The sequence below is a fragment of the Lepidochelys olivacea genome (genome assembly GCF_965140295.1).
Source record: "Lepidochelys olivacea isolate rLepOli2 genome assembly, chromosome: 11".
In the NCBI taxonomy this organism is placed as follows: Eukaryota; Metazoa; Chordata; order Testudines; family Cheloniidae; genus Lepidochelys; species Lepidochelys olivacea.
This window is the reverse complement of record NC_140421.1, coordinates 57,627,040-58,203,755: the sequence shown is the minus strand read 5'-3', so window position 1 is coordinate 58,203,755 and position 576,716 is coordinate 57,627,040. Positions and strand designations below refer to the sequence as shown.

The following is a 576,716-nucleotide window of genomic DNA, read 5'->3' as shown; positions in this document are numbered from 1 at the left end:
TTCCTTCACTGATCTCTCAGCCTTCAGATCAGAGGGAATGAGAGAAGACTATACCAAGGAGCATAACAGAAGCCTTATCTCTTCAGGTGGTAGCCCGAAGAGCACATGAAGGAAGGGAGTAGGATGAAAGAGGCTGTGTATCAAGCAGGACTTGTAGAATTGGGAGGAGCAGAGCCTGAGGAGCAGGGCTGAAGGAATGTGTGTGTGAGAGAGGAGGAGAGTAAGGATACTAGTTTGGGCCGGACTGAGAGAGAGGTCACCAGAGGTAAAAAGGAAGACAGACAGTATGAGGTAGAGAATAGAAGGGGAATTGTAAGGAGGACAGGAGTAGAGGAGACAGGAAAAGGAAGGGTGGAGATGTTGATGTGATGTGGGTAGGACTGAGCGATGAGAGTGGGGGTCAGGAACCAGAAGACAATGATGGGAGGGCTTGCAGTGAGCAAGTGACAGAGGAAGAAAGACTGAACAAAAGGCCATTTCTTCTGGAGGCCTGTGGTATGAGCCAGGGAAAAGAAGACCATACCAAGGACTGCTTCAAACCTGCTGTAGGTGGCGCCAATGGGCTTGTTATAGGCAGAAGAATTGGTGATGGCTGCAGTCACAGACCATGGTAACCAGTGAGCTCTGGTGCCAGAGCACCATTGGTTCCGCTTCGTTCTCAGATGGAAACAAGGAGAGAGCTAGCACCATGTGACCAGAAAGTCATCTGCAGATCATCAGCAAATGCTGGGAAACTTATTAATAAATTAAGTCCTATGACACCACTGTTAATTGCTTGCTGGGTAAATTGAATTGCACATTAGGGGACTTGTTCAAGGGCACACTAGGTCAGTTTACATGTTGTACGTCAGAAGGAATGGATCACTCAAGGGATTGGTCATGTGACTTAGAACCTTTCATTTTTAGGTCACTAGTTTAAATCGAACCCAGAATCCAACTGAGGTTCCCAGTATATTCTGAGCTGTTCATTTACTTTCCATTTGAAAACTGTACAGACCCCCACCATAAACAGTCTGAAACTTATTGTGAACCTGAGTGCACCTTGCTTGCTCTCCATCTGGAACTGTAGCTAGGCATTAGTGGAATGGTAAAATGCTGTTCCTCTATACTCCAGTCTCTTGTTTCACTGGAAAAGTGGTTAGAGTCTCTGGGGAAACAGATGCTCAAGCACCCCATTCACAGCATGCACCCTTAGGCCTAAATATGTTATCGATTTGCTAGTAAGCAGAAGAAGCATTAAATATTACTGGCAGTGATGAAGTATGGCAGGGATCACTTTTACCACAAAGCGTTGTGTTTTTCATACTTATTTCGCTGATTGGTTGGAAGGGTAAATTAAGAGGAGATTATTAGATGAGACCTTTATGTAGTTTGCTGCTGCGGGATGGTCACTCTTCTAGCTGGCTAGCCACTATGGCAAACTTCTTAACCTTGACAATGGAGATATCTAGAGTGGTAGCTAATGGAGAGAGAATACTAACTAGAGCTGGATTTTCAGAGATTCTGAGCACCTGTAATACAACAGCCAGGCCTTTCCGTCCACATGCTGTTGTTTAGCAAACACCTCTGACTGTTGCAGCTAACCTCAGTGCTTTCGGTCTCAGGTCCTGCTGGTGCTTCTGTACTGCATCTCTCAGCTTTTTAGTTATAGGTATAGGAAACTGGTTCCCAAGTCCTAGTGGTTTTCTCTTCCATCTGCAGTCCCACCTGAATAGGATAATGTTGATCGCTTCCTCCCTTGCCTCCCACCACAGTGGACAGGGTGAATGAACAGGAGTATACAGACTAACATGGCTGCTACTCTGAAACCTGTCATTATGCGAGGTTAGATAAAATAACCTATTAGGTGATACACCTATACAGCAATAGAGATGGCAGCCCTGCACCTCAGGGTCGGTCTTGCACCTCTCATCTTGGCATAATTTGGAGAAGCAGTAATATGAAATGCTCATGAATACTGGATATGTTTTAATAAGTGACATTTATTTGCTAGTGAGCAGAAGAAGCAGTAAATATGATTGTACATCAAGGATAACTTTTACCACAATGTTTTGCTTTTTTGAAAAAAAAAATATCTAGCAATGATGCTCATGTGGTCAGCACGTGAGCGATCAGTCCTGTGGGACTGTGTCTGTGACCTGGCCAGAAAGAGCAGAGAAACTGTAATTGGCTCAGCTATAGCAGTAGACGCGGCCTTCCATCTGGTTGACCTCTCCAGGTCAATCTTTGGTGTCTAGTAAAACAAATCTAAGAATTTTCTGAGGAGCTGTAGGAACCAGGTTTTTTGTTTTGTTTTGTTTTTTAAATGTGTAAACTGCAAATACTTGGCTAGAGCACACAGCAGTGTACTGCTAGGTTTTCCTCTCTCTGACTGCGTCTCTCCTTGAGGCAACAAGAAGCAGCACTTTAGTCACCATGTGCGAATATATATTTACTAGAGTAGGCCCAGAAGCGTTTTTCAACCACTTTCTCTGCCTGTGTTGCTAACACAACATTGTACATGTTTACCAAGTGACCAGCTTGAGCAGAGTCACAAATGTTTCTCTTTACAGTGCAAAGTAAGCAGAGAAGGTCTAACTAGAAGTTAATAGCAAGCATGACTCCAATGTATACATTTGTCACAGATCTAATGTCAAGTCAGCAGAGGCTCTTTGATGTCACATAAACATGTCATTTTGAACTGACTCAGTTTTGCTGGCATTTCATCAATGAATGCACAACAAACAGCTCCAATTATGCTTCATCACAGTTTAACATTTACCTCTTTAAAATGCCCATCCATTACCAGCAGGGTGGCTTGCAATGTTTAGTCTCTGGTAAAGATGGTATTCAAGGACCCTAAGCCCTGAGGCAAGTTCTCTCTCTTTCTCTGTTTAACCCACTAGTTCAATTACTGTGTGGTTACAATGAATTCCTTTTGAATTTTGTATTCAAACATAGATAATATTTAGACAGTCTCAAAAAGATACGTTGGAAGTCTCAATTAGAAAGAGACACATTGGAAACATGGCAATTTCCTGTTTAAGGAAGCTGGGGAAGGAACTAGTTTAATCAAGTATTTTATTTGCCCAGTTTTTACTTATATCTAGAGCCCCTTACAAAATCTTACTCACCTGAGTGAACTTGACTCACATAAGCACTCCAGTGAAAGTCAAGGACTTGCAAAAGTAAGGGGGCTGGACTTTTAGGGGGAGATTTCCAACAGCACAGAAAGCAGTTATGTGCCCCACTCCCATGCAAAGTCAATAGGCTTCGGATACCTAACTCTCCTTTATGCCCCTGAAAACCTCCCTTCAGGATTAAGGTGTCAGTTCAGCAAAGCACAGTAAGCCTACGCCTAAATCCACCCATCTTCATCCAAGCACTTAAGCAGATGCTTACTTTTAAAGTCAATGAGAGTTAAGCACATGCAGAAGTGCTTTGCTGAACTGAGGCCCAGATACAAACCAGACATTTGGTTTACAATAATATATTGAAAAGAATTTTAAAAAATTATTTGAATCTTCACTTCCATGCTATAAAAATACAGCTCTTTAGCTAACTGGGTGGAGACATTAGATAAATTATATTACATATAGGTTGTTTCATGTAGCTCTGGATACTAATAATGCATAGTTTGAAATAGTAGTGTTACCAAGTGCTGTGCTTATGGAAAATAATACATACATTCTGTTCCCTTCTCTGCTAGTAGTTAAAAAGTAATGAGTCCTTTTATGCTTTCTTTACATAATAAGCTCCAGCCAGAAAAAATGGATGTTTCCAGGTCAATAAAATAAAAAGAAAATCCCAATATTAAATGAACAAAGATGAAATGGAGTAAGTCTTAGGTTGTTGTGGTTAACAGTCAATAAGGAAACCCAGAGTTTATTTGTTCTGCTAACTTAAAGAACATTAAGCTGTAAATTTCTAATTCCATTTTATTTCAGTCTTTGAACTCAGTTCATGAAAATTTGCCTTCCATTGTTTGGTGTCTTGTTCCGTTGTTTTAAAGCACTAGTCAGGTTAAGGATTCCAGGCGTGCTCTTGCTAAAAATCCCACTGATTTTAATGGGAGCACTACTGGGTCTTTCATGGACTGCACAGTATAAGTGGTATTGCAATGCTCAGGAACTTTTTTTTTTTTTTAAAGAACTGAGGGCCCAGTGCTGCAGTCCTCATATAGGCAAAATGAGTGGGGCTTTGGTTGGAATAAGGACTGCATGACTGGGTCCAGGAGGTAGGTATAAGGAGAGAAATAATCCAAAGGGGAAAACAGACATTGAGTGCCTGAGGGTAGAGGTGGATAAAACTATTCACGAACACACTTCTGAAAGCCGAACTGCAATAAGGATTTGACCACTTTCTGTTTACCTGTCAGAAAGCATTGTAAGACCATGTTTTGTCTATATGAATGTTTAGGCAAGTACTGAAGTAGGGCATTCATCAGCAAATGAACCTATTCCCACTAAAAGTGATCACTTTAGGTCATCTGAACAAAAACTACGCCATATGACTTGGTTGACAAAACACAGTTTGAATAGTGAATTCTGAACATTAGATGCAATGGTGATGGGCATGGTATGTAATGTTGCAATATTCATAGGCAGATGAAGATTTCATGATTCTAAGGAAATGAAGGAGTTAGAGTAGCAGAATAAGGACAATGAACCCCCCAAAAGCAGACTTTAACAAACTTAGAGAACTGGTAGGTAAAATCTTGAAAGAAAATCTAAGAGAAAAAGGACTATGGGAGAGCTGACAATTTCTCAGAGACAGTATTAATTGCACAACAGCAAACTATCCCGATGTGAAGGAAAGATTGGAAGACTAGTGAGAGGCCCATGTGACTCCATCAGATGCTCTTTAATTACCTGGAAATTAAAAAGCAATCCTACAAAAAGTCTAAACATGGACTAATTGCTAAGGATCAGTACAAAAGAATAGCACAAGCCTGGAGGAACAAAATCCGAAAGATTAGACATAAAATGAGTTACTCCTCTCAGGGGACATAAAAGGCAGTAAGTAGAGATTCTATAAATACGTTAAAGGCAAAACAAAGACAAAGGAAAGTATAGGTCCTCTGCTTAGCAGGGAAGAAGGGCCAATGACAAATGACTGCAAGAAGACTGGGGTGTTTAATGTCAAATTTGTTTCAGTCTTCATTAAAAAGGTTAATAGTGATCAGATACTTAATATCATTAATATAAACAACATGGGGAAAGGACTGCAAGCCAAAATAGGGAAAGAACAAGTTAAAGACTATATGGATATGTTAGATGTATTCAAGTCAAAGGGATCTGATGAAGTTCATTCTATGAGCTAACTGAAGCAATCTTGAACCATTAGTAATTATCTTAGAGAACTCATGGGGGGAAGGTGAGATCCCAGAGGACCAGAAAAGGGCAAACACTGTACCTTTTTTTTAAAAGGGGGACAAAGAGGACCAGGGAAACTATAGACCAACCAGCCTAATTTTGATACCTGGAAAGATACTGGAACAAATTATTGCACAATTCAATTTGTAAGCGTGTAGACAATAATAGGATTATAAAGAATAGCCAGCATGGCTTTTTCAAGAACAAATTATGGCTAAACCTACCTAATTTCCTTCTTGCACATGATTACTGGCCTAGTGGATGTGGGAAGCTATAGACGTGACATATCTTGATTATAATAAAGCTCCTAGCATAGTCCTACATGATATTCTCATAAGCTAACTAGGGAGATGTGGTCTAGGTGAAATTACTCTAAGGTGGTTGCGGAACTGGTTGAAAGACCATACTAAGAATAGTTATTAATGGGTCACTGTCAGATTGTGGGAACAGATCTAGGGGGGGTCCTGTGGAGGTTTGTTCTGGGTCTAGAACTAGTCAATATTTTCATTAATGACTAGAGTAATGGAGTGGAGAATGTGCTTACAAAATTTGCGGCTGACACCAAGTTGGGGGGCATTGCAAGAACTTTGTTAATTTGGAGAATTGGTCTAAAATCAACAAGATGAAATTCAATAAAGCCAAGTGCAAAGTACTACTCTTAGAAAGGAAAAATCAAATGCACAGCTACAAAATGGGGAATGACTAGCTGGGCTGAAAAGGATCTGGGGGTTATAGTGGATCATAAATTGCAAGAGTCAACAATGTGATGCACTTGCAAAAAAGGCTAATATCAGTCTATCATTCTAGGTTGTATTGACAGGTGTGTCATATGCAAGACACAAGAGGCAATTGTCCCGCTCTACTTGGTACTAGTGAGGCCTCAGCTGGAGTACTATGTCTGGTTCTAGGTGTCACACTTTAGGAAAGATGTGGACAAACTGGAGAGAGTCCAGAGGAGAGCAACAAAAATGAAAACCTAAATTGTGAGAAAAGGTTAGAAAAACTGGGCATGTATAGTCATGAGAAAAGAAGACAGAGGGGGCCCATAACCTAAAAGTTGTCATTTCTGTTAAGGGCTGTTATAAAGAGGACAATGATCAATTATTCTCCAAGTTCACTGAAGGTGGGACAAGAAGTAATGGGATTAATCTGCAGCAAGGGAGATTTAGGTTAAATATCAGGAAAATCTTTCTAACGATAATGATAGCTAAGTTCTGAAATAGGCTTCCAAGAGAGATTGTGGAATCACCGTCATTGGAGGTTTTTAAGAACAGGTTAGACAAACCTGTCAGCAATTCTCTAAGTTTACCTGGTCCTGCCTCAGTACAGGGGGGTACATTAGGTTACATCTTGAGGACCCTTCCAGCCCTAACTTTCTATTATATGAACGTGAATAAAAAAAGAATAGAATACTGATTATTCACTACAAGCAGTCAGTGAACAAGCCCAAATGTTAACAATCATTTGACCAGTAGTATTTAACACAAACAAGGTCTGAATAACTTTGATCAATTTGCAAAGAGAAGAGGCAAATTTGACAAATAAAGTTCATTGATTAGCTAACCAGAATTTATTGATTGTGCTGATCATTAACTGTATGCACATGCCAAACTCTATATAAAACATTTCTATTTATTTATGTATTTGTTGATTGATAAAAAGCCCCTTAAATCTATACCTGTGAAACTTTTTAAGAACGCCCTCCCCATAGCTGTTTTTGGGCCCAGCTGGGCACCCAGTTAGGTGAATAACTTGTCCAGCTCTAATGTATGGTGAACAGCTGGAGGCAGAGACTGCTGTCACATATACACATTAATTAAAAGTTATTGTGGGTTGGTATCCCTAATTTATCAACTTTATTGAGGACTTCGTAACCCTCCTAAATTTGTTTGCATTTAAAAATTCCTCTAATATGCAAGCCAGGAACAGTAATCCCCGAGAGAAATAAGGATAGTGACCTGATCTAAAGCTCACTGAAGTTAATGGAAGGACTGCTAATGATTTCAGTCTGGTTTGGATCTGGCCCTGGGTGACTAAAAGTTCCAGGTCACAGCAGAAACGTTATTCTTAACTCTATTTTCATTTTTAGTTTGGGGGGGATAATTTATTTTAACCTCTGCAGTGCCTCTGGTTACCCCAAGCCTGTTCTATAGGCCACTGAAGCCAATGGGAAGTGCACTGAGCCCTTGGTCCTGTTTCTTATACCCCACAGTACCTAAAACATGTGGGATTCCATTCAGTACAAACCCTCTACCTGACAAATGATTGCTCATAGAGGGCCAGAACCTTATACCCTTATTCAGTCTTCAGCAGTTGCATCAATTTCAGCTGGGCTACTTGAGGAGTTAGGCGCTACTCAAATTGCGTTAGCCAATCTGAATCCTGACTATAATTCTTATTCTGTGACTAATTCTGATTCCATAACAATAATAGCTCATCATTATTATTTGTTTGTATTAAGGTAGCCCCAAGAGGCCTCAACTGAGTGCTAGGCATTGCATATACACCTAGTAGTAGTCTCAGCCCTAGAAAGCTTGCAATCTAGACAAAGGGTTGGAGAGGCAGCAAATGGACCACCATGTAAAATGGGGGATCCGAGCATTTAAAGCTTTAGATCCTAAAAGATTTCACAGCACTTTACAAAAAATGTGATGCAATTTTTAGGGTCCATTTCTCCTTAAGCCACTGACTAGCAGCCAACACATTGAGACCCTCCACATTTTCACATTATTATGCAATAGTCAAAGATGACAACTTGCTCTATAAATCAAAAAAAAAATGAGATAAGCATATAGTAAAGGATCTCAGTGCTGTTTGACTTCTTTGGCATCCACTGATAACATATTGCAGTACCTGCCTCAATCAGACACACAATTTAATCTTTCTTAACTATGGCAGGAGCAATTTGGATATCTGCAGTGAAATAGCATACACTGTACATGACAACAATTTAATAATAAAAATAGAGGTTTTAGTAACTTAACAAATACAGAGCTGGTCCTTTGTTACTAGAAAGAAAATGGTTTAAATCCATCTTATTTAAATACGTCTGGTTAATTTCAGTTGCTCAAACTGAGGTCTGTGCATAGGCAGTCAGATAGTTTATCATGAGCAGTCATGCTCAAGTAGCCCCGGAGTCCTATGAGTGAGCTGTTACTGAAAACTAAGTTGGCTCTTACCACTTAGAAGGTGGTCTTAGCAGAGCTCAAATAAGCTGATGTTCAGCTCTTGGAAATACTGTGTAAATAGCCAGTGGAAAAAAATCATAACATCCATAACCAAGAATGGATTACTCCCTTAAAAACATCCATGTTTTAATAAAACGATGTGCAGTCAGTGTAAATGACCAGCACTAAACCCCAGCAATGCAAGCTGAATGTACACGAGTGGCATGACTATCACACACAGGCATATAGTGCCTGAACTGAAAATAAGCCATCTAAAAATCCCAAGACTTGTAAGGCATCTGAAGGAATCCCTTGTCTCCACGTCGAAAAGGTTGCATAGTTTAGTGAATTTCTCTTAGTTTAACTAATAGTGTTTCCCTTCATTTCAATGAATTTTGGTGCAGGTTCTAAAATTGAAAGTGTCCTCTGGAGATTCTTTTTTTTTTCTTTCCTCAATCATTATCTTTAACAAAGCATATAGCAACATTGTCAATCAGTCACACAAGAACCTGAGTTTTTTAAAATACACTTTCTGCTAGTGTTGTCAATGAGTAGGAGAGCACATGCCGCAAAAGCCTCCGATTTCGTCAAAGCAGAGCAGCAGTGAGATGTACAATACCATTGACACAAAACCAATCTTGTGATAAACACCAGCTTTCCTGGTTATGAAGGCGCATACAGCCCTTAAACCAGAGGGGATATTGTGGGACCTTAGGTACGTCATAGCCTAGTCCCACACTCAGTTTGGTCGTCAGTATGGCAGTGGAAAATTTGGCCCAACATGCATTGCTATGTGAAATAGCATTAGATGTGTGCTGCTGTAGCTTACAGTCATTGTTTAGTACTATCCCATGAGCCTCTCATGCAACAGTGTAAATGATTCACCTTCTAATTCCACCCACTTCTACCCAAGCCACATGTCCATATTATTTTTATATAACCAAACTGGGGGTGTCCTGTGTACTGCCAGATCTATTGTTTTCCACCTAAAGGCATCATACTGACATTGGCTGTGTGGGGGCAGGTCTCTATTATGTTGGACTGGCTCTTTGCTGTGCGACATGCAGCACATGGGAGCATATGGCTCTCTGATTTATTTGTTTGTTTGTTGTTTCTTTGGTTTACTGTCACAAATGTTTTAATTATCCCATGACTTGCCATTTCAGTTGTGCATTGTCTCTGTTTCTTTTTGACTCGGGGCAGCTGGTGAGTTCTCCGGATTTAGGGCTCAAATCTGCTCATCGTTATGTGAGAGCACACTGCTGTCTTCTAACATCAGCCACTGTGCCTGGGTGGGTATGTCCTAGGGCGGGTGGTCTAAAATCAGTGTGCATTCTCACTTTGCAAAGCAGGATTGAGCCTTAACACTCATTTATGGCTTCTGAGCCTTTAAAGAATCTTGGGAATGCACTGAAATAGAGTTGTCTCACCGAGGGAAACAATCTTGTGAAAACCAAGCATTCAGACACTGAGCAGACCCCAAAGTCATACGGTTGACTTTAAAAAAAAAAGCATGAGACATTTTTAGGTCAAATAAAAGTTGGGAATCTCTATTTGCTTTCTTGTTTCTGAGCCATTAGATTATGCTCACTTCACTCTTTTGAAGCTTTTTCCCCAACCATGAGGACTAGAAACCTACCAACCCCTTTTAAAGAAGCTGAGACTCTCAAGTAATAACTTGACTTCAGCAGCTGGGGCATAAAGAAAAAAAACCAATACAAATATTGTGATGCTTGGAATAAAAGCATAGGAGTTGGCAACAGTTGGATAATTTTTTGTTGCTGCTGTTAAATGTATTAGAAATGATGGCCCCAGTTCACCAAAACATTTAAACGTGCTTAAATCCAAGGATGTACTTGAAGATACGCACAGGTATAAGTGCTTTGCTGAATAAGGACGGATTCTGAATCAGGGCCTGAAGGCGTGCACTGAGAGGAAACCCTGTATATTTTGGCTTTCATCTATGTTTTTCCTTCATGATAAAAACTACAAAATTCAGGGAGAGGGAGAGAAGCAAAGATTCCAGCAATATCTAGCCTAAGTGCTATAGACATCTGTAAAACATACAGCTGTTTCTCTTTTTAATTTGGAGTAATACAGCCCTCACACACAGGGTGGTTGGTTGTTCCTACAAATAAAAGCCCATGGCTCAAAGGCAAAATATTTTGAAGACAATGTACAATAAGAGCTTTTTATAAATCCATGTAAAAAGCTGTTTTATTAAATTAAGCTGGAAATATTGTAAGTGGGAAATGACCACAAAATAAATAGGAACCTTTTAGAAAGACAGTAAACATGTGTTATTTATTTTCCTGGCAAATAGAAGTGGCAGATTCAATCAGCAAGAAACATCAGATAGTTATGACCATGTTAATCACATTAAAAAGTTCATGCATTTTGTTAATGGCGCATTTAACAGCATTTGCAGTTTAATATTAAGGAAAGTGACTAACTTGTATTTATCAATAAACTAGAAATAAGATGGAGGCATTTCTTTTAATATGGGATGTAGCACAATGAGCGAGAACATGTGGTTACCTTTTGCACTCTTTGTAACTGGATGAAAAGAAATCCAACCAATTGCGTCAGAAATATTTCAAAACTACCAAATGGTTCGCAAGCATGTATTGTACCACTGTGTACAGAGAGAGCCATTTGCATGCTTGCCATTTCCAAAGGCTTGTCGACATGCGAAGCAAACCTGTTTTCTAAAGCTGTCTCTGCCTCCATGCTCTTTAACCTTTAAAATCATGTTTAAAACCATTAGTGTTAGATGTGAATTGTGACAATGCGATGGTTTTATAATGGCCAGCTGAGGTTATCCCTACATAATGCTCAGTGCTTCGGGTTTTGTTATCTAACGGCTAGAGGAATACAGGGGGAAATGACATGGATGGCATATCTCTGAGCATGGGCTTTGTCTGAATGATGATACCGACCAAAGAAAAGCAGATGAAATGTTTGTTCATCTTCCCCTATATTCTGGATGCTATATAGTTCAACTTAAAACCTGCTATAGGGTCACTTCACGAGTTACACCACAAAAAAGGCAAGCTCCTATTAAGCAGATGTATAGATTTGTATACTGTGAGCTAGTGAAATATATACATTCTCATAGCTAAATCACCTACCTCCTCACCCTCCCAGACTCCTCGACACATCACCCTTTCTTTGCTTAGTGTGTGGTCTGGGAGTTGGGCAATTCTAATTGCTTGGCAAGAAGGTTAATTTGCCCTGAGCGGAACACCTAGTTGTAGCAAGGAGGGGAGAGGGTTCTGTTTGAGGGAGATCGGGGAGTAAGTGTGGGAAGGGGTATACAAGCAAAAATAAATACAGGGAATACTAACTGTAACAAGAAGTTAGACTGATTTATGGTAAGAGGAGGCTGCATGTTGTGACGGGTATCGCATGTGGTATTATAGTGTAATCCAGGGCACATGTATTGTAATAACACAGACATAAGTTTTTGGGGGGAAATCTGGGAGTGGGGGTGTGTTGGGGTCACCCTGCAGTATAACCCAGGCTGGTAAGAGCCACGGTATGGCCGGCTGGCTGCAGCACACATGCAAACACAGCTGGGAGTGACTTACATGTTGGAGGCTGTTTGTGAGCAGTTCAAGCCGGAGGCTGCAGCAGCGAGGTGTTGTAAAGGGTACCCCAGGTTAGAGGGCAGGGGTGACACAACTACTCATTAGTCTGGATTGTACCCTGGAATGTCACAGGAGGACAATGACTCTTCTGGGGAGCCTTAAATTATGGTGTGTCTAGGCCTCAGTTACCCTTATTCCTCTCTGGGAGTGGAGCATGCACTAATTTCAGTTGCCTTGAACCAAAGGACTGAAAACCTGGTAGGGCCAGGCCAGGATTCCAGTGTTGAGCTGCTGACTCACTGTGTGACATGGAGCAGTTATTAGCCCTCCATGTTCCTCAGTCAGCCCAGGTGCAACATTAGGTAGACTATTACATGCAAAGTATCTGGTACTCCCTGTGCTCCTGTTTGTTTGTTGTGTGTGTGTGTGTGTGTGTGTGTGTGTGTGCATGCATGCATGTGTATGTATTTTCAAGGAAACTGCATGAGGACACACAAATGTAGAAATGTGGAGAGAGACTGGATGAGTCAGGAAGCTGGTAATTGGTTACAGTACAAAGCCTTTCAGCTCTGTCACTTGTTTGATGCTAGCCACACCCTGGAGTGGCTGAAGGAAATTATCGTCTGATGGCAGTTCAGTAATATGTATGAAAATAAATTTGTTGTTTCTAGTGAGTAAGTATCCACATCATAAAACCCATCCTAATAATTAACCACCATAAGTGTGTTGACAGTCTTAGCAGAGAGGTCAAGGACAAAATGCACAGACTGAACTGGAGATAACAGAACTTACCCTCTTATTTACACAGGTGGTCTCTGCAGCATGGACAGCCATGTGAGGGGAAAGTCACGCCATTACCTCTAGAGAGCACTTTGGCTGTGGTGCTGTCAGTCAGCCACATTCCAGAGCTACTAAATTCACTCATGGAATTCTTACAGGGCTAAAATGCATCATGTGAATGGGGAATATATATCCTTTTAATATCTAATCAGACCATCGTCCTTCAATCAGGCATATGAAACCTAGCAAAATATCTTCTGACAAGAATAAAAAAACTTTCTGTAATTAGAACTTAATAAACTCCAGAGTAATGGCAAAGATTTTACCAATGTGGATAAAGAATAAAACGTTAACAGTGTGCAACCATACCAGTATCCTTATGGTATGAAACTTTGTTATCCAAGAGTGAGGGGGAAAAAATTCCAGAAGAAATCAGAGAACAGTGAGGGATAGGGGTGCCAAGTAAAACTTTGTTCTTGGTTTGGTTCTAAACCGATGGCAAGATAGCATCTTCAAGGAATGAGTGAAAGAATCTATTTTTATTATCCCTCCTGGAAAGAATAACGTTTCCATAGCCAGAGTAAATGCAATTTCTTATGTCCATTTGCTCATTGGGCAAAGGAGCTGGGTGTATAGAATCCTTCTAGTATTCAGACCCTGAAAACAGAATAGAAGGAATCTTAGTGTAGTAAATCGCTAGTTGCATGGTGTCTTGCATTGCATAGGTAGGGAAAAATAGAGCCCTAAATCTTTAAGATAAGTATATGAAGCACATATTATTGATGTTATAAATCAGCACAGTTCAGTGCTATTCTTTTTGCTTACACACTTTGAAATACCATTTCCAAATAACAGAGACATAATTACGGAAAGTGTTATTTATTGAGATTGACAGAATCATGAAATGTTTTTTCTGTCATGTGCTGCTAAATATATAATTACAGTAGAGAAAAGGCTACTGTTAAAAAGTATTATGCAGCATTGTTGTAGCCATATTGGTCCCAGGAAATGAGAGACAAGGTAGGGGAGGAAATGTCTTTCATTGGACCTCACCTACCTATTCTCTCAAAAAAAAGTATGATAGCAGCTTCTCAACTAAGTCACGTGAAGTATTTGCTCTTAAGTTCTGAACATCATTTTATGATCTTGTTTACCCTGATTATCACATACTGTGGGCTAGGTCTTCAAATGGTGTAGATTATGCTAGCTTCATTGACTGGGATGGATTATTATTTTCATATATTATTTTATTACATAAAGGTGCTAGCCCCCTTTTGCTCGGTGCTCTATTGATATACAGAGAGACAGTCTCTGTCCCGAAGAGCTTACAGTCTTAAGTATTAAATGGGAGACAGCAACTGGATACACAAAACCAATGAGAGGAACAGAAGGTAAGAATGAGATGATTATGATCAGCAAGATCAGCAGTGGTTATACCTCACCAGCTGCCTAACCATTGAGGTTTTTGGCATGAGTGTGTTAAGGAAGGATTTGAAGGAAGACAATGTGGTAGCTTTGCGGGTTTTTATCAGGAGCTTCTTCCATGCATGCCAATTTAGGCCAGCTGAAAATCTGGCCCTGTGTGCTAGTGATTAGCCTCTGATTTAAATCCTGAAATCAGTTTGTGGCCAAATACAGAATGTAACTATGTTCGATGTGGGAGAGATGACCAAAAAAGGACCAAGGGATGAATGTCCGTAGGTGTCGACCCAACCCTGCCTTATTCCCTAACCAACCTGTGCACTGAATTGGGCAGAGGTCCTGTATTAAAAATAGCATGTGGTCATATGAACTCCGCAAATCTACATACGTGAACGTTCTTTAGGCGTTATGGTAGGAGGTGGAGAAGGAGCAGGAGGGGGGGTTGTAGATGTCTTTGGTGGAGCCATGAGCCTGGGACACACATAGGGACTGCTGCATTAGAGTCACACCTCAAGTGTGTCCACAACAAGGTGTTTACCCCTCACCTGTAAATTCCTGCCCATGTTCTGAGGAACATCAGAACCTACAGCACGTGGACAGCTGCTGAGCCTCTTAGTAGAACAGGACCATATCTTATTCAACATAAGAGCACTAGCTGGCTGCAGTTAGGGCCAGCAGAGGTAGGCCCAATTTGGGGCATTTCACAGGATCCACTCACCGGACCTCAACAAAAAGTGCTTCCAGAAAGAGGTGCAGGAATATTTATCCTACATTTTTGCTAAAAGAAACAACATGCTGGAGCAGATGATGCTTGTGTATGGAAGTGGAGCAGATTGTTCTGCTCCCATTGCAAAGCAATAATGCCACCTGGTCCTCAAGATAGTGGCAGTTCCTCCACTTCTACAATAACCAGGATTGCTCTTGAATTCGTGGAATTGGGTATGGCCCCTGATACTCATCAGTGCTGAATTGCCCAGGAATGTTTGGGCTCCACTGCACCTGCAAAGCAATTCCAGGGCATGAGCTGATGCAGCATAATATCATATTCATGTGAGACGGTCACAGATCTCCTCAAAAGATATTATTTGTGCTGCACAAATAAGTACAGCTGGCAACTGAGCGCCAGGATTTTTGACAGTTTAGCATTTAATTGGTGTGTGTGTGTGTGCAGGTAAAATGGAATTTAGACCAGGAAACAATTGGTAGAGTTCAACTTCACTGTGGATTTTGAAAGTAAGTGTAAGCCTTTATTTCTCTAGTCATTTCCTTGAGCGCCCTTTAAAATGGACTGTCCAATGAGATGAAGAGGAGAAAGTTCCTCTTTTCTGTAGATTGTTTTTTCAATCAGCCATCTCATTTAATTTGTCCCATTTTATTGCAGATGACTTAAATCAGTCCATCACAAAAATGGTGATAAGCAGAGCCAATCACAGAAGAAAGTGAGGGGGGAAGGGAAGGGAATTAATTAAATTCTAGCCATTCCTCCCCACCCCCAACATTTCAACTAGAAAGTTGACCAGCTCCATAAGGAAACAGCAGCAAATCGGACGCTGACACTTAACACTATGCTGCTGACACTGCTAGTTATATTAAAATAAGCTTAGCTGCAGAGTCGGTGCCCTGGTCTTGTCCCAGTCAGGATTCTCACGTTAAAGTTACCTAAACTGTTCAGGGCAGGGATTCTGTCTCCCTCTGTGTTTGTACAGCGCCCCGAACCGGACTGGGCCTCCAAGTGCTCTAGTAGTATAAATATCTAATAATAAAAGATGACTGAATCTGGCCGATACCCGATTCAGTCATAGGGCAGCAGATGAGCAAATCAAAGCATAGTCGGGGTGATTTAAAAAATATTAGTCCACGGCAGTATTTTCACTTTCCCACACAATTAAGTTCCTATACATAAAATGTATACATGAGCATGGTACTCTGTTATACTTTGCTGCGGTTAAAATGTTGTTCCTTTAAGTGCAACAACCATATAATAATAAAATAATCTCATGCAGCAGACGATGAGATGGCCTCTTCCACAGACCTCAGATGTTTTATAGAAAAGGGAGTTTCCATGAGAGAATGTACAGTGTTAATTTAACATGAAAACTGAAATTATGATGTCCGAGGTTCCTAGAGAACTCCTTAAATCCAGGTATGCTAGTCAGTTTTGTAAACTACCTGGTCTTTTGGTCAGGTCTGTCCTGTGTAAAAATTCACAATGCACTGAGTTAATTTTCAAAGTCCTGTCCAGGCTCCAGGGAGCCCAGCATCTAAAGTAGGATTAAACCTGTTGTTTGATTGTTGTAAAGATCCAGTCAGGAATCTGGAATCCCAAGCACATTAGAGGAACCAAAATGAGAAATTGGACACACTCACTCACCCACCCAAAGAGGATTTTCCAGTGGGAAAATTGAAATGACTTGCTCAAAAGTCAAAAGGTGTGAATGAGAGACTCAGCCCTGGTAGCAGTGAACTTGGCAATGTAATGTCAGCTCTGCACTGAGGCTTGTCTCTTTCTCTCTGCCCCCCAACACACACTTGATAACTAGATAATCACGAAAATGTTCTCTCCCAGGAAGGCAGCGCTGACTGCAGTACAATGCTGTGCGCAGTGTGGATGATGACAATGTTGGGAGAGGACTTTCATACTAGCCTGGTTCTCCGTCTCCTAGCTAAATACAGCATTGCTGTTAAGCTCTTCCTGGCAGCACTATTGGCTAAAAGAAGTGAACTCATTTGTTTTTTTAATTGTAAAATAAAATCCAGAATTTGGACCTTGTTTTCTTTTGTCTTGCACCTTTGTAGGCATTTACCACAGTTCAAAGTAAATATAAGCTCCGCTACTCTGCTTTAGTAGCATATTAATGCCTAAGCTAGGTGCAGGATGACAGAAAATCAGGCCCCTTTCTGTCTGTAGAACTGGCTGTTTCAGTCAAGTTAAACTTAATATGGCCCAAACTGCACTTCCCTTTCCACTTCTACTTTCTCTGTCACTTCTGACAATGCCACCATCCTCTTGTTTGCTCAGGACCATAACATGGGTGTCATCTTTGATTTCACCCTATCTCTTGCCAAGCTGTGTGTGTCTCCATAGAACTTCCAATATCCAGCCTTCTCTCTGTCCAAACTTTCATCCAGGTGCTCAAAATCTCACCATCACTTGCTGCACTCTAGGTGTGATACAGCTCCAGAACTCTGATCTCTTTCAGGGGCCTGTAAAAAGAATACTGTAATAATTGGAGGCATAGAAATCACATACTGTAAAATGAAATCAGCTCTCAGGTAGTAGTAACTGAAAATGTCAAAAAGCTGTGCTACTGCTCCTTCTTAGCATTTATCCGCCATTTTCCATATTCAAACAACGTGCAGCCAGGATTGTTACTCACACACAGAGGGCTATTGGTCAGTCCTAGGCTTCTTGTTTGTCTTATAAAGCTTCCATAGGGTGTGGTGAGATATAATCAAATACTAATATCTCTGTTCCCTGGAATCATTATAAGCATGTACAATGCTACCGCCTGTCAACAGCAGGACTGAGGTTTGTGCTAGCCCCACTTTATAAATGGGGAAAGAGAAAGTGACTTGTCCAAAGCAACACAGGATTAGAATGTGCTCAAAGCCACGCAGAGCAGGCAGGACTCGAATACCCTAATTCCGACTCCCAGGCCTGTGATTCCTCAATGAAACAGTTTATGCTTCCACTGTCAGCGTGGTGGTAAACTTTTCCAGATTTGAATATTTCCTACTTTACAAAAAGTAAAGCCTTGAGCAGCGGGGAAATCTGAAAGTCTAGTATAATGCTTGTAAACCAAATGAAGGCAATTTGAAATCTGAAAGGAATAAAGCTTTTGAAGGTGAATGTTTAAAGTGAACCCTGCTGATTATCCAGGACTTTATAGATTCATCAACAAACAAATAAAAATTGTTTACTGGCATCAAATGTATATGAGCTTTATTGTTATACAGCCTCTTAACGGCTAGGATCAGCCCTTGGTGACAACTGCAGATTTAACTGATTCCTGTCAGTGATAAGTGAAAGGCGAGAAGTTAGGGGTGACTTTGTGTAGTAGCATAGCTGGTAAAGAATTGTTCACGTGCTTTCATGTAAGACAGGCAAGTTTGACCTTGGAGTTTCTGGCATATCCAGGTTACTGAGTCGTCCGTGAATGAAGAATTTGTGACTGCTGGTTGCTAGGAATGGACAGAATTTTGATACACTTATAAAAATGCAAGAAGTTCTGATCGGAGCTGGCGCACTAGCCTTACAAACCAGTCTGAGGTGCTGTCGCCAGTCTGACAACTGCATGAAATTGCCACGAGGGCTCTCGCGGGAGAATTATTATAGTTGTTGTCCAGGGGCAGGACTTAGCAGGTGGCCCAGAAAGACATGGCAAGCAGGAGGGGTGTGCGGAGTTTCTGGTCTAGCTGTAGCAGCTTTCTTCCTGCTTTCATATATAGGAGAAAAACCAGGAAAGGGCAAGTAAGTGTATAGCCCATTGCTGCCTTCTCTTCCTAGCTGTGAAGAAGAGAGGTAGCCACAGGGAAGTTGAAGTTGCCTCCCAAGCTGCCATAGAGGAGGAAGCATGAGTGAGGAAGCGTAGAAGCCCCTGCAAGTCCCACAGCAGAAGCGGAATGGTCCCGCAGAGGGGGCCAAAGAGATGAGTAAATGGAAGACAGTGGATGGGGAGGGCTACATTGTGATGTAGTAACCTGCTCTGAGTAAGGGGCAGCATGAAGCTGAGATACCCCAGCCATAGACCTGGGAATGTGCTGACGGTGAAAGACCTGAGCCATGCTCTGCTTTCCATGTTGCTCCAGTGGAGAAGTAATCTGCTACGGCTCTGTACCAGTGACAGATCGTTTCTTCCTCGGCACTGGCCCAGCTCTGCTGCAGACGTATCATGGGGAGGGGAGTCCAGGCTCTGCTTGTTTCCTGCCCACCCACCAGCTCATCACCCTGCACTGTGACCTTTCACATAGCCCCCACAGACAGCTTGCCTTGTGCCTCCTCACTCCCTGGCCAGCAGCATCTGGGCAGGTCATGGTCTGGCTCTAAATAAGCACTGCTGTCAATTAGTTCACTTGGTCAGATCCCACCTCCAACAGAAATCCCTTCTGCCTGCTTCTGGGGCCTGTTGGAAGCTGAAAAATCCTATGGTTCTCTTCAAATCAGGTTTTCTGGCCAACGTCCCTTTTCTCAGTAAAACTGGTTACAAGGTCCAAAGCGTTGCGTGAACTTCCTAGAAGTTCTTCAGTTTGTCTGTTTATTACTACTTATTTATTTGCACGGTGGTAGTGCTGAGAGCCCCAGTCTTGAACCAGGACTTCCTGGTGGTAAGTGCAGAACAAAAGACACCTCAAGTATGTAGACCTCTAATTAAAACAAAATTCCGGCCTGTTTTGTAGGAAAACTCAAATGTAGGGAATGATGCTAAATACCAGACCGGTGTAATGAAAGAATACTTGAAACTCTCCCTTGGAAGCTCAGTCATATTTAACCCTACTATTTTTGTGTGTGTGTGTGAACTTTTGAATGACCTTTTTAAAAAGAAGAAAAATACTCCTACAAAATTGTCTTGGTTTTCTGAAAATGTTAAATTATTTTCCTTTCCGATAGGCTGGTATTTGTCACATCTCACTCACTGACTTTGGCCACTGGTAAGTTTCTGGCTATTACTTAGGCATAAAGAACAGAAAGCTGACCTTCAAAATTACATGCTGTTAAATGACTGAGGAAGAAAAAACAAAACAGTAGACTGAAGAAGTCCTAATACAGAGGTTTATTTTCTGCATATCTGGACTATGTCTCTTTCCAGAAATAAACAAGCTCTTAACTCAGAAGTCTCTGTGGACAGAAACATAATAGATGAGGGAAAGATGGTTGTATCCCTTTGCTTAGTCAGTCCCAGTATGGAATGGTAACTGTATTATCAATGAGCTACAATTTTATTACTTTGCTAGAGTTGGCAAATATACACATGTATTAAACCAAACAGTTGTTTCTAATCAAACAATTAGAAATATTGCAACCCATTATCTAAATACAGTAGCTCGGAGTCTTAGCTGCAGCTAAAGAGAGCTCACTGCAGCTAAGAAGCCACCATTGTACTGCCCTGATCTTGAGGCCAGTCTGCAATGGGCCAAACCGGGCAAAAATTAGAGGAGACTTTAGGTGTCTTTAACTTGTGCTGTCTAAATATGACCCTAAGGGGCCCCGATAGCAGACAGAGGTCAGTGGGGATAAGAACACGCCAGCCACTCATCCTTTAGCAGCTGTAGTAAGAAGAACGATGAGGTGCATTTAAATTTAACTGGGTTGTTTGTCATAAAATCTTGCTGAGTCTGAAGAGCCATTCTAGGTATAATCAGTCCTGCCTGAGTGCAAGGGTGAGGGTAAGGGGTTGGGCTAGGTGACCACTTGAGCTTCCTTCCAGGCCTACATTTCTCTAATTCTGTTGTATTAGTCACTTAATTATAGCACATGTCATCTAGTTTGATAACTAAACTCCAGATTCAGTGTGGCCCATACAATAAATAGAATGTAGGTTTTAGGTCTCAGTACATTTATCTTTACTTTTGAAGTTGCAGCTTTTAAGTGGCATATCCAGGAGTGAATTATTATAAAGCATCTCCTTGTTAATGAAGATAAAAGTCATATGAGACTCAAGCTATCATCTGTTCATGTGTAAAATTTCAGATTCTTATGTACCTCTCTGAGGCTTTTTTTTAACCCAGTTACTTTTATTTTGAGATGAAGTAAATGGACAGCAGTACTGATATACACTAACTGCAAAACTATTGCATTATAATACCATCAGTTTAACTCACGTGGGCTGAGATGCTTTGGTCTAAATTCAATTGTTGGGTTTAGTGTGTGGGTGCTGGGTGGTGGTGGTGGCCAGTGATATACAGGTCAGACCAGATGGTCTGCTGATCTCTGCTGGCCTTAAACTCAGACTTTAACTCCTCACTGAGTTAACATTTCCCTCAGCCACTCTTACATGCATAAATATAATCTTTTCTTAGATCTTTCCTTTAGGCGTGCCTCTGTACTGTTTACTCACTGTCCATTACATACCAAATGAATGAGTAACATAGATCATCACTGTAACATAGTAACTGTATTGTTTCCAAAAAAGTACTAAAGTTGTTAAAAAATGCTAATTTTTCATGGGAAATGTCTTAAAATTATATTTTTGTTCAAAATTTCTCATTCAATCATGACCTCTCTTCTTCTTCCCAGCTGAAACTTGTTTAAGTCATTTGGGAAAGAACTTGCATCCACTGAATGAGGCTGGAACTCCAACCCTGGCCAGCCACAGAATGCTGACATTGACATCATTCTGCCATCATTCTGCCATATTCTGGATCTGGATAGGAGGAAGCCCCCATGTAGAGCAGGAAGCATGCACAGCGATGAAGTTGAATTTAAACTGGCAAGATCGCTTACCTCAGACTAAGGACTACTGCTTATCAAATTATGGCTTTGTGAGCGAGCTCATTATTCAGTTAGATAAATGGAAACTCTTTCCACAAGGAGTAGTACTCTATCATTTTTATGTTTGTATTGCCTTAAAAGAGGCCAAATTAATTTGGGGGAAATTGGTGTGAAGAAATTGGCTGTGACCTTGTTTTAAAGCCACATTGAAGCTCACAATGAAGCTTTATGATCATGCAAAATATTCCTGAAAATAGGGTTTTATTATGGAAATGCTGGTGTAGTCCTAATCATAGACGGGCTCCATCTTACGAAGAGAGGGAAGAGCATCTTTGCGAACAGGCTGGCTAACCTAGTGAGGAGGGCTTTAAACTAGGTTCACCGGGGGAAGGAGACCAAAGTCCTGAGGTAAGTGGGAAAGCGGGATACCGGGAGGAAGCACAGGCAGGAACGTCTGTGAGGGGAGGGCTCCTGCCTCATACTGAGAATGAGGGGCGATCAGCAGGTTATCTCAAGTGCTTATATACAAATGCACAAAGCTTTGGAAACAAGCAGGGAGAACTGGAGGTCCTGGTGATGTCAAGGAATTATGACGTGATTGGAATAACAGAGACTTGGTGGGATAACTCACATGACTGGAGTACTGTCATGGATGGTTATAAACTGTTCAGGAAGGACAGGCAGGGCAGAAAAGGTGGGGGAGTAGCACTGTATGTAAGGGAGCAGTATGACTGCTCAGAGCTCCGGTACGAAACTGCACAAAAACCTGAGTGTCTCTGGATTAAGTCTAGAAGTGTGAGCAACAAGAGTGATGTAGTGGTGGGAGTCTGCTATAGACCACCGGACCAGGGGGATGAGGTGGATGAGGCTTTCTTCCGGCAACTCGCAGAAGCTACTAGATCGCACGCCCTGGTTCTCATAGGTGACTTTAATTTTCCTGATATCTGCTGGGAGAGCAATACAGCGGTGCATAGACAATCCAGGAAGTTTTTGGAAAGCAAAGGGGACAATTTCCTGATGCAAATGCTACAGGAGCCAACTAGGGGGGGAGCTTTTCTTGACCTGCTGCTCACAAACCAGGAAGAATTAGTGGGGGAAGCAAAAGTGGATGGGAATCTGGGAGGCAGTGACCATGAGTTGGTTGAGTTCAGGATCCTGACACAGGGAAGAAAGGTAAGCAGCAAGATAACGGACCCTGAACTTCAGGAAAGCAGACTTCGACTCCCTCAGGGAATGGATGGGTAGGATCCCCTGGGGGACTAACATGAAGGGGAAAGGAGTCCAGGAGAGCTGGCTGTATTTCAAGGAATCCCTGTTGAGGTTACAGGGACAAACCATCCCGATGAGTCGAAAGAATAGTAAATATGGCAGGCGACCAGCTTGGCTTAATGGTGAAATCCTAGCGGATCTAAAACATAAAAAAGAAGCTTACAAGAAGTGGAAGGTTGGACATATGACCAGGGAAGAGTATAAAAATATTGCTCGGGCATGTAGGAATGAAATCAGGAGGGCCAAATCGCACCTGGAGCTGCAGCTAGCAAGAGACGTTAAGAGTAACAAGAAGGGTTTCTTCAGGTATGTTGGCAACAAGAAGAAAGCCAAGGAAAGTGTGGGCCCCTTACTGAATGAGGGAGGCAACGTAGTGACAGAGAATGTGGAAAAAGCTAATGTACTCAATGCTTTTTTTGCCTCTGTCTTCACTAACAAGGTCAGCTCCCAGACTGCTGCGCTGGGCATCACAACATGGGGAGTAGATGGCCAGCTCTCTGTGGAGAAAGAGGTGGTTAGGGACTATTTAGAAAATCTGGATGTGCACAAGTCCATGGGGCCGGACGAGTTGCATCCGAGAGTGCTAAAGGAATTGGCGGCTGTGATTGCAGAGCCATTGGCCATTATCTTTGAAAACTCGTGGCGAACGGGGGAAGTCCCAGATGACTGGAAAAAGGCTAATGTAGTGCCAATCTTTAAAAAAGGGAAGAAGGAGGATCCTAGGAACTACAGGCCAGTCAGTCTCACCTCAGTCCCTGGAAAAATCATGGAGCAGGTCCTCAGAGAATCAATCCTGAAGCACTTACATGAGAGGAAAGTGATCAGGAACAGTCAGCATGGATTCACCAAGGGAAGGTCATGCCTGACTAATCTAATCACCTTCTATGATGAGATTACTGGTTCTATGGATGAAGGGAAAGCAGTGGATGTATTGTTTCTTGACTTTAGCAAAGCTTTTGACACGGTCTCCCACAGTATTCTTGGCAGCAAGTTAAAGAAGTATGGGCTGGATGAATGCACTATAAGGTGGGTAGAAAGTTGGCTAGATTGTCGGGCTCAACGGGTAGTGATCAATGGCTCCATGTCTAGTTGGCAGGCGGTGTCAAGTGGAGTGCCCCAGGGGTCGGTCCTGGGGCCGGTTTTGTTCAATATCTTCATAAATGATCTGGAGGATGGTGTGGATTGCACTCTCAGCAAATTTGCGGATGATACTAAACTAGGAGGAGTGGTAGATACGCTGGAGGGCAGGGATAGGATACAGAGGGACCTAGACAGATTGGAGGATTGGGCCAAAAGAAATCTGATGAGGTTCAATAAGGATAAGTGCAGGGTCCTGCACTTAGGACGGAAGAACCCAATGCACAGCTACAGACTAGGGACCGAATGGCTAAGCAGCAGTTCTGCGGAAAAGGACCTAGGGGTGACAGTGGACGAGAAGCTGGATATGAGTCAGCAGTATGCCCTTGTTGCCAAGAAGGCCAATGGCATTTTGGGATGTATAAGTAGGGGCATAGTGAGCAGATCGAGGGACGCGATCATTCCCCTCTATTCAACATTGGTGAGGCCTCATCTGGAGTACTGTGTCCAGTTTGGGGCCCCACACTACGAGAAGGATGTGGATAAATTGGAGAGAGTCCAGCGAAGGGCAACAAAAATGATTAGGGCTCTGGAACACATGATTTATGAGGAGAGGCTGAGGGAACTGGGATTGTTTAGTCTGCAGAAGAGAAGAATGAGGGGGGATTTGATAGCTGCTTTCAACTACCTGAGAGGTGGTTCCAGAGAGGATGGTTCTAGACTATTCTCAGTGGTAGAAGAGGACAGGACAAGAAGTAATGTTCTCAAGTTGCAGTGGGGGAGGTTTAGGTTGGATATTAGGAAAAACTTTTTCACTAAGAGGGTGGTGAAACACTGGAATGCGTTACCTAGGGAGGTGGTAGAATCTCCTTCCTTAGACGTTTTTAAGGTCAGGCTTGACAAAGCCCTGGCTGGGATGATTTAATTGGGGATTGGTCCTGCTTTGAGCAGGGGGTTGGACTAGATGACCTCCTGAGGTCCCTTCCAACCCTGATATTCTATGATTCTATGATAGCAGCAGAAATCACTAGATGGTGCTGTTTTACACAGTTATCCAAGTTCTCTTGCTTAGTGTGTGAGCAAATGTTCTGTCCTGGGAAGAAACACTTGTGTATTGTTGGTTTGGTTATGCAAGGCTCTGTGTGGAGGGAAGTGTGTAAGCAGCAGGAAGTTTGCACTCTGCCAGGGTCTCTTATTAGAGCCAGTTCCTGAGGCAGAGTTGCTCCCTGGGAGCTGGGCATTGTTGTTTAGGCTGAGATCCCTGCCAGAGAGGATTGCCTGCATTCAAGGACTGGTGTACATGTGTCTAAATAAAACAAGTTTCACATAGACTATACCCAGTATTACCAACCCCAAGCATTCAAAAGTTACAAGTTAGGACCCCAAAAATAAAAAATAATAAAAATGGGATTCTTTTTCATTGCCTTCTGGTTTCTGAGCCTTTGTTTCACATTTTTATGGTTTTCTCTGCAACTATGAGATCTAGAAACTTTTTTTTTTTTAAAGAAAGCTGAAATTCTCATGTAAGCTCCTGATTCCAGGAACTGGAGATTTAAGAGAGACGGTCAAAATCATGAGACTCTTGATACAATCACAAGAATTGACAACACTATACAGTACAACCTCAGAGTTACGAACACCTTGAGAATGGAAGTTGTTGGTAACTCTGAAATGTTCGTAATTCTGAACAAAACAGTATGATTGTTCTTTCAAAAGTTTGCGGCTGAACATTGACTTAATACAGTTTTGAAACTTGACTATGTAGAAGAAAAATGCTGCTTTCCCTTTACATTTTTAGTAGTTTTATGTTTATCACAGTAGTGTACTGCATTTGCTTTTTTCTTTTTTTTGGTCTCTGCTGCTGCCTGATTGCATCCTTCCAGTTCCAAATGAGGTGTGTGGTTGACCGGTCAGTTTGTCACTCTGGTGTTCATAACTGCGAAGTTCAACTGCATATCCAGTCACTCTACATCACTGATTTCTCCACCATTAGGAAGACAATCTGCAAGACACTGAACACCTGTTACTGGTCAGCAGTTTGAACATATACAGGGACCCACACAAGTGCTCCACAGAGAGTGCACAACTTAGAATCCCAAATTTGGGAAGGACATTTATTATTAAAATGTTAAATCATCAGGATTTATCTATTCCGGGAGGATGCCTGTCCTGTCAGGTCATTGTTCTTGTGACTTTCTGGGCTGGACTTCCTAATAGTTCAGCCTGGTCTTCCTCCTGCAGGCAGCAATTCTGAATTATCCTTTGGCAGCAGGGCAGCTGGCCCTTTTGTCACTCTCTCGCCTATCTGCAAATCATCTCCCTCACTTTTTCTCTGATGAAGGTAACCGCCCTGGTGTAAATGTGTTATGTTAACTCGTCTTCTAAAGTATTACCTCAGCCAAATTACAGCAGCAGCAAAAGGCCTATCAATTCTGATGTTGAGTGTCCTGGCCACCTTAATGAGATGCTAACTTCAAAGCTTACCTGGTGCCATTTACATTTTTAACAGTATTTCACTGGCAATCTAAGACACAGATGCTCAGCTGGGGTAATACTTTCAGCTCTTTAGGGCATGCCTGCACGTGAAATGAAGATGTGGCTGTAGCAGGGGTAGACCTAGCTACGCTAGTTTAAATCTAGCCAGCGTGGGTAACAGTGGGGGGACAGGGTGGAATGGGCTTTCAGCCACGTTGTCCAACATTGGCAAAGTAACTTCAGGTAGGTTTGTGGCCAGTGGGTGGGGCAGGGCTAGGAGCAGGGCATTGTTGTGGGCAGGGCTGAGGTAGTGTGGGTGAAGGGTTGTGTGCTAGAAGTTGGAGCCGGGGTTGGGGCATCCCCCCTTTCCCGGGCCCTCTGGTGCTCTTTGTGCCCTCTCTCCAACCCCCCCAATCTATGCCCCCCGCCCCTTATCGGTGCAACACCCCCAGCCTGTGTCCCACGCCTTCATCCCTTGCCAATGCAATGCTCCCAAGCCTGGGACTCACTCACTTGCCCAAAGTTAGTAGTGTAGACATAGTCTCCAACTTCTTTCTCATTAGACACTATCTGTGCTGCCTGAGGACCACGGCTTTGACAGGGATACATAATTTGGGTGTCCCTTTTGACTGAAAGATAGTGAAGTTTGTTGGGATTCAGAGGTTCAGCAGGCATTACTGGGTACTATTTCTAACCAGAGACTGTTTTTATCCATGGGGGATAGTTTTGTTTTAAATGTTATATTTGTTTTTATCTTTTCGTCCGTGCACTAAGATGGCTCCAGCTATCAGCTCAGCACTGTGGCTGAGCATCTACATATGTGTACTTAACACATGTAGAAATGAATATATGGTATTGCAGTATCAATAAGTGGAATCATAGTCAAGAAGAACTTGTGTGGAGAGACCTTTTGAATTTTAAGAGTTCAGTGAAATAAGAACTTTACTGCTTTAGTGCAAACAACTAGAAAAATGCATTTTCGACAAGCACCCAATAAACCTTTATTATTACTTCCTGTGAGCAGGAAATCCTTAACTCTAGGATATCACCTACTCTTCAGTGAGACTAAGCTAATAAACAAGTAGATAATTAACAAAGGCAAACCAGAATCTCACTACCAGTGACTCCATATTACAAAACCTTCTGGATTTAATATTTGCCATGTATACGTGAAATAATTTATTGCTCTTTCAAAGCAGTTTCAACTGTTAAACATTTATTGGTTTGCTGAAGGAAATAGGAAAAAAAATCTTTCATGTGAACATTAGTTCTTAATTTTAACATTTCCTTAAATGGGATTTGATGTGGCAATAAACTTTAGGAACATTTCTAAGTGGAAAAATATTGTTAACAGGTGAAGGTTTTCTTACGTGATTTCTGAACTATCAGCTAAAAATGACATCACAATTAAGCATCGAGAATGATACTACATTTGTGTAACAGAAGATTTGATCTCTCCTCTATTTCAGCTATGGAGAAACTATGGATAATATTTGGTATGCTTACATCTGTATAAGCAAATCTGGAGAAGAACATTCTGCTCCTCCAAATTCTGCTAGAGCCCAAACTTTAAGAATTGTGCACGTACAAATAAGCATGTTCATAATTTGTACATGCAGGAACTATACACGGAAAAGACCAATCCAGCAATGACATACTTTCCAATGATTATCTGGTCATTTGTGCATGGAATTATTATTGCACGTGCAGTCAGAGGAAAGCCTCATCTACACTAGCAAAATTATCCATGACCACCAGGATATTGGGAACAGTTGAAGTTGAATCGGTGCTGAACATGGTTTTAACTGCAAGTATAGCTGAAGACAAAAAGTTCAGCACTATTTCAGAAACCATTGTTCAAATATATACAGTTTGTCCTTGGCTACATTTCCAGCTAACGTGTTAAGCACCCGTTTGGCTGTCCCAGTTGCCAGCTGTGGGTAATTTTCAGTTGGTAGAAAATGTAGTTGTGCACGCAAATTATGCACATGTATTTTGTGCACACAATTCACGCTTGTGAAATTTTGAACATTTGAGTCTCAGTATATCTGGACTATGTTTAATGATTTTGTGGCAAAGATATATTGCTGGACAGCATTTGTACACGCAAGATATTATACAGCAATGTCATCAAAATAGAGCCAATCTATTATTATTTTCAGAAAGCCATGGATAATGTCAAGTCATAGTGCACCTTTCATTTACTTTGGAAGAGAAAACACATGTAGTGATGACCTGTGTAATGTGAAATATTATCACGCAATCAATACAACATGCATAACTCTGCCTTACCGCTCTCGATTGCACACCATGTTCCAGTTGCCATAGTCCGCCAGGTTATGGCATGCAAAAATCATATGCCATCTTGTGACATCACTGCTGCGGTTTGCATATAATACATTGTTTCCTGTAAACGTAAGAATTACTATAAGCCATATCTATATAAATCTCCCTTTACAAGGCCAGATCTTGAATACATAAGGGGATTTCGCTGATGCATAAAGACTCTTGATATGTGGAATATACAGAGTAGGCTTTTTTTAAAAAAAATTATACCTTAGTTTTGAAATGAAGCAAGGAGATCGTTCGAAAACAGTATGAAAGAAGCTTTGACTATATGAAAAATGATTTGATTCTGGAATAATTCCTATCCTGCTCTTTCAATTAAAACCAGGACTGGGAGAATATCTTCAGCACTATCAGTTTACACATGGTGTTCCAAGTTGTATTCCATGCTAAAGGCTAACCCCATCTAGAGCCTAAACCTGCATTCTTTTCGCACCCCAAACTCCCACTAAGATAATATGTGCAGCACATGTTTGCTGTCTTTGTTTTGTTTCTTGTGTTGATATGTTCAGAAAGCTTTCATTTTTAATGGAGCCATAGAAAAGTGATTACATGGCTTTCTTCCCTAACCTTATTTTATTATTAGTGCTGTGGGATATATATATATAGAGAGAGAGAGAGAGAGAGAATACACAGAAAAGCCGCTGCATGCTTTTGAATAGAAAATCCAGCAATTTCTTTGTGGTGCATTTAATCTCCTGCATTTTTTCTCATATTGGCTTTCACTATTATTAAGTAAAATTAAAAATTAGTGAGGCTGAGGTAAGAATTAGTGTTTGTAATTAAATTGTCTCTCCCATGGTTAGAATAAGTTTGATGTCAATTTACAATGAAGACTCCTTTTTGCAGCACTTCGCTTTCCGAGAAATAGAGTGTAATGGGAAACATTTGCTACATTAAAAAGAATATGGTAAACCACAAATACCTACAGTTTGAGTCCTTTCTTCTCAGTATTGATCTAGCAGAGTTGATTTTGTAGTATTTTTCTATTTAACATTTTCATTGCCCTAGTTTCCCAGCACATAGCAAGCTAATGACCACTGACTTAAGGCTGTCATAATTCACAGGCCCAGCTCCTAAGCTTTCCTACAAGGCAGAGCACAGGAAGCTATCACAGCATCTCCTGGTGGCAGGGGGCCTGGAAAAATTTTCATAGTGGGGGTAGTGGGAGACATTGAATCAAACTGTAAACCCTGTATAAAATGGAAACCACTTAAAGCCAGGGGATGTGGCAGCACCCCTAAATTCAGCACCTCTGCCTGGTGGGCTCCCAAATCCAGCTTTCCCTGCAGCTGAATAACACTGTGATCAGTGGATGCCATTTTGCAAGCAGACGTTTGAATGCTAAATAGCAGTTTTTGTTTGATAATGCCTGTACACTTTTTGTGAAAATTCACATGCATGGGATTTTGTATGCGCAAATATCTGGGGTGGGGCCGATTTGGATTAATGTATATAGCCCCCATGGAAACAAACAGGAATTTGCAATTCATTACAGCTTGTTTGTATTCTTTTGTTTTAACTTTCCATCACCTAGCCAGGTGGCAGAAACAATACCATGTGATTTAAGTTAACCCTCACACCAGAAATAAGAAATATCAAACAGTTCAAGTGAACACTTTGTAATACCCAATATGTGACCAAATTCCAGCCTCTCTGTGTAACAAGTACTTGCAAATACCAACTACAATCTCAGAAATTAGGACTCAGCTGTGAACAATTCATGAACAGAAAAGTGGTATGTGTCAGATAACTTGTTCACATGGATAACTAAGCCAGCTGTAGAGGCTGGGATGCTGTGGGGTGAGCAGAATTTACCTTTAGTGTTTTTCAGTAACTTTGAAACGGAAATAACAAAAAGTGCTGCATCCAAGACACTGTTTAAAAGGATCATAACTCTTAGCTTCGTCTGTCCTTCCATTTTTCAAAACTCCTCTTGACTTCTAGTGTACTCAGGAATGGTTTAGGAAATAAGCACTAAACATTTATATAAAAGGTATTTCAAAGCCTTTATATTAAGGATTTAAGTGTTCATATTCTGTACACATCCCGCTCATGCAACTAAACCAAGAAAAGTGAGGAATACTTGCATGATTGGCTGACGCTATATAGTATTCAGAGTAGCAGCCGTGTCAGTCCGCAAAAAGAACAGGAGGACTTGTGGCACCTTAAAGACTAACACATTTATTTGAGCATAAGCTTTCATGAGCTACAGCTCACTTCATCGAATACATCCACAAGTCCTGCTTTTCTTTTTAGTATATAGTATGCGAATCCCAAGCTCACATTTCATTTCAGAAAAAAAGTCAAACTGAATGACTCATGCAAAATGGTATGGCTCTTTCTGTCAATTTAGTAGAAGTCTGATATGTCGACAGTCATTGGAAATGGCTGTTTGTAAATACAAAGCAGAGAGAGAGGAGGAGAGCAATACTTCACAAACTGAAACTGATTTGCTCTATAACAGCCCAGTAGTCCTCAAACTTGTCAATTCATTCAGCTGGTTAAGACCACAAATCCATGTAAGGCCTCTAACCTGTTAATGATTCATATGTGAGTCTCTTATTTCATCAAGCCTTATCTTCACTAGGCTGCCTTTTCTAGAAAAGTTCTCGACTGAGCAGGAAGCAACCGATCCTGCAAGGGTATCGAAAGAAATCAACTGCGTGTTCCAAATTCTAAATCCTTTAGTGTCAGCCTTTTTTCTTTACTGCCACCTATTGCTCACTGAAAAATACATAGTGCATTGGAACGCTGTGTAATACTTTTACATGAAAATTGTGGGCCTCAACAACTCCTCTGACTTCACTTTGCTAAAGTTGCAAATATGTGTTAAAGGCTATACCAATTGGTATTTGGAACATAACTCTTATTAATAAATCTATGTTAAATGTACATTTAAAACACTTTGTGATACCAAAATCATTTTTATGTAAAATATTCTAAAGCATACAAGTCACTTAGGAAGCTAAATTTGATTTAGGCTTCTCTGAGACTGAGGTGCTTTTGAAAATGTTGCCCCTTAGAACAATATTATTACAGACCATTCATACAAGCTAAACTAAAGTAATGTAATAGAAGGGAGGTAAAGTAATATACCAGAGAAGGCAGGAAGCAAAAATTACCAAGGATGTAGTAATAAGTAATAAAGGCACCTAGTACTACAGGTAGAGGTGGCAATGTATAGCAGCCAGACGGCGGAGGGTCAAGGAGACAGCTGGCTCTGAGGAAGTCAAGGCAATTGGAGTGAAGAATGTGCTCAAGTAGCTCTTAAGTGACTAGGACAAAGGTGAGTTTTGAATGAGTTATTTCTCATTCTGTTTTACACACTGCTTTCTTCCTCCCTCCCCACCCCACCCCCGGAGGAGCTATTCTTTTAAAAGGAGAACCTTCTGCTCTGTCACTGACAATTTTTTAAGATAGATATTGCCTATTCCTATCTCTTTGGCAGCAGAAGTCACTGCAACTTACAGATCTTGATTACAGAAATGTGCTAAGCACATTGATGACATCTCAGTACATCTGACAATGGGAGGTAAGCAAGGCAAGGCTATATAGACTAGTATAGCCCAAGAAAAAAAAGGGGGGGGGGCAGATAATACAAAATGTGCCAAAAGAGAACAGTATAAAATGAGCAGAGAAAGTCTAATAATGCCATCTTAAAGTGAACATTTGAAAATTTAAAAATCATCTATTTTCAAAATGTACGTGAATAGTGTCTTTTGAAGCTCATCTCATCCTGTTAGAATACTCTGTCTGCCTACCACCTGATCCAATTCCGACTGAAGTCGATAGAAGTCAATAGAATTCTATTGAATTCAACGGGAGATTGAGTAGGTCTTTGTGATTTATACAGTGCTAATCATATTCAGTTGAACTGAGACCAATGCGAGTTGAGGGCACCCAATGTCTTGCAAGAGGCACTCAACACCTTATAAGATTGAGTCCTCTATGAAATTTGGGTTGAGTGAAGCAAGACTCATATTCCAATGAGTTGAAGTCCCTGAAGAAATCTGACTTGGGGGGTTTGTCTTTACACATTAAGTTTCCTGGCTCACCCTTGATGAATACTTTCAAAGGCTCCTCTGGAAATTTTTGAAAACAACCAGTGCTTCAAACATATGTAGCTGTTTTGACTTAGATCCTTGGCTATGGTACAGTGCCCCTCAGAATGGGGGTGCAGTAGTGCCCTTTGCACTCTCCCAGTACAGGTCTGTCTGTGTGCTGGTTCTCAGCACCACTCTAATTTATGCTGGCTGTCAGCATCCCCAGAGGGAAATGTGGATTCAGGGTCAGAAGGATGTAAGGGAGCGCTGGTCATACCTACATTTTCTTCCTCCTGACATCATTTATACCCATCTTCCTGCCGCTGGCATATGAGCCACTACTTACCATTTATTTTTGGGCCATTATCCTCCTACACTGGCTTTACAATCCACTGGTAGGGTGAGGCAATGCAAAGTGGTCAGACTGCACCCCAAAGTCTAGGATCTAGTGCATATCTTTACCTAGGCAGCTACTACTATACTCGGACAGGAGACTAAAACTGTGAAGAAAAAAGCAATGGAAACCTGATCATTAGATCTTGTGTATGCTCCCAATGAGAGATGTCCTATCCTGACAGGTATTAGGTATGCCCCGCCTCGCGGCATGGCCCCTCTTCTCAGTATGCCAGCGAGAGAGAGGGAAGAGAGGAAGAAAATGTGTTTTGATCTTGCCTGCGTGTCTCTCTCCGTTCAGTTTGTTTTGCAAATATCTTTTGTCCAAAATTCTCAGCATGTGCTTCAATGGGTGGAGTTTCTGCAAAGCAAGATCTTGTTTCTGAGCATATGCAACTCACTGAAACCAAGGCAGGTGCTGAGCTCCTCCCAGGCTGAAGTCTACTATGAGACAGCACACACTGGATGGTGTGTGGTCTTCTCTCTAAAGCAAATTTTCTGTGAATTAAGTCGTTTAATAGGTTAATTGATACGTTTAAGTCTAGAGACTCATGAATTAGCATCCAAAAAGTCATGTGACTGAACAGATCAGCTTTGTGAATTAACTAATGAGACGCACAATTCCGCTTGGTTTGAATATCTGGGATTTTATTTTAAAATGTGCTGGGAATATAAAGCCTGATTCCTCTCACACTGAGACTCATTTTCCACCACTGTAACCCCACTGATCTCACCAGGGTAAGCAAGAACAGAATCAGCCCCATGTGTTTCATCAGTGTTACTGTTCACAAAGCTGCAAACACATTTAATAATCGCTTTCTGTGAAAGGGCTGTAAAGAGCCAAAGAATAATTACACGCGGTAGCTCAGTATCAGCAACCGAAGTGGATATTTTCTACTCATTCTTTTCTATTAAGAGGTCATCTCTTCTCTCCAGAGATGCATTGTATTTATACAAGACTAATCATGTCCTACATACAAAAGAGCCAGAAGAAAGAAGCACTTTGCTATCAATAGATGTGATGTCTAGAAAAAACAGCCTGAAAAGGGCTAGGTGTTCAAATGGATGCGTTAAGACAGACATCGTGGGCCAAATCCAGTGTGAATACTATCATTTTAGAGGGCTCAAAGGAATGTTAGGCACTCCTTAAAGACACACTATAAGACTGGGCCTGATTGTCCTCCCACTTACACTAGTGAAACTCCACCGACTTCAGTGGAATTATTCTGGTGTGAGTGGAGAATTAAGCTTTAATGTACCTGCTCCAAAGAGCTTAGCATTTTTAATACTTCAACTGACTTCAGAATCGGGACCATCTGAGATAATGTTGTGGTCTTGTTCCAGTACATAAATGATCACCTAATATAGCCCATCACATTTGAAATCAACTGGCAATCTCTCTGTGTTGTCTCCTTTCACCGTGGTATCTGAGCAGCTTGCTCAGTCTCCAGTAGACAGACCAAGGACTGCAGTATTTCTGATGCCAGGGTATGGCAAGTATTGATGAATGCTGACCTTTAATGGCACCTACTGACCTTTAGATAAAGAAAGGAGCAGGAGCAAATGGCTGAGTTTGAATCAGAATGGTGGCTTGAAAATCAAATTGATGACCTAGGAACATGGCAAAATCACCTGCACATTGCTGACTACCAAGCCAGGTTCAGACACAAGAATTCGTTTCCTTCCTGTTCGCAGCTCTGTTTATCTCCATCCTACTCAGCCATTTCATGTGTGGTGATAATATTGTAACAATGTTGGAACAGCACCTCCTATTTAGGCACTTGAAAATCAATTTCTTTACGAAAATTGGGTTTTTTAAGACACCAGAATACATAAAGATCCATATTTTAAATGTAATTTTTGGACAAAGAAATCAGTAACCCAACAAGATAGACACAATGCATCCACCCAATGGCAAAAGGACATGCAAGAAGACTAAACAACAAATATACATTGAAAACTTTAAAACTTTAAAACCAAAGCCAAAAGAGATTGGGAGAGGGGGTGGGGAGTGAGGGCAAAGATAGGAAAAAATACCATAAAAACAGACTCAAAATGATAGAACGTGTGAAAATTAAAGACCATCCATAATACATCTTACATGAAAGACAATTGGAAACCTGGTGCTTGCAGTGTGTACCTGACAGATTATTGAATTGTTTTTTAAATACGTGAACAGTGTAATACATCGTGGCCTCAGGGTAGAAAGGAGTACAACTACCATTCAAATTCTTATTTCTTTTGCAGAATGCCATGACAGTACCTGTTTTACTTTGTAAATACTGAAAAGCCATTCATCTATGTCTAAGCTAAAACGACATTACATATTTTCTTTGATTTATTAGTAAACTACTAAGTAGTAACATTAAGCTTTTAGGAAAAAGATTAACAACGTTGTGCAGTGGTAACCTGTCATTTTAATTTAAGTAAAAGCTGTTGAAAATGCTCACTCTTTGTGATGGAACATGCAAAATTCTTTGCTTAATGGATGTGGAAATGGCATTAAATCCCCTTTTGCATCAGGACATTAAAAACATGTTATTTGGGGGGGGGGTTTGGTTTTTTGTATTTTTGTTTTGAGAACAAAGCAGGAAGTTTTTATTGTTCTTTGTGATTCTCCCTCTTCTTCTTTGCAATAATAGCTAAAAATGCAATACACTGATCCACAGCCTGAACTGGTGTGAATTGTTAGAGCTCCATTGAAGTCAAGCCGCCCACTGGAGTGGATGGAACTGTGTTGATTTGTTGAAGTTCTGATGCTTTGCTTTTACATGAACTATGCATATCCTTTATCAGAGACTGCTAAGTCAATTTATCTTGTGAAAAATGAAGGCAGAGCTGTAAATTTGATAGCTTCTCTTCCAGTGGGCTGAACACTGACAATGTACATCATCTGTGCTGTAGTGTTTACATTTACCACAGTGTCTGTGATTTAAAATGGGAAATACTTCAAATGCAACAGTAAATATAATGGTGAGTGTAAAGCCCCAGTCTTACGAGGTAAATCCCTGTGCCTATGCAAAGGTCCATGAACCCAAGTGAAGTGAATGGTGCTCTGTAGAGGCCCAAAGGTCCACCTGCACAGAGCAGGTGTCAGGATCAGGGCTGCAGCATTCCACTGGTAACAACGCACTGTGTATTTCTCTAACCACTCCCCGAAGCAGACTCCATAAATGTTTGTTTCACCCACAATTGTTATTCCATAAAAACTGGACAATTCCATATTTGTCTAGATCAGTGGCTCTCAACCTTTCCAGACTAGAGTACCCCTTTCTGATTTGTCTTGCGTACCCCCAAGTTTCACCTCACTTAAAAACAACTTGCTTACAAAATCAGACATAAAAATAAAGTGGCAAAGCTCACTATTACGGAACAATTGTTTACTTTCTAATTTTTACCATATAATTATAAAATAAATCAACTGGAATATAGGTATTGTATTTACATTTCAGTGTATAGAATATAGAGCACTATAAGCACATCATCGTCTGTGTGGAATTTTAGTTTGTACTGACTTTGCTAGTGCTATTTATGTCGCCTGTTGTAAAACTAAGCAAATATCTGGATGAGTTGATGGTACCCCCAGGGGTTCACGTACCCCTGGTTGAGAACCACTGGTCTAGATAGTGTTTGTTTTTGCAAACCACAGCTACCTGTTTCCCAGTGTTTGTCAGAGCAGACTTTGTTGGTACGATATGAACTTAGAGAAAATAAATCCGATAAGTTTCAGAGTAGCAGCTGTGTTAGTCTGTATTCGCAAAAAGAAAAGGAAGACTTGTGGCACCTTAGTCTCTCCTTTTCTAAATCCGATAAGAATGTCAACATTCATCTAACACAATTAAAATACCCAAGGATTTTCTCTTGAACTGTGAAAAACTACATAAAAGGTTTGGCCACCTTTTCTCCGCTGAAATAATGATGACACCCCCAGAGATTAAATGATAAACTCTTTTTTGATTTACCAGCCTGAAAGCATTGTCTTCATTCTCCATTGCCCTGCACCTTGTGTAGCATTTACTACAGTGCAAAGTGGATGTGAAATGCGGCCATTCTCACCTGATAACGTTCATGCCCATTTTCCTAACGACTATGCGAGATGCAGGGCAATGGAGAATCAGCACCATAAAGTACATAAGAAGAACTTGCTCTGAAATCAAATGCAATCAGATTACGGGCTAGTCTACACTAGCAATGCTAAAGCAGTGCCTCGGCAGCACTTTAACATGGCTTGTGTAGTCACGGCAGAGCGCTGGGAGAGAGCTCTTCCAGCGCTCTAAAAAAACCCACCTCCACGAGAGGTGGAGCCACCAGCGCTGCACTGTTTACACTGGTGCTTTACAGCACTGAAACTTGCTGCACTCAGGGGGGTGTTTTTTCACTCCCCTGAGCGAGAAAGTTGCAGCCCCATAAATTGCCAGTGTAGACAAGCCCTTAAAGGAATGTTTTCATGCAAAGTTTAGGTGGAATGGACCGTGCTTCCAGAACCAGCACTCTCCCCACGAAAGCAATGATCAGCTCTTGCCACTTCAGCCAATCCAGCCCACAAAAAACGTGATGTATACTTACAGGTGAAGTTGTAAAAATAATTTGTGCAGCGAGAACCCATATCCAAAAAGCATAACTTATAGGACACACACACATTGCCCTAAAATGTCCAAGAAAAGCAAAAGCAAAGGGCGGGAAGGGGAGTACATTATCCAGGTTTACAATATAGCAAAATTAGGCCCTGATCCAAAACCCACTACAAATTAATGGAAGTTTTTTGCATTGACTTCAGTGCCACTTAATGTGATGATGTTATAAAAGAAGTGTCAATACAACATACAGGGCAGAGCATGTTTTATGTTGCAGATAGGAAATTGTAATGCTGACTTCAGACTAACACAGCAGCAGAACAGCTGGAAAAATAAATTTGGTTAGCTAGAATAGAGATCTATTTATTGAGCCTCCTTCCAAGAATATACGCATATCAGCACTGCGATTGGTCTCTAAATTGGGCAGGAGGGGGAGGGAAGAGGATCTGGTGAATTTAAATTGATGCACCACTTATTCCACAATAGTAATTCAATTAATGATTTTATAGACCCTGTGTTGTGTTCTCAGTCAAATGGAATATAGAATCAAGCAATTAACTTAGTTTGGCAGTGCAGAGCAGCAGAGCCTCAATCTCAACAAACGCATAGCAAAATCTACCTTGTGCTCTCTGCTGGTGAGAGCAGAGTGTTTTGACATTTGGAGCTTCCTTTCCACAACCAATTTCTCATGACATGGCCATGCTAGTCCTTGCACTGCTCTTGCAGCATTCAGCACCTCGATACATGCTGCTGCTCAACAGCAAATAGACGGGACGGGACGGGACGGATATTACATACTGCCATAGAAAAGGATGCAGAATGGTTTCTATTATAATCCCTTCTTTCCAGAGCTTCCTGAAAAATAAGCCCTATGGACTGAAACTTTCCAGACTCAGTCTTTGTCCAAGGTTGAAAGTGTGAGCAGAATGCTAACAGTTGTATTTGAGTTATATGAGGATAACAAAAGACACAATTTCCCCATTTAAAAAAACTGTAATAACTACATATTTTCAGTCAAGACAGCAGCATAACTAGTGCTTGAAAGTTGGTGTGGGTATAAACTCAAACACTTAGGCACAGGCCTAACTAAACAGTTGAGTGGTTCTATGGATTTCACTGGAATTAGTCGTGGTTAAACAAGCATATGCTTACGTGATTTGCTGGATCAGAATCCTAGTTGTCCCTGAGAATAATTGCTTTGGTGCATAAAGATGGGTTTCAGTTAATAAAAGTTAGGATCTTTTGAAAACTGTGCACTGAGCAAGTACAGTAGATGTCGTAAAGCCCATGGGTAGGCACTCTTGGATGTGCATGGAAGGTCAGTTTCAGAGTAGCAGCCATGTTAGTCTGTATTCGCAAAAAGAAAAGGAGTACTTGTGGCACCTTAGAGACTAACAAATTTATTTGAGCATAAGCTCTCGTGAGCTACAGCTCACTTCATCGGATGCAAGCAAAGCACAAATATGCTGGTGCTAGAGGAGAGGAAGTGGTTGCAGTGGGAGTGGCAGTAGAAGGGGGAAGAGCTTTTCTTTTCCTCCACTTAGCATGCTGTCCTGGGTCCCAGGGGTCATTGGGTTTTGTTACTTTTGCCAACCTTCCCAGCCACCCCTTATGATCCACAGTTTAACATGTCATTTTAAAACATTATGGGTGAAATCCTGCTGAAATCACTTGAGCCAGAATTTCTCCTATGGGTCTCATTCAGCCCTGGACTATGCCATTGCAATTCTCTCAATGGGAGTTATGCCTGCTGGAGAACAGAGATTAATTTGGCCCTGAGAGAATTACAGTAAAACGTCAATCAGCCATTTATTGAGAGCATGAAGCATCTGAGCATGGGCAATGAGTATTTGGCTTCTTTTGTGAACTGATGCTCAGTTTTCATGGCAACAATGCCAAACTCTTTTGGGTCACATAATGCATACCCTCAAAAATTACTTTTGTTATAGGCATACATATATGCACAAAGGCCAAATTCTCATCTGGTGTAAATTGGCTTAGCTCTATTGAGGTCAATGTTCTAGGCCAACATACCCCATCTGAGGATCTGGCCCGGAGAGTTTGGTGGATATTTGTATATATGAGATTACTTATAACAAATACAATATCCTAAAATAAAGAGTTACTCGGTTAGTCCCCAAAGGGACAAGAAAAAGGTGAAGTTTCCTCATATTGAAACATATATCATTAAAATCCTGTGTTTAATTTTAAACCCTAAGCATGTGTAAGGCACCCTAATTAATTCTGAAATAACACACTCCCTGGGTCACACAAAGGAAGAGGCCAACAGCCTTGAGGCATTTATCTCACATTTATTCTTGATTTGCCATCTTACTGACTATTGTGTCCTCTGCATATGAGTGTTACTCTGAAGATTTCAAATTGTAGTTTTACTGGGATGAATGACAAGAGCTATCCTTGATCTCAAGGACAATGCACATCCAAAGGATTGAATTACGAATTACAATAATTTCAGGTTTATATTGTAACACTGATAACTACCCTATTGCCACAGGGCCTGATTCAAAGACCAGGGAAGTCAATGGATCAGATTGCTAATGCACAAGTGCATCTTGGAGCTTAACCTATAAGGATAAAGAAAGGAAAAATGGTGACTTTGCCCATGTACATGGGACATGGTCGTATTAATGATGTTTACCACTGTGACACATTTGATTATTTTCTTTCTGTGCTTATTTTCAAGAGAGTGATAGAGTTCGCTTTATTTTGTTCACATAAGCCAGACCTTCAGTGTCAGTGCCTGAAACGAATTACTGTTTATATTAGAAACTTAGTTTAATAAATTAAGTCTCGTCTATGAACTGTCAAGGTTCTTATAGTCTGCAATTCATATATAACAGATGCCTTTTCTATGACTCTTAACTAGAAGTGGCTAACATGATTGCTTCCTCTTTGCCATTACTACATTCTGTAGGTTTAGTTATCTACTGCCTACAGAGAATTAAAAACAATTTAAAAGGGCATCTGGTATAAAGCACACTAAGGCACAAAAAATTCTTTCTATATACAATAACTTTCTGTTTAGGTCAGAGAATTATTCAATAATTGGCACTTGTTTAAATAGACCATTCAGAATCAGTTTGGTTTCGGTTTTCCAACTGAAGATTGAGTTACAGAACTTTTTCTTTTCAAACAAGCAGTTTTTTCAGTCCTGATTTCCAACGTATTTGTGGCATCACTGTGATTAAGACTAACAACTAATTTTTGTACAAGAAACAAACACATTTTTCAAAAGTGCCGTTAATAATTTAGTCACTTCCCCCCCCCGATTGTTTATAAATTATAAATTTTAGTTTACTCTGTCCTAGTTTATATAATACTGATAAAAAAAGGAGAGCTAAAGGCAGTGATGTTGAGGTGGCAAGGATGAGCCTATATATTGTTTATGCCAGTTTCTTAGCAGACATCATTTAAACAGATTAACCCAATAATCTTTGACACTCTAGATTATTGTAAAATTATGTTTCCACTGTTTACATTTTGCAACGCACACTTACTTCAGGAACAGTTGCCACATGAAAAGTTAATAATGAAGCACATCTATAAGGATAAAAATAACGCTCTGGAACACTAATTCATATCAACAGTTATAAGTTCAGACATATGGAAATGTCTTTCCTATATATATTTTAGGTAATTCCTTTGCCATGTTATGCTTCAATATATTTCTGTTTTAAAATGTTTAATCAGAGAACCTTTGAATCTACTGGTTTTTTGTTTCGGTGGGTGCACCAAACAAAATTCAATCATAAGGAATGACTAGAACAGCTGCCCAATGGAATTTTCATTGTACTCCCTAGAAATACATTAAGATTTTAATAAAGGTAAGTCTATTATGGTGGGAAGTGAGGCTAATTTTCCAAAATTCCAAAGTCGGTCCTAGTCTGAAATGAAATGGCTAACAGAATAGCATGAGCTGTAACTGGTCCTGCTGCAGGTATGTTATCATTTTGACAAAGATCTGTTAATTAATGGTAGATGAAAAGAATGATGACTGCAGTACATACTGGGCAAAGCCTGCCATTAAAAATATTCAAATCCAGATATCAGAAATATACAGTATTTCAGTCTCTCATTTACGGTCACAGTCCACTACCTATGCTGTTGTCTCTAACCAGTATTTTATGAGTGGCTCAGCTTGTAAAGCTAATTCATTTGCAATGATGGGTATATATTTTGGTGAACTATTTTTCCTTTATCTAGCAGACTATATCTATTTGAAATTACTACTATTGCGTATTTACTCCAGTAACCTTGTTCACAGCCCATGTTCAATACCATGTCCTTGAGCTAAGTTGTTTCTTATCTAAAGCACCAGTGTTATTGCTCTATTACATAAAACCACTTCCTCTATTAACAAGATGCCCTTTTAAGACAAGTGCTACCTGGCCGGAGAGCACTGGGTATACAGCATCTCTACATGCATGTGAACTCAGCCACAAGGCTGCAAGCACCCAGCAACCCCTGTTTTGTTTTGTTTTGTTTTTTGAGGGGGAAGGTAAAGGGAATCCTTCACTGTTGTAGAAGGTGCTTGCTCTTTTTGCAGGATATATATGGTACAGAGCAAAACAGAAATTTAGGAACTGGATCAAACCAATGGCCCCTCTAATCCAATATCCACTGTCCTACAGCACCCAGAACCAGCTGCTTCAGAGGAAAATTTGTGGTAGGCTTCCCTAGGGAAGTTCCTTCTTAACCCCTATTACCTGATGGTTGTCCTATGCCCCGAAGCATGAAATGTTTCTGGCAATTAAAAATGTATCCTACCTAATGTAACTGTGAATATTCTTATTATTCATGTAAATATCTAATACCTGATTTGAGTCTTGGTAAGATCTTGGCCTCAATATCTTGTGGTGGTCAGTTCCCCTGGTTTATTCCACATTGTCAGCTCTTTTAGGCAGGAACCTGGTCTTGTTACTATACATGCTTGTTCGGAACAGAGCACAATCGTACCCTGATCCTCATTGGCATGGTACTATGATCCCAAACTAAATAAGTAAAATGTAATAAAGAAACCCTATAAAATATTTCCTTTAACCAGTTTCAAATATATTAACTTGTACTATCAATTGTGTGTCTCTTTGTTTTAGTAGGAGATGAGGTATATGGGAGCTCCCTACTTACTTTCTCTACATTGTAAAATAAATTTCCTTGAGTAGATTAAACAGATCGTGATCACTGATAATGAAAGACATTTGATAATAAGAGACTACATTTATCAAATGGAGATTGTCTTGTTAAGGCTTGATTTACCTTGCCTCGGACAAATAATTTTTACACATATAGAATATGTGTGTGTCTACACAGTATTAGACAAACTAGGGAATTACAATCTAGATGAAACTGCTATTAGGTGGGTGCATAACTGCTTGGAAAACCGTTCCTAGAGTAGTAATCAGTGGTTCACAGTCAAGCTGGAAGGACATAACGAGTGGGGTCCTGCAGGGATCAGTTCTGGGTCCAGTTCTATTCAATATATTCATCAATTATTTAGATAATGACATGGAGAGTACACTTATAAAGTTTGCGGATGATACCAAGCTGGGAGGGGTTGCAAGAGCTTTGGAGGATAGGATTAAAATTCAAAATCATCTGGATAGACTGGAGAAATGGTATAAAGTAAATAGGATGAAATTCAGTAAGGACAAATGCAAAGTACTCCACTTAGGAAGGAACAATCAGCTGCACACATACAAAATGGGAAACGACTGCCTAGGAAAGAGTACTGTGGAAAGGGATGTCGGGGTCATAGTGAATCACAGGCTACATATGAATCAGCAGTTTAACGCTGTTGCAAAAAAAAGCAAACATCATTCTGGGATGTATTAGCAGGAGTATTGTAAGCAAGAGTGTTGTTCCACCCTGCACTGATTAGGCCTCAACTGGAGTACTGTGTCCAGTTCTGGGCACCACATTTCAAGAAAGATGTGGACAAATTGGAGAAAGTCCAGAGAAGAGCAACAAAAATGATGAAAGGTCTAGAAAACATGACCTATGAGGGAAGATTGAAAAATGTGGGAGTTATTTTAGTCTGGAGAAGAGAAGACTGAGAGGGGACATAACATAACAGTTTTCAAATACATAAAAGGTTGTTTCAAGGAGGAGGGAGAAAAATTGTTCACCATAACCTCTGAGAATAGGACAAGCAGCAATGGGCTTAAATTGCAGCAAGGGCCATTTAGGTTGGAGATTAGGAAAAACTTCCTTACTGTCAGGGTAGTTAAGCACTGGAATAAATGGCCTAGGGAGGTTGTGGAATCTCTGTTTTTGAAGATTTTAAGAACAGGTTAGACAAACACCTGTCAGGAATGGAATACTTAGTACTGCCTTGGGTGCAGGGGATTGAACTAGAAGACCAGTCCTATGATTCTATTATCTACAATAAGAAAAGGAGTACTTGTGGCACCTTAGAGACTAACCAATTTATTTGAGCATGAGCTTTCGTGAGCTACAGCTCACTTCATCGGATGCATACCGTGGAAACTGCAGTAGACATTATATACACACAGAGACCATGAAACAATACCCCCTCCCACCCCACTGTCATAATGTCTACTGCAGTTTCCACGGTATGCATCCGATGAAGTGAGCCAGGACAGTGGGGTGGGAGGAGGTATTGTTTCATGGTCTCTGTGTGTATATAATGTCTACTGCAGTTTCCACGGTATGCATCCGATGAAGTGAGCTGTAGCTCACGAAAGCTCATGCTCAAATAAATTGGTTAGTCCCTAAGGTGCCACAAGTACTCCTTTTCTTTTTGCAAAGACAGACTAACACGGCTGTTACTCTGAAACCTGTCATTATCTACAATATATCACTCTCTCTCAGCGGATTTCTTAACACAAAATACACAGCATACAAACTAGGATTATGAAGCTAGAAGTTAGAGGTGAAGTCATATCATAGTTAAAAGCTCATTCTCTTTACATAAAGGTACAGTACAAACATATTATTGACTGTATATACGAGTAAAATAATTCTTTAATAATTAGCACAATGAGAAATCTGTCAGCAGCATTTTTAGTGCTGGGTCTTTTTTTTATAGTTGTCTGCGGTATTGCTTCCATTGAGGTCATTGGTAAAATTCCCATTTGCTTAAATAGTGTAGGGTCAGGGTAATACAGATTGTATTCTTCTTGTATTTCTAGCAATGTATAATACGGACACACGGTTGATACTGAGAAAGGCACTGATTCAGCACGTAGTCTCACTGAAATCAGCGGGTCTTCTCCTGTGCATAAAGTGGCATGTACTTAAATACTTTGCTGAGTGGGGGCCAGAATTGCTTACATTGATTATTGTGCTGTTTCTATAATGAAAGGCCTTCCACCCTTACATAATTATTGATAATTAATAGGCCTGTTCCACTCAATGTGTCTGATGTAAAATGAGATGATCAGTTTGAAATACTGCTTTCAAAAGCAGGCAGTTTGTTCTAAATATTTTCTCTTATTCAATTAATTTTAATTCATTCAGAAATCTTCCTCCACCTTCTAACTATATTTCTCTTTGTTTTCCAGAGCTACATGTTTTTCTTGGATTTTTATTTATTAATCTAAATTTGTTTCATTTTCTTTCACTTTTTGTAGGGCTCCTCTCTCCTATGCCCGACCTCAATTCTGTCTATTTTGTGATCCTTTCCTCCTTCAAATTGTTTGGGGCTCTCTTTAATTTTGTGTTTGCAATATTTTTTTATTATTATTTGCTTGTCTTTTTTTTGTCTTTTACCCTTTATTTTACTGTCCTCCCCTCTTCACAATTATTTTTCTGTTTATAATTATCTTTACTGTCTATAGCCATTTTTGAAGCCACTAGCTAGGGCAATTTAAATACATTTAAGCTTGCCAAAATAGTCTTGGATGGTCACTGCAATAGAATTATACTGTATTGAACCTAAATCTGACCCTCTGCTACACTGATTATACAGCTGCCTGTTCTGTACAGAAAAAACAAGCACCTTTAAAGAGGTAAGTTTCCTTTTATCTTCAGAGGCAGCTGTCATTTTCCTACAGTCCTTTATTTTTTTAAATTAGTTTAGTGAAATAGTGTCTGTTAATTCCAGTCTTGACATTGATCTTTGCACTCAGTTTCTTAAGCTTAAATTCCATAGTCCTTTAAAACCTCAAGGTCCATTGCCTTGGGTTACTTGCTTTGATTTACTCTATTAGGTACTCATTAAAATATATTCTTTCAGCTAAACATACATTGGCCTTTCCATTGACTTCAGTGGCCTTTGGATCATTGCCGATGTACAAACATTCTAAACAGCACAAATGTTTTAGCTAAATTCCCAACGGATTGTCTTTTGAACCATAGATTTATCTTTCAAATGTACCATCAAAAATGAAAACCTCTTTATGACAGCAAAGTATACTAGCCTGGGGTTACACTATACTGTACCTCAATACTCTACCTCATTTTTCAAAGGTTTCTTCCTACTGGAAATCATATGTGCAGAAGATTCAGATGTAAAAAAAAAATTCCAGCCAAGCACTCAGATGCTATGATCATGGGTGTTATAGAAAATGTTAAAATAGAATGCTCATCGCCACCATTCACTCCCAAACTATTTTGTCATGTCTACTGACTAACATCCTTTTGATGTATTCATAAGGGGCAAAATCCTGCACTTCTTACTCAAGTAATATACTCATCTCCTTCCATAGAGGGCTAGATTAGGATACTCTTACTCATGCCGAATAGACCCTTATTCCATGTGTGGTTCCATTGAAGGCAATGCGTAAGGGTATCAGAATCTGATCAAGTAAAGACTGAGGGCCTAATCTTCCAAACACTTATAAGCAGAACGGGGCAGAAGTTTTCTCTCAAATACTTTTCTCATAAAAAAATGCAGATTTGGGTCCATTTTGGCAAATTGTTTCAGTCAAAACACTAAAAAAGAAAATTCAGAAATGTCCAAACGTTTCATTTCAGAACTTGTAAAATGAAACTTTTTTACTTTCTTTTGGGAAAACATTTCAATTAAGAAATTTCCCACATTTTAAATTAAAAAAAACTTTAAAAACCATTTAAACATCCTCAAAATTGAAACAAAACTCTGGTTCAGGTTGAACAAAATATTTTGTTGAGCCCCAACAAACTTTTTGTTTAGTTTTATTGAAAAATTTGAAAACTTGTTTTGAGTCAATTCAAAGTGAAATTTTTTTTCCGGGTCAGTGGCCAAACCGAAAAAGTCAATTATTTGCACAGAACTATGCATAGGTAACTTTACTGCATAATTCCACTTGCTTCAAGTGGAAATGCTTTCTGGATTAAGTCAACTGGAATTCATATAGCTCTATGTACATTACAAGAAATTCTATTGTACAGCATTTGCTGTTACTAAACTTTGTTCAGTCTTTTACCATGTGCATCTTGAAAAACAATATTGTATAACTGGCAGATTTTCATGGGCCTGTTTGCTCTTTTTTTCTTTACCCCAAGTCACTTATTTAATGAAAAAACAAATCTTACTTGACAGTAATTTAAAATAACCAGTCTCCTGTCTTTTATTTTGTATTTCCTTTACTTTAACTTGCCTATGTTTCAGCCTCATTATATGCATAAGCAAATTCAACATCATGTTTTAGTACTCATGTACCTGCCCCTCGAGGTTTTCTCTGTTCGTAGAGTTTGGCAGGAGGGCCAAATCTCATGTAAGAAGAGATTCATCCAAAGGTACCTGTTACGGAATTGTTGTAAAGTGTAAATCTATTCCTGGCTAGCACATATTTTTTCTTTGGAAAGAGACACAACTTACACTTGACATTGGCTTAATTGCTCCCCTTGAAGTCAGTGCTAAAATTCCCATTGACTTTACTGGGAGAAGAATTAGGGCAATACTGAGCATTTGTGAAAATCCCACTCAGGGTGTTAAAAATACTCTGTAAAATTCCCAGAAGAGATGAGGTTTATGGCCTGACTTTCCTTAAGTAAATAGGAGCTGTGGGTGATCGGTGTAGTATTAGTTGTGGCTGCCTAGACTGTTTAGAAAGGCCACAAGCTTCTAGTCAGTAAACTGTGTAGGCAATGTTATGGGAGAAGTATGAAAGCTCTAAGCTAGAAAGGAATAGAGATTAGTCAGTTACTCACCCTGGTGTCCTGAATCTCTGTGTATTCAACAGCCAACACCTCTGAAATTCAGGCCTTTAGGCCCAGATTCTCAAATGTATTTAGGCCCCTAACTCCATTGATTTCAATGGGAATTAGGCACCATCAGCCCCTTAATGTCTTTCTCTTTTCAGTATATGAACTATTTTTTTAAAGTGAATTCAGTGTGGCTAATTTAATATGCTTTTTGCTAGTCTTACAAAACATGCATTCTCCTCATACCCGGAATATCCTGGTTTCAGTCAGAGGCAGAAGCAGGAGCTGTGATAGACTGTTCATTTTGTATATGTATAATTTACAGGTTGCAGAGTTTCAAATGAGTTTAGTTACTTCTGGATGCTTCTCCAGATGAAAACTTCAGACTTGTGGGGATTTACCTTTCACTGGCAACTCACTAAATAAGTGGCTTAAGAGCCATATGTTTCAGACAACACAACAGAACTTTGAATTTTTTTTACATGAAAAGCTACAAAACTCCCTGTCACAGTTACAGGGCCTTGAGCCCTCAATGATCTCTCAGACTTCACCCACCTCAGGTGTTAAGCCTCTTGCCTTCACCTGTGCTGAGGTGGAATCCCGTGATTGTCATTGTTAGACCAGGTCTTGTGCTACGGCACTCTGAATAACAACCATGATTTCTCTGCCGGCCTGGACACCTGCAAGTCTTCCCTTCAGGAGCTGGGACCAGGCAGTTTTCTTAGAAGTTTTGTTTAATCTTAACAGCAAAGCAGAGGAGAAAAATGATTTTAACACCATAAACCATCTGTACACACATCTATCTTCCCTCAGGCATAGCATCCCCTCGCAACTTAGGAAGGCCCAGTACTCTAGACTCCTCTTGCAGGGCCCATCTGTTTCTTTCTGTCTGCATGTTCTTTCTGAACTGCTAACAGACAACTGCCCCCCTCTGCCTCTTTCTAGAAAGTGACATTTTAACTGTTTAGTGTCCTTATGATCTGTCAGTTCCCAGCCTTGGCAAAACAGAGCTTTTGTAACTTTGGCCAGAGCTAGGAATTAACTAATAGTTCACAGCTAATAGTTTAGATATTGGTTTTTTAACCTCCTGACCTGTTTACCAGGAGGTGTTTTATCTGGAATCATTGTATTACCTTCTTCCCCGTTTCCTAACAGCCCTGCTACCTAACTAAACTACCAATGCATACCGTACATGTTCTGAAATAGTCATACAGTAAATATTTCCCATCCCCTGGTCACATACAGTATTCCTAAATTAATACAGATCAGCCCTCATGTCATCCACACCTACTCACTCATCCTTACCATGATGGTGACAATGATATTTTTCTTGCCCATCAAACCAATGTACTCACTTCAGACAAATAGAATTTTGCAAGGCTGTTATAGCATGTGACTAACTTAGGGCCCAATCCTTCAACTGTTTATACATGCTTAACTCTATTCATGTGAGTAGTCCCACTGGACTTAATGAGGGCTTTTCATGTGTGTAAAGTTAAGCTAGTGTGGGTTTGTGAGATTGGGCTGTGAGCTTTTTTGTTATATAAATACCTATTTGGGGACCAAACAGCTCTAAAAATAAAAAGATGATATCACAAATGAGGGAGTGTGCAGATGTAAAGATGGTAGAATCATATCCAACTGTAAATTAAGTGAATGGGCAATGACTAGCTGTTCATATGCTGTGTACTACAGACCTACATGATGAAGACCCAAAGATAACATTTGGTGGGGGAAGAGGGGACTATTGCCAATTTAACTTCTTTACAGTCTTGAAGCTATCCTTCACCCTTCAGTATAATCTGATTTATTAGTTTATTTGTTCTTCTCTGTCTGTGGCCAACCTTACTCTACTTCATAGTACATCCTTCTGTGCTTTGTTATCCAGATATTAATGTTTGTTCCAACTGCCTGGTAAGTACCTGGAGTGCCAGAGTGCAGAGGCACTATTTGATCCTGAGTATGCAAAGGGTTAACTCCAACTTTCCCTTTCTCTTCCCTTTGCATACATGTTCAAAGAAAGGGATATAGGGCCTGATCCAAAGCCCATTAAAGTCAGATAGAGTCTTTCAAGACTCTACAGCTACAAGGAAGGCTATTTGAGAAACAAAAGAAGAATGCTTGGAGGAAGGCAAAATTCCTTCCCCAGGATTTGAGGGATGGGTGGATTGCTAAATTTGGGGGTGGGGTGTTATTGTTACTAGGGCTGTCAATTAATTGCAGTTAACTAAGGTGATTAACTCAAAAAATTAATCATGATTAAAAAAAATTAATCATGATTAATCACAGTTTTAATTGTACTGTTAAACAATAGAATACAAATTGAAATTTATTAAATATTTGTGGGTGTTTTTCTACATTTTCTAATACATTGATTTTAATTACAACACAATACAAAGTGTACAGTGCTCACTTTATATTATCGTTTTTATTGCAAATATTTGCACTGTAAAAATAATAAAAAGAAATAGTATTTTTCAACTTAACTGCACTCAAAAACAAAACAATGTAAAACTTTAGAGCCTACAAGTCCACTCAGTCCTACTTTCTGTTCAGCATATTGCTAAGATAAACAAGTTTGTTTACATTTATGGGAAATAATGCTGCCCGCTTCCTATTTACAATGTCACCAGAAAGTGAGAACAGGCGCAAGCATGGCACTTTTATAGCCGGCATCGCAAGGTATTTACATGCCAGATATGCTAAACATTCGTATGCCCCTTCATGCTTCGGCCACCATTCCAGAGGACATGCTTCTATGCCAGTGATGCTTGTTAAAAAAATAATGCATTAATTAAATTTGTGACTGAACTCCTTGTGGGAGAATTGTATGTCTCCTTCTCTGTTTTACCCGCATTCTGCCATATATTCTGTAGTTTCGGATGATAACCCACCACATGTTGTTCATTTCAAGAACACTTTCACTACGGATTTGACAAAATGCAAAAAAGGTAGCAACGTGAGATTTCTAGAGATAGCTACAGCACTTGACCCAAGGTTTAAAAATCTGAAGCGCCTTCCAAAATCTGAGAGGGATAAGGTGTGGAACATGCTTTCAGAAGTCTTAAAAGCAACATTACGATGCGGAAACTATAGAACCTGAAGCACCAAACAAGAAAATCAAGTTTCTTCAGGTGCATCTGACTCAGATGATGAAAATGAACATCCTTCGGTCCACACTACTTTGGATCGTTATCAAGCAGAACATGTCGTCAGCATGGACAGACCTGTCCTCTGGAATGGTGGGACATATGAATCTTTAGCGCGTGTGACACATAACTATCTTGCGACAGTGGCTACAACAGTGCCATGTGAATGCCTGTTCTCACTTTCAGGTGACATTGTAAACAATACAAAGATTCTCCCCTGCTGAACAGACCCTATTGACTGTTGCTGCCTTTTGTTACTGCCCAGTCATCGCACTAGTTTATACTATGACTATGCTCTCTATCTGCCAAAGGTGACAGTACACATGTCAATCTATCTTTTACTTTTTTATTTTTTTAGACAGAGATTGTTTGTTCTCTTTTTTTAAATAATATTACTTTGGACTTGCACAGACTCTTATCTGAGCCTGTTCTTTATTATCCTGTCAGTTGCCTAACGACTCCACATATCGAGGTTTGATTCTTCTCCTCACCCCATTTTCTTGGTTTGGAATATTATCTATCTTGTGGGCCATACAGACATATTCCTTTAGAGCTTCCAATTATTTCCTACCCACTGTGATCTTTTTTTCCTTCTGTCTTTGCGATGAATAGGATTTGGGTCTTTTGCAAAAGGATCTGATGTCCACATTCCTCAATCTTGAGTTCCCTCCTGTTTGCTTCAAGGTCTTTAGCTTCAGCAAAGATGTGTCATCTGCAAAGCTGGGGTGGCTCAGGTGCTGGAGTCCTTTTCTTTATTCTCAGAAACCTTGAAAGTTTTCTCCAGGCAGAAGGTGAAGAGTCTGTTAATTTCACACTTCAAAATGATCTTTGCACTCTGTTTCTCATGCTTAAATATTATTGTGCTATCCACATAGATGTTTTAGGGTACTCAGAAACTATGGGGCTTCTGCTCCTTTCTTCTCCAGTGTTTCCACGGTGCTTTTGTTTCTATTGAGTTAAAGCAATTCTCATAGTCCCCAAAGCCATACAAAACGCCTGGTGTGCTTCTACCACTCTATTCGCTGTGAGAGAATCAAAGAAATATGGACATAGTAAATAAATCTTCACAATGTCACATTAAGTCGAGTAGAATTATAGAATGCTATTCTGTCTTAATGTCATGTTAGTGACCTGCCTTGACAAAAGCCAAGAAATGTATAGTTCAGGCAGAAACGCCATCCTCCTCAGTTACCCGTGTGTGTATGTGTGTGTGTGTGTGTGCGCACACGTATGTATAAAAGAGGGGGGAAATCACACATTGGCATGAGGTAAGGAAAGTCTGCCATCCTCCACTCTGAATTCCCTACCCCTTGCTGAAGTCTTTTTGTTCATGATTTTTTATTTTTCATTAGTTTAACTTTAAAAAAAAGAAAACCACGGAGAGGTAGAGACTCTGCATGATTCCGTTTAGAAACCATAATGACTCTTTTGAAGTTGTCTTGTGTGAAGATTTTGGCTCTGATCCTGCAAATATACATGTGCTTAACTTTATGCATAATGAGCAATTGACACAGAAGACAACGGGCAAAATCCTGGCTCCATTAAAGTCAATGGGAGCCTTGCAGTCACCTTCAGTGGGGCCGGGCTTTCCTCCAGCGAGACTACTCAAGTCCTAACACTATGCACATGTGTTTTTGCTGGGTCCTTATTGAGATATATTTAGATTCAAGTTAAAAATCACCCATAAGTGTTTATTTAAATTAATCAGTTACAAGGTATATTTACAGGTTTCAGAGTAACAGCCGTGTTAGTCTGTATTCGCAAAAAGAAAAGGAGTACTTGTGGCACCTTAGAGACTAACCAATTTATTTGAGCATGAGCTTTCGTGAGCTACAGCTCACTTCATCGGATGCATACCGTGGAAACTGCAGCAGACTTTATATATACATAGAGAATATGAAACAATACCTCTTCCCACCCCACTGTCCTGCTGGTAATAGCTTATCTAAAGTGATCATCAGGTGGGCCATTTCCAGCACAAATCCAGGTTTTCTCACCCTCCACCCCCCAACACAAATTCACTCTCCTGCTGGTGATAGCCCATCCAAAGTGACAACTCTTTACACAATGTGCATGATAAACAAGTTGGGCTATTTCCTGGCCTGTATATTAATACTGTATTTTCTGTGTCTCGGCATTCTTTACTTGGAAAAGTGGAATTCAGTGCACTGGGCCAAACTTAGCCCTGCAATTTGGATTTTCCATTGACTCCAATATATTTTTAATATTCACTTAGGGCCTGACCCTGGAAACACTTAGAGGTTTACTTAATTGCGTAAGTCTTTTGGGGATCAGGACTTTAGGCACTTTAGAAAATGAATGTTTTGTGGGACTAGGTGATGTCAGGGGATTTAGTGAATGGGACTAGGTGATGCCATCGGATTTAGCTATGGAACGGTGTTTCAAATATGAGCTAGCAACAAGCATAATGAACTTGAGCTGAGCCTTGTCCCAAAATCTCAGCACAGTTAGCAACATCAGGTTAGGGGTGGCCACGTAGCTGAGGTGTTTGCCACTTCAGTATTCTTAAACGATTGTGGAAAATGTGACAGTTTCCTACAACATCCTTGAAAGACCTTATGGTGTTAAATGTATGTATTATTGTGGGCCGGGAATGTATGTAACCTCTCTAGGTGGGAGAGGTGACTGATGTTGCAACCCCCTGCAGCATCTTTGGGGTCCATTTTTAAAAAATGAATTAGTTTTATGTATGAGTGTGTTCTACCCCATGGGAAAGGGTGACAACAGCTCCTCCAGGAACTGAGAACCATGAGGGGGGGAGGGTGATAGGCAAATTCACTCAGGTTGTAACACCTCCAGAAAGGTACTGCCACCTGGAAAGGCTGGCCCAGACTGGTTCAAACTGGATTCCCCAGAGACCAACAGACAAAGAAAGGACTTTGGGGTAAATATCTTGAATATAAACTGACTCAGGGCCTTCTTTCTGAGCCACTAAATGGATAGGCTTTTCGGTCCAAGGGGGGTCCCTCAATCCTTCCTGGGAAGGGTTAGAAGGATTTTACAGAGGCCGCATGAGACTGATGGGTTACCTCTGGTAAGCTGTTAGCGTGCATGCGTGTTCTTTTAGTGTGTTTTTATTTTTATTAGGGAGAATATAGGTGCAGTTGCCCTGAACTGTGACTTGAATTATTTAATTAAGTATTCCATTTTTTCTCTTTAAATTAAAAAGGAGAGAGAAGCTCAAAGGTGGCCAGCTAACCAGCCGTGCTTGATTTTCGTTGTCTGCTTTCTTTGTGATGAGATGACCAGTTTTACTAATCTATTTATATGTTATCAATTTGATTGACAGATTTTATGTACATATTGTGGTCTGTGGATCATTCCTTAACCTCTTATAGAGATATCCAATACATTCGGTATTAGGCACTTAAGCTTTGTGACTGGTTATATGGATTTTTTCATCATAGCAGATTACCAGTGGTAGGTGTATCATTGGCCATTGAATTTTTCAAGGAGAGGAAGATTAGAGCAAGAGATCAGCAGGCCTTTTCTTCTCCAATTTTGTACAAGAAATAGTATCCTATTTGGCCACTTAACATGAATCCTGTCTTAAGAGGCTAGTTTTCTTCCTCACTGAGAAAGAGAAAAAGCCAGATTTACTGCCTAGTGATTTTTACATTCAATTGTTTAGATTATAATCTGTTACTTAGATCATAAACTCTTCAAGGCCTGGACTTTCTTTGTGTGGTGTTTGTACAGCATCTAGCACAACGATCCTTGACGGTGCCCATAGACCAGCGGTGGGCAAACTATGGCCTGCGAGCCACATCCGACCCGTGGGACCGTCCTGCGCAGCCCCTGAGCTCCTGGCCCAGGAGGCTAGCCCCCGGCCCCTCACCTGCTGTATCCCCTCCCCCACAGCTACGCCGCCGTGCGGGCAGCGCTCTGGGTGGCAGGGCTGTGCGCTCATGCAGGGCAGCGTGGCAGTTTGTCTGGCTCCGGCACAGCTCCCAGACATGCTGCTCTCAGCAGCATGGTAAGGGGGTCAGGGCCAGGGGGTTGGATAAGGGGCAGGGAGTCCTGGTGGGCAGTTAGGGAGCAGGGGGCGGTTGGATAGGGGGTGGGGTCCTGGGGGGGCCATCAGGGGACGGGGAGCGGGGTAGGGTTAGATAGGGGTGGAGTCCCGGGGAGTGGTTAGGGGCAGGGTCCTGGGAGGGGGCGGTCAGGGGACAAGGAGCGAGGGATGAGGTTGGATGGGGGGGTATTCTGAGGGGGCGGGAAGTGAGAGGGCTTGGATAGGGGGTGGGGGCCAGGCTGTTTGGTGAGGCACAGCCTTCCCTACCTGGCCCTCCATACAGTTTTGCACCCTGATGTGGCCCTTGGGCCAAAAAGTTTGCCCACCCCTGCCATAGACACTGCCACAGCACTAATACTAAACTGTTTTCTTGTCCTGCTCCCATCAATAATTGCACAGGCACATCCACATGTGGTCCCAGTTACAAATGGTGTTGCCAAAGTCAGGGCCACAGAGAGCTTTTTGGGACCCTGGGCAAAAGCTGAAACAGAGCTCTCCCCCCCCCCAGCCCTTCCAAAACAATTACTGCTCAGGGGAGGTGGAGAGGATTGGAAAGAGAGCCCTGTCACTGTGTCTCCGTGGCTCACAGCTGAGGATGCTATATTCAGGATGAACTGCTGAGAAACAGGGCAAACTCACCCCAAACTGGTGGTTATTCTTCCATAAGATATACCAAACCAGAAACAAAACTAAACTTCTGTCTCACCACACTGGTTAACTTAACAAGAAGTGCAGTCTCCTTAGTACTCATATCACCACCCAGACACTGGACTTTATGATGAGTGGTTATTTAAAACCAATTTAATCAAACAAAGGGTCCTTCTAATCCCAAGAGATCAGCCACACAGCCAGGTCAATACGTAACTCAGATGTTACCCAATAATCATGCTGTTACCAATCCTTTAGTATTTAATATCTAAAGATTTATTTATAAGAGAGAAGAAAGAGGAGAGAGTTAAAATGGTTAAGGAAATCAAATACATACAATCATTGCAGAGTTCTTGTATCAGGTTTGAAGCAATGATAGAACAAACTGCTGGCTTCCAAAATCTCTGGTAACGTCCAAAAGATTGGAAGGTCCTCAGCAGTGTTCCCTCTAATTTTTACATCCGTGTGTGGAATGAATATTGTTATGTGCACCACTATGGAGGTGATGTGTGACACATCACCTTCATATTGGTGCACATAACAAAATGCATGTAGTGGGGGTGAGGCCGAGGGGTTCGGAGTGTGGAAGAGGGCTCAGGGCTGGGGCAGAGGGTTAGGGGAGTGGGGGGAGTGAGGATTTGGCTGGGGGTGCAGGCTCTGTGGTGGGGCCAAGGGGTTCGGAGTGCGGGAGGGAGCTCAAGGCTGGGTTGCAGAGGGTGAGGGCTCTGGCTAGAGGTGAGGGCTCTGGGGTGGGGCTGGGGATGAGGGGTTTAAGAGGGGGCTCAGGGCTGTGGTAGAAAGTTGCGGTGCAGGGGGGTGCAGGCTCTGGGGTGAGGCCGGGGATGAGAGGTTTGGGGTGCAGGCTGCCCCGGGGCTGCGGTGGGGAGAGAGAGGACTCCCCCCAGCCCTCTCTTGCCGCAGGAGCTGGGAGAGAGGTACCTCTCCCTGGCCGCAGCAACTCCAGCAGGGCTGGGCTGGGCTGGGCCAGGCCAAGGGAGGGCTCCTTTCCCCCGGCCACGACAAGTCTGGGGCAGGTCCTTGTTGGGGCAAGTCCGGGGTAAGTCTAATAGTGGCAATATTAATGATGTAAATGGTCATGTTTCAATCATATAGCATCACAAGCCCACACCACACTCACCCAGCAGCAATAGCTCCTGTCCCATGGGACTATCCTCAGCTCCTCATTCTGGGCTTTGCAACCAGGCATGAGGAGTTGCACAATGCCACTCAGGTTTCGCCCAGTTGCCCCTCCATTATAATGGAGATGGGGCCAGGCCAAATTTCAGTGAGTGGCTCTGTGACCCTACATGCCTAGGGCAAACTGCCACTTTTGCATGTTCCCTCCACCTTACCCCTGGCAGTCCTGGCTAGGGTTCTGTGATGGGAAAGTGTCACTGGCAGGTAAACGCATCCCATGCAATAATATCTCTATATCTCTAGTTCCAGGAGCACTTAATGAATCTGCTCATCTCCCATTTTCTATCACCATTCACCACAGTCTCTGACAGTCCCAAATGGCAACAGCCCTTCTGTGACCTCTGTGCGTGACCTATGGGCTGTAGGCTTCTACACCTGGCTGTGTGACAGGTATGGGGTGGGGGAGTTCATAGGTCAGCCAACCTTAGGCGTAATAACCCTACCCCGCCTTATCCTCTGCTCCATATACTTGTACTAGAATGTGTACAAAGTGTATCGAGACAATTTTCTGCTGCTTAAGCATCCCTTCTCCTGTGCTCCTGTCTCCCCCCTCCTTACTGCTGATCACACCAATTTTGTATTAATTTTTTTTCAAGACAGCCACTAATTTTAAAACATTCATAACCCTCGCACTCAAACATACATGGTTCACATAGTGCTTCCCCTGAGGTGTGGCTTAAGCCCTCCTCCGTTTTCTCTCTGATATCCCCCATATTTGGAGCAGTTTGAGTGTATTGGAAATTGGTTAAAAGGACAAGCTGTCACTTTGTGTGAGGGATTTCCTGGTCCAGCTTGCAGACTAGGGGACTCCAAGGGAAGCCATGTGACTTGAGTCATCTGAATTAGTTAGCAGACAGCCAACCTGGAAAGAGCCATATTAAAATAAGGGGGAATGGGGTGAGTTGTGCCTTGCTGCCACAGACAGCAGTCTGTTTTTTCTCTTTCTGTTTTGGAGGTTTTGTGTGTTATCACTCTGAATTCCTAGAAATACTGTAGTGTTACATTTCAACTTTCCAGCAAGATTATTTGGTTTGCATCCAATTTCTGTGTGTGTGCTGTGAACATAACAGAGATCACCCCTCTCCTCGCATGGGTCAGGTCTTGTGTTCTTTTTTCTTTGTGCCTAGTGCCTCTTCTCAAAGCAACTTCTTACTGTGACAGATACACAAGGTGCTTCCCCTTGAGAAAATCAACAATACTACTACCAGCTGGCAAGGAATGTAACACCCAGATGACACTAAACTAAATAAAACAACCCCAGCAGAGGAATGATACACCAAAAATAACTGTGTAATAGAGGCAGGACTTTACTGGGAACAGAAAAATAAGATCTGGGAAAGGATTAAGGTCAATTAATAAACATTTATAAATAAGCTAATTCCCCATTTCCTAACACTCAAACCTCACCTTCCTACCTGCACCTTCCCAAGGCTGCTGGCACAACTGAAGTTACATGTCCTGAGATATAGTGTTGAAGTACTGTGGTATTGACTGGTTTAAAGAAATGCCTTCTTACTTTTTCTTCACTCCTGAGTGGGACAGGGTTCTATCCAGACCCCAGCTTGGTTCCTTGGTCTGGAATCAGCCTTGGGTCTTGGCTGGCTTTGGGAGCCAGTGCAGGGTGCGACTTTCTCTCTCTCTCTCTGTCTGGATGCTGATCACTTCAGTGCTGGAGCTGCCTGATCCATGCAACTAGTCACAGAGCAGTACAAATATTTCCTTTGGGGGAAGCTGGAATTCAGCAGGGGCTCCCCGCAGCCACGCTGTCTCTCTGCCAGCTTCCAAACTGAACTCTCATTTTCTGTGGGCCCAATGATTGTGTAAGTATTTATAGAAAGTGAAACAGCCTCAATAGAAGACACAGTTAGGGCACTCTCTGGCAACATGCCCCATGTCAGACGGGGCAACTGAACCTGGGTCTCCCACGTCCCAGGGAAGTGCCCTAACCTCTGGGCTAAAAACAGTACACTAGGTGGCCCCTCCACTTCTGGCCATTTTGTGAATTGCACCTAAATCCCCTTCTCCGCCCCCCCCCCCGCCCTCCCCAAAAAATTAGCTGAACCTATTTGGTGAATTCAGTAATAGTGTGGGCTTCGCTGAAACTGCTATTTTTGGTGAATAAACTATTCGTCTGAAAACCTTTGTCCAGCTCTACTCCAGTGAACCACCTATTCAAATTACCCTAGGCAGGAAGCCCCCCATATTGGCCCCAACAAGGACTTCTAGTTTCTTCTGTCCCCACTTCCGATTCTGAGCATGCTGGCAAAGAATCAGAGGGCTCTGGTAGCCTTCTTAGTTGTAGCCCTTTTGCTAGAGCCCCTTAAAGACTTAGACCGGAGCTCCAGAAGCTGGGGCACAGGAGCCTATATGGGGTGGCCAGGCAATGACTTCCAGCAGGCATGTGAATATGTGTTCACGCACAAACTCCCATATTCGTATGAATGAACACACCTAGCAAACGCTCATGCAGACAAAAAACATGTATTTGAGAAGACTTTTCCCCAGATGTTTTTAGCTTATATTTTTCATCAAGCTGAACTGTTTTTTGTTTGTTTTCTGCCGAGGTTTCTAATTTCTGTAGGTCCCTTTACTATACAGTTAACTCCTCGCTTAATGTTGTATTTATGTTCCTGGAAAATGCTACTTTAAGCGAAATGATGTTAAGCATAATTTCCCCATAAGAATTAATGTAAATAAGGTTCCAGAGAAATTTTTTTTGTCAGACAAAAGACATAATATACATATACAGTGTAAGTTTTAAATAACTTTAAACAAACAATTTAACACTGTACTCACCAATGATGATTGTGAAGCTTGGTTGAGGCAGGGGTGTAGTGGGTTGGGGCATAGGGGCTTGCCCCACTCCGCCCACCCGGTGCACCTGCCACGGAGTGGGGTCAGGATGCAGGGGCTTGCCCCACTCTGCCTGCACGGAGTTCCAGCTGGATAGTAGAGTCGGGGCATGGGGGCTTGCCCCATTCTGCCCACCTGGCACTCCTGTCGGGGAGCAGGGTACGGGACTTGCCCGCTCCCTGGCTGGAATGCCGGGTGGGTGGAGTGGGGTAAGCCCCCGACCCTGCTCGTCAAGCCAAACAACCTTATAACGGAACATTGCACAACTTTAAATGAGTATGTTCTCTAATAGATCAGCAACCTAATAATGAAACAATGTTAACTGGGACGACTTTAAGTGAGGAGTTACTGTAATTTCTCCAGCTTTCTGTTGTTCACAGCTCCACCTATGTTAGTATCATCTGCAAACATCACTAGCCATTCTAGTAATGGATTAGTAATAAATATGTTAAAATCAGAGGAGTCATATCAGCCTGGCACCTGCTTATAACTTGCTATTTTCCCTTTATTTATGGGCTTTTGGCTAGTTTCTGGACCACGTGACAGTGTCTCTATCCGAGCCTGTTTGCATTATTATCCAAAATCGCATGTTGTATTAAAATCCAAGGCCAAGATTTTCAAAAGTGACCAGTGATTTTTGATGTGCATCAATTATTTGGGTGCCTAACTTAAGACATCTTAAAGGGGTCTGATTTTCAGAGAGCAGTGGATCAACACTTTCTGAAAATGAGAAGTTTTTAAGGTGCCTCAAGCTAGGCACTAAAAATCAAGGCACATTGAAAATCTTGGCTCAAATATACTCCAGTTAGTGCATGTCTCATTTTCCACTAACTTTGTACTTCTGTGGGAGGAAAAATCAAGTTTCTCTGGCAAGACATTTTCTTTAAAAACTCATTCTGTCCATTACTCATTGTCCCATTGTGCTCTGGAGGTTTAGGGATAGTCTTAACATTTCTTCCATTGTTTTACCAGAGGTTGGGATTTATTATTTTAATTGGGTTTGGATTGTGCCACAGCCCCTTCCCCTGCATTGCCATGACCTCTAATAGTCCTGTACATGGAGGAAAGAAAGCAGATATGGAGAGAAAGAAAGGTCTAGTCATTAAGGTGCCAGCCAGATACCTGGGTTCAATTCCTGCTCTGCCTGGGCTATTACCTTGGGCCAGTTATTTAGAGTGAAATCATGGCCCCGTTGAAGTCAGTGGCAAAACTCATTGACTTAAACAGGGTCAGGAGCTCACCTGTCTTTCTGTTGCCAATCAGTAAAACAGGGCTGATAGTATTTCCCTGCCTCACAGGTGTGTTTTGAGCATAAATGTGTTAAAGATTGTGAGGTGCTTACATAATACAGTAGTGCGGGGAGGGCATAGTGGTACCTTACATAGTTGGAGAGTCCCTGAATGGCTGCTCCATCTACACACACACACACACACACACACACACACACACACACACTTTGGGCCCCCTATGGTGGGCTACTTTTCATCAACAGCACATAGAGGAATTTGTAGTTAGTGTTTGGTTCTCTTCTACCATTTTGATTGTTACCTCCCAGACTGATAGGGTTTTCCATGCATTGTTGGTACAACTATTTAAATATTCATTATTCAGACTGGCTGTGCATTTGTGTGGCCCATGCTACACAGCACCTCAAGGTGCCCACTTCCTACCTTGCTCCAATTACACCTACTACTGCTCTCATCAGAGGAAGGGAAGCAAACTCCATAGATCCACAGGGCCAGACCTCCCTACAGGTGGACAGATGAGAGTGGGAATGGGTGGCACCTTGGCTTCCCCCACCCTCCAATGTACCAGTCGGAGCAGTTGCCTAAGTCAGTCTCTTGACCAAACTGCTCATGGAGCAGTGCAACAACCGCCCTTGACTTGTACCTGATTCCTACCAGACTGAAAATATTTGGTTTGGTTGGATCTTGTAGTAAATCGCAAATGTGCACAATGCATGTTTAACAGTTGTAAAAAAACATGCTTGTGTAATATGGCAAAATGTATTCATTTGGAAATTAATGCTCAAAATTAAAAAAAAGAGAGAGAAATTTGCTTCAAATACATTTGCAATAAGATTCAGTTGAGTCATAACCTTTCATTCCAACAGAATCCATGTGCTAAATCAAATCTGATTTGAGGATTCCACATGTCACTAACAGAACTTTTTCACTAGCTGGCAGTGAGATTTGTACTATGTCTTCTTAAATATTGATACACCTGTATTACTGTGGATCTCAATTTAGCAAATCCTAATGCAACAGTGTAAAAAGCCCTAATGCCTTGGTTTTTACTAATTAAATGAAACCCAAACACAAAATAATTTGCACTGTCCTGGTGGCCTGGTTGCAGCATCATGAGCTACAGCACAGGAAACCTTTGTTCAAGAGTGGGCTTGGATCTCTTGTTCCCCTGTTCAGTGGAGGTTAAGCACACTTCACGGCTGATAACAGCTATATGAGTGGCTCTCAAAGAATGGCAGCCACAGTTATGGCTGTATGGAAGGGAGCAAACTGTAGCTTCAGAGGAAAAATTGATGGTATTGAAAATAGTGAGATAGCTCATACAGCCATTGCTTATGGAATAATTGATCATATTAAAAATAGAGCCTTCAGTTTGGACCACATACACAAAGGGAGCACCCATACTTACAGAGTGTGCCCAGACAAGGAAACAATTGCCAATATAATAGAATAACCTTTAGCTTGTGTTTATTACCCAGGGGAGTATCATGATAACCGTACTGACCAGGGTTTTCAAGAGAGTGTGGGCTATAATATTGCCCCTACTGCTCGCTCATGGTGCGCCACACACTTCCATCCTTCCCACTGCCAGCCTGTGCTATTCACTTCCATCACCAGTTTTGTGTATGAGTGGGGGAAGATACCACACCCTCTCCCTGTAATAACCATACTTCTGGCGCTGAAGGGGCCACCCTTCACAACTAGGAGTGAGGCAGATGAATTCCCATTAAACACAAACTAATCAAAAGACGTGCCTAAAGTAAAGTAGTAATGTTGAAAGTGGGACTTGAATATTCGCAAAGCAGGCACTTTAGTCTGATACAAGTATTAATTTGGGACCTGATCCTGCAAACACTTAGTATTGAGTGTGTGGTGCTTACTACTATGAGCAGTCCACTGAACTCATGGGGTACATCTACACAGAAGTTGAACACCCGCAGCTGATCTGGGTCAGCTGACGTGGGCTGTGAGGCTGTAAAATTGCTGCATAGATCTTTGGGCTCAGGCTGGAGCTCAAGCTCTAGGACCCCGCAAAGGGGGAGGCTTGGAACACCCGGGCTCTGAGCCCAAATGTATATACAGCAATAGTTACCCCCACAGCCCAAGCCCTGAAAGCCTGACCCAGGCCAGCCATGTCGCAGGTCTTTTATTCCATTGTAGATATACCCAGGGAGACTACTCTCAGTAGTAAGCACTCTGGTCGGCAGTAAGTGTTTGCAGGATTGTGCACACTTCAGGGCAGGGACCTGTCTTCTTTAGTATCTGTAAGGCCACCGAGCAGAATGTTGGCGCTATATACTTAACAATAACTCTAAAAAATTCAATAGCCACCCCCGTATACACACACAACCCAAATGTGCAACTAACATCACATTTGCCACTATCACGTTATTCCGTCTGGTTGTGTCTTATATCCATTTCCCTTCATCTTATGTCCGTCTTAGCTATTAGATTGTAAGATTTCTGGGGCAGGGACTGTTTGATCCCTACACAGATTGTAACAGTGCTTAGCACAAAGTGGTCGTGTTCTTAGCTGGTCCCTAGGCACTACTGTTATATACACGATTATGAATAATAATGATGACCCTCTGTACAAAGAGCATTGCTATTTCTAAGTATAAGTGAAGTGCTCCTTTTTATTTCTCATTAACAATTACGTTAAAATACATTGTTAAATAGAATACTAATGCCTCACTGCACTGCCTGTCATTTGAATATGAGCCCTTAATGTATTTGATTTTTTTTTAATCAGGAAAAACTTCTCTGATGTTACATAGCAATGTTTGGAAATCTGAAGCCAATCTATTGATCATTTAGCAGAGCTTATTAAATGAAAGCCTTGGTGTTTATTCCTCTATTCCAGGGGGTTTTTTAAAAATGTTTTCCAAATATTATTGTGTGCCATAAGGTCTTTTCCCAGTGCCAGTTGCTTCTCTGGTTCTTGGATAAAAACAATGAATTCCCTGGCAGGCTGACTATGGAACAGCCATTTCTCTCTCCCGCCACCTAGCACCTGTCCTGTGTTACAGACAGGGCGTATTTGTCATTGTGGCCGTGGTGCCAGCAGGCTGCAGGGAGATGGGGGGCCTCACTTTGGGTACAGCACCTAGCACAATAGGAGACAGCGCCTGCCCTGGAGAGTTCATAGTCTCCATTGAGATCAGGTTTATCTTCATCCCACAAAAAGCCGAGTTTGTGTGATTTTTTTTTTTGCCTCAGATTATTTACAACAATAATGCTGAGTCAGGAAATGGCAGTGATAGAAAATACTATTTCTATTAAAAAAATTCTTTTAAACATTCACTTTTTTTTCCTTGTGCCCTCGATTTTCAATCAGTTGTCCACATTTAGATCTACGTATATGGAGAGCTAGTCTTTACTTCTCCTCTTTACCCTAACTCTTTTCAAAGATACTAATGCATTTACTAACCTTCCTACTGCTTCTCATTCTTGTAAACTAATTCGTCTCTTGCCAGGCCATCTCCTACTGCCATCTCAATATTTCCAGGGATGATATCCATTTGGGCCAAATGTGTATTCTGTACAAAAAATGTAAAGCTCTCCCTTAGACATGTGATTTATTAATTCAACAATGAATACTTCCTGGTGCTGACTGACTTTCAGTTAGAAAGGGCATTAATAGCCCATAGCTCGATTAGGGGCGTGGGGGAGGGTTTTAACCAATGTTGGAAATGCTCCAGCGAGAGTGGAAGGATGGTCTATGGTTAAGGAGATCTGGGGTCATTGCTGGCTCTGCCCCAGACTTGCTGTGTGATGTTGTGCAAGTTTCGATCTCTCTGTCTCCTAGGTCCCAACCTGGGATTGGAACTTTCTCACCACCATGGGAATGGAGAAAAGAGCTGTGAAGATAATTTAATCAAAGAAGCGTGAGGTGCTCAGCTCCAAAAGTGATGAGTGTCATAGAAATGCCCATAAAATCAGTCATCTTCCAGCATGAGGCCAGACTCTTCCGATATGCAACTCTTCTGGTTAGACACATTGCAGAATTTTTTGTTTTGTTTTTGGAGGAAGTGTTTATAGTGTTAGGGACTAGGACCATGACTCCTGGCTTCCAGATATGCTACTGAAGTGCCGTGGGATTCCTCCAATTTCCCAAAGATAAGCCACCTTCTGCCGACATGAAGAAAATGAGTACTTATGGAACCTTAGAGACTAACCAATTTATTTGAGCTTAAGCTTTTGTGAGCTACAGCTCACTGCCGACATAATAGCTTTATGCTCACAGGGCCAGATCCAGGGCCCAGTCAGGTCAGGGGAAAGGGCATTGATTTGAATGAGCTCTGGGCCAGACCCCTATCAAGTAGTGTCCAATAATTTTCAGAAAATTGTGAAACCATTGATACCAGATACTCAGAATATTTTCCCTTCGACTCTCTTCTACCGGTACTATTGACTAGCTCCACTACCATGGTCTTTGTACCCCCAATGATCCCTCACTTCTTCCAGAGTTCTTGCTTGCATTCACCTTTTTCCCCTGTTTCCGGTTTTCCTGTCCTATCCTCCTTTTGAGTTGCTGTTATAATTGTGATCTGTACTTGCATCCCACCTTCTCTTCTTATCCAGTTTTCACCAGCTGTCGCTTGTCTGTATTAACCTCTCATAAGTAACAGTCCCTACTTAACCCACTTCTCCAGTTTTATTTTCTTTGGCCTCGTCACTGCTCTTGTGGTTGCTGACAAAGTTTCTTGGCAAATATCTAACAGCCTCTCTGTGTCTCCTTCTCTGGACTGGTCAGCAAGCCAGGCTATCAGTAATGCGTGTCATTCACCAAAGTAAAATTACATATGTACCAAAAAAAGGCCAGCATGCAGACAAATTACAGTACACAGCAAATTGCTTACTTGTATAGGAAACCAAATAAAGCTTACAATTTTCCTCCCCTCCCAAGGTAGGTGTTGAATTCAACATATTAAGACTAAGAAATCTTATTATAGCTAAAAGGGGGGGGGAATCCAAGTGTAGTTACAAAGAGTCAGTAATTATTGCTCCGGAACCTGGGGTGTGGTACAGTCACTTTGTGTCATACTGCCTGCAGAATTAGATCACAGATTTGGCATAACTGGCCCTGGGAGGATTACACCAGTGAAGGGTGAGCCACCAGAGCAAGGGAATGGCTGTCAGAGGGCAACGGGATGTAACCAAGGCTTCACTATGTCTCACTGATCCTTAGTTGTCACGTCAGCTCCTTGGGGCCATCGGTAGCCAGTATACTTTAGAGCAGCCCTCAGGTTGTGCAAAATGATGCCAAGAGACCTTCCTGGCAGCCAGACAGCCCAGGTTATAAGAGAGTAAAGCCTACCTGTATTGTGTGCTGAAATTTGAGGGTTAAGGGTTTAGATTCTTTTTTTAATTTAACATTTGTTTAACAATTATGTATTTGTCTACTACTGTTGCTACAATGTCCTTGAGAGTCCAAAGCCAGCCCTTCAGAGATTATTGCCATTCCCTGTGCCAGGGTCTCGCTCACGAAAGGTCCATGTCAAATTTAGAATAATAGTGGCTCACCAGAGGCACTCTGTGGTCCAGATCATAAGATTTGGGGGCAAAAAGGGTGAAAGCAGCTTGTAAATCCCATTGGCATAAGGGCATCACTGGGGTACCATAAAGCAATACTAGCTAGCTGGCACTTTTTCACGCCCGTTCAACTTCCCTACCCACGTAGGGGGCATGCTGGTGCAGAATGCAGCAGTGTAAATTAAAGCAGCCCTGAGGCTGCTGTAACTTGTATTGGAGCAAAATCCTCCCCCACCCCAAGCAAACCCCAGGAAAAAGAGAGCTCCAGACTAACTTCAGCCAATTTTGTTCCCCACCTGGGATCCCGTTCGAGAGCGGTTTGGCTTGGATCTGCCCCCATGTTTTTATCTTTCAAGTTGCAAAAGACCCCTCTTACATGGCTAATAGATTTTCATTAATCACAGCCTCTATTTGTTTATGCTCATCACTATTTTACCAATTTAATCTGACATCTAATTTACCAATGTCCAAATTTAACCTTCCTTCAGTGTTTGTTTAAACGTATTTATTTATGATTGGGGCACATGTATTTCAATACAAAGGCTTTCTACTTTTGGCAAGTAAACCAACCTATTGTTTTTACGGGCAGATGGGCTGGTTTGTGGAGACGGCAGAGCACAAATGGGTAATTATGGACCAGAGGGTTATAGCCTCACTCCTGTGTAATAGCATCTTACCCCATACGTAGGCCCACTGTCCTCCCTGGAGCTAGCCGTGGAGCAAACTGCTATTCATTGTTAGGGAAGAACGGTCCAGTGGTTGGGGAACTAACCTGGGATTCAGTTGCCTTCTCTGGCACAGACTTGCTATGTGATCTTGAGCACTTTGTGCCTCAGTTCCTGCTCTGTCCTATTTTATGATCTTACCGATTGCTTAAATACCACGCACATGGGAGGCATATTCGCGCCATAGGTAGAATACAGGTATCAGGCTTTGGCCATGTGACTGCAGCATAACCTTTTAACTTTGTTCATCACAATCAATATGGTATGATCAAACACACAGCAGCTATCTCCAGAAATAGAGTTTTTATGTTCCTGAAACAATAATGAACCCAACGCTGGCATTTTTTTCCCTTCACAGAGGAAAGTGTGTTTATCCTGCTGAGGTACAATAGAAACTAAGCTCTTTGTCTCACGTTGCATCCAAGATTTATTGCCATTTACCAAGCTTCATGCAAAGAGCAAGGGTTAATCTGTAGTGGTTTATATTTATTTTCATTATAATTACAGATGTGTTGCCGGCACCCAGTGCCAGAGGCAAACAACAGCAGGGGGTTCGTTACCCAGTATGCGTCACTCAATAATCACAACAGGGTGGAGAAGCAGAAAAGTTTATTTGCAGCTGCAAACAAGGTACGGGGAGAATAGAATCTCAAATCCTACACACCAGAGCAGGTCATTACACACACTTTTATATTCCTTAATGCTACTGCACTACACATCAGCCAATTAAAACTTTGCACAAATTCTCTGCCTTCCTTATATGGGTTACAACAATATTTATTTCCTGCAACCTCTAACAAGCATTCCTAGCAACTTAAACAACCAGCACATTCTGTCTGGCCTTGTAGCTGTCTCTCCTGTTATCTTTAACTTGGCGTCACCAAACCTTACACTATAAGGCATTATCTACAACTGCAACATTGTTTTAAGAGCAAAAGAGCTTACTCAAACCAGCCAGGCCTGAATTCTATTAAGGGGGGTTGAGAAGAAGCCCTCAGGCCTTCAGCAGGGAGACCTCCTCGACCCTTATGGCCTTCCATCCCCTCAACTTAACTAATGGCCATGCCCTGGAGTCTCCAACAGATGGACCGAGGCAGTTCAGAAAACCTTCCAATAGCTGAACAATGGAGCATCCATATGCATATCTGAGTATAGACCCAGCATTCCACTGATGGGTCAAGTGTAGCACTTGAGTGAAAACAAAAACCTCGCATAGAAGTTAGCGGTGCCATTCGTTCTGATGGCAAGGCAAGAGATAACAGCACAGCTTCCCAGGGAGACTTTTGGAGCACTTTACCAATGCTATTTGTTTTAACCTCAGAACACCCCAGGCACCCTGATTCTCAGTTGTCCACTCTGACCATTCTGACCACACTAAAGACTTAAAGGAAAAAAGTCTGAACCTAAAATAAACTTCATTAAATAACTGACAGAAATGATCAACGCCACTTTTATACTTTCTGTGTACATTGCTCGTCTGTTTTAGCCTAACAATGGAGCACGCACTATGAGCAAAATTTGGGCTGGAATTTGTGAGCCTGCTTATTTCAGAAAAAATTCAGATGGCAGAGTGCAACATGGTGTCCTGTCCTCCCTCTTCCTCCTGGCCAGGCCTCAGCCCTTTTCAAGATCTTCCCAAAACTGCCAACTAGAACTGGCTGGCAAAAGGATTTCCCATCCCATGAAAAACACTGAGAACTGGGGGGGGGGATTCCCAAATTTGTGACAAAAAGCCACAGTTTTGAAATATTTCATTAAACTAAATTCTGAAAGATCTTTTGTTCCAGGTCAATTGAAACATTTGAGATGAACTAGAAATGTTTCATTTTGATTTTGACACTTTTTTTTTTACCTATATATTTAGGTAAAATAAATTTCAAAGTGAAACATTTTCATTCCGTAAATGCTGGAACAGGACACTCTGATGCTAACAAAATGAAAGCTTGTTGAAATCAATATGATTCCATTGAGAATTTTGGTTGGAGTGGCATTTTCTGAAGGAATTTTCAACCAGCTCTGTAGCTGAGAAGTTGCTGTTTAGGCCTTGTATCGCTAGTCTACGGGTTGAGCCTTGATGGTGTATTACCACACGTCTTAGCATGACATCTACATGTTTTAGCGTCTGTGTGCTCTGTGTATTCTGGACGGAGGATAAGAGATTGCACATGGTCTCTACCCTACTATAGAAAATGTGCTATCAGTAGAATTATTAACAATATTCCCTGTGTCATCTAAGGATCTTGTCACCATTTTGTTGCCTAGCAGTAACAAGCACATTCTGTGACCTGTTCTCCATCTGTTTTATTTTTAAAAAAATAGCCTCAAATAATGTATGAACGTAGTCTCGTTGAATAGATGGATGTGTTGAATCCACTGGCATTTACCCATCCTGTAAATAAAATCATCATTCTGGAGACCACTAATAATCAAGTAAGCAATTTACTTGCCTATCAGTCTGACCAAAACTGCATTTGCACATTTACTGTGACTGTTGCATGCAAATTTCCTACTAGGTCATCTAATAGTCAAATTCACTTTCAGTTAACTACACCAGCACAACTGTGTTTATTGGATATACTAACATTCGTAAATCTTAAAGCCAGAAGGGACCATTATGATCATCTAATTTTTTTCACTCAGGTCTCATGCACCACACCCAATAGGTTACAATGGAGAAGAAGGATGGACGACATTTAAGACCCACCTACAGAGGAAGATCCTGGTGGGCATGCAGGGAGAGCCAAGCCTGCAGAGCCCAGTGGGCATCCAAGCCCACTCTGACCAGCCTGGGTCCTTGGAGCAGTGGCAAACTAGACTGGATCTGAGAACAAGTGGCTTCTTCCTCTGCTCTAGTGGCTGTCGCTCCTCCTCTGGCCGGTGGCTGCAGATGTCACTGCATCACTTCCATTCAGTTCACATTTTCAGAGTTTTTCTTTGCAAGCAGGAGGGAGTAGAAACATTTTTTGTTAAATGAAAGCTGAGGTTCTGATCCCATCACTGCACCAACCAGCATGGAAGCTGGAGAGCGGAGCCTGCACTGCAGAAGGGAAGAGTCTGAAGGAGGCACCAGAAAGTTACTCTGTGCAGATGGTTAGGAATGCTAAGGTGCAGGAGGAGCAGCTCCAGCAATAGTTGCTCTAATAAGGAGCCAGTTTTGTTTAATAGAAATGGAAAGTTCTCCTTAACCAGTCACATGTCTTCATGCTCATACCCCTGCCTTAATCCAGCCCTAGCTTTGGGTGTGTCCAAACTTCACTGAGGGGAGACCAGAGGAGCACACTTACAGTGAACACCTAGCATGAGTAGCGTCTCATGTTAGTCTCTCAGGTAGGCACTGAATTGTGGGTGGAGCTGAGAATACCACTCTCCTTTTCGCAATTCAAGCTCTGCTTTTGTGTCTATATTTGTTATTACCGTTGTCTTATGTCTCAGAGCCTTGTTAAGCTTGACTACAGTACATAATAAATGAATAACTGTAAAGACAATGTCCTGAAAGAAGACGGTTGTATTTTAATTTTTTTTCCTTTAGCTTCTTAGGCACACAGAGTAATCCATGATTTTTTATTATCTACTGGTGGAACTTGTTATTGGAAATACATTCCTGATGGTTTTTGAGTACCTCTTAAAAACAGCCAGCTGGGTTGTAAAGGAATATTTTCCTCTCCATTAAATATTAGACGCAACAATTAATATACCTCCTTGTATTTCAGTTATCCCTTCCTCCTTTTACTGAAGACGAAGCATTAAGCACCTTATTCACCCACCACTGAAATAACATAATGGTTCAAGAACCTTCAAGTACGTGTTCGCCACCAGGAATAAAAAATGCAGCTCTTACAAGGGGCTTGCATAAACGGTTTGAAAAATAATTATTGGCGTTCCAACATCTTTGAAAGCTATTGATGTGCAACAAGAAGAGACACTCACTATATCAGCTACAATGTACTGCGTGTCCTTCAAATGATAAAGTAAAAGTGAGGAAGTGGGAATTTTGTCTTTTATGTGATCTAGCAATAAAGGTCTTCTCACCATACTGCTTTCCTGAAAAGAAATATAAATACTGATGAACAGAGAACTGAATCATATCAAACCCTTGAATCAGTGAATGAGAAAGTTCTATTGCAAACATTAATAAGTTTATCCTCACAACACAGTCGTGTGAGGTGGGGAAGTTTCTATTAGCCTGGGATCTATGCAATACATATTTTAATTTGTTACAGTGTAAATAGCTTTGTGTTTCAATGAATACATGACTAGCTGTGGTGGTTGCAAAGTAAACCTTCCAAATATGACCCGAATGTAACAAATATAGTGTTGTTTCCTTGAGTCTCTTCACAGCCTGAAACAATGGCTTGGAGAGATGTGAACTCCCCTGTTCCCCATTAATCTTATTAGGGTGTTAACTCTAATGCCCAGTGATGATACTTCAAATGTCCACATGAACTCTTTCACTGCTGATTTTACTGAGCAGAATAGGGTAGGTGAAGCCCACTTGAAGTAGGAGCTGCTGGAGGGAACGACTTATCTTCGTCTGTGAAGGGCCTAGCTCTCTGTTGCTGCTACAGCAGTGACCCAGGACACGCTAACTGGGAGAAGAAGCAGATGCAAACCAAGACTAAAGAGATAATGTTAAATTTTTAGAACTTTGTAGGAGAGAACCCAAAAATTGTAGCAGGAGCATAAATACTATAGACTCTTAACTATACTAACTACTAACTATATTATAGTTAGTATAGTTATAGTATAGTATAGTTATACTAAACTAACTATACTAACTATAAGTTACCAGCTCATTAACCTTGGCCAGCTTGATCACACTATTCTGTGGGCAGTTACCACTAAATGCATCATTATTAACAAGAAGAAAATAAATGACTCAATGGTATATTGCGTCACTTCGGAGAAAAATCAGCTTTTCCTCTCCTTGGTTGTAAGGCCAACTCCACTCTTGCTGTCCTATCCTTTGGTTCTCTTTGGCTTGTGGTGCTCCTTACATTCAACATTCCTGTGACTGTATTCCTTTTCACTGAGTTTATCCGTGAGCAGGATTTCTTCACCTAGTGGCCCTCACTTTTCCATTCAATACCTATGAACTGTATTCCTTCAACCGATGTTCAAACAGTCATTCTCTCTGCCAGGGGTGAAAGTAACTTAACGGACTCACCAGCATGCAGCGTGGCTAGGGTCCTGGGCAAGGTGTGGGGTTGGCGGGGGGGTGGGAGGCAGCTCTGGGTCCCCAGAAGGGGCAGGGCCTTAGGTGGAACGGGCAGGGCTGGGGCCAGACTCCCCCAGCCAACCCTTCAGTGCTACCCAGCCTGCACCACCTGGGGCTTTGATGGCAATTAAAAGGGCCCCGGGCTTCTGGGCCCTTTTAAATCACTGCAGGAACCCTGGGGTAGCAGCAGCCGGGAGCCCCGGGGCTCCGGTGACAATTTAAAGGGCCAGGCGCTCCGGCCACTGCTGGGAGCTCCGGGCTCTTTTAAATCGCTGGGCCCTGGGGCAGCTGCCCCTTTTGCCCTCCACCCATCAGCGGTGCGCCGGTACGCTTTCTTACTGGTACGCTGTACCAAACCGCAACAGCTTACTTTCACCTCTACTCTCTGCTCATATACTTCAGGTCCTTTTGCAGTTGGGCTTCTTGTTTGCTGTTTTCAGGACCTGTTTTCATCTAATGCAGCTTTTTGATCAATTCCTTTTTTCACCAATTACATTTCCTTTCAGATTTTTTCCCTAGGTACTCTCCACTACATCTGTAGATTTTATCTCCCACTACATGCCTCTCTAATAGTGTCTGCCCAGTTCTATTCTTTCTGCTTCTTCTGACCTGGAACCATTTCTATTTTCCTTCTCTCTCCTTCTTCTCTTTTCCCAATCCTCTACTTTTACTCTCCTATTCTTCTCTTACGACCTCGCCTCCTACCCCAGCTCTGGTTCATCCACTAACTCAGCATCTAGATTCTTCTCCTTCCCTCCTCCTTCTCTAACCTTGTCTTGCCTTCTGATGTCATCTGAGCCCCTTCCCTAGCTTGGGTTACTCTCCCCCTGGCTATTCCCATCCCAGGACAGCATTCCATGCTGTTGCATCACAGCACTTCATAGCACCTCGCGAACTCAAAACTGCAGCAGGTGCCGGTGCTGAGGGCAGGGTTACTACATGACCTTCGCAGCAGCCCAATGCTGTTCCATCTGAGGCGCTAATGTTGTAAGAAAAAAAATATTTCTGAAACAAAAGGTTGTTTTCACTATCATTTAAAAACATTTAATTGAGACATTTCTAAGGTTAGTAAAACTCTTTTTTTGGTACAAAATCCATATTTTGGGCCAAAATTGACCTTAAGATAATCCTGTTAAGAAAAATTCTGTTTAGGTGCAGCCTAAGGATAATTATTATTTTTCAAGCTTTGTTTCATCATCCAACTCATGAATTCTAGCATTACCTGAAAACCTTGGGGCCCAGTCCTGCGCTTAGAAATTGAACCTGCAAATACTTAAAGCACCTTAGTAACTTTGTCAACCTGAGTTGCTAAGTGCCCGCAGGATTGTGGCAAAGGGAATCTCGCTATTGACTTCATCGGTCCCCAGGTTTTAAATAGAAATATATGGGCCTAAATTTTCAAAAGTGAGTAGGGCCTCAATTTGGAATGTTTAACTTAAGGGCATGTTAAAGGGGCCTGATTTTCCAGAAATGCTGGGAACTCCCCCATTTTTACGGCTTTGAAAAATCCAGACGTATTCAATAGTGAAATGAATCCTTCAGCTTTGTTAACAGCCTAAATTTTCACATGCTGTTCACAGAAAATGTTGCATACAAGTGAATAAGTATTTTTCCCAGATACATGTAGAAATTTCTTTAAAAAGTAAATCATGAAGCTTTCTCCCTCTACGTAAAACGCCTTTATATACAGTAACACACTGAAGAATACAACTGCAAGAGTAACCAACAGAATGGAAGACGATGGTGGCTCATGAGTGCCCCCTAAAGTTCTTGCCAAATACAATGTATTTCAAAGGATGGCCGAGCCAGGCTATCAATTCAGGTAATAATGAAAGACTGGCTGGTAGCCAAACAGTAAAGATGCCTTGATAGTGAAAATTGAATGTAAAATAGCTTAGAAAATGTCACCAAAGGGATTTCTAAAAGCAAAAGATAAGGAAAGGCAAAAGTCTGATTATTAGTTAAAAGCAAACAAATAAAAAAAGACACTTCCCCTACCACTGAGGTTACAGCAAATAAAACTTCCACATACATTTTTATTGCACTCAGTACATGCTCTATGTAAGGATGAAACAGTTGTCAGTAAAGTCTGATTTAGTCCTCTGACATTAACTGAATTAATAAGCAGCATGAAAAAAAATCTGTATTTCCTGAGAAGAAATACTCTTCTTTGCATAAAGCAGCCAAACAGCCGTGTCTCAAGCTCTTGGGATCAACATTTTCGATAGGCCATAGTTACAGATGAGCAGCAATTTGAAGTTTAGAAGAATGGAACTCATCTTTGGATCAAAAATTATATTCACATCATATTAAAATTTAGCACGCTGACATTTGTCAGACTGTCAGTCAAATGAGTGCTTAGGAACATATATCTGCATCAACCTTAATATAGTGGCATACACCTACTAGAGCCAGGAAATTCAGAGTTTTAAGGCTAAAATTCTGTGTTGATTGGCACCAATTTTTTCCCCACAATGTTGCAATGTGCTATAGTGTTCACTTTCCCTTTGAATTTCATGGTTTGTAACACAGTATTAATGTTATTTAACCATATATTTTTTTATCCACAGATTTCTGCTCTTTTAATGTTTTCTTTTTAAACCATGCTTCTTAAATAATGGTTATTAAGGCACAGTACTTACAGTATCCAAGAAACTAGGGAAAGCTCCTTTAAAGTAGTTTCAGTGATTCAGGTGGTCATATATAGACAAATCAATTTTATTCAGACGTCAACTATCCAAAATACTCATTCATTAGAAATGAAGTCATTTCCCCTGGTATTTATCACATATGAGAGAGCCCCCCAGGTACATGCATGCCTGCACACACACACAAATGTATTCAAAACCCAAATCATTATTCGGAATATTTTTTTTTGTCTTCCCACACTTACATACTTTAAGTTTGACTATGTTTAGTATTAGTTTGAATCAGTAAAACAAATGTGTGTGTGTGTGTAAAATTAAAATTGTGTATTCTGCCCCTGTTTATCGTATATTGTTGTGTTGGACATTATTCACCTGAAAGCCTAATTATTCTGTTTGGCTAACTCTATATTTTGTACATTTCTAACTTAGAACTTGTTTGGTATTTATCCTTTTTATGTGAATTTAGTAATTAATTTGTTCACTTCATATCACAATAGGTTATAATACCCATTAGGTTATAATGGCTCTTTTTGGAATTGCTAGAGTCACAGAAACACGTGTATGTTTTACAATTTATAAAGCAGATATTTAACCTGATAGGTCGTCATATAAGATCTCTGAAGGGGCAAGTATGGTCTATCATTTCATTTTTCTGTTTGACCTAATAAACGATATCCCATGTTTCCCACACATATTTAGATGCAAAAATACTTAAAATATTTCTGTTGCAAAATGAGTGTATAATAGAGCACCCTAAAACATAAACCTAAGGTTTCAATAAAATAACCTGGCTGGTTCTAAGAACTTGGATAGATAGAGTAATCCAAATTTTGGAGAGCATTAGCTCACATTACAGAACAGTACATAGCAAAAAAAAAAAAAATTTTAAAATAGTGTTTTCATAAATCAGCTAATCAAAGCATCTCAGACCTTTTTCTTCATCAATCTGTATGTAAATGAGTTATTTGGTTAAAGAATACACCTACACTGACTCTCCCGTGAAAAATTTCTCTACAAGCTTAAAAGGCCAGGTAATAAATTCAGATGGGGGTTAATGGAGCAGGGAGCTATAGCAAAACGCTAACTACAGTTGTGGTGTGAATTGTGCTGTTGTTAGAGTTCTATCCTGTGAGGTACTAAGCACTGAGCTACTACTGATGTCAGTTGGAATTGAGGATGCTTTTCAGGATTGGACATAGAGGGGCAAATTTTGGCCATATTGAAATCAACAGCAAATTTCTGACATCAAGTGGGACTGGTGTCACATTTTTAATGATTTATGCAGTAAAGAAGTGTAATACCTTAAAGAAACATCTGTTTTTGGTTAATGTACATTACAGAAAAGCAAATTATTAATTATATTTTTCTTTCTGTATGGAGATAGGTTATTTTGATTATCCAAAAATGTCAACATACAGCAAAAGCCCACACTTCCATAATACGCCTCTAATTCCAGTGCTACCTTTTTTTCATTCTCTTATAAAGAAAACTGAAGCCACCCCATAAATTAGCAGGAAAACCATAAATACTTTTTTCGTTAACCACAAATGGCTCTTTTCACAAAGAAATAGCTCACATATGTCCTAAATATGTTCAGTTTCATTAGGCAGCGAAGGCACTGTGGATTTGATAGTTTATTCAAAAAGAAAACAAGGTGCACATATGCACAGTGCAAGTTTACAAGAATGGGTATAACTGAGACATTTGCAGATTGCAAAAGAGAGATACTTGGGCATGCCAATTTAATGTAGTAACTTCATATAACATTTCCACCCGAATTAATAATACCTCAGCTCTTTTCTTCCATAAATCGCAAAACACTTTACAAAAAAAAAGTCAGGACATTATTCCCATTTTAAGAACGAGGAAATGGAGGCTCAGAGGGGTGAAGCGACTTGCCTGAAGTCACCCCTTGCACTACAATTAGCCAGATTAATGTAAATTTTGGTCTCACCATAGAGTACTCATCCTTCACACAGAAAGGAAACAGTTTCTCCCTAGAGCAAAGGACAGGCTAGTATATTTTAAAAAATATATCTGTTGTTACAACAACTTCATGTCTGAGAGAGAATTAAATAAAATGACTTGAGTTAGCAGACTGCTGCAAAATGAACATTCATTCTAGCACCAAACAGCTTGATTCCCTTATTGTCCACTTTTTATCCACTCTGGTCAAAATTCATCTCTGAGCAGATGGACAGTACAAAGCTTATGACTGGTTTCAGAATAGCAGCCGTGTTAGTCTGAATCCGCAAAAAGAAAAGGAGGACTTGTGGCACCTTAGACACTAACACATTTATCTGAGCATAAGCTTTCGTGAGCTACAGCTCACTTCATCGGATGCATTCAGTGGAAAATATAGTGGGGAGATTTATATACACAGAGAACATGAAACAAAGCTTATGCATCCCTTATGTCCACATAATATGGTGTAGGTAGCACTTAGCCTTGAATAGTCTATCTGTGTAAGCGTGAAAGCTTGTCTCGCTCACCAACAGAAGTTGGTCCAATAAAAGATATTACCTCACCCACATTGTCTCTTTGATATCTGCACTAATGTCAATTTCATTCTGTATAAACATGGGTTTTGTTTACACAAACATTTAAGGACTGGTTGTTCTTTGTACCAATGCCCTTCTTTGCAAACAAAGGTACTCCTCAGAACTGATCAAAAATTTTGTAATTTGAAATATTTTGGTGAAAAGTTGATTGAAATGTTTCAATGGTTTGAAAATTCATATTTTTTAATGTTGAGAAAATTTTCACAAAATGTTTGCCCTTTCTTTTGAGCGGGTCTTGTATGCACTATTGGCTAGATGTTGTTTAAAATATTTCAGTCATCTGAGCAGAAACAATACCATATGATGTAGATGACACACCAGCCCCACCCTTCAGATATATTTAAACAGCACCCCTGTTCACAATGCAGTAACCTTGTCGTGGGGGTCTAAAAACAAACTTTTAGTCCACATTAAAAACATAATCTCAGCAAATTAAATCCTGCCTCATCAAAGTTAATCGGAGTTGTGAGATCGATGTCAACAGTGCCAGGATTTCACCCGTATTCTATTAGAACTACAGTTATAGGAAAACTTTTTAGTGATCTGAAATACATTTGATTTATTTTAATTAAATTATTGGTGGAGGTTGCATTGTTCCTCAATTCCCGTCACTTTTTGTAAAAGACAAGTAGCACTGAGAAAATTTATGATAAATGTTTGATTTCTTGCCACATGCACACTAACGATTGCATTTGATAATACCTATAAAAACTTGGATTTTTTGAGCTACCACCTACCATACTGCTGGAACTTGGACACATTCTCAGGTAGCAAAGTGCTATTGTCAATATTTGATTCAAAATTCTAACAATTCAAACTTGCCCAACTTTGAGTACATAGTCCTTCCATGAAAAATGCAACATTTCTTTTACATTTTTTCATATATGTGAACATTTTGAAGCTTTGCAAAAACATGTTTTTCCATCATTCTGAATCCAGCAAAAAATGTTAATGTGGCTTTTGGAGGTACATTCCTGAGCTGGACTAACTGAGTTTCATCACATGATTGAAATCAAATTATATTTCTTTGGCAGCTTATATTGTGGCATCAAAGACCCAGTCTGGATCCCACCTCCAAAGCCTGAGCCCTTCTCAACTGCACTCCATATAAGTGACATTCTGAGATAAAGCCCACACAGGAAATAAATGCCCCAGAGACCTACAAGTCAATATTTTTTAAAGAGACATGCTAAATTGGGCATAAAAGAATAGCAAGCACATGGGTAAAATTTACATGGCAAAGTGGCCTTTCTGAGATGGAATAATCATTTATGTTTTCAGGAAGGAATTGCTTTATGAAAATATTCATATGACAGATTTTTCATATTATCTGTAGCACAAATCTAACCACAAGTTCCTTAGTACAGAAAAGGAAACCCATTTGGAAGGATGAATGATAGGGAAATGTATTGTATGGCTAAAATGTAACCAGTGAAGTATAGCAAAGAATCTTAAACCCACTCTAGATTTTTATATTATATTAGGAATAAGTTTAAATTCTGGTCGCTGTACTGTATAAATACACCTGTTAATCTTAGTCTGCTACAATAATGTTCACACAGAAAAGCAAGATGTACAACCGTGACAGTCATGATCTTAGCCAATACCAGAAATTGAACCAAAGATTGCATGAGTTTCAACAACTTGAGCTAAACAGGGTCTAACAGCTTCATATCCTCTGTGGATCAGTGACACCACAATTCACTGAATAAAATTCATATCATGAATGAAGCCATCCCCCTCACAGTCCAAAGCACTGTCAATTTTTTGTTGAAGATATTTTTGCTACAAGCAAATAAACCACTGCAAATCCAATATAACCATATTTACAAAAATAAGGCATAAGATCCTGTCAGCAGAGCTTTTACTCTTTGTATCACCTGCTTTCCTGGTGGACAAGTTGTTCTCAGGGTTTTCTGGGGCTTAAGCATCTTCTTGTTTAGGTTTTGCAAGGCGTTTAGGGTCTCTTTAACTCTAAATTCATCTGAACCTTAATGCCTGATCCTTCAGTGGCTGCACACTCATAACTCCCAGTGACTAATGATACATAGACAAGCAGAAGGATGAGAGCTGGTTGAAATTGTCTCTCTTTCACTGAAAAAAAGAAGGGAAGATTTAAACATTTTGGTAAAATTGAGGGGGGGGGGTAAAATCTATTTTTGAAAACCCAACATTTTTAATGATTTTTTTTGGTTGAAAACAGTTTTTTGAAGATCAATTTTTTTCCCAGTTTTGTTTTTTTCATTTTGGAAAAAAAAAACAAAAGTCTGGCATAAAAAATTGATTTTTTTTAAACCAACTCAGACAAGAACAGAAGGTGGAGTGTGCCAGTGATCCGATTCTTGGAGGCAGCACCAGACAGAAAATAGGGCTTATTTCACTTCACCTACTGATTTTTGGGCAGGGGTGATAGAGAAATAGACATGTCAGAAACTAGCACATGCCATCACTCTGGTTTGCCCTTGGCCATATGGCAGAGGAGGGGCATGGGGTGTGAGACTCCAGAAGGGTCATGTACTAGTTGTCCTGAAGGCAGACATATTCAGGGTATTTGTTGGCTGACTACATAAAGACAAACAAAAACTTGGGAGGGAGAGTCTCATAGTTATGCAAGGGCAGGCATACTTGTACCAGAGCTCCTACAGGGCTTCACCCAGACCCCACTGAGGTCAATGGAAAGACTCTTATTCACTTCAGTAGGCGTTGAATCAGGCAACCTGCCTCTAGTGTGTCACAGCTTTAGTTGGTCTTTCTGTCTCCCCCAGTCACTGGGGCCACATGAACCACGGAAATTAAGCACGTTCAGACAGACAACTGCAAGATGAGAAGTGCTGCTGTTATCTCAGCAGGCCTGCACGTGCCCATTCTCCTCCCACAAATGAATGCCATGTTTTCTTTCACCCTCTTTTTCATCCCCAAGACCGTACCCACAGCTGGAGACTGGATGCCACACCTCCCATTCCCACCAGCTCAATGCTCTTTGGGAAGGAGCATCCACCTTCCTACTCCGGACCAGCTCCTTCCATCTCCAGCCTGAAGGAGAGAAGATCCCCAAATGCTTCTTGTCGGGAAAGAGCTCGGCCTACAAGTATTTCACATAATATAGGGGGCACACTTCTTTGCAGATCTGGCACCAGCACTCAGGGACTACATGGGGATCACAGAATTATCTACCCAGACAGACAATGTGCAGAGCCATAGTGATTCTTTCATTGCCAGCATGATGCGGCTGATTAGCAATCATGGCACCCAGAGGAATCTGGAATCACGAAAGATGGAAGATCAGGAATCACATAGATTTGCTGAAATGGCAACAGCACCATCACTTGTCAGAAGTGGCCTATAAAGAGCTACTCACAAGAAGCCATTTGTGATGCACACCAAGACATTTCATTGGTCCTACAGACCCCAGGAACAACACTGCATATTCTTCAGCGCCATCTGCTGGCACCTCCTCTATTAACTATTTACTCAATGCATGTATTGCTTTTGTAGGGCACAGCTGCAATTGACTTTTGACCCACTCAGGCAACATGCATGATACAGTAACACACTGGATGTTATGACATACTACATACATCATACTAGAGCTGTGAATTTTTAAAAAAACATTCTTATTTAAAAGTAGTATTGATTTTTAGCTCTTTGGGGCAGGGACTGTCTTTTCATTATATGTGTGGGCCGTGCCAAACACAACGAGGGCTCTGATCCCCCTACTGGGGCCGATGGGTGCTATACCACAAAACAAAGAGCATATAATAATAATGCATGTCTGGAGGGGCAAAGCAATTACAAAATCATATCAAAGAGCAACCCATTAAAAATCTCTTGGACACTGTTGTGAAAACAATCAGTAGCGTTTGGATATCCCCTAGTGATTGCTACTGAAATTAAAGCCCCTGACCCTATCCCAAATGTATTTGATTAAAATGTTTATTTAAAATAAGCTCTCAGTGTATTTTACAGTCATATTATGGTGGCATTTATGTCTACAGCTTCACCCCTTCTTTAGGTCTGCAGAGACTCCCCACCAAAGCTAATGCTGCATGGGTCAGCATCAACATAAGCAAGTTTTCTCTACAAAGGCGAAACACCCCTAATGAAGGGGAGGAGGTGTGAGGTTAGCAACCAGTGAGGGAATATTTGGGAGCGGGGCCAAGCTTCCAGTGAAACTGGGGAAGACTGAAAGCATCACAGATTCACACGACTTGGACTTGGCATCCAGTGAACCCCCTGGGGTCTGTGGGACAATCCCCACTGCCATTTCCATAGGATGGGACAAGCTTCTCACTTCACCCTCCCATCCCTAAACACTCACCCTCTGATAGACACTCTCCAGGGAAACTCAGAGTGCAAACATGTGGGATTTCTGTACACGCTCATGATAGGGTGAATCCTGGCCACAGTAAATCCCAGCTGTCACCATGTAGCAGGTTCTTCCACAATCATGAAAATAATCTGTTTATTTTTCTTATGAAAAAATACCATTCGCTTCATTCACTACATATATTTCCAATCTGCATTAGTTACTGAGAGGCTATTAGGTCTAAATTAAGGGGAAGTATCACACATAGATGTGTCTTCCTACCATCCAGGCACAACCCCCTACATTTTCAATATGGCAGGTAGATTTAGTTCCATGACTCCCCAAAGTCAGTGGAAATGTATGTGGTTGACCCTCCCCCATAAGACTTTAAAGATGTGCCCTGTGTCACACATGTAACTATTCAGGGGGAGGGGAAATGGGGGGAGAATTACATATTACATGCACAGAGTCTTTTTGGTTTAGTTTGGGGTTTTGCTCATTTATTTTGCAAGTCAGGGGTTAATGTGCCAAATTCCTCAGGATCTACCAAGCAAACATTGCCCATCTCTGAGTTTTAAATTATACCAAGTAGAATAAAACTGGAAAAAATTCATCATTGTTAGTGGAGCTGTGCCAGGAACTACTATGTCCCCTGGAGTTCACAGTCTGTTTAGGCAAAGGCCTTGCTGAATTTAGTGCTTTTGAACACACAGAAAGTTTGGTTAGGACAATGCTAAAGCAGCCTGTTTCTCAGATGACTTTTACCTTATGGCTTGAAGTGCTATGAATACTTTGGCGATGGTTGTTATAGAAAGCCCTAAGATAGATAGATGCTTACCAAGATATTCCCTTTATAATACAGCTGGACTCAGAGGAAAAAAGGACAATTTATGAGTTCTTTATCACAAAAAGGTGGTTTCATAGAATTTATTTAATTTGACATCAGCATTTCAGAGAAAGTACAGCAGCCCAGGATTTACCATGAGTTGCCTCATTTAAATCACTTACACGGAACACATTCCTTAGAAATAAAGAAAGCACATTCCTAAAATATACAGGGAACCGTTTTCTAAGGGGCTCCAAAATTAAAGGATTGGTAAGAAATGACTCCATTATTATTTGTTGATGGTATAAAGCCCCGTCATGTTTTAGACAGTTTGGCCATTTGTGTTTAAGCCGCTGATTTGTGGCAGAAAGGCAGTTGTAAAACAGAAAATCAGATGCGCTGCCGAGAAATCCCTTTACAAGAATGATTGAAGATCAATAACAAGCAGACTGTGTACAGCAGTGGCTTCAATTTTTTCTAAATACAGGCCTTATACTAACAATGCTTTTAGATGGGCACTGTCTGTTTCATAACCTTTGCGAAATGCTTTTGGATATTCTTACCCCTACCAAACAGAGTCGAAGAAAATCCAGTTGCTGCTAATAAGAATTCAGGGAGCATGGAGTTAAATAAGTTTGCCTTCTTCTGTATCTGAACAATTGGAATCAGCAGTCTGCATTATTTTAAAAATGAATGCTTAGAATCAGCAATTTTCTTTTTTTGTTTTTTTTTTAAAAGATCTTGAGGGTTTTTTTTATTTAAAGTGGAAAACTACATTAAGTGCAAGGCACTCAACAAAGAAGCAGTCATAAAGCCTAAGTATTCTTAGAGTTATAAAATATGTCCGTTGTGGCAATTCTACTGCCAACAATGAAGTTTTAAGCATTAATATGCCTTCATTGCAGTTTTAATGCCTTAATATTGACTCTATAGCTCTTTTGGGTAATTTTGCTTTCTCTGGTACTTGAAAGGTGATGATGTCAGCGTTCTTCCTACTGATTCATATGCAGGTTGATGAAGCTGAGTTATTTATTGAGTTCCATTATATTTTCTATAAACATTAGTTCTCAATAAACAGAGACATTTAGCCGAGGGTTTATTTATTAAATAGGTACTGTACAGATGGTTTTGCCACACATGATGTGCTGCCGAGGATATTACTCAGGAATAATCAGCTGTGTTATAGCTTGGCTAAATTAATAAGATGATAATGATGAAATTGATGCTTTTGAGCTAGGCTTGGTAAATGGTTTTTGCATAAACAAACTGATAAATTTGAGAAGCAATTACTTGCTTGTCAAAGATAAAAACACAACAGGGCCCATTTATAGTTAGGTCCTATTTATTTTTAAAGATTGTACCAGATTTTATGTTTAATACGCTGCAATTAAAAAATAATACTTAAATGAAGAATAATAAAAAAACCTAACTTTCTGAGTTCTTCAAATCTGAAGATGCAGCATTGCTCGGTTACACAGCAAGTAAACTTTTTCAAGGCTATCGCTGCATCTAGAGAAAAAATAATTGGTTTATGAAAAATGCTGTCTTGAGTTGTGCTACATAGACTGTTAACATATTTTCTTTGCCCATATGTGTTCCAAAAGTAGGTTTATTTCATACAAAGAAACCCCGCCTCTTATTATGTGTTAATGTGAATGCCATTGCATTGATATCACATACGTTTTTTCATACCAGGTCCCAGTAAAATAATTCTAATTAAATGGACATGCTCTTTATGAATATGAAGACTGATCATTTTACACGTCTCCTAGAAAATTAATACATTTACTATAGCTTTATATACTGGACAGAACTGGATTGGCCCCGAGCAAAAATGTTTATTCATAAAAAAGCAAGTGGACCAATTAAACATAGCCATACAGGTGCCATGCTGGAGACGGTAGCCCAAAGCTGTGAAAAAAACTGGTTTTCGACAGTGAATGATAACACTTTACAGTTACAGTATATAGTGGCTTCCAATCTGAGGATTTAAAAGCACTGAACATGGATTTAGCCTCAACACATCCCTGTAAGGTAAGTATTATTTTCCTAATCTTACAGATGGGGAAAAAATGAGCCAGAGAGAAGCTAAGCAAGTTACCCAAGATTACACAGTGAGTCAACAGCAGAACCAGGCACAGACTCTAGATCAGTCCCATCTTCTAACCAGAGGTGTGACTGCCGCTCATGTAGGCGTCCCTGCACTAGCTCTCATGTGGTTAGCGGGAGTAAAACTAGCCGTGCAGATGCAGCAGCCCAGCCATCCACATGGGCTGTAGAAGCCCACCGTGAATCCTGGATACACGCTCCAGGTGCTCACCCCTTCAGGGGTCTGTGCCACCATGGCGTCCCTATTTTCAGCCGCACTAGCCGAATTAAAGCTCAGGCAGGTCTGCCTGCCTACCCAGCTGAAATCGCCTCCCTATGTACCCCAAAAGACTCTTTCCAGGGACATTTTTAATTGACTCTCAAGCTGTGTGGGGCTGCAGTCTTCTCCGTGTCACAGGCATGTCACCCCCTATGTATATCAATGGGAATTCCACTTCTGTAGCAAGGCAGAACAGGCCTTGTGGGAGCTGCACACACACACACTACTATGGAAGTATACATACGAAGGAGTTTTGTCATATTTGGACACATTGAAAAGAAGGGCCAGCACTTAAAAGCAGAGACTCTTCTGTGAGATGCAGCGGTCCTTTAACTCCATCAGTGCAGTGAAAGGTGAGAGCACTCAATACCTCTAAAGGACCCAATCCTGCTTACACTGATTGCCAGGCACAGTGCATACTACCATAAGTAATCCTGTGGGGCTGACGCCACTGGAATTCCTGATGGTTGAAAGCAGTATGGCCCCGATCCAGCAAAGTACTTATGCACACGTTTTCAGACTCCAATTCCACAAGGACCTACTCACATCTACCCTGATACATGCAAGTTGTCTCCCTTCAGTACAGTTATTCACATATATAAATATAAGCACATGCGCATGTCTTTGCAGAATTGAGGGGTGGAGTGGGAGGTTGAATAAGCAAGAATAGATTTACTACCATTACATTTTTTAACATATACTAACTAACAACTTTTGGCAAACCTGGTAGTGAAATATTAGCATGATTTATTACATTATCTTACTTATCTTGGATGAATAATTTCTCATCTTTCTCAGAGCAATCTAAAAAGAATTTTAAAAAATAATACAATGTGACCTCAAACTTCCATTATGGAAAAGTATCCACAGTTTCTTATGATATACTGATGACAATAGAGTAGAAAATGTGTACTAATCACAATGTGTTCAGGTGACATCGGTAATACTCACTGTCCTTTACCAATCAGACTGCTTAGTGATTTTTTTTTTAAATTAACAAGAATTGCTCCACGGGATTAATTGCAGCCATATCCTGACAAAAGGAGCAACTAGATCTCTAGGTGCAAAATTAGAAAACAAAGTTCCATATATTGTTTTCATGAAGTTAATTTTTGCAGTTGTATTCAATGATGTGGTGAGATTTAATAGTATATTTCTTAGCTTTCTGCTAATATCATCTGGGAGCTGGGGGAGACCTAGATGCCTTTGGTCGCAACCTGGCAAAGCATTTATGCATGTGAGTAATCTGGCTGAAAACGATGGGATTACAAATAGGAAACACAGGAATTGCCATCCTAGCTAAGACCCATGGCCCATCTAGCCCAGTGTCCCACCGCTGACAGTAGCCAGCATCAGATGCTTCTGAGGAAGGTGCAAGAAACCATGCAGTAGGAACATGCTTCTAATGAGTCTACCCTTGTGTGTATTTGCTGGATTGCAGCCTTAGTTACCTCACCCTATCCTCTACAAATTAGCCTTCATTCATGTATACGTTTGGTCCATGATATCACCTGCTTTACTGAAAATTACTGAATGAAACGGGTAGACAAAAGTTTCTGCTGTAGAAAGAAAATTATTTGGCTGTAATTTTGACAAATAACACATATGTATGATGAACAACTTTTTTTACGTGACTGAAAGCTTGTCTCTCTCACCCACCAAAGTTGGTCCAATAAAAGATATTACCTCACCCACTTTGTCTCTCTAATATCCCGGGACCAACATGGCTACTGCACCACTGCATGAAATTACTCACGTCTGTGCTTGCAGGGTAAGGTTCCCATTATCAGTAAGTGCTATATTGTGTGTATACAAAACTAAACTACACTGAAAAAATCTTATGATCTTTTGTTTCCTGTTGCTTCAGTTTCAAACCTTGGCCTCTCTGTAGGTGCTGCAAACAGAGGAGCCAATTGTGAATATAAATTCTGTCATGCAGAGAGTTCTCCACTGGCCCACATCCACCAAACGTATTTCATGTCAGACACCAAGCAGCCATCAGATGGTAGCAGGTTCCAGTTAGCACTCAGCTGGATCAGATTAGAGGCTCCCAGTGACAAATGAAATTGTGTCCCTTCAGCTCCCCCACAGCACCTTTTTTTAGTTCTATTAGCTGTGTTTTCCTTTCCCTCTCTCTCCTTTTTAACTTCTTACCATTCACCCAGGAGTGGAGTGGTTTTATTGCCTACTGGAGTGGAATGCAGAACAACACGAATCTGATGGCAGAAAGTGAAGGTAAACACATTCCATTTTCTACTGCATGGTAGGAAAGAAAGCAGCACTCCTATGTATATGTTCCACTCCAGCAGGCAGAAAAAATATTTGAGACATCAAGGGGCTAATGAGTGCTACTTGGGTAGCTAAAAAGAAGGATTTGTACAATTAAAGGTGACTAGATCTCTATCCTAGAATGTTCCTGGGATAATTTTCCTGCATTTTAGAGAAAAGAAAGCAAAAAGGAGTTAAGTGGATATTGAGGGTCATATTTTGTTCACATGCAAAATAAGTATATGCACAGTTTGAAATCTGAAAAATTCATTAATAGTAATATTACAGTAGCATCTAGAGACACCAACAATGAGGACTCCATTGTGCTAGGCACTGTACATACTTCTCATAAGAGACAGATCATGCCCCAAAGATCTTACAGTCTAAATAGACAGGGAAGAGAAAGAGTGGGAGAAATGGTGTTTTATTATCTCTGTTTTGCAAATGGAGAATTGAAGCACAGAGAGATTAAGTGATTTGCCCAAGGTCATACAGGAAGTCTGTGGCAGGCCTAGGAATTGAACCCACGTCTGTGGAATCTAGTTCATTGCCTTAACCACCAGACCATCCTTTCTGAATCTGTTTAAATAAACAACTTACAATATATAAAGAGAAATTATTTGTTAGTTATAAAAATGCTTTGCTACATGCTTAGATTGGCATGCACATTTATGAATGTTCACAAACATTTGTGAAATGTGTTTGTTGAAAATCTGTAAATGCATGAAAGTCCATATCATTATAAAATAACACCTATGGAAGTGCAGAATAATTTCCCTCATTGGGAGACTTTAAAAGGGGATGGTTACTTTATTGGACTATCTCCTGAGGAGTCCATTTAGTCTAATTAGTGTGAATTGCAAAGGCTATTGCTTAATCAAGACATTATTTGCAAAAATTCTGTTTAGCAGTGAAGCAGTCAGCAGCTACCTTGTGCTTAACCATGTTGTAGTTAAGTGTGAAATTCTGAGTTCCTGTCTTTTAGGATAGGCACGTTTGAAAATCCTAAATGATTTAAGAATATGCGTCCTATTGAAAGTCAATTGGATGTTTAGGCACTTTTGAAAATCCCACCCTTTATACTTGTTGCCGTTATTATGGCACTACGGAAGCTTTATTAAAGAGAGATTAAGGGTAGGGTTTTCCAATAGTGCACAGCATTAGCTTATTCTGCTCCAGTCAAAGTCAATGTTAAAACCTCTATTGACTTCAACAGGAGGAGAGTTAGTTTTGTAAGCCTCTCGAGATGATCCTGCTCAAAATTAAACTGCATATACAGAAATATGAGTCAGTAACTATGTCAAATTTCTAGTGGAGATGCATTTCTCCAGGGGTTATGCTTGGCTTATTAAAGGAGTCCTGGAGAGTGAGGTGTACAATTTCCATTGAATTTGCCTTTGAAAATCCTAGCCTTACCCTTTGAAAAAGTGTCTTAGCAAAAGCAAATCAAACCTGGCTGTGTTTGAAGGAAGCATCAGTTTAACAATACTTGGTTAAGCGTACAGCAATAGAGTAGGAGGAAGGAATACAACCATCACTCGGCAGCATCTAGAATTCTATCAGTCTTACCACATTTTTGATTTGTAACACTTCAGAATAATAAACTAGTTCATTATTAGTTACTTAAAGTAGAAATCCTAATGCTGCATGAGGATATCATAAATCATGTGATTGTAATTAATACCAAAGAAACAAGCAATTATTAGGCTGTGACAGACTGATGATATCCTGTATTATCCTGAATTGACTTTACTGAATTAAGTTAAACCTTATTGAAGTAGGGTTAATACCTTTGGGGTACCTTGTATTGGAAATGCATGTGCTTATGTACTATTGTGAGATTGTATGGAACTTGATTAGTGGGAAAATAAGATTAATGCAATCTCTGGAAGGGATGAGGAAGTTCAAAGGTCTTTCTGGACCAATACATGTGAAGTGGATTTCCTTAGGAAATACCTGGAGGTGAGGGGAATACAAATTTGCCCCCTCAAAAGCCAAACTTTTGAAGATAGCGAGAGATACCTTGTGTATACTAATTACCTGCTTCTGGAAACTCCAGCTAAAAGACCCCAGGATTTATCTAAAAGGGTGGGCTAAACTTGTTCTGAACTGAAGCTGTGATGAACTTGTAACCACAAGGACTTCCCCGGGGAGGGGGTTGTAGGACTTATCCTGCCTGAACCCATGTTTGGGGTGATCTCTGGTAAGTTTGTTAGCCTGCACATAGGTTCTTTTATTGTTTTTATGTTTTCTCTGTAATGCTTTTTACTTTAAGAATAAAGGAGACTTGCATGGAAAACTCTGGGTGCTAAGTTATATCTGTAAGAATCACTCTGTTCTCAGTCTCTGAAGAGAAAACAAGTAGGTTGGTTTAGGCAGATTGTCTGTGCTGGGAAATATCTAGGGAAGGCAGGGAACTGTATAACCTGGAAGTACCCTGGTCAGGAGAGAGTAAGGCATAAGTTTCCATCCAAGAGTGGCAACAGCTGGGGAGTCAGGAGCCTACAGTGGTATTCCTTGCTGGACCACTGAGAGGAAATACTGGTGCAGTTGCCCTGCGCTGTGACACAGGCCATTACTGTAAAGCTTTAGCCTGAACTTCACCCTGCAGCTGAATGTTCACCAGAAACTGACGAACGTGTCAGGGTTCTAAATGCAAATTGAAAAACCAACTAAGGTCACACTTATTAGGCAGTTATAACGATCTAAGTGATCTCTGTTTCCTGTCTTGTTCTTAATAAATGCCGGTGTGTACACGCAGAGCAATGAATGTGAAATCAGTAGGCCGCTTCTGTTGCAATACCCTGACACTGCACCTTACTTTTCTTTTTCTATCTATAATACTTACATGGACCCCACCCCTGTAGTGCCTGCACACCTTCCCTGTGATACAGGGAAGTACTAGTAGCCTCCTTTTACGGCTGGGCAATGAGGCACAGAGACACGCAACGACTTGCCCACGGTCACACACACCATGTGTGGTGGAGCAAGGAATTAAACTAATCGTCTTCCAAGTCCTAGGCTAGAGCCATAACCACTCTAGATGTCCTGCCTCTCTAGAGGAGAAACCCCTTCAAAGCCACCAGCTCAGGTCCCTAACTGGCCTATTGAGTGATAGAAAGCAGTCCCTCCCCCAGAAACTGATTTTGCTACTTCTGCAGAGAACTTTCAGGCCCGACCTGCCTGAAGACCGAAAAGCACCAATGGAGGGACCAAAGGGAGGTGTTTTGCCGCCTTGTACCTCTTCTTTCACCCTCGGTCAGAGCCCTGTGAGGCTTGCAGCAGTGGGGAACACTAGGGCATAGGACTGCTCCGTCTGTGGTTCCTTCAGCCCCCAGTCCATCCTCAAATGCTTTTCTACATCCCCTCCGTGCTGGGGCTCCTGGGGTGAGGCTATTCACTGGTGAGACTAATGCCTGCTCTCTAAGCTGATGCAAAAGAGCCATAGAGTAGCAATGAGTCAGGCACCCGTTCCTGAAATCGAGAGTACGTCTGCTTCATGCCAAAGCCCCAGACATCCTTTACTTTGCCCCACGTAGGAACAAGCAGCATTTCTTACCCTTAATGGTGGAATGGATTTTTGTCCATCTCCCTAGGCAGCACCTCCCCTCCCCCAGTTTCGATTCTGTTCCCGTTCTTCTCCTTCAGCAGGTGGAATACACTTCATCACAAAGATAAAACTGTGCACCAAAGGGGATGTTTGATGTAATCTTTGATGCCTGCATACGTTGCCTCAAGTGGAACAATTAATTACAACATGAGCACCACTTTGTGTTGAGATGACTTCAAAGCCAATCTCCCAACAGAATAGTCACTTGACTTTTGAGACTGCTAAGTACAATGTGAACCAAGATTCCTGTCTATCTAGATGGCCCTATTGCCACAGTGGCTAAGAACTGCCCACGTATTTAAAAACAGAAAGAAAAACAATCTCATGCTTTTCTTTCCCAGGAAGAATAGCTTGATTAGGAATTTTTTTTAGGCATTCTGGTGAAGAAATTAATGGAGGAAAGCTACTTTGAACACCTGAATTTTGCATTAAGTTCTAAAGACGATGCCATGCAGGGATTTAAATAACAGGGTAGATATCTTGAACTGGACTCTGTATACTAAGGGGAACCAGTGCACAGAATGGAGCACTTCAGAGAAGTGTTCTTGGCAAACTGTAGTACTAAGAACATAGACTGCTCCTGCATTTCAACCTGTTTTTCAGGGTGTGTAGCTTTCTTCCTGGGCATAATGAATGTGTGCACTATGGCCAAGTGTGAGTCTGATCGATTTGCTGAAGGCATAGGTAACCGGAAGTGACATCTTACTTTAGATCCTGCATTCAGAGGTGACTAGAGTGGGTCAAAAATCTTTTTTTCTTTTTTTTTTTTTTTTTTTGCCTTTTTCGAATGAGAGCTTTTTGCACAAAAAATTCTTTCTTCACCTACATTTTTGTTGTGTGGGACACTGAAGAAATTAAACCCAGGAAAGAAAAAATGAATCTGCTTTTGCCAACGAAAAAACAAATTGTTTGGAGTTCAGTTGTCAAAGCTAATTTTATTTCAACTTTTTCAATGAAAATACAAAAAAAAAATCTGCAAAATATTTTGGATTTTTTTGGTCAGTTTTTCACACAGAATAAAATCTGTTTCCCAACTAGCTCTAAAGCTGGTTAGAATACAACCACTCAGTTGCTCATCACAGACCATTCCAACATCTATTAATGCTTATGCCAGCTACAAGTCAGAAAATGTAGGGGTTGAAAACTAAGTTAATCGTTCATGGATAATACAAATTCAAAGGCAAAGACGTTTCCTGAGAATAACCAAGGAGAACCTTTCCTGACTGAGTGGAGAAAAAGATTTCCTTGCTTTATTTTGAAATTTACAAACAACACAAAACTTTACTAATAAACACGAGTCTTTCCTGAATGGCAAAAACCTCACCCTAGAGCTATGCAGTCTCTCACTAGAGGGGTATATGTGTGCCCTCCTGGGATGGGACGCTTGGTTTTAGGCACAATACCTTAGTGGTCGCTATCTATTTAATTACCAACTGTTACCGGATGTAAGAAGTACATAGTTTTTGTATAGGCTGTCTGCACAAGGGTATATGTGACCCTCTAGGAAATCAGTGTAGTGGCACGCTAACTTTGCTTTACTGGGCAGATTGCCAGTGTTCTGACCCCTGTATAAGTAGGGCATTATGCAATATGTAGCTTATCCTGCTTGCTGTAATACAATTTTTGCCTTGCTAGAGATGACGATGTGGTTAATAATTGGGACGGAAGTTGCTGCAACCAATATTAAAGATACAGTTTCTTTAGTTGGTCTTATTTAACATTATGAAGGAGTTTTTCTTGATAAACAAAAGCCACAGATTATTTACTTATTGTACATGCAATAGTGCAGCTCTCTGGGTGGTTCTTGAAGCAGAGATCCTCTGACTGCCAAGCCAAAATTGAAGAGCCAGCAGAGAGAGATGCTGCATAACACTAGAATTTCAAAAGAGCGCCAGGCCAGATTTCCAAGTACTCAGCACCCACAATTACAAACAGATTTTCAAAAAAGCCCAGTGCCGAAATGAGCCCTAAACCTTTCTCATAATTCTGGCCCTAATGTACCTGTCCAGCAATTGAGAACTTCTTTGTAAACAAGAAACTGGATAACAAGGAAGCTGCGTGTGAAGTTATTTTTGCATCTCATGCTCTAATATGTAATCAGAGCTTTTGTTCCATGGCTTGCACATCCAAATTAATTAGAAATTTATATGACCAGAAGTTCAGTTCAGCCTGCATATAAGGCAGAGGCCATTATTGTTCATGTTTTTGCTCGCTTCATCATGGAACAATTATCCGCCCATTTAGAAAATGCAAAATTTGTTTCTATTTTAATAGATGCTTCAAACCATAAAAATATCAAACTGCTTCTTAGTGGCTTCTGCTTGAAAAACCTCCTAGAGGAAAACAAAACACTCAGTTCCCTATACACTGGGAGTGACACTGTTGATTGACTTTCCAGAACGTTACATGTCAAGCATTAGTGAAAAGTAAGAGACTGGAGTCAATGGGGACAGGCAAATCTAACATGGTGCTGGAGGCAACAGCATATTTACCTGGGATCTGAGGGTGGCGTGGGGCAACAGTAAAGACAGGCAGGGATTCAGGGAACGAGAGCAAGAGTACAAGTGGAACTACAGATGCTGTTTTTTCTTTGTTATTTTTATTCATTGATATTAATATGGCTATGCTCAGTAATGTATTTTGTTATAGATGACTAGATGGCTTTAACCATAGCCACACAGTGGCCAGTGAATTCTTAGCTACGTTTGCAGTTTTATCTGCTTCCTAAATTCAAAGTCAATACTAAAGGCAATCTACAGCAATGGTGGTGAGTTTCTTTATTTCCTGCCAGCCCTAACAGGCCATGGACAAGGTTTTTAATCACAGTAGGTCATGGTAGCGCATGGTATCAGTGACTCTTGCAGGGGGCACATGACTTCAATCCCTTTTAGTAAAATAGGTCATGGAGAATGGAGCTAAGTCCCTTTGTCAGCTTCCCCACTTCCCAAACATGAGGCAATCTAACACTGGACCCCAGCATTAGGTGTTGGGGCCCTCCTGATGTTTGGCAAGCCAATAAGAGCATGTCATCAGGACCAGTCAGACCATCTACCCATCCCACTGCACACACAGGTCTGGAGACAGAGCAGTGTGAATCTCCCTCCCGTTATCATCATTTTTTTTAATGAGAAAACACAACAAAATCCCCGTTATTACTCAAGTGTCATGTGCTCTTTAAGAACCACACTCTGTGTGGCCCCCTGGTGCTACATCTCATCTGCTGGTCCTAAGGCTAGGCCACTGGTTCAGAACAGACTCAGAGAGGGAGAGCGCAAGCGAGCACAGCCTATTGAATCTCCAGTCGCACTACTTGCAATGTCTTGGTGTTCCCCATGTAACCACCGACACCCAGCCCAAACCTGTGAGCTGTGAGAACTGCCACGAGCCAGCATAGGGTGGCATGGCTGCAGGCATAGAGGACAATTAGCCATCACATTTACATATAGTATAGTCCAGCCAGTCATACTTCCACCGGCTAGGAAGGGGACTTGGTTCGGAGGTGAATTTGCTCACCAGCATTGGGCTGGGTTGTGACTGTAAGCAAAGGGGTGGTGTGTAGCCTACCCCTGCTCAGGAGCAGCCCTGGCATGGGAGGCACTGTGACCGAGAGGCACACCTCTGAGTCACAAGTCCCTCCTGGCTTCCTTCTTGCTACCAGGGGAGTAGTAATTTGTTACCGCTAGTCTATACCAGCAGCAAATTACTACACATGCACCTGGCCAGAACAAGGGAGTGGGGGAGTTGGAGCCAAGGCTATGTGTCTCCCCTGCCATTCCCCACTTACCTGCTCTGGGGAGGGAGCAAGCAGGCAAGCAACCCCACTCACTTACATGCACCTGGACCCAAAACCTGGGGGGAGGATTTTCTCTCACGCTCCCATGCATAGGTAAGGCAGGCTGAATCACAACCTAGGCCATTGAGCCTGTTAGCCATCTCTGAGATCTGATGGCTTCCTTTAATATGCTTAAGCTTTTTCTTTATTTCCAGCTCTTATTCTATCATCGGTGTAGTACTTCAAGCCTGACATATTGTCCATGAGTCACAACAGGACATTTTGTATGTGACACAGCGCATGTGCTATCAGTGATGTACTTACCTCTTTATTTTCATATAAACACCACTAAACATGCTGATTGAACAACAAATTTAAAATTCAAATGTCCATCCAGCCACTAAGCAAACTCTCCAATCCACTACTTCTTCTGCTTCAACGCTCAGCCAGACAATCGGCCATAGCGATCGTTCGCCATTTGGTCCATTCCTACGCAACCACAAAGGATTGACGGCCTGAGAGGCCAACATTGGAACAGACTCGATGAAATCTGGACCCAACACAACTGTAATAGTTAATCAAACTATAAACTTTGTACCTCGTGCCTTTATGCTGCTGAGGGCCCATTGTGTATATGGTTATAACAACTGTACTTCATTTTTAAAATGTATTTCATTTTTATGGCAGGCTGGTGTGTAGTGGTGAACATGTCTTCTTACAAACACAGCGTGACATCTGTGTATAGAAAAATAGTGTAAACTCGGCAGACACAGACCTAACCTGAAAAACTATGTTAAAAGAACATTAAGTTTGCACTCAAATGTTAGGAAATCCCAGCATTAAGATTGCCTGGTTAACCTTAATTCGGCCCCTGGTTCATATGCACTATGATACACTTTTTTATTATACGAGCACAAACTGGGTGTTTTCCCCCACGTGCCCCCTGCCTGCATACACTGGATGGTGCTCACTTGAGGAGCAGCTAGTTAGTATTTTTGTCTCCTTGTTCAGTACATGCCCCAGGCCTTATTTACCGTATGCTATTCATATCTTGCTCTGGAGACGTCATTGTGCATTTCTTCATGGGCTTTTCTATCAAGTGCCCCACTAGAAGAAAAGTAGTACTTGTGGCACCTTAGAGACTAACCAATTTATTTGAGCATGAGCTTTCGTGAGCTACAGCTCACTCACGAAAGCTTATGCTCAAATAAATTGGTTAGTCTCTAAGGTGCCACAAGTCCTCCTTTTCTTTTTGCGAATACAGACTAACACGGTTGCTACTCTGAAACCTGCCTCACTAGAGTATCTGGGTGGTCCACAAATATTAATGAAGTGATTTTTCACAACACCCTGATGAGATGAGGGTATTGTTATCCCATTTTACAGCTGGGAAACTGAAGCACAGTGATTAAGATCATGTTGGATGCCCAATTTGCGATGCCTAGGACCTGGTTTTCAGCCTTCGTATCTTTATAGAGCATGTCACGTGGTCAAAGCACAGCTCCCACTGACTTCCGCTGGAGCTGTGAGTGTTCAGGTCAGACCTCCTCCCTGCACCTGGGTCTCAAGTCAGGCACCCAATAAAAATGAGGAGCGTACAATTAGTGGGCATTTGTGAAAAAAACTGGTTGCAGTGACTTGCCTGGCCTCACGTAGGAATGCTGTGGCACGTAGGAATGTTAGCTCTAGACTAACTCCCCAGGAGAACATTCAAGTGCACTAGGCTTTAATAAAAGGTAACTAAAAAAAATGGACTTCTACCACGTGGCATCAGGTCAGCAGCAGCAGCACCAGCACTGTGCCACGCAGACCTCCGCCACGTGCGCAAATGGCGTAATCGACAGCAGGAGCAGGTTGTCATCCACTTAGGGACCTAGAGGGGAATGGGACATTGCTGGTGGGGTTCACAGATATTTGCTGACAGCAAAGGATCGGCAAGACTCAGGAATTCCAGATTCTTCTGTCCTTTCTCCCCCCTTCATGTGACCCCTTCTGCCCCAGCCCCTCCAACCTTCACCCACTCCCATCTCCTCGGTCCCCGCCCATTCTTCTCACCTAGCCAGTAGCAGTCTCCACTCCTTACGCTTCTCATCCTGGGGCCAAGCTCCTTGCCACACAACTCCTCGGCTCACTCCTCTTCTGATCTCTCTCTCCCCGACACTGGCCTCCAGACCCCACCCCCACATTCCCCACCCCCACTGGCTTCCAAACTGGGATTCTGTGACCCTGGACTCCTCATCCAATCTCAGCATCTCCCTGGTTCCTTTTCCCAGTCTCTTTCTTCAGCCAGACCCAGTTCTCCTCCTGCACCACAACGCATCAGATCTGGCTCCCCTCTTCCTTCATCTTCTTCCCCCAACACACCAGTAATGTTCAGTCCCAGTCTCCTTGTCCTGATGGTCTCAGTCTTCCCCTGGCCACTCATCCACCCTCAGTCCCTCCCTTCCACACCACCTCCTGGCTACCTATTTCTCCATTTCCCTCCCTGGTTTCTAGTCCCAGGCTCCTTGCCCAACTCGTGTCAGTGTCCCCCGCCCCACTACAACTCCCACTCCCCGTCACTCCCCCCCACACCCCGCCTCACCAGCAAGACTGGTTCTTGTCCCCTCTCCATTTGAATCAGGCAGCTTCCTCTTCCATGCTTGGTGGGCCTATGGGGGGTAGTCATTGAAAGAACAGGCATGACAGGATGCCTCGACCTGGCCCAGCCTGCAGCAGCCATGAGATGAAATTGTTGGAAAGTCCTGCTCAAGCCCCGGCTGGAGCATGCCCCGTGTGAACATGGGGACTCTAGCTTTTAAAGTGTCTATTAAGTATATGTCAGCTGTGATTTTTTCCCCCAAAGGCTTATGACTTGGGCCAGTTTTTACAAGGATTGCAAAAGGCACATCTCTGACACAAAGGTCACCCTCCTGCCCAAGTTCAGGTCCCTGCTCCGGAGCATGGAAGTGTTGGAGCTTTTCAAAGAAAAGATTGCCACAACTTTTAACATAGGCAAAACAAAACTATGTTTCCTAGCCTTGTTCTTGGAAATGCCTGACCTGCTTTGGCAGAAAACAAAAAAGAAAAAAAAAAGTTCAGCATGAAGTAGGCACCTGGCCTGTAACATTTCAGACCAAACAGTTAAAATTTGGCAAAGTTTAAGCCAATTAAAAAGGGTCTTAAAATAGGAAGTGACTGACAACCTTAACAGGTGACTCTGCTGCACACAATACATATGGGAAGGAATGCAAATCTGTGTGAGAGGAAAACAAACTAATGTGCAAACTGGGAAGAAAATGGGGCAGTGGCTTAATCTCATCACCATAAGAGGAGTTGGGCCATTGATATAATTCTTGGCAGAAAGGAGCTCCAATAGGTACAGCAACTGTGAGCCTTTTCGGGCCCTACGTAGTCATGTTGGCCCAGGACAGAGTGAACGAATGGACCACTCCATGCACCACTCCATGCCCTAGAGTTTCCTTTAACCCTTTTGAAGGGAGCTGTAAGACCAAATTTCACCTGAATGGCTCCTGCTGGCTTTGTAAGATGAAGGCTTCCTCTGACCGACATGGCAGAGCTGCTGCTACAGCGCCTATCCTGCTCCAGTATCTCCTGAAGGTTTGGAAAATCTTACCTAAAAACACATTCAAGTGACCCATCCCACCCATGGAGAAGGCAGCATGGCACTGTCACCATACAGAGAGTGTGGAGAAAACCAATTTCACAGCTTTCGCTCTTGTGTTAACCTTCTGTCAGAGCTCCTTCCGGGCAATCCCTGCTGAACTGACTGAGGGAGAAAATCTGGTGGGTATATATGTGCCAAACTTGTTTCTCAGTAGAAATATTGTTTTACATTGCTCATTTTGGGCCTGGTCCCACAACACATTGTTTATTTTCAGGCTTTTCTACAATGCTCTTCATCAGAGCTTTTGAGTTTCACATAAATATTAATTAATGTATCCTTGTAACACCCTCTACCTATCTCGCTAATCTTGCTGAGGTACTTACCCAGTCCCCAGCACTGTGCTCTCAGATCACATCACAATCTTTAGTGTATTTAGCCTCACAACACCCTGAGAGGTAGGGATGTATTGTTATCCCTATTGTCCAGAAGAATAAAGTAAGGCACAGGTGGATTAAGCGACTTTCCCTAGATCACCCAGGAAGTCTGTGGCAGAACCAAAAATATGCCCCAGATCTCCTTAGTCTCAGCCCATTTTCTTTTACCGTACGACCATCTCTTCTTCACTAAGGGTCTACTCATTTGTGTAAGGAATAATTACTAGAGTAAGGGCTGCAGGATCCAGCTCTTTTGTTCAGGGTTTCTATCTATGTATCTTCTGGTTGCCATTTGCATCTTGTATCAAATGTGCAAACCAGTTAAGACCCTGATTCTCAAACACTACATGTGTGAGTACATTAAGTGCAATGGGACTACACAGATACATGAGTGTTTGCACAATCGCGGCCTACTTCCCTAAATTAAATATCCCAATATACTGTAAAGAAAGATGCATGTTTGAAAAAAAGATTTCTCTCCTTTTGGGAACTGAGGTAGGGGTTTCCTTAGGAATTTCCCCAAAAAGAATCATTTATGAAAAGGAATGGAGTGTGCAATAATAAAACGACTGACACCAGGATCTGGGAACTCTCAATGACAGTCCCTAACCCTGCAGCTACTGCATTAGTGCACGCCATCAGGAAATCACCACTTCCAAGAACAAAGAATTAATAAAATAAAAAGCAACTCTACTTTGCATTATTAAACCTAGAAAATTAACAAAAGGGGACCTCAGATAGACAATTTATTAATATGTAAATAGACTGAGTCAGCAATTAGTCAGCGTGGAGCATAATTGAATAGAACATACTAATTACATTGCCATTTAATTATTGCCTTTTAGCACTTAAGGTAAATATTTACTATCTTTTTTTCATTTGACTTTCACATGTAACAAAAGCATCTCCATGCAAACTCTGGATCAGAGTTTTCCAGCAACCTTCAGAATATATGTTCCCACCATTATTCATCTACATTATATTTTAAGTGAATCCGTGAATTTAACCTCTCTGACAGCTGTACAGGGTTGGAATTGGATGAGGTATCTATTTTAACAATGTAAATCCAAAAGGCACACTTTGTTCCAAATGTAGCCTTGTTAAACTCCTTCATGTGTCCTATTTTATTTAAGTCGTTCAACCGTTCTTAAACTCTATGGATATGTGTAATATTTTGGTTTTATAGGCTATTACTTCAAATCTTTCTCTCTTCTGTGCCCACCTTGCCTAACTACAGAAGTTGTTCCCAATTGTATTACTTATCTTCTGACACTGCTGAACTCCACCCCACCATAGTATCAGCAAGAAATGTTACTGTCACCTTTGTACACATGAGAGGTCTCTAATCTAGGCTATTCAAACTCATGGCAGGTGTAAATATTTAAACTGAACAAATCAGTGCTACTCAGTCTAATCTTTGTAGAATTCTGCTTGTCACCTTACCACACTACATCCCACACTGCTTCCTAGCACAGAAACACATGCTCTCTCTGATATCCAAGTCAGCCCTTTATCCTGCCAGTTAGTACCTCCTCCTCCTAATATGCGCACCAGGCTTACTGACCATGTAGCTTAGTCTTTGTTCTTGTTGATGATTACTGTGCAGACAACACACTCGTCTGGCTGCGTCAAGAAATTGCGTACAAACGAAGCTATGTGCGGATAAGTAAAATACTTTTGAATAGAGCCTTAGGAGATAGAAGAACATTATTTTAAATTATCTAGAACATAAAAACTAAGTGAGGATTTGGCAACCTTGCAGCAAAAACCTCAAAACCAGTTATTTCTTTTAAATAAAAACAAAAATGAGAAACAGTAACTATTAGAAATCCCACCTGGTGCTTTTCCTGTGTTAATGATGCTTCTTAAATTGCATGTGGGTAAATGGTAATTTTGTCTCACACCATTAAAAACTAATGGAACCCTTGATGATAAGAAATGCCATAGCTAGCTTGTTGGAAAACGTTTAATTAATAAAGTAATAAAATTATTGTTAACTAGTGCAGTTTCCCAGAGAATTCAATGGGATATAAAACAGATAAAACATCCTTGAGAGTTGGTACAAGAAATAAATGCTACTATTTAAACCGATACAATATAAAATTAAGCTGGTATGTGTCATACCGAATTAAATTAGCTATTGTACTAATAAAACAAACATCTACAGAATTCTTTCACTAGAAATCTTGGGACAATGAAGCCAGGAGCATATTTCTATTACCAAAAGAAAATTATTTTTTAAATCTAACTTGTGATAGAAGGGGAGGTAGTTGTTGGTAAATTTACAGGAATTACCTTACTGTAAACATACACAAAAAGATGCATTATTATTATTGTATTCAGTGGGAGTCTTGGGCGTTGAATCAGGTGCTGTCCACACTGGATGTTACATAAAGCCTCCCAACTGTGGCATGTAGCATTACCTTCCATAATATAAAAGACTCAGATAAATAAGTGTTAACAGGCCATCCCCCCTGCTCTGTTTGCTATAGTAGGTTGTTCTTTACTGCATCCAGTTCAGTTTTAAATTACACCAGGGATGGCCTGGCTTGTATCACAGTCATCGCTATTGCTGCTGTTATTACTTAACATTTGTATTGTGGCAGTGCCTAGAGGCCTCAACCTAGCCAACTTTCTATCCAACTTATAGTCCATTCATCCAGCCCATACTTCTATAACTTGCTGGCAAGAATACTGTGGGAGACCCTGTCAAAAGCTTTGCTAAAGTCAAGGAACAACACGTCCACCGCTTTTCCCTCATCCACAGAGCCAGTTATCTTGTCATAGAAGGCAATTAGATTAGTCAGGCATGACTTGCCCTTGGTGAATCCATGCTGACTGTTCCTGATCACTTTCCTCTCCTCTAAGTGCTTCAGAATTGATTCCTTGGGGACCTGCTCCATGATTTTTCCAGGGACTGAGGTGAGGCTGACTGGCCTGTAGTTCCCAGGATCCTCCTTCTTCCCTTTTTTAAAGATGGGCACTACATTAGCTTTTTCCAGTCGTCCGGGACTTCCCCCGATCACCATGAGTTTTCAAAGATAATGGCTAATGGCTCTGCAATCACATCCGCCAACTCCTTTAGCACTCTCAGATGCAGCGCATCTGGCCCCATGGACTTGTGCTCATCCAGCTTTTCTAAATAGTACCGAACCACTTCTTTCTCCACACAGGGCTGGTCACCTCCTCCCCATGTTGTGCTGCCCAGTGCAGTAGTCTGGGAGCTGATCTTGTTCGTGAAGACAGAGGCAAAAAAAGCATTGAGCACATTAGCTTTTTCCACATCCTCTGTCACTAGGTTGCCTCCATCATTCAGTAAGGGGCCCACACTTTCCTTGACTTTCTTCTTGTTGCCAACATACCTGAAGAAACCCTTCTTGTTACTCTTAACGTCTCTTGCTAGCTGCAACTCCAGGTGTGATTTGGCCTTCCTGATTTCACTCCTGCATCCCCGAGCAATATTTTTATACTCTTCCCTGGTCATTTGTCCAATCTTCCATTTCTTGTAAGCTTCTTTTTTTGTGTTCAAGATCAGCAAGGATTTCACTGTTAAGCCAAGCTGGTCGCCTGCCGTATTTACTATTCTATTGGCCTAGCTCCATTGACTTCAGCAGAGTTACGCCCATGTGAGGATGTATCCAATACTTTTTTTGGTAAATGAAAACTTAGGTCTTTAATCTGTTGACACTTTTTAAAACATCTGTAATCTCAGGGGTCATACTCTATGACCAGAGAATTGCTATATAGTTCTTATTTTTAAGAAAGGGAAAAAAGTGATCCAGGAAACTACAGGTCTGTCAGTTTGACCTCAAAAGTATACAAGGTCTTGGAATAAATTTTGAAAAAGAAAGTGGTTACAAATATAGTGGTTTAATGGTTATTGGGATAAAATACAACATGGTTTTATAAAAGGTAGATCGTGCCAGACCAACCTGATCTCCTTCTTTGAAAAGCTATCTGATTTCTTAGACAAAGGAAATGCAGTAAATCTAATCTACCTGGATTTCAGTAAAGCATTTGATGCAGTTCCATAAAAGAAGTTATTAGTTAAATTGCAAAAGATGGGAATTAATATGAAATTTGAACGGTGGATAAGGAACTGGTTAAAGGGGAGACAACAACAGCACATACTGAAAGGAGAACTGTCAGGCTGGAGGGAGGCTAATAGTGGAGTTCCTCAGGGATTGGTCTTGGAACCAATCTTATTTATCACTTTTATTACTGACCTTGGCACAAAAAGTGGGAGTGTGCTAATAAAATTTGTGGATGACACAAACTTAGGAGGTATTGCCAATATGGAGGAGGACCAGAATAACATACAAGATGATCTGAACGACCTTGTAAACTGGAGTAATAGAAATGGGATGAAATTTAATAGTGCAAAGTGCAAGGTCATGCATTTAGGAACTAACAACAAGATTTATGCAGCATGGGGCATGGGTCACTTGCACTTTTAAAGTAGTATAAATGGTTAATTCTCTGTAATTTGAAGTATTTAAATCATGATTTGAGGACTTCAGTAACTCAGCCAGAGGTTATGGGTCTATTACAGAAGTGGGTGGGTGAGGTTTTGTGGCCTGCAATGTGCAGGAGGTCAAACTAGATGATCATTACGGTCCCTTCTGATCTTAAAGTCTATGGGACATCCTGCATTAAACAGGCTACAGTCTGATGTGCCATAGGAACATTATTAAAGAAAACATCAGTAATTTTGGTAAGATGATTTTAATCTGATACAATTTCGTCCCAACACTATGTTTCTGCTGAGAGAATCCAACAAAGTAAGCTTCATCTCTCTACTTCTTTCCATATGTCTCCTACAAAATAGCAACAAAAAAAATTGAGACCTAAATTTGGAATTTTGTTTAGCAGCTCTGTTTTTAGGCTATCCCAATTAGCCATCCCCTTGTCATATTCACTTAAAAATTTAAAGAAGATTTAATCAAATCTACCAAGTTTAGGTCCAATATGACTTGTTGCGGGTGGTGGGGGTGGGAAATCAGGCTTGTCATGAAAATTCAGATGCAGTCTTTGAGATGGAAAGACTACCGAAACCCCGCAAATAATAATAGTAATCCCCGGCAACTATGCTATTGTACTAATGGAGGTAGTATTACATTTTGTATGGAGAATTGCCAAGTTATTTCTGCTCAAGAACAATTCTGACAAAATTTAGAATGAAATAGGGGCAAAATACTGCCAGAGACTTAATGAATGAGCTGTAGACAAACAGATCAACCAGCCAGAGAGAAATAAGAGTAAGACATTAATAAGCCATGTGGAATAACAGGTAAAGTGTTCATTTCAAAGGCTGTCTCACTGTTGAAACTTGTAGCTTGACTCAGGTACAAGCAAAGGGCTTCATCTCAAGAATGTACTGCTGTCTGTCAAAGTTATTTTATAAAAAATGACACGTTTTCTTTTGGCAGATGGGAACAAGGCTTGGAGAACAAATTTTCAGAGGCAGATAAATTGGTTGCTTGGAAATATGGGTACAGAAAGATACCGAGAACCTGTTGACTACCTTCATCTGCTAGTAGAAAGCAAAGTGAAACCACTGTACAGCCAGCACCTTTCCTCAGATACATTCACTCCAATCTAGCTCCCTAGGCTACCTCTACTGGGTAAGAGCCAAACAACAATTCTCACCTAAGATTTATTTTAGATACCATTGAAATTGTGTTGTCTCCATCTTATAAAATTTCCCTGGCAGCTGTTTTTCCAGCCATGGGATGTTACCAAAATGGAGGCCTTCACCTCTTTCCTCCTGACTGCTAAAAATTCACTTGCCTGCAAGTGGAAATGATAATGACACTGCAGCCTCCAATTGATCAAAATCTTAATGTTCTTTACAAAGATGGCCAAATATAATTCTCTCTCGTGTTACAGACGGTAAAATTCAAGTGCAGAGCGGTTAAGTGATTTGCCCAAGGTCACAGATCTCCTCCCCTCTAAGTCAGTGCTCTATCCACTGGACAATGTTGCACTCCTTTAGAGCCCTAGTTATTCCTGGTCTGGGTGATGAAGAAAATGCTAGACTCCAGACTCATTTGTGCAGCCAGTTTGGGATTCTAGCCCTGTCAACTCCCGTTCACCCTCAGTCCTCCCTCTCTTCCCCACTCAGAGTAGGCATGGGACTAGCTAACGATGCACAGTGTGGCATGTAGCACAGTTACTGACACACTGGAAGGTAAGTGTAACTGCGCCACAAAAACACATTTTCCATGTATTGCTGAAAATCAGTCAGAAATCAAAAGTTGGCAATACGGTTTGACATGGGACATTTTTCACACAGCGCTAGCAGAACATCGTCTCAGAGATCGTGCCCCATTACCTTCACTACTGAAACCGTCAATCGGGGATGAAAAGCAGCAAAACAGTCACTTGCTCCCTTTTATGCCATGCATCAGTTCAGGTCTAGGTCTTGTTATAATTCCAAAGGAGCTGTGAAGCAACACGACACAAAGCGTATTTCCCTGAACTTGTACAAGGGTCCCTGATATCTGCTGCGCGATACATTTTAAAATCCTAGGGTGGTTAACAGCAACTTACAGAAATACGGAGTGGAAGATCTCCTGATACAGGAGTGCTCTGTAGATAACATGTCTGTCTATATACATAAATAGATAAGCTGCCAAGAGACAGAGCTTAAGAATACGTAACATAGTTCCTGGGTTTTGTAGGACCAAAGGCTTCTTGTGCACTGGAAATGTCATCAGCTTTACGTGGAGTTCTTAACACCTTCCTTCATTGTCAAACTAAAGTATCAAATACAAAAATTCTTTATCCTGTCTCCTTTTTTCTCTTAGAATTTTACTTGAGAAATGTCTTCCATTTTCCTTTGCATAAAGAAAGAACATTAATTATAAATATTTTTGAAAAGTCATAGAAAATGAAAGACAAGTGTTAGAAAATATTTGTATGACAGGTTAATATGCCCAAGCTCTCAAATTCCTAATTATGAGTTTGATATAATATTTGCCCTAATTGGAAAATGATAACTGGCAGTATTCCAAAACAAACCTCTAAGAATGGAGCAACGAAACAGGGAAAATGCTAGCGCCACGTTTAAAGAGAGAGGAGACAAAGAGAGAACTGCCACCTGGGATAATAAAGAGTTAACCACAAACCCTTTTTTCTATTAAGCACAAAAAACTCTATTAAAATAACCTAACCCCCTTAAATATTTACAGAGTTGTATCATGTTTGAGCTATGCCGCTTCCATATGTGTCATTTGGAATCACACTGCTAAAGTCCATTGTAGTCAGCCTTCCAAAATATACCCTGTAATGTAAGAATGTCCCAGCTGGGCTGAGAGTCACGAAGCTTGTCCACTCACAAGCCTTGCAGCAACCACGTATATACATTATTTTACCTGCATAAGTGCAAAGTCCTTCCTTGTGCTGTCAAATTGTGTTGGAAAAGGAAGCAGACACTAGCATGGTCCTGCTCACAGATCCATCTGAATACTCGATGGCCTCAAAGAGGCAAGGTCTGTTTTGGCAAAAACATTTTGAACACGTATTTCTGCTGCAGTTGGCAGCAAGTGCTAGATGGTGCTCACCTATCTGTGCTACATACTTGTAATGTGTCTTTCACCACAGTCTCCAGGTGCCATGCCTTTTTTTGTTTTGCTTTGTAGCCCAGCTGGAAAGTGTGTCACACCTCAACCCCCGCAGGAGCCATCCTCCCACACAGCAGTTCTGCTCACCTCCACCCCAGTGGAGCACACAAATGCAAAGGACCTACCTGCCCCCAATTTCACTTTGGAACTGAAAGCCTCACCACGATGGTGTCTGATTGCTCTGACTTGCCAGCTGGAGGAATGTAAAGGAAAAGCTAGCATGCTGAATAGCCAGAGGGTTTGATCCGACACTCACTGAGGTCAGTGGCAAAACTCCCATGACTCTGCTGGTGCAGGATCAGGCCTAAGAGAGTTGGAGTCCCTCCTTTGCAAAACAACCTAAAAAATTAAAGGAAAGTCCTGGCAATTCTCCAGGGGCTGATTTTCAGAGGGGCTGAGTGCCAACAACTTCATTTGAAGTCAGTGGTAGATGCAGGTGATCCCCACTTCTGTAACTTAGGCCTACCGAATCTGAAAAACCACCCAAAGGGTGGGGTGTGTGTAGCATGAGCTAAGGCCCCCGTGGCAAGCTGTTGGTAAGACTGGATGTAAAAATAGGTTTTTGATGAAAACTAATAGTTAACAAACCATTTTCCCCGTATATACAAAGTGCTTTTCCTTCTGTGATGATGTGTAAATAGCTCAACTTTGTTTCTATAAAACCCTGTGGGAATCCTGCACATAGTTAGCCCATAAAGTCTTACATTAGCCCTAAGAATCAATTTATTTTGTAATTTTCTCTTACCTTGTGCCTGCAGTTCAAGCCAATAGGAGGGCAAGAAAGAGCCTAACCGTACTACATAGCATTATAGGGAGATTATCGAGACGCATATACACAGGAAATATGGGTTATTTGGTGACAATGTAATTTATTATTTTTCCCTCTAAAAAAGTAAAATACCTAATTTTCCTTTTATGGATAGCCTGGAGGGCTGCAGGAGCTAGTTATGATGTTACACCCCAAATGACTTTCATAAGACAAGAAATTCAGAACACTCTGCCCTCAACTCATCTTCTGAGCCTAGGTATTGCAAGCAATATGTGTGTGTGTGTGTATATATATATTGCTTGCAATACCTAGGCTCCCAAGATTGTTTTGTAAAACAAGCTATTGTTTGTAAAGCATTTTTTTAGAAGCATACTAGGGCTGTCAAGTGATTAAAAAAATTAATCGTGATTAATCGTGCTGTTAAACATAATAGAATACCGTTTATTTAAATATTTTTGGATGTTTTCTACATTTTCAAATACATTGATTTCAATTACAACACAGAATACAACGTGTACAGTGCTCACTTTATATTTTTTTATTACAAATATTTGCACTGTAAAAAACAAAAGAAATAGTATTTTTCAATTCACCTCATACAAGTACTGTAGTGCAATCTCTTTATCATGAACTTACAAATGTAGAATTATGTACAAAAAAACCCCTGCATTCAAAAATAAAACAATGTAAAACTTTAGCGCCTACAAGTCCCATCAGTCCTACTTCTTATTCAGCCAATCACTCAGACAAACAAGTTGTTTACATTTGCAGGAGATAATGCTGCCTGCTTCTTGTTCACAATATCATCTGAAAGTAAGAACAGGCATTTGCATGGCACTGTTGTAGCTGGCGTCGCAAGATATTTACATGCCAGATGCGCTAAAGATTCATATGTCCCTTGATGCTGCAACCACGAATCCAGAGGACAGGCATCCATGCTAATGACGGGTTCTGCTCGATAATGATCCAAAGCAGTGCAGACAGACACAAGTTCATTTTCATCATTTGAGTCAGATGTCACCAGCAGAAGCTTGATTTTCTTTTCTGGTGGTTTGGGTTCTGCGGTTTCTGTACAGAGTGTTGCTCTTTTAAGACTTCTGAAAGCGTGCTCCACACCTCGTTCCTCTCAGTTTTTGGAAGGCACTTCAGGTTCTTAAATCTCGGGTTGAGTACTGTAGCTATCTTTAGAAATCTCACATTGGTACCTTCTTTGCATTTTGTCAAATTTGCAGTGAAAGTGTTCTTAGAACGAACAACATGTGCTGGGTCATCATCCGAGACTGCTATAACATGAAATATATGCAGAATGCAAGTAAAACAGAGGAGGAGACATACAATTCTCCCGCAAGGTGTTCAGTCACAAATTTAATTAACACTTTTTTTTAAATGAGTGTCATCAGCATGGAAGCATGTCCTCTAGAATGATGGCGAAAGCATGAAGAGGCATATGAATTTTTAGCACATCTGGCATGTAAATAACTTGCGACACCGACTACAACAGTGCCATGTCTGTTCTCACTTTCAAGTGACATTGTAATTAAGAAGTGGGCAGCCTTATCTCCCATAAATGTAAACAAACTTGTTTCTCTTAGCGATTGGCTGAACAAGAAATAGGACTGAGTGGACTTGTAGGCGCTAAAGTTTTACATTGTTTTGGTTTTGAGTGCAGTTATGTAACAAAAAAACTACATTTGTAAGTTGCACTTTCATGATCAAGAGATTGCCCTACATTACTTGTATGAGGTGAATTGAAAAATACTATTTCTTTTGTTTATCATTTTTACAGCACAAATATTTGCAATAAAAATGATAATATAAAGTGAGCACTGTACACTTTGTACTCTGTGTTGTAATTGAAATCAATATATCTGAAAAATGTAGAAAACCTCCAAAAGTATTTAATAAATTTCCATTGGCATTCTATTGTTTAACAGTGCAATTAATCATGATTACTTTTTTTAATCGTGATTAACCTTTTTGAGCCCATCGTGCGAGTTAACTGTGATTAATTGACAGCCCTAAAACATACATATAAAAAAACCTGTGCTGAGGTGTTTGTTAATATTGTGTGAAATAAAGATCACTCGACTGTGTTGCTTCTTACAATTTTGCAGTCTGTGAGCTATAAAATACATGGAACGGGGTTAATTATTTACATTCGGTTTTATTATGTTTTGTTTTTTATTTTGAAGTTCTAAATTTATATACATAGACACATACAATTTTGTGCATGGTCAAATCATTAAATTCTAAATTTTTATATTGATGTTTATAAGAGCGAAAGAGAGAGTATCATACTGTAATGATGCATTTACTGTAGTTATGTCCTGGTAGGTCAGAGAAGCCTTCTGTTAATTTCCTAATTTATGTTTTGAAATATACCAATGAACACTTTTTTTTAAACCCGGCATTGAAATAGCGGCACATCTGCCCCAACATTTGTAATCTCTACTGCATTCAAGGCAATAATACTTCAGGTGCAAAGTACGGTCAGAATGGATTCCAGGCTGCCATGAACCTCAGTAGATGATGACATCTACCATGTCAATGCATCCTTGGTGATAGTTATCCATGAATCACTGACACAATAAACTGCAAGGCTCTTGGAACCATAACATCTCCTTTGTTATTTCCCATACAGGGAATTAAAGGAACAGAAACTGAGTCCAAAGCTGCTGGGAGGGCGGGAACATGATGGGATTCAAAACACAAAACAGGAAGGTTATGGAATCAGGGGACACTTGATATATGCAGCATCAAGCAATGAGACTCTACAGGGATTGTACTGTAATCTTATTAGGAGTATTCAGGGGGTAATACTACAAGACAGTCTTACACATTCTGTTTAACTGAATGTATAGGCAGTTAGACCTTGGAGAAATTCTGGTTGTGAGTTGTGATGCACTTCTTTTGAGTGGATATATTTACCATTAGCGGAAGATTTTTCCCTCTCCCAAAGTTGTCCTGACTGCTATCAAGGTTCAAAGCGGCTACCCTTCAAGATAGGAAATAAAAACACTACAGGTGTCAAACATATTTCTGAAGTTAATGCTAACTGTGAGGGATTAATTTTGTCTTCATGGCTGAAATAAAAGGTGGGGTTTTTTACCACGGGATAACTAACATGTATTAGCTACCTTGCTATAAAGTCCTACTGGAGACAAGACATATTTTTTATCATGAGGTAAACTAGGTGAGATCAAGCAGAGGTGGAGGACACAGTGTTGACCTCACATAGCAATCTTCAGGTAAAAGCTACAGGTGCCTTGTCTCCACTGGGATTCTACACTGAGAGAACTTTGTACATTAGTCATCTCACTGTCTTCTTTAAGGCAGTGAATATTTGGACAACCTCTTGCTCTCTGCCATCAGAACATCTTCCATGGGAGAGTGGTAGAACTAGGCACACAAGCTACAGCTGGTACAAGAGTGCTGGTAGTGTGGCTCCCCCATGAACCATGTGGCCAAGGGACACAATGGATGCAGGAAGCTCCTCAGAGGATCTGGACCATCATGCAGAAGAACTTGTCTTTCAAGGATGCCTCAAGATCCACATGATTTTTTACATGGATTAAAAGGATCAAGCCTTTTGCCCAATTTGTGTGTGACCAAACCCCATCCTCTGAGTTGCATGGTATAACAGAAACTCTGCAGCCTCTTGTACACTGATATTTTCACCTCAATTAAATTGCACATTTCACTATGGCAATGTAAAATCTAAAAAGGAAATCTTAATTCACCAATAGACTGACGTTGCTCCTTTTCTTTATGCCAGTGAGACATTAAATCATTTAAATATATTTAGAAGGCGTTCTGATCTAACTTTGTTCATTAGCACATAGGGAGACATTAATCATTTATACAGAGTAATAAAATGTAACAATTCCTTTGATACCTTCTTATTATCAAGACCTTTAATACTCAGTTTGACAAGATAAATGATAAGAGCTCTGAAGAATCTGTTCTAGGTTTTTGAGTCAGTGCTCATTTGTGAATTAGTAATTCCCAAAGTACCAATCAACATGCTAAACCAGAAAGGTGTCCATCTAGTAAGATAACATAGATATTTAATTTTAAACATGCAATTGTATTTACACATTAGGCCAATCAATCATGCTAATAAGAGCTTATTTTTAAAAATATTCAGTACTATATGTATAATACACTGAGCATGCCCTGTAAGCATGTGACTTATAAATCCTTATGAAAAAAAGCAACTGCAAGTGCAAGTCAGATATGGTACATTTTACACCTAAATTTCTCTGCCCTTTTCAACTTGTCTTAAACATTTTTTGAAAATATATACAAAGGGACTCTACTCCACAATGTTATCAATTAACAGCCTGCAAAATCTTCCAGCTAAAATCAAAGCTGCTCTTTGAGCTATGCCAGTGTGAAATAGGTGCGTTAAACACCAGCACCTTTCCCGTGATCTAAATTGAAAAATGCCTGAGCAGAGTTAAACTAAATATTTATAGTTTAAAAAGAACTATTCCAGTGCAAGACCTTCTATGCCATGTACCAGCCCAGATCAATTTTTAAGATGAGTAAAAAAATAAGGATATTTTTAATAAACTATTGTAAGCTATAAGCCCATATCTTTGAAACATGTTGTGAGCAGAGGTAAACTTATATTTGGTTCACACACTCCTAAAACTGTAGTGTCATAAAAGGGGGAGGAGGGAAGCATTCTTCAGTAGGTAAGAATTATTAGTGTTCTAATAGTTATCTTCACATTTAAATCAAATTAAATCCCTGTTCCAGTCAGATTTATTGATGAATTATACATTCTGATTTGATTTATTAATCACAGTTTGCATGCATATTAGAAAATATTATTTTTCCCATTATTATTTAAAGTATCTCAAAATACTCTTAAATCTTATCATTCTTACTGATCTTTTCTTTATTATATTTTTGGCAGCAATTTCCCAGTGTCATATTTTTCAAGACCTTGCTTCCTAACTGTTATCATGTGTCTCATTTTAGCTTAGAATTAGTACTAGTCTCACAGATGATCAGTAGAGTTGCCCTTGGACCACATAACCATCAAAATTATCCCCCGGGCAGCAATTGTTGTTCCACTGCTTTAGATTGTGCAGATACCTAGAGTAGTTTCCTAATCTGACTTTTTTGTACAGTTGAATGAGTAATTCCCAGTGAATAATTTGATTCATTTTGCAATATTTTTCTCTTTGTGACTTGTCCACAGACAGATCGTCCAGCTCTTGAATTTATGTAATGTCTAAAAATATTCTCAAATTTCTGATATAAATAATTCTTGACCTACGGACGTTTTGTGAAAAGTTAGTTGCAAACACATGCAATTCAAAATTCATGTTGTGTTGGCTAGTTATGCAAATCATCCAATCAGGAGACAAACAATACCACATGACTTGTATAACTAGCCAATGCACTGCAGACTGAAACTTTTTTTTTTTAAACAATGAAAGATATAATGTGGAATAGCTGCTGAGTGCAAACGTGCTTCTCTTGAGTATTTCCAGTCGTGAAGCTCATGTGGTTAAATGTTCAGCTAGATCCAGTTTCTTCACGGAATATGGTCATCAAGGTTTGTAGAACAGTGACAGCATAAGAGGTAGAGCTGGTCAAAAAATTATTGAATGAATAAGCTGATCAGAACGTTGATTGAACAAAATATGGGGGGGGGGAATCATATAATTAATATGATCAATAATATTTTACCAGCTCTAATTACAATTACAAACAATGCTAGCCAGACTCATCACGCAGTATTGCCAACTGAAATGTTTTCCTGTCGACAACATACCAGCTGCAGCCACACTAGCTCTTTTCCCTCCAAACTTCCCATCATTGCTCCCACCCGTTCAGCTCCACTAGCAACTCTGAGAGCTACTGTACACAAGCTTCCTGCAGCTTCCAGCGTTTTTACCACTGTGTTTTCTAACCCTTTTCAGAGCAGAACTAGGCAATATGAGAATCAAATCAACAGCAGCTGATGCAGCTGGTGCAGCTGGACAGTTGTAGCAAGGTTAGAAAATTTGAGGGGAAGGGCTAGTGTCAAATCCTGGTCCCATTCAAGTTTTACCATTGATGTTAACAGGTTCAGGGTTTGACCCAGAGGAGGGTAAAAAGGCATGGAAGAGCAAAATGCCAGAGTAGAGGTGTAATCACTTAATGGCTGACTGCCCCTGCCTCTACTCATTCTGTAGAAGACCAGCCTTTAGAATCAGATGTGTCAGTACATAAAGCTGCAATGTGTGTGTGTGTGTGTGTGTGTGTCATCCTATGCATACAATAGTATAAAGGTTACACTAGCCCTGTGCTACCTGGGAAGGTGGGAGAAAAGTGTACGTTTCCTTTTCTCACAAACACAATTACAGATGACAAAATTTAAATGCATTGAGAAATCAGTCTGTACAAAGAAGCAAAAGCACTGTAACAAGTAGTGTATGTTTCTTTTCGAAAAATGTTCTTTATCTCACAGACAGAATGAAATGTGTGGCATTCAGATGGTAAAATTTTTACACACTTGCATGAAATACTAAAGAGGAAAACAGGGGGGGGAAAAGCCCATGTCACTTTTCAACTAGTTTGGTTATGGCTGCTTATGAGCTACCATAACATATGCACTTTCCCTTTTGAAAATGTATCAACGTTGTTATTTTGGAGGTGGGATAAACTCTTATTCATGCATATCTTATGTTTTAAGGCCAAGAATGCCTGAGATTCTACGCTGGATCTGCACATCAGATGCATAAGTGATTAGTGACAAGTGACACAGAAACAGAAAATGTTCTGTGTTATGATGAATAATAAACACATACAATTTATGCAGAAAGAGTCTGGAGATGGCATCATGCACTTTTTCCATCTAAAGCATGTGAATCTCTTCAAAATGACTCCAGGTTGAAAGGGGAGTTCTTGCAGTAAGCAGACTTTAGGAGTTACCAATTATTGGGTTGGGCTTATACTACTGATAAAACTACAAAGCCGAGCTGGGAGCTAATCAGTTATTTATAAACATTCTATCCACTGTTTGGTTCTCTCAGTTTTTGATAGGAAAAAAACTAGTCATGAATCTGCTCCTTTAGATTCGACTAAAACCAGCAGAAAATAGCAATGAGTAGATTGGGTCTGAATTTTTCATTTGAATTTTTTTCCTGACCAAAAGTGCCTATTTTCAAAATGAAAAAAAGTACTGAGAATGTTCATTTCTTTCTAAATTTTCTGATGGCTTTGACAAGAAAAACATTTTTTTAAATTATATTTGGTTTTGGTTTTTCCTTTGATAACTGAAAAATGTCTAGTAACACTTTTTATTAAAATTGAAAATGTGTTTTTCAAATTTTTCACAGAAAATACTTACCATTTTCCAACCGGTGCTAATAATGAGATGACAGACATATTACACCAGAGTTCCATGAGCAAGTTCTTACATTTTTAACCCCTTTGGAAATGGTGCTCCTGAAATACCACACTGAGCCAGCCTCTAGCAACAATGGTTAGAGAGGCTCAGAACTTCATTTCCCGGATTGCCTAGGATCCATGAGGGAGATAGAACTGGCTGGCAATGCTACCAGGACCAATCATAGCCAGAACTCCGAGACAAAGGGTATGGTTTTACTTTTGGTTTTGGAAGAGAGAGAAGTATCACAGCGAAGGAGGACCCTTCTATCCTCTACATTCCTGCCCAAGGGAAGAGTTTGAGTCATTTCAGGATTTCTGGGACATGGAACGGCGTCATCTCAACATAGACCAGAAACCCAGGAGGCTGAGGAGAGTCACAGTCAGACTACCAAGAGCCAGTCAAACTGCACATTGGAATCCAGACCAGAAAGCCACAAGGATGAGCCTACCATCATGGTGTGGACACTTTGTAAGAACACCCATTTGTTTATTTTGCTATTTTGTTTTAACCCACTGACTTCAGCAATGCAACACCCATCAAAGACTGAGCCTAAACCCACTATTTGCCTGGGCAGGTGCTGGGAGGGAGCACAGGGTAGTTTGTACTGGCTACAAATGTTGAAAGGGGTAGAGTTCATGTATTGTTGTTTTTGTCCTACTCCCCTTTCCCACTGTCCTTTATCCTGAGTTGCCCATACCTAATAAAGCCCTGTTTGCTGTTTTATTACCTTGAAAATTGTGACAAGCTATTTTATTTCTGTGTGCTCTGACTGACACTCTGCTGTATGAGACTGTGTGATAAATATTTCCCCAAGGGACAAGCCCTCCATGTTCTCTGCACCAGGAGGATTTTCCCTGGGTGTAGGCACCAGGTGCCTTTATAGGTGAACCAGGACCCATAACCCTGAGGAGAAAATGGAGAAGGCTAAAGCCATGCCTCAGGGCTGGGGTTACATGTTTAAAGAACAAGCTTTTAGGCCCAGATCATCAAAGCTATTTCATGGTCCCTTCTGTGAGCAGGTCGTAGGGGAACAACCTCTTTCTCATGTTAGTGTTCTTCCGAGTTTTATTGTCTGAAGGGATTTTTATAGCACACACAACCCGCTCTCATTCCCCAGAGCTGAGGAGAAAGTTTTTCTGTGCCATATGCTTGTTATGAGAAATAAATTGATACTTTTGCAAATTCAGGACTAATGAAGCCTACTGAATCTCCCCGAGTCTCGAAGGGAAACTAGAGGTAGTTGCAGTGCTTCCAAATGTCTCTGGAAGCAAATGGCATTAAAGGGAAAGGGATAGCAACTAGTGGAGCCAATCAGGATCATGGTCCTAAGGAGAAAGGCCTGAGAAGAACTGAGGAAGTAGCTCAGAATTATGCTCTATTAAATATAATCTATGTAGCGAGTTTTATGTTGGTATATTAATTTTCCATAGATAATCCATTACGTTCAATGTAACAAATGTACTCTTAAAAAAAAGCCATGATTTAAGTTCAGTAAACTTCTGCACCTACCCCATTCTCCTGATTCTAAGCAATTTTTTCACCCATTTCTTACAGCACCTAGACTGTACGCAATTCAAAGAGAGGCATTTCAAGAAACCGACACATCTGAATAAAAGTTGAACTAAGAGAGAAAAATGCATATGCTGTAAAAAAGAGTTTGTGACGTGTCTAAAAGATGGATGTATAAAACAACCAAACTCCTACTTTAAATCCTTCTCCAAGCTATATAACTTGTACCGTGACAATTACCGACAGCCACAAGATTAATAAACAATTACCATAGTAACTGCACCATCATTTGAAAACTGTGCTCATACATTTTTAAAGGATAAATGGAAATACAGGAGGATTGAAAAAGTCTCCTACTTGTTTTATTCCTAGAAGACAAGAGAGATAGATCCATTAAAGAATCCCTTGAAGTAATGTTTTTCCTTCACCAGTTTCCACAACTATACTTATAGTACATAATATATGTAAGTTGTCCAAACTAGTAAGGTCCATTATTTAAAGTGCGGTTCTACTGTAGAAAATATCTGTGCAAAAATCGCACCTTTTTACCCATCCGCTCTGCTGCCTGTGTGCATTCCGAGTCATACCACTTTACTGTTGTGACAATTTTTTCAACTCCTTTTTCTTCCAGCAAGCATTGCAGAGCCACAGTGAGTGAGAGTCTATCTCTTGAAGTGAGCTGTAGCTCACGAAAGCTTATGCTCAAATAAATTTGGTAGTAAACAGGTCTGTTGAGGATGCACAAGGAGATATAAAAAGAAAAGGAGGACTTGTGGCACCTTAGAAACTAAGTTCTAATTAGCTATACTGTGCAAACCCTTTGAAGACAATGTTGTGGGTGGAGAGGTACTGAATTTGGCTGGTAGACCATTTTTATTGGCCACAAGGTGTGAGAAAAGCCCCCCTAGGATGCATTTACATGATTATCAGTTGGGGAGTTGGAGGAAGTCATATTTGTGTTCTCGCTACGTCTGAGAGCAAAAGTGGAACCCTATCATGCCATTTGAACTTGCCCCAGTATTATTTTGAAAATTTTTACTTCAAAATGTACAGTAGATTCCTGTACTGCTAAAAAATATTACAGTACACACTACAACACATTTTCTACAAGCATTGACTTGGATTTACCAATGAATGAATTCCCTTCAGGTATCTTCATGTCCTTTTCCTTTCCATTTTCCATAAACATTAAAGTGACGCACTTGTAGTTATACCAATGACCTCCCTTTCCAAGAGTCACTCGTGATTTTGGGTGACTTATTTCTAGTAGGCCAACCTTAGACCCCCTTAAAAGGACCTGATTATCTGAAAGTACGGAGCACCTGCCCTCTAAAAATCAGGTTCCTTTAAAGTGGATCAGTGTGGACATCACAAGCATTAGTCATTTCTGCAAATCTGATTGTAAAGCAAATGTTAATTTCCAGCATGCTTGAGTATTCACGCTAAACATGATGAAAGAGATGGGAAGTTGATTTAACCCAGGAGAGGGCAAAACCCTTTGGGCCCTGACACTGAGGTACTTAAGTGAGACAGACAAGGGTCTGGCTGCCTTTTTACAGCTAGGATGACACATGCCTATGCAGTTAGTGTTTGTCAACAGCTGTAGGGATGGCAACTATTAGTAAACAATCGATGCCCTTCATACATTCATAGATTGTAAATGCAGAAGGGACTAGTGTAATTATCTACGCTGACTTCCCACATCAGATTTCCCTGAATTATTTCCTGTTTGAGGTAGAGTATGTCTTTTAGAAAAACATCCAATCTTGATTTGAGAATTGATCACAACACTTGGTAAGTTGTTTTGATGGTTAATTATCCTCACTGCTGAAAGTCTGCACCTTATTTTGAGTTGTAAGCTTCTGCTTACCACAATTATATCTTATTATACCTTTGTCTGCTAAAATGAAGAGCCCTCTATTATCAAATTTTTGTTCCCCATGTAGATACTTACAGAGTTTGAGCAAGTCTCCCCTTAATCTTCTCTTTGTTAAGGTAAATAGATTGAGCTTATAAGGCATGTTTTCTAATCCTTTAATCATTCTCATGGTTCTTCTCTGAACCTCCTCAATTTTTCAACACCCTTCTTTAATTCTGCACACCAGCCTGGACACAGAATTCCAGTCACTGTTGCAATGCATTTGGTGGGTTCTACGTGTTCAGTCCAATTTGAATCTGCCAACTTCTTACACTGACCTCCAACAACCTTGTCAGAAAAAAAATGTTTTTCTTCAGTTATTCCCACAAAAGTGTAAAGTGAACATAATCTTGGAGCAATATTTCTGTTCTGCACACCAAACTTATCTAGCCCGTTCATGCGGTACGCACCAAAACATGCCATTACTTGTTCTCAAAAGACACCATCTATTAAGTGTAATGTACAGAGATACACTCCAAACTCATCACACAAGAGATGGGAAACCTGTGCATTTCCTCCCCGCCTCCCGCCCAGTCACCATCAGCTCACATATTTTACTCTCACGGTTGAAGATCTTGATTGAAAGCTGCAGCCTTAATTTTAAATCTTAATCTAGATCAGGACTGCATCTACCGCATCTTGCAATTGCTCCTAATTTAAAAAAAAAATCAAAATTCAAACAACTTTATTATATATCAACCCGTTGATAATTTTGACAAGAAAATTACTCAAAAAAGGCACAAAGTTAAAAAAATTAAGTAACATCTAATATTTGGGGCAATATTCTAAAACATCAGGTGAGCCCTCTAACTTTAAGTGGGAGCCACTAACTTTTAATAATTGTCATGATCTGAAGTAATATTCCCTCTTACACTGAAGCATTCCTTAAAGCACTCTAATACTTAGGAAAGCCATTAAGTGCTTGTAGATTGAAGGTAGAAAAATAATGTTTTTGTATTTTAGATCTTGAATGATCTTTCTATACCAATTTTAGGGGGGAAAAACTATGAAGAATTCTGCAATTTTAATCTCCTCAGTAGATTCCTATTACTAGACAAGCAGAATGCCACGGTACAAATGTAGATGTTACATGTCATCTTGATCTGCTGCTTTTTTCTTTCATTAAAGCTTTAATGCAGCAATTATGGCTACGTTGCCCTATAAAAAAAGGAAGAGGCAGTTTACTTTAAAAAGTGAAATTGCATAGCCTACTATTTAATTATATACAAATGTAAATGGCCTATTTTTCCATAACTGGTTATTACAGCACTGTTTTACTTTCTGAGTTTTCACAATCTCTAAAACCTACAATGCTTCCTGCTATATAATTGTTTTGCTACATTATTGTTTTCATCTTATTTTTTCTTTTAATGTGAGTTCAGCGGGATAAATCTTGGTTTTAAGCCAGCCAGTACTTCATCTACTTAAGCTTTTATAGATGAAGATTGCTGTAATTATCAGAATACCCGCTTATTTCTGAAGTATTATCTTGGCAACCTGCTGGCATTTACAACCAATTAACAAGCTTTGCCCATTAGTTGCATAAGGGGTATCACAGAGTAAACCCATTGTGTGCTAATTTTCTATTTTAGATAATCAGTTTGGCCATCCAAAATGGAAAAGGGAAGAAAAGAAAGGTTGACACTCAGTGGCAGACATGTAGAAATTATTACATGCCTCTTAGAGACAAAGGTATCCAGCAACTGCATGATTGCTTCACTGTCATCACCACTGGGCCTTAAGTATTTATTCCTTTTGTCTCTTTGGAAAGATAAAATATGAAGTACAGCTTCAGCAAAGTAATCATGTCTTCTTTTTATTTTTTAAACAGACCAGCTTCTCCTCTTGTGCCTGTAATTTCACCAAATTGTACAAGTGTTACACATGATTAAAAAAAAAGAACACTGCCCACTAGTAGAAAAGGTAGCTTTCAATGACCTCCTTTTGTAATTAAAGGGAATTAATGGGCTGGGGCCCCTCAAAATGTAGCCCCTTTAAGTTATCCCATACATGCTGCGTTTGGTTAAAGGGAATATGTCTTGTGGAGTTTTATTTTTCACGTCAGTATTTTTAACCGGTCTCTGATATTCATATATAGGTTTTCTGATTCTATTCTATTCAGGGTCTTAGGCCATGCCCATCACCATGATATATGATCACCTTCCAGAAGTGTCTTCAGTGATACAATTAGCATCTTTCATTTGTGGTTCTTTCCTTTCTCCAATCCTCATCCCAGGGGGAAAGTGTGAGAACAATTTTGTTACAAATCCTGTATTGTATTTTATTTATTTATTGTATTTTATCTCAAGGTGGTTCGGAGTTTTCCATCACCATTATTTTCCAATGGTAAATTTACTTTTTGTGAAATAAAAATTTTTGGTGGGAAAATTTCAACCTCCTGTTGGAAAATCACTTCCAGCTCAACAGCTCCACCACTCCAAGGCAGTTGCTGGTGTTCTCAGGGCTCTACGACTCTTGGCAGCTCATAAGTCCTGATACCCAGGCTTCTTGGCTCTCAGCAGTCCAGAAAACCTGACTCCTAGGCTACCTTTGCTGCCTGGTTCCCTGCCTGATGGCTACTGGGGCTCCAAGCAGCTTGGGGAGCCTTGTAGATGTTTTGAAAAGGTTGGTATGAAAATGTCATGACAACTTTTTCAGAATTCCCATTTGGTGGGAAAGATGGGGTGCATAGTGAGGAAGAAGGCTCCACAGAAGATAGCAGCATGCCTCAAGAAACACCAGGTGAGAAGGTTCTGACTCGTATTCTGTGGAATGATATTCTTTGTTCCAGAGATGATTCCCCAAGGAGAAGGGTGGATGCTCGGACAGCACAGAGAGAGGAGAGGTTTATGGTTTGCTGGTGGGACTCATGGGTGCTGCATGCCCTGGAGCTACAGGTGATAGCCTATGACAGGTGGATTCCAGGGATATTGCACACATTCTGAATGAGTCCCCAGGGTTATGGAAGCTGCTAGAGCTTTTCCTAGGTTTTGCCAACTATTGCTTTCACGGGCAGGCTCCAACCTGCCACCTACAAGCACTGGTCTGGGTCCTAGGAATGGCTGCTCTAAAATAACCCTTTTTAGTTAACTAAATTTCCATTCCCTTTTATTGGGGGCAGAGGGAGAAAGTTACAACATTTTAGTCTCAGTCCACAATTAAGGAGGAAATATCTTACTGTGATATTACATGAAATGTTTCTGTTCCTTCATTTTCTGCCTTGGAATAGTCTCTTGTGCCAGATTTTCTTACATTGCTTACAAGACTATTCTTTTCTCAGAGCAGGGCAAGGGGTTGTGACAATACGTGTGTTATTTCCTTACTGCAAAAAATACTCAGAGCCTACACATTTGGCTTTATCAATTGCATGTCCATTCTTTCCCACTGTACCACCTCAAACATGTCCTTGGTGGCATAGCCCCCTGCACCACCCCAACTGATCACTCAGCACCCATTCACCGCAGTGACGGAATCCCTTCTTTAATCTCACTCCACCTCATCATCCACCCTGCCCCAAATAAGAGGGCATCACACAGCCATTCCTCTCCCCTTCTCAAACACAACCTTCCACAGCTCCATCAGTATGGTCAAGTGGACAGGGCACCGGACAGGGAGTCAAGAGCCATGTGACCTATTCTCTCCTCCAACAAGCTGCTGTGTGACCCTGCGTGAGTCACCTTGCCTCTCTTCCCACCTTTTTCTAGTTAGACTGTAAACTCTCTGTGCCACAGATGGTCTCTCGTGCATGGGTGTGTAGCGCTGAACAAAATGAGCACCTCTACATAAATAACAGCAAAATGATTGTGCCAGAAACAGCGGGGTTTGCAAACTTACATGTAAATAGAATTAGATGTTAGACCTGGCTACACACTCCTCTGTTCTGTAATCTTGATAGAACCTAATCAGTTTAAAGACTTCAGCACAACCCTTCAAGCCTGGTTAGATCCCATCTATGCTGCAGATTGGAATGGTTGAATGGTTCCAGCTGTAAAAAGATAGGAAATGTATTTTATACAATGTAGCAAACTGTACAATGACGTGTTTTATTTTCCTCCTGTGGTTTAGATTCATATTTTGCCTTAGCATAAGTTAAACAAAATTAAGACTATGATTATTCTTATAGGATGCAGCCATTAAAGGAAAAGACAGAAAATGCTGAACTCCTTAAAGTCATAAAGAATTATCAACTGTGCAATTAGTAAAGACAGAGCATGCACACTGAAGTCTATTAAGTCATAAATGAAGGAGAAAAATGTTGTGCTTGGCAATTTGATGTGTATATTTGGGTTAATTATTTTAAATTAATTGCCATTGGCTACAATCATTAGAAAATTAAAGATTTAAGGTATGGCAATAAACACGCTCCTATAAAACAAATCTGATTGTATGGCCAAAACATTTGTTTATTTATTTAGATTGAATACTAAAAAGGAAGACGTAATAAGGGTTGCCTAGCCGAGCAGTTCCGGCGTGTGAAGACTGATCCAGCCACACTGTGGCTCCCTTGATTCAGAATCAGCGCTTGACTACTTTGAGGAATGTTAATTCTCTGCAGGGAACATTAGCCATATCAGAACAATTCTCAGTCCCACCAGGAAAACACTGGCAGGCTTGGAGGGAGCAAACTTTCCTTCAATAAACCCAGTGCAGTGCTGGGTACCTTAACTCCCATAGATTGCGAGGCATTGCTTCTCCCTTCTTCCCCCATTTCAAACTACACAAGTGGATCACTGTGCTATGGTATCAGTATTTATAATACATATTCAAGAACAAACAAAACATTTCCAGTGAAGCCCCCTCAATATAAGGCCGGTGGCTCCTTCCTTCATTATGGCTAGGAGAAAATTATTGTTGAAATAAGAAACCACATGATACGATTCCTCAGTTCGTCACCCCTCCTGGGCAGCACCTGCGCCCTTGGGAGACAGTGTGTTATCAGAGGGAGAACATTTTTTGTGAGAGTCCCTTATAAAGTATTGGCAGCTCACCAGTGCATCTGTTCAACTAAGTGCTGGCCAGAGTTCTGTAAGTACCTGTGCACACAACGGCTGAAGCAGCCTGGGAAAACCTGCCCTCGCTCCTATTGCTATTGTAGACATCTTCGGGCCCTTAATTACTCTTTCTTCCTCTGTTTGGCTGACTTCTGGAATGGGGCTGCTTACTGCAGAAGATCAACATCATGCTGCATTAGGACATCTCTGAGCACGGACAGTGTGGTGCTTCCCAATGTTGTTACCAAAACCCTATTAGTGGTAACTGGAGTCGGGGCACAAAGAGTCTTTAATCTTGGGAGGAAAGCAGTGCAGGAGGGCCCATTACACATCCTACAGCTACTAAAGAGGAGACACTTTCCTCCAGGACTCTAAGCTCCATGACTATTATTATTGTTGTTATTAAATATTCACATATCCCATAATTTTGTTTGCCACTTTGCAGAGGATAAAAGACAATGTCCCTGCACCAAAAAAAACCAACCAAAAAACAAAAGCTTACAACCTGCATTCGACCAACAAAGAAATGCAAGATATCAGAGAGAAGGAAGGACCAAGGCTTAAAACATTTATATATTGCTGACAATGCTGAAGCCCTGATAATATTGAAAATCGAGCATCAGGTAGGGCTAGAGCAGAACAAGGCTAGTGGGAAAACATTTCTGAAAGACCAGGCCTTCAATTTGCTGTAATGGTGTTTTAGCCACCCAACTGCCTTTCACAATCAGAATGTTCATTTGTGCAAGTCGCCCTTCAACTTTCATCAAGTACAAAGGAAACAGCAGAGTAATGGATATTCCTTTGGGGAAAAAAAAGACTTTTTAAAAGAATCTGTTGCTGCAGGGACAATGCTAATACTGCACTTTTCCATACTAGACAGACATGAGAAAGGACATCCTAATGCACCAGAGGGACAGAAATGGAAGGCATTGCTATATCTTTCCATTTGGGTTAGCTCCACTTTGCTCAACTGCTTAGTTTCATTTACATTCCTGACAGTACAAGTAAGGACCCTTGATTTTCTAATCTAAAATACACCCTGTCAGGGTATCTTCTGCCTTTGAATTTGCTTTGGATATTGGCAATCTTGGCAGATGCCTGACAGCACAGAGGCAGACAGAGAAGAGTGGGGAAATGAAAAGAACTAACACAAACCAACAAGTTTCAAGTAAACAGAGTATGCCAGTCTCGCGACCTGCCAGAATCTACCAAAAAATTGAGGAACGTGTTAAAGCATCCCACAAAGAGCAACAGCTTGCTTGGCTGGATCTTTTTGCAGCAGATCCCATTTGCTGGTGATTAGGCAGGTCTCGTGGATCCTGGCATACATCACTAAGTATTGTTGGTCAATATTTGTAGGTAAATTAACAATTTAATAATTATTTCAAATTCTCTATTCAAATTCTCTATTCTAGTGTCCAGTCCTGCAAATACTTAATCACATGATTAACTTTCCGCAGGTGCTTATGATTTATAAGTTTGGGCCTATAGACATTGACTCTTGGCAAACTAGCTGGTTCCTCCAGCAATTGGCTAATTTCCTAAAGGACTGGGGGCTAGCTAACAGCTGCTATGGCACGAAGGGAAGAAGGCTTCTTCCTATCCTTTATGGAAAAATCCCTATAGAAATATAAAGTTTCAGTAGAAATCACTCTAAAACCCTATATAATTCCACAGAGAATGAGAATAATACCCCTTCTGCAGAATTTTTAAACCAATTGTTTAATATAGAACTACATCCCTGCTTTAGGATTCCATAGGCTGGCATTATAACTCTTGAGAAAAAAGTTCTCGTTCTGTATTCTGCTCTAGCGGAGTTTCCCTAAGGAAATGGAAGGGACATCCAGCTTAGGAGTTGGCGTGAGACCCAGTGGGCTTGCCTTTCTCCCACTGGAATGGTCTCCTCTTACCTACCCTGCACTGATAACATGACCTGCCTTTATATACTGTCCGTTCCTGTACCCTTTCTCAAATGGCAGAGCAGGAGGATGGCAGGGGAACTGGCAGGCAAGGAGGAGCACGGTGACAGGGAATGTTAAGGTAGGGGAGATCCTAGCAGTGTCACTAGGTTCGGGACTGAGGGTCATTGGGCAGGATGAGGGACACTTTTTCATTTTGCGAGAAGGTATTGTGGGGATTGGCAGATGGGCTAGGCTGGTGGAAGTATAATCATCCCACTTGCTCAAAAGTTAAAGACTCTAGGTTGATCTTCTAGTTCCACCTTTTCTTTTTTATTCACAAACACAGGTAGGGTGAAGAATATAAGGAAAAACTTGTTTTTCTGGTTCTTTTAAAAATAATCTTAAAAGTAATGAATGACCTTGAACCATCACAGCAAATAACGATTTGCCAGGCCCAAACAATAAACACCTTTATATACAAAACTCTAAAAGATTATGGTGACACAAACAATTAAACATAATCTTCCTTAGATATTTGTACAGATCTCCCATATCATGGAAGCAGCATGAGTGGTGGACAGAGGGCAATATATGGCTTATATATATGGCAATTCAGTTAAATTAATTCGCCATGGATAGCCTATAATTTTACTACAGACCTCTTATAGTACTTACGTACAAGGATCAGGTTAAGCATTCTACATTAGCTACACAAATACTTACCTCAACTTGGGTGTTGCGAGATTTAATTAATGTTTGTAAAGTCCTTTCAGATCCACAGAAGAAATGTGCTATAGAAGCACAAAGTACAGGTATTTCACGGCATACAAAAGAGGAGAAAAGAAACGTCTCTTCCTTACACATGAAACTACTGACCCTAAAATCTGTATTAAAATAAAAACAAAATGTTAAGAAAGAAAAGAATTCTGACCATGAACCTACTTTGGTCTTCCTCTGTATCTTTTTCCTCTGATTTCTGGTTGAGTGAAATAATAAACTATTGCATTGCTGTAAACTGTTGGTAAGTAGATTTGACTAAGACAACTGAGTTCAGTGCCAGCAGCTACTCCAATCATTCTTTTAAATGGAAATTTACCGTCTGCTGCTTCACATGGAAACTACAGAGAACTATTTTTCACAGCTTGTTCACTGAACAGATTATCAGAGGGGGAAAAAAATAAAAAGGCTTCATTTTCTACAGATCCCAAAATTTCAGTGAAGAAAATCTTGGCAATTTTCTTTTGAAGTGAGACAGATTTTACTTTCACATTGATATAGGTCATTTCGCAATGGTATCATCTTCCAAACTAAGGGCCCAATTCTGCAAACAGTTCTGCACATAAGTAGTTTAACTCACATGGGTAGCTGCATTTGATACAAGGGACTTATCCATGTGAGTAAAGCATAAGGGTTTATGGGATTTGCTCCTAATATAGAAACACTACCTCTTTGATTTAATACAATTTTTAAAGCCTCTCAACCATTTAAGTTTTATTTAGCATGTCCTCCAAAAGCTACAGGTAAAAGCTCATCAGTCTAAACTTATACAAACATGAATGAAAAAAATACAATTATGCCTTTTTTGCTAAATATTACCTTGATGGAATTTGTATATGGATTTTTAACTCAGAACTCCTGCACCCTATTATATTACTAGGGACCTGTAAAATATTCCGGTAAAGTTGCCTCCGTGCAATATAAAACAAGAAAGAAAGAAAATGTGTTGGATAAGCTAGGTCTTTTCCATACCTCTCTTCAGACAGCCCCTCCTCCTTGACCTTGCATCAGTCCTCAAGTCGAGATGCTACTTAGTTCTCCTAAAATACAAGAAACATCACATTTCTATTTTACCTCCTAATCCAGGCACTGTCATGGAACACAGAGGGAAAAATCAGAGTTCAGGATCCTGGAGTATTTTGAGACCAAAGGGAAGTAAAAAACGAAGAAAATGGTGGTGTACCTAATTCTCCAGCTAACTTGTTTAGGGCTAGGATGGTGCAATGAGGCACAATCCTGTGCTGGAGGTGCTGAAGAGCTTACTAGCCATGTACCTGAGAAGGTCCACAGGCTGACATTTAGAGGAGAACAGAGCTATGGTCCTGTCCCCATCCCACCCTCAGGGGTCTTGAAAAGGCAGCAAAGGGGGGGGATAGTGGAGAAGCAAGCCTGACTATGCCTTTTTTGAAGGTCCAAGACTGGAGTTCCCAGGTGTAGAACAGGTGGGAACCTGCCAAAGCATAAGGACTTAAACTGAAGCAACTGCTGTATGACATCACAGCCTTCCAAGCCTATCCAAAAACACAAACATGTTGGGGAAAAGGCTATTCTGAAACACAGGGCTTCTTGTAAATATACTTTTGCTTTAGTTAGGCATCTTAGGGCAATTTTTGGACTTCATATTCTTTGAGCCAAAGTCTGCACCAGATTCTGAAATCAATGGGATTACATGGGATTTAAGTCAGTACAAAATTTGTCAATCTGTACTTGGGCATATTGGGCAAATTTTGCTATCCACACCAAACAGAATGTAGGCAATTGCTGTTAGCTTTCATTTCCCCCAGTTCCCTCCACCCCCATAAAATAGTATAGCCAGAATAGGACTTATATTCAACAAAGGATGTATCTGTGTATTTACTGTGATTGTTGCTAATGTCTTCATATGTGGTGAAGCTCTATATTCTAATCAGTGGGTCAGACAACACAGGCACTAGGCTCCTCAGAGCCGAGGGTATTAATCATATTGCGTCCTTTGATCCCTATTTGTCAACACACAGATTTGGAAATTCTCCTTCTTAAAGGGTATATAAAGCTTTCCATGGTTTTACATTATCTTATATGTTTATGCTTCTCAAGATATATTCTCTAGACAACTCTTTACATTCTTACATTAGTCCCTGAGCCCAGATATCAATTGGTTGCTGATCAGGGCTTTTCACATGATGCTGCTTTTATCAGGAATGCTGTTTTAGATGCTTTCAGGGAAATGCTTTCTTGGTAGTTTTAAGAATGTGGGGTTGTTTTTTTTTCATTGAAGATGGCACTTGAGCTCTGCTTTTCTTTAAATGTATTGCTTTTATTCTAAGATCTTAGCTAGTAATTTGCCTTATAAATGCTAATGTGTTGTGGGGAAAAAATCCTGATTTGCCCCTTTGTCCTTGGATACCTTATGAGATGCAGCGGGGTCCTGCAAGGCAGATTGATTTTCTCTTTATTGTCCACAATAAAAAGTTTCTTCAAAGGGGAAGAAAGAGGTGCAGAAAGAAGTCATGCATGCATAAGGCTGAAGAAAAACCTGCTTGCACTTGATACACTGGAGAAATGTTTCAAGAACACTTCATCCTCATGTAGCCATTGCCTGCACTTCTGCCAAGGTTAGGGAGACCTTGGGTTAGCTGCTCTTTGAATACTATGTATTGGTGCCAGTTTTAACATGGTCAGCTGACTGCTTAGAAGTTTTTTCCTTTATTATTTCTTTTTTCCTCTTGTGAATATGATGCATCTTATGGGTTTGGGGCCTGATTCTGGAACTGCTCAGTAAATAGCTCTCCCATATCACACACACAATGCAGAGCGCTTGTAGAACTGGGACCTTTGATTGTACCCTTCCCCAAGTCTGTCTTCTGGAGTTCCACATTATTGTTATTAATTTACTAGCACGGAAGCCAAACATTAGACTCTTTACAGGATACAGAGTGACAGAGGTGGCCCTGCCCCGCAGGGCTAACAATCTAAGCTAAAATTGACATCCAGGTGAGGGTGACTGCAAAAGATAAGGTCCAGTTCTCCAACCATACTCACTTTGAGTAGTCCCTTAAATTATGAATAATCCTGTTGATTGCAAAAGGGCTACTTGCAATTTAAGGTATTGCTCAACATGAGCAGTGAGAGCGGACTATGGCCTTTTTTATGCTGGGGGTTTGACAAGAGCCAAAAGCGTAGGTAGTTTTTAAGAGAGATGCACAAGCTACATCACATTTTTAAAAGGAAAAAATGGGATATGTCTAGAATGCATGGTAAAAAAAATCCATTGGGCCAGATCCTCAGATGGTGTAAATTAGTGTCATTCCATGGACTTTGGGAGAGCAGTAACTGTTTACATCAGTGGAGGATCTGGTCCACGTATAATTGCTGAGGAAATAATACCAGTCTGGAGCGTGTTAAATATATTGACTGAGAAAGCCAATGATGCAAATGTCTCCTCCGCTGGATGGAACCCTTGTAATAAGGATATCACACACAGAGAAGGGCTGTCAGGAAAATGGACACAATTTCCTGGCCTCAGTCATATGACCCAGGTCACAGTTCCAAAGGCAAATGCTCCAGTCACATGACAGGTATCAGTATCAACTAGGTCCCCTAATCCCCTCCTCCTTCGTACAGAGATGGGATGAAGAGAATGCAGGGAAGTCACACACTGAGTTCAATCCTAAGGAAACTTTAATGGCACTTGAACATTAAACAGAAAAAAATATGAGGCCCAGTCTCTCCTGCTCCGGTAATAACTAGCACCATAACCAAACACCCAATGTAGTAACACACCTTACCACAGCTAGGCCAGCATCTCTGTCCTGGCGCGTGTTTTAATGCTCTGGGAGGAGCTGCTGCAGCAGCAATTCTCATGATGACAGAACATAAAAGGAAAAGCGGAAATAAAATAACCCCCCAAGAATGTTACCAATTCACTAACGCTGCAAATTCATCCCTGCCCCCCCTCCAAATAAACATTAAACCTCCAAGCTACTGTCCTCTGGTGCCCCTACCACCAGCCCATTCCCACAGGGGACCGCTCCCACAAGCGTGTGATGGCAGATGGAGTGGGGAGCTGGCTGACCTGGAAAGCCATACCTCAGAGACTCACAACCCTCATCTGTGTCCCTGACCACTCCATGCCCATCCTACAGCCATGTACTTTTGACCTCTCCCCTCATCTCTCTGTACTCCCTAGTGCTGGGATTGGAACCAGGGAGGAAGGCTGGCCACCCCCACCTCTCCTGCTTCCCCAACCCCAACCCCTGAAGCATTGAGGTAGGCAGGAATAGGAGAGGGGTGCTGTTCAGCACAAGGGGGGGGGCAGATGGGAAGCCAGCTAACAGCTCATTCTGACCCCCTTTTTAATTCCTGCTGGTGGACTGGTCTCTGCTCTGCAGGGTGGAGGAGCTTGTGTAGTGTGATAAGAGTCAGCCACAGGGCCCCAACCATTGTCCTCTGTAGCCACTGCTCGTGGGAGGCAAATATAAGCACGGTCAGTCCTGGAAGCTTGTCCAGGACTCTGCAGACTGAGTTTCCAAACCTTAAACAATCTTGGGCAACAACCAAGAGCTGGCAAGTGATGGAGATAGCCCGGAATTGCCATTGACCCTTTGCAGTCTCACAAGTCTGAAACACGAGGACAAAGTCTGTGAACCAGCCTCCTCTTCATTAGTTGCCAACTCCTGTGACTCTTGCTAGTGTTAGGGTGTTTATTAAAGCCCCATACACTGGAATCAAAAGATTACAAGAGAATACCATCGTTCATTTGAAAAAAAGAGAAAAAACAGCAAATTGCTGGCCTCCATGATTATGGAGAAAAGCTTGAAAACATGAAAAGAGTGTGACTAAAGGCTCAGAAAGCAGAAGGCAAATAGAAAGAACCCAAATTTATGATGTTTTTTTTTAAATCATGATTTTTTTAATCCTTGAGGTAGCAATACTGTCATTAACAATAACAAAGGGCTTAGGAAACTTTGTGGTTTCTCACAAGGAGTTTTTCCTGATGCCTTCCTTAGAAGGGAAAGAGTTTCAGAGGGTCATGGAGGGGACAGGCGGTGTGACACCCACACGCAAACTCAGTGAACTACATGGACTTTAGTTCCCACCTCCAGGGTTCTTTTCCAGCAGTTCGAAGGTCCTGTCTCCACTAAAAGCACAGCTCCAAAACCAGGACTGCTTCAGGAGAGGCCATGGAGAGGGCTTGCAGCAGGAGCTAATCTGATTTGGAATTCTGGAATTCATGGCGTTATCAGGGGAGCTTGTTGTGGGGCGCCATGGTTCCCAGACTTCATTTTTCCCATCTCTGGCACAACAATGCAACCCCACAAATGGAAGCAGACGGCTCTAGCTGGGGTCAAGGAGGGTAGCACGGGGTCAACATTTTTTCATGCAAGGTTCCTAAAGATAGGCACTTAATTCTGTATCGTACTGTATTGCTAACCTACAAAGCAGCACCCAAGAGCTCTGAAAAAGTGAGTTGTCTATAGCTTCCCTTCAGAAAAAGACTGCACCTTGTGCCGAATGAAGAAAAATCTCCATGGGTTACAACCAAAATACCAGTCATTTCTGTTCAGATGAAGCACACTACCTCTGGCCTACTCGCACGTATTCATCAACATTCACTTCAGGAAAGGTCCACTTTTAATTTAGGAAATATTTTAATATTGCTCAGTTCCCTGTAAATTCCTAACTTGAATGTTGTTAAACTTTACCACAAATACACAGCAGTAGCTGCTGGACAGGCATTCCAATAATTGGACAGTTTTTAAAAATTCCTTTGGGAAAGCAGGGTTTCCCCTCTTCATAAGACTCCTGTTTGAGAGCACAAAAGCTAAGGGCTTGATCCAGAGCCCATTTAAATCAATGGAAAGACTCGTGTTAACTCAGTGGACTTTGGATCAGACCCTAAAACAATAGTTCGTTTTATCTTATTAAACACATGCAAGTTATTTTTAAGCCCTCTCTATTTTAAATTTTGTCATTCCCAAATGTTTTTGTTTAACTAGGAGGGGGAAAAAAAGTGCAGAGAAAGGGAAACTATTCTATCATAAGCAGCTTATATGGCAACCAACAATATAACAAGAATTAAAAAAAACCTAACTTTTTCACATTTTAGCAAACTTTTCAATTAGGATTTCTTCCTGGCTATTTAAATATGTCTAAAGTAATGGTTTTCTGTAATTTGTACTTTTCCTTTGGAAACATACCATGCTATTGTCAGCTTTAAAAAAGAAGCAATTTTCTGACTTTTGAGATTGAGTAGGTCAGGGAAAAATTACTACTGTGAGAACCCTATAATTAAATAGAAGAATGCAGCTGCACTTATGAGAAACTAAAATTAAGTTTATTCTATTAATACTTGATTCTGGAATGGTCTTTGACATTTTCAGGCAGAGGCTTCATTTAAAGCCACACCTCACCTGCAACATGTTACCAGCTGCATAACTATTTGCCAAAGCAACAACACGGATGCATGATATGGTGCATAAAAATATATTGCTAATTGCTTCTGCCCAAAAACTAGATTCACTGCAACAGGATATGTGTTTACATATATACCTCTCTTTTTTTGTCCCCGTATTGGTATTTTCACTTCTTTTTTGTACATTTTTTAAAGAAAAAAACTTGAACAGGAATAAGATTGAAAAAGAAATACCCACGAATCTAGCAATATTTATAATAAGTGAACAGGAATAAAGTATTGTCATACACTTTTGAACAAAATTAGACTGTACATCTGAATTAGATGAAGATTGTTTTCCAGCATTCAACAAAACTTGACATGTTGACAAAATTTTATATCATACTACAACCCAAAAATGTTCAGGATGTATATAAAACAATCATCTAAATCTGTTTGCATGTTTTCAGATTAACAGAAACAGATTTTGAACAAAATCCCATTTGAAAGGTCTAAGGAATATTTTCCTGCACCCCAAGTTAGATTCAATTAAAAAATCTAAAATATTTAGAATGAACAAAAGTATCATAAACAGAATGGATCCACTTTGAGCAATTTGTGAAGCCACAATACTGACTAGTCATTTTAATGAGATATTTTCCAAAAATGGAGATGTCTCCTAGAAAATACATGCCTACAAATTTATATAAGATGTATCTAAAATTATAAAGAATTGAAAAGGGTCAAAACAGTTTTTAAAATGCAATATTTATCTTATTTTAAACACAGTAATAATTCACTGTCTTATTTTTAAAATTGTAGCTGGATAATGGGAATTCAGGACTTTAGCTCTTCAAGTCTTTCTCAGTTTTGCGGAGGAAATAATGCAATATTCCACAACTTTTTCTACTGCATGATATCACAGAAATTATTTAATACAAATAAACCTTAATATGTTGTACAGTAATTTGAAAATTTAAATTTTCTCTAAAATTTCACAAATTCCCAAAGCAGCTTTTTTTTTTTTAAAAAAAGGGAACTGGATTTTTTGATCTCCTTTTCGTGGTCAGGTTTAGCTTCTTATCTACTATGGAGAAAGTAAGTAAGCACACACATTATATAAATATGTATATACATTATGTGTTATACATAAAGAAACTGAATCCTGGCTTTAAGTGCAAACTCAACTCAACCTTAATTAATTGTTTGTGCATGTATCTGTATATATAGAGAGAGAGAGAAATATATATCTACACATATATATAGTTTGCAGGTGTGTATATAATATGTCCACATACAATATGATGAGGTTCATGCAGAAACTTTGCATACAAGATGCGGAAAGGGTTTTTCTTCCAGAAATGAATCGTGGGCTATGATACAGGTGGAGAAAAAGACCACTGAAATTGTATCGTTGGGTGCGTATCTTGACTGATAAGACAAGTGAGCGGAAAAACTCATGGCATCATTATTTTGAATTCACGTATACATCTTGCTTTCTCTTCCGCTTGTTTGGTCAGTGGGATGCTTGGGTTTTGCTGCATGCCGTGGTGCCAGAATTCTATTTTCCAGCTACATTTATGACACGGAGAAAGGAAAACTGATCCATGAAGTTCCTATTTGCATAAAATGCCGGAACATCTGTCACAAGCTCCTGGTTGGGGGAGTTAGGCATCGGGAGATCTTCTAGTCGATCATCTGCTCTTAATACTATCAGATTCTGTTGCTGTCAGTAGGAACCTATAGTGGGTGTCTGGGGAGACCCAGGGATACATTTCCTCAAAGAAGAAATATTTACTATTGTTATTTTTAAATGGGAGATTACTTACCTTGCACTGCCATCCACACAAAAAATCAGTTCTACCCCTCAATTAGCAAATGCACTATTCTGTCTGATGCTACTTTCTTTGTAGATATGGTTCTTATGAAGATAATAATGATCAAGCCTCTGGTAGGTAGCAGAATTTGCTAAACTTCAGTTAATGGATAATCGGCGGCACTGGAGCTAATGTTAAGAAACATGCCTCTGCATTGCTAGGTCAAGTTTTAATTTCAATTGCGGATCAAAGCAAAATGGTAAGACTGGTTTATCTGTTTAGAATCAGGAAAACCTTTGTTCTGTTTCTGTGTATATTACATATGTCTATAATCATCAGTGTCAGGTAGAGCAGCAATCATTTACATGGAGAGAATATAAACTCAGTGAAATGTAACTTCAAAACCAGAATATTTTAAAACCAGAATAATTATGTGAGCTCAAGTAAGTGCTATTTTCAGAACCACTAAGTAATACACAAGATTCATCTTTCTGCATAATACTTTGCTCCTTGTTTATATACTACTTCTTTAATGACCTAACTTTGTATGATTTTAAAAATGTAGAGCCTGGGCTGAATTCTGTTCTTATTCGCACCACTGTAAATCAGAAGTAATTCCTCAGAAATCAAGCCAATCTGTCAAGCTACAGTGTGTATGTCTAACAAGGCTCTTGTCTAATCTATACGATGTAATGAAATTATATGAGTGTATGCCCCGTGTAAGTGAAAGGAGAATCAGGATCTATGTATTTAATTGTCATCTAATTATGTCACAAATATCTTTGAGATGATCAGCTTGGCAAGATCCTTTCTACGACCAGCATCTACAAGAGTTCAGGTTTAATATAATTAATATCTCATTTAGTATTGTCCTGAAATGTACACTGTGCTGACAGCTAACCTGTGGAACCATGCGTGCCTATCTGTTACTGTCCCCATCTCTTCTCCACTCCTGCCATTTGTTGATTTCACACAGTTCGGGTGTCTGCCATAATTCAGGGAATGTCTTACTGTGTGTTTGTACAGTTTCTCAGTGAGACCCCAATCCAATTAGGGCCTCTGGGTGGTTCTGTGACACAAATACAAAACAATAAGAGCAACAGAGCCGCTCAAGAAAGTGAAGTTGTATAAAAAGTTTCTCTGGCACTGGTTCATCAGCAAGCAGTAATCAGCTAAGATACTACTTTGTAATTTTTCTGTTTCATAAATAATATAGGAGTTTACTAACAGGAAGTTTGTGGGACGCAGCAGTAAACAGTCTAGTGATCCATCTGTTATTATGGAATCCAAGAAAGCTGAATCAGGATCTTTCCAAGTGGACTATTTTAGTTGTTTATGAAATCAAGGATGTTTGGGAAATGACTATTTAAATCATTATTAACAAAAAAATAAAAGAGGCCTTTATTTCCTTGACTCATTTGGACCATTGTCTGTGATTTTACTCATCAGTCTGAGTGTTTCAGTGGCTACAGAGGGTTTGTAATTAAAGCAAACACAAAAGGCAGCGCAGTTTTAGCAAATATGAAATGTTCAGATTACGATCAAAAAGAGACTCTTCCTTCTTAAACATTAACACTGTAAAGAACTGCTCCTAAATAAAAAAAACTAACCCACATCTGTTAGCATATTTGTCAGGGACTTGAAGGTGGGTTTTTTGGAAGAAAGAGCGTGATGGGGAGAGGTTATACTGACAGTGCTTCTGTGCCAAAGCTAGAATAGACTCAAGGGAGGTTGAAAAAGAAATATCTTTTCCAGGGACAGACTGTTGTATTGGCATTCTTCTCAAATGCCTTTCTTTCACCCTCGATAGGTTGCTTAGAACAGAAGCCTAAAAAGAGAATGGAGACATGTGTGTAAGTTAGTCACCATTATTACAAAAGCAAGCTTTCTTTTGGGGAGGGAGAACAATTCGATTTCGTAACAAATTTTACTTATTTGTAGCAGTAAAGATGCAGAAAATTGTTCAAAGAAGTTAACTTTTCGAAAGCCCAATATGTGGTTGTAGCCTTCATCGAGGGGAAATCGTTGTGTTTTGATCATTCTAAGAAGAAAATGCAGTTCTGTTATTTTTCAGCCTGGTCTAAGTATTGTTAAAACCTACCCAAGACTTGGTTCAGGAAAACTCTTATGATTTTATTGAAATACTCTATCAAAAACAGAGCAAGTAGAAAAATGACCTGTGATTAAGAAAAATGAGATCACTTTTAATAGGATATAATAGCTGTGTAGTACAGTGAATAGAACCATAGCCTGTAACGAAAAGAAGTCCTGCTATAACAACTAACATATAGATCTGTTACTCTTTTCTTTCCATTTCGCAGTCCTACTTAAAGTCTTTACAATAAATAACAGCATCCACCCAGATGAGTTTTGAATACATTTTGAAGAGCAGAAAAATACTCATGTGGGGATTGATACCAAGATACTTATGCACATGAGTTGCTTTGGCTTCAGTGAGTCTACTCCTGTGAGTAAGGTGACTCTATTTACATCCGCAGGGCAGGGCTCACAGCGAGTGGGGACGATGTTATTGCAGTTCAACCTTCTCCCCAGTGTTTATGCTCGAACTTTGAATGCTTGTCCCCTAAGCCTTACAAGAATGCCATCTTCTGGCTGTCCATAGTAACAACAGCCCTACATTTAACTGAAATCTTTGTTTTACAAGCGTAAAAGTGAAAAACAATAAATCAAAATATGCTCGTAAGGAAAAAAAATCAATAAAACATTCAATAATAGACTAATAAACCCCAAAGCAGGAAAACATCCCCATTCAGGATAGCACTGAAGCACAGGTTTGAGTGCTTTCCTGAAGCGGGACCCTCGGTCGAATTGTTGCAAGGTTTTTTCTGCAGCCACAGGACTAACATGCCATGACTTGTAGTTATGACAATGCTCTGAGGGCATATGCTTCACTGTCTCCAAGACTACAAAAAATTACTGTGGAAAACAACAAGAAAGTTCTCTACTTTATGCAACTTTCAGAGAGCAAATGAGTAAAAAATGGGCTTGCACCTCCCCAGAACTACCTTTAACAGGACCATAAATGAGTGCCATTATGGAAACATTAAAACCATGAAGCTTAAAGTAAATGTAATACCAGTATCTCAGGTTTACAGGTCTCAGGTTTCCATTTCTGAAAACTGGTCTCAATAGAAAGGAAACACACCTTAATGCCATGTAAAGCTGAATGCTATATATTGGTGTGCAAAATGTGGATGCCATGGCAATAAAACAAGAGACAGTGGCAAATTAAATAATCTTTAAAGTCATATGCAGATGGGATCCTGGTTATCTTTTTATTCCTGATATCTCAGCTGTGGCAATCCGTGGAGATCTTCCACCTATTATTCCCCTGGTTTAGCTGGGCCGTTGGCTTGGCATTTTCAAGAAGGGGCCCTTGTATCTAGTACTTTCCCTCCTCCTAGGTCCAGCAAAGCTGGAGTATGTTGATCTTCCTGGCACACTAAACGGCCTATCTGGTAGGGGAAATGGTCATGAGAGTGGGGGAGGATTCATAAATCCTGCCTCCTAGATGGAGTGAAAATCCAGATTTGTAATTGGTTTATATTTTGATGGGATTGGTTTTTAATGTACATGCACATGGGGCAAAAGACTAAGTGCATGTTTTAAGAATGGAAACATTCTGCAGAAATCAACAGGCTATATTGCATTAAGATTCGTGGGTTTAATCCAAGCCAGGGCATATGCCAAAATGGTAATCGTACCAAGGGACCCTCACACATCCCCACCTGCATGTTCCTCACTACATCCTGCCACTGTGCCACCAACCCTGCTAGTAAAGTTTGGCTGTCAAGACTGACGATACCAGAGTGATGATTCCCATCATTTGCAAGGAGGCTGGCGCAATTGAATGGCAGGTCACACGTCCATGAATCCCTAAAAGAAATTTAGTCATTTCTACCGCAGTCCATTTTAAAAAGCCAAACAAGTTTGCTACAGGCACATTCTTTGAATAAACGTGAAGTACTTCGCAAAGAGATTTGGTGCTCTCTGGTGGCTATCTGCAGATATTACTGATCTTGTTGGAATTTATACCATAACGTACCTCTCACAAAAGATTCCACCAAACAGAAAAAGCCACTGAGAAAGAGATAAATCAGTAGCCTAGAAATGCCTCCCCCTGTTTTTAAAATATTAGAAAAAACACAACTATTTTAAATTTCCACAAGGAGGTTTGAAAGGTCTATATGACATCCCATTCTCCAGCTTCATCTTCTTTCTAAAGCAACATAGGACACTGGATGACCCTCCTCCTTAAGTTTCTATTTGTGGGAGAGACTTCTTTGGAAGGCATTATACTAACCAAAGGATGAAATGTGTTTTTATTATTATATCCTATGATAATTTGTCACTCTTTAACAGATTACCACAGAGAGAAAAAGACACAGACACTAAAAGATCTGCCACAAAAGTGACAATAAGATCTCACATATGAGCCTTTGTGGTTTTCCTAATTTTTTCGTAAATGAAATGAAGAATATATATGACCATTCTTAAGAACACATCAAAGTAGCATAACATAATATTACTTTATGTAAGTACTTCCAAACCTATACATTTTTATAGGACAACAAGATGTTAGTGACCAGATGCTTATAAGATTTAGGGTATGCCTACACTATGAAATTAGGTCAATTTTATAGACGTCGGTTTTTAGAAATCGATTTTATACAGTCGATTGCGTATGTCCACACTAAGTGCATTAAGTCAGCGAAGTGCATCCTCACTACCATGGCTAGCGTCAACTTACGGAGCGGTGCACTGTGGGTAGCTATCCCACAGTTCCCGCAGTCTTCGCCACCCATTGGAATTCTGGGTTAAGCTCCCAGTGCCTGTTGGAGCAAAATCATTGTCGCAGGTGGTTTTGGGTACATGTCGTCAGTCGCCCCTCTCTCAGTGAAAGCAATGGCAGACAATTGTTTCGCGCCTTTTTTCCATGCAGACGCCATACCAAGGCAAGCACTGAGCCCGCACAGCTCACTGTCACCGGGGCTGTTGTGTCCTGGGTGCTGCTGTCAGCAGATGGTGCAGCAGGTCTGCTAACCATCGTCATCCACCGCTTCCACTGCAACTCTGCTCTCCTGAAGCTCGGGGGATCTGTTCTGGTCCTCCTGGATGCTGATAACCATTGTCATCCACCGCTTCGGCTGCAACTCTGCTCTCCTGCAGACGCCATACCACGGCAAGCATGGAGCCCGCTCAGCTCATCGTCACCGCTGCTGTTGTGAGCATTGTAAACACCTCGTGCATTATCCTGGAGTATATGCAGAACGGGGCGAAGAGACGCCAGCATGAGGAGGATTTTGATGAGGACATGAACAGAGACATTCCTGAAAGCACTGGCTGTAGCTATTGGGACATCATGGCGGCAGTGAGGCTGGTTGATACAGTGGAATGCCGATTCTGGGCCAGGCAAACAAGCACAGATTGGTGGGACCGCATAGTGTTGCAGGTATGGGATGAGTCACAGTGGCTGCGAAACTTTTGCATGTGTAAGACCACTTTCCTGGAACTTTGGAAAAGAGTTGCTTTCCCCCACCCTGAAGCACAGGAATACCAAGATGAGAGCTGCCCTGACAGTTGAGAAGCAAGTGGTGATAGTCCTGTGGAAGCTTGCAATGCCCGACTGCTACCAATCAGTCGGGAATCAATTTGGAGTGGGCAAGTCTACTGTGGGGGCTGCTGTGATCGAAGTAGCCAATGCAATCATTGACGTTCTGTTATCAAGGGTTGTGACTCTGGAAAATATGCAGGTCATAGTGGATGGCTTTGCTGCAATGGGGTTCCCTAACTGTGGTGGGGCAATTGACGGAATGCATATCCCCATCTCGGCACCGGACCACCTTGCCAACCAGTACATAAACCACAAGGGGTACTTCTCAATGGTGCTGCAAGCACTGGTGGATCACAAGGGATGTTTCACCAACATCAACGTGGGACGGCCGGGAAAGGTGCATGATGCTCACATATTTAGGAACTCCGGGCTGTTCGAGCAGCTGCAAGAAGGGAGTTACTTCTCAGACTACAAAATTACCATTGGGGATGTTGAAATGCCAATAGTTATTCTTGGGGACCCTGCCTACCCCTTGCTCCCATGGCTCATGAAGCCTTACACAGGCAGCCTGGACAGTAGTAAGGAGCAGTTCAACTATAGGCTGAGCAAGTGCAGAATGGTGGTAGAATGTGCCTTTGGACGTTTAAAAGCTCGCTGGCGCTGTTTGCTGACTAGGTCAGACCTCAGTGCAACCAACATTCCCATTGTTATTGCTGCTTGCTGTGTGCTCCATAATATTTGTGAGAATAAGGGGGAGACATTTATGGTGGGGTGGGAGGTTGAGGCAAATCGCCTGGCATCCGATTTTGAGCAGCCAGACACCAGGGCGATTAGAAGAGCACAGCTAGGTGCGCTGCGCATCAGAGAGGCTTTGAAAGCCAGTTTCATGACTGGCCAGGCTACGTGTGACTGTTGTGTGTGTTTCTCCTTGATGCAAACCCGCCCACCTTGGTTGATTTTAATTCTCTGTAACCAAACTACCCTCTCTCCCCCTTCAAAATAAAGTAACTGTTGTTTTGAAACCATGCATTCTTTATTTATTAATTAAAAAAAAAGTGAGATAACTGACAAGGTAGCCCGTGTGGTGTGGGGTGAGGGAGGAGGGAAGGACAAGGTCACATTGCTTTTTGTAGCCACACTACAAATCAAACTGTTTGAATGACAGCCTTCTGTTGCTTGGGCCATCCTCTGGAGTGCAGTGGCTGGGTGCCCGGAGGTCTGGGTGAGGAGGATATGGAACTTGGGGAGGAGGTCAGGCGGTTATACAATGGATGCAGCAGGGGTCTGTGCTCCTGTTGGCTTTCCTGCAGCTCCACCAGACACTTCATCATGTCCATTTGCTCCCCCATTAGCCTCAGCATCGCCTCCTGCCTCCGCTCTTCACTTTCCTGCCTCTGCTCTTCACACTTAATGTTTTCCTGGCCTCTAACACTGAATGCCTCCATGCATTAAACTGTGCCCTATCAGTGTGGGAGGACTGCATGAGCTCGGAAAACATGTCATTGCGAGTGTGTTTTTTTCACCTTCTAATCTGCGATAACATCAGGGACGGAGATGATAGGGGAAGCATAGAAACTTTTGCACCTGGGGGTGGCGGGGGGGGGGAGATAAAAAGGAAGAGTAAAATTTAAGATGATACATTTCTGAGAACAAAAGGGATACTCTTTCACAGTGAATCAAGCAATTCACAGCAGACAGCACATGTGCTTTAGGTACAAGGTGGCATTTTGCCTTTTATATTCAGTGCCTGCCAGTATCGTGACACATCACACATGGCTGGGTGTGGCGGGGTGAAGGCCTTGAAGGGCTTAAAACAGCCCTACAAGAGGGCTGTAGTTGGAGGAAAGCTAGACTGATTGGGGGAAGTAGCCACAGGTGGGGCCATGTCCCAATCAGGCCACAGCTAGCCCTATAAGAGGGCTGTTAGCCAGGAGCTGAGAAACACACACTCTCTCTAGCTACATGGAGAGAGGAGGACCTGGCTGCCTGGGAAGCTGAGGAGGGTACCTACGGCAGAGCAGTGCTGGGGAAGGGCAGAAGGAGCTGGGGAGCTCCAGCCAAGCAGGGCCCCAGGCTGCAGGCCAAGGTAAAGGCCCACGAAAGGGTACTAAGACTGCAGAGGAGCACCCTAGACCTAGACAGAGGCAGCTGGTCCAACCCCTCCCTTGCTGATGATGAGTGGTACAGACTGTAGTCTGCCCCAGGGAGCGGGAGCTAGACGATGACTGACAGTAGCCACTGAGACAAGGGAGGGATGGGGGTTGGGGAGTCCCCTGGGAGGGGAGACCCAGACTGAGGGGGTACTACCAGGGGGAAGAACCTTCATCTAGAAGGGCACTGGGGTCCAGGAGGGGCATGGGGCCAGCGGCAGGTGAGACAACGACCAGCAGAGAGCGCTCCTGGCTGAAAAGAGCTAATTCCCTGGACAACCAGCAGGAGGTGTCGCAGCAGTGAGTCATCGCCCCATGACACTGGGCAACAGAATTCGGTTTTCAGGCAGCCATGGTAAGGCACAGGGTATGTGGGGTTGGCTACTTACGCATAACATGTGGGAATGGTTTCAAACTGCAGCGTCATCCTTTCCCATAGCAAGGAATGGGTTGGGTTGCACATTTAAAAGGAGGGGCTGTGGTTTTCAGGTGGATGTGCAGCGTACACCTCCCCCTTCCCCCCCACCCCACTGTGTGGCTATTCTCTGGGATGATCCCTTCACCCCTCCCCCCACCGCAAGGCTATTCTCCAGGATGATCCCTTTTAGCTAAGCGCAAACAGCCCAGCATGAACAGGGTAAATCAAACATTAAACACTATTGCTTTTAAACCCTGTACTGTAGTTACAAATGTGCACTCACCAGAGGTGCCTTCTCCAGTTTCAGGGGTCAGGGATCCTGCCTTCGGAGGTTATTGGGTCCAGGAAGATGAAAAGGTCCTGGCTGCCAGGGAAAACAGATTCACCACTTGCTGGCTGCGCATTCTCCTCCTCCTCCTCTTCCTCATCCACAAAATCCTCCTCCCTGTTGTTCCCCTGCTGGAGCCTTTCCCCACTGCCTGCCCCCTGCCAGAGCCTTTCCCTGCTGCCAGATCTTTCCCTGCAGGAGAAAGACACCAGAGCAGCTCCCTGCAAGGGGGAAAGACTCCGGCAGCGGGACACTACACTAGCAGCATAGAGGGGAAGGCACTGCTTGGGTGTCTAGAGAGCCGTGTAGGGTACATATCCTAAGTTTCTGGCATGTCTTGTACTTTATTCCCTTAAGCACCTTCTACACTGCTATTTATACCTGTGCTGTGGGGCATGCAGTGAAAGTACTTGACACACCGCCATAAGGAGTGGGCAGTGTAGACATACCCTAAATGATAATAACTGATCATGGCTTAATCAAGGCATGGAAGGTTCTGCATCCTAGCTGAACTCCACTGGAGTCAGGGGTGTTTACACCAGGGATGAATTTAGCCCTGCAACACTGTAGACTGCAAGGCACCATATGTGTTCCTCATATGCACCTCCTCTTTTTAATAAGGCATCTTCTAACTCTAGTTTAAAAAGGCACCACTGAGCAGATTTATTCTCTGACCCTGCTCCTGTTGCTGTTGTTTTTTGTGAGACCCAGCCTAAGGCAGGACAGTTTGGATTCTTTATTTACACTCTGCCTTTAGATTTCTTGAGTCTAGGGAATTTCATGAAAGCAGCAAATGGAGGCAAATCCAGAGGTGTAGCATGAAAAAAATCAAACAAAATATTATATTAGAAAAACTCTGACAACTTAAAGTTCCAGCCAAAAAGGGACTCAGGGAATCTGTACAAACCATCGCTGAGGAGCTGTGGATACAGGAAATCACACAAGGGAAAGGTTGATTAGTACCCATGAAACCTTTACAATTGCACAATGGCTCAGATCTCTTAAACATTTTGTGTGTGAGGAAAAATTACAGCAGCATGACCTGTGGGTCCCCTTTCCCCCAAACTCTGGGTATAATTAGGCCCAAAGCTGCAGCTTTGCGAGCTTTTCTCATCCCCTCAGCCAAGACGCCCTTCTCGCCCTGAGCTGGGGGAGAGTGAACAATGAACGTACTACTCACCCATAAAACAAAAGGAAATAGCCCCCTTCTTCCAGGAGGCTAAAGGGGTTAAGTCAGTATCAGCACATTAAGAAATCAGATGTAAAATTCAGCTGGGCTACATGGTTGCAGTTCAGTCCAATAGCCGGGAGGTCAGGGAAACCAGCAGGTCACCTCAAAAACATGAGCTCGAAAACACCAGCTGAGCTATTCCTACATGGTGCAAGCCCCTGGGCCTTAGATGAGAGAGCCCCAAACAACAACTAAAGTTAGCTAATTCCAGGTATCCTAAGATATAAACTGTCATGGTCCTTGGAGCCACTCATCTGATAGTGGTTAAGAACCCAGACTCTGGGAAGGAATCCCAAGTTTAGGGCCAAATATATCATTAGCTGGTGACAAGCTCAGTTCCAAGTTGTTGTGTGGACGGGATCTTAGGAAGTGCTGCATCTCTGGCCAGAATTTCAACTGAATTCACCTGGGGACCTGGGATCTTCGCTGTCTCCTAAATCTTGTTCATTATACACACACTAATCACACACACACACACCTGCCGCTTTGCACACATATACAATGTCAGTGACCCTGGGTTTGGTGTCCATTCTCTTTACTTGACTCTTGCCAATTTATTGTCTTGCGTCCTCGGTGACTAAAATCATTTTAGAAAAGGAAAGAAGATTTATTTCATGAACTGGAAATTCAAATAAAAATGTATTTTTAAAAAAAATCTCAAGACAAGGAAGCGGGCTGGAAGATTTATGATCTCATTCTTTTCTAAGAGTCAAAATGATGAGAAGGAGGCAGCAACGGGAAACCTCTGATGAATCATTAGGACAAACAGGTGCCAACACGGCATGGGCAGGACATCTGCAGGAGGCACAGTCCCCCTGAGCACTGTCTAACTCATTGAATGAGTCTAGAAATTGACAGCCAGACTGATTCAGTGTTAGAAAGATCACTCGCTACATGAAATAGAAGATCTTCCATGTTACCCCAGCCCCCCTAGATCCATGCCTCCAACAGGGATTTCAGCCTAAATAAAAGATGAGGAGAGTTATTGGTGCACAGCTCCCTAGAGCAAATACCGTGCTAGCCTTTGGTGGGGGCCAGGGAGAGGCAGACAGCACTGTGCTGGGAGCCAGACACAGGGACATAAAGCGGGCACAGGCAGCCTTAGGACATGGGAGTGATCCTACAAGGTTCTCGGTGCCCTCACAGCTCGGTGACATCAGTGAGAGTTGAGGACACACCGCACGTCATAGGAGCAGGCCCTGAGGGAGCTGTGTCTGCAGCTAACGCCAGATACAAGGGAGCAGTGTCTCACACCAAGCAGACAGTGTCTGATTGTGAAGCCTGAGAAATACCTGGGGAGAGGCGCAGTCCCTCTTGGACACACTGGAACCCTTAGGAAAGAGAACCTGCCACTCGGATATTCAAAATATTGACACCTGAGGGCAAGAGGAGAAAACATGAGTGAGCTTCTCCAAACCCTAATCAGAGATACTCCATGATGACAAGAGCTGCCTCCAACTCTGTTAGGCTTTGCAGGGACGGCACAGGGAAGCAGCGCAGCACATCCCTGGTAAATACCCCACCCATGGGACTGCAACAGGCACCATGCCCGTCTACACTCGCCCCTCATAGGGGGGTTTACAGCCACCGACAAGGCCCCATCCCTGCCCTTAGCCACTTTCTTCCACGGGGCAAGCCACAGCACGCACATAGCCCATCTCTGCAGCCCAGAGACCCCTGCGTGGGCTAGCCACATCCAGCTGCACCACGCATGCCCTGGCTTCTGTTGTGTGTCAGGGTCACCTGACCTAGAAAGAGACCTGATTTTCTCCCTGCCCCAAACTCCTGCAATTTCTGTCTAATGTGTTGGGTAAAACTGCTGTTCTTGGACTGGAAGTGGTGGGGATTTATAAGTGTGTTCTGTGCCCTGAGGAATTTCTCCTCCCTCTGATTCCACCTCCAGATCCTCATCTTCCAGTTGCACCTTTACATACTCATCTCCCACCTAATATGGCCTCCTCAAATTATTAGCAGACATTATGAGCTGATAAAATCTAAAAGCTGCACTATGCAAAACCAGACGCACTTTGGGATACTCACACTAGGGATTGTCACTGGGTTCTGATCTCGGATGATGCCTCAGGTAGTCTGGCACTTCTCTCTAATAGTTAAAAAGAAACAAATATAATAAGTGATCCTGGCCTAATTGGTGCATGATAATTGTAGGGATTACAGGTCAAGTTCAACTCCACCAGAGGCTTGCAAGGCTTAATTAATGAGTGTCTGCAAAGTTCTCCAAGCCCCTGGGAGGTGCTTCAGAAGGCAAAGGACTATTATAAAGTGGGGCTGATGGAGGGATTTGAAGAGAGGGTGGGTCTGGGCAGATAAGAAGCTGGACACAGGTGCAGGGCTGCATGAAAGTGAGAAGGCATCGAGTTGAGAGCAGGAGACGGAGCGTGGAGGCTTAGGTGGAGTGTAAAGAACAATGGGGAAGAGGGGAGGAGGAAAGAAGAGCAGAGAGGGAGGCGGGGGAGTCTGTGAGGAGCCTAGGAAAGGATAGGTTTCAGAGTAGCAGCCGTGTTAGTCTAGCCTGCTGCAGTTTCCACGATATGCATCTGAGGAAGTGAGCTGTAGCTCACGAAAGCTTATGCTCTAATAAATTGGTTAGTCTCTAAGGTGCCACAAGTCCTCCTTTTCTTTTAGGAAAGGATAGTTAATGTCTCTTTACATCCCATCCTGTGGTTCAGTACCTGGAAGAAGTGGTGGCTCTTCATCTCCTCATCCTCCTGCTCCCACCACCCCAGGGCTGCTGCATGGCTCTGGTAAACATTGTGGAGACGGTCAGGACAAGCATTTCCCCCTGCACAAAGGATCCATCTACAGGCAGTCCTTGACTTTACAATGTTCGGCTTACGACATTTCTGAATTGACACCCTGATTCGACTTATGCCATTGGTTTCAACTTTATGATGCTTGGTCCCGCAATGGAGTGGATTGCGGTTCCGAGTTACGACGTTTTGCCCTACAAAGCAATTTTCAGGAACCAATTGTGTCATAAGTCCAAGGACTGCCTGACTCTCAGGCATGTCCCAAACTCAACAGCCTGGATCTCAGGGGCGGGGGGCCCCAGAGACAGACAAAAAGGCCTGATTTGAGTTGGAGAAGAAGGTGCCGTGAGGCCTGCAGAGTCACACACACCCCAGCCTCAGTCGCTGCCCTCTTACCATGCATTGTGGCTGCAGGGTTTGAACCCAGCACCAGCAACACCAGTCTCCCACCCCTCCCCCAAAAGAAAGGAGTGACCCCTTCAGCAGTCAGCTAGTAGTAGGATATTTGAGTCACTGGGTCTCTCAGAGGGAGACAGGGGCACATGCCCCAAGGCAGCCTATTAAATTCACTTAGAAACAGCACGTTCTACACCCATACTGGCTGGCTCCTGCTCCTCTATTTCCCCCTCCCCATCCCATTGTACTCCCCCACCTTCTCCTCCTGACCCGTGTTTCACAACAACCATCCTCTGGCCAAGGAAGGTGGCTGGACGCCAGCCCACAGAAGCCCCAGAGAAGATGCATCCAATTCCTGGAGTTCAAGGTCCCAAACTCTCATCCCCCTGACCTGACAGTTCACTCTCCTGCCAGTAGATGGCCCCAGATGGAGCTAGACCAGAGTCACTCACCTTTCTAAGGGCACCAGACATGAGCTTTCCCTCTCCTCTCACCCTGGTCCTTATGGAGGTTGCCTCTTCTGAGAGGGACTTGGGGCATCGGACCTCTGCCTACTCTCCACCATGATCTCAATGTCGTCTCCAGAGAAGGGGTCCTGGGATCAAGGAGAAACCAAAGACACAGCTCAGATTTGGAAGGGAATGAGGTTATTTCACCAACATATTCCAAACAGATGAGATGCATTTTCAAGCCTGACCCGGCTATGTCCCCACTGAAAAACAAATAAACCAGCTGGCTACTTCACGTTTTGCTGGGCTTGACTGGCTTGTAAATGTCTCCAAACACCAAAGAAAGAGATGGCCCCAGAATATGTGAAACAGGGTGCAATTAATGTGTAAAATACTCTGTTACTAAGCAAAAAAGCGCCAAACCTCCTGGACCCTTGCTGTGGAGGTTGCTGGTTTACCTGTGTTTAAACCCCCGAGTGATGATTGCTAGTTAGCAAATCCTCAGGAATCTCCTCTGAATCCAGGAATCTTTTAAAAAAGAGTCTTAAGGATTCACTGCTCAGGTTCTTGCTCAGTTTGTTTAAACCTCAAGCTGTAGTTTCGATGTGGTGGTTTCAAGACAATCAGGGCCGAAGCCTGGTAACTTCAGTCAATGGGAGTTCTGCCTCTGACTTCAGTGGGCTCATTGCTTTCCAGATGTATCTATCGGTTTCTTTCCCTAACCAACTCTCATGCTTGCACTACAGTCCCCAGCTCGGCTATTTGTGGCCTGTTGCCCAGAAAAGTTCCCACTGGCTGCAATGGGCTTTGGATCAGGCCCTTAATCCCTAGATAAATGATGCCTGCCTTGGTGAATCACTAAAGACTGAGGCAAGGTGTCCTGGCAGCACTCGTCCTCAGTGAGCTACCACGGCCATTCCTAGGGGGTCCCATCATTTTGACTCTCTCTCATCCACATATCTCTTTACGCTTGTATTGCTCTTTGTGCGACCATCGGGGCAAGAAGGGGGTTCAGTTTCTGTGTCCCATTCAGTCCTTGGCCTCTCTGCTGACACTGCTGAAGAGGGGAACAATTAGTGTCGATGATGGTGGGTTTGTGCTGTGGACACTTCTCTGCTAGGACATTTTTCATTGTAACGAACGCCGCCACTTCTTCACTGACAATAGCGGGAAGATGGGTTCAGCATCAGCTCCACGAATCTCTGGCCATAATTAACCTACTTTCCCTGGTTCATTTGGAGAGTGAAGAATATGTGGTAAAGAAAGAGTAAAGCTCTAGCCAAGCAATCAAAGTTCCAGGAGCTCATCACGTACTTTGCAAATGTAACCCCAAGGAGCTTACCTTGGAGTCCTGTGCCTCTGTATGCTTGTAATGCTGCCCCTAGAAGGAATGGGGTCCCAACAGAGACTCTGAGTGCGCTAGGCAACCCAGACAGAGAGAGGAAAGACACTATTTGAAGGCATAGGGCGCGTGTTGGCTCACGGGGGTGAAAGCTGGATGGTCACCAGCATGCCTGCTCAGAGGAGGAGCAGTGTTTGAGAGAAAGGAGGGGGTTAGAGTTAACTGACTGATAAGTAAAAGCCCAGGGAGAAGAGCCAGTCTGACCAATAATGAAGATCCTTAGGGAGACATCTGCCCCCAGGAGCACTATGAGAGGGGAAAAGCAATTTTGGAGGAGTCTGGAGCAAGCCACTGAAAAGGTAGGACTAGCTGTGGTGAGTTTAAGAGTCCCAGCCCTGCATGCAGGGTCCCCCTGAGAACTGGCCTCTGTGTAGCTGGAAGAAAGATCCCTCAGCTTGGTCCTTTCCCTGCTCAAGGTGACTCCCAGTTTGCAGTTTTGTTGGGAAAACTCCCTGCCCTGTCAGGCTGAGTTAATCCTTCAGCTCTCTAGATAAATCAGTCAACAAATGGCATGTACTGCTCTGGCTGCTAGTCCAGGGCTGCCCGCCTGCTGTGACTGATCTGAGCTCTCAGGAAGGAGGGTCAGAGTTTTAGGATAGTTATTGTAATTTGTATCTGATCCCTGCAATCCTTTATGGTGAGGGGTCACCTTGGGAGCAGAATCAGCCTGATTCCTGTGTGAAGAGGACACCTGCCAACTGAGATGGTCAGCCCCTCTGCAGTTGCTGAGGAGTCCAGATTCATCTCTGAACCTGTCAATCACTCACAGAGTGTGAGTGCCCCACCTTTTAGATAGTCATGGGAATCGTTTGGGAGACCTCCAAGTCCACGAACTGTGTCCTCAGACCAGGGGGTAAGGACTTGGGGATTAATGTTACATACTGTCTATTAAACCCGTGGAAGGTCTTAGCATCTTATCCTATGTGAGAGACTTTTTGGCTGTACTGAACCAAGTCAGCCAAGTTGCTAACTGCTGCACAGAAGATATAGTCGTCACAGATCTTCAAGAGGTACGAAGTACACGTACCAATGGGACTCCACATTTTACCCTTGCTATATCAGGTCGCATGAATGGGGAAATTCATGGGTATTATCAGTGTGGGGTCCTGAAGAGCTCTTTTTACCCTATTATATTATATTTACTTCCTGTTTAATAAAATTACTCTGTTGAATATATTGTGTGTTTGTGTTATTCCTTAGTCATCTCCAACTCTCTGGCAAATAATGCGGGGTTACCCTGTGTTTAGAATCTTCTTTCCAAGGCGCCCTGGTGATTCTGCCAGGAAGGAGTGAGGGGATTGGAGGAACTGCCCAAGTAAATTCATATAGGAAGAGAATAAGGAAGTTACACCCTCCTGAACTGGAGGTGAGAGCCAGACGAACTCAGGCCTCTCCTTTAAAATCCATAAGGAGATTGGCACTGGAGGAGGTAACCAGCAGAATATGGGCACTACACAGAAGTTAAAAGCTGGGAAACAGAGCTCAGTAAAATGCTCTAATGGGATTTCCAAAGCACTGAAGTGATTGAGGAGCAGAAGTGCAACTGAAAATCATTGGAGTTGTAGTGCGGAGATGACTTCTCTTGGGCAACGTCAGTGCATTTGAAAATCTCACTCTTAACCCAGCCCCTGGAAAAGCCCTTTCTGAATCCAATATGCATGGTCAAGGCACCAGAAAAACTTCATGTAACAGAAATTTGCACCTGATCTGAAATTTAATATACTCACTTCCTGTACGAGTCTGTATTGTAGAGAAGGATCAAATCCCACACACAAAGCTAGTGCACCCCCAAGTCAGATTCAAAGTTCACTCTCTTTTTTCCACCTGAAAAAGAATAGCATGTGTTTCTGAACTTACCGTTCCAACCACGAGCTAGTCGAGAATTATTTCAAGGCCCCACCAGTCTGTGGCCCTGGAGCATGGTTCCCCTCTGAGGGCCTCTAGACTAATAGTGTCATGGGATGCCACAGATGCTGTCCACAATGGTCCCAAAACCAACACCTGCAAGAACGAGAACATCCATGACACCAGGCAGTGACCCCCCAGCCCGTCCTCTCCCCAGTGAACTATGCTCTGGGGCAACGCTAAATATTGGAGTGCCAGCTACCAGATTTGAGGCTGTGAGAAATACACAAAGTTCCATATTGTGTAGCTGGAGTCCTCTGATCTGTAACAAAGCAACAGAACCACTCGACCCCATTACAGAGGTTGGGCACACTGGTGAGATGGAAGCAAGGGGAGGCAAAGCTGATACACAAAGACATCTTCAGAGGCAATGCACAACTGTGGGCAAACATGACACTGTATCTGACTCAGAGCAGCGTTGGCAAACCCCACCCTGACACCTTCACTGTTTGAAGGCCAGTAGACCTGGGCACTGCAATGTCTAATACAAAGCAGGTGTGAGCCCAGGGATGAATTTAAATTGCAACAAAGCACAGTTCCTTAGTAAATGGTAATTCACTGTGTACAAGCTACTGGGTGCTTTAGCAGTATTAGAATGACAGGGGAGGTGGGGAGGAGTAGTCCACTGAAGTGGCTGCATTTCAGCCACCTGTTATTCCAGCCTCCTATAATCATGCCTTTGGAACACACCAAAGAGTGAGTATTTTCCAGAATGGTCGCCGAGGGAAAGAGGATACCCCCAGCAGCTTCTGGACAGGCGCTGCTCTCTGGGGTATGCCTCACAGTGTGACTTTAAATGTCCTTTTTATCAATCAGTTAGTGTTGCTCAGTGGTGAGCTGGAGCCGGTTCACACCGGTTCGCTAGAACCGGTTGTTAAATTTAGAAGCCCTTTTAGAACTGGTTGTTCCGTGAGGGACAACCGGTTCTAAAAGGGCTTCTAAATTTAACTGGCCAAAAGTGGCACCTTAGGCACCGACTCCACGGGTGCTCCAGCCCTGGAGCACCCAAGGGGGAAAATTTGGTGGGTGCAGATCACCCACCGGCAGCTCCCCGCCCCACCCCGGCCCCAACTCACCTCCACTCCGCCTCTTCCCCTGAACACGCCGCCCCCTTCTGCTTCTTCGCCCCCCCTCCCCCCTCCGGCTTCCCATGAATCAGCTGTTCACACGGGAAGCCGGGGCATGCTGAGAAGCAGGAGACGGCTTCCCGCTCAGGCCCAGGGAGGTGGAGGTGAGCTGGGTGGGGGTGCATGAGGAGGGCCGCCCACACCACAGCAGGTAACCCGGGGCGGGGGGGTGCAGGGAACCGCTCCCCGCCCCAGCTCACCTCCGCCACCCTCGGCCTGAGTGTGAAGCTGCGGCCTGCTTCTCAGCGCTCTGCAGCTTCCCGCCAAACAGCTGATCCGTGGAAGCGGGGGGCGGGCGGGGCACGGAGAAGCAGAGCAGGGCGGCGCATTCAGGGGAGGAGGCAGAGGCAGAGCGGAGGTGAGCTGGGGCCGGGCGCGGGGTGAGGAGCTGCCGGTGGGGGCTCTGCACCCACCAATTTTCCCCATGGGTGCTCCAGCCCCGGAGCACCCAGGGAGTCGGCGGCTAAGGCACCACTTTTGATGTGATCAGTGGGGGGAGCGGCCGCTCCCCCTGTTCCCCCCCAGCTACGCTCCCCCGCCCCTAGGAGCCAGAGAGACCTGCCGGATGCTTCCTGGGAGCTGCCCCAGCTAAGCACTGCCGGGACTCCCCACCTCGCCCCCCGGCAGGTCCCTCTGGCTCTTAGGGGTGGGGTGGGCACCCATTACGGTGGCCCACGAGACCCTCCTGCCCGGTTCTGGGGGCAGTCAGGGGACAGGGGAGGGGGGTGGATGGGGCAGGGATCCGGGGGAGGGGGTGTCAAGGAACGTGGTGGGGTTGGATGGGGCAGGAGTCCCAGGGGGTGGGGGTGGGCAACGACCCCCTCGTGGGGTGAGGAGGGAACCCATTGTTAAGATTTTGGCAGCTCATCACTAGTGTTGCTTTTGCCTCTATTCTGGCTGAAAACCCAGTTGGTCATTGGCCATTGCCTGTGGCGCCAAGGGAAGAGTGTTTAAAAATACCAATTAAAGCAGGACAACTAAACAAGCTTTCGAGTTGACACGGCTCTTCCGCAGGTCTCAAAGACAGTGTGATGTTTCCACGCAGTTGTGCATTGGCTCTGAAGATGCCTCTGTGTAACAGCTTTGCCTCTTGCTTACACTTTACCAGCCTACGCAACCTCTGTAATGCAGTAGTGTTTATGTTGCTTTGTCAGATTGTAGGACTCCAGCTAAACACCATGGAAAATGCATCTGCAAAGTGCCCAAGCTCTGAGAAGGCAGCAGGGTGACAAATGTGAATAGTCAGATCCCTTCTTTGCAGAGGCCAAAATTGGTTACCTTCACAAACCCGTCTGTTCCCAGCAGTGGGCTGATAATTTGAGGTCCCTGAAAACAAAGTGAAATGGAAAAGGATCAAGTGGGAGGTCTGCAGGGGGATCATGTAGGAGCCCAGTCGCAAAATAGAAAGATGTTGCTAAAACTGGTAGGGGAACAGCTCAAGGTCCCACCCTCAGATGGGATTTTCTCTTGTAAGTTTGCTCCCTGACTGCTCCCGTGCCTCCTGCTTCCCACCAGGATTCCCTCTGGGCAGCACAGGCTTTCCTGAGGCCACAGCAAGAAGAAAGGAATCTGAAGCCTCCTCCTCCTCCCCAAATTCCTCCCCTCTGATGGTGTCATGCTAGGAAATTTGCATCAGAATCCCACACTCTCTCTGACCCTCTCTCAGGACTCCCAACCTAGCTAGAGCACCATATGCCCCAGCAGCGACCAGAGGGATCAGTCAAAATTCAGTAGGAAAGGGACCCAGGAATTGTTTTCCCCATTTTTCATGTTCTTTTAAAGTCCCCCTCCCCAGGCCAGAGGATAGGGAGAGGGATAGCTCAGGGGTTGGAGCATTGGCCTGCTAAACCCAGGGTTGTGAGTTCAATACTTGAGGGGGCCCTTTAGGGATCTGGGGCAAAAATTGGGGATTGGTCCTGGGTTGGACTAGATGACCTCCTAAGGTCCCTTCCAACCCTGATATTCTACAGGTCAGCCCCACACTCTGCACCTATAGACGATCCAGTGCTTGTGAAGGCATTGGTGGCCCAGGACCATGCATGCTGCACAAAACCTGTGCAACAGGATCACAGAAAACAGACTCATTTCAGTGACTTCAGCTCTAGCTTTGCAGCCTTTTAAAAATGTCTTTCTAGACCCCTTTCTGCTTCCACTGCTGTCAATGGCCCTGCAATGGGGGGACTGCTCAATGGTATTCCAGCAGAAGCAGGATCAGCTCCTACAGCTTACACAGAGGAAAAGTTTGTGACTGTGTCAAAGCCTCTCATCCTTTCACTGAACTGGACATTGCCCATGGCTCACTGATGGGGATTTCATCTAATAAATTGTATCTAAAGACACCCACAAGCAACTTTATATTTTAAAGAAATTCACATGAGCCCACGAGTGACAAATCCTGTCCGCACACATAGGTAAATCTCCCTTTGACGTTAATGGGGACTATGTGAGCAGAACAATTGCACTATGCTGGTATTATGGTACAGTCACAAATCGCATTCTGGCCTGTAAATGATGCAATGTATTACCTTCAAACCACAACTGAGCCCATCTAGTTCCACACATTGGTGGTATTACATGCCCATCCTTTGAACAGAACAAGGCATATGGAGTGTCAGCTCACGTGCTCTAAGGGTCAAAGCCGCAGAGGAAACACAGCTCTGAAGGAACACTTTTCCCTGGAGAAAGCTAATACCCACCCATGGGTTTGTTTCAATCAGAACTTGTGAATCTTTAGTAGTCCCAGGGACTAGATCAATGGAAGGATCTGGGCTGTTTTGGTCCTATTTCTACATCCCTACTGTAGTTATAGTCCCTTCCCTGACAATCCATGTCTCTGTGACACTCTGCACCTGGCAGAAGGTAAACAGATCCCCACCAGGAGCACACTCTAGAGAAAGCACACATGCTCTGTGGAAGCCCCCAACAAGCTGGACCAAATTCAGGTACCTTCTCCTGACTGACAGTCTCCAGTACCTGCTTCTTCCCCATCAGGCTGCCAACACAAGACAAGATCAGAGCCAGGGTTATAGTCAAGAGGATTAAATTCTCTCCAGCATTTGTCTACTCTGCAAATGGCGAAGCCCAGAGGAATGCATTCAAGTAGGGGCTGGATCACCCTGAAGTACTGGGGCATCAGGAGCCACTTGAAACTTCTGTTATACCTTGTAAAATTAGCCCTGGAAATGCCAGGCTTGGTCCTTCTGTGGTACTCACCCAACAGGGCAATGTCAAGCATGCAGCCTGTCATAAATATAAAGGGAAGGGTAAACCTCTTTAAAATCCCTCCTGGCCAGAGGAAAAATCCTCTTACCTGTAAAGGTTTAAGAAGCTAAAGGTAACCTCGGTGACACCTGATCAAAATGACCAATGAAGAGACAAGATACTTTCAAAAGCTGGGAGGAGGGAGAAAAACAAAGGGTCTGTGTCTGTCTGTATGATGCTTTGGCCGGGGACAGAACAGGAATGGAGCCTTAGAACTTTTAGTAAGTAATCTAGCTAGGTATGTGTTAGATTATGATTTCTTTAAATGGCTGAGAAAATAGCTGTGCTGAATAGAATGAATATTCCTGTCTGTGTGTCTTTTTTGTAACTTAAGGTTTTGCCTAGAGGGATTCTCTATGTTTTGAATCTAATTACCCTGTAAGGTATTCACCATCCTGATTTTACAGAGGTGATTCCTTTACTTCTATTAAAGTCTTCTTGTAAGAAAACTGAATGCTTTTTCATTGTTCTAAGGTCCAAGGGTTTGGGTCTGTGGTCACCTAAGCACATTGGTGAGGATTTTTACCAAACCTTCCCCAGGAAGTGGGGTGCAAGGGTTGGGAGGATTTTGGGGGGACAGACATGTCCAAACTACATTTCCCAGTAAACCCAGATAAAGTTTGGTGGTGGCAGTGGAAATCCAAGGGTAAAATAATTTTGTACCTTGGGGAAGTTTTAACCTAAGCTGGTAAAAGTAAGCTTAGGAGGTTTTCATGCAGGTCCCCACATCTGTACCCTAGAGTTCAGAGTGGGGAAGGAACCTTGACACAGCCTCTTTCATTAGCCAGGTCTGAGAAATCTGTAACATTGGGACCTATCCTCTGCTTCTTTAACACCTAGAAATGGCATTTCCCTGCAGCCCCTGGGAAACGGCAGCAATTTTGTGCATCACAACCACAGATTTATTTCCCATTCACCTTTCTATGAGGTCTCCATCCAGTAGCTCTGACTTCTTCATGGTTTTCAGAGCTACCATTTTCCTCAGAGGCTTGTATTGCACCAGGAACACCTGAAAGAAGGCATGGGTGGGGGAGTTAGTCCCACAGCTGAGTGTCTGCTTTTTAATGGCCACTCTAGTAAGTCTTCAGAGAAATGGACCTTTCTAAACCAGCCTTTCCCCTGAACAGCAGAGAAGCAGAAGTGCCAGAGCTTCAGGGAGACTCTCTGAGATCTGCAACAAGGTTTAGAGTGTCCCAGCAAACTGCAAATTGGGGAAAGAAACCATAGAGGTGGCCAGATAATGCTGCAGTTCTTGTCACCTTCCCTGCTGCTCAGATTCCTGGCCTCATGCTGGGGATGCTGGCTGCTTCAGTGCTGCAGGAGCTGAGACAGCAAATCACTTTGGTTCCTTACTGCCTAGGAGTTTCTCTGATGTCTTACAGCTGGTGGTTTGGCTCACATGGAAGCATCTCCACTCTCACGGTGCAGTAGGAGGGGAAAACTGGCTGCAACCATTTCCTTATGAGACAGATCTGGTTTGATTTATCCAATGATAATGATAGATGAAACAGTTCTTTCGTTCTGTACATTTTAATTGGAACATGGTTAACATCCCCAAGTAAGCCTAGGACTCAATTCTAATTTGATTCACTGCAGCAGTTCCACCTCCAGGGGGCAGGAGAGACACTTCTGACATTGCCTTCCAAAACAAAGTGCAATTGCATGTTAAAGGTGAAAGAAATAATTCGAAGAAAAATAACCTGTCCACTGACTCAAAAACAGACTACTGTGCTTTTAAATACCGGGCTCCAATCCTGCAAAGATTTATGCATGAACTTAACTTTGAACTCAAATGGACTATTTAAATGCATAAAGCTAGGAATGTAAGTAACTCTTTGCAGGATCATGACCTATATGGGACAAAGCATTTAATTTCAAGCCAAGAAAATACAGCTGGCATTCCATCTTTTCCCTGCTATAGTTGATTATATTAGTATAAAATAGTAAAAGGAGACCAGCTCTCTCGCCAAAGGAGCAGAACTGAGAACAGTTTGTACTTTATCATCATGATATTTAAACAGCGGATTAACGGGTAAAATTGCTAATAGCAATGACTAATAATACCCACGTATTTGATTGGCAGAAGCAGGGAGGTTTGGTTTGGTTTGTTGTGGTTTTGGTCTCCATCTCTCTATCCCTTCCCCCCAAAAGATCACTTGTGAGCAGGAAAATGTAGGAAAACATGAATGGGTAAAAAATGAATAAGATATTCTAATCATTTTGTTACTATAAATAAGATAAAATGTTCACAAATAATGAATTGCCTCATTGCTATAGAATCTTTAACCCTGCTGTTAATGTTGGCACACAGGTGCCAGAGAATTCAGAAGGGCCCATTTAATAGGAATATTGGATCTAAAGTAATGGAGTAGGTTGGTTACCTTTTCAGCAGAAAGTGAGAGAAGAAATTCCCAATGAAAGAGCAGGTTGGGGGTCTGTACCGGTGCTCCTTAATTTATTAACTCCGTTGAGATTGGAAATAGAGACTCTTTTGCCTGAACTGCCGTAATACAGGCCCCACAAGGAGTCATTATAACATCACAGCAGGACTACTGAGAATTCTGAGGCTTGCTGGCCTGAATCTGCAAAAATGACTTGTGATTTTGAGTATTCAATGTTCAGAGGGTGAGTGCTTACTTTCTGAAAACCTGGGCCCTTTAAGATGCCTCATGTTGAGCACCTAAAATTGAAGCAGCCAAAATCACTATAACTTTCAAGAAATGTAGGTCAGTCTTGACTATATATCTATGAACTTATTTTAAACTTTTCATTTATCATGAATTGCAATTTACACTCTCAGTCTACCTACACATTTTAGTTCATATAAATATATGTATTCCAACTAAGAAGTATATGTATAAGTATATGTATCCCAACTAAGCCTCCAGGCCTCTTAAATTTAAATATATATTACATTCTGTCAAAATGGACAGCAAGAAATATTTTGTAGCATACATTTATCAGGGTATACATTTCCCTTTTCCACACACACCAACTCGATAAAGAGACTAAAGAATTCTCTAACAGAAAGCAGTGCTGGGCATAGACTTTGTCAAAGCAATATATCACATACATCTAATTAGTCCTGTTTATCACAAGGGACTTGGGAACTTTTAGCCCATTGCAAAATGCCAGTTTTCAATATGTAAGATCTTTGCCATGGCAACCAGTTCATTAGTGAGCCGTACACTCGTGTATAATATTAGAAATAAGTTCTGGGAGCCTAGGACACATAAAACCATTTGAATCAGAGATTCTGTTGCTCATAATGTTTTGTTTTGCTCGTAACAGTATTTCTGGTGTAATTGCTCAGTTTTCAATACAGCAATAATGATGCACATTTTCTTGATAGACAGAACATGCAGAGTCAGGCTTTCCTCATTTCATGGTTTAACAGAACAAACCATATTTTCTTATGCACTACAGGTTTTCAAGGAGTCAACATAAAATTGCATCTCCTGGCAAGAAGATCATTTAAGATAGAGCCATACAGAATGATTATCCCTGGACCAATACATCTGTGGCCCAATCAAGGGAAAACGGTTGGTATGCTGGAGTTAGTCATACAGTCTAACAGGAAGAGAGCCAGACTGCCTAAAGAATGCAGAGGATTTCCCATTCATTGTTGTCCATGGGGCTACTAATTACATCAGTGATGGAAGATTTGATATGATCATGAAATAACTTGAGTGACCTAGTAATAGAATATAAAATGGGAGTGATACATGTCAACTTCTTAGAGAGCTTCTGAGGAATTTTCACAGATTTTAAAAGGCCAGAAGGGACCATTATGATCATCTAGTCTGACCTCGCCCTGCATAGCGCAGGCCACAGAATTCCAACTAGTGATTCTTGCCGTGGAGGGTGGTGTTCTCTCCTGCTACATAAAAGATAGAGACTGTAGACCAGTTCTAATTATCCATTATAATCTCCTGTTTTCTGTAGCTTTGGGGATGAATCAGGTTGTGGAGTGAATGAGGCTGTTGCCTATAGGGTCTCCAGATTATCAGTTGCAGAAGCTGGAAGCTGTCTAGTTCTTTTTTGAACCCTGTTTAACAAAAAGCTGTGAACTGCACTGAAATTTGTGAGTTAAGAAAAACACAGGCTAAAGCTCTGAACCTGCAAGCTGAAGAACCCCATACCTGCATGGAGCCCCAATGGCATTTAAATCAGGATGGCGAACAGTGGTTCCGGGGCACTGCCCACCAACAGCAAACTCCGTCAGGCCAGGGCAATCCTCAGGAGGTGAAAAACCCTCAGTTTCTATCCCCTTTGGGCCTCCAGACCCATGTAAAGGGGGATGGGGGGGGGGGAGAGAGAAGAGCACCTGCCCACAGAGTTTAACACACACACAGCTGCTTGCAGAAAACTTATATCATCAGGGTATATTAAAATAATCACAAATATCCATCATTTTCTTTGGGCTTTTCCTTCCACAGGCATTAACCATTGGCATTTTGCCATTCAGATTAAATTAGTATTATTTATAGAGAAAATATATTCTTTTAAACAGAATGCTAGTTATCATTACAGCATATACTGTGTAATTTTAGGGTGTCTTATTGATTGGTGATAACTTTGCTGTCAGACAGAGTGGGATGAATTTGGCTTTACTAATAAAAGCAGCAAAAATTTCTTTTATTTTCACTTTCTGAAGAAAATAGTCTGGATTATTTTTTTTAAAAAAGCACAGTTTTAGGTGGAAGATGTTTAAATCCCTAAAATACAGCAGATTTAGCTCTGTCCATTTTGATCATCTCAGGACTGTATGAACATCTCTTACCTGGCATAATGTGAAATCAAAATTGAAACCAGAAGCAGTTACAAACATTTTCCCTACCAGTATTATTAGAACAGTGTAAACTCTCTTGAAGAGGAAAGCACCAGTATAAAGTAACCAATATCCTATTAGAGTTTCAAAGCACTCAGAATCATGGCAGCTGTATGATACCAGTAGTTGACATGTGCCATGTTCAATGAAAAAATATTTATTTCCCCTTCAAACAGCTAGATTTGCTTTGTACTTTATTTTTTCCAGTAGGAGGCCACAGACATCAGGGCATGGCAAAAACTGCCAAAGGACCTATTATGAAATGCTGTCATCTGAGATAGTGAGAAGTCTTCCATTACAAGGAGTTACAGAGACACTGCTATGCCAGTAACAAGTTGTCTCTACTCAGCAAGAGTTTAAAAGGACACAAGTTAAATTTGTGCCAATAAAAAATAAATTTAGAAAACCATAAAACCAGTAGGAATGTTGACACCATTTTTTTTAACATTGCAGGGAAGACTGTTAGTTGTTAAATCAACATCCCTCTGTAGTGTTTGAAACCCAAACATTGCAGCACTAGTAACCTAAAAGCATAACTGACTATAAACATGTCCAAAACTTTTATTTTCATTTCTGTCTGCTTTGACACTAACAAAACAAACAAACAGCAATGAGTGGATTTCTGAAATTCTTGCACGTATAATAATCTAATGCACTATTAGGAAAGAGGTGTTTACAATATATGGGACTAGATCCCCACCTGGTGTAAAGTGATGGAGCTATGCTGATTTTTACACCAAGGATCTGTCCTATGATTTGTTAAAGGGTCCCTTTAGGTCTTTTTTTAGATTGTAAATTGTTCAGGGCAGGGACCTTGAATGAAATCCTGACTCCACTGAAGTCAATAATAAAGCTCCTATTGACTTCAGTGGAACCAGGATTTCACCCCTTTTCTTCCTGTCTGGAAAATGACTAGCACGCTTTGGGTTATACTGTATATAAAATGACACCTAGTGAGGTGACTGTTCTTTCCAAACATGCAGAGCTGCATTTTAATAGTAGATGACTGAGAGTTTCCTTAAGAAGGAGAATCTCTTGGGTAGGGTGACCAGATGTCCCGATTTTATAGGGATAGTCCCGATTTTGGGGTGTTTTTCTCAAATAGGCTCCTATTACCGCCCCACCCCCATCCCGATTTTTCACACTTGCTGTCTGGTCATCCTACTTTTGGGTAGCCAAGACTGGGCTGCCTCAGCCCAGCATGGGTGCTTGCTCATTTTGAAAGACACCAGAATCACATAGACTGCCTAAGAATGTCTTGAATAGGGCTTAAAACATGGTTCTGCTCTGAAAAGTGACACTAAAAATACTATTGTGGGCTCCAGTCTTGTTGTGGCTCCCCTTTCCAGATCAAAATGACAAGTAGAATTATATTTCTATACTAATTGCCAGCCCCTTGGAATTTGAAAGTCCAGCTGGGTTCTTTCTGATTAATGCATCAGCAACAGTAAAATCCATTCTACAAATGAAGCCTTGTTAACAATTCTGTTGATGGTATACAAGCTGGAACAGAATCAAGCTCAGTCTCTCCTAAAAGTACTGACTCAGCAGTATTAAATCGGACTTGTTAAAACGTACTCTGACCAACTAAATCGGCAAATAGGATTCAGATAATACTCTGGGAGCAGATCAGTGGAGTACGGAGGTGTCATTTTTACAGTGTCACTTTCTGCCCGTAGCCACAAGTCGGATTTTAGGAATCGGGTTACATTTCATTAACCATCTTCTCCAATCTGGAGTGAGTCAAAAGTAATACAGAGAAACAGGGCTGCTTCCATTTGCTGTTACTGGCCAGACCAACACTATCAAAGCAAACATGTTACCCAGAAGTAATTATTTATTGCATGGATTCTTGCTGGCAGGTTCATCAGAGTGCTGGGTCCCCATGCACACGAAGCCCATAAATGCATGTATAGTTTTGGTGGCCCCAGTTGCTCAGGACTCTCAGCTGTAGGTATCCAAATCGATCTGCGTTTGCATCCTGAGGGAGGGAAAAGAACCAGAGGTGTAGAAACTCACTGGTTTATGCCTTAAGGAGATGTTTCACTGCATCCACTCCCTCTGCCATGCACTCATGTAAATAAGTGCAGGGCATAATGGGTTTGGCTGGAGGGGGGGTTGAAGAAGTATCCCCCCTCTGCTGCTTTCCCCCTTTGCCCCATCAAACTGCCTCCAACCCCATTCTACCACACATGTGACGAGAACATAGTGACGAATATGGAGCCGTCCTGTAATCATTCGTTGGTACTGTATGTTGGCTTGGTTACTGGGATATTTTTTGAATGACTAGCTTGGGTTGACTCACCCAGGCAGGAAGGAGAAGAATGACTCCAGCACCCACTCACCAGACACTTATGAGTTGTTAAGGGACAATGCCAGATTCTGGCTCTGGTGTCCTGCCAACCTATGAAATGGTTTGACTAGGAGTGGCCAAGGCCCATAAACACAAGAGAATAAAAAAAAATAGCAGGGTTGAAAGAGGGCCATTCTCAAGGAGAGGGAGAACCCACAGGGAAAGCAGACCCAGACCCAGAAGCCCCCTGGGAAGTTTGAAGAAGTGAGGCCTGTGTCTAGGTTGCCATCATGGGATGGTAGGAGTCATGGGAAGATAGATGTGTGTGGGCTGGGGTTTTAAACCTTTTCCCTCTCATGCTTTGTTCCTATTACTAAATAAATACTATGTTTGTTTTAAGAATGTTGTTTGGTTACTATGTACCTCTGGTCACTGGTTCCCAAAGGCAAGAACCTCAGTCAGCCCTTCAGGGTAATAATAGTTGATCCACTGGGTACTATAGCATGGGATACTTGCAAAATCCCACTCTGGGCTAGGTAAAGGGACAATGGCCTGACACCAGAGGGGGTGCACTCAGACAGAGACTAGAGAGGGGACTGAGGGGCTGCTAGCCCTATCACTGTGACAAATATTTTTCAGCATCATGGTTGGATCAAATGAAGCAATACATTCTTCTTCCAGTTTCCACTCCAAAGCATACCTCCAGCTTGAATGTTTGGACGGGGAACCCTTCCTGATCATAGATAAACTCCCCTAAGAAGGCGCCTTCCTTCTCTCCAAAGCCGTCTTTCAGCCCCTGAAAGAAGAAACAGGAAGGGGGAGGAATTTCAACAATTCCAGGGCCAGAGGCAAACAACATGCTGATCAAAGGCTACTGCAGCGTGCCACAAATCCCACTGTGTGATCGGCCCTCAGTACCAACCAGCTCTGACATGTGAGCGAGCAGGAAGCATGCAGAGGTCAGTTTCTTTACAAAGGTAAGAAAGTTACTCACATAGATGGCAAAGTTCTTTGGGGCACTGGATATTTCTTCTGTCTGAGAGTCTTCCTTGGCAATATGATCCAGCGTGACAGCAAACGGATGGATGATTCTGGATAATTTAACCACGACATAGCCACGAGATCCATGCAGGGCCCAGCAGTTCCCTGGGGTGTTATCCCGCTGGAACCCATACAGAATATAAAATAGTGAATTGCATTTCAGACATGTCTAGATGACCTGGCGGTCCCTTCAGGCATTACGGTTTGTGACTCTCTAGCTACATGATCCCATATCATGAGCAAAATATTCCGGTGGCAAAGAAATTCCAGGTTGTCAGTGTCACTAGCAAATATTAAAATGGGGAACAAAAAGATTTTTTGTTGTTGTGAATGTCACAAATCAGAGTAGATGGACTGCTGACATTTTTAGTAATCAAGTCAATTAGAGCTTTTCTGGGAGTGCAATGGGATGGTGTTGAAAATGCCATTGATGGACCTGTGTATATATACACCCCAGACCAACAATGTAAACACACACACACACACACACACACACAAATGAAGCAAGGCACGCAGGTAGGTTGTCAATCAAAACATGTAATAACCATGAACTGGTTAGCTCAAATCATGGTAACAGTCCAAACAGCAGATATTTAGCAGCAGGCCCCGAGTAGCTGCACACACCCAATGCTTTGCACACCTACAGAGCCTTAACCAGGAACAGAACCACTGCACTGAGTTCAGGGAGAAGGATCCAGGAATAGGAACAAGGAGCAGGCTGCGGGAAGCAGGAAGGCAACACACACATCAGTCATCACAATTTCTTTCCCTTCTCACCAAAAGCTCAGCAGTACCTGGGCAGAGGCACCAGCCGTAGCTTATGTCTCTGATGCACAACTTCTCCAATTGGCCACGTGACATCGTCATACACAGAAAATCTTCCCAATCTGTTCCCCTGGCAGCAGGCAGTATGTCTTGGTGATTAACACCACGTTCTCCCCAGGGTAAAAGTACTTATTGCATTCTGTATCCTGCAGCCACGTCACGAATATCAAAAATGCTGCCAGACCCTAGCCTAACGGACACTGCTTGTCCAGGATAGAAAGGCTGGAATCTTTCATGGATACGCTTGTTGAAAACTCATATTTCCTCATCTCAAAAGTCAGCTTCAAGAATGGAGAAAGGGTGGGCTGTACCTTTCCCATCAGCATAGACAACTTGGTCCTCAGAGGCTGGCTGAAGAGCCAGTAGAATGGGGTTTTCTCAACACTTTCATGAGAGGTACTCCGAATATCATATAAAGCATGAGTTAATGCAGTATCCAGTACGCAGGTAACGTATTTCTTCAGACTCCCATGCAGTCTCTCCACTGCCCTATTTCCTTGGGAATGGTACACAGCTGAATAATAATGTGTTGTACCAATACCCATCAGAAAGCATTCAAATGCTCTTGATATGAAAGGCATCCCCTTAACTGAAAGGCAGCTTTCTGGCAGGTCAAACACAGCAAGACAAGGGGTTAGGCAAGAAATGAGTTCTGTTAATGCCTTGTGAAATTATGAATGCAAAGGCATAACATGAGTAATATTCTATAACAATCAATAGTGTGTAACCATGCAGTGCAATTGAGAGGCCACTAACATCCACTGCAATTCTCTGCCATGGTCTGTCTATGACTGCTGGTTGCAAAGGGGATGAAGGAACAGTAGTTCTGTGCTGATCCTTTGCCTATTCTGGGTACATCAGAGCATAAAAACCTGACCCACTATTAGCAATGCTGGGAATTTTTAAAGCCATTTCCTTAGTGCAGACAGGGCCTAAAAGAATAGATCCATATCTTAGAATCATAGAATATCAGGGTTGGAAGGGACCTCAGGAGGTCATCTAGTCCAACCCCCTGCTCAAAGCAGGACCAATCCCCAATTAAGTCATCCCAGCCTGGGCTTTGTCAAGCCTGACCTTAAAAACTTCTAAGGAAGGAGATTCTACCACCTCCCTAGGTAACGCATTCCAGTGTTTCACCACCCTCCTAAAATTTTAAGCCCCAATTTTTGCCCCAGATCCCTAAATGGCCCCTGCAAGGATTGAACTCACAACCCTGGGTTTAGCAGGCCAATGCTCAAACCACTGAGCTATCCCTCACCCCCTCCTAGACTATCATACAAACTGCCTCAAATACTCTGCAACTAGATAGGTCCACTATAAAATGGGAATAATAATAATGCTTATCCATATTGGTGAATTGCTTTGAGATCTGCAGATCGAAATGCACTAAGTATATTGGCCACATTCTCAGAGGGATTAACCAAGGCAGAATGACGTTTAGTGATTTGGCTGGGGCAATTTAAGACTTGGGTTCCACTCTTGGGTCTGATACTTAACTTTCTATGACTGTCAATACTTTTTTACTACTCTTCATCGTAAAGGTAGGCTGTGGTACCTGTAAATTTGTGGTTAACTCAACTACTAGACTGAATCTGCAGGTCTTGTGTAATGTGAATTGATTGGGACCAGTCCATGCCAGAGCCATTATTAACTTGACCTCAGTCACTCACTGCTTCAATTGAATAATATGGATGCCCACTCATCCATTTATTTAAAAAAAAACAAAGTCATTTAATTGCACAAAATAGAACATGAAATATTTATTTAAATAAGTGATACCCAGCTCAAATCAAGACACTTCATTTACAAAACCCATTAAGGTTGTTAAGTAACAACAATATAGGTTCCATCACTTTTCAAAACTTAAATCATCTAAAAAGCCAGGAAATGTATAATTAAGGACATTGCTGCCCACATAACTATCACAGTCTTACCAAACAAAGAAATATATACTGCATTAATTCATACCCACAATAATGGACGGGTGCCTACATCATTTTATAATGTCAGTCTTATAAACTTTTCTTGTTATGCTACATATACAAAGTTATAACCGTGCATTTCTTTGTTCTGAATTAGAATGTGTCCCTATGTGTTTTCTCAGCAGAAGATTTATGGCCTGAACTAGAAATTAGCTTGCTTTTTAACAACTGACTTTTGTAATTGATGTGATAGGCGACCATATCATCACTTTAACAACTTTACCATTTTTTTTTAAATGCAGGATTTGTATGTGTGTGTTTTGGAACAAACTGAAATAGTCTTCTAAATTATTCTGGCTCTGTTTTGATTCAATCCTAGTCTAGGGTTTAAATTTCAGAATTATTTTGATCCCTATAAAGCAAAATATTTGAAAAGGACCTCAACTGCTCTTCCCTTCCCTCCTTTCTCCTCTGCCTTACTTCCAAGACCCCAGTTTGAGAATTCTGTGTTTCCTTGGCAACTGGGAATGACATCAAACACCCAGAGTGGTACAGGGAGATGCTATATTCAGTGCGGTAGCAATATTCTAGGATAGGGAAGCCAGTCTACTTCCCTATTACAAAAGCCTCTCTCTTCCTAGAGCATCAATTTGTAAGGACTCATGCCTTCTTAACTGTGGGTAGAGGGAGTTTCTTGTCTTTTTTCTAGTGTCCCAATCTTGAGACAGTTGTGATCCTGTCTCTTGAGAACTTTTTGTTTTTTAGAGTAATATCCCCATCTGAAATGTCATCCATTAGCTTTGCATTTGGCACTGTGATAGCTGACACCCTGTTTAGATCTCTTAGCAGGTCCTGCTTCCACTCACATTGATCTTGCTAATGAAGACAGCTGATCTAATCTGCAGGGGTCAATTCACTCAGCTGGAGACTTATGTTTTGTCTCTTACTGGACAGGGGACTCTGCCTTCACAATATCATCTGAGGGCTGGCTGAGGTGGTGGGGGAAGGGAGGATTAAGCCACCAAAAGAGAACAAACAGGTAGAGTTCCATGGCATTCCTACCTGTAGAATCACATCTGGAGATCGTGAATATTCCCAGCAGAGTCCAAACATACAGATATGCGCACCTGTCTTGTAGCTTTCACTGTATTTCACAACAGAGGCACCTGCAGATATTACAGCATGTGTGAGAAAGTTTTACATCCAGACATACTAGAAGACATAAGGAACAGCTCCAGAATAAGTTACATTTGGACAGTACCATATGTGCACCAGACAGATATGCAATTCCCTAGTGTATACAGGGAATAGACTTTGAAGTCTATTCTTGTGATCTAACTCTTGGCTATGCTAATAGGAACTAGGCTTGGGCATTTATCTTCCATTCACCCCCAATTAAGAGCATCCTTCGCTGTGGAAGAGGAGAGAGCCCATTTTACTTAAGTTTGGCTTACCCAATGACTTCAGAGCAAAGTCCTCCCTCTGGATGTGGTCACTGTTGCCCTGTACCCAACCATCCACTGACCTGACTGGATGCTGTAAAGGAGACACCAAGTGAGGGAACAATACACAGAATAACACCTAGAGGTACCTGAATGGACACATCCCATCTGGGCTTAGACAGTTATTTTCCAGGATCTCTGCTCAACAAGTCAGCAATGATGCCTGCATTCCACACACTGCAGCACAAATGTGGTATCCATCAGCCATCCCCATAAAAGGATTCTTTGCCTTAGTCCTAGTGGACAGATCTCCAAGACTATCAGCATAATTGGTGATAATTAGCCTCCTTGTGAAGAGCTTGAGCTTGGATTGGACTTTCTCTGTCCTGTGCTGATCAGCTGTTTGTTCCAACCCTCCTCTTCCCCTTCCCTCAATCTCTTCACCTCAGCTTCACTCCACTCCTGTCCCTCTTACCCCAGCCCTGGCCCCCTGCCTCCTTTTCTTTCCATGTCCCCTCTCCCTTTCCTTGGTTTTCCATTTAGCTTATCTCCTCCTAACTAAACCCACCTCCCACAAAATAAAACACAATATGGCACTATCACCATGTTTGCCACCATCCTATCATTCACTCTGATTGTGTTCTCCCCCTTCACCCACATTGTGGCTGTCTTCTCTCTATATATTGTAAACTCTTCAAGGAACGGACTGATATTACTCTGTTTGTATAGAACCTAACACCATGGGGCCCTATCTTGGGTGGCCCTAAGGCACCACCGTAACAAACATGATTACTAATTAACAATAACAAACAGGACTGAATGAGTCACATGAACTGGACTCCTCTGTCCAACACAACGTGTTCTCCAATAGAAGGGCGAGATGGAAGGGTATGTGGGGGTGGATAGCACTGTCATTGTCCAGGCTATTCCTCCTCTGTGGATAAATAGAACTTCAGCCTCCAGGACCTGCCCTCGTGCAAAGACCCTCTAGAATTTAACCAAGATTAAACCAGTATGGTTCTATAGAAGTTATTCTAAAAATCTATAACATTTCATAGAAAGTTATACCCTTTCTATTGTTTTGTGTGAGCCCCCTACAGAATTCAGTAGCAGGGCTATCCTTTACTATTCAATTCTATAGTATGGCTCAAAAAAGCCATCCATTCTGATGGTTTTCTAGAGGAATTATTCATCAGGGTGGGTTTGGTACCTTCACTTTTAAAATAAATGTAACATAGTGTTACAGGGTTGGGCCAGATGGCTAGGGGAGAGTGATCAAAGGGAGATATATTAGCCCCAGATTAAGCAGGTCCCTTTTCCCTGGGTAAGGTAACAGGGGCAGTTCCAGAACAATCAGGAACTTGCTGGAACCAATTAAGGCAGGCTGGCTAATCAGGGCACCTGGTTTAAAAAGGACCTCACTTCAGTCAGTCAGTGAGAGATGCGCAAGGAGCTGAGAGTGAGAGGGTGTGCTACTGGAGGACTGAGGAGTACAAATGTCATCTGGTATCAGGAGGAAGGTCCTGTAGTGAGGATAAAGAAGGTGTTGGGAGGAGTACCCTGGGGAAGTAGTCCAGGGAGTTGTAGCTGTCACACAGCTGTGATCCACAGGGCCCTGGGCTGGAACCCAGAGTAGAGGGTGGGCCCGGGTTCCCCTCATCCTTCTCTCCCCTATTGGATATAAGAGGAGTTGACCTAGACTGTGGGTCCCACCAGAGGGAAAGGTCTCTGGCCTGTCTCCTGACCCACTAGGTGGATCAGCAGAGACAGTGGGGATTGTTCTCCTTCCTTTTCTCCATGCTGGCCAGTGACAAGGTTAGCTGAGTGAACAGCGGGTTTGAGCCACAAGCAAGGGCTTCCGTGAATCTCTGAGGCGAGCAAATCCGCCAATAAGCACAGGACCCACCAAGGCCGAGGAGGAACTTTGTCACAGTAGATGAAAGCCATCGTGTAGCAGTAGGTGAAGTTATGACACTAATACAAAGAAGCTCAAAGCAGTGGCATTTGGGCTGACATGGATGGGCCATGGCTGTCCCCAGACAGTTTCCACATGCCTGAAAGGCCCTCAAAGTCATATAAACTTATTACCCATCTGAACTTAGGTCCATTTTCGAAGACTAAAATAAAAAACAACTACACATTCTGGTCCTCACTTTCTTTGTCCTCCGATGCTGCTGACCATGGGTCTTCGCTAGAGTTGCTACTTGGGTCTGCAGCTCAGCGATCTGCCCTCGGAGGTTGTCAATTTCCCACTGAAGGTGTTGCTGAAGAATCTCATTCTGGTGTCTTTATAAACAACAATGAGCAGACATCAGGAAATGCCATTTCAGACTAAGCTGTCACACGTGTGCGCGAGCTACTGTAGCCAGACAGACAGCCGCCCCACCCCCCCTCAGACCAGCATTGCTGGAAACACAGGAGGAAGCCAGAACAGGGCACTTAACATATATTCCAGCACAGCCTTTGAAGCTGTGAAAGCACAGGTGTGCTGCTACAATGTGCCTCTGGGAGCAGATACGACGATTAAGCTCACAGCAGGCAGAGGCCCTGTGACAGACATGGCTCTTAGCCCCTACTAAATAGCGTGATGCACACACACCACCAAGGTGGGAAAATATTTACCCTGATAAAAGAAATGTCCAGTAGTCGACACTTATTGTTTCTCTCCCTTGCAAGTGTAAACTACTCTTGCGAAAGCTGGCGTCACCCAGACAGACCAGCCTCAATTTGGCATAAGAAAGGAGAAAGAGAATAAAGGAGTACAGAGGTATAAGTAGGGGACCTACAGCACCATGATTTTTGAGTGCTTTTCACTATCTATCTGCTGGTCAGATAAGTGACAGCCTCCCAAGGCTTCTGCAGCTAAGAGGGTCCCTAAGCCTTGTCCCTTATTCGTCTTTCCGCGGAATTGAGTGACCGATCCTGGCTTGGCACCGCTGGAATCGAGAGATGCAAGGAGGGTAAGAAGCACCCACACCTGATCTCCTATCTTTAGTGTACACATATTTTGAAATAGAGCTCTATACTTTGTTTTCTTTCTTTGGGATTGTGGCTTCAGTTTTGTAACTTGTTTGTGTGTGTAACATCTCTACATTTAAATAAGTAGGCACTAGCAATTTTGTAACCACATGATTAGAATCTAGCTTAATAAATTTTGGTAACCATTTATGCATAAGCCTGACTTGTTTTCTCTGGTTTACTGTAAAGCAGCCAACACAATTAAAGAACCTCAGCCGTTTTGGCTCTAAAGCCTGGCCATTAGGTGAGAGTACTAAGAGCCTAGCGTTGAGTTGTGCCGCCTCCACGGGGCAAACTCTTGGGGCACCTGTCAGTCAATCCTGGCTGCCCGCTGCAAAGGAGCTCTGAGCTCTAGCAGTTAAAGTCACGGGTGTGGAGAGGCTCTTAGTGCTGCCATTGGGGCACCTGTCAGTCAGTATTGACTGCCCACTGCGAAGGAGCTCTGAGCTCTAGCAGTTAAAGTCACGGGTGGTTAGGACCTTGGGGCATCCGTCAGCCTAGCCCGGGCTGCCCGCCGCGAAGGGACAGTGCGTCCTAGAGGTTAAAGTCATGGATGGTATAAACGGGCATAGCTGGCACCTCACCAAACATCCTTGGCCGTCGGCTAACAGCTACCCCCACCAGTGGTACAGAGAGGGGGAAGGAAGCAGACTCCTTAGCACACAGGTGGAGACAGAGAGAGAAGGTGAGGCACAAAGGTCAGGATTTCAAGCCTTCCACACCTCTTTGCCCCTCCCAGGCCATTTTCTTCAATGTAGACTTATGGGAAGTGCTGCCTCCAGTGAGGGTGCTTTCTCCAGGGCTCTCATTCTGGTCCCTGAAGTAAGGGGCACTAGGGTAATGACCTCAGTGTGCCCCAATGGCAGGCAGCAGATGTGATAGAGTTTCCCTTTCCCATATGCGTGTTAGTATTTCCCTTTCCCCTACATATGGAGCACATCCTGCATGTTACCACAACCATACCTTGAAGCAGGAAGCTCATGGTCTCTCAAGGCAGCAACTGCACAAGGTGAGCCAACAGAGAACAGAAGAGGAGTTGGGCTCAGCTAGAGCTCACCTCTCCTAGTTCTCAGCCAGTACATACAGCTCCCCCACTACAAAGCTTCCAGCCCACATGCCACAGGTTAAGCATTTGAGAATTCAGAAGAGAAAACTTGAACTAGGGTCTGTTGTGTCAACCCCACCACAGCACAAGCTGCCAGGAGACCAGTCAGAGCTCCTGGGACTGTAGTAATCACATTGGTGCTTCACCCTTTTCCACGTAACCCCAGGTTATGGTGAGCAAAGCTCTCTTCAAAGAATCCTTTTTACCTGAGCTTCAATTTCATCTGCTGCTTGCAGGTCTCAGAGGGTAAGAGAAAGCCACGCACAAATGCTAGAGAGGAAATAGCTAGGTTAACAGTTTTCTGCATGCATCAGCAGCTGTATATATATATATATATATATATATATATATATATATATATATATATGGTGCAGGATTATATAACTGTACATAACGCTGTTCACATTCTAATCACCACCACAACACAAAGAATGTAATTTTTTTGGTTTAGATTGATAAAAGTGACCTGAAAAGTTGAACACACAAATTTTATCTGACAGGTTTTTTGCTTTCCTGGAAAAGAAGAGTAGGCGAAAAACTCCCCAAATAACAGCAACTCCTAGAGTCAATATATTTATCTATTAAAGCAGGACTAAAGGATTTTAAGTCAGAAGTAAATGCCAGAGCTGCCCAGCCCAAGCACTTTTGGGATGATGTTGAGCAGAAGGGGAACATTCATAGTTTCTACATCCAGAAGAAACAAGGCTGATCATCTAACCCTGCATAAACACAGGCCGTAGAATTTCATCCCGTCATCAAGCTCTTACCTTGTGGCTGAGGTACAGCATATTTTTTTAGAAAGGCATCCAGTCTTGATTTAAAGACCTCAAGTGATGGATATGACAAAACAGCCCTTGCTTAATCGTTCCAGTGATTTATGACCCTCACTGTTAAAAATCTGTACCTTATTCCTAGCTTGAATTTATCTGGCTTCAGCTTCCAGCCACTAGATCTTCTTATGCCTTTGTCTGCTAAGTTAAAGAGCCTTCTACTCTCAGAAATCTTTCCCCTGCGATGGCACTTACAGACAGTGACCAAGTCACCTCTTAACCCTTCACTTTTGATAAACTAAATAGATTGAGAGTCCTAAATCCCACACTGAAAAGCAGGTTTCTAAACCCTGAATCATGCTTAACGCTCTTTTCTGAACCCTTTCCCACATCCTTTTTGAAGTGTGGGCATCAGAATTAGGCACAGTATTCCAGTAATGGTCTCCCCGGTACTGTATAGAGGTAGTGTTGTATTTTCTGTTTATAAATTCTAGGGTTGCGTTTGCTTTTTTAACCAAAGCAATATGCTGTGCACTCGTGTTCAGTTGGTTATCCACCACCACAACACCTGAGTCCTCCTCAGAGTCTCTTCTTTCCAGGATACATGGTCCATTGTGCTCCTTAGACAGAGGACAGAAGTGTCACCGCTGCCCCTCATGAGTCAGATACAAAATTTACAGAAGAAGGAAAGAGAACTGGATTGGTAGTGGGATTATGAGAGTCTTTCACTACTAGTTTGCTCATTTACACCTAGGTTTGGTCTAGCAGTGACTCAATATCATTACCATCTATCAACTATGCCATGGTAGGCCAGCTTCTAGCAGATAAACATGGACATCACAAATAGCACTCTCAACAAGGAGCCAAGAACTGAACTGGCCCAGGAGACAAAGTACTCTCTCACTTACAGAGGCAGTTCTTTGGGGTAGGGAGTAACACCTTTTGAAAGGACAAGCTACATTACAGCTGCTGATGCTACTTTCCCTGTGGGTGAGGGGGAAGAAGGAAGAATTCATTTTCCAGGTCTTTCGTCAGCACCAAATATAATATAATAAAAATATTTCGAAAGGTGAGGACCCAAAGGACTCCAATTTTAAATGGCCTTAACCAAGGGCCAGGTTTTGGCATGAAACTAAAACAATTCCTTGACAGATAAGAGGAATTCCGAGTATAGCAAGAAAGTTTAACCCTGACCACAAATCCTTTCAAGCACTCACCAGAAAAGATGCCCAACAGGAATATTATTGCCAGAAAAGCAACCATCTTCATCACTCTCCTGGACTGGTCCTCTGTGTGGGGGGGAAAACAGTCCCACATGGAAATTGGTGCAATGCATTCTTTATTCATCTTTGTCATTAGAACTGGGCCAACAATAGAAGATTGTTATCAGAGTGATCCTGCAGGACACTATGCCACTTGCTTTGGTGCAGGAGACCCATCCCTGGCATCAGTGAGGAGCAGGGGATTCTTTCGGCTTTGCTTTGGTAGCTGGGGCTGGAAGAATGGATTTCACAGTGGCTAGTGGTTGCACAGTAGTATCTGAACAGCGGAGTGCAGAACAGAATCTCAGAGTCCAGTTGCCTTAGCAGCTACAGAGCAGATTGTCATGTTGGTAGTGGGACAGATGCAGCCAGACACAAAGGGTAGCTATTATTCCTTGCTGTTATGAGGGAAGGACAGTGTGAGGTGTTAGGGCAAGGCTATGAAGAGTATAGGGAGAAATGCAGCTTCTAAAGGAAGCCAGTAGGTTTAATATTGAAGCTTTACTTCTCAGACTGGTTAACTCTGAAATCCTGAATAGTCAGTGATTGTGTGACTGTCCCCTTGAAACAAGAAATACCCTACTGGAACTGACCTATGGTCCATCTACTTCAACGTACCTAATGGGATCTGCCCTTGGTTGTGCAAGACGGGGGGATTGTTGGTGGTGTCTACCAACGTGCTGGTTTCAGGAAGACATTTACTGGAGCAGCTGCTTCCTTCATGCAGCTCTGTATCTGTCAATTAGATAAATGTCACTTCAGTAACTCTAACAAAGGGCGTCTGGAATTTAGATTGCAAATCCCTTTGGGACAGGGTCCTCGTGCTGTCATTCTCTCTGAAGTGCCTAGCACACTTGGGGTACGATTAAATAAGTAACAGTAATAAAAAGAATTAACAGCTGGAAAATCCAGGGAGAAGAAATGCCAAGGTGCCTGGGGTTGCTCTATTACTGGACACAAAATCCAAGAGGCCATGTAAAGGATTAGAAACTCTGACCCCACTATACACCTCTGAGGTGTATTTAGAGCTAGCCAGAAACAGGTTTCCAAAGTAGGGCATGTTCCACTTGAAAGGGCTTTTGTTTGTATCCAATAGTCACACACTTGCATGCTGTACAGATTTTATAGTTGCTAGAGCCCTTATCAATTAAACAAATCCATTGTCAACATACTTGACAAGATCTGTCCCTGGTTCTGACACATCATGGCCCTGGCATTAGTGCCTACCCAAGCTGCTGCTTTGAAGAGAATATCAGCTGATGAGGCTGTTTCCCTGCTTCCGGTCTGCACTTATCATAGTATCATCACTTCATTAATTCCGCCTCCATTTTCAAACAGGAGACACTTTCTCCATCCCTGTATTTTCTTGGTCTCTCTTCTACATTATAGCCAGAGGAACAGGTAACACTAGCCTATCTGGCCTGCTATCTTACTTATGGCCCATAGTTTTGTTAAATGCACAATGTAATAGACCAGATCCTGGAAACCAGCTCTTTTACACCTGGGTTAGTTTGAGGTGAGGATGCAGTTGCAAACCATTTTGTGGCCACCTGCTCCTTGGCAGAGCCAGGGAGCCTGACAATTTAATGGGGAACCTCCCAGCCTCTCAATGCCACTTCAGGTTACACATGCCTTTCATCTGCACAACACCCTTGCTCAGGTTTGCCACAGGAGAAAGACAGAGATGTACAAACTAACTGCAAGCAGGCTGCTCCATTGAGTCTTCTGCATCACTGTCGCTGTGTGGACAACGGTCCTGCTTATGGCTGCAGTCTCGTTTCAACCGGGTGGCACTAGAAGAGTGCTTACTCCTGTATGGTCTTTTGAAAACCCTAAAGAAGAGAGGAGACCATAATGACAGGGACCCTCTCCAAGGAAGGTGAAGACTGTGTGGTATCCAGTGAAAAACTTTGCATTTCCCCTCATTAAAGGATGTGACCCTTTATCCATGCACACTCCTCGAGGGGAATTCTCTTAAGGAAGTCATGGCACTGAGATCCCATGTAGACATTTGACTGTTGCTGAATGTTCAAGAGTCCATTTACCTTGCTACAGAAGTTCTAAGGCTATCCCAGCCAGTACATATCTTCGTTACCGCCCAGAATTTCAGGTGCATGCTAGTTTTGCATTGATCATAACGGGATGTCAACATTGGTCTGGCTCACTGGTAGTTTTTGTGCTACCAAATAAAAAGCCTTCAAGCCAACAGATAGTAATTATCATTGACAGGAATATCTGAGATACTACGGCTAATTCCTCCTAGTTTAAGCATTAAAACAGTGGTATCTCTGGCATCACCACATAGTAACCCAGGAAATGTTGACTTTTTAATAGCAGCTACTGTAAAATAAATGTAGAACCTTTGCCAAATGGGTGTAGGGAAGTTATCAGATTCCTTTTTGCTACATCCAGAAATGTCTTCCACACCAAGGAAATGGGATAGAACCCCTGCTGAGAGGAGCTCATGTCAGACTTTGCACACAGTGCACACACTTAAAACTTATGCTGCTTTCCCTTAGACAGCATCACCGCCATATCAGCAATGCTCCTTTAGGGATCTAGGGAACAGAAAATATTGCGGTAAAATGATCTAAAAACAAAACAAGATTAAAATTTTAAACATTGCCCCTTTGTCAGCTGTGAGTATCAACTCCATAGCTCTGTCTGGGTACTGCAAATGCAATAGAATTTTACTAATGACTTTCAGAACATTTCCAAACTAGCAGGTCCTGTATATGAACAAAAACAAGGATAATGCATCCCAAAGTGTATTTATAGTAGAATCCATTAGAAAGTTAACATTTGCCAACGGTTGCTATTGATATGAGAGGAAAATCTGTGGTTATCTCCACTAGCATTCTTTGCTAACTATTGACAAGGGCTATCTTTCTATAATTCAATATTTTTTTTTTATTTAGCTAAACTGGGTAGTTTTATTTAGGATAATTCATGATATACTTGTAAGTGTATTTTGTAAACATAATGAAGTCCTTGTTATATGAGACCTCATTATATCACTCTGTTATTCAGTGTGTGATAGATCTCTTGCTTTTTGTGTAGAATATAAAGTATCACATCCTAGGTTAGCTGGCTGAATTGTTTAGCACTATGGCCCTTGCCTAACTATGTCAGAGGTTATGGGTTCCAGTACCAACAGGAAAATAATCATTTGGCCTCTTCTCTCATCCTATCTGTACCCACCAGACTGTCTTTAGAATGTTAGGTTCATGACCCTAGAGTAGGTGGGGATAGGAAAGAGAAGGAAATTCCTTCTCGTGGATGGGCAAGAGAAGAAATATTTAAAAAGTTTCAAATCCTATAAAAACCAGGGTCCCAGCAAGTTGAATGCCAGTGACTCTCTTTGTACATTGCATCCCCTTCTCTGCACCCTCTCTTTACAGGTTGTACTCTCTGGCTGGCAGGGATCATCTCTTCCTGTGTGTATCTGTATAGTGCTGAGCACATTTGGTATGCCACTGTACTATAAATCAGATGTGCATAGTCTATAGAGTTTGGTTGTGCAGCATCTGCAAGACCATTAATAGCAATAGCATGGACTGAAATACAGAGTGGATACAGTGAAGTATTTTCTAATACAATTCTTAAAAACCAACATATGCTGACAGCCACAAGGCCCCCTCATACCTCCTCACTCCTGTTTCTCGGTATATATTGGGCTTCTGCTTTTGAAGGCTGGCCAGTCTTTTGCTGCGCCTTTCCATTGTGTTTCCTCCAAAGAAATTGCCCTGCTCAGCCTGAGAGAAAAAGATCGGGATATTTTAATTAGTTCAGTTTACAAAGCAACCAATATAAACTGGCTTGGACCAATGAGGCCTGTAAAAAGACAAGAAACATTGTTAAATATAATCCAAAAGCCATTGAGGAGGAGATTACAACAGACCCATTTCAAGTGAAGGAACAAAATGATAATGCTTCATCTTTACCTAAAACATTATAAGTCTCCTGGCATAGGTTAATTGCCTTACTAGTGGGCTGTGGAAAGACTCATTAACAGGCAGTGTACCAATGGATACTAACATACCTTTATTTATGCTCCAACAGCAGTACCCCAGCATTACTGCAGACACTTTGATCTAGATTGTGATACTACTGAATGCAAGTAAGGGTAAATGTGATGGGTTCCCCACCCCACAGGGTGCAACCTGGAACTGGGGTACCACTGAGCCCTCTGTCTCACCAGCCTGGGCTCCCTCTCACACTGTGCTGCTGTGACAAGCTGCAGACCGCTCCTGGTCCTGCACTCACACAGAACTTTAATTAAGCAGGGACACACCCAGCTGCAGTTTCATGAAGGTTTCTCCCCAGGTCCACAGCCTAGGACACCAGAGCTGTACTGTCTTGTCTGGTCAAAAGCCTGACCAGTCAAGATTATTACCCAGTCCACCCCTCCCTCAATGTGGAGAGGACAATGCACCAGCCCCTGGTCCCTAGCAGAGTTCCCTTTACATTATAAATAACACACATTTGTTTTATATTTTTTACCTAAAACAGATAGATTTTAAATGATTATAAGTAACAGCGTACAGATCAAAGTAGATTGCCATAAGAAATAAAACAAAATGCAATCTAAATTCTCTAAACTGGATAGGATTTGAATCAAGCCATGTCTCAACCTGTTAGATAGTACAAACAGTCCACCAAGCTTCCATACACAGGCAGGTTTCCTTCTTTCCTGCCTGGGACTCCACTTCCCCTGTTCAGTCTTTGTTCCTAAGGTGCTTTCAGGTGCTGTGCTGTGGGGGGAGTGAGGCCCCTCGGTGATGTCACTTCCCTCTTTTATAGTTTCTTCCATATGGAGGGAACTTCTTTGTTTCAAGCCAAGCCCCCAACACATTTTATGGAAAAATACAGGCACTAAAATAGAGTCCAGTATCACCTGATCTAGTCACAACCCCTCACATGCTTTGAAGAGTCATGGCAGCCATTACCTATATTTTGGCTGAAGTGTCCACAGGAAACATCATCAGGTGAGGATAAGCTTTTCCCATGGCCCATTGTCTTTGCTGCTGAGCCCTTACCTTGGATAGCCCCTTCACAATGTGCTGGCTAGACTGGATGTAAACGAACTTTGTGGGTGTTACCCAGGAGCAAACACATTTGAAATGCAGATGCATAGTCAATATTCATAATTTCAGATACAAAAATGATACATGCATGATACATGATAGGGTAATCATATTCAGCAAATCACCACTTTTCCATTGACACTCACTCCATTGACAGTAGTCCCAATAAATTTAATATTTTGTACAAAATGAGTCATAATCATGTCAATCATATCATAATCATACCACTATGGTGAATATGGGGTGCAGTGTCACAGTAACATACTCCATAAGTAGCTCCTTTGATTTCATTGGGACTACTCTTGTTGAATTAAGTACCCTGCACCAGGAGTAAGGACATCACAATTTGGCCCTTTGGGTGTATGGCAACATGTCTGGATACAGCATAAACATTAAGCACTGAGCCATGTAATTAAACAGATAGATATTTGCCCCTTGCAGGGAGCTCCGAAGAACATGTCTACACAGGGGACACTCAGGAAAATAAAGTCAAATTAACTGAAGTTATAATGTTAAATTGCATTAGTTAAAGTGCATTAAGACCCATGTGTGAAAGTTCTCATTCAGAAATAAAGTGACCTTAATTTGATTTAGCTTAATTCAGTGAGCGCCCCGTGTAGACATGCCCAAAGTTTTAAAAGTATTAGACACTAAAGTGATAGGAGTTACAGAAAAGCCTAAGATAGAGGTGAGGGCCCAGTCCGGTACCCACATTGGGGTATGAAAGTCTTTCCACTGATTTCAATGGATTTGGGACCAGGGCCTGAGTGAAGCAGGACTCTGCTCCCAATAAATTTAATTTCCTTCTGGGAAGATACAGGCACACAGTAAAAAGATGGACCCTACCCCAGAAAGCTCAGACTTGGATTTTTAAAGGAGACTAAGGGAAAGAGACTGCCAACTCTGACTGGGTTTTGATGGGCTTGGGGATATTGTCCCATTGCATCATTCTTATCATAAGGCACCTCATTTAAATTTTAAACAGTTCCCTGGCAGGAGCTCTGAACAGTCTCCAGTACTGCCTGACAGGGGGTGCCACCGCATTTCTCTTGCTGCATTTGAAAGGCCTCCAATAGGCACCATCAACAGTGATGAGTGTCATGTCACATCAGAGGGCCAGCTTTGACGTCGTTTACACTGGTGTAAATCCAATCACTCCATTCAAGACCAGGACAGCTGAAAAACAGGCCATTTTTATTTAGATGCCTAAATAAGGCTTGAACTATCTCAATTTAGGCTCATGTTTCAAAAGGTTTTAGCCTTCCAGTCCAGTAAGTGTTGGATGATTGTGTAGCCCTGAACTCTACAAATGTAAGCCCACTGCAGTTTCTCCTTTGCGTTTCATTCCTTGTATCTGTACCCCAAATATTTCATTACCCTCCTTTTCATCACCGTAGCCAGAGTTTTGGAAATATTGCTGCTCTTGCACCTCTCCTTCCTGTTCTCTCTCGTATTATCAGTATGCGCAATGCAAGAGAGCAGCGCCATCAGGCTTGCAATTATGCCCGCCTCTATCCTGCTCTTGTTCCCACTCCTTCCAGTTGTGCATAGTTCAGTAAATTAAATAACTATTTTACATAAAAAAAGCTGTAACCTTCTTACCCGGAAGAAGCCCAAACCTTGTTCCACTGAGACCAGCAGTTAAACTTCCATTGAGTTCAGTGGGACAGGATCAAGACACTGGTCCATTATATGTCTCCATAAATGATGTCTTGTATATTGTAACACACTGTGCTCTTTGCATACTTCAGTAGTGGTATCTGTCTCTCATGAAATGGCTCAACAGTAAGAAAAACTAAATGCTTTGTAAGACCCGTGACCTCACAAAGACTCACTAGTGTAATGTTCAGCCAGGCATGAGGTCACACAGCAGCTGACCAGTTTCTATCCCAAAGCACAATAAAAATGATACTCTGCTTAAAGAGACATAACTTTAGACAAATAAAGATTTCCAGTTTGTTCTGCTGCAGACAGCGGTATCCTCATTCCCCACTAAGTCTCTAGCTTACCACAGAAGCGGTGTATATGTGATATGAGTCCGTATCGCAAATTGTGCATATCTGTTATACCATCTTTCCAACAGAGCGTCGTTAACACTTTCTACCTTGTGTAAACCCTACATAGATCAGTTTTGTAAAGCCCTCTAGAAGAAATCTGTATGCATTAGATACCATATGCACCACCTGTCGTCCACCTGTAAATGAAAACCCCACTACCTCTGTGCCTACTCCTCCAATGCAACAGATGCATGTGGGATGCCTGCGATCAACACTGGATCTAGAGCAAGAAGGGACATTTAACGAGCTTACAAATGAATGAGGAGACAGAGATGCCCTTGGTGCACAGCTACAATCTCTTACCCTTAAGAGAGTCCGATTTTTATTGGCAATGAGACAAGTTGGTTATCCAAAAATCTGAGTCTAAGTACAGTAAAATTTTCACCAATTCTCTTAATGACTCGGAAACTGCATGTTGTGAAATAGCAAGTGAAAACAACAGCTGAAATGAACGACAACACTTCATCATGCACTTGTAAATGATCTGCAGTATATTTTAATAAAGCTATTAGGTCTTAGTAACGTGAGACCTCACCACAGAACTCAGAGATGGGGAAGGCAACAGTTTTGTGCAAAAATCACAAGGTGTGCAGAGTAACAACCATCTGTTCCAGTGTATTTCCGATGCTACAAGAGAAGATGTAAACCCCTAAAAGGTGATATGCCAGTAAACACACAGAAGAACATTTTTAGTGTTTGGGACATTAGTGGTCTTATCGCTGGAATATAACCTTGTACCCCAAGTCTTTGCCAGGAGGAGCTGATTCACAAATATTTATTTTTCAAATGTTGGTATAAAATTGAAGTCAATGCACATCACTAGTTTGGGGTTTTAAACTCTATGGTCCCCAATTTTCCTCTCACATGCACTGTTGTAGGTCAGGAATAACTTCATGGAAGACAAAATGTTCCATTGACATAAACCCAGTGTGAAAAGAGACTCAAGCCTTTTTCATTTAATTTTATGAAAAAAGGGTTGGCCATTGATCTTTAACCTGTTGTGATGATAAGGATGGCTCTGAAATGGCCATCAATGATTCCTTCACCTGCTGTAAATAATGACCCTCAGCATTACTAACACAGTAAAAATAAAATCTCCATCACCACACTATTTTGCAGTTGCCACCTGTGTTTTAAATGCTATCATGTAGTCACCATCAGTGAGTATGAATATCATGTAGGCTTTACACTTCTATCACCTGAGGCTCTCAAAGTGCTTTACAAGTAGTGAAATAACCTGAACACCTAAGCACGGCAGACAAAGATTACACAGCAGCATCTTCAGCCCACCCCTAAGAAATGGCAGCCACCTCTTGGGTAGAATAAAACAGCTGTTTAACAGCACACAGCAGCATTTCAGAACAGAATACAAAAAATAATATTATACTCAATAGAAACCTCAGGAGGAATTTATTTAGACAAAATGTAAAAATACACAAATTGGCTGACTGAGATCGGTCAAGACACCAGAGCTAAAACTCTTTTCAAAAGAGCCGTAGGATCTTTAAGGTTCGTAATTGCTGATTAAGTTCTTGTTTTCCATCACAACTGAAATATTATTAATATGATCTGCCTTGATGCTCAAATACAAATAGGTGCCATAACTATCTTGGTAGGTTAGATACATCATGCGGTCATATTTGCTTCTTGCTTGGGCTTATTTTTAGATTGCGGGAACTACTATACAGTTTTAAAAGAAGGAAATAAAGACTCATGAGTTGAAATGAATTAGTGCAACAGGAAAAAATAGATCACAAAGCAGCAATTTTGATCAAGTCACTAGCAATTCCCTTGTTTGATGTGAATATATTCCTTGTATATAAAGCAACCTCTTATACCACACCTCCAGACAGCTCAATTTTTACTAGCATTTAATTTCTCTGATGGGGCAGGGGACTCAGTCCTGGACTTCTGCATCTTAAGCAGATGCTCAAAAAGAGCCAAAAGGAGGAATCGCAAGAGATCTAGTTAGAGTTCATTTCATCAAGAAAGCTCAGCTCAGTTGCAGCTTTGGGTTTTCAGCAAGTTTTCTATCTTTCCTGCAAACTTCACAGCTGAGCTGGTTTCATAGCTTAGGAAATGGAGGCAATTAGTGGTACCTTAGAGTTCATTTTGGCTTCCAGTCAATCTTTGGGCAGTGAAATTACCAGAAAAATGGAGCTATGGGACTAGTTACGGCCCCATGGATATTGGGGAAATGAACAAGTCAGCTTCAGGTGACCACATCTGGCAGCTGGGAAGGTTGAAGAAAACCAGGTCAGAAAAAGCTGTCAGAAGCAGCCTTCATGCCAGACACAGCACTGTGCTGACAGGCTCTGTCTTGTCTGGAGCAGGCTGCCATTTTAGGATTTTTCAATCAGCATTCCCCACCTGCTGCAGTATAGATCTTCCCCTGGCAACGTTAATCATTTCACTGCTTCAGTGCCTCACCACAATGTATGGTTCTACTCCTCCAGCTTTTTTACCAGGTGCCAGCAGAACCCATCATTACTCTGCCGGGGGTTATCCAGGTTTATAAATCTATATGGCAACAGCTTTCCAGTCACATGAGGGATATATACCATTGATGGCTACTTTTAACGCGTGTTGCATTTTGCGTATTACATTGCACCTACTGAACCAGCATGAGGGGGAAGGTTAGGAGTACTCGAATGCGCTACATAACGAAAGAGCCATATTTCACAAACCCCCAAGCAACAAGAGCAGAGGACCTCATATAATGCTGCAGTGCTGGACTGAAGTGGAGCAAAGAGTATTATTAGCGGGTGAACACCATGATATGAGTCTGACCAGGCCCTCACACTAATTAGTCTTCCCTTTACTACCTCTTTTCAATCATATTTCTTTTAACCTTCCATTTAACTCTGAACAAAAACAAAAGTGCTGCAATGCATCCCTGGCAGACACTTTAAATTAGATCACATTGTTATCAACATTTCAACCACATTAGGCCTACTTTCAAGGCAAAGCACAGAAGCCTGAAACACTTCTTGCATCTGTTTGACATCATGTATGCCCGATTTACACCAATTTATGTGACAGTTGACTCAGGCTCAAGCTCACAGATCTGAGTGCTTTACCAAGCTACGCAAGGAAGTTGAGAGACTTCCTTGATCGTTCACAGCTGATTCTGATTTTGCAATCCAGTGTGGAGGCCTGTCAGAAACAGCCCCTCACTCCACTCAGCAAGTTTTAGACAGCTTCACTTTCGGTTAAAAGTTACTTATGTGGTTTCTATAGTGGCTGTGCACAAAACACCTAACACCTTCTCCAGCCTCCCCACCTTTTCACCATTTTTCTTCTTCAAGTAAAGCAGCAATCAGCTTTTTTAGTTAGAAGTGTTAGTAATCAGCTTGTCAATTCCAGATGGGGGGTGTCACGGGGCGGGACTCACCCCGCGGCACCTCCTGCTGGTCATTCAGGGAATTAGCGTTCCAGCCTCTGGAGCGCCCTCTGCAGGCCGGTGTCCTGCTTGCCGCTAGGCCCCGAGTCCCTCCTGAACCCCGGTGCCCCCTTTCATGCCGGGGTGCTGCCACCTGCAGTACCCCACACAGATTTGGGTCTCCCTTTCCCGGCGAACCCCCAACCCTCTACCCCAACTCGCCTCAGTCTGTGGTCACCGCCAGTCATCACCTAGCCCCCATTCCCTGGGGCCGACTGCAGCGTAAGTGCCACTCATCATAGGCAAGCGGGGTTTGGACCTGCTGCCTCTGCCTACCCCTTGGGCTGCCCCCTGCAACCCCAGTACTCTTTTTGGCTTTCCACTAGGCCTGCAGCCTGGGGGGGGGGCACGTTTCCAGGCTGGAGCGCCCCAGCCCTTCTGGCCTTCCCCCAGCCCTGCCTCAGTCCTCAGGTACCTTGGTATGCTCCCAGCAGCCAGGTCCCTCCCTCGCAACAGAGGAAGGAGAGAGAGAGAGAGAGTCCTTCTGCTCCTGGCTTCACTGGCTTTTCTAGGGCCCGCTGGGTCTCTTTGGGGTGTGGCCACAGCTGAGGCTGCCTCCCAATCAGCGCAGTGTTTCCCCTGCCCCAGCCCTCCCCCAAGGCTGTTTTAAGCCCTTCCAGGCAGGAGCGGGTGACCACCCCGCTACAGGGGGGGAATAATCTATCAAAACCAAACACACACAGATAACCCAATGAGGGTTCAAAATAACATACTGCCACATTTAAAAAAAAATAATCACCCTTTACTGATATATGCACACAAGTCAGGAAGCATTACCCCTTGATGAGTATTACATTAGATCTGAGCAACTGGTCTACCATTCAGTAATGCAATCTAACCAGTAGTGCTTTTAGGATGTCTGTAGCTTTCCATTAGTGTCTGTGTCGAGTCTGCATGTAGAAGATGACAGCATGTGAAAGGGAGAACTGGGGAAGGGAGACCTCACTAATAAATGGTAGTGGAAAATAAAATCAGCTGATCTCCAATCTGCCCTACCATCCCACACAAAGCTACGTTTGGAGGTTCTTCTTGATTACCTCATTCAGTCCTGACAAGACAATGGTCCAGCACACCCTTACTGCTAGGTAAGTCAAGGCTCACACTAAATAATGAGCAATTTTGTCTGAAGCTCCAACAGCATTTCTGCTAAAATGGAGTTTTGCACCACCTTAATAGGATGTTCAAACACCCTGTTCACCTCAAGCCCGTCGATTCTGTTCTGGAAGGGCTGGGCGCGCATGTCATGTGACTGATCTTTGGGGAGACGCAAACTTTTTCTTCAAAATCTCTTGGCACAATTAGCTTCCTATTTGAATGCAGGAATGACACCAGTAGTTTCCTGAACCTGTTTCAGGCCCTCCCAAACTGTTTGTCAAAACTCCGGACAAGCTGGAGAGGCACACGGTCTTCTCAAAAGGGAGGTTTGTGCTTTTGGCAGGAAACTTTAAGCCAGAGGGCATCCGGGACTAGATTTCCAGGTCCCTATAAGCTTTAGGTAACTCCATGTGGGAGGTTTCAGAGTGGTAGCCGTGTTAGTTTGTATCAGCAGAAAGAAAAGGAGTCCTTGTGGCACCTTAGAGACTAACAAATTTATTTGAGCATAAGCTTTTGTGGGCTAAAGCCCACTTCATCAGATGCATGTAGTGGAAAATATAGGAGGAAGATAGATAGATATTTTACTTACACACACACACACACACACAGAGAGAGAGAGAACATGAAAAAATGGGGGTTGCCATATCCGCTCTAACAGGACCAATCGATTAAGGTGGGCTGTTATCAACACAAAAGTTTTTATTCTCCTGCTGATAACAGCCCACCTTAATCGATTGGTCCCGTTAGAGCGGATATGGCAACCCCCATTTTTTCATGTTCTCTGTGTGTGTGTATCTATCTATCTTCCTACTGTATTTTCCACTCCATGCATCTGATGAAGTGGGTTTTAGCCCACAAAAGCTTATGCTCAAATAAACTTGTTAGTCTCTAAGGTGCCACAAGTCCTCCTCATTCTTCCATGTGGGAGGTTACGCCAGGGCTATCTGGGTTGTCAGAGACTGCCAGGCATCTACACAGCTCTCACCAGATTTAGAAGTGCTAGCACATAACGAGAAAGAAAGAAATTTCACTCTTCAGGCAGGAAATAGGGAGACATTTTGGTTCTGATTTGTATTTGGCAGGCAGAGGGCACATGCAGCCTAAGCCTCAAGATAGTACTTCAGTCTGCCTGGATATTTATTCCGTCTTATGACACTGGCTTTCTATTTAAGCAGTTCAGCAGATGCTGCCTTCGTACAAAAATATACAGTCCGTTCCTGAGAAAGTGGCAGTATTTCCAAGGAATCAGCTGTGGGCTTAAGGCTATAATAGGGTTGTTATCCACTTCTGAACAAGGCAGTTTAGGTAGCCTCAAGAAAATCTCCAGCTATGTCAGCAACATGCAACTGGGACTTGAAATCACTGTGCAGGAATAGACAGCTGGAAACAAAATGGTCCAACTCGGTCTAAAGAGACTTGGCAATACTGATTCAGGTGATGTCACTGTGACACTTGGTGACAGTGATCGAAAAGGGGCATACATTTACAATAGCTTTTTGTTTGCTATGGAAGGCCTCCCGGTGCAGAACCTGAAACCCGGAGAGATTGTGGATTTGCCCAGTGACTCATTGCACAGCTATTCTCAGACGCTGCTTTCTCTAACTTGCTGCCAAAATACAGCTACTTCCATCCACTGTGCTTGCCAACATGCTGCATGACAAAATGGACAGTGCTTATTATAATGAATAAATTCTGCACCATGTCACTAAGGGAGGATATTGACAACCACGCAGCCTTAGTTATTTGATCTGGTCTGCAAATCACCAAATACAAATAGTTGATCTTCACATGTTTAACTCTGCCTATTAGGATAGCTAGCTATGGAACATTTTGATGAAAAACAGTTATTTTCCACGTAGAGTCTCTTCTTTCAGTGAAATATCTTAAACTTATTCTTATCTCATGTATTCATCAGAGGAGTTTCATTATGTATTAAATAGGACAGTACATGTCTCATTTAATAATTATTCATCTGACAGAATTACAGATCTTGGATCAGTTATATTTAACTGTTTCATACACAAGATCTGTAGCCAGTTCTTGGTACAAACTACAGTGAAGTTAATAAGTAAATATTGTACATGGCATACACAAACCTGATTTGATATTGAAGTTGGTATTCAATTCATTTCATTTTTCCTTTGCAGTATGAAATTTTTATTTTTAAAAAAACCCACATTTTAAAATAAGCTTTTTTCCAATCAAAATATTGATGAACATTTTCAACCAGCCTAAGTTCCATGTAAGACCCCAAAAATATATCTTCAGTGGCACATAAGCCTTGTGAAGGAGTGCGGACAAAAGCACCTCCCTTTCAGTTTTATTATGTTCACTGTACAATGATCTACTGATACACATGACAGGAGAATGAAACATCCATTTTACTTGCTGTCTCATGACAGGGCCATAACAAATCCAGATCAGAATCTATTGCTAGCATGAGCTCTACTGTTCCTTAATCTTTTATGTCTGGTACTGTGCAGATTTTCTGATAGCTTGGTTTACATTAGCACAGTATATCAGAGAATTTGCTCCATAAATAGCAAATTTTGTCTTTGTGATCCATTTGGTGCTCTCTCTTTCTCCTCAGTCCTCAATTGTTGTCATATTTCTGTTTTCTCCTTATAAGCACTTTGAGATTTACTGATCAACATATAAATGAGACTCTCCTGAGGTCCAGATTGCACAAATCATTCAACCAGCATCACACTGTGTATTGCTTTGCTGCTAACTGCTTCCTTAGCCTGATGTTTCCTCTGAATGTTGGGACAAACTCCTTTATATGCACAAGATACTCACATGGCTTTGAAACACATAGCAATAACAAACAACAGGCCACTCTGGGTTCATTGAAGGATCTAGGGATGGCCTTGTGGCTAAAGCACACAACTAAGAGCCATGAGAAGGAAGTTCCATTTCCAACTCAGCCACAGAGGTGTGTATGCATGGGCAAATTCCTTAACGTCTCTATTTTTCATCTTCCTCCTCTGCATAACAAGGATAATACTACATCCCTCTTAGGAGTATTGCAAGGCTAAATCCATGAACAGCTATAAAGCACTTTGAGTTCATCAGATTGAAAGTACTACATAAATGCAAAATATTCCGATTCATATAAATGCAAAATATTCCGATTCATCAGCATTATTGCTGAGTGGCAGAGGATTCCCTACAAGGTGTATTTACAATTTCCCCATTGTGTAATTTCACAGGATTAGAAAAATATTGCAGGTATAGGATTTCACTTAAGAGACAAGGTTCCAGGATTAATCTGTCCCTGAGCTTTATTTTCAACCTTGTTTGTCCTCTAGCTATGGACATAAGTCACGTGATTTGATGACAAGGATCATTGAGGAAATCCTCAGCTCTGTTTTAACTTCTCAGCCTGCTGCAATGCTTCAGCACCAGATTTTAGCTACATTCCTTAGTGTATAATGAGCTGCCCAGAGAGTCATTTCCAAAGTACTCTAAATAATGGAGTACTATTGCAGAATGGACTAATGAACAAATGCTTGGAGGTTTGTGGGTCTCAGTAAAATGCCAAGTTTCTGCCAATTCTAAGTACCGAAAATGGAAGATGTAGAGAAAGATCATGCACCCAGAAAGATAAGCACCCAGGCAATAGATGCAGGACAGTGCATCTGAGATAGCTTATTTCTTTAATTAAAAGCACACATTTTTAATGTTCAACAATCCCCACATATGCAACATTCAAAATAGAAGGAGAAAAGTGTGCTGAGCTCTTTTGAAACCAGTGGCCAAGATTTCCAAAAGCCAAATCCTGGGGACCTTCAGTTTAGGGTGCCCAGCCTAAGGCACCTTAAAAAGGGCTGAGTTTTCAGTAAGCGCATCGCACCTGTTCTTTGAAAGACCAGCCACTTTAAGGGGTCTCAAGCTGCAGTCCCCAAACTTGAGCCACCCACCATTAGGAGTTGCTTTTGGAAATCTTGGCCAATGTGTTTAAAAGAATTAAGAGCTAAAATTGATTTCTGGACCCAAGCTCTGTGGCACCTTTGTACATGCAGGGATGGGTTCAGCTCCTGATTCAGGTTAATAGCAGCCTCCGGGGCTGTGTGAGCTTGCACCTGACTGCCAACAGCTCCTATGGGCAGTTCCCGCAGCTAGGAAAAGCTGGGCTGGAGGAATTCCGTGGCCATGCCTCCCCATCCTCCCACTGCCCTGCCCCAGGGAACACAGGGGTTGGCACAGACACAACTATCTCAATCCTACACCTACCCAGGACTCTCCATTTGTCAGGGAGATCCCATGAAGGCCGGTCCAGCCGCTTTACAGCCACTCTGCGACCCCAGCACCAGTGAAAAGCTGCTGTGGGGCAGCTGGGAGTCAGGCCCCAATAATTTGTAGTAGTCACGGAAAGAAATATTTCTCATTTAGACCAAAGGAAAACAAAATTAGTTTAAGAGCTGCCAGTTCCCTCTTCATTCATGCTATTCGCGATTTAAAAAAAAAAAGTCCAGCTTCTCTTCCACAAAAAGCCCATTGAGAAGTCAGGAATCTATATGTGGAACCTTAAGTAGTATTAGGAGTTTGGGCAACTCAGTATTACACACACAGACCCAAACAGCCACTGGATAGGCCACCAGCAGTATTCTAGTCAGCTAGCACCTGAAAATTGCAACTTGTGGGGTGAAGTCCGAGCCCCACTGCAGCCTGCAGGAGTTTGCCATTGACAGCAGTGGGACCAGGATTTCACCAATGCCATCAGGGTGATAAACTTTGATCATTTCAAGAACTATACCATCAACCACCATTTTAGGGAGAGAGAGAGAGAAAAAAATGACTCTGTAAATTCTGTAGAGATATTGCTCTTCACAGAGAAAGATGCAACAAGTGGTTTCTTCATCTAAAGCTTCTGAGGCTACAAACCTGACCTCTCATTTTCAGGCACACAACTGCGAACATAACTTTTCCATAATTCCTAAATCAGTAGCATCTCCTGCAATATGCCTGCCAGTCATGCAAGAAATGTGGGCCCAGATCAGAAGACAAATGGACTATGCAAAGGAGGTCATATGGGTAGAGGTAGACATGGAATATTAATCCAATATATTAAAAAAATATATTCAGCTGAGCTCATGGGAATATTAGTGAGCCAGTGGTGAGAAAAATCAGTTGTTACTTACTTAAGCACTTATTCAGTTCCTAATGCATCGCTGGAGATGAAAAGGGCTAACTTTTAAAAGTTATGTTATGGGCATGTTATTCCACATGCAGTGACTGCCTGTGAGCTTGCACAACACAACCTGACAGGAGCTTCGGTGTTTCTATATGGAATGGAAGAGTCCAGTGCAAGTGAAAATATGGGGGTTTGTAGGCTCAGTTGGATGTTTAATTAGATGCACAACTCCACACTTCAGGTCTCTATCCAGCCCAAATTTGCATTCACTATTGCTAGCTTCTTGAGTCGCTTGGCTGGCATTTGGCAGACAACAAGTAAATTTCAAGGAGTCACATAGTCCCAAAGCACTTCTCTCCCTGCCATTCAGTTCTTAAAAGACAGCTTATACAGGGAGATGAAGGTGTATCATAAAAAACAGAGCAATTACTAAGCCTTTGTTCCATGGCCACTAGCAGTTGAGGGATTCCCTCCTATTGTCCTGTAAATAATTCCCACCAATAGCATACCCAATTAGGCTGGTAACAAAGATGCATGTGAAAGATTTCGCCCTTCTGCATGTAGAAGGAACGAATGACTTTGGTCCTCCATCATCCTGAAATCACCACAGCCCCATCCAACAGATTCGCAACTGCTCCATCTGCCAGGGAGGCCTGGGAATGGGGATTTGTGTACATACTCAGTGTGAGGTAAAGTCAGTTAGATTGTCACTCTTTAAAAGATTATATGAAAAGGAAAAGGCAGGGGAAGGTTGTGCCCTACAGTTTCCTTGTTCATCATGCACAAAGGCAGTCTGAAAGTTTTGGGGATTTGTTTTGAAAGGTTTTTGTATTTTAGAAGTACCATGAATATAAGATCTTACAGTTTCTGGAGATCTGCTTTGAGTAGAGAGAGGAATAGATTGGAAACTCTCAAGCCTTACTTGAAGCATGGGGCCGTTAAACCTTTATCAGAGAGCTAGTTCCCTTTAAAAATAAATGAAAATTACAGTCCAAGTTTCACTTTCCTTGTTACCTTTGATAATCTGACTACATCTTCAGTTGTCCATCACCTTCCAGAAAAAAATAAAATAAAACAGGATATGTATGTCCTGGATTTATAGTACCAAATACAACAGGTGAAAAATATAGCCCATTTTAATTATATAGTTAAAAGACAATTGTTTAAACCTAAAAATATAGTGTCTCCCTGAACAGCCTAACAAGTGGGGAGAAAGAGTGAAACAATCACATCTATTTAATTATGAGTTTATTTGACAAGACCAGGGTCTATATTTCATCAGTATTATGTTCTGCAGTTCAAGTCATTTAATAGCCATTCCATGCACTAGGCTCCTGCTGAGGTTGCTTTGAGTTTCAGCAATAGAATCAGGCTCACTGTGTTTGACTTGCCAAGCTGTGTTATGAAACGGCTCTACAGAGTTTACCACAGGCTGTAATGCAGTAGTTACGTCTTGATGTGAATGCCCTTTAAATTTCCTTGTTTGGCATAGATCATTCTGTCCTTTTAGGAGGGTAGTTTGAACATACTTTGCTTTGTTTTTGTTCAGTTGCAGGAGGCATTCTCAAACATTGTCATTTAGACTACACCTGAATACACAAATGGACTGCGTGCTCTCATTCACAAGCAAGCAGACAATCACATAACATACTTGTGGCACCCACAGCAGTTGTTTACGAGGAACAGTAATATTAGGAAACTATTCAGGGCATGTCTAGCTTCTTTCAATACAGTTAGCAGCTGGAAACAAGAAGGGACCGAGCACCATGTGACCTGCCAGCTCTCCATGGGCCACCAGCAACTGCACCATAGACTTCTGGTGGCTGACAGATCACTGCCTGGGAACCATTGCAGTGGTGCAGTGATCAAAAATTCACTCAGGTGGAGTAAGGCAGATGCTTTAGATCCAAGAGATAGTCTTGTTTGGAGGGACACAGCTGTACGGTAGAGCAGCAGGTGGTAGCACAAAGCACAGTTTGCTACTGCCCTCCAGCACCTGCCAGTGCAGGTAGGAACGCACACACTGTATTTCGGCCACTCCCACCTTCACCCCTCAGGCCACACCAGTGTCACAGCGTGAGGAGCCATGTCTAAAGCAGCAACGAGACAACTCCCTGACTGAGAAGTGCCTCTCTTTGTTAAATTCCCCAGCAACAAATCCTGGCCCTTTCTGGTAACTGTGGAGGACCACGAACTCTATAGTCACGCCACAAACTCAAGCAGTTACCACACTGCTGGAGTGGCTGAGAACAAAGGGAGTGCAGACTGGATAACAGCATTGGCAGGACGAGCACTGAGTAACGAAAACAACGAGCTTGCCTAGGGTGAAGCCGGCTTGCCCCATCTCTCTCCTGTCTGGTCGGCCTCAGGCCACGTCTGGAACACAAATGAGAATTTGTTTAAGGAAGAAAACAAGAAAAAAAAAGTTTCGGGTCTTTATGCTGGTTCTAGCATCGGCCATACCAAGCAGCTCGCCTTTCTTGTGGGAGAAAAGGTGAGGTCTAGGAGAAAAAATGAAGTGTTGGAACAGTCGGTTTCAGTAGAATGAGAAGTTAAATGTGGCGCAAACAGACACATGGTATTCACCCACAAATTCTAAATGTACTGGGGAAGTATAAGCCTGCCAACATTTTGTCTTGTAATAGAATTGGCCTCACCTTACTGCAAATGCAAAATGTCTTTAAAAAAACCAAAGCCTTTGAAATGGAAAAGATAAAGAAAGGCCTTGTTATGCTGTGCTCCTTGTAGCTGACAGGCACTGAGAACAAAGAGTTTAGGGGGTCTATATGTTGTGAAAGAGTCTGCCACTCACTGATGTTTCAGCACATAACCAATCATTATGATGCACTGCTAGCATGAGAGTCAGTCTTTTGGTTTTGCAGTTTGAGCGGCCATCAAAATACTGGTGGCTCAAACTTTTTTTTATTAAAGAAAGCATATTGTTCCAAACACCACTGCCATGCTGGGTTTGTAAATGACGGTCACCTCTCTTTTTCCAGGGGTCCCATGCCCAAAGAAATGAAGGATTCCGGCTCTGGAAAAAAGAAATGCAAGAAGGGAAATGCCAGTGGTTCCTACTCACTGTAAAATGCATCACCTGTCTCAGCAAGCTTGATTAAATCTAGAGTCACTGTGAGAACATACCATTTACTTTATAAGACTGGAACAAAATGTTTATTCCTTCCCAAGACAAAGGGATTTCTGAATACGATTTCAACCCTTGATGCTGTTTAAGGGACAAAGGCCTAAGGAGCCCAGCACAGATGTCAGAGTTGGGGAGTGTCTATGTGCTGTGAAGGGGGGGAATCCCACCTTAATTTAACTCAGAAACTAGTGAGATTACCTCTGATGGCAAGTGAGGAGAAAAGAGGCACTAATTACGTCCTACAAAGCAGCAGCCTGGCACTGTCATTTTGGCAATCTGGAATGTGAGGTGAAAGATAAGACATTCTCATTCTGTTGTAAAACCCAACAGACTTGCACACCTGACAACAATGAATACATTTCATAGTCAATGAGCTGGCAAGCTGCGAATTAATGTGGCAATGTTGTAGCAAGCTAATTGACTTTACAGCACTGTGTAGCTGGACAGATTTTTGTTTTCTTAAGTGGAAAAATAGCTGTAGGAGAGATTTTCCAAAAGCACAAATGAGAGTTAGAGATCCACTACCCACTGACTTCCAGGGGAAGTTGTATGCCTATGCCAAAGGTCAAAGGAATTCTAGGTTTTTAGCTTGAGTTTCAACCTACTCATCTATGGCAATATTTCCTTTGGTATGAGAATGGTCCCCAAACTTGACACTTCCTACACTCCCATAACTAATAATGCATCACATCAAATTAACCATGGATTGAGTCATTTAAATCGATTACTCGTTTTAGATCCATAATGCTCTTTCTCGGCCACTGTTGTGGCAGCCAACTGAGTGCCACAGAACCAATGGGTCAAGTTGACCCAGCTCTTCAGTGGTTCTCTCCAGCAAACTTATTCCATGTCAACATGTGTTTCCAGTCTCCTGTTCCATGCTAAACCATTTTCTATGTCCTGGCTCATTGCTGTTTCACAAAAAGTTGCTCTCGTCTGTGATTTTCTTAGTAAGGAAAATGTAGACGATGTTATGTGTGGTCAGTGAAATGTGCTGTGATTAGAGTATCTTGAATACATTAGAAAGAGTTATACAGTGTTACAAAGATGGATGTGGGGAAAGATTTAGGCCAGCATTATTCAAAAGACATGGATGACTTAAAGCTATAATTACGATATTACTAGTATTAATTATTACCATAATAGCTAGGAGCCCATGTCCGGGACCAGGACAAGGCACTGTACATACACAGAACAAAAAATGAGGCACCTAATCCATATTTAAATAGCTAAATATTTTTTCCAATTTTGTTTCTGATCCAGGAAAGCCCTTAGCATGTGCTTAAATCTATCCCCTTTCAAGACAGCTCTTAAGCATGTGTTCAAGTATGTGGATAAGTTCCACTGGCATTCAAATAGTCAAGTGCTTTTCTGATGAGAATCTGCACCTTTCATAGGATTGCCAGGTGTCTGGGTTTTGACCGGATTGCCCAGTTGAAAAGGGACCCTGGCGGCTCCAGTCAGCACTGCCAACCAGGCCATTAAAAGTCCGGTCTGCTCCGCGCAGCTCCCGGAAGCAGCAGCATGTCCCCACTCCAGCTCCTAGGCATAGCGGCAGCCAGGGGGCTCCAAGAGCTGACCCTGCCCCAAGCGCCAGCTTCACAGCTCCCATTGGTCAGGAACCACGGCCAGTGGGATCTGCGGGGTGGGACCTGTGGACAGGGCAGCACCCAGAGCCGGAGGGGGGACATGACACTGCTTCTGGGAGCCGCTTCACGTAAGCACTGCCCAGAGCCTGCACCCCTGACCCTCCCACCATGCCTCAGCCCCAGCCCTGATCCCTCTCCTGTCCTCCAAACTCCTCAGTCCCAGCCCTGAGCACCCTCCTGCACCCCAAACCCTTCAGCCCCAGCCCAGAGTCTGCACCCCCAGCCAGAGCCCTCATACCCCCACACACCCCAACCCTCTACCCTAGTCCAGAGCCCCCTCCTGCACCCCAAACACCTCATCCCCAGCCCCTCCTGGAGCCTACACCCACAGCCAGAGCCCTGACCCCCTCCTACAGCCCAACCCCCTGAGTAGCCCGGTGAAAATGAGCAAGTGAATGAGGGTGGGGAGAGTGAACGACAGAGGGATGGGGGATGGAATGAACAGGGCTGAGGCCTCAGAGAAGGGGTGGGGCAGGGTGGAGCAAGGGTGTTCAGTTTTATGCGAGTATAAAGTTGGCAACCCTAGCCTTTCAGAGGTTCTGAGAACCCATAATTCACAGTGAATGAATGTAAATCAAAAGTATCTACTAGATTGGAAGCTGTGGGTGCTCAGTGCCTTTGAAAATCAGGACACATAGTTTGGTGCCTTAATGTATATTTAAGTGTCTGACTCTAGAAACCCACATTTGAAAATGCCAGCCTCATTTTATTCTTCTAGCTTCTGATCCAGCAAAGTACTTGCACATGCTTAAGTGGCTGAACAGGGATGACATTTCTCACATACACAAAGTTACTGATATGCTTAAGTGCTCTGCTGCATTGGGGCCATAAAGTTTCAAATTTGTGTTAAACCTGGTGGTGAGAGCAAGGCCAAAGCTGCTGGCCCTACTTTTTAACCTCAGATGGTCACTCTTCTCTCTGTAGTGTGTATCACTTGCAGGAGCAGACAGAGGTGTGTAAATTAAAGGCATCTCAGCAGGGCCTTTCCCTTGGGCATTTAATAACTACTGTACCAAGAGTACTGTTTAGGGAGTTTACCTTGAAAAGCAAAAGCACCACAGAAACAAAGGAAAACCACCCAGACCCAATAAATAGCAGCCTTGCACAAGGTATCCTTTATGGACAAATTGTCCAGCATTTTATAGAATAGGGTATCTTTTATATAGGCCTTTTAGGCCATCCTATATAATTCAATTATATCCCTGCTATTGAATGTGGTAAAAAAGAACTTCACAGAAATAATTTTATTCACTATTAGATTTCATTATTTTTTAGAGTAACTCCTCCAGAACTCCACTGGCTTCTTTTCTATTACATTTTAAAGGAATATTCTACTTTATAGGAATATTCCACAAGCAATGGAAAATTCCCCTCCCACAGCAGCCCCCAGAGGCTCCCTTCCTTCCTACCCAAGCAACGAACCAGAGAGTCTGGCCTGTACTTAGTAAGGGCAAAATTGTACCAGGCTCCTGCAGCCACATTTTGTTGCTTCACATTTACATCCATTTCTGACTTGTGTTTCAAAGGTCGGTGTCCCCAAAACATTACTGATCTCAAACTAAGGGTCATTCAGACATCACTGGTTTTGAAACTTTTGCCCTCCAGAAGACAGGGAGAGGACTGGATCTCTCCAGCATTGTTCCATCTTCTGTTAGGTTAGCTGGGGTGTGTCCACCCTAACTCGCACGTGTTGAGCCCTCTCCATTGCACTGTAGATGCATGAACAACGGTGCACTGGTTTTGCTTTTCTATTCCAAATTCATTACGAAAAAGTGATGCCCAGTGATGCTTCCACTTTCACAGAAGCCTTTTCAGAGATCTCATTTGTGGCTGCACATTTTATCTGGGATGCAGTTTCTGCATCTATAGGCCGCCCTGCAGCCTAAAGTCTGCCAGCCTGCCCGCTGAACTGGTTGCTGTAGCATCATTGGCAATAGTTTCCTATCTACAGAAACGTCTTTAAAAAAGAGCCCAGGCATCCTGTCTGGATTATTTATGTCATCCTGCAGCTCCAGAGTTTCCCTATTAGATTTAGTACAAATGATTATCCATAATGTTTCAGTAGAAATGTCCTCAAGTACTAACTATAGTATCTTCTGAACAATTTCCTTCACGGAATGTGGTATGTTCTTCTGCTGACTTCAGGGCTTTGTTACTAATGCTTGCATGATGCTAAAACCGTGTTCAGCTTCACATCTTGCTACCACAGGTTCATATTCCAAACAAGTCTGCTGGGATCTACCTGTCTGAGGGGGTTCCAAAAATACTTAACTAGACAGAGTTTGGCAGCCCTGCTGTGGCTAAGACTCTTAGATATATCACACTGTGATGGGGTCGGGACTCACCACCACAGCGCCTCCTGCTGGTACATCTGGGAATTAGCTCTGTGCCCTGTGGGGCACCCTCTGCCGGTGGTGTCCCGTACGCTGTCTCTGCTCCACTGTCCTGGGACGCACGTTGCTCCCTGCTTGGTGGCATCCTCTGCAGGACACTCTGTGGCCACTTCAGGACACTGCCTTCTTCTGCTTCAGGACACTGCCCTCCAGCAGTGCCCACTACTCCAGTCTCACCCCCTTCTCGGGGGGGGGAGGTATTAACAGCAGTCTTCCAGCTTGCCCCTGCTGCAGTGGCCAACCACAACCCCCAAAGGCTAGCCCCTCTGCTCAAGGGCCAGTTGCAGTCTGTCACGGCCACTCCTCCACATCCAGGTGCAGTACAAGGTGGGGACCCAGGCCCACCCACTGCTCTGGGTCCCAACCAAGGGACCCTCTAGTGGCAGCCTCTCCACCCTCCTTCTCTCCCCTCATCTGTCTGTCTTGCCTGGGTCACTTTGCCTCTGACCCCTTGCACCCTCTAGGCCTTCTGGTCAGGGCCCACAGTCTGACAGGTAACCTGCTGGAGCTCTCCTCTGCACCCTGGAGCCTGCCCAGTGCTGCGCTGTCCAAGGTGCTGGTCTCCTTAGTTCAGAAGACAGACCTTCCCCTCTGGAAAAGACTCACTGCTCTTCTCCTGAGTAGTCTTTATAGGGCTGAGCCTGGCCCTGATTGGTCGCCTCCTGCTCAGCGCCAATTGGCTCCCCACAGGCCCTTGGTGATTGGCTGCCAGCCTGCGCAGCCTCTCTAGCCTGTTCTAGCCTACTTTCACCCGGGGTGGAGCAGCCGCCCCATCACACACACACACACACACACACAATCATTTTGGTTTTAAGTGCCTATGGTTACGAGTATTGGGATTCCTTTAAAGAAACTATCTAAGAGTAAAATTATAGCAGTAAGATAGCATAGTTATAAATATATCCAAGATCTTGGCAGGCAGAAAAGACACCTACAGGTCACCAAACAAATATAAAACCTTCAATTTCCCCCATGATTTCTAGTGAGAATATTATTATTTTTCTGTATTGCGATAGTGCCCAGAAGCCCCACTCATGGATTAGTACCCCATTGTGCTAGGCACTGTACAAACACAGACCAAAAAAGACAGACTCTGCTCCAAAGCACTCACAATCTAAGTATAAGACATGAGACAGACAGATAGATGGGGAGCACAAAGAAAGAATGAGGCAATACTGATCAGCATGACACATAGTTCTCAGCCAACCAGTTGCCTAGCCATTGTCAAATTTACTATAAATACAGCCCTTGCTCCCATTTCTTAAGAGGGATGCAATCTGGTTAGCCTCCAAAATGTACAATACAATGGAAGGCACGTTCCATACAGTACCCTTGGTGGATGATTTTTTTTAAAAAAATCTACAGTGTTGGTTTAAAAACCAAAAAACTATTGCAGTACGTTAATCTATTGCTTTCTTTCACAGAGGCCTACAAGTAATGTAACTGAAATATATATATGGGCATCCTGTATGGGATTTAAAAAAAAACAACTATGCTTGTTGATTTTAAAATGTACACAAGATCACCACCATAGAAATGGAAACGTAATACAAATAATGGCCAGAAAAATGCTTACCGATGACTGACCTAGCCTAAACCTGGTAGTTCAGAAGAAAAAGACTCCAGACACACAGGATTAAATTCTTTTGAGAAGGATAAAGTTGCCCATCTCTTACTATCTGTTTTTAAATGATGAACTGAGAGAAAATCTTTATGGAAATAGAGTTGGCCATTAGCCAAATTTTGCAATGTGCTGAGCACCTCAGTTGACACTCAAGACAGTGAGTTAGATCTCATAGGATCAGGGTCCCCCATTTTCATGGAGTAATTCTCCTCCCCCACAACTCTGACTTTCGATTCCCTATTTAGTGACCACCACACCCTAGAGAACTCTGCCACCATAATAGCTGCACACAATATACAGGTTGCCACTCCAAAACTCAGATGTTTGGGTTGGAGATCATTTTTCCACTAGCAGCATCTTGCTTCTTTAAATGCTCCACAGGCATGAGTACTCATAGGTCTTAAATTACCCATTCAGGTTTCCTATGTGCTTGTGTTACTGTGAGCTTGGCTCATTCATCAGAATGCCAGTTTAATGGTATGCACTAAAGTGTGAGTAGTTACTGGGCTGAGAACCAATTCCTGGGCAAATTCCTCAGAGAATGCATGGACCCTTTTATAGTGTTTAAATAAAAAATGTCTCATGATTAATCTGGAAAGCATTTAAATAGTTTGAACATGGTTTGCCTCAAGACTTGCCCCCACATGACTGTAATTCATTGTCATAACCATAGTTTGAATTTATCTCACCCCATGTGATTTTTAATTATGGATTCAATAATAATCTGATGGTTCCTAGTGTACCATGAAAATTATAACTTGCACAGAAAACGAGTACGCTTTAACTTCCACGGGAAAATGCAGTCCCCTACATACTTGGTATTAATCTTCAGCTCGTGATTAAAGACTTTGCCCTGTACCTTTAATTACAGCACTGTTCTTAGAAGTGAGAAATTGGACAGCAATGGTAGCACAGAGAAGCCTGGTGCTGAAGTGCTACATCACTTTTGATAGAATAAGAGCAAAAGTTCTGTTTATGAAAAACACAATTACAGTGCAAGGCAAAAATGTAGCCGGGCTCATTCCTTTTCTAAAATTAGAGGTGTTGGGTTTATTAGAACACATTTAAAAGTTGTTTTAGTCTACAGGGACCAGCCCCAGCCTTCAAGTGCAAAGTAAATTTGGTAGGGGCCTCAGGTAGCACTCTGCAGCTTGCATAGCATATAGGGAGGAGTGGCTGGGGGAATCAGACAAGTTTGGAAGAGAGGATAGAGACAGAGGAGATTTTCATGAGAAAACGAGGAAGGATTTAAGCATTGGACGAGGAGGGGATTGATTCAATCAGTGTACTGTCATGAGGCAATTGGAGAGTTGGATTCTTTAGAAGGGTGGGGTGGGAGATCATGGTGAGCTCACAGGCTTGCATGATCCTAGCTATGTCTTGAGAAGGGATTGCTGACAAAAAAGAACAGGGTCTTATGCAACACCACACTGGCCACAGGTCTAGTGGCTGTACTGACCAATGCAAGTCCTGCTGCAAGATAACTGGTACCTTTCTGGCCCTGAAGGAAACAGATTCTCTACCACCAGCTTGAAACCAGAAGACACTGTACTCAGGACAGTTGCACTTTTCTGTGAGCCTCACCCACGTTCTTTTTTCCACTAGGACTTGAAAAGGGTCATTTCAGTGTAGGGAAAGGATTTATTTTTATTAAAGAGGATATTAAGAAACTCATGGGAATTCATAATAAATATCAACACAAAGCCAACATTCCTGATGACCCTGGAACTTCTAAAGCTGCAGGAGGCCCTCGGAGGGGGGGAAAGGGGGAAATCTCTTATACATGGACATGCAAGCTCAACTGTGGCAGCCATACTGTGGATACGACTCCACAGCTACTATGCCAAGGGCAGTGTATACAGGATTAGAAATGGGGGCTGGGGAAGAGAGCCATTACATTTAAAGATCCTGCTGGGGCCATATATCTTCTGTTCCCATTGACTTCAGTGAGAGTACTCAGCTGCTCATGGCTCAGGAAAATGATATAATCCTGTAGGCACATAGTCATTTCAGTGCTTGTCTGAGATTGGGGGATAGTCCCTGTTGTCTTGGAGATCCACCCCATTTATGTTGGATTACACTGAGTTGCAGCTGAGAGCCATTAGAAAGTCAATTGTTTCTGCGGTGAGCTACGTGGAGTTTACAGTCTTTCACAAGTTACTCTGGCTTTCCCCAGACAGTAACGCTACAGACCAAAACTCCACTTTGGGTGGATATATCACGTGGCAGTAATTCAGCACGGCATCATGCCAAGTGAAGGACAGTTTTAGAGCAAGGTAGTATGATTTCCTGCACCCTGCGGTATTCAAACCCAACAGAATGCGTGGCCAATGGTTCTTACATGGGCATCAAAGGGAATAAGTGAGGGATGAAGACTCCAAGTCTGTCATCTGTGTATCCCCAGAGATAAGGCAGTTGGCCAATGGTGTTGTGATGCAAAGAGTTAGTTCTACTATACGTTTTTAAGGCTCAAATGCATACTCCATGCCCATGCAGCAGTGCCATACAGAGGGAAAGGGGTTAGGGTGGGGGTCACGGCCAGTTGGTTAACATGCTACATGGACCCAGTCGTCAAGTCCCCTACATGGCAGCAGCATGGTTGGGGGTACTAGAGTCACACCAATACTGCAGGGCTGCTTTGCACTCTGGCTCTAGGCTGGGCTCGAGCAGGAGAGGAGAGGAGAATTCCATGTGCCTGACTGATGAGAATTTTGCCCAATTTGTGGTAAAATCAGGAAAAGATGAAATCCTGAGAACCAGAACTGCACGGGAACAGCATATTGTGGCAATGCAGCAAAAGAGATCTAGCTGCCTATAACACATTCACTGCCACAGCAGCCAAGTGCATGAGAAAGCTGTAGAACTGATCAATGAAATTGTTTTTAATCATTCACTTTATTAATATAACTTCATAAACAAAGTTTTATGAATGAAACAACATTCATTCATAAAACCGGTTACCCCAATAACTGGCTAATTGAGTTTCACTTTCAATCCAATTGCTGCTTAAATTGCTGAAACTTACACTGTTTCAACATTGTAACTTCTGCTCACTCTTTGCCATTCCTTACACTTGTCCATATTGTAACTCAAACTCCATTTTAACTTGTCCCAAACTCCATTTTAAAATGCTCACTTCATTTTGTAAAAGCTTGCTGCAACCTTCATTTTTGCAAAACCCTGTTGTAATCTTATTAGTTTAGTTCAGATGTGTGAATGAGGTATGGATGGATGATGGAATCAACCTCCAGCCCCAGCCTGTCCTGATGAAATAAAGTGTAAACACCCAATGGCTGAAGATGCAGACAACAGGCCTGACAAAGTAAGAGGAGTCCACCCTCAAAAGAAAAGAACAAAAGTACAATCGAAGAAACATCAAAGCCAGGTCCTAGACTGAAAGTCATGTCTGCAATTGACGAGTGATCAATCACATCGAACCCAGAGGCAGGGTGACACAGCAAGACCTATAGACTTTGGATTCAAACTAAATCCTACAAAAAGGATGGGGGAGATGGAAGACTTTAGAGGATAACATTCCACTGCCAACAAGGAAGGGCATCGGTGCATGCCCAACAGAGACCCAGCTCTTCCTTGTGCCCGGCTTTCCTGGCCAGTTAACCGCCACAAGCTACGAACCCAAGCCACGAACTCAAGCTACATTCAGGACTGGTAACCGTACAGCAGCGGCAGAACCTGTGTGTGTGTATGAACGAACATGTGACTGAATGTGAAACTGAGTGAAATGTTATAGCTAGAACTCAGAGTAACAGCCGTGTTAGTCTGTATTCGCAAAAGGAAAAGGAGTACTAGTGGCATCTTAGAGAATAACCAGTGCTCAAATAAATTGGTTAGTCTCTAAGGTGCCACAAGTACTCCTTTTCTTATAGCTAGAACTGACTGCCTACTATGATTCTTTTTGTATTGGTATAACAAAGCAAGAGACTAGAGAGCGTGTGTGCCAGGGTAATAACCTAACACAGGGCTACAGTTTTCTCTTTGGGCTTTTAAAGAGGACATGGACATTGTTTAAGTGCTGGGTGGGGATGAACTGTTCTGAAATAGGAGATAAAGCCAGTCTATTTTTAAGGCAGCAACTCAAGGATGACCAGTAATATGAACCTATATTATAGGCTCCCCTCTCTAGCAGAGTATACACACACTTCTCTGTGCACAAACATGACGGGGAAAATGTGTAACTGCAAAAGTTGCATGGAAGTCCTAAGGATGGTTATGTTAACCAGCAAATGTTCTGTTTGGGGTTTGTTAAGTTTAATACAGACAAATAATGCAGGTGCTCCCTTTCCAGTTTGACCACCGCCCATTACATGATATTTGATTATTTTTTATAGCATTCACCTTTTGGAAGGACACTAGTCATTTGTGCTCTAAATTTTAGGGTTCATTTTTGAAAGCAGGCTTCATGAAAGCTACTGTTATAAAAATGTTTTGATGTTTTCAATTTTAAGTTCAGTAAAAGATCATTTTCTGGATTTTAAAAATCTACAGTTTACAGTTATAACATAGGGCTAGAGAATCTGAATGTGAAATTAACTAGAAACTGGGCAGTCTGAGGGCCGGGTCCATGGGCTATCCAAAGGCAATCTTTCCCCGGATTTCACTAGCTGTTGCCGTAGGCCGTATATGCATTGCCAAAGCTGAGAAAATTGCAAAAAGTAAACAAACAACATGAGGTGTAAAGAGTACATTGGGTTTATTTTAAATCTTTCCATTTCAAGAATCAGAGATGTTAGTATCATAAGGAGAGAAACTATCAGGTTTTTAAATTCTGAAATCATAACAAAAACCACTCTAGTCTGCCTGTAGCCCTTTCCTAGGTTATGCAGCCCCTTGCTTGCCTCTCACTCACTCTCTCTCTGCACTGTTTTATTAAACCAAATTTAATATGTTTATTCCCTAAAGGTAAAGCCACTTTTATTATGTTAGTCCTATGAAGTGCGGGAGGGCAGGAGGTTGCTCTCCTTCTGTCAGTTATGTAATTCCCTCTCTCTCTCCCCTCCCGCTCCTGAGCACTTGGGACATCAGTCAGACTGCCTCAGACACTGTCCAGGAAGTGGCAGCTGAATTCCCTCCAGATGGGTGAAAAATTAGTCTGTCAGAAGGTAGAACATGCACATGGTTCACTTCTTCAGGATTTCTGTGCAAAGCGCTTGGCTGACACACTGAGCCCTTTTATTTCATAACAGTACGTCATTAATTTAAAACAGATTGTTTAGCAAAAAGGAGGACCCAGTCCCAATTTACTACCCAATCCCAGTCACCACCTCTGCTGACTTATGAGTTGGCTTTAATATGGGCAAGTGTCCCCACTTAGAGAAATCAAATAAAGAAAAACCGTGTAAGTATTAACATCCCTGCTCTAAAGCCCCAGCCCTGCAAGGTACTGACTGCTCAAAGTCCATTGGTCTCAAGAGAAGCTGAAGGCATTCAGCACTTTAACAGGACACAGCCCAAATTGAGATGGAGGAGGAGACAGGAGACAAAGCAATGCCGCAGGCTGGCTGGCTGGCGGCAGGTTGGCATGTACTCTCCCTTGGAACACATATAATGATGCCAATTATGCTGTCTAAAAGCAAGACGTTTGCTTTTCTGAAATGTCTTTAAAGCAGACAGAAACAGCCTTGGCAGGGACGTCTTTTCAACGTCCCTAGAGAGAGAGAGGAACTCCAGGCGCTGGCAATTCAAAACCTGCTGTTTTTCACTAGAACTCTGGTGTACAAAATGGCAAACAGATACGAGAGAGAAAGGATTTGCTGTCACCAGGTGTTAACAGCATTCATACACTTCTTGAATTTGACTGAGAATGTGGGCTTGGGGTCATTTCCTTAGTTTGATTTAATTTTATACACCTGGCTGACAATGCCCCTTTTTAGCCATTAAAGCCTCTGTGATAGGGTCCACTTGCCACTAGGTAGCCTCCGCCTGGCAGCTCTGGGGATTAGCTCCTTCCAGGTGCTGAGCCCCCCACTGGTGATCTCGTCCTCTGGTGACCCGTCATCCTCTTACTCTGCAGCTCCTCTTACTCCAGGAGCAGCAACTTGCCATCCATGACTTGGCCCTACAGACAGGTCATTATGTGCCTCTCCTTCCATGGCAAACTGTTCCTGGCAGTCCACTCTCCACTGCTTGGTCTGTGCCACTTCCCCAGTGGCTGGTAGGGGAATCCAGGCCCACCCTCTACTCTGGGCCCCAGTTCAGATGGCCTCTCCTCAGCACCCAAGGGCCGCACTATCCCATGCCTTGCTGCTTTTCCCCAAAGCCTTTCCTACCTTTCTGGCTTTCCCCCCACTCTCTGGGTTTGCCAGCCCAAACTCCCAGGGAGTAACCAGAGGCTACTTACTGCTGTAGTCCCTAAACACACCTCCCTCCTCCCAGGGAGTAACTGTAGTCGACAACTCTGCCAAGGCTAGCTGCTCTCAGCTTCATACAGGCCCCACCTGCTCCCATCCAGCTGAGCCTCATCTAATTAATCCCTGCTCCCTCCTCAAGGTACAACCGGGGCAGTAAATTGGTAAGCCCAGCCACCTTAACCCCTTCCGGTCTTGTGTGGGGTGAACACCCCATCCCAGCCTCCCACATGTGCCTAAACTAGGGCTGGGCAAACACTGCCAGAAATCATTTCCCAACATTCATTTACATTCTTGAAAAGCTTGTACTTTGCCAACGCTTGGGCAGCCTGTGAGCAGAGTGAAATTCACCCTCCTGCAGAGGCCCAGCACATGGCCTGGGCATCAATTAAGACCCACTTCAGACCTCAACTTTTTACCCGCTGAGTGATTTGTTGTAAGATTTTTGCCTGAAATGTTCACTGGAGCAATATGCACAGCTAACCAGAGGCGAACATAGCTTGGCATAAAACAGTTTAATAGTTTTAAACAGAAATCAGGATCTGTTCACAAACTACCTGTGACCAAGAACAGTAGCTCAGAATACATGATTCACTGTGGATGTCCAAGGCATCAAGTAGCCCATGCAATCATGGCAATGGTATAAGAGGTCAAGCCAGGACATGTTTAATGGATGTTCTGTTTTAACTAAAACAGAAGTCATTTTAAATCACTAGTCTAGGAAGGCCAGGGAAGCAACTTCACCTAAGCTGCACTCAAAGCAGCACAGAATTTTATTCCAGATTTTCAACCATTCCATTTGTGACACGCATGCTCAGATTTTCAGAAGAAGCTTATGTCCCACGTGCCCAGCTCTTCTGAAAAACCTAGCCACCTGTGCTGGTAGCTAACCAGGAGCGGAATTCTTTTTAAAATCTGGCCCAGATACACTTCCACTACAATTTTTTATCAACTATTTTGACAGTAGAAGACAGTCGAGTACACTGCCTGCCTCTCCTGGCACGAAATGTTAGCATAAGTGAACAAAAGATGTGTTACAAATTAAGGGCTAGAACTTGCACACAATTACACACCGCAATCATTTTACTCACGTGGGTAATCTCATTGAACTGAATTCCACAGGGAAGCAAAGTTGCCACAGTCTTTGCAGGGCCTAAACAATTTGACTTATTCTGCAGCCAGGTTAAAATGTGGCCCATTTTCTCTCATTCTGCCACCAATGTTTTAAGATATTTGAGTGAGGTAAAAGCATGATACAAAACACTAATTGCAAAGCAATCTCTTTCCATACAGTTTCAGCATGTGAGCCTGGGATCTGGCAGCAAGTTCAGAAGAAGGGAAGCATCCAAGTTCTCTTCCGGGTTTGTCTGAAAAATTTGATCCATGCCATGTTTTGTTTGTGTCAATTCATTTTCATTTGGCAGGCAAGACAAAAGGGTTCCTTCATTTTCAACTGACGCTTTTATGCAGAAATAGCCAGGAGATCTGTTCAAGCAGAAAAAAAGACAAGCTTCTACAACCCAGGGGCAAGTCACAGTTGATGCTTGAAACACCTATTTCATTTCAGGAAGGAGAACTTGGCCAGAGGAAAGCAAGGCAGAAAGCAGCCCATTCTGCTCTGCTTAAGAGCTTCCCAATGTGTACACCATGAGGTTCCCATGTATGTTGTTGCCATCGTCATTAAGCTGTGGACATCTGTCTGCTCTTTTGCTTTCTGAAATATTTTTAACTTAAACCAGTTGTGCACCTACCTGCATGATCGGTGCGAGGCTACTGTAGAAAATTGCGTGTAACCCTATCAATAAACACAGCGGGGAGAGAGTAATTAGGGCTTGAAAGCCATTAGTACCCTGATGCTCTTCCGCAGCAGTAGCACAGGGGTCTCAGCACAAGTGCAGGTCCCTTGTGAGGCTAGCACTCTGGCAAGGCCTTGCTCCTCCCGAAGGGACAATGAACAATGCTGCGGTGCCCAGTCGAGGCAGGAGCACCGTGGAAAGGCAGGAAATTCAACTCGGCCAAAAAGAATAAAAAGACCCTTAAGTTTATGAGACAAATTTTCCCCTTGGGATTGGGGCTGAGCTCCCCACGTCTCTCTGCCCTTTGCCGTTGGCCTGCAGGGTTTTTGTTGTTTTTTTTTAAGCAAGGACAGAAGCACTCACAGCGCAGAGCATGCCTGGGAGGACGAGCGGAGAGGGAGCTCTTTGGAAACTATTAAATGGCCAGCAAAGCCGGAAAACCCAACCCAGGCCCATACACCTTCTGGCTGCAGCTAGCTGTAGCTTTATTTTCAGCTCCAGCAACATGCTTCAGCACAGAAGGGACAGTATTAAACCTGTCATCCCTAGCCCCAGAGCTGCCACATCAGCAAGGGCATCAGGCGACAGGGAGGCTCTTTGTCTCGGCTGTTAGTTCTGTTAGTTCCATTAGCTACCATGCTCTGGAATACTAGAGAGAACATGTATAAACAGCTGTCTGCACCATAAACATAGACAAGCCCTCCAGAGCAGGGAGACACACACCCATCTTTGCTTTGTCAGAGAGAGTTTGAAGGCTGAGCGCTTTCATGAGTAAATATGAGAAGATCGTTAATTTTTTCCATTTTGATGCCATACTGCCAGTGGGCCAGCAGTACTGCTAGGATAGGACAGGCCAGGCTTGGGAAGATATCTGTAGGACTTGACTCACATACTTGATCATCACACAGATGCAGGACAAGGAGCAAGACAATCTTCAAAACCATAAGGGCCAGGCTGACAGTTGATGCAGATTAGCTTATCTCTATTGACTTCAGCACATAAACCAACATATCTGACGTCGATTTTAGATGTATCCATTTTATGTAAGGCAGTTTTGTACCTTAAATGTATTGTATTCTAATTTTCTAGGGTGTCTTATCGTAGTGCCTAAGGCTCTGACCAAGATCAGGGCCCCAATGTGCTAGATTCTGTACGTACACATAGCAATAGACAGTCACTACCAGAAAATGCTTGCAACCTAACTAGACAAGACAGATTATGGAAATATTATTATTATTCCCTTTAAGAGAGGTTCAGGGAGATGAAGTGGTTACCCAAAGTCATGCAGGAAAGCTGGGAATTGAATGTAGGCCTCCCGAGTACCAATCTAGTGCCTTCCCAACAAGACAAGCCTCCATCTCTGTAAATTGTTTCGGCTGAGAATATTGTTCCCCACATGACCACTTGGCAGTTTCAGTCTCATTGGACCCCTTAATACTACAGTGTAGGGGACAGGAAGGAATAGGAAACCTTGGAACTCTTTTAAAAACCTGAAATGTATCCAAAGAGAAGGTGAAACTCTTGTGCAATAGCTTTTAGCTACTCCTTTGGAACGAGGGGCATTTGTGTCAGACTTCAACCCATTGTTGCTCATCACAGAACTTTCCCATTCAAATAGGCCTGCTAAAGTCAGCTGTGATCGTAACTTCTCTTTCCTTCTTCTGCCATATCTTTTCAAAGTACGGCTTCCCTGTGACTCCCTGCAGAACAGAGATAAGCATCCCCCTGCAATCCTACTTTTAGCTGAATTCATTATACTCATTTGAAGGTGCCGGTTGTAATTTTTTTTTTTTTTTTTAACATCTGACCTACAGGCTGATACTGTCTGGTACAGGTTCAGTGTAATCTCACCTTCATTTTTTACCTCTTTTATCCCCATTCAGCAGCAAACAAAACAGATGAACCCCAAAATCCCAGTCAAACTCCTTTTCCCCTAGGCTCATTTCTTGACTTTTTAAGATTCTCACTCCCCAATATGATCATTTTTACGATGTAAAAGCACAAACCTTTCTGCAGGTTTGTCATGGGCAGAAAATGTGTGTTATTCCAATACTTCTGCCTGGTTTGCCTTCTACTTATCAGATGTGGTCTAAAAACCTGGCTCTGTGGTGCTATTATTTCCATAGCATTTCAAAAGACGGAGGTATCTGTCTGCTCAGAAAAGTCTTTTAACAGATGTTCAGAGCAAATTAATGTTTTGCATACTGCATTTTCAGCAGACAAGTCTTTGAACAGTAAAAAGTCTGGGGTTTCATAATAGCTCGACTGTTCAGATTTCTCCTGCTAATAATTTGTTAAAAGGATGTAGGACAGACTTCTGGAAGGCATATTGATCTCTTTGAATCAGCAGCCTATCAACCAAGATAATAACCCTGAAACAGCTTGCCTGAAGCTGCCAAGTAAAAGTAATTCTTTCAAATAATCACATTCACAGGGTCAGCAAAGGATATTTAAGAGAGGTTTGAAGGCAGAAGGTAGATTAGGGCTTTGGTTCCTTCTTTCATTGCATTAAGACTACAGCTGGGCAAAAAAATGTTGGCGAGTGGTAAATTTGCCCCCCAAAAATGCATTTTTCAGAACACCAAAACTATTTGTGACTTCAGGTCAAGTTCAGTGAATAGTTTCAGTGGGGAAAAAAATTCAGCAAAGTTAATTAAACATTCCAAACTGGTTTGACATTTCATTTCAAATTCACGTTATTAAAATGAAACGTCATCTCAAAATGACATTTGAAATGTTTCCTTTGATCCAAATCAATTGTTTTAGTTTTGGTTAGAAAAAAAAATCTGTTTTTGTTAAAAGTGAACTGATGATTTTTTCCCAGATTTTTCAGTTCTGCCACCAAAGCGACAAATCTATTATTGACGCAGCTCTAATTAAGAATATTAAGAGGAGCAGACTGGAAAGAAACCAGTCCCCAGCTTAAGGATACAAGGCTCTTTTGTTTACCCACCCTGTCGGCAGTAGCGTGACCAGACAGCAAGTGTGAAAAATCGGGACCGGGAATGGGGGGTAATAGGAGCCTATACAAGACAAAGCCCCAAATATCGGGACTGTTCCTATAAAATCGGGACATCTGGTCACCCTAGTCGGCAAGAGTAAGAACTATGCACAGAACTGATGAATAAGCAGGGCTGACTCATTCTGGGCAACACATCTTGCTAACTCCAACCAGGATATATTGGGGTAGGGACTCTAAGTAGACGGATTCTTGCTGGAAACCTTGGGAATAGCATTGTTACGAACCCCAAGTGCTCAAAAAACATAGGTCAGGGCACCAAAACTTATTTTTAAACCAAATAGTGAATCAGAGAAAGAGATTTTCCTACTCTGACCCATCGCCCAGTCTATTGGGAGTGGATCCAAAGGCCAAGTGCCCCATGTTTCCAAGCCAAATGGGCACAGTCAGTGTGTCTAGCCCTGGGATTTTGATGTGCACACCCCTGACTCAAACCTCTTGTCTGAGCCCTTCCTTGGGACATGAGACTGCAGTCCAGCTGCCCCAGACTCTTCCCCCAGTGCATCTGACCTCCTGAGCCCCACCAGTCACTTACACATATTCCCATTGGGATGTGGCCACTCTGGGCATTCCTTTGCGAACATCGCAGGAAGCAAAGAGCACAGGCTTAGCCAAGGAATTTCTTCACTTTACTATTAAAAAGTCTAGAGAGTTCATAAACCTCTGAAAAAAACAACATGAGCCCTAAGATGGTCCCTCCCCTAGTCTGATATCAATCCTTCTGAAGTTAGTCAGGTTCTCAGGCTGGGCAGAGTCCCTCCTGCCCCCTATCACTCCTGCATGTCTTGCTTCCACGTAGCGATGGTCAGCGCTCCCTGCTTAGAGAAGACATCTCCCTTAAATACAGCGGCTCCATTTGCCGAGCTGGCACTCCTGTGTAGAAAATCTATTTTTCCATGGGTTAAGCCATCAGGTGAGAGAATCAAAGACAATGGTTCCAGATTCCTCTGTGACAGCTTCTCAGTGATGGTCCTTCAGTGAGGTGTCAAGCATCTATCCTGAGCAGGGCACCTGTCTGGAGTACATTACAATCACCTGCCTTGGGCAAGGTTAAATAGGTGTTCAGGACACAATAGAAAATGGAGGTTTCAATTTGGTACAGACGTATCCCACTCTGTCACCATGGTATTAGCACCATCCAGAAAGTTTTGCTGAAGGGTGAGTGGTTGCCAGTTCTTCCTGACTTTAGTAGCCGCAGAAAGGTTTCCACACTCCCTAGCTAATCTTTCCATAGCAAAGGAAGCAGATATTTGTCACATCACTATCTGGAGTCAGACTTCACAGGGAGCGTGTAGTGTGCCCTCCCTCCAGGATGCTCTCACATGACGCCCTCTCGTTTATACTGAGCCTTCTCGTCTCACTTGCGACAGTTTCACATCTCAGCAAAGTTCTTTCTGGTTTACACAGGTTTCAGTGAGTGCCGAAAGAGCCTGTGATGATGGGGCAGGCCACTGGGGTTGGTACTTGGCATGATTTAGTACAAAGGTGGCCACCTTTATGGATGTCTCATCCTGCAGCCTCAGGGCTGTTCTAAGTTGTCTTCGCCAGTAACAGTCCTCAAAAGACACCTGTGGTATCTGGGTTTGGGTACAGGTAGGGAGCCCGATCAACTGATCAGATGCATCGGCTCTAGGATTCTCAGCCTGTGGGGCACACCATACCCCGTCTTGCCCTCCTGTGTCCTGTCAAAGGAGGTATTGGCTGCTTTACTCTCTCCACCTTTCTGCTGCTGACAGGCCTAGCTTCCCTCCCCTATGTGACACTACCTTGCACTGCTCCCTGCCATCTCTGTGGCAAAAGGCAGGGAGCAGCCCCATGTAACAGGGGAGAGTGGGAGAAAGGAGGGAAAAGAACTGAAAGGGAAAGAGAGGAAAATACTTATAGGATAAAAGCCCATGAGCAGGCAAAAAATAGATGAGATGCGGGAGATAGAAATGGACACAAAGAGGTGTGGCACAGAGTCATGGAGTCACCGGTCTCCTGGGAGTGACTGGACCCCCTATAGTGTACTGGTCCCAGGGATCCACACATTTCCACAGGGGCAGGTCCATAGCCTCCAAGACTCGACTGATGGCACCAGCATTCCCTGTCTCTCTCCATGGCTCCCTGCAGCAAATCCAGCCAAGCCAAACTCCTGCAGGAGGCTTGTTCAGTGCCCCTCCAGGGGTCAATGCCCTCAGTGAGTATTCACAGAAACACGGGCAGCCTTTGCAAAATAAGGTCACCTGGCTACAGAATCTGAAAGTCCTTAGGTTAGCAGAGAGAGACAGAAGTTAAACCATAGTCCACCCTCGTCAAACCAGTGCTCTGATGGGCACGCCAAGCTGTGACGGACTCCATCTTGGGCTCTCTCTCTTCCTCATTTCTTCCTGACATCTTGTTTTCCAGTTCACAAGTCCCATCTGCTGGGGTTTCCTGCTGCTAGGTGTTGCTTGTTCTGTTCTTGGGGCATCTTTGTCTTGCTGGACCCTCTGTAGATTTGGGATGGTTTCAGCCAGCTCTTTAATGACTGTATTCATTCCCCCCAGACAGCAAGGTCAGACACACACACACTCCTTTTGTCTCCTTTGCTCTTCCAGGAGAAGTGGTAACCCTTTGGCATCTACTGGTTATCAATGCCACGTATTGAGGGAAACTGAGGCATGCCTAGGATTTATTAAAATACGATAGAAAATTCCCACTTCTTCACACATGGCAACCACATACAGGATGAGAGGAAATAAAAGAAGGACTCAGGACCTGATCTATCACAAAAGCAGGAGTTCCAACCAAAACCAGCTTTGGAACAACTATGTTAGTCCGAAATAGTCAGTAACTATGCACAGCGTTGGAGGGAAATTCAGTTGTTCTGAAAGATAAAAAATGTCCTCATCATTTTCTAGAAGATGTAGAACATGAAAGAGGATAGAATAACTTCACAAAGGGCTTTGTCAGAGAGTCTCTGAGAAGCTGACAGCTCTGCAACACATACATAATTTACAATCTGAAATATTCATTTTACTCAAACTGCAGATGAATCTTAAATTGAAATTAGAGCCTTCAAATGGGCATAAACAAATGATAATCGAACCCAACTAAAGCAATTCATAATGTAAAAGATGACCCATTATCAGGAGGAGAAAAGGCAGAGGAGAGTACATTACAAAACAGAGTCCCGGAAGATCTGAGAAGTTGTACAATTGTTTATTCATATTTGCATCAGAGTGCAAGAAAAATTCCACTTTGATTGAAAACAGCCTTATTAACTGAGGTTTCCAGGACCCAGAAAAGTTCCACTCTCTGGGGGTTGGAGGTGAAAAATTATCTCTGGAGAGAAACTACATACAATTTTAGCAATTCTATGTTCCATTCGGCCTGGTCAAACAAGAGACTTCCACCATCAGCTCTCTGGCCATCTCACCTTTTGCTTCACTGGTCACAGACCATCTGTGACTGAAGGTGATCTGAGGGAGTTAAACTTGAGCTAAACTGTGTCCAGTTTTGGGCCCCACACCACAAGAAGGATGTGGAAAAGTTGGAAAGCGTCCAGTGGAGGGCAACAAAAATTATTAGGGGACTGGAACACATGACTTATGAGGAGAGGCTGAGGGAACTGGGATTGTTTAGTCTGCGGAAGAGAAGAATGAGGGGGGATTTGATAGCTGCTTTCAACTACTTGAAAGGGGGGTTCCAAAGAGGATGGATCTAGACTGTCCTCAGTGGTAGCAGATGACAGAACAAGGAGTAATGGTCTCAAGTTGCAGTGGGGGAGGTTTAGGTTGGATATTAGGAAAAACTTTTTCACTAGGAGGGTGGTGAAGCACTGGAATGCATTACCTAGGGAGGTGGTGGAATCTCCTTCCTTAGAGGTTTTTAAGGTCAGTCTTGACAAAGCCCTGGCTGGGATGATTTAGTTGGGATTGGTCCTGCTTTGAGCAGGGGGTTGGACTAGATGACCTCCTGAAGTCCCTTCCAACCCTGATATTCTATGATTCTATGAAGCCTGGGGCAGCATATTTAGGGAACTAGTAATAGAAAATGTCAAAAATTCATTATAAAATGCCTACCATGATAGACAGCACCAGTCCTCTAGCCTGCCTGGAAATGTGTCTCAATTATCATGAACGGGGGAGGTCAAACCATAGAATTCTGCTCTTCCAAAGAAATTCATCCTAACCCAGGCAAATTAAAACCTGATGTTCGACTTCCCATAAAAGGGAACTATTAAAAGTGTGCTCCCCTCCCAACTGGGAGGTCAGGCACACGCTGTGTGAAACCTCACATTACACATGTCCATCCGGTTTGGTTTGTACTTTCAAATGACCAATCAACTGCAAATCTCAGTGCTGGGTGAGAGGGGATTGGTCAAGGCTAAGCACAAAGAGCCAGATTCTGACAGGCCCTTCCATATATGCTCATGCAAAGAGAACAGACCAGAGGAATTACAGGGCACAACTGTCTGCCTTCCAGTCCTGGATCCAGCAAAACCCTTGAGTTGATCCTAGGCAGAGTATTTCATGGTGCAGAGGGGCAACCCTAGATGAGGATTAAAGATGCAGGGGACATGCTTTGTGCATTGTAGTGTGTATTCCCCTGATCCACCCAAAACCACCATCCATTCTCCCCTGACTGGACTGGACTGCACTCGCCATGAGCAGAAAGAATATGCAAAAAAGAAGTTGGAGGGGCCCTAAGTGGCCTAGAAAACAGGTTGCAGATTAGTGCAGTAAAAGCAGGGCCAAATGCTCACTCACCTGCACTGTGGATGCTTTGCACCAAGCTACTGGTACAAAGTGGCCAGAAAGCTGGGGTTGCTGGCCATGGGACTATCACCCCATATGTGCGGGGACCCTGATCTATTAGACTGGTTCTACATTAGAGCAGCCTGCACTGGGAAGCCAGCCAGACACAGTCAGCCCAGGTCTTGGAGGAGTGCAAAGGGGGCTTAACGTGACCTCTGCACCATGCTGCACTGTCCACGCCCTAGCTACTGCAAAGAATCCAGCCCTGTCCTTATTTGAGGGAAAGTTGGAGCAGATCCAGCCGTGAGCCTCAAAGAGCTAGGAGTTGAGTACTGACTGTGTGTACTGTGCTGCTGGGCACCCACTTCTCCCTGAACACAGATGCTTTACTTTTGGCAAGGTGGTGAGTGATGAAGCCATGATACCACCTTGATCACTGAGGAATAATTATGGGATAATCTGCTGTAGCTCACATTACCATCCAATTTCTCAACACACCAGCTAAAGAGTGGATGCCTAGCATCATCTGTGCCCCAGAAAGAATTGTTCAAAAAATTATTGCCATACTCTACCATACAATATAGCCAAATCACTAACAAGCAATTAGATTTGTAAAACTTACTCTAACAGGTTTTTTGTTTTTGGGGGGGGCAGGGGGGTGTTGTTTTGTTTTTTTCATATGAGTGCCTCCTTTGGTCACACTCCTACCTTGCTCCCAAGTTTCCAGTATCGAAAGAGTCACTGTGCTTTAACTACAAATTAGCTGAACCAGTTAATGGTAATTGTAGCCTTAGCTTAGTAGAGGTGCTTTGGTGGATCTGAGGCGTGGATCTGACATTCAACCCTTATTGTCTCCTGTATAAAGCCTGTATAAAGGGCACTTCTACACAAGAAAGGTGTGCTTGTGTAACTTAAAGGTGTGAATTTAAACCAGACCCAAGAGGCTGTGTGGAGACTCTTCTTTCAGTTTAGCTTAAGGCAGTTAAGAATAAACTGAAGTAAGACACTCATACCAAAATAAGAGGATCCACATGGCCTTTGGCTTAACTAGATCAGTTTGAAAGCTGATCCAAGTAATACAAATGCAAGTTTCTCATACAGACATGCCCTAAGCATTTTTGGTAGTCTAATAATGGTATTGGTCCATTATGAGACAAAAAAGGTAGAATTATTAATAATAAGGCAGAAAAGGCAGAAGTGTTCAATAAATATTTCTGTTCTGTATTTGGGGGGAAATAGATAATATAGTCTTATCATATGGTAATAACACTCTTTCCATTCCACTAGTTTCTCTGAAGGAGGTTCTACAGAAGCTACTAAAGTTAGACATTTTAAAATCAGCAGATCCAGATAAGTTGCATTGAAGAGTTTTAAAAGAGCTGGCTGAGGAGCTTCCTGGACCATTAATGTTGATTTTCAGTAAGTCGTGGAGCACTAAGGAAGTTCCAGAAAACTAATGTTGTACCACTTTTTAAAAAGGGTAAACCAGATGACATGAGTAATTATATGCCTGTCAGCCTGTCCTCAATCTAGGGCAAGGTAATGGAGCAGCTGATAAAGGACTCAATAGAGAATTAAAGGAAGGTAATGTAATTAATGCAAATTAACACATGTTTATGAAAAATAGCTCATCAAACTTACAAATCTGATTGATAAAGGTAATAGTGTTAACGAAATATACTTAGACTTCTGTAAGGCAATTGACTTTGTGCCACACAGCATTTTGATTAAAAAGCTAGAACAATATAAAATTAACATGGCACACTATAAATGGATTACAAACTGGCTAACTGATGCTATCATATATAAATGGATAACCATTTAACTAAATATAATTATAAACAGAGAATTGTCATCAAGCAGGTGTTTCCAGTGGAGTCCCTCCAAGATTGATTCTTGGCCCTGTGCTATTTAACATTTTTATTAACGACCTGGAAGAAAACATAAAATCACTGGTAAATTTTGCAGCTGACACAAAAATTGGGGGACTAGTAAATAAGGAAGAGGACAGGTAACTGATTCAGAGCAATCTGGATCTCTTGTAATTGAGTGCAAGGAAACAATATGTATTTTAGTATGGCGAAATATAAACATATGTATATAGGAACAAAAAACATAGGCCATACTTATAGGATGGGGAACTCTATCCTGGGAAGTAATAACTCTGAAAAAAGATTTGGAGTTTTTAGTGGGTAATCAGCAGAACATGAGCTCCCAAAATAATGCTATAGCCAAACACCTAATACAATCTTTTGGATCCATAGACAGGGGAATTTTGAGTAGAAGTAGAGAGGTTATTCTCCCTCTGTATTTGGCATTTGTGTGACCACTGCTGGAATACCATTTCCAGGTCTGGTGCCCACAATTCAAGAAGGATGTTAATAAATTGGAGAGGGTTCAAAGAAGAGTCATGAGAATGATTAAATGATTAGAAGATATACCTTATAATGATTGAGCTCATTGAGTCTATCTATATAACTTAACAAAAAGAAGGTTAAGGGGTGACTTGATTACGCATCTACACGGGAAACAAATATTTAATAATGGGCTCTTCAATCTAGCAGAGACAGGTATAGCATGATCCAATGGTTGGAAACTGAAGCTAGACAAATTCAGACTGGAAATAAGGTATACATTTTTAACGGTGAGAGTAAATAACTATTGGAACAATTTACTAAGGGTCCTGGTGGATTCTCTACCACTGACAACTGGTAAATCAAATTGGATGTTTTCCTAAAATATCTGTTCTAGGAATTACTTTGAGGAAGGCCTATGGCCTGTGTTATACAGCAGGACAAATTAGGTGATCACAGTGGTCCCTTCTGGCCTTGGAATCTATGATTCTAGTCACATTACAATAAGGCCCACTAGCAGTTTGACTGTCGTGTGTAATTAGTCTCCTCCACATACACTTTAAAAGGATGTTGAATTAAATAAAAGGATTTTCTAATTTTTCAAAACCCAGTGTACATGATTTGAAGAATAGGCAGTGGGTTCTCCCCTCTCCCTGCCCCAAACTTTGCAGCCTCAGCAAAGAGAGACCTTTTGCATGAAATGACAAAACAAACTATGCAGTACTGCAGTTTTAGAGGCATCAGTTGTTTTATAAACCAATTTGTTGTGCTTCTTTGCTTCAGCTTCTAGGGTCCTTTTGGAGTAAATGCTGTTGGTCCCTGCACAGTCTGATTTGAGGGTTAAAGACTAAATGATAAAACATATTGTAATGTATGGTTTAAGGCAGGGATCGGCAACCTTTGGCACGCAGCCTGCTAGGGTAAGCCCACTGGTGGGCCAGGCTGGTTTGTTTACCTGCTGCATCCACAGGTTAGGCCGATCGCAGATCCCACTGGCCGCGGTTCACTACTCCAGGCCAATGGGGGCTGTGGGAAGCAGTGGCCAGCACATCCCTCAGCCCGCGCCACTTCCCGCAGCCCCCATTGGCCTGGTGCGGCGAACCGCAGCCAGTGGGAGCTGTGATCAGCTGAACCTCTGGACACGGCAGGTAAAAAACTGGCCCGGCCCGCCAGGGGGCTTACCCTGGTGGGCCGCTGGCCAAAGGTTGCTGATCCCTGGTTTAAGTTAGTGGTTTCAAGGAACAGGCTGAAGGTGCCTTTGGAAGGCTTAAGGACAGATAGAGGTGCCTCTGAAGAAGCCTGACACTGCTATTTGAATGTGTCTCCTTTGTTATTTTGCCCTGCTTTATTTTGCACAAACTTTGCTAAAGCAACAGGGTACTATTCTAAGTATTCCCGAATGAGTACGCACAGCAAGCAGCGGTATTCCCCAGCCAAAGCCAGTCCTCATGGTAAAGAACTGGACAGCAACTGCCAGTGACGGGCATGCAAACACTAGGGATGTCCTCTGTACTGTGCAAGTAATGCACGAGAACATGCCCGTGGTGCACCAACACTGGAGTTCTTTTATACTTGTCAATTATAGTCCAATCACCATTCCTGGAGAAAGTGGGGTGTAAAAACATGAAAAAATATTGCAAAATATTTTAATTTTCTTTACATTTAAGTAACATCCCTTCTCACCCTTGCTGTTTGATCTAATTCTAGAGCCTTTAGCTATTGCTATCCATACAAATCAACTCATACGTGGCATCAGTATTGGCCAAACAGAGCACAAGATTAACAAGGTGGGGGATACAATATCTTTTATTGGACCAACATCTGTTAGTGAGAGAGACAAGATTTGGAGCTTACCCAGAGCTCTTCTTCAGATTCAGAGCGCTATGTAAGCTCCAAAGCTTGTCTCTCTCACCAACAGAAGTTGGTCTAATACAAGATATTACCTCAGCCACTTTACGTCTCTATTATCCTGGGACCAACACAGCTACAACACTGCATAGAGCACAAGATTGTGTTTTATGTTGACAGTGCTCTTGTTCTTGTCTCTAAACCGAACGATTCTGTATCTAACCTCTGGGGATCACCTCTTAAATCACCTCTGGGGATATAAAAGCAACTGGCATAAGTGAGACATTCTGGGCAAAAGCAAACATGCTCACAGAGGAACCTCTGATCATTGGCATGTTAGGTGTCAACCCAAACATACAAAACATTTAAGGATACCCATCCCCAGAGAGGAGGAGAATCTGGTCAAAATTAATCTAGAGTCCGTCTCAGCCAAAGGAGTGAGAGATTTGGGCAAATGGAGAACCCTGACCCTTTGGTGGAATATTAATATTATCAATATGAATGTGCTTCCCTTCCTGAGAGGTCTCCCAGTTAATATTCCTCCCTTTTATTTTAGGAAATGGAACGAAATTTTGAAAATATTTCTTGAGGGCAAGGAGGGTAGCCAAGACTGGCTTCATGTAAACTGCAACTCCCAGGCCGATCCGGAGGCTTCCATTTCCCCAGCTTGCAGCACTATCAGACAGCCTTTATCCTTAGCGAGGCACCACTGGGGCTCCAGAACATCTCACGGGAGACCCCACCCTGGATACTGGCGGAATGGGAGTTGGTCCATCCCTTCCCATCGGCAGGAATACTGGGTTCAGCCTATTACCATTTTGATCTTTAAATGTTCCCTACAATATTGGCTGTCAAACAAACATGGGCCAGCTTGGCTAGAAAATCTAAATTCCACCCCTTCTCAGACATTGATGCTGCAGTTTGGGGGAACCCATTGTTGAAAATCAACAAGAGACCATGGATGTGGCAAAAGTAGGTGGATAAGGGGCTGGTTTGGGACTCTCGAATGATCTCAGAGGATCGGCTTTTGCCATTCCAAACACCACAACAATACAACCTACTTGGTCCAATGGCATGGTATTACCTACAACTTATGCATCTCTTGAAGGATCTATTTGGTCTTGATGCCCTGGAAGTGCCAGCAACACCAACGTGGAGAAAGCTCCATAGATTCACCCAATCTACTGTAGCCTGCTACAATTTCTTGGCCCAAAACACCCTTCCTAATTTAGATTGCCTGGGCCTGGGCTGAAACAACGATTGGTGTAGATGCTTGAATGCTGACCAATACGGAAAGACCTTGCAAAACATGAAACATTGTACTATCAATGTACCATGAAGGATGATTAGACAGAAAATTACATTTCGTTCCCACTAGTCCTGGCATGGGTTATGGTCATGGACCTTGCCAAACAAACTCCTGCTCAAGAGGACACACACTGGCGTTGGGCCCATCCCAAGATACAATCCTTTTGGGCAGATGTACGTCAGAGGGCTAATATGGTAATGGAGACCTCCTTACAAATTATTTCCAGGATCTGTGTTTTGGGGGTTGGCCCTATCATCTTGAAAGCTCTCCAACTCACGGAAAGCTTGGCTCTCCAGAGCAGGGTCTGGAGCCGCACAGCATACTGTTCAGATGGAAGAGCAGGCTGCCTCCAGGGATAGCGCCTAGTCCAGCGATCTGGCTGACCTGGCAGCTAAAAGGCAGGTAACGTTGCAGAGAAAAGGGACTTCAGACAATTTTGAAAAGCCTGGTCTGACTTTACCAAGATGTCGCTCTCCTTTCCCCTCACTGACTTCCTTCCTTCCATTCCTTTCCCACCCACATTCCTTTACCTTGCTGCTTTGGGGGTTTCCCCCACATTCTCCCCTTCTTGTGGGAAGGGTTTCAATAAAATGTAAATTAAAACACTTGCAAGTAACATTTTTTAACTTTTCAAAAGCACTGCCCTGAAAACAGCAGCAAAACACAGCCCTTATCAGATCACTCTTCCAGGTTCCTACTGTTGAGTTGCATTGCCCCTAAAGCAGTGTGTCCAGCTGCTGGGACATCTTAGCATATATAGAGATGTTCTAACAGGTGAAGTTCAGCTTGGACCAAATATCACAACCTCATATCCCACTGCTGGTGCCAACGTGTTCCAGGTGGCCAGCTTGCAGCACAACAGGAAGCTCCCTTTGTTGAAGAAGGCATGGTTCCGTCCCCAAAGCAGGGGGCAAAGAGCACAAAAGCAGAAGGCATGGGTTCCAGCCCCAAAGCAGGGGGCAAAGAGCACAAAAGCAGAAGGCATGGGTTCCGGCCCCAAAGCAGGGGGCAAAGAGCACAAAATAGCTGCTGAGTAGGGCCCCAGTTCAGAAAGGTACTCAAGTGCATGCTTAAATTTAAAAACGTGAGGCATGCCACTGAACTCAATGAGATGATTCAACACTTACCCACTTTGCCCAATCGCAGCCTAAGAGCGTGCTTTACATGTAAAGGCTTCCAAAAGAATTGCACCCATGGGATGCCCTGGAGTCGAAGCAAAACACACCAATGGTCCCATTTCCAGAACGGTGGGCAGGAGGACTGTGGGGTTGCACTGTGAGGACCAGCTTAGTCAGTGCAGCTGGAACACGCTGGGCTCCCAGCCACGCTCCCACGGACTCAGCATGAATGGCGAGGGTCTCAGGGCTTTCCCAGAGAAAGGGCTAGTGCAACAGTTCTTGGATCACCTAAATGTGAGGAGCATTTTTGTCTTTGGAAAGAGCATTACAAGCCTTCCAGAGGCCAGGTGAAATGCCAACAATTATTTTGCATAGTGTAAACTTTTCTTTACTGTACAAGGTTCACGAATTGGAAACAGACACTTCTAACTGAAAGACACAAACTTCCAGCTCCATCAGCTTCCCCCACTGAGGAATTCTGCTGTTAAGCAAGAACATGTTTTATTCCATGTTTAAATTCTGTATTCCAGAAATTGTTTTTCAATCTGTTACATAACAGTCTTCATTAGAAAGAAAACATAACAGACATTAATCAGCTTAAGCTTTGTATGGCTCTCTTTTGTCTGTTTCCTTTTAAAGGGAAGCTTGTGGTGTGCCATATCAAAAGCTGCCACTAGAAGTCTAGCTCTAGCTTAGTATTACCTTGAAGACTGAGTTTGAAAATTAGACTAAGTTGAGCTGCTCAGGCTGGGGAGGAAGGGTATGACAGTGGTTAGGGAGCTAACATGAGTCTCAGGAGTCCCAGGGTCAATTTCATGCTCTGCCACAGATTTCCTATATGACCCTGGGCAAGTCACTTAATTTCTCTGTCCCTCAGTTCCTCATCTGTAAAATGGGGACAGTAGGACTTCCCTTCATTAGAGGGACATGGAGGATAAATTACATCAGAAGATTGTGAGGTGCTCAGATATATGGTAATGAGGGCCACAGAAGTAGCTGATAGATGTCACCAGATATCAAACTCACTCAGACAGGATCAACATTCCTTGATACTCAGAGGAGACCTGCAAGACAAATGCCCTGAACAGCTGTACTCCTGCATGGTCATTGCAAGAAGAGCTCATTTCACGATATCCTTCCCTCAGAGTCTGTACGGAATCAGCACTCCAGCCTGGATTCCACAGTACAACTCCTGAGGCACCTTCCTTCAGAGAAAGCATAAAACTGAGTACCTGACCCGTGCATGGTTAAAAAAATTCCATAAACACAGAGCGATGGGCACCAAAGTATTATTTTAGGCTTATGCGCCTAGACCATGTGTGTACAGGGACAATGTCATTTAACCCCCATCTTTCACCACACTGGATTCTGTTACAGAGAATTTGCTATTCAACATCACGTTTTGCTGGGATGTTTAACCACACTCATTGTTTCAGCTTCACCCTATGGAGGCTTCCCTCTCAAGTTGCTACTGCTTCTGCCATGTACATTTGTTTCCACCGTCACTTTTCATTACATTCACTCTCCCTGTTTTTCTCTTAGAGACCGGCCGATAGCTCAGCTCAGTAGTTCTTGCCATGAAAACCATAACCAAGCACCTTGCTTGTTCAGCTTCCCATGCACTGATGCGTTTTAAAGAGATCTGCCTCCCCAGGATAAGGCCTCCCAGTTTTCAGTGGAAGAAATACACCCGTGCAAGGGCCCAGCCATCCGTGAGACGGGCTGTAGCATGGACAGTCAGTCCCATGGAAAGGGCTAGCAGCTGTTGACCATTCCTCATTGAAAGGAATTGGAACCTTAATTTGGAGGGTAAGGGTCTTTCCTGCTCTGCAAGGGCTGGTCTTTAGGGCCCTGCTATGAACAATTTCCAGGATTTTATAACAAGGTCACCCATCTATGTGGTTTAATCTCAGTAAGATTGCCTGCATGTTCTCCGCGTTACAGGCTGCCTACGTTGTCACTGTGTGAATAAAGTTGGTTTGGGAAGCTAAACTGCTACATCGCTGTTCCTTTGTTGCAGCGTGACTCTTGGCAAAAATACCATTTGTTCTTTTTCTGGCCTCCTGCTTTGGATACGTCTCATTTGCTCTGATTTACCACGCTCAGCAAAGAACTCAGCTGCTTTTCTTCAGCTTCACTGAGCTGAAGAAGGAACTCCTGCCCTTACCACCAACTCTGCCTCAAGTCTGGAGTCTGCTAGAGATCCTTTCCGTGACATGGTAGCTTGTCTGAGAATAGCAGCTGGTTTGTCAGTCTGCAGGATCCGGAACCTCTATTTATCGCCACATCTGGGTCAGGGGGAACACTGAAGTGAGGAATTCTCTCTCTCTCTCACACACACACACACACAGAGGTCCAAATGTTCCTAGACCATAGCCTTGTTTAGTGACAGGATCATATCTGCCCTAGGGAATAAGATGGGAGAATCAAACTCTTTGCATCACTCGCAAGCTAGGATTTAAACCTGGATCTTCAGTGATCAAAGGTTCATCTGCTGTGCTCCTCAGTCTCTCTCACTGCAGAGTTGTCACTTTGGATGGGCTATCACCAGCAGGAGAGTGAATTTGTGTGGGGGGGTGGAGGGTGAGAAAACCTGGATTTGTGCTGGAAATCACTTTAGATAAGCTATTACCAGCAGGACAGTGGGGTGGGAATAGGTATTGTTTCATATTCTCTGTGTATATATAAAGCCTGCTGCAGTTTCCACGATATGCATCTGAGGAAGTGAGCTGTAGCTCACGAAAGCTTATGCTCTAATAAATTGGTTAGTCTCTAAGGTGCCACAAGTCCTCCTTTTCTTCTCACTGCAAAGTTTCTTGGGATTTTCAGCCAGTTAGAGGATTGGTTAATACAACAGGTAGCTCCAGTACACTGATCTGGTGGGAAGATTAACACGCACACAGTTTTATATATATATATACTGGTCACTCCTTTCTTTGCCACCTCCTAACCTGAGGAACCAGGGCATGTTCTGTGGAACACCCAATCTGTGGTGCACAGAGGGCTGCACTCGTCACCTTGCTCTGGCAGCTGTCGCCTGGACTGGAGACCAGGAGTGCACCAGAGAGGCTAAATATAACAATACTCTATTTCCAAGAGCTCCCCTGACCCTCACTTTTGAGTAGTGCACTGCAAATTGCTCTGATTCTCAGTGTGGGGATACACAGAGCTAAAAATGAGGGGGTTTAATAATAAAATTCTGTTTCACTGTGAATTTAACAGGTTTAATACATTGACATGCTCAGACGAATTGAAGAAACATGCCGGTACAGTTCTACAGCATCACTTACACGCAGTCTCTCCAGTTCTCTTCCACACACGCTCCTTGCATTTCCCAGGAGAGGGTAAGATTCACAGAGAGTTCGGATATTTGAATGCAAGGGGCCGATGGGGAGCACGTGTACTAAATACGTTGTTAAATTTCCATATGAACCTAAATAGGTTTGTCCTTATTTCTGCAGGGAGGGTGCTGAAGTATTCTGCTAACAAATGGTACCCATCTTGCAGTCCAACCATTCAGGAGAACACCTCTGTCTCAGCACATTGAGCTCTGCCATGTGGCACAGTACAGAAGAGTAGATACCAAACTGTTTTCTCAGAGCTCTTCCCATTGTCAGCCATATTGTGTTTTAAAGGGCGATCCCAGTGTTTGGCCAGAGTTTTAGCTGTGCAGACAGTTTTAGCTTTGTAAATGGTCTCCCTTTGCAAGACAGCATTTAATATGGAGTGATTTTAAAATAAGGAAAAGGGAACTGAACTGTGGAGTGTTCTCTGGAGGAGGCTACTGTCCTCTTTCTTTCTACATTATCCTTCATCCTGCTACTCTTAGTGCCATATATGTAAACCTCTCTGTATTTCTTCCTGACTGCATTTTCTGGAGTCTAGAGTGTCATCAGTCAGCAGGGAGTTCATTTTAGTGAACTCGTCAGTGCTCATTAGAATTATACAAACTGGGCCCTATGCATCCTTAGGTGAAAGATCCCTTTGTGTACAAAGTGAGGGAGGATGGTCTTACGGTTAATGCACATACTGGAAGTCAGTAGATCTGAGCTGTCTCTCTCAGGTCTGCCAGACATCCTCCATTACAGAAGGCAACCTAATTTAACTCCCTTGAGCCTCAGCATCCCTCCTGTGAAATGGGGGTAATAATACCCACTTACTTCATGGGATATTGAGAGGCTAAAATCATTCATATTTTAAAGATCTATAGGATCTTCAATCACTGGATTTTAAAGAAGTGCAAAGTTCAGGCTCAGATCAGTGGAGTTATACCAAGGATGAATTTAGTTGATTACACAGATTTTGAGTTTTGTGAACAAAACTCTGGCCAGTCCCAACGTAAAAGGACCAAGCAGGAAGCATCAGCCATGTGATAATCAGGAACAGTGAAGAACAGGGAAAATTCAAAAGAAACATAAGTTCTCCATGATTTTTTTCATTACCAAAAAACCCCCATTTTTCAACTGAAAATTTTCAGCCAGACCCACTCTCCTGACCCACGCACCAAACATGAATGCACAGGACTCTCCATGGAAGCGCCTCTGAAGTAGGCATTGCAAACACCGATATATGAATAACCTGCCTTATTATTTGCACAACTTCCCCACTCTCCCCACACATGAGAAACAGGCCAGCTCCACTACAGCTGGAGCCGTCCATGGCTGTGGAGGAGAGGCAAGATCTACCTCACGCTGCAGTATTAAGGGTAGCCAAAAATAGACTCTTCTTGCAACTTTTGAATCCTAATTCAAGAAGCGGACTTTTCAGAAGCACAGAATCAACTGTTGCTTACATGCGCTGAGGCATGCCTGAAGGTTAGTCTTAGCCAACATCAAATACTTATTTGCAAGTTAAAATGAAATAGCGTTGAATTGAATGCACACCCCTACGTAAACACAGCACGTACATTTTTATCACCTTTACAACCAGGCAGTTGCAATTGGTTGTTGCAAAGTAGGTTCCAATTCTGGAAGACAAGCACCATATGTGAGGTGCTGAGCCCCGACGTCTCCCAATGCTATTACTGCAATTTGAGGGGGTTATAGACTGAAATCCTCCGGCAGCTTTACCAAGGTATAGAGCTGCTTTCTGGAGCGTATCGTGCAATGATCTTACTACATGGGTAATTAGGGTATGCTTCCTAAAATAAGAATATAGCTTGACAACGCTCCGTAACTTATCAGCTATTGTAAGACACTGGCCCACACTCAGCCCATAGCAGCAGGCTTACATGTAGGAATTCAAGCCAATCGTTGCCAATCATTGCCACACCTGGAATTTCAAAATAAATAAAGCAAGTAACACAGTCACCATGCAATTTGCAACGAGTCGTGGGGTTTAATTTTGTTGGTTTTCTTAAATGTATGCATCCATCAAAAGATCAGTTCGTAAAATAAACACATGGCGGCATTCCTCAAATGGGGAACTTCATTAAATATAGGCCAATTATCAAGGAACTTTAGGTCACATTTTTTTGCTTACTTGTATTGACATCATGGGTCAGATGTAGATCTACATGAGCCATACAAAGAAGCAGATGATTCAGATCTTTCCCGGGTGTAAATGAAATCAGTGGAGTTATGCCTGTTTATACCAGCTGAGGATCTGGCTTTACCACTTTAAGAAGCTACTATACACCAGTTATTTTAAGTTTCTCTGTAGTATTCATAGAGGTACCAATACTGCTGTTATTCTCTTTGAAGAGGAGCGAATTCATTAGAATTCTTCTAGGAGCCTATTTCAATCGGCTATAGGTCTAAAAGGACTTGTATCCAGAAGAATTTCCATTACTTTCCCTCACCTGTTATTGTGATGATGTATTAGAGCACACATCTGGATTTCATTAGGATAAGAAATCTAGAAAATCAAACCTGTCCTGGAAATAGGATACTAGAAGAAAATCTGGTTACCATCTTTCAGGTTCCCAAAGAGAGGACACTGTCGGAGGGGGATAAAAGGGGAGTTGGAGGAGGGGATGCAGTTGGGCAGTACTGGAGGAGATATTTGGGGGTCCTGGGGGGGATATACTGGGAGGGGTACCTAGGGGGTGCTGGAGGGGTGTGTGTGTACTGGGATGGGAGGGGGTGTTTGGAGAGCAGAGGAGGGGGTACCTGAGGCCTCACTCTTGAGGTGGGAGACAGTGTTGCTTCCTGTCATGGTAGCAGGGCAGCCCAGGACGCAGCGCTAGCCGCCAGTGAGTGCCTCCCTTCAGGCCTCTCCCCCTCCCCAGGGCTGGGAACCAGGGCATGGGTGGGCAGGATCTGGCAGCTACAGCTGCAGTGGAGGGACCAATTGGGATGCAATTTCTGAGGTGCAACGTCTGCGTCGCAAAATCCCTGGACATTTCCTTTTATTTGAAAAATCTGCCCAGCCAGAGGATCAAAGAGGAGGAAATGTCCGGGAAAACCCAGACGTATGGGAGCCCTATCGATGTTTTTAGTCTTAGGCCCTGTCTATACTATGAAGATGGGATGGGATTCCCCGGCTCTCGCGCACACACTCACATTAGTGCTCATTGAGCTGGAACAAGTATCATGGTAGGACGGGTGCGGGTGGCAGAAGCAGGGCTGAGACATGCAGACTATGTACCCACTGGTTTCAGGCAGGTTTGTACTCAGCATGGCTCAGCCAAGCCTCCACTGTCACTACCAGGGCTAGCATGGCTACACTACTATTTATACATGCCCTAGTGTGAGGAGGTGTGCACATGCAGGGAAAATTACCCCTAGCTCGGAAGTCCACACACAGCAGGTGGCCCAGTTCCACGGGGGCTCCCTCTGCAGCCCCATTGTCAGGGCATTGGGAATGGGCAAGCGGTGTGGCAAGACCACTGTGCAAATCCTTCAGTCCAATTGCCCCCCGGGGACAGGAAGCACTCGGATGCCGGTCACATGGTACACCATGGCTCCCTAGTGCGCTTTAAACAGCACTACATTAAAGCCCATTCAGGAACCTCAGCGTGCATCAGCCAGGTCTACATGGACCAATTAATGTGCAACACATTTGTGCATATTAGAACTCACACCCTCATAGAGAACATTGCTGCGTATTAGTCAGTACTGTGCACGTAACTGCATAGTGCCAACATGAGCGTCAAAGGTGAAAGTTACGTGCCTCTTCACTGAGTCTCAGTGCTTCGATTCAGGGAGTTCTCAGTAATCTGGGACACAACACCAGGCTCCATCTAAAAGCCATAGATGCTGCTCCTCAAGTCTGTGGCCCCTTCCTACCCCCACTGTGTGAAACGTCACCATAGCACTGCCAGATTCTGCAAATCCTGGGGCCTCAGCAGCATCCAAACTCACATTCCCTGTGACTGCATTACATTATGCTAACTCTAGACCAATTGGTTAGACTTTCTGGCATGAGGTATGTATTAGGGATACTTTATTTGAGGGAAATTCTGTCTTTGGTGGTTCCCAAAATCTGTGTCAGGAATGGATCTTCCCAGAATGTGAAATCATGTCTAGGTCTTGTGAGGCCCAGCAGGTCCTGAATGTCATCGAGAACCAGCACACCCAAGACTCTAAGACTGGGGCAAGGGAACAACACAATCAATCAGAAACAGATTTACCAACGTCAGTACACACCACGGTAAATTGTTTCTCTGCCTCTCTTGCAATCACTGATTCTTCAGTTTTCACATATGGGGAGCACCAGCTGATCATGGTTGCTGTGGCTGTTATGAAGTCAGAGTTTATTTTGTTTATAGGGTACCACCATCACCTCTCTTGGCTACTGCATGCTACTGTTATGACTAGAAGATATGAAACCCCTACTGCTCTTCCTGCAGACACCCTCTCCATCAGTGTGCAGCACAAATAAGCTTCAACTCCAGCTGCCTGAACATAATTTTTATCTAGTTTCTAATTGTACTAAGTGTAGCTGGTCCACCAGGGCCCCTCTGAGCAGGCATACAAATACTTCATTTATAACCCCTAATTTTCTCCATGTGCACCTCCGAACAAGCAGGAATAGTACCATTTTTTCTCTTTCGAATCTCATCCAAATACTACATATCTCAAGTATCTTATTTAGCTACATCTTCTGCTGCCACCTGAAAATTAATTCTTGACCTAGTATATTCAATCTCTTCCAGTGTTCTAAAATCTTGATTACACTCAATTAGGGACTTAACCACAGAGGGTCAATCAGGTTGATTTTGAGGACTAGTACTTTGTGCAAACATGATCATCAGCTGTCTTAGAAAGAGAACCTCTAGATGCATCTTAAGTGTAAGTATCTATGATGCTCTTAATAGGATATTATATCATTTAACTAACAGCAATTTTGGGACTACAAATGCCAGACTTGAAGCAGATGATTAGTTAATGTGTCTCAACATCGATCTGCTTCTATTGCCAGACATTCTAACAACATTGCCCTGAGCAAGATTCTGATCTTCTGCCTCTAGCCAAGTGACAAGCTTCTTACACGCTCAGAGCCACATCCTCAGCTGGAGCAAATCAGTATGGCTCCATTGCCACCTTCAATAGAACTGGGCTCATTTACACCAGCTAAGGATCTGACCCTCAGACTGGCCAAGATCCCAGTACTGCTGTGTTTTTACCCTCTCCCTTTGAAGTATGTCTAAATGGTCAGCATTCAGTGAGCACAATGCTTTTGCACATATCTCTTCCTTTTCCAGTTGGTCCACAGCAGTGCTTAGTTTGTGCCAGGGCTGAGTCCTGGCACCTCTAGGCTTGGCAGTTCATAGCACCAGCACCTCTGGACTTGGCAGTTCATAGCCCCAGCACCTCCGGACTTGGCAGTTCACAGCCCCAGCACCTCTGGGCTTGCTGCATCAGTTAGGAAAGTAAAAAAAATTGCTTGAGCCCTGACACCTCTTTCATTACAAATTAAGCACTGGCCCACAGTCTGTCTACAAGATATCCAATTTCACTGGAAAATCATTCCAGAAAGACACTGAGAACTGAAAGTATAACCATGAATGCCAAGCACAAAGAATTGTTCTCAACTTTCTAGGAGACCCACTCAAACTTTTGCTGACGTGCTCTTTACAGTGTGAATATATGCAAAACCCATCTTTTACCAGTTCCTTGTCAATGCAACCTTCCCTGATGCTATATCTGGTGACACCATTTCCTCCATTTGGTGTTCAATTAGATCCTTACACGTTCCGTAGCATGTTGTATCTCAGGAATGCTTCTTCCTAATCAGGACTTTAACCTGTACAGAGTATCTCAAGTCACACACACTTTCCCTGGTATATAATATGTCCTCATATACCAGGCTTTCCCCAGTGCATTTTTCTGAATTTGAATCACTAATTCTTAATCCCAAGGATCCTGTCTGCTACCACAGTCTGATTTTGTTGTGTCTTAGTAAATTAATGGGCACCTTATGAAAAATTTAACAGGGGAATATCTTCCAGCACTACTAATAATTCAAACTTGGCTTTATAATAATTAATTTTCCTTTTGGTGTCCAAAGGACAGCTAACTGTTCTTAGCAAACAATTTATCTGTCAAATAGAGCTCTTTACTCTGTATGCGAATTGTCTGGACAGAGAATGATTTTCACAAATTTGTTTGAAATTGTCCCATGAAGTTATTGTTGCACAAATTTCAGCCTATTTATTGCTCACAAACTGTTTGCTGAGTATTTGAAATTCATGATTTTTAATCTGAGCTGTTTGGCTGGGCATACAGTTCATAAGGCATTTTCAGTTCCTCAGCTGATAGCATGAAACAAATTCAGGTTTCTGGTGCAAATACTCATGATTATGAATTTTATGCTCAGCTCCACACATATCCTGCAATATTAGTTTAAAAAGCAAATATTCCTGTCGGGAAACTGACTCACTAGACATCTTGTGAAAATCAGATGCAAAAAACAAAATCTGAATCTAAGCAGATTAGTTTAAAAATGCAAATGACTGTTCCTGAAGAGCATCTTGTGGTGTGCACCCACTTCTGATCCTGAAATCCTTCCACGCATGTGACTTCAGCAATATTCCCCAACCCACTTTGGAGATATGTTTCCACATATTGGATTTGGTGGTTGCAGGAAACATTATGGGGTGACCTCACAACTACCCTTCCCATTATATCATTCACTTTGTCAGCCCTGCCAATGACCCGGTGGCATTCTGGTACCTTAGGGTTCCCATACTCACTGTGATATTAAGGGACCCAAACAATAGATTGCAGAGAAGAAAGACAAGGGGAAAAGCTGCAACCTCAAAGCACTATCTCAATGTCTTTGCTTTTAGCAACCCCTTCTTCATAAACCCTGAGAAGCTGGTCATCTCCGGTCCAGTCTGCTTTGCCCTTGTTGCCATATAATTCAAGAGGTGACAAGAAACTTCAAGAAAGCTACTGTGAAACTTTGGCCAGAGTGGGACACTAAACAACTGCTGAGCTGCTGGGGTGGGAAAGGTGAGAGTCCATATAAGTTAACAAGTACTTGCATTCCCACTCCTCCTGCTCAGCCCTTCAGCCTAGAAAGACTCCCCAACACACACAAGCTGTGTCTACACTTAGAGCTGAGGTGTGATTTGCAGCTGAAGGAAACATACCTGTAGTAGCTCTGATCAAGCTACCATGCTAAAAATAGAATGCAGCGTGGCAGTACTAGTGACAGGAGGGGCTAGCTACTCTGAGTGTCTCAGAAGGGGCAAGCGCAGGGCCGCCAGCCTGTCCCACCACCCACCCTGCTGTGGCTACACTGCTATGTTGAGCACTCTAGTTCAGTGGGAACTAACACAGGTATGTCTACCCAAGCTAGAAATTACACCTCCGTTTGAAGTGTAGACACACCCCTGGTCTCCTCCATCAGCAGCCATGTTGCTTTTAGTCAGTGTTCTTCGCTGGTCCAGCCAGGGAAAAGACCGTCGGGTAAATCTCACCATGGTTAACAGAATACAAGAGCTGGCTCTCCACAGAACAATGGCACAGGGAGAGCTGACAGGATTCAGCTCACATAACCCTGAGCACAGTGCCTACTTCACTCTGCTGCCGTACTGGGGATTAGCTCGGAGAGAATAATGAAAATTCCAGATACTGGTACAAAGGAAAAACCCCAAACCAAAGTACTCTGATGAATAATTTCTCAACCACGAGGTGGCCCACTGCTGCTATCAGGCCTCCCTGCAGAAAGAGTGAGAACTCACCCAAGAAGTACCAAACAAGAGCACTTTTACCAACTCAAATAAAATCTGTTTACACTCAGGTATAATGCAAGATATCCAGGGAAACCTAAAACATGTGAGGTGTTGTAATAGATGGCAAATTAAGAGACACTACTTGTTAGGCAGCTTTAATTCAGGTCTTTCAGTTGGATTCAAGTGTCTGTATTCCGAAGGTGCACGCACAATAAAACACCAGCACCTATGAAGAGAATGGTCATTGTGACACCCTGGCACTCCAATATTTACCACTGTCATGTAATTAGAATATGTTTTGTACAAAGTATGTCTTGTAAGGTGCCATTCTAAAAGTCTTGATCTGTTCAACATTAGTATCAGGTTGGATAGTATGAGCTACTGTTGTATGTGAAGTGATGAAGTTTGGCTAAGTATGTGCTACTGAAACATGTTGTGGCCTTTCAGGTACAACAGTAAAAAGGCCAAACAATGTGAATGGCTGATTGAGGAAAAGCACACAAGCACCAGGGTTACCCTAGGAACTATGTACAATAGAAACCTCTCGGAGATAGTCCTACACCATGGGAACTGTTTGACCCAGGTCACAGCAAAAAAGCTTTCCAGCGAGTGGGAAGAAGATATAAAAGGGGGAAAATGACATCATGATGGGACCTCACTCTCCCTACAACACCACACACCTGGAAACACCTGAGGAACAAAGACTGAACTGTGGGAAATGATGGTCCCAGGCTAAAGGGATTTCTAGACTGAGTATGAAAACCTGGGAAATGCAAGCTGCAAAGCCAAGGCAGCTTGTGCCTTAAGAATCTGCCAGTCTGTTATCACTCAGGGTGAGAATTTGCTAATTCATATCCTACCTATCTAGTATGTTAGGCTCAGTTTGCAGTTTTGTTTATAGGTAATCTGCTTTGATCTGTTTGCTATTACTTATAATTACTTAAAATATATCCTTTTGAAGTTAATAAAATAAGTTTATATTTTAATCCAAACCAGTGTATGTTTGACTAAGGTGCCTGGGGAAAATCTTATCTTGGTTACCACAAGTGTGCATGGTCCTCTTCACATTGAGGGAGAGGTGGACCGGGTGTCAAACCAATATACTGGCCAGATTTGACCAGGGCTGGACGGTACTGCTCTGGGGTCCTAGGCTGAGATGCTGGTGGCTAGAGAGCCTGCATGTAACTGCAGCTGGGTGTGTCCCTACCTGCATGAATGCTGGTGAAAGGGCAAGCTTGGAGGGCTTTGCAACTTCTCACAGCAGCATAGTGTGAGGGGAAGCCCAGGCTGGTGGGTCAGGGGGGCTCAGTGGTACTCCAGTTCCAGGTGGCACCCTGGGGGGGGAACCCATCAAGGCCATAATCTGGATTTATTTCCTAAAGGCTAAATCCTGCTATACTTGGACACCCATTGACGTCAGTGAACAAACCTTCTGGAAGGGACATTATTTAGCTCACATCCAGCAATTAACTTCTTCACCTGCTTTTGCCTCCCTTTTTTATTGATTTGCTTTTATGGCCACAGCTTTGTTTTGTTACTATACATCAGGCATCAGATGCTTTTCCCACTGTATGTACTCAGACTCACACTACTTTAGGGGGAAGCTGTAACCTGTGAAAATCTTATCATCTCAAAGCTATTCCTGAGCATCCTGGACTTGGGGGAGATTTGAAGAGACCTAGGATGACCTGGTCATTAGTCATTGTGTCCTATTTATCCCAAGCCTCTCAGTCACAATCTCTCTACCACTTTAATCATCTTTTTTCACCATTCCTTTCCTCCGTCTCTCTTCCACAATAGGAACACTTTGACTAGATTTTTCACCCTCAAATTCAGCTCCCTTCCACACTGAAACATGCTGCACACAATAGAATACAAACTAACTTGTGATCAGTGACTTGTACAGAAAGAGATGGACAAAGGGCACACTTCCTGATACGTCTTCTCACTGAAATGAGAACGACATGGGTAAGAATAGCGCTGATGAAGTCTCATGCTTTTCTATCTTGGTGATTCATCTTTTGACCAATTTTTCCTTATTCTTCTACATCTTCCCATAACTCCTTTAAAGGAGCCATAGCCCAGATCTCTCCCTTCTTTTCCCATCTATTCCAATCTCTTCTTGCCCCCACCCCACTACCCGGTTGCAACTCTTGTACATGTATTTTTTGTGTTTTAAAATGGAGAGTCAGATGGCTGAGGAAGCATAGCCCAGTGTTTAAGGTGCTAGCCTGGGCACCCAGTACCGACTCCTTGCGCCATCATAGACTTCCTGTGTGACCATGGGCAAGGCATTTAGTCTCTCTGTGCCTCAGTTTCCCATCTGTAAATGGGCTTAATAGCACTTCTGTACCTCACGGGGATGTTGTGAGGATACATTAAAGATGGTGAGATACTATGGCAATGGAGGCAATATATGTACCTTAGAGAGATACCTAAAATAAATGTCTCTGCATAATCTTTAGCTTCTTTGATGACATTTGCACTATTTTATATGAACTTTCTTTAAATATTCTAGTAGAAATTTTTGCCAAAGAACATTTTAAAGAAATATGGCAGAATATTCACTGACTGTGAACTTCACATTTCTAACCACAAGTGTACACACCAGAAACCTCATGCTAAGAGTTACACTCATCCAATCAGGAAAGATAAATCTACTGTGTCATCTTCACCTCCAATTAAACTTGCCTATTGAACATTGACTACTCTCATCTAACTGCTTGTGAACAGGATACAGATCAGAAATTATTAGGGAGAGAATTCTAAGTAACAAAAGGGAGAAAATAATGGTCTGTGTTTTGACAAGTCACAAAAAACTGAAATGTGTCCACATTTCTTATGAATTATTTACACAGCTCTATTTAAAATGATTACTTCCTTCACTCAATAAACTGAGTCCAAAGGGTGCTTCTAATTTACCCAGGTTCAATCCCAGAGGAGTTACTGTATCTCAAGGACTTCAACTTTCAATTTGCTTAGTTCACAAGTAAGAAGATGGGTTTTGTTCCAGGGCTCTGTCAGCCCTGCAGTGTCAGGCTGTAGTCTTCATCTCGTAACTCACCAGCAATAAAAATTCTGCCAGCCAAATTCATTGTTTTCAATGGGGTTGAACAGTCTAACTGTGGGCAGTATTTTGCCCTGCAGTTGGAGTTTAATTAACAATTTTATTAAGGATCCATAAGCCAGAAACAATCCAGCTCACTCCCCCATAGCTATTTTGTCTCTGTTGGGCTAAACTAGGTAGTGAAATGTTATTTTAGTCAGTAAAGTTGGCAGATATGATGCTGAATAACGACAGAGAGCAGAGCTGTTCAGTCACAAGGTGCTATAGTCACTTTCCAGTGTAGAACTTCACCTTCATAGTTTTTCAAAATTATGAGTCCGGCTGATGGACTGTACAATTTCCCCACATAACTCTTCAACGGATTTCTATTCTGACTGCTCACACTCACCTGCTTTTCCAGTCAGGCTCCTCGTAAACAGAGAATTTTGACTAGCTGCAGATTGGTTAGGAGATATAATCACAGTCATTCCATTAGTAATGTTTTTCCCTTTCACATTTATTTCTCATTTCTCCTAAGAGATAAAAAGCAAGATCTCCAGAAGTGAAAGTCTGGTGCATGAAGTGATTATACCATCTTTAGTGCCCAAGTACCTAGACAAGTTTTCATTCTTTAATATTATTCTTTCCTCCTATATACCTAATTTTACAAGAAATAAGACTGAGATATAGTAGTGACAAGTTAATTACTGTTATGACATCTTGTGGTAGGTCTATTGTACATGTCTGAAACAGTAAAATATGGTACCATCACCATATCTAAAATAAGTACTGGTGAAGAAGAGAGCTTTTCTCCATAAACTCTGCCTTCAGCTTCTTTTATAAAACATTTTAGCTTTCAGTGTCTTGAGTGATGACATTGTCTATTGCTCTGGGAATGGGACGGATTCCAAGGAGGTTATGACCTAATGTTTTAGTCTGAAGGGATAGAATGAAGAGATGGGTTATTATACAGGCAAGCTCTCTCTGTGCATGCAGTTATCTGATTACTTATTAGGGAAATGAGACTAAAAAAGGAGGGACATGCAGGGATCTGACATTTGGCCTGAGATGCATCTGTATTTGGAAGCTGTATGATTATTTAAAATAGCATAAAAACCATGGGCAAATAATATAGAAAAAAGTAACAGTGCCATGTAAGCCTTTCATTAATGTTAACCTGATCCCATGTGATGAGGCACATGTTAATTTCCATTGTCTGAGCCCAGGAGTAGGGAACAGGTGTGTGAAAATTTGGTAAAAAATTATTTTGATTAAAAAAAAAGAGAGAGAGAGAGAGAGACTGCAAGCTCAGCACCAGAATGCACTAGCGAATGTGCATCCACCAACAGTTTTGGATGAACTATAGACTTTGGTTTTACACAACAGCCAGAACTAATTGCACATATTGAGACATTACTGTCCTTAGTATATTAGAGAGACAAGGCGGGTGAGGTCATATCTTTTATTGGACCAACTTCTGCTGGTGAAAGAGACAAGCTTTTGAGCTTACACGGAGCTCTTCTTTAGAAAGCTTCTCTCATGTGTATTGCTGCTGGTTAGGCTGGGCATGATCCCTCCACATCCCTTTTTCCAAGGAAGGGTTTTTATTATGCTGCGTGGCACATAAGCTTTTAAGAGGATGAATTAATGAGCAGAGGCAGATGAGGGAAGGGCCTGGGAATTAATCTCTTGGTCCTATACCTATGGAGAGGGAGTATGGAGGCTACTCCAGCCATGTGAGGAAGCTCCACAACTGTTCTACATCCTAAAGAGGTGGGAGGATTTCTCTTTCCCAGCACCCTCTGCCCAGGACCCAGCCTGGCGACTTGAGCTGGGTTTAAGATTTGTCCTTTAATTTCCAATACAATTTATGCACACTAAACCTGTTATGAAAGATGGATGTACATGTGATTAGAAGTCTTTCCACCGATCTTCTGTCCCTTCTCCATATGTATAGAGGGAGTTCAACATTGTTGCATAGTAACTGCTTTTGCCAGCTTCAACTTGTAAATCAAGCTCTTGTCTATATTTTACCACCCGTGCAATTTATAAAACCAGAGAGCGAGGAAAAACTTCAGTACTTGAAGGGATTTCAAATTGACTTTCAAAGTGAAAAAAATTAAGGCTGTTTTCATTTTAAAAGAAAATAGCACAGGGAACAGAGTTCTTTTCCAAAGAAACCCTTCCCTTTACACAGATCATTCCTAAAAGAGATTGTGTTAATAACTGGCATAAAGTTAGCTTAACAATTTTTGTTCCATTTGACACTAACCTCTGAGTGCCAAGTTCTGTTTGCCATATACATGACTCCTGTTGAAATTGATAGAACAGAATCTAAAGGAAGAATTTGTCCTTGCATGATTATAACATTAATTTGGGCAGGGTTATTTATTCCTTGACTGGCACCCAAAAGAAACCCCCACCTGAAGTCACACAAGGAAACTGTAATACACACACACACACACACACACACAAAATCAAAGACCTAAATGACTGTTTAACATAGTGTGTGTGGGGGGGGGGAGGGAAGATATCTGGTTCTTACTGTATATAATCAAATTTCAGGCAACTAAGTTATAATGCTTTAAATAATGGGCTTCAAGACTGAACAGAACCTTATCACGTACAACTCACCCAAATTCTAACACATGCTCTTAATCACTTTTCAGTGTTTGCCTTTTGTGTAAAATCACTTTAAAAACATGGGTTAAAGTTGTTTCATAGCTTTACTCTCTCAGTAATACGCAACATGAACATTATAGTGTTATTAAGAAGTCAAAAATAACTTAATACAGTAGCTTTATAAGATTTTCAGACGGCCAAACTTTCAATAATTTACCTTTTGTTAAGTTCAGAAAATTAGCACATTTGTTAATCAAATTAATTTAAAAAGTAGCTTTTCAAAATAAAAGCAATGCTTTAAATAAATATAGTCTTTTATACCCATAGAACGCTGAGTTCTGTTAGAGGAAACACAAATACTACACTGAAGCACAAGACTGAAATGAACACCATGAGAATACATGAGCGGGACCCTATTAAGGATGACAGGATAAGGATTCATTTGTTGTCCTGCATCTCTGCTGTGTACATTAAATGACAGTACAGTAGCATAATGGAGTTAATTCTCAAAACTACCGTAGCGATTTGTTGTCTCATGACATTTATAATTGCTGCACAAGAATGCTGCTCCCCTGTATTTTCAAGCCATTTCTCTATGCTATATCCTCAGCAATTCTGCAGACTTACATCTCTAGCACAGAACACTTCTTAAAACTGACACACTGTGGCCAGATCCTGCTTACCTTACTCACCGGACTTAAGTGGGATCACTGGTATGAGTAAGGCAAGAAAAAATTAACCCATTCTCTAAATTTCATATAAAGCTCAGTTTGTGAAGTCTATAACCTTCCTTCAAATATTGGCATTCATGAATATTTCAGAATTACTGAAGATCACTGTCATGTTATTTTATCATTGATGACTACTCACAATTCTCACTCCATAACTAGAGGGCAGAAGCTGTGTTTATTATTACACATGTTAAATGCATTTCTGCAAAGATCGCAGCTGTTCTGCAGAGCTAAAATGTTGCACTGACCTTCTTGAATGAAAGAAGTTAGCTATTTCTTACATTACTATGTATTATCTGAATATATTTCAGATACATGTATTTCAAAGACTAGCTAAAATTCTATGAAATGTCCATCTGAAATCCAATCAGGAACTATCTAGAAATTCTGTTTAATATTTCATTTACTTATTTTTAATTGATCATTAAAAATGATGTTGAGGATTTGTAGCAATCCATTAATTTCACCCTTACAACAAATGGTTATTTGTCAGTGAAATCTGTTTTGTTTAATTTAAACAGAATATATTAAAAGTTGTAAATTAAATGACAAAGGCAGGAAAGTCAAACGAAGCACAAAATTGATACAATAAGTAGTCTATTTGTTTTGATCTTCAGAATTAACATATGTGTTCAAAGATGACAAAAGAATAAATTAGTAAATGGATAAAGCAACTCTTAAACGGGCTTTTCTAGGATTCCACACATATGTTCTCTCTCTCATTCACACTCCCCACCCACTCCTCGGATTTATTAGAAATTTCACTACTAAAGAGTTTAACTTAGATAAATTAACTGCATTAAAATACTGACATTGTGAGGATTTTAATACTTTCAACACCCTGCAAGAAGGCATTCCTGTGTGAAATTTAAATGCTTTAAAAAAATAGTTTAAAGTTATTGAAATATATGACAAATATGACAGCTCTGCCTTCTCTCACAACCTGCCATTCTCATCCCCAGTATCCTTCTCCTCTATTGCCTCAAGGCATCGTTTTGATTTTGCATCCACATTTCCACTTCCAGTTTTGCTCAGTCCACATGACAAGCAGGCCAGCTGGATCTGCTTCATATTCTCTATGGCTTCATTCTTGGCATTCTTCAGCAGATCTCCTTGTCCCTAAGAGTATATAGAAATACACAAAGAAAAAAAGGCATGAATAATATAGATCGTTAAGAACTTAAAGTGGAGCTGCTGTTCTCATGTCCTCGTTAAAATTATTTTTTATGGTGGAACACGGTTCAAATTCATCCAGCTTTGTTTCAGTTCCACAGTGGGGCCTACTATTAATTTCAGCTCAGACAGAAGGGAGTGAAATCGTCTGGAAGCTTTTTAAATGCACCGTACCTTTAGCCAACATAAAAGGCAGCAGAAGCAGTCATAGCAGTGAGTTTGATGAGCTGGGCCTGCAGATTCAATGTCTTATAAACTATTAATTTGAGAGACAAGGGAGGCGAGGTAATATCTACATTCTGTTGGTGAAAGAGACAAGCTTTTGAGCTTACACAAAGCTCTTTCTTCAGGTCTGGCAACAGAGGGTGGTCCCATAAAAGATATTACCTCAGTGACCTTGTCTCCCTAATATCATAGGTCCAACATGGTTACAACAACACTGCATACAACAATGAAAAAAACTGATTGTCAGTAGAGGGATTTTATAGTCATTTATACCTTTTTCTAGCTAGTTCATTGTTCTGTGGACTGGCTGAAGGGGCAGTGTATTAAGGCGAAGCCTTTGGGAGTGCAGAACCCAAGGGCCCCATCAAACCACAGCAGCAGTTTGTTAAGCTGATCTCAAGGCAGAAGCATCAGTGGAAAGACCCTTCTCCATATTAAGGGGGAAAAAAACTTGATTTAATAATAATGAGCTAGGAGTTCTCTCAAATAGATGAGAAATCAATACATTATAGTAGGCCTGCCTGTTTATACCCAGGCCAGTGACAACCGTAACTGAATCAATAGAAAATTGTTCTCTTCAGATACGTCACCAATGTATGTGCTGGAATAGTGATTCTACAAAACCACCACCACACTGCTACTGCCAGTGGCTCCATTACTCCACTCTTTGAAACAAATGAAAATGTTTAATCATCCCAAATCTTATAGGTGGGGTAAATTGGGGGGAATTTTAGTACTAATGAAAGCCTTCTCACATAGCCCTGTTAACACCCCTTAGTCATGGCTGGCTATCCAGTCCTAAGCCTCTCGTTGACAGAGGTGTGTTTACGAGATGTGCAAACATTTCTATGTACCATGCTGAATCCATTCAACCCATTTCATCTGTGACCTTCCAGCAGACTAACATGAACCCAGGATTTGATGCACAAAAAGCTTCTTTTATACCATGTCAAAACACTTCAAAGGTGAAACTCAATCCAGTTTTTAAACATCAGAGAAAATACCGATCTTCAAATATAATAAACTGTGTGTCTCATTCTTTGTCACAGACACAATGATGAACAATTAACATTTTTGGAGATTTCAAATAAAAATAAATGCACTTATGTTATCTACATTACAACATAGAGAGGCCACTGAGAAACGAGAGTTAGAGAAGTTACCAAAATATAAAATGAGTTTACTCTTTGGTCTATACGACACATTAATAAAAAACAATAACAATCATGCTACCAGACTGACATCTTTTGACTGCTTAGCAGACTTACAATTGCCCCCCTGTGCACATTAAAAATAAAAGTCATCTACCAGCAAGAACACCTGTGTGTCTATATTTTGTATTAATTGTTTGCTTGCTACAAATGCAGTGTGTGGATACCCATAAAATTTGGAAAATATATATCCCCCTTTGAAAGTTTATAAATACATAATTACAACTAGATAGCTGTTTTTAATTTGAGAACAAGGAGAATTATGATACCAAAAAAGTGCGGTTAACACAGTCAGAGCTACACAGTGTAGGACACACACACACACACTTATAATATCCTGGCCTCCTTCAAACAGTTTTGTCCGAAAGGGAGTGGGGGTGTTATATGGAAGTTCCATTAACATGCTAATGTTTAGAAGTTCTGAAATGAATATTGATATTTTAAATTGCATGAAGTGACAAGAATGAGTGTTACAAAATAAATGAATAAGAGCAGGAGATTCTGCTAGATATTAAAATGAAGGGTTATCAAGAGCTTGAGCTGATCTTCTTAATGTCAACATGAAACCAAGTGCAGCTTTAGGTACATCATTGCATACAGTTGTTTATACTTGCATTCAAAATGAAAAGATTTCCACTTGCTTTTCTTGTAAATCCATTTTACTAGTTACAATTTTCTAAAACAATTAAACAGAAGTTATGCCAGACTGCAAGAGGAAGTTCCTTTAAAATATAAGGAAAAACTGAAATCTGCAGGATAAATTTACGAACGTGTCCTAGACTGGGGCATAATGGTACTTCAAGCTTCCAATTTTCCATCACCCACATAAAGGGTCATATTATTTTCCACTGTAATTCTGGCATCTCTCAAGAGACAGAGATGCTAGTCCTCCACAGATAGAACTATGGATGATTTCTCTGGGATGGGGGCTAACGATTGTAGTCCTATGGGTGAAATTGGAGTCACACTGAAGTTAATGAGAATTTTTTGCCATGGACTTCAATGGGATCAGGATTTCACCTCATGAGTTTCAGTGTGTGTGCAATTTGAACCAGATCCAATCATATACAGCCTTTCCAATGCAGATTATTACGGTTAGGAGTAATTAGCATGGAGATCTGTATGGGTCACATGGACACCAGTGTACATTGATGATGCTTTTCCTGCACTGCTGTGTGCCCATGAAAAGCTAGTTATGCCATTTTGTATGTGGAGCCAAGAATTTAGTCATAATACATTAGTTACTGGACAACAGGAACAAGAATTGGGTGACATGTTTAAAAGCTGGGCAGAGTCACCAGAGAATCCTGCACAGTAAAAAGGAAGCTCCCTTAACACTTTTCAGGGATATATATAAGTGAGCCCTAAACAATGTGCTTCACATCTTGCCCATTAGCATGCACGTAACACAGAATCTCAGGGCAGGAGATATTTTAATGAAGATTTAGGGCCAGATTTTTAAAGGCAGTTAGATACCTAAATACGCAGATAGGTGCCTACTGGGATTTTCAAAAGCGCCTGACTCCCCTTGAAATCAATAGGATTTAGATTTCTAGGCACCTTTGAAAATCTCACTAGCTATCTACACCCTTAAGTGCCTAAACACCTTTTAGAGATCTGGCCCTTACTGACAATAACACCATCTCTACATCTAGGCAATCTAATCTAGTATCTTGTATGCCATATATGTTGTGTGAGTTCTTATAGAACAAATCATATGTAATGGGCTGGAACCCATGGTCAGGACCCTGCATATCTTCAAAGGGTGATGACCCCAGCATCCCTTGTGGTATTCTAAAGGCACTAGATAGATATGGGTAAGTAAAAGGCTGTCATGAGAGTGATTATACATCATAATAACGGGAAGCACTGCACAGCTAACATTGCTCTGCTTCTCCCATTCTCCAGCACTGAAGCAGGCAGGATTTAGCCCACAGTGGTGACCTTCCATTGCAGCATGGTACATAACTTGCACACTGTATTGTTTCAACCCTGGTAAACAAAAGCAAGAAACAATGGTAGCTGGCAGAGTTCAGCACTGGTAAACAATGTTTGGGAAACAATGGCAGTTGGAGATGTCATCTTAGCCCAGTGCACGAGAGCCTGATTGCTTCATTTCCTGATGACATGGACTTGTTCTGATGAACAACACTAAACAGATGTTAAGAATCAGATTTAATAAAAAACTCCACTAAGAGTAGCTGTGTGCTATTCCTCATGAAGCACTAAACTATAAAGAGAGAGAAAGCTCAATCTGACTGTTATAGGAATATGCAGGTAGATACACTTAGAAGACTGGAATCTGGTGAGCAGCAAAGGTTTAAAGAAGTCAGTAAATAAAATCTGCACCACATACATTTCAGAGAGGTGTGATTATGCTTTTAGGATGAAGGTTGATCTTGTGATTAAAAGCCTTGATCTTGATTGGGATTCAAGAGACCAGGGTTAAGTCCACGACACTGCCCCAGACATTCTGCATGACTTGGCGGAAAGTCACTTCATCTGTTTGTGCCTCAGTTACCATATCTGTGAAAGGGAGTGCTGTGGGGCTAAAGTCATTGTTATTTACAGAGCACTAAGTTACTACAGTGACTGGACCCTATCCTGGTAAGTACCTAGAGAGATGGACTAGTGGCAGCATCTGAGACCTAATGTAATGATTTCTTGGTACCCAACAATTATGCCAAAGTTGATATCATGAATGTAATTTGAAATAGTTTGCTTTGAAAGGGATGAAACATCTAGGCTCTACAATCTTCCATGCCCCCACAATACAGCCCCATCCAATGCTGATACTTGGCATTATCGGTAATCTGTTGTTACAGATTCAGCCATAATGGCGTCAGTCCGCCTGATGTCACTGCTATGTACGAAGACTACAATTCCTGATGTAACAGTTTTGAATATGTATTAGTGCTCCACCCTTACCATTTTTTACGATGTTTGTATTTGACTATTACAATTTGCCAATAAGAAAGACCTCAATTTTAAACACAGCCAGGCAGTGTCTTGAAGATTATGATTTGATTTGTATCCGGTATAATTGTGTGTGTATATACAAAAAAGCTATAAAACTCTAGTCCAAAATTAATTTAGTGATTTGGCTTTTACCACGTTTAGGCTACATTTTTATACAACATATGATCTGAGGCTTCTTTCTGAGAAAAGGAGGGGATCCCAAGCTGCTAACTGTTTTACTCCAGGAAGAGTTTTGTTAAATTAAATAATTCCCATGCAGTAAGTTAAATTTGTGCTGTTTGCACCCAATGGGAGTTTTGCCATTGATTTCAGTGGTTCAGGTCCTATTCCCCTGGCAGACTCATAAGCATATGTACCGAAAAGAGCAAATTTTCCATAATACTTTTTTCAATATATGACAAACCTTTCCCTATTACCAGGATTACTACATACTCACAAAAAATAAGTCAGTCTTAGCTTTCATAATATGTGCTCTGATGAAATTACATAGATGCTTATGTCTCATATCTGCTTAAAAGACATATAGGGCAACATTTCCCAAAGATTTGACTGGCAATGGAGTGGTGTGGAAAAGCAGTGGGCCCCAACCAAGACGTCAGGAGTAGGAATCCACTGGAAACATTGGCCCAAATCCATGGCCTGACACTTGGAGTGCAGACTCATGCAGTTCTAATCGCTACTGTGGATCTTCTGAGCTCCACAGGAATACTGGCCCAATAGCTCTCTACTTACAATGGTGCATGCAAATAAGACAAGCAAATATGTAGCTAACATGAAATGAAACTGTTCAACAGTACATGGAGTCAATAATTTTCATCCCACCATCAACCTCAGCCTGGACCAGTCCACACAAGAGATCCACTTCCTTGACACTACAGTGCTAATAAGCGACGGTCACATAAACACCACCCTATACCGGAAGCCTACTGACCTCTATTCCTACGTACATGCCTCCAGCTTTCATCCAGACCACACCACACGATCCATTGTCTACAGCCAAGCTCTACAATACAACTGCATTTGCTCCAACCCCTCAGACAGAGACAAACACCTACAAGATCTCTATCAAGCATTCTTACAACTACAATACCCACCTGCTGAAGTGAAGAAACAGACTGACAGAGCCAGAAGAGTACCCACAAGTTACCTACTACAGGACAGGCCCAACAAAGAAAATAAAAGAACGCCACTAGCCATCACCTTCAGCCCCCAACTAAAACCTTTCCAGTGCATCATCAAGGATCTACAACCTATCCTGAAGGACAACCCATAACTCTCACAGATCTTGGGAGATAGGCCAGTCTTTGCTTACAGACAGTCCCCCATCCTGAAGCAAATACTCACCAGCATCCACACACCACACAACAAAAACACTAACCCAGGAACCTATCCTTGCAACAAAGCCCGTTGCCAACTGTGTCCACATATCTATTCAGGGGACACCATCATAGGGCCTAATCACATCAGCCACACTATCAGAGGCTCATTCGCCTGCACATCTACCAATGTGATATATGCCATCATGTGCCAGCAATGCCCCTCTGCCATTTACATTGGCCAAACCGGACAGTCTCTACGTAAAAGAATAAATGGACACAAATCAGATGTCAAGAATTATTACATTCAAAAACCAGTCGGAGAACACTTCAATCTCTTTCGTCACTTGATTACAGACCTAAAAGTTGCAATTCTTCAACAAAAAAACTTCAAAAACAGACTCCAATGAGAGAATGCTGAATTGGAATTAATTTGCAAACTGGACACCATTACATTAGGCTTGAATAAAGACTGGAAGTGGATGTGTCATTACACAAAGTAAAACTATTTCCCCATGTTTATTCTCCCTCCGCCCTCCTATTGTTCCTCACACTTTCTTGTCAACTGCTGGAAATGGCCCACCTTGATTATCACTACAAAAGGTTCCCCCCCTTCTGCTGGTAATAGCTCACCTTACCTGATCACTCTTGTTACAGTGTGTATGGTAACACCCATTGTTTCATGTTCTCTGTGTATATAAAATCTCCCCACTGTATTTTCCACTACATTCATCCGATAGTGAGCTGTAGCTCACGAAAGCTTATGCTCAAATAAATTTGTTAGTCTTCTAAGGTGCCACAAGTCCTCCTTTTCTTTTTGCGGATACAGACTAACATGGCTGCTACTCTGAAACAAATGATCTGAGTAAATGTCAACATTAATTTGCAAGGTGAATGCAGAATAAAATAAACTTCTTGTTTGGGAAGAGATCCAGGCCCCACTCTAACTGAAAAAAATACCTTTAGTTATGAGAGGGAAGATCTCTTACATGCAATGGTGTAGCAGGGTAGCTTGGGAATGCTGGCCCAGAGATGGACCATCATCCTTCATTTCCTATTGTTCGACGTGCCATCATCCATTTCAAGAGAAAGGGAATTTCCAGCCTGACTGGAGTTATCAGCCCAGCAAGGTGGCTTTGACCTGAACAGCCCAGCCTGCTTTTAAACAGTGTCCCTGGCTGTCTAGTCTCCTGCCCCCTTCCCATGTTATGGCCCTGAGGCCACAGCTAAGTCGGCATCTTTCCCATGAACTTGACTGCCAGGGAGACCACACTGGGTGGAGCACAGGCTCCACCTAGGAACTGGTGTTAATTTGCTGCATCTGCATAAGACTAAAGGCTCTGAAATTCTATGGCCTATGGTAGGCAGGAGGTCAGACTACATCATCACAATAGCCCTTCTAGCTTTAAAATGTAGGAGTCTAAAGCTGGCATTATGTTAAGAATGGAAATACCATATAGAATAATATCCTGAAGCTGGGGCTGTGTCTTCCCATGTGTTTGTGCAGCACCTGTCACAATGAAGCCCCACTCCTGACTGGCCTCTGGGTGTTACCAGAATATAAATGTGAAATAAATAATAATAATAATAATTAATAATGGTATGGTACCCGGGGAGCTTCTGAAGTCCTTCTAACCTGTGTGTTCGTGAAGACAATTTTAGCTGTTGAGTCTCATGAACCCATATTACACACAGTTCCATGTGGGTAGTCATAACAATTCACACATGCTATGAGTGGGGGTGAATATTTCCCATCAAGCAGGAGCAACACAGGAGAGATGAAATTCAGTAGATATTAAAAGCAAAGCTTAAACGGATGGTCTGTGCTGTCTTTTTGATTTCTTCCTTTTCTGGCAAAAGGTGGGCATGGAAATCCTTTCATGTCTCACTGTAAATCAGGCCTTCATTCGAGTTTCCTGTGAAAGACCCACTCATGGAATCCTACTTGGTATTTAATTTATCTGTCTTGGAAGGATGGCAGGCTGAGTGAACCCTGTCAAGATTTGTATCTGTGGCCCTAGGAATGCAGCTATTTCACGTTTGATGTTTTAATGCTAAAGATGATAGTTCATTGATCTATTGAATATTTAAATAATCAGGCCATTACAATTGATTATGGTTTACAAGATTATCTTGGCAATGCTTTAAAATTTCTTTTGGATCCAAGAACTAAAATTTACTTCCATAAAATGTTTTTGAGATTCTGGGGAGAATCTAATTTTACTTTCCTTCTAGAAATAGAAATGTACCTACCAAAATATTGTATTCATTTATGTACTGACTGATTTATGTCTGAGTTTCCTCGGAATTTTTTTTAAACAGCTGGTTCATTTGAGCAAGCTGAGGAAGCAAAAATAATTTTGAATCATCTGTCACAAGCCAATTAGTAACAAACTTATCCCTTGTGACAGTGCTGTTATAATTCTAAAGATACCACGAAAAAATTTCTGTGGGCATGCTCTGTTTGAGAAGCCATCTGTTTGCTTTAAAAAACTGACTGTGAGCATAATCCACTTATGAAAAATGTCAGCAAAATTGTGTCAACACCTTGACAAACTAAATACTGGAAAAAATCTGGAGTAAATTTTAAAAATATAATTAAACTGAGGTGACCTTTATAAAATCAAAGTCATTGTCATAAGCTCAGTGCACAGAACAATCCTCTTCACTCTCACAAACAAAGGAATCATTCTCTCTCTCAGACAAAGAGAAATTGTATTTGTCCATTTTTGGCATCTATCTGTCTCCCTTCTGTTATTGATATCAGCAGCCTCTCTGAAAATAAATATAATAAGTGGGAAAAGGTTAAATTCAACATTTGGTAGGATACTAAGTAAAGCTAAAAGTGATTAATCAAACATTTTAGTAAGAAGTTTAATCAAGACTTGAATTTTTCTTCTAGGAATAAAAGTTACAAAATATTAAATGTGATGTTTCATATGCCTAACTACAACTAACTATGGAATTCTAACATGAATTAATACTACTGTACAAACAGCACAGTATGTCAAACTAATAGCTTGAGCCTTTACTATGATGGACGAATACTATTTAAAATGCAGAGACATCATTTTACATAGCTTTATATGTTACTCAGTTTCAATGTCATTATATAAAAGGCTTTAAGTATTAGCCAGGCTAGAAAGACACTAGTAATAACTAGAGATGGGCAAAATTGTGGGTTTCCGTTTTATAAAACCTTGGCCTTTTGTAAAGTCAAACTAAATCAGGTGAGGGTCAGATCCAAGGTCTATTATATCCAAATTCCAGAATTTGAGAGAGTGGTGGGACGAAGACGCTAAAATAAATGGTTTCAGTTTGGGTCCATTTCTAATAAACACTTCAATTCAGATCCTGTTAAACAAATTAACCTCTAACATTTATTTAATGGTGCCTTACCATCCTTTGAGCAGCCACTATTAAGGATCATTCAGACTCTCACAAACTGATTACAGGCAGTTTCCCCTCTCCCCTCTCGTATTGTCAACAAAGAATGTTACTGTCAGTATTCACGTAATTCTCTGCAGTAACATAAGCAGACTACAAAACAGTCTTTGCAGCCCATACCTTAAACCTGTTAAAAAGTGCACTGAGATTTGAAAGGCAAAGAGATCTTAAGGATGAATTTGTTTATTACCATTAAAATGGAAAATCTTGAACAGTTGCATATTGAGTATTACAATCTCTATGCCTTCCAAAACTGACACTGTTACTAAGCAGGCTAAGTTGTTGGCAGCTAGGGCCATTTTGTGGTCTGTTTATTGTTAAAGCAGACATTTGCTTATCTACTGGTGAACACATTCTTTGACAACTTATTAGAGGAGCTTTATATAATCAATTTCTAAGGGCCTGAGTAAACAAACAATAAGTGATTTGATTTTCCCCCACTGCCCATCTCACAGCATGTTAATACCATATCTTTGACTTTTGCACAATAAGGAGTAAACTGCCTGCATATCGCTATTTAATCAGAGAGTAAAATCATCATCACAGAACCCAAGATAGGTTGGCTGAAGAAAGTCCACTGTTAAAAACCCAAGAATGACAGACAAACCATCAATAAAGTATTGTGTCAGATGTATTTATACTGCCAGATGTACAAGGAAAAAGAGTAACTCAGTTAAAATTATGGTACAGATAATCAATGGTGAGTGAGAGCTGAAAGCAAAAAGTCCTATAGAAGCATCTGTGATATTTATAGATTCTGTGCAGACACTGAATTTACAGCCAGGGTTTCATTTTCAAAGTGTTCTACTGGGGATTTAACTGTGTTTAATTATTAATGGGAGAGGTGCATAGTTAAATCACCAAACACTGTTTTGAAAATTTACTCCTAAACAGTAAAGCCTTTAACAGACTGGTTAGGTCGCTATTTTTAATTGCTACCAAAAGCGGATATTATTCCACAGCCTTTTTCAAAGTCAAATGTGGGACGGTACTTGTATGAATCTGATTTTAATGAATTCCAATTTTAAAACAGAGCACAATTTATTCATAACTTCTGTGGAGCATTCTTAGGTTTGTGCAGATATATTATTATTTTAAACGCTTTGTTAAGACATTTACTTCATTCTCTGTGATACAGATTGTACTGTACTTGTTAAAACACAACAAAAATCTTTAGGCAGAAAGAACACATTTGTCTTACAAAAAGATGTGATATCTAGAACAAGGTTGAGCCCGAATTATTCCTAGGAATAAGGGTTGCAGGATCATACCCTGGCTGTTGATTTTATGTTATGTAAGAGTGACTAGGTTCTTGCAAAAAACAAAAAGGCAAAGCTTATTTCTATGACTACTCTCATTACCATAGTATCTAACACATGGTATTGTATAGGCAGTACCCAAGATTTCTCATTAATATCAGAACGTACCAGTAGCACTTTTAATTTACATCTTACTCCTATGCCATTGATTTCAATGAGAGTTCTGCCATTCACTAAAATGGGGGCAGGACTGGACCACCATTTTGGCTTGTGTACAATTTTGCATGCCAAACTGAGCAGCACTAACTTGTTACATTAGGTTCAGTATGGTATTGAGCGCAATAGACCCGTATCTCAGAATCACAAAGAAGGCTCTTTCAAATATTTGCAAAAATAAGACTCAGTGATATTAATGACTGGAAGGAGTTTGCAATTTTTTTCTAGCTACTGGGAGCTGAGATGCACATCTGCTTGCCTATTTCTTTCCTAACCTTTGAGAGTTTTATAAAATAAACAAACAATCAGGATATTGAAGGGTACAGGATTGATCAAACTGATTAAAACATTACTATGTGCACATTTATATAGTAATGTGAGCTAATGGTATTCCCATGCATGGATGGGCTTAGCCAACTGAGATAATTATGTAAGTCATATGATGTGTAGTATAATCTCACAAGAGAATGAACCTGTAAAGTTTATCACAGAGAAAATCTGACCAATGAAGGTCAGTTACCATTGTATGAAGTGTTATATCTCTGTAACCAAAAGCAGGAAAGAGAAACTATATATGGAATATATGTTTTCCCTGAGGGTTTTGATTATTGTCAGCTTGTAAAAGTATGGTCAGCACAAAGGTTTTTTGAGTGTAAGGTTATAACAAAGGGGCTGAATGGTATAGCAAGCAAGTAGCATGTTATTCTTGTGCATTTTTAAAATACAATTGTAGTTTCCAGCTCTGTCCCCCGAAAATATGTATGAGAAAAGAATAGCAGATGAAAAGCAAGATTATAACATGGGAGAATTCATATATCACACCTGTACAGGTTACTATTTACATTAATAAAACAGAAAATTATAGTTTGTTTTAAAATACATATAGTGGGGTAAATTATGCTTCAAGTTTGAAAAGGTGGGTTTGGGTATTTTTAAAAAAGTATAAAAATTGCTAATGAGTAATGTAGACTACAGAAGGTAAGTGGGATATTTGGATAGTGAGTTAACAATAAGAAATTCACACAGTTGTACAATATGATTATAGACACAAACTGGAACATCTGCATGTATTTTAATTACATATGGAAATAAATAAAATCCGTCATCCCCCAAATCTCTCTTGATCTAGATTTCATTAGTTGACTGATTTCTTATAGGTACCTCGACAGGGATGAATCTGAAGGAAGCCTAGCAAGAGATCTCTGATTTGATAAGGTGCGGACTTTTAGAATGCTAACATCCACCTCCTTGCAACAGGCTACCAAGTTAAGGTTGGGGTTTTTTTAGAGCTATCAAATGATTTAAAAAATTAATTGTGATTAATCGTGTGATTAAAGAAAATTAAAATCGTGATTAATCGCACTGTTAAACAATAATAGAATACCATTTATTTAAATATTTGTGGATGTTTTCTACATTTTCAAATATATTGATTTCATTTACAACACAGAATACAAAGTGTACAATGCTCACTTTATATTTATTTTTATTACAAATATTTGCACTGTAAAAAACAAAAGAAATAGTATTTTTCAATTCACCTCATACAAGTACTGTAGTGCAATCTCTTTATCATGAAAGTTGAATTTACAAATGTAGAATTATGTAGAAAAAAATAACTGCTTTCAAAAATAAAACAATGTAAAACTTTAAAGCCTACAAGTCCACTCAGTACTATTTCTTGTTCAGCCAATCGTTCAGACAAACAAGTTTGTTTACATTTGCGGGAGATAATGCTGCCCGCTTCTTGTTTACAATGTCACCTAAAAGTGAGAACAGGCGTTCGCATGGCACTTTTGTAGCCAGCATCACAAGATATTTATGTGCCAGATGTGCTAAAGATTCATATGTCCCTTCATGCTTCAACCACCATTCCAGAGGACAAGCCTGCCATGCTGATGATGGGTTCTGCTTGATAACAATCCAAAGCAGCGTGGACCGACGCATGTTCATTTTCATCATCATGAGTCAAATGACACCAGCAGAAGGTTGATTTTCTTTTTTGGTGGTTCGGGTTCTGTAGTTTCCACATTGGAGTGCTGCTCTTTTAAGACTTCTCAAAGCTCCACACCTCGTCCCTCTCAGGTTTTGGAAGGCACTTCAGATTCTTAAACCTTGGGTCGAGTGCTTTAGCTATTTTAGAAATCTCACATTGGTATCCTCTCTGCATTTTGTCAAATATGCCACGAAAGTGTTCTTAAAACAAACAACATGTGCTGAGTCATCATTCGAGACTACTACACATGAAATATATGGCAGAATGCGGGTAAAACAAAGCTATAGACACACAATTCTCCCCAAAGGAGTTCAGTCACAAATTTAATTAACACATTATTTTTTTTAATGAGCGTCAGCATGGAAGCATGTCCTCTGGAATGGTGGCCAAAGAATGACAGGACATACGAATGTTTAGCATACCTGCCACATAAACACCTTGCAATGCCGGCTACAAATGTCCCATGCGAATGCCTGTTCTCACTGTCTGGTGATCTTGTAAACAAAAATCAGGCAGCTTTATCTCCCATAAATGTAAACACACTTGTTTATCTTAGTGATTGGTTGAACAAGAAGTAGGAATGAGTGGTCTTGTAGGCTCTAAAGTTTTACATTATTTTGTTTTTTGAGTGCAGTTATGTAACAAAAAAAAATCTACATTTGTAAATTGCACTTTCACAAGAGATTGCATTACAGCATTTGTATGAGGTGAATTCAAAAATACAATTTCTTTTATTGTTTTTACAGTGCAAATATTTGTAATAAAATAATATCAAGTGAGCAGTGTATACTTTGTATTCTGTGCAACTGAAATCAATATATTTGAAAATGTAGAAAAACATCAAAACTATTTAATAAAATTCAATTGGTATTCTATTGTTTAACAGTGAGATTAAAACCGTGATTAATTGCGATTAATTTTTTTAATTGGGATTAATTTTTTTGAGTTAATCTCGTGAGTTAACTGCAATTAATCGACAGCCCTAAGGGTTTTTCGTTTTTGTTTTTCACCTTTTCTCATTTGTTTTCAGGCATGCCACCTGAGAGTGGTGTTTTAAGGTACCTGAGAACAACAGTGAATCTTGGGGGACTCCTTTCAGCCCCCGGTCAAAAAGAGACAGTGGCTGCATAAATATTTGTGTTCCATGCTGGTTTTTTGTTGTAGTTTGTTTTTTTGGGTTTTTTTAATTGCTTTGTTATTATTTTTAAATACAGACACTTGGTTCGATAATTCATTATTTGTCTCCCCTAACACTAAGGGCGTGCACGAGTGCGTGCTCACGCATAGCCGGACAGAGGAGTTGTTCAGAACGAGAAAACAAACTGATCTTCATTTCCCAGGAGAAAACAAAACACAGAACCTTACAGAGCTGATTTAAACCTCTTGAATTAATGCAAAGTGTTTTCCTGAATGACTAAAAGGTAAAAATAAATGAAAAATCTCATGCTGTAGTAGTGCACCACTGATTTTAAATCTACAAAAATCAGTGGGGAGTTCTTATAAATCAGTGCACTACATGGCTCCTAAGCCGCTCTCTCTCTCAAGCAGCTTTTTCTTTTTTTTCTTTTTGGGTATAACAAGAGTTGGCTTTTTTAAAAAAAATACCTCTGGTTTCTCTTTCATCTGGGTGTTTAAATTAAATTACCTCATATCAGACTGTCAAGAGCAATGAATGTGAACATCTACCATGTGTAAGTGGTAGAGCAGGAACTTTCTGAAAAAACAGCATTAATTTGATGTTTTCGATATGCTGTGCAGTTCAGCCGGGGGGGGCGGTGTTTGAGAGAGAGAGAGAGATGGGCATTAGGCCTGCAGTATTGGACAGTTTGCAAGCCCAAAGGTATCTTTGGGCTATCTCTGTTAGCCCTTCCAAGCTGGAAGTCTGGCTGTCCTGTGGTGAAAAGTTTGAAATAGAGAAGGTGTGGCTGGAGACCACCAGTGCCTCAACTGATACCAAAGAAACCTCAGATCACTGCTGATTAAACTGAGGGACTGTTTATTATTAATACACTGCTGTGCAGTATAACTTAAAACTATGTGGCAGGAAGTGTGTTCAGCCCATCTGAAGTCATGAGGACTGATTCTCTCACCTACCCCAGTGCAAATGAGGAATAACTCCATTCAAGTCAATGGGGTTATAACAATGTAAAACCATAATAAGTGAGAGGAAAATCAGGCAGGAAGGGTGTAATTTTCAATATACTTGCACTCTGCCTCTGATTTAACTGCTCCCCTGCTCAATTTTCCAACTGTTTCTAGCAAGAAAAGTGTGACCTCAGCTTCATATTCCCTTCACCTGAAGTAGAAAACTCCAACATTTACATGAAGGAGAAGGGGAAAAGAAAGCTGGAAGGGCAAATGTTTTTAAAAGACGTTTGAATAAATGCCTTTGAATCATTTCCTTCCTTCAGGTCAAACTCTGTTCCCACTGACTTCAATGGGAGCAGAATTGAGCCCTTTTCTCTGATCACTTTCCTTCCCCAGAGGTCAGATTATTCACAGAAGAGGCTTGTTGACCATTAGGGAGGGAGCAACTGAAAGGAAACAATGAGGGAAGAAGGAAAATGAGGTGGGTCAGAAGTAGGCATGACAGAAGATGAGAACTCACAATGAAAACTGAAAATAAGGGACATAGTAACTAACTGAATAGAACAAAAATAAACGCCATCCAAGGAGTTCCTTTATTGATTGTATTACTCGTGTCCTATTGATTTCAATAAAACCTCAATTGCTTCATATAAATGAAGTAAAATTTCCAATCTGTCACAACAGAGTGCCACAAAAAAATGGGGGTTTTGCAGCAGAATTCAGTTCAATCTTGCTTCAGAATACACAGGGCATTGGTAATAACCCTTAACAGAAATTTGTGGGCATGGGGGAGCTTGTGCTCTTTCCACCACTCATTAAAAGTCCAAATCCAGGGCTGACATAAGTGAACTCCTGACCTTAATGATGTCATACCATATATGCCAGGTCTCGATTTTGATCAATGTCTTTACTGAGGAACAGAATTATATGACCTAGTATGGACTAAAAGTATACGTCATAAGGATAAGTGCAGGGTCCTGCACTTAGGACGGAAGAACCCAATGCACAGCTACAGACTAGGGACCGAATGGCTAGGCAGCAGTTCTGCGGAAAAGGACCTAGGGGTGACAGTGGACGAGAAGCTGGATATGAGTCAGCAGTGTGCCCTTGTTGCCAAGAAGGCCAATGGCATTTTGGGATGTATAAGTAGGGGCATAGCGAGCAGATCGAGGGACGTGATCGTTCCCCTCTATTCGACATTGGTGAGGCCTCATCTGGAGTACTGTGTCCAGTTTTGGGCCCCACACTTCAAGAAGGATGTGGATAAATTGGAGAGAGTCCAGCGAAGGGCAACAAAAATGATTAGGGGACTGGAACACATGAGTTATGAGAAGAGGCTGAGGGAGCTGGGATTGTTTAGCCTGCGGAAGAGAAGAATGAGGGGGGATTTGATAGTTGCTTTCAACTACCTGAAAGGGGGTTCCAAAGAGGATGGCTCTAGACTGTTCTCAGTGGTAGCAGATGACAGAACGAGGAGTAATGGTCTCAAGTTGCAGTGGGGGAGGTTTAGATTGGATATTAGGAAAAACTTTTTCACTAAGAGGGTGGTGAAACACTGGAATGCGTTACCTAGGGAGGTGGTAGAATCTCCTTCCTTAGAGGTTTTTAAGGTCAGGCTTGACAAAGCCCTGGCTGGGATGATTTAACTGGGAATTGGTCCTGCTTCGAGCAGGGGGTTGGACTAGATGACCTTCTGGGGTCCCTTCCAACCCTGATATTCTATGATTCTATGATTCATGCATGTGAAACACTTTTCTTTAGACAAACTAATGGTAGATTTAAAAGGATCTTCCCCTGCCCCACCCCGCCCCCCTCTAGACATTTCTGTAAGAAGAAAGAAAAAAGGAAGACTCTGTTATCTACTTCTTTTTGAGGTCAGGGGAGTCTTTCTGGATTTGTACCCCTTTAACTAAGATATGAAATGGATCTCAGACTATAAATACTTCAAAGTCCTCAGAAAGGAGACTGCAACTGTCTGTCAGAGTATATGTATTTTTCTGGTTCTGTAAGGAGTTTGTGTCTTTCTCATTTGCTAGTACAATACAGTATCATGCACAATACCATATCACATGTTCAAAATACAGTATATAAGACAATGTAAAGTGAAAACATTCAGGGCAGTTAAACACAGTTTCCCCCTGTTCTGTTAATATGGAGCAACTCACATCAGTTCTGCCTGTCAAAGTGGGACTTCTACCCACTTTGGGTATATATAATTGAAAACTCAAGAAGAGAACAGACTATTGTACAGCCCTGTTTCATCCATTTCTATGATCCTTATTGCTTGTGCCTTTTAGTTCTGCTCCTACTCGACTCTTTCACACACAGCGTATCTGACATAAACAATAAGCACTTTTTTTTTTGTGGTCTAAAAATAAACAGATGCTGCCAGGTCAATAGATAGCGTATCTTCGTATAGATGTCTTTTCTCCCAAAATACTCATCCTGAAAAATGACCTATTAGGAAAAGAAAGAACACAGGGCTCATGTATATTCACCTTCACGTACCTTATTTCACTTGACCTAGTTTAAGGGAAACAGTAGTTGCCAAGGATACAAGTGGAGTTTCCTGCCACGGCTTAATTATTTTTACAGTAAAGCATACTTCAAAACAGAGAACTGAAAGCTTTTGATCCAGTTAGCTACTCTGACAACTCCTGTACACCTCCCATCTTTGGGGCTTACAGGAGCTGCCAATGTTCTGGGTGGCTCAGGGGCAGCAAATGTAAAATAAAACCCTGCTTGTTGTGGAACATTCAAAGCAGTACGTGGATCTCCCCTTCACACAGCAAACTAGTTCTCTTCCTAAATCTTACCTGGGGAATCCATGATGCTGCCAGTTACATATGGCATGAGCAAGCTTTTACTATGGAGTCACAGTGGTGGGTCACTCATTGCTATTTAAATACATAAATATTACCAATCAGTTAAACATCACTTTTCTTTCATCCACAGATTTCAAAGCACTTTACAAATGTGGCTGAGCATTGTTACCCCACTTTAGAGCCAGGGTACATGGAACCAGGAGAGGTAAAGTGAAATGGCCAAGGTCAAAGCAAGTCACTAGCTCCTGGATGCAAAATGAGGGCTCCTAATACTTATGTTCAGAGCAATATAGAAATAAGCCATGAAAAGGGTATGCATTGTGAGGCACTAGGCCTTTTCTCTATGTCTTGACATCTCCTCTCCAGCCTAGAAGTTTGTCTGTTCTTTCAATAGCAGTTATACCATCCACCTCTCTATAAAACTGGAGATAATTTTTTGCAACTTTTCCCATTTTGTGTATTGTCCTGTCCTTCAGTTTTTCACTCTGACGAAAGTCAGTGAAACCGATTCCTCCAATAGAAAACTGTCAAAAATTCTGATTTTTAGCTTCTAATTTGGAAGCCATCTTTTTCTCAGAATCAGCTCCTTTTTGAGTGAAAAGTTCAGAATTCATTAATCCATGTTCAAATTTGAAATGTGGAAAAAACCCTCAAATTCTGTGGGAAATGTCTCTATTCAACTCCTTATTGATAGTGATTTGGCATGCATTGATTTCCAGAAATAGACTCTCTTCCAGGAAAGAGAGGGAGGGGGAGAGAGAGAGAATGGTCTTGTGATTAAGGCAGCGGGCCGGGACTCAGGAGATCTGGATTTAATTCCCAGCTCTACCACAGACTTCCTGTGTGACCTTGGCCAAGTCACTTACATTTCTATTAATGTCAGTGAGTGTTGGCCCTCTGTGCCTTAGCTAGAGATGATAAAATGGGGTCAATAATACCCCTGCTCTTGTCTGTCTTCAAGGCAGGAATGGTCTATTACAGTGTGTTTGTATAACACCTAGTACAATGGGGCCCTGGTCTCCCTTGTGACCTGTTGGAGGTACTGGAATACAAATAATAAGTACAAAATTAAAAAATGGATTCTTACTGACAGTGAAATAGAACTGTAATACTTTCAGAAAATACAAACTAAACAGACAACTACCTGGACAACTTGTGGTGAACTTTAGGCACTAGCCCCTATATTTTCAAAGTGGAATGTGGAAACACTTAGATAAATGGATGATGAGCATGTTATAAACGCCAAGTTGGCTAGAGACATACTAGTCACATTAGTCCTAGTCATTTTTAACTGGAGCCGCATGTGATGCTTTGGAAACAGGGTTGGAGGTGACTAGTGATTCTCATGCAAGGAGATATCGAACACGATTTATTTTAGGCAACCAGTAGTGCTGGAAAAAAACCCACATCTCTCAGGTGAGAAACTTGTGAGCTTTCCATTGAGCTAACTTCAGTTTCTGTCATTTTGTTGATCTGCAGGGCCTGTTCCTTCATGGAACTGACTCCAATTAGTGAACACTTGTTTCCCACCCTCAGGGAGCACTTTATTTTGTAGGCATGGACAGACTACTTGCATAACAAAGGAGGAGCAGTTAGCCTTACATAATTTATAAGATCTGTTCAACTGTACAGGGAGGTTGCGGAATCTCCATCATTGGAGGTTTTAAAGAGCAGGTTAGACAAACACCTGTCAGGGATGCACTAGATAATAGTCCTGTCATGAGTGCAGGGGACTAGATGACCTCTCAAGGTCCCTTCCAGTCCTTCCATTCTATGATTATGTGCTGACAATGGGAGAAGTAGTTGTAATCAGCAGAAAATGTGTAACAAAGATCATTTGAAAGGGAAAAAATGTTCTGATAGGCAGCAGAGCGTCCATTCAGACACCACTGAAGACCTCAGCCAACAGTTTCAGGCTGGTAACAGTTTAATATGAAGTTCCTGGATAAGCAACCAATTATATTTTACAAGAGAGTTTTCATAAGTTAAATAAATGCACAGGATACCGATGTGTAAATAACACCCCAGTGAGGTCCCTGGGAGTACTGTAGTACACCAAGACCGCTTGAATATTTCAGTAGCCTGAACCAAAAGAGGAGGGCAGTTCAACAGTTTGGTGAAAGGTGCTTTGTTAGGATACCTGAGCCCAGGGTTGCACTGAGCACATGAGCCATTTCAAAGAGGAAAGGGTCTGATCAGGGCGTTGCTGTACTCCAGCAATCCCCTGCCAGCATAATTTAAAACATTTGCCTGTATGGTAATGTCATTTGGGGTGTGATCATTTTATGACATTTCATACTGGCAAAAGCCCAAGCATAGATAATCTAAAACAAAGAAAATCTCACTCCCATAAAAGTGATTTTTCTGGTATAAACTGTGTCTATACCAGGATAGCTCTACTATACTGTACCTGTATACCCTAGAGAACCCCAAAGATGGTCCTATCTTGTGCTGGGGGGTGAACTGCAATTGGCCAGCCCCAGATTCAGAGGAGCCACCTTTGTCCCCCACCTGCATCTCGCACATCAGGCACAGCTCAGTCATACCCAAAACTGGGGGACCGAGAATATTAATTCTACACTGTTAATCCCTTCAGCTATTTAACAAATGAGGAGTCAAAAAGACTCCCCAGGCATATTAATTTCATCGCCATTCAAACCACAGGAAAGAAAACATACGTTAGATGGGGAAGACAAAATCAGTGAAGTAAAAATTACTTTTAGACTAAGTGAATATTCTAAATAGTGAAGGTTAAATACATATTAAATCATTTTGAAAATGTAATGTGCCTTTTCAATAATCAATAATCTTGTAATTAAATATCTCTCTTCATAGATAAAACTGTAATTTATGCAACGATAGAAATCGTCCAAGTTGTATAAAAGGACAATAGGAATTTTATGACCAATAATCAATTCCTGAATACATAAACGATAAAGATAACGCTGCATGATAAGTCTGTCCTGGAGGGCAAGAACAATTATTCTATTTTTATGTACTTTTAACATGAAAAAAAACAAATGACATCAATCTAAACCCACATTTACATGGCACACTTTGGGATAAATCCGGCTCCCTCTTTATGGATACAATGGCCCTCTTGCAATAGAGGCTGGTGGAGGTGTGTTGAGTATCTGATGCACACCCACACTGCATGCTAATGGAGCATTCCTTCATGGGGTCTCCCTGTGTGCTGGACAGCAGCCCTTTCAGCCATTCCCAGCCACATGGCAGGGAAAGTGCAAGCAGCATCAAGGATATTCCAGATCTCAGGCTGGAGTAGGGGCTGTGGTACAATGCTTCTGCCAATCCACAGCCTTGGAGAGAAATCAGAGCAAATGATTCCTTCCTCTCAAAAACATACCCTGGTTGCTTAGGCTATGCATTAGGGCCAGGATTTTACCTCAGTGAGGTTTGTGGTGAAATCTTGAAGAATCCATACAGGAGGTTGCTCTTTTCCCTTTTCTATATATTAATACACCTATTGACAGATAAAAGCAAAATTCTGCTGAATCTTATACCGTCATTACAACCCTTTAAACTCATCTGGGTGAGATAGTTGCTGCCAGATTGGCACAAATAAAATTCCCGACTCCCACACTTCCAAGCTTCCCTTAATTAACACATTGCAGGTGTACAAGAGTCTTTGATGTTCATGTCCCAGATGAAATGTCACTATTTTAAGAGAGAGAGAGTTGTGACAGAAGCTGCTGACTTTCTTCTGACACATACAGTTAGTATATTCATAACCTCCTCCATACTACAGATGGAAAAATTATAAGGACCTAGTTTTTATACTTAGGAAATTCTCTTCTATCAGGGAAATTCTCTTCTATTATTCCAGTCTCTCCTCATTTTCTCTTCCTACCCCTACCAATTTTCAAGTGCAGTTCTACTCTTGACAAACATGCACCTTTTTACTCAATAGATCTGCTCACTCTATGTACTCAGAACTTATCTGCTGACTATTCAGATAAATTAGTAGTACTTTTTAGGCCTGGTCTACACCGTGGGGGGGAATCCATCTAAGTTACATACTTAGATCTACTTATTGCGCTGTCGTCATTGCAGTAAGTCAACAGCTGACACTCTCCCGTTGACTCTGCCTGTGCCTCTCACTCCAGTGGAGTACCGGAGTCGATGGGAGAGTGCTCGGCCATCAATTTATCGCATCTAGACTAGATGCGATAAATCGACCCCTGGTGGATCAATCGGGTAATGCAGACAAGCCCACAGACATGTTACTGCTGCAGAGTCAACACAGCGCTGGAGAATGAGCTGGGTTCATCAGCACCCATTGTCACCCTGGCAAAGACTGTGCAACAAATGTAGGACTACCTGGAACAGAGCCAGCAGCAAGATTGTCCCAACTGGGGGAGGGAGGTAGCGATAGCTCAGTGGTTTGAGCATTGGCCTGCTAAACTCAGGGTTGCAAGTTCAATCCTTGAGGGGGCCATTTAGGGATCTGGGGCAAAAACTGGGGATTGGTCCTGCTTTGAGCAGGGGGTTGGACTAGATGACCTCCTGAGGTCCCTTCCAAACCTGATATTCTATGATTCTATGAAGTGTAGCTACAACCTAGAACTGAGGAAAGGTCTATTGGGCATAGCGAGGAAATCAGGGGAGCAACATGGAATGATAGATTGTGGGTGGTGAATATAATACACAAAAGAGGGAAACAGGAGTGTTTCCTTGAGGCACGGAGAAGAGAAGGTATGTTACAGGGTTCCAATACCCTAAACTCTGCTATGGGAATTCGGCATAAAATTACAGCGTAACTGATGCTGACTCACATCAGCAGGGAAATTTTATTAACTTCAACCAGGATATGAAAAGGTTTGGAGAATCTCTCTCTGGTGTGGATATTTTGTAAGAATACAGTTTTGTTTATTTTGCTATTCGGTTTTAAGACGGCCAATGTCTTCAGCACTACACTGCCCATCAAAGACTGACCCTAAACTCACTATTTGCCTAGGTGCTGGGAGGGAGCACGGGGTGGATTATACTGGCTGTACATTTCTGAGGGGTAGAGTTTATGTATTGTTGTTTTGGTCTTTTATTATCCTAATCCCCGTTTCCATTGTCCCCTATCCTGAGTTCCCCGTGCCTAATAAAGCCCCCTAGGAATTGTGACAGATATTTTATTTCTGTGTGCTCTGACACTCCACTGTATGTGACTGCACGTTAAATATTTTCCCAAGGGACAAGCCCTTTCTGTTCTCTGCACTAGGACAGTTTTCCTTTGGTGGAGGCACCAGGAGCCATGATAGTGAATGCAGGACTCATAACCCTGTGGGAAAAAAAAGGGAGAGGACTGCAGCCACACCCAGGGCTGGAGTTACAAAACTTGGGGGGATTTTTAGATTGGCAAACTGTAACTAACCAGTAGGAATTCAGCCAGGGCACCTGAGCTACTCTCGTAAAGCATTCCATTGGAGTTTTACTGGTCATGGGTTCTCAGCAGTTCAGTTATTCTTTTCACCCAAAACCAGAGCATCCCAGGCTATCCTCCAGCATCATGCTGAGACAGTGGTTCACTACAAACTCACAGTTTTGCCCACTGAATCTTACATTGCTTTGTGCAGCACCCAGGTTTTTCTTGGGGTTCTTCCATCCAAATATGGACCAGCCTGTCCAAAACAGGAGCTGCTGGCCCATAATGACTACTAGCGTTTAATGTATATTTTGATGTTAACTTTTTAAATGGATAGGATAGTTTTGCCAATGATTTGTCAACCCTTTTATGTTTTCTTGGTTTTTAAAGCTATACAACTAGACATCTGTTTAGGCAGGCTGGTGCTGTTTAAAAATCTCGACAGCTCATTTGTGATCTGATACTAAAATTGGTATCTACAAACAACAGATCAACACCACAGTAATCTGATATGCTCAATCCCTTGATTCTAAAGATGGCCTCATGTGAAGAGGCTTTTTGCAAAGTAGTCTTATACTGAATGTAGCTGTCTAGTTAATTTTACCAAGTGCTTGTGAAACAGAAAATGCCATATGGCGTATATCTGTTCCCCATTTCTCAGTCTATTCATGACTGTTATATCATATATGCTATATTACTATATACCTGCCCAATATATATTGTAAAATCAGATTTATAGTCTTTTGTAATGTGGCTTACCACCCAAAAAGCACACCATTAGACTTCTAATCAGCTCTGGCTTAGCTCAGTCAAAGAAAGTCAGGCTGGGAGAAGGTTTTTCCACTTCATCAAATGGAATTTCACAATATGCCACCCTCTGTTCATGGTCCCCTGATTCTCAAATGTCTCCCGTTTTAGCCCCACAATTACCAACGTCGCACACACATTTGGTGGCCCTTTACTCAGGTTGTTGAAAATTATTTACATAAAAAAAACCAGAATCATGGAACTGAGTCTAAAAAAATTGTAATTTACACTAAAGGAGGGAGTCTGTCACAGGGTGAAGCTGGCTCTTTAAAAGGCCAGAGCACCTGTGCTTTATCAGTACACTCCAATTTGGCCAGTTAATTGAGGACACCTTAAAAGAGGGCACTGGGACCCTAAGGAAAGAGAGAATCAGTGAGCCAGGGTTGCCTGGGAGGAAAAGATTAAGTAGAAAATGAGAGCTGCTGGAGACTGTATGTAGTTCCTAGGAGAGGGCTGAAGGCAGGAGGGCAACCGAGGAACTTATCAGCTGACATCTCCAGGGCCAGAGAGTTGGACCCAGAGGAACCGTGAGAGGGCCAGGGGGCTGTGAGGGCTCCCAGCAGAGAAGCTGGGGGGGGGGCATGATCTAATGGGGAAGACCAAGTTTGCACTCCAGCTGGAAGGCCTAGGATAGCTGACCAGGGTCGGAGGAACAGAAGAGGACTGACAGAGAGTCCAGGCATGGCCAAAGGTGCCAGAGTGGGGTATGTGGGTCATTGAGGGACAGGTGCCAGGAAATCTTAATGACTGTTTGCACTGGAGGTTATAAATGGATTTGGGGACTTTTGTTAGGGACCATTTGGACAAGGTTTTGATAATAAATCAGTCTTAGGAAGGGGTGCTATTGAGAGAGGAGCATTTGCATTAAGTTCTTGGGTTATATCAGGGGAAAACTCAGGCAGGGTGCTGCAGAGCATACCCTGTCCAGCCGGGGGAGCTCAGGAGGTGGTTGGCCCTGTTACAGAGACCCACTGCATTTTAAATTTTCTGCATACATTTCTGTCACTCACTCATTTGGGGTCTTCTTGTCCCGCATTTGGGTCTAGACAAGTTGAGTTATGCACCCTCCCTCCACCATGCCCCCAACTCAAGGTGATTTGCTGCCCAAATTGATACTTATGGTTAGAGCCATACCAAATTCACAGCCGAGAAAAAAGTTTCATGGACCTTGAAATCAGATCTCCCCCGTGAAATCTAGCTCAGACCATGCACCGGGCTTCAGCTGCTAGTCCCAGAAGGGCTGGGGAAGGACAGGACTTCCTCTTTTCCTGCATGGCTACTCTCTGAGGGAGATCAGACCCACCTCCAGGTACTTTCCCTGGCTGCAGAAAGCTCCGTGACTGCGCTGTCTTCAGAGCTCAGGCTCAGACTTCAGACCTGCATGGTGGAGCCCAGGCTCTGACTTCAGCCCCATGGCAGGTTCAGGCTCAGGCTTCGGCTTTCTGCCCTGGGCCCCAACCAATCTAACATTGGCCCTACTTGGTGGACCCGCTGAAACATGTTCACAGACCCCCAGTGGGCTGCGGACCCCCAGCTGAGAACCGCTGACATTCTGCATGAATAAATAAAATCCATTCTCTGGTTTTGTGATCTAAACTCCTTCTGAGTGTGTGTCAGATCCATATAAGTGAATAATGTTTATAATAACCACTTTTATTCCACTGAAGGTCAGGGGAAATGCACCCAGTTACCCAAGGGCTGAATTTGGCCTATTGTTTGAGAGCTGCATTTTCTATCTGAACTCCTGTGTATGCAAAATCACTTCCAGCTAGTCACTGAAATATGCTCCAGTTTCAGACAAATATGTGAACGACTGATTAGTAAGGGATAAAGTCTCCCCTTTTTCTCCAACTATGCCTTATTTTAGTGACCTCAGGCCTCAGCCACATAAGTAGTATATGACCTAAGATATCCTTTTGGAATATTAAAATATCATGATGTTGCAACAGATTTCAATGTGTGCAGCTGTTGCCTGCTGAGCAAACATAAATTGTTCCTCTTTTCAACACTCTGTCCATGCAGATATAAGATCAGATGAAGTTCTTCATACATATTTTAAATACATGTGAAAATTTAATTTACTCCAAATCTAATTCATGTCTTGAAAAGTTCCTTGGCTAAAAAAAAATGGAGACATTATATAAAACACCACTTGGCTTTAAGATCTCACATTAAGAGGATAACTAGTTTGACACTATCCTGCTTGTTTGAAAATGTTGACTACATCCTTCCTGGAGCAACTGTCCGGTAGAATGGCTGGCAGCCAGAAGATACAGGATATTCCAGTTGATTAACTAGTACCTTGGAGAGACTGGGACTACAATCACTTTACCCTGAAATATATTGTTAAAGTAACTTGAGAACTTTCCATGGCTAGATATATTGACCCCAAATCCATGGAGAAAAGTGTCTTTTAAGTAAACAGAATCCTGCAGGCGTGCTCTTGTACAAAGCTAAAAATAGGAGACATGCAAAGCTTAATGTGGTCAACAACAGAAAGGGAAAGCTTGTGGAGGCATTCACAAACCTAATCAACAGAAAGTAGTGTACTTTAGAGAATACAATAGGACTCCATTAATCTAGTAGCATTTGTTATTGTAGATTTACAACATACACTCATTAAAATCCCTGTGCATGTGTGTAAATGAAGGCTGGTTACTTGTAACTAGAGTTCTTTAAGATATTCACACAGTTACTGGTACGGTGCCACCTTGTGGTGCTTTACGGTAGGAGCAGACCCTTCTCCCAGCAATGTTCATTGCCCCCAGCCCCTCCTTCCGTGTCTCCAAACGTCCTGACAGCCAGGCTATATAAGGGATGGAGCATCCTCTAATACTTCAGTTCCTTCCACCACAATGCCAGAGAACAATAAGCAACTAGGACTCTGACAAAGAGGGGAAGATGAGTGAGGAGTGTGAATATGCAGAGCCATCTTGAAGGACTCCAGTTACAACTAAGTAACTTTCATCTCTTCAAGTGGCTCTGCAGATTTCCACTTACAGGATAGATTGATAAGCAGTGCTGAAAATAATGTGCAGGCGGGGACAGAATCCTAACTGAAGAGAGACTGCAGCACAGCTCCACCAAATTCAACATCTGTCCTAGAGGCCAAATCCAAAGCATAATGCTTCATGAAAGTGTGAACAGAACTCCAGGTAGCAGCTCTGCAAATCTCCGCAGGAAGGACATGTTTAAGGCAAGCAAAAGAGGATGACAGAAAAGGGCAGAACAGAGGGTGCACAAGTATTCTGAGGATGGAGAAAAAGGATAAATGAGTTAGAGGGCAAAGATATACTGGTAGTATGGAAAGAAACCAACTTTGGTGTTGCTCATCAAATGGCTGGTGTTCTTATTTAAGATCTAGATAGTTACAAGGGGTATAGAAGTTATTCTTGCAATCATGCTTCAATATACCAAATGTCCCCCTGGCAGTATGCTCTGCCTCTTTCCATTGTCCACTAAGTAGCATGCCAAGCAGCATCACCAGGCTACCTGCCTATCAGTGGGAATAAGACGTTAGATGTAAATAAATGCAAAAAGAAAGCCACGTTAGAATAATGTCCAACATATTTCTATTTTTGCCTCATCCAAATAAATTGTTGTAAAATAAATCTTAATTCAGATTAAGATGGTTTTACTATAATGCCACATGTCCATTAAAAATGTCCAGTCTGCATATTATAGGACTTGGAATAAGGATATGAATGGCCCCTACTGCTTCACGGGGATCAGTGGAGACTCCCTGGCTGTGTGATACAGCTATTCATTAGGATCTAGCTGCTTCTGAATTATTCAGTAATCATTGTCAGATATGCCTCTTTTTTTCTGAAAGAAAAGTTGTACCTCAGAGAGATGCTAGATTTAGTTTAATGTGAATGAAAGAAAAGGAAGTACATGGCTGTCTGTGGTTCCATATTCATTGCGAAAACCTAGCTTTTATCTCTGCAAGTAGCCTGGGACTGCACAGCTGGCTTCTGCCACCAAAGGCAGAAAGCTGGACACTGCTGTCCTTGCAAGCAATAGAAGGCTGATTACTCAGGGCTCCGCTGTCACAAATGACAAGAGTATAATTAAGAGAAAGGTAATTCTTGGCAACATTCTCTAGATGAGCCATTTGAGTACTGTTTTAATTACATTAAAAATACTTTCCCCAGAAGCTGACATTAATTATTCTACATCATAAAAGCTTCCCCCCTTCTCCATGCTCACATCACAAAAATGTGAACCAAGTACAGGCTGAGCAGATTTCTGAGACACAATGGGAAAGCTGCAGATAAGATGCATGCATGTCTGTGTCTGACGAGATGACATCATGGATTCCGCTCTCACTGAGAATGAATTGCATCTGCAAGTTAATAATTCTATGCCTTCTGTCTTCAACAAGCTTTCTCTTTAATATGTCTAATTGTTTAAATACAGGTGAATTAGCAGATTCACTGATGGGTAGCTGATGAAATGGTCCCTGAAAATCTAACCATCCAACATACCAGACCCTGCTTTGACAAATATATAAGCCAGAAGCATGGGGGAGACACACAAATTAATATTTGGAAACCTGAATATGACAGCATAATCTTTTGGCAGCAGCAGTAACATATTAAGGTGGGTGGCAGCATAAGTCTATGAAAATTGAAAACAGTTTAGTGCACAGCTTGGTTTAAAATAATTTGTTTTTTCTTCTGAATAAAAAGGGCATATGCCCCTATCTTCATATTCAGAATGCTTCATTTACAAACTAAGTCATGGGTATACAAAATACTTTGCAATTTAATCATCCATAAGCAGGCAAGTATTTGATATTGCTGTTAATAGGCTTCATATTACATTCATCAACAGAGAAACAGATACCCTAATAAAGTATGATAGGTACAGGGAGACAAATGTATCCCAGGTATAATTGTTGACTTCAACAGAGTTACACTAGGAATTCATTTGGACCAGCACAAACAACTTCGAGCTTTGCTTAGATGACTTAACAACCCCTCTGGATAGTGGGCCTGATCCTGCAGCTCTCACTTGGGTAAAAATCTCACTAAAATCTGTGCTATTTTTGTTTGAGTAAGGAGCACAGGTTCAGGGCCACAGTTTGTGGTGTTTTCTGTAGAGCAGGCTGTATCAGAAAGGTAATCAAACTTTGTCTAGAACAAACACTACAGTCCTTATTTTTAAACCATTCTCAAAATTCACAGGTGTGACAACTCAATAATTGATTCTGAGATTCACCCAATCAGTGTCACTGAAGCACCCACTGCATCCACCGGAGAGCTACTGGGACAGTACATCAGAGGATGCAGTGGGAGCAAAAGGAGAGGGGGCTACTTCAACAGTGAATAAGAGGCCCCCGGAGAGACGGCAACTGTATGAAGGGAAGAGGAAGCAGTAAAAAAGGAGACCGAGCAATTAGTGCGAACCAGACTGAAGGAGCAGAGGGAGCAAAGGAGCCTGTGGTGTATAGGGAAGAGGTGCAGCAATGTCTGGGAGGAAGAATAAGAGGGGAGAATGTCTAGCACTGTGGGAGAACTGCAGCAGCAATGGAGGAAGTCTGAGAAGAGAGAGAGAAGCATCAACACTTTGGGGAAGGCAGCACAAAGCCATATGAAAAACTCCGTTCAGAGAACATTAGGGCTGAACAGGGAAGTGCTCGAATATCAGAAAATACTGAAGAAAAAGTTACGAGCGCCTGAAAAAAAGGGGGTTAGAATGGAAACTGCTAAGCAATCTTAACTGAAGTGGTGGTGCTGCTCCCACATGATAAAATTAACAATTCCACCAAGTGGGTCTTGTGAGCGTGGTTTACCCTGTGTAGCCATTGGGACGCCCAATGAAATTCTGAGCACAGAATTTGCTGTTACCTGTTTATTTTGCTGGAATTTAAATAAGTACAGAAAGGGAAATATAGGCACAGAGAAGTTAAGTGCTTTGCCCCGTGTCACACAGGAAGTATAGTGAGAGAGCTGTGACTAGAAACCGGAACACCTGAAAACCATTCCTGTGCTTCAGCTGCAAGAACATCTGTCGCTTATTTATGTTGTGTACATTCACCATCTAAATGTTTCTGACATAATGTGTCTGACATTATTTTGCATGACATGAAACCTGATAAGATGCAGCCTCTGTGGGTAGGTCAATACAAGTTGCAAATAAGGCTCTCTCTCGACTTATTAGGCTGCTACTGAGTTGCATAACCTATTTCTACAAACACTTTTATGTTATGGTGAATGTTATGTCCTCCCAAAGGGTATTACTAATATGTAATTAAGTTTATATAAAATAAGAAAGAAAATGTTGTATTATTTTGGTTCATTCTTATTAAGTACCTCCTAGAAGTACCCCAGACATTTTTAAACAAGAAGAATGTCCACAGTGGTCATTTTTATAAACTACACATTGATCTTAAACTCTATTTAATGATTTTGCTAAAGGTGATTTTCTTAATGCATCCCTTTTGTCTCTTTGCATACAAAGCTTACCTATTTCAATAAGTGTTTATGAATAAATACATTAATTCAATATGCCTTTACCTCACTAGTCTAGGAAAAGGCTATTAATCATCTAACACACATAAGAATACAACAGTACCAGCTACTGCTTAGGGGTAACCCATGAAAACCTCCAGGCAGAGCAGACTATTGCTGAGTATATCATTGCTCCTAACAACAGACAGATCCTAAGAAGTATCCTTACACTGATGTTTTAACATATATTCTCTAGTTAGATCAGCTCATCCAGTTTAAAGAAACTCTGACTTTTTGTTAGCTACTGTACAGTATTTTTTAGTTCTTAAACGATTATATTCATATCTAATCACAAATCTTTTTATGGAACACCATTAAGAACAGACAGATGGATGAGGCTGCTGATTTGGGCGGGAGAGGGTTTCTGGTCTCTTTCTAAATAGACCCTTAAATGATGCTTACATGGAGGCATGAAGAAATGAGTCAGTACTGAACAAAAGATACAAGCAGTAACGAATGAATAGGTTTGTTATTTGCAGGGTCACTGATTTCCAGTGCTCAGCAGAAAAAAAATTAAAATGACAATTGACTGCCTGAAATTTGACATCTGGTGCAGGGCAGAAAATAGCCAAGTCTTCCAGGACATGACTTCATTGCTGAACCTGTCCTACCTCAGAATGAAAAAGGTGTCTCCCACTCACTTGCACCACTGGATACTAAGCTACAGATCAATTTACACTGTTCATCTTTTAAGCACATTACCAAATGGTTTGGACTTTCAGAAATGAAAAGCAGCTTTGATGTTAAAAAAAAAAAAGAAGAAGAAAAAAGAAACATGGCAATTAGTTCATAACCTGGATTAAATGATTTTGGTAGCCTTTAAAATAAACCATGTGCCCCAGTTGGTTTACTCGGAAAAACAGCTACTGCATATGCATGGAAATTACATTTTGTAGGGAATTTCTTTCTCATACTCTAAATCTATCTTTATTAATCCTGGCTGAACCTCAAAAGTTTGAAAGTTCAGTTTTGATAAGCATCTAAAAGTTCAAATGTGTATAGGAGCACAGAAACTGCCATCCTGCATCAGAACAGCAGTCTATCTAGTCCAGTATCCTGTCTCCATCAGTGGCCTGTGCCAGGTGCCTCAGAGGATGGAGTAAAACCCACATAATGGAACCTAATCAATAATATGCACACCAAGGCTGTCCCTTTCTTAAATCCAAGCAGTCTGTGCTAGGCTCACACCCTGAAGCATGAGGTTTACATCTCTTATAGATTTTTTTTCTATCTAATGCAACTGAAGATATTCTTATTATTCATATAAATGTCTGATTCTTCTTTTCAGCAATCTGAGCTCTTGGCCTCAATTATGCAGTGTGTAAAAGTCTCATTTCCTTCCACCAGTTTTAAATTTGATGTCTTTTAGTTTCATAGGGGGTCTTCTTAACTGAGCCTATAATGCTCCCATTACTCACTTTGCCTCCTTTTTATGGCTGGCTAAAATGCATACTGAACCTCACCCATCATCCAGCCCCACCCTAACACTTTCATTCCCACCAGAAGTGACCCCTCTCCCCTTTCTAATTCCCCAAACTCTCCTTTCCCACCACTATTTTCTGCACTGTTTCCTCTTAAGAACATGTGTATCCTCTCTCCAATGGGTCAAAGTGTATCACTTACTGCAGTTTTGGTTAGCACTCTCAAGCTACCCTCTCACTCGCATCTGTAACAAGAAACTTTGCAGAAAATGACATTTACTACTTTCAGCTTGTCGACTTTGAAATGAAAGTAACAGGGAGTGGCATGCCAGGATCTCAGAGTCTACTATCTCTGACACCCCATTTAAACAGAAATAGAGGGAGGGACCATCTCTGAAGGCAGGAGAGGACAGAGTTTAGTCTGTACAAAACAGGCTAGAGAATGGTAGTTGTGGAGTGGCGATTTAGCTGAACATCAACAAGTGTTTGCTTAAGGGAATGGACAAATGAGAGGAGTCTTCTTCCACTCTCCTAATGTCTGTTGTGATTTCACAGGATTCCATCTTTGGCCAACTCCTCTTATTGTCTCATATTATCTCTGGATCATCTCATCCACTCTCAAGAGCTCAGCTACCATGTCTACTTGACCGTTTGTGACTTGTCAATATAGAAATGGTAACTGAAGCCTTATAAGTGGATGAGATCACTGAGAGATCGGGCTTTTGCCACAGAGAGGGGAAGGACTCACTTTCACCAATCTCCTGACCCAAACATTCGTTTCAGATATCTATCTTTGGTACTTATATGGCCCCCAGTTTCTGTAATGCCTCACAATATTTTAATGTATTTATCCTCACAAGACCCCGTGAGGTAGGGACGTGCTATTATCCCCATTTTACAGATGCAGAACGGAGACACAGAACGACTAAGAGCTTGTCTACACTGCCCCACACTTCAGACTATGAGTGTGTGAACAGTAGTGTCTGAAAAGGAATCCATTAACGCGAACTTGGAACTTTTTAGTTCACACCTGCAGCGTCCACATGGGGAAGTTACGGTGCAGCTCTGTGGTACACACTGCGGTACACACCCCCACAGTCTGAACTGCGGGGCAGCGTAGAGATGCTCTACTTGATTTCTCCCAGGACTCACCTGAAGACTGTGGCAGAGCAGGGAATTGAACCCAAGTCTCAAGGTAGTGCTGGACCATGCCTCCTCTCGTTCAGGTTCAGATAAATCCCTGCAACCCAGTTTGACGTGCAATTGGAAATAATTTATAAATCCCATTAAAACAAAACATTGTCTTAACATAACTTTATATTACCAAGATATAGTCAATCCATGACTTTGACCATCCAATTTACACACTGTAATTCACTGTTTCCTGCTTGTCTATCCTTGGCTGAGGTGAGCACAATTTAATGACCTGTGCTTTCTTTTCTGTTTGGGAAGTGCTAAGTACGCTATGTGTGCCACCAGAAATAAATAATAATGTCTTACCAGACATAGTTTGCTGGTAACAGTGTTTGATTAGGATTTCTTCTTTTCAAAAGACAGGGGGCTTTTATAGTTCTAGGAAACATGGGCAGTTCCATCAATTTATCATGCTGATTTCACTCCCCTCTATACTTCCCCCCTCCCACCCCCATTCAGAGGTATACAAGCCTCCTGTAGTTCTAACATGGTGTCCTTCCATGGTCTCCAGACTGATTCTATAGATTCATATAGACACAAGCCCAAAACTAAACCTAGGAAGCAAACACCCTCAAGCTTTGGACAAGTCCATCATTAGAGCCAAACTTTGGGTCTTGGATTCATCTCTATATTTTACATGTGTTTATTTATTTTGTCTTTCAGCCTGGTCAAATCCATTTTTCTTGTTGTTTTATCTGCCCCTTTACTCCTATATTGTGATATTAAGTCCTACCATGTAGTAGTCATTATGAGAGCTGTGTGAAATTTTTCTAACAAATAGTTTAGTTGATGAAAATGTTGTTTTGATTGACTCAAAACTATTTGCAACCTGGATACAAATAGTTTCAGCCATTCACAATATGGCCAGAGGAGGAGGAAGTAGAACTATTGCTACCCTCTTATAACCTTTAGCCCAATCGCTAGGTCACTCACATGACATATGGAAGACCCAGGTTCAATTCCCTGCTCTGAAACACACCCAAAGTAGATTTGATTTGACTTGAATCACATTTTTCTCCATTTTTTGGAACTGCAAACAAACCGGAAAAATCAGTTATTTGCCCAGCTCTCAGTGTTACACATTTAGTTCCCACACTCACTTCCTGGATTTAAACTTCTCATTCTGATTTAGCATCCTTTAGCATGCTCCTACCGGTACAATGGTAGCCCCTTCCAGCTAACTGAAGTTACAAGTCAATAACTCCCCTTTAAATTCAATCTTTACTGCTTACCTTCAGCACAGTGATATTCCATGCAAAACTTTCAATGGCTTTGCTTAGTTTTCTTCCTTTCAAACCTTCCTTTGCCCCAAGGTTATGAAGTTCTTCATGAAATTCCATGCCTAAAACATGGATTGGTACATGATTTAGTTCATAATTCAGTTATACTGCAATGTAATTTTTACTCAAACCTGACGATCCCCAGACCTCCCCACACCAGTTACTTCCTGAATTTTCATTTTATTTCCTCCCATCCCTGCCTCTCAAGAACCTGATGCTCATCTTTCAACTGCAGAGGACTGGGTGCAAAAACATATTTTTTTAAATCCCAGTTGACAAAAGAAGTTTTACCACCAATCTAAAACAATATAGTCCTGTTTATTGTTTAATCCTCTATTTCTAATATTCAGCTTCCACCTTTAGGGCTCCATGTTTGTTCCTTTATTTTGCTGTGTGCTGTCACAATCATTGGTAGACAGTGTGAAGCAAGGTTATGAACCCACATTTCTCCAATGACTCTGCCTTTATTCTGCATTGCTGGCAAGATCACTGGTCTCTGCATCTCCCTTCCCCCATTGTCTCTGTCTTCAACAGACAGGTTCATGTCTTGGAAGGAAACTCAACAGACACAAAAGATATCTGTTTAGCACAGTGCACCAGGATTTAGATTCACAGCTTCTCATTAATCTTAATAGGAGTCATAGAGAAACAACCTAGCACTTCGCACTGATAAATTATTTCATAAACTCTACACTGTCTGTCACGGGATACGATTCTTGCGGCCTGTGGAACAGCAACTTTGAACCATAGCCTTCGGAATCCTGTTACATTTCACTGCCAGTTTCTGTGGTAGATATTTGTCAGAGCCATTGCTGTCCATAAAAGTTCAGAAAGTCTAAGCGCACACTTCACCCTTCAGATGTATATTTAGTTATGGAAATTAGAGATGGAAAACCTCTTAATGGGGCCATTTAGGCCAGTGGCTCTCAAGGATTTTCATACTGTGTGACATTTCCAGAGTGCAAGCAAGGATTAAGGGACAAAATGAAAACAAACCCACCTTAATACAGTGAGTGTGGCTGCTTGGTTACAGCCCTTCAATTTATACCAGTGTTGTTAATTTCCTCTCCTAGGAAATTTGACTTTCATTAGTACCAAATCACCCCATAACGCCTGCAGCCCCCACTACTCTAATAAATCAAGCTCAGTCTGCAGTTGTTTGGTTAGTCTTCCTGTCTGTTTCCTACATCTCCAATTTTGGTGTAATTCCCTAATTTAAACTCTGCTGAACTGACAACAAAGAAGCATCCAACAAGGAATGACACAAAACTTTGCAGAGTGTGCAAAGAGGGGCTAATTAATTAATTATTTCTGCAGATTAAAAAAGCCTCTTGAAAGCCCGAGAAAGTCCTGGAATGGGCTTAAGCTAACAAGAAATATCATTGCCAAAAGACTGACAAATGCTTCCCCCTATGACTGAAGAGGCTTTGCAGAGCACCAAGAAGGGTTATAGATGACAGTTTGGGAAACTGGTCCTGTTTGGGCAAGGAGACTGGCAGTCAGGGGCAGACACTGGGAAAACGAGCGGGTACAAGTTGGAGAGGAGAGGACAGAAAGGGTCACGTTTGGGAGGAATGGGCAGAAAAGTCTGTATCCACTACAGAATATTCTTCTCCAGAGCCTGCAGTGGAAACCATGATTTCTGAGACTCATCATTCCTCTGCTTTCAGCACAACATTTTGAAACCCACTGCCAAAAGGACTGAAGGTAAAAAATCCATTACAATCTACATACCACACAGACTATGCTGACAGTTTGTGCCACACGCTCTCAAAGAAACTGCGGAATCACCTGATCAACATCCTCTACAGCAAACAGGGAAAGATTAAGAATGAGCTCTCAAAAATGGATACTCTCATAAAAAACCAACCTTTCACACAAACTTCCTCGTGGCTGGATTTTACTAAAACTAGACAAGCCATTTACAACGCACACTTTGCTTCTCTACAAAAGAAAAAGGACACTAAACTTTCTAAACTACTACATGCTACAAGGGGCCAGAGCAATGGTTCCCTCAACCCACCCAGCAATATTGTTAACCTATCTAACTATACTCTCAGCCCAGCAGAAGCAGCTGTCCTATCTCGGGGCCTCTCCTTCTGCCCCTCCACCCCCACGAACATGATACAGTTCTGTGGTGACCTAGAATCCTATTTTCAACGTCTCCGACTCAAGGAATATTTCCAAAATACCTCTGAACAACATACTAATCCACAGAGGCCTCCCTACCAACACTACAAAAAGAAGGATTCTAGGTGGACTCCTCCTGAAGGTCGAAACAGCAGACTGGACTTCTACATAGAGTGCTTCCGCCGACGTGCACGGGCTGAAATTGTGGAAAAGCAGCATCACTTGCCCCATAACCTCAGCCGTGCGGAACACAATGCCATCCACAGCCTCAGAAACAACTCTGACATCATAATCAAAAAGGCTGACAAAGGAGGTGCTGTTGTCATCATGAATAGGTCGGAATATGAACAAGAGGCTGCTCGGCAGCTCTCCAACACCACTTTCTACAAGCCATTACCCTCTGATCCCACTGAGAGTTACCAAAAGCAACTACAGCATTTGCTCAAGAAACTTTCTGAAAAAGCACAAGATCAAATCCTCACAGACACACCCCTGGAACCCCGACCTGGGATATTCTATCTACTACCCAAGATCCATAAACCTGGAAATCCTGGGCACCCCATCATCTCAGGCATTGGCACCCTGACAGCAGGATTGTCTGGCTATGTAGACTCCCTCCTCAGGCCCTACGCTACCAGCATTCCCAGCTACCTTCGAGACACCACTGACTTCCTGAGGAAACTTCAATCCATCAGTGATCTTCCTGATAACACCATCCTGGCCACTATGGATGTAGAAGCCCTCTACACCAACATTCCACACAAAGATGGACTACAAGCCATCAAGAACACTATCCCCGATAATGTCATGGCTAACCTGGTGGCTGAACTTCGTGACTTTGTCCTTACCCATAACTATTTTACATTTGGGGACAATGTATACCTTCAGATCAGCGGCACTGCTATGGGTACCCGCATGGCCCCACAGTATGCCAACATTTTTATGGCTGATTTAGAACAACGCTTCCTCAGCGCTCGTCCCCTAAAGCCCCTACTCTACTTGCGCTATATTGATGACATCTTCATCATCTGGACCCACGGAAAAGAAGCCCTTGAGGAATTCCACCATGATTTCAACAATTTCCATTCCACCATCAACCTCAGCCTGGTCCAGTCCACACAAGAGATCCACTTCTTGGACACTACAGTGCTAATAAACAATGGTCACATAAACACCACCCTATACCGGAAACCTACTGACCGCTATTCCTACCTACATGCTTCCAGCTTTCATACAGACCACACCACACGATCCATTGTCTACAGCCAAGCTCTGCGATACAACCGCATTTGCTCCAACCCCTCAGACAGAGACAAACACCTACAAGATCTCTGTCAAGCTTTCTTACAACTACAATACCCACCTGCGGAAGTGAAGAAACAGATTGATAGAGCCAGAAGAGTTCCCAGAAGTCACCTACTACAGGACAGGCCTAACAAAGAAAACAACAGAACGCCACTAGCCGTCACCTTCAGCCCCCAACTAAAACCCCTCCAACACATTATTAAGGATCTACAACCTATCCTGAAGGATGACCCAACACTCTCACAAATCTTGGGAGACAGGCCAGTCCTTGCCTACAGACAGCCACGCAACCTGAAGCAAATACTCACCAACAACCACATACCACACAACAGAACCACTAGCCCAGGAACCTATCCTTGCAACAAAGCCCGTTGCCAACTGTGCCCACATATCTATTCAGGGGACACCATCACAGGGCCTAATAACATCAGCCACACTATCAGAGGCTCGTTCACCTGCACATCCACCAATGTGATATCTGCCATCATGTGCCAGCAATGCCCCTCTGCCATTTACATTGGTCAAACTGGACAGTCTCTACGTAAAAGAATAAATGGACACAAATCAGATGTCAAGAATTATAACATTCATAAACCAGTCGGAGAACACTTCAATCTCTCTGGTCACGCAATCACCGACATGAAGGTCACTATCTTACAACAAAAAAACTTCAAATTCAGGCTCCAGCGAGAAATGGCCCACCTTGATTATCATGCACACTGTAGGGAGAGTGGTCACTTTGGATGAGCTATTACCAGCAGGATAGTGAGTTTGTGTGTGTGTGGTTTTTGGAGGGGGGTGACGGGGTGAGAGAACCTGGATTTGTGCAGGAAATGGCCCACCTTGATTATCATACACATTGTGAGGACAGTGGTCACTTTGGATGGGCTATTACCAGCAGGAGAGTGAGTTTGTGGGGGTGGGGGGCGGAGGGTGAGAAAACCTGGATTTGTGCTGGAAATGGCCCAACTTGATGATCACTTTAGATAAGCTATTACCAGCAGGACAGTGGGGTGGGAGGAGGTATTGTTTCATGGTCTCTGTGTGTACATAATGTCTTCTGCAGTTTCCACGGTATGCATCCGATGAAGTGAGCTGTAGCTCACGAAAGCTCATGCTCAAATAAATTGGTTAGTCTCTAAGGTGCCACAAGTACTCCTTTTCTTTCCACTGGCAAAGTGTCTCATCCCCCGCTAGGGATTGTCCACATAGAGCATTACAACCTATTACTGGTATCAGTTACTCTGTTAGCTATCTGAGGTCTGTGCAGTGGATCTAAAAGTTCCATTTGATGACCAATGTAGGTGCTAACATGATGCCAAATGATGCAATTTCTTTTACTTAATTTTCTTTTTAGGAAATTACACATACAAAACAAAAAATCCTCTATTAAAAGAACATCATTAAGGTGGCAAAGTCAAGCACGCAGAAGTTACGAAGTGCCTATGCAACCTTAATTTGGCCCTCTTGTATGCATTATGATAGTCTTTAATTATTTGATCATTCATTATTTTTCCACAGGACCCTCCCTCATTCAGGGCATAGGATGGACCTGCTCTGGGGGTGTATTTGGGATTTTGTAGGAGGAGATTTGCCTCTATCACTTAATATTTCATTTCTTACAGATGTTGGGAAGCGTGTAGTAAAGAAGCAGGCAATTGCAGGAAGACAAAAGGATGGTATCATCGTGAAGGCAGTTGAAGGATGCCCCGAGAATTGGATTCTATCCCTACCTGAGCCACAGAGTTCCTGTGTGATGCTGGACAAGTCACTGAAACCAAACTTTTCACAGATGCCTACTAACTGTATTTCACATTTTCTGGGTGTCTCACTTGAGACCCTGGGGTCTGATTTTCAGAAATGCTGAGCACTCATAGCTGTAACTGAAGTCAACGGGAGCTATGCTCTGAATATATATAGTGCTATATAATGCTAAGGACTCTGAAAAACCATGTGCCAGGCCTCTAAAATTGAACACCAAATGAGTGGATACTTTTGGCCTTAAACTGCCTATGCCTCAGTTCCCTGCTGTAAAACAGACATAAGATCCCCTCACCTCACAAGGATATTTAGAAAATTAATCAACGTTTGTGAAGCATTCAGATGCTATAGTAATGAGCACCACAGGAACAACCACAAGAAAATTAATAATTCTGTCTTCAAGCAGGCTTTGAACAGTGTGCAGTAAATAAAACCTGGGGCCACACACTGAATGAGGAGAAAACAAAATATTGGACAGCTGCTCATTCAGTGAGCACCACCCAGTCTGTGTACTCAATGAGGCAGGGGTCCTGTGTAATTAAAGACTGGATCATAATTCATACATGCCGGGGGTGGGGAGGAGAATTAGAGTTGCACAGGCTGCCCTGGAGCAGTGAAAAGGGAACTTGGGCAGAGTGGACTATCAGATCCATGAAATGTAGTAGGAAATAAAGGCCTGACTATATTGTAATTAAACTCCCATGGCTGGCACATCTCAGCTGATTCAGGCTCCCAGGGCTCAGGCTAAAGGGCTATTTAATTGCAGTGTATATGTTTTGGCTTGGGCTGGAGCCCAAGCTCTAGGACCCGAGTCTAAGTATATACACTTTAATTAAACATCCCTTTAGCCCAATACCGAATCAGCTGACATGGGCCAGCCGTGGATTTTTAATTGCAGTGTGGACATACCCTAAGGGATTGACCCCTCCTGTTTTACACACAGAGTTCACAATTATAAACTCCTCTCTAACTTCCACATTCTTTCTTTGATGTGTACAAGTAGCTCCTGCTAACTTCATTCAGAGTAAAACACAGGCACAGAGTGGGAGATGGATCCTAAGAAGTAGAGTAGTCAACGCAGAATCCACTCATAAATCACAACTGATCATTCCAGCAACAATATTAGCTGTGAGCAGCTACGGTACATTACTCCAGAACAAACCTGCTAAGTTCCACTAAATTTCCCACTAATTTTAAGGCTATTTTTGAAGTCTCTGGACCCCATTCTGTTTCTGGTTATTTCAATAGAGTTACTCCAGATCTAAACTACTGTAAGTGAGAGAGCATCATTTCACACCTGTGACTTTCCTGTTGAGGATTTTACTGTGTGTATATTTCTATGATACCGGAAATAGTTAATAATTATTTTCGGCAGTCTCCTTCATTCAAGGTTGTCCCAGCTTGACAGCCCAGCTCAAGTGATGATTTTGACTAAAATATATATTTAAATAAACAAATCCCATGCCCATCTGATGGAAGCCACAATTCAGAATGTTCACAGGGGGAACAATTTTCTTTATGCTCTATGGAAATAATGGAATGTATATGGATTTAAAGATGTTAATGAAAATTAACATTTGTTAGGGACACATTTGAAAAATAAAACAGTCCCACTGGTGGTTCTAAATGGCTGAAATACGCTACAACCTAAGCACAGCAGCCAATTCTGAGTCTCAGTTCTGGTGACCAACCACAAGAGTGCTGAAAAGTGATATGATTGTCACTCTACTGGCAAGGCCTGGAAAGAGTAGTTTGGATTTCAAGCATGGGGCAAAGGCAAAAACCAATTTCCACCCTGCTCTTATATTAGGTGAACAAATCAGTAGAATGTTATTGTTAAACCATTCTATGAAATTTTTCTCTACTAAAGATGGAGGAATTAAAGGAATTTATTACAGGGCATTAATTGTTTATTTAAGGAGTGTAATAGACATACGTGGCTCTGGCCTCAGTAGTTTACCAATCCAAAGGCTCCTTCCTGCAAATACTTATCACAGACAGTAGTGTTTACTGCAGTATGTAGTGTTATTGAAGACCACTTATCAGACTCCAGCTGAAACCAAAGACTACATTCAGTTGTGAGTGTTTGCAGAAGTGGTCCCTAAGGCCTTGTCCATATTAGAAAAGTTGGAATGGTGTAACTAAATTGTAAAATAAGCATGTAATTGAAGGCCAGAGATGCTTCTCCCCTTTGTACTCCGCTCTAAGAAAAACTATGGCATTCCGTTTCCACCACCTTAAAAATGTGTATAGACATTTATAGATATACTCAACAAGGTATAGAGTTACAACAGTGCATACAGAGAATACAACAAAATTACCTGCTTTCTGACACTGAACAATCTTGTCATGAATGGTGTCTGCTGTTTCAATAAGAAACCTGCTCTCCTGAATCATCTGTCAGAAAACAAATGGAAACCAGGTTGCTATTACCAGGCTTTAGTTAAATATCTAGCTCTCAGACAAGTATTAAGAAGGTACCATTTAAAAAGAGCTCTGCTGTGTAAGTAAGACTAAAAAGATTATTATCAGTCAATCATATCAGATCTCCCAATTCTGTGTCAAGGTAAATGACAGTTGCTCAGGAAATGTTTTGTTGCAGAAGTCAGAGAACAGCTGTTTTACATCAGACAGACATAATTTTAAGCAATATAAAGGAAACAGAAGTGGTGTCAATAGAGAACAGAGCTAGCAGACAAACACTAACTTAAATCTACGATTGTATTTGAAAATGAAGCCTTTCTGTGCTTACTAGGTTTTTGGTTTTTTATTTGAATGAAATCAAAGAATTAGAATTATGGCCCTTCAGAGTAAATACCTAGCAAAAACATGTATTGACCCATTAAGGGCCCTGCATCAGGAAGGTATTTAAGCCCATGTACAACTTTAAGCACTTGAGTAGTCCAAATAACGTTATTGTTTGTTTTTCTCTTTGGAGGAATTCAGAGAACAAACTCTGCAGCTCAACTATAGTACTCAAGAGTTAAAAAGATTTAACAAACCAACCAACTAACAAAAAGTACTTGACTTCAGTGGGAATACTCATATCTTTAAAGTTATACATGTTCAAGTACCTTCCTGGATTTAGGCTGTTGGTAAGAGGAAAATACATAAACCAACATCCATCAGCCATGTAGTAAATGCTCTGAGCCACTCTTCTTGCCATCTTCAGTGAAACTGCATTTCTTCTTTCATGCTTGCAAACCTTCCAAAAAGTTTCAAAAGCCCAGTCAAGCAACCAAGTTGTTTCAATGCTAACTTTTGCAAAAATTGTGAGATGTAGCATGTATATCTGTTACAGGAAGGAAGAACATGTACAAAGATAAAACACATAGGCTTGCATATAATCTTATTCTTACTGGTATAAATCAAGAGTAACACCACTGAAGCCAATTGAGTTAAAACAGCATAAAATTGATATAAATGAGATAAGAATCAAGCAGATAGTTTCATAGTTTTACATCCTGCTGTTACATAAGTTATGATATGCAAACTTGGCCCAAATGCTGCAACTGTTTTTTTTTTTTAAATTCCTGTGTTCAATTGTGTGAAATATGAAAATTTATGTCCTGATCCTGCACCATTGACCTCAATGAGGATCTTGTGTCTGACGTCAGTGGGCATAGAACCAGGACTTTACAGAGAGGCTCAACAATCAAATATTCCCCTGTTCCTCTCACTCTAGACTATCCCATGCAGCACAAAATCTCACTTTCACTACACACTTGAAGCATTTGAGCATTTCATGCATTTTAGAGCTGCACAGAGCACTAAGTATACGAGGCAGCATATGTGGGCAATTTACATGTATGATTTAAGGAAATTTTTTTGTCAAATAAAGCCTGCAATCTACATGAAACCTAGCATTCTCTAGACCTGAGAAAATACGACTTTTTTATTAAAAGTTATTTACTGTTTTCAAATATGGAAAACAGTTGTCCTTATGCACCTTTAGAATTAATAGTATGCTGAATAAGACTAAAGATATCATTAAACTTAATATCCCTAAAGCAGGTGACAAAAAGGCTTGGGAGAGAACAGAGTTAAGTTTCTTTTAGAAATAAAAACAACAAATAATAATTTATACTACAGTCTTGTCTAAAGGCTCAAATCGAGAGGGCAACCAGTTGTGCTCAGCAATGTACAAATACAGAGTATGACAGTCCTTGCCCTGAGGAGCTTATAATCTAATTTAAGAAAAGACACAGCAAGTGGGTGTAACAAACAGTAGGAAACACTGGAGAAAGGAGAACAAGGGAAACAATGAGAATATACATTAACATAGGCCAGATACATGTACAACTAGATTTCGCCAGGAGGGGACTTTGGGCCAAATTCATTTTTGGTTTATTTGACAGTGGGATGATTTTGGCCCCAATGATGTTAAAATACAATGTAACTCATTTCAATAACAGAGTAATGTTTACAAAGTATTTAAAGATATTGGTAATTTATTGAGTATTAATGTTCCAATTACAGATCGGTCTGCATTAAAATCCTGATGGCCCCAAACTTCCCAGCTAGCTCCTATCTATAACATGCTGCTCCAAAATCCTGGATGTGTAAGTCTCAATTTTTATATTATAATTATATTATATATTAATTATAATTATATTATATATGTTGAATTAGACATCTCTATGTCTAAATAAACATATAAAAACTATACTTAATACAAATATTTTGCTGCTTTGACATACTCAGGACACCAAGGAAACAAAATCCATTGCCCCCTGTATTCATATAGAAAACAGGTAGCTTGATACAGCTTCACGTGATAAAATTATTTTTTGTCAAAATATGCCTCCTGGACTGAAACGTGTTTCTATAGTATCCAATGCCTTTCCTTCTTTATTACTTGCTTGTTCATGCATCATGCTGATTTTTTCTCTTTTCATCTGAGAGAAAATGGCAATTTCTAACAATCCTCTGGCTTTTCTACACCATTGCACACAGTAATTTTGCATTAAAGGAGCCTTTCTGCCACCAGCTATGAATCCCAGAGTGTGGTCTCAACAGTGGAGAGAGCAAAAGTCTTTCAAAAAATTGCACCTTACCACTGGCCCAAGATACAAAGAAGATTTGCATGTATTGTCATGGATGGCAAAGAAACCTGGTAGAATTTCATCAATAATACTCAGCACTTATACAGGCCTCATTCAATAAGGTGCTGAGTGCCTCCACTGAGGTGCTGAGTGCCCTCATCTCCAACTGGTTTCAACAAATGGGGTGGAGGATGCTCAGCATCCCACAGGATTGCCAACACACTGCTTTACAAATGATTGGCCTGTCCTCCAACTCCTGCCTGGCATTAATTTACTAATCCTCAGAACACCCCTATGAGGCAGGATTTAGATTAAGTACTGATATGCCCAATTTAAAATGGAAAAACAGCAGGAGAGAGGCTAAGTGACCTGCCCAAGGCACGTGTCATAGATAGGTTTGGAAGTCCAGAATTCTTGGCTTCCAGTTGTGTGTTCTGATCTCTTAACCACACCTATGAGGCCTTCACATAGCTCAGCATCCGCTGCATGTATAAATCCTATCATCAGTAAGACCTCAGAAAATTGCATTGATATGAATGTCCTGCAAGCCTTCAATTTCTATATAAAATTATGTAAACTATGAAAATTGATCACCTTCTGCCACTGACTGCACCTCTTCCTAGGAGTTTATGGTAGGGTTATCCTCAGACTATCCAACAGAGATATTGAATAACAATTACAACGGTTTTCATGGGAAAAGCTACAATGAAAGGTCAAGTTTCCTTTACTCAAATACCATGTAGAGCGGTCCCCAGCTCTCTTGATGCTGACAGTTGAATCTTGCTGCTGTCAACACCCCCAGGATAAAGCAATGAAAACAGAATTGCATAGTAGAATTGAGCCTGTTAATGTTTGCAATCCTGTCTGTAATTTTCATGTAAAATTAAGCAGCCTTTGTCCCAGTGGAACAAACATAAGAAGGCAATTTAGATTTGAGAGCTTCCCCAATACACTTGATAGGAGGCAAAGGAGTAACTTCTCTACCACTGCACCGAGGTGAAGAAGAAATAATCTTTAGTCTATAAAGTGACATTCCTTTTCAATGGTGGGTGGTTTTCAGAAAATATAAAGTATAATCCATCAGGGTATTTACATGAATTGACCAATTTAAAATGAATTTTTCAAATGTCATTCATCAATCATGATGTTCGCGGTTTTTTATTTTTTAAATAAAAAAATTCTTATTGTGACATACCAGGGTATATTCCAGACTAATGAGCAAGGATGTCACCTCTGCCCTGCACCCTGGGTTGCCTTCATATTTGTTTGGATGCCTCCTACCAGGGCCCCTCACAAACAGCCTTCCAGCATGCAAGCCATCCCCTGAGCATCTGTGTTTAACTGTAGCCTGCCAGCCACACTTTGGCTTTCACCAGCCTTGGTTATATTGCAGGGTGACCCCAGCACACCACTAGTCTCAGATTTGCCCCCAGAAATGTATGTTCTGTACTGCCCAGCCTGGACATTACAGATCTCGAGTCCATTATTCCTGTAAGGAATTCCTGTAATGTAAGGGAATAATATGTATGTAACTTGTCACCCCAAAAGGAGTTACCCAGACACTTCAACTTGAACACACTGGATCAGATAAAACACGTTTATTTACTACAAACAGATTTTAAGTGAGTACAAGTAATGAGGCATAAAAGTAAAAAATGATTACAAGAAAAATAAAGATAAGATGTTTAGTAAAACCTAACTTATCAAACGATATCAAATTCAAGCACAGTTTCTCACCACATGCTTTCAGCAGTGGGCAAAAACTTTTTGGCCTGAGGGCCACATCGGGTTTCCGAAATTGTATGGAGGGCCAGTTAGGGGAGGCTGTGCCTCCCCAAACAGCCAGGCGTGCCCCGGCCCCTACACCCTATCCGCCCCCCGACCTCGAGCCTCCCCCGGGACCCCTGCCCCATCCAACCACCCCTTCTCCCTGACTGCCCCCGGAATCCCTGCCCCTGACTACCCCTGCCGCCCCATCCAACCCCTGCCTCCTTGATGACCGCCCCCATTCAAACCCCCCGTTCCCTGCCCTCTGTCCGTCCCAACCCCTATCCACACCCTCACCTCCTGACCACCACCCCGAACTCCCCTGCCCTCTATCCAACCGCCCCTGCTCCCTGCCCCCTTACCGCGCTGCCTGGAGCACCGGTGGCTGGCGGCGCTGCAGCCGAGCTGCCCAGAGCGCCAGGACAGGTGGCCATGCCACACGGCTGGAGCCAGCCATGCCACCGCGCAGCACAGAGCACCGGGTCAGGCCGCGGCTCTCCAGCTGCGCTGCCTCCCAGAGCATTGCGCTGGCAGTGCAGTGAGCTGAGGCTGCAGGGGAGGAGGAAGAGTAGGGGAGGGGCCGGGGCCAGCCTCCAGGGTCAGGAGCTCCGGGGCCAGTCAGGAGGGTCCCGCGGTCGCTGTAGTTTGTCCACCTCTGCTCTGGAGTAACTCAGAGTCCTCCTCTAGTGTCCTGTCACTGGCCACTGGGGATAATTGCTACTAGCAATCGCAATTCGGCTACATGGCATTGTAGGCAGTCTTATCATACCATCTCCTCCATAAACTTATCAAGGATCAAGGATGTTCTAGAACTTCCTTTGATGGTTAGAAACCTTCGTCTAATTTCAAGCCTAAACTTGTTGATGGCCAGTTTATATCCATTTGTTCTCGTGTCCACATGGTCGCTTAACTTAAACAACTTCTCTCCCTCCCTGGTAGTTGTACCTCTGATGTGTTTATAGTATGATAAGTAAGATTTGGTTCAAACATAACAGCACTATGGTATGCAATAAATGAGAAGCAGAAAGTGAAACTTACAGTGAATGGAAGATGAAACTGACTTGTCTCATTTCACTGTCTAAATTGAATGAAGTGCAAGGACTTTAAAATCTAATCCACTTCTAGCCTTTCATATCAGTTAACTTTCCTTCACTTTTAATAAACTAAGGTGCTAGTAAGATATTTATCTTAACAATAACACCTGAATTCTTTGCCCATATAAATATTAAGTCTTGTATGTATTAAGAGAAAATTAATTGGAGAATCAATAAAAACAAAGGATTTCTTTTTATAAACTACACTGGTACAAATTATTTCCTTGTTCTTTATATGTTTTTCTGTAACTTGAAAAAGGGAGAGGAAATTATTGTGGCAGCCTCACCAAAAAAAGTGAAAAATTAAAGTGCTACTCTCTCTGGGAAGATAAATGATACAGAGGGATAGTTCAAAAAAATCAAATAATAAATATACCAGACTTTAAGAATAGAAATCAACAACACTAAAAAGGGAGAATTTTTTTTTCCTTTCTCTCTCAGTGGAGTCAGGAGAGAATTTTGAGAGAAAAGCCCTATAAACTCTGTATTCTTGAATGCATCTTTGTCAATGGGGGGGGGAAGAATCTTGCTCTCCCTCTTCAAAAATATAATCTATTGGTCGAACAACTGAAGTGCAAATTGAATTAATGAAAATGTTAAAAGGATTCGCTCTTTTAACATCAAGCATTTCTTGCAGGCATTTAGGACAAGAAACAGCCAAGCAAGTAATCGTCTGCCAACAAGCCTTGTAAGAAGTGGAAAAATCTAGATGCTGACAGGGTTAGAAAAGGGATAGTAGCTATGTACAAAACCATGATATCTATGCCAATATACAGCAAATTCAGTTTTCTATATGTTGAACATACGCACAACACACTGTGGTAGTAAGAATGCCTATCAAGAATGCTGACATCATTTGGGAGAGTTTGACATATAACAGGTTACAGTAGGACAGCAAAGGGTCTGAATACAAATATCCTGAATTTCAGTTTGATACTGCTCTTTGTTTCTTTACAAATATTTATGGAAAAAATATTATCCCTGAACTGTAAGATTTTTGGGCTTAAAAATGAATACAATCAGCCTACAAATCAGCAGAAATACTTGCTTTTTGTTGTACTTTAAGCATATCTATTCTACAAAATAATGAAAGAAAGGCAACCTAATGATATTTCATATTCAGAACTCTGATATCATTCAGGCCCTATTTTGCAGGGAACTAATGGATGTGACTGGGGGGAGAGCAAGATAAACCAAAATAAGACTGGAGGAAGGAAAGAGAAAGATACACAGATGGAGAAAGATGTACACACAGATGGAGAGGGGAAAAAAGAGAGAAAATACAGTAAGAAATCTAAAAATTGCTCTTACCACACTACACCCATATCTATATAAAAATATGCAACCAAACTCTAAAACCAAATATCAATACAAGTTTCCATACATAGTTAATTTTCACAAGTTGGACCAAATTCTGCTTTAAGTTATGCTTGACATCAGTGTATTACAACATTCGCTTGGCAGTGAATACTAGTGAAGTTAGCCACCCCTCTCATTTTTGCTTGTTCAGAGCTGTCTGAAAAATGATTCTTTGGTGCTGAAATTGCCTCTGTTGAAAGACAAATTTTGTTGGGAAAGTTTGGAAAATCTGTTCAGCCATTTTTGAATGACTCACGTGAAAAAGATGTACCTCTCCCATTGGAATAAAAGACTATATATATCACACTTGTGTCCACACAGATAATTCAAATAGGGCTGAAATTCCAAGTGTGGCACACTTTGACAGAAGTATTTGTATCTGCACAGGAGCTGGGGTGTCTGTGTGCAAAGAAGAGTATTCATTTATTTATTATTTGCTAAATATAACTTGAGTTTAAAAAGCTTTAGTCTTCCAATCAGGGAGGAAAAACAATACCGTGCAACTTACGTGAATGGTTACCACAAACAGCTAACAGTTTAAATGAACTATTCACAAGCAACCAGAGGCTCAAATTTGTTTGCATAAGCTATTTTGCATATGAATATTGAATGCAGACACAGGAATCGGACTCTTTTTTAGAACAATTCACAACTACAAAAGTGCTAAATTACTTGTACAATTATTATCAATAAACAATTCAACCATCTCTACTTTCCAGCTTAGCTTCTGTCACTTTCACCATGCTAAATATTTCCCTTTTAAATGTGATCAATGAACTTTTAAATGAATTTGACAGGTTCTAAAATGAGCTGCATGCTGCCCACCTCAAAGAAGATTGCTGTGACAACCTTTGAAGAAAGTGAGCAAGCACAAGTGAAGGTGAAAATGAGGAAATCCAGGAAGATTCCTATTACATGAAAAAATCTGAATTGTAGCTTTACAAATGAAACATTATATTATACAACTGTAGGTGGGTGAGAATTAGTGATAACAGTTAGGGGGAATCAATTGATCATATATGATAATAACCAAATCTACGAGTAAACTTGGAAAATAAACAGCTATAAACCATGTTCCTGCATTTTCATATATTCTTCAAAATAGATAAATTAATTTTTCTGCCAACACTTCCTCTAAGTTTCTTGCTTTTAGTTGATTCCATCCCTTTTTCTACTTTGTGGATCTCTTCTACACCCTGGATTTCTTCAGAGGATTCTTTTTCTCCATGAAATGTAGAATTGAAGGTAAGTTCCACCAAACTACTGCAGAGAGGCCTTTTTTTTTAATGAAACAAATATGAAATTCTTCTGAGAGACTCTCTCAAATAAAATGTTAAGGTAGCACAATTTGAAACATCCCACGTACTTTGTTTCTGGAACTGTAACTACAGTACTTTTCAAGGTTCTATAATAATTTTAAAAACACCTAATTGTCCAGGAAAAAAGCAAACAAACCACAGAAAATGATCTTTGTCTAGCAGGCCTGTTGACAAAAGCACAATCCAATATAACAGACAGCTAATTGTTTTCAAGAACAGTGCTACCGGTCTCAGAGCATCTGCATCATCATTCATGTGGAATAGCCAAGCTGTCTATGCCCCATTAAACACATTGACAGAGTTTACCATTTGCATGGAAAAAAAGGTATGTTCAGATAACAGGCTTCCCCACAGAAAAAATACAACACTTGTAGCATTTTTTTTAAATCAGAGATTAATTTTCATAACATCCCATAACAGTTCTGTTAAAGCAATTAAAAATACATCTCAAACATAAGAGATGTGCTACATTAAGGTATTTAATAGACAACTCAGTGTTCATATGAATCAACATTTTTGTGTGTAGGGCAAACAAGGCTCCAGCTGTGTAAACCCAAGAGTAGCCCTTTGAGGTTAATGGACTACTTAGGTGAGTAAAGGAATAGAGCAAGTGTCTGCAGAACCAGTCCTTAAGATTTGAAATCTTCTCCACCTCTTTTATTATTTGTGTATGTTTTACATGGTGTTCTGCCAAAGTCTCCCTTTGTTTTCAGTTTTATGAATACAAGCCCTTTCAGTTGAGAACTGTTGGACAACAACAAAGATTGTCCCTTTCTGCTCTATTAATCTCCTTATCTCTTAATTTATCCCCACATGTTTCTTGCATAACTTAAATTCAGAGTTCACTAAAGCTTCCTAGTTTGGGTTCACTTTTACCGGCATAAACATACACTGGATCCCATTTTTCACCTGTCACATGGACTGACATTTCCTCTAGTAGAAAGAAATTTCTTAAGGTTAACAACCACTTCTCTATGAAAAAGAATCACCACCTGAGTCATTGCAAATGACAATAAGGAGGGGTGGCATTTTTCACTATCTCGTCAATAAACACTTTAATAACTTATTTCAACAGTTGAAGGTGTAATCCCCACACACAGACACTATATTATACTTTCAAATATTAATGTTGAGATACATCGTTTACTCTTTCATCAAGAAAAGACAACAGATTTCAATATTCTGCATACTGACACGATCTAAAAAAGAAAATACGTATTGAGAAAAACTTTGAAAAATAGGGACTTATTCTTTTTAGAAAGGAATTGTATCTGAACATGTTAAATCATCAGCCTAAAACAGATGAAGCTGGGGGAAAATACTTTAGAGAAATATGTGGACTCATGAACCAAGATCCTTTTTTATTTATTTCATTCTGTCTCTTTCGTATGCTCTTAGTCAGTTTTCCATCATGAAGAATTTCTAGGTAAATTTCCCAGTGGTTTATTCTAGTATTATTTGAAACATACCTTAAAACAAAAAAAGCATGAGAGCAAAAATACTGTCTGTTAGGATCTTGTACAATTTTAGCTATTTACTGCATAATCTAAGCTTTCACTAAAAATAATGAGTTGTATTAGTCCTTTCCACTGCTAAAATAATGCTCCCTGTACGTCAATATCTTGCTACCCTGTAGCTGAAACTTTGCAGAATTTTATCTCCAGCCATATAATTCACTACAATCAAACTGCAGGTAAGTGAATACAGACAAATCTATCGCATGATTAAGGGCCAAATCTTGCTTATCTTATGCATATGAATAGCCCCACTAACCTCAATGGGACCTCTCACAAGAGTAACAGAAGCATGAATTGGCCCACCATATTTCAAAATTATAACACAGTAATAAAAATACAGTTATAAAAGTTCATACCAGATCATATGCAGCCATAAGCTTTTTCTGCACATCAGGCATGGTCCCCAGAGGCTCCAGGTAAGGGAATGTATCTTTCATATAGACAGTGGCAGAGGGAATATTGTCACTGTTTATGAGCCGTGAGGACAAAGTCAAGATGCACTGCTTCAGACTGGCAATTGGAGGGAGTCCACAAAGCTCTTTAACTGACACAATTGCATTCTGTGGGGAAAAAATGGATTTCCATTTACTGTAGCTCACCATCCCATTCTGGTTTATAAAAGTAAGTCAACTAATGCCTCTGACACACACACAAGGTTTCATGAGCATTTGGAAAATTCTAAGAATAAGTCTGTCCCTGTGATCATACCGTTTTGAGTTCATTCAGAATACAGTGTCAGTGAGGATAAGAAACTCATAAGAATTAAAAGATAATCTGCAAAGAGTAAAATAAAAAAAAAGGGTTGTGACCTTTGTTGCTTCTTTATGATTTTTATAGAAGGCCTGAAAAATATTTATCTCCTTTTTTTAAAATTTAGGAATATCAGAAATATAAACTCATCTTCCCTGATTTTGCTCAAGGGTTCAAAGGGTTGGAGTACTCAACCCTTACCTGACTGAGGGGAGGGGAATTTACTTTTTCACAAATAAAACTTTTATCCCAAAACTTTGTCAGCAGTTTGCATTAGGGCTTGTCCATATAGAGACTTCCTGCGTGGCAAGCCACTGTAAGTATCTACAGTGCACCAGCTTGCTGCACATTAACATCCCATGTGGACACTGCTACAGCACATTGAAATTTCTACTAAGCTGCACTCTGGAAATTTCACTGCACTGTAGCAGTGTCCATACAGCAAGCTATTGTGTGGCAAACTGGTGCATTGTAGATTCACACCCTGGCTTGCTTATCAGTAACTCGCAGTGTAGGCTAACAGCTGTGAAAAAAAACCAAACAAAAACAAAAGGGCCAGATTCTAAAGTCCAGCTCTTCTATGCCCAACGCAGTTTTATGCTTTCTGTTCCTGGTCCAGCATCAGTCTGTCCTGAGGCACCATGGAGCAACTTGAGGGCTGGTGTTAGTGCCACTGGCTCTCCACCACTGCAGCTGGATGGTTCAGCAGCTGGAGATCACCAGGCTCTAGATGTGCATGTCTAGAGGTACCCAGCTTCATTCCCTTTAACTCAGATCTATACCACCTGCAAATTCCCCCATGCTGGTGGAATGCGCAGACAGCCAATCTGCCAGCCCCACAAGTGCTCTGCTCTGGCAGGCCAAGTACAGTGCAGCCAGGATTTGGCTCAAAGAATTTTAAATAGTCTGACTGAAAAGCTCTTCCCCTCAAGTGCGCAGATTTCAATCTCTTATGTTAGAATGACACCAGTTCTCTAATTGTCCATTGTCCTCCAGCAAACATAAATTGGAAAAATCTGATGTTTCTCACGAGAAAAGCGAGCAAGAGAAAAATCATTGTCTTTAAGGGCTGCATTGTGGATCAGAAAAAATAAAAAAGGGCACAAACATTTTTTCTCTTTCATCGGTCACCTGTAAGAAAACCAGGTGACCCCGGTCAAACCTAATTAAAACTCCAGAATGTATGCAGAAGTCAGCAGACATGTGGTTGACTTGTCCTTGTGATTTATCTTCTTCCAACCATTGTTGCCAAAATCCACAAAAATCCGAGTAAGAGAACATTGTAGCAACCAATAGAACACAACTGTTACCATACTGCACTTTAGACCCCTGTGAGGATACAAAAATTTGGATCCACATCCGATCTGCATCCACAATAATGAACTTGTGACCCGCACTCCACCTTTTATATGTATTCACATCTGCACTTGCACCCAATGTCACTGTTAGAGCCCAGCGAGGATACAAACATTTGGATCCGTATCTGGTCCGCAAAGATAGTAAACAATACAGCTGCATCCACAGATGCAGATATCCGCAGATATAAAGTGGATATCTGTGGATTTGCAGGAGTCTCTATTTTTGTAGGTCCGGCATCAGAAAATGTTCCAGTAATTAACAGAGGCTCTTCTGTTAACCAAATATATTTGAATGGTGTACTAGAAAATAAAATCTGTTGTCTGGTTGTCATACAAAACATCTTTGAGAACAAGATCTAGAACCAAAATTTAATTTTTGAACACACACTAATAATATTTTAGGTCAGGTTTATAAATTATTTTCTGGTTATACTACTTAGTGTATACAGCTGTAATCTAATATTTATTGTTACAGAATAAAGGAATGTAAGGGAACAGAAGATGGAGTCAGAGGTTCAAGTTAGTTATTTTCAAGTCCTGCAAGGAAGAAAAGCCTGGGAAGAGTTTCCCATTCTTAAAGATATGCTTAAGATAGTCCTTTGAGAGTGATTTATAACTTATGTCATTTTGTAAACCTTTCCAGCTGCCAAAACTAAATTTCCTTTAGACTCTGTCCAGAACTGCAGGGTCAGTGAAGTAATACAAAATGTGTTCTTGTCCAGGGATAAATACACTGTTTCCTTTCCTTTACCAAGGAAATAGCTATTGTACATTCTCCTATATAAATAACATTTTTATTGGTTAACCCTATTAAGTTTTTTTTCTCTTTGGCAGCATCTACACCACAGATCTGATTTTCTCCTAACTGAACCAGTGAGAATGCATGAAATTAAGCACGAATTGTTCAAACCTGCCATGCTGACTCACGTTCTGAACCATTGCAGTTTACTCCCGACCATTAAACTTTTTCAATTGCAAACTGGGTGCTTACCCCACAGTTCCTAACACATCTATAAGAACTGGATTCTGGGACTATGGTACTGTACCAGGAGGTCTATCCATTTCAGCCCAAACCGTGTTAATGCTGTCCATATTGCATTGAACCAGTTCAGACATAACCAGCATTTAGCTAAAAGCAAAATGTAATCCAAATGGTATTTGGTTAACATGTTAAATGTATAGAGCACGTGTGGTATAGGGAGGAATGTGTTTTAGGTAGGCTCACATAGTTCTTAGCAGAATACACATCTGTAATGTAGACAAGACCGTAATGACTCATACATGTGGGTGTTTCTAGGCACACTCAGGTACACTCACACACACACACACTTTTCTCTCATTAGCAAGATAAAGGTAAGCGGACTTTCTTCAAAAAGGAGACAGGATGGGATGTCTCTAGTCCTATGGTCTGGAGATACAAGCTAGTCCTCAACTCAAATCTCCCAAATAGCTAAAATCAGCAGAGTGTGTTTTGATTTTTTTTCTTTTAAATATTTTTTAAAAATTAAACAGATGCTTAGCCTGACATCTATATGTTAATTAACCTCAGTAAATATCAAGCTTTTGCAAATCAGCACTTTCTGTATTTAAATTGCAAGGGCTAGATATTCCTTTTAGTTCTACAGGTATAATTTTGAAGCAAGTCCATTGCCTTTAATGGAGTTACACTGCTGTGACTGAGATCAGAATCTTTACCCAAGTGTTCAGTACAAAGCAATAATGAAGTAAAAAGTTTCATACCTGCATGTTTTCTCTCATGTCAGTGGCCTCTCGTAATGGATGCACTGCTAGTTTAAAGATATCATCTATAATCTTAAGGCTTGTGTTCCTCAGCATGGTATACTCGCTTCCTTTCTTTCCTATTCTCACCGACAGACTGCGCTTTTGTGCTTTTCCTCCTCCACTTCGATTAGTTATTGCAATGTGAACAAAAAGTGTAACATGCTCCATGATATCTCCCACAAAAGAGCGCAAGGGTATATGTCGATATCCAGGCTGTAAACATTCAAGTGGTATGGTATACTGGCCTATGAACTCATCACCAATATAATCATCATCCAAAACAACAAAACGGATCATGGCAAGCTCTGGTAGATTTATTTGGAACTCAAAACTTTCATCAAAAATAGGATTGTCACTGTTTTGCTGAACAGTTTTAGTTCTTAGTTCTGCACAGTCTGCAGGAATTCCATGAATTTCTATGCAAACATATGGGTCTATGACATCCCCTTTTGCACAAGCTCCCTTGGGCTTTGGAAAGTTCTGACCACTGATAATTTTGACATGTAGAACTTGAGGAGAGACCCCTGGAACGATGCCCTTTGTATTTGCACTAAAGTAAGATACTTCATCACGCATAACTGAAGGTCTAAGGACATAGCCACATCCCCCATTCTGTAAAAACCAGCCAGTGTGTAGATCCATCATTGGTCCTGGAGTCTGATAGTTCATTGCCACTATCTGACAACCACAATTCCAAAAATCTTGGGGATTTAAGTTACTAGAGTCTATCCTCATAGTACTTGGGTATATCCTAGACAAAAACTTCTTGTTGTAATTGACAAAGTCCTCTGGATACTCATTTGCAATTCTACTGGCCTCTGCCTCACTGAAAGAGCAGATTTCCCAATAATTCTGACTTTTCATAGATACCACAAAATCTTTGTAAGGGACAGACTTGCATATCGATACCAAATCAGACAACTCTCTGCACAGCCAGATCAGCCTTGGTTCATTCACATAATCTTCAGACATTCTTCGAGATATTTCAGCCTCTTCATCTTCATCAGTGATTTCTCCTTCTAATAAATCCTGGTCAGAGGGAAGCTTCTTCCCTTTCACAATGATCTTCATTTTCAATTTCTCAGGTGATGGAAGGTAGGCTTCTGATGGCAAAGGTGCTTCTGTGTAGAGTTTGTTTCCAAAAATCTTCTTCATATGTTGAACCATTACTTTTTGTTGTTGTATTGAGCAGTGGTTACCCAAGCAGAGGATGAGAGGATACTCTGAAGTAATGAAGGCTAATTTGTTTATTACCTCAATAACATTTTGAAAGGCAAGCGGTGATGTCATGCTATTACGGTTACAAATAATGGGCTCATTATCTGGACCATCACAAACATCAAGTTCAATACTCCTACAATTCATTTTTAAAGCCCTGACATAACCATTGATATCAGCTGGTCCTCTAAACTGGTCTTCTATGAGATAGGTATTGTGAGATGCATTGATATAGTAATGTGATAAAGGCTGGGTCATATCCTGGACAACTTTTCTGTGTTCAGGGTCAAAAATATCACATTCTGGGGACACTAAATACTGAGTAAATCCATCTATTGCAAGAAATCCCTTCAACCGTCCTTCTTGAGAAAGTTCATACCTGCGGATAATGTCTAGACACATTTCTTCAGTTATATGAGCAACTCCTTGCTCAGCTTCTAAAAAAAGCATGAGGTCATTAGCATCTAAATATTCTTTGTTTTTAGATATCTGCACTAGTAAGAAATAAACTTCAGGTCTTGTGCAAAGTTCGCTGAATGCTTCACAAAATTCCTCTTTAGTTACTCGAGTTGTTAGTTTTTCTTTGCTTTTCTGGATTTCCTTAAATTTTAACCTAATCTTTGACTCCTTTAGGGTAGGATTAAGCTGTTTGATTAACTCTACAGATGTATCTTCTAACATTATGCCATTACCATCAACATCTGCATCTTCAAATACAGTTTTTAGCCACACAAACCGTGGGGTATTCTGGCTGTTTTCCATCAAATCCAGAGGTTGTTTGCTACGAGAAACCAGGTACCGTAAACCTGACACCCAAATGTTGGCCACATCAGCTGAATTGGCAACCAGGTCAAGAGACTCATAGTTCTCCCCATGAATTACAGAGAATGCACAGTCTTCACTAATCTGGTCTGCAAGTCCATTGTTCCTGAATGTTTCAGTGTTCTTCCCTAGTCTTATATCTTTTACAGCAGAAATATCAAGCTTAGCCTTGTCAAGGTCTTTCTTGGAAGGTTCCCAGCGAAGAGCTTGCAAGTCAGGGTCTAAAGTAAAAAAACGATTATAAATGCGGGAATTTGGACGGACTTTCTTCAGTTCACACCCAGCCTGCATAAAACTGATACAGTCACTAGCACTGCTTATTTTCTTCTCTGATGGCATGCTGCTGAAGGACACCGTTTTCTTCCTTCCACATTTTTGGTTGGAAGGATCCTGAAAAATAATTTAAAAAAAATTAAGTACATTTTCTTTGTCCCTTTGGCAAGTGTATATATAATATACAAAGCACAGCTACCTTATATTTGTTTGATCATCAAAACATAAGCACTATCCCTTCCCATAATTCAATTCTCTACTCAGCTATAGAATATAATTACACAGTGTCTTGCTTGGCTGCAACAACATAGCTGTCACAATCACTCCTGAGAAGCATATTGGGAGGAGAGGGGTTGTGGACAATCAAGGTACCTGGAGAAGTTGGGATTGAGGAGGGTTCACTGAGCAGTGAGAAGCTTCCCAGTTATGGAATTAACCTGTAGGGTTGCTACGAGGATGAAGGGAGTGGGGGGAGATCCTAGAAGAGCCTGTGGCGGCAGGGGAAGAGTTGAGGTAGAAGGGAAAGCCTGGGCAGGTGGGAGATGGCCCTGCCCTCACTCTGACCCGCTTTCCATTTCCCCGCTTCAGTGTTGCCCCTCTCTCGCCACATCTGGTGTTTCCACAAAGCCCCAGCCGCTGGCATCAGGGGAAGACGGGAGACTCGCAGCGGTCACTGACAGGAAGGTACATTTCCAACCCTGCAGGCTGCAGAGAACAGCCTGGGAGCACGAGCTGAGCCCACCCTGGCGGCTCAGCGACCAGAAGGGAAAGAACAACAGGCCTCACGGGCCGCGGCCAGGGTAACAGCTCACCACCCAAAGCCGGCCGGGGAGCCCGCTGGGCTGGCAATGCTGCGTTGCCTTCCGGCCCCCAGCACGGGCTCCCGCTGGCTCCTGTGCCCCGTCGCGCCCAACCCCGGCTCCACCCTACGCACCAGGAGGGCACCAACCTTCCCTCCCGGCTCCATGCTGCCCGGTAATGGGCAGGAGGAGGAGAGACCAGCCAGGCAGGAGGCAGAGAAACTGCCTCGTTACCTGCTCAGCAGGCGCCACAGCAGCTCTCGTGGTCAGGAGGAGCAACTGCAGCCCCAAAACCTACTGCCGGCCCAAAGCCAAAGCCTCAGGAGAATTAGTACAGAAAAATATAACCTCCCTATAATCCCTGAAGGTCCCAGGGCCTGAATTTCAAATAAGGCCTCCATGTTTGTGTGTGCTATTTTGTGCCCACAACTTGCCGGTAGACAGCATGAATGAAACGCAGGCATAAAACTGCTGGTGCAATTCTTCAATGTTGCAAAACTCTGCCTTCCAAAACAATGACCTAGTTTGAAAACCAGGCCCATATTTCTTGCACTGTAGATCTGACCAGAAAACCAAATACTCAGTAACATAGTATCTTAAGGATCCCACCATGGGTCTAGATAACTTGACCTGTTAAATTAAATCCTAGCATATACTGCTCTGTAAACAGTACAAAAACTAAGTACAAACATCTGCATTCTTGGGATAGCTATTTTGAGAAGGTAGGTCATTGTTAATATTTTCTGTTTTTGAAGTATTTCTCTGTGCTTTATTGTCCATCTTATATACAGCACTCTCCACGTTAGCCCATTCAGTAACATCTGAAGTGTTATCAAAGAAATACAACAACCGTATTCAAAGCCAACTGGCTCTATTGGGAACAATTACAAAACCTCTGAACTTCAGTATTAAAGGTCTTTAGCTAATCTGTCAAGGCAATGAATTAAAACTTTTAATGACAGGCAAAAATTACTCTAGCCATTCATTGTAGCATTTAGTATGCTAAAATGATTAAAATAGGGAGAAAGAAAGTCAATGAACCCAGCACGTTAGTTCAGCCTTTTTTTTTTTTTATTTCACCAGCACATTTTTATGTTCCTGAATCATCATACTGCAATTTAATATATTGCTGGTACGAAAATCTTTAGCCAACAGATGCTAATGAGTATAAATGAATGCAGCCAATTATACAGTAGTTAGTATAAGAGCCTTTTCTTTCCCACTTTTAGATTTTTAAAGAAAAAGTTATTTAAATTTAAAACAACTTTGTGTTTGGTTTTTAGAAAAATTCATATGAAATTCCATATCTCGCGTTTAGCGGAACAGTGCAGATTCCAAAACCAGGAACCTGAACCTACTTCCAATTATTTCAATGGAAGCAGGAAAAACCTCATACAGCGTTGCCAACTTCTGCAGTTTTATGGTGAGTCTTGTGATATTTGGTGTCTTTCACCCAGTGATATTAATAGGCAGCAGGCTTAAAACAAGCAAAAGGAAGTACTTCACACAACATACAGTCAACCTGTGACACTTGTTGGCAGGGGATGCTGTGAAGGTCAAACTATAACTGGATTCAGAAAAGAATTAGATAAGTTCATGGAGGATAAACCCATCAATGGCTATTCGCCAAGATGATGAGCGATGCAACTCCACACTCTGGGTGTCCCTAAGCCTCTAACTGCCAGATGCTGGGACTGCGGATGGATCACTTAATGATTGCCCTGTTCTGTTTATTCCCTGTGAAGCATCTGGCACTGGCCATTGTCAGAAGACGGGATGGATACGAGGTGAAATGCACCATTGGTCTGAGCCAGTGTGGCCGTTCTTAGGTTATGTTCTTAAAGCCCCAGCATCTGTAATCAAAATATTGCATGAGGATCTCAGCTTTCAATTAAAATAAAAGGTAACTTTCTAGTCCTCATGATTGTGGGGAAATGGTTGAAAACATTAAACAAATGCACTATAAAGGCTCAGAAACCAGAAGGCGTCTGAAAAGTACCCCAATGTGTGTTTAAAAAAAAACCAAAACACTCATGACTTTTACGCTAGTCTCATATTTTTGGGGGTGACACAGAATTTTTGAATGTTTGGGGATTGGCAATACCACTCATATTAATTTCGAAAGAATTGACATTTAAAGTCTTCTTAAGTAAATACAGTAACAGACATTTTTGGACTTTGAATCTACAGCAGTCTATACTATGATGGAGGTACCCTGGGCCAGATCCTCAGCTGGGGTAAATCTGTCCCACTGATTTCAGTGGAGTGACACTGATTACACTAGCTAAAGACCTATCATTTTGTCTTTGTCAGAGAGGGCAGCAAGATTCGTTACACAACATGCTCACCAACTGGCTTCTGTGGAAAACAAACAAGTTATTTATTTTTAGTTGTAAAATGGCTGTCGTTTTTTATGACAATGATACCTTGAATCAAACCTAATTTATTTTAGGTGACAAAAATAAGGGGCCTTCCTGGGACCATTGAGTGCTCCCATTAATGCTTGCTCTTAATCTTTAGGGTTTATTGCAGAGAGTTTTTAGTTAGTGTCATATAGCCTATTTAAAAATAAAATAGTTGTTTCTTCTCCATGAAGGACTTTTTCATATCTGTTTATCAAGTCAATCAATTCAAATCTAATCCTGGAGACTAAATATGTAAAACAAGCAGAATTTGGATGTTATTGCAACTGATATGATTATTTTCATTCACATTAATGACTAATCACTCTAATCTACAGTACAATACATGGAGGAGAAAACTATGCAATTTGCAATTGTAAATTGATCCAAGAATGAGCTCATAACCACTCCAGTTGTTCCTTATTTGGTCACTATTGTATAATTTCTTTGTAATGCTTTTAAAATGAAGCCTGACAAATTTGTATATAATTTCATTTAATAAGGCAGTTTTCATTTCAAAATGTAATAATCAAAAACATATTTATTCAAGTTTTGCAAACATTAAATGCTCAAAAAAGTGTTCCCTTAATCTTTGTTAAACTATAGCTTTATTAAATCTCAGGAAGGGAACATATTTTCTTCTAGAGGCACGTGCTTACCTAACTTTAAGAAAAGAATCTAATTTACACTCCTCAGTTAGTGGTGGATCGGGTTCCACTAAGGACATTTCGGTGAACTATCTATTTTGTTGTTCCATAATTTGTTTATTTAAAATAAAAAGAGCAAGATTTACTAACAAATCAGGCTGCTTCCATCTGTAAGTAAGCATCAAACAAAGATTCTCCTGATAATTAGATTGTGTTTTCGCCCACCTGAATAAAAGCTATTTAAACAAAATTAAAAACCCAAAACAAACAAAATGTGTTTCTTCTCAGAACAAGCCAGACCCTGGCCTCTGCTCTTGCACCTTTACACTGCTCTAGTGGGGGAGCTAAGGATTCAATCAGTGTGGTGTAGCCAGCTCCAAGCCCTGCTACCTCTCAACCGTGGGGGGATGATACAAGATGGAACAATTTAAAGAAGTCTCTGGACTGCTCTCAGTTATGCAAGGGGTCAATCCAGTCCTGCCTGTCCCAGAGACTAGAGGAGAGCAAAGGGGGCTTGAAGCCAACTTTGTCTCCGCTCAGGTCCAATGTTGAGTTTAGCTCAGGTAGATCCAAGGCTCAGGGCCAATATAATTAGTTACTTTCTTACTATATGTCTCTAATAAATTCAATTCCTATGTTTTATTTTTCTAACAAACAACATTAAACTACAAATACTTTTATGCTGCAATGTCTCTAATGGCTATAACTCCTGATATGTGTCACCTTTCACTCGGAACTAAATACAGGAATGATTATAGACACCTAACATGCTAAAAGATGCCAAGAGCTTGTGTGTATAAATAGCAAAACTACTTTCCCGTGCTAAATGCCAAAGGTATTCATACTGCAGGCTATAAGGAAACTCTCCATTGTATTCACCTACAGAAGAACAAATCTTCTCTTTTATTAATCCAAAACACTCACTAAGTTCGAAAGCACAATGTGATGTTCCACTGAATCCTTGAGATTTAGAGTGTGTCTTTCTCAGAGACCTTAGATAAAGCAAAATAGATCTTCACAGATAATAAGCACAGTAGGACTTCTATTCATGCCTCACCTCAGCCATCTCAACTGCTGGCATTGAATTTATTATGACAAAGAAAGAAGGAAAAAAAGAAAAAGGTTTGTCTTGTCAGAAACCCACATCAAAATTGAATACAAACAAACCACCTTTTTGCCAGCAACCTCATTGTTTGAGACCTCAGCCTGAAATCCTTATATTTCAAAATCAACACCTGACAAAGAAGAAATGCTTAATTTCAAACAAGTTCCCACTGATTTCTTAGCAGTCGTTTTATTCCTGGATGGCTATAGCATCCACACTGCTGGCGAGATTCACCCTAACCTGCGCAAGACTCTCGGCACCTCTTAAATCCTGTAGTGGGCTGTGTATGCAGAACCGCTGGAGGAGCAGCTGTGCAGAAAGACCTTTCCACTTGCATGCCACCAAGGAGTGTCTGCACCAGCTTCACATAAGCTAGTGTGGACGGCTCCAATGGGAGCAAGTCAGGAGAGCTGCCACAGGATTTCCAGTGGCCTAACACAACAGGCCAGTGACACGGAGAGCCTACCAGCACTTTGAGTCCTTAGGGCTAGAAAAACAGCCAGCGAGGGGGAATGCTGTCCACAGCTTGGGGACAAATTTCATCCCCAAAGCCCTGTCCACTTTGCTCCACATCAAGCCTGATGACGCAGGCTTTATCCAATTAAATGAATGGAATCCTATGAGAGCATAGAAACTGCTCATCTCGAATAGCTCTACTATAAAAGCTTTGTAACAATCAGTACAGCAGTGACCTCCTGCAGTTATTTCCATTCACCAGTGTCATTTTTTTTCCTTCAGATTGTTCACTGAGTCAAGTTTGACTTGGTCAGTAGTAATTCTAGTTTTACCATCTCAACAGTAATAGCAGCATCAAGTTGCTGTAAACTGACCTCTGCAGGGTTCAAGCAGATCTTTTTCTTCCCTGTGTACAGCAATGCACACTAGACTAGGCAGGTGTATTTTGGGAGGGATGGGGAGTTACAACTTCCTCCAAAGGATCATGTATTGGTTACTACCAAAGAAAGAATGCTTGATTTGATGGTCCAGAGATCTGATCTAGCATGTCAACTTTTAAAATGCCATGCACAAACAGTGAATCCTGAATATGAGCCTTTAAGAAATATTAGTTACAGCAGAACCTCAGAGTTACGAACACCTCAGGAATGGAGGTTGTTTGTAACTCTGAAATGTTCATAACTCTGACAAAACATTGTAGTTGTTCTTTCAGAAGTTTACAACTGAACATTGATTTAATACAGCTTTGAAACTTTACTATGCAGAAGAAAAATGATGCTTTCCCTTTAGTTTTTAGTAGTTTATGTTTAACACAGTACTGTACTGTATTTGCCTTTTTTGTTTCGGTTTGGTTTTTTTGTTTGTTTTGTCTCTGCTGCTGCCTGATTGCATACTTCCAGTTCCACAAGAGGTGTGTGGTTAACTGATCAGTTCATAACTCTAGTGTTCTACTGTATGTTTAAATGAATTAATCCTTCATAGTTTCATGCTTTCTGAGCTGTTTTGCTTGTGTCCCTTATTAGGAGTGTTTGTCTCTACACTAAAAAGAAAAGGAGTACTTGTGGCACCTTAGGGACTAACCAATTTATTTGAGCATGAGCTTTTGTGAGCTACAGCTCACTTCATCGGATGCATACCATGGAAACTGCAGCAGACTTTATATATACACACAGAGAATATGAAACAATACCTCCTCCCACCCCACTGTCCTGCTGGTAATAGCTTATCTAAAGTGATCATCAGGTTGGGCCATTTCCAGCACAAATCCAGGTTTTCTCACCCTCCACCCCCCCACACAGATTCACTCTCCTGCTGGTGATAGCCCATCCAAAGTGACAACTCTTTACACAATGTGCATGATAATCAAGTTGGGCTATTTCCTGCACAAATCCAGGTTTTCTCACATCCCCCCCACCCCCATACACACACAAACTCACTCTCCTGCTGGTAATAGCTCATCCAAACTGACCACTCTCCAAGTTTAAATCCAAGTTAAACCAGAACATCTGGGGGGGGGGTAGGAAAAAACAAGAGGAAATAGGCTACCTTGCATAATGACTTAGCCACTCCCAGTCTCTATTTAAGCCTAAATTAATAGTATCCAATTTGCAAATGAATTCCAATTCAGCAGTTTCTCGCTGGAGTCTGGATTTGAAGTTTTTTTGTTTTAAGATCGCGACCTTCATGTCTGTGATTGCGTGACCAGAGAGATTGAAGTGTTCTCCGACTGGTTTATGAATGTTATAATTCTTGACATCTGATTTGTGTCCATTTATTCTTTTACGTAGAGACTGTCCAGTTTGACCAATGTACATGGCAGAGGGGCATTGCTGGCACATGATGGCATATATCACATTGGTGGATGTGCAGGTGAACGAGCCTCTGATAGTGTGGCTGATGTTATTAGGCCCTGTGATGGTGTCCCCTGAATAGATATGTGGGCACAATTGGCAACGGGCTTTGTTGCAAGGATAAGTTCCTGGGTTAGTGGTTCTGTTGTGTGGTATGTGGTTGTTGGTGAGTATTTGCTTCAGGTTGCGGGGCTGTCTGTAGGCAAGGACTGGCCTGTCTCCCAAGATTTGTGAGAGTGCTGGGTCATCCTTTAGGATAGGTTGTAGATCCTTAATAATGCGTTGGAGGGGTTTTAGTTGGGGGCTGAAGGTGACGGCTAGTGGCGTTCTGTTATTTTCTTTGTTAGGCCTGTCCTGTAGTAGGTAACTTCTGGGAACTCTTCTGGCTCTATCAATCTGTTTCTTTACTTCTGCAGGTGGGTATTGTAGTTGTAAGAAAGCTTGACAGAGATCTTGTAGGTGTTTCATATTCTCTGTGTGTATATATAAAGTCTGCTGCAGTTTCCACGGTATGCATCCGATGAAGTGAGCTGTAGCTCACGAAAGCTCATGCTCAAATAAATTGGTTAGTCTCTAAGGTGCCACAAGTACTCCTTTTCTTTTTGCGAATACAGACTAACACGGCTGTTACTCTGAAACCTGTCTCAACACTGTAATTCAGGTTTGAATTTGGTCTATACAGCACTGTCTCTCTAGGAAAATATTTAAGATAATTGCCTGGGATCTCAAAGGCAGCTATAAGATCCACATATATTTGACTACAGACTTGTTTTGACATCAAAAAGAAGAATACTTCAAAGCTTCCTTTTATTGAAAACATATCGTCTCAAAGAATGGGAACCAATACACCAACTATAAAGTAGTGTTTATAAGCACTGCTGTTTTGCCATGGTTAAAAAACCCCATAAATAAATTCAGATCACTGAACTGATTCATCTTAACTTTTCACATTTTGTAACAAAAGAGAAAGCAATAACTTATGGAGATTTCCCATCATAAGAGCCTTCATGCAAGATAAAAAATATAAGTGTACGGAACACTATTTAGGAAAAGTCACTATTCATAAGTAGTGTGGGTACAGCTTACTTAGGGTACAAAGAGAGGGAAATCCGATATTCACTAAGGAAGTAATAATGCTTTCAAAGTGCCAACATTTTTCAAATGTTTCCACAGATTTGTGTTCCTCAGTTTTTTGGGTGCCTCACTTGAGACCCATAGGGCCTGGTTTTCAGAAGGGAAGAGTTCCCACAATTCCAGCAGCAATCAAGAAGGGCTGCAGGTGCTCAGAACCTCTGAAAAAATCACACCACAGGCATCTCAAGCTGGGCGCCGAAAGACTAAGGCACCCCAATGAGTGCATATTTTTGAAAATGTTGGCCTATACCTTCTACTACAAAACAGATTAAAACACCTGGGTCTGAGTATGCCATGAATAACCGTTTACTTACAAATGAAATAATGATTTACCGGATGCTGACCCATCATAACCTCTTGTGACTATGAAATGATGCCTTGTCCTTTTATGACCTATCTCTGTGGGGTTCTCTTTTGTGGACTTTTCTGAGCAGGGAAGTCCACAAATTACATATTTTTCTTCTGTATAGAAGATTGAGTATTACTGAACTCCCAGTTTGGCTTTTGATAGAATCCTTATCTATAATTATTGCAAAAGCTTCAGAATACCTTTTAAAATGCATTTAAAATATTTGTATAATTTCATTAAAAAGTGACACTGTGGCTCTAATGTTGCAAATGCCTACATGTTGACACTGCCCTTAGAATTTGCTTCACATTTGCATGAGAATAGTAGCTACTGGAAAAGGAAGGAGGGACAAACATTGTAACTTCATAACACCAGCCCAGAAGAGGGCAACTAATGTAGCATTCCATTCCTAAAGAAAGGGAGCAGAGTTTGGGTTATGCTCCTGATTCCAAGTTTTGCTCAGGGATACACAGCAAGGACCATAGATTTTCAGAGATGGAAAAGTTCTACTATCTAATTGAATCCATCCGTCTGCAAGAGTAGTATTAAAAAGTTAATAAGAAGATTAAGTGATTCAGCTTCCTACTATTGCTGTGCAGTAGATATGCAAGTTATCAAAATAGAATAGAAGGAGAAACTGATTCACATTAGTTAGGTGACTTGTCTATCAGAGCTGAGATTTAGAACCTGGGTTTTCTCATTCCCAGGTCTGCACAATAACAATTGAACAATGATACCTTAGGCCACAATCCTAACACTTATGCACATGTTTAACTTCAAGCAGGTGAACAATCCTACTGAGTTCAGTGAAAGTTGAGTACTTGTGCAAGTATTAGCAGAATCGGGCCCTCAGTTTGCAACTGACTGTCTCAGAGGAAAACGACTGCTTCAGCTCAGATTTAAACTGGTTACCAGAATAGAAGAAATTCTATTATCAAACGGACTCTCCTCGTCAGAAGTACTGAGTATGTAAACTTGGGATCAGTGAGTCACTAGTAGCTGCGGAAAAACTCCACCCTACCCAGCCTAACCTCTGACCAACCTATATTTTGCCATTTAAATCATAGCACTAATAGAAATGATTACAAGGAATACACACACACACACAAAATGCCCCCTCCCACCACCAAAACTAATAGAACTCAAATTCTCAGGTCAGAAGTCAAGAACTAGTGCAGTGATACTGATCAGACAATGACCCTACGCATGTGAATCCCAAGCTCAGACGCTGCTTTAGCCAGAAATTAAACTACATCAATGTATCTAACATGTCAATAGCAATGAAGCTTCCTTTAAGAAATACAAAAGAGCAAAAACATCGCTAATGGCAGTCACCTAAAGTTCTTCTAGAACTGTAGGGCCTCTGCGGGGGGAGCTGACATTTATTGCTAAATGCTGAGAGCTAAACTTGATAAGTACAGTTAAGATCATTCTACAAATCCATTTCTCTCTCTCAGAAACTAGTAGCATTTTCACTGAATGATCTTGCTGTTGAAAGAAAAGCCTTATTCTAATCTCTCCCACTTCTCAGGAACATGGGATCTAAAATAATTCAAAAGCAGTCTCCTCTGTCCTTCGATTATATGGTGACAAACTGAGCATCCTGAATACTACATAGGTTATGGAATACCATGTGATTTATTTAATCAGCAAACTGGTTAAATAAAGTACTTCCAGGAGAAGCAAGTTAAGTCTATTGATAATTTAACGGCAAAGGAGTATTCTGCTTATTTGGAACTACTGCAGGTGCTCAAGTGGTATCCAAGATACAATTCTGGTCTTTGTAATGCTTAGCGGCTTAGATTACTTGGTCTCTCCCCAAAGAACCCTGTTGATTGAGAATTTTCAAGGAAGATCCTGTGGCACAGTGTAATGCGACTCAGCCATGGGGCTACCATGAGCATTGTATATAGCTACAAAGCATAAAAGTGCTCCTCATCATGATGGTTAGATTCTAAAGGGTCCCTTTTAAGTTTCAGCACGGTAGAACAACTCACACTGTATACAGTTCTTTCTCAAATAGTTCTGAGTGTTGTAAATGCTTGAGAACAATCGTTTTCATCCTGGTTTATCAAGATCCAGGGCACAATCCTCATTCAATATCCCAAGTGTGTCATGTTGGTCATTTTTTTTTTTTTTTTTTTACATAGCAGAGGTAGCCGTACCAGAAATACTGACATGGGTATATGGACTTGAGATAGTTCTACTGCCCAAATCTCATTCAATCACTATGCACTATTGCTTGGTGACAAATTTGGTTTTTTTATATATATATATATATTTTTTTGCAGCAGCAGCAGAATAGCACAATATATATAAATTGGCATGTTGTGCAGGATTAACCCATTTGAAAAGGGTGAAAAAAATGTTTGAAATTTGCTTTCAAATACATCCAACACACACAACCACCTACCTGTTTTCATCCCTGCTTTGTGGCCATTTTTGGAGTAATACACAAGGAAATTATCAAGAATCAAAGCAAGTAGGTGAGATGGTTAGACAATTGCACACTTAAATAAATAAATAAACAAACAAACACTTTGTCACCTGTGGTACTCAAAGCACATTGCAAAGGTGGATAAACATTAGTTTCTTTGTTTTATAAATGTGTAAACCAGAGCATATAGAGATTAAGTGACCTGCCCAAGGTGACACAGCAAGTCAGCATCAAAGCTGGGATTGTAGCACAGGTCTCCTGAATGTCAGTCTTGTGCTCAAGTCCATGACTAGACCATAGCTGTCCCTTACGAGAGAGAGAGAAGGGGGAGGCAAAACAGACAAAATACTAGTATATTTTGAAATTATACTTCTGAAATTCAAAATTGGAACAAATATGCATTAGCAGGGAAGGATTCATACTCTGAACCAAAAACAGACTTATGGTCTCCAGGGAATATCCTAGAATGGCTCATTTCACAGATTTCATCGATTTTCAGAATAGTTACTGTTACTAGAATGAATTAATAGACAAAACTTTCTGTCAAGTTTGTGCCAATTTTGACAAATGTTTTCTCTGCAGATTTTAAATATCAGACACCTACGACAGTAACAACAAGGAAAGCAAAGAAACACTCAAAACCAACTGATCCATTCTTATGATTGTAATGAGACTGAGAAGCAGTACAAATCAGCCACCTTCAAAAATCACGCTTAAGGACAGAATGATACAACTCCTACAGTCATCTGTGTATTTGCTGCCAAATCACACTCCAGGACTAACCTAGAGAATTCAATAGCTTGTGAGAACAGATGTTAATGTTGAAGGCCTAGATCCAGCCATCCCCACTGATACAAAATTCCTTCCATCTTCAAAGGTTTGCCTGATTACAGACTGAATAAGGACTTCGGGATTTTGTCCAAAGTTCAACATACTACGTCATGACAATACAAAAGTTCTCTTTATCAAACTAGCCTGGCACAAAACTGTGTTTTACTCTTGATCTGTTTATTTTGTGTTAGAGAATCAGACAGGCAGATGCACAAAAACACTTGGGGCAGATTTTCAAAGGTATTTATGTGGCTAAAGATGCAAATAGGTGCCTTGGAGGATTTTCAGAAGCAGCTAGGCACCTAATTCCCACTGAAATCAAGGGGAGTTAGGCACCTAGATGCCTTATGAAAATTCCTCTAGGCTGCTATCTACATCTTTAGATGCTTCAATGTCTTTGACAATTAACTTTAGCTAATTTAATTGTTCACACGGTTCCACCCAGCTTCTCTCGCACACTCACCATTTTGAAAAAGCAAGGACCCTAGATATATGTTATATTATGTATGAATGAAGGGGAGGGGAGGGGAGGGAGAGGGTATCCTGGGGAGCGATAGCAGCATTTACAGTAGGCTTCTCAGCACACCCAGGGACCAACTAGACACAAAAGAAGGAAAGACACAGAGGAAGGAGTGTCATCAGGAGCTTAATAATGGCTTTATAATGGCTTTGTAGTGAAAAGGGGAGGAAATGTCATTCCCCAGAATGGCCACCCTGAGGGAACAGAAGAATGCAGGCAGGATGCAGACAATGACCTAACAATTCTGAGATGCTGAATAGTCCCCACTGGAGAAATTCAACAGGAGACAAAATTATAATGGCTTGTCTGCTTTCCTCTTCCCCACCAGCACTCAAACCCCTCTGAATTTCATCAGACCACTAGAAATTAGGATGGGGAGAAAAAAGAGAATGGGAAAACTCTAGAGCAAAATATTTGACACAATTTATTTGCTGTGTCAAAAAAAACAGCCCTCTAATGCCAGGTTGTTCGACATGCTCAGTCCTACCTCAAGGAAAGTTAGAAATATTGTTGGACAAATTATGGAGAAGAAAAAAGAGCAGCACTTTAAAATTCCAACTGGAAACGCTTTCTGGAAATAAGGTTTCCATAAGACAAGCACAATTAGTTTTCCTGGGTGTTATGATACTAAAACTAATCATTTCATGTAGACCCAATTCTGCAATCAGATGCACTTAACTGAAGTCAATGGGCTCCAGGCAGCCACAAGAGTCCAGAGAGCTTTCATTTATATATATATTTTTATATTTCTTTCATTTGGTGTATAGGTTGGAACTCCCTGTAATAATGATATCACCTAGGGTCTCATTCTGCCACCCCTGTTCATGTTAGTAGCACTTAACTCTGGAAGAAGTCTCATTAAGTCCCAAGGGGTCCATGGTGGAAGGTATTGTTCAGGTGGCTTATGGTAGCAGGAGCTAGCCCTTACTTATCAAGCAGTTCAACAATAATCTACAGAGAGATAATAGATATAGTTGCTCTGTATAGATATAGTTGCTCTGCATCACACCCCCGTACAGCCCCACCAAGGGGCTTACATGTTGCAGAGGACTTTGCATAACTCCTCAGATTTTCACTCTTGATGAGTAACAAACCCTTGATTTCATGTATAGCGGCAGAGTTCCTACTAGCTATATTTCAATATAGGCTTATTGTGTGGAAGGCACCAAAGGAGAAATTCACCTCCAGCACTCACAAAGCCTAAGAGAACAGACTTAACAGAGAACTCTGTGTGCATGGGTGAAGCCAAATCTATCAAATCCAAACAGGGGACAAGTGCTGCTCCTCCATGCAACTCTGTGGAGATTTCAGAGCACTGGACAAACACTAGGGTGGGTTCAAGTCTCTCCTTGCAAACCTCCCTTCACAGTCTCCTCAAGAACCTAGAACCTTCCCTTGCAGAACCTTGCCCCTTCACTCACCCACTCTGCCTGGGCAATGCAAGCAATAAGTGGTGGAGGGAGCCTTCATGGACCCTCCCCTCTTGGGTCTATTTCTCCTTAAAAATACATAGAGCAAAGAGTCTCATAGGACATCAGTGCTCCCCTGCTAACCAATAAGCCCCCAATTACCTCCTAATGCCTCTCCACAGTGCTCTCTTATTCTAAGTCAGGGGTGGGCAAACTATGGCCTGGGGGGCCGCACCTGGCCCTTCAGATGTTTTACTATGGCCCTCAAGCTCCTGCTGGAGAGTGGGGATGGGGGCTTGTCCCGCTCCACGTGTGCCGTGGCTCCACGTGGCTCCCAGACACAGTGGCATGTCCCCCATCCAGCTCCTATGCTTAGGGGCAGCCAGGGGGTTCCACACGCTGCCCCTGCCCCAAGTGTTGTGGCCAATGGGAGCTGCAGGAGTGGTGCCTGAGGACCAGCGCATAGAGGCACCTGGGCCTGCTCCGTGTAGGAGCTGTAGGAGGGACATGCCGCTGCTTCCAGGAGCTGCTTGAGGTAAGTGCCACCTGGAGCCTGCACCCCTGACCCCCTCCTGCCCTCTGAACCACTCCATCCCAACCCGGAGCACTCTCCCGCACCCTAAATTCCACATTTCTGGACCCACCCCAGAGCCCGCACCCCCTGTGGAGCCCTCACCCCCTCCCACACCCCAACCCCCAATTTCATGAACATTCAGGGCCTACCATAAAATTTTCATACCCAGATGTGGCCCTTGGACCAAAGAGTTTGCCCACCCCTCTTCGAAGTGCTCCATTTGCTCCCGTTGGTAATTCTTAAAAGTCTCCCAAGGCCAGCTTTTCAGGCCATCCTCTCAATGACTGGAGTGCTGGGAAATGGACCAAATAGCTCCAGATACTCTAACAGACCATACAATGAAGACAAAGTCACTTTTATTCTTCAACTGTCCAAAAAAAGCAAAAATGGGAGGCCATGGAAGGGTGAGAGATCTCAGCTCTAGTGTCCTCAAAGTCTTCATACCAAAGATCTTCTTTTGTTTATAGATTCTTATTTCTTTAGATTGATACTAAAATAAAAATTTTCCTCCATTCAAAGCCCGAGGGGCCCTGGCATAAATTGCAAGAAGAAAAAGATAAAAATTAGCAGTTTACCTAACAGCAGCCACAAAACTCTGCCCCCTACACAACTCCCATCCCTCAACACAGACCTGCCCGCTACCAAACCCTCCCCCTGCAAAAGCTCAAGCAAATAGATATACCTTACAGCATGGTCAATTTCCAAGGGTGGGGCGGGAGAAGAGGGAGGAAGGGGCTTGGTTCAGAATCTGAGGGCTCCTGAGAATACTGTACTCCACACACCCCCTCTTTTAAATGACAGGGGTGGCCACTCAAGTAGGAACGTCCCAAGTTATTTAGGACTTTATAGGTCAAAACTAACATTTTAAATTCAATCTGGAAACTAGTAGGCAGCCACTGTAGGTCACAGAGCTTGGATGATGAGTTTCCCCTGGAGAAGCATTGTTTAACATGCTGGACACTACATTCTGCACCTAATTAAGTTTCCAGATTGATAAAAGGCATAAACTCCAGGTAAAATACACTGCAGTGATCCTGGCTTGAGTTGACAAAGGCCTGGATCATGGTAGCAAGTTCTGCACCTGAAAGAGTTAATCAGAATCTGCTAACCAGGCACAAATAGTAAGAAGTGTTCCTGCCACCACTGCTATCATGTTGTTTAACAACATTTATTGAAGAGTGAGATCTAATCTGAAGTTTATTTATGAAACTGGATAAGGGAACGTTCCCTAAAGTTTGGTGACCTTAATTCTGGTGCTAGATTTGCAAGCCAGCCTTGCTAGCACGGTAATAAAAGAAATTTATGTTTCTAAGTTCACAAATCTAATCTAAATGAACAGCTGGGTTATTCTTCCTCTAGGCATAACTATCCCTGTATGTTTTGAAATGTGTAACTTTTATTTCACAAATATCTATTTGCTTTCAGTACAGGCATAAAGCAGAAATGTTATGAACCTCAACAAGTAGTCTGAATAGTCAGCTGATAAAATAAAGTAGATCACAGATCCGGAGTTGAAACACCACAGAAGAATCAAGGTTTCAGAGCCATTCTAGTGGTACAGGGCACCACTGCTCGGGAGCTCTAGAGGAAACAGAGCCTGGTTGTAAATGTAAAATAGTGCTAGAAAACTGTACTTACTCACTTAGGGTATGTCTACACTTTGAGCTGGGGGGAGTGATTTCCAGCTTGAGGAGACATAACTAGGCTAGTTCTGGTCGAGCTAGTGGGGGTAAAAATAGAGCATAGCTGCAGCCACACGAACAATGGAAGGAAATAGCTGGTCCAAACATGTACCTGTCCGAGATCTTAGGCATGTACCTGGGGCAGCTAGCCCCTCCTGCCATGGGAACTACATTCTATTTTTAGCTCTCTAGATCAATCAGAGCTAGCCTGGGTATGCTTTCTCAAGCTGGAAATCACACCTGAAGCATAGACATACCCTTAGAAGCTTTCAGTTATGGTGCTACCCTTGATGTAAAAGCTATTGTGCTCTGGGGAATGGGAAAATGAGCACTACAATAACTGTACATTTCAGCATAACTTTATTGCTTTTTCCCTTGCTAATTAGAGATCCCAAAATGGGCACAGTGAACACAAAAGAACATCTCAGTGATGTTCTGAAAAGAGAGAGACTGGGCAATTTCCCACCATCACTAGTTGTAATAAGATTTGGAAGCAGTCTGCTATATCAGCACTGAATGTGCTGTAGAAATAATCCTAGCTACTTGCAAGAGGTAAAGAATAGTAGTGAAAAAATATCACTTGTAATCTACAGGGAAATCTACAGGACTGACGATGTAAATATACTAGAGAGAGGTGATCCTTACGTATTTTTATTCTCTTTATGTATTGAAATGCACAACATTGTGTCACATCTACTCTGAGGCAAAAACCCAAATATAAATGGACTAGATTAACTCCACATTTTCCTTTGTAGATTTTACCCATAATCACCCTGTTTTTGAAAACAGCATTTACCCTTCCTTAGCACTCTCCGTACATCCCTTAGAAACGGTACATATTCTCAGGCAATCATGCATTCAGATATGGGGATCCAATCAGATTAAACCCTTTCTATAGGTCTGATCCTGCATTTCTTTATCAGGCAAAGTTGCCACTAAAATCAAAGGGAGTTCTGCCTAAGTAAGGTTTGTGGGAATCTGACCCTATGGTATGAAGGAGGTGGTTCTTCTTTTGATGAGACCTTCATATGTATTAAACTAAAAAAAAACCTGAGCAGAGGAATTTTGCTTAAAAATCTATGGCACAAGATGGCCTAAAGTAGGTAGGCAACCAAGAATCTGTTCATGTCTAACCTGCAATCCATTTATGTATGACAACACTCTCTCAGATTAAAGATGATTCAGGACTCTTCATAGACAGAATTCTACCCCTCCTAGACAAATGGTGTCAGAAAGAAGACTATACTGATTAAAAAAAACCACCCATGATTTACAGGGGAAGCAAAAGCACCTCTAAAAAGCAATGTATAACAAATGGAATGGGGAAGATCATAAGAATTAATATATGTTAGAAGCTAGGAATTGTAAAAAATTGATAAGGGAAGCAAAAAGACAAGAAGAAATCAATGGCCAGCAGAGTTAAGGACAATAAGGAGGTTTTAAGTATATTAGAAACAAAAGGAATTCTAATAATGGTATTAGTCCATTATTAGATAGAAATGGTAGGACTATCAATAATAATACAGAAAAGGCAGAAGGGTTCATTAAATATTTCTATTCCATATTTGGGGAAAAAACAAATGATATATTCATATCATGATGATGAAATACTTTCCATTTCAACACTAACTCAGAAAGACATTAAACATCAGCTACTAAAGCAAGACATTTTTAAATCAGCAGGCCCAGATAACTTGCATCCAAGAGTTTTAAAAGAGCTGGCGAAGGGGCTATGTGGACCTTTATTGTTGATTTCAACAAGTCTTGGAACACTGGGGAAGTTCCATAGAACTGGAAGAAAGCTAATGTGCCAATATTTTAAAAGGGTAAATGGGATGACCTGGATAATTATAGGTCTGTCAGCCTGCCACCCATCCTGGATAAAATAATGGAGCAGCTGATACAGGACGCAATTAATATAGAAGTAAATGAAGGTAATATAATTAATGCTAATCATCAAGGGTTAATGGACAATAGATCTTGGTCAAACTAACTTCGTGTCTTTTCTGATGAGATTACAAGTTTGGTTGACAAAGTCAATAGTTTTCAGAGTAACAGCCGTGTTAGTCTGTATTCGCAAAAAGAAAAGGAGTACTTGTGGCACCTTAGAGACTAACCAATTTATTTGAGCATGAGCTTTCGTGAGCTACAGCTCACTTCATCGGATGCACCAATGAAGTGAGCTGTAGCTCACGAAAGCTCATGCTCAAATAAATTGGTTAGTCTCTAAGGTGCCACAAGTACTCCTTTTCTTTTTGCAAAGTCAATAGTGTTGATATAATAAACTTCTGTAAGGCATGGGAACAAATATTTGATAATTGAGGGCTCTTCAATCTAACAGACAAAGCTGCAACATGATCCAATGACTAGAAATTAAAACTAGGTAAATTCAGAGTGGAAATGAGGCACGATTTTAAAACGGTTAATTAACCACTGGAACAATTTACGAATCGGCAATTTTTATCAAGACTGGATTAATGCAGGGGAAGTCCTAAACCCAGTGTTATACAGGAGGTCAGACTAGATGATCAAAGGTTTATTCTGCTTTATAATCTAGGAAACTATTAAGTAACTCTGTTCTATACTTTTCAGATGAAATGGTCAAATATGATGGTGTATGGTGCTTTTGTTGTCATGATACTGTTGATTATTATTCAGTTGGGCCTGAAATAGGATGGCCAGTTTACTTCACTTGGATTCTTACAGCAATCCTCCATGAGTAAAGCATGTAATCCAATAAAGCACCCAATCTCCATAGCATATTATTTTAAACCCTTTTTAACCAATTTAGCATAAAAATGACTAATGAATAAATAAGCTGAGTCAGGTCATCCCCAGCCCTTAAATGTATCACTGATGCACCAAAACCCAGTGAAACCATAGAATCAAAATAATTTGGTACTTCGTATGTCAGTTATAATTGAAGAGGAACTGTAAATTATTAAAAAGGTTTTAAACAGAACATATAACAGCAAATTAAATATTTGTGCGAGCAAACTTTGGTTGTTTTAGCTTGTCTATAATGCATGTAAGAAGTGAAATCTTGCCTGAAGCATGGCATTTAAAAAATTCCCAGATTTCCATCAGAAAAAGAAAATGTTCAGCACATCTGATTTTAGCAATTGGAGGCATAAATACACCTTTAAGAAAAATATTTATCAATTTAGGAGTGTGTCCTTGAGATATAGGAGTTTCTATATATAGGTGGGTGATACAGACCTTCCTGAGTGGTACACATAGCATCTCCATGGAAACACAGGGATACAGATCCCCCTGCATCACTTATCTGGGGGATTAGCTTCTTTTATGTTCAGTTAGGAGAAGAAAGCCATAATGAGTGGGGGGAAGAGGGGGTGGCTATTCACATAAAGCACATGGCAGAACTGGGGCCTTACATTTTTCTGGATGCCCGAACTGTTTCCCATTTACTTCATCTACCACCCACTACTGACAAGATTCCTTACAGAAATAGGTTTAGGGAAGGACTGCTAATTGTTTTCAAGTAATAAAAACATATCTGAAGTATTTCCCCTGTACTTGATATTTTTCCTTCTGTTATGTGTTCAGTGCATTCCATACATTCAGCTCATTTGTACTTTCAACCTCTCTGTATTTAATATATACTCGGGCTGAAGTGTTATGCTAAAATTACATATAGACTTATGTCCACCATTTATAATCACAGTACGACACGTAGTAAAGGAGTCGGAAGTCATTTTGCATGTCAGCCTTTGAAACACACTACTGTAACACAATAAAGAGATCAAGAACTTACACCCTAAATCCAAAATACAAATGACACAGCGATAGCATCATTCATTTAAATTTCTCCCCTATAGGTAATACTCTGAATTCCCTTGTGACAATGAGCTGATGAGTTCTCAGGAGTCAGTTGTGGTAGCCGCCCTCACTAAATGTGAATCTAATAGACAGGCAGGCATATGCGGAGTTCTTACTAGATAAGATCAGGATGGCTGCTTTATTCATGGTGACCAGCAAAACTGTGTGAGAGTTATGCAGGTTACCCCAAAAATGAGTGCCAGTAACCCTTCATGACAAAGCACACCATCTACAGTCCATTTACTTAAAGAAAAACTATTTTGCAAATGGTTTAGTGAGGTGCAAAAAGAAATATTGAAGCATTTATTAGTATCCATGCCTTTGTAAAGCCAGGGTGCCACAGAGGCAGCGTTTCCTAGTGGTGAGAGCACTGGCCTAGGATACTGGAGACCCAGATTCCATTTCTGACTCTACCACTGACCTGCTGGTTGGCACTGAGCAAATCACTTCACTTCTCTGTGCCTCAGTTTCCCCATCTATAAAAATAGGGATAATGATACTAACCTTCCTTTGCAAAGTGCTTTGAAATCTAGTGATGAAAAGCACTATATGAGTGCTAGCATCATGAGTTCATCTGTGCCGGTCTCAGGGGAAGAAAAATTGGTTCCATTTTATAAAAATACAGTGACTGATTACACTGTTATTAGACTCCTTTCAGTTATATGAATTTGTGGTATTACAAATATTAACAAGCATAAACACTACCTGCAGTGTAATAACGATGTAGTCAGTCTATTATCAAACAAACATCACATTAAAATAATAAATTTTAAAACAACACTAAAAACAACCTCAAATAGATTTTGTATACATAAAAATACTATCACTAGAACTCTTCCGCTCCCACTTCTAGCTCTAAAAGGCTGTTAGATATCAGATCATAAAGATGTCATTAAATTTTGCCCGTGCTGGGCTTTGGACCTGTAATATGAATGCGCCTTAAGCACGTCCTTAAAGCACAAACCTTTGGTATCTATGCCTGTGAGGTTCTCTCAGTCAGGATTCATTTTATCACCTTTTAGGGAGATTATCTATGATCAATATACTTTCCCTGCTCATCAAAAAAAAAAAAAGACAAATAAACAAACAAACAGATCTAATGCACAATGGAGTACTGTGATGAGATACCATTTACATTCTTGTGGGCTATGCCATCAGCTGAGTCTCTCCAACTGAGTAGCATCCATCCATTATACTTGTGTTCACAAATGAAAGCTTTGAAGCATTCAGCTAACCACCATCATTACAGAACCACTCCTTTTTGTTTAACATATGTAGCCAGAGTATGCAGATGTTGAACTAATTATATTAGCCAGAAAAAAACTGTGTTATGATGGTATTTATCTTCCACTAGCTGCATATTATTTTCTATATTTTTGCTCTTTTTCCAGAAGAAATTATTTACAGTGACTCATTTATATTTTTGTCTAACAATCAGAACACTATTAAAGGACACTAACAAAGTGCTCAGGATGTTAGCTTTGTTTGCTTTCTTCTTTTTAACCAGTGAACGCAAGCCTACTAGCTAAATTATGGGCCTGACTCAGCCCTCCTGGGATTCAATGGAAAGGCTTCCACTGACTAGTAAAGGTAGCATCGCACTTTAAGGCTTCAATCCTGCAAAACACTTCCAATACTGAACTTTACAAACATACATGAGCCTAAGCCAGCTATAGTTAAAAACATGGACAAAATGAGTTACTGAAAAGTATACTTATGAATTATACTTATACTTAAAATTATACTTATGCTCTACTCCGTGCTGATTAGACCTCAACTGGAGTATTGTGTCCAGTTCTGGGCGTCACATTTCAGGAAAGATGTGGACAAATGGGAGAAAGTCCAGAGAAGAGCAACAAAAATGATTAAAGGTCTAGAAAACATGACCTATGAGGGAAGACTGAAAAAATTGGGTTTGTTTAGTCTGGAAAAGAGAAAACCGAGAGGGGACATGATAACAGTTTTCAAGTACATAAAGGGTTGTTACAAGGAGGGAGAAAAATTGTTTTACTTAACCTCTAAGGATAGAAGAAGCAATGGGCTTAAATTGCAAAGGAGGTTTACGTTGGATATTAAGAAAATCTTTCTAACTGTCAGGGTGGTTAAGCATTGAAATAAATTGCTTAGGGAGGTTGTGGAATCTCCATCATTGGAGATTTTTAAGAGCAGGTTAGACGGACACCTGTCAGGAATGGTCTAGGTAATACTTATTCCTGCCAGGAGTGCAAGGGACTGGACTAGATGACCTCTTGAGGTCCTTTCCAGTTCAATGATGCTATGATTATAAAGCAAAGCAAAACAAAAGATATGCATGCCAAACAAGCATTCCAATGTATAAATTACTATGTAGTAACGACCAGAGAGGCATTTATTTTCAGGCACCACAGCAGAACTGAAGCAAAGATGTTTATTAAAAATTGCTTTTTTAAACATCATAAACCACTTTTCCACACACACACACAAACAAAAAAGAACTCAATTTCCATTCATCAGGTCATTTAAAATACATTATGATTTACAACAGCTATATAATTGTTTACTCATTTAGGCCCTGATTTTGTGAACACACTTACATACCACAAGTATTCCCAATGGGCACAGCATTAGTTTGCAAATATATATTTCAGCATAAAGTTTATATGTTCTTTTAAAGACTTCAGAATATTTTATATATATATATATATATATATATATATATATATATATATATAAATGCAGTTTCCTTGAGGACCACGAGCAGAAACACTGAAAAACTTTGAGCTATTTATTTGGTTTCGTTGAAGTGACAATGGGGAAAGGTGAATATTTTTTAATAGAAAAGTCTTTTTCTAACTATAAAAACTTAATTCAGTGTGTTAACTTTTTGTATTTTTTCAACAGTTTGCGTTGGCACTTTTAGTCTTATTAATTACACCATCTTTAAATATATGTTATGTGCCGTAATATATTGTGATTACAAGTGTCTTAAGACCAGAGTTACAGTAAAATATTCTAATGGAAATATGACTTATTTCAGAGAGATTTTAATTTGAGGTTCAAAATTTTTAGCCACCAATTCCCATCATGAGCCTGATTCAAAAATCCGGGATAAGAGTTCCATTGGCTCCAGTGCCATTTGGATCAAGCACAGTTTTAGCTGCAATGTATAGAATTATACACTTTTTTCCCCTATACGAAACTCAAAGGGGAAATCCTATGAACGTATATTTAATTTCACCATATTTTGGATGTCTCTTTTTGCTGGAAAGCTAGTAGAGGCAGTGATTTTAAAAAAACAATTTTCTAAAAGCTCTGTCATCTGCTTTACTCTGTGGATTATTTTTCACTTTTCAGGCTCTCAATGAAATTTCCAACAATCATTTTCCAGCCTTAACCCTAAAGCAAAATGTTGTGTAAGCTAAGGGCAATAAATCTTTATATCTTATTAATTATATTGCTGCAGTCATTGGCAATGCATTTAATCAAATTTCAATATAACAAGGCTGTACTGAGAGAACTGTCTTGTCTTGCCCAAGAGAATTTATTTGCTTGTCTTAATTAAGTCTCTTTTCTCAGATGTAGAAAGTGGTGACTACTGTATCTGAACTGCCTTATATAACAGCACAACATTACCCTGGGTTATTTAGTTTGATTGCATAAGTCATACTATGCTTTTTAATGTCGTTTCTAGCATTTTCTGCATGATTATAAAATCAAAACTAGAGAAAATATCAAATGCTGATCAACTGAGTAGATAGTGTATTGATTTACACTGTGAGATGTGCATGTGTTTCATTCTTGTAGTTCAGCAACTGGGACAAGAGTAGTGACCAACGGCCAAACTCTGCTCTCAGCATGAATCAGGATGAATTCTGTTGAATTCAATAGAGTTGCTTTTTATTTGCCTCAGTGTTAATACAAGCACAATCTGACCCCAACTATCTATATATTTGATACACGGAAACCCGACATAACTGATTGCATCAAGTTTTCTGCTAAGCCCATTTAATTTAGAAATTGAGAGGCAGGAGGAGAGGGCAAGACAATAAGGTAAACCTAGATGATTTATACACAGGAGTAAAAAAATATCTACGCAGAACATGATAGACAACAAATTTCATAATTTATTAATTTAAGTGGTTTCATCCCTACCATTTTAGACTTTTTAAATCAATATCAAAGTTAATGGAAATAAACATGAACAAAATGTACAAGAGCTTCTTCTGATAATACAATCAGAGGGATTATATGGATTGAGGGGAGATAAACACCAACTCTTCTTAAGTAATTAAGACTACAATATTTTTTGAATCAGCAGTAAAAAAATAGCTTTTCTAACTCATTTTCTAAAGCCAATTAATATATCTGTCAATGAGTTCTTTCATTACTATATAAATGGAGACATCTCAAATATATGCTGTGACCGGGTCGGGCTAGATGGCTATAGGAGAGTAATAGAAGGCAGATATATTAGCCCCAGATATATTAGCTAAGTAGGTCCCTTTTCCCTGGGTAAGGTAACAGGGAAGGTTCCAGAACAATCAAGAAGCTGCTAGAATCAATTAAGGCAGGCTAATCAGGGCACCTGTGTTTTTAAAAAGAGCTCACTTCAGTTTGTGGCGTGCGTGTGAGGGGCTGGGAGCAAGAGACACTAGGAGCTTAGAGTGAGAACATGGACTGTTGGAGGACTGAGGTGTACAAGCATTATCAGACACCAGGAGGAAGGTCGTCCTATGGTGAGGATAAAGAAGGTGTTGGGAGGAGGCCATGGGGAAGTAGCCCAGGGAGTTGTAGCTGTTCCAGGAGGCACTCTAGACAGCTGCATTCCACAGGGCCCTGGGCTGGAACCCGGAGTAGAGGGCGGGCCCGGGTTCCCCCCAAATCCTCCCAACTCCTGGTCAGACACGGGAGGAGTCAACCTGGACTGTGAATTCAGAAAAACAGCCAAGCTGAGGGCTGCCGTGAAGCTCCAAGGCGAGCAAATCCGCCAATAAGCACAAGACCCACCAAGGTAGAGCAGGAACTTTGTCACAATGCATAATTTAACTAAATGTTTTCTATTGATCAGAGTGCACTATTTTATCTGAGAAAATTGAAGCTACATAACTCCTTAATGAAAAATGAATACTGTGTCCCAGTGATCATTTACAATCATTCCATATGCCTGCATCCTAAAATAGCTTGTGTGCTACTTTAACTCTGGCCCCATATATAGTACACCAACGCATACGCAAAGTTGCAGATTTCAGTTCTGCAATTTCTACATTAAAATTACAAGCAAATTTAGAATACAACATAGATCACATGTTCACACAAACTTTCCAAAACTTACAGAAAACACGCCTTCTTGCCATCATTGATAAATCTGACACCACACTTACGTACACACACCAACACAAACCCATATACAAAACTGCATGCAATGCAATTTATGAAAGCCATGCCAACCCACTTTAATCAAAACATGAACATACCAACAGTAATGTAATGATTAGCTCAATCTCAGGACAACTACATCTCTATTCCCCCTTTGCAGTCTACCAAGGGCACCCACTTTAGGCTTTCTGGCTCCCAACCGTCACCTCTGTCAGGCAGAGACCCATGTCTCAGTCCCTCCTGAGGCTGCACAGCTCCCGGCCTTCCCCTGCAATAAGCCCAGCAAGCAAGTCAAAAAGACTCATGCCTGCTCTTGACATTCTCTCTGAGGGCTATGACCAATGTATTACCCACAGTGTTAAGTTACCACACAGCTCCTCCTAAGCAAGCACATTTATTTTTCAGATAAAAGCATCACACTAAAACATTAAAACAACAAAATAAACTACACACATGTTAAAAAGCTTACCAGAGGGCTCTCCCCAACTCCAACCTAGGGCTCTGGTAGGTTTCAGTCCTTCAAAACCCACAACTGGGTTTTCCCCATGGTTACAAATTCATCTGTCTTGGACCCAGAACCAGAACAGAGACTGGGCAGATTACCTATTACTTTATATAGAGTGGACCTTTGATCTTGGCTTCTGTAACAGGTAATCAGCAGAAAATGACTTTCTCCTCAGGGCTGGGTTTTCACATAACTGGAATAGGGGAATTTGCATTCACCTCTCCCTACAAATTCCCCAGGAAATCCACTTCACACTTATTTTACCAAGAATCCATATTTGTCTGGTACATTTTCAGTACAGACTTTTGTACTCCCAGGCTTCATGTCTGTCACATCTTCCCCGTGGTGAGGTTACATATAATCCTAGTTCACAATAATACATAAATTGAATACAGTAAGTTCTTCCAAGGATATTACAGGAAATGGTCATGTCTGTCAAAGTGACCTTAAGGGTTATCTAGTCTAACCCCTAACCGTCTAGTCTATGAGAGAAGATAGGAGAGGCTGATTTACCTTTGCTATACCATTCATCTATCACGAGGATATGAAAAGTCTCTACTTTATTAGGGTTTGCTAAATCAGTGGTTCTCAACCTTTCCAGACTTCTGTACCCCTTTCAGGAGTCTCATTTGTCTTGAGTACCCCCAGTTTCAGCTCACTTAAAAAAATTACTTACTTTCTCATTTTTATCATATAATTATAAGATAAATCCATTGGAATCTAAGTATTGTACTTACATTTCAGTGTGATACTGAGCCCGTTTTTCCACTAGTGAGCCTTGTCTGAAGCCCAAGTCCAAGCCCAGCCGCCTGGGGCTGAAGCATGTAACTTAGCTTTGCAGGGGGGCCCTATGGTGGCAGCCCCCAGGCTACTACCTGCATGCTACCTGCAAATGCCAGCCTTGCATTTGTGACCCCATCCCATGACCCCCTCAGGGCTGCAAGCCACAGGTCGAGAAACATGAATCCAGATGAGTTGAATACCCCGTGGAAGACTTCTGAATACCTCCCCAGGAGCATGCATACCCCGGTTGAGAACCACTGTGTTAAATAACTGATACAATAGAACAATCAAATTAGCTTCACAGGCATACCCCGTTGACTGCATTAAGGCAATGCTATGCTGCCAATATTGTAACCAGAGACTTTCACACAAGAAAAAGTCCCTCAATCTGCGATAAAACCTATATCATACAGGGGCAGGTACAGCAGAGTGGAGGGGAATGGGCCTGGCAAATCTATTCACTTGTTTAACTAGTTAAACAACAAGGCTCTTTCATAACCAAAGACGGGGAACAAGGCTTGACAAATAAGTGCATTTTAAAGTGCATCCGGGAAATGTTTACACTTTGTTCTTGAAAAATGTAAAGAAAATATTGAGTATAGCACAGTGTCCAAACTGTAATTTGAAATGGGGGGCGGGGGCGGGATGTAAGAGAAAATATCTATACTACAAATACACACTCTATTCTTTTAGGGGACCCTCTTACAGCCCTCCCAGGGACATTTTTAAAAAATACCTGACGCTTGGTACAGTCTGGTCCATTCCAAAGGCAAACATTGTTCTCCACACAAACATTTTCATGAGCCCCAGAAAAAAGTCATCTCTGATAGGGATGATTAAGGGGGGGAAGAGGGTGAATTCCATCAGATATATGGAAATCCACTCAACCTCCCCTTCAATTTGGTAGTAGAATTTCTAAAAAGGAGTATGCATGAGATTTTTCCAGCATACTGCTGCTGTAAGGATTAATCAGATGCCAGTTTTCTTGAAATTGCTATGCACATTTACATTAGTTTAGTCTGCATGTACAATTTCAGTTCCCTTTCATTTTTCATGCCAAATGATGTCAGATTTTAATTAAAATGTTATAACTGAAAATTAAAATGTCAATAGTGATACACAGATGCTGCTGAAGAGATTTATCATGTCACTAACGTAAAAAAAAAAAACCAGAGGAAAGAAACAGGAAAAAGCCAAAAGAGCAAAAGTGTCAATTGATATTCTACTCAGTTATTAACAGTGACTGACCAGAACACTGGTTGGATGTAATGGGGTTTGGAACAGGCATTAGGCACATATCCCCTTTGCACATCTCCCCTTGGTGCCAAAAATGGGCTTGCAGAATCAAACCCATGACTGGCTGAATTATATAGCTCTACCAGGGCAGGGAAATGTAAAATGGAATCTAACAGCTGTATGTTATTGTGGGTCTACTATATATTTCTGGAGAATCTGCATGGCTTTCCTCACTGATCAGATAAAAGGCCTCTTAGCAAAACTGAAACCTTGAATTCTGTTTTTAGTACTCAACTGGGTCACCAGCTAATGAAAAGAAGCTCCTGGCAGCAATGTTTGCTGTCCTCATTCAGCCTGGATGACACATTGTTTTAGTCAGGCCAGTCCCTTGGATGGCTGAAATTAAGCATCTGGTGAATTACATTGTGCTAACTTTTTGCAGCCAAATATATTTTCCTGTCACTAAACCCTTCTTCTTCTGCATGTTTGCTTTCAACTCCACAAAGAATTAAACCAGGATATCAAAGGGAAGTTCATTATGCTTTATCAGTAAAAAAATAACTGCTCACAAAAGAGCACTAGCTTCTAAAGTGTTCATGTGTGTCTGAGTTCGTGGAGAACATTTCCCAGAACACTTCACACAGGGCCATTAGGTTCTACCAACATTTCTTGTGAGATTTCCAATTACTAGTGAAATGTTCTCTGTGGTCCCAGTAAGCAGTTCACTAATGATAAGGATCTAGGTATGTCCATGTCAGTGCTCTTCATCAGAGAAAGGTTATTTCACAGTAGTTATTATTTCCTAATTACTTTAAAATCTACAGGTGACAGATTTCCCACCACCACCTTTCCCTACATGTCATTCCAGCCATTATGATTAAATTCTGGGCTTGTGGGGGACCCGAATGTAATTTTGGATAGCTGCATTTAACCTCTCCAAAAACTAAATAAACAAGTCCACAGGTTTCAGCACCAGAAGTGAGAAAGGATAAAATGTGTACCACAGTGTACATTTTCAGGAGGCAAACCCCTGCCCCATTATGGTCCAGCTTATTCCAGCTGTAAATTGCTCTCAACAGATTCCAAACTCTGTTTCTGCAGTTTTGAAGCATATACCGCTACACACTTGTTAACTTTTCAGGGGACATCCCCTAAGGTCTATTCTGGCCTCATTATTACCATCTAACTTACAATTTTTTTAATTCGTAAGGGCACACACTCTCCAGTCTATGTTAAAAGGCAGGGGGTCATCAGCATGAAGTGAAACCTTTCGGCTCCTCTCCTCTAAAGCTAATATTTCTGATCCAGAGCTCTTTCAGTGTGGTTGTGAAAGATACCTACCATGGGCCCAATCCTATATTGTCCTGAGCTCCCCCAAGTATCCTCTTAAGTCAATTTGTGTTGTGGGAGCTCAACACCTCACAGGATCAAGCCTTATTTATGCTGTTGACTGTTTAAGGAGAGAGGCCATTTCTGCATCCCCAGTTGAAGTATGTTCTATATGGCTTCTTATGCCAACAAGGTGTTTATCGTTACTTAGCTTTCCAGCTGCACATTAAGCAAAATAGACAGTAACAGTACATTGCTCATGAAATTCTGCAATGCCCTACCACAGGTTGTGAGTCCTTGAATAGACAGAAGAAGACATGGCTAGCTACTGAAAAAAAATTAAATTATACAGGACAAGTCATAGTAGAGAGTGAAAAGAACACTTAGACATATAAGCCTAAAAATACAAGTAAAGGAAAAAATCATTAAAACATGGACCATCCAAAGATGAACCTAACATACAGATATTATGCAAAAAGAAAAGAAGTACTTGTGGCACCTTAGAGACTAACCAATTTATTTGAGCATGAGCTTTCGTGAGCTACAGCTCACTTCATCGGATGCAAGATACAGATATTATATTTCAAAAAGGGACAAACTAAATAGCCTTTGGCCTTAGAGATCCATTTTAACTTGTCCCTTGTTGCTAAGAAATAGCACCGAGAAAAGGGAGCTTTCATTCGCCAGAGAATACTTTGAAAAACATTTCTAGTGGATGAAGGGAGGGTGGTTTCATCATTAATGCTGACTTTGGGATACTCTCTGACTTGATGCAGATCTACGAATCAGGAGCTAATGGCTCAAGCACAATGTCTGATAGTCTGTTTCAGTGTTCTCAGTTACTAGATTTATCAGACTTCCCATCATTCCCAAGGTTTTTTAACATTAGTGTATCTGTTAGCTGCAGGGAACCAAAATGATTTCTTTGCAATATAAAAAAATATTAAAAGAAAAAGATTATTAACCAGTGCTGTGCTTAATATTATATAACATGGAAATTCCCAGGCATTGAACTAGAATATATATGTGGACAGAATGATTTGCCTGAGGCAGGACATTATAGTGAGAACTATTTCTCATCCTTAACCAAGCCTTGCTGCTACAATATAAAATGGATCAGCTGTATAAAAGGACTATATAAAAGGAGAGAAAAAACATAATCTAATCTCTTCTATTATCTCCACTATGTTGGCATCTGTCCATTTGCCATTCCAGTCCCTGATGTCTGACACATTCCATGCAGTCACGTAATACAAATTCCTAGGAGCATGGGACTTGATCGGCAGCCCTCACCTTTAGATAAGGACAGATACCAAACAACAAAGTGGCTCACCCAGGAAACAGAATGTTGCTGAGTGTCAGAAGAGTGAGCTCCTGTCAGCCTCCCTACAGGCCAGCAGAGTAGCCGGCAGCTCTTAGAAGTAGGATGCCAACAGCCCCATGAAAAGGAAGATGGGGAGACCCGGTGGGCAGCCGTCTCACTAGTGGTGCCAATATCACCAACACATGTTGGGTCCCAAAATTCAAACCCCTCCCCCCTCCCCGAAACAAACCAACCATTTTAAATGTTCATTTTATAACAGGAATGAGGCCCTCCATTCCCAGTTTTTTATGCACCCAATGCTGATATAGTATAGCAGTACCAAGTATCTGTTCACATTCAATGATATTGGGTGTCCCTACTGGGCTTCACTAGAATGATGCAGGGCTGGTACATCCATTTCATCATGTCTAAACTATTCAGCACCTCAGGGTAAATGGGACAATTCATGTTATACATTTCAGTTGCCAAAATTTTTAACAGAATATTAAACAACTCTCCAGTTTCTTTTTAACTGCTTATCAAGACAGTAGATTTCTTGCTTTGGTGCTTGAAGTTCCAAGGGGATTTTGAGACTAAGAACGAGCACAATCACAAATTTCTCATTTAAAAAAAACTGGTCCTCTTTGCATTTTTTCTTACCATTAACATGAGACCTGCTCCTGCACGCAACTTATAGCTACTCTCTGCAAATGATATAATTATATGAGCCAGTTGGCAGGTTGCTGCTGGACCTATGCTAGAACACCCTGAACAAATGAGAAAACTTTTGGACCATTATCCAAGGGAAAATGAATGGCTTTGTGGTTAAAGCCCAGGACTGAGAGTCAAGTGATCTGGGTGACATTTCAGGCTCTCCAAAGGACGTGACCTTGGCCTATTTGATAGTATCACAGACCTCACCACTGCAGGTACATGCCTACTGAGTGCACTGGAGGTCAACCACAAGACAGAGTGGTTGACAAGGAACCTGCTTGGGACTCAAGAGATCTGATTAAATGTCCAGCCCTGTCACAGACTTCCTGAGACACCCTGGGCAAAGCCACATGATCTCTCTTCGCCTCCGTTCCTCGTCTATAAAGCAGGAGTGACATTCCTCTGTATCTCAAGTGTGTTATAAGGATTAATTCACTGATATAATGAAGCGATGCGGGCCCCAAGGACACGCAACAGGGCCTGATTTTCAGGAGTACAGAGGACCTTAAACTAACTAAAGCCTATGAGAGTTTTGGGTATTCAGCACTTCTGAAAACTCAAGCCCTTACAATAATACATCCACATGTGTGCACCTCTTAGAGAGGTAACCATGGAGATGATGTGTCATGGAGAGCTTTGCGCCAACCCTCCACACCATGGTGGATTTAACCGTATACGATTAGCTGACTTCTGACTTCCATGTGGATCCTTTTCATGCTGCTCCATTTAACTTGGGAGAATAACATAGTAAATATTGGTGGCGGCACATTCAACATAAGACTCTGGCTAACAGACCTGGAACACAATAAATTGAAGTCTACCACTTCTGCCTGACCAGTTAGAATTCAACCAGCTATAACAGAAGTTGAGAGCGTGGGCAGTTTCAGCAAAGTGTTAGTCCTCATGTATTTCAGAAACATTTCTGGAAACAGATCACAGACATTTGTATTTAGAGTTGTCTATGATCTGGCTTCTTAAAATTCATCTATTCTTCCTTCAAACACATATTACCTAACTCTGCCTTCTGTTCTTGCCTTCATTTTAAATAATTCAGTCACCACTGTGGGAGGCCATTTATTCCATTCACCATGCAACAGAAAACCCTTTTCTCCTGTTAAGCTGTAGACTCTGGAGGGTTATTTCTTCTTTTGCGTCTTCTTCATTTCAAGGCTCAGTGTAGGGTTTAACCAAGAAAAGATGGGAGACAACTGTTCTTTCTTAAGAAAAGGAAAAGTCAGTTATTCATAGACGGCCTGATTCTGATCTAACACCAGTTCTATATTAGTGTAATTCCATTCACTTCACCTGTTATTCTAGATTAACCCCAGCCTGGGGGAGAGAGATGAAACTGACACAGTCTGTAGAGGTATTGCCCATTGTTCTACAGTAGTGCAGTGTGACTAAACATGAAAATGTTAAAGCTCTGTTTTCTGATAAACTTGACAAATCATGTGGAGCCATTGCAGTTTTATTAGAAGAAACATTTTCAATTGCATTGATTAAATTATGACTAATGACTTAGACCTACAGACATAAACCTCTAATCTCATCATCACTGATGACCTCCTGAAATAGGAGGGAGGAAGTCAGCATCTTAGGGACAAAACACACTAGTGAAGCCCTTTTCATTAGCCTCATTGTACATGGTAAAACCAATCATGGAAACAAAAAGATTGCTGGAAGCAAAGGCCCCCTGTAAACATTAAATTACTTAAACCACCTTTTGTTTTAATCATCCCTTTAATCACTGAGCTTCCAAGCGCCAATAAACTTTCAGTCAATTATTATTAAATCAAGAAACATCTTACGTAAAACCATTATCCAACATTCTGCATAGCCACAGGGAAATGTATTGAAACATAAGCTATTCAACCTTTAATCGTCTTCCTAAACCAAGCAGCTAGCACTGTGGACCTTCTAACTGGTAAGCAGTTTATGAACAGCCTGCAGACCAAGCTATTAAAAGTATAGCAATGGCAGCCTAGGTCCGTGTGACAGGTAGCTGTATCTGGATCGCTGATTTCTGATGATGTATTCAGCTCCAAGGCCTAGTGAGATAATCAGACTTTTCTGTCCTCTTCCCCACCTCTTTTCCTGAAGAGGGTACTGGCCTTCCTCCAGAGCACTACCATGTGGAAGAGACAGAACCAGGGATGGGCAGAAGGAAAACACATACTTTGTAGGTAAGGATTTATGAGGCAGTACTGTGGATCTGATTGTCCCCTTGCATCTGTGCTCCTGATTGGCTGAGAGAGGGTGTCTTCAGCTGGACGGACCTAATCCATCCCCAGCTGACAACTCTGTTTCAAAATGCCAGAGGAATGACTGCTGGAACTTTGATCAGGAGGCAATAGGGGAGGGAAGGTAGCTGTGCCCCTGGACTCTGGAGGTGGCCAGAGACTGTTCCTATCCCTGGCATAATTTAGAGCTACCCCAAGAGCGGATACAATTTACACTCTGCTGCAGCAGTGCTCGTGGGCCTTTGATCAGTCCAGCATAGTCAGAACGCAGTGTACTCCAGAGCCACTCCCTACAGCCCTGAGTCATGCCCCATGCGAGGGGGACAAAGGGCTGTCATGCCATCCCTGCGCAATACCTCACTTTGGGGATATTCTCTGGTGGAGACAACGATTGGAATTATGACGTCTGTGAGCTGGTGCAAAACCAAGACTCAGGGCAACACAGACACTTTGTGGGACTCAAACGCTGCTGGTACTGCAAGGCAGCTGGCTGAGAGATATAACTTCTAGTGTGTACGGTCATGGCTGTAACTCAGTTTAAAGCTCTTAGTGACTGGCCTAGCTGAGATTCTACTCACTGTTTGTTTTGTTTGTGATCTTCACTTTATTTTGCACCGTATGCCACAGAAACTTTGTATTGAATTTAAGATGGATGAAACTGGACATCTAGACTGTTACAGGTGGGTCAGCTACTGGGGGGGCACCTTTGAAATTAGGGACTTCTGACCATTCATGAGGTAGAAGTAGGGGGGCAGATTGGTTTGGGCACATGGTCAAAACAATGAGAGTTGCAGTCTCCCTGCCCACAAGCTGTGAAAAGTAAGGTGACCCTATTTCCCTAAAGTGAAAACGAGACACTCAGGGCTGGCCCGATCTCCCTAGCATCGCCACTCGCCCCTCCCCACACATTCTTCTGTGTGCACAATTCAGCCAAGCAGCAGAGATGGGGGCAAAAGGGAAGAGGAACGGCTATGGACTGGGATCTGGGCAGCGAAGTGGGGGGGCGGTGAGTGTGAATGAGTGAGTGTATTTTTGGGCTCGGGGCCGGGAGATGAAGCTATTGGACTATGATCCAGCTAGTGGTGCAATGCCCCTTTGGGGGCAGGGACAGCAGAGGGGGCAAGAACGAGCTAGTGGAAGAGACCAAGGAGACTTCAGGTGGCAACTCTGGAGAGATGGGAGGAGGCTGGGTTGTGGCAGAAACGGGAGACTGGAGGTGCACTAGGGAGGAAAAGAGGCTGGTTGGGGAAGTCAGGGTGGAGAGGGCCCCCCGTCTTCAAGCAAACCAAAGAAGAGAGTTTGAATTAGGGCCCCAACAGCGCTGCTCTCTGATTGGACTGCAGAATAAGCATGTGACACCCCACTGCTCCCTGATTAGAGGAGCAGGGCGTATCAGATACACATCAGCCAGGCTCCTGTGTAGCCTCTTAGTGGGGGGCGGGGCACGAGCCTTGGAATCCCCACACGGGTGTGGCGTCATCTCCCCCCAAAACGTTGCTGCTTGCCTCCCTGAATGTTCCTCCACACACCCCCTGGGGGGGGGGTTGTGCGGCAAGACTGGGCATTTTTCCCCTTTGCTCTTACTCTCATCAGCTGGCAAGAACAAATGGGACAAATGCCCAGTGTTGCCAAAAAAGTCAGGTCATCTGCGACAGGGCTTACAAAGGGAACTGTCCAGCCAAAATGCGCTGTATGGTCTCCCTATGAGAAAAGGGAAATGGCAAAGAATTCAAGAGGTGCTGAACAACACAATAGGTTTAAGTGCAAGTCACAAAAACAAATGCTACATTTAGAGAGACCTGGGCAATGGGAAATCTAGTCCATTTAAAAAACAAACAGTCAGTCCAGCATAATTTAAGGTGCTCTACTGCCCCTCAGCCTGCCGAACAATTCTGGTGGTTTTTTTCAGCCACAATTTCCTATTTTTAAAAACGTTTCTCTCTTCCCTGCTGATGTGTGAAAATCCCAAGCAAGGAGAGACAGTGCAACTGACTAGTCCCTACATGCTGTCAAAATCCACAAACTGAACAACTTTAAAAAAAAATTCTCTACTCTCTCTCAGTTATAGTTATCTTAGATGTTCTTTGAAACACCATTCGGTAAAAAAATGGCTAACATCCGGGGATTTTTTTCTTTTAAATTGATGGTGACTCTTTAAATTAAGTATTACCAGAAAAGCTTGTTAAGGAAAAAAAATGTAACTGATAGTGCCTGAGCAAGGATAGGTAGCAGAGTTATCTTTCTGAATGCTTTCTTCCCCTCTTATTTCTTTTAAATATTTGTAGATGTATGTACTTTTCAGTCTAATAGAGACTGCAGCTGCATTGCAGCACATGCCTTATTCATTAACTAAACATCATTGATAGAGTTTTGTCTCTGAAGTAAAGGGAAAAATACACAAAGCAATGTTTTACATTAACCACAGCAGGCTTCTTCTCCTCACTAGAAAACCATATAACATACTCAACAGCGATTGGAAGCAAAGGCCACCGCTTCACTTATAACAAAACACCAAATTAACACAGTTCCATCACAAGTAGGTTACTTACATGCCATTAACCAGCACCCCAAAGAAGCATCTTACTCAGTCAAGGAAAAACTCACTTCCTGCTAGCATCTTCTGAGTAGTAATAACAGCCCCTTTGCCAACCAAGATTCCACCAGACGTATCTCAATGGGAAACCAGCCAATGGGAGTGCGGAGCCGGTGCTTGGGGCGGGGAGCAGCACACAAAGCCTCATGGCCCCCCCACCTAGGAGTGGGAACTGCTACTGGCCACTTCTGGGGCGCAGCATGGTGTCAGAACAGGTAGGGAGCAGCCTTCCTTAGCCAGGACTTTTAGTGGCCCTGTCAGCAGTGCTGACCAGAGCCACCACGACCCAGTGCCTTACATTCCACGACCCCAGCACTGCGTCACAACCCACAGTTTGAAAACCACTGCCCTAATGCATTAAAAAAAAAAATTCTCAGAAAAAAAAAAATCAGCCACATAAGTGTCCTCTGGCAAGGTCCTCTGTCTTCGTTCTTGATGATTTAATCCTCAGTGTTTAGAACACCACATCATACCTGCATATATCAAAACCTCTGTTACACAAAAGTGTGTGTGTGTGTGTGTGTTGGGTATATTTATACTATAAACACACAGGCCCAGACACTAACACTCTCACTCATACCGAGTGAAATCCTGTCCCCATTGAAATCAATGGCAAAATTCCCACTGATTTCAGCAGGGCCAGGATTTCTCCCATGGAGTAGTACCTTACTCTACATTTAGTCCCATTGTGGTCAGTGGAACCAGTGCAATTATGGAGTAATTAATTCACAATGAGAAGTGGACATATAAATCCTTTGAACTGCTTTGAAAATCCCACCTACTGTATTTAGAAAGCCTGGAAACATGAAGTTAAAGTTACTCTTAAAAAATGTATTAGAGTACAAAATGGTCACCTATATTTATGTCCATTTTACCATCCTGACAGAACAGCCAAAATCCAAGAAACAAATCTGACATCAAACAATGTAGATTTTTAACAAATCAGTGACTCTGAAAACTGAGAAGTGACTTAATGACTTTAATCTTCATAAACTGGCTGTACATTGCTGTAGCATTTAAACTTTAAACCACTATTGCAAATTGCATCTTCCTTCTTTCCAGCCATCTTCAGATACAAAAAAAAGGGCAGATTTTTACATCTTTACCCACGGTAAGTACATTCTGACCAATCCCTCAATAGTATATGGATTTTCAAATGTTAGCATAGTATATTCTCAAGAGGTAGCTCAGACACCTTGGTCTTGATTTTCAGTTGACTTCACTGGACTTGTGGCTGCTAAGTATTTGTAAAAAACTAGGCTGATAGCTACCATATCTGGAGCTAAAAAAAACCTTTTAAGGACCAAACAAAAACTGAGTAGCTTACACACTAAGGCTGCAGAGCTGGTGGGAAATCATTCTTAAGAATCTCAGATAGGCACCTATGTTTTCCAGTGTCTGATTCCACGAACACACTTAGTAATTTTAAGATGTCTGCAGGCACAGCCTATGACCTTCTTCACGTTCTTAACTCTACTGCTTTTATCAAAAGGTCTCCATCTGACATGGAAGGTGTAATGGATGTGCAGGAGGGGAGGCTGGCAAGGGGCAGACATAGTGTAAATGTTACTTGAGTGACTGTTGGTGGGTATTTCCAGATTTTCTAATGCTTGCTTGCTTTGTAAATATAACCTGAACGACCAATGTTCTGAGTAATGTTTGTTTTGCTTTATGAATATTGCATTCTCTTAACAGATTTTTTCTTAACCATAATTCCAATTTAAAGTTTGTTTTTGACCATGGAAATAATCTTTAAGCTCTAACAAACCTGTATGAGTCATTAAGTTTCAAACTGTGCAAACACTGATCGTGTTTTTTGCTATTTATATTTTATGATCTGTTGTGTTACAACAACCAGAAATGTTGTATTATAAATATATTACATGGATCAAGTACTGGGAATAATCCAGAGGGAAAGACTATCTATCCACAAATGGTAATAAAATGAAAATCAGAGATTCATAACTTTTAAGGCCATCAGGGACCATTGTGATTAGATAGTCTAACCGCCGGCTAAACACAGGCCACAGGATTTCACCGAGGATGGTTGGTTCTTTTTATCTTTTCCCTTTCTTTGTAAATAAGAAGAAAGATCTTAGAAATTAGGCCTGGCTTTATTTATTCCTGGTACTCACCTCTCAATGACACAACGAAGACAAAGTTGTTCAGAGAATACATTGCATTCCTCATTTGGAGGGACAAAATCACAGACTCATAGAAATGTAAGGTTAGAAAATAATCTCTGGAGGTTATCAAATCCAGCCACCTGTGCATTCAGTCAGTACCAAGTAAACCTAGAGCAGTGGTTCTCCACCAGGGGTGCGGGTACCCCTAGGGGTACGCAGAGGTCTTCCAGGGGTACTCCAGCTCATCTAGATATTTGTCTAGTTTTACAACAGGCTACATAAACAGCACTAGCAAAGCCGTACAAACTAAAATTTCATACAGACAAAATTAGAGAAGTAAGCAATTTGTCCGTAATACAGGGCTGTGACATTTTTGTATTTTTATGTCTGATTTTGTAAGCAAGTCGTTTTTAAGTGAAGTGAAACTTGGGGGTACGCAAGACCAATCAGACTCCTGAAAGGGGTACAGCAGTCTGGAAAGGTTGAGAACCACTGATCAAGACGACCCCTGACAGCTATTTGTTCTACCTGTTCTTCGAAACCGCCAGTGATGGGCCTCTCCCTTGGAAGCCTATTCCAGAGTTTACCTACCTTTATAGTTAAAAAGTTTTTCCTAATTTCTAACCTAAATCTCCCTTGCTGCAGATTAAGCTCATTATATCTTGTCCTACCTTCAGTGGACATGGAGAACAATTAATCACCATCCCCTTTATAACAGCCCTTAAACATATTTGAAGACTATTTATCAGGTGCCCCCTCAGTCTTCTCTTTTAAAGACTAAACATGCCCTGGTTTTTTAACTGTGTTCCTAATAGGTCCAGTTTTCTAAACCTTTTATAATTTTTGTTGCTCTCCTCTGGACTCTCTAAAATTTATCCACATCTTTTTTAAAGTATGGCGCCCAGAAATGGACAAAAGTACTCCAGCTGAGGACTCATCATTGCCAAGTACCGCGGAACAATTACTTCTGAATTATATTAGCCCAGAATGATATTAGCCTTTGTCACAACGGCACCACATTGATGATTCAGATTCAATTTCTGATCCACTATAACCCCCACAACCTTTTCAGCAGTGTTGCCACCTACCCAGTTATTCCCCATTTTGTAGCTGTGCATTTGATTTTTCCTTCCTAAGTGTAGCACTTTGTACTTGTCATTACTGAATTTCATCTTGTTGATTTCAGATTCTCTAATTTGTCCAGGTCATTTTGAATTCTAATCTTGTCCTCCTAAATGCTTGAAACCCCTCCCAACTTGGTGTCATCTGCAAATGTTTTCTCATACTCTTCACTCCGTTATCTAAGTCATTCATGAAAATGTTGAATAGTACCGGACCCAGGACTGTCCCCTGCAGGACACTACTAGATTTTCCCTCCTAGTTTGCACCATTGATAAGTAGTGAACAATTGATAACTACTCTCTGAGTATAGTCTTTCAACGAGTTGGGCACTCACCTCATCGTAATTTCATCTAGATCATGTTTCCCTAGTTTGCTTATGAGAATGACATGTGAGACTCTGTCAAAAGCCTTACTAATATTTTTGGCAAACTCTCTTTGGAGACAAGATGCTTCCTTTTTATAACAACTCATTTTGTTCTACAAAGACATCAAAAATTTAAAAATAGAAAAAGATGAACATGGGACCAGTGGGCCCAGGCACAGGCCAATTCACAAATTTATATGCATAATTGTTATAGATTTCTAGGATGGTCCAATCTGACTAATGAATTATGGGGCAGATCTCTGGCTGGTATAAATTGGCATACATCCACTTCACTTTCAACCAACTTTGAGAATGAGCTCCATTGTCCCTCTGTAGATCCTTTTGAACTGTTCGATGTCTAAGGACCACCCTTATTCACATGGAGTAGTGTCTTATTCTACAAGTCATCCCATGGAAATCAGTAAGCTTGCTGACAGAATAGGGTACAACTAAGGGTGGTTAGTTAAGATGCTAGGCTTTTATGGCCAGTTCCATTCCCATCTGACAGTTTGTTTAAAGTGGTGATACATTTTTAAATGCATAATTGCATGCAACGTTAGAAAAAAATAAGTTTCAGAGTAACAGTCGTGAGCTACAGCTCACTTCATTTGATGCTCATGCTCAAATAAATTGGTTAGTCTCTAAGGTGCCACAAGTACTCCTTTTCTTTTTTAGAAAAAAATAACACACAGACAGCATACAAGATTAATGATATAACTAGTTGAAGTTAAATATCTTGGCTGTTTTAATATGGCGGTGAATGAATTCTACATACCAAAATACCCATTAAACCAATTATAGCAGCACATGTATACTCTGCTTGTTTACGTTTTATAAATCAAGGACAGTTTTGAGTGGACATATGCAGTTACCTTCTTATATTAATAACGTGGCAACTTTTTTTGGTTTATGAATATAGAGCTTATCCTGTTCACAGTGATGTTAATTGCAAAACTCTCCATTGCTTTCAATGGACAAATACAACTGGTGAACGCATCTAATGGGAAAAAACAGCTTCCATTCAAAGACTTCACGTGCCAAGTTCCAGACTACAGCAAACTATTGTGGCTCAATGATAACCTCTTGAAAAAAACCATGCTTTTGAATGCAAATGCTCACAGAACCAAAACGGTACTCTCACTGCATAACTCAGCACTAGTATAATGAAGTGTATAATGATTTAGTGTTGAGATTTTAAAATGACCAAATGGAACGAAATCATCAATTTAGATATATTTCTCATTCATCAAGCTCATGCTTGGGCAGTGAGGCAGTGCCTGTTCTCCCCAATGGAAGTCACATGAGGTTATAATTCATCTGAGGGATTTTGTTTACTTAGATCATAGAACTCAAAAGCACAGGTTCATAAATATCGGCCACAGCACAGAACTCATGTGTGAGGCTCAATACTGTACTCAGCTTTTTGTAAAAAAATTTTTCAAATGAACACCCTGAAGTCACTGTCCACTGAAGGCCAAAGTCTGCCCTTCACTAAAGCTTCACAACCCTTTTGATGCTGGTGTTTTTGCAAGGCTCTGGGAGCAGAATTTGGCCCTATAAGGGAAGCACAACTTACACCAGACATCTCGGTCCATCTTTGCAGATCTCTGTTTGCATATCTGGCTGTGGGTTTGGGTTCCATATCCATGCTTCTGCCAAGTATGATCAGTGTTCAGACCCAAACCTATATCCATTTATGGGCCACTATTTACATATATTTGTCTCTCCTGGAGCTATTAAATTCAAAATGAATTCCTAGCCATTTCTTTCCCAACATAACATAAACCACAGATTAACATGTGAGAAATAAGTTTAGGCTGAACACATTGGGGTCTGAACTCAGCTAGTGTGCATGTACAGTACGAAGAGGTAGCAAAAGGGATGGTACATTTGTCCACATTTTTCACAGGCTATTTTTAACTTTAGCCATCTCAATTTACACGTATTCTAACAACACAAATTGTACTCTCAGTTACACCCAGGCAACCCCAAATGACTGAGCACACTATATGACTGGCCAAATATATATGTATTACTCCCAACAGGTAAGTTTTGCAACATAGATCACAAATGCCGTGATAGCCCAGAGAGCTGCGTTTTGTACTTTTATTAAGTTAACTGAAGTGAGTGTAAAAACCACACAAACCTGTCAGGGGCTTCTGCTTATTCTTGAGACACATCAGGCCAAATTGGGCTGCACAGAATAGGAATGCCTAAGCTATTAGTTGAGCTACTTTTTGGTGGAAATTATTATTAGACATATGGCTTAGAGTAGTTATTTATCCTCAACAAATACAGTGGGCCCTCTTAAGTTTCCTTTTAATTATTTACTGCTCTGATTAATAGTCGCTAATATTTATGTTATGGTAATATCTAAAGGCCCATCTGAGACTGGTGTCCCTGTGATGCTTCCCAGGGGTACCCATGGTTGTGAGGCACCTCACCACGACCTAACCTTAGCGTGAGGAAGTCTTGTCTGTGCCAGTTGTGGATCAGCTCCCTGAAGCCATCAGCCTCTGGCAATAGGGTGCCAACTTTCTAATTGCACAAAACTGAACACCTTTGCTCCAACCCCTGCCCTGCCCTTTCTCCGAGGCCCCATCCCCAGCTCACGCCACCCTCCTCCCTCTGTCATTCACTCTCCCCCACCCTCACTTTCACAAGACTGGGGCAAGGGATTGAGGTACGGGAGGGGGTGAGGGCTCCAGCTCGGGGTGCAGGTTCCAGGGTGGGGCCATAAATGAGGGGCTCTGTATGCAGGAGAGGCCTCTGGGCTGGGGCAGAGGGTTGGGGGGCAGGAGGGGGTAGAGGTTATGGCTGGGGGTGCGGGCTCTGGGGTGGGGCCAGGAATGAGGGGGTTGGGACGTAGGAGGGGGCTCTGGGCTGGGGCAGGATGTTGGGATGCAGGAGGAGGTGCAGGCTCTGGGAGGGAGGGAGGGTGTGGGACGGGATTCTGACCTGGGGCAAGGGGTTGCGGTGAGGGAGAGGGTGCAGGGCTGGGGCAGGGGGTTGTGGTGCTGGAGGGGGTATAGGTTGCGGGCTCCGGTCGGGCCCTGCTTACCTGAGGCAGCTCCCGGAAGCAGCCGGCATGTCTGGATCCTAGGCATAGGGGTGACCAGGCGGCTCTGTGCACTGCCCACGCCTGCAGGCACTGCCCCTGCAGCTCTCATTGGCCGGGCAGGGCAGGGGCAGTGCGCGGAGCCTCCCTGGCCACCCCCGTGCCTAGGGGCCGCAGGGACATGCCAGCCATTTCTGGGAGCCACACAGAGCCAGGGAGCCTGCCTTAGCGCCGCTGTGCCGCCAACCATATTGTAATGGTCTGGTCAGCAGTGCTGACCGGAGTTGCCAGGGTGCCTTTTTAAACCCGGCGTTCCAGTCGAAAACCGGACACCTGGCAACCTTATCTGGGAACACAAGCGCTGCCTTCCAGACTGCCCGCAGGCCTTGATTTCTCTGTACAGGTTAGCGACAGGCACATATCAATCCCTGAGCATCCCTCCAGAGCGCCCAGCCCTGTTCACTAAATGCTGGCAGAACACTCAGATTCATTACTCACAAAGGGAAGAGGACACATCAGCTTACTGGTTTTAATGTAGGATCACCACTCCGCATAACACACAGCACTTAGATAGATTTATAGTGAAAACAGGAATAAGTTTATTATCAAAGAACAGAGATTCAAATGATAATAAGTGAGACTATCAGAAACAGTTACATATAAAACAAAATCATAACGTGCTTTCTTGAGCCTAATCTTAACTCACAAGACATCACCCTGTTTCCCTCAGGATAGCTTATCCCATGTCCTTTCCCCAGCATTTTCAACCAGTTTGCTTGAGTTTTCTGTTGTTCTTACAGATTGAAGAAATATCTGGGTGTTCATCTGTTTATGTTTTTAACTCCAGCCTCCACAATCTATTGATCAGCATTTTGCTCAGACTGTCAATGGGCATCCATTATGAACCATACAATCCGTAATTTGCTCATGACCAGCCAGACTGAAATAAATATCTCTTTCACCCTGCCTGCCAGGAGTATGTAAATTATCTTTCAGTGACTTGCCTCAACTTACAGACCTAGAGAACATAATTTTTAGTATACATTAATAACTTCATATTTTTCCATACTTACATCTCACAATAATTACGATAACAGTGTAACACAGGCTTTCATTAGAGACCCTCCATGCATTCTTTGGTGGTCTAATATATAGATGCCAGATACAGGGGATCTCTATAACCCTTATGTATCCCTGTGCCCTCTGCCAGTTGGCATCAAGAGGTCTTGGGTCACAATCCCATTGTGCTGTATGTTGTCTCCTTTCAGTTTGTACAATCCCTGTCCTGGAGGGCTTTCTATTGACCCTATTAGCAGTATTCCTACTAAAAACATACTTAATAAAAGGAAATCTTTAAGGTCACTCACTGTATACATTTGCTTATCAGTTATGTTACCATCAGATAGTATGTGTGTTATGCTCTGAAATTATATATTATTGGGAGCCTTTATGTATAACCATTTAATTTAAAATTAAGTCTTTATAACAACAGTAGTTTTCTTGTCCCTTGCTACCAGAAGGAGAGTTTGTTTTTTTGTTTTAGACATTTGCAGTCTCAGCCAGGGGTCATTTTCAAATTGAACTACAAAAATAGTTTGTAAAAATGAAAGTAAACGTAATTACAAAATTGAGTCTATCAAGATGTGCATTACTCTGGCTAATCTTATCAAACTCCATTCAGCTGTAATCTCCCCTGGAAGCAAAGCAAAGTGAGAAAAAAAAATTGTTAAAGCTCCTTTAAGTTTTCCACTCTCATGTATTCTAAACAAAAGGTTCAAGGTCCCAATGGAAAGAGTAACAAAGCCATCAAGACTTCATCAAGGAGTGTGTGTGTGCTGCATTTTCCCATGAATCCACTCTCCTTAGACAAACTAGCCTGACGATGAAGAACTGTGGGAGTGAAATGTCCTGACTCATTTGTAACTACTGCTGAAGCTCACTGGGGATGTGCAGCTGAGAGGGTCTCATAGCAAGCAGCGAATCTGAGAAGGAGGAGCGTGTTTAATATTACCATTCTCAGCAGTCTCCATACACCGTGCACAGCATTTGTGCTAAATTTAACATTTAGTAGTAGATCATCCAGAAAAATTTTAAACTGACAGATACATACTGTACAACCTTTTATTTAATTAACAAGATAAAACTAGTAACTGAACCTGCATTTGGTTCATAGCTTCTGATGACATTCCACATTGTCAATTTAACCCTTTTCAGCACCAGGTAATTTTTCTGCTTAGAGTTAATCATCAAAACAAGACTAGTGAGACCAAAGCAGATCTACCAGGAGAGCAGAAAGGCCTCTCCCAATAACGCGAACCATCTTACTATGGTCTGAGGCTGACTGGCATCATTTATTCAAGTGCTGTTGTTTCTAGTAAATGGCTGTGTCAATGAGGTGTTATGAATACTTTAACAAGAGACTCCCATTGTCCTTAGCCTGCATGTGTCAAACAAATGGACAAGGATCTACGGCATTTATTCCTTTTTTTCCTTCATTTAGATAAAAATACCTTCTAAATATTATAACCAAGGAAGGAGACAGACAGTTGCTGGGCATACAAATTGAGGTTCCCATGATACTGAATGCCTTTGATTGACAGCTACACACACTGAGCATGTTCATAGATTCATAGATTCATAGATATTTAGGCCAGAAGGGACCATTATGATCATCTAGTCTGACCTCCTGCACAATGCAGGCCACAGAATTTCACCCACCACTCCTAAAAAAGACCTCACACCTATATCTGTGCTATTGAAGTCCTCAAATTGTAGTTTGAAGACCTCAAGGAGCAGAGAATCCTCCAGCAAGTGACCCGTGCCCCATGCTACAGAGGAAGGCGAAAAACCTCCAGGGCCTTCCAATCTGCCCTGGAGGAAAATTCCTTCCCGACCCCAAATATGGCGATCAGCTAAACCCTGAGCATATGGGCAAGATTCATCAGCCAGATACTACAGAAAATTCTTTCCCGGGTAACTTGGATCTTACCCCATCTAAAAACCCATCACAGGCCATTGGGCCTATTTACCATGAATATTTAATTACCAAAACCATGTTATCCCATCATACCATCTCCTCCATAAACTTATCGAGTTTAATCTTAAAGCAAGATAGATCTTTTGCCCCCACTACTTCCCTCGGAAGGCTATTCCAAAACTTCACTCCTCTGATGGTTAGAAACCTTCGTCTAATTTCTAATCTAAATTTCCTAGTGGCCAGTTTATATCCATTTGTTCTTGTGATGTTGGCAACATAGCACAGAGTTCAAGGGGTACAACTTGACAGAGGATAGGTGAAGACTTTAGAGGGAGGCATGAGATCTTCAACAGGCCAAAAAACAAACATGCAGTCCAGAGGGATGTAAGGGGAGAATACCACTGCATATGTCCTCCTCCTCCATGATTAGGGTCAGCCCCTCAGTTGAGGATGGGTTTGGTCAGCCCCTCATGTAGGTGTACAACCAAGGGAAGGCACAAGAAGCCCTGTCTGACGTATGTAAGGGCCAGGCAGAATTGCAGCCTCAATGCTCTGAGAAGTGCAGAGATTGTTCCCACCCCATCTGCTGGAGGGGTGGGGGGGGCACACAGTACCTCAAAGAGTGCGAGTGAAAAGGCAGGGCCATGATTCCATCTCATCACAGCCAGCAGAGCTGCTATCTATGCTTACTGTGGGCTATGGCTAGTTGGCATCAACAAGCCATTGGATCGGGTTGTGCCCATGGCGAGAATTGCAGAATGGAAGACAGCTTGACAAAAGCTGGTAGGTCTTCCACTTCACACTGCTGGACAGCCTTTTGGAGAATAGGCACCTCAGAGACAAATTGTACTTCCAGGAAAAGGGTACACATATGGCCCTATACCATAATCTGACTTTCCTATTACTGCCCTCAATGTTCTCGAGGGAATGGCAAGACAAGGACTTTATAGTCTTCTTGTCTAAAGTGGCTTTATTGTAACTATTGTTTACTATACTCAGTAGCTGCCTTCCTTTGATTGCATTTGGTTTGCATTTACTGTAAATTTTGAACACAGAATGCTTCTGAACACTGCTTCCTGCAGAGGAAACATCTTTTAGATGGAATCTAGCCTCTTAAGACCTGAAAGTTAAATTCAGCATCTGAGCTCAGATAACTAAGAGACCCTATACCACAGAAAGAAACAGCCCATAGAAGGGACCTATACTGGCAATTTAAAAATAGACAAGTATTTCTCAGACAGCTATTCATGCTTTATTTACTCAGTTAAGCATATGCTGCTGGGCATCCAACTTGAAACTGATATAAACACAATTTGTTAATGAACATAGTTTAGAAGTTTTTATAAAAATTGATTGCAATGAAATTACACAGGTGTGAGAGAGTGGAATTTGGCTTGTTGTCACTTAGGTTTTACAAAGGTTCTACAACTCCAAGGGGCTGTTTTACAGGAAATGCTGCCCATGGCTTTCTACTTCTCTTATAAATTCACCTTCCTCTTCCAGCCACATACATAGCTTTCCTGAAGGGCCAGATTCACTGGTACGGCGCGGATACTCTGTGCCCTGGCAGTACTGGACATTTGAAGATTCCCTCTGGGCAGGGGAACACTGGTTGATATACAATCACTATAGCTGCTCTGCAAGCATCCACTTCACAGAGCCTGGCCAAGGAAAAAGGGGCATGGCCATGCTATCCCTCCACTAAGCTACTCCAATGCCCCATAGGAGCTGTGAATCACCAGTGCAAGACAGAGGAGTCTTCAGGCCGGACAAGTGTTGGGATGGTCATAGGATCAGACAAGCCAAGTTCTTTAGCACAAGAATGGAGAGGAGAAGCCTGGAGGATCTGCCCCAGTGTCTCTAAATATTCTTATTCACATGAACACAGATGATCTTTGTATGAACTTCAGTGGGAATGGGAACAGGCTCCTTATATTTAACTGAGGAATCATATTTCCCTAATGTTTGGAGTGTCATGAGGAAAAGCCACTCCAGTAATCCCCAGTATTTACTTACAAACCACAAGTCCTTTGCACAGAAAACTGAAACTGCATACTATATTCTTAAAGGAGTCAAGAGGTTCCTTTTCAAAAAAGAAAAGTCAGTTTTTGGAATAAAAAAGTAACACAGCTTTCTTAGTGCTGTGCCGTAGAAGCAATCAAAAATACACTGGGAAAATATTGTGGCTCAGTTTTCCAGCGAGTGTAAATTGACAAAGTTTAACTGATTTACAACTAACAAAATAAAGAGAGGTAGCAGAAAGACAATTTTTAAAAAACATTTACAAATATTTATAAAATATTTATTTGAAATAAACTATTTGAAGTTTGGGGAAGAACTCCGATTTCCCCACCTAAGCCTCCACACGTCTCAATTCTGATTTTCAAAACAAGAAACCTGGGATACAAGGCCAACAAAAAAAAAAAGTCAAGGCCAATCAAATCTCCAGTGCATCATTCCTTTCACTTCTAGCTGAGATAAACTTTACACGCTCCAAAAAGAACAGGAGGACTTGTGGCACCTTAGAGACTAACAAATTTATTTGAGCATAAGCTTTTGTGAGCTACAGCTCACTTCATCACAAGCTCCATTCTTGTAACAACTACTGTGATGTCTCTTCAGTCGATCCATTACTGCTTTTTAATGACTTTTAGAGACACATTTTTTCCACGTTTAAATGTGTAAGGTAAGAGGCAGGGAATAAATATTTCAGTAACTACAAGTACAACTTCTTGAAAACTAGATATATTACAAGACTCCTTGGAGATGCAGAACCTAAAATCCACTCCTTGACTGAATGTTTTTCTAATAAGCTGTTTCTTGCTGCTCAGAACAGTGGAGTGACAACAGGAAAATCTTGAAGAATATCAGATCAAAACAGGAAGAGTTTTCTTTACCACAAACTACCTTACCGCACAAGCTGTTCAAAAAGAAAAAAAAAAGTGATCAGAAGAACTTCACTTACTTGAAAGAAACACTGATCTGCCAATGTCAGAAATCAGAATAAATTGAACTCCACAGCAATTTTGGCGAAAAGAGGGTTTAAAATGCTCTGTGACCCTTGAGTGAGTGGCTGTCACAGTAACAAAATATTTTGATACATACACCAAGATTCAGCAAGGGCCAGATTCCTTCTACCCAAAGTCACATTGAGTAAGACCTTACTCCACAAGCTGTCCCATTGATTTCAATAGGACTAGTCACCTGGCCTAAGCATGCATCTTCCTTTATTGGTAACTCCAAAATACAACCACAACATAAGCCTAAAATTCATCCCCCATCTTGGGCATTCCTAAAATCCCCTTCTAGCGGCGCCCACTGTCCAAGCTGTCTAGTCCTCTCTAACTCAGAGAGACCCTTCCACCGCTTTCTATCATGACTGGAGCTAATGGGACACGTTTGTGAACATGACTCAGCTGTCATTGCCATGAAGTTGGAGGCAGAGTTTTACCGCTTGACCCAAGGGTAAATCCATGGAAGAACGCTGAACATTCCTATACAGTTCCCAAGGCTGCCTCCTTGTTCCAGACCCTACTGTTGTTTAAAACATAAATTTTATAAAAATTTATTTTTAAGATGACAGATTCTGTAATTTCTAACTGGACTGTCTGAACTCTTTTGCATTGTACTTCCATCCAGAGAGAGACAGGCATCCCAGTATATGTTCTCCCTTTATACTAAGGTTCCTGCTACCAAGACAAAGTGACTTGCATACACATTCAAAATATGCCCAATGACTTCTCTCTACACCCCTCTCTTTTTTCCCCAGTAAGAGACCATTTCCCATTTCATCAACATCCCGTGTGAGAGGTAGCTAGGCAGTGGTCAGAACACCACACAAGCTAGCAAGGGTGCCCAGACATGACACATGACTGACCCTCATCATCAGGTACTGAAACCCTCATTGTCATCATCAGGTACTGAAATCTCCTTGCCATACACAGCACTCATTAGTGACTCAGACTCATCTTGAAGGCTGTATCCTCTGCAGGGAAGCATAACGAGTTGGTGGCAGAACACAAAGCCGTATTAGTTCTGAGCCTCAGTAGATTATAGATGTAAAAAAAATTAAGCATATCCCAAGCAAAGTGATGCTATAACCAAGTTATTTGCTATCCGTTATTTTCCTACTGGAAACATTACAAACAGATTCTCAGATAGTGTAAATGGTCAGAGACAACTATCTTATGATTGAGATCATCTGAGGATCTGGCTCATAAATCCTAATTCCACTTTTTACAAAAGGATGATACATTGCATTAGGAAGTATCCACTTTTTGTACTGCAAGCTATTATTTTATTACAATATTGCCTAGAGACCTCTCTGAAACACTGTGCACCCATAGAATAAGAGAAGTCTCTTCCTCAAAGAGTTTGTTGATTAGCTGGCTAAATTTATGAGTGAAATTACATTAAAAAAGCATTACACAAGTACACTGCATTATAAATGGGTAGGACATACTATCACAATTCCATTCTGACCATTCCAGGCACTCCGCTTTTGTTTCCCCCCCTCCCACGAGACTCACCTTTCACAAGAAACAACTAAGGATGATACAATCTCTATTGCAAACTGGAAGGGGTGTAATGATCATCCCTAGAATGACTGTTAATTACTACTGCTGTTAGTCAGATCACTAGATCTGTTCTGATATTCACTACCAGAGAGACTATCCCACAGTCTGAGATCCAACATATACTTTCAGTATCTTTAGTTGTTAGAGAGAGCTGGCACAGAGCATCATCATTTTATCCCGGAGTCCTTGTGCCTGTGTCTGTATTAAGGGTTTAAAGTCATTAACTTGATTGGTGTGCGCATCTCTCAGCCACAAGTTTCTCACTAATCTCAGAAACAGGAAATGAAATAAGACCATTAAAATAAATTGTGTTAAGCCATTAGTCAAAGTACTGGACATTTCTTCCCAGAACCTCTGACCTCCATTTAATATCTCAGGAAAACATATTTGGGGCTTTGGGTATTCTTTCCCGAAGATCAGGTTTCCTCCACCTCTGCCCCATAACATCCTTGACCTCCATGTCCCAGAAACTTTTCCAGGGGCCAAAAAAGAAGAGAATGGAATTCCCTCCAGAGCTCAGTTGATTAGCACCACTCTGATTGCTGCCTAAAGAGAGCTGTGCTCTCTCATCTCCTTCTCAGAAATTGAGCACATTGTCACTGCAATACACCTAGCTCTTACAAAGAGTGCTCAGGGCCCAAACTTGGAATCACACATGGCAGCGCAATGAACTGCCATTAAACCACCAGTGTTTGCACTGGAGTGGATAGATCCCACAAGCATCCTGAATAAATTCTCTCTTTACAATGTCTGTCCCAAGGATGGTACCCGAAATTTCCTCTTATTCTGGGAGGCGCAGCATTCTCTTTATGCTCCTCTTCCCAACTTGACAAAAGTGGCGAGCAGCCACAGACAACGCTATCGTGCTTCAGTGAAGATGCTACGACACCAACAGGACAGCTTCTCCCGTCGGCACAGTTAATCCACCTCCCGCCAGGGGGAGAAGCTCTTCCGTCAACATAGCACTGTCTACAAGGGCTGTTAGGTCAGTTTTACTACGTCGCTCTGCTATAGGTCTGCAGTTGAGACTTGGCCTTAGACTAAAGCAAAGACTACGCTGTGAAAAGCTGCTGTTCAGCCTCCGAGGAATTCCATGAGAGCAGATAGCCATTATTCCCACTCAACTCATGATGCTGTATAGGGGAGAGGAGTACAAAGGTCACTCCCAAATTCCAGTCTTGTGTAAAGTTCAGGGTAAGCAGCTCCAAAGACACAGGGAAGACAACAGAGAGACAATTTTAAAATCTATACTATTTGACAAAAATATTAACCTACCCATTTAATTCTTACGGATGTCTGTACTGACAAACAAACATCACTGCAGACTCCTTTTTATCAATAAATATTCTAGAGAAATGTTTTCCAGGCTTTCTGTGATGAAAACAAAAAATGCTCCTGAATTCTCCTCTTTCTCACAGAGAGAAGCCACCTTGTTAGAAGTGATATTACAGAATCTAAAAGCACTAGAAATCAAAGACAGTTTATCAAGGCTTCTGTGGGAGAAATTTCAATTAAATGCAGTTTGGGATTCTTTTTTTCTACTCCCACTTCACATTTTCCCCTCCATTTTTCATTTTAAAAAAAGTCAACAATTAAATATGTTGCCCCTGCCAGGACCATTTCCCTATGTTTTATTAACACTGCAGATTTCTTTTGTTCACTGAGCACATCCTCAGGGCTGTATTTATCACCTAGCCTTTTCTTCATTCTACTGGCATTAGCATCAGTTTCTAACACCATCAGTAGTTCAGATCTACTCCTAATAGGATCATCTTTCTTGTTCTTTTATCCCTTCTCACACTTGCTGTCTTTGACACATTCATTTCTGGTTCTCTGCATTCCAGTTAACTTGCAAAGAAAAGAATGTTTACTGAATCTATTCTCATCTCTCTCACACACACACACACACACACACACGCACGCACATGTGCGTTAGTGCCTCATTGAGATTCCTTTTCAATAATTACATCATATCCCAATTATTTGCAGGTAAATCTTTTCTGTGTAAAACTGCTCTCTAAGGTGTTGATTAGCTAACCATAGCTTGGTTTACACAGCCTTTGTTTCCAGTTTGGGACTGTTGGAGCTTCCTGAGAGGTTAGTGGCCAGGTGCTTAGCAGCAGTCCGCGTGAAACTGCGACAAGTGTTTGATGAAGGCTAGTTGAATAGTCATAACCACAAGAGGCCACAGAGAGCTTGCATGCCAACACATCTAGACAAGCCTCCGCACAGAATAAACTCAAAACCCAGAATAGCCTCCAGACATATATAACAGGTGCTTTCAAGGCTCTGAACCTACTAAAGTCAACTTAAAAACCAGTGGGTTCCAGCCAGCTTATTAAAAAAAAAAAAACAGTACTACCCTAGGCAGCACAAGGAAGGGACCTTTCAGGCAGCTGCAAGTTTTATTTTAAGGAAAATGCTCCATCATCTAGCTCAGTGGTTCTCAAAGCCGGTCCGCCGCTTGTTCAGGGAAAGCCCCTGCTGGGCTGGACCGGTTTGTTTACCTGCCGCGTTTGCAGGTTTGGCCGATCGCGGCTCCCACTCTCCGCGGTTCACTGCTCCAGGCCAATGGGGGCTGCGGGAAGGGCAGCCAGCACATCCCTTGGCCCGCGCTGCTTCCCGCAGCCCCCATTAGCCTGGAATGGTGAACTGCGGCCAGTAGGAGCCACGATCGGCCAAACCTGCAAACACGGCAGGTAAACAAACCAGTTCAGCCCGCCAGGGTCTTTCCCTGAACAAGCGGTGGACCGGCTTTGAGAACCACTGATCTAGCTGACTGCTTTAAAACAGATTTAAACAACAAAAAACAAAGTTTCATCAGAGTCTCTTCTCCCATTATTGTTCACATGAACTACTGTCTGAACATCAGTCTCTTGAGCCATACAATCTGAAGTAGCAAGGACTGAAAAACAATGTTCAGTAAGAAGACACCAAGCTTATATCCCAAATGCTTCCCAAGCTTGCTCCATTTCATAGGATCCTATGCTTGGACATGTTCCGTATTTCAAGGCATCAAATGCTAAAAAAATATTTAGCATCTCCAAAACCTTTACAAACATTGGTTGATGTTTCATTTTAACAGATGTGGAAACTGAGGGACAGAAAAGTTAAGAGAGATATTTGAAAATCTGGGTGGCTAACGTTAACCACATAAATCCATATTTTATCTCAATGGGAGTCATAGGTACTCAGCACCTTTTGAAAAGCAAACCACTTATTTATATGCCCAATTTTAGCCACTTGAGTTTGAAAATTGTATCTCATGTCACTTGCCCAAAGCCACACAATGAATCAGTATCTGAGTCAGGATTAGAATTCGGCTCCAGTCCCATGCTCACACTTCTAGACCTCATAACTACTCAAAATTCATCTGTAACACATTAGCTAGATCAGGAAAGTGGTAGATATTTGTAAACTGAAATGAATAAATAAGAACATATAATCTTACACTCTCATGCCTTTGCTGATGTAGCACTATGATTGATGCTTGTGTATATGATTTCATCCAGCCTTAAACAGTTTTATTTTAAATATCATTTGAACACATGCAAAAAGTGTTGATTTATTCTTGTTGCAACATGAAGCTGACATTTATGAAATGTCAAAAGGACTGAGTTCTATTTTGTGGCGAAGTAAAGACTGCCAATATTTCTTTGTGTTTTTTCATCATTCCTAAATTTTATCTATCATTTTGAAAGAGTGGGAGTTATCTTCTACTCCACAGTAACCCCGTATCTCTGATTCGACAAGTGACTTCTGTACAGCAGAGCCATGAGACCGAGTTTCTGCACTCCCACACAGGAGAAGAATAAAGATGTTTTAAAACTGTGTAAAAGCTAGATACATTTAAAAATGTATTTAGGCCCCCAAGATAGCACATGAGCCAAACTTCTGAGTGCACTCAGGAATCAGTAACCCCACTTCAAAAATACTAAGCTCACCACTGTATCACTGACCTAGAACACAGAGCCAAACCAATAACTCTTATATTGCTCCATCTTTGGGCATAGGCTATACTTGTTTTTATTCATAGAAAGCAACAGCAACACCCAGCTGAATTACATTTCAGTATAGAGATGGAAGACTGTAGTCTACTGATTAATGCAGGGGACTCTGAGTCAGGCCTCCTGGATCTATTCTCAGCTCTTCTGCTGACTGATTGCATGACCTTGAACTGGGCACTTAAGCTCTCTGTTCCACAGTCTAACCCCCTGTATTCAAAACATACCTGTTGGTACATCAGTAATAACAGGGTTGTTATGAGCATTAATTAATGCATAAGTGCAAGAACCTCAGATGAAAAGTGCTACAGAAGTGCAAGAGGGCATTATTATAGATTTCCTTTACCAAATGTATGCCATGAAAAAAGAAATCATGCCTTGGCAACCTCTCAGTCTCTCTCCCTCTCTCTGGAACTTTTCAAACCACTTTTAATCTGCCATTAAAACTGTACATCAGTCCATAGCCTTCCACCAATATAGTACTCTAGCTATTAATATTTCTGAGGTTTGTGACGGTATCACTCTCACAACAATAACCTGCAAAGCCAGTTCTCCTTTGAGTGGCATGAAGATACCTGAAATTTACAGTCTTAACCACCCAATGATGCTGAGCTTCTACCTACTGCTGGAGCTGCTGCTTAAAAAAAACAAAAACAAAATCATTCTACATAGAGGGGGAAAGCATTACCAGGGAATTGTTACAAATGTGTCCCCTAATTTGTATCTTGCACCTCTAGGTAAACAAAGTTTGCTCTTAAAATTCATACTGTTTAAAAAATAAATGCTTAAAGTACATCTAATTATATCTTCATGCCTAAAAGGGGCTCTTTTGCTGTGTCAAGAATATAATTTTTCAGCAAGATGGCAAAATAATAATGTATGAAGCTTCAGAGTCAAATTTTGCCACCACTTACACTGTGCAACCACACCAAAGAGAAGCAGGGCGTAACTTGGAGCAGAAATTGGACCTAAACATTTAAAAATATTCAAAAACATTGTGCCGTTTCATCAAAGAAAATTCCATTAGTATTGGGGTAAAATTCTAGTCCCATTGAAATCAATGGGACTTTTGCCATGGACTTCCCAGGGTCCCAGGATGCAGCCTTTAAGTATATGGTAGAAGTGGTAACTCCAGTTCTACTCTCAACATGTTCCTTTGAACAGGTGAGCTCCTCAGTTCCCATCAATAACTATTTATTCCCAGTTGATAAGTATCACTGAGCCTTTATTATTAGCTATAATGGAGGCAATTGATCATCGCTGAGCCCAAAGCAAGCACAAGAGAAGAGCAAACAATGACAGCGTTATCCTGGAATGCCCATTGTGCCAGCAGAATCCAGAATAAATTATCAAATCATCATGTTAGGGACTCCAAATAGCAAACTGAGAACAAAAGGGGCAACAGCACTTTGTCATGCTGCTGAAATCCTCAAGGTTTCAAAAATACAGTATGGACCATTTACAAATGCGTTCATTTTACCCAAAGAGGAGACAGATAAATTAAGCTGACTCAGTATTCCCTGTACCTCTTTACACTTACTACTGGAAATACCTCAAGTTCTCCACGTACTGACACTACCTAATCGCACATAATTATCTAAGGCAACAGGCAAGTTTTACAACTGCCACTACAGTAGAATGCCACCCTTGAACAGTTATTGCTGTTCTGAGAAGCATAACAGTCCCAGCAATTCCCAGTGAAGTATAGGAAACCTGTCTCAAATCAGCTGAATCTTTCCGAAGAAATGTTTTAAGTCCAACTACTGTAGGTCACCAAGTAAAGACTACACAAAACGAGTGTCAGATTCACCATGGGTTAAGGCAGGATAAACTCTGCCAAAGGTCACAGGGGCAGATCATATACTAAGAGACAATGCGGAGCTAACAACTTCAGTTATACCATGGCATGAGGGATGTAGTGGCCAGTATAGCCTAAAGAAATCAGCAGCTCCTGCCCATGGAGTTCCTACAGCACTGCAGCAAAATTAAACCAGTCCATTCCCAAGCAGAAAAGCCAAGGGAGGAAAGCAGCCGTAAAGCCACTACTCTCCATGAGGTCTTCCCCAGCATAGGTAATTCATATCCCTATGCATCAGCAATCCAACATACTTTAAATGTATTTATATGTAAATGTCAAAACGCAAATGGGACCAAATTCTGCCCTACCACCCTTCAGTGGGATTGCATGGAATACAAGGCTCCGTCCACATTAGGAAATACTGCTGTTTCAGAGTTCAGATGTCAAACCACCATGATAGCTAAATTGGTGCTAGCCTTGGTTTAGCTCTAAGTGTACACAAGGACAAACCATAAGAAGAACTGGGTCAGCTAACTGTGAGTAACCATTGGTTGGAGCAAGGAGCTTATGTGATCAAAAGGGTGCAGCGCAATGGTAACAATGCAACCCTTTGTTTTTATTACAGTTTCTCCTGCAATGGCAATTCAATTGGCATATTAGAGTTAAATGCTTCGGCATGGAAAAGACAGTTTCCAGCTGAGATTTGAAAATAGATGGAGAGATCCAAGAGGACTGTTCCAGATAGCAGAAGATGCACAGAAGAAGGCTCTTACCCTAACAGATGGGAAGACTGTGTCAAGGGACAGAGAAAAAAGCAGTGGTAAATGACTAGAAGGGCCAGGCCCAGGGTATGTGAGGCATAGTGGAATAAGCTCATAGACAATTTTAAAAACAAGGCAGACAATTTTGATCCAGCTATTGGAATGAATGGGAAGCCCACTGTGGAGATCGTGGCATAATGTATATTATTCTTTTCTAAGAGCAAAACTGTAAAAAAGTAGGAAGTGCCTGTCTGTCTCATGCAGTGACTAAGTGAACTTGCAGAAGAAAGAAAAGTCTGATTAGGAGTATCCAAATGAAATTTGCTGATTAATACTGAGTTGCGTTAGGCACTGAGGTGTTTTAACAAGATTAAAAGCATAAGCTTTTCAGTCAGGAGAACCAAAATAATTAAAAAAGACTACTGGTATCATCGTGTGGTACAGCACACAATTATAAAGATGGAGTTCCCTGTCATTAAAACATACCATTCTCTGAGTATGTACTTTCTAACAATGAGAGTCACATTCTATATGTGACACTGGATATACACTAGCCTTTTTTGCGACACAGACTAACAGACACTGGATAATATTCTAACTATCAAGCAAATCAAGCTTTAAGCCTTTTTTCTTTATGATTTCTACTTAATCTGTCAGGGCATATTCAAATATGTGCATTAATTATCTCATTACTATGTCAACACAATTCCACATACAGTACTGCAGTGATCTATCAATGTATTATACAGCAGTATTCTAAGGAACCTTGGACTAACTCCAAGCTAAAACCCACTGCTAAGTAAAAGTGAATCTCAGAATCTTTGCCCGTTTTAGTGAATTTCGCCCAGTATTAAAGCTAGCATGGGGAAGACCGTCTATTAATAGATATTATGGAAACAAAGCTAAAGTAAGTTCAAAAGGGAGACTCATTCTTTTGGAGGTTTATTATTATTTATATTGTGAAAACACTCCAAGCCATGACTGGAGGCCCATTGTATTATGTGCTATACAAATATATAAGAAGATACAATCTCTTTAGGTTGGAGTTTGTAATTTACAAAGATGAACCTTCAAAGCAGAGTGAGCGTGGCTGTGGCAGGCACGTGGCATATTAGTTTCATATCTTTTTATAAAATAGATATTCATATTTGTTTATATATTTGTTTTGTTCATACATTAGAAAAAAATCTTGGGGGCTTGGGGAACATGAAGTTGAAGTGGGGGACAGGGATGGTTGGAATAAGGGACTGCAAATTACAATAAGGAGTGAGTGGATGAAAGGAGAGGGAAACTGCGGTATAGAAGTAAGAAAAAGAGGGGCTAGGGTGGAGAAGTGTGAGAAGCATAATGGGAAAGGGAGAAAGAGGTTGGGTAGCTGAAGGGTGGCAGTAGGAAGAGAGGGGTGTGGAAAAGGGGAGTCAACTACCAACAAATGAGAAAAAAAATTCAAGATTCAGAACTGAATGAACAATATTATGAAGGCTTCACCCAGCAGTTAAATCCATTGTTGTTCCCCATGTAGAGGTTGGCAGATCTGGTTCTCTGGGATGGTCCCTCTGGGTTCAGTGGAAAGGCTCAAGGGGGCTGGAAGGCCCTGACTTACCTGTGGTCTAGCTGGAGCCCTGATCTTCTAGAGATCTCCATAATCCGCCCCTTAGGCGCTTCTCCTAGCTGTTGATGTTGTTCCAATATGGAGAGCAGGGGACAGAGGGAGGGGGTTTGTTTATGAAATTAATAAAATAGAGGACTCTTCCCAATGGCATAAAATATATCTCATTAACAGACCTCCCCTATTGGCCAAGAGAGATAGCAGCTTTTCATTTAACATCTTCTGCAAAATACAGCTGCAGGCACATTGCTTGTTTGAATCTATTATGTTAACCTTCAAATCCTCTGAGGCCTCTTAGCTCCGTAACTTTATTTTTCAGGCTTTCAGACTAAAACTCATGCCATGTTGTTTACCTGATGTTCTATTTACTCCTAATGAGTCTAATATGGACATTACAATTCTTACAGCCACGAACACAGCTCGCAACCAAAAACAAAACCTGCTTTATAAGCCAAGTTCCCTATATGTGAGATGTGTCAGGGGAGGTCTATTTATCCAGAGAACACTGGAACAGAGAATGAATTTAACCTTATTCAAGTTCACTAAACAGCTAATGAGAAAATTGCAGCCTGGGGTAATAAATGGTAACTTGTTACTACAGATGAAGAAAGCTGGGCTTGTTCTTAAATGCCATTTCAGTTGCTTTGGCCCTAGTACAGAGGACTTGCACACTATTTATTTAGATGGGAAAATGATGGGATTTGTATGCTCTGCAAGTGTGTAAATGTCATGCTTATTAAAACACAATGTCATACAGGGCAGGATCCTTTCCCTATTGAAGTCAGGGGAAGTTTTGCTATAGATTTTAACGGGAGCAGAATCAGACTCAAAACCTGCCCTTCCCAGATCTCTTTTAGGCAAAAATGGCAAAAAGACAGAGAAAAAAAAGAGTGGGGCACTCCATTCATTAACTAACCAACTGTGTCTCCTTTCAAAAAGGAGAAGCATACTGTCTCTGTCATAACCTGGGGCCAACACAGCTACAACTTTGGAAACAACTGCAAAAAAACTTTGGAAAATGTAGTTATTAGTATGAAACCATGGTCATGACTCCAAGGTTACAACCAGGTCTCATTTTAAGCCATATTATTTTTAGCCCCTTATATAACCTTATGCTATTGAGTATTCAAGCCAATCAAGCCCCAAAAGGACAACATGAAAATGATCCAGTTTTCTCTTTGGTTTGGAAACTAAAAACTTACTTTGTGCCATCACATCATCATACCGTAGCACATCTGAATGGAGGATAAAGTCTCTATCACGGAAACACATGACAACACAGGAGACCGTTCATCCACTAAGGTAATGGAGGGAATTTAATCATAGCAAGCTTCCAAATTAATTTTAATATTTTTTGGCCTTTATCTCACTCAGTAATATGCAAGTACATATACACAATCCCAGCAATTGGTGCCTACTCCAGCACTCTTTACTAAACAATCTATTCATTATTACATTCAGGGTTTTGCTATCAATACATAATTACATAGGCAATGTCATCTTCCTTCAGATCAGGGTATTGCATTATACAGTTGATATCAAAGGTTAAAAAGGCATTTTTGTCTAGTAGTCTTTTTGAATGGAAGTACTTTTGTGACAATTCATTATAAACACCATAAGTATGAATTGACAAATGCCTATAATTCATTAAAATGCAACAAAATGCAAGTTCTGATATGCATTTCTATTAATCTGAACCAGAACTGATTTAAAGTGTCTTATTTTAATTATTATTTCACTGTGCCTTGTTTAAATGTGCATTTCGCCTACTAAATTAAATAAAGAAAAGGCACATCCCCATGCTCATGTTAAAGGCCATATACTGTTAAAGGCCCAAGCATCACAGATGTCAAACATGGAGAATACAATGTGTACCTCCCAGCCAGGTAAGAAATACATAGTTGAAGTACAGAAGTCAGATGAGAGAATCTCCTGTCAGAGACTACAGAGACTGAGGCATTAGCCATTCACTTTAAAACGTGAGGTCAAAAATCTGTTAGCAGTCAGAAGTGCAATGATTTTGATTGTCTCCATTTGGTCCCTCATGCCCATTGGTCAGTCTCACAAATAGTACCACACAATTTGGTCGAAAATTTAATCACAATGATTGGTTTCTGCCCAAGACCATCCCTAAATAACAACAGACAGAACGTAAGAGGGTCAGGAATTAAGTGCCTTTGCAGATCTGTGAAGAGGTGCTTCACTGATCCACTGATTTCTCTTCCTCTCTTTCAAGAAGAGCCCAATTTCATGGTATTGTGATAAAAATAAATGAATATATAAATAAGTCTCTTGATTAATACATCCAGTATTATCTCTAGTTGGGAAAGAAAGGATCACTTCAGCGACCATTTGCAAATCAAGTGTTTCAACTTGACAGTTTTTAAAGGCATGAGAAACCACAAAGCCCCTAACTTAATAGGAATATGCCCTAGCATCAAGTAGCGATAAACTGCAGCAATGTGCTAAAGACAGACTCCCCTCCTCTTTCTTTATGGCCAGCAGAACCTAGAGTGCTGCAGAGGCCTCATGTGACTCAGAGGCAACCTCCTGTTGGCTAAGTTAGGACTAATTAAGGAGCAATATTCACAATCTGCCAAGAGAGGCACAGCTAGTCTGCCACAAAATGCTGGCAGAGCTGTAGGGCTTCACTGGAGTAAAAAAGTTAACTCTTCGCACAAATACAGCTATTTCCTCACATCCACGTGGATAAAGTGTCATTTTTATTTCACCCAAAGGCTTTAAATCCTATTGGTCCTTCATATCCTGTGATTTCTCTCTCTCTCTTTTAATCAAAGTCACAAAATCCTGAGAACAGAGCAATTTTTGTAACATGGAAAAGTTCATCAAGAAAAACAAGAGCAAAAAACCAGTCTTAAATTGTTGTTGATAGGCAAAGAGTATATGAAAACAAACACAGGAAAACACCTGTACCCAAACAGGGATGTGAAGGCATGTGTGAGCACCCACAGATGTAATTACAGCAGAGTTCCCATTCCCAAAGAAGAGGAACCTCTGCCAGGTGGAGTCACTGAGGGATTTTGTTAAGGAATGATTCTGAAAAGATTCCAAAAGCTGCCCACTTTCATCCTTCCCCTCCAGGAGCCCCACTTCCAGGTCCAGTCCTCCCTCCACAAAAGCATTCCTAGATAGCTCCATTTTTCCTATCAACTTTGCACTTGCACATATTTTCTCAACAGCATGCTGTCTGCTACAGGCTTTCCCAGCACCTTTTCCCTACATCAGGTGCTACCTCCCCATTGCCTGAAGACCCTGGTAACTGCAGCCTTCCCCAACAGTCCAAGAAGCCTTCTCCAGAAGTATTCCTCCATAATTCAAGAGCTCTACTAGATGAAATCATTTCAGCTTCCATGATTTACGCTCGCCTGCAATGAAAATGCAAGGAAGATTTAGAATCTAAATAAATGGCAGTAGCCTTCTACAGGATGAAGTTAAACTATTAAACTCACTCCAACCAGGGGCAATAAGTTAGAGTCATGATAGAGTCCTGGGGTTTAGTTCCATCCATTAGGAAGGTATCCTCTGCATCCAAAAGATGGCTTTCTAATTCACAGAAATTAAACTGCAGCTGCTAGGCCTGAAAACATCTGCTTCTTTGGCACAGCGTATGCACATTTAATTAACAGAACATAGGCACAACCATTAGCAGTCCAGTAGACTTTCACGTTCTGCCCCACTTTGTGTTGTGGAATGGCATGCCTATAGATAGTATGATTATGGATGGTCTGCATGATTACAAGTAGATTATAGAGGGATAAAACACTGCCAGCCAAATGGCTCAAGTAGCCAAATGCCATTAATCACTGACATGCATCCTGACTCTAAATGCTTCCCATTGAATTTTTGGGAGCCTTTTTCTGAGCCTTTTACAGTTCATTTTACTGTGAACGGAGCTTGGTTCCAGAGTCTACGGGCATCTACACGGCGCCAGCAAAGCGCACCAGAGGCAGGGCCGGCTCCAGGCACCAGCTTTGCAAGCAGGTGCTTGGGGCGGCATTTAGAACGGGGTGGCAGTCCGTGTCCTGTGGCAGCAATTCGGCGGCGACTGCTTAGGGCGGCAAAATTGGTAGAGCCGCCCCTGACCAGAGGGAGGTGGTTTGTAAAGTGCACCGGGCTCCAACTGCCATGTGTAGCCCCAGCTGCTGCTAACATGCACTAGGTTCCTTTCAGAGTTAGAGTCCAACACCTCAGAGCGCTGTACAAATTACACCCTTCTGGTGCACTTTACTAGCACTGTCGGCAAGCCCTAAATAATCCACCGTGCACAGTTGCAGTGTTCAAATTGTCATCCTTACTAGTTACAGGCTTTTCTGAATATTCACACACACTTGCTTGTGTTTACTGCTCTTAATTGTACCCAGGGACTTGGACTCAGATCCTCAAAAGGTATTTAGGCACCTAACTCCCACTGATTTCAGTGCCTTTCAGGATCTGGGCCGTGGTGCATTACACATGTTAACAAGTGTTGCTAATTTTTCTTCTTGTCCAACAAGTGAGCTTAACTGATGAGTTTGATACTGTCACTCTATTTCCATGTAGCACACTGATGCTGCTTTAGAATCCTGTACTACAAGAGAAGAGTGGGCTATTTTTATTTTTAACATGTGTGTGACAAAGCTTTTCAGAACAACTGGTCACTGGAGAAGACCTTTTTGCTCTTCACTCAACATTGTCCCTTAGGTGCCAGGAGCTGTACTTTTCAGGATGCTGCCTTTAGTTCCCCTGTGAATAGCAATACAATGTAACCAGTCTTTCCTCCTGAACTGCACTATGTTAAAAAGAGCATCTACTCCTCATTACAACTTGTAAGGCTGCCAGACTATAAAAGTTTGTCAGAGTACTGGAAAAGAAATATTTTACTGGATGGCTGAATCCTTTCCATAGATTCAAATATCGTCTATCCTGTGAGTCGACTCCAATTACATCTGATGAGTCAACTTCTAGTGACAGTGTGATCTTTTAATAATTACATATTTGTACATTGATCAAACAGCACAGATAAGAGGCCCTTAGTTTTCTGCAAAATAGCCTTGACTTCAGAAAAGCATCAGAGACTTTTTATCGTTGCTCTTCCTTCCCCACCACATCGCATACTGCAGGCTCTCCCTTAGGTCTTGTTAATATAAGGAAATACTGTCCCGCAGGCACTGGATCAGATTGTTTCTCTGTCTTCCCCAAACTACATACAGCTCCGTCTTCCTCTTTCTTTCCCACAGCTATTGTTCCACAATCATGTTGCAGGAGTTTTCATAGTATGGACTACATCTCACATGGCCCATTTCCCCTTCCACTTGCAAGTTTATAACATTTGTGTGGCAATGTCAGCGATTGCTTACAAGTAAAAGTAATGTTTAGGAAAGCACTTCATGTATTTTTTTAGCTGTCTTTATTGTGACAGAGTAGTTGGAAACAAGAGAAGGGCCAGCACCGAGGGATCACTGGTGGTTCACAACCCACAGTTTTCAGAGTTCAGGTTTCAGAGTAACAGCCGTGTTAGTCTGTATTCGCAAAAAGAAAAGGAGTACTTGTGGCACCTTAGAGACTAACCAATTTATTGCCGTGTTAGTCTGTATTCGCAAAAAGAAAAAGTCTCTAAGGTGCCACAAGTACTCCTTTTCTTTTTGCAACCCACAGTTTGGCAATCACTGAACCTGGAAATACCCAATACAACAAAACCTGGAAGTAGTCAGCCCATTTACTTTAAAGAGGGTGAGACTGAAATACCACTTTAAACAATATACTATTAATAAACTAAAACCTGGTTTAAACAAGACAATTCCACTGAAGTCACATACTGCCCCTTCTCCCAGAAGGTAAGTCTTTTTATTACTATTACCAGTTTCTACTACAGATGTGTCTGAACCCAAACATCCCCAAATTTGGAGATTATTCGGATTCAGAGGCAAATCCAAACAGCTGCGCAGGTCCATTTCTAATAATTTTAAGGCCATATGTGTGCATAGTCTTTACAGACACAAGCTGAAAAGGGCCCTTCCAGGAGAAGCTTACTATGTAAATTAGACATAACAGACCAAACTCTTCCTTGATGTAAGTCCACTGAAGCTGGTGGAGTCACACTACAGATTAATTTGCCTTGATATCATACTTCTTATCCTTTTAAAGCTGCCCATCCCTGTAGTATTTAGGCACCATGATTCTGACAAAGGCTGGAGAAAAGGAAGAGATGCAATAGAAAGTCATGTGATTTGGGGTTTGTTTCCTCCTTTTTTCAAATAAACGTGAGTTACATTTTTCAGAGTAGACATCCCAATCACACGTACCATGCCACTTAGTAGAGAAGATTCTATAGTGAATGCAGTTTAAGTTCAGTACTTTTGCTTTGATCATATGAGATTTGCTAAATCTAAGAGTTAGGCACTGAAATCCCACTGAATTTCAGTGACAGCTGGGCACCTAACACCTGTAGACGGATAGCTCAGTGGTTTGAGCATTGGCCTGCTAAACCCAGGGTTGTAAGTTCAATCCTTGAGGGGGCCATTTAGGGATGTGGGGCAAAAATTGGGGATTGGTCCTGCTTTGAGCAGGAGGTTGGACTAGATGACCTCCTGAGGTCCCTTCCAATCCTGATATTCTATGATTCCTTAGAAAACTTCAGCCTTGAAATACAGGAGGGTTTTTTTGTTTGTTTCCAGTAATATTTGTTTGTCTACGTATTTTGGGGGTGGGGTTAATAGCACTCAGATACCTTCACATTAGAACTACATAGACTTGGCTACAGCACAAACTGGAAGCTACCAAGGTAGCAGTCATGAAGAAATACATGACATGCTTTACCCATATTCACAAAAAAAAAAAAAAAAAAAAAAGTTAAGATTGCTAAAGTCAAGCAAGCCAGAAAAAAAGAACTAATTCGAAATAAAATTAATGATAATGGATGCTGAACAAAATGTTCTCTTCATATTGTGTTTTTAAAAATCTACTGTAATTTTTTTTTTATAAACAATCTTTGGAGTCATATCACCGGCTATTCGAATGAAGTCGATGATAGAGCAGTTGGGTCTTTATTCCCCCCACCTATTTTAGAGTTTTATAATCCCAGAGCACATACCAAATAAATTCAATAGCAATAGTGTAGTCCTCTGTAACTTTAGACAAGTGAATTAATTTCTCTGTACCACAGTTTACCCAGCTGAAAGATGAGACTGAGAATATTTACCTTGAAGGTGTGGTTTTACTGGTGGGAGGGAGGGGTCCGTCCTCTAGTAGGTATTACTGGAAAATTGGTGCCATCCAGTTGCACACTGTTTCTAAGGTTCACATCCAGCATAGTACTTACCCATGTGCTTAACATTTTAGTTCAGTGGGACTACTCAGTCTTAAAGGCAAGCACAGCTTAAGTGCTTTGCTAGATCAGGCATTACACTTCAAGAGTGAGATCCTCAGCCTTGCTCTAGTCCCTTTACACTGGGTAAAAAGAGTGGAGCAGCATAAAGGGGCCCTAAAAATCCCATTTCTGACCAGGGGAAGTTTCCCCCTGCACAGGCACTGAGGAAGATAGCCAACAACCTGCCTCCCCTGAGGACCCTCTCACAAACCCTGGCACAGTACAGCTACAGTAGCTTTCAGCCGCCATGGCATAGAGTGCTGAAGCCCATAGCATACAGTGCTGCAGCCCATAGAGGCCTCCGGGATGGTCTAAATTACACTTGTCACTCCAGCAGACCAGACAAGGTTCAAATCAGAAGGGTGAAAAGCTACTGTAGCACCTCATCTTTGGGCTGAGAGTTTTGAGGTGCAGCTCTTAGATCCTATTGGCTATCACGGAACAAACATGTCTGTAAAAGCATTTGGGGCCAACCCTGTACTCCTTATGCAACACTTCCACAGAAATCCTTGGGAGTTGTGCCTGAGCAAGAAGTGCAAGACTAGGATCTTCCGTTTTTGTCTAATGAATTAAAAATCTCTCTGGCTTTTCTTACAGTAAAATAAATGGTACCAGGCATATCTCTGTTACACTTCAACAAAATGCCAACAGGTAGATTAAATGTCGGTAAAGATCAATCTGCCTCTTCAAGACACTGAATGTTTATTAAGGCTTGAACTTCAGTGCCTATAGTAACAGGCTATAAAATCATGTCAGCAGAATTTGTGCTGGAGTTGCTCGGTGTAAAAATAGCATAGCAGTTAAGTATTTGCAAATTTTGCTTATAATATAGCAGCCCCAGGCAAATACATGGCTATTAGCATTTCAAAAATAGGTTCAGAATGAAAGGTAGCATTACAAATACCAAAAAGAAAAGGAGTACTTGTGGCACCTTAGAGACTAACCAATTTATTTGAGCATGAGCTTTCGTGAGCTACAGCTCACTTCATCGGATGCATACCGTGGAAACTGCAGCAGACTTTATATATACACAGAGAATATGAAACAATACCCCCTCCCACCCCACTGTCCTGCTGGTAATGGACAGTGGGGTGGGAGGGAGTATTGTTTCATATTCTCTGTGTATATATAAAGTCTGCTGCAGTTTCCACGGTATGCATCCGATGAAGTGAGCTGTAGCTCACGAAAGCTCATGCTCAAATAAATTGGTTAGTCTCTAAGGTGCCACAAGTACTCCTTTTCTTTTTGCGAATACAGACTAACACGGCTGTTACTCTGAAACATTACAAATACCATCATTTTGTTGTCTCCAAGCACTCATATGAATAGCCTTTGTTTTTAATTAAAAAGAGTCAACTTGAAAGCACAAGGCATCAGCTGCTAATTAGGTCATTTAAATTGCTCTAATCAAATGAAGAGGGCCCTACTCCACTGCTTGCTTATGTTGCTTATAAATTCAAGAGTTCAACTGCCTGAGGAGTCGCTCAAATTGTGTGTCTGGGTAAACAACAACCACAGTCTGAGCCCTGATGTACCATCCAGATAAAGAAACCGTGTCTCATATAGACCTAAATGTCCCTGAGTTATAAGGTGAATTTGCAGTTGGGTGGCACCAGCTTCCCAGTAATACCTCCCTAGGTATGTCTACACAGGGATAAAAAGCCTGTGGCTGGCCTGGGTCAGCTGACTCAGGCTCACGGAACCAAACAAATACTGTGTAGACATTTGGGTTCAGGCTGGAGTTCAAGTTCTGGAATCCTGTGAGGACGGAGGGTCTCAGAGCTCGGGCTCCAGCCTGAGCCTGAATATCTACACAGCAATTTTTAGCCTGGCAGCCTGTGCTCCACGGGTCCGAGTCCGCTGACCCAAGCCAGCTGTGGCCATTCCGCAGGTCTTTTATCCCTGTGTAGACATACTCCCAGAGAACCTCTCTTTAAGGAAACAGCGCCACACTTCACTGAGGTAAATATTATTAAAAACAGGTAAATTGAAGTACAGAGAAATTAATCCATTTGCCCAAAGTCACTGGGAACTTTGCTACTGCTATCAAATTTACGTGGTAGGCACTCAGACACTAGAGTGATGGGTCACAGTATAAAACCACAGAACAGATATGAGGCTGAGATTGTGTGGAAAAAATAGTAATTGATCATGTAAAGGTAGTATCATAATGCATACATACCAGGGACTGGAATTAAGGTTGCCCAGGCAAACTTAATTCAGGCATTTCCTAACTGTAGCGTACGTGATTTTACAACCTCAATATTCTTTTCATTTGGTTTGTTGTATATAATACACATATAGTGCATGTCTACATACACATTTACTGCTCAGCAAGCTTGTGTGTAAATGCACAGCACTCCAGCATGCCACGCAATCAATGTTCCCGCCAACATTTTGGCCGTGTGCGCAAAAAATTTCTTCTGTGCAAATTTTTGTGCGCATGGTGTTTCGTCGTGTGCGCGGGCTTTAGGATCTGTGTGCATGCACACACGCACACAGCTTAGAGGGAACAGTGCACACAGTAACTGTTACTACACACTGCTACTGCACACTGAAAGTTCCCTAGTATGCAATGCAAGCTTTAGTGCACAGCAGCAGGGTCCCCATGACACTTAGTGCATGGTACACTGGGGCGCAGTAGTTTTACACCCCAGCTTGCCATGCAGTGTTTGTGTAGATATGCCCACAGTGTTCTGTTTCAGCTGTTCTGAATTAAATAAACACACTTTTTCTGATCCTCACACTATTCTTTTTAAGTAGTAAGGTTAGACCTGCAGCTTTGTCAACACTGCTGCTAATTCAGGTAATACACAGAAACTCTTTTAGCTAAGATGTAAAAAGCCTTGCTAAAACAGATACACAAAAAAGACCGTGTTTATGACAGAGCTGATAACAAGAGCAGTTTTCAGGCGAAAGACTTGATAAATGACAGTGGAGATCCAAAATTAGATGCTTGAAATGAAACACAAGGAATGAATCTGGCACAACACCAAAAGACTTCTGAGGAATTCTAAATATAAGGCTCTTTAAAAAGTAATTATCCCATCTTTAATCTATCAGGCCAATTTCTTCATTGTAACATGACTGATTCTGAAATATACATTATACCTGTCTATCTAAATCAGGGATTTCTATAAAGCTCTCTTTCTATTTCTGAACATTTTACTACTCATTTATCATCATTTTAAACTATTCCATTTCATGATATGGCCTTTAACCATACCCAAAAGGGTTTAGAACAATGTTTTGGTCCATGGCTACGAAGAGGTTACAGCAGTTACAGGCAGAAAGAGGTTTCAAAGATTTAGGAATATTTTTAGACACACATTTTATGGGATCTCTATGCCACAAGTGCCTTTTGACCTAATGTTTCTAAAAAATTATACAGAGCGGGATGCTTGTAAAAAGAGTTTTTACTACTGCTTTCTTTTTCTCACAGCATAACAGGCTAAGTAATGTAACAACACTTAGCTCTTCTGTAGAGCTCTTCATAATCAAAGAATCATAGAATCGTAGGACTGGAAGGGACCTTGAGAGGTCATCTAGTCTAGTCCTTTGCACTCATGGCAGGACTAAATATTATCTAGACCAAAGAAGTTAAAAATTACCAAATTAATCTTCAGAGCAGCTTTATCAGGTGTTGGATGTAAAATCCATTGAAGTCCATGGGAGCTTCTTTGCAGACTTTGGATCAGATCAGTCCTATAGTAGGTAGGAATTATCATTGCCACCCCCGCCTCCCCGGTCAGGGACACTGAGACAGAGAACTTAATTCACTTTCCTAAAAAGATAGAATCATGGTAGAACCAGGATTAAAAAGTACATTATCCCTGATTTCCAGACCTGTGTTCAAACCACTAGACCACACCTCACTAACATTTGATCATGGAATCTAATTGATACTTAAAAAAAAAAAAGCGGGGGGGCTCAATTTTATAAATTCTTATACAGTACACATGCTTAACTTTAGTACTGGGAGTACCCCATTAGGGCTTCTCAAATAGTAAAATTAAGCACGTGCATACAAGAGCTTGCAGAATCAGGTCCTGATTTAATATAAATTGATTCAGGCCTACATTTTCAAAAGTGACTAGCAATTGTGGGTACCTCAATTTTAAGGTATGCAGACACCCTAAAGGACAATAATTGTGAGTAAGTGCTAAGCAGCTGCTCTCTCAAAATCCAGCCTCTGTAAGATGTCTCAAATTGGCCACCCAAAATCCCTAGTCATTTTGGAAAATGTAGGTCTGAGGCCCAGTTCCTAATCAATGGAAGTTAGGATATTAAAGGCGTTTCAAGACCTGGGCTTAAGTCTTTATATGTGACAACAAATCTTTTATTTGTGTAAATTGGGCAAAAAATGTCAGCCCTCAGATACACATTTCCAAGTCCTGCTGACTTGATTTACAATACCGTTTCTCTGACAACAGAATTTGGCTCACCGTGCAGAACAATAAGCATATTTTATTTTCTCCGCAAAGTGAGCATGTGCTGTACATCTCATCAGTGGTAAAAGGAATTGCACAGGTGTATTTGTGATGCACTTGCTTATACTGCAGCTTTTTATTTAATTTATTTATTTATTGAGGATCAAAGCAAGGGAGATAAGCAGTGGAGTGGAGACATGGATTTAGTTGAATCCTCTGCATGTCTGCACACATACAGAGAGCAAGGCAGGACAATTTAGGCCATGTCTATGCTAGTATAACTATGCCAGTGAACCCTGCCAATATAATGACAGGTTTCAGAGTAACAGCCGTGTTAGTCTGTCTTTGCAAAAAGAAAAGGAGTACTTGTGGCACCTTAGAGACTAACCAATTTATTTGAGCATGAGCTTTCGTGAGCTACAGCTCACTTCATCGGATGCATACTGTGGAAACTGCAGTAGACATTATATACACACAGAGACCATGAAACCATACCTCCTCCCACCCCACTGTCCTGCTGGTAATAGCTTATCTAAAGTGATCATCAAGTTGGGCCATTTCCAGCACAAATCCAGGTTTTCTCACCCTCCACCCCCCCACACACAAACTCACTCTCCTGCTGGTAATAGCCCATCCAAAGTGACCACTCTCTTCACAATGTGTATGATAATCAAGGTGGGCCATTTCCTGCACAAATCCAGGTTCTTTCACCCCCTCACCCCCCTCCAAAAACCACACACACAAACTCACTCTCCTGCTGGCAATAGCTCATCCAAACGGACCACTCTCCAAGTTTAAGTCCAAGTTTAACCAGAACGTCTGGGGGGGGGAGGGGGTAGGAAAAAGCAAGGGGAAATAGGCTACCTTGCATAATGACTTAGCCACTCCCAGTCTCTATTCAAGCCTAAGTTAATAGTATCCAATTTGCAAATGAATTCCAATTCAGCAGTTTCTCGCTGGAGCCTGAATTTGAAGTTTTTTTGTTGTAAGATAGTGACCTTCATGTCGGTGATTGCGTGCCCAGAGAGATTGAAGTGTTCTCCGACTGGTTTATGAATGTTATAATTCTTGACATCTGATTTGTGTCCATTTATTCTTTTACGTAGAGACTGTCCAGTTTGACCAATGTAAATGGCAGAGGGGCATTGCTGGCACATGATGGCATATATCACATTGGTGGATGTGCAGGTGAACGAGCCTCTGATAGTGTGGCTGATGTTATTAGGCCCTGTGATGGTGTCCCCTGAATAGATATGTGGGCACAGTTGGCAACGGGCTTTGTTGCAAGGATAGGTTCCTGGGTTAGTGGTGGTTCTGTTGTGTGGTATGTGGTTGCTGGTGAGTATTTGCTTCAGGTTGTGGGGCTGTCTGTAGGCAAGGACTGGCCTGTCTCCCAAGATTTGTGAGAGTGTTGGGTCATCCTTCAAGATAGGTTGTAGATCCTTAATAATGCTTTGGAGGGGTTTTAGTTGGGGGCTGAAGGTGACGGCTAGTGGCGTTCTGTTACGTCTCTCGGCCCGCGCCGCTTCCAGCGGCTCCCATTGGCCTGGAACAGCGAACTGTGGCCACTGGGAGCGCGATTGGCCAAACCTGTGGACGCAGCAGGTAAACAAACCAGCCAGGCCCGCCAGGGGCTTTCCTTGCACAAGCAGCGGAACAAGTTTGGGAACCACTGGTCTAGATAATACAATGTTCTTGTGTTTATTAATTGTGTATTAAGAAGCTGTATGGTACATTCTCTCTCTTGAAGCTGTCTGGGACCTGTTAACGCCTACTTTCAGAGGTTTACGTACAATAGCCCTAAGGTTTAACTTTGTGTTATGCTTTCTGAGAAGCTCTGAAGAAAGAATTCTGGCCAGCCAAGGGCAGAACTGAGGTGCAGGAAGATGGGGAGTGTAATACATAAATAGCTTATTGGTGTCCCTGCATCCCATTTCAGACTGAGGGGAAAAGACTGGATACTTTTCTTTGCGGGGGGGGCAAGTCATTCATTAGGAGGACAAAGGAGATGCCTGCTTTGGAAAACAGTTCCAGGTAACACTAGAGCAACCTCCCCTCACTCTCCACTGTAAAACTATGTGAAAGACCAATTCTTGCTATATTTTATTGAAGAAAAATGTTCCCTAAAAGGGCTTGATTGTAGCATTCGACCCAGCCAGAACTGCAGTGTGTGTGGAGACATACTACCCATAACAGCAGCTCCGAGAGGCCTTGTGCCTGAGGCTGACAGTGGGAGTACAATGGCAAGAACACACAGGTGTGACTACTGCTTCACCCTCTAGCTTATCAACCTAGTGTCAGTCTGGGCAGCGGGATATGGCCCTACCCTCACTCCAGACCCTCACACCTCAACTCTGGGGTGTTAACACTGTTGGCCGTACTTGAGTCCCCTCAGCCTGGAGCAGACGGAGGTTACGTTTGCCTGACTTCTATACAGGCATACAAGGTAAGGAAGGAGGATTCTTTCACTTTTCTCATTTCCCACCTCAGAGCCATCCTTTACCAGTGGCCTTGGAACATTTTGTGTAGTGGGGGTGCTGAGAGCCACTGAACTAAATTGTAAACCCTGTATATGAGGAAAACCACTTCAAGCCAAGGGGGTGCAGCTGCCCTCCCAGCATCCCTGTCCTCTGCACACCCTGACAGGGCTGGGCACAATCTAGGCCAAAGTAAATACCATTGTACAATATTTGGGATTCTGTTTGAGGATTTCCAGACTGCTTTCATGTCCGGACCTCTAAACAATGAGTACGCAAAGTTCTGGACCGAGCCTCACAGATGTATGCCGCTGAATGTTTTTGAGACTAACTTCCAGGGCTTTTCAAAACAATGCATTCTGTCAAAATAGCACATGAATGAAATGCTCTCTCTAGCCCTCCCAAAGGCTATAGTTGATGTGCTGCATTCCAGGAAATACAGCTCACTGTGATTTTAATCTACATATTGGCAGGCCAGGATTTTTTTCTTATCCCTTTTCTAAAAAAATACAGCACTAGCAAACAGTATGTTCCTCAATTTATGATATATATCTGAATAAAAACAATATTAAAAAGAGAAGGGTTGTGCTAATTTTTCCTATGCCAAGCACCCTGCCTTGCCTCTCTCATTTTTCTGCTAGATTCCTGCGAGTGTCCTTTCTTATATCAATTACAGCTGCCATCACATCTGAGCTAATCTTCTTAACTCACATAAAAAATACTCAAGTGCCTAACAAAGCAAATAACGTTTTGTTCAGATGTGTCCTTTTCCACTCTCATTACCCGTACAACACCTAATTTTGAGCTCAACCCTTACTCAAGAGAGCAGTCCTTATTCACAGAATACTCTCCTTGAAGTCAATGGGACCACTCACAAGAGTAAGGTATAGGGCCCTGATCCTGCATATGTGCTTAAATATACAGAAGTCTTTACCTTTACTGATGTGCGTGCCCCCCTAATGCCAACAGAGCTACACGCATTCAACACATGCCGACATTTTTGCGCTATCAGGGCCTGCTTGTGTAAGAGCCCCAGAACTGAGCCATTACATTGTACTATACTGAAGGCACAGACGACATTCTCCTATGTCTGAAAAAACAGTGCACAACAAGGAGCTTTAAAAATACTAAATAATAACAATACATTTAAAAACTATTCTTGGAATTTAGCTACTTTTCTTGAGCCCAAAGAAGTTACCTACTTTATATTTATTGTTTGAGCACATGTATTAGATCAGGGGTGGGCAAACTTTTTGGCCCCAGGGCCACATCGGGGTGCGAAACTGTATGGAGGGCCAGGTAAGGAAGGCTGTGCCTCCCCAAACAGCCTGGCCCCTGCCCCCGACTGCCCCCCTTAGAACACCCAACCCATCCAACCCCCCCTGCTCCTTGACCCCTGACTGCCCCCTCCCAGGACCCCCTGCCCCAAACTGCCCCTCCCGAGATCCCACCCCTTATCCAACCCCCCCCGCTCCCTGGCCCCTGACTACCTCACCCCCAACTGGCCCCCCAGGACTCCCACGCCCTATCCAACCCCCCCCCGTCCCATTCCCCGACCGCCCCACCCCAGAACCTCTGTCCCATCCAACTGCTCCCTGTTCCCTGACTGCCCCCCCGGGACTCCCCGCCCCTAGACTGCCCCCCGGAACCCCTACCCAACTTCCCCACCGCCACACATGCACGTGCCGCCACCACCGCCCCCTTACCATGCCGCTCAGAGCAGCAGTAGTTGGCAGACCTGCTGCCCACGCAGTGGTATAACTGCGGGGGAGGGAGGACAGCAGGGGAGGGGCCGAGGACTAGCTTGCCCAGTCGGGAGCTCAAGGGCCAGGCAGGATGGTCCCGCAGGCCGGATGTGGCCCATGGGCTGTAGTTTGCCCACCTCTGCTCTACAGAGTCTTTGGCTCACAAGTGGTTATTGGATTAATTTAATACCTATCAAAGAAGGTCATCGGAATGCCTCAGCAGCCTGGCACATTTCAAAGGGCAGCCTTCAACGAATGTTCAAGCCATCCTCTAAAATAAGGAGATAAGTTATTTCACATCCCTCAGAGCCCCGCTTCAGCAAATGCATTGTGGCAAGTGTTGTGAGCCTTGTTTAGCAGATCAGAAGCTTACTGCATCTTACCATCAATGGGGCAAATTTACACTTGGTGTAAAGCTCCACTTACTTTAATGGGGTTACACCAGGAATGAATTTGGCTGTTCTGCTCAATGATCTTTACAATAGTATTGACCAACTCTTGGTTCCTGGACAGCATATGGAATCACAGCAACATTCACGTGTCACAGACCAATGCTTTTGTGCACAGTTCAGTGATCATGGAGTAGTGGAGTTTCCACATTTTTCTTTTCAATTTTATGTCAACACTTGAGTGCAACACGGAAAGATTTCACTCGTCAGCTCTGCACCTTCCATTAGCTCCCTGCTAAACTGTAACTGCATTCATTGCTTCTGTATACAACTGGCCTGATTCTCCACTCTGTTAGATCGGTGTTATGCTAGTCAAACTCCATTGACATCAATAGTATCACACTGATGTAAAAGCAGTGTGATGGAGTGGTAAATCAGACCTAACAGCTTCCCACTTCCTCACGAGTCTGCGCACGCTGCATGGTGCTTACATACGCTCTTTACCATCCAACTATACCAACAGCTTTGAAAGTTAAAAGAAAATTGTGACCATATTGCTCCAGCACACCAGTCCGACATTTCACAGCATGAGAAGCATTTCTTACCGGGTATAAACTAATGCAGCATTGGGGGTAGGACATTTAATGAAAACTGGCACAAAAGATGCCACCTCTCATGGTCATGGCCAGGAGGAGACTCAGGAATAACTATTTCAACATAAAACTTTATTTTCAAACATCTTTCCCTTTCACAGACTATACATCCTGAGAAGGGTCTCTACCATGTGAGACCAGGCTGCAGTGCTAAGTAAAAACACCTTGAGACCTGTGTTAAAGTTGTTCACAACCCACTAGCTGTCTCATCTCTTTAAAGCAAAAGTAGAAGGACAAAACAATACTTACCTAGTCAGCTACTACACCACTATCTACTGACACAGTGAGTTTTCCTGTAAACTGCACTGCTCTGATCTTTACATTGTAATAGCTAATCTGAGGTGCATGAGAATTCAATCCCCTACACACTCAGATCTGGGCCCTCTCCACAAACATTGGCTTTGATGGTTATCCACAATCTCATGTAATCTCATGTTTCAGTAAACTTCTGAGGTAGGTGCTGTTCTACTTCAGCATCTTTTCCATTGCATTTGTGTTTGCACTTCTGGTTTCTTCTGTTTTATTTCAGATTGCCTAGAATGGCTTCTTGGCACTTCAAAATGTATCTGAAACAGGATGGAACACAGTCTTGAATTGTTTGCAATGCAAACCTCTTTTTTGTACACAATGTTTCTTTATTAATGTTTACCCGAAAATGCCCCCCACAGACACACACAATTATATTCTCACACAGGAAGTAAACATTATAAATCATGTAAACAGTTTGTACAGCTACAATTTACAATAGATTCTATTTACAAGAGCTATTGTTTTTGTAAAATGTAATGCAGTAAAAACTGTTTACATTAATAATAACTTTTACTATATATGTATGTGTATATATAGGTATCTGTGTATATAATATAATTGTGTTTGTGTGTATATATTTTCTTGTAATTAAGTTATTGTATACAAGAAAAAAGTTTGCATTCCAAACAATTCAAGATTGTTCCATCCTGTTTCAGACAGAGGGTTTAATATGTAAAAACCTTCCATCCTTCCAGAACAAAGTGAAAGTAACACCCACATTACTTTTTTCTTATTATTCCTCCAGGACTTAAATATATCACAGCAACTTATACAAGTTCTTTCCTGACATATCAAAATAAGACACGTTTCTGCGGAGTACAGCTCAGCCTCTTCACCGAAATAAAGGACACTACTTTTTCATGAAATCCATTTGCTATAGGGTCATTTTCTGAGGTTATTTACACAGGGGTGCAAGTAGGGAGGTACCCTCCAGTACGCAGTACCAGCAAGAGATTTTTAGCGAGTACGGGGTACCGGAAAGACTTGGCCTGCACTCTGCTCCTTAAAGGAGCAGAATGCGGCTAGGGAGTACATTCATTCTTTATATGGCTTTAACTGCACAATACATATGCTAACAAACAAAGGCTTTGTTTAAGTTTGTTAGCATATGTATTGTGCTGTTACATTGGTCAGGAGTCCTCAAGAGGGGAGGGATGCAGGGGACGGAAGGTGTTTAAGCAGTGTTTTTGATTCTGTTTCTCCCCATCGGTCTGAACTATCCATGACATCCACACTGCATCACCTCAAGTTAAAATCATTAGGGCAATGCCTCTGCTTGCACTGACCAGAGGATGTCTGGATTCTGATGTTAGTTCTGCAGCCTGATGGGAATCGGGTGTTGTCCCCAGTGTATCTAGAATTCTTCTTTGCAGCCAAATGAGTCTAATATGCATTTTGCTTACTGGAACTGGAGCAGCAAAACAAAGAAAACAAGTGCCTCAGTTTCTAGCTTTCTGGGTGAGAGAAGTATAAGTGAAGATTATAATGCCAGACACTGATGGCCTTAAACCAGCTGCCTCAGGAATCTGTCAAGAACTTTGCTGAAAATATGTTCCTCATCTTAGCAACGGAGCTAAGACTTATCACACATTTGCCCACCTTTATTCCAATGAAGCTCCTTCTGATCTGACAGCGCAGGCATTGTCAATTTCATCCAGAACAATTTACAAACTTGGAACCTAATCCTGTAAACCCCTAATCATTTGATCAATCCCATTGAAGACAATGGGACTACTTGCATGACTATGGACCACTTTTGTGGGCTGGTAAGAGTTTCAGGAGTCTGTTCCTATAAAGGAAGTTGAATCCCTCATTGAAATGCAATGTTTGGGAACAATACCATAAAGCAGTTTAGGATACAGTTCTACTTAAAATTTGGCTTTTAATAAGTCATACATATGCTGAAATGGCTCCTCATCCAACTCCCATATTCCATATAAGCAGACTAAATACTGCATATTTGGGGGGAAATTGAGTAGTTAAGCATGTTGACGTTTGTATATACAAAGAGGGGTTTCAGAGGGGATGGAGAGAGTGTGGGGGCCCTGGGCTGGGAGGAGTCACATGAAGGGTCAAATGGGGAGATCGCGTGCCCCCCCTTTGTGTCCCTCCCATGAGTGCAGTACCGGCAAGAAATTATTTCTGCTTGCACCACTGTATTTAGGGGACCTATTACAGACTTGCAGGGGGATGACAGAAGGAGAAGCTTACGGTGGAAGGCTAATTTTATAACCTGTCATTTTACAGTACAATTTATAGCCTCAGCATTCAGCCTTACGCTGTGACCTTGATCAGATCTCACAAGCTCAGCAGAGATGGTCCAGATCAGCTGAACTGTAAAACCATTGAAGAGCTCATGGCACTTTTTACAGCAGTCTGGATGATAAACCCATTGGCCTTGCAAAATCCAACTCAAGTACTGCAATTGCATTTTGCTCACCTAAATTCCTCCTGCAGTTTCCTCTGGGAAATGTAATTTTCCCGACTTACCCTAACACATTGCGTTGGATTGCTGAGCACCATTAAACAGCTGCTGTGTCATCTTTTCAGTGCCAAAATGAAGCGATTCCCATGACTAATTCCTTATATTTTAAGTGCTCTTGGGTGAAAGATGTCTAAATTTTAGATCATAATCATCATCGCATGAGTTAAGAAAGTGACCAGCAGTCGGATACTGTGCCCCGAGCTGCGTAGTGCTCTATAATCAATGCCCATAGAGGAATACTGCAGATAAAACATTTTTAAATCTCTGAGCAAGCCCATCTTCCAGCACTCCGAGTTCAGGGGGACTGACACCTCAGAGCTATGTGAGAACCTACACCTCCCATCAGCCACTACCAGCTTTAAGCTGCCAATTCCACCCTCCCAGTCAGATGAATATTGCTCTGTGGGCAGCTGCAGGTGGGCAGAGCTGGCCATCTTCAACTGGGAGGGATGACCAGCCATGTCCAAGAGCAGCCAACATGCAAGGTACAGAGCTCAGGGGAGACAAGAGGGGAAGCCATAGGAAGCAGAGGACTATAAAAGGAGGAAGTCATGGGAATTGAAGAGGAAAGGAGAAGGAGCAACATTTAAGCAATAGCTTCACATGCATCCTGGTGGGGAAGGGCGCTATGTACCTTCTCATTAATTTGCAGGGGTGTGGCATTCCCTCTGGCACTTCTAAGAAGAAAACCTAAAAGCCACCCCAACTGTACACAGAACCATCCATTCAGCAGCCCCCAGACCCGCCCCCAGCTTATTTGAAGAACTGCCCCTTGCAAAACTGTTCATGTCTGCAACACTATTGCATGGACTCTGTTCAGACGGAGGAAATTCAAACTAGCAGCCAAAAGCATGTGTGTGATGCAAAGGGAGACGCTGAGAAAGAGACAGCGATATTTCACAGGGCCTGTAATGCCTTATCTTGGGAGGACTCAAGCGGGAAGGGGAAGAGGGATCTGTGGATCCACCCCTAGTTTAGTCTGACAACATTAGCCCTGTCATCAAAGTCCTGGATCAGTGAAACATAAGAAGAGGGATTTGCTTTGCAACAGTGCTTGATCCATGTCTCCATGGCAGAAACAACATAAGGGCACTCAACTCTGCCCTGGTTTACCCTCCATGTAATCCCATTCGTTTAATATCATTGCACAGGTGTAAGTGAGGGCAAAATGTGGCCCATTTTATCAACTTTGTGCAACCACACTGTAAATAGTGCTCCAGGACTAGCAAACAAAAACCACATCTATGGGCCTGCTCTGTTGCTGACTTTAATTCAGCATAGGAATACAAGGGGTGAAAGAGATGTTTTTTCTTTCATATTATGTCAGCTGCTGAATGGTGATAAAACGATATTACAGTAGCTCAATTCCACCAATTTCTGGAGTTACAAACATGATTTGCAATTTTATTATTTCCATAACACAGGCAAAGTTAATGCAGCACAAGTGGTTGATACAATGATGCCCACAAGTACGCAGACAAAAGTGTGTATACATTATACTTTGATAAATGTTTCTTCATGCATACACACATATGCACACACACAGTGTATGTGTATATATACACACACACACACACCCCACAGTATGTAAATATGCATATTTCTATATGAATATAATTATAAATATGAAAAAAAATGTCATGCTCTTCAGGAAAGGGACAGTGTTTTCATGTGTGTTTATTTAGTATCTACCAGAATGCAGCCTCCATCATGACTGAGGTCTCTAGATGCTAACATAATTTAAACAATAAATAATAGTGATAATAGCGCTATAGGGAATTATAATATGCAATACAAAAACAAAAAGCAGAGGGCTCACCAGTGTTCTAACTGAATGATTTGGCCTTTAATTTTTCTAAAACTGTGATATTTAAATTAACATCATTCCCATGCATCAATTCCTTAAATCATTGCACCAGCAAGCCATTTTCTGCATGAGATAGCTTTAACCTGCAAGTCACATATTTATGTCCTACAGAATGACTTGCACACATTAGTCAGCTAACTTTATAGACTATTTTGAGAAACTCAACTCTATTTTTGAACAGCTATTACCAAATAATGAATAGCTATGCGGTTGCCAAGTCTTAGTTCCAGCGGAGTATTATTTTTTAACTTAATAATGCACGATTCCTAGCAGAGGTATCCAGACAGGAAAAACTTATTTAAACAACATGGAGATACAATAGGGTGTGAACAACACAAATATCTGGGGTTTATAAAATAATGCAACTGTGTACCAACACTGCCCCCACCCCCGCCCCCACCAGAACACAAAAGAATTCTCTTTCTAGGGCATCTAACCCCTTGGAATTGCAAACTTCAAAACACAGAACTGGGTTATACTCCTAGAAGATAGAATGGGTAATTCAGCTGATTAAAAACAAACACTGTTTTGAAGGAGCCGTGCAATTTATCGAGGGCAAAATTCACATACCCTGAATAAATTCCAAGTCCCATAGGAGGGACTGAGAAGAAAAAAATCTACCCCCCAGCAACCCTCCCATCCCAACTGGTACTTCACATGCATGTGCTGGTTGTTAGGGCCAGGCCCGCCAATGGGGGGGCAAAGGGGGCAATTGCCCAGGGGCCCAGGTGATTTAAAAGGGCCTGGGGGCTCCCACCACTGCTATGGTAGCGGCGGCAGCAGCTGGGAGCCCCAGGCCCTTTTAAATTGTCCAGGTGGGCCGCAGGGCCCCTAGGCGCACACGGGGTGGTACCGGCGGCGGCGAAGGCAGCCGGGCAGGCATGTGAAAGAACTGACCATGCCAGAAGCACTCCCATTGACTGTTCTGCCCTGGGGCCTAGAATTGCTGTCAGCGGGCCTGGTTAGGGCCAATGGATCTGCACCATCATCAATGCAACAGCCTGTTCTCGAAAGGTACTCTTTGTACCTATCCGGTATAAATCCTCTCTTCAGTAGAAATGCAGGAGTGTGGAGGCCTACCATCACCTTGCAGGTGCTCACCTGGTAGTTCACACCATGGAGCTTGAGTGAGGACCTTAAACAGGATCTCCACAGGTGGGTGGATTTCTCCAATTGAATAGGCATCATGCTTGCTCAGTTGAAACATTCCAAACTTTAGCATGGGAGTGGCCTGCTTGAGAGACACCCCCCCACCACCACGCCATACCTACTGCAACTGAGAATCAGCAGGGGTGCTCAACCTGGAGTTCCTCCAATCTAAAAGAAAGGGAGCTGATGGCGAGGCTAGTGAGCAGCAGGGCTCCCTTAGGAACGTAGTCCAAAACAATTCACATTTGTTGACCTTCAAGACACAATACCCATTAGAGGGCCTTTTGGGAAGGGGGATTTTCATTCAGGTGTTATTATGAGGGAAGGTATATCCTTCCCCTCCTTCCCCCACACCCCACCCCCAGTTATAAGACTGAACTAGCTATTGCTATATATGGCTGAGAATGTTGCTGGCCGTTGCCTTTATGTTCATTTGTAGTTTTAAATATTTGTTTCAAGAAGCCTAGAGTGTACAATAGGCGCCTTTGTGTTAGTTTTCTAGATCTGCAGAAATAAATAAAGTGTCAGATCCATCTTTCACAGCATGCAAGCAGCAAGACTCCCTCTTGCTCCAGAAATCTTCCTGTCTAACTCCTACACTACAAGAATAGTGGAGAATATCCAATCAATTGAAATAGGTAGAATGCAAACCTTGTTCATTCTTCTCAGCCTTCTATTTCACCTACAAGATTAGGAATGTTTGCATCTCTGTCATTTACAAAACTGCAAGCAAGCTGCACCTACTGGTATCCTTAATATAATCTGTTCCTTCCAACGCTTACTGGCTTTTATCCTCATCTGTCCTCTTTATTTTTCTTATGCTTGCTTTCAGGAGCACGCTCAAAGCCAGTGGCACGCAGAAGTGAAAACGAACAGCATTCTTTCACTGAAGCCAGTGGGACTACTTACATGTCTAAGATATAGCAGGGTTTAACATTTATACCAATAAAACTTATCTCTACCATCTGAGACTAAAGAAGAGAACCTAGTCTTTCACTGATGTCTCCCTTTTTCTCCTTCCCTTGTTCTTTATTACTCAAGACATTTACAGGTAAAAGGATTATTGCTTCTTAAAAGTATATCTGCTCTAGCTGTCAGTCCTGCAGCTGGGACAAATCCTGCTTCCTTTAGTCACACAAATAGTCTTATTGATTTCAGTGGGACTATTTGTGCACAACAAGCATGATATGACTTCTGTTCATAGTCTTCTGTGGGTAGGTCTACACTGCAATAAAAACACACAGCACCAAGCCTTGGAGCTGGGCTCAATTAACTGGTTTGGGCTGCGGGACTAAAAATAGCAGTGCACATGTTCAGGCTCAGGCTAGAGCCTGGGTTCTGAGACCCTCCCCACTTTGTGGGGTTTCAGAGCCCAGGCTCCAGTCCAAGCCCAAACATCTACACTGCAATTTTTAGCCCCTCTGCACAAGACCACACCAGTTGATCTGGGTCAGTGGGGCTGTGCCACCGGTCTTTTATTGCAGTTACACACACCTCATCATTGGTGGCTGTCAGTATTACTGTGATGTCATAAACTGAAGATCGGCCGTGGGAAAAAAAAGAAACTCTTAAGAGATCAAGTTCCTGCTTTCATGTGACTCCTTAGAAATAAAGGATGAGACACAAAAATAAAGAACAGAAGACAAGCAGTAGAACTTTTCCCCCTCAACAAAACATTTTCCATACGTTTCCAGAAGATTTCAGTTGCTCTTTAAATTGTCTGCAAAATCTTGCCCTTTCTCTGATATTTCCTTTTCCGGATGCACAGAATAACCTTAATAATATCTTGGTAGTTGAAATCTTAAACATGTGCTGCACTCCAATTCTCTTTTCCAAAAACATAACCATGATCCCAACTCAGTGCTCCTGAGCCCAAGCCACTGTTCTATTACACTGTTCAACTGGCTGCATTTAAGTAATATGTAGTAGGAAGATAATACACAAGCTAAAACTAGCATGTCAAATCTGTCGCACCAGATGGCAAATCTGGAATCTCTTAAGGGGCATTACCAAAAAAGATTTTATACACAATATGGGAAGCAAATCCTGAAAGTTACTCAGATGACTTTTAGTTTATAAGAACTGTAAAAATATTAAAAATATTATTTCTTTTAAAAAAATGTACTTTCCACTATTGGTTCAGATTGTAACAAATAGGCAAAGGCATAATTTTCTCATTACTTCCTTTTCATTTATGTAACTTCTGAGAAATAAATCTAGTGCTTATAAACAAAGAGATTAACAGTAGAGTCCTGAATGCTAAACTCCTCTATTTAGCCATAAGCCACAAAAGTTCTGCATTTACAACTGTGTTATAATACTGCATCCACTCTGACTGGGAGGCTCTCTCTTTCTATGTATACTTCAGTCTGGGCCTCTTTTGAACAAACATTGGAAAGTAGCCCAAATCTGGACAGCTGGGTACAGCAATATGGTGCATATGCCAGGCCCCTATAACACTATTCTCACATGGCCACTTCATTCTGAAATTTTTTTTAATTAGCTAAATATTTCCCTGTCATAGCTAGAATGGGCCAATTCCTCAAGAAGTGATGGACTAATCCAATGGACTGCCCTGGTGTCCCTGCTCTGTCTTTCTTGAAAGAAAAGAAAAAGAGGTGAATTTGTTATTAATCTTTTTAACACAGTTCATATCGTGTTAGTTTAGTAATGACCAATGCCACTAGGATGAAAAATACATCTCCACTTTCAACATAGGAGTTACTTCATTGTATAATTTATGACACAACAAAGATGAACACAATTTTTAACACACTAAACTATTGTTTAAAATGTTTTGACATGTTTTATTTTTGTGAAATTTGACATTTATTTTAAAGCTTTATTTTTTCTGCTAACCAGAGCTATGCCATATAGTTTTCTTAATACAAGCATCTTGTCAAATATGGTAGTTTACTTTAGGTCACATATTTTTACTTTGGAAGTTGTCCTGTTCTTTTTCATTAATATCATTCTGGTAGCCTATTTAAAGCTTTAAACCTTGCAGCACTGGTTTAATCAGGTGTGACTATTTACAGTAATTTATTCCTCATTTAATTATGTATGGTGGCTTTACATTTCTAGAAGTGAAACCTTCATCTTAAAACCTCCATGATCCCCAAGATTTCAGGCAAGTTTTGGTGGGGCTTCCAAACAAAACACAGCCCACAAGATGCCCTCCGCTGTGTGCGGTTCATTCCCTGGCAGCTGGGGGCTGCTGTGTCACCTGGATGTAGACTGCAAGGTGACCTTGCCCTGCTAGTGTCAGGGCCTGGGGAGGAGGCAGATATAGCAGCTGATAAGAATGGGATGATTAACCAAAGGAGGGGAACCTGAGAAAGATAGGGAGATAGAATGGGGACATGAGGATGAAGACATTAAGGGGCTGAGAAGAGGAAGAGAATGAGACATGGTCTGAAAATAAAGAGACTAAGGGTCAGGGCTGAAAATGATGGGGACAGAAAGGAGATGGCCGATGAGGGGAGGAGAAATTATTTGCAGATATTCAAGTTCTCATTGAGCAACTTGCCTAAAATGGTGCTGCACAAAACAGAGCAGCTATGCTCTAGGTTATCTACTAGTGAAAATCAGAAAATACTTTTGGCTGAGTTTTTCTGAACTAACTGAAAAACAAAACACTGTCTAATTAACATAACATTACCAGCTACCTGATCTGAGTGATTTCCCTAGACGCCAGCAGCGAATGATCAAGATGGGTCTGAGACTCTTAAGGAGCTGTCATCCATTCCATTTAGAAAAATAAAATCTGCTCTCATATTTCCTCCTTCTCCCTCACCTCTCACTTTACTTTTTGTTTATTTATTTATTTTGCTGATGCTGAGGGAAGGAAACAGTCTTGATCGCTTAGAAGTTTATTTGCTCCTACTGTTTAATTCCCATATGAAGTTATATTCCTTAAAATATGATGTCAGCCATTTCCATAGCTACTAAATATGATGTCAGAGGACAGTGAAGAGTGGTAAATAAACGCGAAAGGAACAACAGATCTTGTATTCATGCAAATCTTCCAAATTAAAAAGTAACCACGGGAGATGAGCAATACAGAAAATACCAGCAGAAATAAAAAGTTGTCATACAAAGTTTTGAAAGTGTACCCGGAAGTGTCAGTTGGTCTTTTTAAAACATTGACCACAGAGAAGTTGTTCCAATCATTTTACATATCCATATAGGACAAGAATGGATAGATTATTATTTAATTTAAAAATCAGAGATTTAAATATTTTTAAACTTAAATTAAATATTTTTATTTTAAAGTTATCAAAGTCAAATTTATTTTTAAATGTGACAAGTTAAGTTTAGGCTTTAACCTACAATAAGCTACCAAAATATTTAAATTATTTTTTTTTAATTATATCAAGCAGCACATTTTCAGCCAAAGTTTTAAAGAAAGTCAAACCACTGAACTGGTGGAAGTCAGTGGCTAAGTTTGTGGTACCAGAGTTTACTGAAGTGCTAAACCAGCTTTTGACAGCAGTAGCTTCTTCTGCAGGTGCAAAGAGAATATTTCCTTCATTTTGGTTTATTTAGCTGGTTCAGTTCAATGACTTATTCACTCAAATTTGAGAAACTCATTGGGGGTTTAAAAAAAAAAAGCAGGAAAGTTTGTTTTTTCTTCCAATTTATCAATAAAAACTAGGTGTGACAGGATGAGATCTACCACTTCTATAAAACCTGAAGGACATGGTGATCAGAAACCAGTTCAATTCACTAACTAGAGATAGTATTTCTCTTATTTAATGAATCAGTTAGCACTAAATGAAAAATGTGTTTTAACAAACACCTTTTTCTTTTGTATCAGCACACTTAAGTTAATTAAAAACTCACTAAACAAAATTTAAAATGTTTTTGTGCATTTTAAATTGAATTCCAGTTTCCATCCAAATGCAGCTTGACAACCCACTAGTAAATAAACGTGTCATTCATCATTTTCTAACATAATAAAAATTCAAAAGTTAGAGTCTGAATAAATGTATGTTACACTATTTAATTGCTCAAATAAATGAGCACAGATCTTGTGTATCCTTATGGTTAGCAAAAAGAAGCACCAGATTAAACCAACCAATGAGTCAGCCTCTCTTAGGGGAAATAACTAAAGTAGCAATGCAAAACAAGATTAAAAACAATTATTTAAATCAAGGTTTCTTGTTTTGAAGTGGGAGCAAATTAAAGCACACCAGAGAACTTTTAGTGTGAAGCAGAAGGATCCACACAGACAGATACGCAGTGTGTGGAAGGCTAAAACTCAGTGTATTTGCACCCCTGCTTAACGTGCACTCATTGTTCAGATCGGAGTTGCCTGATAAACATATACTGTATCAATTATATTAACAGTTTAAGTGACTTGAGTTGATGAAGCTTTCTCTAGAATCAGTGGATTCTGATGGTCATAAATTCTATGTATATCAGCTGAGAAATTCCTCTCTCATCAAGAAGTCCAATACTAGAGGAAACAGCTACCCATGCTGGGGTTGTTGTTTTTTTTAAATCAATGCTGATTCACAATCTCAATCAGGAAAAAAGTGATTACTCTTTTGTATAAAACAAAAACACTGAAATAACCCAGTTTATAGAATAAATGAAAACAAGACAAAAGTAAAAATAATTACTATGGATCTTATTTTGCTCTCTGACTCAGACAAAAGATAACCACTTTAATTCAGGTTTGCCAAGCACATCTCCTAAAAGCAGCGGCCAGGATGTCCCTCGGCCCGCGCCGCTTCCAGCAGCTCCCATTGGCCTGGAGCAGCAAACCGCGGCCACTGGGAGACGCGATCGGCCAAACCTGCGGATGCAGCAGGTAAACAAACTGGGGCAGCCAGCCAGGGGCTTTCCCTGCACAAGCAGCAGAACAAGTTTGGGAACCACTGCCCTATTAATTAAGCAGGTTCTCGCTAGACACAGCTCCAAAGAAGGCACATGTCTAAAATGTGCTAGCTGGCCATGCCAGGCCTGGGTAATGGGTAAACACCCCCAGGTCTGTTTAGTGAGTTAAATAGAACTTTTTCTTAAGTGTATTCTTTCTTTTATATTCAAACAACAGACGGCTACACCTACAAATACTGCAGAGGAGGTGCTTAGCCTGTGCTCTATTGCCATCTGCAATGCACAATGATTTAAAGGGTTGCCACTCAATTACCTAAAAATACCAATTTCCAAGGAAAGCCAAAGTTGTCCTGTCAAAGGCCCAGATTGTCCCCCTAGATGCCTGCTGAGAAGAGACCCTCTGCATGGAGAAGACCCTCAGCTGCCTCCAAAGCATCATCCTGGCCCTGCTAGATGTTAGATAATGTTGCTCTCCACATTATCTAAGATGTAGGTTGGGGGAAAGAGTGGAGGCTGGGTAGCTTGGGGAAAGAATGGGTGTGCTGGGCCAGGGAGAATCACATTTTACCCTTTGTGGCCCTGGGAAAAGTTAGTCAGGAAAGATAATACAGCCGGAGGGTTCTCTCTCACAAACCTGAGGCTGCGGGTTTGTCTATACTGCAATGTAAACCCAGGTTAGTGGGACTCGAATCAGATGGCCCTGGGTTAGAGAATCCAGGTCTTACGTGTCTACACTGATTCTTAACTCAGGGTTGACAATCTTCTAACCTGGACTTCTGGCATCCACACTACAACACGCAGACCTGAGTCAAACCAACCACAACCCAGACTCCGTAACACCCTCCTGAAATGTGGCCACTCTAGCCCTTTGACCATGGTGCAGCGTAGAACAACTTGGACCGTCCACCCTGCATGTTACAGAAAGTTTGAACAGCCTGCCAATACATCCTGCTATGCAGTCAGTCTGGTCTGTGCACTCCCAGCTACCAGAGCTAGAAATAAGGAGGAGGCATCATTTGAAGAGCTTCTCTTGCTTGCACTTTCACTCCTGTTTTAGGAAATGGGCAGAGCTTCCATGAGATGCTGGTGGACATTTCGGTAATGTTTTCTGGCCCACTCAAGACATCTGACAGAGCTTATGATGGAGTAGGAGGAAGGGGAAGAGGATACAGACAAGGCTGATTCAAACTGGGTGATGCCGCTCAGGACACTCGCTATAGCCCCTGATGCCTCCTGCATAGACCAGCACTTCTGGAGCAGGGCCACAAGCATAGACTGGTGGGACCACATCACCTTGCAGACGAGAGATGACGAGCAGTGGGTCCAGAACTCTGACATGAAGAAAGCTACATTTCTGGAGTTTGCCCCATCCTCCAGTGTAAAGACACCCAGAACCGATCACTGTGGAACCCCACTTGAGACCTCTCTCCAATCTGCCATCATTCCATTAATAGTTACTCTCTGTTTGCGGTTGTTTAACCGATTATGTATCCACTGAAGGCAGTTCTGCCGAGTCTGCATTTCTCCGGCTTGCTTATCAGAAAGTCAGGTGGGACTATGTCAAAAACCTTGCTGAAGTCCAGGTACCTTATGTCCACTGCATTCCCACTATCCACCAAACCAGTTACCCTGTCAAAGAAGGGTTATACTCCATCTTAATCAGGCAAAAATCCCATTAATTCATTCCCATTCAATTTTGCCTGAGTTCAATGGGAGTTCTGACTGAGTTTAAAATAAAAATCTGAGTCTGACTTTTGCAAATATTTGTGAATGACAGTAACTTTTCTCATGTGAGTAGTCCCATGTGAATATAGGCATGTTGTCTCAGCCACAAGTAAGGACTTCACACTTTATGACCTACTCCAAATCCCACTAAATCAACAGGAGATATTTCTGTTGATTTCACTGGGAGCTGGATTAGGATCTTAATCCATGGTAGGGACAAAACATTTACCAATAAGACTCTTACTCTGGTCTATATCAACTTCTAGGTAAGTATACTTTACAATTTAATTAATGTGGTTAGATCTAGCCTTTCCAGCTAATGAAAGTAGAAAACAGAAAAATCAAAGTAGTGACCAAGTCTGATAAAGAGAGAGAAACAGAAAACATCTGCCCCTTTCAACTGAAAAAAGAAAGGAGACTTGAGAGGTCATGTACTTTAAGAATATTGATTTGCTCTCACACTGCCACTCTTGTCAATTCAATCGCTGCATTCCTATTTGTATAAAATATCCACTCAGCTAAAGTAATGTTACAAAAGCTAACCCGACATCTAAACAAAAAGTGTATTTTGTACAGTGCCAATACAGTTCTCTGTGTTGTGCAGAAGACAAAAGAAATGTTTCCGGCCCAACTTTTACAAGGGTAGGCCCCACCCCGCTATCGACTGTCTGCCCATATGCTGGCAAGGCCAAAGAAAAAAAATCTAATCCTGTGAGATGCCCAGTGCCTTTTTTACTGGCTACACCCCCTAATGCCCAATGATATCCATCAGCAGCTCACAAAATGGTGTCTTAAATGGGGACAAAACAACACAGACAGACTGCTCTTATCAGAAGGACATAAATATAGGAATTTGTAAATTTTTTTCATAGGTGTATTGTAGATGAGGTACACAGAAAGCAATTGCAGGCACCGATATTGTTTTGAATACCAAATTAACTAACTGCAAAAGTTACATTAAAATAACATCCAAAACTGAAAGTGAATGAAAATACGGGCCTGCAACATCTCCACTGCTGGTGAAGATGCTGGAGTCAGGTTAACAAACAAACAGTTTGATTTATAGAACACAAGCAGAGATTGCAAATCTGACAGATAAGCAAGTCACCTTTCTTCTTGAAAACTGTATAAAATTAATCCATAAGCCACTGAAGGACAATAAAACATGGATCTCCACAATGCCTTTTTCACAGAGGCACTTAAAGAGCCCTTCTGGAATTAACTCCAGCCATTTGGCCTAAATATTGCAGTAACCTCAGAACAGCTCTTGCAGTGTTTCAGGAGTGCTGCAATTAATATATAGACACACTGGAATGAATTAAAAGTACATTGGAGTGAAGTACAGCAAGTGATGACCATACATGAAGCAAAGATCCTGCTTTTATACAAACTTCTTTAATGTTAAACACAGGAATTAAAATCACTGAGGATTCGGCCCAATAAGTTTAAAGAGATAATTCATCTGGAAGAAACTTCAACATCTTGGCTTCTTTGGACTTCACAGTAGAAGTTCATGGGATGGGACATACGGGATATTTCCTTAAAAACTTGCACTGGCTCCAAGGGATCCAGCTTATTATAATGTGACAAATTCAAGCATGTACCAAGATGTTATGTCAGGAGAGCTACAACTGTTAGACAATCTATTCAAAAACCAGTAGTGTTCATAGCTCCTCTGTGACAAGACCCATGGAGGAGATGTATTGAAGTCAATAGAATGAACCTACCCTCGTGTTCCCTGGCCTGGTTGCCCGTAAATCCTACTCCTTTCAGCAAGTATTACCTGCATGGGCAGGGGAAATACACGAGGTTATAGTTAACAATTATATAGCAGTGTCCAAGCTAAAAGTTCTGAGAATCCACACTTGGGCCAATTCATGTGGCTCAGGACATTGACACTGAAAAAATAAAGCAGACTTTAAAAAAAAAATCAAAAAGTTTCTAGCCCATAGTAAAACTGATGTGCCTAAAATGTAAATTTTCTAGAGTTATTTTTAGTTGGAACAGATGTTGAGTAGAGTCGAGTGAAACATACATCAGGAGGAATTTCATCCACAGTTAAAGGAATATTCTCACTACCAGTCATTTCATTGGAGCATGAATATAAAATTGTGGCAGACATAGTAGCCACAATTCAGTACAATGTTCCCACAGCAAGACATTCATTTAATCCATCTTTCACAACTATATTTTCTTATTGCAACTATAAATATTTTAGTAGTATAAAAGTCACTTGTTCTCTGTTTCATTCATCTGAAAGCATGCCAACACTACAGAGTTTAAATTCGCAGTATTTATACCCGAGACATTTACATGTTTAATCAGTATTGCCAATGTCAAGCATTCAAAAATCATGAGTCATACCCCAAAATATCATGAGATTGGGTTAAAAGTCATGAGACTTTTTAGGTTCCTTCAATTTGCCTTCTGGTTTCTGAGCTGTCATGATGCACTTGGTTCACATGTGCAAGCTTTTTTTCTGAAATCATGAAACTTTTTTTAAATGGAAGCTGAGATTCTCAGGCAATCTCTTGATTCCAAGAGCTAGGGCTTTAAGAAGCCACCAGAACTCACGATAAGATTATCAGAGTTGGCAACACTGAATTGTTGACGTGGTTTTCTCTGTCTGCATAGATAAGGACAAAACCAAGTTCAAGAACAGAGTAAGGAAAATTTATTACTCTGTTTTAGAAGGGAAAATGAGAAAATGTGTGTACTTATATTCATTATTTGTCACTCCTTTAGTTGATCCCAGTTTACACGCTCATGAACTTCTAAAGAAAATAGTGTTGTAAGCATACCCACAAGCAACTGTGCATGTGTCATAACAGTACACAAGAGAACAGTTCTGTAGTTAAAGTGCATAAAGTCTGGGTAAAGTTACCCAGAGCTCCAAAAGCATGTAGTTCTCAGCCATGTAGTTACTTAACCTATGCAATGGGGACGGTACAAAATTGGGGGAAAAAGACTCAGCAGCGCCACATAATGGTATAGCACATCTGATGTGTGGAGGCAGGGTACAGACTTACCACTCCGATTCAGCCCAACTCCCTATCTCCAAGGTCTGTGCCTCTTCTCACTGCTCCCCAAAGCCCAGCTGGAGGCATCCAACTCATGAATATTCTTCTAGCCCCAGGGTGAAATCCTGGCCCTACTGATGTCCATGGAACCAAGATGTGATTCTCTTTTTTGAAGGTGGAGGAGGGAGGTGGGAAATTTTGCCAGAGAGGTCCAGGATTAGTCCAGAAAGAGCTAATATTCTTTTAACAATAGCTATACTCTTACCGCTAACTAATTCCCACCACAATTTTTGCATAGCAAGATTTTTCTTTAATGCCATTCATTAGAAATGTTCCATCGATGTTGAATATTACCTCAACAAAATGGTCTCTGGAGTATTTTCAGAATAAAATGGCCTCAGGTTCTCCAAGCAGACTGTGTATAAAATTCTATACTTGGCATTGCTTTAGCATAATTTGGCGATACTTCTCTGAAACAAGAAAATTACCAAGGAAGTAGCCTATTGTTGTGACTTCTGACTTTCTTTGCTCTTTCAAAATAAAAGCATCTTCTCTTGGGATAAGGCGACTGACTAATCAAAGGGCAGTTCTGTGATGGCAATATTCTTAAACAACAACAACAGGCACTTATATATGACTTCCCTCTCCAAGTGCTTCACAAACATTAATTAATTAAGGCTCAAAACACCTCTCTGAGCTAGATATGTAACATCCCGGGTTTTATAGACTAGGAAAGAGACAGTGTGTCTGTCTAAGTTGCAATTAAATACCCACATCTGACCTGTGACAGCTGACTGGGGCTCAGGCTAAGGGCCATTTTAATTGCAGTGTAGACACTTGGACTTGGCCTTGGCCTGGAGCCCAGGCTCCAGTCCCCTGCGAGGGGGCGGGGGGGGTGTCCCATAGCCTGGCCTCCGGCTGAAGCCTGAACATCTATCTGATGAAGTGAGCTGTAGCTCACGAAAGCTTATGCTCTAATAAATTGGTTAGTCTCTAAGGTGCCACAAGTACTCCTTTTCTTTTTGCGATCTACACCATAGTTAAACAGCCCCTGAGCCTGACGCCCTTAGCCCAAGGAGGCTGGCATTGGCCAGGCCTGGGTTTTTAATTGCAGTGCAGATATATCCAGGGAGATTAAATGACTTGCCTAAAGTAACACAGGAAAGTCTGTAGCAGACCTGAAAACAGAACCCAGGTGTCCTGAGTCCTAGTCCTGTGCTTTAGCCTCTAAACTAAGTAGTTCCCTGCTTTCCTAAATTGGGACAAAAGCACTGGAGTCTGAGGATAACCTGTTCAGAAAACAACTGCAAAAAAGACATTTCATCAGCACCCATGTTACCTGGATATATTGCATGGAGATATAGCCAGTGTTTACAACACTACAAAGGAGTTCTAGCCATCCAGATAGTTTTCTCCTGCACAATAATCTGTTAGCTAAATTTGTCCAGAGAATGCTACCTACCTTTGATAGTCAAATTCAAATTGACATTGATATTCGATCGTTCTCATAGGCTCCAATAGGAGGCCCAAATCTACCATTCAGACACAAAGGTGGAAGTCTTAAGTTACCAAGATCTTATTGAGTTTATCATGATATTCATCATTCCAATATCTGATATTTTATTACTGATCTGTTTTTTAAATGATGATGGGCCATTTTATGGGCCTCTTGCATACTTGTCTTGAAGGCAACTAGATGTTCCATCTGTATCTTCCCTCCCTCCACTAAATTAAAAAATGTTGGCACATAAATTTCAGCATGCACAATCCTCATTAAAAAGATACATAGTGCAAATGCTTCTGTAATGGCACAAATGGTGGAAGTCTGCAGGAGAGAGATGGTACATGGAAAATTTTACCAAGGCCAACCAACTGTTGGTCAAGGAACTTATTTGCTAAAGCACTGGATATATATAAGACACTTAATGGACAACTCATGATTATATGAACAACATATCAACAGAAGTGTCCACACGTCAACTCAACGCCAAACCCAAGAATCATCGCAATACACTGGTCCAGGTCAACGTGAGAACGGAAGCCATTGCACTCTTCAATGAATGCCACTCAAAAAGCTTCCAGACAGGTTTCCAAAAGTTGCATCTCTTTTTTGGCAGCTCAGCTGGGATACTACAATTGCATTGGAGGCTCACGAGAAGCCAATCCAATAGCATCTGAAGACTAAGTGCCGAACAAAAATTAGTCATCACTTCTGACGCTTCTCTCAGATCAGGCCAGAGGAACTGATTGAAAGATTCTGTTTCAATATTTCAAAAGTCCTACTAGTAATAAAAGGTTTATCTTCACAAAGCTCAATATCTCTGAACAGCTTTCGCCATACTGGTTTTATGACTTTTTTTTTTTTTTTGGCAAAAAGACAGCCCATTTGAAATATTGAGTGACTGACAGAAATACAAGTGGTCATTGACTCCTCGATACTATTAAGAAGCACAGCACTGTGAAGTGGTATTAGGCAAGGTTTTACACAATGAAATCCGGCAGCATATTAGAAGATGAAGTTTGGGTCAGTTGCTCCAATTAGTTACAACACAAAATTAAAGGAATTCTGGCTGAAATTACATTGAAGACGATGTATGCTCAAGAGAGCAAGTCTGGATGCTATCTTAGAGGCAGACACAGAAGTTATCCAACTTCTTTGGTAAAGACCTAAGTTTCTTTTTATTTTGTTAAAACTTCCCTGCAACTTGAACTGAAAATATTGGAACAGCTGACAGATGTCTGGTTGTGTATGTGTATTTCCACTGCCACAATACTGTTAACGTCTACATTCTGCATCCATCTACAGCCTCTCACTTTCATCATTTCACAGAGAAACTGTGAACAATCAGAAAAACCAAAGACTCCGCACACTTTGTAAAGATCATAAATCACGATAGTTTTCCTCTAGCAGGTCAAGTAGCACTTGCATATACCTAATGACAAAGATGTCAAATATGGGCATGATCCAAAGCCCATGGAAGGGTTGCCATTTCTTTAATGAACTTTGGTTTAAGCCCCATAGCAGCATCCTCGTTACAAAGGCCCACTACTTTACATTTTGGTAAATAAAATCAAAATCTCACTCTTTGTTTAGACTAGAGTATGCTGTATGCCACGCCATTAGAAAGTGGGAGTTGAGAATCACACATGTAGTCTCACATTTTAGAGTAAAACGAGACTTGAGCTTTAAAAAAGGGAAGCAATACCTTTCTCTGAGGACCTCACACTAGGGTGACCAGACAGCAAGTGTGAAAAATCAGGACAGCAGGTGGGGGGATAATAGGAGCCTATATAAGAAAAAAACCCCAAAATCAGGACTTTGTGCCTATAAAATAAGGGCATCTGGTCACCCTACCTCACACTGTGGTTTATGTGGCACCAGAGTACAGATTTATGAGATAATAGTTTAAACATCTAGGAGACCTGTGTGTACAGAGCTTGCTGTACTTAAAATCCAATTTGATTTCTTATTAGTGAATGTAGAAACAAAATTCAGTGAATGTCATGAGACAGAGTGTGTATTCCAGAGTAATTTACCTCTGGGGGGGAGATATCACCAGTACCAGAACAGCAGAGATATTGCAGCTTAGGAATGATGCTCATTGCTGAAGCTGATGAGACTTTGCAAAGCACTTGTCAAACCATTATTTGGTTCTCACCTGCACAATGAGTTTTAGCAGCAGCACTGGAACACTTTGTATAATGAGGGTGCTGAAAGCCATTGAACCAAACTGTAAACCCCGCATATGATGGGAACCACTTCAAGCCAGGGGGGTGCTGCCCCCATTACCTCAAGTTCCAGCACCCCTAGTGAAAGACAGAGCACCACAGACAGAGGGAACCTTGAAGCAAAAACGAGGAGGGGAGAGGTATCTATCTTTTCACCTACTGAAACTTGACTTTGTAAGAGGGAGCCTGGTTTTCTGATTAATAATCTTTCAATTCTAGAATAATACAAAGTGAATAATTTAGGCTAGCTATTGTGGACACTCTACCTGCAGTAAATTTCATGTTCTACACACGTAAGACAAAGCAGAGATTAGGTGGTAAAGCAGATGGATCTGTTAAACATGTCAGAATCTTCTATAGTTGGGCTACAAATGGCTTCCCTCAATTTACTTAACGGCATTATCTATTAAGTGTTTTTTAAATTTACTTTAATGCTTTCCTAAAAGCAAAAGTAAATGATATTGCACCAAAAATGCAAACAGTTCTTTCTAGTGACAACCTAAAAGCTCTAAAAAACATGAACATAAGGCATTATGAAGTTGGAAACTATGAAAACATCAGGCGCCCTATTACACTCCATTACATTGTTAAGCATGGCAAGTACTGTGCATTTAAGCTCTTTAAATCAACACTGTGGTATAAATGTTAGTATATTTGTTTTTATGAGAAAGTTTCTTATTTATTCTTGGGTTACCAGCAATCTTTGTTTCATAAAACCTATTTTTATAAAGTCTTTCATTAAAGTGTAAAATTTTTGTGGCTATCAAACAACAAAGAAAAGGTTTGGGGGGGGTGTATATACAAGAAATAAATATTCAAATTCTAACAGTTGAATCTGAATAATCCCTCTGTCAAGGTTCCTCCCCCACTCTGAACTCTAGGGTACAGATGTGGGGACCTGCATGAAAAACCTCCTAAGCTTATCTTTACCAGCTTAGGTCAAAGCTTCCCCAAGGTACAAAATATTCCACCCTTTGTCCTTGGACTGGCCGCTACCACCACCAAACTAATACTGGTTACTGGGGAAGAGCTGTTTGGACGCATCCTTCCCCCCAAAATACTTCCCAAAACCTTGCACCCCACTTCCTGGACAAGGTTTGGTAAAAAGCCTCACCAATTTGCCTAGGTGACTACAGACCCAGACCCTTGGATCTTAAGAACAATGAACAATCCTCCCAACACTTGCACCCCCCCTTTTCTGGGAAATGTTGGATAAAAAGCCTCACCAATTTGCATAGGTGATCACAGACCCAAACTCTTGGATCTGAGAACAATGAAAAAGCATTCAGTTTTCTTACAAGAAGACTTTTAATAAAAATAGAAGTAAATAGAAATGAAGAAATCCCCCCTGTAAAATCAGGATGGTAGATATCTTACAGGGTAATTAGATTCAAAAACATAGAGAACCCCTCTAGGCAAAACCTTAAGTTACAAAAAAGATACACAGACAGAAATAGTTATTCTATTCAGCACAATTCTTTTCTCAGCCATTTAAAGAAATCATAATCTAACACATACCTAGCTAGATTACTTACTAAAAGTTCTAAGACTCCATTCCTGGTCTATCCCCGACAAAGAAGACAGCATATAGACAGACACACAGACCCCTTTGTTTCTCTCCCTCCTCCCAGCTTTTGAAAGTATCTTGTCTCCTCATTGGTCATTTTGGTCAGGTGCCAGCGAGGTTACCTTTAGCTTCTTAACCCTTTACAGGTGAGAGGAACTTTCCCCTGGCCAGGAGGGATTTCAAAGGGGTTTACCCTTCCCTTTATATTTATGACACCCTCTGATTTGGATCTCACATTCCCATTACAGATATACTCCATTAATAAAAATCAGATCTATGCTAAAATTGCTAATGTTTTTAATAATTCACTATAACACAATCAGAACATTTACTTTTTCATGTAATTGTGAAACCCTGCACATTAGGTGGCAATAACATTGTTCAGATGGTGACGTTTTAAATTTAAAGCCCTGCAGTTAGTTTACTTTTGACTTCTCTGAAACTTTTTGGTACCAATCCTACATTCTTTGTTCCTCTAAAACTTGTATGATTAGGGTAGGAGATTTGGGCATGCAGGGAATTCTCCATCAGTCTCTTTATAAACCCTGGAATAGATTATTGATTGATGGAACCAATAATATGCTGGATCCTGCATCACTCAAGTTAATGGGAGATTTCTCCAGTGATTAGATAGGAGCAGGCTCAAACCCTACGTGCATGACAAGACGTGTTGGCTAGTGAAAAGCAATTACTTGCACTGATGCACAAAAGGTCAAATTGTTCAGTGGAACTACCATCACAAGGGAGGTGAATATGATTTGGTCAAGCGTGTGCACCAGTCTCCCCAGCTAGAGAAGTGCTATGGTTTCTCTACAAAAACACCTGCTTCTTCTAAAGCGTGGGGAAAAGTCAATGCTAGACTCTTCGGTAATCCACCATCATTTAAGTCTTCGGGCTTGTCCATACAGCAAGTAAGTGAACAGCAAGTCAGGGTGTCAATCTACGGTGCACCAGCTGGTGCCGTGTGGACTCTGCTGCCATGAAAGTCCCAGAGTGCAGCTTAGCACAAGGAACAGAATGACTGTCATAGGCTATTATGTTAACCATTGTGAAGCTCAGGCATCATTCTCTCTCCCCTTTTCACATGCTCCTAGAACTTACGTAGCATGACGATTAATAGCTTGCTGTCACAGCTGTATATAAATGGGACAATAAAGACTGATCACTGTGGGTAAATATCTTTTAGTTGCTGTTAGGTTCAAAAAGCTGTTTCTTGAAAAGGTAGAAACTGATTTCTTTAATCTATGGTGAAGTAAGTCTATGTCCTTGACCCTAAGAATAGTTAACAATAATAGTAATTTTATCAAAGTGCCCAATTGAAGCACTAGCAATGTTTCACAAGCTGAGGAAGTGTAATACAGGGGCAGGAGGGTTTAATCACTAAATAGATTATAAATCTCTTATATAATTTACGGTCTGAAAACTAAAATAAACTGCAGTACAGTTCTGCACAGCCAGAAATGGACTAAAAGATATTCCATTGTCAAATTGCACATTGGGTATTTCCTTCTGACCCTGAAAAGGATCGCAGCTCTGTTAAATCCCTCATGGCATCTTAAGTAATCCGGGCAAGACATTCATGCTGTATTTATTAGTTTTGACACAATCTAGGCTCTCTTTCAGATGTCTTCCATCCTCAAAAATCCTTAGGAAATTCAATTAGCATGCCTAATTAATAGTTTTGGCCTCACTCCACACATTTTAGAAGGAGCAGACCTCATCACACACAGCTTTGCCTCTATATTTTCTCAACCTTTGAACATACTCTGTGCATCTGTTCTTTAGAGGGAGCCAGAAGCAGATTCTGTTACCATTTTGAGATATATGGCAGCCATATCACAACACTTTGTATATCTACCCTTCTATGTCCACCTCCTTTTTGCTTAAGTGAAATGTTACTTTTGTTACCTGGAAAAGAATTTCAGGCATCCATTTCTCTTTTCTATGCTACCTGAAATTCACTCTTGAATGAGCTCTCTAGCTTCAATTATGCAACTGTGGCAAGCCAAAATGGAAGCTCATTTGACCTTGAAAGATGATAACTCAGCAAAGTGATGTGCTGCAATCTGGGTGATGTGTTAATACCAGAATGCAGTTTCGTGACCATTCATGCCTCTTTTCAGGGTTTCTTATGAATGTAAAGCAACACATATACATAATGTCCAAGCCCAAGTAGGAAGAGCCACTGTAACTGTGCAGTATAAAGAGAGTCACCCCTGGATGTTACAGAGGATAAGCATCTCCTCTCCCCATGTCTGCCTCCTGTCTGCCATGTCTTTATCAACCTCCTTTCTCCCTTCAGAGGTGCAGCAGAGGTGTACCTTTCCAAGTGGGAAATAAGGGAAGAAGAAAAGGCAATTTAATCTCTGCTGTGGAGTCAGATGGAAGTACTAACATCAAGCAGGATAGGATTTCTGGCCGACATGCCATGGTTTCGGCCTCCTGGAAGTGGGGAGGCATATGCAGCCACATCAACAGTTAGGCCTACAGTGAGAAATAATACTGTTACTTGATGATCCTGTGACAATATTGGGAGAGAGAGAGAACGCAGAGCAACCATCACATTTTGAACATTATCCCCCCTCGGACATACTGATGGGCTGAGTTGTGTTCACAATGATTCAGCAGCAGTTGTGTTTTAACACTCTCAGCAAGCTGCTCAGATGCAGTACAATGCTATGGGTGAAACAGCGCTGGAGAAGCTTTTCCATATCAAAATAATTTTGCCAGGACTATCAAACTAAGAATGAATCCTATTCCTTTAACATTACAAAGCCAACATTTCATCACATTAATTTTCTTTCACCTGATTTACTTATTGATCACATCTTCCGCAAATGGTGAATATTTGACTTAGACACAAAACCTCTGTTTGACTTAGACACAAAACCAGACCCTCTGTTCTGGGAAAATGCTGAACTGGAAGCCCCATACTAATAAATTATTGTTTATTTATGTTTTAGATAAACCCAACCAGTTTGTTCCTTTCATTATTGTTTATTCTGATACTTTTCTTTGACAGTCTCTTGACTTGCTGTACCAATACAAGAACAAGGTTAGTAAAGAGAGCCAACATCATTTTAGGACTTACACTATACTCGGTTCTAGTCCCAAAAATACTGTCTCTCTGTGATTAAACCAAGGAAAGAGGGAAAGAGTGTGTTGTGAAAAGACATTCTAATTTCTCAATACGTGAAAGCAACGCTATACTGTTCTTTATATACTGGAGTGCCCTAAAGTGTACATAATGCTGTAGTAAGGGTGAGCCACACCAAACATTCACAAGTCCAACCCTAAAGGCATGATCAGGTATAACAGCACATTACAATACAGAACACACAGAGAATAGTGTACAGTCACTAAAGCAGAAATGGGGTGGGTTTTCAGAAGTTTTATTTTTTAAGCAGGAGAGAGCAGAGCTTCATATATAGTAAATGAAAGACTAACCTCATTCCCCTGCATGTCCTGACTAACTCCTTCCATGTCATATCCATGTATGCTTGAAACAGACACAGTGATGGATTTAAGCAGCTAGGGTAACCAGATGTCCCGATTTTATAGGGACGGTCCCAATTTGGGGTATTTTTCTTATATAGGCCCTTATTAACCACCACCCCCGTCCCGATTTTTCACACTTGCTGTCTGGTCACCCTATAAGCAGCAGACCCTAACTTAACATTGGGGAGGGGTGTTATCTGCTCCTATCTCCCCAAAGCAGGCATTTCAGTGGGTCCAGAACGGAGGTTACAGGACTGCTTCTGCTCCAAGTTATTGGTTACATAGTGTCTCTTCTGCCTACCCTTAGTATTCACCTCGCTCAGCTGTATCCTCTCACCCTCCTCCTCACGACAGATCCCGAAAGAGACCTTGGTCTAAGACTTCAGGTCTCCCCTTTTCCCATAGGCCCAATGGTGAGCTGGAGCTGGTTCGCACCGGTTTGCTGGAACCAGTTGTTAAATTTAGAAGCCCTTTTAGAACCGGTTGTCCTGGCACAACCAGTTCTAAAAGGGCTTCTAAATTTAACAACCGGCCAAAAGTGGCACCTTAGGCGCCGACTCCGTGGGTGCTCCTGGGCTGGAGCACCCACGGGGAAAATTTGGTGGGTGCAGAGCACCCACCGGCAGCTCCCCACCCGGCCCCAGCTCACCTCACCTCCGCTCCGCCTCCTCCCCTGAACGCACCGCCCCGCTCTGCTTCTCCGCCGCCCCCCCGCCCCCAGCTTCCCGCGAATCAGCTGTTCGCGCAGGAAGCCTGGGAGGGCTGAGAAGCAAGCGGTGGCTTTGTACTCAGGCCCAAGGAGGTAAAGGAGAGCTGGGGTGGGGTCGTGAGGAGGGCCGCCTGCGTCGCAGCAGGTAACCCAGGGGGCGTGCAGGGGAACCGCTCCCCACCTCAGCTCACCTCCGCCTCCCTCATGGAGTCAGTGCCTAAGGCGCCACTTTTGATGTGATCAGTGTGGGGACCGGCCGCTCCCCCTGCTTCCCCCCTCAGCTATGCTACCCCACCTCTAGTAGCCAGAGGGACCTGCCGGATGCTTCCTGGGAGCCGCCTCAGGTAAGCAATGCCAGGACTCCTCATCTTGCCCCCCCACAGGTCCCTCTAGCTCTTAGGGGAGGGGCAGGATGGGCACCCACTACCGTGGCCCACAAGACCCTCCTACCCAGTTCTGGGGCAGTCAGGGGACAGGGGAGGGAGATGGATGGGGCAGGAGTCCCGGGGTGGAGGGTATCAAGGAATGTGGGGGGTTGGATGGGGCAGGAGTCCCGGGGGGTGGGGGCAGGCCACGACCTCCTCGTGGTGTGAGGAGGGAACCGGTTGTTAAGATTTTGGCAGCTCATCATTGCGTAGGCCCGAGGTTCACCCACAAAATCCCATTTCTCTTCATTCTGGGCGCTGGCCCTTTTGGCCTTGTCTCCACACTGGACACAAGTTGAGATAAACTAAACATTCACACCAACTGGAATATTAATAAATCTAAATCCTATTTAGAAGGCAGAAAAAAAACCTACAAAGCCTCTGCCAATTTGGCCTTGACAGGAAATAAATTCCTTTCTGACCCCTAAATCGGCAGTTGGTCAGACCCACAGCATCTCAAAGAACACAGTTCATATATACCACAAGAACCGGGAGGGAGAGAGCTAGAGGCTCCAAAAGACCTGGGCAAGAATTTAAATTAATGCAGGGGGGCAGGGAAGTGAGGAGTCAATCCACTCCAATCTCTCTGGCTAGTCAATAGAAGGTTAAGAGCTCATAGGAGAGGGGCCACCCTTATATCTCTCTGGCATGCACTCCCCCTCCTCACTTCATTCCCCTCCCCCTATCCCCCCATACAGTCCAATAAAGTTTTCCACCTGTTGAGCCCGGTGGGGAGGCAGTGTAATCATGGAGAGCTAGTTGTAGGATGAATGTGGAGACTCCTGTTATTTATACAGCCGGCCTCTCTTGATTCTTGTACTGCACCCATGAACAGAGTATGAGTATCAAAAGGGGTGTACGTAGCACTTTACAGACAAGTAATTTACAGTATAGGTTAGAGAAACATCACGGAATAGGGAGGGATGGCAAAATGCAAGGAAGTGGAACAAGAGAGCTTACACAGTATAAGACCATGAGATTACTTGTTTTCATGTTGTGGGTATCATGCTATTTCCTATTCTTAGAACGTTAGCTCAAGATTGAGGGCCACTCCCATCCTGTTATGTTTACTGTATTAGTATGGGGAACCCTGTTCCCATTTGAATTTATTTCCTTTTTTTAGGCAGTTTTACAAAAGCTATTTTTACTAGTTTTAGTAAAAGCTATTTCGCTCTCTCAGTTACTGATAACCATTCATTCGGATTTCTGATAACAGGATCGATAGACTTTGTTCACGGGTTTTAACATCTCATTCCTCTTTCCAATTTCTCTATAGTTTCTAGGACCAGGGAAGAAGAAAAAGACTGGCACAGAGCCACACTAACAATCTGCTTGACTTACTCCAGGACTACAGTCTAATTTTATATATGCTCAGATTAACCCAGGGCTTGACGCTTCAAGTGTCACCTCACCACTATGACAATTACTCTTTTTTTGTAAAAAGTTATTTACAAGCAGTACTGCACGCCTTTACCATAATGCAGCACTTTACGATTAACTGTCATAAATCAAATCTAAGAAGGATCCAGCTGATATGAACCACACAGGTAAACATTTTAATAATTTTTAAAGCTTTTAGCATTAGCATTTAAAATCTATTAAGTACCTCTCAGGAAAACATAACAGGCCACATTCAACCTTGCTATTTAACCCCATTCACTTCAATTGACCTATACCAGAGATGAATGTGCTTCACTGTAATTTTACAAAATACTCCCCCCACCTGCTCTTTTCACTGGCATCAGTATCCATCACGACCCCGATGGACAATCAATGAAAGCCTCCAACATTTAGACTGTAAGCTTTTTGAAGCAGGGCTCATCTTTTTGTTAGGTGTTTGTACAGCATCTGGTACAATGGAGCCCCGATCTCAAAGATACGTCCCTAGGCATTATATATAGTTATCAACAAATTCAACCTGGAGGTATGCCTATATAATTGTACATCAGTATTCCTCCCATTGAATAACCATCTCCAAGAAACCCACGGATAAGTTAATATTCCAAGACTACAGAGCCTAAACAAATTACGCCTTCTAGAGAAACTGCCATCTTTCACTGCAAATGCTACCCATCTCTTCGATAGATCTTAACATTTTGATGTCCTGTGCCACATAACTAATAGAGGTTATTTATATGAACCTACTGGAAGAATACAGAGTGCACCAAAACATGGAATGTCACTTTAGATACAGGTGTCAGAGCAGCAGCCGTGTTAGTCTGTATTCCCAAAAAGAAAAGGAGGACTTGTGGCACCTTAGAGACTAACCAATTTATTTGAGCATAAGCTCACAAAAGCTCATGCTCAAATAAATTGGTTCGTCTCTAAGGTGCCACAAGTCCTCCTTTACTTTAGATATAGAAAGTCAACAACTTTTCCAAGATTTTCCATACAAATAATTAACACCAAGTGTTTCAAAGAAGTTTTCTGCTGAGTTAATATTTATAGTAGCAAACATGAACTGAAGGTGCAGTAGTAAACATGAACTGAAGATTGCATTTTTTGGTGCATGCTTTGAGGAGGAGATGGTGTTGATTTCAACCTATAAATAGTTTGGGATCGGGTTACCTGAGGGATCATCGCTCTCTTCATTGAGACACTTAAGCAGTTGCATTCAATGGAGATTAATGAAAGAGAAATGACAAATGCAAGCACAACAGCATTCATGTGAGTGTGATCAAGTTCACACATTTTCTTCCCCACCAGTCCATTCTTATGAGTGCTCAGCAGGCAGTCTATCTTTCTATCTATCTATATCTGCAACCTAAAAAGCCAATCTGTTTTATACCCACACACGCAACAAACTCAAACTCTCCCCAGAACAACCCACACACAGGAAATTAAGAGTTAAGGTCAAAACAACTTCCTTAATTCAGCCAGTTGTGCACATGCAATACAGCTCCTGGCTACAGAGGGGAACATTTCTGAATTTACACAGCTTTATACAAAGATGCTATGTGTATAAGACAAGTGACAACGGTGTCAACTAAAGACTGATGAGTAATAAGCTCCACATGTCCAAACTTTTAAGGAAGGCCTCCGGTCCTTTTTTATGTGGCCACAAGAGATGCATAAACCCCAGGAAGCTGCATTCTACACCATCCCAACCAGTACTTATATCAACCGGGGCTTGCATACTCATGTGTGCACCAGACTCATCCGCTCCAAGGAAGCAAGTCATTGATCCTGGTTCTCTTCATCCTTAGGCTGGATCATGGAGGTCAATGCAACCCCACTGCAAAGGGCCACAGGTAACAGTAAAAAGATCAATGTTGGGTCCTTAACATTAAAGCAAAATAATGGTATCTTGGGGGAAAACACTGGAGCTTGCTGGGGGCAGTCCCCTCAAAAACAAGAGACATTCTCTCCTAAATTGGGACAGGTTCCAAGAAGGCAAGAGCGGCATGCTAAGGGAGGAGCATCTCTACTACCATGTTGATGATAATCTCCAATGCACAGAACAGAACACATGATTACATCTCCAAAACTCCAACTCTTGCTCAACCGCAGTAACAGATTTATAGACAAACACTCCGCATCTAAGGTTACAGCTTGGCCCTATACTTACATGTCGAAACAGGTGATGGCTCAGTAATCTGAGAACGACTGAGGCTCATTAAGTTTTCTCTGCTCATTCTCTTCTGACCAGGACAACCAAAAAGTTTTCTCTGGGCTGCTTTTAAGTTTTTCTTTATGGCCTTGATTTAGCAAAGCATTTACACACATGCTCAATTTTAAGTATGTGCATGAATTCATCCCTATTCAGCAAACCACTTAAGAACATGGGATTTAAACAACTAAATAAATGCTCAGTTGAATCAGGGACTACATGCTAATGATTTGGCAAATTCTATGGGTCTGCTTACCATAGCCACTATGGTTCAGTGGGCTACCCTACCAAAGCACCACAGAGTGAACTAAAGAGACACTCAATCTCAACACCATTGCCTGGCATAGATGGGGTTATCCATGACTGGTCCAGATTTTGAATGATGCATTTGTTCTGAATAGTGCGAAAGTGCAATTTTTACAAGCATTCAGTATTGGCTGGACTTGGCTCTCCTTGCCTGGAGTGGATCACAAAGTGGATTGGATAACATTTATAGTTCAAGTCCAAGACAATAAAAAGCTTTTATGTATCACTCTGTCACTCCATTTGTGTGTCTTTTTTGTGCTCTCTAAACTGCAATACATTATTTTTTTGATGAATTTACTGGCATAAAAGCTAGTGCACTGATAGTTTATTACCCATTCTCCAATCCAGAGAGAATTCCTTCCTGTTATTGTCCTGATTCATCAACTCAAATCCAGTGTTAACAGGCCCTAGTAACCTAGCTATTTCACACAGTTGTACCATGTCAAATGGAAATCTGTTTACTGGAATTTTTACAAAATTAAGATTTTCACTATAAAAGATCCATCTAAATCTACAATTTAAACTAGCCATTTATTCCTCTGACACTCATGTGATTGTGGATTGGAACAACAATAGTCTACATCTGAATTAACTGTCTTGGGGACTGCATAAGAGCAGAAACAAACATAGCAAACCATCATCATCTACAAGTGTTTCTTCAGAGACACACTGAAAGGAATATGTATTGCACACCACTTTCACTAGTTACCTTTTGCAGAACAGAACATTCCTATGCCCAACCCTCTACTATACTTTGCATTTCACTCCTCCTCACTTTCAGATGAAAATAGGATAGAATTAGAGACCATCCTTTCTCCTTCAAGAAATATTGAATCCAGGTATCAAAAAGTAGCACAAACCCAGAGTCTGGGTGCATCTTTCCTACTCATGTTTAACTTTACTATCTGAAGTTTTCAGGGCTGGTTTGTTTCATGGACAGTAACATCCTTAAAAACTTGCCAACTGCAATACAGCAAATAATTCCGAAGTGGCACTGCCTCAGGAGTAAGCACCAGGAAGGACTCTGACCTCAGATTCCTGCCTTGCTCCCCCCTTGCTTCAGAGGGTGGAATATTAACCTGCTGCTGGCCTTCGCAGTAGCAGATTACTTCCCCTGCCCACAGCATTCCACCAGCTCCGCGGTGCTGGCTGGCACACTGAGGGGCATAAGAGTCAAGGTCCACCCACTCCTGGCCCATTTGCTGGGCAGGTGAATAACAGATGCCCAGAACTTGCTTACCCTGTATGCTTCAATCCTAGGTTTGGGGAGACCACACAGAGTATGGAGCTCTTACTGGGTAGCCCAAGCCACAATCTGGCTCTTAATAAGGTTATTTCAAACATCTGCTATATCCCTATGGAAAGCATAGAGAAATATAGGAAACACCATATACTAAGGTAACTTTATCTAAACATTTGTAAGCTTTTGAAGTACGACCACTCTGTGTCAACTCACTCATGCACAGTGATGCAGAGACTCTCTATGGGCAAGATTGCACAGACAGACACTTCTCTGTTCTGAAAGAAAAAGACCAGTTCTCATCAAGTACCAAATTCAACAGCCTACCATAACATGTGACTGGAATGGAGATTTCCATTCAGAGGGAGAAAAAACATCACAATGCTTCTCACAGGCCCATTACAGAAGGGCAGCTGGATTAAACCTACAAAGATGCTAACTCTTTGATATACAATTTCAACGAGTAAAGTATTTTAACACCCCACAAGTAAAGCTTATATACTGAGAGCATAAATCATTAAGATAAGAAATTTGGATCTAGTCCATTGGGAGTCTCTAATCTAAAATAACACCATCCCCAGGAAGTTCAATTCCCAACACAGGCCCCAGTCCAGCAAACTAAACACATGCCAAACTGTAAAGCTGTAATCCCATGTGCTTGAAGTCAGGCATATGCTTAAGTACTTGCTGAAACTGGACCATAATTAAGGAAAATGTCACAGACCATCAAGTCCACCACTTTGCCAGTACAGTGGAACCTCAGAGTTATAAACACATCGGGAATGGAAGTTGTTTGCAACTCTGAAATGTTCGTAACTCTGAACAAAATGTTATGGTTGTTCTTTCAAAAGTTTACAACTGAACAATGAGTTAATACAGCTTTGAAACTTTACTATGCAGAAGATAAATGTGGCTTTTAACCATCTTAGTTTAAATGAAACAAGCATCTTTATAGTGTGTACTGTAACACCCATTTTTCCATGTTCTCTGTGTATATATTTATCTTCCTACTGTATTTTCCACTGCATGCATCCGATGAAGTGGGTTTTAGCCCACAAAAGCTTATACTCAAATAAATTGGTTAGTCTCAGACTAACAGATTAACACGGCTACCACTCTGAAACATAGAAACAGTTCTCTTACCTTTGTCAAATCTTTTTAAACGTTCCCTTTATTTTTTAGTAGTTTACGTTTAACACAGTACTGAACTGTATTTGTTTTGTTTTTGTTTTGTTTTTTTGTGTCTCTGCTGCTGTCTGACTGGGTACTTCCAGTTCCAAATGAGGTGTGTGGTTGACTGGTCAGTTCATAATTCTGGTGTTCGTAACTGAGGTTCTACTGTTATCTCTTCCCACCAGCTGTAGAGAGACCCAATGCGGAAAAGGTACCATGGCAAGGAATACGAAGTTACACAGATGTTCTATAGATACAGCCTGGTCCTACACCCATTAAAATCAGTGGAGAAGTTTCCACTAACTTCACTGACAGTGATGCAGGATCAAGCCCATAGAGCCAAATCCTATCTATCTGCCTTTTGCAGGTGAAACTCCCACTGAAGTCATTTCCATGGAACAATTAGATTCTGTTCCTCAGAAATTGACTGGATGACACCCATGCTACATGAAAATCCTGCATTGAAATCCTATCCTGAAATGTGTACAGAAAATTAGCTGCTTGATAATGACCAGGTTGAGTGGGTAACTGGGAATGACCTACACATCTTTAAACGTATTTCAAAACAGAAGAGTAGAATCATAGGACTGGAAGGGACTTCAAAAGGTCATCTAATCCAGTCCCCTGTGCTCATGGCAGGACTAAGTATTATCTAGACCATCCCATAAAGCCAGTCATCATCGCTTTATTGTATGTGGTACCTTTTCCCTCTGCTCTTTGTCTTCTGTCTAGTTAGACTGTAAGCTCTTCAAGGCAAGTTCAATGCTCTCTTTTAAGTTCTGTACAGTGCCTAGCACATAGTGTTACCAGAAACAAGTTAGATAGTAGCAGTAGTAATGAAAATAAGGCAGTTCCAGTAGACTATACCACTGCCTTGAGTTGCAAATACTATGCTACACACCAATTTCAGAGAAACATCTGTAAGAAGATTGTCCCACCATTAACGAAACTATGCAGAACAACAGTTAATATTTTCCCATAAAAAAGCCAAACCAATTATGCGCATAAGTTCCCATATTATGGCACAGTTTGAGAAATCTATTACTGAACAGATCTTCAGGGTATTTGAACCTCAAATGAGCAATTCTTTCCAAAAAAATTTACAATGTGCTTTTAAAAAATTAAAATTGCTTTATTTATTTGGTGGCTAATGTGGAATTATAGTCTACTGCTGTCATAATAAATGTGTTGCAGTTTTTTTCAGCCTATATTTCCCCTATTGACCCCATCCCCTCTGTGATGGTGCTTTCATTAAGGAATTAATTTCCCCATCTGCTGACCTGACCGAGCCTGGATATAGGCCCACCATTTTCCCAAGGCAATGGGGTGGGGGGGGAAGTGTGGGAGAGCTAGGATATTCAATATAGGGGGCTATTATTTAGTGATTCATTGGTCGGCATATGATAATATTCTAATGGCCATCCCATAACTATTGTAAGATGACAGCTATTGGTGTCTGAATATTATCTAATTAATGTGTATTTATTTACTATGGGTCCAACCCTGCTATCCTAACACCAACCAGATTCACATGGATCCCAGGAAGAGATGTGCCTGATAAGAATTTCAGTTTGTAACTCATGACTTTAACAAATACAGGCCAAACTGTGCCTTGTTTAATCTATATTCCCTCACAGTTTTTCAACTCAGAAAACACATTGAGTTTCACAGCACAGTCAGAGTCTGAGCAATTATTATGACATCTGTGCGCCTGACACATTTGATATGGCCTGCACAAACAACATTGAAATGAATGTCTAAGAGATCCTACAAGGGAACCTGTATCCAAACCTCCCAATACGGTGGTAAATGAGTACTCTCAATGAAGGTCAGAGTTGCAGAAGTTTATGCGTGTAGGAAGCTCAAGCACTGCTGTACTACTAATGTCTGCGGCACTCATTCTCATGATACACTGAGAAGAAAGAATTTGACACCATTCTTTTATCCAGCGCTGCTGTAGCCATGTCGGTCCCAGGACATTAAAGAGACAAGGTGGATGAGGTTACATCTTTTATTGCAGACCAACTTCCGCTGGTGCGAAAGAAGCTGTTGAGCTACACAGAGCTCTTCCTCAGATCAGGGAAAGGTGCTCAGAGTGCCACAAGATCAAACAGATAGTTTAGCACAGGGGTTCTCAACCCTTTTCTGTGAGGCTCCCCCCACATGCTATAGAAACTTCAGGACCCAGCGAGGGGAGATGTGAAGAGGGACTTGGGCATAAGCATAGTTTGATTTCTATTGCGGGGAGGCCTGGGGGCCAGCGCCACATGACGGGAACCAGGGAGGGAGCACCACCTCTACCCCGACTCACCTCAGCAGGACACCCAGTCTGTCTGGGTTGTGTGGGGTTGGGGTGCAACCAAAAATTATAACTCAAAAGCTGGAGGCTCAGCTCAAAAAAGTTTGAAAATGGCTCACAGTTCAAGCAGGGGGTAGCTAGGAGATGTGTGCCGGCAGGCTTTACCTCCGGGACTCAGGGCTCTAGTCTTCAGCTGCAGGGCCTTGTGGCCCCCCTGAAATGGCCCGCAGAGCCCCCAGGGGGCCATGGACCCTCAGTTGAAAACCACTGGTTTAGCATAAGTAGTTAGCACATATTCTAAGGAACTGTTCAAGGAGAGAGAAAGGGAGACATATGTTATGGTCTATATTATTTCCAAATTGCTTTTCAAAATAAGCCAGCCATATGAATGTAATTTATAAAAGCTTGACTCATAATGTCACACACCATTCATCATGACCTAACAGTACAAATGAAAATCACTTTTAAACTACTGTGAATTAGCTCTCCTATCCCTGAGCCATGAAATTTTATCCAATTCTTAAAGTAACACTCCTCAACTATAGTCAGGTTTCAGAGCAACAGCCGTGTTAGTCTGTCTTTGCAAAAAGAAAAGGAGTACTTGTGGCACCTTAGAGACTAACCAATTTATTTGAGCATAAGCTTTCGTGAGCTACAGCTCACTTCATCGGATGCATACCGTGGAAACTGCAGAAGACATCATATACACAGAGACCATGAAACAATACCTCCTCCCACCCCACTCTCCTGCTGGTAATAGCTTATCTAAAGTGATCATCAAGTTGGGCCATTTCCAGCACAAATCCAGGTTTTCTCACCCTCCGCGCCCCCCCCCCCCCAAACTCACTCTCCTGCTGGTAATAGCCCATCCAAAGTGACCACTCTCTTTAAAATGTGCATGATCATCAAGGTGGGCCATTTCCAGCACAAATCCAGGTTCTCACCCCCCCACCCCTCTCCAAAAACCACACACACAAACCAAAAACCACACACACAAGTGAGTTTGTGTGTGTGGTTTTTGGAGGGGGGTGGGGGGGTGAGAAAACCTGGATTTGTGCTGGAAATGGCCCAACTTGATGATCACTTTAGATAAACTATTACCAGCAGGAGAGTGGGGTGGGAGGAGGTATTGTTTCATGGTCTCTGTGTATATAATGTCTTCTGCAGTTTCCACAGTATGCATCCGATGAAGTAAGCTGTAGCTCACGGAAGCTCACGCTCAAATAAATTGGTTAGTCTCTAAGGTGCCACAAGTACTCCTTTTCTTTTTGCAACTATAGTCAGTTACTCTAGGCTAAAATCTAGCCACTTTTTTGTCACAGTGTTACCTATTATTTCCTGACTGATCATGGAAGTCCTTTAAATGTAGATTTGAACACTATAAAAAGGAGAAATTTTATCATCTAATGAGTAAAACACACCAATTATCAAGCTTGATCAGTAGTTTCAGTAACTGCAAGATTAAACACCGTGAGCTAAATTCTGCTCTCATTTACACCTTGCCAACCCAAGTGAAGCCACAGATTTTGCACAGGGGTAACAGTAGAGATTCTGCACTCTATAACTTGAGTTAACTTGTTTTTAAACTATGAATTTAAAGAAGCTTTAGAACCACCAGTTCAAGTTTGTCTTTCAAGAATGCAGTTCTTTAAAGAGTTAGGGCCACATTCACGTCCTTGGTCTCCGAGGGTGTATTAGTGAGAATTTCAAGAGCACTTTTAGTCACTTCCATAAACCTCCTTCCAGTCACCCTTCACTTAAACCTGCACCCTCAAGACTTTTATTCCTCTCACAAGACCATGTCAATCCCCTAGCAGCCAGGGGAATGACTGACCCACATCCTTTAAATTAAAAATGCAATAAACTGACAAGTCAGAGATCCTCTTGGGATTAACAGACTCCAGAAAGCTTATAAACAGCATAACAACTAACCAATATTCCTCAACAGAAAAGCTATTAAACACATTTCAGTATGTTACAGCCCACTAAAGTCCACATGTTTTCAGATGCTTCCATTGGTTGCCATGTCTCATGCATAGAGATTTATGCACTTTTTTAAAGTAATAATGGACATTAAAAGACAGTTTTTTCATACCAAATATATCAATCATGGCTCAAGCCCCATGGCCAACTAAGTATACCCTATGTCCTCCCATCACTCACCCAATTGTACAATAGGCTAGGCTGGTGTCACGATCTCTAGCATTCCTCAGGCATTCAAGAGACGCAAATTCAGGATTAATATTGTGGTTCCCATCCTCTGAAGATCCTGGTATGATTTATAAGAATCTCTCAAGGAAGAGAAAGTGACAAGTGCATTTCTAGATAAACCTGCCCACTGAATAGTCAGAGTCAAGAAACAGAAAAGATCTTCAGTCATCACCATTGACAAGCAAGATTCTGGTATCTGAACACTGCAGTATTTCCTTGAAAAGGAAATAACAGGGGTTCCAATAGCCACAAGTACACCAAATTGTGGTTGGGTCCGGGAATTAGATTTTGCCCTATCTGGTGCCACCTTCTGTCAATTGCTCATGCTGTGGCCCCTCTCCATGACTAAGGCTACCCTGAGGCCTCTGGCCAGTTCACAAAGCCTTCTGTGGAAAAAAAGTCCCACCAGATAAGCTGTCCGGATGCCACTACAGACACTCTTCCATCCCATGTCTCCAGGTCCTGTGCCATTTTCCCAGTGGCTGCTAGGGGAACCCAGACCCTCCCTCTACATTGGGTTCCAGCTAGGGGTCCCTAGACCCAGCAGCCAAGGACAGAACAGTCCCACTCCTTGCTTCTGTTTCCCTGGACTTCCTCCTACCCAGCCTCTCTCAGACTTTCCTTCTCATAACTTCCCTGGGTTTACCCTGCTTTATGGGTAAAACCCCAGGCTTATTCTCCGCAGCTGGTTTCCTCCACACCACCTCTCAATTGCCAGGGAGTGATTGCAGACTCCCTTCTACAATCCCCTTCCTGCTCTCACTTCCGGGCTTTAATCCTAGCCCACCTCCTTGTCCAGCTGGGCTTCATCAGCCATTAAGCCTTATCAAGCCCTGGTTCCCCTGCAGGTTCAGCATATAAAGTTAATTGGCCCCTTCTGGACCTCATTAGCCTGCTCAGGGCTTGTGTGGGGCAGACACTGTAGTGTGCTATCGGTTGGTATGGTAAACACTGACTGTCTAATGGCAATCACTGTATTAGTTTATCCAAGTCCATCCCACTACCAATGCTGGATTGCTCCCTGCAGCACCATTTTCCAGTATTTATCTAGGACTAAATGTCCCAAGTGATTGATCTGTGACTACTTCCCTAGGGAGAGAATTCCGAAGTCTAATTATTCTCAGTGCCTAAAGAGAAATTGAGTTCCATCACCCCCCACCCCCTCTACCCCAAAAACTTTAACTTGATTTTCCCTTTTAGTTTCATCCATTTGTCTTCGTCACAGACCCATGGAAGTATAAGCTGATTATAATCAATACTTCCATGAGAAAGACTGTAATCCATTAGTAAGCAATCTGCAATCCCCCACGTTCTATTTATTTATGACCTTGGCAAGACATCTGATCAAAATTATTCTCAGCAACTTTAGTTAAAGTTAGGCTTGACCCACAGTCTGAAAAAGCTCAATAAGTGATACACTAAACAGCACACCCTGATGTACTTCTAAAAAAAACCAAACCCAGTTGCTCCACAGAGACTTGTTTTCCTTCCCATGTGAATCACATTCAGAACAGATTTTATCTGTCACTGCAATTTGCTTTAGAAACCTTGGCATCACTGTAGCCCCACAGTAAGTTGACTACAGAACCCTAGCTCGATTAGGCCACTCATCACAGGGAAGATATGAATTATGTTGTAAAATTAAGTTTTCCACAGGACGTAAGTCAGGGGTGGCAAACTTTTTGCCCGAGGGCCATATTAGGTTGCGAAACTGTATGGAGGGCCGGGTAGGGAAGGCTGTGCCTCCCCAAACAGCCTGGCCTCCGCCCCCTCCCACTTCCTGCCCCCTGACTGCCCCCCCCTCAGAACTCCTGACCCCTCCAACCCCCCCTGTGCCTTGTCCCCGACCACCTCCTCCTCTAGTGAATGTATCAGTGGCCAGATTGGCACCTGGGGAGCAAATTTGGCACCTAAACTCAAATCCTGCAGTGCAAAAGGCTGGCTTCTTACAGCATATTTTACATAGCTTAATTACATAAAGCACATTTTAGTCAATAACCATAATGACGACTACATTTATACAGCACTTTCCTATATAAACTGCATCTAAAGGAATCACTTCACCAACCACTTACACAGCAATGGTTGAACAGAACACAGCAAGAGCAGACTGCTATTCAGGACCAAATGAAGATGATTCTAGCCAGCAAGGGAAGTATTTAGATAGGCAAAATATAAACACTCAAGTGGAATGTGGTCAGGAGATTCTAATTCGTATCTTTATGCGCATGTAAAGTGCCAAGGGATCTTTAATGACTATAAGTGGAGAAGACCTTGATTTGAAATCTCATCCAAAAGACAGCACTACAAACAGCACAGTGCCCTTTAACCCCACTGAAGTAACAGTGCAGTACTGGCAGAAGAAAGGGATTCAGTGGAAGCCATTCTAATACACCTTCACGGAGCACCGAAGGGGTTTTTTTTAGGTCTGACCCAATTTACTGAGAGTTCCAGCAAGAGGACAGGATGGCTCCAGGCTAAAACATACTTGAAGAATCACTGAATTTCATAAAATATTCATAAATGAAAATGGAGCACCTTATTTTAATTCTCGCGTACTTTAAAATGAAAAACACACGGCAGGCCTGCACGGGTGTATATTTCAGAAGATTCCATTGAAACAGGACACTGATCACCCAGACATTCCAGTATCTTGATAAAATGTCCTCCAAGAAAGTAACATACTTAGTATTGTCTCTTTAACACTGCCTCTTCCCAGACTATCACCGTTATTCTGAAGAGTCTCGAATATAAATGAGCAAATTTTGCTTCCAGTTACACCCACAAAACTCATGATCTCTGTGGGGTTTCACGGGTGTAACTGAGGTCAGAATTTGGCCCAGCAACTTATTTTTATTACCAAGGCTTCCCCTGCTGAAAGGCAAATTCTGAAATAGTTTATGTATTATAGCACATTTCTTTGGAAACCAACCATGGGAACATAGTTCCAGATTAAAGGCCTCAGGGAAACTGTTGCCGGGAGAGTCATGATACATTGTGTTGCATTGGTGTGAAATACTACAGTCACATGTATCAATGAATAATAAAGGTCACACAGTGACTAAAAGCATTACAGACCAATAGCAACATGCAAAGCATGCTGCTTTTACTGGAATTGATACCCATGGATCAGTTATTATTACAAGGCAAAGGTTAATTCCTTTTGCATTTAACAATTCTCTAATGACTGAGTGCGTTAACACTGAATACATCTGTATTAGGACACCATTTTTCTTTGCTTTTAACAAGAAATGGGCCAAAATCAGAAACAAATGTGAACCACTTCAGATTTCAAGGGCAAGGGATTCAGGTTTGATTGCCAGGATCCAAACCCACCCTTGCTCTTTGGATTCCAGTTTGAATTCACACCCAGAGGGGGATTAGTTTTCCTGTTCCGGTTGAGATGGGCCAAAATCGTGCGTAGAACACTCAGTCGTGGAGGATTTCTGTTCTCTCTAAAAGGGCACCAGCACAACCAAAACTCAACCCTAGCCTAGATCCAGCCTTACCACTGAACCTTAATCAAAACCTAATCCAAATCCAAACTGAATCTCTTCAGCCATTTCAGTTTATGCTGAACACTTTTGGGGAATGCAGATTATATACCAAGGGTGGCAAAACTGTGGCTCACGAGCCACATGCGCTTCTTTTACTGTTAAAGAGTGGGTCACGGAGACCCCCTAATCCCTCCCCCCATTCTCCACCTACCAGACTAGGGGGTGAGGAGCTCTGCCTTGAAGCAGGGTGATGGGGTAGCGGCTTCTGCCCAGCAGGAAAGGTGGGCTCTGGGCTTCAGCTCTGCGGGGCGCACCTGCCAGAGCTCGGGGCTTCAGCCCCATCAGGCACCTCTGCAGAGCTGAAGCTCCAAGCCCAGGTCCCCAGCAGGTGTGCCCCTGCTCTCTAACTTCTGAAGATTGTTGTATGCAGCTCAGAGGGCCAGTAAGTTTGACCATCCCTGTTTTGGATTGTAGCATTATGTCCTTTCTCTTTCTTTCTCTGTCTGCATGAAGAAGTAGGATATTGCTCCCCATTGGGACAGCTGTAAGGAGAGTTTCTGATTGCACTGTCCTCAGAGCCCACTTAGCTGTCTTTCCTGAATCTGCATCTCTTGGGTAGGATGGCTACATGAGCTTCTGCTACAGCTGTATTCCCACCAACTCTTTCCCGTTGCTCCTCTGGCAACAAAAGCCAGAATTTAGCCTTGAATGTATCCAGTGATGTTACATCTCACTCTGTTTTCATTTTCTTACTTTTTTTCTCCTTTCTGCTGAATGGGATCTAGTTTCTTTATGGTTCTTTGCTGAACTTTTCTTGCTAGACTCTATGATTCCCAACCCTCCAGGATTATCCTGGAGTCTCCAGGAAATTAAAGATCAATCTCTAATGATAGATTATGTTAGGTGATGAAACCTCCAGGAACATGTCCAATGAAAATTGGCAATCCTACTAGACTCCCACTTACGGAGTGGCTCTGTAACTCCTTTTTAGTAGATATATTCTGCAGCAACTGTTGTCAAGGAATTTCCAAGGAAGCAATAATCTCTTCAGTCATGTTCCTCCTATTCAGCTACACCTGGTTTTGGCTGCTCCGTGTTCATTAGAGTGAGGATGCAAACAGTAGCTGATGCCTGTTGGTGGTAATTGCATAGAAGAAATCCGTACTTTCAGTTCTGTGCTCAGCGGGAGTAACTCCCTAAGCCAGTCAGAGAGAACATTCTCATTTCAAAAGATCGATATGACATTTCTCTTCACTCATCTTTTCCGACTATTTCAGAAATGAAGCAAATGTAAATTACCCCTCCTTGTCCTCCTGGCTTTTTCTCCTTTCCTGCTTCCTTTCCATTCTGTTCCTCTCGTCTGCATTTCTCTTTTATTTATTCTCCTTCGCTTTTCATTTCACATGGCTCGCTTGGGTGTCAGCCGAATATTGGTAACTTGCACTGCAATGCCTTGTTAGTCCCTTAAGGAACCTGTTTTTGTTGCCCAAGGGCAAATTGTGTGGCCCGGCCTGTGTGGTCACACAGGGGAGCAACAGGGCATAAGAGGGCCCTGTTCTGCTTGCATGGACTGCACATGCTGGGGTAAAGCACAGGGGGAGACCTAGCCTCAGCTGAGCCGTTGCATTCTTCTGCCCTGAGCGTGTGGGTGGGAAAAGGCAACGAACGGCTTCGCCACCTCCAGTGCACCAGCTAGAATAGCTACGCTGGCACAGCAGGGGAAATAGGCTATGCCCATGCCAGAGAATTCTTGCTGCTGGGTTCTCCCCACAATCCCCACCAGCTGCAGGAAGGAGGAAAAGGGGGAAAATCTGCCTTCAGTGCTGCCTCCTGCACAAGGCCCCTGGCAAAGTCATGGCGTGGCCCTAAATTCTGCGAACCTCCTTGGACCAAAGGGAAACTTTACATGTTTCCTTTTAAAATTTTCCCCACGTCCATTGTTTGCTCCTTTCAAGTGAAGGTTCTTTATACAGACTTTGTCCACCCTTGTGTGAAGTTTTGTTATGTTTGTGCAAATAATTAAACAAAAATCCGGCAGGGTTTGTTTTGTTTTTTTAAACGCCCATGTAAATCTGTTTTATGAAGCTATCCTTTTCATGTAAAAGCCAGAGACGCAGCATAAAGATTCTTGGTCTGTATCCAGGGAGTCATGAAATCTCCTATGTGGCATTCACAATCCCTTTAATGTCTTTTGTGGTTTGAAATTTAGATCGGGGTGGCCAACCTGAGCCTGAGAAGGAGCCAGAATTTACCAATGTACATTGCCAAAGAGCCACAGTAATATGTCAGCAGCCCTGCATTAGCGTCCCCCTCACCGATCCCCCCGGTCCCAGTGCCTCCCACCTGCAGCTAGGGTGACCAGGCAGCAAGTGTGAAAAATCGGGACTGGGGTGGGGGGTAATAGGAACCTATATAAGAAAAAGACCCCAAAATTGGGACTGTCCCTGTAAAATCGGGACATCTGGTCACCCTTCTCGCAGCCCTGGAGTCGGTGCCTATACAAGGAGCCGCATATTAACTTCTGAAGAGCCACATGCGGCTCTGGAGCCACAGGTTGGCCACCCCGATCCAAAATATATCTGGGAATTGGCATTTCTGGCCTATCAACATTGATTCGGCCCCTTTAAGGAAGCCAGTGATCTTTTCAGGGACCTGGGTGAATTGGCCAATGCAGATGCACCTGGGCCTAAAATCACTTCTTTAAAAAAAAAGTTTTAGAACTTCTCCCTACCTCCACAAAGGGCGTATTAGAAATAAGTTTAAACCTCTTCTAAAAACTTAATAAGAGCACAGTAATATTATCCAAAGGGGGCATTAACAAATTGATTGACATTGCTTCTCTCACAGAGAGAACAAAGAGTCCTCTGACAAATAAATAACTAGGAAAAGGATATTACTGACTCTGACAAAGACACTGGATGGTTGATAAAGAGTTCCAAAGAGCCTGATAAAATGCTACACAGAGTTAATAGATGGAATAATTCCTTTTCCATTTCATGTCTTGTGCATTTCATGTCATACTGTTGGATCATATTAAAGAAGTTCTGTATTAAAATCACAAATGAGTTTGATTCCCCATAGTTTAAATTCCAGGGTATTACTAATTAAGAGGTCTCTTGGTTTTTGGTCTCTCTTGGTTTCTCTCCCTCTATGTGTGAAACTTGCAAGGTGCTAATTGTGTTAGTACATTCTAAGACAGAGTCTGTTCTCAAAGCAATTCTTTGTAACAACAACTACTCACACAGAGAGAGACTCAAAGCAATACTCTGTAACAACAGAAACAGCACCCAGAGACTCCCCGCCCTTTTGTTGTATTCATCTCGCTTTGTTAACAATTGTAATTAAAATAGAGAAAGAGGATGTATGTGGATGGATGCTTGGTGTGGATAAAAACTGAATGATCAGGGAGGTGCCAGCCTAAGAATCCAGGGTCCATCGGCTGAAGAAGGCGTCAAGTGGAAATAACCAGAGGACCCCCGGAGGGCAGACAGGAATCCACCCAACAGCCTCAAGAATGGGAGAGCAAGATAACATCTGGCAGCAGGGAGCTGTCAGGAATGTGCCATCTGCTGAATGATTCAGCAACAGCATGATGAAGCAATTCCCATAGACTGGCATAGGAAGAAATTCCTATAAAAATGGACTCTAGAAACTGAGAACTTTGGGGTCTGATTCTGCAAACCATCTTCCAGGAGCATCAGATGAGCATCTGACAAGGCCCTGCTCCCTCCTCATGTCCAGGCCACCTGGCCAGTGGCTTGGCATGAGCAACTCTAAGGCTGGTAACTATAACAACCACCTTGCAGAATCTGTGTGTGTGTGTGTATGAATGAATGTGTGAATAAATATGAAATTGAATGGAATGTTATAGCTATAACTAACTGCTTACTATGATTCTTTCTGTATTCACAATAAATGTGGCATTTTGCCTTTTCCCCTTTAATAAGATCCTGCTGGTTTTTATTTTTTTGGTATAACAATACGACCTTCAACCCCAGATGACAGATGTAAAACATTTATTTCAAGACACATGTCCTTATAACATACACCCAGTAGGAAAACACAATTTAGTCTTAAAATGAAACAAGAGTATAGGGTTTTCTTCATTATTAAATAAGAATTAAACTTTTATAATTTGAGGCATTTCCCTTAAGCATTTTGATAGACACACATAGGCCCAGACTCAGCAAGGTATTTAAGCCGGCATGTAACGTGAATAGTCCACTACCTTCAGTAGGATTAGCCTATAAGGCTAGTGGAGCATAAATCACATTTACAGAAAATGAGGCTTTTGCTCTGCTCCCTCCCACTGCCCCCTCTCCGCAGTGGCCCACTTCTGAGAATATAGCTTGAAGGTGCTTCGTATCTTGCTGTTTGCATAGTGTTCTACTTTAAAGGCTCTCAAAATGCATGCATGCTCAGAACAATTGTCTGATCAGATGATGTAACATAAATAACAGGGTACTGTGCAGGGTTTGTACTGTTCCGGTTAAATCTCTTTCCTTTCTGAAAGTAGCCCATTTGCAGGAGATGGGCTGTTTATTGTTTGAGAAAACAGCAGAAAAAGAAGTGGAAATGTTTTAATTCATATTCCTGTCCTCCAAAACTAATGTGTTTAGAAAGAGATGTCTCTGAACATCACATTCGCCACTTAGCTATGGAGAATGCTCAACACTCTCAGACCATAATGGAGAGTAGGCACATGATGGAGGTCCATATATGGCCCTGGATGGCTGATCTGGGGTGGTAATTATAACACATTTATCTGTCCTTATCTATAGCAGTGGTTCTCAAAGCTTTATACTGGTGACCCCTTTCACATAGCAAGCCTCTGAGTGTGACCCTCCCTTATAAATTAAAAACACTTTTTTATAAATTGAATATCATTATAAATGCTGGATGCAAAGTGGGGTTTGGGGTGGAGGCTGACAGCTCGCGACTCCCCTCCCCCGTAATAACCTCGCAACCCCCTGAGGGGTCCCAGCCCCCAGTTTGAGAACTCCTCATTTATAGTGACTAACGATATGACGTGGTCAAGAAAGTATATTGGGGAAATCCATTGTATTTAAAATAATAGTGGAATACTGTGCATCACCCCAAAACCCGGTTACATTTAGGATTGATATACAATAAATTTTACACGATAACATGTGTTTACCTGTTTCATACATTTCTGTGGTTTGAGAACCATGTAGCAAGAGCACACGTCTGAAATGTTTGTTGACATTTTGATAAAAATTGATTAAAGTCATGAATGAAACTTTTTTTCAAAAAATATTTTTTCACATCAGTTTTCATTTTCAAAAAAAGGCTGTGTTTCTGTGTTGTAATTCTGTTAGAAAAATTTCAACCAGCTCCATTAAGCACTTTGCTGAATTGGAGCACCAGTGATGAGACCTATTAGACTGTGAGATAGTGTCTGAAGAGAGCTGGAAACAACAGTTGTCAGTTAGCAACTGGAGGGCCATGAGCAGGTTTCAGGGGGGGCACCAAGCAGGGCCAGCTTTAGACTTGCATGGGGTTGAAGCCCAGGCCCTGAGCCCTACCACCTGGGGCTGAAGCCGAAGCCTGAGGAATGTAGCTTTGTGGGAGCCCCTGTGGCAGGGGCCCCAGGCAACTGCCCTGCTTGCTACCCGCTAACGTCGGCCCTGGCTTTCATATGCAGAAAACCAATTATTGTGGCACAGGTGGACGGTGGAGTTTTTCTAGCATGTTGCAATTATAACAGGCATCACAGGCTATGTCAGTCAGTCTGGAAGCTGGAGAACCAGGAAGAACTCCAGGACCTGTCCATGTCCTGAAGCCTCAATAAAGAATCATAATTATATTCTTCACAGCTGAGTCTTGTCTGCAGTCTGAGCCCATGCTTGTACAAGCCACTGCAGGGCCTCACACTTGGGCATCTCACTGGGTACCTCCCCCAATTCTACATATTGCTGTTTATTGCTATCTTTTCTTTTTCTTTCCTTGAACAGTTATTCAGCATGTTTTTAATGCCTCATCATAGTGCTTATGCCCGAAGCTACTTTGAATTAGTTACTCCAACAGGATTCTGTAAGACAATCAAATGTTTTATTGAAGCCCAGTTAAGTTACATCCTAAAGCACACTCTTCAATCTCTACTTTTGTAATTCGATCCAAAAAGAGTGATCAAGTCTGCCTGGCACAATTTGTTCTTTACAAAAACTCAGCCTGTTTATTGCTTCTTGATCTTCTGCAGAACTCATCTCTTGCCTTAAAGGCAAAGTGCCAAAAGACCGCTTTTCTACAGCGCCTTCTACAGAGGCCTGTTGATTTTCCAAGCCCTTTCAATCTGATCATCTTTTTCTCTCTCTTTTTTTGGAGAAGGAGGAGGAAGTGTGGCAGTGGAGAAATCTTTGACATGTTTTGTATATTAACCGTATCTGTTTCACCATGGATTTTAAAATCGTGCACTTTATACATGGCTAATTAGTAACATTAGCTCCTCAGAAAACAGCTGTATAAGAAGATATTCTTGGGTGTGATTAAAAGATGAAAGTAAAAAAACATCCTTCTTCCTGTCCTGGTGTCCTATTATATTGTTTGAGTCTCTGCATCTTTTGATTAATTGGCATGTCTACAGTGAGTTTCAAGCACTTTTACATTTTTCAGTTAGGCAATAAACATTAATGGCAAAATTGTCCCTTATCCCACATACCTGTGCAGAGGAGTAAGTGGGTGTCAGGTGCCCCCAAAATTGCCTTCTGTGGGGTAGGTTGCTGTCAGGCCACCATGTTTAAAGACAACAGCATCCACAGGGACTCACTGTCCTATTCATGTGGGTGGGGAATGGTGAGCGGACCCCATCGGCACACTGGGCAGTGCATCTGGGCTAATGCATAGTTCAGTAGCAAATTACTTTCCTCCTGGAGCAAAGTAGGAGAGCCAGAGAGAGAATTCACGACTCCCTCTCTGGTCTGCTTCTGCTATGCACTGTCCCTCAGGCCTTTAAAACTTTTGCTAGTATAGCAATATAGGCCAGGGTTTTGATTTTCTTATGCCACATTTCCATACCAGCAAAAGCCCTAGTGCAGATGCAAATATACTAACAGAAAAGTTCTTCTCCACTATCGATTTAGTTTGAGAAACTGGTATAAACTATATCAGCAAAGTATTCTTTTGCTGATATAAGATGTGTTTACACTAGAAAAAAGAAAAGGAGTACTTGTGGCACCTTAGTCTCTAAGGTGCCACTAGTACTCCTTTTCTTTTTGCGAATACAGACTAACACGACTGTTACTCTGAAACCTGTCTACACTAGGAGTTTTTGCCAGAATTGCTACACCTGAATAGCAATATTGGTGAGCATTTTCTAACATAGATTAAGTCCCACTCTACCTTACCATAAAGATTACTTTACAATGTAATCCTCAAGTTGGAAAAAGTAAAAATAACCTTTTATTAATTGGAGGGGGGATACGAGAAGGGTGTTAATGAGGTTGAAAAAAAGTCTTCCTTTAGGCAATCTTTTCCCAAAATATAGTTAAAATTTTGAACAAAAAGAGGTCTATTCTTCTCCCACTGTGCACACAACTCTTATTGATATTAATGAATATTATTGTTCACGTACTGAAGTGAGAAAGGCCTTCTCAGAATGTTAACATTGCTCTAAAAAAAAGAGAGAGAGAGAGAGAGAGAGAGAGAAATAATCCATTAGAGAAGTTAAAAGTACTACAAATTACATCCTTGGCAGTAATGTCAGCATGTACGCTCAGCACCTTTAATACTAATTAAGGGCATCCAAGTCTGAGGTTTGTTTAGTACGTTATTTATCTTGGGTTTTTGCTTTCATGATTAATAGGGTCAGGAAAAATTGTTCACTGCCAATAATGGCTTGTGTAACCACAGGGAGCTCCACTGAACTCTTCTCTTCACAGTCATGGCTACGTTAAAAAACGAGCACCATTTACAGTGTTTCCGAGTGCAGAGCCCAGGATGGCTCGTCTTGCCAAGAGTCATTCAAGCAGTGTAAGTGAGTGATAATGTAATTTAAAATCAAAATGCTTTTTCAAATTAAGAGTTTACCTGGCAGCACATTTTACAGATTAAAATGAATCCAGAAGATTTATTTTTCTTACAGCTATGCCTGTTTGACTTACTGTAAGATTACAGAGTGGTGCAAATGGGCACACCTCCAGTAAAGTCAATGGAGCTATGCTGATTTATACCCACTGAAAATCCAGCCTATAGAATTTACACCTGTTTTATATGTTTAAACGGTTAGCTGTAAATTTTTATGCAAGTTACTCTTCTAGATAAAACATTTTTCCATGCTGGGCCAAAAGGAAATACATGTGCTGTATATACTGTTGCCTTTTCTACTTCTAACATGGTCCTATTCATTATACCTTTCTCAGAGCTAACTGTCAACATCTGCTATGGTCATTTTCTCCCGAAAATGTATGAAGACTACTGCAATTGCTGGAACATACAGTACACTGATGTTGATCACAGGAAACATTATGATCTCCATAGAAATAAAGCCATTTCATCTCTTCCCTTGAAGCTGTATTAACATCTCCTCACCCACGCATATCCGAATCATGAGACTCGATCCAATGGGAATAGTATGTCTACTCAAAGTAATTCTTTCCTTCCAAACACAATTCATCAAATCAAGCCAGCAAAATCACTAAGCCAAAAACAATCCTATGGCTGGCTCTTCCCTTCAGTAACCCAGTAAAGATGCATAATCTATACACATATTCAACATACAGTACCTTCGGTTTACACAGTCAGGCAAACAACCTTTACTAACTACAGGCCATTCCTGTTCGCATAAGGAAAAGGACCAAACCAGCACTTGCTCATTCCCAGTTCATGAACACTGAGGGCCAAATTCAGCCACCGAGGTAAGCAGGTGCAGCTCCTGTTGCTTTCAATGTTATTTGTAAATGCTCATGCCCACAATGAATGTAATCCCAAACAAGTCTTAATAGTCTATATTCAATGCAAGGCAGCTTACCCAAGTTAGTTTAAGATAACATTTGTGCCTGCTCAAAAAAAGAAAGAAATATACAAAGTTATATAGCAGTATAGCAAAAACCCACTTTTTCATAACATATGTTTCATGTGCACAAATATTCTGCCATTTTTTGCAGCACATAGCAGCTGCAAAAGTGCCTGATGCCTGTGCTTTCACATAATATCCACCAATTTGCAAATTACACTTGGTTTTAATGTGAATCTCTGAGTTCTTCTAGGAAATTATGTTCTCTACCAACAAGCTAAGTGGCTCAATTTCAGTCAAACTGCTTAAGGCTACGAAAGTAAAAATCTATTCTGCCTACTCTAAACCGTTCCCATGTGAGTGAGATTTGCTTTTAAGAAGTGTTGAGCCTCCACTCATGTAAACTGACGTCAATGGAGCTACATCCATTTATATCAGCTGAAGATCTAGACCATCATATTCAATTGTGATTTCTAGTAAGAACCTAGTTCTATAGGTTCCTATAGCCTCCCTTAGTTCAAAGCTTTCTTAATGATTAATTGGTTGGGGGGGAGTGGGAAAGAGTGATTCAAAGCCTTTCTTATTTTCCTAAGGAGAAAAAAAGATATCCAATGCTTCTCTCTCCAAGAGTTAGTCACAATAGTCACAATGCTAATTTTGGCATGTTTTCTGGACATTTTACAGCACATTCTCAACTGCATTATGCAATCAGTTCATTGGCTTCAACTGTTTCACTTGGCAGTCAGATGTGTTATGAAATGATGTTATCTCTTGGTAATAACTGAAACTAGAACAAGACTAGACTTCCAGAGGGTACCTAACCCTAAAATCAGTAGCAATGTGAAAATAGACATCTTCGTTTTGGAGACCAGTTCCCTCTGTTTCTTGCTCACATGCTACTTCATGAACATTGTGATATCAAACTGGCACATGCTTTCTAAAAGAAAATCGCTCAATGGCAAGTACTGAATTTTATTTACTGAAGAACTTTATACAATGGTGAGGCAAGTTAGCATCCAAATTACTCTGTGTACAGCACAAGATGTCAATGCATGACATAGAGTAAGTCCCTTTGTTCCTAAAGGAAGCTTTTAGTAGGACTAGTCAGGTGGCAAATAGCATACAGTGATGACAATTATTCTTTGTTACCTTGTGATGAATCATGTGATGTAACACACTGTGCTCCAACAGAGTAGAGTACAAAGAGAGAGTTAAATTTTACAGAACTATTTTTCAATCTCAAATTTACAAGGACTAAAAATGCCATTAATTTTGCTGTAATAGGTGCAATTATACAGCTTTTGTATAGGAACCTAACTCAAAAAGAGGACCTTTATATTGTACTTAACAAGTTCACACATATAAGCGGCATATCTATTTTCAGTGCCTTCTCTGGTCTTCCCTTGAATATTTCCCTAAAAATCTAAGCCATAAACTTCAAAAGTTATATTCTAACTATCATAGTCAGTTTTCCTTATACTTGGGCCTGGTAGAATTTGATTGTATTTATTAATAGACCATTTTAACAGGTAATATTGATATTTATTTTTACATATTTTTTCTATTTTTATCAATTTAAATTTTCACACTTTCACAAAGTTATGGGTTTTAATCTTTTTTTGTTTGTATGACTGTATATTTTCATTTATTTATATTGTGGGAAATTATAGATGGCAGACAATTATTTAATGACAGTAAACACTGAGATTCAAAGAGTTAAAGCTTTATAACCATTAAAACACAAATGGTCAACATCACATGTCAAAATATACAATGTAAATATCCTTAAATCAATCTCTAATAAGTTCTCAAGCAGCATTTTTCTTACTTTGTTTATCTGTAAACTTTGATGATCATTGATTGAAAGATTTTTTCCCATCAATTTGTGTGTGAGCAGTGAAATCGACATTTATCAACATTTACTGATAAAAACCTGATCTTTCCAAGCCTCTTTATATTTAATATGACATGATCACAGATCAGTGTTTTTCTTTTTAAATGGAACATTAGTTTAGGTGGTGTTGCCTTAACTAACGTGCCTGAAGTCAAATACGTGTTGCACTTTCCTTAACTTAACCCTATGGTTCTTGGCCACCCAAACAATTTTCATTAAGCAGAAAGCTCAAAGAACACAAGAATAGCTCATTTTTGCTGGCTCCATGGAAGCTGTGTATCTGAACTGAGGATGCTCCCCCCCCCCACCACCATTTCAATCAACATTACAAGCCAGGCAGGCTATGATATCCCTGCAGTAGTGACCTAGGATATTAGACTGTTTAGAAGAGAAGGCAAACCTTTCAAATTAACAGGGACATTTGGAGATCAAATTTTCCTGTGTGCTCTAAGCCTCTCAGCCGGTCTCCTGTATGAGAGCAGCATGGTCTAAATGATTAGAGCACAGAAATGGGAATGAAGACACCTGGCATTCAGTCTGGTTCTGCCCCAGATTTCTGTATGACATTGAGAATTACTTTCCTCTTCTTTAAAACAATGTAGTTGAGGTAGATAAGAAAGGGGGAGGACTTAATACACATCCCTAGGGAGCTGAATACAACTGCAAATAAAATCTACAGTGTAAAAGCACAGCAATCAAAATTACCATCTCAGTTTTAAGAAAAGGAGGACTTGTGGCACCTTAGAGACTAACAAATTTGGAACTAAAGGAAACTATTGTTCTCTTTTCAATGGCTGCCTTCCATTTTCAGTATGTTCATTTTTTAAAAAATATGCTCCGGAAAGGCTCTTAAAAATAAAATTGAGCTAATTTTTATGCTGTGCCTCAAGACTCCAATCCTGCAAACACTTTTGAATGTACTTAAGTGTATTGTCACGCATAGGCTCACTGAAATCAATGGGAATATGCATAGAGGGAAAATTAAACTATCTGTAAAGTGTTTGCAGGATCAGGGCCCATATGTTAGTAACATTTTAATAGTCTGGTTCATTTCTTAAAGAGTGCCTCTCAAATGCTCCAAATATATGTACACATTAAATTTTTAAAATAAAAATTAAATTTAAAACAGAGAAAATTAGAAGTTAAACAAATGTTATTTCCAGGTTGTTTGTTTAAACAAAAAGATTGTACTGGGTTAGGGTTAGGGTTAGCCATAATGCACATTTTTTAAAACATTGATTAAAAAAGTATGGCTCAACTAGCATACAGGTCACAAACTGTATGTAGGTATATACATTTTTTTAAAAATTCCTTCAAACTGTTAGTATATATGGTACCAGACACGTTAGTGACAAAACCCACACAGTGGTACATTCAGTGTTACTTATATTGTCCTAGATTTTCCTCTCTGAAAACTTCTTACATCATACCTTCATAGCATTTGAACTCATTCACTCAAACATTCTTCAGAAAACCACTGAATTCAGGTAGGGATCTTTCCCCTGCATTTTGCATAGTGAACAGCCCAGAGGAAGGAGAATTAGGACCATGAGCATAGACAGACTACCAGGGCAGAAATGGTCAAGCACCTCCAAAAACAAGATTCCTGTGGCTAATCTAACTACTTGCTGAATGGGGTACTTTGGACCCCATGAGACCATGCCGCATTAATGCACACACCCCCTAATCCAGAAGGGCTCAGAACCCAGTGATTTCTCCCCACTTTTCAGCAGAAATTTAATAAAGCAGATTACTGTAGTGAGCTCTGCTATTACTAAAACTTTACTGTTGTGCTCTGATACTATATGTGCTACAGAATAATTACTGCTCTAGTAGGAAGAATGGTCATATCTAAATTTAAAATTATACTTGTCAAATAAATGAGAAATGTACAGTTTGTGATCCATCAGTCTGGCTTTTTTATTGTGTTTGTTAATTTGCTCTTTCATTCAGAAAATGCAAAACAATTGCAACAGGTCTCCCAATCATTAATGCAAATTAGAAAGGTTTTAGTGTTCATTTTATGCCTCATCCCCACAAAATGCCCATTGAAAAGAATGGCACGTCAGACAGAAAAAGGCTTGCTAACCTTAATACAACCACTGATGGGCTGGTCCAGTAGCACCATGTGCTGTGCTGCAGGAGATATGGGTTTGATTTCTGGGCCTGGCCTACAAGAGCCATGTGTTTGAAATACAGGATGCTCAGTTCCAGTACAGGCAGGAAGAAGTTTCCTCCTAATGCTCAGCTGCTGATCTCCAAGACACTAAAAAGCAATGTTGGTTGGCTCAGAAGGGCATTACTTCCAGTCCTCTTTGGCCCGGAAGATAGTGACCACAAAGAAAGGCCTTGAACCCACTTACAGTATGAATTCTGTACAATATTCACCACTCGTATTAGTAATGAATGCAATATCTTAACCCTTTTATAAACTGCCCATATGCTATCACTGCCTGGGAAGAGATGCTCAGTGACACAAGGCTGAAGATATATTTTTAAAAGTTCCACACTCACTAAAAAAGTACATGTATCTGGGGATGAATGTATGAAGGGGAAAAAATTCAAGCCCAAGATGGTTGTTAACGTGTCCCATCCCATTTAAACATATTTAGAGTTTTTAAAAGTTAAGACAAGGTATTTACACCAGACACATTACAGTACCTCAGGATGAAGTGATATCCAAACACTTGACATATTTCTTCACTTTCAGGAGATCACACCCAAGACATGTGTCCTCCTAAAGGAATCCTGGGAAACTTAAAATTAGACACAACAGCTTTGTATCGTAGGCATGTGTGTGCAGGGAACATCGCACCTGTTCACCCACTCTGCCTGACTGCCCTGTTCCTGTGAACAGGCAAGGTACCGGCCTTGCTAAAAATCTAGCATAGCAGCCTCTGTGTTGGAGGAGTATTAATCGCTCTTCCAAGAGCTAAAGGAAAAGATTAGTAAAGGTACATTACGTTTTTTGCCTACCATCCTCAGTAACATCCTTCTGAGGAAAAAGGAGGTTCTCCAGGATGGCCCATGGTCACTTTTACAGGGTTAGCTGTATCTCTGGCCCCTCTTAGGCTTTCAGGCTTTCAAATGACAGGCCCTACATCCTTTGACTCCTCTCAGGGTGGAATTCCACTTTTCTCCCACTCACATGCAAAGTCCCCAGGCTACAGCACTCTTGTTCACTTTCCCACAGCCAGTTCTATGTGCTGGCAGGCAGGTGCCATCAGCACCTTCTTCTAGAGGACACTGGACCAAGTGCACCACTTGGCTGTGGTTTTTGTGTTTGTTTTTCCTCCAGTCTGATTGATCAGTTGTTTTTGCTTCTCTGATTGGGCAGCTTTTTATTTTCTTTTGCTCTGTCAATTGATCAGCGGTGGGTCATTTTATTTTATTTTATTTTGGCTCAGACGGGGGAGAGGGGGCATGAGAAGAGGAAGAGGAACAGGGAGAGAATGTTTTCTGCCCTTGCCAGTAAAACTGGCTAGGGCTGGTCCTACACAAACTGTGATTCCTCATCAGGTCCCAGCTGAGTTTAGCACATGTGTAAGGGGACTCTTGTCCCCTTACTAAGACTCAGTGGGAGTGTTTTAGTTGCTAGCTCCCAGTACCAAAAGAAAGGGGAAGGATCGATGGGAAATCAGGACCCTGAGACTGACAGTGCCCAGGAACAATGGGGAGAGGCCAATGCTCTAGGTCAGCCTGAATGACAGGGTGGGCAGGCTAATCAGGGAGTCAGGAGGCCAGGGTGGGTCTCGTCCTCCGTGTGAGCTGGAATTGCCTGGATCAGGCAGAGTGGGGCCGAGCTAAGGAAAGAGCAGGGGCCCAAGCTGATCTGGGGGGCAGAGCTATGCCAGCCAACAGAGGCAAAGACACAGCCCAGGGAGAGCAGACCCTGTGCTGGGAGCAGAGCTGCAGCCACAGAGCCAGAGGGGCTAGAGAAGCAACCCAGGAGGCTGGAGGCAGAGCAGCAGCATCAGTGTGGAGGCAGAGTGGAGCCAGAGCTAGAGCAGTGGAGCTGGAGCAGTCTGAAGCCAGGTGTGGTGAGCAACTGGGGCCAGCCAAGGGGGCACCCTGGGCAAAAGGCCCAGCGCAGAAAGACACCCCCAACCAAGGGTCCTTGTAGGCCAGACTGGGAGGGGGATCTTAACCCGACGGGGGGCTGAGGTTGGAAGAAGGGTCCCACCACCTAAAGCCCGGAGGTGTGTGGCCACCACCAGAGCACGTGTCCAACCTGCAGCATCCCTGCAGCACAGCCAGGGCCTGAGGAGGAGACCTGGGACCTACAAGGACCCTGACGTTGCAGAGACACTGTTTGTGATGTTCCCTGCCACGGAGCGGGGTAATGTGTTTTCCTTTAACCTTTTCCGTTTTTCCTTATTCCTTTTTAATGAACTGTTGATTAAATAACTTGCATTTGCTTTAAATTGTGTGTAATGATCAGTGGGTCAGGGAAGTGCCCAGTGCAGAGACAATACCCCGGAGTGGGGACACCCTAGCCCCTGTCCTAGGTGACCACAGCAAGGTTGGGGGTCAAGCCCCCCAGGAATCCTGGGCTCAGCCTTGTTGGGGTTACGAGGACTTTGCCAGACAGGAGAGTGGAAGGGGAGCATATTTGAAGACAATGAGTCACCCCGCATTTAACTGAGCAGAATTTGGCCTTCGTATTTTGATTTGGTGCAAATGAAAAAAGAAGTAAATACATTCTTCCAAAATCTACTAAATGATCCCTTTAAATGATTTCCTTTGCACTTTAGTGGCACAAACCTAAGGTCAGTATCTGATACATGATATCCTCAAGATTGAGCTAAAGAAGGAAATAACTTTCTTTTTTTAAGCCGTTTAATGATGTGTTGTGGAAGACTGAAGAAAAATGTAACCACAGAAAGTTTGTATAGTGGTTTAACAAGCCAAGGGAATTAATTATAGATTCTGCTGCACGCAATTGGCCACAAGAATAGATCCCCACAGCTGTTAGTAAAGAGTCTAAAAAATCACAATGAGGCTATTAAACAGATCTTGACATTCCTAGAGAATGCCTAGATTCACCACAACAGTATCCCCATGCAAGGGCAGGGAAGTTCTAAAACATGCTGTCATAAATATAAAGGGAAGGGTAAACCCCTTTGAAATCCCTCCTGGCCAGGGGAAAGCTCCTCTCACCTGTAAAGGGTTAAGAAGCTAAAGGTAACCTCGCTGGCACCTGACCAAAATGACCAATGAAGAGACAAGATACTTTCAAAAGCTGGGAGGAGGGAGAGAAACAAAGGGTTTGTGGGTCTGTCTGTAGTCGTCTTGGCCGGGGACAGAACAGGAATGGAGTCTTAGAACTTTTAGTAAGTAATCTAGCTAGGTATGTGTTAGATTATGATTTCTTTAAATGGCTGAGAAAAGAATTGTGCTGAATAGAATAACTATTTCTGACTGTGTATCTTTTTTGTAACTTAAGGTTTTGCCTAGAGGGGTTCTCTATGTTTTTGAATCTAATTACCCTGTAAGATATCTACCATCCTGATTTTACAGGGGGATTTCTTTATTTCTATTTACTTCTATTTTTTATTAAAAGTCTTCTTGTAAAACACTGAATGCTTTTTCATTGTTCTCAGATCCAAGGGTTTGGGTCTGTGGTCACCTATGCAAATTGGTGAGGCTTTTTATCCAACATTTCCCAGGAAAGGGGGGGTGCAAGTGTTGGGAGGATTGTTCATTGTTCTTAAGATCCAAGGGTCTGGATCTGTAGTCGCCTAAGCAAATTGGTGAGGCTTTTTACCAAACCTTGTCCAGGAAGTGGGGTGCAAGGTTTTGGGAAGTATTTTGGGGGGAAGGACGCGTCCAAACAGCTCTTCTCCAGTAACCAGTATTAGTTTGGTGGTGGTAGCGGCCATTCCAAGGATAACGGGGGTAATATTTTGTACCTTGGGGAAGTTTTGACCTAAGCTGGTAAAGATAAGCTTAGGAGGTTTTTCATGCAGGTCCCCACATCTGTACCCTAGAGTTCAGAGTGGGGGAGGAACCTTGACATGGTGGCACAGTGGTGGGATTAACCTGAAATCATTTTGAGATCCAGTTGAGATTTTTTGAACTAGAAATACAGATTTTAAAAAGGAATTTTTAGGAAGTCCAGAAGGCAGCTTTGAAACTGAAAGCAGCTTGGTTTCTCTCTGCTTTGTGGCCAAGCAGAGACAAAAGGGGATTATCTTGTGAATTGCAGATTTTCTTTGCCTGGAGGCAGGGTACTTAACTCCTGCAGGGAAATTCACAGTCTTCCAACCCAGAGGTTTTTTTTTTTTTTCTTTTCTTCCTAAAAGTAAATAGGGGGTGTGTGCTCTACCCATTTGCCTGGAGACAAAAGTGGCAGGGTTTTTTTTAGGATTTTGATTTTTTTTTTTTTTTTACAAGGAGCACAGGTTTGAAAAGAAATTTTTTTTCTTCTTTGGGCTGGGTAAGCAGGTTTCCAAGTAGTTGGAGATTTTTTGCTTTAATTTGGGCCCAGAGCAGAGACAAGGGAATTGTCTTTTTCTGTAGGCTGACAATCACTATCAGAGAATAGGTATTCTATTCCAGCACAGCAAAATTTTACAGCCAAGTTTTGTTTGTTTATTTCTAAACCTCGGGTGTAAAGTTAGTTAAAAACAGAGAGGTTAGAATGGCCAAATCCTCAGCTCGACTACAGCTGGAATTAGCCAAATTTCAGGCTGAGGAAAAACAAAGGGAACATGAAAGACAGATAGAACTCATGCAGCTGAAGAAGGAACAAGAAAGGGAGGCAGAACAACACCAAGAGGCTGCCCACAAGAGGGAAATGGAGGCAAGGAAGCATGTGGAGGAGGAGAGGGAAAAAGAGAGGAAGCATGTGGAGGAGGAGAAGGAAAAAGAGAGGAAGCATGTGGAGGAGATGGAGAGGATAAAGGCCCAGCAGAATATACCAACAAACCCTAGCAATCCTTCTCCAGGTACCACTTCCCATCCCAGAAAGTTCCCCACCTACAAGGCAGGTGATGATACTGAGGCCTTCTTAGAAAACTTCGAAAGGGCCTGCCTTGGGTACAACATCTCTACTGACCAATACATGGTAGAGCTGAGGCCGCAGCTCAGTGGACCCTTAGCTGAGGTGGCAGCTGAAATGCCTAAAGAACACATGAACAAGTATGAACTGTTTAAATCCAAGGCGAGAGTCAGAATGGGGATAACACCCGAGCAGTCTCGTCGGAGGTTCAGAGCCCTAAGGTGGAAACCAGACATGTCATTTACCCGACATGCCTACCACATTGTAAAACATTGGGATGCCTGGATATCAGGAGCAAGTGTTGAATCTCCAGTAAATTTGCCCTTCCTAATGCAAATGGAACAATTCTTAGAGGGTGTTCCTGAGGAAATAGAAAGATACATCCTAGATGGGAAACCCAAAACTGTAATTGAGGCAGGAGAGATTGGAGCCAGATGGGTGGAGGTGGCAGAGAAGAAGAAAACTGGTCGCAGTTGGAGCGGAGACCAGAAGGGACCACCCCAGACCACACCCTATTACCGGGGGCCGCCCAAAGCCCCACCTACCTCCCAAAGAACCCTCCAGACCCCTTATCGTCCCACCACCCCGTTCTCCAGCAACCCTCCTCGCCCCAGTGACCCGTCAGCTGGACGATGTTTTAAGTGTAACGAGCTGGGGCATGTAAAGGCCAACTGCCCCAAGAACCCCAACAGATTACAGTTCATTGCACCGGAATCACACCAGAGGTCCACAGGCCCAGATACCTCCCAGATACCCTTGGAGCGGAGGGAAACTGTGAGTGTGGGTGGGAAGAAGGTCACCGCGTGGAGGGACACCGGAGCACAAGTGTCAGCTATCCATGCTTCCTTAGTGGACCCCAATTTAATCAACCCAGAGATCCAAGTGACGATTCAACCCTTCAAGTCCAACTCTTTCAATTTGCCTACAGCCAAGTTGCCTGTCCAGTACAAGGGCTGGTCAGGAATGTGGACTTTTGCAGTCTATGATGATTATCCCATCCCCATGCTGTTGGGGGAAGACTTGGCCAATCATGTGAAGCAGGCCAAGAGGGTGGGAATGGTCACCCGCAACCAGGCTAAACAAGCCGTGAGGCCTAGCTCTGTTCCGGAAACTTCTATCAGGACCCAGTCAGAGGTGATGGACCTGGACCCCAGGCCAATGTCTGCAACAGCAGTAGTGGATCCAGTCCCAGAGACCCAGACGGAACCAGTCCCAGAACCGGAACCAGCCGAACAACCAACACCAGACCCCGTGTCAGCACTGAATCCAGTACTTGCAACCTCAACACCAGAGGGCCCCACCGAACCTGAACTGGCAGCAGCCGATAACCCTACACAAGAGGCTCAGCCGGAGCCTGAATCCCAACATAGTGCACCAGCGGAGAGCGGTTCACAGTCAACAGAAACAGCTCCATCCCCTATATCGCTTCCAGAGGGACCAAGCCTAGGTCCACAATCCCATGAGGAACTGATGTCTCCAGCATCAAGGGAACAGTTCCAGACCGAACAGGAAGCAGATGAAAGCCTCCAGAGAGCTTGGACGGCGGCACGGAGCAACCCACCGCCTCTCAGCTCTTCTAATCGATCCAGGTTTGTTGTAGAAAGAGGACTTTTATACAAGGAAACTCTTTCTGGGGGACACCAGGAAGACTGGCATCCTCAGAGAGAGTTGGTAGTTCCAACTAAATACCGGGCCAAGCTCTTGAGCTTAGCCCATGATCACCCTAGTGGCCATGCTGGGGTGAACAGGACCAAAGACCGTTTGGGGGGGTCATTCCACTGGGAGGGAATGGGCAAGGATGTTTCTACCTATGTCCAGTCTTGTGAGGTGTGCCAAAGAGTGGGAAAACCCCAAGACCAGGTCAAAGCTCCTCTCCAGCCACTCCCCATCATTGAAGTTCCATTTCAGCGAGTAGCTGTGGATATTCTGGGTCCTTTTCCGAAAAAGACACCCAGAGGAAAGCAGTACATACTGACTTTCATGGATTTTGCCACCCGATGGCCGGAAGCAGTAGCTCTAAGCAACACCAGGGCTAAAAGTGTGTGCCAGGCACTAGCAGACATTTTTGCCAGGGTAGGTTGGCCCTCCGACATCCTCACAGATGCAGGGACTAATTTCCTGGCAGGAACTATGAAAAACCTTTGGGAAGCTCATGGGGTAAATCACTTGGTTGCCACTCCTTACCATCATCAAACAAATGGCATGGTGGAGAAGTTTAATGGAACTTTGGGGGCCATGATACGTAAATTCGTAAATGAGCACTCCAATGATTGGGACCTAGTATTGCAGCAGTTGCTCTTTGCCTACAGAGCTGTACCACATCCCAGTTTAGGGTTTTCCCCATTTGAACTTGTATATGGCCGTGAGGTTAAGGGGCCATTGCAGTTGGTGAAGCAGCAATGGGAGGGATTTACACCTTCTCCAGGAACTAACATTCTGGACTTTGTAACCAACCTACAAAACACCCTCCGAACCTCTTTAGCCCTTGCTAGAGAAAACTTACAGGATGCTCAAAAAGAGCAAAAAGCCTGGTATGATAAACATGCCAGAGAGCGTTCCTTCAAAGTAGGAGACCAGGTCATGGTCTTAAAGGCACTCCAGGCCCATAAAATGGAAGCATCATGGGAAGGGCCATTCACGGTCCAGGAGCGCCTGGGAGCTGTTAATTATCTCATAGCATTCCCCACCTCCAACCGAAAGCCTAAGGTGTACCATATTAATTCTCTAAAGCCCTTTTATTCCAGAGAATTAAAGGTTTGTCAGTTTACAGCCCAGGGAGGAGACGACGCTGAGTGGCCTGAAGGTGTTTACTACGAAGGGAAATGTGCTGGTGGTGTGGAAGAGGTGAACCTCTCCATGACCCTTGGGCGTATGCAGCGACAGCAGATCCAGGAGCTGTGCACTAGCTACGCGCCAACGTTCTCAGCCACCCCAGGACTGACTGAACGGGCATACCACTCCATTGACACAGGTAATGCTCACCCAATTAGGGTCCAACCTTACCGGGTGTCTCCTCAAGCTAAAACTGCTATAGAACGGGAGATCCAGGATATGTTACAGATGGGTGTAATCCGCCCCTCTGAAAGTGCATGGGCATCTCCAGTGGTTCTAGTTCCCAAACCAGATGGGGAAATACGTTTTTGCGTGGACTACCGTAAGCTAAATGCTGTAACTCGCCCAGACAACTATCCCATGCCACGCACAGATGAACTATTAGAGAAACTGGGAAGGGCCCAGTTCATCTCTACCTTGGACTTAACCAAGGGGTACTGGCAGGTACCGCTAGATGAATCTGCCAAGGAAAGGTCAGCCTTCATCACACATCTCGGGCTGTATGAATTTAATGTACTCCCTTTCGGGCTGCGAAATGCACCCGCCACTTTCCAAAGACTTGTAGATGGTCTCCTAGCGGGATTAGGAGAATATGCAGTCGCCTACCTTGACGATGTGGCCATATTTTCGGATTCCTGGGCAGACCACCTGGAACATCTACAAAAAGTCCTTGAGCGCATAAGGGAGGCAGGACTAACTGTTAAGGCTAAGAAGTGTCAAATAGGCCTAAACAGAGTGACTTACCTTGGACACCAGGTGGGTCAAGGAACTATCAGCCCCCTACAGGCCAAAGTGGATGCTATCCAAAAGTGGCCTGTCCCAAAGTCAAAGAAACAGGTTCAATCCTTCTTAGGCTTGGCCGGTTATTACAGACGATTTGTACCGCACTACAGCCAAATCGCTGCCCCACTGACAGACCTAACCAAAAAGAAACAGCCAAATGCTGTTCAGTGGACCGGAAAGTGTCAGAAGGCCTTTAACAAGCTTAAAGCGACACTCATGTCTGACCCTGTACTAAGGGCCCCAGACTTTGACAAACCGTTCCTAGTAACCACAGATGCATCCGAGCGTGGTGTGGGAGCAGTTTTAATGCAGAAAGGACCTGATCAAGAATTCCACCCTGTAGTGTTTCTCAGCAAAAAACTGTCTGAGAGGGAAAGCAACTGGTCAGTCACTGAAAAAGAATGTTATGCCATTGTCTACGCTCTGGAAAAGCTACGCCCATATGTTTGGGGACGGCGTTTCCACCTGCAAACCGACCATGCTGCACTAAAGTGGCTTCACACCGTCAAAGAAACTAACAGAAAACTTCTTCGGTGGAGTTTAGCTCTCCAAGATTTTGATTTCGACATCCAACACATCTCAGGAGCTTCTAACAAAGTGGCTGATGCACTCTCCCGTGAAAGTTTCCCAGAATCAACTGGTTAAAATCGTCCTTGAGATGTGGAAAATATTGTTAGTCTTTATGTACTTGGTAGTATATTTAGAGATGCATGTGTCTTATTAACTCTGTTTTCCTAGAGCTCCAGGAAGAAATCCCAGCCAGTGTTTCACCCTAGCTGAGATTTGGGGGGCGTGTCATAAATATAAAGGGAAGGGTAAACCCCTTTGAAATCCCTCCTGGCCAGGGGAAAGCTCCTCTCACCTGTAAAGGGTTAAGAAGCTAAAGGTAACCTCGCTGGCACCTGACCAAAATGACCAATGAGGAGACAAGATACTTTCAAAAGCTGGGAGGAGGGAGAGAAACAAAGGGTTTGTGGGTCTGTCTGTAGTCGTCTTGGCCGGGGACAGAACAGGAATGGAGTCTTAGAACTTTTAGTAAGTAATCTAGCTAGGTATGTGTTAGATTATGATTTCTTTAAATGGCTGAGAAAAGAATTGTGCTGAATAGAATAACTATTTCTGACTGTGTATCTTTTTTGTAACTTAAGGTTTTGCCTAGAGGGGTTCTCTATGTTTTTGAATCTAATTACCCTGTAAGATATCTACCATCCTGATTTTACAGGGGGGATTTCTTTATTTCTATTTACTTCTATTTTTTATTAAAAGTCTTCTTGTAAAACACTGAATGCTTTTTCATTGTTCTCAGATCCAAGGGTTTGGGTCTGTGGTCACCTATGCAAATTGGTGAGGCTTTTTATCCAACATTTCCCAGGAAAGGGGGGGTGCAAGTGTTGGGAGGATTGTTCATTGTTCTTAAGATCCAAGGGTCTGGATCTGTAGTCGCCTAAGCAAATTGGTGAGGCTTTTTACCAAACCTTGTCCAGGAAGTGGGGTGCAAGGTTTTGGGAAGTATTTTGGGGGGAAGGACGCGTCCAAACAGCTCTTCTCCAGTAACCAGTATTAGTTTGGTGGTGGTAGCGGCCATTCCAAGGATAACGGGGGTAATATTTTGTACCTTGGGGAAGTTTTGACCTAAGCTGGTAAAGATAAGCTTAGGAGGTTTTTCATGCAGGTCCCCACATCTGTACCCTAGAGTTCAGAGTGGGGGAGGAACCTTGACACATGCATCTGTATCGCTCTCATTAGAATGGAAAGATCGTGTGAAACGAAGTGATTTCTGTTATTCATTATACCTTCCAGAGGAGCACCTCCACATTCCTGTTGGCAGGAGACAGGTGTCTGCAAATCTTTCAGCACAAAGACTACAGTGTGTATAAGCAAAAGCCCTATAGAAAACACAACTGCCTTTTCCCAAGCTTTCAGGGATGTTGTTACCACTTACTGAATCTGAATACTTCCATGCCGGCAATTGTCAGTTAGGGCACAAACAAGTCTTCACAATCCTTGTCTATTCTGGGCCATTCTTTGCATGTCTTCTACGTTGTTAAATCCCATAAGTTTTCCCCTTTAACTACTGTTCAACAAAGGGATTATTTTGGTCAGCCCCATTCATGTGTACCTCCAGCTGCCCTATCACATGCTTGCCAGGCAGACACTGGCTTTATGCTCTATACATATCCCAAATATTTCTATCTTCTTTTCTGCACAACTTTAGAGATAAGGAGTTGTTGGACTTTCTGACATATCCCAGCATTTGTTTTAAATTCATTTCATTTTAATACCTAGTATTTTCTGGAGATATTTGCTTTTGAAGGCATTTAAATATCTGTCTGTACGTTTAGTGGATTTCTAGCTTTCAAAGCCATACGTTAAAGTGGAAACAACATTTGAGTTGAAAATAAGTCGTTAAGATGTAGATTTCTGATTACCAAATCTTGTGTGAACTGGCAAACGGGGCTTCTGCCTTGCTAATCCATGATGTTATTTCCTTCTGGACATCCCCACCATCTTGCATGTTACTGCCAAGGTATGTGAAAGGACTCACCTCTTGTATTCCTTTGTCTTCCAATGTCAGGCTTGAGTTGGGAGTTGCTGGGATTCTCATTAGATTAGTTTTTTCATAACTCGTTATGAACCCTGTCTTTTATGGGATGCTGAGCAGTCTTTTGGTCTTTGCTTGCATGCTGGTTCAGCTGTCACTTAGAGCCATATCAGCAGCAAAATCAGGCTTTGTCTACACTACCAGGGTAAGTTGACCTAAATTAGCTTCGGTTGACTTACCACAGTGTCTTCACTGTGCTGCGTTAACAGGAAATGCTCTCCCATCGACATACCTCATTCTTCTCGGGGAGTACCGGAATCAACCGGAGAGCGCTCTACGGTCAATTTAGTAGGTCTTCACTAGACCTGCTAAATCAACACCTGCTGCATCGATTGCAGCAGCATCTATCTCCCCAGCAGTGAAAACAAGCCCTAAATCTTCTAGTGGACTGTTGTTAAACCAGGCAACGCATGTGTTGTATCTGTCTATATTTTTTCTCATAATGAAGTCAATGGCAAGGCCAAACAGGAAAAGTGAGAAAATACATCTGGTTTGACACCAGTGTTTATGTTTAACTGTTCGCTCATCTGCATTTACTTGCACCTGGATATAAAAAGATTGATATTAATTATTTTTATTATCATACCATAAGACATCAAGATGTTCCAGAGTGAATCGTGATGGAAGTTGTCAATACTTTCTTAAAATCTATGAAGTTTCTAATATGTGGTTTCTGCCATTATGCTTAAAATGATACTGAAGAAGTCTTTACCTGTCACTGACAGGAATGCAACACCATACCAGCTATTCCATTCACATAAGTCATCTTTCTTCGGTATTTGATTATAAGGACATTTTTCAATTGTTCTGGAGGCTTTTTCCTGGTTTCATACGTTGAAAAAAAATGGTGATTTTATCAATGGTCTCATCACCACAAGTTTTCAACATTTCCCCAGTAACTTGGTCTTCACCTGCAGCTTTCCGAGATTTTAACTGCTCTCTGCTTATTGATGATCTGGGGGTTTTTTTGCTATGTTTGATGTAGACACATGACCTTAATAAAGTAAACTACATCCCTGTAAGCCAGACATTTTTAAACATTTGTCCTATTTATTTTCTGTCCTGCCATCTCTCATGTGCACTGGAGTTTGGCTCGACTCACACAAAAGCGGTCCAAATTTTCAATAGTGACTTGGTGTTTCTGGACACCCAAACTGAGTCACCTTATTTAACCTCTTCTTATATAAAAGCCTCCGCATGCTTCAGTTTTTGTTGTTCTTCTATAGACATCTCTAAAATATTCCAATATGTCATTTCTTAAAAGAGGGGACCAAAATGTATGTAGTTTCCTACACCGCCATGTGGGAGACTGGAGTTTGCTTCTTGGTCCTGATCTCTCATTTCCGAGGCTCACTGGAGTTGAGCATTATGATGGAGGAGCTTCACATGACATCCAGAGTAAGTTAAAGAGTTGTGTTAATTATTATTTCTATTGTGGTAGCTCAGGATTGGGGTCCCATTGAGCAGGGTGCTGTATAAATTTGCATGTAAAATACAGTCTCTGCCCCCAAAGACACTGAAATATAATTTCAGATGACAGACACTACAGAGAAATTCCTACACATACATAGGTCAGCAACTAGCAAAGTAAATTCAGAAACCAGACTCTCATAGAACAACTTAACCACATGTCCACTTGAATATCTATAGGCACTTTTTCATTATACGTAGCAGCTGCTGCTCTGCACTGTGTTGTTGTTTTTTTAAAAGCAGCTACAGTTCTGTGTGATGGTCATTAGAAAAATTCCTGTGCCACTAGCTGGAAAGTGAAATATTTCATTAACAGAGGACTTCAGTTAGCAGTGGCTCTAACAATGTCACAACTACTCATAGCATTTCTTTGATTAAACAGGTGTTACCCTCTGAAGGCTGGTTCAGTAGGCATTTCCAATCTGCAAGCTACTCTTGAATACATCGCAACAGAACAGGTAAAAGTTCTAAAACTGCTTTCTTAGGTTTAAGCCATATGCTAGTATAAACAATACTAATGTAATGTTTTAACTCTGACAGCATGGTGGCCATATTCTGCAGGCCTTACTCAGACAAGACTCCCTCTGATGTTTTGCCCGACTAAAAATTCCTTTCCACCCCTTCCTTTTTACGAGTTGTACTGGATGATATTTTCAAACAGAACACTGAACACCTTGTAGCAGGGCACTGGCCCTGGGCTGCATGTGCATGACTCAGCCCCCTGTTTCAGGGACCTGGCCAATTAACTGAGTCAGGTGAAAAAGGGTCACATGATCACCAACAGGCAGCCTGCTCATCAGCGTGAGATATACCATCAGAAGGAAAGATGTGGGAGCAGCCTTCCAGCCAGGTGAGTGGTCTGGTAGGAGATTCCTGCAAGGACAGAGGCAGAAGCATTAAGGAGAGGCAGTAGGAAAAGCCAGGTTGCAGGTGCTGGGTTTTAGGAAGGAAACTACAGAGAGTATCAAAGATTCGTTTTGAGTTGCATTGTCATTGAACTTGTTAATGAAATGAAACCACGAAGAAAGGGAATGAATTTCTGTCAGTGCCGGGAGCTTTAGCTGACATACTGGCTGGTGCATTGGGCCCTTACAACCCTCACTCACAAGAGGTCATAAAGGAACATGAATTTTAATTTTAGGCAGCTAAAAATAATGTTGGAAGATATGAGACATGAATTACACACTTGAGAACAAATGAGGAAAAAACTACCTAAATGTAACTGATGTAAGAAATACAAAACCAAAAGTATTTGCTAATTACAAACTAGGGAGCAGGGTTGTTTTTCTTCCTCTGAGTACACACAGTAGCTTTCCAAATTGTTAAGCCACATTAAAACAAACAATTAAACTGTTCATATTTCAATTTGACAATTTTTTTACAATTATATAATCAACTTGTAGCATTAACTACCTTGTCACATTTCAAACTTTAACGCAGATTGCCTCAGTACCTATGAAATAGTCTATCGTAGACACAACTAGAAAGTAAATGTGACGTTTCTCTGTAAACTATTGCGGTGACATAACTTTCGTGAAATGAACTAGATGAACTGCAGGTATTTTTATATGACTCATTGCCAGTAACCAGTTCCTGGAACTTCGTTACATTTTCCAACAGTGAGTAACTAAAAGCAATTAAGTTAACTAATTAAATGTTCACCCAGAAAGTAACAGTTACATTTAATAAAGTATCACTATTAATTTCTTGGTTGACTGCTAACCATAACTGAAATATTACCAAATACGTCATCTGCCTAAAGTGCCTGGGCTGCCCTCTGTATGAGCCCTCTAACTTTTTTTTACATGGACATGTAAAGGCAATCTAGTAAAATCCTGCAACACATAGAAAAAAAATTCTTTTTGGAAAAAAAAAATCACAAATTAAATAAAAGGGCAGGTCATTTCTGCTTCACAGTTTTTCCAGAGACAAGACACCGATGAAGTAACTGTTGCTGCTGCCAGGCAACCAGATTCCCACTGCAGCCCATACATCATACCGTTGCATTGAAAACAAATCTGCTTTGTTGCAGACTTCCCACCAAACAACCTCATTATAATCACCTGGGAAACGTCACATGAATTTCTGCTAAGAAGATCCTCCGTGAAACATAGCGCTGTACTTAAAGGGTTTTGAGTGTGGCTTTTTATGCCAAAAGCACATGTTAGAGGATGGGGCACGATTCTGGTGCAGCAGCAAGACCTGGAGGTATTCTTTTGACTGCTTCCACGCTGAGACAGCTCAGATGCCCCCAGGGAGCGCTAGGGGAGCACACACTTGAATGGCCACAGACATACGTTGCTTGCACATCACTATGCTGGCTTTGATCCAGGCCCTGGAGCTGAAGCCTCATTTGTTTTTAGGCATCTTGTCCTTCAGACCTCCCCTCCCTCCTTTTTATTTTTTTTTACACTCCAGGATGTGAGGATTAAGGGCTTCCCCTTAAACAGGTGAGGGCGAGTGGAAATACCTTGTGGCCTCCCACTCTACCCCTCTGACATTTGTGCATCCACAAACACCTAGCTACAGTCGGGCCAAAACGTCCCAGTTCAGCAAATCACTTAAGCACGTGATTATCTTTAAAGCTCAGCCCCAGAGTGCTTTGAAGTTATTCACATGCTTAAGAGATTTGCTGGATCAAGCTTTAAGTGTCCTCCCCCCACCGTGAAAAATACACAGTTGGTAAACTTTTAGCGAGAATTGCTTTGGCAAAAAGTCTAAGGCTTTATATCTGACTTTTTTCCCCTCACTGTCCAATAACAATGCAACATGATTGGAAAATGTACTGTATGAACCAACCGGGCCAGCCACATTGCCATTTTTACCATGCACACCCACACATAGGCGGAGCATAATCTGAACCTAACTGTGTGTGTGGGTCAGGGAGGTTTGTGCAAACCTTTATTTAGGCAATCAATCCAGATTTATTATAATTCTGATGTGATACAATCCTGTTCAGTTCTGGTCTCTGGCAACATATTCCTCTAATATTTCATTTCCGCAGGAGAAAGTGTTTAAATAGACGAGCATACTGATCTGCTATAGACTCCTCACCTTTCAGGAAAAACACACTCTGCAAGCTCAAGGCTCAGATCCCCACCATCTATGATTTCTCCTTTACAACGTGCGGTATAACAAGCTGAACTAAGCTAAACTGAACATGGGAAACAATAGCAAGCTATTAAACATTTCCAGAGCCTCTACCATGTGTTGTCAGTAATTTCATTAATTTGAATGTTTTACACTTATTGAAGAGTTTGAGGTTGCCAAAATGGTGACAGTTCCATTTTGTTCATCATATTTTTTCTTCATCCACCTCAAAAAAACAAACCAAAAAAAATAGCTTCTGTACCTCCTATCGGAGTCCTTCCTGTACCATGAAATGTTACTTTGGGTAACTGCATCTGTATTCCCTTTCCATGGTCCTTTGAGGGAACCCACTTCAGGTTTCTGGCTCCCAGATGTCACCTGTCTTGGGCAAAGACCAGTCTCTTTCCTTCTAACCAGGGATTTAAGGATGCACAACTTTCTGCATTACACTGTGATATCCCCAGCAAGTCAGTCTACTTAAAGGTCTCTCTGAGGGCTATGCACAGTGTTTGCCAGCAGTTATAAATTACCACACAGCTCTTTCTAAGCAAGCACATTTATTCTTAAGGCAAAAGGAGAAAAATATATTACAACAACAGATTTAAACACACACAAAACATACTAGGAGTCACCCATCAGTCTTCTGAAGCCCTAGCAGGCCAAAGTCTTTCCAACCCTTCTGCAAAGGTTGGGTCTTTCCTTGGAAAGAAAGACCTGTCCATTTGCTGGATGAAAAAGAAAGGCCTGTATCTGTTCAAGCTCATCTCTTTATACCAAAAGCCCTTTTTTTGTCTGTTAGTGTCAGGGTTCCCTCCCCACTCTGAACTCTAGGGTACAGATGTGGGGACCCACATGAAAGCCCTCTAAGCCCATTTCTACCAGCTTAGGTTAAAAACTTCCCCAAGGCACAAATCCTTTGCCCTTGGACGGTACACTGCCACCACCAAGTGATTTAGACAAGAATCAGGGAAAGGACCACTTGGAATTCCTATTCCCCCGAAATATCCCCCCAAGCCCTACACCCCCTTCCTGGGAAGGCCTGAGAATAACATACCAACCAAATAGGTAAACCAGATTCTTAAAAAACAGAAGTTTATTATAAAGAAAAAAACATAAAAGAAGCACCTCTGTAAAATCAGGATGGAAGATAACTTTACAGAGTAATCAGATTCAAAACACAGAGGATTCCCCTCTAGGCAAAACTTTAAAGTTACAAAAAATAAGGATAAACCTCCCTCTTAGCACAGGGAAAATTCACAAGTTGAAAACAAAAGGTAATCTAAAGCGCCCTGCCTTATTTACTTACTCTTTTTGCAATACTGAGACTCACTTTAGGATGATTTATAGGAGAAAGAGTTTTCTGACCTGGTGCTTCTCTGCATCCCAAGAGAACACACAAACAAAGAGCACAAACAAAGCCCTCTCTCCCCCCCCCCCCAGATTTGAAAGTATCTTCTTTCCCCATTGGTCCTTTTGGTCAGGTGCCAACCAGGTTATTTGAGCTTCTTAACCCCTTACAGGTAAGGAGGAATTCTAGGCTACCCTTAGCTGTATGGTTATGACAGCTAGTCTCTGGAAAACCCAGCTTGAATATGCAAGCCATGCTGGCGGTGGTACCTCTCTAAGGTGAATCACTGAGATCGAACAACTCTAATCACCACCATACCATTGTTTATAGTTCCTGTAGTAGCTGTGGAAACCCGCCCCTATGGAGTAGAATAGAATCATACATAAACCATTCAGAGATTTAATACAATATGGTCCTCAAAGATATTGCATAGAATTCCAATGTGTCTCACAGGCCCTGTGCAAATTCCTCCAGCTATCCAACAGCACACCTGGCATGGCAGATGCTCCGGTTTCATGCTTAACCAATGTCCCAAAAATCTCCATTGTTCCTAGATAACTAGAGAATATGGGGGTTGTTGAATTCTGATGAATCTTGCCATTTTTTATAGATTCATTCCATTTAATACCTAGTAGTTTTCTAAGGCATTGGCTTTCAAAGGCATTGAGATGTTAAGAGAAATGGCAAATACATGCTTATTATCTATGATATTCAGGAGGTACAACATAGGTTAGGGTGGAAACAAAATTTGTTGTAGGTCCTGTGTACAAAATATATAATCATGTGTGTGCCATTTCTCTTAAAACAGAGCACAGAGTGACTGAATTTGAAAAAAATCAGTGGAAAATATGGGATGAGGCAATAGTAACTAGCCATTTAAGAACCTTTAAACCCAAACAAATTACTTTATATGGTAATTTTTAAATTCCCTTTCGCTGAAACTTCATATACATAAGGGTTTATAGAGTACAACACTGATTTTTACTTCAAAATATATGAGAGAGTACAAGGAAGTGCCAGCTCTGAATATCAGATTTCTTTTTGCATTTTCTAGGCCTTCTGAACATACAATGGCATATAAATTACAACATAAAGGACAAATAAAAAGTCCAATAACCCTTATGGGATGGATGGATTCTCATCGGTTGTTGTAGTTAATACAGCCATACTGATTTCTATCAGGTGAGGACCTGGTCTAATGTCTTGTTTAGAATTACTTGGTAAATCACAAGTTTATCCTAGAAAGTCATGCCCCTCCTTAACATTCTACAACGCTTTCCTCAAAATATATTTGAGGTAAGATTATAACATCCATCTCCCTGGGTCCTCCTGCAGTCATCCTAGGCACTCTTTTTCTTTCACCTTACTCTATCCATCATCCAGAGAGTTTTTGCTTGCAGAGGTTTTCCCAGCAAATAGATGAGAAGGTCAATCAAGTTACCTTGAGGTGGCGTTCAATCAACTGCTTACTGGATCTTTGACACCGTTGGATAGTTTGGGACATTTTAAGCAATGTAAGTGCCAGCATGGTTCACCTTTTGATTTTTCATGGTAGATTTCTGTCTGGTCTGAAGATACTAGGGTGTTTTTTTTTTCTTATTTTTCTTTAGTGGATTTATGTATGAGGGCTCTGATCATGCTATAAGAAGCCTTCACTTCTAAGACACTGGTTCAAAGTATATTGAGGTTAAGAATGACAAAGTAGTTACCATCTGCTGTCTGTTCAGTGGTACAGTAGTTTAGTTCGATAAGACAGGTGCCCACACCACAGGAACTATAATAACTGGCATCTGCTTGGTAATCTCAGCAGAAGTATCAACGACTGCATATGCATAGCAACTGAGCACCTTCCTCCCACCAGGTAGTGACAGAGGTAAGGAGCTGTGCGCACGAACATCTAGGTATTACTGAACATATGAGCAATGGGTCATTTTTATTTCTCTTTTCACCATGACAATGGATAGAAACTGGCTGTGATATATATGTGTACATGCAAACAGCAGGAGATTGCCTAATTGGGCATAGAAAAGAGCCACTTTTCTCTTTCCTGTATTTAAGCTGTGGATGTCTACAGCATGGGACCACAGCTTTAAAAGGAAGGGGCCATGTGACTTTAAACCAGCTAAATGAAAGGTATCCTTCCTTCAGGCAGTCCCCAGCCAGCGCTAGCTGCTGACTGGGACAGGACCCATGGGCAAGAATGAGCAGAATCCTGCACAATTTCCCAAAAGCAGAACAGGGAACCACTGATGTGTATCTAGGGTAAAGCCTGTACAGTCGCTGTAGAGCACTGGAATTGGCTGAAAAGCTTGCTTGCTCTGGGATTTGATTTTTTTCTGTCTTTGTTTTATTGTGAAACAAGTAAAAATCTTATTGGAAGGAAACACTGTGCAAAGCAAAGAACACCTCGTAGTTTGTCTGAAGACTTGCCAGCTCCGGATTGCTGTAAATAGAGATTGTTCACATCACTGATTTTAATGAAGATTTCTTATAAGCCAACAGTATTTAAAAAAAAACCAACACACCTTGATTTACATGGCAACATGTCTTTCTTTGTGTAATTACTTTCCTAAAGAAAAGTTCATTGTGATTGAAGGGGAACTAGGATACATTCAGAATTTGTTCATGTAATGGGTTGGCTTGACTTAAAATGCTGTATGTTCACTCAAGTTTTCCATTTTTGCATATGACAAAAACAGTAATGTAACTAAGGCCTGAGGGGCCAAATTTTCAAATGCACCCCTTGCTAATAAGTGAATAACTAATATGAGTAAGGGGAGAGGATTTGGTCCTATATTATTCTCCATCTCTATTCGGTCATCTAGCCTTTCTCCTATTAGCGCAGGATTCTGTATACTGTAGATTTTCAAGTGCTTTCTCTAGTCTAGTTCTAAAATATCGGAAACAATGGGGCTTCTACCATTTTCACTCTAAGTGAAATGTAACACATTTCATTCTCTAGCTCTTCTCTTTCTGATGTTAGCCAAAATGTTACACTTGCTTCATTTTATCCTTTAACTCCTACAGTTAAGTTATACTCTTGTACCTCACTAAGGCCCCAGTCCTGCAATCTGATCTGCGTGGGTAGACCCTACAGGCACATAAAGCCCCACAGACATCAACATATTAAATTCACTGGGGCTCTGAATGGGCACAGAGATACATGCACACATATCCCATTGCAGGCCTATTTAATCTCTTTCCTTCTTTAGTGTAACTCTTCAAATGGGTATAGACTTATACCTTCCATAGTCATAGCTTAGCCAAACTATCTATGCTTCATTCTTTCAGTCTTTCTTCACCATTCCCTCCAGCCTTTTAATATATATATATATTTGCTGCTCTTCTCTAAACTCTTTCCAGTTTGTCTACATCTTTCTGACAGTGAGTGCCCAGAAGTGAAACCATATTTTACATGCAGTCAGCAGAGCTTTATAGAGCAGGGTTATAAACTACAGACAAAGTCTTGTTTAATTTGTAGCCTAAGATTCACCTAGGTTTCCTTTGCTAATATTGCTTGACAAATGTCTCACCCTAATTAAATGTCTACTTTGGTTATTTGTCCCCAAACATTTGCCTGGCTTTGCCCAAGCTAAATTTCATTCTGTTATTTCTTATCCATGTTTTTAATTTCTCATGATCCCTTTCTTCATTATTTCTTTGTTCCTAATGGTGTAGGCAACACCTCTCTACTTAGTGTTGTCTGCAAATTTAGACCTCATTCCTACAAACTGATCTGCAGGGACAGATCTCTGCGCATGGGGTGCCTCATGGACCTCAGTGGGTCCAGCAGGCTACCCACAGGGATCAGCTTGCTGGGTCAGGGCTTAGTTAGCAAGCTGTTTACTGACTTTCCCAGGTCATCAGTAAATATGTCAAAGAGTAGACTGAACACCAATTTCTGTGGCACCTCTCTATACATATCCCACTAAGCTTGCAATATCACACTTCATCCTATGACAGCATCTGCAGAGACATGCAGCATGACATGAGGAGCTGTGGGAAGTTCAGATGGAAGTCCCTCCCACCCCTCAAAGAAAAATACAGATTCCGATCTACCAGAATATTTTGTGAATTCATGTCCAATTCCCCACATTGCTTCAGTAAAAAAAAAAATCCAAATAATTTTGTTTTGACATTTTCCTAAATGAAACTTTCTAGTTTGCCAAAACATTTTAAGAAATTTCTTTCGGGTTGATTTTTGGTTCAGTCAGCAAACTGAAAACATCAGTTATTCACTCAGCTCTTGTGACAGGGTGATTCACCATATTAGAATATTTCTTCCAATGCATTTACAAGATCGCTGTGCGCCCTGTTCCAACGCAGTACTGGCAGGCTTAAAGAGCAGTAAATTCTTCACACCATTCATACTCAGATTGTTTATACAGTCCCCAGGGATCATCACTGGAACTCTCGTTGTGTTTTTATGGGCTTCCTCTGGTTACAAGGGTTCCAATTCTCATCTCTCACCAGTGTAATCCATTTCAGTCAGTGGAGATGTCAGCATGCTGTTAGTGAGAGTGAGAAATGGGTCTATGGTTTCCATTGTCTCTGAACAGACACAGCTATTGTACACACAGCGCTTCCAATAGAGATCTCATAACTTCTTTTCTGGTTTCATTTGAAAATACTTTATTTTTGCCAGTTTCCAGAGCACGTAATGCTGGAATCCTCTTTGAATCAGAGAACTCATATCAATAGAATAGGGAAACTATCTTGCTATCATCTCCAGAACCTCTCAATGTTACCCATGCTGCCTTGTATGCAGAGACACTTGTAGCATGTCTTTGTCATGTCCAAGTGAACTATTGTCAGAGCTGAAAGTAAGCCGGTACACCCCGGTACAGTGTACCAGCAAGAACCCGTGCGCCGTACCGGGGCGGATCGGCTTCTCCAGGTGGCAATTTAAAGGGCCTGGGGCTCCCAGCAGTGCCCTGGGCCCTTTAAATTGTGGCCAGAGCCCTGCTGCCAGAGCCTCAGGGAAGCAGTGGTGGGGCTCGGGAGGCAATTTAAAGGTCCTGGGGCTCCTGCCGCAGCTACCAACCTGGGCCCTTGAAATAGCCGCCGGCGTGGCAGCAGGGCTCCGGGGACAATTTAAAGAGTCCAGGGCTCCGGTAGCCGCTACCAGCCCGTGTCCTTGAAATCGTCCCCGGAGCCTGCCAGAGCCCTGGGGTAGCAGCGGCAGGGCTCTGGCAGCTATTTAAAGGACCCGGGGTGGTAGTGGCAATCGGAGCCCCGGACCCTTTAAATCACCGTCCGAGCCCTGCTGCTGGAGCCCCAGGGGTTGCGGCAGCAATTTAAAGGGTCCAGGGCTCCCACTGCCGCTACCCTCCGGAGCCCTTTAAATCACCACCCGAGCCCCGCTGTCGGAGTCCCGAGGTAGCAGTGGCAGCCGAGGGCTCTGGCGGTGATTTAAAGGGCCAGGGGCTGCCAGCTGCCACTACTGCAGCGGAGCCCTGGGCGCTTTAAAGCTCCGCCAGAGCCCAGGACCCCGAGGTAGCAGTGGCAGCCGGGAGGCCCCAGGGCTCCGATGGTTATTTAAAGGGCCCGGGGCTCTGCTGTGGTAGCAGTGGTTGGAGCCCCGGGCCCTTTAAATCACCCCCGAGCCCCAGGGCTCCCAGCCGCCTCTGCAGCTGATAGCTCCGGGGTGATTTAAAGGGCCCGAGGTTCCCAGCTGCTGCTACCACAGTCCCAGCCCGGGGCCCTTTAAATATTGATTTAAAGGGACCAGGGATGTAAAGGTCCCGCCTCTTCCGGTAGAGGCTATGCCTCTTCCAGTTGAGGCCCCGCCCCCTCCCAAGGACTCCGGAGTACCAGTAAGTCCTTTAAGTTACTTTCACCCCTGACTATTGTAGACCATTGTCAAATGGTCTCTCCCCTGCCTCCCCCTATTGCTTCTCTCAGTCTGTGCAGAAATTCCCCAGCCACACAGAGGGCTGCTCTAAATCAGCAGTCCCTGGCTGCTCTAAATCAGTGTACCTCCACCCAAGTCATGGTCAGAGGATCTGGTCCTGAGTATGTAGCTTCTTTGGTAAGAGAGCTTCACAAGATTCTCCAAAACAGGCAGCAAATGGACTATAGATGCTTTTGCTCCCACATAATGCTGTGAATAAATCCCTTTTATCCTACAACTGTAAACATTTAGTTGTCCATACTCCACAAGTTAGAATCTACGCTATCTACCTACCATCATCATGGTATCTGATCACCTTCCACACAGAGAGTCAATAGCAAAGTGGACTTCTTTGGGTCTCTGTCACTTCTCCCTTTTTGAGGTAAAAACTCTGCCTGAGGTAGGGTTTTGCTCTTTTTAAAAAAAATTAAATGTTATTCATATCCTTTTGCTTTTCAGTAGGGGCTTAGGGGTAGCAGGGGCAGTGTTGTCTCAAGGACTAATAATGATTGTTTCTCATATTCTAAGCACATTTTACTTTTGTTTGCTTCTCACCTATTGAACTCTTTTCTTTCATAGCTTGCAGGGCGACAGCATTATTTAATTCTAGTTGAAATATTCCCAAGTCTTTAAATCAAGTCTGAAGACTCAGATATATATGGTTGCCTTTTAATAATCTCTTAATTATCACTGATGTTTTTCAGGTGCCTCTGGGTGCTGCTCTGATGGATGCTACACTGAGTATGTGAACGTGAGCAATCAGATTGCATTTTGTTCCCAGGAAATAATCAAAGAGCCATTGAAAATGCACACACAAAAACAACAACTTCAAGCCACATGAATTTTGTCACTGCACTGAATTATATCAGAACTACATATCCTGTTTAACAACAATGAAATATGCCTTGATAATAAATTTTTTTCTGGCGTGTTGCAGTAAACAATCCAGGCAACAGTTTGTCAACTTTGTATTATTCAAGCAACATACAGAGGACTACAATACATGAATTATAAAGTCTCTAAAATATTTTTTAACCATCAGGTTCTTTTAATACAGCCTGTGAAATGCAAACAGCAGCACCAAGGGAAGAGCTGACCTTCCAAACCCAAGGGTTAGCATGTTAACACAAGAGATGTTTTGTGCAGACTTTGTGTGGGGTGCACAGGAAATTATAGTAAGAACTGGCCACACCATATTTACAACTCCCCTCCCCAGCATCAACTCCATGGAGCACATTAACGAGGTGTCTGCAAAGTTAGTTCCTTCCAACCCAAGCCTCTTGTGTTAAACTGTAAAGAGAAAATAATCAAAGGAGGAAAAACAGGGGAAGTAAAACCACACCACCATGCTGTACTTCATTGGTGTACTTCAGACTCTTGCTTTTGCCTCCTTTGTCATGAGTAATTCTTCTGCCAACACTCAATTGCATATTATGATACAATGGGGACTTTAAAATGAAAGACAAACTGTTATTATAACGTAGTAAAAAATGGAATGGGCTCATTCTAGCTTATTCTACTTTCAATATAAACATGTACGTAATAAAAAAACTGACACGAAGATAAGGAAGCTACACAAACAAGTAGCAATATACATTAGCCAGTCCTGAAGAAAGGAACCATGATTCCTCTCTTTATTTCACTCTCTTCTTTAACCTGATGAGAACCTATAGATTGTCCACGACTGTCAGAACACATAATACTCATCTGAAGAAAGTGTCATTACAGGAATAAGGAAAACCATTCAGGATGAAGGCCAAGATTTTCAAAAATTCATCGATTCCAAGGCCACAAGGGACTATTGTGATGGGCCACAGAATTTCCCAAAAATAATTGCTAGAGCATATATTTTAGGAAAACATCCAATCTTGATTTAAAAGTAGTCAGTGCTGGAGAATCCACCATGACTCTTAGTAAATTGTTCCAGTGGATAGTTACTCTCCCCATTAAAAATGTAAACCTTATTTCCACTCTGAATTTGTCTAGCTTCAATTTCTAGCCATTGGACTGTGTTATACTTTTCTCTGCTAGACTGAAGAGCCCATTATTAAATATTCATTCCCTATATAGGTACTTATAGGCTGTAATCAACTCACCCCTTAGCCTTCTCACTCGCTCAGTCTAATCATTCTCATGGCTCTTCTTTGAACCCTCTCCAATTTATAAACATCCTTGAATTGTGGGCACGAGAACTGGATACAATATTTCAGATGCACCAGTGCCAAATATAGAGGTCAAATAAACTCTCTACTCCTACTCAAGAATCCCTTGTTTATGCATCCCAGGATCACATTCGCTCTTTTTGCATAGTGTCACAATGAGAGCTCATGTTCAGTTGATTATCCACCACAAATCCCAAATCTTTTTCAGAGTCATTGCTTCCCAGGATATAGCACCCATCACATAAGTATGCCCTGAATTCTTCGCTCTTATGTATACATTTATATTTAACTGTATTAAAATGCATCTTATTTGCTCGTACCCAGTTTACAAAGAGAACCAGATCTCTTTAAATCAGTGACCTGTCCTCTTTGTTATTTACCACTCCCCTATTTTTTGAATCGCCTGCAAACTTTATCAGTGATGATTTTATGTTTTCTTTCCAAGACATTAATAAAAATATTAAATGACATAGGGACAAGAATCGATCCTGTAGGACCCCACTGGAAGCACACTAGTCCTGGGGGCATTCTGTGCCAAAAAATAAAATTCTGCACACAATATTTTAAAATTCTGCAAAATTCTGCAAATTTTATTTGTCAAAATAACACTACATAATCATGCCAGTTTTAATTATTTTGGTAATTTATTTCAAAATACCTGTCAACAAGTACAAACACACACAAAAACTCCCCCAGGAATAGGGAATTAAAGAAATACTTAAGACAACCCAGTTCCTGCTTCTCTCCCCCTTCCTCCCCAGAGTGCAGCTTGGGGGGCCAGACACCCACAACCTCTCACCCACCCCCAGAGCCCAGCCACGGTCCCCCAGCCAATACAAACGACTCCCCTCCCCCGAGAGCCCAGCCGCAAAGCCCCCCCCCTTGCCCAGATACCTGCACCCGCCCAAACCAAGCCATGCCCCCCAATCCAGACACCCGCTCCCCTTCCCCAGAGAGCCCCAGGGATCCAAAAGGAGAAACAGCCTGATGCTTGGTCCCAGGCTTGAACGGAGTTTCCTGCATGCTGCCCTCTCCTTCCGTCAGGGATGCTGGGATCTGCAGCTGCCAGGAACCCTCTAGCTCCCTCTCCCTCCCACCAGCAGGGTCTTCTATGTGCAAGCTGGGCTCTGCCAAGTCCAGTGGCCCCTACTGGCAGCTAGCAGCACTGAAATCCATTTCTGTGGGGGAAAGGAAATTCTGCACGCACAGTGTTAATTTCTGCAAAATTCTGCATTGCACATTGGTGCAGAATTCCCCCAGGAGTAGCACACCTACTCAATGATGATTCCCCATTTACAGTTACATTTTAAGACATATTAGTTAGCCAGTTTTTAATCCATTTAATGTGTGCTGTGTTCACTTTATACCATTCTAGCTTTTTTAATCAAAATATTTTGTAGTATCAAGTTAAATGCCTTGCAGAAGTCTAAGTATATTATGTAAACACTATTATCTTTATCAACCATACTTGTAATCTCATCAAAATACGTTATCAAATTAGTTTGACAGGATCTATTTTCCATAAACCCATGTTGATTTGCATTAATTACAGTACCTTCCTTTAATTCTTTATTAATAAAGTCCTGTTCAACTGCTCCATCATCTTGCCCAGGATTGATGTCAGGCTGACAGCCTATAATTATCCAGGTCATCCCATTTACCCTTTTAAAAATTGGTACATTAGCTTTCTTTAAGTCTTCTGGAATTTCCCCAGTACTCCAAGTCTTATTGAAAACCAACATTAACAATCCAGTGAGTGCCTCAGCGAGCTTTTGTAAAAACTTTTGGATACATGTTATCTGGACCTGCTGATTTAAAAATGTCTACATTTAGTAGCTTCAGTTTAACATCCTCGGCAGATACCAGTGGAATGGAAAGTTATCACCATATGATGAGACTATATCATCTGTTCTTCCCAAAATACAGAATAAATATTTATTGAACATTTCTGCCTTTGTTGCATTATTATCAATAATACTACCATTTCCATGTAGTAATATCGTCAGGATTCTTTTTGTTCCTAATATATGTTAAAAGACACCTCCTTATTGTCCTTAACTCTGTTGGCTATATATTTCTTCTTTTGCCTTTCTTAACAATATTCTACAATTCCTAATCTCTGATTTATATTTATTATTATCCACTTTCCCTTTCTTCCATTTGGTCTATTTTTATAGCTGCCTTCACTTCCCCTCTAAACCAGACTTTTTTTAAAAAAAAGCCATTATGGCCTTCTTTCTTAATTGTGGCTTTTTGGATATCAAATGAAGTATTCTTAAAATGACTTCCAATTATTCATTTTTCTGATTAAATTCTTCCTCCCAGCTGATTAGGCTCATAACTGTTTTCAACATTGTGAAATTGTTCCTATTAAAAAACCAAGTGTGTGTGTGTGGGGGGGTGTATGTATATATATAAGACTTTATTCTATTTGCACATTATAAATGTGATCAAGTCATGATCACTTGTACCTAAGCTACCATTAATTTTTAGTTCTGTAATCAGCTCGTCTTCATCTGTTAAGGATTAATAAAGAATTCCCCTGTGTTGGCTGCAACAATTTTGAGTTAAGAAATTGTCACCTGTAATGTTTAGAAATTCCAAGGATGTTTTAGTACTAGTAGCATGAGACCTCCAGCATCCTGGACTTCAGGAAAGCAGACTTCGACTCCCTCAGGGAACGGATGGGTAGGATCCCCTGGGGGACTAACATGGAGGGGAAAGGAGTCCAGGAGAGCTGGCTGTATTTCAAGGAATCCCTGTTGAGGTTACAGGGACAAACCATCCCGATGTGTCGAAAGAATAGTAAATATGGCAGGCGACCAGCTTGGCTTAACGGTGAAATCCTAGCGGATCTTAAACATAAAAAAGAAGCTTACAAGAAGTGGAAGGTTGGACATATGACCAGGGAAGAGTATAAAAATATTGCTCGGGCATGTAGGAATGAAATCAGGAGGGCCAAATCGCACCTGGAGCTGCAGCTAGCGAGAGATGTTAAGAGTAACAAGAAGGGTTTCTTCAGGTATGTTGGCAACAAGAAGAAAGCCAAGGAAAGTGTGGGCCTCTTAATGAATGAGGGAAGCAACCTAGTGACAGAGGATGTGGAAAAAGCTAATGTACTCAATGCTTTTTTTGCCTCTGTCTTCACTAACAAGGTCAGCTCCCAGACTGCTGCGCTGGGCATCACAACATGGGGAATAGATGGCCAGCCCTCTGTAGAGAAAGAGGTGGTTAGGGACTATTTAGAAAAGCTGGACGTGCACAAGTCCATGGGGCCGGACGAGTTGCATCCGAGGGTGCTAAAAGAATTGGCGGCTGTGATTGCAGAGCCATTGGCCATTATCTTTGAAAACTCGTGGCGAACGGGGGAAGTCCCCGATGACTGGAAAAAGGCTAATGTAGTGCCAATCTTTAAGAAAGAGAAGAAGGAGAATCCTGGGAACTACATGCCAGTCAGCCTCACCTCAGTCCCAGAAAAATCATGGAGCAGGTCCTCAAAGAATCAATCCTGAAGCACTTACATGAGAGGAAAGTGATCAGGAACAGTCAGCATGGATTCACCAAGGGAAGGTCATGCCTGACTAATCTAATCGCCTTCTATGATGAGATTACTGGTTCTGTGGATGAAGGGAAAGCAGTGGATGTATTGTTTCTTGACTTTAGCAAAGCTTTTGAAATGGTCTCCCACAGTATTCTTGGCAGCAAGTTAAAGAAGTATGGGCTGGATGAATGCACTATAAGGTGGGTAGAAAGTTGGCTAGATTGTCGGGCTCAACGGGTAGTGATCAATGGCTCCATGTCTAGTTGGCAGCTAGTGTCAAGTGGAGTGCCCCAGGGGTCGGTCCTGGGGCCGGTTTTGTTCAATATCTTCATAAATGATCTGGAGGATGGTGTGGATTGTACTCTCAGCAAATTTGCGGATGATACTAAATTGGGAGGAGTGGTAGATATGCTGGAGGGCACGGATAGGATACAGAGGGATCTAGACAAATTGGAGGATTGGGCCAAAAGAAATCTGATGAGGTTCAATAAGGATAAGTGCAGGGTCCTGCACTTAGGACGGAAGAACCCAATGCACAGCTACAGACTAGGGACCGAATGGCTAGGCAGCAGTTCTGCGGAAAAGGACCTAGGGGTGACAGTGGACGAGAAGCTGGATATGAGTCAGCAGTGTGCCCTTGTTGCCAAGAAGGCCAATGGCATTTTGGGATGTATAAGTAGGGGCATAGCGAGCAGATCGAGGGACGTGATCGTCCCCCTCTATTCAACATTGATGAGGCCTCATCTGGAGTACTGTGTCCAGTTTTGGGCCCCACACTACAAGAAGGATGTGGATAAATTGGAGAGAGTCCAGCAAAGGGCAACAAAAATGATTAGGGGATTGGAACACATGACTTATGAGGAGAGGCTGAGGGAACTGGGATTGTTTAGTCTGCGGAAGAGAAGAGTGAGGGGGGATTTGATAGCTGCTTTCAACTACCTGAGAGGTGGTTCCAGAGAGGATGGTTCTAGACTATTCTCAGTGGTAGAAGAGGACAGGACAAGGAGTAATGGTCTCAAGTTGCAGTGGGGGAGGTTTAGGTTGGATATTAGGAAAAACTTTTTCACTAGGAGGGTGGTGAAACACTGGAATGTGTTACCTAGGGAGGTGGTAGAATCTCCTTCCTTAGAAGTTTTTAAGGTCAGGCTTGACAAAGCCCTGGCTGGGATGATTTAATTGGGGATTGGTCCTGCTTTGAGCAGGGGGTTGGACTAGATGACCTCCTGAGGTCCCTTCCAACCCTGATATTCTATGATTCTATGATACGTAGCTCAAATTGAAGTCCCGCACAATCCTGCAGCTTTTTTTCCTATATATTTTAGATACAGGTAAAAGGAGGTGGTCATTTTGTTCCCTAGTGCGATTTATAGCAGACAACAACTAATACCCAGTCTAGTGTTGTGTCTTTTAGGACATCAATCCAGTTCACTTTTAGAATCTTCCACTTTCTATCTTTCTTAGCTCCTGGGACAGAAAGAATCTCAGAGGAGACTGTTCTTCAGCACACTTTCCAGCTACCTGAAATAATCTATATCTGTGAGATATCCTGTGATGCAATGTCATTAGTGCCAATACCAACTATCATCAATGGATCACTGCCTGTCAGCTTCAGGAGTCTATCCAATCTTGGAGTGACATTTCACGTCTTGGTTCCTGGAAGGCAGCACACCATCCTGTTGTCAGCTTGTCCCTAGCAGAGATGTATTTCAATTCTTCTGAGTACAGAATCTCCAACAAGGATCAGTCTGTCTTCCTTGGAAGGTTGGAGAACTCTTTGTGGGCAAGCTTAATTTTCATACTGATTGGGCTGAGCTGCCATTCAAATGTGTGTCCTATATATCTTTCCATTCCCTTGGACCTGCTGGATCTTAAGCAATAGCTTCCATCATTTCCATGTTGAGAATCTGGTGTCTCTTTGAAACTTCTAGCTCTGTGGAATTCCTCCTGCTTCTCTTTTCTCTGGTGGTCACAGCCTGCCTATTCTCACTTGTCTCCAGCCATGTAGAATGCTGCCATGATCTCTTGCCTGAAGTCAGGCTCCTAACTCCTAATTTAAGATCCTAAATAAGTGTGAGCAGGTTTTCAGAAACAGTAAGCACGCAATTGCTTCCGGGAGTCAGGTACTACTCAATCTAAGTAGCTGTGCCAGAATCTGACTCTTAGCAAACTATGGTAGAACTTTGAAGCTGACCATTTCAGTTGGACTACTCATGTGAGTAAGTGCTGTATAAGGTGTTCCAAAAATGTAGCCCTTAAATAATGAATTCTAGAAAAACTGGGACCTCATGGGAAAAATAAAATCAGAAAATAGCTTTCTTTCCTCTGCTAATCTTGTAATATAGCATTTGAGCAACACATTATACAGGAAAGCAAATGCACTGCCAACAACCACAACCACATGTAAAAACCTACCATTTGTAGACTGTGGCACTAGTTAATTTACCATTTAAAATACATTTGAACACCCTTGTCAAACATAAAATTAACAAACATTGAGGTGAATTCTAAATGATAGCTATCATGTTACTGTGAGTGTACTCCACAGGCCTGGGGTAGCGGGGAGAGAGTAAGAATGTGATTAAAAATAAAAAAACGCTGAGTCAGATTAATATCTCTTTCATTCCAATGAAGCAAAACTTGATTGCAGCTTGGCATCTGCCATGCTCAGCCCCTTGGCAAAGCAAACAGATTTTATTCAAATACCAAGAAGCAAGGAGTATGTAGAAATAATATACACTCTGCTCCTTCCAAAGCAGTATGTCTAATTAAAGTGCAAGAGGAGAACTTTCTGGATATAGATAAAAAAAGTTACCAGTTTAAACTACTCTATATAATAGAAGTGAATGCTTCTGCCTAGCAGCAATTCAGAGCCACAATAGCAAGAGCTCCACAGAAATTGCTAATCCTCATCTTGATTCTGTCCATCTTACTCAGTTTGGGTATGTTTTCACTGCAGAGCTAGCAGTGATAATTGACACCTGAGTTAGCCTACCTGGTGTAGGCAGCCACATGGCAAAGCCCTACCGAGATCACTGCATCACCACTGCAGCATTCACCTGTGTGTGTTGCCAGGACTTCTGGAGGGGTAGATCCTATGGTTCTTTGTGCTACAGTAAAGCTGAGCTGCTCTATGATTCTTTCCCAGTGAATTGTGGGGGAATTGGTCCATCCTCCTGGAAACACAGAGGGAATTGTAAGTAGGTGCTGGAGAACTATCAGCACACAAGTAATTTAGCCTGCATCATCATGGCAAAATGGAAGGGTTACCAGCCCAAGTGAAAGCAGAATCAGGGGTCTAACCCACATCCCCAGATGAGCCAGCTACCCTGAGTTGAAAGCACCTGTCATGGTGTCAGGGCAAGTTGTGCCTTAAGCCACTTTTCAGTGCACCCCTTTGGTAACAGGTTTTGCTACCTTCCCCCTCTTTGGGTAGAACCAGGTAGTCTTATCACTCTTAGACTGGGTTTCTGAGTTGCAGGCCTCCTGTGATATTATGAGAGGCACAACTGTATTTAGCATCTAGTATTTAGCTTCCTCCAGGAGCATATGACTGATCAGAGTGACTCAGAAACAGATTATTCAAAACAAAGCATTATTTATTCACCCAAAGGTACTACACAGATCACAGAGCAAAGGGATACAACAACAAGAGGCCTGTTCACCTGGGTCTCACCTGAACTTTACTGGCCTTTCCTCTTGCAAGGAAAGAATAAATTCCTCTCAGCCCAGACTCCCTGCTCCTGCACCATTCTTTTAAGGTCTGTCAGAAACTCATCTCCCTGTGCTCCTGCCAGCTAACCCCTTTTCTCACTAAGCCAGAGTCTTTAATAGTTTAGTGCCCTTCTGATCCTAGGCTCAGGCCTGGGAAAAATTAACCTGTTAGCCTAGTTGGAGCCAGACAGGTAGGCATTTCCCAATTAATAGTTCTCACATTGTTTCCTTTAGGACCCTTGGTATGCTCTCTGGTAGTACCTTACTTCTGTCATTTTGTCAACTATGTCCTTGTTTCATTTCCTCTTCGGTTCCCCCTAACAGCCTCCTTTGATTTAACTCATCAGGAAGGCTAATATCAAGCAATAAACTTAGGTTCATATGATGATAGTCTTAAACAATAACAGAGAACTCCCCCATTCTTCACAGCACTACTATACTTGAGTGAGAGATTTTTGGGGGGTTAGGGACAACATCCAGATAAAAGCCTTGGCTAACTTTGCAGTGAAGACCTTTGAGTAGAACCACTCTGTACGCATAACAAGATTACTGTGGCAATCTTTTTGGGTTGCCAAACTGTGAGTTACTGTGTTATCTCTCTTGGCCTCAGCAAGTGAGAGTTTTGCTACAACTAAGCTGTGTGACAATTCCCTGACGTATCAGCTTGTCTAGCCTTATCAGCAAAATCTTCAGGGTTCTGCTAGTCCAAATCTTGCAAAACTTGCCAAATCTGGCAAGTAACAAATCAGTGCACTCTCAACTCTTGAGTTCCCCAGAGTCATCTCCCTGCACTATCCAGCCCTCTGTCTGAACACAGAAGTTAGGTTTGTTGCTTTTTAAAAAGAGACAATACACTGCACCTGTTAGCTTAGTTAAGGTTAAAACACCCTTCCCCTCAATCAGCGCACTGAATTGATTTATAGTAAAAGTAAACCAAGCTTATTAAACAAAAGTTAATGGTTTAAGTGATACCAAGTATAAGGAATAAAGATAGAAATCGTCACAAGCAAACACATGTAAAAATATGTTTCTAAAAGTAAACCTTAACTTCAAAAAGTTACAATCCTTGCCTAAGCCGGTTTCTCACCTATATTCAGGTCCCAGAGACTTCAGCTCCCATGACTGAAGGATCCACTTTTCTCAGATATACGAGAGCTGTGGCCTCCTGTGTCTGCCCAGTAATGGATACCAAAATGGCTCTCTCTTTCTGCTTATATCTCCCAAGTTCATTGAGCTTGCTATAGGAGGCAGGAAGGCTTCCTGCTGTTCTTGCCTTCCTGTTGACTTCCCATGCCCCTGCTATGACGTATGTAAATGGAGCTTCCATTGTTTTGAGTCTATAATGCTTAATTTACATTGGAGACAGTAGATAGCAGATTCCTTCCTTCCTGTCTGGGAGCAAACCTGTTTCTCCCTGAGTTTGGTCGCAGATGTTAAAGCATAATATCGGTCAGTATTTGTAATTCCTCATACAGTGTTAATGCATACATTTCATAGTGATATCCATCACCAGTGTGTCACCAGCTTTCAATATTACTGTATTATAAGGTCTAAAAGACCATACTCTATACCCTTTTATAATACAGTAATATTGTATACAATCAGTGGAGACAATTGCTTATCATTTGAGGTTCAGACATATCTTTATAGCCCAGTAAACCTTTGAAATCTATTATTTGAAGAGAAAGCCCAGATCATATTTCTCTCTCCCACTGTGGTGCAGACACCATGCTGTCTTCCGAAACTTCACTGATCCTGCTTCAAGAGGCAAGAAGGCTTCCTGAGGGGGCAGTCTCCATCCTCTCCCCAGCCCCATCAAGATTGTGAAGTATTTATCTTTCCCTGCTTTCCCATCTTTCCCTTGCTCTCCTAATGGCTTTGTTTACCTTGCATGCAAATATGTTTTTTCTTTGTCTCTGGTCACATCTTGCCCAATTTACATTGGAGATACATTCACACAAGTGCAACCACAATCCTTTGTCTAGGATGGAGTACTTCATGTCCAGCCTGGCATATATTTTTAAAATGTCATTTTAGCATATGTTTGTAATTCTGCATATGTTACCCTCGATAATACTAATGATCAGTGAGTTCGGAGTTTTTCAAGGATATATATCACATGCCACCTTTTGGTGTGTGTATTTTATATATATAAATAAAATAGGTCTAGTGAGTAGGTCAGACCTGACAAGCATTGCTCACACAGAGTAGTGAACCAATGGGCCTCTGTCAATTACTCACTCTCAAAGCAAGTAATGGCAGCATAATCAGACCCGTACTGTTTCCTTGAGTATATACATTTATATTTTAAAATTAGGGGTTAAAACCTGCTCTCACTTCTGTCCAGCAGCTTTAGCACATTGACTCACATTTACTCCTGATTTACACCAGTGTAAAGGTGTGAAGATCCATAGTTAAATGTTTCCGAACACAGGAAAGTTGCAACAAAAGCAGAGACAGCAAAACCAGCTGGGCTCAATTTTGATCTTACCCAGACTGCTCATACACAGGAGGAGGGAAAATGCATTGCCAGCTAGACCTCAGTGACCAGTAATAAAGAAGAAGAAAAAGGTTTTAAAAACCAAATTTACATCTCTGTTTAATGCATATCTTATTCACATTGGTGTGGCATTTAGCAACATCTAGCAAACAGCTTTCATGGAGCTTTTCATGGATTTTTCCTGTAGAAAATAGACAAGAATTACTGATTTTACTCCTCTGGCTCCCCTTTGGATCCATAGCATCCCACTATGAAAGGCAAACACTAACAATAATATCCCTACTTCATTGTTAAAAAGAGGGTATAACCTAGTTGGATTCAGGGTGTTACATAAGAGACTGATTGTTTCAATTTTATTAGAGATGTTTTGTAGGAAAGCTTTGTATGATTGCTTATCTACTAATCTTCCAAATCTTTAATTTTCATTTCATACAACATCCACTTTGCTTCACAGTTATTGGTGGGGAAGCAGGTTGGGTGAGAAACAAGGAAAATAAAGCTGAAGAGAGATGCACAGTATAATACAATACAGATCTATTTGCAAAGTTTCTTTCCTAGTGACATTCTAAATAGTATTTAAGCAACAGTTGGCCTTCCATCAGTGAAAGCCTAAGTTATACAAGTTCTTGAGAAAATAAAGTAGTGGAATTTAATAAAATTGTTAATAAAACTCAGGCCACAGCAAAGAATTCATTTGTGCAAGAGGAACAGTTGTGTTTTCCTCCAGACAGTGCTTTTATGGTCTGATCCGAAGCCTGTTAAGTCAATGGGAGTCTCTCCAGAGTGTGGATCAGACCCCGAGTGCTCTTTTTTTTTTCTTCCCTTCTGCAGGGTGAGGGAAGAATCAGGATACATGCCTATGTCAGCACCGTCCATAAAAAGCCCCTCCTTTTCCTTCAGTCCTTGTTTCATGGCCACTCTTCTACTGGAAGAGGAGGTGAGCCCTTTGGAGCCCCGATATGGCACTGCCTAACTGGCTAGATAGGTTTACTGGAAGTACTCTCACTTCCCTTTAGTTTCAGTGAGCTCTTGTTAATACTTTCTAATAACTAACAAAATAAAGCATTGTCTTCTCAAGGTCAAACTCAGCCCTGGTATAAGTTGGCTTCTTTGGGACTGACATGCACTCACACCAAGCCATTATTTGGTCTTATAGGTGAGGATCACTGGATTATCAACTGAACTGCATATGGTCCTCCATGTTTGTGAAAAATGTCATCTGAGGTATTGTAAGGCCTCATTTCCATGAATGATTTGACATCAGACAGCGAATTCACCCAGGTTTCAAAATGTTTGGCCAGGTCTAATCGTTACACTGATTTCAGACCTACGCCCATCCTACTGCTGAATTGAGCCCAAGTTTGTACAACTGGCATACCAATCGGTGTAGCCGGCATCCCTCTGATATAGTGAAGGAGTAAGTAATGTTTTAAAAAGTCGACTGCCAGCCAGTTACTGTCACTAAAATTTTGCACCACTACCCCAAAGAGCCCACCTTACACCTATTTACATTGAAGATGTACAATTACAGAATAGGGTAGAAAAAACAGTTATTTTTGGCATTACGAAGAATTTTATATTGCAAAGAAACATAATAAATATTTAAAAGCCCATCAAATATTTTCACTGCCTCCTCTAGGTTACTAAACGAATGCAGCCAAACCTTTGTGAATGAAGCATTCAGTGGTGCTATTTAAATATAAATAGCTCATCTCACACGATCGCATGATGTCATGTGCGGCATTATGTAGCACAGCTTTTTCCAAACTATGGGTCACGACCCCGCCGCCCCCCCAGACAAAGAAAGTGGGGGGAGAAAATGGAAGAATGTCCAAATATGTCCCCGTTGATGGTGCTCTCATCTCACAGAGCTGGTTGGGTTTGGCTCTTTGCTCCAGGCATCTTGACCTGGCCCCAAATGCACAGGGTCTCAATGCCACTCACTCAAATTTGACTGCCTGTCAGTCCCATCAGGAGAGTCAGGCCAAACCTGGGTGGCACGGCAATGGAACCCCCCGCACCAGGGCCCAGGTCACAAGGCCCAGAGCAGGGGGTCTACGCTCAGCCAGCCCCACCGGGCAGGACGCACTGCTGCGGGGTGAGTGTAGGACAGGCTCGCTCTGAGATAATTGCCACCCCGAGGCCTCCAGCATACTTTTTTTCATGTTTTCATTTTCAAAATCCCCACGTCTCAGAGCCATGGAGGTTGCATTAATAGAGGTGAGCCCAAAGGGGGTTGTGGCATGAAAGTTTGGGAAACCACCGATGTAGCACATCTGAAACTCTATAGCTGAAGAAAAAATGTTCCACAATGCCAACTTACACATCTCTTTGATTGTTCAGCTTGTGATTTTGACTACAGAACACAGGAGAGGAAAGTGTAAGAGACAATACAGGCATGCAATGGAAGCACAGCTTCGTTGCTCCCTTCACCTCAAAGCGTGCTTTGGAAAATTATAGCTTGATCGCTTCAGGGTCTTTTTCTGACTAACTAGTCCATGTTCAGACTACAGTGACAGACTCTATTCAAGAGACCAAATTCTGCTCTGATAAAGTTAATTCAGCCCCATGTACAAGAGCAGAATTTAGCTCAGTGTGCACTTTTTCCACAGAAGCTGACTAGTTAATCTCTAACTAATAAAAGAAATTTAACTCGAGTTTGTGAGGACCACCATCTTTTAAGTGGAGAGAAAGAGAGAGAGATTTAGAAAAGGGAAAAAGAGCTAAAACAGACCACATGGGCAAAAGTTTAAACTTTAAAGTCTATGTAGTTCTTCACACTAGAAAAATCATTATCTTGAATCTGTCTAAAAGCTAAAGATCTGTAGGACTCTGAAGTCTAGGCACACACGATGATTCCAGACACCAGATCTAAGTCTTTAAAGGTCTGATTCATGATTTACTGAAGTAGAATCTATCCTAAGTTATTTAGTTTCATTTAATTAGGTCCAAATAACAATTAATTAAATAACACTTGCTTAACAGAAAGGCTATGTTTACTCTGAGATCTACTCTTCTACTCTGTTTTTATGATATTATCTCAACCTATGGGCTAAATCGCACCTCAGAATGTACAGCTGTGTGGTATGAGGGGCATAGAGGTGCACTGCTTGTGGGGGTTGGTGGGCGCTCAAACAGACATTTCTTTGTGTTTCTAGGGGAACTTGGATCTGCCCTTGTGCCAGCCAGGAATCCTGGTCTGGCAAATAAGTCAAAGCATAAAAATCACCTGATCCCTGAAAAACATAGTGTGGGACACTGTAACAAACTCAGCTTCTGTCTGATACATGCATAACTCTGAATTTTATCATTGAGCTTTTTGTTTTCCCCCATATGCCACCTGTGAAGAAAGATAAAATAGTCCCAGGCGAAAGAGCTGTACATCTTCAAGGACAGGCTAAACCAAGCGGCAATATGAAGATGTTCTTTTCACAGATGTCTTTTTAGCATAGTCCCAAAGAATTAATCTTATCTTGCGCCTATTCCCACACAGTGCACTCTTGTGTTTTTCAGTCTGGCTTATATTTCTGAGCAAATAGCTGCTCTCATTAACATCTTGTTGCCACAGAGAAAAGTCAATAATATTTACAATCCACTCCAAGTAGTGTCCTGTAACTATTTTAGTTCAGTACGTACAAGTATGTTATTGAAAATATTTTTACTTCATTTCTTTTTAAGGGGATTTAAACAGCAAATATTCTAATTCATCACTTCAAAAGCATTTTAGATTGAGTATACAAGGCCCCGATCAAGGCATAGCAACTACAGGCCTGTGTCTAAGGCCCCAACTTCTGAAGTCATGTCAATGATGACTTCAGAATCAAAGCTTTCACTTTTTCACAAAAGTTATGTTTCTAGCCCTCATGGCGGCAAAGCAAATCTTGAAAAGGGACGTGAGTGCAACTGATGCAGCAAAGTCTGTGAGTTTGCATAATGCCGAAAACAACAGCTCTGAGAGGTGTTAAGGGCTCCATTCATCCCAGGGAATTGCTAACGCTGAAACTCACTGCTCTGGCGGAGCAGGGACAGGTCCCAACCATTCCTGCTAGGAATTATGTGGCAGGTATGGGTGTACTCTCAAATGCAATAAATTTTAATGGGTATGTCCTATGTTTCAGCTGAATCAGAAATCAGTTTTTGGTTTAGTTACGTCTCGTTTATAGAAGTCTGCAAAACTGGTCCCTGTTAGAGCCTCTCCTACTCCAAATATTTAAGGTAAGAACTATGCCATAAATTTGTCTTATACCAGACCCATGAAATGATAACTTGAAAAAGAGAGTCTTTCAGAGTAACAGCCGTGTTAGTCTGTATTCGCAAAAAGAAAAGGAGTACTTGTGGCACCTTAGAGACTAACCAATTTATTTGAGCATAAGCTTTCGTGAGCTACAGCTCACTGCATCCGATGAAGTGAGCTGTAACTCACGAAAGCTTATGCTCAAATAAAAAGAGAGTCATGAACATTACGACAAGTTTATCATCATCTTTGGGGAACAGAAATTTCCAGTCACCCCTCATATAAGTGCAAAATATTTAAATTTATTATTTGTATTACTATAGGGCCCCAATGTGATAGGCACAAAGAGAACAAAAAGACAGTCCAAGAGACAGACACAGACTGACAGGGGAGTACCAGGAAACATGAGACAATATTGGTCAGCATGATAGGCAGTACTTTCAGCACACCAGAGGGCCAACCACAGTCAAGATTTTTGTTGGCATCATGACAGAGGAGCGTTTTGAGGAGAATGAGGTAGCTTTGGGAATGTTTATGGGGAGCACTTTCCCAGTATGAGGGGCAGCATGGGAGAAAATACAAAGGTGCTTGTTTGAAAATTAAATAAAGGAGTAATTGAGGCTGGCATCATGGGCCACTCAGAGACAGGAATTGACATTTTGATAGTGAATGAGAGATGACAGGAAGGGTGGGGATTGGCTGCGGAGGGCTTGGAAAGTGAAGACAAATAGCTTATCTTTGATGTAAAGAGAAGTAGCGACCAGTGGAAGGACTCAAAAGAGAAGGCTGACATGATCCAAGCGATGAGCTAGGAAAATGATCTTTGCATCAGCATTCTGAATGGATTCAAGCAGGGAAAGATTGCCTGTGTCAAGGCCAGAGAGAAGGACACTGCGGTAATCGAGACTGGATACAATGGGAGCCATGAGGAGAGTTTTAGCCATGTGGGTGGACAGGATAGGTCATATTTTAGAGATGTTATGCAGAAAGAATCTGCAAGATTTAGATGTAGCCTGGATGTGAGGATCTAAAGAGAGGTCCAAGTTGAAGATCACGCCCAGGTGGAATACGCACCAGCAAAGCTTAGGGGCTCCTATGTTTCTGCATAAGTTTGTTTGTTTGCAATATTTTTAAGTGGTAACATATTTAAATTAGAGATGACAGCATTCAATTCTTAGAGGTGAAGCTCTGAAAAGGAAGCAGGATTTTAGCTGAGCAACTTATTATAAGTGGTACCCGTGGGGGCTACAGTTCCTGACAAAAATGCTTTGAAGCTCATCATTTAATTATCTGAGCAGCTCCATTGTTCCCGAGTCAACTGATGTGTCACTGCACTTTTACTGGTAATTACAGTCAAAACAGTTCCCCACCCACCACAAAAAAAGTGTGTACACACACACACATACATAAAAGTAATTAATTGCTGCATGCATGAGAATAAAAATAACTTGTACATCTGGAGATCAAAGAAGAAAGCCACATCACTGTAACTTCAAAGTGTTTCTACTGCAGAATTTTTGTCAAAGGACATTTCCACTCACTTCTAACCCCTAATTAAATGTGTACCAGTTGAGCAGAAACTCCAGCATCAAACAATGAAAAATCATTTTGTGTAGGTCTCTGCTCGCATGTGAGTATACGTGGGAAAGTACACACATCTAGGTTTCTAAAAGTTTCTCAGCTCCATCTTATCCTATCCCAGAGCCACTGAGGCCAGATCTGCATTAAAAACTTTTGCTGGCATAGCAATATCAGTTAGGGGTGTGATTTTTTGGTGACATTTTTATATTGTCAAAAGTCCTAGTGTAGATGCCTAAAAGTCCTCTTGCTGGTATAACTTACTTCATTCAGGGAACTAGTAGCAAAAGCACTCTTTTGCAAGTATAAGCTACATGAATAGCAGGAGGGTTTGCCAACATAGCTATACTAGCAAAGCTTTTCTGGGGTAGACTATGCCTGACTGTCTTAATCTTTGAATCTTCTCTTTCAAAACGGTATAAAGCAAGTTTTTGAAAACAACATACGGTCCTTTGCCTGCCTCCCTCTCATGGCCAGACATGTTTTCGGAGTGCTTTCTGTCTGCCCCCTCAAGAGTGCTGTATAGTCTTTTTCAGTGTAATCATCAGCCCTCCCCTGATACTAGGTTAGTGTATATGCTAGCCTCCTTCTGAAAGCATCTCCCAATTGGTTAGGCGCGAGGAACACCCTGCCCACTCTACACTACAGGGCTCCTGATCCCAGGCTCTTAAAGTAAGCATCCTGGTATCTTCCCATCCACCTGCTTACTCCTTGGGACCACTTCGCCTCTTTGGGTTTTGGACAGTTCCTGAGCCTGTGCTCACACCAATATCCCTGAGATAGCATCTTCTGAACCCCACTTAGACTTAAAGGGCCAACACACACCATTACAGTATTGCTGGTTACAAAAGCATGCTGGGTAAGAGGTTCAGACAGGTCTTATTTATCTAGAGTAAAAAGCATTAACAAAATATTTACAGAATGTTAGAAAAGGCTGAAAACTAGAATATCAAAAGCAGCCCAGGCCTCTAAGTTTAGTATAATAGTTTTCTATTTTGCTCCAAACCTATGAGAGGTGGCTCCAATGTTTAACACCCAAATCACTGTGCTGGAGGTCCAGCATCTTAGCAGCTTCAAAAACTCTTTCTGGGATTTGTAACTGTGAGCAAGTGTCATTCCCAAGTTGCTCTCAACATCCATTTACTTGGTTGAGACAAAATTCCACTCCCTTTTTGACAGGTTTCAGAGTAACAGCCATGTTAGTCTGTATTCGCAAAAAGAAAAGGAGTACTTGTGGCACCTTAGAGACTAACCAATTTATTTGAGCATGAGCTTTCGTGAGCTACAGCTCACTTCATCGGATGCATACTGTGGAAACTGCAGAAGACATTATACACACAGAGACCATGAAACAATACCTCCTCCCACCCCACTCTCCTGCTGGTAATAGCTTATCTAAAGTGATCATCAAGTTGGGCCATTTCCAGCACAAATCCAGGTTTTCTCACCCTCCGCCCCCCCCCCCCCAAACACACAAACTCACTCTCCTGCTGGTAATAGCCCATCCAAAGTGACCACTCTCTTTAAAATGTGTATGATCATCAAGGTGGGCCATTTCCAGCACAAATCCAGGTTTTCTCACCCCCCCACCCCCCTCCAAAAAATTGGTTTTTGGAGAGGGGTGGGGGGGTGAGAAAACCTGGATTTGTGCTGGAAATGGCCCACCTTGATTATCATACACATTTTAAAGAGAGTGGTCACTTTGGATGGGCTATTACCAGCAGGAGAGTGAGTTTGTGGGGGGGGGGGGGGCGGAGGGTGAGAAAACCTGGATTTGTGCTGGAAATGGCCCAACTTGATGATCACTTTAGATAAGCTATTACCAGCAGGAGAGTGGGGTGGGAGGAGGTATTGTTTCATGGTCTGTGTGTATATAATGTCTTCTGCAGTTTCCACAGTATGCATCCGATGAAGTGAGCTGTAGCTCACGAAAGCTCATGCTCAAATAAATTGGTTAGTCTCTAAGGTGCCACAAGTACTCCTTTTCTTTTTACTCCCTTTTTGGTGTTTGAGGTATTGCTGGCAGTACTGCCCCAGGATTAACCATCCTCTGGACATCTGTTCCTGGAATTGTCTATTCTCTTCCCATTGTTCCATAAGCCAGGCATGCTGCCATTCCTGGAATCGTCACCGCTGCTTTCAGCCACGCATAACCTGGATCTGCAGCAGTTCCTGTTCGGCAGCTGTCTGAGCCTCCTGATCCTAGCAACTGGACAACTCTACGAGGCAAGGTTATTGCAGCAAAAGCCTTCAATTCTGTAGTACCTCAAGGCCTTTCCAGTTACCAGGCATTTTGATCCCTGTACATCTGTAGCCTCTGTTGCTTCTTAGGTCTTTGCAATGTGCATAAACAGTTTCAGATAAGGTAATAACTGCAGAAAAGCAAAAGAGATTAGCTAAATCTTTACACACACAAGGCGGGAGCCGTAACAAACTGTTCTTTCTGTCAATCTGACTTTTAAACCAGGGAAGAGACATTTTCAAAGTCAACAAAGCAAAACTTTTCACTCGATATTACAAGTAAGATACATAAAAAGACCCTCTTCTCCTTCTGCCTTTGCCTCAAGGAGAGCTGATCTCAGCATCTGTGTGTATAGCTGCAGCTGGGCATGTCCCTACCTGAATGTGTGCTGGTTAAGTGCAGTCTGAAGTCTGAAAGAGGGCTTGGCTGGCTTGCCTCAGCAATGCAGTGTAAAGGGAGCCCAGGCTGGTGGGTCAGAGTGAGGCGGGCTCAGTGGTACCCCAGTTCCAAGTGGCATCCCTGGGGGAACCCATCGCAGGCTGCTTTCATCTCTACACCCAAACAGCAGAGTAATTCTTCAAGAGCTCTGTTGTCAGACTCCTGTACGATTTCTTTGGTGTCTCCACACTTGAATGCAGCAGGCACACACAAAGGAGGAAAGCACTTTGCATGATTATGCGTACACCTTTAAAGTTCTTTACAGCACTCACCTCTAGCTTTGTCATTTTTGAGTTTTAAGGTGCATATAGGTCAAAAGATTTTTAAATGTGTATTCTTGACATTTTGATCTTAATTCCCACCAGCAATCTGGAGGGCTCCCCATGCCACATAGCAAATTCCTCTAGCATAGCTGATTTTAAACAGGACATACGGTGATGTGAACCCATTATTTTAAATGAGAATTAAGTCCCCAGTATTCATTACTGGAAAACAGCCCAAACAATGCAATTCATCTCAGCCACATTCATTTGTGGCACAGCAAAGCACATGTTGATTAGCATCTCAGCATTATTTCCACGATAAAGCTTTGTTCTGAGGGAGCTGTATTTGCCAAAAAAAAATTGTTTCAATTACAAATTGGTTGCCAACATTTTTGACAGCTCTCCTAGAAGGATGATCAGAGATTATAATCTAACAGATGGAGAATCAGACTAAGTAATAACAAGGTATTCTCCTGATGAGGAGTTCTTAAAATTTGGGAAAGCAGCACTTGGTATTACTGAAAGTTATAGCTGGCCCTAATCTGAATAAAAATAAGTTTCCTTTAACTAAATGAAAGAAAATGGAAATCCCAGTTACTTTAATTATTTGCCAGAAGCTGAATATTAACAGTTTTCCTCTACCCCCTGAAAACATGCTCCATCCACAAAAACAAATGTAAAACTGGTTGATACGAAAAATACAAAGTATGATTGTCTCCCAAACCTTTTTAAATCCTATTCTGGGAGGAGACAAAGTATTAGATTTGGATACAGAACTAATGTCAATTATCCGAAAAGGAAATTTAGTTTTCCCTTCTTACAAAAATGTCCTTTCAAATTAATAATTTACCATCGAAGAAAGTACAGTTGTAAAACCTGGAAACAAAAACAGGATGTAAAATAAAGCATCCCCAATGATAATAAAACCCTCACTTAACTCTTTCAGACCTGCCAAAAAAGAGAACCGATCGATAGATTTAAATTCCCAGACAGTCATGCTGATGAAAGGTGTCAGGCTCTGAGCCTGTGGACTGACACCCACTCAGAACAGATCCAGCAATGGGAGTGGGAGCTTCCCTATATCCTACCTTAACATCCCCCATCCTTGTTCTGAAGAGGAAATCTCCAACAGGAAAATGGGGAGCTCCCATTTCCATGCCCACTCCATCAGTTGGCTCCTTCTGGGTACTGAGTGGGAACTTTGCTGGCAGTCTCCATAGACTAGATAATGCCTGGTGTGTGCACTATTTGTCCCTTAGAAATTGGATTGTGACCAGCAACTAATTCACCATACACTAACAACCAACCTTCTGAAGGGGGCAGAAATGGAATTTTCAGCCTAGAGATAAAAGGCCCATCCATGAGCCATGCAGTCGCCAGGGTTCTCCCATTTGGAATAACTCAAGCATGAACAGGACAATACAAACAACTGTCATTTAGTAGCAAATTTAAACATCAAAGCTTACTGTTGTGGATGTTTGTATACCTTACTAAGAGATCTTAGACAAGGAATTACCCACTTATACTGTAACCTCCCACCTATGACCAGACTGTATGAATGGAAGGTACCAATTACATTTATTGCGTTCAGAAAACCTGACAGGGATATGAATATTCTTTCCCTCACTGTCTGAATTAATGATAGCAAATTAACATTTGAATGCCTGTGTTATGAAAAGACAGTTGATGGCTCCAACACCTCCAATGGCACACAATCACGCTTACAATTTCACTTTATCTGCATTTATCTCCAGGCAGACTTATTGTCATTTTTGTGCTCATCCAATCCTCACAGGGGAAGAAATTACACTGGGCTGAGTGTGTCTGAACCAAGACTTTAGGAAAAAAAAAAAAACTATTACACCAGAACACATATGGATTAAACATGCATTCAACTGGAAGAATATGCTAGTAAAGAAATAGGGAAATAGACATTCTAAAAGGCAGCTTGTTTAAATTCATATAAAGCTTTTATCGTATCAAATACTCTCTTGTTAACGATGCTCCGAACCAGAAATCACTGGGGTTTCTGATCCTACAGTAAGTGGTGTCCTGTAGTGCTTTGAAATTTCAGAAGTTATTAGTACACAACAGCCAGGTAAAGCGCACAGTGCTCAATCAACTGCAGTTGCAAAACAACAATTAATGGAGAAGGAAAATCAGACAGCAGCAGATATATAACTCACCTTTCTAAGACCCTTAAATGACATGACAAGGTTATTAAACCCCTTCAGAAGTGCAAATTGCACAGCACAGTTTTCTGTTGAAAGTAACATGATGGCTGCTGCTTTTTTTTTTTTTTTAACTACCACCACCAACAAGGAGTCGACTATTCAAATTGCCAGAGAGAAGTTGAAACCTCCTGAGCAGAGCAACAGGGAGCTCCACAACCAGTGCAGCAGAAACTGATGGCTTTATCACTTAGGGCTCATCTCCACTATGCTTTTATTGAGGGATAAGGAATGCAAGAGGGAACATAGAGGGGAAATCAAATCAGCATCCTAGATGTCTTTATACTAATGCAAGAAGTATTGGGAAAAAACAGAAAGAACTAGAAATACTAGTGAATAAACACAACTGTGACATAATTGGCATCACAGAGACTTGGTGGGATAATACACATGACTGGAATATTGGTATAGCAGGATACAGCTTGCTCAGGAAGGACAGGCAAGAAAAAAAGGGAAGAGGTGTGGCTTTGTATATCAAAGATGTATACACTTGGACTGAGGTTGAGATGGAAATACGAGACAGACTTGTTGAAAAAGTCTCTGGGTAAGGATAAAAGAGGTAAAAAATAACAAGGGTGATGTCATGGTAGAGGAGGTCTACAATAAATTACCTATCCAGGAAGAAGAGGTGGTTGAGGCTTTTTTTAAAACAACTAACAAAATCATCCAAAGCCCAGGACTTGGTGTTGATGTGGGACTTCAACTACCCTGACATCTGTTGGGAAAATAATACAGCAGGGCACAGATTATCCAACGAGCTCTTGGAATGCTTTGGAGACAATTTTTTTATTTCAGAAAGTGGAGAACGCAATAGGGGAGAAGGTGTTTTAGATTTGATTTTGACAAATAAGGAGGAACTGGTTGAGAACTTGAAAGTGGAAAGCAGCTTGGATGAAAGTGATCATGAAATGATAGAGTTCATGATTCCAAGGAATGGTTGGAGGGAAAACAGCAGAATAAAGATTATGGATTTCAAGAAGACAGACTTTAGCAAACTCAGGGAGTTGGTAGGTAAGATCCCCTAAGGGGAAATACAGTTTGAGAGAGTTGGCAGTTTTTCAAGGAGACACTATTAAGGCCACAAGAACAAACTATCCTACTGCACAGAAAAGATAGGAAGTATGGTGAGAGACCACCCTGACTTAACCAGGAGATCTTCAATGATCTGAAATTTTAAAAAAAAATACAAAAAGAGGAAACTAGGTCCAATTACAAAGGATTAATATAAACTAACAACAAAAGCACGAAGGGACAAAATTAGAAAGGCACAAAACAAGATTAAATTAGCTAGAGACAAAAAGGGTAACAAAAACATTCTACAAATACATTAGAAGCAAGAGGAAGACCCAGGACAGGGTAGGCCCTGGTAGGCCCTCAATGGGCGGAGGGGAGGGAGGGAAGGGAGCGAGGGGAAGAACAACAATAAACAGAAAGTGTGGAAATGGCAGAAGTGCTAAATGACTTTGTTTCAGTTTTCACCAAAAAGGTTAGTAGCGATTGGACGTCTAACATAGTGAATGCCAGTGAAAAGGAGGTAGGATCTGAGGCTAAAATAGGGAAAGAACAAGTTAAAAATTACTTAGACAAATTAGATGTCTTCAAGATACCAGGGCCTGATGAAATGCATCCTAGAATACTCAAGGAGCTGACCGAGGAGATATCTGAGCCATTAGTGATTATCTTCAAAGACTCATGGAAGACGGGAGAGATTCCAGAGGACGGGAAGAGGGCAACTCTAGTGTCAATGTATAAAAAGGGGGATAAAGACAATCCAGGGAATTACAGACCAGTCCTCTTAACTTCAGTACCTGGAAAGATAATGAAGCAAATAATCAAGGAATCAATTTGCAAACCCCTAGAAGAAAATAAGGTGATAAATAAGGTCAAGAACAAATCATGTCAAACCAACCTAATAGCTTTCTTTGACAGGATAACAAGCCTTCTGGATAGGGGAGAAGCAGTAGATGTGATATATCTTGACTTTAGTAAAGCTTTTGATACTGTCTCGCATGACCCTCTCATAAGCAAACTTGGGAAATACAACCTAGATGGAGCTACCATAAAGGTACGTGGCATAACTGGTTGGAAAATCATTCCCAGAGAGTAGTGATCAGTGGTTCACTGTCAAGGTGGAAGGGCATATCAAGTGGGGTCCTGCAGGGATCAGTTCTGGGTCTGGTTATGTTCAGTATCTTCATCAATGATTCAGATAATGGCATAGAGAGTACACTTATAAAATTCATGGACAACACCAAGCTGGGTGGGGTTGCAAGTGATTTGGAGGATAGGATTAAAATTTAAAATGATCCGGACAAACTGGAGAAATAGTCCTAAATAAATAGGATTAAATTCAACAAGGACAAATGCAAAGTACTCCACTTAAGAAGGAACAATCAATTGTACACATACAAAGTGGGAAGTGACTGCAGAAAGGGATCTGCAGGTCACAGTGGATCATAAGTTAAATATGTAACACTGTTCAAAAAAAAAAGCAAACATCATTCTGGAATGTACTAGCAAGAGTGTTTTAAGCAAGACATGATAAGTAATTCTTATCAAATTGAAGTCCAGAGAAAAGCAATACAAATGATTAAATGTCTAGAAAACATGATCTATGAGGAAAGATGAAAAAATTAGGTTTGTTTAGTCTGGAGAAGAGAAGACTGAGAGGGGACATGATAACAGTTTTCAACTACGTAAAAGGTGGTTGCAAGGAGAAGGAAGAAAACTTGTTCTTGTTAACCTCTGAGGATAGGACAAGAAGCAATGGTCTTAAATTGCAGCAAGGGAGGTTTAGGTTCAACGTTAGGAAAAACTTCCTAACTGTTCAGGTAGTGAAGCTCTGGAACAAATTGCCTAGGGAGGCTGTCCCACTTTAAAAACACAACAGGAACAAGGCACTTCCATTATACTGTGAGGTAAACTAAGCATGGTCAACCTCCCCCAAATTTGTTATCTTGCTGTAAAGACCAACCAAAAAAAACATCGCCTTAGACACCATTATACTTCAGCATCCTGTTGACAGGATGACATTCCCACCTTGCTTCACACTAGAAATACATCCCCCAAGAATGGGTTGGGAGAATCTATTATACATCATTTACCTCTGGAGATCCAAAAAGGAAAAAAAAAAAAGTTACAAACCACCTTCCTTCCCCCCTACACACACACGCCTAAGAGCAGATAACGTTTGATCAATAGCGAATGAGACAACCCAAGTTACTAATAAAATAGTACCATATAATAGGTGTGTAGACTATACAGCTGTTAGTGGCCCCCTTTTAAGCTTGAATGTTGTGTGAGTTACATAAAAATAACCTGTGCAACATGATTCGGGCTGAAACTTGTATGTAGTCAAAGGTTGTAAAAGCCAAAAGCAGGGTAGAAACTGTAAGAAAAAAAAAAACTCCACCACAAATCAGAAGTCTGATGCAGGGACGGAAAAAAATATTTTGCAGTATAGCTGCCATCCCTTCCGGCAGCTCTACTTTTACACAGCCAGCAGCACCTCCAGAGCAGAGAGATAAATCTTATAGGAAGATGATCTATTGTACAGTGGTAGCAGTTAACGTTTTCTGTGACCTTTTTACATAAAGCATTACCAGATCAAGGGGTATATATTTATTCCCTGTACACACAGGATGACATCCGCTCCACCCACCTGAAGCCCAAGGATGTGGGCTCTGTATGGCTTGATACAAAGCAGCTGGGGAATTTAAATCCATGCCATCACAGGACGGGTGCAGGGAGGCTATGCAGCTGCCACTGGAGACTGTTATTGAAGACTGTGAGCTGAAATATCAGCTGTAGCCTCTGTGCACTAGACACGGGGGGAACTAAGGCCATGAGATCTGGCGTACAAGTAGTCCTGCTGCCCCTCTCTTGGGTCACTTTCATTGTGGCTCTCTGCAAGGAACTGGCACACAAACTGTTCGTGGCACACTGAGGGTGCAGGCACCTCTGTGCAGCCACTCCATCAGCACAGTCCTCGTTCCCACCCCCCGAGTCCCTCTTCAGAGTTTAATTGCTGCGGAGGGCCTAGAGGTGGCTGTCCCCACCAAGTGCAAGTGTGGCCTATAGAGAGACCACTGTGAACCATTAGTCCCTTACCTAACAGTAAAAGGATTAAAAGGAAAACAAACTGCACCCTCTGGATTGGGGAACTCAATGAATACAACTGAAGAACAACCCCCATTTCTGTCACCATAAGCAATCTCCTTTGCAACTGTTTTTAAAGAAATGTGGTCAATGCAAGGAAAAAAAGTTCACCATGCACTTTGATTCCAGTTTTCCTATGTGCTTTTTCAGAGCAGGTATCATGAACAGATAAGACCCCAGTGCAAGAGACCCTCCTTCAGAACTCCCTAGTATAGAGCAACTAGGAGCTGTTATTTTTGTGTACACAGCAGCTTTTCTTAGGCTTTCTCTACACTACCATTTAGGTTAGTAAAACTTATGTTGCTATGGGGTGTGAAAAAGCCACCCCCCTGAACGCCGTAGTTATACCGCCTAAACACCAGTGTGGACTAGGGGTGTAAAGGGTTAATTGGTAAGTAACAGTCTTACTGGTTAACCCGCCTTAACCATTAACCCAAGGCTGGCCGGCTGGAGCAGGCCCAGCCACTTAATCGGTTAACCATTTAAATGATATTTTTAATCGTTTAAACGGTTAACTTTTTAAATCCCTAGCGTGGACAGTGCTATGTCGGCGAGAGAGGCTCGTTGGGGGTGGATTAATTCAGCTCTCTCCCATCGGCTTAGAGCGGCTCCACTACAGAGTTTACAGCGGTGCAGCTGCATTGGTTCAGACACTGCAACCTCTCTGGCGCAGCCACGGCCTTAGGGACTGAACCCAGTTTGGTTGCATTTTGCACTGGAAGAGCCAAATCACATCCTTCACCCCATAGCTCCAGCATACATTATGGCATCAGTGCCACAAGCAATCAGGGGCAGGAAAGCAGAGATAGCGAGTTTGTCAATGGTAACTTCAGCATGAACAGGGATAAACGCTCAAATGCTCTTTTGGAAGGACAGCATGCAGAGATCACGTCAATTTGGCAAAAGCAAATAGGTTGTAGAGATGAAGACATGTGATGAGGTATTTTTTTCCTATGTTCAGTGTGGGCAATTCAGCAGTTGAGGATCAATGCATCTCTAGTTTAATACAGTGCAACTTCCCATGTCAATTTCTGTCATTGTAATTCCTTCTAGTAAAGATGCATTGCTTACATTCCAATTCAAACAATCTTACCTTTTCCTCCCATTTTATCCATCACACTGAGAGCCTGGACAACACTGAGTTGAGGGGGGGGGAAATCACCTCAGTCTAAAAGATATTTATTGCATCCTAATAAGCATTTGCTAAGTCAAAGAAATACCCATTTAAAAGATGTATATATTACAAGCAAAAACCCAAAACCCTACCTTAAAAGAACATTATTAGGGTGCAAAGTCAAGTACTCAAAAGTTAGGGAACATCCAAATTAAGGTTGACTCTGCAATTTTAATTCAGCCCTCTTGTGCCTGTGCATTTTTATACAGCATTTAATTATATGATTAGGTGGCAGGAGAATAATCAGCAGCCATGGGGTCTCAGTGCAACACTGTGGACAAAAGGGAGAATCTCGAGTATGAGGAGAGAGGTTGCTTAACCACTATTTGGCACTGCTGGGACTATCACTGGAATACTGTGTCCAGTTCTGTGATCCACAGTTCAAGAAGAACATTGATAAATATGAGAGGGTTCCAGAAAGAGCCCCAAGAACGCTTAGAGGATTAGAAAACATGCCTTCGGTACACACTCAAGGAGCTCAATCTATTTAGCTTACAGAGAGAGTTAATTCAAGGACAAGTCTATAAGTACTACATGAGGAACAAATATTTGATAATGGACTCTTCAATCCAGCAGATAAAGGTATAACAAGGTCCAATGATTGGAAGTTGAACAAATACAGACTGGAAATAAGGCAAGATTTTTTTTTTTTTTTAAACAGTGGGGCTAATCAACAAATGGAATCATTTACCAAAGGTTGTGGGAGATTCCCCATCACTAGCAATTTTTAAAATCAAAATTGGATGGTTTTCTAAAACAGGAATTATTTAGGGGAAGTTCCATGGCCTGTGTTATCCAGGAGGTCAGACCAGATGATCACAGTAGCCACTTCTGGCCTTGGAATCTATGATCACATACTGTTTTTCCACAGGGTCCTTGTCTTGTTTAGTGAATGGGTAGTTTATACAAAATTTCTTCTTTCTTCCTTACTCAGTGTGTGGCCCCAGGCCTTATTTACCACACACCGTCCAAACCCAGCTCTGAAAACTGAATTATTAACTTCCTCGTGAGGTTTTTTTTTAAATGGCATTCACCACTACGGTATCTGTGCAGTTCTCAAACATTAGTGCATTTATCTTCCCACCCCTTCATCTCAGAGGGGTGTGATCACCCCCATTTGACAGATGGGGAGCTGAGACAGAGAGAGACTAAGATCAAAACTGTCAAAAGTGTCCTTTAATATTAGGTGCCCAACTGGGGACACCTGAGCACTGGCAGGGAGCACCGAGAGCTCAGGACAGTCACTCTAATCTCTATTCTTATGTCCAGCACAACACTGGCTGTTGACTGCCTGGAGGAACAATTGCAGAGAAAGTTCTGCTCAGCCACAGCAGCCCTGTATGGAATGTGCTCAATGTAGGTTGAATTTTCAGAGAACTGAGCTGCCAAACTCTAAACAAAGTCTCACTGAGCAAGTGTAACCTGCAATTTTTGAGAAGTTTATAATTTGGCTAAATTTGGGCAAGTTTTCATAGGGACAACCAATGGCATAATTAAAGTCTCTGCTCCTCAAGATGGAAGCGCTGGAGTTTCTCAACAAAATTATTTTAAGAATTTTTTTAACATATGTTATTTTGCCTATTTTCCCCTAATTTCACTCTCAGAAAATCTCAGCAATTTTTGTATGAAACTCTCCAAAAAACTTCAGTTGGAAGCAGACATCTGCCATGAAAAATCTGAGCCAAAAGAAAGTTTGGCAAAGTTATAGAGAACTAAAAACTGGGTCTTGTACTGAGCAGTGTCAGGTAACCTTAACTACAGGTAGCACTACAATCTCTGCCTCTAACATATTGCGAATGCACGTACACACCACATGAAAAAAAATATTTTAAACCCTGTAAATATAGGACTTAATGTACCTTGCATTAACAGGAAACCATTACAGGCTAGCATTGGCTATTTCCACAGTGTCTGTGCTTAATCAAAATAACCAGTTCTTGGAAACCGTTCATATACATCCGTATACCAAACCTACACCTACCTGAACTCTCTAATTTGGTATCTGGCATGTCAGCTTTAATGAAAAGATATAGGAGCCTAGCTGTTATGGTTCATAGCAAAAACCTAAGACATGTAACCCCACTGTATTTAATGCAGAGATAGCTATGTGAGTGGTAACTATTTCATTCCACCCTGTGAGCAAAATGAGGGAGGGTTGCAGGGTGCACAGTTTACCCAGTGACGTCTCATTTTTGGAGTGCCAAGAAGCCGAGCAGAGCTAATGGCCTGTGGAACCACAAGTGAGTGGGAGTGAAGCGCAAGGAGCCCAATGGAGCTCAGAGATCATGCACACACTACTATGAGCAGTAAGTCATTTTGGTGACTTGCGTGGGCAGCGTTTATTTTGCAGGCAACACTACAAAGAGTACCGCCACCTTTCCCCCTCAATCTAAGCCCTGAAAAGAACTAATAGTTGAAAGGCAAGTCTAAAGAATGCATCGGCACAATCATCATTCTGATTTCCTACAATACAGCTACACCAAGACTGCAAGGATTAATATAGTCAATCTGCCAAAATGACAACTCTCATATTGCCAAATCCTGACCCACTTGTTCATCTCACCCATCTGTTGTATCTTGTCTTCTAGATTGTAAGCTTTTGGGGGCTGCGACTTTCATTTATTATATATTTGTACAAGCACAATGGTGCCAAATCTGGTAGTGGGGGCCTTTAGATGCTGCTGAAATCAAAATGTTAAAATAATCATAGTAATTACTGAGATCTTACAGTTTGGGAACAAGATCAAACATTTTTATACCAACGACTACTGTATTTTTCCAAGATGCTGTTCTTGATTATTTTTAAAGGGCATTATGTGATTTAAAAGCGAGAGATAGTGTTCCAGGGAACAACCTAAATAAATATAAATATAAAGTATCCTTAAGCTTTATCTAAGCTTTAGCTTAGATAACACACACCATGCAGACAGAAGCCTTTATCCATACTACTTCCCTGTCTAGAATATCTGCTTGTGAGATTGTGTATCAACAAGTTGAATACTTTCTCTTCCAGCTTTCCAAAAAAAAGTCATTTTATTATGGTGGGAAGATCAGAATCATCAGTATGACAACATGTTTTGTGATCTATAGAATACGTTAAAACACCAGGGCAAGAAAAAACAACAGAAGGAAACAAGGAATGAAGAAAAATTCTGGAAGCTTTCAAATCTCTTTGCACTTTGCATTTTTAGGACTTGATTCAGGATATAAGTAACTCCATGGACTTTGCACAGTGTTGCCCCTACATGGCTCTGTGACCCAGGAATTAATCCTAACCTTATTAAAGTCCATAGCAAAACTCCCACTGTCTTCAAATAGGGCCACGATTTCATCCCAGATCAGCTTTGCACTTCTCAGGCAGTGCAGAACAACAGAAAAGCAACCTTAAAAGGGCCAGCTGCTGCTTCTGCTGGCACAGAGGAATCCCTCAGCTGTGAAGAGCCACCTATGCAGCCACAATAAGACATGAAGCTTACAGTGGAAATGAGTTAATTAGTTGCAATGCACCAAAAGCACTTTCCATTTGATTCTCCATTATGGAGAATGTATGCATGATGTGGGATTTGTTAGAGTGATAATGGCTTTTAATAAGAGAATAAGACAAACAGAATAAACATAGGCAAAGAGTCCTGTGGCACCTTATAGACTAACAGACGTATTGGAGCATAAGCTTTCGTGGGTGAATACCCACTTTGTCGGATGCCTGTCGTGGAAATTTCCAGAGGCAGGTATAAATATGCAAGCAAGAATCAGGCTAGGGATAACAAGGTTAGTTCAATCAGGGAGGAAGAGGCCCTCTTCCAGCAGTTGAGGTGTGAACACCAAGGGAGGAGAAACTGCTTTTTTAGCTGACGAGCCATTCACAGTCTTTGTTAAATCCTGAGCTGATGGTGTCAAATTTGCAAATGAACTGAAGCTCAGCAGTTTCTCTTTGAAGTCTGGTCCTGAAGGTTTTTTGCTGTAGGATGGCTACCTTTAAATCTGCTATTGTGTGTCCAGGGAGGCTGAAGTGTTCTCCTACAGATTTTTGTATATTGCCATTCCTAATATCTTATTTGTGTCCATTTATCCTTTTACATAGGGACTGTCCAGTTTGGCCAATGTATATAGCAGAAAGGCATTGCTGGCACATGATGGTGTAGATTACATTGGTGGATGTGCAGGTGAATGAACCGGTGATGGTGTGATTGATCTGGTTAGGTCCTGTGATGGTGTCACTGGTGTAGATATGTGGGCAGAGTTGGCATCGAGGTTTGTTGCATGGATCGGTTCCTGAGTTAGAGTTACTATGGTTCAGTGTGTAGTTGCCGGTGAATATATGTTTCGGGCTGTCTGTGGGAGAGGACTGGCCTGCCTCCCAAGGCCTGTATGTGATGGCAGTGGAGTTCTGTTGGTTTCTTTCTTGGTCTTGTCTTGCAGCAGGAGGCTTCTGGGTACACGTCTGGTTCTGTTGATCTGTTTCCTTATTTCCTCGTGTGGGTATCATAATTTTGAGAATGCTTGGTGAAGATCTTGTATGTGTTGGTCTCTGTCTGAGGGGTTGGAGTAAATGCAGTTGTACCTCAGCGCTTGGCTGAAGACAATGGATTGTGTGGTGTGTCGAGGATGGAAGCTGGAGGCATGAAGGTAGGCATAGCAGTCGGTGGGTTTTCGGTATAGGGTGGTGTTAACGTGACCGTCACTTATTTGCACCGTGGTGTCTAGGAAGTGGACCTCCCGTGTAGATTGGTCCAGGCTGAGGTTGATGGTGGGTTGGAAGCTATTGAAACCGTGGTGACACCGATTTCCTGAGAAAACTACAATGCATTGGTGATCTTCCAGAAAACACCATCCTCGCCACCATGGATGTAGAGGCTCTCTACACAAACATCCCACACACAGATGGAATACAAGCTGTCAGGAACAGTATCCCTGATGATGCCACAGCACAACTGGTTGCTGAGCTCGGTGACTTTATCCTCACACACAATTATTTCAAATTTGGTGACAATATATATCTCCAGACCAGTGGCACCGCTATGGGCGCCCGCATGGCCCCACAATATGCCAACATTTTTACGACTGACCTGGAACAACTCTTCCTCAGCTCTTGTCCACTCACGCTCCTTCTCTACCTATGCTATCTTGATGACATTTTCATCATCTGGACCCACGGGAAGGAAACCCAGGAAGAATTCCACCACGATTTCAATAGCTTCCAGAAAACACCATCCTGGCCACCAAGAGTTCTCTCACTACAGAGAATGTAAGGTGGTCACACTATTCTCTCGCTCCAGAGATTCTGATCAATGGCTCCATGTCTAGTTGGCAGTCGGTATCAAGTGGAGTGCCCCAAAGGTCAGTCCTCAGGCCGGTTTTGTTCAATATCTTCATTAATGATCTGGAGGATGGTGTGGATTGCACCCTCAGCAAGTTTGCAGATGACACTAAACTGGGAGGAGAGGTAGATACGTTGGAGGGTAGGGATAGGATACAGAGGGCCCTAGACAAATTAGAGGATTGGGCCAAAAGAAATCTGACGAGGTTCAACAAGGACAAGTGCAGAGTCCTGCACTTAGGACGGAAGAATCCCATGCACCGCTACAGACTAGGGACGGAATGGCTAGGCAGCAGTTCTGCAGAAAAGGATCTAGGGGTTACAGTGGACGAGAAGCTGGATATGAGTCAACAGTGTGCCCTTGTTGCCAAGAAGGCCAATGGCATTTTGGGATGTATAAGTAGGGGCACTGCCAGCAGATTGAGGGACGTGATCATTCCCCTCTATTCGACACTGGTGAGGCCTCATCTGGAGTACTGTGTCCAGTTTTGGGCCCCACATGACAAGAAGGATGTGGAAAAATTGGAAAGAGTCCAGCGGAGGGCAACAAAAATGATTAGGGGATTGGAACACATGACTTATGAGGAGAGGCTGAGGGAACTGGGATTGTTTAGTCTGCAGAAGAGAAGAATGAGGTGGGATTTGAGAGCTGCTTTCAACTACCTGAAAGAGGGTTCCAAAGAGGATGGATCTAGACTGTTCTCAGTGGTAGCAGATGACAGAATGAGGAGCAATGGTCTCAAGTTGCAGTGGGAGAGGTTTAGATTGGATATTAGGAAAAACTTTTTCACTAGGAGGGTAGTGAAACACTGGAATGCGTTACCTAGGGATGTGGTGGAATCTCCTTCCTGAGAAGTTTTTAAGGTCAGTCTTGACAAAGCCCTGGCTGGGATGATTTAGTTGGGGATTGGTCCTGCTTTGAGCAGGGAGTTGGACTAGATGACCTCCAGAGGTCCCTTCCAACCCTGATATTCTATGATTCTATGATTCTGTGATTCTTGCACTGTGTTAAATTTTCTGATCATAACAATATTAAATGCAAATGTTCAGAAAAATAGGCAAAATAAAATTACATATAGGTACAGTACGTACAGCAAATGCAATATATAAAAAGTAGTTCACTAATGTGTGGAAAGAAAATGTGACATCATTATCAGTTGTGTATGTATTTATACCGCAAAAGGTTTTACAATTTTTGTACCTGACTTCCTTGGCATGGCAGATCTAAAGGTTCCCAATTCTCACAGGGCCTGATCCTGTAACCTTTACTCACAATGAGTGAATTTTATGCAAATAATCCCATTAACTTCAGTTGTACTACTCAACGTGAATAATCCTGTAAATAATAGTAGGTCAATACTAGACATGAATTATTATTTATTTGTATTACAAGAGCACCTAGGCACCAGCTGAGATCAGAGGCCCATTGTGCTAGGCATCACAAACACATAGTAGGAAGCAGTCCTGGTCCCGAATTGCTTAATTCTTAATAAACAAAAGGTCAGAGGAGAAAAAGGCACAGAAAGGTGAAGCGTCTTGCTCAAAGTCACAGACCAGCTAAAATGGAGATATAATCCAGGTCTTCTGTCTTCCACCCCAGCATCCTATCTGCTAAACCATATTGCTTCTCCCTCATTTACAAGAAGATGCAGAAAAAATGAAGTCACTGGTTGCCAAACTAAATCATAATAATTTTCCATAAAACCACCACTTAGAAGCATTACCTTCTACATATCAGGAGGATTGTTAGACAGTGATTGTATTATGAAAAAACATCTACTGTATTTAAATATTCATTTACGATTAAAAACGTGTGTAAATCTTTTAATCATCCCTGTTCTGTTGTAATATAGAAAGCTACAATTCCATTTCTGTAAGATGCTGGGCTTGCTCAGAGGGAGCTGATGTTGCTCAGCACCTTCCAGGATCATGCCCTAACCTCATGCATTACCAAACAGCCAAGAACTAATGTTCTGCCCAGCCATGTGGGAAACAGGGTTCAATTCCGAGCCGTGGCCAATCACTCCATGAACCCTAACAGGGACAGAGAGGTGTGGAGGCAGAATTAACTCAGCACATGAAGGAGTGGAAGGGCCTAATATCATTCAACAGTGACTTCTTCAGACACATAAGCACACTGTTGTTGGGTCTCAACAAGACAACTGGAAGGATGGTGCCTTCAATGCAGGGCTTTGTGAGATGTCTAAAACAGGGAAACATTCTGCAACACCTCTCTCTTTGCCACCATAACCGAAGTGATATGTACAACACCATCCCCACCCCACTCACACACCTAGTCCAAGCAATAACCTCTAACAACCAACCCATTGCTTTTGGATTATGTTAATGAAGGAAGGAGAGTGGAAGATTTTATGAAATCCACCAGGGATTTTGCCATGTCAAGCTAATTTACCCAGGAAGCACACCGATATTACAGTTATAGGGTACATTAAACCGACAAATACTAAGATCGGGGGAGAAGGAGAGAGCAGCTTTACTATCTATAATCAAGTTCAGGAGGATAATTTGTGCATTGATGCAACTAGTAAAATCCAGTAGGCATACATGGAGTCAAGTTTAGAGGATCATGAAGACATCCTCTTAAGGCAGAAATCCACATTGTAATTTCATATCACTTTCAGAGGAGAAAGATTTTCGCAAACAAGCGAATCACCACATTATCCGCCACCATACTCACTCTCAGTATCAGGAAAGTCAACAAGTTATACTTAGTTCTATGTTCATTGAAAACCAAAGGTTTACAAATGTTCTGCTAGTCTAACAATTTGATTCTCAGGTGAAACTTTCTCCATGCTCATTGGTTCATACAGACTAATTCATCATTGACCCATTTGCATTTATACTTATTTTCATTGCATTGAGAAACGGAGTCTCATTAAAGGGAGTTCTCTCAAACCCTATCATCTATGGCTGACATAATATTAACATACACTGTATTGTACAATGGTACGAATATACCTTCTATTAAAAGGCCCATTAGTGGTTTCACTATTCAGAGCAAGGGAACGATAAGGTTGCCCATGCATGTAACTGGCAACCAGGAACTCCTGAGTTTACTCCCATCTCTGAGACCTATTCCCTCTGGGACCCTGGCAAATCATTTCACTTCTGTCCCTCAGTTTCCCCATTTCCACAAAATAAGGAGAATGTTTACCTACCTCAAGGGATACTATGAGGATTAATTAATGTTCATGAAGTGCTTTGAATATGGAAAGCACGATAAGAATGTGAAGTATTCTTATTATTTCTGCCCTCAATGTTTTTTTGTTTTGATCATTTTCCCTGGATCTCCTAAGGCTCTCGTGTTTGCAGAATTCACATGAATGAATTATTTTGCACAGAAGAATAATTAAAGACACAAAAGTAGCTCAGCTGAACCTTGCCAAAATTCTCTTAGGATTTCTTTCAGTAACACATTAGTGTTAGTGACCATTAATTTGCTCTCCAGCTGATGGCAAAGTAATATCACTTACTAGAGTAACAAGCCATATTGGTTAGAGAACTCCAACAACAGCATGAAATGACTAACTGTTTTGGCTGCACGCTGACACATTAACATAATCCAAAAGCAATAGGCTAGAGAGTAACTTCTTTTTACAGCAGTCAAGAATTGAAGAGGCTGCCTCTGAATCATGCTGTTCCTTCAAGCCACATTAAAACATTCATAATAAGATGTGAAGTTGAACCAAAACAAATTGTACTCTACCAGCATCTCAAATCCCAACATCAATGATAATTCAAATGTGTTCAAGCCAGCATACTCAAAGGTTTTATACAGCAGATTTGCAGGGCAACAATGCTCTACCAGTAACCATGGTGTGAAGATGTTTTGACAAGAAGGCACACAAAATAAACGCAAAAAGTAAAGGTGACACTCTCCTTTCAATTATACCAGTACCGCCCATTTAAGTCAACGTAAAGGATGCTTATTATACTGGAATCCACAATTTACTCTATGTTCTAGCCCTCCTAGATTCAGCAGCAGGGAGTTCCATGATACTTTACTCATGAACATTCTAGTTCAGCAACTAGATGGGCAAGTCTGCTTTGCTACATAGCTAATGGGATCACACAGGTGTAACTAAGAGCCAAATTTATACCCGAGCTAAACTGTGGGCATTCTGGCCCAGATTCAGGAACACACTTGAGCACATGCTTTTAAATCCATCTTCTCTCAGGGAAGCACATAAGCACGTGCTTAATTTTAACATGGCTCTGTGCTTTCCTGAACAGGGAAGTTCTCCTGAGTCAAGGCTTAGAGGATGTTACTTCAGACACAGACAGCACAGTAAAAAACAGGTTTTTAAAAAGACGTGTAGAAGGTAACCAGAAATAGTTATCAAAGACATTGATGACTATTGAAGCTAATATCACACTGGGAAAACTTATTTTATGTTGTGTGCTGCATATGGCAACTTAGGTATATGCCTGCAAAAAAATACAAATCCAAAAATCAAGCTATAACTGGCATTAAATGTACCTTATCTGATAGTTGGTCTCTTAGTGCCTCATCCTGTTATTTACCAAACATCCCAGGAATTTCCCCCTGCTCAATTATTCTCACACAACATTCATTCATTCATCAACTCAGAAAAGCTTTCAAAAATAAAGAGTGGCGTGTATTTGGGGCCTGATCCAAAGCACAGTGAGATTCTTTCCATGGACTGAATGGGCTTTGAATCATGCCCAGTGAGGAGAGTTACATGTATTATTATGGCCTTGTCGTGCATTTCTTACTCAGACAGAACTCCCATTGGCTTGTCTGAATGTGAAACAAAATCTATATAGAACTAAAAAAATGTACAGCACTTTACTTCAATTCAGAACAAAACTTCTATTAATATTTCAGTCAGGTACGTACTTTTAACCTTTATTTCAAATGGCTGGTTTAAAATAAAGTTGACTAGATGGCTTTAAAGCTCTTGCTGTTTGTTATACATACAAAATCCCCTGAGGTGAACTTGTGGCATATTTTGGCATATGGATGTGGAGTTACAATGAACACTTTGATCAATAATACTTATTAAACTTTTAAAACAATGCCAAGTTAGAATGTATGGACATCTGAATTCAATCACTATTCCACTAATAACGTCACCAGAACCACACAATTCCAGCTAAGACTCTACTATTCTAGGAACCTTAATTAATTCACTACTCTTACCAAATTTGTTTAGTACCGCCACACAGATGAAGTGAAGATGTTTAGAAGGAATAGATGGCACCATGAAGATTCATGCTGACATATTATCTTACATTGACAATGTATGTGTTCATTGCATTAATTTATAGAATACCTATGGAATTAACAAAGCAGCTATTTACAACTTAAACTGAATAGAACTAACGTGAATTTTGTAAAAAACCAGGAAAATGGGAAGCACCCAATTAGATGAAGACGTTTAGCAATTAAAATGAAAAAGGAAATGGGGAAAAATTACGTTAATTGCACAGCTGTTGATCTGCACCAAGAAAGACCAGCCATTTTTATTATTTGTGTTATGGTAGTGCCCCCAAGTCAGTAGAAATTATCATTCCCCTATATCGCACTATGCCCAGCCAAGCAAGACTTTTAGCAATAGCATCTAACACCAGAACAGATACAAGGATGGGTACTGATGCTGCTAAAATAATACACCAAGCCTGTAATGATGTGGAATGATATGCGACAATAACCAGCTGGCTGCCTTGCACAGTTTTGAAGGGATAATGTGACTTGACTGAGGGCAGTCTTTTTACCCAAGGCAGCCTCCGCCATGCAGTTTCGAACTCAACATCATGCCTTAGAGATCGATAAACCTTTCTTAGGCCCTTGAAAAGAACAAAGGGTGATTGACTCTCTCATTTCCAGTGTGCTTTTAAAATAAATCATGTCCTCCTTAGCTAAGCCAGACATGTCTGGAGATACCAAATTTGTCTGGGACATGAGCATGTCTTAAATAGTGATAGAAACATGGAAATAATGTCTTCATCACAACCTCTCTTTTTCACAGTGTTTTGATTTATGTACGTTAAACAAAACCTCCAGTTATCTTGCACGATGTCACAATTTTATTTTGACTGTTGAAAAGACAGCTTTGGATACAAAACAGTTCAATTTATTTAATACTATGTTGCACAAATCAAGAATTAAAAATACCAAAACAACTTTTCTTCTGTAGAACACAGAACTATGTGTCATGCAGATAAAGCATAGAACAGAACAACTTGTATTTCTGCTACTTTTAAGTTATATGAACAAAAATAATATTTCTGTAGTATTTTAACAAATAGATGCAGAGCAGAAAATCTATGCAATTAAGATAAAACACTACAGTAAGAACCAGAAAGTTTGTCTTTCATTAAAGATTACTAAAACACTTTGGAGCCCTTGATTACTAAGTGACATGAATTCAAGTACAACTTTTTAAATCTAATTTTCATACAAATGCAATATGGATGAGAAAACATTACAACTAAACCAAATTAAAATTCAGTTTTGAAAATTAAGAGATTGAGGCTATAGAGAAATTACAGCTTTTCTCTCAGCTCTATCTACTCTACTTTAATTTAGTAAAGTGAGTTATTGGCAACTTCTCAAATTTTATGTTGGTTTTACAAGTAAAATTAAACAACCTTAGGTAGGTATAAATACAGTGTTGACAGTTGAAATACAGTATCAACTGATATTTAACAGGAAGCAACCAATTTTCTCACCACTAAACTGATTCACACCCATTAACTTTTTCATAAATATACATAGAGGTTGCTATTAATCAAACATTAATCAGTAATGACATTAATTTCCAGTTTATCAAAGCATTAGAATTCACTTAAGTGCACAAAATCCTCATTTGTTGTAGTTTTCAGGCACTGATTCCACTAATGGTGGATGCATGTTTTTTGTATAAATGATGTGAGCACGGACAAGGCCTTCCATCGATAACAGCCACCTATCTACAATATATACACCATATGTGTCTCACTTTTCTTCCAAAAGAAAATTGGTTGGAATATGTCATGTGCATCATTCATGCTCCTCCCTATAACAATGGTTTATGTGGCTCTGGATTTCTATTTTACCAGACTTATACAATTTAAAAGGTTCATTATCATTTTAAATAAGGGTTTGCACGTCAATAAACATGGTGCTATTTGAATACTTTACATTTAGAAGTTCACTTAATTTTTTAACTAATGGAGTGACTCATCCTTCCAAATTCGGGGGGGGGAGGGATTCCAAAAGCCCCTTCACCACATCCCACCTTGAATTCTTTCCTCCAAGACCCCTTATTCCTGCTGGTCTCTCTTTCTTGCCCATTCTTGTTTCTGCACATCCTCATACCATTCAGTGTTTCACTTTCCTCCACACTTCTCATTTGAGTCTTTCCTTCCTTCTTTTTATTCGGGGCGGGGGGGGGGCGCGTAGCTCTACCAGGATTCCCACATTTTCCTCCCTTTACTTTGCCTCTCAACAAAGGACCAGCATCATACTGACCCTCTATCAAAGAGACAGCTCCCTCTCTACCATGCCCATCAAAACTGTTCCTTAATTCACATAAGCAAGGTATCTAGTGTGATATATACCAGGGGTTCTCAAAGCCGGTTCGCCGCTTGTTCAGGGAAAGCCCCTGGCAGCCGGACCGGTTTGTTTACCTGCCGCGTCCGCAGGTTTGGCCGCTGGCGGCTCCCACTGGCCGCAGTTCGCCGTTCCAGGCCAATGGGAGCTGCGGGAAGCAGCGTGGGCCAAGGGATGTGCTGGCCGCCCTTCCCGCAGCCCCCATTGGCCTGGAGCAGCGAATCACAGCCAGTGGGAGCTGCGATCGGCCGAACCTGTGGACGCAGCAGGTAAACAAACCGGTCCAGCCACCAGGGGCTTTCCCTGAAGAAGCGGCAGACCAGCTTTGAGAACCACTGATATATACTACATAGCTCTTTATTCACACTCACCCCAAAGCAGTACACACTGCCTTGACTGGCCATATCATGAATTCAGATGTGTTACCACTAGACCAGTGAGCCAACCTCCCTGTTTGTTTGTCTCTCTCTAATCTCTGCTCTTTTGTCTCTCCATCTCTCCCCCACCCCACCATTAATTCCCACAGGGTGCCCCCAGCAGGTAGTGGAAGATTACGCCCATTCTCTGGCATAATGTACCCTGAAGCACCACGAAGAGAGGAGAGGAATTGTCAAGGTTCATAGAACCTTCATCAGTTTTATTCTGGTCCACCCAACATGACTAGGTAGAGGCTACATGCACAAGCAAGAGAATCCTTCCCCCTAAGATATTGGTACAATTTTAAAGATATGGATATCTAAAACTGTGACAAGTTCACACTCACCTCTTGCGAGTGACACCCTGGCCAAGTGTGTGTGCCTGAATTACCCCTGCTATTTTAGCTGTCCCGACCCTGGTGTAGTGCCACATCCCCCAGGGCTCCCTCCCTGGAGACTCTTCACCTCCCTGAGCCTTTCTGGACCCAGATCTTCAGCTGGGTCACCAAAATTGCTCAGTTCCCTTTCTGCGGTGCATCGAGATCCAGGCCACTTTCCCAGTGGCTAGTGGGGGGGCGGGGCGGGAGAGAATCCAGGCCCACCCTCTACTCTGGATCCAAGCCTAGGAACCCTATAGATCGGGGTGGGCAAACTTTTTGGCCCGAAGGCCTCACCTGGGTATAGAAATTGTATGGCGGGCCATGAATTCTCACAAAATTGGTGTTGGGGTGTGGGAAGGGGTGAGGGCTCTGGCTGGGGATGCAGACTCTGGGGTGGAGCCAGAAATGAGGAGTTCAGGGTGTGGGAGGGGGCTCTGGGCTGGGGGGGGGTGAGAGCTCCGGCTGCGGGTGCAGGCTCTGGGGTAGGGCTAGTGATGAGGTGTTTGGGGTGCAGGAGGGTGCTCCGGGCTGGGATCGATTTGAGGGTGGGAGGGGGATCAGATCTTGGGCAGGGGGTTGGGACAGAGGGGGATGGCTCAGGGGTGCAGGCTCCGGGTGGCGCTTACCTCAAGCAGCTCCCGGAAGCAGCGGCATGTCCCCCCTCCTGCTCCTACATGGAGGCACAGCCAGATGGCTCTGCTGCATGCTGCCCCTTCTGCAGGTGCCGCCCCTGCAGCTCCCACAGTTTGAGAGCCACTGAACTAGATGGGCTAAAACATAGGAAGTCCAAGCACGAGAGCTCGTTATTTCTTATTAGAACCATTTTTCCCTTTTCAAACTTCTGACTTCTCAGGAAAAAAGATTTCTCTATTAGTATACTCTAAGGCCCCCATTCAAGAAAACACTGACATTTAGCATAGCTTCTGTAAAGCCAAGTACCCATTAAAGTATTGACCTGAATAAAGATGTCCTTAAGCCCAGGTTTAAGTGCTTTTCTGAACTGGGGCCCTGGTAGCATTGTAACCTTGGGACTTTCAACTCTTTTCTTTTAAAGTCCCAAACTTAACATATATAATCTCAGGATCAGAGGCTGCAGAAGTGTATTTTGTTTTATTTTCACGTATACAGATTTGTGATTAGTGCCTTTTTCCTCAGCTTCCTGCAAAGAGGCTGACCAATGAAATGAAAATAAATAGGGTCACAAAAGTTTCAAAAAGTTGCAAAAAGCTCCAAAGTGTTACATAGACAGAACCTTAAAACTTCAAAAACACCACTCACACCCCATGTTCAGCCTGCTAAGCGTTTCAACAAACAGCCACCACTGGAATCAGGGAGAGACTCTCAACCTCACCTGCAAGAAAGTGCCATAGCTTTCCAAGCAACTACACGAGGGAGAAAAGGTGACATAGCATCCAAGGACACCACAGCCTAGCTCAGGAGAGTGAGGGAAAGGTGGCCCTAAGCAAAATACTGTGGCTCCATACCACCCAGTGCTCCCAATTTGCTGAAGGAATCCTACCAACATCAGCCACCCAAGCATTCAGGTTGCTGTGTGCCAGAAGTTCAGTGCAAAATGGCCCAAATGCAGGAGAGATTCAGGGTTCGGGCAGAGGGTAACTGTGTCAGGGCAAGTGTTCTTCAGTTGTGAGTACTGTCCTGGTAAATATAACTCAGTGTCAACAAAACAATCACAACCAAGACACATTTACTTTTATAAGTTGATTTGCAATACATGTTTGTTTTCCACAAACCAGGATAAATAAAGCTCTTGACCTCCTGGCTGCCTCTACAATACTTCATGGAGGCAGGTACCAGGTTAACAGATAAGATTATCCGTCGATGGTATCAGGCTTCTGCAGCGCACATGATCTTAGTGTGACTTGGAAGCCAGAGTGTGGAGACCACTCTCGCAGCTTCTCTTTCTGTCTGACACATGAAAGCATCAAGCAGCTTTTTATTGACTATGCCCTAAAATTGTCACTTCAGTCTTGAGCGATTTTCTTTCTCATCTATTCAAGCTGTCAGGGGAAGGAAGGGGATAACACATCTAAATGAATTCATGGTGTAAAAAGAGTATCTAATTAACACAATATTCAATTTACACTATTTACCCTGTTAGAAAATCCATTTTAATTAACCTGTGTGAAGATCGTCTAAAAGCACTTTAGGGAAAGAGAAGAATACATGACAGATTCCAGTGCTAAACTTAAATTAGATAGATTAACTCATTAATCTGATTACAATCTATCAAACCATCTTGGAATGGATGGAGTAAATACACTACAGCTGTCATCAGTGGCAGTGTTGCTTTGCAACGAAGGAGATAATAGGATTTAATTATATTTCGTACACACTTCCTACACTATGGCTAGATTATGCCTTTGGGCACAGCCTCAAGCAATGGGCAAGTTGAGAGGTGCACCACCCCAGAAGAAGCACTAGGAAACACTGTGCTCATTCAGTGATTCTCTGTTGCACTTGGGAGCACAGGAGGGTGGGTATGGAGGCTGTAAAATACAACATCTTTTAACAGCCCAGCAGGTCCAGCTTCCCCATTGTTCACAGACCGCAGCCCCAGCAGACAGAGTCAAACTCACGTAGTCCCATGGAGTGGATGGGTCACAATGGAGCTCAGTTCTGTGCCACACAGAGGCCATGCAATCCACCTGTATAATCTCTTCCCGACTCCTTGGCAGCAGATTTACAGCAATTCTGCTCTGTTTTGGCCCTTCTGAAGCTACCAGGGATGCATGCCGGAAGCCAGGATTTCACCCTTTCATAGCAGAATATGAAATAAGAGAAGAGTGGCCACAGCTCTATTCGTATTATATTGGATCTTTGAATGTTTTTAAGTATATGGACAAAATCTAGATAGGACTGTATTCAGCAAAAAGAAGTGAAAAGAAATCTACAGGCATTGGTACATCCACAAACCCTGTTTTTTTAGCTGCAACGTGTTCTCTTTTCTCCAAGTTCATTTAGTCGTGGTAGGGGAGGGTGACTTTGTGTTGTTTAATAGCAGTAACAAGCTTTAACATGCTTTCCACCCGCACTCGTCTCTTGTCCAAGACATTCCTTTAATAGCAGGAACCTCAGTCGTATGGAAGAGACAACAGTGGCTTGCCTCTAAGTCAGGGCAGGATGACAAGAGGGGTGAAAATAGGAGAGCCCATGAGTGTAAAACCCACACGATTGGCTGTGCCTATCATTCTTTTTAAAGATTTTTACATTTCTTTAAAATTAGGATTTTTTTCAGACTAACTTCTTATATATCAGCTGCCTACACCAAAGGGATGGGAATATGAAAACGCCAACAAGTTGCTGAAAATGCACCCAATAAAGAAAAAAATGGAATGAGTAAAAGTTGGTTTTGTAGGTACAGATGCAGATTCTTGGTGGGCTACAATTCAGCCAAAGGAAATGAACAATGATCTCAGAATGAACAAGCAAAACATTTATCTTTAGCTTGGGAGGTTTTTTGTTTGTTTTTTGAAATCTTTGGAAGCAGCCTTCCCTTCCTGACTCAGCACAGAAAATTAAGTTTGCGCAGATTACACTGCAGATGTAGCCCAGTGATTTACCGCATCGTTTGTGTCTAATTTATTAATCACTAAACACCATGTAACTGCATGTAAACCATACAGGATGGACTTAATCTCTCAATTTACTTGTTAGGGGAAATGTTAATATAACCTGGACACGCACACTAGCTTTCACAACTTGACTCACTGAGGAAACTGATTTACCCTCATGCGTATTGCATAGGAGATTGAAATGTTGTTGGGGAAAAAGGCACGTGTATGAACTGGAGAGCTACATCACATTGGGCCTGATTCCCATTTCCATTAAAGCCTTTACGCTACTCTGGTGATGGACAGCAGCCTTAAAGTACATGTAAATACAAGCAAGTAACATTGACACTACAGTAGTTCACATCCCATATAGAAAATTCCATTTTCACACAGTGCCAGAATCAGATGGCTAGAAGATTTGATAGAGAGCCTTCAAAACACTTTAAAATATATTCAAAGATAATTATTTATTATTTCCCCCTCCTTCCCAGGAAAACAATGCAGCCAATGGGGGCATTTTGCTTCAGTGAGGCCCAATGCCTCCTGGAGCTCTCAGGCTGAGCTTGGGGGTAAAGAGTAATTTGCCACCTCACTTTTAAAAGGTGCAGTTAGCAGAGGGGGCAAAGATGTGCCAGCTCCACTACTCACACAAGTTACTTTCAGAATGGGCAAAGAGGGAAAACAATTGGGTAGCCACATACTATCATGAGTACCTCCTATTTTTCCTGACAGGAACCCATGCCTCATTCAGTGCACAGGATGGACCTGCACAGTGAATGAGACTGTTGTCTGTAGGATCTCTGCCTCATCTGTTGCAGAAGTTGAAAGGTGAACAGTGTGAATGAAACAAGAGATTACAGGAAGAGAATGAATGATTTCATGGTTAAGGCAGTTGAATGCTTTCCTGGAGAACTGGATTCTATCCCTGTCCTGCCTTTGTTTGTTTAATGGTAATGAAATTACTTCAGCCAAACTTTTCACAGGTGGACACTAATTGCAGGTTCCTCATTTCCTGGGTTTCTGACTTGAGACCCTGGGTGGAGTCTGATTTGCAGAAGGGCTGATCACTCACAGATACAAATGATGTTAATGGAAACTGTGCTTCAAACCTAAGTGCTGTATACTGCTAGCTACTCTGAAAAATCAGGTCCTAGACTTCTCAAATTGGGCACCCAAAATGAATGGAAAGTTTTCACCTTAGTCTCTCTGTGCCTCAGTTCCCCAATACATCCTCACCTCACAGAGGTGCTGTGAAAATGAATTCATTAATGTTTGTGAAGCACTCAGATACTATGGTGACGAGTGCTACAAAAAAGCCTATGAGGACATTAATAATTCTGGCTTCAGATCAGAGTTTAAATAATGTGCAGCAAATAAGGCCTAGGGCCAAACGCTGAACAATGAGGAGAAAAAATATTGAACAGCTGCTCATCAAGTGAGCACCATCTCTCCGGTGCACTGAATGAGGTAGGGATCTGGTGGGGGAAAAAATAGTATGTAATCATGTAATTGAAGACTGTCAGAATGTATACACACAAGGGGACTGAATTAAGTTTGCACAGGCAATCTTAATTCTGGCATTTCCTAACTTTTAAGTGCTTTGCAACCTGAATAATGTTCTTTTAAGGGGGGGCAGGGGTGTTGGGGTGTGTGGGTTTTGTAACTATAATACAAACTTTCTATTTCCCATCAGAGGTTTAAACTACACGGAATGTCGTGATATTAGTGCAAAACACTGTGGGTCTGATTCTGCCCCCATGCTCAAACTGAGTACTGCCTCACTTTGAGAGTAGATCCAACAGGGTGCAATCACAGGAGTGATCCCCTTGCTGCCCGATATCTGCAAGGCTGAAGGGAGAGAATGAAGCCAATGGGATGGAACCAACAGCGTTGCTCTCCCTGCCCCTGCAAAGCAGCCAGAGAGTAAGTGGAAAAGAATAAGGAAGACATGCCCTCCATACCTATCCAGTTTCCAAGATGAGGCGAAACAGCCTTCCAAAACCTCATGATGCTGCTGTCGCAATGCTGTGTATACATGTTGATGCTGAGTCACAAAAATGATTCAATGCCATGATGCAAATATTGTGATATTTCAGGTGATTCTCGTCAACAGCAAAAATCTCAGCAAGTTTGAGTGCCTCTGCTCTAAAATATACTTATTATAGCAGGAGTGATGGAATATAATCAACTGCCTCAATCTGTATTGTATGACTGTAAAATCAAAAGAAATTAATTAAATGAACTGATCTAGAGTCCCTTGAAGTCAATGAGATTCTGTCCATGGAATTTGGATGCAGACTTAAATTTACTGTGCTCTGAAAAAACATCAAATGAACCTGAAATAATTTGTACTTTTCAATCTATATTGTTCTCAATTATAGTAAAAAGCATTTAGGTGTGTGGTTCAACTCCAGGGCAGTTTCACCACTCACACTTAGTCAGTTTTACACTTGAACTTGCCAACAATCAATATTCTTCCACCTAAAACACAATTTTAAACCAAACTCTTGGGGCAAGTTAAACGTTTTAAATCCCAGCATAAAGCAAAAGCCATTAGGCAGTGTGCAGTAATCCAACAGTCAGTCTAATTTCAAAACGCAAGTAAAGTGCTTTTAATCTGTTCAGGCTCCTCAGCACTAGAGCTGTCCATTTCAGCCATTGCTGACTACTTTTCACAGTAATTTATAACACGATACAGGCTGAATTTTGCCCTTTGTTACACCTGGGCATTCCCAATGACGTCACCCCATACAACCTCACTTTGTGATCAGTAGTACGTAATGGAACATATATGTTTACAAACCCATTTCCTTTACCCAAAAGGGAAAACAAGCATAAAGCTTTCTTCTTCCTGCTCTGTCAAATGCAAGTGGGGGGGGGGGGGAAGAGACACCACCTGATAAGGTGCATACCATCACTCATCTTGTCCTGAAGCACTGTGTAAGGGTGTGACAATGACAGATACTTCTTTAAATGAGGTTTTATCTCAAGAAGCTCTTTGGATAAAATATTCTCAGTCAGTTACTGAACCACCCCCACATGCATTTGTATGAAGTGCATGGCAGCACCACACTATGAAAACTCTTCCCCCTAAACTATTATTTGGCAAGCAGTCCATGGACATATCAGGATGCCTTTTGTTGCCTCTACCAATAGCATGGAAATACAAGTATAGCTCAAATGTTACTTTAATGTCATTCTTTGCATCAATACCTAGACGCATTTAATTGACCTCAGGGGAACAGACTGAATGATGACAAGTTGCAGTGGGGGAGGTTTAGGTTGGATATTAGGAAAAACTTCTTCACTAGGAGGGTAGTGAAATACTGGAATGCATTACCTAGGGAGGTGGTAGAATCTCCTTCCTTAGAAGCTTTTAAGGTCAGGCTTGACAAAGCCCTGGCTGGGATGATTTAATTGGGGATTGGTCCTGCTTTGAGCAGGGGGTTGGACTAGATGAATCCTGAGGTCCCTTCCAACCCTGATATTCTATGATTCTATGACGCACCGAAGACTAAGATTCAGGGGATTGAATGAATCTTTCCTTTCTCTAGCTATTGTGGCTCAAGTGTTTTACGAAGGATAGGGATCGTTTGGTCCATGAGTGCTTGTTGCCCGTTGATCCAAAGAAGAGTAGTGGAAGCAACCTCAGGAAAAGGTTGTTCACCCACTCTGCTGACCAGAACACTAAGTATTAGATTTCTCTAGAAAGAAGGAGATAAAGTTGGAATTCAAGGGGAAGAAACAGATTCCCAGAAAGAGAGAATTGAGAAAGACTCCTACAGATCTTTGATTGCACTCAGCCAAAGCATAATTCAAATGTCTCAAGTTGGGTGCCCAAAAAACAGATTTCAGACCAGGTCCTAAAACAACCTGGCCTCAGTCCTCATATATTCCCCATCAGGCAGCAAAACTTTCTTTAAAAATTCAAAAAGCCAACTTCAGCACATCAAAATCTAAAACCACAGCAGTCTCTTCTCCTCCCCCACATACATAACCACAGCCCATCTATAGCCTGACCTCCCAAATCTCTTCATCTGACAGAATCACATTCTCTCTCACACACACTGCCAATATAGCTGTGCCTTTGACTAAGTATGTCTTGTGGACCAGAGTTAAATCTATTAAATGGAGTGTGTAAGGTGAATTTTCACTGTCAATATTGTCATTAGCAGAAGGTATGAGCTGCAAGGCTAATAGAATATTTAAGGAAATTACCCATGTTATTTCCAGTCTTTTAATGCTTAGGGGTTGTTGTTTTTTTAATGGTGATGGTGTAGTAATGCATCTTGCATAAGTGTTACACTAAATTACCTCAACATCTGTAGCACCAAGTTAATAAATTCTTAGTAAGGGAATTTTCTTTGTTTCCAAAAGACTTAGGAGCCTGAAAGTTTAAATCAGCTTCAGAATCCTAGTATTTTGTGTAGGAAACTTTATGTACTTGGTACAATGTTTTTTCTTCCAGGTGCATCTCTCCCTTCCTGTGCACCTCCTAATGTACACAGACGGCACAAGATCAGGTAAGTTCCTCTTTTGGCACCTATTAAGGTGTGCAGTCCTGCGGACTCCTTCCTCTCCATTCTAGGCAGCAGGTCACTTGCCAGGACCATCCAGGTATAACTCATTTGATCAATTCCCTATCATTGCAGGGACCTCAGCCATTGGTGCAACGAAGTCCCTCCTATCCTCTGACACATAATAGCCAGGTCTCCTGTGGGCTGTAATACTTGAGTCTAATTTCAGTTGTCAGGTTGAGTGTGGGGGGCTGATGGCCTGTGGCATGCAGGGGGTTGGATTGGATGGTCTGGTGTTCCCTTCTGGTCTTAAAAACTATCTCCAGGACGTCAGCAGGAATCCTGCAGGAGATGATCCCTACTGGCACAGAACTCCTGTGATCCACCGAAGAGTGCACGGCTCTGTGGAGCACTGAAGCGCAATGGGCTGGGTGGATAAAAATTGAAAGACTACAATTGATTATTTAAATCAAGTTTCCCTGTTTGCCAATTTAAATAATGACTAAAGTCGGTGATTTAAATCAGGGGTTCTCAACCTTTTTCTTTCTGAGGCTCCCTCAACATGCTATAAAAACTCCACGGCCCACCCGTGCCACAATAACTGGTTGTCTGCATATAAAAGGCAGGGCTGGTGTTGGGGGGTAGCAAGCAGGGCAATTGCCTAGGGCGCCACACCACAGGGGCCCTGATGAAGCTACATTGCTCAGGCTTCAGCTTCAGCCCCAGGTGGTGGGACTCAGAGCCCCAGGCTTCAATCCCATGCAATGGGGCTTCGGCTTTCTGCCTGGGGCCCCAGCAAGTCTAACACAGGCCCTGCTTGGAGGCCCCCCTGAAACGTGCTCGCAGCCTCCCCAAGGAGCCCCAGGCCCCTGGTTGAGAATCACTGGTTTAAATCACATTGATTTACGTCAGTCTGTGCTGGCAGAGAGACCAAAGACCTTGCTTCTGAAGAACTTCAGGGTCCGCTGACAAGGCATCTTCTCTCCTCTCTCAAGAAGACGGCCATCTAAAAGCTTTTGCACCAAACGTGAAAAATTTTAGATCTCTGCTTTCCACTCCCAACCTCTGGTGGACTGCTCATCACAAATGAAACAGCGATTTTGTGTTTATAGTAAAGTAGACACAAGTAATCTACTGACAGGTTTCAGAGTAACAGCCGTTTTAGTCTGTATTCGCAAAAAGAAAAGGAGTACTTGTGGCACCTTAGAGACTAACCAATTTATTTGAGCATAAGCTTTTGTGAGCTACAGCTCACTTCATCGGATGCATACTGTGGAAAATACAGTGAGGAGATTTATATACACACAGAACATGAAAAAATGGGTGTTTATCATGCACACTGTAAGGAGAGTGATCACTTAAGATGAGCTATTACCAGCGGGCTGGGGGGGTTGTGGGGTGGGGTGGAGAAGAAAACCTTTTGTAGTGATAATCAAGGTGGGCCATTTCCAGCAGTTAACAAAAACGTCTGAGGAACAGTGGGTGGGGGGAATAAACAAGGGGAAATAGTTTTACTTTGTGTAATGACTCAACCACTCCCAGTCTCTATTCAAGCCTAAATTAATTGTATCCAATTTGCAAATTAATTCCAATTCAGCAGTCTCTTGCTGGAGTCTGTTTTTGAAGTCTTTTTGTTGAAGAATAGCCACTTTTAGGTCAGAAATCGAGTGACCAGAGAGACTGAAGTGTTCTCCAACTGGTTTATGAATGTTATAATTCTTGACATCAGATTTGTGTCCATTTATTCTTTTACATACAGACTGTCCAGTTTGACCAATGTATCTACTGGAAATCAAAATGTCTTCCCTTAGACTTTCACTGATACTATGGTAAGATTATTAATTTTTATTATTTGTATACTGCAGTGCATAATGCCCCATTCTTAATCTTAACATCTTCCAGTTCATGTTGCAAGCTATTCATAGTAGCCATGAAATTAAAAGAAAATAAAGAAATAGATGGATAAGAAAGTAATTAGTAGATACTTTAGCTATACATTTTATTCCTGCATTAAAGGCAGACGATATAGCTAGGAGGACACTATCATTTTGCTATCTGAAACATTCTTACCATCTCGTATCACAAGTAACTCCTAAAATTATTGTCACAGGAAGAGATTAGGGATTTTTATTTCTATTTCTCAGTTTGTTTGCTTTGTGAATTTGACAACACTTTGGTTTGTAGTCAGTATCACTCTTGCCCCTGTGGCATATTAGTCTGTTTCCCTCTTTGTTTTGTGTGGGTCTTTCACACAGCCACAAAAAAGGGAAAACATTTTAAAATAGGATAATGTGATTGCAGAAATACAAAAATTGATAGGGTGACTCAAATGTGGGGATAGCAACTGAAATAACTTAATTCTGTATTTTATTCTAGTCTTAAGAAGCTTCTAGAAACACCATATTCTATTAGATAATTTTCTTTGTCAAAATACCTTTAAAAGATAAACTCTCAATAATGAAGGCTAAGAATAATGAAATGTAAACAGGTTTCTTATTGTTCTTTTTACATTGTGTGTGGGAGCTGTCATATCATTTTTCAACTCAGACATTTGGAAAAATTAAGATCAAAATGTCTTTCTTGGAAAGCAGGGAGATTTTTACCATGTGCGTACAATACACATGCCTTAGCAGCATGAATGCTTCAAAGAGACTGGCTTTCTGCCACTTCAGCACTTAATCCACTATAATAATTTCCTAATTAAATTATACTGTAATTGTGATACATTTCAGAACACTCTTGAAAATAGAACATTCAATATCTGCTCCAAAATTATTAGTCACATTTCTCCCCAAGCAAATCAAATTATTTTTTAATTTAAATTTTTGTGATAATTATTTTAAATGTCTGATTTTGCTCATTTCTCCATATTACTGCCCTTTGCTCCTTCTTTTGGCAGATCTACTGAAGGAACATTTAGGAATTAACAGTTCTCTGCCACTGGAAATTTATTCTTCATGGCTTGTAACACAAGAAACAGACAACTGACGGAAACCATTGTCTGAATCCCTCTGAAGCTCAGCTGGTCGTTATCCATGGAGCAATCTTAAGGCATTAAAAACAAACTGATGTTTAATAAGACAGAGCAGCGAACAAGTTCCCACCCTTTTCATAATGGTAAGAAAACTGTTGGGGACCTTACAGTGCAGGCCAACAAGCTGCACAGCTTGTTAGGAGTTTGAGCCTGTAAGGGAACTGTGCCTTAGAGAGAGGCGGTGTAGGAAAAAAGCAGGTTCTGTTTTCTCTCTCGTTCCCACAAAGGCAAAATGACAGGAGCAGGATTTATACAGGAGTGCCATGTTATTAATTACTGTGAAATATCTGCCATCCAGAATTAGTTTTGGTGGGACTGTTTTAATGATTACAGTCTTATATTATTTTGCAGAAATACTTTACTGTCTTGCACATATGCCTTTAGATTAGGACTCAATATCTGAATATAACTCCACACAGAAAAGGAAGTTAATTCATTTTCATTCCCACAGTTTCATTTCACTTCTGTGGAAAGAGCTTTACCCCAGAACAAATCAAGATGTTTTGGGCATCTGTCAGGGCTTTGGTCGGTGCAACCTTGCATTTCTACAAGTTTTTTACTAATCTAAAATCTGTTTCCTGGAGGAGGACAAAAAAGGAATCATCTCATTTTAGTTCATTTCCACAGATTTTATGATCTCCTGTTAACGTGATACAATTAAGAGTTAAAACCTGTTGCATGAACTAGGTTCTAACCAGGTGTGATTCCAGTACATATTGTTTCAGACTATCCCCGGGCCCCCAGATGCCAGAAACTAGTGCTGATTCATTTGGTTTCCTCAATATCAGTGATGTGGATCCATTTTACAAAGCTCTGTTTGATTTATTTGACAGGAATGATGCAGACATCGCTAATAAAAAGGACTTTGGAGGCGTGTCATATAAGAGAGGAGTAATTAGCTAGAATGTTTTGGTTGTGTTATGGAAACGGAATGGAGGCACTTTCCTGCCTTGTTACAGTATTTATCAATAAGTCAAATTTAGAAGGTATTAACATGGTTATAACTTGCATGTGGCTCTCAAAATACCCAGGTCTTGGACCACTACTTTAAGAAGTCGGTGTATCTCTGGTACTTAAACAGCTCCCATTTCCACAGTACCTGAGCCCACCACAATCTTTAGTGTGCAGGTGTTGTTACTTTGCAAAGATTTAGAATCACATCCTGCAAGGTGCTGAACTCCCCCAGCTCCCCTTGTCTTCGCATTCTTGTTTGTTCCTGAACTCCTAAACCAATATTGTACTCCAAGCTCATTCCATCTTCTATATTAGTTGTCTAATAATCTAATTAGCTGTATTAAACCAAAAAGAGCAAGCAGGTCTATTAGTGAACAACCATATGAAACTAGAATTCTGTATACCTCAGGCTTCATAATAACATTTACTTAATTAAAGAATAACTAAGTAGCACTCAAATATGCTAATTTGGAAATTAAACCATTCACCAAAGTTTACCCAGTCTTTTACTGACATGGAGGTTTCAATTTCAAAAAATACCACTGATTAAACTTTGGCATGTGCTGCTAGATTTAAAAAAATGTATTTCACCACATAACTATGCATAGATATGGGACCAAAACACTATCAGAATCATGATTAACATCAGACTTTTTCCCTGTTTTACTATGGCAGGCTATTTCTTCTGTTCTCTCTCAAAAATAGCATGTAACAGGGATAGAAAACTAGGTGCTGATGACTTTCCCTGAAAGTGCAACTGACAAAATGCAACATCTTCTGCCTAACATCAGGAAAGGAAATATTGATTGCTTGTTACTATAACATAACTGAGCTTTAAAAAAGAAAAGATGAGGATTTTTTTTAAATAAAATTCATTTTCTCTTGTTTTTCATTAATATTGCTTAAGCACCTGCAATGGACATATTAAGGAGATTCACTCTCTGCATGATAAATGTATCTAGTTAAATTCAGAGGGTTTCAAGAATCTAAAGCGTTTAAGAAGTGCATCTTAATTTGCCTTTTGACATGATATATACACAGGAAAGGCCCAATAGCCTTGCAAAGGTATTCTGTGCTGCTAGGTAGATGATCCAGGCTTGGAAACAACTTTATTTTATCTCCCCAGGCATTATGGGTTGGACTAGCTGACCTCCTGAGGTCTCTTCCAACCCTAATCTTCTATGATTCAGTGGAGGAAGCACCCAAGCTCTATGATAAAAAGAACGATAAAACAGCTCTGCTCTTAAGGTGAAATTCTCCTATGTGGGCAGAGGACCAGCATAAAGCCTATGCATCACTTATATTTTATTTTAAGACCTCAAAATAAACCAGAGCAACCCTGACAGTAGCTTTGATAGACATCATTCATTCGATGCTCCAGGACAAATGATCATGCGTGGTAGGGCCACGCAAGAGACAAGGACCATAAAAGAAAGAACAACAACAGCTGATGGAAGCTTGGGAGTTGTATCCTGTGCATTCTTAGTTGTATCCTGTGCATATCCCAGAGCTGGAATGTAATAGAAAAGCAGACTGATTTATGTGAGCCAAGTTACTGCACTTCATAGTTCCATATCTCCTTGTATAGAGGTTTTCAAAGATGATAGAACATGCACAGAGTCCCATATTTCCTCCCAGTGATGAGAGCATGGAGTGAGTGGCCTTTTCAGCTGGCTTTAGATACATTTTGCTTCATATCCTTGTCATCATTTTTAAGCTTTACAAATTAAACATAAATACATTACTCACGAATGTGAAGGACTAAGGACACCAGTTTGACCTAGGCAGATTATGAGCAAACTAAACTGGAAAACAAGCAGACACTGCCTTCTGTCAAGTTTGTCACCAAGATTTCTTAAACTGATTAGGCCTTTGTTAAGAAATGGTGACTAAATACAGATTTGTTGAGGAAATGTTATTTGCTGTTTGAACTGTATTTTCTGAAATCATGCTTATCATAGGAGGGGCTGGCCTATTATAAAGGTTGCTTGACACTTCCCATTATAAGACCCTGTCTATTTTCAGTTGCTTAAAACTTTGCCCAACTTTAACCGTTTGGGCTGAAATTTTTCACACTGGGTGTCTGCCTCAAGCTGAATTGTTTAGGAAACTTTCAGCCAGAATAGTTCAGCCATTTCTGAGAAGAAGGCAAGGGAAAAATACACTGTGTTTTGCCTATATTCAAAAATTCTTATGACTTTTTTTGAAAAGCATATGCACAACGGAACTTTAATTCTGGCATTTTCTAACTTTTGAATGTGCTATTGTGCAATCTGAACAATGTTCTTCTACTGTCGGTCTTTGTGTGTGTGTGTGTGTGTGTGTGTAATATATTGTTAGATGTGTGATTATTTTCTATTAGAGCTCATCTCACCTCACACTTTAACAGCACTATCCTGCTATCCTTGTAAGTTGCCCTCACCCATAAGGCTAACCAGTGGGAATAATCATTGGAGGGTGAGTTGCAGAATCAGGCCCTAGGGCCTCTGTAGACTATTTTAGGATTTTCTTTTTAAATCAATTAACCTATTTTAGGTCTGCTCCAGAGATGCAGGGGCCCAAGATGCTGTCTATTAAAGCCATGCAGTTTTAAGGTTTGTCTAGTTCCAGAAAACACAACACCAGGCCTCATTCTCAACTGCTTTGCCCTTTGTTCGTGGGTGTAAAATGGCCATAGAAGGGACAAAGCAGTGCAGATTCAAAATCTATTATCTTTATATTGCAGAACACATAGCAAAAGCTGATTCTGGCAAGAAACAGAATTAGTAAGCAACAGGTGGGTGGATCAATATTCTCATTTTCCTCCACTATTTCCATTTCAAGTGTCAGCTTCCCAAAATGTATTTAATTTGTACTATAAATTTCGATTCCCAAATTGCTGCCATGCTGCTCAACAAAACAGTCTCCATATACACTTTTAAGAGGAAATATTGCACAAAACCCTGCTGAAAGCAGGGGCCCTGCATAAAATCTGTTGCATCTACATTGGCTTCTGGATCTGAAATAAAGTGGTAAGTGTTTGTCTGCCTGGGTCCAACGATAAATCAGATGCAAACCCCTTGCTATTTATCTTCAGCCACCAAGTCTACATCGGTGCTCATCCAGCAGCATCAGCATGCTGACAGTGTTTCTGTGGGCTATTTATCATTGTTATGATAATATCCCTATGACTCATATTCAAAGCCCACTGTTAAATGGAGAAATCCCATTCTGCCATTCCTTAAAAACAAATTATTTGTGATATCTCCTGTAAATGCAATAAAAAAAATTACATCAAGAATGGAAGCAGCCCTTTGTAACATGCAGAATACGAGCATCAATGGAAGCAAAGAAGGAATCAGTCTACGGGCTAGAGTGGAACTAGCCCTGCAGATGCACAAGGAGAGGGACAAGATGTAGGAAACCTTCTGCCCTTTGCTTGTCTGCCTGGGGGCTACTCAGAATCCCAGTCCAAGTATCAAAAATGCCACAGAGTTAATATTAACTAAATTCCCCAAAAGGAGAGTGCAAGGGTGGGTCATGACTTTCACACCCTTTTTACACCAGCAACTGAGCTGGACCAGAGAGGGGTGTGGTGGGGAGGGGGAGATGTACTACATTACTGCAGCCAGTAAAAGGACGCAGCAGGAGATAATGCTCCTGAAGGTATTATGACCAAGTCAGCTGATCTCCTCCAAGGCAGGGCAGCTCCACAGTCCGACCTTACTCAGAGGTACATGCCACAATCTTCTCCTATATCTGCAAACTAGAACTATACCTCTAGCACACGGTGATCCTACAATGAAATACTGTCCACACACCCCTACACACAAGATCTAGTGCAGCTGGTTCCCTGTAGAAACCCCAGAAGTTAAGGATTTTTCCTCAACTTTGGAGCGTCACAAAGTTCAGCCAGCCATGTTAGCCCTGTCCTTCATCTTCTAAGTTTTATTAACAAACTATATTGTTTCCTACTATTTCCTGAGTCTGATTCTCCACTGCCTTACACCTGTGCCAAAAGGAGTGGAAAGTAGCTGTCAAATGCTACCATTCTGATCTGGTAGTTTTCTGAAGTGGGCAATGGGGTGGAGAGGGGAAACACACAGACCCGCTGACTTTAAAAACAGACTAGGAAAATAAAGCTTTTCCAATAGGAAATTGAAAATCTAACATGGTAAAGAGGAATAAGAGTGTCTTAATTAGCAAAATCAAATGGTTCATCTGTGATCAACACAAATTGTCATAATAGTAAAAAAACCTTAAAAGAAACAGTCCAGGCTCAAAAATCTACTTTCTGCCCTTACTATGATAATAAAGAAAAAGCCTCCAAAAATACATTACCCACCCATTAAAGATCATTACTCGCCCCAGGTGAGCAGCGTTTTACAAGGTTGCCAGGAAGCAGGATATACTGCCATGGCTTTATTTCTAATTGTCCATTTGATTACTCTTGGAATGTGATAAAAATGGCAAATAAATATTAATCAATGGATTGTAGAATTAAACATGTTATACTTACAAAACTGTTACAGCCTTCCAATTAGTTTACGGTTGTAAAACTATACCAACACTCTTTGACCCCATCCACATACTGACATAAGGCTAAATGCAAAATTTTCCTTATTTGGAGTATATGTGCTTGAAGCAAATAGATCAATTTCAGCTGCATTCCACACCTGCCCCTCTTCTCCTATTCTCCCCTTTTCCCTTTCCCTCTCACCCCTTTCCCTTCAGCATCTTCTCTCCCTTTGCTTTTCTTTCCATTTAGCTTATCCCCTAACTAAACCTATTGAAAATAAAATCATGGTGCTAACATGATATTTGCTGCCTCATCACTGTCCACTGTGTGTGTGTGTTCTACCCCTTCCCCCACTCTGTGGCTGTCTTTTCTATTTAGACTCTAAGCTCTTCAGGGTAGGGACTGTTTACTACTTGTGTCTGTACAGCACCTAGAACAATGGGATCTCCAGGCTCTACCATAATACAGACAATAAATCATAAGAACTGTAGGTTTTTGCAATGGATTTTACATAATACTAAGAGATAAAGCCCATTGCAAAAAAATCTACGATTCTTACGATTATTTATCATTAGGGCCCTACCAAATTCACAGTCCATTTTGGTCAATTTCACAGTCACAGGATTTTAAAAATCATAAATTTCATGATTTCACCTATTTAAATCTGAAATTTCATGGTGCTGTAATTGCAGGGGTCCTGACCCGAAAAGAAGTTGTGGGAGGTCACAAGGTTATTGTAGGGGGGGTTGCGGTACTGCCAACCTCACTTCTGCACTGCTGCTGGCAGCGGCTCTGCCTTCAGAGCTGGGCAGCTGGAGAGCAGCCACCGGCAGCTGGAGAGCAGCGGTGGCTGCTAACTAAAAGCCCAGCTCTGAAGGCAGAGCCGCTGTCAGCAGCAGTGCAGAAGTGAGGGTGGCATGGTACGGTATCGCCACACTTACGCCCGCGCTGCTGCTGGTGGGTCGCTGCCTTCAGAGCTGGGCGCCCCGCCATCAGCCGCCGTTCTCTGGCCGCCCAGTTCTGGTCAGCGCAGAAATAAGGGTGGCAATACCGTGACCCCCCCCCTAAAATAACCTTGCATCGCCTCTGCAACTCCCTTTTGGGTCAGGACCCCCAATTTGAGAAACACTGGTCTCCCCTGTGAAATCTGTATAGTATATGGTAAAAGCAAACAAAAGACCGGATTTCACAGGGGAAGACCAGATTTCACGGTCTGTGACACGTTTTTCATGGCCATGAATTTGGTAGGGCCCTATTTATCATCTGTACTATGAGCACAGACCATTTATCATCTGTACTAGGAGCTAGGGTGACTAGGTGTGCGGTTTTGAACCGGAATATCTGGTCAAAAAGGAATCCTGACATCTCCGCTCAGCACTGCTGATCGGGCTGTTGAATGTCCGGTTTGCGGCGTGGCACAGCGCGGCACCATGGCCCACGCAGCTGCCAGGTCCAGAAACAGCTGGCGTGTCTGGCTCCTAGCCTTAGAGACTGCCGCAGGGGATTCTGCAGGGGAGGGACTAGCACCAATCATGAGCACTCAGCAGGCGGCTGTTGAGGGGTTGCGTGGTGTGCACCTCTCCCGCTGCTGCCTGGCCCTCTTCTCCTCGCACCCCTTGTGTGGCTGGGCTCGAGCTACAGCGCGTGCCCTGCTGTGAACTGTGGTCTGTCTGTCGCCCCATCACCGGCGCCCAGGAGTTCAAGGTATGTGTATCCTTGTCTCTGAGTGATTGGAATGGGGCTGCACCCCCATCCCCCTCACTGCATCCCTCCCTGTCCAACCTCCTACCCTCCCATCCCCCGTCATTGCATCCCTCCCCCGCCCCATCCCATCCTGCTCCCCACACCTATCCATCCCATCCCTGTACCATTTACAGCACTCTCCCATCCATCCGCTCCACCTCCCAGAGCCCCTACTCCATGTCCCTCCCCACCCCACAGCCCGGCACTCCATTCACCTCCATATACTGCTGCACTCCCATTATGTCCCTATACACCCCTGTGCCCCACACATCCTCATGCACCTGTAGTCTTCTGCCTCCCTCTGTATCCCCATCTACTCCACATACCCCCCACATCCCCTCCTCTCTCCTTCACTGCCTCCTCACCCCCACCCTGCTCTCGTCCTTGGCCTCTTTCCCTCCCTATCCTCTCTCCTCCACCCCTGCCCCATCTTTTCCCCTCCAGTCAACCCTCCTCCCTTCCCAGCTGCGTGATTTAGGCAGCCCCTGGACAAGTGTATGACAGTGTCTCTGTGTAGGCAAGTGTGTGCATGCATGCATTGTAAGAGACTGTGTGTCTTTGTGTAGGGAGGTGTGTGTATTGCCGCATGGGTGTATATCTGTGTGAATAAAATTTGCAGCCTAACTCTTTGACTTTTATTCCTTTTGCTGGCTTGCGCACAAAAAATTGATGACATAAAATGTGTGTATTCATTTAATAAGTTTTTAAAAGAGAAAGGAACTCTAAAAGAAATGTATTATTTCTTAAAAAGTGAATGTTGGTGACTAGTAATTGCAGAAGAGCCAATCTTTCATATATTTCTCCTCACCTTTGTCTAGCTACCTGATAAACTCTTTGTTGCAGACTCTCTTTTTATGTGTATGTCCAGCACCTACCACTCTGGAGCCATGATCTTAGTTGCAGTCTCTAGGCACTAAACAACAATTGTAATAATAAATAATGTTGAAGTATATGCGTTAGTGCATGCTAAATGTATACACATGAATACACGTGTGTATCCACATGTAGGTGTGGGAGTCAGTTTCTACAGATTTATTTATATAGGTATCTGGACAGGTGTGCATTTCTGTGGTTGTGCTCTATGGATTTGTATTTGGGCTTCAGGAGTGGGCCTTTAATGGACCCATTGCAGCTGTGATAATGTGTGGTCCTAGTTCCACACAAAAAATTACAATAACTTTAGTGAACAAAAAACATGGAGCTGGTTACGAAAAATGGGAAGAGGGGAGGGAAAGTATCATGAAAACCTTTGTGAAATTTCATTTTTTTAAAAATTACCCTTTTTGACTATTTTGCTGCCAGCTCTAGTGTCCTGTAACAAATGAAACCTGAATTTAGCATAATACACCTGGCAAAACAATAAATATTCCTGTTTGGGCCTTGCAGTGAAAATGAGCAAGTGAGAGAGGGTGGGGAGAGAGCAAGCGACGGGAGGTGGGGGGGAGGGAGTAAGCAGGAGGCGGGGCCTCAGGCAGGGGTGGGGCCCCAGGGAAGGGGCGGGGCAAGGGTGTTCAGTTTTCTGGAATTAGAAAGTTGGCAACCCTATTAGGAGCACCTACAGGCCCATTGTTCTTGGCACTCTACAGGCTAAAAGACACCACTCCCTGCCCCGCCCTAAAGATTTTACAGTCTAAATAGAGAAGACAGACAATGGGCTCAGGGGAAGGGAAACAGAGTGACCAATTCAGATGTCCATGGCAGACCAAGATTTTCCTTAACTTCAGACTCCAAGAGTGGAACATCCACACCTCTTTATTAGAGGGTCCTTAGTTTTGTTGACTTTTCTTTTTTAGCATGTTACAGATCGAGCTGGAGGAGGACAGAAAGAAAACCCACAGATTTTCTCACAAGAATATGACACACTGTGTTCTCCTCTGTCAGGAAAGGAGGCAGTTTTCCAGCAGATAATGCAGAAACCTAGCCTGAGGGACAGAACTATTAGAATTAACTAGATGTTCAATAATTAAGGAGTTTTATAGGCTTGCCTCTTAAGCTTTGTAACATGCCAGGCATTCATAAAAACTTTAACTCTTCCTCTGAACTAGTGAAGGTTTCTAGTAACATTAGGGCTCACCTAATGGTAAATTTAATACTGAATTATAGTAGAATTCCTGCACAAGTCCCAATTACTTAAATACTAATTTACAAATCCTAAACTTACAAATCCTAATGCGTGCTAGTACCTGCACTTTGACTCCTATTAGGCCCAGACCACATTATTATCCTCGAAATTAACATCTGGTGAAGATTAATTTACTTAAGTATTTATACCATGTTCATACAGTTGTATCTGTTTAAGACTGATGATTGGTTAACGTTGAGCCTTTGACTGGTGATGACTGACCCTCAAAAGTTTGAAGATCAGATTTCATTTCAGGTGTGCACTCAAAGCTCTTGTTGCCTGGCTTAACTCTCTGAAAAAGGAGACTGAAAAATGTTATGAATGGCTCATGAGAACATAACCTGCTGTGAAACATTCTACTTCCCATCAGGCCGGAAAATAGCTTGGTAATAGACACTCTCACAGCATTTTGGCACCTCTAGTTCCAGCCGAAACATGGGCAAAGCTATATAACAAGTGTGAAGGGTTGGATCACAGAAAACCCCTTGGGAACTGCCAACTGATGTGCCTAAACTAACTCTGAGCCTGTTTTCCCTGGCAGTTTGGGACTTCAGAACCTTAACTAATTTGAGCCAGACATGCTAGCCTGCTACAAACAGATCCCGATCTGAGCCACATCCCCTAAAAGCTGCAGGCTTAACTGAAAACAGCTTAAGAAGTGTTCCTGTCTCCAACACTCAGATGCCCAGCTCCCAGTGGGGTCCAAACCCCAAATAAATCCGTTTTACCCTGTATAAAGCTTATACAGGATAAACTCATACATTGTTTGCCCTCTATAACACTGATAGAGAGATATGCACAGCTGTTTGTCCCCCCAGGTATAAATACATACTCTGGGTTAATTAATAAGTAAAAAGTGATTTTATTAAATACAGAAAGTAGGATTTAAGTGGTTCTAAATAATAGCAGAGAGAACAAAGTGAATTACCAAGCAAAATAAAATAAAACATGCAAGTCTATGCCTAATACAGTAAGAAAGTGATTACAGATGAACTCTCACCCTCAGAGATGTTTCAGTAAGCTTCTTTTACAGACTATCCTCCTTCTAGTGTGGGTGCAGCAATCACTCACACCCCCTGTGGTTACTGTCCTTTGTTCCAGTTTCTTTCAGATATCCTTTGGAGGTGGAGAGGCTCTCTCTCGAGCCAGCAGAAGACAAAATGGAGGGGTTTCCTAGGAGCTTAAATAGACTTTCTCTTGTGGGCGGAGACCCCCTCCTCTCTCCTATCCAGAATCCAGCTCCAAGATGGAGTTTTGGAGTCACATGGGCAAGTCACAAGTTTGACTGAGTTCCTTAACAGCCAAGCCACATTCCTGGGAAAGCTCAGATGTGGATTGGTGTCTCCAAGTTCATTGTTAGCTTAAGTGTTTCTTGATTGGGCACTTACTGAGAATAGTCTTTTCTCAGGAAGCTGACCAACTTCTTCACTGAAGCTGCTTAAAATTAAACAAGTACATAGCCAATATTCATAACTTCGAATACAAAAATGATGCATGCATACAAATAGGATGAATATATCCAGTAGATCATAACCTTTGCAGAGATACATTACATGGCATAGCTAGCATAAAACATATTCCAGTTATATCATATTTACTTTCATAAGCATGTTTCCATAAAGCATTATGGGGTGCAATGTCACAACAAGGACTATCTATGGGGGTACGACAAGTACTTCAGAATCTTCACAGAGGTCTGGGTTTCACTGTGTAATTTGGTAGTTGTTCAGGAGAGGTGGAATACTTTTTTATTTCTAGTTAAGATATGTTATTTCTTCATTAAACTAGCTTGTTGCTTAAGCCAGTGGTTTTCAAACTTTTTTTCTGGTGACCCAATTGAAGAAAGTTATTGATGCCCTCGACCCCACGGAGCTAAGGATGAAGGGTTTAGGGTGTGGGAGTGGGCGCATCACTGGGGCAGAGGGTTGGGGTTCAGGGGTGAGGGCTGCAGAGTGGGGCCAGGAATGAGGGCTTCAGGGTGTGGGAGGGGGCTCTCGGCTGGGGTACAGGCTCTGCCGTGGGGCTGGGGATGAGGAGTTTGGGGTGCAGGATGGGGCTCTGGGTTTGGGGGGGCTCAGGGCTGGGGCAGGGGATTGGGGCATGGGCTTGCGACGTGGGCTTACCTCCAGCTGCTCCCGGTCAGCGGCGCAGCAGGGGTGCTAAGACAGGCTTCCTGCCTGTCCTGGAACTAGCCAGAAGCAGGTCTGGCTCTTAGGGGGAGGTGCGCAAGCAGCTCCGCGCAGCTCTCACCCGCAGGCACCACCAACACCAGCTCCCATTGGCTGGGAACTAACCAATGGGAGTGCAGAGCTGGTGCTCAGAGTGGGGGCACACGGAGCCCCGTGGCTCCCCCTGCCTAGGAGCCAGACCTGCTGCTGGCCACTTCTTGGGTGAAGCATGGTGTCAGAACTGATTGGGACTACTAGTTTTTACTGGCCAGCCGCCAGGGTCCTTGGGTACTGAGCAAGGTGACCCAGTGCCTTGCGTTCTGCAACCCAGTACTGGGTTGTGACCCAAAGTTTGAAAACCACTGGCTTAAGTAACCATAACCTTTTTTCAGACCTGTAGAAGGGCTCTGCGAAGCTCATCTCTTCTACCAACAGAAGCTGGTCCACTAAAAAAAGATATTACCTCACCCACCTTCTCTCTCATAAAAAATTAAGACACTTTTTTCTATCCAAGGCTGACCTTGCCTATTCCAGTACAATACAGCATAGTCAGTGTAAGAGGTCTCAAGGCCGCAAAATGGCCAGTGAAGCAGCTTAAATAACGTTTTTGGAGTGGGAGGGGTAGGGAAGGAAGAGAGCAACACAACTCAGAAACAATAGCAAAGTTATCAACCTGCATTTCCCTTTCAAATGCAGCCACCTTCCAAAGCTTTAAAAGGACCAAAATATCCTGGAAAGCAGCTAAGTGTAACAATGATTGATGAAGTGTTAAAAAAAAATTTAATGTCAAGTACTTCTCTAATAATTTTTCTCACTGCTTATAACAACTTCTAGAACTTTTGAGAATAAAAATCTCTCTTCTAAGGTCCTATCCTATATTGTACTGAGCACCTTCTACTTCCATTTACTTTAATGGCTGAGAGTGGGACTGCACATCTCTCAGGAGCAGGTCCTAAATATTTTATCCTTCATCATGTGCCCATATACTCACTTTTTTGGTAGGGCTACTTGTCAGTTTTGAGTTCCTGGCATTAATTTGTTTAAAACACTGAAGCATTTATTCTGGGACTGTGAAGAAACCCACATATATCATCGGTTATATGTGGACATTTCTAACCTATAAATCTGGGAAAGCAGGTCAAAGTTTAAGCCCACAGTCTTACCAATACTCTTCAATATTCAGAAATATTAGAGAAAATTTACATGAGCGTTAATACCCAGAAATCTCACTTAAGAACTAGTACAGAGACTTGGGGTAAAATCCTGGCCCCAATGACATTAATGGGAATTTTCCAATTGACGATAATGGGACCAGGAATTCACTTTTAGAATATACTAGATAAAACTTTTATTCTCTGTTAAATATAGTTTGTTTACATGCAGCTATCAGAGAATAGCTGAACAAATGCAGCTGCTGACAATTACTTCTAGGCGCATTGATTTAAAAAAAAAATCTATGTTTATTTGCGCGTTTTCTCCAGATTTTCTTTCACCCCTGCCTCAGTCAGTCATCCACAAAAATACAGTGCTGCCTTACATAGCTACATATTTCACATGTTTAGTAACTTAACTCTACAAAAAATGCACTGCATGTGCACAGATGATTTTTAATGAGTACTAATTCATTCAAACAAAAACCAGTTTTCAATGAAACAGTTCAGGGCACATCTCACCTCCATGACAACTAGTTCCTTGCCAAATTTTATCTATTTTTGCACTGCATCTGTTGTTGGAGTCTGGGGAGGTTGGTTTGGTTGGAGGGTTTTTTGGGGGGGAAAGAAGGGGTTAAAGTCACAAAATTCATTATAGTTTTTTTAAAAAATAATGGAGTATTCTTTCCCTCCCTCCCTCCCACCTCCATCCCCACCCTCCTCTCCTCATACTCAAGTACAGCTTAACTAATTTTTTGTTCAGATTTTTTTTTAAAGTCTCATTTTTGGGCATAGACCAAGCCAGGAAATTTCAGTCCAAAAGGTGAACATTTCAGAAAGTTATATGCACGTCAGAGCAGGATTACAATGGAAACATTTATGTGCCCCATCTAAAATGATAATTGCCATTATAATGAATGTAACAGCATCAGTGCCATCTCTGCTATTGCCACATTTCTGAGGAAGATGCATATAACACATGGAGTTTAATTTGACTTTATGTGCATACGCACATAAACCTTGTTCTGCAGTGAATCTACACATAGCTCGGTGGGTGGATACTGCATATAAAAATCAGCATCACACAAGGGTATACTGAGTTCATACTGTGTTTATTGCTGGTTACATAAGTTAAAGCTGAGTTCACTGGTATAGTGGGAATAGTAAGCTATGTGAGAGGTTTTATAGACGTAACTTTAGTGCCTTCATGACCAAAGATAGAGTCTGCTTTGCAGGCAGCTCCATCCAAGAAAAGGAGTGTGTAGGAATGTGGAAGGGAAACTCCCTTCCACTCCAGGGGCATCTCTTCCAACCCCCCTGGAGTGAACACACACATACACACACAGGAATAGTACAATGAATATAGGAAAATGAAATATTTATTCACAGAGGGATAAATGGAGAAAAAACAATAGAGGAAGATGTAGGAGTGGTAAAACAGGGTTATACTCCACACGAAGCCCCATGGGCTCAGGTACCACAATATGAAAGGACAGGCACTAAGCAATGCATCTACACCCAGAGTTCAGGAATCCTGGGCAGGGTTCCAGTCTGGCAGGGAGTTCTGGGTGCTCCTGATCATCTTCGGTATCAGTAAACTTTCCCCAACAAACCCCACAGGTGCCCTCTTTTGCTGCTCTCTGCAAACTCCTCCAGCCTCCCTCTTTATTCCCAATGCAAGGTTACAAGCCCCAGTACTCATGGCCCCCTACACCTCTTGGCAGCAGTGATACTGGATCCAGCTCTAGTTTCTCCTTCTTGAGTGATTCCTCCCTGGCACGGTGTTCCCACTGGCTCCTGTCCTTGGGCTTCCCAGTCGGTCGCTCTGTCCCTCCCAGGCTTCGGGCTGGTTCTCAGCTGCTTCACTATATGAGGGTCTGCTTGCTGTAGTCCCCCCTGCCACACGTGCGCACACACACAAACACACACACATACACACACAACCACTCTTCCTCTCTCCACACCCTGCACTAATCAGCACTTCCTTTCCCTTACAAGGTCTGAAAGGGGCCATGCTCTCTAAACCTAAAGAGGATTACGCAGACACATGACTTCTATCCAAGATGTAGAGTTTGTACATTTTGACAGAAGATACAACCACTGGACTACCATCTGCCTTCAAACAAACTAGAGTCTCAAACTCAGGCTGTGAAAATATTGTATTTTAATCTTATTCATCTTGTCCATTGGGGAAAAATTATTTACATTATGCTATTGAATGTTCTTGTTAGCAGAATGGCTACTGCGGTCACTGTGATATCAGTGAATGCTGTAGGGCTGCAAAGTAGTGGTTTTACTTGCAGCTGGAATATTTGCAGACAATCATTATACTCTTTTATGCTTTGATATTTCAAGAATCCCCCCCCCATCATCATCATCATTTTGGGACAATGCCATTAAGAATTTACAATCTTGAGGGAGTGCAGAGAAAACTTTAAAAAAGGTTAACCTATCAGAATTACACCATTTTGGGTGACATGTTCAGTCCAAGTTAGCCCTACAGACACCTACTTTGCCTGTAAGCAGTCATTGTAGCAACCTAGCTGGGGTTTGTTTAAATATCAACTCAACTAGCAAAAGTCCTCTTAAAAACTGATTTACCTGTTTTATTTCCTGCCTACACTTAATTTCTGTTAAGGTGTCCCACACTAATACTCTGTTCTATCAAGGTTCTTCCCCCCAGCTAAGAGAAAGTAAAGAAACTAACCAACTTTGGACATAACCACTTTTTCCTAAACAACTCCTTTATACTCTCCCTACTCAGTTGCAATATGAATGCATGTTATTTCACAGGCCTGATTCAATGTTCATGGAAATCAATGGGAATCTATACACTGACTCCAATAGGCACTGGATCAGGTCCTGAGTCAGGAGATGGAGACTACACTAGTGTTGTTCTGTGGCCTGCAGAAGCTCTAGCAGGAAACACCAAACACAAATGCACTTGGTCCCTTCCTCTCCATTGACTATTGGCAGCAAAATGCCTAGAAATCTGAACCTGGTCCAAAGCACAGATGTCTTAAGGTTTGCCTACTTGAGAACACTCAGGCAAGTTAAGACTAATTAACTAAAAGTGTGGGTATTAAGCTAAAGCGAACTAAGACCACTGTACTTTTGAATGAGATCATCCACACCACTTAAAGTGCTTTAACTTCACACCTTTAGTTAATTCATCTTACCTTTCCTGGATGTCCCCATGTAGACAAGCCTTTATAGAGGGGCGTCACCAAAAGTGACTAAACAGTGGAAACTGTACAAAAACTCCAAAACAACCTGCAAAGGGGAGGGCGAGAGGGGGGAATGAGTTTGTCTATTTTTTTTATTTTTTGCTCCTTTGTCTGGAAGGTTTGCAGGAGGAGTTAAGATTTTGGGGGTGCTTTAATATTTTTCTTTAACCTTAGAAATAGCAAGAATATAAACTCTTGTCATCTCTGCATTTCTCCCAGGGGTCTCAGTTAAACAACTCACAGATGTGAACTAAAACTTTTGTTGATCTAGTGGAGGTATAGAACCTTTAACAAAGATTGCTTCTTCCAACAGTTTGAGAGTGTTTTAATGAAACAGTTTGAACTGAACATAAACTGGGAAGGGAAACCCCACCAAGAGTTTCAACAGTCTGAATAAAAAAATACATTTTCTCTTTCAATTAATCAGGTTTCACTGTATCTATTGTCAAACACCTGTACATTCTCTAATCATCCATAAACCACTCCAGGAAAAACAAGGTAGGTGAGACCCAAATTTCTAATGTAAAAATAAGAAGTAGCAGTAGACATTTAAAAACAAAATTTCACGTTCTCTTCGCACAACATCAAGAACCAAGACAGGACACAATCCCAATTTTTAATTCCCTCTGCAGGTCCTCTCCATGAAGCAGTTCTACTTAAAATAACTTTTATATCAGTCTTCCTTAGTCCCTTTCCTTCTTACAGGTTTCTCAGAATTCCATTCATGCTGTCATTTTCCCCTCCTAAAAGCTTCCCAGCAATCATTCCGGCCTGCTGTTCTGACCAGCTTTTGGAGAAAAAGAACAAACTGTGCAAAGGAAATGAAGCAATGATAGAAATTAGAAATATAAAATCCTCTGTTAGGTCATCTAATCCATTCCCTGAGGGTCAATGGAGGTTAGTTCCTCTACTAGAACTTTATTCAGTTTCCCAAACAATGGGGTTTTTCACCCCTTCCCTTGGGAGATTATTTCACAATGCAATAGATGTAAATGTCAGGAAGTTTCTCCTGATGGTCAGCCTACATTTTCAAGCTCTTAGATTTATCCCAGAATTGTGTTGTGTTTAATAATGTAGTTTGCATTGATCTGAGTTGGAAAATGCCCAACAGCGCACTATCAAAACTACACTACAGGTAGTGAGGGCCCGATCCTGCAATGAGCTCAGCACAGGTCAATAAAAGTTGTTCTTCTCAGTAATAGACTTTTTAAAAAAAAAAAAAACAAACACCTTCTTTAAGAGTCTAAACTGGCCTTTGAAATAAAGTTTATCTGAAGCCAGAGTTTAATCACGATTATCTGACAAGAGGTTTCACATGGTTTTCAGTGTTCCAACTTTCTCATAATATCTTGTGTTCTTATTAATGGCCCAGATCCTAGGGTCAAGTAATTATGTGAGAATCTCAGTTTTAAAAAGCAAGTTTCTAGCCGTGATGGTTGTGAGGGAAAGCACGAAAACATGACCAGAGCATAGAGGTCCAGAACCCACAAGACAAATAAAGGTTTCAGAGTAATAGCCATGTTAGTCTGTATTCGCAAAAAGAAAAGGAGTACTTGTGGCACCTTAGAGACTAACCTAAATAAAGGAACCTCATATTTACTGTTTAAAATCTCATGATTTTTAAGCCAATCATGATTTCTTTGCAGCCAAACTCGTGAATTTTAAGCGCTTGATGTTGGCAGTATTGGTTGTGCCCCTGGTCTGCACTGACCAGCCTCACGTCAGCTAACCCAACACGAGACCATTGTATCTGAACACAGTATAATCTAGGCAAGCCCTAAAATGGCACTCTGCCTTCCTTCCTCCTGCTATTACCGAGGGCTCCTGCACGTGATGTAAGGGAGCAGAAGCTCTTACCTCAAACCAGGAAGTGAAGGCAGGGTCTGGCAGCCCGGGGGTAAAAGTCTATCAATTAATCAAAGCTTTCAATTGCAGTGATTTGCAAACGCAAGTCGGGAATTCACATTTTGAAGTCTGGTTCTAGTTGTTTAAAAAAATATGGCGCTGGATTCTCAGGTGGCGTAAATCAGCTTACTTCTCTGGCCCACGGAGCTCTAAACAGGGCTAACCTCTGCAGCCGGCTCCTGTCTGCAGTAGTGGGCATGGCCATGATGCCCATTCAGCAGGACATAAGGCCCAGCAACCAAGGAGAGCCTGAGGATCAGTGGCACAATCACAGAAGGGAGCAGAAGGAGAAGGGACTTTTTCCTCAGGTTTTTAAGCATTTTGTTGATGACAGCTGCCCCTCACTGCAGCTAGAGAACAAAGTAATTCTCATTGATGGTCATCCCAGCTGTCATATGGGTTTGTCCCACTGACTCAAGGGGAAATTTCATTAAAATCCCAAAATTCATCCGTGTAGAGGAGCTTCTTACACTCCCTGCCGCAGACCCCCCTAAACATACAGTGTGACAAGTATCCCATGCTGCCATTAGTGATGGCACCCATCCAATGCATCATAACTTGTAGAAGAGCATGCCACACAGCAGCCCTCCAATTCAAATTTCTCCACACCCTCTACTTACCACACCCCAACCAAGCATAATTAGAGGTAGCTACACACTGGGGAAGATGTCACTGCTCAACAATTTTTCCTGACTATATGCCCACACCCTCCAATTCCACAACACACTCATAGCTTTGCTCCTCTCGGGACCAGTAGCAAAAAAGAGGCCTACATTTGTAATGTAAACCACTACAAGATTATACTCACTGGCCTACCACAATCTGCCCTCGAACACAGTTGTGAAGTCCCAAATTGCATGAGATTAACTCAAGGCAGAATTCAGCTCGGCGAATCTAGTTTTGTGGTGATTTGCATTCCCAATGCACTGCAGATTGTGGGGGTGTAATAGGATTGCCAACTTTCTAGTTCAATAAAACCGAACACCCTAGCCCCACCCCTTCCCTGAGGCCCCGCCCCCTCAGGACAGGGGGTTGGGTTGCAGGGAGGGGTGAGGACTCTAACTGGTGGTGCGGGCTCTGGGGTGGGTTCAAAAAAAGAGGGATTCAGGGTGCAGGAGGGGTCTCCGGGCTGGGGCAGGGAGTTGGGGTATGGGAGGGGGTGATGGCTCCAGCTGGGGGTGTGAGCTCTAGAGTGAGGCTGGGGATGAGGGGTTTGGGGTGTAGGAGAGGGCTCCAGGCTGGGGGATGGGGCCGAGGGATTCAGAGTGAAGGAGGAAGCTGTAGGTTGAGGTGTGGGAGAGGGTGAGTGCTCTGGGGTTGGGCCGGGGATGAGGGGTTTGGGGTGTAGGAGGGGGCTCCAGGCTGGGGGGGGGAGCTGAGGGATTTGGAGTGCAGGAGGGGGCTGCAGGTTGAGGCAGGGGGTTGGGGTGCAGGAGGGGCTGAGGGCTCTGGGGTGCAGCCAGGGATGAGGGGCTGAGGGTGTGGGAGGGGGCTCTGGACTGGGGCAGTGGATTGAGATGCAGGGGGTGAGGGCTCTGGGTGGGGGAGCGGGCTCTGGGGTAGGGCCAGGGATGAGGGGTTTCAGGTGCAGGAGGGTGCTCTGGGTTTGGGGCGGGACTCAGGGCTGGGGCTCAGCATTGGGGCAGGAGCTTACCTCAGATGGCTCCCAGTCAGTGGTGCAGCGGGGGGGCTAAGGCAGACTGCCTGCCTGTCCTGGTATCGCGGTGCATGCACCTCAGAAGCAGCCAGCAGGTCCAGGTCCTGGGGAGGGGGAGCGGGGAAGGAGGCGCCACAGGCCGCTCTCGCCAGCAGGCACCACCCCCCCAGCTCAGCCAGTGGGAGTGCAGAACCAGTGCTCTGGTCGGGGGCAGCACGCGGAGCCCCGTGCAGCCCTTCCCCCACCCCCACCCGCCTAGGAGCTGGACCTGCTGGCTGCTTCCGGGGTGCAGTGTGGTGCCAGGATAGGTAGGGACTAGCCTGCCTTAGCGTCACAGCACCGCCGACCGGACTTTTAATGTCCCGGTCAGCGATGCTGAGAGGAGGCACCAGGGTCCCTTTTTGACCAGGTGTTCCTTTTGAAAACCAGACACCTGGTCACCCTAGGATGTAACCAAGGACAGAAGATGGCCCCAGATATACAGCAGTCATGTCCTTAAAAATCCATTACCATGATTAGACTGTCTAATCCAAGAGCAAAGCATTCCATTTTTTGAAGCATTCTAGTGCATATCATGTCATTGTGTAGCAGGATATACTAAGCTTCTGTTTACATTACATAAATTGTTTGGCTGGGAACAGAAAACAGTGCAAAAAAATTTTCCCAAGAGTTATTTTTGTTCTGTATTTACAGATTAGCACCATTCAGTGTCAATGACAATACTGTTCTCCCCTTATACTCCTGCTGCACAAAACCGACAAACTCTAGATTTACAGCACTGGCATTTCTCAGAGAAATGTCACTGGGAATGGGGGTGGAGGAACGGAGGGAGGTTAGACAGGCTTCTTTTTTTACAAGTAGGTGGTTTTCAAATAAAGTCTATGTAAGGTCAAATTTACCCCCTAGATTTTGGCTTTACTAGTATTTCGTATAACAATAGTATATAAACCTCAGTCTAAGTTTTCTCTCCAAGCCTAGCTGTTGTTGTTCTTATTACAGTAGCACTAAGAGGCCCCTACCAAAAGAGTGGCCTTATTATGCGAGGCACTATACAAACACAGAGTAAAACAGCCCCTGCTCATATGATCTCACTGTCTAAACCAGGGGTGGGCAAATCCCGCGAATCCCTGTCATGTAATTTGGGAGATTAAAATTAGGGAAACTAGCAGTTTCTTTTGCAAATAGTTATCATCAGCTTCTTTCAGTGAAGTCTCTAACAGTGCATTTTTTCAGTATTCATCTTGTACTTGTATATTGCCAGGAAAACAAATCCTTTAAACCCAATCTGCGATTTAGCTTGATCGAAATACGTAACAGCATTTTCAAAGCACTCTCAAGATGCACTATAACATCAACTGACCGTCTTCTTTTTATTAATAGTCCAAATAGAAGCTTTTATTAACTCAAAGTGCTTTAATACAAACAGTATGAAAGTCTGAACGCTTGAAGGATTGTGTTGTTTATGCCATACTTGCAAAGTTTCTCCACTCTCCCCACATGCCGGATCGGTAATGACAAGATGAAGGGAAAGAGGAGAAAACGTTGAAACTTCCCCTCAGCTTTAGGGACTGACCGTGCTCCCAACTCTTACAGCAAGTAGTAGCCACTGGGACTGTTAGAAGAGCAAGGTCCCACTCGCCATGAGTAAAGATGGCACACTGAGATCCTCAGTGAATAAATGAACTAGAATAATGAATCCTCCATTGTTGATTTGATCAACATTTACAAGATGAGGAGCCATGATAATTAAACCAAAAAAAGTTTCTTTTTACCAATTTAGATAAAATAGTTAAAAATAGTAGGATAAACACCAGGGGCCAAATTCATCTCTAGTGTAACTCCATAGGTGGCAACGGAATGTGGGTTGAATTTGGCCCGTTGACTTCAACTGGATAGTGCAGATATCATCAGTAAGCAAGCTCAGGTGAGGGTGCTGGTTCTAATCTCTCAGACTCCGTCAGTTTAATGGTCATTTTAGTCAAAGAAGCACTACATCAATGCACAGATGACTCAGAATGAAAAGTGGACCATTTTAGGGACTTTGGCCTAATGGCACAAAAGGAATTATGTGCCTTAAGTCCCTCTTCTAGGTGCCTGAGTCCCAGATTTGGAATCACTGAAATGCACAAAACTCCCACTGAACCCTAAATCACTCTCTGCCTAAGTTTTCAGAGTAAAAGTCCACGAGGCACCTACGTTTCTGCCTCTGGGCATGCCTCCCTCTCGGCATTCAGGTGCCTGTCTCCTGCCTAAGCACCAGAGCTATTCATAACCCAGGGAAAGATAGGTATTTGGCTGCCTAAGTCAGGTGCAGGGCCCCATCCAGTAGGCTTGGTCAGAGGGTACCTACTGGACTGGGCCCCTCAGATGTGTTCACACAAAACAACCAGGGGGTGCAGGGTGCATGAAGCTGCTGGGGCTATATCTACATTATAAACTCTCTCACTCTCTCTGGCCCAAATGACTCAAAGAAAAAGAGAGCACACAGACATACGAATGATTCAGTAGTCTGGAGGTCAGAGGATTTACCTGGAAGGTGAGAAAACCAGGATCCAGTCTCCCTGTTCAAATGACTCTTTTCTTATTTATCCAGAGTGTAACAGCTTCAACAGGAAAGACTGAGGGTGCCCCACGTTACAAAATCCCATAGCAAAATGGTTAAGAGCACTTTCCTAAATGTGGCAGATCCCTGTTCAAATCCCGTCTTCTCCTAATCCCTGCTTCAAATTTACTCCTTTTACCTAGAGCTGTCCATAAGACAACAGTTCTACTTCACGACAGCTTTTGATGTTTGTTTTCATTCTGGGGGGAAAAAATCAGAAGTTTTCTCTAAACAAAATTGTGTCAAAAACGTCGGGTTTCGGCTTGCTCTCGCTCTCTCTCTAAAGTGAACAGAGTGTCCTGGACATCAGTAACCTTCCAATCAAAATCTTTGTCAAGATCAATCCCTCTCTGCAAAATGTCTCAGTTTTGATGAAATAGATTAATTTGATTTGACAAAAATACATTTAGTCAAAAGTGTTCTGACTACCTCTTCTCAGCCTTTTGTCTGCTCACTACAGTGGCTTTCAGCAGTGGGAGACTCATTTTTAAAACTCTGGGCACCAGTGTCCAACAGTCCCCAGCGCATTGATCAGGACTGTCAAAATCCAGGATATTTAAGAAACCCAGGATATTTCAGGCCACATTGGGACAGAAGGCAGGGTCTGAGTCAATATACTACTGTACCAAGTCTTGATTTGGGGAAATTAACTTCAAAGCTATAGATACTAAAATAGGTTAAAAGTGACATTATGTGCTTGTCAAAGGTCCAAGAAGTCAGGAAACAAAACCAAAATCAAAAGACACATTTGATTTGATTCTCTGAAGTGAATGCTTCTGAGAAGCCCGGAAATGAAGATTCTAGCAGGAGATTTGTAAAATTCCCTTTATGACACAGCTGCATAGTCTTACTACACAACAATAATAATAATTCCGGAATAGGGAAAAAGAGAGTCCAAAAACCAGCAAGAACATAAAAATTCCAATAGAACTGGCTGACTCATGGGATGGAATCATTTTGGCTCTGCCAAAGAAAAGGATATTTCTAGTAATTGACTTTACTGAAACTGTACAAAACAATGAAGCTCGAGAAGTCATTCCACTGAAAGTGAAGGAATCAGCTGAGAATATTTAAAATCCCAAATTTTCATACACACTCCACTGAAATATGGCTGCAGTTACTGACTACTGATCAGAAGCAGTATCCAATCCTTCTTCCCTTTCTTGTATTATCAAGATGGAGGGGAAAAATCCCCTTACAAAACAAAACAAAACAAAACAAAAAGTATCACTCAGACACACACCAAGCTAATTTTTGAAACAATTTGTTGCTATTGCAGTAGGTAACGATTATATGTCACACTTATGATTATTATGTAAACATCCCAGTAACTTCACATAGGTTAGCAGACAAGATTTTCATGACATGCTGTAAAATGTAGACTATACAGAGAATTTAGCTGCAGATATTGAGCTAGACGGGATGGGGGAGACAACAAAGAATTAGAAGTCCAGGACAGAATCTCACCCAAAAAGAGACAGACAGAATATGACATCCTGGATGCTGGGAGGGGCCTGGGAACAAATAAAGAAACAAAAGTAAAAAGTATGCATATGATTATTCTGATTAAATTTGTTGGTGCAAGAGCCTTCACCTCTGAAGACTGTGCTATCTCTCGGTCTTGTAGATGCCCTTTTCTCTCCGCTGAAAAGATCTCTGCTGCCTTGCCTGTACCTGTGAGTTTGTCACTCCCTGTCATAAACATACAGCTAAGGGTAGCATAAAATCCCTCCTTTACCTGTAAAGGGTTAAGAAGCTCAGATAACCTGGTTGGCACCTGATCAAAAGGACCAATAAGGGGAGAAGATACTTTCAAATCTGTTGAGGGGAGGTTTTTGCTTTGTCTCTCTCTGAGACAAAGAGAGAGACCAAGCAAGTAATCTAGCTCCTACTGAATGACACATCTAACTTACAGAAATAGTAAGTAATAGCAAGGAAATGCGTTACAGTATCTTTTGTTTTAGCTTGTGAATTTTCCCTGTGCTAAGACAGAGGTTTATCCCTGTTTTTTGTAACTTTAAAGTTTTGCCTAGAGGGGAATCCTCTGTGTTTTGAATCTTATTACCCTGTAAAATTACCTTCCATCCTGATTTTACAGAGGTGTTTCTTCTACTTTTTTTTTCTTTATAATAAAGTTCTGTTTTTTAAGAATCTGATTGGTTTTTAGTGACCTAAAAACCCAAAGATCTGGTCTGTGCTCACCTGGTTTACCTATTTGGTTGGTAGATTATTCATAAGCCTCCCCAGGAAAGGGGGTGAAGGGACTTGGAGGGATATTTTAGGGAAACAGGAACTCCAAGTGGTCCTTTTCCTGAATCTTTGTCTAACTCACTTGGTGGTGGCAGAAGTGCCCATCCAAGGACAAGGAAGAATCTTTACCTTGGGGAATTTTTTTAACCTAAGCTGGCAGAAATAAGCTTAGGTGGGTCTTTCATGCAGGTCCCCACATCTGTACCCTAAAGCAGTGGTTCTCAAAGCCGGTCCGCGCTTGTTCAGGGAAAGCCCCTGGCAGGCCGGACCGGTTTGTTTCCCTGCTGTGTCCATAGGTTCAGCCAATCGCGGCTCTCACTGGCCGCGGTTTGCTGCTCTAGGCCAATGGGGGCTGTGGGAAGGGCAGCCAGCACATGTGTGAGGAGAACGGAAAATGTGGGGAGGCACAGAACGCCTGGCACGGAGAGGAGAATGGAGGACCATGTTATGGGGGACACAAACATAATCCTTGGCTATGATAACTGACACTTGCTGAGGAACTGCCCTATACCTTAGAGATGCAGTAAAACAACCTAGGGTAAAATCCAAATGAGAGTTTTGCCATTAGCTTCAATGGAGCCAGGATTTTGAGGCATAAGTCAGTGTGCATTTACAATGCATTTAAGACATTTTATTTCTCTTTGCAAAATAATTAAGATTCTCGCAATTAACTACTGACCCCTGTAATTTCAGGAAAAATGGAACTTTCTATTTTTATGTCAAGATAAGAATATTAAAACAGACAAGAAGAGGAGGAGTATTTGTAAAAAGAGGTAAAAGCAGCTATTTAAAGAACTACTGACACAGTCTGGAAAAGGTTGAAATATTTAATCAAAGCCCCATTAAGTCACCATGCAAGTTCTCTCCCTTTGTACCTGACCATTGAGATATCTGGTGCACAGAAAGGTTTCAGCCTGCATACCCAACCTAGTCAGATGTTGTGGCAGCTTCATTCAGTGATGTCAACATCCTGGGTTTGTGATGTTATCACTGCATGGTGTCTTCACTGAAAGGACAAGGCAGGAGGAGAGAATGAGGGCTTTGATTAACATGCACATACTTTGGGCTTAAATCATTCCCCGCTATGGAAAAGTTGTAGGAGGAGAAAAGTCACTCAGCAAAGTCCCAATTTTAAGCTTGGTTTTACCAAGAGAGATGGTGTCATGACCCTCTAAATTCACAGGTGCCCCATGATGCACAGGGAAATCCACACAGCTCAGGGTGTCTACCAAGCCCTCTGCTCTATCATCCTGGTCCTCTTTTCTTCAAGATAACCCATACACCCCAAAGAGCCATGCTGCTACTGCATGCCCTCCCACGTGCCTCTGCCTTACTCACTACTATTCCCATGCAGATGCTACAAGAGTTAATAGTGATGGCATTATGTCCAGCAGAAGTTTCACAGGACTGAAGGGAGATGCTGCTGCCTAGACCAGCTGTCCACCAGCTTCGCCCTCCCCTCTGGCCAAACAGCTCCCTCCCGCCACCCCAGCCTGTGAAGTCACAGGCAGGCTGGTAACAAAAAGGAGCTTGCACGACCTATGTGTGGGAACAATGCCACAGGCTCCTCTCCATCACCTCCTTGAATACTTGCTAACCATTTTTTCCTTCCCTCCACATCTCACAGCAGAGGGTGTGATGTAGCCTTATGTAAGGAAGGCACCCAGACAGAAATATAGACAACAAAGTTCTCTTTGAGCAAGCTATAAATCCCTCATCATATCTAGTCATCTAATTAAGCAGTAAGGCATGGGAGGAAGTAGCTTTCTGGGGGAGAGAGCTGCAAACCTCTGGTGCATTATACAGCACAAATCAGACTAAGAAAAAGAAAGTAATACAGAGAAATCAACAAAGAGGAAAACATCAATCACTATTATCATAAAGCACACTATGAAGCTTATCTTTAAAGCTAAACAACTATTTAAGAAGGGCAATAATCGTCCACTAATGCAGTGCCTGGATTATTTTATTGCTATTGACCACTAAATCATTGCTTAATTTAAAAAAAATGGGGGGGGGAATCCTTTAGCATTCACTATTTATTACCAGACAGTTTAAAAGCCCTGTAATGTACCCAGCCATCTAAAGTCATTTCACAAGGATATTTAACACATTTAACAGATTCCAGACAGCAGAAATATTGATGAAATGGTCTGCTCTGGCCTTCTTCTAAAAGAGATCTAAGAGGATACTTGCAGTTAAGGCAAAATCTTGAAAAATATTTAAAAACTGTCTCTTTCCCACATAAAAATTTTTATTACATCACCCACCTTGTCTCCCACATAAAAACAGACTATTGGTTATGCCCCCCCGCAACCATAAATCTAGCTTTGGGCAACTCAAATTTTGAATGATACCATGATGAGTTCCCTAAACAAGGTGTTAAAGCCTTAGTTAGCAGCCAACATACTGTGGCAAAATACCAAAGGCAGCAGTGTTAAAATACACTTGAGAGGAGTAGGAAATCACCACAGTTGTTACCCAAGTAAAATCTGGTCCATAGACTAATTAAGCAAAGAGGCAAGGGTTCCTAACTATAAGAATAGTCAGCAGCGTAAAGACCCGTGAGCTGCATAGCACATGGAAATCTATTCTCCAGCTTTATCCTCTTTCATATCACCCCTCCTCCAGATTCACATTCATCCATTAAATTACTCTACTGAAGCATAATAATCACACCAAGGTAAGCAAAATTAATTCCAAGCCACAATTCACAGTCTCGGCTAACAAAGCCTACAATTATGGGCGGAGGGGGACGACGACACAATTCTCCGTAAATGAAGTGCACTGCAAATTACCCCCACAATAATGTTTTAATCTGTATAATTGCAAAACACTGCATTAATTCAATGGTGCAGCTGAGATTTTACAAAACACACAAAATCCGAAAGTTTAAAGTTGAGGTTCTCACAAATACTATATGCACTAGTACACATGTGGTATTTTCCATGGACCAAATCCTGAAGTTCTTACTCTATGGATCCAGTCCACATTGCTGATCAATTCCCTCTCTCATGGAAGCCTGGCAATTGCAGGTATACAACACCTCTCATGATGTGGCCCTTGTTTAAGACAATTGGAGTTTTGCCAAAAGACCTGAAGGATTCTGAATAACTTTTCTGCCTTAATATAGTATGGGTCAAATCCTACTCCGATGCAACACGCCAACAAAGTGAAGATAAACAGAGAGGCTGGCCTGTGAGTCCTCTCTGCAATTAGATGTACTGGCATAAGACAAGATTCTGCACTGTGGGCTACCACAACAGTGTGGAGTGTACTTTTTTGCTCCTTTGAGCAGGAGTGAAGTGCATGCCGACCTGTTGGTGGATAGGAATCATTGCTGATTGTCAAACCTGCCTGGGTGTACATGCATGCCCCTTTTCCAGCAGGCCAGGCTCCTTGGGATGTAGCATGGGCTCCTCTTGATTAGCTGGACACACTTCCTGACATATTCTTTTTCAAAAAGAGATACTTCTACATGGCTGCTTGTGAGAGAGAAGGTGGCCTCTGCTCTTTCTTTCCTCTTCTAGGTGCCTGTCTACACACAAATTGCTTTAGTTAAACTGGTGTAAACCTCTTTGTGGACACACTTATATTGGCTTAAAACTATTTATGTCTATTTAGTTTGCTCCTGTTACCATAAATCATGTTTAAAGTCAATTTAAGATTGTCCAAAACACAAAACTCTATACTGATTTAACCAAATCAGTTTAAAATCATACCTTTAATTAAACTATTGTGTTTAAACCAGGCCTTACACATCAGTACAGTGAAGAGAAGGAGTTAACCCTATAAAATACATGCAATGTTTGCAAGTTATTTTGCAGTGGAAGTCATAAGCTTGAATTTCCACCATGATTTTGCATTGCCATAGTTTATTGTATTTCATTTCCTGGTGTTTTTGTTTTGTTTTTTTGCTATTTATTTATTCTTTAAATTAAAAAAAACAAGTAGTTCCACTTTGAAATAAACATTGAAAGGGTTACCAAATTTAGCTCCACTACCCTTCAATACATGGAATTACCATACTCCAGATTTACACCACCATACAGCAGAATTTGGCTCATGAGGTCCATTAAATGCAAAATGTGATATGAACTTCAACATAGATGTGCCACATACTAATACATATGCTATGATTTTTGAACATATAATCATTTAAATAAATGGAACGGTGTTAGCTGCAACATGTGGCTATCCAGATACACTGTGCATATACTGTTATCCTTGCATACACCTGAAGAACTGTACGCTCGTGCTATGGTTTGTGATATGCCATTTGTGGTGTACAGTATCGCTACCAGCCTGAGAACAATATGGATTACAGACATTCTGCAGCCCATGTCACACATATGTTTATGGATTGCCGCACACCTGGGCTATGACGTAGGCCAGCAGTGGCACTGAACGACACAAATGGTATTTCACAGATGGATCGTGTCTGTCACTTAGTTACCACTTCAGCAACACACCGCAAAATGCTGCTGTGCAAATTAGAAAAGCAATTTTTATTCTCGTTAGCCATAACACGTAATGGACCAAGACAGTGAATAGAACATTGATTATATCACTCCTTCCATAATCTGGACACTTCTAAACAAGATACTAAATGCATTTTCATTACAACATGGTTCTGAGTTTATACAAGCGGAGAGGTGCTTATCTTTTGAGATGTGAGAATGTTGCTCAGAGGAAAATAGGTGGTTCTCTCTTTACATAGCAAGAAATGTGGTAGCAGGGATAATTTCTCCTATACTGCCAATTTCTTTTTGGAAACTAAGCAACTTCAGAGAAAGCATCTCAAGTCCTCGTAATGGATGTCCTCTCACAACATATTGCAGCTCCTTTGCCAAGCAGCAGCAGATTTCAGGTCCTTGCAGGAAATTTTCATGTTTGGAGGAGAAATCAGGGATGTAGAGTCAGGATATTTTCTTAGTGTAATTTGTTTATTTTACAAACTGTACACAAGGGTTGTTTCCTTGAGCAGAGAGAGTCATACACTGCACACAAGCAACTCCCTTTTGCAGAACCTTCAGTAAGGCACCACAGTCCCAACATCTAGGAGCAGCTCTCTTGGGCCTCTGTCTCTCCCACACATTTCTGGGATCTCACTACTTAACCACACTGCTCCCTGTTCCTCCCTCAACCTTTGGGCTTTTCACCTGGGAAAACACCTAGACCAAAGCTGTCTCAAGATGGCCACAAAAGGCCATGAAAGGTGAGCCTGGGCATCAACCCTCCCTTTTGTGCAGGTGTTTCACAACACAAAGGAACTGCAGAAGAGGTTCAACTGCCCAGGCCAGGGAATCCACACAATTCCCTTAACAAGTCTCTGGTTACAGAGAAAATTTCATCCTCAGTACTAATACCTCAACAACTCACAGCACATGTGACATTACCAACTGTCACCATAACACTATCCTTTATACTGACATATGGTGGGATCTTCATTTTAATGGATTAACTATCCTTTCATATGAACACAGTCTAGTATAATTAATCTAAATATAAGTCCTCACATGTAGTGCAAATTCTAGCTCAAGGAGCTTTAAATTAGCAAGTATACATGTGCAAATGTTTCACATCACATGGGAAAACCCATCAGAAGGGAAATATGGAGGGCAAGTTACTCCTGCCAAGGCTGACTACAAACTAATATTCCATAGAACAGGTATAGAGCCACATGCTGAAGGAAATAGAAAGGAGAGTGACAGCTTTTCCCTTTGGCCTTGGCTACACTTGCAAGTTACAGCGCAATAAAGGAGCCCCGGGCGCACTAGCTCACTACCTGCCCACACTGGCAAGGCACGTAGAGCACTCTGTCTCCGCGGCTACAGCGCTGCTGGTCCTCCACCTTGGCAAGTGGAATAACATTTGCTGCGCCCCCGCTGGAGCACCGCGGCGCCAGTGTGGACGCCCTGATCCTATAGTGCGCGCTCATCAGCCTCCAGAAGTGTCCCACAATGCCGGTTCTAGCCACTCTGGTCATCACTTTGAACTCTACTGCCCTCCCCTCAGGTGACCAACTGTCAGACCTGCCCTTTAAATTCTCTAGGAATTTTGAAAAATCCCTTTCTGTTTGCTCAGCCAGGTGTGGAGTGCTATCAGCGAATCTTTCCAGGTGACCATGCCTCCAGGCACCAGGCAAGCCCTGGTATGGAGCAATGGCAAGTTGCTGGACCTCATCAGTGTTTGGGGGGAGGAAGCTGTCCAGTCCGAGCTGCACTCCAGCCGTAGGAATTACGAAACCTTTGGGCAGATATCAAGGGACATGATGGAAAGGGGCCATGACCGGGACGCACTGCAGTGCAGGATTAAAGTGAAGGAGCTGAGGAATGCCTACTGCAAAGCCCGAGAGGCAAAACGCCACTCTGGTGCTGCTCCCGCCACCTGCCATTTCAACAAAGAGCTGGACGCAACACTTGGGGGCGACCCCACCTCCACTCCGGGGACCACTATGGACACTTCAGAGCCCAGTGCAACAAGACAGGAAGAGGAGGAGCAAAGCGGGAGCGAGGGTGCTGAGGTGGAGGAAGACACCCCAGAATCCCTAGATGCATGCCGCCAGGAGCTGTTTTCAAGCCAGGAAGGTAGCCAGTCACGGCAGCCGGTGCTTGGGTAAGGACAAACACCAGAGGAGGTTCCCAGTAAGCAGCTTTTATTTTAGGAAGGAAGTTATTCGGTGCGGACTCTTGGGGCGAAGAGGGTTATGGCTGCATGCACGCCTATATGCGGAATAGGGCTTTGATGTGCTCTCTCACATCGCGGTAATCAGCCTCAGTGATCTCTTCAAAGGTCTCATTCAGAACTTGGGCAAAGCACTTGCGCAGGTTTCTCGGCAGAGCCACTGTGGTCTTTGTCCCAGTCAGGCTAACTTGTCTGCGCCACTGTGCCGTGCGGGGCAGGGGGGACCATTGCTGCACACAGGCAAGCTGCATATGGGCCAGGGCGGAAGCAGCACTGCAGTAGAAGACCCTCCCTTGCTTCCCAGGTCACCCTCAGCAGCAAGATATCTTCCAGGACAAACTCTTGTGGAAAATGTGGGGACAGTGTTCAGTACAGGGGTCTCCTGCTGCTGTCGGCTCTCCCCAAGGCACAGAAACCCAGAGGACAGTACAGCTGTGAAACAATCAGTCACACTTGACCCTGAGCTTAATCACCATTTTGGGGCTCCTATGGGTTTTGTGCACTCACTTTGGAACAGGCAAATTATGCTATTGTGTAGACTGTGCTTTCCCCTTAAGTACAGGGGAAATCATTGCTCTGTCTGGTGTGAACAATGCTGCTTCTGTTAAGTGTTGCATTTTGCCTTTACAGATGCAACCTTGAGATCCCAGCCGTCCTTGTTATCAACGGCCGAAAGACTCCAAAGAATCAGAAAGAGGCCACGTAGCAAGGAAGACATGTTGCATGAAGTCATGCAGCATTCAAGTAATGAAAATCAAAAAGTGCAGGAGTGGCAGGAGAGTGAAAGGAGGGTCTGCCAGCAGAATGTGGATCGCCGGCACCACAGCACGGAGCAGCTGCTAAGCATCATGGAGTGCCAAGCAGACTCAATACAGGCGCTCGTAGCAATGCAGGCGGAGCATTTCCACACCCGCCACCCCCCCACAGCCCTTCTCCCAAAACTCTTTCCCTCGTGCCCCCATGTCACCGCCAACCCACTTTCCCCAACAACCGGGTTCCTACCACCACCAGCTGCCTCCAACACCTGTAGCTTCACCACCCAGCCCTGAAAACTGCAACCCTTACCCACTGCACTCAACCCCCATCACCATGCATTTTAGCCATCCTGAAGTGCAGCACTCATTGCACAGCACTCCAGACAGGACATACGCAAATCTGTGATTGTACCATTCCCCACCCCCTTGCCCTTTCTGTTTCCCAAGCAGTTGTGTCTCTTTTCAATAAATGAATTTTCTTTTCAATAAATGGATTTTTTTTGGCTTTGAAAACGTTCTTTATTATTGCATAAAGTAAAAGCCCAGGAAAGAAACAGGCACTGCAAGTCAGCGTAGCAAACACAGAGTCCTACTAACATTGAAACCACTGCATTTCACTCCCGTGCAGGGCACCAGACATTATTGGTGGCTTTCAGCCTCAAATTGCTCCCTCAAGGCATCCCTAATCCTTGCAGCCCCGCACTGGGCTCCTCTAATAGCCCTGCTCTCTGGCTGTTCAAATTCAGCCTCCGGGTGTTGAACCTCTGAGTTCAATGCCTAAGTGAATCTTTCACCCTTCCCTTCACAAATGTTATGGAGGGTACAGCACGCAGATATAACAGTAGGGATGCTGTCATTGGCCAGGTCCAGCTTCCCATACAGCTTCCCGTTCCCTTTAAATGGCCAAAAGCACACTCCACAGTCATTCTGCACTGACTCAGCCTGTTGTTGAACTGCTCCTTTCTGCTGCCAAGGCTCCCTGTGTAGGGTTTCATGAGCCATGACATTAAAGGGTAAGCAGGGTCTTCAAGGATCACAATGGGCATTTCGACTTCCTTTATGGTAATCTTCTGATCTGGGAAAAAAGTCCCAGCTTGCAGCTTCCTGAACAGGCCAGTGTTCCGAAAAAATCATGCGTCATGCACCTTTCCGAGCCAGCCTGCATTAATGTCAAAGAAACACCCATGGTGATCCACAAGCGCCTGGAGAAGCATCGAGAAATACCCCTTCCGATTAACGTACTTGGAAGCTAGATGGGCTGGTGCCAGAATTGGAATATGCATGCCATCTGTTGCCCTTCCACACTTAGGGAAACTCATTTGTGCAAAGCCAGCCACAATGTCATGCACGTTACTCAGAGTCACGGTTCTTCTGAGTAGGATGCGATTAATGGCCCTGCAAACTTGCATCAACAGGATTCCAACGGCCGACTTCCACACTCCAAACCGGTTAGCGACCGATCAGTAGCTGTCTGGAGTTGCCAGCTTCCAGATTGCAATAGCCACCCGCTTCTCCACCGGCAAGGCGGCTCTCAATCTCATGTCCTTGTGCCGCAGGATGGGGGCAAGCTTCTCACACAGTCCCATGAAAGCAGCTTTTCTCATCCGAAAGTTCTGCAGCCACTGCTCGTCATCCCAGACTTGCCTGATGATGTGATCCCACCACTCAGTGCTTGTTTCCTGAGCCCAAAAGCAGCGTTCCACGGTGGTGAGCATGTCTGTGAATGCCACAAGCAAACTCGTGTCATATGTGTTACTCGAGTCAACATCATCATCAGAGCCCTCACTGTCACTTTGGATCACAAGGAATAACTCGACTGCCAAACGTGACGTGCTGGCAAGACTCGTCAGCATACTCCTCAGCAGTTCGGGCTCCATTCCCGCAGACTGAAAGGGAAAACAGAGCGCACAGTACAAAAAACATTGAAAGATGGCGCCAAATGTGGACGGAAACAAAGGGAACGCTGGGATGCGAACCGATGCATCACGGGGCATTGGGACAGGACCCAGAATGCCCCGCACTCCCCGCCCCCTTCCCACAAGCCACAGCGCCAGGAAGGGAAGAGGTGCTCTGTAGGATAGCTGCCCATAATACACCACTCCCAATTGCACTGCAAGTGCCACAAATGTGGCCATGCCAGTGCGCTTGCAGCTGTCAGTGTGGACAGACTGCAGCGCTTTCCCTACTGCGCTCTCCAAGGGCTGGTTTAACTCACAGCGCTCTACATCTGCAAGTGTAGCCATGCCCTTTAATTACAGCTCTCATTGGTGCTCCAAGAACACTATGAGGAGGGCTGTGGCAATGGAGACTTACACTGATTTTAAGCAGGATAAACTATATTACTTTGTGCAGGACACAGATACAGCTATGCCCACCCATTAGGGGGCTGCTGCTGAAGGTCCATGGTGCAGAGCTCACAGCCAGATTTGTCCCTTTGTGTCCACCCCTTTCCCTTCCATCAAAAGCACTGAAGTTTATAATTACCTTAAGGCCTAATCTCGCTCCTATTGAAAGTCAATGGCACAATTTCCTCTGTCTTTAATGTGAGCAGGATCACACCCTGAATCCAACAGAGGTGGCCTTCAGTGCAACATTTTGTGCTTCCTCTACTGCAAACTGATTTTGAACTCAGTTCCAGATCTATGTTAATTTTTAAACTGTATAGCATGTTTGTATTCGCTAGAGGGATTTTTGCCCCTTACTGCACATAAACAGAAAACTGATGTAATTCCTTTCTCATCTTTCCTGCCCCCAAGACCACATTGCCTAGTAGATTGCTTGCAACTCACAAGGAGTAGCACTGGGATACCAAGCCTCACTGTAAGTAGCCCAGCCTTCTGCAGATGTCCTGAGATCCACATGATTTCATGCAGTTCATTTATTAGGAGAGTCATGCTCCCACCCCCAGCTAACCACGTCAGGGTGCAACCCTTCTCCCCCACCACCACCACTACCACTTTCCACTCCTCACCCCATCCATGGGCCAAGCTGTAGGAAATTCTGCACATTATAAATGTATTGTGTTTTCTGGCCCTTCCACAGGTTTTCTCAAGTAAGGACAATATAGCCTCTGAATTGGTTCATACAATATATCCTGGGGACTGGATTCTGACACCCTTGCTCGCACGGAGTAGTCCTTTACTCAACAAAACATTCCAACTGAAGTCAGTGGGAATTCTTGAAGAGTCAGGTACTACTCAGCATAAGTAAGGATATCACAATACAGTCCTAAATTAGGATTTGACCCAGGGTGCACTGAAGTCAATGGAAAGACTCCGTTAACTTTAATGGGCTTTGGAACAGCCCTTTACTGGTTCATTGAGGCAAAGGTCATATTATGTTATATAGAATATATGTCGACTGGACAAAAATAAACCCCACATTAGGTGTGCAAGTGTCCCCACCTCATCCATTGTAAATTGCAGTTCTTGGATAGCCGTAAGCACACAGTCAAATAATAAATAGTAAGTGTATTTGTTTTATAAACTGCTACCGTTTAATAAATGGTTACCTTTTTCCTCAAATATGATAACAACACAATTTTCTTCAAAGTTATTGTTTCTAATTATTGTTGAAAACAATCCCCAAAAATCCATTATTTGTATCCAATGTTGTTTAGGTTTAAAATCAATACAAGTAATTCAAACAAATCTTGCACAGTTCAAAACGGGTAATTTTAGAGCAAAAATAAAGACATTTTAAACTTTTAGAAGCTACTGTGGAAAACTTAAAGGCAAAATTGATGGGTTCAGTGATCATGTATTTGTGTTGCAAAATATTAACCAAATCCTGCACCCACTGACATCGATGAAAAGTTTGCCATTGTTCAATGGGTGCAGAATCTGACCCTTCATGAGACTGCTGAAAATGTTGCTTTAGGGAGCGACAGCCACTATGAATTACAGTGCTGTGGTATAAATTTCACATCCTGGCTGTATATAGGACTTACATTTTCTAACAATACATTTTCAAAGAACAATCAATTTTTTTAATAGCATTAAAAATGGCACTTTTTCCAGGATGCAGGTATAAAAATTTCCTGCAGCAAATGAATATTTACAACAGTGACTGAGGATTCAGCTGTTGCATAGAACATAAGGTCCCAATACTATGAACTTTCCATGGACAAAACTCCCATTGTAATCAACAAGATTTCCATGCATCTTTCAGGATAGGGCTAGTGAAAGTAAGCCGGTATGGTATGGTACAGCATACTGGTAAGAGCCGGTACACAGCCAACCGTACTGGCAGGGGGCAGCCTCCCCAGGGCCTGGCAATTTAAAAGGGCCCAGAGTCCCTGGCCCTTTAAATCACCGCCAGAGCCCCGGGGATGCTGGCCGCCACCAGCCAGAGCCCTGGGCCCTTTAAATCGCTGCCAAAGCCCCAGCGTAGTGGCAGTGGCCGGAAGCCCCAGGGCTCTGGCAGCTATTTAAAGGTCTGGAGCCCCGAGGTAGCAGCAGCAACCGTGAGCCCTGGGCCCTTTAAATCAGTGCCGGAGCCCTGGCGTAGTGCCGGTGGCCAGGAGCCTCAGGTCTCCAGCGGCGATTTAAAGGGCCCAGGGCTCCAGCCCCTTAAATCACTGCCAGAGCCCCGGGGTACTATTGGTGGTGGTGGCTGGGAGCCCCAGGACCTTTAAATTGCTGCCGGGCTGCACTGAAGGGCTGGCTGGGGAAGTCTGGCTCTAGCCCCACCCCTTCTGCCCAAGGCCCCGCCCCTTCTGGTTGAGCTGCCCCCCTCCCACCTTGCCCAGCCATCCTGCATACAAGTAAGTCCCTTAAGTTACTTTCACCCCTGATTGAGCCCCAACTATCACAAAACAGAAATACTCTTAAGAAATATTTTCAAAGTTTATTAAATTTCTCCAGCCAATGCACGTATAATTTTGATAAAATATAAAGAATTTACAGTATATTGAATAACCTGGAGGTGAGTCATACTCCCATGCAATATATTTTTTATTAAACTATTACATTAAATTATTTAATAAGGCTTCTATATAATTAAATTTGGAGAAAAAAAAAGAGATCTTATACAGTAATTCTTTTGTAGAGCTCTCTCTTGATAGCTCCAGCTACAAGAAATCAGCAATCACTTTAGCTGAACAAAATGTAATTTCTAATCAAGTATCTATGAAGATCACATCAAAAATTAAATAAAAAGAACTATGAAAACCAAAGCACATGGCCCTCCCCACTCCCTCCTCCTAGCTTTTTAATACAGAATTCAGTGCAATAATTGAATCCATCTACATTTTGAAATAGGGTTATCTGTATTCCATTTTACAAGTATGTTGTAGGGAAATTAATAGCCAGTGCTAAATATAGTACCACGATTAAAGTACGTATTGATCTATAGAAAACAATTTAGGCTGGAAAGCTGCTAGGAGTCCACCCAGCCTGTTCTCTGTGCCTCTCAGGCAGAGATTATAATTTCTTGCTCTGTATGAAATAGCCTTGTGGTATTATTCCACAGTGCTGGAACTCGCCCAGAGGCCCAGTGGCCACAGAAAGCTCCCAGTGGATGGGTGGATGGCTGGCCTTGGAGCAAGTACAAAGCAAGAGGAATTCATCCAGTACTGTTGCAGAGCCTAGCACAGGGACAAGGGGTAGGAGCAAGCTAGGTCTGACCTCAGAGCAGGTTAGAGCTATTTACAGGCTCCCATAGTTTGCACCTACCCTTCTCCACACTGCCAGATCCCCTGTGAGCCTTGCAATAGTAGGGAACCACTAGGTCTCAGGCCTGCTGCCCCAGGCACACTTCCTTTCACTCTCCACTAGCCCACCCCACCCTCAACGTACCTCCAGACACCCCCATACCAGCAGCAGTACAGACCTGGCTCTATACCTGGCAGGGGGGCTACAGTGCAAAGAGAATTCACCAAGAGAGGGTTGCAGTCACTTTGTGCCATGGGCAAATTCCCCTGAGAGTTCAACACTAGCTCTGCATAAACTCATCACTGGGACTGGAGCAGGCTACAAGTGCAGCCAGTAAACCAGATTATATGGATTCAGTGGCCTCAGACACCAGCATACTGCTTGCAGCCTTTGCTATTGGTCAGTAATTGAAATAGCAGCTAGGGAGAGGCTGTGGAGTTCCCCCAAATACTGCTATGGTATAGGGGCTGAATGTTTCATTAGACAAAATACCTCTCTGCAAAACAAAAAACTAAAAAACACCTGTTATTGCACAGGGATGTGAATTCCATCTGAAAAACTCAGCCAGTCTAGAGTTCTCTCTAAACCACATGAGATTGGCTGTCCACATATCAATGACCACACAAAGGAAAAGTCTCCATGTTATTGCATTAATCTGCAATCTCTTTAAAAGTCATAAGCCATCTATGGGCTAAATTAATATTAAAAACAGTTGCATTATATAAGCAGATGCAGACTTTCCTACAGAGTACAGAATTGGAACACCTTATTCTGTATTCACAAAGAAAAGTTGTCAGGAATACTTTGCACTGGATTCTCAGAGTAATGCTCAAGCTGCCTGCCTATGTTTGACTGCTCTGAGCTCAGCAAGAGGTTCCATACTCTGCTCTCTCAATAAAGAGTGTTTCCTGATTGAACAAGATACCTGGAGGATTAAGAATCAAGCCTTCATGATTTAAAAACTCTGGTTGACATTTTTTAAAAAAAAATTGTAATATAATCCCCTACAGTTCTTCAAAGGAGACATCCCTTCTTTTTGCAGACACTTTATAACTGGGTTTCTATATACCTGTTGTGTGTTGTAACTTACACTAGAGTTAGTCACTGCTGAATTTGGTCCAAGCACTTTAATCAGAGGTTCACTGCTCACATTTGGGATGAATGTGGCCCTTTGGTGTAACAGCAGGTCTTCCTTCAGAGAGTTCATTAACTTCAATAGGAGTATGAAGTATACATCAGCTCAGAATTGACACTATGGGTAAATTATGGGGTGAGAAAGGAAAACGGCAGTACTCTGAAGACTATATATACAAAAACTGATAAGAGTGCTGGCTATACCCTTACCCATATGAACTCAGAATGGTCAGTGTACACACAAAATTCTGCCCAGAGGAAACAGAGGGGAACTCCCTATGTCAGAAATTCTTCATTTATTAATCAGTCTTCTGTTCACTGGGCCAATTTTGTCATTTGAGCTACTAGAAATAGCATAATTTCAAGCACACTTATGTTTGTGTGACCAGATTCCCAGTGGGTAATCTAATGCATTATCCCATGATGGCTCATCACCACAAACACACATCAAAAACATCTAATGTTACAGAATTCATGCTTTCTCTCACCAAAACAGGCAGAAAAGAATTTCTGAAAAGCAGTTATATTTGGTGGCATATAGCATGTATATCAGTACAACGAAAGGCATGCCAGAACAGGCAATGAATAACTTCTCAGCCATTTTTTCTTCACTCGGAGGCCTGCAAATGCCACAAAATGCTGCAGCCCACCCTCTCATTTTGTGTAAGCAATTTCCATTCTGTTGTGTTTTCTCGCAATCTGGAAGTGTTAAATAAAATGAAGACATCTGTAACTTACAATCAAAAACAAGTTACCAATATATTGGTATGGCTTAATGAATTTGCCATAATGTAACTGCCATACATACTTTAAAAAAATGCATATAAGGATACTGGTAATCGATGAATTTATAGATCCAAATGGATACAAGAAAAACCACAGATCTGTGCACCTTGATGGAAATTGGGTCTACAAACTAATAAATCCCTGAGTTACCGGAAAGTTGTGTAAATGTAAACAGCAATCGAATCAATAAGGAGCTGTCTGATGACTGTTTGAGGCACTCACTTCAAATGGCTATGTATCTGATACATAGATGCCAAACCTCCCAGGAGTCTTTGGTCCTGATTCTCCTTTGCCCTGCACCTTGGTAAACATTTACACCTGTGCAGACAAAAATTAGGATGGAAGCATTTTAAATGATTACAGAAGGTGCAGGGCTATGACCAACCAGGCATCTAGAGACTCTGGTCCTTAGGCCATTGGAGATGATAGTGAAGAGGCAGTGCACAGGCTGTGGCTAGCTGACAGCCAGGAGCTGAGTCCAAAGGAGGAGCTCCTAACTACAGGTCCAATTTGACACCAGATCAACAGAATGGATAGATGGGGTGAAGGAAACAGACCTCCTGAAATATATTTTTTAAAAGATCCTGTTTTCAGAGAGAGGGAATGTGACCATTCAGGTGATAGTTCAAGGACGCTCTCCTTTTCTTCTGTAGCAACTCAACAGGGGTCATTACAGCCTTGGGATGCAGTAATCCTGTGGGTTCCGGGTAGAGGAAAACATTGCTGGATGTGAACAGCTGTTTCAGGAGCATGGAATTCACCAGCTTTTCCCTTGTGTGGCTCCATACCACCTGCATGTGGAGCCACTCCAGACCACACAATCACCAGGCTGAATCTGCTGAGAATCAAATGGCCCTCTAGGGAGCAGGCTTAGGTGGGATTAGATGCCTTTACAGGGGAATAAGTGATATGTAACCATGAGTCAGGATTTGGCTGCAAGGACGATCTATTTCTTGGACCTCTGTAATCTGATCAACTGCTAAACTCTTTTAGAATTAAATAATTAACGACTCTTAAAAATTTACACGAGCATGTAAACTGGCTTCAGTAGAGCTACTCCTGACTGGTGTAACTCAGAGGAGACTCAAGCCCACAGAGTACATATTTATAACCAGAACTATTTAAAGTCTCAATACAGGTCCCTAGCATCAGGTAGCTTCCAAAATTTTAATCGACATTATCCAACACATAAGGGCCAAATTCCCCCCAGTCTAATGTCAGTGATTTAAATAGCATTACAGCAAGGATAAATTTAGCCTATTTACCTACAGTCATTTGAATAAGAACCTGTTAGGAGCTTTGAGAATCATAGCAATGACTCTTTTAACTTCATAAATTTACAAGCTAATCATGAACTAAAATCAAGTGGAATACCTGTGATAATCTCAGTACTTATGATTTAGGGGGAAAATTATGAGTTTACTTCTATTAGCAGTAATTTTCAATTTCTGAAATGGAAAACGGTCTAAGAAACTAAATGATCTCTGCCCTAGAATGTACTGTTCCTGAAAAACAGTGGTCCACATCATTACATATGCAGAACTCAATGTTATTAATACCACCAAGCTCTTACACAGCATTTTTCCCAGTCTGTAGATCTCAAACTCCTTTACAAAGGAGATAAGTATTATTATACCCATTTAACAGCTGGAGAAACAAGCAGAGAGAGAGAAGAGACTTGTATAAGGTCACCCAGCAGGCCAGCAGCATAACCATGAACTGAACCCAGGTCTCCTGAGTCCCAGTCCAATGTCTTATCTGCCTGGGTTTATGGCCTCCCTAACAAAATATTTGCTAGACTGAAAGATTTTGCAATCTAAGTCTTGTTTTTAACACCCATTCTTATAGTAGCAATGAATGGAGAGTAGAATACCTTTTTAAATGTTTCCTACTTTAAAGTAGTTAGTGTTTTGCAGAAGTTATCTTAGCCTTTTGACCCAGCTGGAGGTAGTGCCTAAAACTGTATTTTTATTCCATGTCCAAACTGATCACATGGGAATGAATAGTGTGGTGCCAAAAAAAAAGAGTATGCTATTAAACATGGCTTTGAAACATTTATATCAATCATCTCTCTCTATTTCTTTGCAGAAGATATTAAGGTGTTGCCACGAGTGGGTGGGTGAAATTCTGTGGCCTGGGTTGTGCAGGAGGTCAGACTACTTGACCATAATGGTCCCTTCTGACCTTAGTATCTATGAATTAAGCCTACCAGGTGCATACAAGACAATAAAAACATTATGCTAATCTGGTGTGCAAACTTGATTAGCAAGTTGTTTCACCACAAAGGATGCATTACTGGCTCTAACAGAGAACAAAAAAATTTCCATTAACTCAAATGAAATATTTCTGTTGCAGATGGACTTAATCTCACTGGAGCTGCAAAATGCACAAAACGTTGCTGTAGGAAATACTCTGCTGCGCTGCTCCAATGTAAACAATTACAGCCTTATTAACTGCTGCTTAACGTACTTAGTAAGCAAAATAAAGCATGCCTCTGCTGATGCCCTATCCCTCAGTGCCAATGTACCAATGGGACATTATTATATAATGTACTATGCACCTATTGCAATGGCCTTTGGGTACCTTACATACATGAAAAAATGAATCAAACATTATTTACCACATTGATATTATTGGCAGAAATAATAGCTATCTCTTACCAAGAAAAGCCATCAAATGGCAAAGCCTACACAGTCTTCACCCAAGATGAAACAAATGCTTGGTTAAAAAGATGAAGACCTGCAAATTCAGGTTTTGGCAGAACACCAGATGGACTGAGTTCCTTTGCTTAGGTCCCTACATAGAGGGCATCCTTTTGCCAGTTCTCAAGAGGTCAGATTTACGGATGGTCAATGGGACAGCTTCAGCTGATCTCAGCTATCATAGTGTTGCATAGATAAGCACTTCAACAAACTATTCTGAATTTGAAATGTCAAAAATTTGTGGAGAATGAAAATTAAAACAATTATATATATATTTGGGCCCATCAAAACATTTTATCTGGATAACATCCAATTGTTTTGATATGGTAAAAATGCTTCATTTTGACTTTATCATTTTGATTATACTTTTATATTATATTAAAACTGTAAATATTAAAAGTAATATTTTAGTACAAGTCAAAATTAAATGAATCAAAACAAGGTTAACATGTTTCGTTTTGTCTTTATCAAAATGTCTCAACCTCCCATTGAAAATTTCATCAAAACCAATACATTACATGGACTTATTTTGATCTTAATGAAACTGCATTTTCTGACAGAAAACTGTTCCATCTAAAAAATTTTTGACCAGCTCTATATCAGTGTGAGCTTTGCCTCAGTGAGGGCTGCAGGATTTGGTCCTTAGAGTATGTGTTCTGATACGACCCTAGATTAGCCAAATACTGGACATAAGTGATGAGATCCATCCAATACCTCTCTAAGCACATATACCATGCTTGCTACCATAGAATTTGAGACCCAAATCTTCAAAACTATTTCAGTCCATAACTTCCATTGAAATCAATAGGAGTTAGACACCTAAACATCTTTGAGGATCTAGATATGAGTGTCTAAAAAACAAAACAAAAACCCGCCACACAACCACTATACAATTTGGCATGAGAATTCTCTCGAACCAAAATACTGCTCACTGAAAACAATGTTATTACCACAAATATAGAAAAAATGCAGAATTTATCTACATAGCCTTAGTTTTAGGAAAATATCAAAGTTACCATAATCTGGAATTACCAGGCAAGTCCCTGACTGAATCATATATAACAAACAGCACCTCCAGAGAAAGCCTACTGACTTTCAGGAGCATTACTTTCTGCACATACATCAGCAAGTCACCTGCCAAAAGCAAACCTTGAGCCAAGATGGGTCCTATAAAAAGACAAGAAGTCAAACACAAAACTAGTGTAAGTAGGTGCTAAACCACTGACTTCAATAATGTTGCACTGCAGTGCTTACACAAATTCTGAATTTGGCATAGCTCCCCAGCAACTCCAGCTCATCAATTCAGGTTGTTGGGACATATGGATTAACAGTGTAACGTCACAGATACTGTGAACATAGTATACAGATATTCGCAGACCGACCTTAGCAACCCAAAGAGAATATGTGAAGTCCTTTTCCTTTTATTATAATGTTTAAAGAATTATTGTTGTTATTATTAAGCATCTAAAATAAAACAAATATATTAAATAGAGCACAAATTGCATGAGAGTCGGTCATGCTCTAATTCTCTGGAGTCTAATAGAAAGAAACTCTATAAACATCCTTACTTTTCAAAGAGAGCATTTTACTGACCATGCCGGAAGACTGTTTCTGTCTTTTCAGAATTTTTTTTCCATTGTTAACTTTCTCACATTGGTCTGAACAATAAGCAAGGAGTGGTACGATCACTATATGGCTATCAAAATTTACTTCTAACAAACTTTTTCAAATTTAGACTTTTAGCAAAAGGCATCTAAATTTAAAACTTATTGTACAAGCAGCAAAATAAGTTACTAAATAATTCCAGTGACACAAACAATCATGAGAAATGTAACTTTCCTTTTTAGTAAAAGTTTTTCCCTCAGATATCGTTGTGTTGCAAAGAAAGATGTGACAAATATCTCAGTTGCCTCACCGCACTATCTTCAGAGCACAAACTAAAATAAATTAAAACCTTAAATTCTTTTATCAGAGGTTTATAAGAGCTAAAAATGTCCGTTGGATAAATATTGCTTCCTGAAGTAAAATAGCCATAACAATATTAGCCAGCCACTTAAATAATTTTCCTGGATTTGAAAATTGCCTGCAAACTACTGAAGGCAGAATAGGAAAAAGACCAGTCCAGCATATCATCTGTGCAAGGAGTGTCAGACTGAGCCTTGAAGAAACATCTGTAAGTAGGAAACAGACCAAGGCAATGTTTGAAAGTATCACATTGAAGTTAGGAGTGGTCTTTCACTACCACAATGACTAAGGAACTCTGATAATATTGTCCCTTCCTTTCCTCTCCCCCAGCTTTATATGCAAAGTCCATTTTTATCAATATAACAAGGACCTATGTCTTAGATTAGGACATCATTGGACAAAGATGTCCTTCTGTTATGGGGAAGGGGAAGAAATACAGTTCCAAAAGTATTCAGTTAATGTAGGAAGAGCAGGGATATATGTTTGAGATGCCTCTGAGGAATGTCTTTGCAAAAAGTTGCATAGTATTTCAGAAAAGATATAGTTGGGGATTACATAAGTGGACAACCTTCCTATCAATTTATTAAACTATTTATACTTCCAATTCCAGAAAGAAAATAATAATAACAGCTGACTTCACTGAGAGTTTTATGCTGAGAAGCCTTACAGGCAAGAGCACTAAATACTAAGAAGCGACCTCTCCCTTTTTAACTCCATTTTCTATCCTCCTTACTGAGGAAGGGTAGGAAAACTGCAATTATACTTTCAATCTGCAAACAATTAATTTTGATTTAGCCATGGATAATTCACCAGAAGGGATAAAAATTACTGAAAGCATCTGAGAGTAATTTAACCAATGCGACCCTGGGCAAGTCCCTACGTCTCTGTGCCTCATTTCCCCTTCAGTAAAACAGGGATAGTAATACTTCCTTTATACCATGCTGTGTTTTTGGTCTGTTTATACTGTAAGCTCTTCAGGACAGGGACTGTCTCTTATTATAGGTTTGTACAACACCTAGCATAGTGGGAAATTAATCTCAATGGGTGCCCCTAGGTGTTACCGCTTTTACAAATAATAAATAACCATCACTTTTAACCAGGTGTGAAAGTAATAAACAATATTTCTCTCCTGCTCTCCAAATAATGCCTCATTTGTCACCTTTGCACACATACTAAAATCACAAAATTACTGATGTTTAGACAAATAATCTTTTGTTTTACTTCTTTTGTTTAAAGCATCTCAAGAGGTTCGAGTTATAATGGAATTTGAAATATCATGCATACGAAAAAAATCAATGGGAGTTGTCTGCTTTGCAGGCTCTGGTCTTTAACGTATGACATAGTATTTCACACTTGTCTTTTGCCAAAGGTTATATAGAAGTAGTATAGAAACATAGGTCCTTACTACTCCTTTTACACTTGGGGGGGGTGAAATGGGGGGAGGACGGCTGGAATTCCTCCCTGTTGCATTTCAGCTTTTTCTTTCCTTGTTGAAATTCAGGAAAGCAAACTCCCTGGCTATGGACCTGGTCACAGCATGATTATAATTCTTATTAAAGTTAATTGTGAAGTAGAGTGGCTGAATAAAAATAAGCCTCTTAAATTAATGTCACTGAACCTGTCTACAAAGTTTGGACTCGCATAAAATTCTCCCAAATAAGCTTTGATAATGATTTATGAGATCTATGGGTGAAATTCCTGATATAAACAATTATTATTTTCTCTTTTCTTTTTCAAGGCCAAATCAGAACTGATTTAAATGAAAGGATTCCTGAAAAGGAGGTAGATGTACAAAGTCAATATTTCTATTTCCTATTTATGCCCTTTTAAAAGTCCCCCCATCATCTACAGAGTTGTAAATAAGAGGTTAGCAAGTTAAAATTTGAATGAAAAGAAAAACTATTTTCCTCTCTCTCTAAATGAGAGAGAACATGTCCAAGGACAAATATTCAGACCTTAAACACATTGGACATTATCCAAAAGGGTTAATATTTTACTTACAGTATAAGTCCATTTTAATTTGCTACAGAGAATTTTTTTTTTAATTTAAGACTGTACTCAGTTCTTTAAAGCAAATATCCTTTGGAGGTCAAACTAGGGTTGCCAATTTTGGATGGATGTATTCCTGGAGATATCACATGACATAATCTTTAATTAAAGATTAATCTTTAATTGCCAGAAACTCCAAGCCAATCCTGGAGGGCTGGCAACCCTAGGTCAAAACACTCCACTGATGCAAGCAACTCCACTAGCTTGCATGGAGATGCACCCTCTTATGCTACCTCTGAATTTGACACAGAGATCCAAAAGGTGGCTACTAAAACTAATTTTAAAAGAATGTACTTTGACTAAAGTAAAGATGGATGACTTGAACACTCCTCGTTCAGTTGGACTACTCATATGCTTAAAATTAAGCATGCGTTTAAATGCTTTGGTGGATTGGGGCCAAGCCCTGAAGAATCAAGCTCAAAGAAAGTACTGGGATTCTTTTACAATTTATTTTCCACCCATGTGCTAAGGCCTTGACCTCACACTATTGAAGTCAATGGGAACTTTCCCATTGAATTCAACAGGAGCAGGATAAGGTCATTAAAAAAATGCCTCCAACTCATTTCCCATAGGCTACAAAACAGGCATCAGAGAATCAAGATTTTCGGGCGCAATCACCCTGAGCTGGTTTTAAACCAGTGACCAGGTACTGGATCCTATTACCAATCCCTTCACCCATCCAGTCCAGTGGCCTCTACAGAACTACACAGACACTTCACTGTGGTCTTTGAATGACTGTTGTGAACGTTTCTATCACTTTCTCAACTCCAGCTCTCTTTTCAGCTGATAAAAAAGAATTTAAAGAAAGCAATGGAACAACATTCTGATTCTGTTCATTCAAGCTTATTTAGATTTAAAGATTTATGAACACAATAATAAAAGTAAGATTGTAAAACTCATTTTGCTATTTAATGTGCAATGTTTAAACAATTAATTTTCCTGCATATGAAAATTCTTCATCTGAAAACCCTGTGACAGTAAATTAATTATTTTTAAAATGTTGATTCTATATAACAATACATATTCGATAGCTGGAGAGCTTTTCCTAAAACATTAAAAAGTCTTGGAAAATACAGGCAAAATTACCCATTTAATTCTTACTCCAAAATAAATGAAAGCCACTCCCAGAATCACGCAATGGGACAATACCAAAGAAAAACTGGGTTTCAAACTGCTTTTCTATAAACACTAAATAAGGGAATCCTGTGGGAAAACAAACTTAATTCTTTGTAACTAGTCCCAATATCACAATAAGTCAAAACAGAGGATTATTGTAATATCAGTTTTTTGCAATTTTGCATGTCCTCAACCTGAAATGAAAGCTACATGAAAGTAATCAGAATGTATCTATGATTGTGACACCTTATGGAGCAGGGAGATTCAGATGGAAATTTTAAAGTTGCAAAGTCAGTGATGTTCTCTTTACTTGAGGTCAAGATCATGTATCTTGTGAAGCCTTTACACAAGCTTCAAGAGAAAAAGGAAAGTGTTGGAGTACATACTCCAAGAACCATGACCCTAGTCCATCAAAGCATTTAAGCACGTGTGTAATTTTAAGCACCTGAATAGTCCCATTGAATTCAATTGATTGCTTTTAGCGAATGCTTATAGAAAGTTACACACATGCTTACGTGCTTTGCTGGATTCGGACAAATTTGATGCAGATTAGTAGTTTACACCGGAATATTTCAAAGGAGCCTGAGGGAATTAGGCATTTAACTCCCTTACACTTCCTCTGGAAATCACAACCTTAATATCCAACTCTGAATGCTTCATTTATGAAAAAGAATGAACATATGAAGTACCTAGAGCTAAGCATGAATGTTTGTTACTGCTTTGCCTTGGGCTAGATTTTTGTCCAGTTTTTGTTCAAGTACACAAGAATGAAGGGTGCCAGGATCCTCCCCCTGCACAGGGGTCAACCATAGCTGAAGTCTTTTTTTTCCTCACCCAAGTGCAAAGTCTACTTCTGACTCCTGTCTTCTCGAGTCCTAACCAGGCCAAAAGAACCAAGGAGATATATGGATATCATTGACACATATCTATTAAACAGCCTTTAGTGTGCATCTTCAACTCTCTCATCTGAATTCTGCGCACAAATTCGTCTCTCTAGGATTCATTGTGCAACTTAAATAATTATGAGGGACCACTTAGTTCAGTATATAAAAATAGTAATTCTGTTTCCTTGAGGTCTTTCTTAAAAGCTAAACTGAATATATAAATGGAACCTGGGAGACTTCTCTACCAGATTACAACAAATAGATAGTCAAGGATGTTAGGATCAAAATTGAACCTGTTAATTTAACTGTAACAATGAGGATGCGAAGCAAACAGTATTGCCTAGCAATCTGGAATGCATTCAGCTTTTAAACATACCGGTAATTTAATTTATTTGTGTCACTGCGTATTTTTCTAAGCAAGAGTGAAAGAACTGTCAAGGTTGAACCTATTTATTCTGCCTTCAAGTTCTTCACAAATGTTACATAAAAATAATGATGAGTTGCAAAACAAAAAACGTTATTGCTATTTCAAAACTTGCCCTATTTTGAAGTTAGCAAACATTACCAAGAACCATACCCAAAAAATGCAGTCTCAAATAAGAAGTTTGAGTTTAAGCCTACTTGCAAACATGTTACATTCAACTGAATAAATTTCCATTGAAATCAATGTCAAAATTTCCATTGTCTTCTGTAGGTGCAGGCCTGGGCCCTTCATCACATGAAATTAGAAATCATGTGTATTTTTCAAACAAGATATTTACATTGTTGTTTGGTGGTAACAGTTGTTGGTCACATAAAGTGACCAGAATTCCCCGAATTCCATTACTTTCTCTCCGGCATTAATAACAGGCCCAGTCCTGCCACCCACATACTTTTGGCTTCAATGGGACTGCTCATGTGAATAAGGACAGCATCAAGTCCGTAAATTGGAAATAGTATCTTGAAGATGTCCACTTTCATGTGAGCATTAACAAAATTAGTATAAAACAATTTAATCATTTTAAGTGTATGCCTATAGCCCACTCTATAAAATCTTCCTTTTATCTGATAAAGCGATTGCATCTGTGTTGTTTCTAACCAACTGTTTTTCTGATACTTTTGCAACAACAGAGGTCTTTTCCTCTTTTTATCCAAGTTCACATCCTGAAAACAATTTTCTTTGTGAAATCCGCAAACCACAAAACAATAAGCTACTGCAAGATATTTGTTGTCCAGATATACCACCCGGTATTCTTCAACACAGCAGATGCCTCTGTAGTACGCACCGTTAGCATTTATTTAGAAGGTTTGGAAAATAAACAAGTACGTGTGTGTATTTACACACGATATTACACAATCAGTTCCATTTCACACAAGTGCTGAAGATGCCAGTTTGGAGCACACACAAAAAATGTGTGTGTATATAACTGGCCACTGTATGTACCTTAGAAACAGACTATGAATATACAGTGTATTATCTGTGCGCAAAGCTGTTATATGTGAATGGTTTGTGCTGTACCTGCCTTCCCTCATTCCTAGATCTGCTAAAGGGAGGGGAGGAGAAGCTGTTGCTGCTGGTAATGTAGAGTGAGGGGGGATGGCTACTATATCTCCTTCCCAGCCAGCTCAGCAGCCACCCTGACCCATCCCACATTTTTCTCCCTCACTCCCCAGATTCTTGCCTGTTCAGCCACTCAGCTCAACAGCAACAGATCAGCAGCTGACAGCGACAGAGGGGAGCATTAATTGAGATTTGCTGTACAAGCTAAGAGCTTAAATCGGTCCCTGGTCATCTCTCTGTTGCTTCCCCTCCTGCAGGATACAATTTTGGGTAGATGGGAAGTGGGAAAACAAAGTCAGTGTTGTCCTCTGCAGGCTAAAAGCTGGAGGGATAGGTCCCCTCTCTAGTACTCCTCCCTTCATAATTCTGTTTATGTTCATTTTAATAAGGTGCAATGTTGCTTCTCCTATTTGTTTCTGCATCTATACATTTTTCATTCTTACCCGCAATCCATCCATTCCTGGATTGCTCCTAATTCTTCAGCATAATTTACCCTAACAGTTAAAAATACCTTCCAGAAATGAGAAGTTGAAAGTCTGCATATGGGCTATGGCCTCTCAAGCTTTTTCATAGCACAGACCACATTGGTAATACGAGAGTGCCTTAGGGGCCATCTCTTCCCATTTTGTATTGTGTGGGCCACCTCTCATCCCATCCCAGGCACAACCATCTCTACCCATTCACACAGCTGTGGCATCTACAATAGCGACAACACGAAAGAGGCATATTAGAAAAGTTTTTAAGCTTCTTTTAATGCTAGGTAGCAGGGGGAGGGAAGAATGAGAAGAGCCAATATTATGTGACCAGCCAGCGCTCCACAGGCGACCACCAAGTGATCTGCAAACCATCCGCAGTACCCACACCATAGGTTGAGAACCACTGGGAAAGGGAGCGATGGAAAGCTGAGAACGGGGCAAACGTATCCCGCAAAACTATTAGCTGGGGGCGGGGGGCTGGCTGGCTGAAGTGAGAGACTTTCTGTGCTCCCCGTCAACAACTGCTCCCAACAAGGCACCCCCCTTTCCAAGAAGGGAGATTGGCTTGTGAAGAGAAACCGCCCCGGTGCCTCTCGGTGACTGTGCACGCCCCGCTCGGATTCAGGGCAGCTTCCTCACCCAGGGGGCACGTGCCAAGGGGTCCACGCGTGCCCCTCCCCAAAGGCGCAGGGGGCTGCCCGCCTTACCTTGATAATACTGCTCCTGCGAGGGGTCGCCTTGGCAGCTTCCAAGAGGCTGTTTTCGGGATCCGCCGCTGCCCCCGCCGAGGTCCCCAGGCTGCCGGGAAAGCGCTCGGCGGCTCCCGCCATAGCCAGTCCGCTGCGGCGCTCCCGTCTCCTGCCTGGAGCCACCGCAGGGATTTCCAGGGATACCGGCTCTGGCCACAGCTCGCCTTCCCCCTCGCCCTTGTGAGGCGCCGCGGGCAGGGCACGACCCGCCGCCGCCGCCGCCGGCGGCTCCCTGCCGCCCGCGCGTTCTGCCATCGCCCTCCCGCGCCGGCTCAGCGCCCCCCGGGGCAGGCGCCGACACGGCGGGGGACACGGGGCTGCGGGGCGAGGATCTCCAGCCTCTCCTCCGAGGGCACCGCGGCGGCGGCAACAACTTTCTCAGGAGGAGTCATTGCTCGCCCGGCTCCCTCTGCAGCGGGAGGTGGCCATGCCGCCCCGCCAAGGCGGCCGCCCCGGCGGCGCGGGGGAGGGTCTCCCTCGGAGCGGAGGGGAAAGGGCGGGCGCACGCCCCGCTTGTGCCAGGCAGAACACAGGGGACTGGGCGCGTGGGCAAGGCAGAAGCGCAGCGCCCGGGGCTCGCCGCAGCCCGCCCGCGAGCAAGGAGCGCCGCGCCGCTACTCCTCTGTTGTGACAGAGCCAGGCGTGTTTTGACAGGCCAGGCTGACAGACAGGGAGCCGGGCCACTCAGCACAGGAGCCGCTTTGCCGATGGGGCCGGGGGCGCCCAATAGTAAGCGCCGGGGGGTGTGGCCATGGGGCAGAGTGGAATGTGGGCTCAGCTGGGAGTCCCAGCGAAGGGGTACATTCAACTGTCGATGACACACACACACACACACGCGACGTGCTGAAGTGGGAGCAGGGGCGGTTAAAGAGGGCAGCGAAGAAGGGAGGGGGAAGAAGGCTAGTTGCCCCTGCAAGCCAGAAATCCCAGTCAGCCCAGCCTTGCTGTCAGAGCAGAGCGTGCATTTGTGCTGGAGCAGTCACGTAAGGAGAGTAAGTACCCAGGAGAGAGGCATGGTTTGGGGAAGTTAAAAAGAGAGGAGAGGGTGAGCTTGTATTAGAGTTGTGGTCATCAGAGCGTGAAGGGTTAAAGATACAACTAGAGGGACGTTTCTGGGATGCTTTGAAGTTTGACCGTGTCACACTAAAGATACGCCAGTAGGGGGGAAAACCAGGAGAAAAGGTTCCAAATCGTGCAAATTAGCAATCCCAGTAAGCGCCCATTTAGAGGAGGTTGTAGGGGTGTTATGTTCACTGTGCAGGGGATGATCAGGGCGGGTGAAAGGTATGAAACAGCTCTGTCGCTGAACTGGATTAAAAGTGAGACCGTTCAAAACTAACACTAAATAAACTAATGTGTATGAAAAAGATGCCGCTAGACGGACATTCGCCCAGGCTCAGGTGGGACCCCCGTGTCAGGTTGAAGAGTGGACTGGGAGGCCCGACTCAACACCGTTCAGATTATCAATGTAAACGATCACTTAGAGCAGCTTCCGTTTGTATGGCGTGGGGGGCGGACGGGGAAGGGGGAATTCTGCCCAGGCCATTCACAAGGGCGACAGAGGTGGGAATGCAGGGAATGGGCTCCGGATACGAATATAATTCATTTCTGCTTTCTCCCTACGGAATAAGTGCTTTGACCTGGCCCCGTTTCGCCTCCGAGAGCAGAGCCTGCTGCTCCCAGCGAAGTCAGGGGGAGTTTTCACCTTAGACTCCAGTGGGAGAAGTTTCGGGCTGCGGGAGCCTGGGACTCCGCCTTGACCTTCTCGGTTACGTTTGTAAAGAATCAAAGAGCTGCAGCCACCGGCGCTTAGTTTCTGATCAGCGGAGAGAACAAGCGGGCGCCGCGGAAGGCTCCGCGCCGGGACATTTACAACTTGGGTGAAGGAGAGAAGCTGAATCCTAGCTCGGTCCAGCCAGCCGCACGACTGGGATGGGTTTCAGCAACACCAGCGCCCTCTAGCGCCCATCCACAAGGCGTTCCGACAGCAGAGACACTTAAATTAACCAGTCAAAAGAAAAGGAGTACTCGTGGCACCTTAGAGACTAACCAATTTATTTGAGCATAAGCTTTCGTGAGCTACAGCTCACTTCATCTGCATGCATCCGATGAAGTGAGCTGTAGCTCACGAAAGCTTATGCTCAAATAAATTGGTTAGTCTCTAAGGTGCCACAAGTACTCCTTTTCTTTTTGCGAATACAGACTAACACGGCTGTTACTCTGAAACCTGAAATTAACCAGTCACTTATTTCCCCCAAGAGCCAAATGCTGCAGCCCTACTCCACGGAAGTTCGGACTGAGTAAGGGGTGCAGGATTTGGTCCAGGTGCACTCTATGAACTGTAATAAAAAATACAGGGAATAATTCAGAACGGAACCTTGATTGCCTCTGGTTTAGTTCAGTTGTTGGCAGAAGGGACAGAGCTTGACGCCTGGTTCTAGATGGGTTACTGAGACAAGGTCCAGCCAAATCTATTCCCTTGTTTCCACAGGAAGCCCCCCACCCCATACCTCAAAGCCACCCTTTACCTCCTGAGTCTAAAGGAGGGCAAGTAGTGCTAACCCCTTCTGTCCAGCTGCCAGGGAGAACCAGTGGGGCATACCCTGCCTCCTAGTGTAGAGGGTTCAAACTGCACCTCCAAGCTGCAAGGAGGAGTTTATCATGGCCCTAGTGTAAGTGATTGCAACTTCTGCGACCTAAAGGGTCTTGCACTCATACCAGCTCTAAATCTGTTGTATTACAGTAGTATCAGATATTGAGAGATTTTTCCCTAAATAAATGCAATCAAAGTACAGGGCAGAGTTCAAAATACAGATTTTGCACACAAGAGAATTAGTTTGGGGGTTTTTTTAAGTTTATTGATATTTTATTACAGTGGTGCTTGAGGGCTAAATGAGAATGAGGCCCCACTGTGCAAGGCATTGTACAGACTGTAGCATGTAGTCCAGGTCCTAAGAAGCTTACAATGCAAGTGTAAAAGACAGAGTAAGGGAAAGGGGTATAACACGTTCACTCTGCTTGTATCAGGTTAATTCCAAGTGGCTGTTTTTATTAAATCTTTGGGTAGGATTTAGTTTGGATGGGGTTATTTTAAAAGGACAAAGGAAAGGAGGGGGAAAAGACAGGAGAGAAAAGGGTAGGAAGGAAAGAGTGGATGATGCAGGGCAGTTGGAGTGAGGAGGTGAAGAGACTGTGGGAGAGGTTAGGATCAGATAGCTAACCAGCGCCCTGGAGAACAACACCCAGAGTCCAAACTCTAGACATAAAGCTCAGTGACAACATGCTTATCAGAAAGCTCCATTTCTCTCCAGTTTCCTAAACTCATTTCTTAATTAATCAGACCCCTGGGTCAGGAATTTCCTGACACTTAATGACTAAGCCGGGAAATGTGAGGGTTGAGCACCTTTACACCAGCCAGTTATTAATTGCCACTAAATGCAGAGAACATAATTCCCATTAGAATTGTGACTGTAATACATGTAGAAGATAGAAAATAGAGCCTTGTACTTTGCTCCATGCAGAAGTCATAAAATATACTAATTTAGAGCCAGATGCAATTCCCCTCTGAAGTTTCCACAGACTGCAGTGGGAGTTGAATCAGACCCTCACTCAGCCGACAACCCCTTTCTATGTCATCACACATGCAAATGTTATTTCAATGAGAAATCCTATCAGATATAAAAGCTTCTTTACATTTATAATATAAAAATGCTGAAGGCTGGGAGAAAGATGGTGACAATATGCATCCCAAGTTGCAATGGTGTTGGGCATGGGGGAACGTTCTCTTTCCTTTTGTGAGAAGCTCCAATAGCTCGTGTTTGTGCTGTGATAGAGAATACAGGATGCTGCTTTCCCCTGACCCAGGCAAACAGGTCACAATTTCAATCTAGCAGTCAGTAGAGAGTCATTGTTTAGTATTATGAGCAGATGACTGGGAACCAGGAGCTCCTTACATGGCACTCCTGGTGTCAGCTTAGATAATAGAAAGTATCACAGATAATTTATTTTACAAATAAAACAAAATGAAAAGTTAGCTACTCACTGTTTCCAATTAGGAACATGTTCCTTTATTGCACGTTCTTTTAAGATAGATATTTAGTATTTAGCCCTGGTCTACACTATGGGGTTAGATCGAATTTAGCCACCTTAGGTCAATTTTTAAATGGATGCATCCACACAACCAACCCCGTTCCGTCAACTTAAAGGGCTCTTAAAATCAACTTCTGTACTAAAATCAACCTTGCTGGGTCGAATTTGGGGTAGTGCGGATGCAAATCAACGGTATTGGCTTCCGCGAGCTATCCCAGAGTGCTCCAATGTGACCACTCTGGACAGGACTTTGAACTCCAATGCACTAGCCTGGTACACAGGAAAAGCCCCGGGAACTTTTGAATTTCATTTCCTGTTTGGTCAGTGTGACGAGCTCAGCAGCACAGGTGACCATGCAGTCCCCCTAGAATCACAAATGAGCTCCAGCATGGACCGAAAGGGAGACACTGGATCTGATTGCTGTATGGGGAGAAGCATCTGTGCATGCAGAACTCTGAGCAAAAAGAAGAAATGCCAATATATTTGTCAAAATCTCACAGGGCATGATGACGAGAGGCTACAACAGGGACACACAGCAGTGCTGCATGAAAGTTAAGGAGCTCAGGCAAGCCTACCAAAAGACAAAGGAGGCAAACGGGCACTCCGGTCAGACTCCCATACATGCCGCTTCTATGATCAGCTGCATGGCCATCTAGTGGGGAGGACCCTACCACTGCCTCACCACTGTCCATGGACACCTGCAAGGGGGGAGTCACACGCAACACGGAGGAGGATTTTGTGGATGAGGAAGAGGAGGAGAAGAATGCGCTGCAGGCAAGTGGTGAATCCGTTCTCCCCGGCAGCCAGGACCTTTTCATCACCCTGGACCCAATACCGTCCAAAGGCGGGATCCCCGACCCTGAAGCCAGAGAAGGCAGCTCTGGTGAGTGCACATTTGTAACTACAGTACAGGGTTTAAAAGCAATAGTGTTTAATGTTTGATTTGCCCTGAAGAATTGGGATGCATTCATGGCCAGTACAGCTACTGGAAAAGTCTGTTCACATGTCTGGGAATGGTGCAGGAATCCTTCCAGGACGTCTCCATCAAGCTCTCCTGGAGTTACTCTGAAAGCCTTAGCAGAAGGTTTCTGGGAAGGGCTGCCTTATTTCGTCCTCCATGGTTCACTTTACCATGGCAAGCCAGTAGCAAGTATTCTGGAATCATTGCAGCACAAAGCATGGCACCAAATGGTCCTGGGTTTTGGTCACATTCAAGCAACATTCAGTCTATATCTTTCTGTGTTAGCCTCAGGAGAGTAATAGCATTCATGGTCACCTGGTTGAAATAGGGGAATTTTTGTAAGGGAACAGTAAAAGGACCCCATTCATGCTGGGCTGTTTGCACTTGGCTAAAAGGGATCATCATCCTGGAGAATAGCTTCGAGGCAGGGGGAGGGGTGAAGGGATCATCCCAGAGAATAGCCACACAGTGGGGTGGGGGGAGGTGGGTGCTGCACATCCACCTGAAAACAGCAGCCCCTCCTTTTAAATGTGAAGCCCAACCCATTGCTTGCTATGGGAAAAGATGGCGCTGCAGTTTGAAACCATTCCCACATATTATGCGTAATAAGCCAACCCCGCGTACCCTGTGCCTTACCATGGCTGCCTGGAAATCAAATTCTGTTGCCCAGCTGTGTGTGATGTGTCACCATACCGGCAAGTACTCAATATAAAAGGCAAAATGCGACCTTTTACCTAAAGCACATGTGCTGTCTTCTGTGAATTGCTTGATTCACTGTGAAAGAGTATCCTTTTTGTTCTCAGAAATGTATCTTAAAGTTTACTCTCCCTTTTTATCTCTCCCCCCAGGTGCAAAAGTTTCTATGCTCCCCCTATCATCTCCGTCCCGGAGGTTATCACAGATTAGAAGGTGGGGTGGGGGGGGAACCACACTCACGATGACATGTTTTCTGAGCTCATGCAGTCCTCCCACACTGATAGGGCACAGCTTAATGCATGGAGACATTCAGTGTTAGAGGCCAGGAAAGCATTAAGTGAGCGTGAAGAGCGGAGGCTAAGGGGGGAGCAAATGGACATGAAGAAGTGTCTGGTGGAGCTGCAGGAAAGCGAACAGGAGCACAAAGCCCCGTTGCATCCATTGTATAACTGCCTGACCTTCTCCTCAAGTTCCATATCCTCCTCACTCAGACACCCAAGAATGCGGGAAAGGAGGAGTGGGGAGGCTCCGGACACCCAGCCACTGCACTCCAGAGGATGGCCCAAGCAACAGAAGGCTGTCATTCAAACAGTTTGATTTGTAGTGTGGCTACAAAAAGCCATGTGGCCTTGTCCTTCCCTCCCTCCCCCCTGCCCCCCGCCAAACCTGGTCTACCTTGTCAGTTGTTATCTCACTTTTTTTTTTCAATTAATAAATAAAGAATCCATGGTTTCAAAACAATAGTTACTTTATTTCGAAGGGGAAAGGGAGGGAGGGTGGTTTGGTTAGAGGAAATTAAAAATCAACCAAGGGGGATGGGTTTGCATCAAGGAGAAACACATACAACGGTCACACCGTAGCCTGGCCAGTCATAAAACTGGCTTTCAAAGCCTCTCTGATGCGCAGCACAACTAGCTGTGCTCTTCTAATCGCCCTAGTGTCTGACTGCTCGAAATCGGATGCCAGATGATTTGCCTCAACCTCCCACCCCGCCATAAACGTCTCCCCCTTGTTCTCACAAATATTATGGAGCACACTGCAAGCAGCAATAACAATGGGAACATTGGTTGCACTGAGGTCTGACCTAGTCAGCAAACAGCGCCAGCGAGCTTTTAAACGTCCAAAGGCACATTCTACCATCGTTCTACACTTGCTCAGCCTATAGTTGAACTGCTCCTTACTACTGTCCAGGCTGCCTGTGTAAGGCTTCATGAGCCATGGGAGCAAGGGGTAGGCAGGGTCCCCAAGAATAACTATTGGCATTTCAACATCCCCAATGGTAATTTTGTAGTCTGAGAAGTAACTCCCTTCTTGCAGCTGCTTGAACAGCCCGGAGTTCCTAAATATGTGAGCATCATGCACCTTTCCCAGCCGTCCCACGTTGATGTTGGTGAAACATCCCTTGTGATCCACCAGTGCTTGCAGCACCATTGAGAAGTACCCCTTGTGGTTTATGTACTGGTTGGCAAGGCGGTCCGGTGCCAAGATGGGGATATGCATTCCATCTATTGCCCCACCACAGTTAGGGAACCCCATTGCAGCAAAGCCATCCACTATGACCTGTATATTTCCTAGAGTCATTACCCTTGATAATAGAACGTCAATGATTGCATTGGCTACTTCGATTACAGCAGTCCCCACAGTAGACTTGCCCACTCCAAATTGATTCCCGACTGACTGGTAGCAGTCAGGCATTGCAAGCTTCCACAGGACTATCACCACTCGCTTCTCAACTGTCAGGGCAGCTCTCATCTTGGTATTCCTGTGCTTCAGGGTGGAGGAAAGCAACTCTTTTCCAGAGTTCCAGGAAAGTGGTCTTACACATGCAAAAGTTTTGCAGCCACTGTGACTCATCCCATACCTGCAACACTATGCGGTCCCACCAGTCTGTGCTTGTTTGCCTGGCCCAGAATCAGCATTCCACTGTATCAACCAGCCTCACTGCCGCCATGATGTCCCAATTGCTACAGCCAGTGCTTTCAGGAATGTCTCTGTCCATGTACTCATCAAAATCCTCCTCATGCTGGCGTCTCTTCGCCCCGTTCTGCATATACTCCAGGATAATGCACAAGGTGTTTACAATGCTCACAACAACAGCGGTGACGGTGAGCTGAGCGGGCTCCATGCATCTGCAGGAGAGCAGAGTTGCAGCAAAAGTGGTGGATGATAATGGTTAGCAGTCCTACTGCACTGTCTGCTGACGGCAGCACCCAGGACACAACAGCTGCGGTGACAGTGAGCTGAGCTGATCGGGCTCAATGCTTGCCGCCGTGGTATGGTGTCTGCACGGAAAAAAGGCACAAAACGTTGTCTGCTGTTGCTTTCACAGGGGGAGGGGCGACTGACGACATGTACCCAAAACCACCCACAACAATGTTTTTGCCCCATCAGGCATTGGGTGCTTAACCTAGAATTCCAATGGGCGGCGGAGACTGCAGGAACTGTGGGATAGCTACCCACAGTGCACCATTCCATAAGTTGATGCTAGCCATGGTAGTGAGGACACACTCCGCCGACTTAATGCGCTTAGTGTGAACATACGCAATCGACTGTATAAAGTAGATTTCTAAAAACCAACTTCTATAAAATCGATCTAATTTTGTAGTGTAGACATACCCTTACTTTAGAACAAAAAGGATAGTCAGTTCACAACTTCCAGTTGCCATGCTTTTCTGGAACTTGATCTCTAGGTCATTTATTGTATTTCAAGCCTCTTCCACCACTAAAGGATATTAATATTGTTATGCCGGAAGGTGTTGCCAGCTACTAACAAGCAGGTCTCTGAGCAATAAACAACACAAACTTTGTCAAAGCTGATTCTAACTACTTTAATTCAGATGAAATGGAAGGAGTGATTAAATGCCTCCTTATATAATAACTGGAAACAATAGGAAACCACTGCCCAAGTCAATGGGATGCAAGGTGAAGTTAAACCATGTGGGCTGAGGAGTTATGCTATGCTACTTGATTGCAAGTACAGGAGCTAGGAGATTTACTGGTTACAGCTAAATGATAGAACCAGTAGTGAACATGGCCCTGGAAAGAAGATAAGAGCCAGAACTTTTTTGGGCACAGTACTCTGAAGGGTCAGAGTAGGATTTCCAAACAAGAAAACTACCTATTTGTTTCTTATGTCTAAGGGACCAGGACATGGTTTATATTCTCTATAAAGATAACACCAAACAACTGATTATCAATTTCTCCTCCTAATAGAAACAACCCAGCAAGGCCCCAAACGTTGGCTAATGACTCCAGCCAAAAGGAACAATACATTTATAGGAGACTTACATTTCACAGACAATACTCATTTTTGTATATTGTGTTATGCACAGATTTGCAAACACAGAGGCACACACAAAGAAGGGGCATGGATAGAGCCATCATTAGCATTGCCACTAATCTACAGTTTTTCCACGATCACTACGTCAGTGGATGAATCCCACTTCCCATGCCATGACACTATATAACAATTAAGTTACCACCATATTGTGATATTGCATTGCAATGTTAGTCTAGCAGGACACAAAGGTAATAAGCTGGCCCCATTGTCTAAACAATTATCCTTACATGCAGCCCATATGTATGAATCCAGTTTAATTAGTAGATTATCTGCTCAAAGCTATATGGTCACCCTCAATAACAATGGCATGTAAAGAAAAAATAGCATTCCATTTTAGTGCTGCTGCACTATCATTTGTTTTCATCGTAAGTATTTTGTCATCAAGGGTCATTGGGTGACTGATAGAAGACTGTACTAAAACTGAAGTAGAAACACCCATTGCTCTCAGAAGGAGCTGTTGGGTGCTGAACTCTTTTGAAAAGTCTGACCCATATAAGGGTATCAGGTTTCAAACAAGCTAGGGAATTCATTCAAACTAAGAAGGGGCGCTGAGAGACCAAATCTACCTCTTGCGTTTTGAACTGCATGTGTGAACAGAACACAAGTCTGCATAATTTTTTTTTTAATTGCATCCCTTTACTTCCTGGATCCTTGAAACAAGGTCAGAATCTTAGCTTGTGTAAGTTAGCCAGTTTAAAAAACAGCTGAGAATCCATCCCCACAGATGGCAGGACCATACATCTACATTGGAATTTAGTTTCCATAATCAAGTACTGGTACTTTCATATTTAGACATTCACCATAAAAGAATAATTTTAAGGTAATGCCCCCTAAAATGAAAAGTGTTCTGCTGTCAGGATGGTGCCCCTATGGTGATTGATTGAGTGATAAAAGCAGACAAGAAGCTCTCTTATGGCACTGCTAGAGCATTTATTTTTCTACATGGGGGAAGATCACATAGCGTATTCTTCAAGTACAGATTTGCCATCGGTGTTAATGCATAGCTCACTTTAGTGTTGACTAGAGTTATACAAGTGCATCTATGAGAGAAGAGGTTCTTATCTATGTAATTCTTATGGTAATAGAGCACTGGTTATTGTGTTTTCTCTGTCTTTGTAATATGATGCATATGAAAATGTTTTTAAAAGGATATTTAAAGATTTTCATACAAACAGTCACTTTATTGTATCAGGCAAGCAATAAACTTTCAGTACCTAGGATATCTTGCAAAAAAGTTATACCCTTGACATTTTGTCTAAACATTGATCTAATTCCCAATAGTGAAAAAACCACTGCAAGTTTTGAGTCAATCTTTAAAAGTAAATATAGACAAAGGTCATGATTTAATATACTTAAATCCTGTACTACCCCATTTTCTTAAATTATAGTCAATGCTTGCCAAGTTGTTTGGTGGGAACATTTAACGTATTGGTAACTTGCTAAGTTTCCTAGTTTTGGAGAAAAAGCTCACTTGAATGATAGTTCTGGAAAGTTTTGTTATGGATCCTTTTAGTTATAAAATTTTTATTGTCCTCTAAGTTTTCCCACAAAGGTATTTTATCTTGATCCCACTGAAGTAAACTGTAGAACTTGTATGTTCAGAACCAGACTCTGGGATGTGCAATTTTGAAAAAGCAATCCATACACTCCAATTATGGTCTGATACTGCCAATTCTTATTCACAAAGTACTCCTTGACAATGGTATTGTTTTCATAATTAAGTGCTACTCATGTGAGTAAGTGAGCAGAATCAAGCACTCAGCTGGAACATGCTTGATATGTTACTGTAATATAAAAACTGTAATGCTCAGAATCAGGACACCATTATACTAATCACTGTACAGACTTCAGCCTGAATCCTTGAAACAGGAATATGCAGGTGTATCCTTTGCCCACATGGAACCACATTGGAATCATATGACTCCATAGATTTATTACACACAACCACCTATTGTTAAAAAGAATATTAAGATTGCAAAGTCAAGCACTCAAGATCTCAGAAATGCCATAATTAAGATTACACCATAATACATATATTAAAAAGGCTGAATTAAGACACCGTCTGCCACAGACCCTAATGAGCTCCCCTTCCGAAACAAGGGGGATTCCCAGGGATGTGCTCCCAGACCTTGAACAGAGTCCAGCCACTTTCCTCAGGCACACTCTCAGGGCACACACTTATTGGCACCTCTTTCCCAAGTGTTGGAACCTGCTGTCCACCCACTTAGCCCCTCTGGGTGCAGCTCTGACCCTTCAGACACCCCAGTACTTAGACACATCCCTCTCTCAGAACTCTCCCAGCACAGCAGTTGTGAAGCAGTCCATAGACTGAACAGAGTGTGGGTGGCTATCAACTTTATGCTTTTGAGATAAAGCACTGGAGAGTACAGACCATACAAAACAATGAGACATCCTAAACGCAGTGTCCCTCACAAGCTCATGCTTCTTTGGTGATGATAATCACCGGTGTTCCATCAGACAGGCAGGGTCCTCTGCCCCCTTGCCTTCCCTGCCTCTGCAGCAGCCTCACTCATCCCCCCACCCCCATAGCTCTCCCTTTATAGATTTCTGCTGGGGTCATCTGCTTCCTTTGTTCTGCCTTTTGATAATTATCCATTACTCCCAACCCTTCCCCAACTTCACACAAAAGGGGAGGGTGTTTTCTTCCAGATAGAGAAAGACTATTGTCCAAGCATGTTCCATTTTGAATAGATGGATTGTTAAGTGCTGATCATTCACCATAGTCTCTGGCCAAGTAGAGACATGACAACCCTGTAGCACCTTAGAGACTAACCAATTTATTTGAGCATAAGCTTTCGTGAGCTACAGCTCACTTCATTGGATGCATACTGTGGAAAGTGTAGAAGATCTTTTTATACACATAAAGCATGAAAAAATACCTCCTCCCACCCCACTCTCCTGCTGGTAATAGCTTATCCAAAGTGATCACTCTCCTTACAATGTGTATGAAAAGCAGCATCACTTGCCCCATAACCTCAGCCGTGCGGAACACAATGCCATCCACAGCCTCAGAAACAACTCAGACATCATAATAAAAAAGGCTCACAAACGAGGTGCTGTTGTCATCATGAATAGGTCGGAATATGAACAAGAGGCTGCTCGGCAGCTCTCCAACACCACTTTCTACAAGCCATTACCCTCTGATCCCACTGAGAGTTACCAAAAGAAACTACAGCAATTGCTCAAGAAACTCCCTGAAAAAGCACAAGATCTCTCACAAATCTTGGGAGACAGGCCAGTCCTTGCCTACAGACAGCCCCCCAACCTGAAGCAAATACTCACCAGCAACCACATACCACACAACAGAACCACGAACCCAGGAACCTAACCTTGCAACAAAGCCCATTGCCAACTGTGCCCACATATCTATTCAGGGGACACCATCACAGGGCCTAATAACATCAGCCACACTATCAGAGGCTTGTTCACCTGCACATCCACCAATGTGATATATGCCATCATGTGCCAGCAATGCCCCTCTGCCACGTACATTGGTCAAACTGGACAGTCTCTACGTAAAAGAATAAATGAACACAAATCGGATTTCAAGAATTATAACATTCATAAACCAGTCGGAGAACACTTCAACCTCTCTGGTCACGCGATTACAGATATGAAAGTTGCGATATTACAACAAAAAAAACTTCAAATCCAGACTCCAGCGAGAAACTGTTGAATTGGAATTCATTTGCAAATTGGATACAATTAACTTAGGCTTGAATAGAGACTGGGAGTAGCTAAGTCATTATGCAAGGTAACCTATTTCCCCTTGTTTTTTCCTACCCCTCCCCCCCCCCCAGACGTTCTTGTTAAACCCTGGATTTGTGCTGGAAATGGCCCACCTTGATTATCATACACATTGTAAGGAGAGTGGTCACTTTAGATAAGCTATCACCAGCAGGAGAGTGGGGTGGGAGGAGGTATTTTTTCATGCTTTATGTGTATAAAAAGATCTTCTACACTTTCCACAGTATGCATCCGATGAAGTGAGCTGTAGCTCACAAAAGCTTATGCTCAAATAAATTGGTTAGTCTCTAAGGTGCCACAAGTACTCCTTTTCTTTTTGCGAATACAGACTAACACGGCTGTTACTCTGAAACATGACAACCCTGCTAACTCAAGGGGGATCCACATACATATAGTGACAGTAGTTTCATGGTGCAATTTCATAAAATCATCCAGAAGTGGTAGAGACAAACCACTCCACTTAGTCACAGTCTAATGACAGGATCACATACTGTTTCCTCCCCTCACAGGACCCCTATCTCATTTAGCATACAGAATGGACCTGCTCTGGGAATGAATTAGAGCCACTAGTGATGGAGTCTGTCTCTAGAAGCCTGGCTTCTCCTGTTTCCATCCCCAACTCAGTCCCATTCTCCTTGCCCACTCAGATGCAGCATGTCACTCTAGTCCCATGCTCTTCACACCCTATCTTCCAGTCCCAGTTTCTGCCCTCCGCCCCCACCCAGTTCTTGTCCCAAATCTACTTCCATCTCTGTGCCTCCCAAGTCTGGCTCTTATCCCCATTGGCTTTGAATCAGGCAGCTTCTTCCTCCATGCTCCCTGGACCTAGTAGGAGGGCCACTGAGACCACAGGAAAGTCAGAATCCCCACTCTCAGCTCTGGTGCAGAGACCTAGGCACAGATCCTAACTAGCATGCAACAGCCCAGAGTTGCAAGTACAGGGAAAACCCTGCCCATAGCCAGGCTGGAGCATTCCCAGAATGGAGGAAGTCTTCAGGGAAAGTTAGCTACTAAAATCTAAGTCTCCAGTGATCATGTGCAAACTGATTTTTTCAAAAGCTTACAACTAGGCCAAATTTGGGACCATTTTCACAGGAATAGCAAGAGACATCCCTGATGCAAACATCAACCCTCTGCCAAATGTGAAGTCCCTTGTCCAAGTCATGGGGGTGTTAGAGCCCTTCAAAGAGGAGGTCACCAGATTTTTTTTTTGAAGTGGGTAAAACATTTTTCTGCTATCCCCATTATTAGAAGTTGATGAATAGTTTTGATTAAAAGTTTTCTATAAACATTCAGCCTGAACTATACACCTAGTATATAATATTTCACCCCAAATGGAACAGGGTCTTAGAATGAAGTGTCAGGCAACCTTAGTAATAGGTGGTGCTACCATCCCCACCCCATACTTTTCTATTTACACTAATAAGTAAAACTTCCTTATCTGCTCCCAGCTTCCTCCTCAGTCTAGTTATTTAAGTGTTGGTTGATTGCTTGTAGGCATCACAAAACAAAAGGCCTTGAGAAGGGATTTGGAGAAGACAATACTAGTAGCCTTTTATCAGGTCCAGGTGCTCATTAGTAAGTTAACTAACTACTACCTACATGGACTGTTAAGCCCAAATCCAAAGTATTTAGATTCCTAACTTCCACTGATGTTGAATAACTAAATACCTTTATGGATCAGGCCTTAATTGCTTACAGGTGGACCTTGATTTCACTAAAAGGTACTGGCCAGCCACCATCTGTCACTTTCCTTGGCAGCTACATATATTTCAGGTTTCATGCCAGGTGTCTTGGATCTGCCCCAGTAATGAGTCTAAAAGCAGTGCAATCCTTATCCCAGTGTAAATGGTGACCCTCCCATTGAATGAGTCTATCCAGTAACTGAGATTTACATGTCTACATGGTCCCCACACACACACTTAGGTGAAAACCTTTTTGAACATTTGGGCCATTGTGGGCTGTTCAGCTCCCAAGATAGCAGCATTACTATTAAATGGTGTCTTCTGACCATCAGGAATTCCTTTTACTGGGAATTAAAGATGGACCAGTGGGTGTCCCAACGAAGAGGATTCTACTGTATTGCACTAAACTTTGTCACTAATAATACTTTAAGATTTGTCATTAGTAACTACAACAACATTTGCTTTTTTGAGTATGTTTAAACAAAGTCTAGAAAACAGAACGCTCCATAGCAGAGTAGGCTATATCCAGGAATACAGATAACATCAGAGGGAGTTCTGTGGGTGTTAAGGGCACAGTATCTGCCTATTAACTGATAGTCACTGTGGTGTCTAGACTGACAGCACTGTCAACTCTCAGAGGTGTTTTATTAATGCCCACATACATTCAGATGCAGACAAATTTATCACAAGCCACATGCTGCCGGAAGCACTGACAGCATATGCACAATAGACAATGACCCCAGGAAAGATTTTTGCTCAGCCAGAATTCCTTCTGGGAGCTCTCAGGCATTGCACACCAGTTTCCCCTGTACAACATCCTTTAAAAGTGCACAGCGTACTTCCCTCTTCTTGCCCAGTATATCTATGCTACACAATGAAGTGGGGGTGGAGCGATGCCCCTTCCCTTACCATATCCTGCCCCTTTTCAGGCACCAAGCATCCCAACGGGCACAAGGAAGGGTCAGGCCTATGCTTTCCATCAGAATTCTGGAGAGCTCCTGAACAGAAGTACAAGGGTAAGGGAACTCCTTGCAGTCTCGCCTTGTGAGCCAGTACTGAGGCTGGCCAGATTCTGGCCATGTCTTCTAAAACTGAGTGTGAGCCTATGTCTTTAGGCAGATGGAAGCCACTTATGAATTTTATTGGAAATACATTTTAAGAGGTGTGCAAAATGTTCACACCTAATTGTTTCTCACAGATGCACATTGAGCCCACATTCCCTAATCCCTCACAGAAGGCATCCTAGGGACAGAATTTTAAAAAAGTCATAATTGCGATCAGAACATGAAATCCCCAAAACAATTTAACCTCCCCTGGTGTTAATTGTACAAGAGAGGAGGGATTATAAAGAGATTTAAGAGAATTGCCTGCAAGGATTTAATAACTTTGATTTTAAAGCTCTTGTTTTTTTAATGGCTGGGGAAGAAGAGATTGTTAGAATAGGCGAAAAGTAAGGCTAAGGTCTTGTCTAAACTACACTTATTTTCCAAAAATGTCACACCACTCATGCAGTTTCACTGGTGGTAGCCACTGCAGAAGTGCTAATTTAAACAAGGTGTCAGCATTTTTACCACTGTTATCTAGATCATTTCTGAGTAGGACTGCCTGTCATGGCAGTTAAAATACCGGTGTGCAGTCTATACTAACACTCCCACTATTGCTACTGCTGGAACTATACCAAGTGAGAAATTTTAGCTATAAAAAACTAGAATAGACTCTCTCTAAATCCAAGGGAAAACAGAAAATTACAGCTTCCCTGAGAAGGTTTAATTTACGATGCCCATTTTCCTCTCCTTACTTACATGTTTGGGGCGAGTCCTATTTTTATGCAATTTCACCCTCTCCCCATTATATTAGTCTTGTGCATACATTCAAACTCACTGGCCAAATTTAGACAGATTGAGGTGTAAGGACTATATACACTCTACATGATCTGTAGTTCTCAGTCCCAATGACAGAAATCCCATTCTGGTGTGTGTTCTACATGTGGAACATCCATTGAGCAGTTTCTGTGCAGCTTGAGAACAATATCAGGCTCTTTAAAGTTCTGTGAAGACCTCAGACACCTCCAGGGCAAAATCTGCATAAGATAATTATACCCTGTGAGCCACTACAACTGGATGACAGGTCAAATCTAGTTTAAATTATATATCACCACATTCCTCCAAATATCTTGATGTAGGTGAAAGGCAAGAGCTAAAACTATTACGAAGCTTTCTGCAACAAGAGCTAGAGACTGTATTCTGTAAACTACAGGGAAAATAGCAGGAGATGAGCTATAAATATGGCAAAAATAAAATTCCTCTTACCCCTCCACACACACACACACTTCAATGATCTAACAAAACTTTATTCTAACTAAGAGATTAATATGGGGGGGGGAAGCGCTGATGTTACCTAAAACCCCTCAGAGTTTAAAAAAAAAAATCACCCTTCTCCCACCTGATTGAGGCTAAGGGGTATGCTTATGATTTTAATCCTGGTCCTTGGTAATCAGTAATGATGGATAAGGAACTACAGAAACAATTTAAGCGGGGATAATGATACTGACCTCCTTTGTAAAGCTCTTTGAGATCTATGGCTGAAAAGTGCTATATAAGAGCTAGGTACTATTTTTATTATTTATTTGATCAAAACCCATTTAATAGGATATTTTTAGTGTTTGCTGGACTGCTATTTTAAAGGTGGATACTGAAAAAGAGAAACACAAATCTAAAGCCAGATATCCCGTTCTTAGCTTGCAAAATGTGCTATTTTCACCTCTACAATTGGAATTTCATGGTTGTAATTTCTCCTCTTCAGCATGAAATTCTACATTCATTTTAGCACATTGGCATGAAAAGTAGGTCACAGTCCATACAACATTCCACAGGTTGACTGTGCGTTGTGTGAAGAAGTACTCCCTTTTGTTTGTTTTAAACCTGCTGCCTATTACTTTCATTTGGTGGCCCCTAGTTTTTATGTTATGAAAAGGAGTAAATAACATTTCCTTATTTACTTTCTCCACACCAGTCATGATTTCTTCCCCCCTCCCCCCCCCGTCATCTCTTTTCCAAGTTGAGAAGTCCCAATCTTATTAATCTCTCCTCATACAGAAGCTGTTCCATACCCCTAATAATTTTTGTTGCCCTCTTCTGAATCTTTTCCAATTCCAAGGGGATAGAAATGGAATAATTTATTTTTAATATATATACTAAGCACTAAACAAGAAAAAATATCAGGGCCACAATAAATTGCATTGGTTCTTAGCATTTATGTGGCATTTTACTTCTTCAAAGCACTTTACAAACATTGGAAAAAATCCTGCAAGGTGCTAAACACCTATAAATCCCACTGAAATCAATGGGAGATGAAAGTTGTCAGCCCCTTACAGATTAGGGCCCAATACCTAATTAACTAAATAATTAACAATGTGACTCTCAAAAATTGTTACCAAACATACAGAATGTTTGAGCAGATATAGAACACCTTGTTTACAGGGAGATTCTTTTCTACCCAGCTAGGGTTGCTGAAGCACCAGGAGGTAGAATGAAATCCATACAACCCCATACTAAAACATGGGTTGAACTGGGATTAGAACTCAGAATCATTATTTTCACAGATTATTACATTAATCTCCAAACATGGGCTCCTGATTTTAATTTACACCCTTTGGGAGAATACAGTGGCCTTAAAGCAAGTTTAATTATGGTTACACTGTCAAAATAAAGAGGCCTTAAAGTGAGTTTAAATAAAAATAGAGTCTTACATTTTTCTAAATATATCTATCTTGAAAATATTCATCTTGTCCATTTGTGTTTCATAATACTTCCAAATTATTCATACTCTCCTCTATCCAATGTCATGCTATTAAATTTCTTATTCAGTGAGCCATATAAAAACACAGTATTATGGCAAATTACTGTATTAGAATCTCTAAAAATTAATTTATCACAATTAGATTCAATATCAAAGGTCTTGAAGAATAAAGTAAACGTAATAGGGTGCAATGAAAGGAAGATTCAACCAAACAATTAAAGTAAATGAGGAGCTTAACTTTAACCACCTCTTCACCAATCTAGTTGGAGACTTAAGGCCAGATCCTCAGATGGTGTAAACCAGTGGTTCTCAACTCTGGTCCACCGCTTGTTCAGGGAAAGCCCCTAGCGGGCTGGGCCGGTTTGTTTACCTGCTGCGTCCGCAGGTTCGGCTGATCGCAGCTCCCACTGGCCGCGGTTTCCCGTTCCAGGCCAATGGGGGCTGAAGAAGGCAATGTGGGCAGCGGGATGTGCTGGCTGCCCTTCCCGCAGCCCCCATTGGCATGGAGCGGTGAACCACAGCCAGTGGGAGCCGTGACTGGCCGAACCTGCAGACATGGCAGGTAAACAAACCGGCCCGGAGCACCAGGGCTTTCCCTGAACAAGTGGTGGGCCAGAGTTGAGAACCACGGGTGTAAACTGATATAGTTCCACTGAAGTCAATGTAACTATGCTTATTTACATCATTTGAGGATCTGATACTCTGTAATTGTGTTTAAGATTGACCTCGTCTCTTTTTAATACAAACAGACCATTAGATTTGAACAATAGATTCTTATTTTGGGGATGGGGTCCATACTTTATGTACAGGTTTTATCGTTTCTGGTGTAGAAAGGGCATTGCCCTTTTTAACATGGCTTTTGTACATAGGTCTTCTGCTTAGAGGTAACTGGGATAGGACTGATGGCATTTTTAATTTTTGTCCTAACTGGTGTTGATGCAGATGCTATTATACTTATTCATCTCTTTCTCTTCTTGATCTTACTAAAAATTTACTTCAATATCTTCCTGTGCCAATTAATTCCACAGTTTAATTCCTTATTGAAAAAGCCGTTTCCAAGAAGTTTTTTAGGCTACTGGTCCCCAAGAATGATAAAAAAATCTGATTTAGTGCTGTCTATGTGGGGACTTAGCTCAGCTTAACTACACTGCTCAGGGTTGTGGATTTTTCACATCCCTAACTGACATAGTTAAACCGACCTAAATATCTAGTGTAGGCCGGGCAATATAGTCTTAAATTAAGATTTAAAAAAATCTAAAATAGTGTCCTTGTACTATAAACTCTGAATTTTTAAATCTAATCTCTGGCAATCCAGGACAGGTTTGCATTATAAATCAGTTATCATCCTGGCATGGTTCCCAGGGGTGGTCTGAACCAGAACGTTTGGATGCTAAATGCACTTTGGATTATAGAAGTCTGCCATCAAAAACAGCAAGTCAGCAGCCTCCCTTAAGCACTGACCATTAAGATCAAGAAACCTTCTGTTCCTTTCAATCATCTGATGAGTAAACACAGCTGCTACGTAGGAACAAGATGGGAGAGGACACCACTGAGTAACTAGCCTACACTGAGCAGAATGTTTGGTTAATATGGACTGACCCATCAGAAGATAGTTGAAGTAGAGTCCTCTCCTCACTGATGATCGCAGTCTGAATGGAGGAACAGGGCAGAAGATTTTAAAAGAGAGGGTGGTGAGGAAAGAGGGACACAAGGTTGAAAAACAGAGAGACAAAAATGAATGGAGGCAAAAGAGAAAGGACGTCTAGAAGCAGAAAAGGAACAAGGGACAAACAGAAGAGGACAAGCACAAGCACAGATAAGGGGAAGAGTGACTGGGACACAGATGGGACAAGGAAATATAATGGGGGGGGTAAAGGAGCCAGAAAGAGAGGGACAAGAAAAAAAAAAGAGTGGGGAAAGGCTTCAAATGTGAGTGACTAGGGACAAAGAAATATGACAAGCAGAGAAAGGTAGAAGCAGTGGAGACAGCATCAAGAAGAGAGAGGGGGAGAAGAAGATAATGAATTACTAAAAAAAATTAAAAATGCTTACATAAATTGGGAGAACTCCCTCGAAATTTTATAATTATCTTCAGTTTTCCACTGGCCCTGGACAATTCCCCCCCACTGCCCCTCCCATTAGATGGCACTATATGGATAACCATCAAAATATGCTGCTAAAGAGTAAAACTATTGCCTTTAAAGCCTAGGTCCCAAATTCCTTGCATGTTTAGAATTATGGGCTTTCTTGGTGTGCAAAGAACACAGGATAAGTCCCCAAATTGAGGAAAACCCATGCAAAGTTGTCATAAAGGGAAAGTCACAACAAAAGTCCCTTAAAAATTGGAGAAAGTATTGTAATTTTCCATAAATTTAACATTTTCCCCCACATACATTTATTCTATACTCAATCTCTAAGCAGCATCCTGAGTTACTTTTTTTCAGGTATGAATATGTGAAATCAGAAATCTCCCCCATCTAATAATAATACAATAATGATAATATTTCCATGTGGGTATCTTAAGATGCTTTCAACTACCTGGTAGGTTGGTCAGTATTATTATCTGCATTTTACAGATGGGAAACTGAATCAAAGCATGGGGTGTGACTTTCTCAAGGTCAAACAATAAATCAATAGCAGAACTGGGAATGAAAGCCAGGAGTCCCGATTTCCAACCCTGTCTTAGTCACAAAATCGAGCTCCCGCTTTTTGTACCTGGAGTACACTCACTCCCAAATCTCTCAGCTCTCTTATTTTCCTCATGATTATCTTTAACTTTGCTTACCACCTGGCTCATCCTTCCCAACACCTGGAAAAGAAAAATGCCTTGCAGGCACAAGTCCATAAAACAAAGAACCATATCTTTTTATTTCTGGAAGAGAATACACAGAGAGCTCATTTTATCCTTCTGATGGATGGAGAGGAATTAAAAACAGACACTACTGACTTCCTCTCTGAATGACTGCCTAAGCCAGGGTATATTTCTCATTTTGGAGAAAACACACACCAGGCAGCCAGCACAGTAACTGTTACAATATTTAAATCATGTTAATGGTTAATAAGTTTTAATAGTTAATAGAGACTAAAATATTACCAACCCTACTTCATTAATATTTACTATAAGTTTCTTGGCTTTTCAGGATTTCAAATTTTAAATTATCAAAATCAAAAACAGGTCACCCTCTCATCTGTTCTCAAAAGTCCTATTTTTATCATGATTTTTAGTGTTAAATGTAAGATGTCAAAGATCTAGGTTTTGAAATAGCTGTATCATGTCTAGGATAAAATAAAATCCAGCAGTTAAAAATATGCCATGCAATCTTTCATATCTCAGATTTCTTTAAATGCTTTGTAAGGCAGAACAGGAAGACAAGTCTTTCATATGCCTTTTATATTCCAAGCTGGAGAGTTCAAAGCCATATCAGATGAAAGCATGTAGAAACAACACGCTGTTATTAGGTTAAACGTATGTGTTTTGTGGTAGGTATTCATAAAATTAGGTCAGTGATTGTAATTCAGCAAGTCTCTATAAAATAACCATTAATCCTTCTGAATTTTAATGTTACTCTTATGATGTAGTTTTATTTTCTCAGCCAGTTTAAAAATTTCACCACTAAGGCCTTGTTCACACAAAAGGGAAAAAAGTCGATCTAAGCTACGCAATTTGAGTTACGTGAATAGCTTAACTCAAATCAATGATCTACTTATCGTCCACACTACGCAACATTGATGGGAGATGCTCTCTTGTCAATTCCCCTCACTCTTCTCAATCAGGTTGAGTACAGGAGTTGACAGGAGAGCGATCGGCAGTCGATTTAGCGGGTTTTCACTAGACCCACTAAATCGACTGCCAATGGATTGATTGCCACAGCAATCTGGTAAGTATAAACAAGCCCTAAGAGTTAACTCTCACATGATTATGTGCTAAAGACACAGGATCCTACAAATCTCATTTGCTGAGTTTCCAAGTTCAGCATGCTAACGACTGCAACAATACTACTATGGCTAGGGTGACTGGCTAAGGTGACCAGATGTCCCGTTTTTAAAGGGACAGTCCCGAATTTAAGTCCTCCTGCAGGTGTCCCGACTTCTTCTTAATAACGGGCAAACTGTCCCGTATTTTCTGTTTCCCACCACATCAGTACTTGCGGGTCCTGCTACTAGCTGGATCCCTGCTGCCAGCGTCCTGCCCACCAGCAGTGAGCAGGGGGCGTCCAGTGGCTGACAATTGGGTGGGTGTACAAGGCTGGTGGCAGGGCAAAACTGCAGGGCATGGGGCTGGCCGCTCCCCATGCTGATCCATCAGCATAGCCCCCATCCC

General features: G+C 42.0%; 1 protein-coding gene and 1 long non-coding RNA gene across 3 annotated transcripts; one reads left to right on the top strand and one right to left on the bottom strand.

The window, feature by feature from the left end:
* Positions 1–239,807: 239,807 nt before the first annotated feature.
* On the bottom strand, positions 239,808–554,686 carry PLCL1 (phospholipase C like 1 (inactive)). 2 transcript variants are annotated; one of them, XM_084643314.1, is made up of 6 exons: positions 554,017–554,686; positions 295,784–298,255; positions 292,292–292,495; positions 282,156–282,231; positions 274,591–274,700; positions 239,808–240,431 (listed from the first exon to the last, which is right to left on the bottom strand). In XM_084643314.1, exons 1-6 carry the CDS (start codon positions 554,311–554,313, stop codon positions 240,249–240,251), a joined length of 3,342 nt encoding a protein of 1,113 aa, XP_084499440.1. In that variant the 5' UTR covers positions 554,314–554,686; the 3' UTR covers positions 239,808–240,248. The 2 variants fall into 2 exon arrangements, with proteins under 2 accessions (XP_084499440.1, XP_084499441.1); XM_084643315.1 differs by lacking the exon at positions 554,017–554,686 and adding an exon at positions 460,739–460,814 and having other exon boundaries at positions 239,810–240,431.
* Positions 554,687–554,907: 221 nt separating this feature from the next.
* Positions 554,908–560,388, top strand: LOC311528714. Its single transcript, XR_014713675.1, has 3 exons — positions 554,908–555,050; positions 558,648–559,030; positions 559,957–560,388. It is a non-coding gene; the product is annotated as an uncharacterized lncRNA (long non-coding RNA).
* Positions 560,389–576,716: the final 16,328 nt, after the last annotated feature.

Coding starts and splice junctions, on each gene's coding strand:
- PLCL1 (XM_084643314.1), bottom strand. CDS start 554,313: ATGGCAGAACGCGCGGGCGGCAGGGAGCCGCCGGCGGCGGCGGCGGCG. Junction 292,496..295,783: donor ACATGAGAGAAAACATGCAG/GTATGAAACTTT, acceptor TTTTCCCCACAG/AATGCAATTGTGTCAGTTAA. Junction 274,701..282,155: donor TGTTCAGTGTCAGAAAGCAG/GTAATTTTGTTG, acceptor TCCATGTTTTAG/GCATGGAATTTCATGAAGAA.